The sequence below is a fragment of the Sciurus carolinensis genome, chromosome 5, assembly GCF_902686445.1.
Source record: "Sciurus carolinensis chromosome 5, mSciCar1.2, whole genome shotgun sequence".
Classification (NCBI taxonomy): Eukaryota; Metazoa; Chordata; class Mammalia; order Rodentia; family Sciuridae; genus Sciurus; species Sciurus carolinensis.
The window spans coordinates 94,859,499-95,332,498 of NC_062217.1; the positions used below are offsets into that span (position 1 = coordinate 94,859,499).

At 38.3% G+C, this 473,000-nt stretch overlaps 3 protein-coding genes, 1 long non-coding RNA gene and 2 pseudogenes across 10 annotated transcripts; 2 read left to right on the forward strand and 4 right to left on the reverse strand.

The window, feature by feature from the left end:
- Positions 1 to 4,002: 4,002 nt before the first annotated feature.
- Positions 4,003 to 40,170, reverse strand: Minpp1 (multiple inositol-polyphosphate phosphatase 1). Of its 2 annotated transcripts, XM_047552223.1 has the most exons (5): positions 39,485 to 40,170; positions 36,696 to 36,893; positions 31,156 to 31,253; positions 24,764 to 24,897; positions 4,003 to 5,064 (listed from the first exon to the last, which is right to left on the reverse strand). In XM_047552223.1, the coding sequence occupies exons 1-5, from the start codon at positions 40,119 to 40,121 to the stop codon at positions 4,668 to 4,670; spliced, it is 1,464 nt and encodes a 487-aa protein (XP_047408179.1). In that variant the 5' UTR covers positions 40,122 to 40,170; the 3' UTR covers positions 4,003 to 4,667. The 2 variants fall into 2 exon arrangements, with proteins under 2 accessions (XP_047408179.1, XP_047408181.1); XM_047552225.1 differs by lacking the exons at positions 24,764 to 24,897; positions 31,156 to 31,253 and having other exon boundaries at positions 4,961 to 5,064.
- On the reverse strand, positions 28,728 to 29,481 carry LOC124984526 (tropomyosin alpha-3 chain-like; annotated as a pseudogene).
- A 26,295-nt stretch (positions 40,171 to 66,465) lies between the features above and the next one.
- On the forward strand, positions 66,466 to 66,940 carry LOC124985451 (transcription factor BTF3-like; annotated as a pseudogene).
- A 75,612-nt stretch (positions 66,941 to 142,552) lies between these two features.
- Positions 142,553 to 461,002, forward strand: Sgms1 (sphingomyelin synthase 1). 6 transcript variants are annotated; one of them, XM_047552418.1, is made up of 11 exons: positions 142,553 to 142,809; positions 176,753 to 176,851; positions 245,008 to 245,102; positions 285,351 to 285,393; positions 309,849 to 309,991; positions 343,863 to 343,943; positions 422,262 to 423,114; positions 440,939 to 441,056; positions 455,451 to 455,604; positions 459,214 to 459,380; positions 460,191 to 461,002. In XM_047552418.1, the coding sequence occupies exons 7-11, from the start codon at positions 422,474 to 422,476 to the stop codon at positions 460,368 to 460,370; spliced, it is 1,260 nt and encodes a 419-aa protein (XP_047408374.1). In that variant the 5' UTR covers positions 142,553 to 142,809; positions 176,753 to 176,851; positions 245,008 to 245,102; positions 285,351 to 285,393; positions 309,849 to 309,991; positions 343,863 to 343,943; positions 422,262 to 422,473; the 3' UTR covers positions 460,371 to 461,002. The 6 variants fall into 6 exon arrangements, with proteins under 6 accessions (XP_047408374.1, XP_047408373.1, XP_047408375.1 ...); XM_047552417.1 differs by lacking the exon at positions 285,351 to 285,393; XM_047552419.1 differs by lacking the exons at positions 142,553 to 142,809; positions 176,753 to 176,851; positions 285,351 to 285,393 and adding an exon at positions 242,579 to 242,597.
- Positions 165,829 to 188,154, reverse strand: LOC124984608 (uncharacterized). The gene is made up of 3 exons (XR_007108714.1): positions 188,052 to 188,154; positions 187,479 to 187,619; positions 165,829 to 166,093 (listed from the first exon to the last, which is right to left on the reverse strand). It is a non-coding gene; the product is annotated as an uncharacterized LOC124984608 (long non-coding RNA).
- Positions 366,720 to 370,748, reverse strand: LOC124985658 (uncharacterized). Its single transcript, XM_047554339.1, has 3 exons — positions 370,671 to 370,748; positions 367,797 to 367,933; positions 366,720 to 367,449 (listed from the first exon to the last, which is right to left on the reverse strand). Exons 1-3 carry the CDS (start codon positions 370,746 to 370,748, stop codon positions 366,720 to 366,722), a joined length of 945 nt encoding a protein of 314 aa, XP_047410295.1.
- Positions 461,003 to 473,000: the final 11,998 nt, after the last annotated feature.

Below are 473,000 nucleotides of genomic sequence, written 5' to 3' on the forward strand. Positions count from 1 at the left end.
GAAAATTACAAAGTACTTTGTTACATTATGCTGTGCTACATGAAAATATTTTTTTCTTAAGACTGGATTTTTCACATTAACATCCTGCCCCAAGAGTCTCAATTTCACTGCCACTCTTTAGTTACATAGTACTGAAGAAGCAATAACTGAGGCTCAAGAGTTTTTTCACAGCATGGATAGCACTTGAGTGGATTAAGGAGACTATAAAACTGGAACAATCTATAACAGTCTAATTAAAAGTCAGGCTCTCATCTTAACCTCCATAATGCAAAAAGTGATAGAAAGGTTCAGAGAGCAACACTGCACAGAGAAGGGCAAAAGCACTACTGTCTTGTCTTTGCAAGAAGACAGAGAAGGAAAAGAACCTAATGATCTCTCAAAGGAAAGAGCAAAAACAGTGTTCTCATCTCCAATTAAGAACATTTGTTATTATTGTTGGGCATGGGTGCATACCTGTAATCCCAGTGGCTTGGGAGACTATAGCAGGAGAATCACAAATTCAAAGCCAGTCTGGGCAACTCAGCAAGACCCAGTCTCTAAATAAAATCTAAAAAAGGAGCTGGGGCTATGGCTTAGTGGTTAAGTGCCCCTGGGTTTAATCCCCAGTACCAAAAAAAAAAAAAAAAAAAAAAAGGAAAAAAGTGGCACATAAAAGAACATTTATCAGTTCAGTAGAAATATATTCACCCAAAGGTATATTTATAACCTTAGATAACCTATATTAAAGCTGGACTGTTTTTCCAGAATGAGAGTATTTGTAGAAAGTTTCTAAAGCACCCACATTTTTTTAAATTTTATTAGCACTTTGTAGTTATACACGGTAGTTGTGTTCATCCTGACAAACTCATACATGCATGGAATTCAACTCCAGATCACGATCCCTCTACCTTCCTGCCTTCCTCCCCTCCCCATTCTCCTTCCTCTACTCTGCTAGACTTCCTTTTGCTCATTTATTTTTGATTGGTTTTTACCTACACATAAAGGTGAAATTCCCTGTGGTGTATTTATATATGTCATGACATGGTTTTTTAAAGAATTCATTCTGCATTACCTCCCCTTTCCCATCTCTCTCAATCTCCTTTTTTTACACTACTAATCTTCCCTTTATCTTTATGATATATTCTTCCCTGCCCCTTTCTTTTATTTTATTCCCTCTTTTACATTTGAGAAAACATTCAAGCTTTGAATTTCTGAGTTTGGCTTAATTCATTTAGCATGATATTATCAATTTCCATCCATTTACTAACAAGTGCCAAATTTCATCCTTATTTACTGCTAAGTAGAACTCCATTGTGTGTGTGTGTATATATACACATATATGTGTATGTATATATATATATATATGTATATATCTCACAATTTCTTAATCCATTCATCATAAATTCAAAATTTATCTATTGTGAACTGAAAGTAACCACATTGTTAATGTTTAATTAAGATCATCAGAACTGAGCTTGGTAGGGATGAACTCTAAGAAAAAAGCAGAAAACCTCTAGATTTTCATCCCAATGTTCCATATTAGCTATTTTAGAAATAATGTAACATTCTAATTAAGATTGTTATTATATCAAGAGTATTAACTAATTCAGAAAGCTATCATTTTAATGAAAAAATATTCGTTTTCCCAGTACAACAAAAAAAAGAGTGATTATTCATTACTTGGGTCTACAAAATGGTTTAAAACCTAGGAATATATGAAAGATGTTAAACTGAGACTAGTTTTGGAATAGAATCTGAGCTGGGTGTGACAGCACATTCCTGTACTCTTAGCTACTGGGGAGGCTGCAATGGAAGGACAGCCAGAGCTTACAAGTTCGAGGCCAGCCTACACAACATAGTAAGAACCCATTTCAAGAAATAAGAGAAGAACCCTTCTATCTTAAAATGTATTGCTTTAGTAATGATAAAATAAAGTTTTAAAAGTTAACCTCCTAATGTGTTAGGAATGAAGTTCAAACCACAAACCTTTAAATGGAAGAAAATGACAAATTTTTTTGTTGTTTTTATAACTGAATTTACCAGAAGTGCTTTACCACTAAACTACATCCCCAGTCCTTTTTAATTTTTTAGAGGATCTTGCTAAGTTGATAAGGGTCTTGCTAAATTATCCAGGTTAGCCTTAAACTTTTGATCCTCCTGTCTCAGCATTCCCCATTACTGGGATTAGTCCCAAATGGCATGGTTAAATACAAAAATTTTCAAATACATGTTCATTTACAAAAATCTTAGAAGGTTCTTCATTAAAAAAAATTCTCAGGTCAAATAAGGTAGCATGTTAAGACTGGGGCATCCACAGGAAACAGATTCCTAAGGTCATTTGAACTCAGGATCATTTTCTTATAACATCTATATTTTCTTTTTAAAATTTGTGTGCTAGGGACAGTATCTGAATTAATCTGTACCATGTCCATTTCTGAATACTTACCATTCTGGAATAATTCCATTTCTCAAAATGCCATAAAGAAATGGAACTTTTCATAGCACAAATAACATACTTAAAGTCCCCAAGGGTTGACTCATTTCATATACCTACTCATTAGTGTTATTTTTTTAAAACAGAAAATTCATTCAAAAGGTACTGGCAAAGTCCCATAATCCAACAATTAATATAATTTTAAAGGTACCTCAGTCATCTTTTGCAAAAATCAAAGGAGCAAGAGGTTTTCTTGTCCACATAAAAAGTATTTAAATTTTAAAAATCTTATCCCTAAACTAGCGTACAACTTCATTGACTTGAAAATTAAACATTAACTAGAAACTAAAAAAGATCCTATTTTAGTTTTTCTTCTTTAAGCCTAAAATGGATTTCTCCATTATTATAAACTGAAATTTGGTTGAAAGAGTCCTAATCCAAATCACACCTGACAATTCATACACCGACATGTGCATATTTTTTAAAAACTTTTTTTAGTTGTCAATGGGCCTTTATTTTATTTATTTATATGCAGTGCTTAAAGATCAAACCCAAGGCCTCACATATGCCAGGCAAGCACTCTACCACTAAGCCACAACCCCAGGCCCCAAAATATGCATATTTTAAACATGTGTTTGTTTGTATGTGGTCTATTCCCTCAAAAGTAAACTATCAAAAAATTAGTACATTAGTGGATTCCAGTAAATTGAGATTTCACTGCATGTTATTTTGTAAGGGTAACTATACATTTGACAAAAATTCTACATATCCCTTTGAAGAATACCATCTTTAAAGTGAAGACAGATTAAAATAAAATACATTAACAATAATCTATTCATTTGAGGAAATTTCTACTGGAAAACTGCCTTATGTTGCCTGATTGAATAAAGGCTGTATGAAATTCCAACATTAATTACTAACTGAATTTCAATAAAGAGAGCAGAAAAGGCCAGGTAATGAAGAATTTTGTTTATTGTAGGAAATACTTTCATGACATTTGACAGAACTCAGAAGTATTTCTATGAAATGAGTTCAAATCTGTGAAACTAAGTCAGCAAGGATGAAATTTCCTTTTTTTTTTTTTTAGGAAAGAAAAAGGAATCAAACAACCAAAAGATGCATTTCACAACCACAAGAATGGGAAGTTATACTCCATGTATATATACTACATCAAAATACACTCTTGTCTTTTTAAAAAAAAGAAAAAGGCTGCATTTCATATAACAAAATATAAAAATGAGAGCCAAGGAACAGAATGAAAAATATACCTAAACAATGAATTTTAAGAAACTCTGATTTATCTATCTGACTTGTTGCTAATGGTCCTCTTTATCTTTCCATTGTTGTATACTTAAAATAGGTCTGATAATTGAAATGGTCTTGCAAGACTTATTAAGAGTAAAAGGAATTACTGAAAAAGTTTAAATACTTTATAAATACTATTAACAAAAATAATTATTTTACTTTTTGTCTTGCTTCATTCAGTGAAGATGCCCTTTTAGCTTTTTTTTTTTTTTTTTTTTTTTTTTTTGGTACTGGAGATTGAACTCAGCGGCACTTGATCACTGAGCCACATCCCCAGTCCTATTTTGTATTTTATTTAGAGACAGGGTCTCACTCAGTTGCTTAGCACCTCACTTTTGCTGAGGCTGGCTTTGAACTTGAGATTCTCCTGCCTCAGCCTCTCAAATTGCTGGGATTACAGGCGTGTGCCAACTCTCCCAGTGAAGATCCCCTTTTAAATCAGTCCCTTTCTTAACAGTTTCAACTATTAGATACTAGTTTTCTTCTAAAGTGGTAGTCCTACTTAATCACAATATTTCTGATTAAGAGACACAATTAATACTAGAACTGTCCCACCTGGGATAAGCAAATCTGTAGCACAATTTGACCAGTTAAATCAAATTATGGATCATTCAAGTGACATGTTTTGATGATCCAGGACTTTGCAAGTATCATTTTAAAATCATTCTACTTCAGTGTGAGGTTTCTCATGTAAGTTGGAAAAACTTCATTTCTGTAAACAATTGCAGTGTTAGTTGTTTCTCTGAATAGATTTTTTTCTTAAGAGAGCTGCTCCAGTGAAAATCATTTCTTACCTACCTATCAGACCCCCCCCAAAAGTTTTTCTGTGAAAAGACAGAAATAGCCAAGTAATATGAAAGCTTCTGTAATCAAGATATTGTCTACCTATTACAAATGTAATCATTCCCTATGGGGAAGCACTGATGAACTAAAAATGCTCTCCAATTACTCATAGCTCATCAGATGTGATGTTCACCTTTGGTAATTCACATTCTTCACTGGTTTGACAACTCTGGAGGATGTCTTTGTAGTGGTTCTTCAGATCCTCATACAAAGAAACAGTTTCTTGTGAGTGAGCCAAGGGCAAGACCTTTTCATTCAATAACATCTGCACTTGAAATTCTTCTTTAGGAGTCTTAGCATTTTCACAATGGTAAAGCACAAATATTAGGTTGGAGGCATAAGGTACAATATGACCACTTCGGAACTTTCGATGCATTTGTTCCTCGTAATTATAAGCTGTTAGGGGCTCCTTGTCTTTGAAGTAGCCCATGAGAGAAAGTAGTGGAAGAAGGGTCTCTGCATGACCAAACTGAAGGATGACTGGAGAAGAAACTGGTTGAGACCTTAAAAGAGAAATTGAGAGGCAAAATATACATGTTCATATCATCAAACGTAATATTTACACTTAGTCATAATCTAACTTACCCACCCTTTTAAAACAATTTTAATTAATCCTTTTAAAAATTATTCATTTATTTAGTAGTACTGGGGATCGAACTTAGGAGTGGTCTACTATCGAGAAGTGCTGTATCTCCAGCACTTCTTAATTTTTATTTTAAGAAAGGGTATCCCTAAGTTGTGAAAATTACAGCTCAGAATCTTCTGAGTCACTGGAATTATAGGCCTTCCATCAGTGACATGCAGTTTTTTCAAAAAATCTTTATATACATGGCTGGGAATAATGGCATGTGCCTATAATGCCAGCTACTTGAGAGGCTGAGGTTGGAGGATAGTGAGTTCGAGGTAAGGCTTGGCAATTTAGTGAGACCCTGTAGACAGAAAGAGGAGAGGTGAGGAGGGGAAGGGAGGGGAGGGGAGGGTCACATGAGCCTTTTAAACATCCTGGAAAACTAAATTCACATTAAAATAAGCTAGAGAAAAGTAAATAATAGAATGAGAAGAATAACATTAATAGAAACTAAAAGTATACTAGAAACACATACTCAAAAAATACATCAAGGGCTAGGGATGTGGCTCAGTGGTAGACTGCTTGCCTGGCATGCCTGAGATCCTGGGTTCAATCCCCAAACACCACAAAAGCAAAAATAACAACAATGACAAAAGAACAAATAAACAAACAAAAAACCCCACAAATTTTAAAGACCTAAGCAAACAGATTTTTAAAAAATCAAAACTGTAGTGGTATTAAAATAAGACTTTTTAGACAATTATTCACTACTTAAAAGATGTAAAATTTAAAGTCATTCACCTACAGGAGATTCCAAGCTTCTCTTTGTGTAGGTCATCTAAAGTACCTAAAATCTATATTTATTTCCAAGAAATATCCTCTTGGGTTAAAAGTCACAGAGCAGTCGCATTTAGACCACAACTATAATTAGTTTGAGCTGTAAAACTATTATTAAATTTTGAATTATTTATCAGTATTTAGGAGCTGGGAGAAATAACATTAGTAAAAATCCAGATTTTTTGCTCCTCTTGGAAACCTGGAAAATTTGGCAACACCAATCCATGTACTCCCATATGGCAACAATCAGCTGAACAGGAATACATTTACCCTTTAGAGAGGGTACATATCCAATGCACAGTACATTCGTCTTTCTACATTGTCTACCATAGGATAAATTCATTCCTCTGCTACTTTCCTTTTTCTCTTTTAGGTATATAGAAGTCAAAGCTAATACCACTGTTATCATTTAAATACAATGAAATTTAGTGATGTAAGTTTTTTAAAAATAGAAATACACTGTATACTGTAAATTCTTTAACTATTAATAGCAGAAATCTCAAAGCCAGCAACAACCCTAAATCCAATGTGCCATTACTGCTCTCCTTAAGATTAGGACACAGGGGAGCCAGCAGCAACACCTTCATTTTCTCATGGAAAGAATTCACTGTAACTCCTCTTTCCCCCACTGAAGAACTCCACAGCACTGAGAACAAGATATATGATATTATATCCAAAGTATTATCATTTCAACATTATATAAAAATGCTTTATGAACTAACATCCTTTTTTCCACCAAGACTTTGTATAGACATCTCAATTCAGACCAGACCTTTTCAAGTGCTGAATAACCACTTGTGACTGGTGGTTAAGTGTTGAACAAAATAGGACAGAGGTATGGACAGTCTTACAAACTTAAGATTCAAATATCAATCAAATGAAGAGGAAATAGAAACAAAACACAAGACAAATAATATAAACATGTGAAAAACATGTTTTGAGGAACTAAAGAGATCAAAGGGAAAGGGTCATATATAAATTATAAGAATTCAAATTCTATTAAATACATTCAAGTGATAGAAGATATTAAACCTAGGTTGTGACCCCTCTTTTATCTGCTTTGCTGTCAGTCATGTTAAAACCAGTTGTTTTTCAGAAGTTGAGGAAAAAGGTAGTTTAATAAAATGCTTATTGGAGTTGTACTCCATTTGTGTATAATGAATCAAAATGCATTCTGCTGTCATGTATAACTAAATAGAACAAACAATAAAAAAAATAATAACATGGTGGGTATTCAACAGAAGTAGGAAACAGTGCTCTGGGAATCCAGGTGAATACTTGCCTCAATTGTGTGTTTTTTTCAAATCATAGAAAAAAAGTATTATTCAATATTAGCATATGTTTAGGGATCTTATCCTTAATAAATTTTTGACAAAGGAGAAATGAGTACAATTGCATCTGTGATTATTTGTTATTTTTTCGTCTTTACCCTTTTTGCCTCAAAGTGTCTTACGTGTAGTAGACACTCTCGCAATTTAAGAGTGATGTTGTTTGTATTCATGCAAGAGGATCTAGATAAAATGATTGCATTCAAATTTCCAGGATGTAATAAAAGACTTTTCAAAGATCCATTTGGTTAATTTGTTAGATGTGACAGGCCCTACCATTTCATGTCAAGTCCCAGATACCAAGCTAGTTTCTTTAAGCAAGAGTGTGGAAAATGGGTAGAGGGGAATGGTGAGAAAGAGCCCTGAGGTAAAAGAACCAAATCACAAAATAAAACATATTCCTCCCTCTTACAGATTAGCATTTGTCTAACATTAGGAGAACTCAGAGAAGGAGAATAAATTCTTCTCTCTGGGGAAAAACTGGGTGGGTTTTGCTGAGGAGGTGGTGTTGGAGATGTACTATGAATACACTCCTAGTAAAACTTCAAACAGAAATGCTGCCTATTATATCCCTAATAAAGTGCGGCAGCTGATTTACACTATGATGTTGGTATATGCTTTTAGAGATGAAAAAACTGAAGTTAACTTACTTGTCTGTCATCTTTGAACCATCAATTAAACTCACTAGAAAAATGCCATCCATTAAATTCAAAGAAGTGATTTGATGAATATGAATAACCTAGACCTTTTCAAAAAATATTTATTCCTTTCAGTCTGATTTATAAGCTCAATTTTTCAAAAGGTTAGCTTCCTTAAAAACAGAACACACCTGAAATTATACAAAATAAATTTATAACTTGATCGCTTAACTTCGTCAGTTCAAGCCTTCGGAAAATAGAGCATCAGACAGAATAAATGAGCATAGTAGAAGTGAGGGGCACAGTCCTGAAGCTTGAAAACCAGAGGATATAACCTACTCAGAAACTCAGGTTTCTGCTCCTCTCTCAACCTTGATTTCTGCAAAATGAAGACAAGTCACTTCCCTTGTAGAGCTGCTGGATTTGAAATATAGCAATAAATCAGTGCTCTGCATAGAGTAGTCAATCAATGTGTGGATAGCAAATACCATGGCAAGAGTCAAAGTAGTTACAACAGTGAAATGCCCCAGGTCATACAGATTGGTAGTTTACAGTCCAGGAGTTGAGTTCAGGTTCAGGTCTCTTTCTAAAACAGCATATATAAGACTTTGTACTAAAGGACATCATGATATCGTGAACAATTCATCTGATTGAGTAACATTTTAAAACTCATCAGATATCCCTAAGTGTCAAGATTCAAATGCAAAAGCAAGATTATAGGCATATCATAAATCAAGTTTCATGGATAAAAAACAAAAATCAGTTAGAAAAATCTTAATACTTTTTTTGTAAGAAAATACTTGCATGTCTGAAGTAGAACAAATAATTTAGGAACTGAAACACTTCAGTTTACTTTTAAACCACTGTTGATTTAAAATAATTTCAAATCAAATCAGGGTTGTTTTGTTTTGTTTTGTTTTGTGGGGTGGGATAGCTATTTCAAGGTTATTTCAAGATCCTAGCTAAGGAAGACCACATTGTCAGTCCTTGGTAAAAGGCTCATAGTATTCAAACCTGAATTGGCCAATTTAAAACATGGTTTAGTGACGTGTGATTTGACCCAGCACATATTAAATTCCACAGAACAAGACAATGATTTACTTATTAAATAAAGCATTAATTCTTCACCAAGAATGTGTAAAAGACCATAATTTTCAGGCATTTAATCTGAAATAATATGCAGTAAGAAAAAAATTCAATAAAATATGCAGTCCTACAAAAAACTAGTCATCAATAATGTGAGTCTGCAAGAGGATGAATAAAGACAGGTAAGAAACTGTCCTTAAGGAACATACGACATGACTAATTTAGAGACACCATGCCTTCTTGAGGCAAAATATAAACTGATTTCTACTTATTTGAAACTCAACTAGCAAAACATCAAACTCTAGTATATAAAATACCAACTACTTCCATGGCAATACCTACATCCAAAATGAATGTATTTTTCTTCAAAGGGTTAATATAATCCTTCTTAAACAGGTGCTCATACTTACACCTGTTTGTTCTTTTATAAGACTTACTCAAATTTCTATTTTTTTGAACAAAGTTAAGTAGCATTAAGTGTCAAATGGAAAAACATATCATGTTTCTTTTCTAAATTACACATGAACATCCAAAACTGGGACTTGGATACCTTCAATGATGGGAGGCTGAAAAAGTTGTAGGGTTTGTGTGTGTGCACACATACAAAAGGGTTTTTTTTGAGTAATCTGTGTAACTCCAAATACCTCAAAGCAAATATATTAATATATTTAAAATTATATTATATAATTATATTATATATTATATAATATTAATTATAATATAATAATCTTATATTAATATAAGATGATTAATAGTTGAGCATTCATCAGAAACCATTAAAGTTATGTCAAAGTTGTTATAAAATAATCAGTAACTTCTGTGAAGAAGTAATTTGATTTCATCTCTAGGAACATGTTGCTCTTTGCTTTAAGTGTTATAACTTAGGGTAAGTCAATCTGGTTCTAAGTCATCTCCTAGGAAGTGATTTACTCCAGTTAATATAGGCCCCATCACCATTTGAGAGTGCCAAATCCTGGTTTCTCCTTAAACACATCCCAAGAATGACATGGGAAATTTTCTGGTTTCATTTCTAAGTTATTCAGCTTTCCATCACTGTGACAAAATACCTGAGAAAATCAACTTAAGGGAGGAAAGAATTATTTTGTTTCATAGTTTCAGCAGTTCCAGTCCATGGACACTTAGCTTAATTGTTTGTGGGCCTGTGGTGAGATGAAACATAATGATAGGCAGTATATGGTGACAGAAAGCTGTTTACCTCCTAGCAGCCAGGAAGCAGAGAGATAGCAAAAGGCGCCACAGACAAAATACACCCTTTACAGATATACTACTTTCTCCAACTAGGCCCCACCTCCTAAGTTTCCATCACCTCCCAATAGCCTAAATTAGCTATGAATTCAACAATTGGTTAATCCATTGATAAGATTAGAGCTCTTGTGATCCAATCACTTCCAAAAGCCCCACCTCTGAGCATGGATGCCTTGGGGATAAAGCCTTCAACACATGAGCTTTTGGAGGACATTTATACCCAAATCATAACAATTTTCAACCTTCTCCAATTCAGAGTTGGTCTATGATTAAGCCCAAAATACTGGCAACAGCAAACGGGAATAAGTCTATATCTAAATAACAAAGAAGTATCTCCCCTTCCCCCACATACACACACATCACAATGTATGTAGATGCAAGTTATAGTCAGAAATATGGGAAATATAAAAGGAAATACTCAATTACATTTATATACAGGGCCTCTGCATATCATTTTGTTAGATGATTACTGAAAGCATAAAGATTGCTATATCCCACTTTGTGAACCCACGTAGCTTTCTTTGACACTACCATTCAGTATTAAAGTGGTACAAGTCTCAGGATGCCTTAACAGAGAGGCAGGAAGATAGAAATGTTTTTTAAAGGAGAGGCTTCCAAGGCAATCAGTTATAAGGCATATTCAATATATTGCATCTCAGGTTCACTGCATCTGTGGTTCTTAACTTCTAGGGGGCACGAAACCACTTGAGAATCTGACTGAAGGAATGGGACTTCATCCCAGAGAAATACACATATCCATAAAAATCTGAGTTTAGATTTTCTACATCCCAAGAATCTCTGTACTATATGTTATAACCTGACATCCTGAGGAATAATGCACCTACAGTTCTGTCCCAAGAACTGGAGATCTGGTTTATATCTCCAGATCACATCCATTCCAGAAGTCTCATAATTTTATCTTAATGAATTCTGTATTTAAAATGTCTAAGCAGAATGCATTAAATTTATAAACTTAACACCAAATTAATAATAATTTAGATGTTTTATGGTTTGCTTTGCACTTTCCTATTTTTCTTGAATCTTTCTGTTTAGGATGTTATGATCCACCAAAAAATACAGACCTCTATTTCTCAAATTAACTTATGTCCTTCATTTGTAATGTTTGTTCTTTCTTTGGGACTCCAAGCAAAATAATTTCCAAGAAAAGAAGGAATGTAAAGGCATAAAATGCCTTTCCGTTCTCTCAGAGATAAATATAGTAAACTCAAGATGTTATATATTCTAAGTAGCTAAACCACTTTAAAAGAACATTTAGCTTTAAAAAAAAATCTAAAAAATGTAAACATTAGTACAAATATAAGAAAATGAAAAATCTATATGAACATCTGAATAGAAAAACACAAATTCATCATGTTTTCATATTGGGAGCTGGTAGGTCACATCTTATTTTACAAAGTCCAGTGTGGTCAAGTGCATTACCTGATCCAGGAAGAATGTGGCTCTCCAAATTCAACTTCTCTTTTACTTACATGAATTGGTAAGGAAATTTTATTAAATTTTCAACCAAAAAAAAAATTTACTTTAAAGTTGAAAATTATATCACTAAATGAGGATGGTGATGTGTGTGTTCAAAGTAGGTAAAACACCCAAGGCAAATACTTAAGTCATTCAAAGGGACCAACCAGAAAAACAACTAATAATTGCATGTTTTCCCTTAAATGTACTCAGATATATCTTTCTAAGCTCTTAATTCATGGTTCTCATTCAACTAATATTATGCAGAGTGTTTTTAAACATGATCCAGGAGGATCAAATAGAGCTTTAGACAAGTCATATAATTCCCATGCTTATGTAACAAATAAGCAACATGAACTGTTAGAGATATGAGACGTTTGGGGAAGAAAATTACCAAGAAAAAAAATTTTTAAGTCTTTTAATACATTTGATTGGGACATCAGCTCCAGTGCATATCTGGAGAAATATAGATCTGACAGACTAACACAAATCTAGAACTATAATGACTCAAGTATAAAATTTTTCTCAAGCAAAAATACATAAAAATAAGTTCCAATGCCAGTCAAAATTGAGTAACAGGTTTTACATCCTGTCTTAAACTACTAGAAGGTTGGACCAAACATAAGAAAAGCAGTTTTTAAATACTCAACTATAATCAGAGTAAGTGAGAAGGAAGGCCAATTAAGTGAACCTAACCAATTGCCCCAGCTTACAGTTTGCAAGCTATAGTGCAGGAAGGAGGAACCCAAAAGCAAGGCAATCACCGGATGGGAGTGTGAACTTAGGCAGGTCACACAGGCTAGAATTCACAAGACAGTACCAAAGAACAGAAAGCTATAGCAAAGAGAGGTCTGCAGTTCAGTAGGGTTTTTTCAAGATGTCAGCTGCTATTGACAGAACAAGCATGTGAGAAAACAATGCAAATCTGGGGTGAGAGTGGTAGTGGGGAGGAAAGGTGAATAAATTTCCAAAGCTAACAGACGGCAAAAGGAATAGTTTGTGTTCACACAAGCCAGACTGGGAAAACATCAAAATACACAGATATCAATAAGAAGAAATGCCTCAATGACAGGACAAAATTGACTCATCAAAAGATATATTTTTTAAATTATTTATGTTTTTATTTTTTACAGACTGCATTTTGATTAATTTTACACAAATGGGGTACATCACTTCATTTCTATGGTTGTACATGATGTAGATTCATACAATTCATTACCCTATGTACATGTGTGATTACACGAATGGTATGAATCAAAAGATATTAAGGAAAAAAAGAAAACCATAGACTAGCAAAGCATATTTTTAAAGTACAAATCTGACAAAGGACATTTCTAGAATATATATAAAGAACTCTTATAGTAATAATAAAGAAGATACCCATCTAATTTAAAAATGAGTAAGAAGATGGGCATGGTGGCACAAGCCTATATCCTAGCAGCTCAGGAAGCTGAAGCAGGAGGATCTCAAGTTCAAAGTCAGTCTCAGTAACTTAGCAAGGCCCTCAACAACTTAGTGAGACCCTATCTCTCAATAAAATATTTTAAAAGGGGCTGGGGAAATGGCTGAGTAGTTAAATACCCCTGGGTTCAATCCCCAGTACCAAAAAAAAAAGAGATCTGAACAGATTTCACCACAGTGAATAGTAAATAAGATGGATAGTAAATAAACACACAAAAAGATGCTAACTAACTCTAGTTATTAAGGAAAGGCAAACTAGGGCTGGGGATGTAACTCAGTGGTAGAGTGCTCGCCAAGCATATGTGAGGCCTGAGGGTTCAATCCTCAGTATTGGGGTGAAAAAATGGAAAAGGAAACACAAACTAAAATCACAAAGTACCACCACACATCCATTAGAATGACTAAAATTTAAAAGACCTACCATATTAAGTATTGGTCACAATGTGGAACAACTGAAACTCTCATACAATGATGGGAAATGTTTGGCGGTTTCTTAAAAAATTAGAATAAAACCTACATATGACTTAGTTTTTCCATCCCTAGGTTTAACCCAAGAGAAATAAAAGCATATGTGAAACAAAGACCATGAATGTTTTATGTGTAATAGTCCCAACAACCCAAATGTCCATCAAAAGGTGAATAGGTAACCAAATTATGGTGTATCTACGTAACAGAATACTATTCAACCTGAAAAAGGAATGAGCTATTGATATATGCAATGACATAGATGAATCTCCTAATCATTATGCTGAGTAAAAGAAGCCAAATCAAAAATTGTACATACTATATGGTTCCATAAAATTCTAGAAAATGCAAATTAATCTATAGTGACAGAAAGCATATCAGTGATCATGTGGAAAATGGGGGTGGGAAGGAGATTACAAAGAGTCACAGGGTCTGATGGTGTGCTCAGTGGTAGAATGATGTTTAGCATGCACGAGGCCCTGGATTTGATTCCAGGAAGGAAGGATGGATCTAACTTGTAGATGTGATAGAGTTTATATTTTGATTATGATGTTGATTTTGAGTGTACACACATGTAAAAACTCATCAAACTTTACACTTTAAATATTCATAGCTCACTTCATTTGAATTATACTTCAATAAAGCTGTTCAAAAAAAAATATCATCCAGGTGTGCTGGCACACACCTGTAATCCCAGCAGCTCAGGAGGCTGAGGCAAAAGGATTGCAAGTTCAAAGCCAGCCTCAGCAACTTATCAAGGGCCTCAGCAACTTAGTGAGACCTGTCTCTAAATAAAATATTAAAAAGGATTGGGGATGTGGTTCAGTGGCAAAGCTCCTCTGGGTTCAATTCCCAGTACCAAAAAACACACAAAAAAACATCAAGCCAGGCACAGTAGCACACTCCTGTAATCCCAATGGCTCTGAAGGCCAAGCAGGAGGATCTCGAGTTCAAAGCCAGACTCAGTGACTCAGTGAGGCCCTAAGCAACTTAGCAAGACTCTGTCTCTAAATGAAATATAAAAAGGGCTGGGGATGTGGTTCAGTGGTTAAACGTCCCTGGGTTCAATCCCGGGTACCAAAAAACAAAAACAAAACAACAAAAATATCAAAACAAGTAGTAGGGGATGACACCTTAAGGTAGTGAAAATAGTCTTTGATGGCCTTTCTCAAAAATACCTCATTCCATAAAGCCTTTACTGAACCCCGAAGTTCAAATTAATCCTCCCTTAGCACTTTTGTTTTTATTTATTTAATGCTATTATATAAATATCTTCCAAACTTGAGATAATAAACACTCATTTTTATATGACCTCTAGAGGTTGCAAAATAACAAGAACATAGTAAATACTCAAAAATAACATAGGAAATGATCTATATTTATTTCAATAGATTTGTTCATTTTAAAAAAGTAACAAATGGGTAGATTTTACTTATCAATGTTCTAATTAAGGAGCAAGATACCTAAGTCTTAATCTCAGAATGTACATAATTTATTTTAAAATCAGCACAAATAACTAAAGGAGAAATAGCAAAAAATTTGTTGTTGTTTAGTTTTTTGGCAAAGGTAACACAACCTTCTACCTGGTGTGACTTATTTCCTAATACTGTCCAATGCAAACCATCAAATTAATCTACTTAACACACCACAAATGCTCCATTTTCAGTTCCACACAGGCTTTAGCTCAGTATTTTTCTTCCTTGTTACAGTGTCCTCCTCATTCCTCTCTAGCCAAATTCTACCTAAAAGATCATCATGATGGTGCTGATAATTAATTAAAAAGTGACCATTTATTAAGCCCTTATTTATAAAACAGTTGTAAAAAATAAACATGCATATATTTATATATATTTGTGTGACACACACACATAAATGTATAATTGTACACAACCTTCTCAACATCTTATAAGAAGAGTACCAACTATAATTTAATTTGGTTTAGAAAGATTGAACAAGGATTTGAATTTGATTCTAAAACCAATGCAAATTCCATCACACTATATTCCCTTGATGAAGGCCTAACTTACATCTTACATATTACCCTTTTCCAACTCCCTTAACCCTGAAATTACTTCTTTTCCTAAGCATCCTTATCCTTTTGTCTAAATTGTTTTTTAAGTCTCATTCTTACTAGACAAAAAGTACCTTAAAAGCAGAATGTGCTGGGTGTAGTGGCACACACCTGTAATCCCAGAGACTCAGGAGGTTGAGACAAGGAGGATCAACAGTTCAAAGCCAGCCTCGGCAAAAGTGAGGCACTAGCAACTCAATGAGACCCAGTCTCTAAATAATATACAAAACAGAGCTGGGGATGTGGCAAAGTGGTTGAATGCCCCCAAGTTCAATCCCCAGTACCCACCCCAAAAAAGTAGAATGTAACTTTATCGATGCTTGTATATCATTCCCAGTGCCTAGCACTAACCCCTAGACACCATATACATCCCAAAATGCTTGCTGAAATTAAATGAACTAAGTTTTCATTTATGGAATCATGAAATCATTTATTAATTTCTTGGTTAATGGAAGCATTCCTTCTACAGAATCTCTGACATATTTATTCAGATTGAACTAGAACACCTGTATGCCAGGGACTACTTCATAAGAGCCTATTCTATGATCAATAGTAGTTATTAAAAAGTAATGGGATTTTACAAAACTACACTGAGATTCCATCTCACTTTAGTCAGAATAGCAATCATAAGCAATAATAAATGTTATTGAGAATGTGGGGAAAAAGTACACTTATACACTGCTGGTGGGACTGCAAATTGGTGCAACCACTATGGAAAACAGTATGGAGATTCCTAAGAAAACTTGGACCCAATCATCCAAACCTAGGTTTATACCCAAAGGAATTAAACATACTACAGTGATGCAGCCATATCAATGTTTATTGCAGCTCAATTCACAATAGCTAAACTATGGAACCAACCTAGGTACCCTTCAATAGATGAATGGATAAAGAAAATGTGGTATATATACACAATGGAACATCACTCCAACTTAAAGAAGCATGAAATTACGGCATTTGCCAGTAAATGGATGGAATTGAAGAATATTATGCTAAGCGAAATAAGCCAATCCCAAAGAACCAAATGTTTTCTCTGGTATGCGGATGCTAATTGAAAATAAGGGCAGGGGGAGAAGAAGAGAGGTATATTGGATTAGACAGAAGGGAGTGAAGGAAGAGGAAAGAGCATGGGCGTAAGAATAATGGAATGAATTGGACATTATCCCTATGTGCATACAGGATTACACAACCTGGGTAACTCTATATCATGCACAACCAGACGAATGAGAAGTTATATTCCATTTATGCATGATGGGTCAAAATGCATTGCACTGTCATATATAACTAATTAGAACCAAAAAAAAAAGAACAAAACAAAAACTAATGGGATTTTTAAAATAACTATTAGAATAAGATTTGTCTCCTAGTTGTGCTCTTGGGACCAATGCATAATTGGTATACTCTCAAAATATGGCAAGAAAGGTATGACAATAAATTTAAGAGTGATTTTTAATAATCTGGATACAAGTCAACAAGTTTAAAAGTAGTATGAAGGAAAAAAGTAATTGTGTAAAAAGTAATAATAGCAAAATAAAATGAAGAGATTAAACAAACTTTGGCTACCCAAAATAACATGAACTTAACAGACACATGCAACACTGAGTGAAAGATGATAAAAAGAGCATATATGGTAAGGTTTCATTAATATGAAGATAAGACTATAAGATATTCTTTAGATATTCTTTAAGAATACATTAGCAATTTGTATTAGGAGATGTACTCGGGTACTGGTAACATTCTATTTCTTTATTTAGTTGTGTATACAAAACTGTTGACTTTATAATTAACTGTTCTTTACACTGTATTTATGCAGTCTTTTATATGTAATTTTTTTAGATCTTGATCTCTCAATAAAATTATTTTGAAATGTGCTCCTAGCACAAATAAATTTTAAAAAGAATAATAAAACCTGTGTAAATACTCTGCCCTGAAGATAATGGAGAGTCAATGAATCATCTAAGTAGGAGTTAGATTATAATCAGAACTGCCTCTTAGAAGACTGTCTTGAAGTACAGTGGGAATAACAATGAAATCAAGGAAGACTTTAAGAGTTACCTGCTCAAATCAGGCTTAAATCTAGCCTGAATTTGGGATGGCAGTTGGAGAAAAGTAGAAGGAATCAATACAACCAGAAGTTAAAAAACAAAAAACAAAAACCACACAACTCAGTGAGTAGATAGAGAAGATAAGGGAGATGGAGTTAAGAATGATGTACAGGGCTGGGGAGATAGCTCAGCTGGTAGAGGGCTTGCCTCACAAGAACAAGGCCCTGAGTTCGATCCCCAGTACCGAAAAAAAAAAAAAAAAAAAAGAAAAGAAAAGAATGATGTACATACACAGAAGAAAAAAAAATGGGGGGGCTGGGGTTGTGGCTCAGTGGTAGAGCACTTGCCTACCATATGTGAGGCACTGGGTTCGATTCTCAGTTCCCCATATAAATGAATGAATAAAATAAAGGATCATCAACAACTTAAAAAAAAAATGATGTACAGGTTTGTGGCTTAGATGTCTGGGAGAATAACAATGGTACTGACTAAAATAGGCAGCACAGAAAAAAAAACTGCAGTTATTCCATCTCTAGATATTGGGAGTACCAACTATATCTCAGGGACTGTTCTAGGTATTGAAGAGAAGGCAATGAATTAAAGTCCCAGACCCTATTTGCCCACATTTTAGTGACAGTGAAAGTGTTTATCCAAAAGGCAGTTGAATCTTTGAGTCTGGATTTAGAGTACAGCCAAGTTGATTATACAAAATTTCACCATATTTTCAGTATTTTTTGACAACTAGCAAAAGAGATAACTTGGTACAACTGGTTAGATTCCATGGAATCTTGACTTCAGAAAGTTATCAAAATGACCTAGAATCTATATATTTCTAAAAACCTTAAAACACCAAGTTCCTCCTTTTACAAGGGGCTAAATGACCAAAATAGTTATACATTTATTGTAGTGGCATACTAATTTCAATGATGCCATCTTACATTAAAATGTGGAACTATACAACCTAAAAAACCAATTACCCTCATTCAACTATGAAACTGAAAATAGTAAAGACTTCAGAACCCATAGAAAGATAGAAAAAGGGCTGGGTACGATGGCATATCCATGTCTATAATCCTTGCTACTCCAAAGGCTGAGGCAGGAGAATTTCAAGTTCAAGGCCAGTCTGGGCAACTTAGCAAGACCCTATCTCAAAATAAAACAAAAAAAATTTTTTTAAAGGGCTGGAGATGTAGCTCAGTGGTAGAGTACCCCTGAGCTCAAATTAATAACACTCAAAACAGCCAGGATCGGTGGTGCACACCTGTAATCCCAGCAATTTGGGAGGCTGAGGAAGGCTGAGGAAGGAAGATCTCGAGTTCAAAGCCAGCCTCAGCAGATTAGTGAGGCACTTAGCAACTCAGTAAGACCGTGTCTCTAAATAAAATACAACAAAGGGCTGGCGATGTGGCTCAGTGGCTATCTGGGAATATTCCTGACAAAATAGAAGGTCTCAAGAGGCAAGTAATTATAGTCCATGTTAAAAATCTTTCTTTGAGAAAAGAGGAAGTGACTTGTTGAATTTCCCCAATCTAAAAAGATAAAAATATGTTAATAGAGGTAATGGGGGAAGGGAAAGTAGGAAAAAATCCAGAGAGATCACATTTCCTCAGTAAATTCAATCTGCTTTTCTAATCACAGTTGCTCGAATAGTAATAGCATTTAAATTAGCTTAAAGCATATTTACTGGTTCAAAGTTTAATCCCACCATTGTATGCATGGTTAAAAAAGAAAAATAAGTGTCAAAATCCCAAAAATAAGTGTTAAGGAACCTGAATTTAGAGAGCTGGTTATATTTAACTGAAACTTCGACATGTCAATATTATTTGCAATCTTCAGTTTTCCACCAGGTAAAATCATGCTATTAAAATTATGTTAAAAAATATTCAGTGACATTGAAGAATGTCTCTGAGTTAATGTCAACAAAAAAAGAAAGCCTATATACATAATATATTTTATATATACATAATATATTTTTTACAACTAGCAAAAGTGGGGTGGGAGAGGGAAAAAGAAAGCAAAAAGGAGCCTGGAAACTCTAGAATTGAATCATTTCCTTATATAATCTGGCAGATTATTGCCTACACACACACACAACACACACACACACACACACACACACACACAGATAGATACACATTCTTTCTTTCCCCACCCCTTTCATTTATAAACTCTAAGTCCAAAATCAAGGATTTTAAGTCATATAAGAAAAAAAGATTAATGAACTGATAGAATGGATAAGAAAAACACAAAGATTAAAATACTCCATTAAAATATCATTCTTACTGGACATAGTAGTGCACAACTATAATCCTAGGTATTTGGGAGGCTAAGGTAGGAGGATGGGAAGTACAAGGATAGCCTAGGCAATTTAGCAAAACACTGTGTCGCAAAATAAAAAACTTAAAAAGGGTAAAAAGGGTTTGGGATGTAGCTTACTAGTAGAGTGACCCTGGGTTCAATCCCCAGCACTGGAAAAAATGAAAACAAAAACAAAACAACAAAAAAACCCTTATTATTCTATCACACTGGTACATAATGTAGATTGGGGGAGGCTGGGTGGAGAGAAGTGGTAAATGGGTACTCTCTGCACTTTCAACTCAATTTTGCTGTGAACATAAATCTGCTTTAAAAAGTGAAGTCTATTTAAAAATGAACACCTTATTCTTTCCTTTCAGAGCACACATTCATTTTCTTCAGAAGTACAGCTCATAGCATTAGTTGGTGTCAATCTGTTTTTTGGATAGAAATCTTAGATTTCTCAAAGTATCCCTTTATTATTTTAAGAAGATTTAATCTTGATTCAGCTAAACCTTTTAAATTCTAATCCATCTCTCAAGTATAGAGATACCCAATCCCTGTAAATCATCTGCAATCAGACTCAGACAACCATTGATTTGCTTTTGTCTCTAAAGTTTTACCTTTTTTGGAAATTTCAAAAATAAACAATTTAGCCAAACTATGGAAGCAGCCTAAACGTCCCGTGAACAGATGAGGAGAGAAAGAAAATGCAATATATATCAATATATATATACTCAATATATATATTTTTTTTATTCTACCATACAGAAGAATGAAATAATGTCATTTGCTGGAAAATGGATGCAACTTGAGACCATTATGGTAAGTTACATAAGCCAAACTCAGAAGATAAAGGGTCACATGTTTCTCTCATATGTGGAAGCTAGAGAGGAAAAATTGAAAAGAAATGTGGGAGGCAATCTCATGAAAATCAAAGGGAGATCAGTAGGGTAGAGGGAAGGGGTAAGAGGAAGGGAGGGAGAGGGGAAATACTGAGGAATGATACTGACCAAATTATATTGGTATATTGTATGCATGTACAAATATCTAACAAATCCCACCATTATGCACAACTATAATGTGCCAATAAAAAGTGGAAGAAAAAAAGAAAATTTAAAAAAATAATCCATATATAGCCTTATGTGTCTGGTTTCTTTCAGTCACTATAATATCTAAGGTTATCTACTTGGTTGAATCCATCAGCAGCTCATTCTTCTTGTTGAGTAGAGTTCTATCACATGGATATATCATGGATGTATCATACTATGTTTCTCTACTTACCAGTTGATGAATATCTGAACTATTTTCAGGTTTTTGCTACAATGAATGATCTGTAATCATCCACATAAAAGTCTGTGTAGATGTATATATATATATACACATATATATGTGTATATATATATGTGTATATATATACATAGTTGTGTGTGTGTGTATATATATATATACACACACACACAATTCTATTAGATAGATACTAAGGAGTCAGTCATACAGAGGTATGTTTAAAGAAATTGCCAACCTCTTTCAAAGAGACTATATACAATTTTACATTCATACCAGCATGTATGAGATTCTCAGTTTCCTTATATTTCATCAACACTTAGGATAATCCTTTTTAAATTTTATCCAATTCAGGGAATATATTAGCGGTATTTCACTGTAGTTTTAATATCTAATGATGGTGTGTATTTTTTCATGTGTTTATTTGCCATCCATTTATCCTCTTTAATGAAGTCTGTTCAAACAAATCTTGTTTTTGTTTTTTGTGTGTGTGTTTGTGTGTGTGTGTGTTTGTGTGTGTGTGTGTTTGTTTGTTTTTGTTTTTGGTGATGGGGATTGAACAAAGGGTCTTGCGCATACTAAGCACATGCTCCACCACTGAGCTATACCTCCGGACTTCTTTTCTGCTTTTTGAAAACTGAGTCATTTTTCTTATTACTGAGTTGTAATTCTCTGTATATTTTGAATTCAAATCCTTATTTGTATACTTTTTTGGTTTGCAAATATTTTTCCCAAGTCCACAACTGTCTTCTTATTTTCCAAATACTATATTTTGAAGTGAAGGTTTTTAAAATTTTTGATGAAGTACATTTTATCAATCTTTGTCAATGGATCATGCATTATATCTAAGAAATCCTTACCTAACCCGAGGTCATGTATTTACTCTTATTTTTTCTTCTAAGAGTTTTATAGTTTTAGCTCTTATAATTAGGTCACTGTTCCTACATTTTCTTCCAGAAGTTTTACAGTTTCACATTTTATGTTTAAATCTATGACCCATTTTAGTGCATAGTGTTCTGTAGGGATCTGTGTATCATTTTTTTCTTTCCTTTAACATGTATATCCAATTGTTCCAGCACCACCTGTAGTAAAGACTTAATTCTTTCCCCCACTGCACTGATTTGTATCTTTTGTAGAAAATCAATCTCAGTGTCCATGAGGCTGTTTCCAGAATCCCCTCTGGATACTATATCCATGAATGGTCAAGTCCTATATATAAAATGGTGTAGTGTTTGCATATGAATGCTATGTAAATAATTATTATATTATGTTATTTAGGATATAAGAAGAAAAGGGTCTATATACATTCAGTACAGATGTAATTTTGTCTACCAGAAATTTTATAGTCACAGTTAGTTGAATTCAAACAGTGCATCCAAAGATACGAATGTCCAACTGTATATCTGAGTTTATTTCTCAGCTTTACTCTATTACATGGCTTTATTGATCTACTTGATTATGACTTATAGCTTTATAAGTATTGAAATCAGGAATTACAAGTACCTTTCTTTGGGCTGGGGAGATAGCTCAGTTGATAGAGTGCTTGCTTTGCAAGCACAAGTCCCTGAGTTCGATCCCCAGCACCACAAAAAAAAAAAAAAAAAAAACAAAAAAAAAAAAAACAAGTACCTTTCTTTTCAAAATTGCTTTATTTCTTTTACATACTATAAATTTCTGTATAAATTTTGAAATTAGCTTCTCAACTTCCATAAAAAACTTACTGGTATTTTGATAGGAATTACATTCAATCCATAAATTATCAAATTAGGTTTTTCAATTCGTTAAGTGTTGTATATCTCAATTGGGGGTGATCTGTAATTTCTCTGTGTCAAGTTTTACAGTTTTAGTATGCAGAAATACTCATTTTAAAACACCACTGATAATTTTTTTACTTAAGTTTTAAATCTAAAATCAACTTTTAAAGCAAGTCTTACACAAGTTATTTAAAAAACTTCCTGACAATTTTATCATGCCTCACATTCAACACTGGGACAAACAATGTACAATGAACAGGAAAGATGTTATCTTGTAAAGTCAAAGGGTTATAAACCATTCATAAAATCAAACAGGAAAAAAGTTAATTTCTATCTCAAAGCAGCTTATTGGTCATCACTATAATCCTTGCAATCATTTTGGTAGCAGAAACTAAATAACTCCTATCAAACCCAAGAAAATTCTACAAATTCTAGTGTCATATCCATAAACAAAATATATTTATATAAATAAAAGTACTGGAAACACAATGAAATACATCACCTCCAGTCTTTCTTATCTCAATTTTTACTGCATGATCAAAATATTTGGTAAAGGCTTATACATTTACCAACTGCAAGCTCGTTTGTCAAATAAAATGGGTTAAAGATCTATCAAATGTTCATGTCCTGAAAAAAAAAATTTTTTTTGGTGGGTCTCACTCATGCTAAGCACATGCTTTGCTACTGAGCTACAACTCCAACCTCATGAACAATTATTGTGAAAAGCATTTGGGGCTGGGTGAGGTGGCACATACCTGCAATTACAACTACTCTGGAAAAAGGCAGGAGGATCACAAGTCAGAGGCCAGCCTAACCAACTAGTAAGCCCCTGTCTCAAAACTAAAAGGGGCTGGGAATGTGCTCAGTGGTAGAGCACTAATGGCTCTGGGTTTGGTGTCTAGTACCAACAAGAAAAAAAAAAAGTATAAATGTTAACAGGCTTTTATTTATTTATTTGTTTGTTTTGGTACCAGGAATTGAACCCAGGGGTGCTTAGCCAGTGATCCACATCTCCAGCTCCTTTTGCTTTCTATCTATCTTTCTTTCTTTCTTTAATTTTGAGGCAAGGTTTAACTAACTTGTTTACAGTCTTGCTTAATTGATGAGGCTGGTTTTGAACCTGTGATCCTCCTGTCTCAGCCTCCCTAGTCACTGGGATTAAAGGTGAGTGCCACTGCACCCAGCTAATAAAGGCTTTTTGATAAGAAACTCTCTTTTAAAATAAAAATATTTTGCACATTCTTAAAGGAAGACATGTATAATGAAATTTCATAAGTATACTATTTATAATAAAAAAAACTAATGCCCATTGGCAAGAGTAGATGGTATAAAGTGTAGCATATTCACAATATCAAATATTGTACTCTAGTGAAAATGAACTATAGCAATATGCAATGGTATACTGAATATTTTAAACATATGCTGAAGAAAAAAAGCAAGTACAGAAGACAATAAGCAGTGTGATTCGAAGCAAAACTAATATATTATTTTAACAGTATCAATTATTACATTAAAATTTTGAAAAAAAGAAAAACAAGCATTTTATATAAATCATCAATTATGAAATATTTTCCAGAAGTTTAATAGCAATCTCAGAATGTACTTCGAAATTTTAAAGTTTTTACCTTTGCTTCTCTTCAACTGCTTTGTCCAGGTGCTGAAAGATATCCTGAAATAGGGTACAGCTGGATCGACTATTAATGGTATATCCATATCCTCTTTTCCAATACTGTTTCAGATCATTTAGATACTCTAATACCTAAAAATAAAAATTTCAAAAATCATTTCTGATACATTCTCATAAATGCTAGATTTCCTGATTTAATAATAATTTTCTCAGAAAAGGTTATATTATCGTTCTACATAAAATATTGTAGAATCTAAGCATTCAGATTTTATATATGCCATTTCATGTATTTAAGAGCTAACCAAGGGGCTGGGGCTGTAGCTCAGTGGCAGAGCACTTGCCTAGCATGTGTGAGAACTGGGTTTGATCCTTAGTACTTCATAAAAATAAACAAATAATATAAAGGCATTCTGTCCATACAAACTACAAAAAAAAATTTTTAATTAAAAAAAATTAGCTCTGAAGGTAGATGACACACAGTAATTTGTTGTATCACAAATTTGAATCAGGGAAATGTCAAGGCTTGTGGGTCAAAATAAGTTAGTAAATCTTTAAAGCTAATAATCCATCATCCATGACAGCTCAGGAGAGTGGATTAAGAACATGCACTTACCTCCCCTTCTAAATTATATTAAGATGATAGCAAAGACAGATACAAAAGAAAAAAAAAAAGACGTACCTATAAGAATGTTCATTATAGCAAAGAAAGACATTAACAGTGGATTAAGAACTTAACTTTGGGTGTATGAAGGGTATGTGTATTGAACCTCGTGTCTCACATGCTAGGCAAACATTTTACCACTGTGGTATACCCACAACCCTTTTTGTTTTTTATTTATTTTTAAAATATCTTTTTAGTTGTAGATGGACACAATACCTTTATTTTATTTATATTTTTTTATGTGTGCCGAGGATCAAACCCAGTGCCTCACACGTGATAGGCAAGTGCTCTACCAATGAGCCACACAGTCCTTTATTTTATTTTTTGAGACAGGGTCTCACTAAGTTGCCTAGGCTAGCCTTGAACTTGCAATCCTACAGCCTTAGCTTCTACAGTCACTGGGGACTATAGGCATGTGCCATTATGCATAGCTGGATCAGAATTTCAAGAATTTTAAGATAAGAGTTTCTATGAAAACTAAGAACAAGTCATAATAAGTTTAACAGGGGTAGGCCAGTGCCATATACCAAAAACAAAATATATTAAAGAGACAATTAATTCTAGAAGTTAGCAAAAAGGACACAGTAAACATAAATTTTAAAAAAAAAAGTTTTAAAATAAGCCAGATCCAGTGGTGCACACCTATAACCCCAGCTTCTCAAGAAGCAAGTTTCAGCTCAACGTGGGCAACTTACAAAGATCCTGTATTAAAATACAAAATATGAGGGGCTGGGGATGTAGCTCAGTGGTAGTGAGATTTAAAATAAAGAGAAAGATTTAAAATAAAGATTTAATTTAAAAGATTTAAAATTTAATAAAAATATTTAAAATACAGGTTATTAAATAAATACTAAATCTATTCTGAAATAAAACAAACGTAGTATTAGAAATGAAAAACAGGTAGAGATTTTGAAAAATTTCATGTGCACACTATTAAAACTTAATGTAAAAAACTCAAAATATAAATAAAAGATGATTTTTCTAGCCAAGTATGTTACCCAAACTGAACCAGAAAAGTATGAATATACAACATAACTATAGAGTCAAAGGTCCAAACAGAAAATGAGTCTTTAAAATTTTAAGAGATAAATTTGTCAAACTTCACAAATAACTGCAAATCTAAATGACATGGATGACTTTTCTTTTCCTTTCTTCCTTCCTTTTTTCTTTTTTTTTTTTTTTCCTTCCAGCACTGGGGATTGATCCTAGGGCACTTTACCAATAAGATACATCTCCAGCCCTTTTTATTTTTTATTTGTAGACAGGGTCTCACTAACTTGCACAGAATGGCCTTCTCATTTACATTCCTCGTGCCTCAGCCTCCCAGGTCCCTGGGATTACAGGCATGCACCACCGTGTACCACCATGCCCAGTCATGGGTGTCTTTTATAGGAAAATATTAGGTACCAAAATTGACCTGAAATGATAGACAATCTAGATACGCTTATTACAGTAGAAGATATGTATAACATTGCAAAACGGGTTATCCTCCAGAAAAACATCTAGTTCATGTGTCATTTCTTTTGTAATGATTTGGGCTGGGGTTGTACGCAGCTCAGTGGTGGAGTGCTTGCCCAGCATCTGAGGCACTGGGTTCAATCCTCAGCACCACATAAAAATAAATAAATAAAATATTGTACCTAAAAAAAACTTTTTAAAAAATATATATAAAAAGATTTTACCCCATTTGTTTACAATAAAATTTTTTTAAATTAAAAAAAAAGATTTTCCTGATTGCTACAAATCAACTTCCTTTTGTGCATCACTATACCTTATATATACTTCTATTATAAATAACCCATGTTATAATGGCTTTATTTCACTCCTTCTGCCATTCTTTGAAGAAAAAAAAATTTTTTTTTTTTTTGAGGGACCGGTTCTTTATTTCAAAAAGACACTTGTCAATATTCAGTTTCAAAACAGTTGCACTATTGGTTTCTCTTTCTCCCAACTGGCCCCAAAGAGACCACAACAAAGGAGAGTACATATTAAGCCAATAAGCTGCAGGATGTACACCTAACAGATCTCACAGAAGCCTCATCTAAAAGTGGGGATTGGGTTATGAAAGAAATTTTGAGAGATCAGCACACTGCCAGTCCAGACTGTAGGACTCTCACAGCCAGATGGGGTGGCCAGGTACCCCAGCCCCAAAGATGCAAAGGTTCAAAATAATATAAAATTTAAAAAGTTTTATACACAAGCTATTCAAGATTCTCCAGCACTGACTGATACAAAGCACAATGAAATGGCACTTTTAGATACAGCAGCTTCAGACCCAGAAAAGGGTGATGAGATGAGTTTCATATGACTAAATCAGTGGCAAAAACAATTTCTTTTTTCAAGGAGGCAGGAGAGCAATTAAGTGGTCACCTCAAGATTAAGGGGCCCATGATCCATTCTGTGAACGCTTGGAAGCAGGTAGAGATGGGAGAAAAATTTAGTCTCAGGACTAAGGATATGGCTCAATGGTAGAGCATTTGAGGAACATGCAAGAGGCCCTGGGTTCAATCCCCAGCACCACAAAAACAAAAGGTCTCAGAGGTTTCCTCACCATCTTAATTTGGTCATTTCTGATGAAAAATAATAATAATAAGTAAAAAATAAGAATAAAGTTGTCTAAATATACCTTAAAGCTAAAAACAAAACAAAACCTGAATAGCATGGTTTTTGTTTTTTGCTAACTCCTCTTGGAATCACCTTTCTGGTTTGGCTGGTACTTTGCACAGAGCAATGAGGTTTCCCATAGTACAGTCTTTCCCTGGGCTCTGTTTGCCTTTCAGTAAGGCAGGCCCATTCCTCTTTTCCTCCTCTACAGGAGGGCAATAGGGATTAGGCTGGAAAGTTACCTTCCAAAAGTGAGAAAGGAATTAGATTGCTGCTTCAGGGCTATGAAATTATTTGGAATGTTTTACAAATTGTTATGGTAACAAGAAAAAAAGTAATTACAAAATATGTGCATCACAACATGCTTTTAAAGACACTCTGCAGCTGTGCTCACATTCCCTTAAATGTTGTTCCCAAAAGTGCTCAACCTCTAGCCCAGCTGGAATCTCTGGGAAGAGGCAGAGACAGTTTAGTGAAAATAGAGAGGGGTATAGAAAGAAGAAAGCAGCCTTCCAGTTAAAGATCAGCCCTCAGTTTCAAGGTCCGCTTCAGGCTGGCTGGCCTCAGGCAGAGTCAGGGTCAGAGGGAGGAGCAGCAGTAGGGCAGGACTGGGGAGCTCTACAACTCATTCACGTCAAGCAGAGTCTGGTTCAGCATCCTTTGTGTACAGAGGTGCTCCTCTTTGGTGCATTTCAGCTTATATTGAAGTCACCTCATTGAGGGCATGTGGGTCCAGTTCCTCGCTAATGGCCTTGTACTTCAGTTTCTGGGCATAGAACTCATCTTCCAAATCAGCAATTGTCTTTTCCAGTTTGGCTACTGATCTCTCAGCAAACTCAGCATGGGTCTCTGCCTCCTTGAGTTTATCAGTAAGAATCTTTATTTCTTCCTCATATTTGTCTTCTTTTTGAGAGTACTTTTCAGCAGCATTCAGACACTTCAGGTTCTGATCCATCAGTCTGATCCATCAGGTTCTCATCCATCTCTCGGCAACAGGGACACTGCCAGCTCAGCTCGTTCCTCTGTGCGTTCCAAGTCTCCTTCAATAATCACTAACTTATGAGCCACCTCCTCATACTTCCTATCTGCTTCTTCTGCAATGTGCTTAGCTTCTTTGAGTTGGATTTCCTGGAGTTCCATCTTTTCTTCATCTTTTAGGGCCCAGTTTTCAATAACCTTCATATCACTCTCACTCTCATCAGCAGCTTTTTCTGCTTCCTCTAGCTTTTGCAGGGCAGTAGCTAGGCGCTCCTGAGCATGGTCCAGCTCCTCTTCAACCAGTTGGAACCTACAGTTCAAGGAGGCGACCTCAGCCCTGCCTGTTCCAGGGCTCTCTTTTCTCCCTCAACTTCCCGTTAGAGGCGCTCAGCCTTCTCCTCAGCATCATCAGCTTGCTGCTGCAGAACCTGGATCTTGCACTTCACCACTTTGATGATGGTGATTCCGGCCATGGTGCCCACCCAGCCGCTCCTCAATATCCGCCTTCTGCCAATGCTATTTTAATGTTAGTTATCTTCAGTTCCAAGCAAGTATTTGACAGAACAAGAACTCAAGAAATGTGTGCTAAATGGTCCAGCATTTCACAGGGTCCTAGATAATCTGTGTAATTCTCAGAGTTTCATAAGTACCTATTCATTTTTAATTTTAAAATATACTAATGGAGTAGTTGTATAAGTAAACTTATATAAAAAGTATTAAGTATAACAAACCCATGTGTACCCATCATCCAACGTCAACAATTATCAACATTTGACCAATCCTGTTTCAGCTATGTTCCTGTTACCACCACTGGATTACTTTCAAATCTCAAACATCATTTTATTTCATCTGTAAATGCTTTGGTATGAAAATTTAATACACAGTACAAGTCCTAAGCAGAGATAAATTATTTTATATTAACTCACTGAAAAAGAAAAGAATCATAGGAAATACCTTAACCAAAAGATAACTATATTTTTAAATTAAAAAATTAATTTTATTCTTACATATAAAAAAGAAACTCATTCAATTAATTTAATATACATGTATTTCAAGTCATGATTCTTTAAATGAGCCTTTTACTTACAGAGGAAAAAAGGTATTTCTTCAATGAAAAAATATGGCAAGCAACACTTTAATCAAACATATCATCATCAAAGATGTAAGGAACTGACAATCCTTCTGATGTGATGCACTGAGAAAGATGTATCACTTATGTGGAATTCTTGTCAATAATGACAAGAATCTACTGATTTTTGTATGTTGATTTTTGTACTTAGTAATCTAATTGAGCTATCTTACTGTTTGTAGTAGCTGTTAATAAATTATCTTGAATCTTCAAAAGAAAAAAAGTAATTATAGTTGCACATGAGTCAGCTACCAGAATATTTAATGCAGCATATTTATATAATAATAAATTGGAAACCCAAATAGACCAATAGGTGACTGGCCAAATATTATTACAATACCACTACACAGTGGTATTGCAATCATTAAAATTATATAGTATAAGAATACTTAATTTAAAAAAATGAAACATTGTTGAAAGGGAAAAGTTACAAAATACAGTAATAGTGTGATCCTATGTATGTAAAAGAGAAAAATCTTATGTGACATTTGTATGCCAAAAAAAAAAAAAAAGTTTAATCTGAATCTAACAAAAAATCGGTCAGAGGAAAAGAGGGAAATCAGGCAAGCAGATAGAAATTGCAAGTGAATTACTGCCACCACCAGGTGGAACATAGAACTCAATTTCTCATGAAAACTCATATAAAAGAACAGTTAGGTCTTTGGAAAATCACTTGCTCTGAACTTTGGCTTCCTTAAAAATAATAATTTGGATTATATACCCTTCCAGCAGTAAAATTTGATGAAGGGTTGAGTAGATTTTAAATTGAGGAACCCTAGAAATCAAATCATCATGAAAAAAATGTTTTCCTGAGTTTTTTTTACAAGTAGATAGAACCTACTTGAATATGAATCTCTCTTTATAAGGAAAATTATAAGTCACAAGAAAGTTTACATTCCCTAACTTTGCTTGTTTTCAGAAAAGTTGCTTTAAGTAACAAAAAACAAAAAAAAACAAAAAAAAAAAAACAAAAAACAAAAACATGAAACCATGAAGAAACTGCAAAAGTAATACTCACCTTTGCATCATCTATGTCAAAAACATCACACCAAGGAGATTTGACACCTCTAATTGCCAGGTCAAATGAACAGGTGAAAAAAGCTACCTGAATTAAATCTGGGGGGGGGGGGGGGAGGAAACAGGTAAAATTTTATGAGTTATTAGTTTCTGCAATTTTTCGAAAGCTAAATATCAGTAGAATCTATTTGCTGCATAGCTACAGAAACTGGATATGTTTGGTTTGGAGAAGAGCCTCATTCTTTTTCCTGGTTATCAAAGAATTAATACTTGCTCTGTGCAATCTAAAAGGGAAGGGCTACAATTACCAGGAAGAAATCATAAGGAGGGGTACATTTCAGTCCAATAAAACTAAGTAACTTTCTGTAACTTTTCTCAGTTTTTAAAACTGTTTGTGAAGAGCATGTTTGCCTGGCAAACCTCACAAAACGTTAACCCACAGACCTACTACCTTTTTTTTGACCAGGGGTGGTGGGGGGATGCCGGGGATTGAACTCAGGGGCACTTGATCACTGAGCCACATCCCCAGCCTTATTTTGTATATTTATTTAGAGAGAGGGTCTCACAGAGTTGCTTAGTGCCCCACTTTTGCTGAGGCTAGCTTTGAACTCACAATCCTCCTGCCTCGGCCTCCTGAGTTGCTGGGATTTCAGGCATGCACCACTGCAACCAACTGCAAGAACCTACTATATTAAACAGACCTTTATTTTGCTAATTTTAAAGAGTTGGTAATGGGAAACTAAAGTTATAAAGGTTTTAGTTCCCAACTTGAAAATTAGGAATAACAAAGTACATCTATTGGACAAATTTTAAAGGTATATAATAGTGCTAGGCACAGTGACACATGCCTAGAATTCCAGCAACTCCACAGGCTGAGGCAGGAGGATGGCCAAGTTCAAGACCAGCCTTAACAATTAGTAAAACCCTATCTCAAAATTTAAAAAATAAAAAGGGCTGGGGCTATAGTTCAGAAGTAGAACACCCCTAGGTTTAATTCTCAGTACTGGGGAGTGTGGAACTATACAATAATTTATATTGTAACTATTAGGAAAAAACATAAAGAAAAAAGTTATAAAAAGAGAGAGATGACTACAGACAATAGGGAAGAAAGAGTAAAGTAAGAGAAGGAGCAGGAGAAAGGTGAATCAAGAGTCCATAGGAAAATAAGGAAAAATTATACACTAAAGAGGGAATGAAAGGTTGTTATTACAGCATCTGCTTTTCAAATGTAGCTGCTCAAGCAATTTCATAATAAGATAACTGGAATTTTCATACTGCTAAATCATTGATTACAACACTTTCATATGTGCGCACACACGTGTGTGTGATACATGTATGTGTGTATCTAAAAAAGGGACAAGGGAAAGAGTGCTTAGGCTATAAAAGGTAGTCTTTGTCAGTAGGAATAAAAACTTTGCTGCTTTCTAATCAAGAAGCAGGAAGCATCTAATCCTAGAGAGAGAGAAAAGAAGTCATCGGTAGGAACTGCCTTTATTATTTCAATTTTTCTTTAAAATATTGCCTTTCCTCTTTCCCAAGGGAAAAAAATGGGACCAAATTTAATTGATTTTACATGTTTTCTGCAATAGTTCTAAGTTTACATAATTCCTGAGGCAGTATATAGTTATAAAAAAATAAATTTTAGTGGGAATATATATAAAGCCACTCAAAACTTCTGTTCATGTAAAGGGAAGTATTTATAATCCCAATACCTAATATAATAGAGTGGCTGTTAAGTACTATGTATGTTTGATCAAAGGACATGGCTCATTTAGACTTGAAACTATGAAAGTCAGCCCATATGGTGTATTCTTTAACCAGAAAGAAGATGACCAAAAAAACCTGTTTTTTCACCAAAAGTCTTTGAAGTACAGGGAGAAAAAAAAAAAAATATGAGATGAAAACTAAGGCTATTATATATCTAATTTTAACATGAATTATACTGAGCAAAGTCATTCTAGGCTCTCTGGATCTCAATCTGCCCACCTACAAAATAAAGAAGTTAAGACAAATGATCTTGTTGAGTTAAGGTTCACTCATGTATTATGATCACTTCTGACTTCTTGGTCAATCCTTTGGAGCATCAAAAATATTTCAGATGGAGTAGAGATTTAAGTATAAATAAATAAGTAGAAGAAGAGAGGAAAATACACTAATCTTGACTTTAAGACAATATTCTCAGGCAAAATACAATGCTCAGAGGCCATAATGAAGAGACAGATATGGCTATACAAAAGATGTAAACTTTTATATAGCCAAAGGTACCAAAAGACAACCTTCAAGATAAGCAACATATTAAGAGACAATACTAGCAACAATAAACAAAAGACTAATTCTTTGATAAACAGAATTAAAAGGTATGGTCAATATATCCCCAATATATAAAGGATATCTATGACTAGTAAGAAAATGTAAAAATACACAATAGAAAATGGACAATAGGGCTGGAGGTAAAGTTCAGTGGCAAAGTGTTCATCCAGCAAGTGCCAAGGCCTGGGTTTGATCCCCAGTACCAAAAAGGAAGGGAGGGAGGGAGAGTGAGTGAGAAAGGGAGGAAGAGAGAACCAGGGAGAGGAAAGAGGAGAAAACAAGGTTATGAAGAAGCAACTACTTAAAGAATTTCAAATGGCTAATAAACATATGAAAAGGTGTTCATTTTCAGAAGTAATTAAATAAATGTAAATTAAAGCTAGATAATTTTCACTAATCAAATAGCCTAAATTAAAATGACTAATAATACTGAATACTATATGAGATAGTAAAGCATTCTTATATACTGTTATACAAATTTTTACTATACCTTCAGAGAACAATTTGAAAGTATATTTTGTCAAATATTCATACTTGTTAACCTGGCAATATCACCTATTATTACCTTTCTTATAAAATCTCAAGTGTGAAAAACAGACCACAAGAATGTTCTCCATAATATCACTTGACAGTTAAAAACTAAGAGACTTTTCAGTAGGAAAATGGTGTCCTATAAAAAAGAATTTGGACTGTATTAGCTCCAGCCTCTTTCACAGCAGTAAAATTTGATGGGTTAAGTAAGTTTTAACCAGCATTGACCCAGAAATCAAACCATATATTCTATGAAATAACAATTTATGAAAGAATGAGACAGATCTATATATGCAGATAGATGTACTGTTAAGTAAAAATAAATTACAGATAGTACACACAGGACCATTCCTTTATGTTAAAAAAAATAGGTATCTCAATGGCAAAAATATTTATTGAGCAGTTACTGTGCCAGGCACTGTGCTAAATGTCTTGCATAAATTAATCTCATATAATCCTTGCAATAATCCTCTGGGGCAAGTATATTAATTTCTATACCCATTTTATACAGAAGGAAACTGTGTATAGAGATATTAAGGACTTGCCAAAAATCACAGTTTACAGTTAGATTAAAATTCAAATACAAATGGTCCAATTCTAGAATCAACTATTTCAACTACTATGTTTATATTGCCTCCAAAATAAATTCCTCTTGCCGGATACAGTGGCACATACCTATAATCCCAAGGACTTAAAAGGCTGAGGCAAGAAGATCAAAAGTTTAAAGTCAGCCTCAGAAAATCAATGAGGCCCTAAGCAACTTAGCAAGACCAATAAAAATTAAATAAAAATAAAAAGGGCTGGGATGTAGCTCAGTGGTTAAGCACCCCAGGTTCAATCCCTAGTACCCTCCCCAACAAAAAAAGTTGCTCTAGTTATTCCATCAGTAAAACACAAATAATCCTTGAACATTCAGAGACTAAAAGTAGTTTTTAATGTACTTGTGTGTGTTTGTGCCCACACACAGAGTTGTGAATTAAACCCAATGCCTTGCTCACAATAAGCAAACACTCTACCACTGAGTGACATCCCCAGTCCTAAAAGTAGTTTTTAAAAAAACCTTCTTCAACAATTTAAATATCCGCTAATGGATAATGGCTAGAGACTAGTATACTTACATCATGGGGGATTCTGTATAAAACTTTTGAAATGTAGGACTAGGCTAAAGTTAAAGCTCAGAGTAGAACATCTGCCTAGCATATGCAAGGCCCTGTGCTCAATCCCCATCACTATAAATAAATTTTAAAAAAGAGAAAGGATTAGAGTTACAAGTAAAACACAAAGTTGCATAAAACCAAATTTCAGACTCATATGCACTTTGATACCATTCTTAAAAGTTTAAAAATCTACAATACTCCAGTTATGTACAGAAACATAAATACTGGCACAGGTGGATGATTAAATTATAAATTTATGACAATGTCTCTGGAGAGAAAAGAAAATGCGATCCAGGAGAGAAACCAAAGTAGGTCCTTAGTAGAGTGTTCTTCAGAGGAACTAAGTGAAGCATAATCATAAAATCTGATAAAATTAAATTTTGACTATACAGTATTCATTATATCACTCTTTATTCTCACTTACATGTTTGAATTATTTCCCAATAAAATAAGAAAATTTTAAAGCTCCACAGGTGACCCCCATGTACAGCTGGTTTGAGGAAGAAGGAAAAAACTCAATTTTAAATACTAGTCTAGACATCTTCATTTTTTTGATCCTTATAAAGCATCTTGTCTTCAAAATTGCCAAAAATAAATACAGTTTCACTCTTGCACATCTACTTCCAATCTTTTGGAAGCTGATTCACAATATAGTGAAATCCATAATCTATGTGTATATATGTACACAAACATACATATATAAAAATTTATTTTTACAAAAAAAATTTTTTTTGTCAACATATGCTTTACAGATTACAAATTTCTAGAAAACAGGAAAAATATCTTATTTTCTTAATTTCCCATTGCTTACGCCACCATGTGCCCTGTTTTCCACTGGCTTTCACAGCATAATTAATAAGTGATCTCCTTTACTCTCCAAAGTGTCCCAGTTTGAATCATTAACTACAGTCAGTCCATACACTGAAATATCTTATGACAGACATGACTATTCATCTTCTCAGCATGTCTACATATAAAAGCCTCAAAAAACACCACTTTGCTTTTTGCTTTCTAAAACTCTCATACATGTACTTTTGAATTGTTTCAAAAACTAAAGAATTTATATGAGTTTCTCTTTGAATAAATTTATAAGGAGAATTCAGAAAAGAATTTTTTTTGTTTTAAAAGTAATGCTCAGAGTTAAGGCTCTCAAAAAATTTCAGAATACAAACTCAGTGTGGTGGTGCATGACTGTAATCCCAGCAATTTGGGAAGCTAAAGTGGGAGGGCTGCCAAGTTCAAGACCAGTTGCAGCAACTTAGCAAGACCTTGTCTCAAAATATAAAATTTTGAAAAGGTTGGAAATGTGGCTCAGTAGCTAAGTACCAAAAATCCCTAGTACCAAAAATTCGGAATACAGAGAATCTTATATCTTAATATACATAAAATAGGAAGAATACGAATCTAACAATAGTAAGCATGAGGTGTAAATTAATGTAAATTCAATTGTGGGCCTTAAAAGGAATAACACCAAATTTCCTACTTTTTTCATTTTCAAAATTATTTAAACCACAGTTCAAATGAAAGACAGCAAATATATTACCTGCATTTAAATTGTTTACTGGCACTTGCAAAACAGCTGCAACTTTTTTTAAAATGCTCTGCATTTCTGGTCCAGTTTTGAAGGCTTCTACATGATAAAGAGCTGTAGCATTCCGTTCTACTTCGGTTAAGAACTTCTTACAATGATCAAAGAATCTCATTAGTTTGTCATTTATGCTAGGAGGTCCACACTCCATATCTAAAAGAAAAAAAAAAAGTTATATACATGTAAATTATTGACATAAATGATCTGGGGGGGGGCACCAGTGATTGAGCCCCGGGGTGCTTAACCTCTGAGTCACATTCCCAGCACTTTTAATTTTATTTTGAGACAGGGTCTCATTAAGTTGCTCAGTGCCTTGCTAAGTTACTAAGGCTGGCTTTCAACTTGCAATCCTGCCTCAGCCTCTGGAGTGGCTGGGATTACAGGTATGCACCACCACGGTGGCAATAAACGATACTTTTAAATTACTAAAAATTTTCCTTCAAGTGCATGCAAGGCAAGCACTCTACCAACTGAGCTATCTCCCCAGCCCCTGGATTATAGTTCTTAAGAAAATATCTTCATGGACTGAGGCTGTAGCTCAATGGCAGAGCACTTGCCTAGCATGTGTGAGGCAGTGGGTTTGATCCTTAGCACCGCGTAAAAATAAATAAATAAAATAAAGGAATTCTGTCCATCTACAACTATAAAAAAATTTTTTTAAAAGAAAATATCTTCATGAGCCAGGCATGGTAGTATATGCCTGTAATCCTAGTGACTCAGAAGGCTGAGGAAGGAGGGTCACAAGTTTGAAGCCAGTTTTGGCATTTTAGGGAGATCCTGTCTCAAAATAAAATTAAAAGGGCTAGAGAAGGATGTTACTTAGTGGAAGCAGAGTGCTCCTCAGTTCAGTTCCCCTTACCAAAAACAAAACAAAACAAACAACAAAAAAAAAAACTTCACTAGGAAAATAAGACAACTTTTTTTTCATCTTTTTCTGTACCCTCAAAATATGATTTCTCATGTGGATCTGGATGGTTCATCCTTGTTATTATCTAATTACTGCTGCTCTTTAAACAGAAACAAATGCATTGTTCTATTTCTATAAAAACACAAAATCTAATTCAATGGTCTCCCTCAAAAGCCCAGATTTACACAACAGGCAAAACAATTGTCTGTGGAGGATAATGAAGTGGCTAGGCAAAGGATTTAATCTCTGAGACTGAAAATGGTGAGAGGTGGGTTTATCCTGAACTATTTTGATCCCTGGCTTTGCCCTCGGAGGCAAATGACAATTTTCACAATGCAATCTGAGGGCCATAAAAACTCATTCATTCCGGAAGGTCCACTATATGCTGTGGTATATTAAAATCCAGCTAATTTAAGCAAAGTATAGGGAAACTTCACCCAAACTAATGGGAAAAATCTAATTGTAATTTAAAAGCATAACTCAACAAGTAATTAAACAAAAGTTAATTTACTGAGTTACCCAGAAAGCAATAACATGATACGCAGTTACTGGAAAAATCACTTGCAGATGGCTGAACTGCTATGGAAGAAATGATAAGCCAGTCTTTTTTTTTTTTTTTTTTTTTAAACTTGAGCTTTAAAGCTAAATGAAGTTTCTCACTTCAATTCTTACCTTAAAATCTAGAAGCAGCTCAGTTTTAAGCTAGCTAATTTTAGCTAGCTAACTGGTCATCTCTCTGGCACGAAAATGTTATGTGTTTTTATTTTCATCAGAAATTATACGACAAAGAAAAGCTATATAGTGTAATGCTTAAAAAAGCAAGCTATGAGCCAGGTGCTGGGGCCCATACCTATAATCCCTGAGACTGGGAAGGCAGGAGGATCACAAAATCAAAGATAGCATCAGCAGCTTAGCCAGACCTTATCCCAAAATAAAAAATGAAAAAAGAGCTGGGGATGTGGCTACTGGTTAAGTGTCCCTGGGCTAAGGAGGCATGGCAGTAGTACTATCAGTTTCAGAGAAGAGTTAGGAGGATTAAGTAAAATTAATGTGAGACATGTCTGGTGTATATGGGGCATTAAGAGTTTGCTATAATTATTAATTCTGACTATAAAAACATTTTGAGGGGAAAAATATCATTCTGGAAAAACAGAAGACCTAGATTCCAGGTCTGAATAGTCCTCAACTTAGAGGACAATGTTGGGCTCAACTTCTTTGCCTGAGAAATAAAATGATCCCACTAGATAATCTCTCAAATTTTGAAGAAGTATTGGTAAGGTACTGTCTTTGACAATGGACCTCAACTACAATGAGGAACCTATATAATAGTAAATACAAGAACAAAATAAGGTTTGTGAGAGCTTCCTAAATCAGGTGTAAGCCTAGATCAGACACCTGAAAAAAATGAAGAGTAAAAACTCCAACTTGTATCAGAGACAATGCCTAAGAAAAAAGGTTCTAGATTTCACTTTTTAAAGAGTGTTTTCAACCGTAAAACTAAGTGCCAGGGAGGTAAGAAGGGACAGGTTGGCACTCAAAAGTGGTTAATTCAATTTGGGAATGGGAGACCAGAAATTTTGGGAAAGATGATCTTCTTTCCTGCTGGATTCGAGTCTACCACAGCATTCGGCACGTGAAAGTACTAAAAATTCATATCTGATTAATAAATAAATGAATATACACATGAAAGGAGAGATAACCAAGTCCACAACATCCTGTTGCGGCACAGACCGAAGGATAGAGATTAGAGAACAAAGGGATGTGAGGTGAGGCTGGGGTGGGAAAATCTAGGGTCTGGGGAGGCAGGGAGAATTCGGGAGAGCAGAGTATCTGTCACCTGCGACGTCGGGAGGTGACAACCCAGGATGGTAGTGTTCCCACAGCCCGCGCAGGAAGGCGGCGCCGCTGTCCACGCAGCGGTGCTTGGAGCTGGTGACCAGTCGCAGGCGGCTATAGTTCTCGCGGCTGAAGAGAGCCGGGAAGAGCGAGGACAGACGCAGCGCAAGCTGTCGCATGTCCTGCTGTCCCTTCTCCACCAGCTGCCCATCCATCCAGTCCGCGTACCACAGCGGCCAGTCAGCTAGCGCGGCGCCCAGGCCGCGACCGCTGGCACTGCCCGTCCTGTTATCCCCGGGCCCACGGGCTTGCAGCAGCCCATGCAGCTGCCTCAGCTTGCGGATCTGCTTGGCCGTGGGGTAGCGGGTGCCATGGCGGATGAGGGCGACCAGCTGCACCGGGGTACAGGTCCCCTCCAGCAGCTCTGGGTCCCGCTGCGGCGCCTCGGGGTCCGACAGCAGTCCGGGGTTGACATCTTCGTAGCGAGTCTTGGTGCCGAAGTAGGGGCTGAGCGCCGAGGCCACCTGGTCCTTCGGCTCCAGCAGAGAGGAGCCCGCGAGCGACGAAAGCAGCGCCGCAGCCAGGGCCGCGGTGGGCGCTACGGAGGCCCTGAGGAGGCGGCAGGGACAGCAAAACATCGTGCCCCGCGGCCCGCGGAAGGCAAAGCACCCGCCGCTGACCCCCTGATTTCCGGCTCCGGCGGGCGGGGGCGGGACCGGAGGGCGCTTCCGGCCAAGGCAGCTCGGTAGCTTTGGGAGTAATTGGGCTGTGGCAGCTGACCCGGTGGCTCCCTCACTGAGAGAAGCCGAGGAACGCCAACCTGTGGCGCAGGTGGAGCCGCTCGGGGGAGGTTGGGACATCTGTGGCTTAGGTGGAGCAGGCGTGGGCTGACCCGGGGCGTGGGCGAGTTTTCTCTTAGCCTGTGGCTCCCGGACTGACTTCAAAGCCTTCCAGGCTTTTCGGTTTTCTGTGATGCGAATGAAACCAGACCAAGCCCTAGTCTCCAGTACTGCCAAAATAAGACATCCTTTAATAGGTGACTCTTGTCTTACCGTCCCTATCCCGGTCTACTGTGTTTTTCAACTCAAGCAGACATATCAAATCCACATGATTATGAAAATACCTGGTCCTTGCTGCAGTTTGCCCCTTGAAGACCAAAGCTTTTCTGCTTTTAGAGTTCGAAAATAAGGCGCATAGAACAGAAGACTTAGAAAGGGGCTTACTTAGTTCTTCAGAAATTTAAGTCATGAATCTTTTCTACTATTTTGACCTGAACTAGCATGTGGAACACAGCACCCCCAAAATTCTGCATTTTTTTTTTAATCCCAAAAGCAGCGAGTAGAGACAGCAATAGTGATAATTTAGGTGCCTTGAGTCATGGCACAACAGATTTACTCCGTCATTAAGTATGAGCTCATCTATGTGAAGCAAACATGCTATTTCCCACCACTCCACATCCATACTCACTCCCCATGTGGTTACATACTCAAATCAGCAGCTGCTTTTAATAGGTTAGTGCTCAGAAACTTTTACCCAAAAATCATAAATTTGATTAATACTTTGGTTTCTCCACCTGAACCTCAGTATATATGTCAGTTGGGAAATGAATAAGTGTTGAATCACCTAGTGATACTCAAGAAAATTCTTATAATGTTTTCATAAATGTAGTTTTCCCTTCAAAGATACTACTACATTGCTCTTGGTGAGCCAATCACCATCTACTTATTGGTTTCAGAAAAGTGTCCTTCTAAGGAAGAAAATGGTATGAAATAAAGAATATATTCCAATTTGCTGAAAATTTTAAGACATTCTGTGTAAAAAAAAAAATTTTAGGGCAATGAGTGTGCTTTTTGATATGTTATTTTGTACCCTGTCAGTGCCTGAATATTCATGGTCAGTGATATTTTCACAGAACTTTGCTTAATTTAGTATTTAGTGAACATCCATCTCTTTCTTATAGATTGCCTAACTATCGCACTCCCTGCCCGCAGAGAGATAAGACACAGGCCTGGTTCTTTTGAGCTCTTTATTTTGCGCGCTTCTTCCTCATAGTTCTTTCTTTGTTCTCTTTCTTTGTGGAACTTACACTCCAATATATACAGTACTTGTAACCAATCAGCATTTTCGCACGAGGGGAGAGCATTAACAGATACAGGCAGCGAAGGCAGGCATATAGTGGACCTGTACTGTCCATCAGGGAGCTTAGCCAATCCCTGGAACTTCCTCAAAATAATGTCAGTTGTTTGTGCAAAAGTTAACTGCTCTGGCTCACTGCCAGGCGCCATCTTAGCCTTGCCACACCTAGGGCCAGGGGTCCGGCCGAAACCCCGACAGTTCCCCCTTTTCTCTTTTAAAAAGAAAAGGAAAGCTCGGGACCGTGCCTGTCTTAGGCGGAGTGGTCAACCACCGTCCTTACCCGTCATCGGATAACTGTAGAGCATGCTACAGCTCCTGTCTTAGGTCGGTACGGAGTTACCTACTACCTTACCCGTCTGGCCAGCGATCCAGCATCGTGAGCCATACTTGTGGGGAACTGCCGGCCTCTAGGGCAGCCATGGCCTGATGGAAGATGATACGATCTCTCGCTTGACTCTGGCGCACACGCATGATAACAGTAATGATCATAAGCATGCATAATGCTCCCGTACCAGCCCACTGCTTAATAAAACTGAAAGAAGAGGATAACCAATTTAGCACTTCAGACATTGGGGCTACATTAACTCTAGTAGCATTGAGACTAACAATTTGAGATCTAAGAATAGCAGTAAGATTATCAAATGTATAGCTAAGGTTATGGTAAGCTACAGGTGTAACGCATAGTCCCGCCAGATGATAAATACATCCCACGTTTAACAGTTCCTGTAAAATGTCCATTTGTTCTTGAAGTAAGTCCACTCGCTGGTTCATAAGGAGTATGCCTGCTGTTAGATGTTGGTTTAGGGTCTCTTTAGTCTGTAAGGCTGCAGCTATATTTTCGGCCAAGTGATTGACTGCTGTTGCTGTAGGTATGGCAGTTGCTAGTGCTGCTGTTGCAGAAACCACTATTGCAGTGACCATAGCCGCTGTGATGCCAAATTCTCTCCTGTTTCTTGATAGTAACACTGGCAATTCTGCATCTGTAACATAGACTGGGACTGGTAGGAAGGTAGGAACACACATTAAGTCTGCCAGCAGGAACCTAGAAGCATTTTAGCATTGAGGGATAGCACAAATCTGAAGTACAATTGAGAGAAGCAGTTGTTTTGTTACATAGTTGAACTGTTCCTCCTAAGAGACTAAAAAGAGGTAGTAAGTTAGTTTATTCCGTGGAAACACACAAACTGAGCCGCAGCTCCAGTAAAGCACCGGGTTACCCTTATTACCCAGAGTTAAAAAAAAAAAAACCCCAAACAAAGAGACAAAGAGAAAGTTTATCTTTAGGGGACCTGAAGGTCTCCTCTATTCCCCCTTTTTGTTTATAAAGAACATTTTTGAGGGTGAGATGTGTATGTTCAACAATACCTTGTTTTTGTGGGTTATAAGGTACATCTGTGGTTAGAGTTATTTTAATTTTAGTGAGGAATTGGTTCTTACCAATTTTAGTTTTTAAAGAAAAATTTAGACTTTATAACGTAGTACAAATTTTTAACAGTTGCTTAACCATAATTGTATAAACCCCTATTTTTAATAAAACTTAAGAGACACAAAGTTAAGAATGAATTGGTGTTTCTAAGAAATCCTTGTCATTTTACCATGTCATTTTACCATATAGATTAAACTTTGGCTTATATCAGAACATTAGTATTTCACCTTAGGAAAAACCTTAAATAGCTTTAGCTGTTTTACATACACACAACCAACTTAGTTACACACAGACTTGTTGAAACTTGTCCTTTGTTACACACAGACTTTCTTATCCAGAAACATTTCCTTTTACCTTTTACTAAATATATTTCTATACCCAGAACCTTTTATTTATTTATTTATTTTTTTTTTTATCTGTTGACACCTTTTTGTTCACATTCTGAAACAACTCTTATGAAATTTCTGAATTTAGATAAATCACCCTATTTTAATAAGATTAAATATTTTGTTGTTTATAGTACTCTTAATTGAAACACAGTTGAAACTTTTGGGACCCTTTATATATAGAATTCCACTTGTTAGGACATAACTTTTAGTAACCTTGTTTTTAGTTTAGTGATGGCACAAAGCAAGTTTAAACCCTTTTATTTACCAACCTATGAAAACACCAATAATGTTTAAGTATGATACCCCATGGAATTTGAGGAGTTAAGAGTACTTGATGTTATTTAACAATTAGCATTTTAACTTTGTAAATTAACCAGACGTCTCTACAAACACATTTGAGTAATCCCATACATGTTAACTCCAATTTATTTATTTTATAAAAACCAAGATATCAGACAAGTGTCCTGAACAGGATCCGTTGCCTCTTTCCTGCTGAAGAAAAGTCCTAGAAGCAATTGATATTAGACATTGTTTAACATTAACATTTCATTAGTTTGACCACCTGGAGACTTGTAAGTTATTTTTAAAAATATTTTACTTTTATTAGTTTACCCAATTTAAATTGAACCCTTTTAAATCACGTGAATAAAAGTATTTGGATCCATTTTTAAATTTTAATTTTAAGGGCTCTCAGTTTTGACGCAGATAAGACATAACACTAGACAGTACGACATACAAATAACACAAAATCAAAGGCCTTGTAATTTATAGGTGAATGTTCATTGCAATGAAACAGCTGTTTAAAAAACTTCAGTTGAATAAAAAATAGAACTGATCAAAAATAAAATCATTAACCTAGGTATGTAGGATTAAAATTATGAGCTCAAAAATACAGCATTAAAGAAAAAAAAACAAAACAAAACAAGAATCCTGAAGAATAAGTCAGTTTTATGCAGCGACCCAGGAATTTAAAACGGACACTTTTTTTCTTCTTTTCTTCTTATCTTTAGGTTACCCCCCTTTTCTCCTTGAGACGCTGTAGTTACATTCCAATGTGGCAGGGGGAGGGAGGATCACCCAGGACTTTTTAACCCTTTTTTTCCTGGTTGAGAAATCAGGTTAGGTTTGAATGCAGAAAATCACAAAACATTATTTTTTACTACTTTTAAGGAATGGAGCTGCTGAGCTCTCTGCCTAGGGGGACCCTCCCCTAAACTGATTTCCCTCTTTCTAACAAGTTGTTCCTTACACCCACTTTCATTTTTATTTTTGTTTGTCCCTGATCTTATTGACGCCCTTTTTGATGTTTTAGACCTTTTCTCTTATATTTTCTCCAAAACCTGACTGCCCTCAGTCAGAGGCTCCACAAAAGAGTGTTTTTTTAACTATTGCCCACAGGTCTCGAGTCTTCACCGGTGTCAATGTCATCATTAATAGGGCGCTTAGACTGCATTGTTAGCTTCCCAAATGTCCTTTCTAGCTCCTCCCCTGAAAGTTCCTCTTTTGAATCTTCCCCTTCTGAGTTATTATTTCTTTCTGAGTTCTGAGAACAGAACCGTTTCTCTTTAATCTCTTCTAAAACCTGACTTCCCTCTTCCAGGGGTCCCTTTAGATTTTGTTTATCTTTATGTTGTAAGCAAGATTTAATCAGGGACCAAATGGCTAAAGTTCCAACAGGTAACAGCTTTTGCTTTTTTTGTTATGTGTAGATCCTCTCCCAGGTGCTTCCACTGAGGAATATATTTAACAACCCTTTATCTAAAAACCACGGAGAGACCTTTTTTATGGTATCAAGGAATGCTCAAGCTGTTCTGCCTTCAGCGGCATTCCGTGATTCCCCAACAACTCCCTAAGAGGCTGCTTCATTCCAGTCCCAGACAGTTCTGTTCCTATGATTAAATCTTACAGCACTAAGAGCTCCAAGCACACAAACAAGCCACACGACAAACACAAAAATAACACACCACACACACAGTTTGGTACCACTGCATCTATCTATGTAGACTCAATTTTTTCTGGGTTCTTTACCCTTCACTGCCGGCTACCAATGACGGACTCAAGGTCATAAATGAACTACCAATGACGGACTCAAGGTCTTAAAATGAAATACCAATGACGGACTCAAGGTCTTAATATGAAATACCAATGACGGACTCAAGGTCTTAATATGAAATACCAATGACGGACTCAAGGTCATAAATGAAAATAAATAATTACCTCTTACTTTATCTGTAGATTCCCGGGTTTCGGCACCAGCTATCGCACTCCCTGCCCGCAGAGAGATAAGACACAGGCCTGGTTCTTTTGAGCTCTTTATTTTGCGCGCTTCTTCCTCATAGTTCTTTCTTTGTTCTCTTTCTTTGTGGAACTTACACTCCAATATATACAGTACTTGTAACCAATCAGCATTTTCGCACGAGGGGAGAGCATTAACAGATACAGGCAGCGAAGGCAGGCATATAGTGGACCTGTACTGTCCATCAGGGAGCTTAGCCAATCCCTGGAACTTCCTCAAAATAATGTCAGTTGTTTGTGCAAAAGTTAACTGCTCTGGCTCACTGCCAGGCGCCATCTTAGCCTTGCCACACCTAGGGCCAGGGGTCCGGCCGAAACCCCGACACCTAACCTTTACTCATTATAGGTGGTGGCACCTGATATTTCTAAGTTCATTCCACAAGCATTTGTGCTAAGTACATTTCACTATATTTTGTTTAATGTAGATGCTTAATAATGATCACCTTCCAGGCTCTTTGAGCCCTCAGGAGTTAACAGGTCTTCCCAAAGACATCATTTACTTCTTTTTAATGAAGCAATGTTTAGAGACCCTACTCTACAGTTCTATAAAAACTACAACATAGAGAAACAAAACTAAAAAATAAGAAAAACAAAAAAGACAAACACAAAAAGACCTGTAACATGCACTTTTATATATTAAACTTGCTTCTAGCTTGATTTTATTTTCTTCCTAATTTCTCATCTGTTTTTGCTATTTTATATACTTACATAAACCAACTGCAGTCTTTTTGGTGTCATGCTAAGATGATAAAATAAAAGTAAGCTATGCCTTGTTTTAACCAGGGAAAAACCAGATAAGAGTATAAGGAGGACAGAGAGTTCATAGGCTTTGGATCCAGATTCCAAACTCTGCCACTCATTAACTGGGTGATATTAATCACCTAAATTCTCTGAGCCTTAGGTTTTTTTTTTTATCTATAATTAGGAATATGAGAACATAAATTGTGGAATTATCATGAGAACCAGAAATGATATACTTAAAAACCATCTATCACAGATTGCTGGAAGTTGTATTTTCATCATTAATAATGTTTGCTTTATTTTTCCTGTACTAAAATGCTTAGTTCTTCAGCAGTTAAATACGTGGTATGAACTTACTTCCACTGAACATTAAATAAATGACTTCACAGACAAAGATTAACTTTTCTAGTATAAAAACTCATTCATCTCACTTTATGAAAGATCTTTAAATCTTAGAATAGTGAGCCTTTGAAAAGTTTTAATGAGAAGTGCTAAACCAGGTGTGGTGATACACACCTGTAAACCCAGTTACTCAGGAGGCTGAAGCAGGAAGATTGCAAATTCAAGGTCAGCCTCAGAAATTTAGCAAGACTCTGTCTCAAAAAAAGAAAAATGGTGGGGATGTAGTTCAGTGGTAAAGTGCCCAGGGTTCAATCCCCCTTACCCCCACCTTCCAAAAAAAGTGAGGAGCCCTGCTTATCTTTCTCTGTCAAGCTATGCCTTAATTATCTGGTTAATCTGTAAATTAAATGCCTTTTGGAGAGTTGCCATCTAGTCCAAGCCTGTGGACTTTGCATGGTGCAAAACATGACTGCACTTTACAGAGATCATGGGTTGTGGGCACCATAACAATGTACCACAATACAAGAGACAGAATAGAAAATTAATAATTCAAGTTCCTAGAAAAGCTGGGAGAAGATGGAGCCAAGAGTATAGATACAGAATTTGGACCAGAAGAAGAGGAGAACTTATCTTTTTAGAAAACACTAAAAGGATGGGTGAACATGTGGATAAATTTGTAGGTATAGCAGGAAGGAGTTCATGATGGCTTCAGTTTCCTCTGAGATATTGCAGGCAAGATTCTATGGAGAGATGGAGAAGTGGGAGTTAAGTCCTGGAATGTGGAAATAACTTGGTTTTGCAACTGAAAAATGAGAAAGTAATGGGAAAAGTTTTGTAACTAAGAAGAATGGGGAAAACAAGTAAAAAGTCAAATGGTCAGTTTGGAGGATCCAACTGAGATTGGAAGCCTTGAATTGCCAGTTGTGCAGTTTATCTGGAAGTGAATATTAGCTGTTGGGTTTCAGAGTGGAAAGAGAAAAAGTTTAACTCAATATTTTATAGTATTATAATATCTCTGAAGGACAATTTTTTCAAAAAATCTACTAAAGAGTGAAGTTGTTTACTATAATTTTTAAATTAAAGAAAATGGCTTTCCGTTGAGGAAATAATAAGTGGAAAAGTCTAGGCCCTCTTTGTAATCTTGTGGAATATTGCTTAAGATCCAAGTCTCTCAAATTAGATTTTCTGGTTTTCAAATTCCAGTTTTATCATTTACCATCTGTGAGATCTTCAGCAAGTTAAATTCTTTTTGCCTCCTTTTTTTAAACCTATAAAGTGGGGATAATAACTCATGCCATGGGATTATTAAAGAATTGAATGAGACAGCTCACATAGAAATTTTTGTTAGTCTCTTGCCCCAAGTAAATATCAGTTAGTTTTATGAAGCAGAATTTTAAAGTTTCTTATTATTTTTTCTCCATTAAGTAAACTGACAAATGGTAGGGGTTTTCGTAAATAGCTATTATCTCACAACTACATTAGGCAACTTATTTTTTACCTGTGACAAGAAAGCTCTACTATCTTACTTTCCTCCTGTTGCATCATTACTCTTTCTGCATTTACCAGTTGTTGATTTAATGCTTATTTGCTTTTTTGTTGCAGAAGCCAACAGGTGAGGATCCATATGTTTGGATGAGGCTGGAATGATCATACTTCAATAGCAGTCCCTTCAACCTTGCTTGAATGTAGAGGTTCCTTAGGTCACAAGATCTGAAGACTGTAAGACACCTTTGCTTAAAAGTAACCACAGTATTGCTGATAGTTAACCACTTCATTGCTTCCCAGCATATCAAAGCTAAATTGAATTGCTTAAAGTTGCATTCAGTTGATGTAGAGAATTTCACTGAACCACACACAGCCATGGAGGAGATCTGCTGTTTTGCTTTCTCCATTTATGCCATGCCGAAGGAGTTATTTTGCATTGATAACCTTCTCTTCTGATATCCTGACCCATCCTCAGGCACTGATGTTCCTTCCCATCAAATGTTGATTATAGCCAGGCACAGTCAGACAGGCCTATAACCCCAGCAGATTGGGAGGATGAGGCAGGAGGATTTCGAGTTCAGAGCCAGCCTCAGCAATTTAGCAAGGCACTAAGCAACTCAGCGAGATTTTGTCTCTAAATAAAATATTTTAAAAGGGCTGAGGATGTGACTCAGTGGTTAAATGCCCCTGGGATCAATCCCCGGTACCAAAATAAAAGTTGATTCTAAATAATCCAAAGAACTATTTGAGAAACCACATGTAAATTTATGGTAGGTTTAAGTTACTAATAGTTTTCATATGCTTTGCTACTTGTATTTAATAGAGGGAAACTGTTAACTGTACATTTTCTAGTCATGTTCTGGTGTGATTTCCCTGTGCAAATTAATATTGTTTCCTAAAATGTAATTTCATGCATAAGTCCCCTTGATCCAAAATGCCGGGGTCCAACCCTAGCAGGGGTCGGGGAGCCTCAGTGGATGGGAGGCATTGGCGCAGTGGAGAAACAGCACACAGAGACACCAAGTGTTCTGAGGCTGAATCTGTCTTTATTTTTTCTGCCAGCCTTTTTATAGATATTTTTCTTTAGTAATGATTATATCATTTTATGGTTAGTGTAAAATAAGAAAAACCTTCAAAAGTACAATCTATGCTTCTTCTCAAAGCACACACTCTCTCTGTATGACAGCCCAGACCAAAAAACAACCTTATTTCCCAGCTAGATTAAAACAACCTTGTCAACTTTACACCACGAATACAAATAATACAATCAACAAATGGGCTAAGGAAATGAAAAGACACTTCACAGAAGATCTACAAGCAATCAACAGATATATGAAAAAATGTTCAACATCTCTAGTAATAAGAGAAATGCAAATCAAAACTACCCTAAGGAAGGCGGATGGTTCACCCAGGCTCGCTCAGCCAGGCGGTGGCAGTGCTCGTGTCTGAGCCCAGGTTTCCAGAACGCAGCCCTTGTCTGCTGGTCCGGAGGTCAGCCAACTTTTTCTACCCGCCGGTATTCTAGGCTTTGCAGACGGTGTGGTCCCTGTCACCCTGCTCAGCTCTGCAAACAGAGAAAACAGGTGAATGGACTGGCGTGACGGGCGCCCGGAGAGCTTGACTCACAAACCTGAGACGCTGGCCGCGACTGGCGCGGAGCCGCAGTTCAGCCCCTGCACTAGACTCTCGCCCGTTGTACGGCGTTTCAGCCTTTGCAAAACAGCTACAGAAATGGAGGACACGGAGTGGCGATCCAAGATGGCGGCCTAGAGGGAGACTGCACCCCCAGTCGCTCCAGAACCCAGGAGTTAAGAAGGGGAGGCATTGAGAGACTCGGACTGAAGTGGAGCCACGGGTGAGTCTGCCCACTGGGTAAAGCTCGGCCCGGGTGGCAGGCCCAGATAGAGGTGGCTTATCGGAGCCGGGCAGGGCAGCTAGAGTCATCCACAGGCAGTCCTGCGCACTCCGGCGGTGGGCCCCGCCCACACAGCCAGCTTCTCCAGGTTCTCGGAACGGAACTGGCCCGCTAGTGAGAGCCTGTCTGAACAGAGCAGGCTCCGAGTCCCGGAGCCGCTGCAGCGCAGTGTACTCCTGCAAAGAACCAGCGGAGAGCCTCGATCTGCAATCAGCCTCAGGGATAAGGGCAGGGCAGCCGGAGACCTCTTCAGGCGGCTCTGCCCACTCCGGCTGCGGGCTCTCTTCACGAGGCGATCCAAGATGGCGGCCTAGAGGGAGACTGCACCCCCGGTCGCTCCAGAACCCAGGAGCTAAGAGGGGGAGGCATAGAGAGACTCGGACTGAAATAGAGTCACGGGTGAGTCTGCCCACTAGGTAAAGCTCAGCCCGGGTGGCAGGCCCAGATAGAGGTGGCTTAGCAGAGCCGGGCAGGGCAGCTTGAGTCTTCCCAAGGTAGTCTTCCACACTCCGGCAGTGGGCTCTTCCCACACGGCCAGCTGCACGGTGCAGGCCCACAGTGAGAGCATTTCCGCACAGAGCCAGTTCCAAAACGTGGAACCAGTAGGGGGCTAGGGGCAGTATTCTTCAAATGAGCTGCTTTATCAGATTCCTCCAAGACATCAGGCTACTGAAGGCTGGGAGGTGATACACTGGAAATCTACTGGGACTCTATAAGCCAATAGTGGAAAACTGCAATATCTCAGGGTCCCACTGACAACTGACCATTATGAGAAAACAAGGGAAGAAAATGTCCCAAACAAACCTAGATACTACATCAATAAAACCCAATGACAGCACAGCAGAAGAAATGTCAGAAAGGGAGTTCAGAATGTACGTAATTAAAACGATCAGGGAAGCTAATGAGGAGATGAAAGAGCAAATGCAGGCATTGAAGGAGGAGATGAAAGAGCAAATGCAGGCATTAAATGATCGCACCAATCAACAGTTAAAAGACCAAATACGGGAAGCAAGAGATCATTTCAATAAAGAGTTAGAGATACTGAAAAAAACCAAACTGAAATCCTTGAAATGAAGGAAACAATAAACCAAGTTAAAAACTCCATAGAAAGCATAACCAATAGGATAGAACACCTGGAAGACAGAACCTCAGACATTGAAGACAAAATATTTAACCTTGAAAACAAAGTTGAACAAACAGAGAAGATGGTAAGAAATCATGAACAGAATCTCCAAGAACTATGGGATATCATGAAAAGGCCAAATTTGAGAATTATTGGGATTGAGGAAGGCTTAGAGAAACAAACCAAAGGAATGAACAATCTATTCAATGAAATAATAACAGAAAATTTCCCAAATCTGAAGAACGAAATGGAAAACCAAGTACAAGAGGCTTATAGAACTCCAAACATACAAAATTACAACAGACCCACACCAAGGCACATTATTATGAAAATACCTAACATACAAAATAAAGACAGAATTTTAAAGGCCGCGAGAGAAAAGAATCAAATTACATTCAGAGGGAAACCAATAAGAATATCAGCAGATTTTTCAATCCAGACCCTAAAAGCTAGAAGGGCCTGGAACAACATATACCAAGCCCTGAAAGAAAATGGATGCCAACCAAGAATCTTATACCCAGCAAAACTTACCTTCAAATTTGACGATGAAATAAGATCCTTCCATGATAAACAAAAGCTAAAGGAATTTACAAAAAGAAAGCCAGCATTACAGAACATTCTCAGCAAAATATTCCATGAGGAAGAGATGAAAAACAACGATGCAAATCAGCAACAGGAGGCGCTAGCCTAAAGGAATAGCCAAATAAAGGAGAAACCAAATCATGTCAAAAACAAATATGAGTCAATTGACTGGGAATACAAATCATATCACAATAATAACCCTGAATGTTAATGGCCTGAATTCATCAATCAAAAGACACAGACTGGCAGATTGGATTAAAAAGAAAAATCCAACAATATGCTGCCTGCAAGAGACTCATCTCATAGAAAGAGACACCCATAGACTAAAGGTGAAAGGATGGGGACAAACATACCATGCACACGGACACAGCAAAAAAGCTGGAGTATCCATCCTCATCTCAGATAATGTAGACTTCAAACCAAAACTAATCAGAAGGGATAAAGAAGGACATTACATGCTGCTTAAGGGAAGCATAAATCAGCAAGACATAACAATCATAAATATCTATGCCCCGAACATTGGCTCATCCACGTACGTCAAACAAATCCTTCTCAATTCCAGAAATCAAATAGACCACAACACAATAATACTAGGCGATTTTAACACACCTCTCTCACCACTGGATAGATCGTCCAAACAAAAATTGAATAAAGAAACTATAGATCTCAACAACACAATCAGCAATTTAGACTTAACGGACATATATAGAATATACCATCCAACAAAGAATGAATACACTTTCTTCTCAGCAGCACATGGATCCTTCTCTAAAATAGACCATATTTTATGCCACAAAGCTACTGTTAGTAAATACAAGAAGATAGAGATACTACCTTGTACTCTATCAGATCATAATGGATTGAAATTAGAAATAAATGACAGAATAAAAAACAGAAACTTCTCCAATACCTGGAGACTAAATAATACACTATTATATGATGAATGGATAACAGAAGACATCAGGAGGGAAATAAAAAAATTCTTAGAAGTAAACGAGAACAAAGACACATCATATCAAAATCTCTGGGACACTATGAAAGCAGTACTTAGAGGAAGATTTATTTCATGGGGTGCATTCAAAAAAAGAAGTAGAAATCAACAAATAAACGAGTTAACACTACAGCTCAAAGCACTAGAAAAAGAAGAGCAGACCAATACCAAAAGTAGTAGAAGACAGGAAATAGTTAAAATCAGAGCCGAAATCAACGAAATCGAAACAAAAGAAACAATCGGAAAAATTAATAAAATAAATAGTTGGTTCTTTGAAAAAATAAATAAAATTGATAAACCCTTAGCCACACTAACAAAGAGAAAGAGGGAGAAAACTCAAATTACTAAAATTCGGAATGAACAAGGAAACATCACAACAGACACGAGTGAAATACAAAACATAATTAGAAGCTATTTCGAAAATCTATACTCCAACAAAACAGAAAACCTTGAAGACATCAACAAATTTCTAGAGACATATGAACTACCTAAACTGAATGAGGAGGACATACACAACTTAAATAAACCAATTTCAAGCAATGAAATAGAAGAGGTCATCAAAAGCCTACCAACAAAGAAAAGTCCAGGACCAGATGGGTTCTCAGCCGAGTTCTACAAAACCTTTAAAGAAGAGCTCATTCCAATACTCCTCAAACTATTCCATGAAATAGAAGAGGAGGGAACCCTACCAAACTCGTTCTATGAAGCCAATATCACCCTGATACCTAAACCAGACAGAGGACACATCAAGGAAAGAAAATTTCAGACCAATATCCTTAATGAACATCGATGCAAAAATTCTCAACAAAATTTTAGCAAATCGCATACAAATATATATTAAAAAGATAGTGCACCACGATCAAGTGGGTTTTATCCCAGGGATGCAAGGTTGGTTCAACATTCGGAAATCAATAAATGTCATTCACCATATCAACAGACTTAAAGTTAAGAATCACATGATTATTTCAATAGATGCAGAAAAAGCATTTGATAAAATACAGCATCCCTTCATGCTCAAAACACTAGAAAAAATTGGGGTAATGGGAACATTCCTAAACATTATAAAGGCCATCTACGCTAAGCCCATGGCTAATATCATTCTAAATGGTGAAAAACTGAAAGCGTTCCCCCTAAAAACTGGAACAAGGCAGGGATGCCCTCTTTCACCGCTTCTATTCAACATCGTCCTTGAGACTCTAGCCAGAGCAATCAGACAAACCAAAGAAATTAAAGGGATACGAATAGGAAAAGAAGAACTCAAACTATCCCTGTTCGCTGATGACATGATTATATATTTAGAGGAACCTGGAAATTCCACCAGAAAACTTTTAGAACTCATAAGTGAATTCAGTAAAGTAGCAGGTTACAAGATCAATGCTCATAAATCCAATGCATTTTTATACATAAGTGATGAATCTTCAGAAAGAGAAATTAGGAAAACTACCCCATTCACAATAGCATCGAAAAAAATAAAATACTTGGGAATCAATCTCACAAAAGAGGTGAAAGACCTCTACAATGAGAACTACAGAACACTAAAGAAAGAAATTCAAGAAAACCTTAGAAGATGGAAAGATCTCCCATGTTCCTGGATAGGCAGAATTAATATCGTCAAAATGGCTATACTACCTAAAGTTCTATACAGATTCAATGCAATTCCAATTAAAATCCCAATGATGTACCTCGCAGAAATAGAGCAAGCAATTATGAAATTCATCTGGAAGAATAAAAAACCTAGAATAGCTAAAGCAATCCTCAGTAGCAAGAGCGAAGCAGGGGGTATTGCAATACCAGATCTTCAACTCTACTACAAAGCAATAGTAACAAAAACGGCATGGTATTGGTACCAAAATAGACAGGTAGATCAATGGTACAGAATAGAGGACATGGACACAAACCCAAATAAATACAATTTTCTCATACTAGACAAAGGTTCCAACAATATGCAATGGAGAAAAGATAGCCTCTTCAACAAATGGTGCTGGGAAAACTGGAAAACTATATGCAATAGAATGAAACTAAACCCCTATCTCTCACCCTACACAAAACTCAACTCAAAATGGATCAAGGACCTCGGAATCAGACCAGAGACCCTGCATCTTATAGAAGAAAAAGTAGGTCCAAATCTTCAACTTGTTGGCTCAGGATCAGATTTCCTTAACAGGACTCCCATAGCACAAGAAATAAAAGCAAGAATCAACAACTGGGATAGATTCAAACTAAAAAGCTTTCTCTCAGCAAAGGAAACTATCAGAAATGTGAAGAGAGAGCCTACAGAGTGGGAGAATATCTTTGCCAACCATACCTCAGATAGAGCGCTAATTTCCAGAATCTATAAAGAACTCAAAAAACTCTACACGAAGAATACAAATAATCCAATCAACAAATGGGCTAAGGAAATGAACAGACACTTCACAGAAGAAGATGTACAAGTAATCACCAGATATATGAAAAAATGTTCAACATCCCTAGTAATAAGGGAAATGCAAATCAAAACTACCCTAAGATTTCATCTCACCCCAATTAGAATGGCGATTATCAAGAATACAAGCAACAATAGGTGTTGGCGAGGATGTGGTGAAAAAGGAACACTCATACATTGCTGGTGGGGTTGCAAATTAGTGCAACCACTCTGGAAAGCAGTGTGGAGATTCCTCAGAAAGCTTGGAATGGAAACACCATTTGACCCAGCTATCCCACTCCTTGGCCTATACCCAAAGGACTTAAAATCAGCATACTACAGAGATACAGCCACATCAATGTTCATTGCTGCTCAATTCACCATAGCCAGATTGTGGAACCAACCTAGATGCCCTTCAGTTGATGAATGGATAAAGAAACTGTGGCATATTTATACAATGGAATATTACTCCGCAATGAAGAATGATAAAATTATGGCATTTGTAGGCAAATGGTCGAAATTGGAGAATATCATGCTAAGTGAGATAAGCCAATCTCAAAAAACTAAAGGACGAATGATCTCGCTGATAAGCGGATGAGGACATATAATGGGGGGTGGGAGGGGCTAGCATTAGGTTTAGGGTTAGGTTTAGAGTTAGGCTAAGGAGAGCAGTAAGAATGAAGGAAAGAAGGACTGTGTAGAGGGAAAAGAGGGGTGGGAGGGGTGGGAGGGGTGGGAGGGGTGGGGGGGAGGGGAAAAATATAATAAACATCATTACCCTATGTAAACGTAAAAAAAATAAATAAAAAAAAAAAAAAAAAAAAAACTACCCTAAGATTCCATCTCACCCCAATTAGAATGGCGATTATCAAGAATACAAGCAACAATAGGTGTTGGCGAGGATGTGGGGGAAAAGGTACACTCATACATTGCTGGTGGGGTTGCAAATTAGTGCAGCCACTCTGGAAAGCAGTGTGGAGATTCCTTAGAAACTTGGAATGGACCCACCATTTGACCCAGCTATTCCACTCCTAGGTCTATACCCAAAGGACTTAAAATCAGCATGTTACAGTGATGCGGCCACATCAATGTTCATAGCTGCTCAATTTACAATAGCCAGATTGTGGAACCAACCTAGATGCCCTTCAATTGAATGGATAAAGAAACTGATACACACACACACACACACACACACACACACACACAATGGAATATTACTTAGCTGTAAAGAATAATAAAATTATGGCATTTACAGGCAAGTGGATGAAATTGGAAAATATCACTCTAAGTGAGATAAGCCAATCTCAAAAAACCAAAGGGCAAATGATCTCATTAATAAGTGAATAATGATACATAATGGGGGGTGGGAGGGAAGCAAGAATGGAGGAAGGAGGAACTGTATAGAGGGAAAAGAGGGGCAGGAAGTGTTGGGGGAAGGGAAAAATATCGGAATGAATCAAACACCATTACCCTATGTAAGTGTGTGATTACACAAATGGTATGCCTCCACTTCGTGGACAATTAGAGAAACAAGTTGTACCCCATTTGTTTACAATATAAATCGAACAATAAAAAAAAAAACCTTGTCTCCCAGCTAAACTGAGGGCACCATGATCTGCCAGCCTTTAACCTTCAGAACAAACACGTTACTAGATTTTTTTGAGAAACTACCCCCACCATGAACTCCAGTGTTTAACTGTGAAAAACTTTTACTATTATTAAAGGGCAAAGAAATCAACTTATAGTTAATATTTAGTCTATTCTAATTTCATATAATGGCAGACTACAATCTTATTCTGATTCTCAAAGAATTAGACTAAACATAGGAAAAGCACAACTTATATTTATGACTAACCTAAATGCTATATAAAATATCTCTAGAATCAACTATTAAAACTAGGAAAGCAACAAAGGCTAAACACTGCATCCAAGTTCAGAGGAATGCCTCCTTATCTATCTATTATTATACTAAAGCAATCACAAGCTCCTTTAAACTCAAGCACAGCTACAATTGTTTGTTTTCATATATTTTACTTTTGTATTACTGCTAAATTTTCATTGTGCACTATTTTGTGTCCCAATACAGTAAAACCTTCCCAATGTTTTTTCCAATAAGTGTCTAATGATATATTGATTATTAATATTAAAAAGCAACTACATATGGAGACATGCCACACCTATGGCCCCAAGGATGATCAACAGAACCATGTCTAGTGTCAAGTTCTCTACTTCAACAGAACCATGTCAAATGTCAGAGTGGCAGGAAATAGATGCAGCATTTCCCCCTTTTTTATTTTATTTTTTATTTTTTAATTTGATGGTTTCAATTTGAGTACGCAGATTATGGATACTTTTCCAAATTAGATGGAGGATGGCTGGAAAGATAAATAACAATATCAGAACACGAAATATCCCTATTCCAATTTGAATAATGTCAAAAAGGTACTATTTCCAGTTATACTCTTGATGTTATTATAAATTTCTAGTGCCAAATTACCAGTAGGGGACATTTGTAAATGAGCCTGAGATAAATCTTTAATTTTATTTTGTAAAGTATCAATATCAGGGGCTATATTGGAATTATTCCAAACTCCCTTTAAATGAGTTTGTACTTGCTGCCATGAGGTTTCTTCCTCATCATGTTTTAAAGGTGTAACACAAATCCATTTATAATTAGCATGACATCTAGTAGTCATTTGAGTTTTTATATTTTGAACTTGATTGCCAATATAAAGAATAACGTCCTCTAAGGCATTGATGCGTGTTTTTAATTTTTTGTCTATCTTTTCCTAAATTGCTAAAGCCAATCTTTTTTTTAATACCACAGGAAACATTATGAATGATGGCTGATGTACTATCAAAAGAACAGTATAGTTTTTTGGAATTGAGAAATTAATACAATTAGTTACTATGTAATGATCACATTGTATAGAATAAAATTCCTTAGTTTTAGGAATATTTAAATAACACGAAAATGTTTAGCAAATTGATCAGCAAGCCCATCATCCGGGATGTAGAGGAATGGTGGATACAGCTGGGGAGGAGTCATTCTTCTGGGTGGAGGACTCATGATGTTGAATCATTCGATGAGGAATCCACAATGGAGAGTCAGCATCCATTACAGTTTACTTTGGAGAACAACAGCTTGATAAAACATTCTTTCAGATTTTCTGCTTAAAAGACTTGAATATCTGGAAAATATAAACACATTTAATATACAAAGAAGAGTAATAGTACCAAAATTACATTAATGTTTTATATTAACCAAGTTTAGTTTCTAAAAGAAAACTCAGACTCCCAACATAATACAATACTTTAACTTTGTTGTTTAACCATAATTGTACAAGTCCCAATTTCTTAAGATTAATTGCCCTAGAGAATAAAATTTAATAAGCACAATGTTAAAAGCAAATCAGTGTTCCAAAGAAATCCTTGTAAGTTTAACATATAGATTAAACCTTAGTTTTATATCAGTACAATAGTATTTGACCTTAGGGAAAAACCTTAAATGGCTTTATCTGATGGTCTCACATACATATAACCAACTTAGTTACACACAAACTTGTTGAAAATTTTCCTTTACTTACACAGACATTCTTAGCACTTACTTACACCCTTATGTATTTCATCACATAAGCACTTTCTTACCCAGAAACATTTTTTTCCTTCTACTAAATATATTTTCATACTTGGAACCTTTTATTTTCTCTTTTCTATCTGTTGACCCCTTTTGTTCACATTCTGAAACAACCCTTATGAAATTTCTGAACTTAGATAAGTTACTCCATTTTAATAAGATAAAATACTTTGTTGTTTATAGTACTCTAACTGAAATACCTTTGAAACTTTAAAACCCTCCATACATAGACTTATTTCAATATGTTTACCAATTCATGAAAACACAAACGACGTTTCAGTATATTATTCCATGGAATCCAAGAAGTCAGGAGTACTTGATGCTGTATTAACTGTTAGCATTTTAACTTTGTAAATTAATCAGATGTCTGTAACAAACACGGTTATGATTAATCCCATACATGTCAAATCTAATTCATTTATTCTTCTGTAAAAAACAAGATATTAGACAAGTGTATTGAATAGGATCTGTCATCTCTTTCCTGTGGAAGAAAAGTACTAGAAACAATGATTAGACATTTTATAAATATCAACATTTTATTAGTTTGACCACCTAGAAACTTGTGAGTCAATTTTAAAGACATTTTACTTTTATTAGTTTACTCAGTTTAAATTGAACCTCTTTAAATCACATGACTTTAAAATTACCATTACAGACAAGTTTAGTTTGGAGAACAGCAGCCTGTTTGGAGAACAGCTTTAAAGGCTTGTATACCTGGAAAACATGAACACATTTAATTTAACAATTACCTTGATACTTTATATTACAAGTATTAATTATTCTTTCCAGATAATTATAGGGTAGTTTAGTTTGAATTTTTTTGTGGTGCCACAATGAGTCCCCACCTCTGTAATTGTTCTATTAACTCTTTTAGTAAGCATACTTTTAGCAGTGTCTATAAATAAGCTTCTGTCCTTATATTCTGAGTGACCCTTTTTTTTTTTTTTTTTTTTACTAACTTTTTAATGTTCTGTGATTACTTATCCTTTTTCACTTGGTCTTTTCTCTACCGAGGGTCGTACTAACCTCTCAAAGTTCTGTGATTACCTGTTCTTCCTCACTCGGCCTTTTCTCTACCAAGGGGTCTGCAGCACCCTAGACAGGATCTTAACTTCCCTGAAACGCGACTTTACTTACCACTCTTTGGGTCCCACAATGGGCGCCAATCTGCCGGGGTCCAGCCCTAGCTGGGGTGGGGTGGGGGGGACTTAGTGGATGGGAGGCATTGGCGCAGTGGAGAAACACAGAGCACACAGAGCCACCAAGTGTTCTGAGACTGAATCTGTCTTTATTTTTTCTGCCAGCCTTTTTATAGATATTTTTCTTTAGTAATGATTATATCATTTTATGGTTAGTTTAAAATAAGAGTAACCTTCAAAAGTACATCCTATGCTTCTTCTCAAAGCACACATTCTCTCTGTATGACAGGCTCCTTTAAACTTGAGCACAGCTACAATTGTTTATTTTCATATATTTTATCTATGTATTACTGCTAAATTTTCATTGTGCACTATTTTGTATCCCAATACAGTAAAACCTTTCCAATGTTTTTCCAATAAGTTTCTAATGATATATTGATTATTAATATTAAAAAGCAACTACACATGAAGACATGCCACGCGTATGGCCCCCAAGAGGGAGGACGATCAACAGAACCATGTCAAGTGTTGAGTACTCTATTCTAACAATCGTATCAAGTGTCGAATCCTCTATTCCAACAGAACCATGTCAAATGTCAGTGTGGCAGGAAATAGATGTGGCACCAAAATATATTTTTATCCCATCACAAAGACAAATAATGAATTTCTAAGCCCTATTTTTAAAAATCCATTTTGTTTCATGTTTTTCAAGAAGAATCATAGATGGTCACAGTTGTTTGTCACATCTTTTCCTCTGAAATGTTAGTTTTCTAAAACTGAAAAACATTTCTTTAAGCCATAGGATCGCTAGGACAAATAGTTAACTGACTTTAAGTTCAGTAACATCTCCTTATCATTCCAAGAACAGAGAACCTTCAGAACAACAGATTTGACGTTTTTTTAATTCTTCAGCAGGAAGACAGTGTTTTACTTATTCCATCAATTTCAGTTGCCTCAATATTCCATGCGCAAACAGTCTTCTTTCAGTTTTTGTTCAGTTTTGTTGTAGCTTAAACTCATCTTTCTTAGATGGAGTTGTTTTTTCTATACATATCACTAAGTATTAAAACCCAAACAATACCTAGCTAGAAAAGCAATGTAGGCACCTGTGAACTTAACACACTTGTTTGCAGCCACTTTAGTAAACAGTACAGCTCACACTCCAATGGAGCAAACAATGATTCCACAAGTCACACTCCTGATTACTCCACTTCATCTTTCCTGACTTTCCTATGGAACCCTGCCTAATTCTGTACTCTAAGAGATAAAGCATATACAATTTAATAATTTATAGGTTAGTACCTTAGACTCAAAGACCATGGTGAAAATATTCATACCCTGTCTTATATTTAATACCCTCTCAGAATTATTTGTTGAAAGGGTGTGTGATTTATTGAAAGGGTGTGTATATGAATGAGCAAATGAAAATAAACAAATGGGTAGTGTGGGAAGCTAAAATATAGAAATAATATTGTTTTCCTTGTATGCAATATAATTATCTAATTATATTTTCTCAACTATCTCATGATGTTGCAGAACAATGTGTCACGTTGTAGATCTAGAAATGAGACAAAGAGAATTTAGATGTGTTACCTAAAGTCATCTAGCAATTATTTAGTAATACCAGTTCTAGAATGTGAGCAATGGAAACAGCCATCTCTGTGTATCTTTTCCTCTAGATTACTTTCCTTTTCCTACCAGATTACTGACAAATGAACAGTGACTTAAAAAAAGATGTCACTTCCAGATGAGGCTAAAAGGATAAGTTCACATGTACTGTTAAGTAACCACCAACATCCTTTTCTATTTAGAAACAATGTGTAGGTATCTATCTCTCTGGAAGTTCACTCTATCCCCTTCTGAGAAGGAAATCCTTACTTGTTTAAGCCAGTCTTGATAATTCTATTTTCCTTACCAATTTTGGCTTAGAAAAGAGCCTGTGACTTTGTTCTTACTAATGAAATATGAGGGACAGTCTACTGGGGAGTTTCTGGGGAAGTAGTTTTTTGGTTCAAAGAAAGAAATAATGGGCAATCAACAGTCAACCCTTAATATGGTCTTGGGGTCGGAGATTCTGTTCAGTTGAAGGAATATTGAGGTTGGCACAGAAAATAATCTAGAAGGAAAGGGGATAGTACTCAGTGAATAAAATTGCTTAAAATTGATATTTTAAAGGTGGTGCAGTAGTTATTATTGATTAAATCAAATGTTTCAGGATATGAAATTAAGAATTTTAAAAAGATTTTTACTTTGTTTTAATTTGTTATACATGAACATAGAATTACCACATATATAATGGAGTATAATTTCTCATTCTTCTGGTTTTACAAGTACAGGCAAGTTATAGATTACAAATAATTTACAAATAAGGAGGTTAAAAAGTAAAATAAAACCTGAAAGTCCAAAAAGTGCTAGTTCCAAATTTCTGCTCCTAGTCTTAAACTCCTTCAGCTTCATACTTTCTCCTAATCTATGCATCTGTCCTTCCCAACCCTAAAAAAATTCAAATCACTCAACAACTTCACGAATTTTATTGAAATAAATTATTTTACATAGATATTTTGTTTTTAATAAATGTTCTTAATGATTTGGAAAGAAGAGATTGACATCACAAAGATGCAAATAAATTTGAATATAATCTTTAAAAAATCATTCATTCTTCAGAGAAAGCAATATGCACAAGGAAGAGACAACTTCTCTGAAAATTATCATGCCCAGATATAATAACTAGATCTCCTCCAGTCATCTTGCTACCAGGCAGGAGCCAGCTTGAAAGTCAATCAGCACAATGTAATAATATGGCAGAAAGTAGAAAGGACCTGAGTCCTTGATGGTGCTCATGAGCTAGTGAATTAAACCTAGGGTATAACTTCTATGGACTTCCTGTAAGATAGTACACATTTTTACTATTTAACCTTGTTTTTTACTTTCTGTAGAAATCTTCTTAATCAGTTTAAGTGCCTGTTAACTCATTATCTACACTTTAACACCTCTGATGTTGTAGGATGTTCTTTCATCCTTTTTTTAATTTTTAATTTTTTAATTTTATTTATTTTTAATTTGTTTTAATTGGTTATACATGACAGTAGAATACATTTTGACACATTGTACACAAATGAGCATAACTTCTCGTTCCTCTGGTTATACATGGTACAGAGTCACACCAGTTGTGTAATCTTACATGTATATAGGGTAATAATGTCTGTCTCATTCTACTATCCTTCCCATCCCACCACCCCACCCCCCTCCCCCCACTCCCCTCTGCAAAATCCAAAGTTCCTTTATTCTTCCCTATCTCACACTATGGAACAGCATCCGTTTACCAGAGAAAACATTCAGCCTTTGTTTTTTTGGGATTGGCTTATCTCACTTGATATGATATTCTCCAACTCCATCCATTTACCAGCAAATGTCATAATTTTATTCTTCTTTAAGACTGAATAATATTCCATTGTGTATTGGTATCACAGTTTCTTTATCCATTCATCTGTTGAAGGACATCTAGGTTGGTTCTATAGTGTAGTTATTGTGAATTGAGCTGTTATAAACATTGATGTGGCTGTGTCACTGTTGCAAGCTGAGTTTTAAGTCCTTTGGGTATAGGCCAGGAGTGGGATAGCTGGGTCAAATGGTGGTTCTACTCCAAGTTTTCTTACTGCTTTCCTAGTGGTCGTACCAATTTGCAAATGCATTTCTCTACTTAAACAATGAATCCACTACAAAAGAAATTAGGAAAACTAACCCATTCACAATAGCCTCAAAAAAAAAAAAAAGTACTTGGGAATCAACCTAACAAAAGAGGCGAAAGACCTCTACAATGAAAACTACAGAACACTAAAGAAAGAAATTAAAGTTAACCTTAGAAGATGGAAGGATCTCCCATGTTCTTGGGTAGGCAGAATTAATATTGTCAAAATGGCCATACTATCAAAAATGTTATATAGATTTAATGCAATGTCTGTTAAAAATCCCAATGACATTCTTCATAGAACTAGAAAAAGCAATCATGAAATTCATTTGGAAAGATAAGAGGCCCAGAGTAGCCAAAACAATTCTTAGCAAGAAGAGCAAAGCAGGAGGCATCACAATACCAGAACTTTAATGGTATTGGCACCAAAATAGACATGTAGACCAATAGTACAGAATAGAAGACACAAAGATAAACCCACATAAAAATGGTTATCTCACATTAGACAAAGGCACCAAAAACATATATTGGAGAAAATATAGCCTCTTCAACAAATAGTGCTGGGAAAACTGGAAATCCATGTGTAACAAAATGAAATTAAGCTTCTTGGGCTGGGGTTGTGGCTCAGTGGTAGAGCACTTGCCTGGCATGTGTGAGGCACTGGGTTCAATTCTCAGCACCACATAAAAATAAAAGAATAAAATAAAGATCCATCCACATCTAAAATTTAAAAAAAAAAAAAACCTCTATCTCTCACCCCACCCAAAAATCAACTCAAAGTGGATCAAAGACTTAGGTACTAGAACAGAGACCTGCACCTAATAAAAGAAAAAGTAAGCCCAAATCTTCATCATGTCAGGTTAGGACCTGACTTGCTTACCAAGATTCCTAAAGCACAAAAAGTAAAATTAAGAATCAATAATGGAATGGATTCAAACTAAAAAAGTTTCTTCTCAGCAAAGGAAACAATAATGTTAAGAGAAAGTCTACAGAATGGGAGAAAATCTTTACCATACACACCTCAGATGCAACACTAATCTCCAGGATTTATACAGAACTCAAAAAACTTAACTGCAAAAAAACAAATAACCCAATGAATAAATGGGCTAAGGAACTGAACAGACACTTCACAGAAGATATACAATTGATCAACAAATATATGAAAAAATGTTCAACATCTCTAATAATTAGAGAAATGCAAATCAAAACCACTCAAAGATTTCATCTCACTCCAATTAGAATGGCAATTATCAAGAATATAAGCAAAAATAAGAGTTGGCGAGAATGTGGGGGAAAAGGTACACTCATACATTGTTGGTGGAATTGCAAATTGGTACAACCATTATGGAAAGCAGATTGGAGATTACTCAGAAAACTTAGAATGGAACCACCATTTGACCCGGCTATCCCACTCTTTGGCCTATACCCAAAGAACTTAAAATCAGCATACTACAGTGATGCAGCCACATCAATGTTCATAGCTGCTCAATTCACAATAGCTAAATTTTGGAACCAATCTAGATGTCCTTCAATAGATGAATGGATAAAGGAAATATGGTATATACACACAACGGAATGTTACTTAGCCTTAGGGAATAAAATTATGGCATTTGCAGGTAAATGGATGGAGTTGGAGAATATCATGCTAAGCAAGATAAACCAATCCCAAAAAACCAAAGGTCAAATGTTTTCTCTGAGAAGTAGATGCTAATACATAATGGTTGGGGTGTGGGGGCAGTAAGGGAAGAATGAAGGAACTTTGGATTGGGCAGAGAGGAATGGGGAAGGGAGGGGGCAGAAGGGTGGGAAAGATGGTGTAATGAGATGGACATCATTACCCTATGTACACATATGATTGCACGAATGGTGTGACTCTACATTGTGTACATTCAGAGAAATTAAAAGTTGTACTCAAAAAAAACAAAAAAGAAAAGAAATACCTAGTGTAAGCCAGGCATGGTGGTGAACGCCTGTAATCCCATTGGCTTAGGATACTGAAGCAGGTGGATGGCGATTTCAAAGTTAGCCTCAGCAACTGAGCAAGACCCTGTCTCTAAATTTAAAAAAAAAAAAAACATAAAAAGAGCTGGAGATGTGACTCAGTGGTTAGGTGCCCCTGGGTTCAATTCCTGGTGAAAGAAAAGAAAGAAAGAAAGAAAGAAAGAGAGAGAGAGAGAGAGAGAGAGAGAGAGAGAGAGAGAGAGAGAGAGAGAGAGGAAAGAAAGAAAGAAAGAAGAAAGAAAGAAAGAAAGAAAGAAAGAAAGAAAGAAAGAAAAATACCTAGAATAAGCAAACTCTAGGAGAACAGAAAGTAGATTCGAGGTTAACCGAGACTGGCGGGGTGGGGAATGGGAACAGATAAGGGATAGCTACTATTAAAAAAGAAAGAAAGAGCTAACTAGCATCACAGCCTTGCAGAATGAAAACTTCCCTTTCAACAAAGTGGTAGAAGCCCAAAGTGGTTCCAAAATCCCAAAATGGCTCAAAGGACCTCATGAACAACAAGGAAAACAAAGGGTGAGGCAGCCTGCACTGTCAGGGCAAACATTGAGTCCAAGAGTTTATCTATTTCATCCGATGATGGTAAAAAGCAGTCAATGGGAGCTGCCATCTTGTGTCCCCACATATGTGCGCCTAATCACAGCTAGTCTGCCAGAAACCCCCTGAGCGCCAACATTTCCGCTCCAACAAGATGAAAGAAACTGTCATGACCCAGGAAAAACTTGCCAAACTACAGGCACAAGTGTACATTGGTGGAAAAGGAACTGCTCGCAGAAAGAAGATGGTTCATAGAACAGCTACAGCACGTGATAAAAAACTTCAGTTCCCTTAAAGAAGTTAGGGGTAACGATATCTCTGATATTGAAGAGGTGAATATGTTTACAAACCAAGGAATAGCGATTCATTTTAACAACCCTAAAGTTCAGGCATCTCTGGCAGCAAACACTTTCACCGTTACAAGCCTTGCTGAGACAAATCAACTGACAAACGCTATCCAGCACCTTAAACCAGCTTGGAGCAGACAATCTGACTAGTTTAAGGAGACAGGCTGAAGCTCTGCCCAAAATCAATCTGTGGATGGTAAAGCACCACTTGCTACTGGAGAGGAGGATGATGACGAAGTTCCAGATCTTGTGGAGAATTTTGATGAGGCTTCTAAGAATTGAGGCAAAATGAACTGATCAACTTCTGAAGAAAATAAACTTGAAGAAGTTACTGGGAGCTGCTATTTTATATTATGACTGCTTTTTAATTTTTTTTTTTTTTATGGATCTGATAAAATCTAGATCTCTAATATTTTTGAGCCCAAGTCCCTTGGACACTGCAACTCTTTTCAGTTTTTGCTTATACAAAATTTATTCTTTGAAGCTAATTAAGCTGAAGCGCCTGGGAATAAAGTTTGAAACAAAGGTTAATAAAGTTCTTTGCTTAGTTAAAAAAAAAAAAAAAAAGCAGTCCAAAGTGGAAGGGGAAAGGGCCATAGGTAGGAAAAGGAAAAAAAGAAGAAGAAAGGAAAAGAAATTCCTGCAACAAAGGTAGTTGCAGGAGCAGCCTGGGATTGTCCCTTCCTTCCCCTTGGCAGGGTGGGCTGATGAGGCTTGCCTGTGTCCTAGGCCAGAGCTCTGATTCCAGGGGGTCCCAAATAACCAGATCTAGTCACTTACCCCAAAAAAATTAAGCAGAAAATGTTATGGTGAAAGGCAAGGAAGGAAGGAAGGTAGGTCAGGGAGATAGGGAGGAAAAGAAGGCAAGCAGGCATGCAGGCAGGTAGGCAGGCCTTTTTGATTCTTAATGTTGCACTGATGACTGTAGTTGAATTTTTGCCCTCAGACCAAATCCCAGTGATAAGGTATCTCTTCTTGACAGGAGCAATAACTAGAGTATGCAGGATTAAACAAAATATTAGATGTTGTAGGACAGAGGAAGGGAGGAAAGTACAAACTGATAAGGGGCTAGTCATCTCAGAGTGGCTTTCAGATAGTGTCAGTAGAGCAGAGTAGAAGCAGCTTTGTCAGAAAGGAAAGATACCAGCAGAAGAAAAATATATGCCCATATTAGCCAACGTCAGGAGCTGAAAATACTGTTTTGAATCTTTATCCTGAACATGGGAATAGAATTTTTATGAGAAATTGAGCACTAAATAGGTATATTAAACCAATTTTATTTACTAATCCCTCTTCATTCATTTATTCAACAACCATTTACTGAGTGGCTACTTTCTGGGGGGAGTGGCCTCATAATAACTGAAGGTAAACTTGTAAGATGATAGTTTCATTTCAGTCATCTTGCCTCTGTGCTGTTTCTGGAGGTTTCAACTTTTCTTCTACTCCCTCAGACTTTGGAACTTAGAAACTAGTAACATGAAGTTTTCCATCTTAGGAGTGACAAGGCTCTTTAGGACAAAAGAGGGAGACAATGTATTGAGGAAAGAAACAGCACTAAGGTGTTACATTCTATGACCTTTAGATAGGTAGGATAATGATATCCTCTGTTACTTTTGCTTGCCTATTATAATGATACACCTTGCTTTCATTGTAAAAAAAAAAACAGAACAAAGTATACATAAGAAAATAAACCATGAAAAGAACGTGTTAAATATTTTTTTCTATCATTTCAGTTTTTTTCTTTTTAAATTCTTTTCAATCAACCAGGCCTACTTTGATTGTTTGCAAGTGTTCTTTAAATTTTTTGCAAATTGGTCAAAGGGCAATGTCTACATTATTACCCTATACAGACTTTTAAAACTCTTAAGCACTACACAAACATTATGAGATATGGTATGAGCTAATGAACATCTAAGCTGTTCCAAACTATTGGATATTTAGTGTCTAGAGGTCCCACATTCCTTGGCTCAGTGTCCCCTGCCTCCCTCTTTAAAATTACAGGGCCACTTCTCTCTGACCTTTCTTCAAATGTCACATCCCTCTCTGCCTGCAGACAAGAAGTGTCCCTGCTTTTTTTTTTTTTTTTAACAATATTATGCTGTTTATTTAAAGATTAAAATAAAAGAATTCTATCTTATTGTAGGGATAAGTAAATTTATATAATAAAAAGAAAAGCATGGAAATGATAGTGAGAAATTTCAGGGTAGTGCACTTTCCAGGATCCTCTCCTCTTCACCATCAATCTTTTCCCTGTAGCTGCAGCCATGAAGGGCAAGCTGAGCTGTGCAACTTTAGCAGGTATAAGGTATGACCTGGATAAGAGAGACTCTACACTAGGGGTCCTCTACTTTTAAGAATTCATGTAATTTTAAGAATTCATATAATTTTAAGAATTCATATATAATTCATAATATATTTTAATTGGCCAACCAAAATAATTCAGGATAATTTACCTCATGTCAGGTCTTTACCCTTAATCATATCTGAAACTTTTCTTTTTCTATGTAAAGAAACATATTTACAAGTTCTAGGAGTTGAGGCATTGTCATCTTCGGGGAAGACACCATTCTTCCCACTACACACTATCTACAAAAGTAAATGCTAAAGACATCATAGTACTAAATATAAAAGCAAGACCTATACGATTTCTCAAAAGATATAGGAGAGACACTTGGGGCCCTTGAGTTAAGTAAAGATTTCTTAAATAAGATATAAAAAGTTACTGTAATTACTGAGTACTTTGTGGGGAGATACCTTACAACTACACAAATAATCTGTTTCTCTTTACACTTTTGCTTATTAATTTTAGCCTCCATAGATGAATATTGATTGCAACAAATATTATGGTTTTTTTTCTAATGGTGATTTTTAAATTTGCATTATTTTCTCTATATTTATTAATTGAAATTCTATCCTATATAAGAGCTGTCCCTTTCCCCCCATGTATTTATTCATCCACTTACTTACCTTTGTCAGTTTGTACTCATAGCCTCAATGAATTATATGTCTTGTTACTATTTAGTTCAGATTGTCCCAGATACAGGCACTGGAAGCTCCCTTTAAGTTAGCTCCCATGTTGTTAAGACATAGCCCCAATCATTTTGTAAACATTTCTTTACCATTTAGTACCATAAGATATAACAAGTTCATCTTGCATTCTCTCTGCCCCAGGCTTCCTGGAATTAGTCATTTCTCCATGATACACTACCTTCCCTTTGTTGAAGAATGGCATTTAGAAACCAAGATCTGGTAGCTAGTTGTTCTCATTGCCACTGGTATGTCACTACATACATATCCATGACTTCATGCTGATATTTCTGCTCTGATTTCAATTCAGGGTTTGTTTATACTTCATTTCCCTATTTTAACTCTGAGAGAAAACTGGCTCTCATTATCTACAGTGAATTACTTAACTGCTTAATCTTTTTTTTTTTTTTTTTTTTTTTTTTGCGGAACTGGGGATCGAACTCAGGGCCTTGTGCTTGCAAGGCAAGCACTCTACCAGCTGAGCTATCTCCCTAGCCCTCTGCTTAATCTTAATTTTTGTATATATATGAAGTATTTTCTAAATATTACCCAGATCCTATGAAAAACAATTTTATCAAAGTACAATATTTGTGTGCAGTTTTCCAGATTACTAAAAACCCATTTTGTCCAATCATCCCAGATGTAGAACATCTAAAAACTTAATCTATTTAAGGTTCACTTTTTAAATAGCTTTATTGAGTTATAACTTGAAATACTCTAAAATTCACCCATTTATGTGAAAAATTCAATGATTCTTAATACACTACAGAATTGTGCAGCTATCACCACAATCCACTTTTAAAACATTTCTAACCCTCCAAAAAATCTTGTGTCCACTTGTAATCACTCTTTGTTTCTTCTAGTTTCAGTTAACTACTAACCTACTTTGTTACCACTTTAGATTCGTTTAAAACATTTTTACATATGTGTATGCACATGTATGGGTATGTAGATTATGTGTCTTTTTTCCCATTTTTCTACTATTTTTCCTTTATCTCTCAATTTGAGGGATGGGAATTTACCAGGGATTGAACTCAGGGGCATTTGATTACTGAGCGCCATCTCCAGCCCTATTTTTTATTTTTTATTTAGAGACAGGGTCTCACTGAGTTGCTTAGCTCCTCGCTTTTGCTGAGGCTGGTTTTGAACTCATGAACTTCCTGCCTCAACCTCCTGAGCCACTGGGATTATAGGCATGTGCTATCACACCCAGCTTTATCTCTCAATTTTTAAGAGCTCTTTATGTATTAGAGATATTAGGCATCTTTTTGTAATGTATGTTAAAAATACTTTCTACCAGTTTGTCATTTGTCTATTAAGGTGTTTGTTTCTATGCAATTTTTGGTGTGGGGGGATATTGGGCAGTGAACTCAGTGCTTACCACTGAGCTACATCCCCACCTTTTTTATTTCTTATTTTGAGAAAAGGTCTCACTAAATTGCTGAGACTGGTCTCAAACTTGTGATTCTCCTGCCTCAGTCTCCCAAATTGCTGGGATTATAGGCATGCAACACTGCCCTAGCATAAGCAATTTTTAAATTTCTTATGAGTCATTTAATTGCTTTGAATTTATATTTATAACCTTTGCCAGCTGTTGAATCCTCCAAAAGATCACCAAAATAACTAAATAAGCAAAGTCAAGTTTATTTATTGCTCACTGTAATAGCAGACGGCAATCTTCTCAGGATCTTAGTAACATCTCAGACTATGGAATCAAGGGCAGATTATTTGTAAGGTTTGGGGAGTCTGGTTTTAGGATGCATTTTTCAGTGTGTAGTATGGGATTCTGATTGGGATTGAACAAACTCTAGAACTGGGTAAAATTTAGGATTGTTTTACGTGGGGACCACCCTTGATGGAGAGTAATATGAAAAAACCCACTTGAGTGATCAATTGTTCTTAAAAGGGGGCTGTTAATTCTGATGAAAACTATATGAATGGATTTTTGTTGTTGTTGTTGTTCAGACATAGATTTTTCAGGAAGTTCCTAAAACCAGAAATATTTATAAAACTATCTTACCTTCTTGGGCAAAACTTTCTTGGAATGGTAAAGTCAAGCTGTGGGGCTTTAAGTAGATAGTTTCAGTTGTCATATCTTGTGTAAGATTTATCTCACCTCTTTTACTTTCAAGTCATCCTTTTCTATTTTGATATGTAAGTTCTAGTTTTATGTTCTTCTGACATTAGTTTCCTGTAACAGAGTACTTGGAAGATATATTTATGAATACTTGAATATTCAAATTTTTCATGTGCTGTTGCATATAAATGATATTCTGAATTTCACTTAGGATTCTTGGATCATAGATCTTTTCTCTCAAATGTTTATAAGCATTGTTGTGTCATCTTGTAGCTTGGAAGTCTTATGTTAATGTGATTTTCTTTTTTAAAAAATGTAGCCACAAGTTCCCTACTCATGCTAATTATAAGTTGTTGACGGGCTTTCTTCTGTACAAATTTTAATTTTTCTCCATGTTCTTCTGGAAAGTCTCTGATGGTAATTCTTATATTTTTAACTGTTACTCTGTAGAGTTGCCAGTAAAAACATTAACAGAGAACACACTCCACTCATAGAGACTTTGAAGTCTATAATAATTTATTATTTCTATTGAAAAACTTATAAAATATACTTTTTATTTTTGGAATTTAGAAATCTCACAGGCTATAGCCTCTGGCTCACAGGTATCACTTTCATTTAAAAACTTTTTAGTTTTTCTTCAGTTCAGAAAAAAAAAGTTTTTATTGTCTCTTATAATCAAAGATCTTTATCTGTCCTTCTCTTTTTATGAAGTTTCATGCCATAAGTTCTCCTAAATCAAAGAAGGACTGTGTAGAGGGAAAAGAGGGGTGGGAGGGGTGGGGGGGAGGGGAAAAATAAAATAAACATCATTACCCTATGTAAATGTAAAAAAAAAAAAAAAGGATGAAACAGCATAACAAACCTTAAAAAAAAAAAAAAAAGTTCTCCTAAATCTATCCTTCATTTTTGTTACTTTTCATTTATTGTTTATATTTCTTTGTATTTAGCCTGTGTTGTTAAATATTTCCTTCATTGATCAGGAGGATAATAATTTTTATCCTATAAGGTTTTTTCTTCAGGTTTTCTACTGAATTTTGAAGTCATGTTTTAAGTTTCTAGAATTGTTGTATGCTCTCTAATTCTATCTACCTGAGTTTTTATTACTTTTCAATTAAAAACTTCTTCTGTTTCTATCTTTTCTGTATCAGTATGAGTACCTGTTTTATTTAGTTCATGGCCACTTTTCAAATTATTATGTCCTCTTAAATGAACATGTTTCTTTAACACTAGAGCCATTGATAAAATTAACTTTGAGAACGTTTCCCCTTTGGATCTAGAAACAAATTGGTTTGCAAGCTCTCATGTGAGGTGTGATTAGAGCAGAATGTTCTGGTACTTCTCCAGGACAAGTTCAATGAGGCAGCATTAGTGAGATTATACCACCTCTTCGAGGACTGCAGGCAGGAAGCAGAATGTGTTCTTCTGAGTCTCTGGGATCAACTCAATTCAGCTAATTGCCCTTCTGCCTTAAATAGTGATATGATCTCATCCCAAGGTTGACCAGACACAAAGCTACCCTTAGGAAAGTATTTTCTCAGCACAGATGCCCCATGCTTGCACTTGGATACATAAAGACCTCAGAACAATGCCTGACAGAGTAAATGCTCAATAAATTTCTCTTCATTATAAAACTTATCAGCTCTTTGTACCAGTTTTCTCAAGGGTAAGCTTCCTTTAAGATCATCTCAAGACAATCAAAACATTCACACCATCTAACTGGTCTTTTTAGAACATTTTCTATACATCACTATGCTAAAATGTCATTCTCCTTCTCCATTTGAAAACATACCATCAAATGCCCCAACAGTTATACAGGACATTTCATGTTCTGTGTCCAGTTAAAGAGTCAGTGTGCTCAGGCCTCAGAAAATAGAAACAGGGATCCTATTTCACGGCACCAGATACTTTTGATGCCTCATGCCACATTCCTCATTGTCAGATTTGAACACAGTCTGGAGGACAATTCCATGCACATGGGCCTTGCCCCTCCTTAGGCCCACACCTTGAGTTTTCTTACTTTTCTTCGTTAAGCCTTTCACTAAAACCTGGAAAGACTCTCACCGGCGCAGCCTCAGCTCTGAGGTACAGGGAAGTTGACACCTCTGGAGGCAATTGACAACCAATGGAAAGTAAGACTCCGTTAATAAATGTCTTAACCTTCCTGTCCTTTGGTGGTTTGTCCTGGGCACTTCTACATAGCTGATGGAAGAAACCCTATTGAGATTGACCTCTACTTACACACAGTGGTGACCTGCTCAATAAAATATTTTTTAAGAGGCTTTTCTTTCTTTTCTATTTCTTCCTTCCACTCTCTCAATTCTGATTCTTAGAATTACACGTAAGTAAAATTTCTACTCACAGTCGTCATTGAATGCTTAGTTTGGGGAACTCAAACTAAAATATCTACCACATACTAAATTTAGATCCTGAAGGAGAAGCACTGTGGTCTGAATATTTACTCTGCCTCAAATTCGTATTCTAAATTCCTAACCTCAGAGGTTGGTATTAGAAATTAGGGCCCTTAGTAGATGATTATTAGTAGGTTCTGGAAGCACTACCCTAATGAATGGGATTAATGCCTATAGAAGACACTCAAGAGAGACCCTTGGCACTTTCTGCCATGTAAAGCTAGAGTGAGAATATAGTGCTGTCGGGAAGGGGGTGCATAGCACACACCAAATATGCTTCTGCCTTGATCTTGGACTTCTCAGTTTCCAGAACTGTGAGAAATAAGTTTTTGTTATTTATAAGTCACCCATTCTATGGTATTTTGTTATAGTAGCCCAAATGAACTAAGACAGGTAGGAATATTTTTGGTTTAAAGTTGCCTTCTCCAGTTTCCCTCACTAAGGCAACCATATATTTCATGCAGATTTAAGTCTGTTCATGTTGTCTGGTGAGCTATGCCTAGAGATGTTTCTGTTCCATGATCCCTATGGTGTATCGCCACAGGATGAAATACCTAAATTAGAAAATTTTAAAAAAGAAGTTCTCTCATAATTTCTATGATCACCTTAAAATAGTATGTAAAAGCTAGATAATGTATCATTTATTAATGCATCTACCTTAAACTGTACAACCACTAAAATGACTAATTTTAATAGTAGGTTTAGATAGAAAGTTCAGGCAAATGATCTCATAGACCTACAAATCTTTCTAACCTTCTATATAGATAAACTTGATCTGTTTTTCACTTATATGATTCTGAGTTATTGTCTTCATGGTTTTCAGAGACTGGATAAAATACTAATTTCTTTTGTGCTGTTTACAAAAAAAATAATGCTTTGCTGTCTTGTGCCTCTGGACTGCCCTGATGCTGAATACCCTTAACTGTGCATGCCCCATATGATAGAGAACAAGGACTTCAGGGCACTTCCCCCAACTTTGCCCTCCCTCAGTAGAAATCAGCTTGGCAATGTCACTGCCCATTTTCCCATAGAAATGGAATATAGAAATTGACAATGAGGAAATATAACAGTGGCCCACTCAATACTTTGAATATAGCCCTTGCTGCTTTGCCACTGCAACTTATTTTTAAAAGGGGAAAGCTTCTTTCTTTTCTCTCCATGCCCCTCCTTAATCTCTGGGGAAACAGGATGGCCTTTTTCCCCAATCCTAGGCAGAGTTACCTGTCTTTGAGCACACACCTACCACAATAACGAAGTAATTTAGACTTGGGGATGGCACCAGAAGATCTCAGAAATGACTGTCTCCCAAATTAACAAGTGAATTACAACTCCCAACAGAGAACACATGGAATGTAGCTTTTGAATCACCTCTTAAAGTCCCCTGTACCCCGTGAGGAGCAGAATCACAGCCTCTGGGACAGGAGTCCTCTGTGTTTCTCCTTTGCTAGGAAAGCAATAAAACTTCTTTTTCTTAAAAAAAAAAAAAATCAGGCAAAGAGGAAGAGGGACTTGCATCTACTTATCTGAAGAACACAAAAGAAAGTCAGCACAATTAAAATACATAGGCGGCAGTGACTCAGGAGGCTGAGATAGGAGGATCATGAGCTCAAACTCAACCTCAGTAACTTAGCAAGGTGCTAAGCAACTCCGTGAGGCCCTGTCTCTAAATAAAATACAAAATAGGGCTGGGGATGTGGCTCTGGTTGAATGTCCCTACAATCCCTTTAGTAACCTATAGTTGTATCCACCTTCTTCTTCCTCCTTCTTCGCATACTTCTTTATTTTCTGAATCTGATCTCTTTACCCTTCCATTGTCACTGCCCTGTCATCTTTCATGGAGACTATTCAGGTAGCTTCCTAACTGGTATTTCTGGGTCCAGGTTTTCCCCTTTTCAATATATCCTCTTTCCTGCTGCTATTTCTAAGCAAATAGCTAATCATGTGATTCCCTTACACATACTTTATGGCACACTACTGCTTTTATTTGAATGCTTAATATGGCATTCTATTTGACTAATTATTTTTCCAGGATTATTCAGTAACTAACTCCTACTCCTTACCACATTGAAACAGGCACTATTTTTTTTTTTGAGATTTTTTTTTTATTGTAAACAAATGGGATACATGTTGTTTCTCTGTTTGCACATAGAGTAAAGGCATACCATTTGTGTAATCATAAATTTACATAGGGTAATGTTGGTTGATACATTCTGTTATTTTTTCCCTCCCCCCCACCCCTCCCACTCCTCTTTTCCCTCTATACAGTCCTTCCTTCCCCCATTCTTGCCCCCCTCCCTAACCCTCACTCTAACCCTAAAACTAACCCCTCCCATGCCCCATTATGTGTCATCATCCGCTTATCAGCGAGATCATTCTTCCTTTGGTTTTTTGAGATTGGCTTATCTCACTTAGCATGATATTCTCCAATTTCATCCATTTGCCTACAAATGCCATAATTTTATCATTCTTTATGGCTGAGTAATATTCCATTATATATATATATACCACAGTTTCTTTATCCATTCATCAACTGAAGGGCATCTAGGTTGGTTCCACAATTTGGCTATGGTGAATTGAGCAGCAATGAACATTGATGTGGCTGTATCTCTATAGTATGCTGATTGTAAGTCCTTTGGGTATAGGCAAAGGAGTGGGATAGCTGGGTCAAATGGTGGTTCCATTCCAAGTTTTCTAAGGAATCTCCATACTGCTTTCCAGAGTGGCTGCACTAATTTGCAACCCCACCAGCAATGTATGAGTGTACCTTTTTCCCCACATCCTCGCCAACACCTGTTGTTGCTTGTATTCTTGATAAATCGCCATTCTAATTGGGGTGAGATGGAATCTTAGGGTGGTTTTGGTTTGCATTTCTCTTATTATTAGAGATACTGAACATTTTTCCATGTGTTTGTTGATTGCTTGTAGGTCTTCTTCTGTGAAGTGTCTGTTCATTTCCTTAGACCATTTGTCGATTGGGTTATTTGTAATCTTGGTGTTGAGTTTTTTGAGTTCTTTATAGATTCTGGAGATTAGTGCTCTATCTGAAGTATGATTGGTAAAGATTTTCTCCCACTCTGTAGGCTCTTTCTTCGCATTGCTAATAGTTTCCTTTGCTGAGAGAAATCTTTTTAGTTTGAATCTATCCCAGTTGTTGATTCTTGCTTTTATTTCTTGTTCTATGGGAGTCCTGAAACAGGCACTATTCTTTAAACATGATACTTTCCATGTTCAATGCATTACAATTCCTTATGTCAAAAATGGTTCCTTTCTAACTCTCTGTCTCTTTGCTTTTGTAAACTTTACTACTTCATCACAGTGGCTTAAACATCATCCCCTTTGTGAAGCTTTCTGAGATTCCCATCCTCAAAAGGAACTGCCATTTGCCTTATGATTCTTAGCTTTACCCCATTAGAGCACTTAACAGTATGAGTTTAGACAAAGACTCTGAAACTCATGTTTAAGTAAGGAATGCAAGAGAATCATGGGTTTGTTATTCTTTTATACCTAAAAGGATAGGACAGTATGAAGTGCCTCACTAAGTGTGCAAGCATTTATACCTTTTGGAAAAGTGAGAAAAAAATATTACTACTGGAAGAAGAAATTATTATGTAAGTCTGCCAATCATAATTACAGGCTTCAAGTAATTGCAAGGTTTTTTTCACAAGATGTAGCAAAATATACAGAAACTCAGTTATCTTAAAAATTTTCTGTTAAACAAAAAACAGAAGATTAGAGTAGGATTATGTGTTTTTTCTAAATTGTCACATTGAATAAGAGAATAAGAATGATCATTTTGCAAATGTCCTGAATTTTCTGTACTTAATGTATTTAATCAGAGCAGTCTTTATAATACAAGAAAATGTCTGCTGTTCTGCAGTTCTAAGAGAAGAAGAAACATATTCCTCTCATCTTTCTGAGAGTGTTATAAGATACATTCCCAAAACCATTTGATTAGAGAAGTGTAGGTTTAAGAATGCTAAACTTACAGTATATATATATTTTAAAAGGACAGATTTTTAATACATGGAATTTTAGGCATTTAATGGTTTTACTTCAACACCAAAAGTCTATTCCCCCATTGAGTTCGATCTAAAAGATTGGTCCTTAGTACTGTTTAACCTTAAAACTTTCTCCCTAACCAGAGATTATTTGAATATTTGAATGTTCTGAATGGCAAACCAAAATGTACCCATGGCTGTCAGAAGGGAAAGACACTATAATCATCTTTGTACCTATTAGCCAAGTCTCCAATGCAATATATGATTCACAAAAAACAATTCAAAGACTAATCCAAAGTGAGTAACTAGCACCCTTCCTGGAACAAATTCATATTTAATATGAGCCTCGAGGGAATAGAACTTGAGACTGCATCCAATCCTGTTAATGCTTTCCTCTTAGTTGAGCAGGCTACATCATGTTCAAGTAGACTCTGGATTAAAGAGTATAAAGCAACCAAAACATGCACTCAGATTTCTTTGTTCCTTTTTCAATGTTCCCTTTCTTTGACTCACACAAATACTAAAGCCCAGGGGCCTTGCTTAACTCTAGAGTATTCCACTGTCACAATCTCACCAGCCCAAAGTGGCATCCCAAACCTAAATTTTTCTTTTCTCTTCTTAGAACTTATTGGTGTTTGCAGTCCTTCCAGGGTTCTGCTAGCTAACAGGCTAATGTGATAAATTGAACCACAGCTGATATTCATTGAGGTGATATTTACAGTAGGACTGAGGTCCATTAAATGACTAATAAGGGACATATCAGCATTATCATTTCACACTGTTGGAGTGAAAAAAATAAAAAAGGAAGTTTTCCGGGGATCCTTAAAATGTTAGTTTCTAGTCTACTCTTCTTTCTTTCTTTCTCTTTTTTTTTTTTGCTTAAATTTTAATTTTAATTTTTTTAATTGTCATATAATAGTTGTACTTTTTTCTGTGCTTCCATACTATAATTTGACACATGAATACATTACATAATCATCCTCTTTAGACTGACCTTGCCTGACATTTGCATCACCACATGGTGTAAAAAAGAACCTCATTTCCGTTTCCTCAGAATTTATTTTTGTGAGCACAAGTAGCAACGATAGAGTCTGCACCTTTTCTCATCAACCATATATAATCCTAGATGTAAACTTTCCAATGTAAATACTCTAATGTAAGTCTATGTGAGGCCTGGTTACAGCAGACGTTTAGCACCAAAAACCCAGTCAGTCTTCAGATGTCAGCTCAAACTGAAAATAATTTTGCAGGTGACAAACACTACTTACTGGGTGACGGAGAAAGTTAATTGATTTCTGAATGTTCCTATTTCTGTGTTAAGAACAACCCAAAGCTTGGCATGTTGGCACATACCGGTAATCCCAGCAACTCAGGACACTGAGACAGGAAGATTGCAAGTTTAAAACTAGTCTGAGCAATTTTGTGAGGCCCTGAGCAATTTAGTGAGACCCTGTCTCAAAATTAAAAATAAAAAGGACTGGGGATGTGTCTCAGTAAAGTGCCCCTAGGTTTAATACCTAGTACCAAAAACAAAAAACAAAAACAAACAAACAAACAAAACCCCAAAAAACAAAACACCCCAACAACTTTGCAAAATAATGTAACCTCAGTACTATATACTTAAAAGTGAAAGGGAGAGGTGGTTCTATCTCAAACCATATTATCTCTGCCAGACAGAATGACTCATAAGAACCCATGGTTCTTTAACTGACGTTTTAGTCATATCTTCCAAACCATACCAAGTTCATAAGGACTTGGGGGAACATAGATGGTTCCTACCTTCTCTTCAACCAGTTCCCCAACCCCCACAAGAGATGTGGCTCCTTTAATCACTCAAAGCCACTTGCTCACTTTGTACCCTTCCTTTTGCAGTCCCTGGCTTCCTTTAACTAAGTGATTCCTAATTCATATTATGCATTAGAATCTTCTAAGGAGGCACATGACCAGGCAAGCCTTAAAAGAGAGGTATAGAAAGAAAAGGATTTGAAAGAATGTGTAGATATGTTTTATGTCTTCAAATTAACAAATTCCCATCTGTGAAAAATAAGAAGGATTTAAGTGCTGTAAGGCCATGATTCTGAGAAAAAGGAAAAGTGGTAAGAAAGTCACTCAGAGTGGGCACTGGATGCTGGTCAGCTAGGAGTTCACTAAGAGTTTCCTCCCTGAGATAATTTTAAGAAAATACTTTTCACATTCAAAATAGCTTTTTGCCTGGCATGGTAATGCATATCTGTAATACCAGCTACTCCAGAGGTTGAGGCAGGAGAATTGAAGTTTGAGGTCAGCCTGAGTAACTTAGGGAGACCCTGTCTCAAAATAAAAAGGGATGGGAATGTAAAGCAGTTGTAGAGAACCACTGGGTCCAGTCCCCAGTACCTCTCCACTCCCCTTCCAAACCCCTCCCCACCAATGTAGAGCTTTCTTCCTGAACTTAGAGGAATCATTTATCAAAGCAGATCCTAAAGGAAAGGGGAAAGAAAAAGAAAAGAAGGGAGGAAGGAAGGAAGGAAGAAAGGAAGGAAGGAAGGGAGGGAGGGAGGGAGGAAGGAAGGAAGAAAGACATGCTTCAGGTGTTGGAGAAAAAACTATAAGCTGGAATCTTTGCCTAGCCCCATACCACCCGATACTACGATCCTTGATTCCAGTGGGAAGAAACTTACTTAAGTAGAGAACTGTAAACAACTATGATATTATTATTACCATCGTAATATCAGATCCCCAAGCATTCTGCAAAGGACAGAAAGGCCACCATCTCTCAACCCAGGAAACTGATGAGGGCAGTAGGAACCAACTTTGGAGGAGAGCCCACACATTGGGACTCATCAGTGTGGAAAGTAGAGATCTGGGGGTGCTATGGAAACTTAGGCAAACTGGAATGATATAAACAGGGGAGCATAAACTGTGCTCACCAAATCATAATAATGAGATGATAGAGAATTCCAAGAGGGCCAAAATTTTTTTAACAAGTAAAATTAAAGCAGTAATTTTTTATTTGGGATACAAGCTATTTTCCCCCATATTTTTTATTGGTGCATTATAGTTGCACATAATGGTGGGATGTGTTGCTACATATTAACACATGCACACAACATGGCAATATAATTTAGCCAATATAATTTCCCAGTACTTCCCCTTTCTCTCCTCTTCTGCCTCCCCTGATTCTTTTCCTCCATTCTACTGATCTTTCTTCAATTTTCATGACCCTCCCTCCAACACCTTTCTTTTCCATTTTCCTCTCTAACTTCCACATATGGGAGAAACATGTAACCACTGGTCTTCAGATTTGGCTTATTTCACTTAACATAATGGTCTCAGGATTCATTCATTTTCCTGCAAATGACTTAAGTTCAATTTTTATGGCTGAATAAAACTTCATTATATATATATATATATATATATATATATATATATATATACACACACACCACATTTTCTTTCTTTATCCATATATCCCTTGATGGACATCAAGGCTTGTTCTATAATTTGGGTATTGTGAATTGTGATGCTATAAACATGGGACTGCATGCATAACTGTAATGTGATGACTTTAATTCTTTAGGATAAATATTGAGGAGTGGTATTGGTGGGTCATATGGTGGTTGCATGCCCAGTCTTTTGAGGAAACTCCATACTAAGTTCCATAGTATACTAATTTACATCCCACCAATAGTGTAAAAGTGTTCTTTTTTCTTCAAAGTCTCTCCAGCATTTATTATTATTTGTATTCTTGATGGAAAAACAATACATTTTAAGAAACACCTTAACTACTGCCAGTAGTAGTGCATCCTAGAAATACAGATTTATTTAATACAGATTATGTGAAAACTAAAGTTGAACTAAAGTTAGTCCCTGCCTTCATGGGGCTCATGGTCTAAATGGGATGATAGATATCAAATAGTCCCACATTTGTGAGAAACAGAAGAAAAGAGAGGAGAGAGGAGGGGAGGAGAGGAAAGGAAAAGGGAGGGGAGGGAGAAAAGAAAAAAGAAAGACAGTACTGTGAAAGAAAATCTACAGAAAAGAAATACCATCTACCAGAGGGTGAGAGGAGGGGAGGGAAGAGGGAAGAGCAGAGGAGTGATATTGGCTAAATTATATTGTTATATTATGTGCATGTTCGAATATGTAATAACAGATTCCACTACATGTTCAACTACAATGCACCAATAAAAAATGTGTGTGAGGGGAAAGTAACACCCTCCTAGACATGTTGCTATTGATTTCCTTATAGATTTTATTCTAGCTTCTTCTGTAGTTTCTGGGTTTAACAGAAATGGATGCATGTGAACTTTTGAGATTAAAAAAATTTTTTTTCAGCATTGATTTACTATTTGATTTTTTTTCTTTGAAAAAGATGATTTTAGAGAAGGAATTCAAGACAAAGGAACTAGAATTTTAGACAAGGAATTCAAGGTTCAGGAACAAAATTAATAGTCTAATTGCAAGGCTTCTTTACAAGCTCTTGAATACAGCTCAAAATCACCATATCTATCAAACCAAAGATGCTGCTTTCTTAGCTGGATATACCCAGTTGATATTTGTTTACCATTATTTTAGTCAGTCTTCATGTAGCTAAGAACGTTACTTCTTAGAAAAATCACTGTCCATTACCAAAGTAATAATTTAATTGTGAATTAGTTTTATTTAAATCAGGTTTTTTTCTGGTTATAAGAATTTTATATGAATAAATGAATCTTCAGGCACATAATGATTTATCTCAAATAACTTCTCAATTCTTTAAAATGCCAAAGGCATCTTCTCCTAGTATAAAAATATTAAAGGCATCTTGCTGTCATGTGGCTTATTAGCAGAATAGGAAAATCAATTTACTCTAATCTAAAGCAGAAATAAAATTAGCTGAATGAAGAAAAGTATGACATTTGCCCTTGAACTCTTCATTCAGATAATTTATCTAATTTAGAAAATATATTGCTGGAGCAGGACAAAATTATAAGAAAACATTGGACTTTTCTAACAAGTTACTATTAGATATGAGGAAATGAATGTAGCTTTTCGTGACTTTCAAGATCTGTATGAAAAAAGAGTATATATGGAATTAAAAGATATGTCAATTATTATTAGCAATGACCTGTTTTTCAGATTACAATAGGAGTGCCACTGTACTTGGTATTACATGAAAAAATAGTTTTACCTGGTTTCCTCCCAAATGTTATCCTTCTCCCGTTTTAGCTCCGTGTTGCAAATAGTAGGGAATTTATCCTTTATACCTTGAGAGATCCTGTTTCACTTTACTCAGAGTCTGGAAACTACTTGCTCCAAAACTTAAAAAATTTAAGAACTTATGTCCCCATATTGCTGCTCAACATTGAACTTTCTGAAACTCTAAGCTTTAGGGTAAATTTTTTGAAAACAATTGTGCTTAAACTTTCATTTAGGTCTGAGTTTGATGGAACAAAAGATCTTTATTTTTATTTTCTCTGAGACTATTTACCGTTCTTATTATATTGGGAGCCTGACTCTATTGCATTTGACTTTTACTTTTTTTTCTTTCTTTCTTTCTTTCTTTTTTGGTGCTGGAGATTGAACCCAGAGGTGCTTAACCACTGTTCCACATCCCCAGTCCTTTTGTATTTTTTATTTTGAGACAGGGTCTCTTAGGGCCTCACTAAGTTGCTGATGCTGGCCTCAAACTTGCAATCCTCCTGCCTCACCTTCCCCAGTTGCTGGGATTACAGGCATGTGCCACAATCCCTGATACATGACCTTATTTAAAAAAAAAAAAAAAACGATATGGTGAAGACATTTTCCACTGTGAAGGAAGCTATTGTTCAAGATTTCTTGTGTTGGGGAAGAAATTGTCTGAAATTTGTGTGTGTGTGAGTGTGTGTGTGTGTGTGTGTGTGTGTGTGTGTGTGTGTAGAACACAGTAGATAGTCTAGATTCAAAGAAAATGTATGCACGAATGTAGTCATCTACTGCCTCCTGGTGGTACACACTAATGTATACTTGTCTATTGCCTCTTGGTGGTAGCAAATCAGAATTTCAGTTCATGCATTCTTTTTTTTTTTTTTTTTTTGATACTGGGGCACTTGACCACTGAACCACATCCCCAGCCCTATTTTATATTTTATTTACAGACAGGGTCTCACTGCTGAGTTGCTTAGCACCTTGCCATTGCTGAGGCGAGCTTTGAACTCACTATCTTCCTGTCTCGGTCTCCTAAGATTTTTTAAAATATTTTTTTAGTTGTAGATTGACACAATATCTTTATTTTATTTGTTTATTTTTTATGTGATAGGCAAGTACTCTTCAACTCCAGCTCTCATGCATTCATTTTGCAAGTCATTCATGAATCATATGAACCACATGAAACTGTCATTTTTGTAGGTCAAATATGGTCATATTTTGGTAATTTCAAATGATTCGACCTTGTATAAAGAACAGATTTGTAGGACCTCAAGGATCCTGACAAGGATTCTAGATTTTATTCTAATGCAGAAGAAAAATCACTGAAGACATTTTGCCCAGAGCTGACATGATTCAGTTCATACTTCAAAATGTAACTTTATGAGTAAAGGAAATATTTTGTATCTTGATTGTAGTGGTTACTCGACTATGTGTTTGTCAAAAGTCACTGAATTATATACCTTATTTAAAAAGGTCTAATTGGTAAACAAAAATAAGCAAATAAGCAAAAAGATACTTTAAGCTAAATCATTGAAAATGGTTTCTCTGAAAGATATTTTCTACAGAACTACTTGTAGAACTACTTTTTCTGTATGACCCTGTAAGAAGAGGAGGAGAGAGCAAGCTTTCTCCATGACATGCACAAGGAAAGGCCACATATGGTGTTTTGTTATGGTAATCTGAGATGAATAATACACAGGTTCCTTGCTCAAGGGGTTAAATATATATATACATTTTGGTGGTATCATTTGTTTGACTCTTTGCCTGCTTAACTCTGCATGTATTTTTTTAGAAAAATTAAAATTGTATTTTTAAAAGGTAATTCTGTAAGAAAGTTTATATGACAGCAAGATTACAAGATTAGAGAGAGGGAGATCATTTAGGAGATTATGGCAAGAAATGAGGTAAAGGGTGATGACAGCAGAACTGAGAGAGGAATAACTAATTTGGAAAAAGAACACAAAACACTTGCTGGGGCACTGGATGTAGTTAGAGGAGATAGGAAAAAGAAATCAAGGATGACTTTTGGGATGGAGGGTCAGCATGAATAAGGCATAGCTGGCCAGAAAGAATAAACAGTTCTATCAAGTCATGTTAGACTCTTTAATGTTTGAGGTTTTATTTTTTTTAAATTTTACCTATTTTATTTATCCAAGTGAAGGAGTCAAAAAGACAGTTAACAACACACCAGTCTGTAGCTGAGGAAAGAGATAATGACTAGATTCATGTGTCATCAGTATATACATAGTGTCTTTGTTCATGCTACTATAACAAAATACCACACGCTGGGTAATTTATAAATAATAAAAATTTATTTCTCGCAATTCCAGAGCTTGGAAGTCCAGGATCAAGGAACCAGCAGATTTGATGTCTGGTGAAGTCCCGTTCCGTTGATGGCATCTTCTCCTTGTGGCATACTCACTTGGCAGTAGATGACAAAAAGAGCCCAGCTAATTCTCCCTAGCTCTTTACTAAGGCACTAATCCCATCCATAAGGGCAGAGCCTTCATTGTCTAATCATCTCCTAAAGGTCCCTCCCCTTCTTAGTAGTATTGTTTTGCCAATTAAGTTTAACCTGAATTTTGGAAGGAATGCATTCAAACAATAGCACATGGTATTTAAAGCCATGGGCCCAATTGAAATAGAAGATCCAGGGAAAGGGAGTATCTATAGCAACAACTCTGATCCTGCAGCACTCCAAATTTGGAGGTCTGGTAGAGAAGGAAACAGCCAATGAAGGAAAATCACATAGCCATTTCCCAAAAGGTATATATATTTAGCCCTTTGAGCATTGAACCTATGTATTGTTCATCTCATATTACCTTAACAAAACATCATATGTGGCCTTTCCTTGGAGCATGTCATGGAGAGAGCTCGCTCTCTCCTCCTCTTCTTTTAAGGTCATAGAACTAAAGAATCAGGGCCCTGTTCTTAAATGATTTATTCAACCTTAATTTTCTCCTAAAGATATTATCTCTAAATAGAGTCACATTGCGAACTAGGGTTTCAACATATGACTTTGGTGGGGTTGGAGGAGCACAAGTCAGTCCATAGCAACAAGCAAGGGGACATCATGATAACCTAAGATAACCCAGGTCACAGTCTTGTCATATGGCCAATACAAAATGACTATATTACAATGGAACTTTCATAAATGTCTAGCAGATTGTAACTGTGTAATGAATTGTCATTTCAAATTTGCTACTCTAAAACAGGAACAGCTTTACTTGTAAAAATAGAAGAAAGAAAAGGAGACATCATCTCCTAAAAGTGTTCAAAATTTGGCAAAATTCATACCAAAGATGTTTTGGGGGCATTTTGGTGTCAGAGACCATGGGATTATTAAGTTCTGGGGACCTATATTTGTTTCCCAGGATTGTTATAACAAAGCAGTACAAACTGAGTGACTAGGCTTCCCAAATCAAGGGGTCAGCAGAGCCATGTTCCCTCTGAAACCTGTGGGGGAATCATTCCTGTCTTCTTGACTTCTGGGGGTTTGCCAGCAATCTTTGACATATAGAATTGTTCCTTCATGTACAACTACATAACTCCAAAAGCTGCCTGCATGGTTGCATGGTGTTCTTGTGCTTCTGTTTTCACGTGACTATGTTCCTATGAGACACCAATCACATTGGATCAGGAGCTACCCTACTCCACTATGGCCTCATCTTAATTTAACTAATTATAACGGCAATGATCCTATTTACAAATGAGGTCACCTTCTGAGATACAGTCTAACACATATTTTTGTGTGTGTGAAGTAGGGAGGATACAATTTGACCCAGTATTCCACTCAAGGGCTTTGCAGATAGAGTTTAAAATCTTAAGGATGAGCATCCATCCTCAAATCTTTAATGCACAACCCCCCCTTTTATCAATAGTACTATTCATAGAAAAACCTCCTGTCAGCAGTTCCTTTCTCAGGTCTAAGGATTCCCAATGTCAGATGTTAAATCTGCTAGAAAATCTTTAGGTGGCAGAGGAGAAAATGCCAAGTGAAAATAAAGTTGTCAAATGAAGCTAAAAAAATTTGCTATTTTACATTTTATTTATTTATTTTTTCAGAAAGAATTTTTTTTTTTTTTTACTTCCCACTCCTTCCCCAACTCCCATTCCCTTTCCCACTCCCACTTGGTCCCCTTCCTCTTCAGATTTCCTTTGATTTTCATGAAGTCCACCTTATCTTTCTTATCCTTTTTCCTCTCCAGCTTTTGCACACATAAGAAAACATATATCCCTTGACCTTCTGAGTTTGACTTATTTCGCTTAACATAACAGTTTCTAGTTCCATCCATTTTCCTGCAAATGACATAATTTTGTTTTTCTTTATGGCTGAATAAAATTCCATTGTGTACGTATACCACATTTTCTTTATCCATTCATCCATTGATTGGACACCTAGGCTGGTTCCGTAATTTGGCTATTGTGAATTGTGCTTCAATAAACCAGGGCATGCATGTATCACTGTATTATGATGACTAATTGTTCAGGACAAATACCAAGCAGTTGGGTCATATGGTGGTTCCATGCCCAGTCTTTTGAGGAAACTCCATACTGATTTCCATAGTGGTTGTACTAATCTACAATCCCACCAACAGTGTAAAAGTGTTCCTTTTCCTCCACATTCTCTCTCCAGCATTTATTCTTTATATTCTTGATGACTGCCATTCTGACTGGTGTGAGATGAAATCTCAGTGTAGTCTTGATTTGCATGTCCCTAATTGCTAGTGATGGTGAATATTTTTTCACATATTTGTTGACCATTTGTATTTCTCCTTTTGAGAAGTATCTGTTCAATTCATGTGCATATTGATTAATTGGGTTATTTGATTTTTTTGGTGTAAAGTTTTCTGAGTTCTTTACATAGTCTAGATATTAACCCTTTGTCAGAAGAGTAGCTAGCAAAGATTTTCTCCCATTCCGTAGCTTCTCTCTTAAGATTCCTAATTGTTTCGTTTGCTGTGCAGAAGCTTTTAATTTGATGACATCCCATTTATTAACTCTTGGTATTATTTCCTGAGCTCTAGAGGTCCTATTGAGAAAGTTGTTGCCTGTGCCTATAAGATAGAGTGTTGACTCTACTTTCTTCTAGGAGTTGCATGGTTTCATTGCTGATTCCTAGGTCTTTGACCCATTTTGAGTTGATTTTTGTACAGAGTGAGAGGTAAGGGTCTAGTTTCATTCTTTTACATATGGATAACCAGTTTTCCAGCACCATTTGTTATCCATATGTAAAAGGCTGTCTTTTCTCCAATGTATGTTTTTGGCACCTTTGTTGAGGATCAGATGACAGTATCTGTGTGGGTTTGTCTCTGTGTCTTCTATTCTGTACCATTGGTCTATGTGTCTATTTTTATGCCACTACCACACAGTTTTGTTACTATAATTCTGCAGCATAATTTAAAGTCAAGTATTGTGATGCTTGTAGCATTGCTTTTTTTGTTTTGTTTTGTTTTGTTTTGTTTAAAATAACTTTGCCTATTCTGCATCTTGTATTCTTCCAAATGAATTTTAGGACTGTTTTTCTAGTTCTGTGAAGAATATCATTGATATTTTGATGATTGTTGCATTGAATCTGTATATTGCTTTTGATTGTATGGCCATTTTAACGATATTAATTCTGCCTATTCATGAACATGGGAGATCTTTCCATCTTCTGAGATCTTTTTCAATTTCTTTCTTCAACATTCTATAATTTTCACTGTAGAGGGCTTCACTTACTTGGTTAGATTTATTCCTGGTTTTGTTTGCTTGTTTTTGTTTTTGAGACTGTTGCAAATGGAATTGTTTTCCTGATTTCTTTCTCAGCTGATTCATTGTTGGTACATAGAAAAGTCATTGATTTTTTGTTTGCTGATTTTGTAACCTGCTACTTTGCTGAATTTGTTTATTAACTTTAACAGTCTTTTAAAAAAAGTTTTTAGTTGTTGATAGACCTTTATTTTATTCTTTTATTTATATGTGGTGCTGAGAATTGAACCCAGTGCCTCACACATGTGAGGCAAGCACTCTACCACTGAGCCACAACCCCAGCCCAGCTTTAACAGTCTTTTGGTGAAGTTTTTATAGTCTTCTAGATATAGGATCATATCATCTGCAAACAGTGATAACTTGTGGACAAAAATTTTTAAGCAAAGAATCTGCTGCTCTAAGTTCACTGAAACTGGTGCCAGAATGGAAAGAAATGTTTAGTGTCAGGGGAATCCATGGATCAGCAGACCCAATAGATATGAAGTGTGTGTGTGTGTGTGTGTGTGTGTGTGTGTGTGTGTGTGTTTGTTTCAAATATATCTTTGAAAGTGAAAGATGACTCTTTGAAAAAAATAGATTATTGTGATTAAAATCATTTTTAAGTTGACACATAAAAATTGTGCATACTCATGGAACATGTGGTTTGTTTGTTTTTTTATTGTTTGATTGAACTCAAGGACACATAACCACCGAGTCACATCCCCATCCTTTTTATATTTTATTTTGAGACAGGGTCTTGCTAAGTTGCTTAGGGTTTTGCTAAGTTTCTGTGGATGGCTTTGAACTTGTTATCCTCCTGCCTCAAACCCCCAAGTTGCTGGGATTATAGCCATGCACCACCACGTCTGGCTAACATGGTATTTCCATCCACATATACAATGTGTATGATAAGATCTGGATGATGTGTTAGTGAATCATTCGATAATCTTAAATACCCCTCTCATATACTCATACACTTCTAAAAGAGTAGAAGCTAGTAGCTGAGAAGATAAGAAGACTATTGTGCTCCTGAGGCCTGTGGGAGCTGCTCTGTAAGAAGTATCTATAAGTTAGGGCCATTGAATTTTGTGTGTATGTGTGTGTGGTGGTACAGGGAATTGAATCCAGGGATGTTTTACCACTGATCTACATTCTCAATCCCCCTTATTTTTTATTTGAACACAGGGTCTCATTAAGTTGCTGAGGCTGACTTCAAACTTGAGATCCTCCTGCCTCAGTCCCCTGGGTCTCTGAGATTATAGGCATGTGCCACCATGTCCGGCTTTGAGCCATTTGATTTTAAATAACAGAAAAACTGTCAATTTTTGGTTTATATATCTCGGAATGCTGGGGGTAGAACAAGTTCCAGGACAATCTTTATACAAGTCTCTGCTGCCCTCATCACCTCTACCTCTGTCTCCCTGTTTTTCATTTTTTGTTTTTTCTGAGCAAACTACTTTCTTTTGCCATCAATAGCCCAACTACTCATATTGTCTTTATCTACTCCAGGAATAAGAGTACACCTCTCCTGATACTGATTAATCTGCTCCCACCTCCAGGAAACACACTGACTGGACCAACTTGAGACATAATCCTTACACAAGGATACGATGGTGAAGTTGCTGTGATTGACTGGCTTGACTGGACTGCAAAGACAGTGAGGGGGTGATTGTCCAAAGCGACCTAAGAGGATGGTGGGTGAGAGATCTGGGTAAACAAAATGTAAGTGCCACAATTCCCTACCACCTGGAGACTTAAGCCATTCTAGATACCTGATTGCTGTTCTCAGATGCTTCCGGGACATGTGACAAGAGGCTCAAGTAATAGGCTGGAATATATTCTAGGACTTTTTGGAACTAGAAGTTTAAATTACTAGGAAGTCTCTGGAGAACATGCTTGCCCTCCAGTTCTATTCTGCTTAAACTGTTCTACTTCTAAGTATCAGAAGTTAACTTTCTCTACCCAGCAGGGGAGAAGAATGAGGTCAATTTGTCCTTAAATTTCTAAGAGAGCCAATTGAGAGTTTTGAAAAACAGTGAGGTTAAGGGGTAAACATCTGCTGATTTTTTTCCTTGTGTGTGTGTTTGAGTTGTGATTCTGGTATATGCAACCAAAAGATCGAATAAAATTGCTTTTAAAAAGGTCTAGATTTGGGGGACTGGGATTGTGGCTCAGTGGTAGAGCATGGCATTGGGTACAATCCTCAGCACCACATAAAAAAATAAAGATATTGTGTCCATCTACAACTAAAAAAAATTTTTAAAAAAGATCAGATTTTTGAGCCAAGCATAGTGACACATGCCTGTAGTCACAGCTACTTGGGACACTGGGGCAGGAGGATGCAAGTTTGAGGCCAGCCTGGGCAACCTAGTGAGACACTGTCTCAACAATAAAAATTTTTAAATGGGATGGAAAGTAGCTCAATGATCAAGCATTTAAGTAGCATGTGTGAGGCCTCAAGTTCTATCACCAGTACCAAAAAACAAAAGAAAAGAAAAACTGATCTAGATTTTCATATAAGAAATATGGTAAGTGAAATTAAAGTGATTTGTTTTCAACTTTATATTAGGAATTAAAATATTTTTCACTGGATGATCAGCTCAAGAGCAAATCTATGCAAAAATATCCCAAGTAAAGCTGATGCTTTCAGTCACAATGTGTTAGAATTGAAAGAGTCCTTAAAGATTCTTTTACCTTTTAATTTTTTAAAATATATTTTTTAGTTGTAGATAAACACAATAACTTTTATTTTATTTATTTTATTTTTTTATGTGGTACTGAGGATCAAATACCAGTGCCTCACATGTGCCAGGCAAGTGTTCTACCACTGAGCCACAATTCCATTCTCTCTTTTTTCTTTTAAGAGAAGATTGAATCTTTTCATAAGTTTAATGGTTATTTGTATTTCTTTTGTAAATTGCCTTTTGGAATTTTTTGCCATTTTTCCACTGAAGAATTAATTTGCTAGCAAATTCTAAGTTTTTTTTTTTCTTTTTGATACTGGGGATTGAACCTACAGGTGCTTTACCAATGAGCTACATCCCCAGTCCTTTTTATTTCTTAATTTTTATTTTTAATTTTATTTGTATGGTACCAGGAATTGAGCCCAGGGTACTTAATCACTGAGCCACGTCTCATCTTTTTTATTTTTTATATTAAGACAGGGTCTTGCCAAGTTGCTTAGGGCTCCACTAAATTGCTGAGGCTGGTTTTGAACTTGGATCTTCCTGCCTCAAACTCCCAAGCTGCTGGAATTACTGGTGCAGACCAATGAACCCAGTCCTTTTTATTTTTTGACACAGGGTCTCACTAAGTTGCTGAGGCTGGCCTCAAACTTATGATTCTACTGTCTCAGCCTCCCTAGTCACTGGGATTACCAGCATGTGCCACCTTGCCCAGCTTGTAAATATTTTCATATATTTATATTTTCATATAAACATGTTGTCGGTCATGTACATTATACTTGTTTCCTTTTTCCATGTTATTATGCTGTTTTTAATATGTGTGCAAAGTTTTAAATTTTTGTGTAAATTCATTTCTCTCTCTCCCTCTCTTCTCTTTTTCTCTCTTTTTGCAGTTACTGGAGTACACAACCACTGAGCTACCCCCTTATATTTTATTTTGAGATTGGGTCTTGCTAAATTGTCTAGGCTAGCCTCAAACTTGCAGTCATCCTGCCTCAGTCTCCTAGATGCCTGGAATTATGAACTCGTGCTACCATACCCTGCAATTCATATCTCTTTTTTATGAATTAAAATGTAAGTTTATAAAAAGCAAGACTTCCAATCCTACAATGTAGTAATTATATCTTCACAATTATTTTATGTTTGATTTATTTTATCTAATTTTAAGGACATATCTTCTTGTTCTTTGCTACTTTTGGGAGGATGGTTCTGGGGATTGAACCCAGGGTCTCACATATGCTAAGCAAGAATTCTACCACTGAGCTACACCCCCAGATTGAAGACCTATCTTCAATTTCATTATATATAAATATTTAATAAATCTGGAGTTTAATGTGTGAAGTAAGCCTCTAGCCTTATTTTTTCCCAATAGTTAAACAAGTGTCCATGTACCGTTCAAGTAATGCATATTTTTCCCATTTATTTGAATTGCCATCTTGTGTTAATATTTTTAGAGTTTATCTGAGGTAACAACTTCTCAAAACATTTATTAATACAAAATAATGTTTATATAATCAATATTTGACTTTATAGCTCTATCTGAAGAATGGAAAAACAATAGCAAATGATAGATTTCAAATTATGAATGATGCTTGTTGATTTTTAAAATTAGATAAAATAGAAAAAAATATTGTGGTGATTTATTTTAAAGTAAACCTAGTACTTGACAAAGGTGTCAAAACATACATTGGAGAAAAGAGTCTTTTCAACAAATGGTGCTGGAAAACTGGTTACCCATATGTAAAAGAATGAAACTAGACCCTTACCTCTCACCCTGTACAAAAATCAACTCAAAATGGGTCAAAGACCTAGGAATCAGCAATGAAACCATGCAACTCCTAGAAGAAAGTAGAGTCAACACTCCACCTTATAGGCACAGGCAACAACTTTCTCAATAGGACCTCTAGAGCTCAGGAAATAATACCAAGAGTTAATAAATGGGATGTCATCAAATTAAAAGCTTCTGCACAGCAAACGAAACAATTAGGAATCTTAAGAGAGAAGCTACGGAATGGGAGAAAATCTTTGCTAGCTACTCTTCTGACAAAGGGTTAATATCTAGACTATGTAAAGAACTCAGAAAACTTTACACCAAAAAAATCAAATAACCCAATTAATCAATATGCACATGAATTGAACAGATACTTCTCAAAAGGAGAAATACAAATGGTCAACAAATATGTGAAAAATATTCACCATCACTAGCAATTAGGGACATGCAAATCAAGACTACACTGAGATTTCATCTCACACCAGTCAGAATGGCAGTCATCAAGAATATAAAGAGGGGCTGGGGAGATAGCTTAGCTGGTAGAGTGCTTGCCTCGAAGGCACAAGGCCCTGAGTTCGATCCCCAGTACCGCAAAAAACAAAACAAAACAAAACAAAAGAATATAAAGAATAAATGCTGAAGAGAGAATGTGGAGGAAAAGGAACACATTGTTGGTGGGATTGTAGATTAGTACAACCTCTATGGAAATCAGTATGGAGTTTCCTCAAAAGACTGGGCATGGAACCACCATATGACCCAACTGCTTGGTATTTGTCCTGAACAAATAGTCATCATAATACAGTGATACATGCATGCCCTGGTTTATTGAAGCACAATTCACAATAGCCAAATTACGGAACCAGCCTAGGTGTCCAATCAATGGATGAATGGATAAAGAAAATGTGGTATACGTACACAATGGAATTTTATTCAGCCATAAAGAAAAACAAAATTATGTCATTTGCAGGAAAATGGATGGAACTAGAAACTGTTATGTTAAGCGAAATAAGTCAAACTCAGAAGGTCAAGGGATATATGTTTTCTTATGTATGCAAAAGCTGGAGAGGAAAAAAGGTAAGAAAGATAAGGTGGACTTCATGAAAATTAAAGGGAGATCAGAAGAGGAAAACACCCAAGGGATGGGAAGTGCTGGGAAGTAATATTGGCCAAATTATATTGTTACACTGTATGCATGTATGAAAAGGTAACAGCAAATCCCATCAATATGTACAAATATAATGTACCAATATAAATGTGGAAAAAATATTTTGTCCAAAAGTGAGCATGTATCCCCAAGAGGAAACTCTCAGTCTTTTAATAACCTAATATCATAAGTGACATTCCACCACCTTTGTGAGATCTACCAGTGGGAAATAAACCACTAAGTCCTGCCCACACTAAGGAAAGGAGAAGAAGCTTCACCTCTCTCTCTGTTTTCCCCCCTCTTTTCACATTTTTAATTAATGAATAAGCATCATCTCTTTAGGGGAGGAATGCCAAAGAATTTCTAAGCTAAGAATTTCTGTGCATAGGTGGTGCACACCTATAACCACACTTACTCAGGAGGCTGAAGCAGAAGGATTTCAAGTTTGCGGCCAGCTTTGGCAACTTAGCAAGACCCTGTCTCAAAATAAAGGCTGGGGATTATAGCTCAGTGAGAGAATGCAAGCATGAACAAGGCCCTGGGTTCAATTCCCAGCGCTGTAGAAATTAAAAAAAAAAAAAAAAAAAAAAAAAAAGCATAAAATTTCTGGACATACCAGACACATTAGAGATACTGACATCCCCAAAGAGAATTTGAGTTTGCTTTAAAATACCACTATGTTTGCCAAAAACTAGACTGAGAAGGCCTCTGATGAAACAGAGGGTGAATGAGGGAAGAGAGCAAGAGTGAGGAGGAAAGTTATTCCAGGCAGAGGAGGAATGTGTCAACCACACATTCTTTAACATACCCAAAGCTGACTTTACCAGTTTTAAGTAAGAAAACGGCTATGGGGCTTTAAACTTCTAAAATGAGAATTAGAAAGTTTCTAATAATACAACCAGTAAATCAGAAATAAAATACAGTCCTGTGATTATATAGGTGGGAAATGGCAAGATTGTAACAATCTGTATGCATGTGAAAGGATTTGAGTTGCAAACTATGGTCATCTGGTCAGTGACATAAATAAGAAAGTCATGGAGACTCTCAACTTCATACAGGGCATGATTCCAGAGGAGTAGAAGAGCTGTCCTCAGGTCAGACGCTCAGTGCTGCCACCACCTATGATAATGCCACACCTGGAACCCTGGGCAGGTTCTTCCATTCTTTAAGTATCCCCACCCATGAAGCTCTTTCCTGCCTTTAAACTCCTTAGACACTTAAGAATGTGTATAATTCATTTTTTGGCTCCCCCACCCCCCGTACTGGGATGCTATGCCACTGAGCTACATCCTACATCCTCAGTCCTTTTTATTTTTTATTTTGAGACAGGGTCTTATCAAATTGCTCAGGCTGACCTCAAACTTGAAATCCTCCTGCCCCAGTTTTGTGACTCACATCACCATGCCCAACTATATCATTCATTTGTGATAAACTGAATGTGTCTGGTTAACAATTCCTACTTTTAAAAGATTTTAAAATTACATTATTTAATTTTTTTATTTGTGGAATGACTTTTAGAGACAGTACCAACCTTTTGATGCATCGGACTCATGACTTCTCACTACACCATTGTTCTTAGCCTTGGCCATAAATTAAAAGCATCTGGACATTCCTTTCCCTCCCAAGATTCAAAACAGGAATTAAAAGAAAATACTGAATCAGTTTCAACAAACTAGGAGTAACTGTTTCGACCAAAGAAACAAACAAACAAAACTAGACCTTTGGCCCAGCATTATCCTTATCACCTTGGAGCCTGTTAGAGATGCAGAATCTGACTGGAGACACAGGTCAGTGATGGAGTGCAAGCTTGACACGCTAGAAACCCTGCATTCAATCCCCAGAACCCAAAACAACAAAACAATGCAGAATCTTCGGCCTCACCTCTGAATTAGAATCTGCATTTTAACAAGATTTTGAAGTGATCATATATTTGTTAATTAAAATTTGAGAAGTGCTAGATATTCCCATTACCCTTCTTTTCTTTTATTACCTTGCATGTTCTTGAGCTTCCTGTTAAATGGGAAAAGAGGGAGATTACAGTTTCACAGCACAATGGAATACACCATTCATCCCACAAATGTCTACTGAGATGTGGAGCCAATGCACTGCACTGCACAGGCTGACATCTGAGGAAGTACCACTCACGTAGACATTTTGCCATTGTATTTTTATTGCTACAATTTTCTAACAGATGGGAGTGGGGTGTCTTGATGACAAAATCAATATACATAAGTTTCAGTCCAATGGAAGGAGTATCTTGAAGCAAGTGCCTTTTTTTATTCAAGATACCATTTGGGTTGATGTCACTTAATTAGAGCCAGGATCTAAGGACATAGTAAACCAGAGAAGCAGACTTATTAACTATTTCATGTTTGATACAGTTTATTAATTTTTGTGCAAAGTTATAATTTGGTAGTTTTTATATTCAGTGTGTATGACAAATTTATTTAATTGCTTAGGAGATGGCCTATAATTTTTACTGTTTAGTATTATTATATGATTTGTGTTTTTTTTTTATAAAGTTCATTATGAATATTGAAACACAATCCCTAATCACAATACTTTTCATGGAGAAATCCCAGCCACATTCAAACTTAAGATTTTATGGCACAGTTAATAAGTACACATTATAGCAAATATGAAAGGAAAACTCTTCTCTATTCCATAATTTTCATCACCCAATGCCTTGGATACAGACGTTATAGGCTCAGTCAATATTCATTTCTATATTTTCAATTTTTTAAATATATCTTTCTCTTGTTAAGCTTCCTAGTCCTGATGAGATGCAAGTTTGGTACAGAGAAAACAAAGATTTATGAATAGGGGTGCTCATGGTAGCATAATTTGTGATAGGTGAAAGCAGGAAGCATTTAAGATTTCATTCGGACATGGGGGCACACACCAGTAATTCCAGCAACTCAGGAGGCTAGGCAGGAGGATTGCAAGTTTAAAGCCAGCATCAACAACTTGGTGAGGCCCTAAGAGACCCTGTCTCAAAATAAAAAGTACAAAAGGGCTGGGGATGTGGAACAGTGGTTAAGCATCCCTGGGTTCAATCTCCAGTACCAAAAAAAATTTTTTTTTTCTAATGAAAAGTGTATGATCAAATAAATTTCTACATGTTAAAGTAACTAAAAATTTATAGTTATTAAAACCATGAACCTAAAGAATAATTAATATGTAAAATATTAAGTAACAACGTTTCTAGAGGTTAAGAAGAAAACGTCAGAGTGCAAAAGCACTTAAACAACATAATCTGAAGAGCTCTGAGCTCCTCGCTGTTTCAGTAATCTATGGACTAGCATCATAACATTACCTATAAATTCTTAGAAATGCAGAACCTTAGGCTTCACTTCAAACCCACTGAATCAGACTCCTCAGGTGATTCTCAGGCACATAAAAGTCTAAGAAGCATTACCCAGGCCTTATCAATTTTGAGGAACTGCATCAGTTCACCTTATCAATTAGGACCAAAGCTCATTTGCTTATTAGTGGCCACCCTACCTAATGCAAGGCCTGAACACCCCTCCAATCACATAGCTAGTGTCTTGAGGGAGCATCTATATATCCATGAGGGTAGACTCAGGTATTGAACTGACTTTTCTTCCCCCTCAACATCGCCAAGGAGAAAAATGGTCTTAATAACAGTGATTATTTGAAATTATGTCAAGGAAAGGGAAAGTCTAGTTCTTTTGTTCCTGGCAATTCCTCATTGAATATGCTTTTTATGTAAGCTCCACCTGTGTTTTTTTCCTTTCTGCTCCCTTCTATCCCACACACATACCTTTCCTCTCTTACCTGAGAATCCTAAGAAGAGTCAGGGTGGGGGCAGTACCAGGATTAGATGAAATGACTGAGCCCTCGTGTGCAGACTCTCCCACTCCTCTATCTGGGACATGCGCATCACTGTTTCTCTATTGTTCCAATGGCCACTTGGCTCCAGCACTGACCCACTCTGATCCACTGCTGGCTAAAACCTCCCCTCTGACCACTGCACACATGGTTGGACCAGTCCACCCTAGACCTGGGTTGTGACTCTTGCTATTTTTTCTTGCCATCTAGGACTCCACAAGGTCACTCACTACTCACATAGTGGTACTTGGGTTCCATGCCTCTTCCCACTTATGATTCACTTCTTGATGCAATGGTTGCTGGTGTGTCACACATACCAGTGCTATCCTTTGAGTCACTGCAAGAAGTGACTTTGGGGAAGTACTGCCCATCTTCAACATCACAAGCCTTCACACTGCAGATTCCATATGGCTGCCAAGAAGAAGAAATGGGAGAGGTTTAAGCAGAAATTACACAAGGTCTAAAAGGTTTGGGACTAGGGAACATTTCTCCTGAGAATTTTTCAGGAAAAAAAAAACCTGCCTGATGATATGCAAGCATGGAATATGTAATATAATTGAAAAACAAAGTAACAGCAGGAGAAGTAGTGTCTTGTCTTAGCTCTTTGAATAACCTTGGGAAAATAATTTTTAGATCCTTAATTTCCCCCTGTATAGAATGGTGGATACAATTATTTGCAGCCTATCTCCAATTTCTGGTCAAGTTCAAATAAAATAATACTTTGAAAGGAGTATTGAGATCTGTAAGATATAGCCTTAGTACCAATATTATACAATCTACAGTAAGGAGAAAAGTCTGGTTCCTAAAACTGATCTCAACACATTTCATACCTGGCCACCTGGGGGAACCAATGAGTTTGTAGTGTATATTATCAAGTAGAGTAAATGTGGAGAGTAGTTTAGATTGAAAACCAAAACCACATTAGAAAATGATACATGGCTGCCACTAATAGAGTAAATGGAGAGCAACCAGAAAGAATCAAATGTTTATTGCAGGGGGGAAAAGTAGCATTCTGTTCTAAAAATGTTCAATAAAAGAATATCCACATTTTGTTTTCTCAAACATCTTTTCAATTGCTCAGATCCTAAATATAGAAGAGATTTCACAATGTTCCTTTCATTCTACGTAGATTTTTAGAAAAATAAATACCATATATACAGTATAATGGCTTTGTTTATTTGCTTAAATTAGTTGAAAGCATGGTTGACTACACATTAAAATCTATTTCTCAAGCTGTATCAACTCTTTTTGATTCTTCTTCAGTTCTGTCATCATTCTTCCCTCCTCTTTCAATTTTCTATTTAAAATGTTCCAAAGTCATTATTATAAAAGTTGGAGAGACACGCTGAACCATTTTACTTGAAAGAGATGAACCTTCCAAACTCATTCTCAACTCATCATTGCATCACCTACAATGTGGAGTGGAAATTCATATCTTGAGAGTGCCTCGGTGCTTAAGCAGGCAGAACAGATGTTTCATTTCACAAGTTTTCCCAATTTATTATACATGATATCTCTATCTCTGCAAGAGGAACACTGCTTTGGGGAATAGGCCATTCCATTTCCTCCAGAAAGTCAATGCATAGAAATGGGCTGTTGAGTCAGTTTCCATTCATCACAGACAAGTTTTCAAATGCTGTTTGTTTAGTTTCATACAAGGTCATCCAGGGGAAGCAGTCACAGTTCTGTTTTCCTTAGAAAAGGCTCTCTCCTGTGCACTTGCCATTTCCCTACCTAGCATGCATTTAATTGAATACACCCATCCTGCAAGGCATGGTTTCATTTCACATCTTGTGTAAACTGTTCCTTGATTAATTGCATTTGGATGGAATTTGGATGCAATTTTTAATTGAATTTGGAATGGTAGCTCATTCTTCATGTAGCTAAGCAGCACCTATCGGTGTTATTGTTTCCATTTTCATTATTAGTAAGTTAGGGGGATAAAGGTGTTGAACAGAGAAGTAATATTAACTTTGCCTCTGCCTATTGCATTGTAAGTTCCCTGAGGGCTGAGACAATGCTTATGGGTCTTTGCCATCTTGCTCAGTGGCTATCAGAGTGTCTTTCACATGACTGATGGTTTTGAAAAGATTTCACAGTTAATTCCATACACTAACCTTGCTATTTTGGTAGCTCAGTTTTGCTCTTGCATTAGGGACAAAAGAAAGAATGAAAATCAATTCTAAAAGAAAAAGGTAAGGACCAAAATTGGAGTTAGTATAAAAATGCAAAAACTTGAGGCAGATAATCCTCAGGTCTGAAGTTCTAGTTTTGCTCCTGGCCTAGATACCCTCCACCTCTGCCTCTCTTTCTTCCCTCTGATGATTTCCCAACCAACCCTGAATATCTCTTCTAATTGCACATTCTTAAAAATACCCAAACCACTTAACCTCAGACACTGCTGTTGGGATGGGCAGTTGTCATAACCCTGAATGGAAAGCAATTTAGCAGCAGATGTCAAAAGCTCTAAAAATATTCAGACCCATCATCTCAATAATTCCACTTTTGGGATTCAACCCTAACTATGAAATCTTAAATGTGAACAGATTTTTGCCCCAAAAGTTTTCAATACAACTTTATTTGTACAGGTTAGGAGCAATCCAACAGTTCATCATCAGGGGAAGGTAAGAGTAAATTATGGGATGGAATGTTTATTTAAAGTTATGATTATTATTTGCAGGACTGTGGATCAAAGTGAGAGCCTTGAGCATTCTGGGTGAACCCTCTACCACTGAGCTACATCTTCAGTCCTAAAAAGTTATTTTAAATTATGCCTTAGGGTATCTTAAGCCTATTTTTTTAAATTTTATTTTTAAATTAAATATAAAAATATTTGTGTATAGATTCTATAAATTTTAGTGCTTCTATAGATTTTACGTATCCACCAAGAATGTAAAAATAGAAAACAGTTCTATCACCCAAAATACTTCTCCATGCTATACCTTGATAGTCATACCCTATCCCTAAGTCCTGATAACTATTGTTCTGTTTTCCATACCTACATTTTTGCCTTCTCAGGAACGTCATATAAATGGATTCATCAGTATGTGATCTTTTAAGATGGCTTCTTTTAACCTAGTGCCTTTGAGATTCATCCATGCTATTACATTTATAGATAATCCATTCCATTTTATTGCTGAATAGTATTGTATGGATATACCATTGTTTATTCTTTCACCCACTAAAGAATATTTGGGTTGTTTCCAACATTTAATGATGTACAGAGTTGCTGTAAACATTCATGTTCAAGAACTTGTGCAAAAAAATTCCTTTCACTGGGGTAAATATGTAAAAATGATTCCTGGGTCATATGGTAAGTATTAACTTTATTTAAAAATATGTCTAACTCTTTTCCAGATTTAAATGTATTTTTAATATCAAGAAGTGCTTGTAAATGAGAAAGGAAATGAAATTGTATATATAGTATAAAGCATACATATGAAGATTATAAGGAAATATGTCAAAATGATAAAAAGTGGTTGTCTTGCTATGGTTAGATTATAAATAGGCTTTTCTTTCTTCTTCCTTGCTGTGTAAAGTATTTCCTGCTGTCACCAAGGAATGAGTAGCAACATCAAACTTAGAGTTATTCATAAATAGTGCTCAGAGGTCCCACTACCTCTATTATTGTAATTGTCTAGTCTTGTCCAGACTGCCCGTTCCCTAGTTTTTTCCTTGAAGGAGTAGAGTCACAAGTCTTATAAACCCAAAGCTTCCTATGATCTTATCTGAGGGTCCCTTTTCCTGCCCCTCTGTTGACCATTGTGCTGTACTATTCCCAACGTGCAGCTTGTGTTTCTGGAATCCTCCTCAGAACCACTGACCTCTAGTGCTCTCTTCTACCCTGCTCAGCAGAAGAGCTCCCACTGCTTCTCTGGTGGTCCTGGTGCCTCCTTTCCTTCAGTCTTTTACAGAACAAGGTGAGGAATGACAAGACAAGGTGTGGTTGGACAGGGGATGACCTAACACTGCTGCCTCTAACTATCGTCTTGATGACTGCAGACCCAATCCTCACCTGTGATGTTTTCTTTCAGGATCTGTCTCTCTCTCCTTTTCAGTCTACTGGAGGAACTTGAAACAGCTCAGGCAGCTCTGTTCCTGAATGAAGCCCTCTGTGGAGCAGGACCAAGTTCCACTCAAAGGGCTCCCAACTGCCCTTAAAACCAAAGAACATATCTTAGAGTCCACAAGCCTTCACCAAGGCGTGTGACAGGTGTGGGACATTCTCTGGTACTTGGGTGGCCCATCAGCCTGCAGCGCATAAAGAACCTGTAGGGGGCAATATTGTCTCATAACACATGTTCCTCAGCAGTATTTTAATGCTTAGCTATAATCCAGAAGAATCATGACTGCATCTGTAGTTTCCAAATATTTTGCAATAAATATGTACTATTATTATAACAAAAAGATACTAAATTACTAATAATCTAAATAAAGTGGGAGGGATATATCAATAACAAAATGTTCCTGAAAGATAGTGCCTATAAAATAGAAGTAGCCTCTGTTTATAGTTGAGTTTTTAGAACCTCACTTTATCTGTTAACTGTTCTAAAGTCCAAGGTTCCGTTAGGTGGCTTGATTATGTAGCCTTGGATTTTAATTTTCCATGTTTAAAATAGCATTGACTATTTCCAAAATCATTTCAGTGATAACTTTATGTTTCTTAGTGAGAAAGAAAAAATATGTCTTCCCCTCTATTGTATAGAAACTGCATCAGGAAAGACATGGATATACTCTTGGAAGAACATATAAGTGTAAAGTATTCTAATAAGTGAAAAGATAATGGATGCAGCAGGGCATGAGATTGAGAGGCTGGCACTATTCCATATGTGCTGGTTCTTCCAGTCCCCTCCTGTAACTGGCTTCTTGGAGATGATGGGGCATGTAGATATACCAGGTGAGTGACCATGAAGAGACAAGCTGTCCAGAGATATGGACTGGATAGAAAAATAACCAATGCATGCCAGACTCTTAGATAGAAAACAGTCCTTCCAGGAGAAAACTGTATTCATTCACTAAATATTTATGGTGTGCCTTTACTTGCAAAGCATAGTTCAGATGCTGGGATGTAGTAGAAAATTACATGGTCAAACTCCTGCTCCCGTGGAATTCACACACTGGGCATTGGTGGGAAACAATTATGCAAAAAATAATAATAATAAGTAAGAAGAGTATCCTTTTGCAAGTTGAACAAGAATGCAAACTGTTTGATGGGGGCTACTTTAGATTGAGGGATCAGAGAAAGCTTCTGTGAGGAGGAAGTATTTAAATTGAGAACTAAATGATAAGGGGCTAGCCCTGAGAGGATAAGCAGTGCAGGGAAAAGAGATACCTAATACCAAGACTGGAACAAATTGAGTGGGTTCAGGAAACAACAGGAAGATCTAGTGACTGGAGTGTAGCAACCAGGGGTGAAGATGAAGTGAAAAAAGTGAATAAGAGCCTTTCCTAGACCAACGAAAGGAGTTTGGGTTTTATTTTGGTGCAATGAGAGATGCAGACGATTTCACACTGAGGTGTGAAAATGGTTTTTAAAATGACTTTTAAAACCATTTTGAATGCCTTTAGGAGCACAAACTCTCCTAAATGGCCTGGAGACCATTTAGGAGCTATGATAGCAACAAGCCAGATGCGGTAAGAACTGAAACAGGATGGAATAGTAGAGAAGGAAGAGGACAGTAATGGCACCTTTTGGAAGTGCTGCTGCTGGCATTAGCCGATTTATTGGCTGTACGTGGTCATGGTGAAAATAAATCAAAGGCCTACCCCTAGCATTTATAGTTTCAGCAATTAGAAGCATGAGAAGAAAGACTGAGGAAATCATGTTCCAGAGAGGGAAATCTTTGGTCTTCAACAGGGAAGCCTATTAGAAGAGCATTCAGGTGACTTCAGGCTTGTCTCTCTGTAGTTGCTGATCACAAGGATGTGGTCAGGACAGTGGGCATTGTGCCTGAAGTACCTGGTACAATCTGGAGTCTCATCTGGAAGGGGACTCTGGGGCTTAGGGTCTGAAGTTGGTCAATTGGTCACAGTAGCACGGATATTGCTGTCCAAGCGACTGATATGAAAACAGTCCGAAAGAGTAGCTCCTAAAAATGACTTAATTCTGGGTGGGGATGTAGCCCAGTGGTAGAACATTTGACTGGCAGGTGTGGAGGCCCTGGATTAAAATAAGTGGCTTAATTCTAGCTAGGTGTCTCTGATTTATTTGACCTTGACCTCTTGGCAGAGTTTTCTGATATTTTCTTGAACTAGTAAGAGTTATAATTTATTATACTTCATATATATATATATATTCCCATGATTTGAAAGTAGGTACACAGTGACAGTTCTAAATACCTATTTTAATGTTTCAACATTCCAGAAATGTAAATAAAGGAAGCTTTGGGTTTTCATAAAGAGAGTAGCTATGTTTAAAAATAAGAAGTCTGAGATGATGGTTTTTAAATGATAAAGCTCTAAACAGCTCTTAAAAGCATATTTTCAGTCCTTCAGATCTTAAAATATAAATAAATGCTTTTTCTTTTGCCTCCAAAGCTGGAGAATTTTGAAATCAGACATACTCATACAGAGGTTCTGAGTAATCACAGTCCTCTTCCTTATTGTGCGTGCTTTTGTGATCATTCAGTGGCTCCTCTGAGAGGAAAGGTTGCCAGAGCTTTGGTGTCAGTTATGTTTTGGATAATCAGGCCTTCCCTCCTATGCCAAGTCTTTCTGTGTTGGGGTCTGCAGGAGAGTCACATTCCCCCACCCCGCAAAGAATGGGAGGGAGGCCCAGTTATGTCCTTGAAAGGGTGGAGGGAGTAGGACCATGAGGCCTGAACCCAGGATACAGAGTCTTACAATACTGTTCCAAATCCTCCAAAGCAAACACCCAGGAAGGACCTGAGCATCCCTTTCACATCCTGCTTATTTCCTCAAATCCCTTTGCCCATCACAGGGAAAAAGGACCTCCAGGGGTAACTAAGTGGCAGAATTCAGGAGCACATTACCTACATTCCATTTGAACAGCCTGGGCATGAGTGAAGGAATGCCCTCATGCAGAATACACATTAGCACACAATTGTAGAACATATTTTGAGATACTGGTTTATCAATATTCACCGTTATAATGGCCTCCTGGGCTCTCCACCAACTGCCCCTTATTTATCTCCCTGCCCTTAATTTCCTAACCCCTTCTCCCTCCCTCACTCTGCTCTAGTTTTCCTGTTTTTCCTAAAAAACAGACATATTTTCACATTGGGACCTTCACACTTACAGGTTTTCTGCCTAGAATACCCTCTCCCTTACCTCCCTCAAGTCCTGACTCAATGTCACTTTTGAGGAAGGCCTACCCTTACTAACTCCATTTAATATTGTAAACCTTCCAGTTGTTACCCACACTTGCCATTCCCATTAGCCAGCTCTTTTTTTTGCAAAGCACTTGCCACCTTCTACTACATAATATCACTTACACACATATTATTTTAATTGTTTATTGTCTATGTTCTCCCACTAGAATAAAATCCCTCAAAGGGTGGAATGTTGGCCTTTTTTGTTTACTACAGATTCCCCTAGGCCAACACAATAGTTGTAGATTACTGAGAAAACTAAGACTTGATTTTGTCCCAGCTCTCAACACCAGTCCTTTCCTAGCACTGCCAGTCTGCTTCAGGTTGATCCTTAGCATGACACTGACTGCTCTTTTTTATTTTTATTTTATTGTTTGTTCTAATTAGTTATACATAACAGCAGAATACATTTTGATTCATTGTACACAAATGGAGTGCAACTTTTCATTTCTCTGGTTGTGCAAGATGTAAAGTCACACCATTCATGTAATCATACACGTTCATAGGGTAATGATGTCTGTCTCATTCCACCATCTTTCCACTGCCTGCTCTTGACAGTAGGACCTGCTTAGTTCTCAATCCCTAATCAGCATCTGTACCCACTGTGAACTGACCTAGCCACACACAATGCCATTAGCTGGTCTACAAGTTCTTATTCAGCCTGTGCTTCTTCATTGGGTTCCTTTTTTTCACATCAACAAGAAATTTTAATGGTTATGAAATTTGCTGCTTTTTTTTCCTTCAGTACTAGGGATTGAAACTAGGGCCTCACTCACTGAGTTACAACCCCAGCCCTTTCTCCTTTTCACTTTGAGACAGGATCTCTCTAAGTTATCCAGGCTGGCTTAAAACTCATGATGCTCCTGCCTCAGCCTACCATCTCACTGAGATTACAGGTGTGCACAACCCTCCCAATTTATCAGAGTATTATTTGTAAGGGTGACAAATTGGAAACAACTGATATGTCCAATATTAGAGAAATCATCAGGTAAAATTCGGTACAACACTAAATTGGAATATAATAGTCATTTATAATAATGTTCAAAAGTTTTCATATTATGAGCAAATATTTACATTATAATGTTCAATGAGAAAAGCTAACCATAAAATGATGTTTAGTATGCTCTTCAGTACATAAAATAATACAGGCTCAATATTATTTATATGTATTTGGGTAAACCATATGAAATTGACATTTTATAGGTCACAATTTCAAATCAAATTTCAGTAACTTCACAATGCAAAAATCTGAAAACAAATAACCTAATAAATTAATGGTAATTTTCTCTCCGTTGTAGGATTACCAGCAATTTTTATTCTCTTTCTTGTATTTTTTGCAATTTTCAATTTTCAACAATGTACATGTATTAATTTTCTAATAAAACATTATTATAAAACATGTTTATCTTCCAGTTACTTTACTAAATCATAAAGTTAAATGCACTCTGTCTGAGTACCTGGAAACCCTCATGCCAGTAACTACTGCAAATGCAGCCATGGACTCTTGATTCTATTTTATACATGCTGCAGTAAATCCACTCAGCCCGGAATGGCATTTCAAGATAGCAATCTAAAGCAGGGGGTTGGTTCAGATAAAATAAATGCCAGACTTTCAGTATCTCGTGGTAATGGAAAATGACTTTTATACTGACTGTCTTAGAGACATTTTTCTAGGAGCTGGCTCATAACATTTCCAAGAAATCTCTATGAATTTCTCATTGATGATCTTAACTCCTTGCAAAGCATTTTTGAAGTTATATTTTTCAAACCAAAAGAAAAGTATGCTATAAAGTTCTGTCTCTTGAGGACAATGGGGAGAGATTTTGTGAGCTGAAAAAATATCTTTTTTATGGATGATCTGAAATAACTGATCAATTCTTCAGCAGTCAGGGCTGATGAACAGTCATATCTATTAATATAACCAGGATCAATGAAAAATTAAATATTTAAATAAAATAGATTATTATTTCAAAAGTTTAATGACTGCTTTTATTATACTTTTGATTCTGTTAAGTTATTTTGTACATATATAAATATATAGAGAAAGAACATTGAGAATATACTCACACCTATAATCTCATAGAATATATGAGAATATACCCACTTAAATGTATGTGCTTATGTGTGTGTATATAATATAGCTATATATATATACACATATAACATGTGTATATATATAGCTATATTATATACACATAGTTGGCTGTGTTCATACCTGTGGGTTCCACAACCATGGGTTTAATCAATCAAAGTTAAAAAATTTTAAGAATATTGCATTCACAGGGCATGATGACACACACCTATAATCCCAGCAACTCTGGAGGCTGAGGCAGAAGAATCACAAGTTGGAGGCCAGCATCAGCAGCTTAGTGACATCTTGTCTCAAACTAAAAATTAGACATGGCTGGGGATGTAGCTCAGAGGTAGAGCAATCCTGGGGTCAATATTTAGTACTGTAAAAAATAATTACATAATTATATAAAATAATTACATTTGTACTAAATGTGTATAGACTTTTTATCATTTTCCTTCAACAATAAATATAATAACTATTTACATAGCATTTACATTGTATTAGCTATTTTAAGTAATCTAGAGATGATTTAATGTATATGGAAGTACATGAACAAGTTATACGCATGCACTATACCATTTTATATAAGGGATTTGAGCATCAGCAGATTTTGAGGGGGTCCTAGAACCAATCCCCCAGAATACTGAGGGACAACTGTGTATGTATTTTAGTGAGTACTTACTATGTGCCAGGTACTATGTTGAGACTAGAAATAGTTTAGTGAGAAAAATGACAAGTCTCTTATAGTCCAATGGCAGAGACAGTTATGCAAAACAAACACAAAATTTTGTTAGAATGAGATAAATGCAAAGAACTGGAGGTAACTAATTTAAGTAAGATTTCTGATCCTTATAAGCTAAATACTTTGTTGAAGACAAGTGATACTTTTTTTAAAAAATATTTTTAGTTGTAGGTAGACTCAACACCTTTATTTTATTTATATATTGTGCTGATGATAGAACCCAGTGCCTCATACATGCTCAGTGAACGCTGTACTACTGAGCCACAACCCCAGCCCACAAGTGATACTTTTAACATGTTTCTTCCCACACACATAAACTGTTGAAATCTGCAGAGGATGAAATGAGGTGCATGTAGCAATGAACATGGAACTGAGTGGGAATGGTCCAAGCATTGATGCTGAGGTGTGTCAAATCAGGCTTAGAGAACTCCATGAAAGTATTAACTTTCTCCTTGGAGGTTCTTGCTGTGTTATATAACTCACAAAAATTATTTCTTTTTAATATTCTATGACCAACTGCAACATTTTGATGACTATCATGGTATAAAATGGGAATAAATGTAGCTATTATATTTTTTAATTTGACAAAGCAGGGCAGGCAATAATGAAATGGTAGTCATCAGAATAGCAATCCTTATTTTTAAAATCCAAAGGTGTCAATAATGTGATCTGTGTACTTTGCTATTATGATGACATATAGATATAAAATATTCTGTGTCTAATGTTGAATTCATTTCAATCAGACCAGTCTGTCAAGATACAATAAATCAACAAGAAAATGTCTACCAATAATTGTCTCCTCCAAACATTACCTACTGAACTATTCTTAACTTTTTCATGTAGTCATGAAACTCAAAAATTGCTTCTGAATTAGCATAGTTTCTCACACATTATTTCTGCCACCAACAAAAGAAACACCACTGTAATAGTTGTTGAGTGCTTTTTTATGCAAAACTGATGTTAGTGACAGATTTTAAAGCATGTAATTTGTCTCAACACATGTACCAATTTATTTGTAACAACTCCCAGGACTGAAGAATGAAGTTTCAAAAGTTATTTAATGTGTCTTCTGACAGGGTAGAAAAGGTGGAAAATAACCAATAAAATCGTGTGATGGTCTATAGATTTGGAATTATACCATTGTTATAGAGGAGAAATCAAAGGCACTTCCCCCATACGGGATCTCCCCCTCCCATCCCCAGTAAGAAGTGAAGAGCAAAAGGACTCAACAATCATTTTATGATACAGTATCTTGTAAAGGGGTGCAGATTCCTAAAACATTTCACTGCCAGTCAATGGGCTTTTCCTTTCCCAATAACTTTGAAAAGGTACCCTCTTAAACAAGCAGTGGTCAGAGGAATCCAGGAGATGGTTGTGCAGAACCCCAAAGGGATGTACTTGGTGAAAAAGGAGGAAAGAAGCAGGGCAAAGATGGGTTGCCCAACTCTCTTGTTTGTACTCTTTCCTGAGGAGAGAGCAACAACCCCTCTTTGAGGCCAATTGAAATGTGTTTGCAGGTGACTGATTTCCCCAGTGTCTTGGGGGACATAGGAATTGGAGGAGCTAGGGTCACTATAAGTCCTGCCTCTGCTGGGACTTTAGTCAGAGAGCAGGGATTACTCCTGCCAAGCTGACTATGACATTCTTGAAATTTTATATTGCCTATATTCTATATTGTTTACTGATTTCCTCATCCATGAAATAGAGATAAATAATAGTATCTTCCTCAGAGTTATGAGTAACACACAGAGTAAACATAACTGTGTGTTTGACACTGTCCAGAGGAGTCAATTTGGCGCGGGAGACAAATGAATAGCGAGGCTTCTGAATTTGGAACGGTTTATTGTAGATTCAGGAAACCCGGGGACTCTGGCACCTCGAACCTGGAACCTCCAACCTCAAACCTGGGGCCTCGAACTTCGAACCCCCGCGCTGGAGGAGAGCCGGCTTATATCCCCTCCAGGAGGTGAAGGGTAGGGCTGATGCCAATTATGCAAAGATTAGGCGAGGAGCTAGCTGCCCAATCATGGTAAAGGTCAAAACAAGCAGGCACGATCAGGAGCACTCGGGAACACCTATGCACGCGTTGTGTGCGTGGACTTAATTGGATTCGGCCAATGACAAATCACCTGGGTGTGCTTATGTTAATCAACCTCCTCACCACCAATGTGATCAAATCAACCTCTGGTTGGCTGCCAGGTGCCATCCCGGCACCGTCCGCCCGGCATAGCCCCCAACATGTGTTAACTATAATAATAATAATTATTTATTAATTTTGGTACCAGGCATTGAATCCAGGGGTGCTTAATCTCTGAGCTATATCCCCATATCCCCAAACCTTCTTTCATTTTTTTATTTTGAGACAGAGTCTTGCTAAGTTGCTAAGTTAGTCCCTCACTCAGTTGCTGAGGCTGACTTTGAACTTGTGATCCTCCTGCTTCAGCCTCCCAAGCTGCTGGGATTACAGGTGTGCACTACTGCACCTAGCTAGTGTTTATTGTTATTATTATATTTCATATGTATTTCACTTCAGAAATCCAAATTAAGATGTGTTTAAGTGTTCATATTAGTTTAAGCCTCTGGGTGCCTTGTGTGAATGTTTTCATCAACTCTGGAAGACAATGTCAAACTGCCTTTTGGGGACCACATACCTTACAGCCTTACAGTTCACATAGTAGGTATTGTCACCATTGCAGAGGCACTGTTCATGCTCATGTCAAAAGAGCATGTCAAAAGTCTTTACTCCTCTCAGTTGAAAGTACACTTTCTTTCTTTCTTTCTTTCTTTTCTTTTTTTTTTTTTTTTTGTGGTACTTGGGATTGAACCCAGGGCCTTATGCATGTTAGACAACCTAGCAAACTACATCTGACCTATATCCTCAGATCTTTTTTATTATTGTATTTTGAGACAAGGTCTCTTTAAGTTTCTTAGGGCCTTGCTAACTTGTTGAGGCTAACTTCAAACTTGCAATCCTTGTACCTGGGATAACAGACAAGTGCCACCACACCCAACTTAAAGATATAATTCTGTGTGTTTGTGTGTGTGTGTATGTGTGTGTGTGGTACTGGGGATTGAACCCAGAGCGTTTCTGTCATGGCACACCCCCTGTCCCTTTGCCTCTTTTATTTTGTTTTGAGACAGGGCCTCACTAAAGTGCCCAGTTGGCCTCCAACCAGCGATCCTCTTGTCTCAGCCTCTGGAGTCTCTGAGATTATAGACATGTGCCACCATGCCTGGCTCCCAAAGTCATCATTTTCTAAAGTAACTTTTCCCACAGTGTTTTCCAAATTCTGGCTTATGAAATAAGTTTAGAGGAACTAAATCAGCATTTTAAAAAAAAATGAAATGGGAAAGAAAAGTCAATCATATCACAAATAGCAGCATAAGTTGTTCTGTGGAACTTTAGTTTTGTTGTGTGTACCTCTGTGTCCAGGGACATAGTTTTTGTACTGGGTTGCAATCAGAAAGGTGTGAAAGCCACAGTGCTGTGTCTATCTTGATGTGCCTGTGGCACTTGTGTTAAGTCCTTCCCTCCCACTGAAGCTCAGTATCCTCATCAGCAAAATGAGGAAAGGTAGATTAAACCTGAAAAGTCTCTCTAAAATGCTACTTTCTATGTTAAGTGGAATAAGCCAGATAGAAAACAACAAAAGTGACTCCACTGACATGGGGTGCCTGGAATAGACAAATTCATAGAGACGAAAGCAGTACAGTGGCTACCAGGGATTTGGGGGATGGGGAATACTGTTTAATGGGTACAGAATCTGTTTGGAGACATGAAAATATTCTGGAAAAAGATAGTGATAATGGTTGCACAATATTGTGAATGTACTTAATGTCACTGAATTGTACACTTTAAAATTGCAAGTTTTGTGTTACGGGTATTTTACCACAGTAAAAGAAATTTCACACACACACACACACACACACACACACACAAACTTCTCTCTCAAGAAGGCTTCGAAAGCAAGTGAAGTTTTTTTAAGCTCTGTAGACTCAGTCCAATGAGTCTCTGGTACTTAAACTAGTCTAATAAGCAGGGTGATGTATGGAGTTTCCTTTTCCTGAAGACTTAAGGTCTCTTCCCTCTCCATCTCTTGGCTGACATATTACATCTTCTTTCTTTATACTCTCATTGATATGTCTCTGCTCAGAACCCTCCAATGACTTCCTGTGTCTCTCTAAAAGGGAACCTAGTCCTAGTTGGTCTGCCAGTTTCTAAACCAGTGCTTTTAAAATTTTACTATAATCATCTGAGGATCTTGTCAAAGTCCCACTTGTGATTCAGAGGCAGGGCTCTGCATTTCTAACCAGTGTGCAGGTGATGCTTATGCTCTGGTACAAGGCTACCTTCTGGGCAGCAGGGCTGCAGAACAGCTGCTCAGAGCCTGGCTGTAAGCTGGAGTCCCATAAAGAGCTCACTGAGCCTCTGATCCACACTCCCACTTGGTTGCCTCTCAGAGCTCCTCATATTCTTCACACTCTGTTCCTCTCCATCTTTTCTGCTCCTTTTGCTTCTCTCAACACACAGGTGTGCTCCTTCCCCTGTCTCTGCATCATGTCTCTTCTGCCAGAACACTCCTCTTTGAGTGCACTGAATGGCTCAGTACCTTAGCTCCTGCAAGAGTCTGCTCCAGTGTCACCTTCTATTTGACACTGACCCTACTTCTCCCTCAGTGTTCCGGCTTTCCTTTGTTTTTCTCTGTTGTAATCATCTCCATCAACATACTTGAAATTCCTCTTTTCAATTTATCACTTTTTCCCCTCTATCACACTGTAGGCTCCATGGTGACAGTCACCTGGGTTTTTTGTTCCCTAAGCTCTTCCTGGGACCTAGCACATAGTACCTGGCACATAATCCACCCCCTACTTTTTTTTCCTTTTAGCACTGAGGATTGAACCCAGACCTCATGTGTGCTAAGCCTGCAATCTACCACTGAACAAAACCCACAGTTCCTATAATACATATTTTAAAGAGTTAAAATAAATAATTTAATATTTACAAAATCTTTTCATATATACATATATATGTGTGTTTATATATATATATATATATTTATATATATAATATATATAAGGTAAACCCAAAAGGCCAAATAACCCCAAAAGGCCAAATATTTGAATTGTTTTCTCAACCATTTATGTAGGGTAAGCTTGTTTACAGCTGTATATGCTGGCCAGTGTTGAACTTTCTGATTGCTTAATTCATTAAAAAAAATTATCCTTCATGGTTATTTCATTCCTAGGTCCTTCATCTTCTGCCTGTGTTTTGTGCAATCTACTCCAGGAGGAGAGTCCAGTTAATATGCTTTTCTGTAATGGGGAGGCCACAAAATAGGTCTTCTCTAGACATCAGAAAGAATTAGTGAGTGAGCTCTCCGGACCAGAACTATGGTTATACTATAAAAGGCCTTTAACTCTGGACTTTACAAAGGTGCCCAAAGGAATTGTCAGATTTCCCATGATGTAAGGAGAGAGATATATGTCCAATTTACCAGGATTTATATGGAATAAGCAAGAGATTCTGGTAGAAGTTTTCCCTCTTCTCACTAAGGGTATAACAGCAAATTATATGTGTAAAAAGGAAGTTATGAAATTTTCTTCCTTTTTCTTAAGGGAACTGGGGAAAACCCTTATCCTCTGGAGCAAAGAGGATGGTTTCTGTTCACATATTTACTGGTCTGATTTTCTCTTTTGTTATTCTTCTTGGTTTTTATAATGTTCGTGTCCCAGGCTGCTCTCTCCTGGGATAGTTGTTTCCCAGATGCAGGGGGTCTACACCTCTACCTGTTCCAAGTTGGCTCTCTCCATGCCACTGCCTCTTCCACGGCCCTAGCTCTCCAGGAGGCCTGAGGTGGCTGCTTCACTTCCTAGTGCTGCCTCTGACTTCCTTCCACTTGTTCTCTCCCATCACTCCTCTGCTGCTTAGCATTGTATGTCTAACTTCTTCTAGGGCTGCTAGTCGTGACAGAGGTTAATCCTTCTGATGTTTAGGATTGGGATTTAGAGTAACTTTCAGATTGGGAGTGAGATAAAAAGCGAGTTCTGTACTAAGCAGAGTAGATGGAGGTCTTCCTAGCAGAGGTGTATAGTTGGAGGAAAGCAGGGATGCACTGCCCAGATGTCTCTTCAGGAAAAACTTGTTCTAATTTAGGAAGGACTAAGTGTCCTTAGGATTTATTCTCCTCGATGCTGGGACAGGCTTCCAGGTCAGCCCCCTTGGGGCATTGTCTCAGCTGAAAAAAATCTTCCTGACCTGAGATTACAGCCCACAAGGGAAGCCCAGAGCCAGAGGCTGATAGACAAGGGGTATGAAGGTTGAGACCTCTTGCCCAAAGTCAAGTGACCTCTGAAGTTTCATCCAGTTTTTAGAACTCCCCACAGGATCAATGGAGGCTTTATTTGAGATTGCACTGAATTTGAACTTTGCTCTGCTCCCTTTCTTCCATTCCATGGGTGCTGATTGCAAAGAAACACCCTAATGAAGCTCCAACCCATTGATCTCCATCTGAGCAGTTGGCTGCTGTGATGTTGGACATCCTCCCTGACTTTACTCTTCAACCATCTCTCAGTGAACCTGACACGTTCTTTAATACAGATCTTTTTCCTGACAATTGTCCCCATGAGTGCTCCAGAAAATGGAGGCTCTGGACTGAAAGTCAAGAAACGGGTATAGGCATTAGGGGAAAGAGGCGAAGTTAAAGAGGCAAAGTTTACTATGGAGACTAGAGATTGAGCTATGGGATGTGGGCTCAGAGATAAGGCAGAACTTCATTGGCTAGAACTGGGGTAGAGGCAAGAGCTGAAACAGAAATTCAGAATTAAGTGTGGAGACTGTTAAACATCCTCTGACTCTGGCAGGATTAATCTGGGGAACTAGACAGAAGTGAGGGTGAGACACAAGGAGGAAGGAAGATTTGGAGTCTAGAGGTCTGGGCAATGGGTTAGAGAAAGAGAGAAGAAATTAGGCAAGTTAGACAATACACACACACACACACACACACACACACATACACACACACTTTTTGTGAAAGTACTGAGCTCAATTAAGGAGTATTGTACACTATTCTGAAAAATTAAAGACTAGCATTTGGGATTGGGGATGTTGCTAAGCTGTAGAGTACTTGCCTAGCATGTGTAAGACCTTAGGTTCAATACTCAGCACAAGGAGAACAAAAAACAAAAACAAAAACAGGCATGGTGGCTCATGCCTATTATCCCAGGGACTTGAGAGGCTGAGATAGGAGGACCATGAGTTCAAATCTACCTCGGAAACTTAGAGAGAACCTGTCTCAAAAAAAAAAAAAAAAAAAAGGTTGGGGATTTGGTTCAATGGTAAAAATGTCCCCGGGTTCAATTTCCAGTACAAAATAACAAAAACAAAAAAACATTGCCTGCCTTTCTTATTAAAAACAGCCCAACAGCTCAGCATGGTGGCACATGCCTATAATCTCAGCTGCTGGGGAGGGTGAGGCTGGAGGATTTTGAGTTCAAAACCAGCCCCAGCAACTTAGTGAGACTCTAAGGAACTTAGCAAGACCCTGTCTCAAAATGAAAAGTAAAAAGGTCTAGGGATATGGCTCAATGGTTGAATGTCCCTGGTTTTAATCACTGGCACCAAACAAACAAACAAACAAAATCCCACAAAAAAATCCAGTCCAAAATATCTTTGCACTCATTCTCCTAACATACATTATATATGGGCAACAAATCTTCAGGAAGCATAATGGAAACCGAAATATAAATAGATCATCTTTATTTATGAGCACAGGAAGGAAGTGCCTGCCAATGTCAGGAAGAAAGAAGAGGAATGTTAGCGTCCAGAAAAGAGCAACTAGAGGGTTCCAGTACTTCTGCTCAGTTCCATTGGGGTTGAAGGACTTGCATTTTGAGGGTTCCAGTAGATGGTGCTACTCTAGGAGACAGCAGGAAAATCATTTCATTTCCTCCAATGCCATCTATCTTCTTTACAATCCTGAACTGATAGAATTTTCATCATAGTGAGATTCCAACCCTATTGCTCTGATATTAATATGTATTCAGAAGTTATTTTATAGCAATGGTTTCATCAACAGTCACCAACCTGGTGGTTTTTATTTCATATGGTGGTTTGCTATCTGCAAGTCCCTTGATGTTCTGTTCCTCCTAAGACAAGAAACTTTTGAGTCAACCCTGCAATAACTGATATCACCGGTTAGCCCAACTGAAAATTATGTTCAGAAATGCCACTGTTACTGCTTTGCCTCTGTAAATATACTAAGGTACATGTGTATACCTTATTGTTTATAAGTAATATTACTCAAATAAGAAGTAAGTCAGTAAATTGCTAAAAGATCATGAGTGTAGTCTGCCAGAGTTCCATAACAAAATACCATATTGGGGTAACTTAAACAATAGAGATTAATTTTCTCACAGTTCTAGAAGCTGGAGAGTCAAAGGCAAAGTCTGGTAGTGGTTTCTGTGATGCCTCTCTTCCTTGCTTGCAGGTGACTGCCATCTTGCTCTGTTCTCACATGGCAGAGAGCAAGATCTCTCTCTCTCTCTCTCTCTCTCTCTCTCTCTCTCTCTCTCTCTCTCTCTCTCTCTCTCTCTCTCTTCCTCCCCCTCATAAGGCCACCACTCCTATCAAACTAGGGCGCTACCCTTCATTTAATCTCAACTACCTCCTAAAGGCTCTATCTCCAAACATATTCATGCTGGGAATTAGAGCTCTGACATATGAATTTGTGGGGGAGCATAGTACATAATTTAGTCCATAGCAATCACAACACAAAATTACTAAATACTAGTAATGAAAAAATGCAGGAACTATTACATATTTTCATAAAACAGAATACTCATTATCCTTGACTCTAATCCTAATGTTAAATATTTTTCTTTCTAGAATAATTGAAGATTTTCAGTGATCCAGTATTTTCCAAAAATGTTAATTTTTCCTTGTCATTTGTTTTCCAATTTTTTTTTTTTAAAAAAATTCAAACCTACACCAATTCCTGTTTCTTTCTCACATGACAGCTTTAAAGTGCTTAAGGGAATGCTCACATGCCCTTCTTTCCTTTGAGGTCAAAAGACTTGCCAAGCTTGATTCCCCTTATTTGGAGTGGTAAGGAGTTCTTGCTGGAGTAGCAGGGGCACATATTTGTAAAGTGCCACTCAAATTCAGTGAAACAATGAGTCTCCCTGATTTGCTCCAATGGATGCGATCTTCCCCACTATTCACTCCAACTGGAGTACACAGGTCTCAGAAGTCTCCGAGAGTTCCCAAAAGATTCCTGGAGCTCACGGAAAAGTTGTAATACTTGCAGTTATGATTTATTATAGCTGTTAAGTCAGGTTCTTCTGAAATAGAAGGGTCTATTGAGCTGTTACAGATGCTAGCCAGAAAAGGACAAGGATTGTGGATAAATTCTGAAACCAATAGCAGCAAGGCAAGAGAGCAGTTGGAAATATGCTTGGGGAACAAAGAGCCCAATGCATCTTTATAACAAAAATTTCAGAAAGAAAAGTGTTAGTTGTTATATAGAGCCTATACTGACTGTAGATAGGAGTGGTAGGATAATGGGAAGCAGGGAAAATTTGGGATAAGAGGACAATCCCTAAAAAGAAATTACTTATAGCTTCTGGATTAGTTGGGATTACTAGTCTAGAAGGTTTGTTAGTAAGCCTTAGTGGAATCTGATGGTCAACTTCCTGGGGTTATAAGGCAAGGTTGTGGCATCCATTCAGGAACATGCAGTGTTTTGTTGGTTTAGGCCATAACTGTTAATGTTCTAACTTCTCTTATAGCTCCTTCCTTCTATCTTCTAGTCCTTAAATTAGGGCATCTTAGAATTTATCTTTTACAAAAAAGAAGAATACAGATTAATGTTGGCTAAGGGAAGAGGCACATAGGACAGAGTCCAGGGGAGTTATAAGTGCCAGGCTTCAGGTTGTCCACTCCTGATGTTGCTGTGGACAGTGTTAACCCCTCCCGGTAATGATGTGTGCCAATACATGCAGAAAAGTGCCAGCTAGGGAAATCCAACTGAGCCTTGATGTCCAGGGTTTTCACTGGGGCTCATTCAAATAGATGTAAGTGACTGCCAGCAGATATGCTTAGCTTCCAGCCCCTCCAGAGTTGATAGTGGGTGGTCCGAAGCCCCACTCTAATCATGTTGTTAGCACAAACTCTGGCATAGCTTCAGGCCTCCAGGTAACAGACAGTTGTATCAGGAAGGACATTCCAAGAGCTTAAAGATTACTTCTCAGAAGATAAGAACAAAGTTCAGAACTTTTTTCAGCAAAGTTAACTCTTTGCCATGCAGGGTAGAGGAGTCATCTTTCCTTTCCTCCCTGTCCATTTCCTGAGGTTCTACCAGATGATGCCTGGGCCTGTGGACCTCATGTGACAGGTAAGATGGACCTTGTCCTGTCATGTGCCTCTGCTGTGGGGTGGTTGATCTACTCAGGTTCCTGGAACCTGGCAATGGTACTTCCCCAAGGGTGGTGATATTCCTTGGCTCAGTTAGACACACCCCACTTGTCATCTGCCTAGAGTCTCAACCAGGTCCTCCAGTCCCTGACCTGGGCACACAAACTCCAGTCATGGCGTTAAGATTATCTTAGCCTTTACTACAGAGGCCTTATTGTAGCAGGGCCTGAAGCTGCCAATTTTGTTGCCTACCCTGTCCCCAACAGGGGAGCAAGTCTAGGAATTTCTGGAGCCCTTCCATGAATCTTAAGAGACAAGGCAAGCATGGGAGGGGGCACACAGACCCTCTCTCTGCTGAACTGTGCCTCCCCACAAACGTCCTTATTTAGGTTGGTGTAAGCTATTTTAAATGACAGTCTCCTCTCAGAGTTCTGAACAAGGACAGGAGCATAAGGCCCCTTATCTTCTGCATCTGCCTTTCCCCTGTACCATTTCCCCTTCTGCCCTGTTCCAGGTTGTGACTGGAAGGGGAAAACCAGTGTTACAGAGCTAGGGATCACTGTGGAACTGAGGCAGTCACAGTGGTCCCTGATTACTAGTTCTTATGATCACATGGAAAAGATTTCAGACATGTTGCTTAGAGTAGCAGGCATGAGTTCATCAGAAGGATTAAGAAAAGATAAAAAGGGACACTCACAAAGGAGACTGGATCCTCTCAGAGAGGAGAAGGATGGTGTGCCCTCCTGCCCTCCAGTTTTATTGGGGGTTCCAGGGAAGTTTCCAAAGGGTCCTGCCCAGGTCTATCTCTTGACTTTCGATTGACAGCAGGATTGCATCAGATTTCCAAGTTCCCATGGTATGGGGTAAAGATCCAAGGCAACTGTGTGTCACCCTGGCCCCTGCTGACTGGTTCTAATTGGAACGTGTTCTTATAGATTTCATGGTTAGGGCACTTTGCTCCTAATTATCATCTCTCCCTGAGTTTTGGAATTTGGTCTGTGTGAAGGTCACAAAAGTAGCCTCCTTTCAGGCAACTTGTTTTCTTATTGGCAGGCTGCATTTCTCTTGCAGAAAACAGGCTGTTTCTGAGAAATGTAACATATCCTATTGACTTAAGTCAGGCAGGGCTGCAGGTAAATGGCTTTTTAAAAGAAAGCATGTGGGGGGCAGCACAGTAGGCCCGGTTTACAGAATTATCCCTTTAACCTCATGCTCCCACCATTCCTGTCTGTCTGTTACTTATCACCAGGATACAGGTGTCTGCCTGAACTATTCACCTTCTGTTATGCTTCCTACCAGCACTGGACCAGAAAGAAGTACTTCATTTACTTCCTCTATTTTGATTAAATATTCCTCAGGCTATGCTAGTTAGATTTATAAAGAAAAAGAGAGAAAACTATTTTCAAAATATTATCTCTATTACACTTATATAGAAAATTCAACAACAATGAAAACCCAGAGTCCACTGAAAATATGAAATTCTCTCTCATTCTTCTCTTCCCCTCTTTATATCTTTCCTACAAGCCGGTGGTGTTTGGTTAGCAACTATAAGGTCATGATTTTGGAAATGGGAGGCATTTCATGATTCACCAGAATGTCACTTTCTGAGATACTGATAATAGCAGCCATTTATTTGAAGTCTTGTCAAGTATTGTGTTGGTTTCACTTAACTCTTCCAGAAGCTCTGTTGTCAGGCTCGGTGTCAGAAAACTATACCCAGCTACTCAGGAGGCTGAGGCAGGAGGATTGCAAGTTTGAAGCCAACCTCAGAAACTTGGGAAAATCCTCTCAAAATAGGACAGACACGCGCACAAAAAAGAAAGAGGTCTGGGGATGTAGCTCAGAGGTAAAGTACCCCTGTTTAATTCCTAGTTCTGAAAAAAGAAAAAAAAAAAAAACCCTATTACCCCTATTTTACATATGAGAAAACTGAAGTCCAAGGAAGTAATTTCCCCAAAGTCCTATAGCTGGCATTGGAATTTAAAGCCAGCACCGTCTAACTACAGAGTCCAAGCACTAATTAACCACCATCCTAAACTGTATTTCAGTGAGGCATGCATATTTCTGCTTTTCTCATTATTACCATATAAAGGCTTTCAGTAAAACAAATTTATGCTCAGTTGCACCCACAGTTTTGCAAACTTCCAAGGATACCTTAGTGATAAATGTGTAAATGTGGCTTGTAAAATCTGGTCTGGTATTGGCAATCACCCCCAAAATGCTGCTAATATTACTGAGGGAACCAGTCTCTTGGGACTCCACCTTTCTAATCACTTCTTAAGGGAACTTATAATGAATCTAATTGGAAGCATCTACTTGGTTCCCTATAGGATTATGTCACATAAAACAGAGCAAGAAAGGTGCTAAAAATCAATATATGACAGGTAGAGAGAACTGAAAATAGAAATCTAAGAGTAGAAGGGCAGGTAGGGCAGTGTGACTTTGTAGTTCAGGGGGAAGACAGTCATTTCTGAGTAACTGCTATATGTACAAAAGAAATTTGTAGTATGGGTATGGGAAATGAGAGTATATCTTTTCTTTACATATTTGGTAATCTGAAGTATGTGAATTTATGTGGCTATCAAAAAAAACTGCAGTGATAATCCGTTCAAGGGCCATGTTGGGAATCTAGGTTTTTGGACTATGATTGAGATGGTTCAGCAGCCTTGGTTCAGTTCATCATTCAAGGAGTTGGACTGAACTTAAAGAATAGGTAGGACCTTTTTCTTTTTTCTATTTTTATGAGTATGATTTGATAGACAAGATATGATGGGGCTGGATGTTGGAAGTAGTCATTAGTGAACAGAGACCTAAAGATGGGAAATTTGGTGCATATTTGGGGCTTGGGGAGTAGTTTCCTTCAGCTAGCATTTTAGAAAGAGGAAGGAGAAAGAGAGAGAAAGCCAGAAGTGTAGAGTAGGATGGTATTGTGTAAAATAAGAACTACTGGTCTCCAGGATCAGAGCTCAGCATGAACCACAGAGACCCTAGGAGGGTCAGTGAGGCTCTGAACTTGGTGCAATAGAAAGAACTTCTTTACATTTGTTTCCTCACTGGTCGTTATACCAATACAGTAGTTCCTCCTTATCTGTGGTTTCATTTTCTGTGGTTTCAGTTACCTGCGGTCAACCACAGTCTGAAAATATTAAATGGAAAATTCCAGAAACAAATAATTTGTAAACTTTAAATTGTGCACCATTCAGGGTAGAGTGATGGAATCTCACACCCTGGTGCCCTGGATGTCAATCCACGCTATCTCCTGCCACATAGTGTTCTCTCCCACGTGTCTTACAGATTTCTCCTCTTGGTAATCCTCCATTGTCCACCAGAGCTGTGTCTTTTGTCTTCCTTGTCTTTCCCGGGTGCTGGCCCCTGGGGGCATTATTATTATTGTTTTTTTTTTTTTTTTTTTTTTGACTGCATGTTTTCATCCCTGGGTTTCAGCTAACTTTTCCAAGGCTCTGGTGCTCAACATTCTCCCCCACAGAGCAATGTTATCAGGATTATCAGGATTGTGACAAGAGGACGACTCCAAAGTAGACAGAGACTATCAGGGAAGGGAGAAGAGGAAAAGGCAGGCTTTCTTCCCTGGGGTCCTCTGTCTAGGAGGAAGCCACGTCTGGAGGAGGGAAGCCTGAAGTCGAAATGTACGGTACCACAGGTAACTCATGTACAAAGTTAGGGAGACGATAGTGAGAGTTAACATGTACTAAATACTCAGGTTAAAAGGGTAACCTTGGCCAAGTAGATCAAAGCTACTCAAAATTTACATCTTTTATATTTCCTCATTACAGAAAGTATCTGCCTCTGGGACTTCTTTGGAAAGGATTGACATTCCTCAGTTCCTTCCAAGACTTCCTTCTTCTCCTCCTCCCCACCCCCTCCTCCCCCTCCTTCTCCTCCTTCTTTCTGTGGTCCTGGGGATTGAAGACTGCATATTCTTAAAGCAGAAACACTGACAGCCCAAAATCCATTTTGTCATAGGTTTAATAAGTCAATCATCTAGATTTTCAGTCTGTGTGAAACCAAATGTACACATAGACTGAATAATTTGTGTCTTACATCTCCCCATGGTAACAACACCCTCCTTGTGAATAAATAATAATCACTGCCTCTCAGAGTTTCCAAACCTCTTATTTCTGAGTTGCTCATTTCAGACAATATCCTGGGCAGTATTTTTCTCTTTCTCTCTTTTTAATATGTAGACAAATCATTTTTAGATTTTTTAAAAATTTGCTTTTATAAGAGGAGGAGGGGGAGGAGGAGGAGAAGGAGGATTTTTAAAATGTTTTTTATTATTCTTTAAAATGTAAATATATATAAATATATATATAAATTTAAATATATATATGTATATATATATGTATATATATATATATATATATTTTTTTTTTTTTTTTTTTCCTTAGACCATTCTGTCTGGCAGTACAGACCAACCCACAGATTCCCAAGTTACTCTAACTTACTTGCTTTAGGGTATGACTATTCCTTTTTAAACAAAAATAATCATTATTATTATAAGAGTAGTAAAGAGTCAGGTTTGGTAATGCACACCAGTCCCAGTGAGGTCAAGATCATTCTCAGCAATGTAGCAAGACCCTATCTCAAAAATAATATAAAAAGGGTTGGAGATGTAGTTCAGAGATAGAGTATCCCAGTTTCAGTTCCCAGTACCACACACACACACACATACATACACACACACACACACACACACACACACACACAGACATGCAAAGGTAGTAAAGATCAGTTTTAGACCACCACAGTTGGAGGCCTGTAATTCCAGCTACTCAGGAGGCTGGCAAGAGGATTGCAACTTCAAGAGCACCCACAGCAACTTATGTATGTATGTTACAAAATAAAATAAAAGGACTAGTATTGCAGCTCAATGGTAGAGAGTTTGCTTAGGATGCTGAAAGACCTAATCAATCTTTTTTTAAAAAATTTTTAAATTTTTTTAGTTATTGATGGAACTTTTTAAAATTTATTTATTTATTTACTTATTTATTTATTTATTTTTTGGTGGTTCAGGGAATTGAACCCAGGGCATTGCGTATACAAAACAAGCACTTTACCAACTGAGCTATATCCCCAGCCCAAAACTTACTTATTTATATGTGGTGTGGAGAATCAAACCCAGTACTTCACACATGCCAGACAAGAGCCCTACCACTGAACCTCAACCCCAGCCCCAAATATATCAATCCTTTTTTAAGAGTACAGTTAGAAAGAGGAGGAAACGGTTTGGGGAAGAAGTTGAAAGAGGATGAAAACATTTGGGTCGATGGCATGTCCAGAGAGCATGGAAACCTCGGACTCATCTAGATTTACTTTCCAGTTTTGTCATCCATGTTCAGGTAGACATTGGAGTAGAGTGAACCTCTATCTCTGTTTTCCTTTCTCAAAGTTTGAGACCCAAGTTATTGCTGGATATCACCATTGACTGTTTGATTCTTTTGTTTTTATTACTGTATGCAGACAAAGCTAATGAATTGGAATAATTTGGCTTAAAATGATTTTCAGGGTTATTATAAAATGTGTTGACTGCTTTGAAAAGAAGAAAAGCAATTCAGAACAATACCCATGGAAAGTTGCTTTGTGCTATTAAAACCACTCATTTTCAAAGAAATGTTTCTTTTAAAAAATAGAAATTCAGATTTAATGCTATGCACAGTTAGTTGTTCCAAAAATAGTGGCACTGTTAGCAAATTCATTTATTAGGGTTATGTTTATAGCAATATAGATTTGTTTAAAATGAGACCTTCTTCCATTAATTACAGTCTATTTTATAAAATAGACAGTTCTGCCCTTTAATTGCATAAGCATAAAGTAAATTACTTATCAACTGTCTAACTTAGGTCAATGCCAAGATGAGTGTGCTTTACAACTTAGCCACAACAGAATCTTCATGAATTTGTAACAGACTTCTTACATACGGAATATTAGCTCTGATGATAGTCCCTCTACCACTCAGCCCTAGTCATGGAGATTGAACCCACGGTCACTCTACAACTGAGCTGCATCCCCAACCCTTTTTATTTTGAGATAGGGTCTTGTTATATTGCTCATGCTGGCCTCAAATATGTGATCTTCCTGCCTCAGCCTCCCAAGTAGCTGAGATTACAGGCAAGTTCCACTATACCCAGTTTAAAGAAATGATTGGTTTCCATAAGAACCAAAGATATAAATATAAACTCTGTGGGATACTTCTAATAGTAAAGTCATATATTTGAAGCCAAGCTTCTCAACCTTCAAAGATTTTTAGAACTGATGCCTAAATCTTGCCCCCCACCGTGTGTGTGTGTGTGTGTGTGTGTGTGTGTGTGTGTGTTTACATTTTTTCCAAATGATTGAAAGAACCAGTCAAGGTTGAGAATTTTAAAGCTTTGTAGCTTTTTAGGTTTGGTGACAACTCCACAGCTTAATTTCCTTTATTTAAGATGCAAGATTCCATTTCAGGTAGCCAGTGGATAGTGATAATCCCAAACCTGGATCTTCCTCTGACCAATGAAAATTTCTAAGAGCAGACTTTTGGCTTAATTCCTATTTTTAAATCTCCCCTGGTAGTTCTAATGTATAGCCAGCATGTGAACCTTTGCTTTACAGTTTAGACTCAGCTGTGTGACACTGTTTCAATACAGATGTATTTTAGTCTATTTTCTGTTGCCAATGACACAATATCATAGATTGGGTGAGTTATAAAGAAGTGAAGGTTAGCCCAGCATGGTGGTGAATACCTATAATCCTAGCTAGTAGAAAGGCTGAGGCAGGAGGATCATAGGATTGAAGCCAGCCTGGACAACTTATTGGGATCTGTCTCAAAATAAAATAAGAAAAGGGTTGGGGATGTAGCTCAGTGGTAGAACACTTGCCTACTATGTGAGAGGCCCTGGGTTTAATCCTCAGTACCACAAGAAAAAAAAGGTAAAGTTTATTTTGACTGATCATTCTGGAGGTCCAAGGCCAAGGGGTCATATCTGTTAATAGCCTTCCTGCTGGAAAAGTCCCAAGGTGATGCAGGGCATCACATGGCAAGAGACAGGGAGAATCCATGTTTGTATATTTTTCTTCTACTCTCTCTTTTTCTTCATACAAAGCTACCCACATTCAATCATGGGGTCTCCATCCTAAAGATTTTATCTAATCCTACTCAGCTCCCAAATGTCCCACCTCTAAGCATCATGTCGATTAGGTTTCTATACTGTTAATGACTGTGTAAGCCATCTTTGTGTTACTGTAACACAATGCCTGAGATAATCAACTTAAAAAGAGGAAAGGTTTATTTTGGCTCACAGTTTTAGAGGTTTCACTCCATGGTCAATTGGCCGCATCACTTTTAGGCCTGTGGCAAGGCAGCATATCTTGGCAGGAATATATAGTGGAGGAAGCTTTCACTTCAGGGCAACGAGGAAGTAAAGAAAGAGAAGAAAAGACCATACTTCTACCATCTCCTGCTTCAAGGGCACAACCCAATGACCTAAAACCTTCACTAGACTCTGTCTCTTAAAGGTCCGCACCTCCCCATCACACCAAGCTAGGAACCAAGCCTTCAGCATTGGGGGACATTCCAGATCCAACTGTAGCAGAACCTTACCTTCAGCATTACCTTTAAACCTCAAATGAAACCTTGGAAAGCACACCCAAACCACAGCCAAACCACAACCACAGATAACTCAAGAAGAACCTTCAGCCATTGTTCAAGCTCCACTCCAGTTGTAACGTAAGATGTGATTTGGCTGGGCACAGTGGCACACACCTATAATCCTAGCTACTCAGGAGACGGAGGCAGGAGTCTCAAAAGTTGGAGATCAGTGTGGGTAACTTAATAAGACCCTGTCTCATGATAAAAAATAAAAAAAGACTGCAGCCCAGTCGTAGATCACCCCTGGGTTCAATGGTAGTTCAGTTCAGTTCTGAAAAGAATGTTGCATATATTATGCTAAACATAAAGTATTAAAAAATTTACAGATAAACATATTGGTGGAATGTGATCTTTTTTTCTTCTGAAGGATAATGTTTATAAGCTCTAGAAAGAAACAACTATTATCTGGAGGGCATTGGTGCCTCCTAATCACAGTGTAATACTCCAGGAGGTGCCTGCTCCCCTCTCTTGTGGCTCTAGTGGGGTTGTAGTGCCCCCCACCAGCTCCACATAAAAAGGGGTGGTGAAACGTGAGGGGAAAATGGGGGATGAGACAGCCTCCCACCAGATTATCTTCCTACCCACCAACCATTGTAACAGCCTTTTTTCTGGCCTCTGCTTTCCTTTGCCTCCCCTCCACGCCTTTAATTTTTTATTTTTAAATCTGTTCTAATTAGTTATACAGTAGAATGCATTTTGACACATTGTACACAAATGGAGCACAACTCCTTCCTCTAACTCTGTGGTGCTGAGTCACACTGGTAGTGTAATATTAAATGTATATAGGGTAAGAATGTCCCTCTCATTCTACTGTCCTTCCCATCTCCACCCCTCACTCCCCTCTGCCCAATCCAGAGTTCCTTCCTTCTTCCCTCCCTCTCCCCCCTATTATGGATCAGTGTCCGCTTATCAGAGAAAACATTTGGCCTTTGGTACTTTGAGTTTGGCTTATTTCGCTTAGCATGATATGCTCCAGTTCCACCAATTTACCTGCAAATGCCATAAATTTATTCTTCTTTAAGACTGAGTAATATTCCATTGTGTATATGTTCCACATTTTCTTTGTCATTCATCTGTTGAAGGACATCTAGGTTGGTTCTATAGTTTGGCTACGGTGTTTATTGCTATAAACAGTGTTCCATAGCTATGTTTATTGCTATAGACATTGATGTGGTTGCGTTGCTGTAGTGTGCTGATTTTAAGCCCTTTGGATATAGGCTGAGGAGTGGGATAGCTGGGTCAAATGGAGGTTCCATTCCAATTTTTCTGAGGATCTCCATACTGCTTTCCAGAGTGGTTGTACCAATTTGCAATTCCACCAGCAATGTATGAGTGTATCTTTTCCCCCACATCCTTGCCAACACTTTTTGCTTATATTCTTGATAATTGCCATTCTGACTGGAGTGAGTAGAGTAGAGTAGTTTTGATTTGCATTTCTCTAATTGCTAGAGATGATAAACATTTTTTTCACATATTTGTTGATTGATTCTATTTCTCCCCCAATGCCTTTTAAAAACACAAATCTTAAGTTTGGGGGAAGATGGAGAAGACTTACTTTTCCCTAATCTTGCCACTAAGAACAACTAAAAACCCTGGACATTTGATATGAAATAAATATTAGAAAATTCAAAAGTTGGAAAGAAGGGAGGGGCCTTCCAGGGACTGTGGTACCCAAGGCACAACAAGGTGGTGGGTTCTATGCCTTATCTTTCTGACTCATATATCCCATTGAAAATGAAGAAGCTGACAACCCAGAAGCAACAAGGGACACAGAAAAGACAAGCATATTCTGTAGCTCAAAGACCAGAAAAGAAGCAATCGAAATTTGGCAACATATGCAATAATGATGCACCATGTCCAATTGGGGTTTAGAGTTTGAAAATCAAACTTGTAATCTAATCTATTAACAGACTAAATAAAATTTATGATAATATCAATCAATGGGTACAGGAAAACCGTGGCAAAATTTAACACCTATGTATGTCTTAAAAAGTATCAAAAATAGGAATAGAGGGGACATTCCTCAACTTAATAAAGAGCATGTAAGAAAACAAAGATCCTGTTGTTAACAATATTTTTAATGGTGAAAGACTGAATGCTTTTTTTCCTGAGATCAGAAAAGGTGTCTAGACTCACTTCTTTTCTCTTCCTTCCTTCCTTTTATTTTTTATTTATTTTGTGTGTGTGTGTGTGTGTGTGTGTGTATGTGTGTGGTGCTAGAGATTGAACCCAGGGCATTGCTCATGCTAAGCAAACTCTTTGAGTTATATCTGCAAACTTTTTAAATTTTATTTTCAAAAAATTACTGATGCATGGGCCCTACTCCAACTCAATGAAATCAGGATCTCTTAGACCACTTATCATTCATTCGTGTGTTTATTTGATTAAAGTCTATCTTACTGACAGATGCAAGGCTTCATGAGGGCAGGAACCAGGCCTGTTTTTGCTCTTCATTGTAACTTTAGCACCTAAATCAGTGCTCACCACCCAGGAGGTGCTCAGGAAGTATTTATGAAGCAAATGAATGAATGGAGGGAAGATAGGAGTATCGCCTTCCTTCTCTTGCTTCCTTCCTGAACTTATGAAAGGGAAGAGGTGCCTTCCCTGGTCTCATCCCCATCCACCAAGGGCTCCATTACAAAATTGCAGTAGAGATCACAGTATTGCACCATAAGAAATCTAACTGGTAAGTATAAAAGCTGGAAATGAAGACAGTACCTCCTTCACACTCAATCAACAAATTTAATGAAAGTGAAATAGAAGCTGACAAGGAGACTGAAATGACACATACTCTTACTCATGCAGAAATAATAGAAAATGCTTTAAATGCAGCTGGAGAATATTAAAGGCACCTATGAAGAACGCGGTGCCCGGAGTGGGGTGCCTGCCCGCTCAGCTTCCACACCCTCACCCTACCCCTACATCCGACATCGCCAAGTATGTAGGGTGGTCAGAAGCCACAGTCACCGCCCCCAGGGGCTTGCTCCTGGCTCTGCCCTATGCTTTCCTCCGTCCTCGCTCAGTTGGGATCTAGCGGCCCCCCTCCCGACTTCCTCCCCATCTCTCAGTGACCCCGACTCTCTCCTGACTTAGCAGAGTTGGATCTCACCCCTCCCTGCAGCTCCCCCGCCCGCCCCCGGCCCGCCCCCGGGTATTTGAAGATTGTCCTGGACACGACCTGAGACCTCCAAGAGTGGAGAGAAGAGTGATCTATGTCTCTTCCCCCAGCAGCTCGGACCAGTCTCAAGTCCCCCAACCTCCGCTTTCCCCGAGGGAGCTGGGGAATTCCTGTCAAGCACCTTGAATGGGAGGGGTCTCAAAGTGGGCAAGACCAGGGTCCAGCGGGGGTTTCTGCTCTGCCCCTTCCTGTTCCCACCTAATCTTGCCCTCCCATCCTGTCATCTCTCCCGCCCCCGCAGACGGAAGATCTTTTATTTTCTATTATTTGTAACCTCAGACTTCGGCCCCCTCTTCTTTCTTCCCCATTAACCTGAGTGACCTGTGTGAGAGATAAGATGCCTCATAAGGATGGTTGGACAAGGACCTCCTTTTTTTTTTAAATTTATTTTTATTATAAACAAATGGGATACATGCTGTTTCTGTTTGTACATGGAGTAACAGCACACCATTTGCGTAATCATACATTCACATAGGGTAATGATGTTTGAATCATTCTGTTACTTTTTTCCTTCCCCCCCACACCTCCCAACCCTCTTTTCCCACTATACAGTCCCTCCTTCCTCCATTCTTGCACCCCTCCCACCCCCCATTATGTGTCATCATCCGCTTATCAGTGAGATCATTTGTCCTTTGGTTTTTTGAGATTGGCTTATCTCACGTAGCATGATGTTCTCCAATTTCATCCATTTGCCTGCAAATGCCATAATTTTATCATTCTTTATAGCTGAGTAATATTCCATTGTATATATATACCACAGTTTCTTTCTCCATTCATCAATTGAAGGACATCTAGGGTGGTTCCACAGTCTGGCTATTGTGAATTGAGCAGCTATGAACATTGATGTGGCTGTATCTCTGAAGTATGTGATTTTAAGTCCTTGGGTATAGGCCGAGGAGTGGGATAACTGGGTCAAATGGTGGGTCCATTCCAAGTTTTCTAAGGAATCTCCACACTGCTTTCCAGAGTGGCTGCACTAATTTGCAGCTGCACCAGCAATGTATGAGTGTACCTTTTCCCCACATCCTCTCCAACACCTATTGTTGCTTGTATTCTTGATATTCGCCATTCTAATTGGGGTGAGATGAAATCTTAGTGTAGTTTTGATTTGTATTTCTCTTATTACTAAAGATGGTGAACATCTTGTTGTTGATTGCTTGTATATCTTTTTCTGTGAAGTGTCTGTTCATATCCTTAGCCCGTTTGTTGATTGGGTTATTTGTATTCTTCGTGTAGAGTTTTTTGAGTTCTTTATATATTCTGGAAATTAGTTCTCTATCTGAAGTATGAGTGGCAAAGATATTCTCCCACTCTGTAGGCTCTCTTTGCATTGCTGATAGTTTCCTTTGCTCAGAGAAAGCTATTTAGTTTGAATCTGTCCCAGTTATTAATTCTTGCTTTTATTTCTTGTGCTATGGGAGTCCTGTTAAGGAAGTCTGATCCTAAGCCAACATGTTGAAGATTTGGACCTACTTTTTCTTCTATAAGATGCAGGATCTCTGGTCTGATTTCAAGGTCCTTGATCCATTATGAGTTGAGTTTTGTGCAGGGTGAGAGATAGGGGTTTAGTTTCATTCTGTTGCATATGGATTTCCAGTTTTCCCAGCACCATTTATTGAAGAGGCTATCTTTTCTCCATTGCATATTGTTGGCACCTTTGTGTAGTATGACAAAATTGTATTTATTTGGGTTTGTGTCCGTGTGCTCTATTCTGTACCATTGATCTACCTGTCTATTTTGGTACCAATACCATGCTGTTTTTGTTACTATTGCTTTGTAGTATAGTTGAAGTTCTGGTATTGTGATACCCCCTGTTTCATTCTTCCTGCTAAGGATTGCTTTAGCTATTCCGGGTTTCTTATTCTTCCAGATGAATTTCATGATTGCTTGCTCTATTTCTGTAAGGTACATCATTGGAATTTTAATTGAAATTACATTGAATCTGTATAGCACTTTTGGTAGTATGGCCATTTTGACAATATTAATTCTTCCTATCCAAGAACATGGGAGATCTCTCCATCTTCTAAGGTCTTCCTCAATTTCTTTCTTCAATGTTTTGTAGTTTTCATTGTAGAGATCTTTTACCTCTTTGGTTAGATTGATTCCCAAGTATTTTATTTTTTTTGAGGCTATTGCAAATGGAGTTGTTTTCCTCATTTCCCTTTCAGCTGTTTCATCGCTTGCATACAAAAATGCTTTAGATTTATGGGTGTTGATTTTATAGCCTGCTATTTTGCTGAATTCATTGATGAGGTCTAGAAGTTTTCTGGAGGAGGTTTTTGGATCCTCTAAATATAGAATCATATTGTCTGCAAATAGTGACAGCTTAAGTTCCTCTTTTCCTATTCCTATCCCTTTAATTTCTTTAGTCTGCCTGCTTGCTCTGGCTAGAGTTTCAAGGACAATGTTAAATAGAAGTGGTGAAAGAGGACATCCCTGTCTTGTTCCCATTTTTAAAGGGAATGGTTTTAGTTTTTCTCCATTAAGAATGATGTTGGCCATGGGCTTAGCATAAATAGCCTTTACAATGTTCAAGTATGTTCCTACTATCCCTATTTTTTCTAGTGTTTTGAGCATAAAAGGGTGTTGTATTTTGTCGAACACTTTTTCTGCGTCAATTGAAATAACCATATGATTCTTATCCTTAAGTCTATTGACATGATGGATTACATTTATTGATTTACAGATGTTAAACCATCCTTGCATTCCAGGGATGAACTCCACTTGATTGTGGTGCATGATTTTCTTAATATGTTTTTGGATACGGTTTGCCAATATTTTGTTAAGAATCTTTGCGTCTATATTCATCAAGGATATTGGTCTAAAATTTTCTTTCCTTGATGTGTCTTTTCCTGGTTTGGGTATGAGGGTGATATTAGCTTCATAGAATGAGTTCGGTAGGGTACCCTCCTTTTCTATTTCCTGGAATACTTTGAGAAGTATTGGAATGAGTTCTTCTTTGAAGGCCTTGTAGAACTTGGCTGAGAATTTGTCTGGTCCTGGACTTTTCTTGGGTGGTAGATTTTTAATGGCTTCTTCTATTTCATTGCTTGATATTGATCTGTTTAAATTGTGTATGTCCTCCTGGTTCAGTCTGGGAGGAGCATATGTCTCTAGAAATTTGTCAATGTCTCAGTAGTTTCTATTTTGTTGGAATACAGATTTTCAAAGTAGCTTCTCATTATGTTCTGTATCTTAGTGGTGTCTGTCGTGATATTTCCTTTTTCATCACAAATTTTAGTAATTTGAGTTTTCTCTCTCCTTCTCTTTGTTAGTGTGGCTAAGGGTTTGTCTATTTTGTTGACTTTCTCAAAGAACCAACTTTTTGTTTTGTCAATTTTTTGAATTGTTTCTTTTGTTTCAATTTCATTGATTTCAGCTCTGATTTTAATTATTTCCTGTCTTCTACTACATTTGCTGTTATTCTGTTCTTCTTTTTCTAGGGCTTTGAGCTGTAATGGTAGGTCATTTAGTTGTTGACTTTTCATTCTTTTCTGGAATGTGCTCCATGCAATGGATTTTCCTCTTAGTACCGCTTTCATAGTGTCCCAGAGATTTTGATATGTTGTATCGTTATTCTCATTGACCTCTAAGAATTTTTTAATCTCCTCCCTGATGTTTTCTGTTATCCATGTTTCATTCAATAGCATATTTTTTAGTCTCCAGGTGTTGGAGTAATTTCTGTTTTTTATTTTGTCATTGATTTCTATTCTCAGTCCATTATGATCTGATAGAACACAAGGCAGTATTTCTATTTTTTTTGCATTTCCAAAGGGCTGCTTTGTGGCATAACATATGGTCTATTTTCGAGAAGGTTCCATGTGCTGCTGAGAAGAAAGTGAATCCTCTCGTTGATGGGGAATATTCTATATATGTCTATTAAGTCTAGGTTATTGATTGTGTTATTGAGTTCTATGGTTTCTTTGGTTAGATTTTGTTTGGAAGATCTATCTAGTGGTGACAGCGGTGCATTAAAGTCACCCAGAATTATTGTGTTGCGGTCTATGTGATTCCTGAAATTGAGAAGGATTTGTTTGATGTACAGGGATGCACCATTGTTTGGGGCATAAATATTTACTATCATTATGTCTTCCTGATTTATGGTTCCCTTAAGCAGTATGAAATGTCCTTCTTTATCCCTTCTGACTAGCTTTGGCTTGAAGTCCACTTTATCTGATATAAGGATGGAAACCCCCGCTTTTTTTACTGAGTCCATGTGCGTGGTAGGTTTTTTCCCATTCTTTCACCTTTAGTCTATGGATGTCTTTTTCTATGAGATGAGTCTCTTGCAGGCAGCATATTGTTGGGTCTTTCTTTTTAATCCATTCTGCCAGTCTATGTCTTTTGATTGATGAGTTTAGGCCATTAACGTTCAGGGTTATTATTGAGATATGATTTGTATTCCCAGTCTTTTGGCTTATTTTTGGTTTTTAAGTTGGATTGATTTCTCCCTTGAGTGGTTTTTATCTAAGGTAGTTCCTCCCTTTCCTGACCTCCATTGTTGTTTTTCATTTCCTCCTCATGGAATATTTTGTTGAGAACATTCTGTAGTGCAGGCTTTCTATTTGTAAATTCTTTTAACTTTTGTTTATCATGGAAAGATTTTATTTCATCTTCAAATCTGAAGGTAAGTTTTGCTGGGTATAGGATTCTTGGTTGGCAACCATGTTCTTTCAGAGCTTGAAATATGTTGTTCCAGGCCCTTCTAGCTTTTAGAGTCTGAGTTGAGAAGTCAGCTGCTATCTGTATTGGTCTCCCCCTATATGTAATCTGATGCTTTTCTCTTGCGGCCTTCAAAATCCTATCTTTATTTTGAATGTTAGGCATTTTCATTATAATGTGCCTTGGTGTGGACCTGTTGTGATTTTGTGCATTTGGTGTTCTGTAAGCCTCTTGTATTTGATTTTCCATTTCATTCTTCAGGTTTGGGAAATTTTCTGATATTATTTCATTGAATAGGTTGTTCATTCCTTTGGTTTGTATCTCTGTGCCTTCCTCAATCCCAATAATTCTTAAATTTGGTCTTTTCATGATGTCCCATAGTTCTTGGAGATTCTGTTCATGATTTCTTACCATCTTCTCTGTTTGGGAAACTTTATTTTCAAGATTAAATATTTTGTCTTCATTGTCTGAGGTTCTGTCTTCCAAGTGGTCTAGTCTTTTGGTGATGCTTTCCATTGAGTTTTTTATTTGGTTTATTGTTTCCTTCATTTCAAGGATTTCCGTTTGGTTTTTTTTGAGAATCTGTATCTCTTTGTTGAAATGATCTTTTGCTTCCTGCACTTGCTCTTTCAGCTTATTGGTATTATCATTCATTGCCTGCATTTGCTCTCTTATCTCATCCTTTGCTTCATGAATCATCTTAATCATGTATAATCTTAAGTCCTTTTCTGACATTTCTTCTAACATACTGTCATTGGATTCTATTACTATAGAATCTAGATTTGTTTGGATCATTTTCTTCCCTAGTTTTTTCATGTTGTTCATGTATCTTCCCCTCTAACAGTGCAGATCTGGGGTATTGCATATTTCCCCCTATAGGTTTATAGTGGCCCTGACAATGAGCTTCAGGCCTCCAGCAGGCGTCTCAGGATGGGTTTTGCCCCACCTAAAGATCGGAGCTACACTTCCAGGATTATCCAAGATGGCTGCTCTGGCTTGGAAATGTGTTGGCAAATGTGGAGCTGCAGCTCAGGGTGTGGCCGTGGTCAGCATGAGGTTCTGGAGGCAGGATGTGGTTGGTCAGGCAGGGGTCCTGGAGGTTGGGTGTGTTTGGTGTGGTTGTGGGATCCTGGAGGCTGGATGCAATCAGTTGGTCTGGGGTCCCGGTGATAGGGTGCAGTCAGTTGGTCTGGGGTCCTGGTGGCAGGGAGCAGTCAGTCGATGTGAGGGCCCCAGATGCAGGGAGTGATTGGTCGGGCTGAGGGACCCTGGAGTCGGGGCTTAGTCAGTCTGGCCAGGCATCCTATGGGGCCTGGCTGTTGTCTCAAAATGACGGCAGCCACGTGTAATCAAACCTGCAGGTTCTGTAACAGTTAACTTCCAGGCAATAGCAGGCAGCTGGTGCTCCACTGGTGGTCGGTGATCAGTTTGCTGACTGTTGTCGGACCATCGGGAGGTGAACCTCGTGTATTGGGTGATGGATAGGTCAGGACTTAGTTTTTATTACATAAAAATATCAAAAAATAAATAGAAAAATAAAATTTTAAACTATTAAAAAAATAGAAAGTCCCTTTTTAGAGTTTGTTTTGGGAAAGTGGCTTACTTTTTAAAATTTATTTTTAAATATTTTTAGTTGTCAATGAACTTTTATTTTATTTGTATATATGTAGTGCTGAGAAACGAATACGCTAGGCAATCCCTCTGCCACTGAGTCCCAGCCCCAGCCCCGGGGCAGTGGCTTACTTAATGTTAATAAGCAAGTAAAATGATGCCAATAGACTCTGAATTCAGCAAATTCCAAAATATCCTTAAGTCTTATACCGATTCTGCCCTACAACTCCCTGCCCTGCATTTCCCTGTTCCCCTATGTTCTACAGTGATATTTATGGTGGGAGTACAATATCTAATGTTTTAAGCAATTATCTTGAGATATTACATGTTATGAAATTTCATAATATTAACTCACAATTTCACAGACATCAGTGCATGGAAAATATAACTTGATTTTCAGTAACTTCATTTAATTGCCATTTCTACATCACTAACTCTACTTATTTTACCTATCTTTTGGGAAATTTATTCTTTTTATTTTGTCTTATTTTTGGTTGTGGGGAGTGTTTTCAAGATCACCCTGAAATTGTTAAGTGTTGTAGAGGGGGCATCTTCCTTTTCATATCGGTGGTATCAAAGTGTATTTGTACAACAATTCTATTTTTCACTCTTCATACAGTTTTTAATAAATTACATGAGATATTCAACAGTTTATCATTAAAATAGGATTTATGGGTGAGGGTTATAGTACTTACTTGTTTAGTATGCACAAAACCCTGGGTTTGAACCTTGGTACTTCCCCGCCCAAAAAAAGGTAGTTTGTATTAGATGAGTTTGCGAAACTTAAGCTAATGTGTTCTGAGCACATTCAAGGAGTCAAAGTAAGCTAGGACGCCCAAACTTTCTGTGGATTCTAAGGAGCTTTCCACAATTTTCAGAAGGAAAATAAACATTTTCCAAAGGAAATTTATCTTTCTCAAATTACATTATGCCATTCATTCTATCAGCATTATTTTTAAAAAGCCTGTACAGGGACTTGCCTAGTATGTTGGAGGCCTTGGGTTTGATATCCAGCACCCTTCCCCCATTCAAAGGTTTTATTTATTTATTTATTTATTTTGGTGCTGGGGATCGAACCCAGGGCCTTGTGCTTGCAAGGCAAGCACTCTACCGACTGAGCTATCTCCCCAGCCCCCAAAGGTTTTGCAATAACTGTTATTATTTTTTAATGAAGTCAAATCATAAAGTTCATGGAGCCAGAATTCAAGGTGTGGATACTGCTCAGGAGTCTGAGGCAGGAGAATCTCAAGTTTGAGGTCAGCCTGAGCAACTTAGCAACATTCTGTCTCAAAAGTAAAAAAATTAAGAGTCCTGGAGATGTAGTTCAGTGGTAGGATGATTGATCAGTTGAAGATCCTAGTTTATTTTGGTTTAGTTACCCACTGTCTATACCAGGTTTCTCAACTGAGGGGGTCCCCCTTTTCCAGGGGACATGTAGCAATGTCTGGAGATATTTTTGTCTGTTATAACTAAGAGGGGGTTGTTACTGGTGTTTTGTTGGTTGAGGCCAGGGATACTGCTAAACATCCTGTGATGTACAGAAGAGCCTCTTACAATAAGTATCTGGTCCAAATGTGCCCAGAGCTGATGTTGAGAAACCGTGATCTAGACTATAGTGCAGATCTTCCATCAACTTATATCAGCCATGTCCTAGATAGGTGTCAATGTAGGAGAAAGTGTCCTATTTGCTATACTGTAAAAGAACTGGTGGAAGAATTTTGATATGTTCCTTCAAAATCTCAATACAAGGGAGGTGTCAGAAGAGGACCAGCCTTTAGTTGCTGTCCTCCCTGCAGCATGGCCTAGATTTGAAGCCTTTGAAGAGGTTATGTTGGCGCTATAAAATCCAGGTGACTGCACTATGTAATTCTTCCTTCTTTTAGTGAGGGGGATATTAATTTTTGTCTCAACCTTCCAATTAGTTCCAGCTATCCAAGACTGTTTGAAAATGGTAGCCAGAGGAGACAACATGTATTTATTACTTTGTGTACTGTTGCTATTGCCATCATACTTGTACTCAGAAGGAAGCTAATGGCTAAATACAACAATAAACATTTATAATACATGGAATGATACTTGATGTTTTTATTATGCTTACCTCTAATTGTTTATATAACATGTTATAAGCATATATTTATATTAAAGATCTAATTAATTCTCATGATACCCTTGGGAAGCAAAGAGGTGGTGGGTTATATTACTCCTATTTTAAGAGGGGATAATTAAACTTGCCTGGAGTTTCACACTGATTATCTGAATAGACAAGAGTAAACGGTAGATTTTGACAATGGTGACATGTCTGTCAGCCAGGGCAGGGTTCTACTGATGGTACTGATTTATCAGACCTTGGTTAGGGACTACTCATAAATGTCTAATTTGAAAAATTTAAAAAATGTACATTGCAGATTGTCAATGACGGTTACTAAGCAGAAAAAGACAACACAGCAAGGACATTTAAATTCCTAGTGTTTTATTGTTTTTTAAACAAAAACAGCATGGAGGAGTAGAAAGCAAATTCATAAATCACAGTTCAATAACTATCTACTATGGGCCACCTGGTGCAAATCTCTGTTCTGAGAGATTAAAGATAAATATATATTCTTCATATGGCATTTAATTTATAGTTGGAGGGTGAAAACTTTCCTGCAAGAAACATAAAGAAAACGTAAACGACACAGTACAGTGTTTGTACTAAAATGTGTGTATAAAGAGGGCTCTGTGACCTGGAAGGGAGAGACGATTTGTGAGAAAAGGAAGGAGAATGGTTAGTAGTATTGGTTCAAGTGCACAGGGGGAATCTGGGAATGGGAATCAACTAGACTGAGTGTTAATGAATACGGGTAGAGTCCTTGCTACTTTCTGGAAGAGAAACTCTTCCAGAGAGCTAAATGGTTGTTTCCCGCTATGTGAACTGAAGGCAGAAAAAGTTGGACTGCAAAGACAGAGAAGGAACAGAAGTACAGAGGAGATAGAGACTTTCTGGGTTCCTGTCTAGTTCCTGGCTCTGATCTCTTCTGAGCCTTAGCTACATCCCTGATCTCCTCCAGTATCATCAAGTAAATCTGTTTGTCAACCAAGAGAAGTCAAGCAATTGGTGAAGCCAGGAATCCTAGCCAGGGACACAGGAATGAACACAGAGGGTTCACTATTAGTAGAACTAAGCCTCAGGCAAATACTTGGAAACAGTCTGTTGGTAGGCAGCTGGCATTTCTGGTCAGTTTTGTTTTAGAATCCAGGTTGTGGAACAAGGGCTGAAGGGGGCTCATGAGGTCTTGCTACTCAGCCCATGAGGCTCTGGATTTTTTCACTGATACATATTTTCATGGATACCAAGAAGTCTTCTTACTCTCTGAATTTTGACTAGTTTGGTGAGTGATGGCTGCTGCTTACTGGAAAACTGGATAAAACCACAATTTATTTTTTTTTATTTATTTTATTTATTTATTTATTTTTTGGGTGCTGGGGATCGAACCCAGGGCCTTGTGCTTGCAAGGCAAGCACTCTACCGACTGAGCTATCTCCCCAGCCCCTAAAACCACAATTTAAATCAGATAGATCACCTTCTAAAAGTAGAAGAGTCATTCATTTGGAACCAAATTTCCAACTTCAGAATAGCTGTTTTGGCAAATAAAGTGTTTGCCTTAGTATTTTTAATGTGATATTTTAATGACATTTGGCAATAATTCATTTTTATTGTTTCTTTTTAAAATTTTATTTTTACGACTGCATTTTGATTCATTATACACAAATGTGGTACAACTTTTCATTTCTATGGTTGTACACAGTGTAGAGTCACACCATTCATGTAATCATACATGTACATAGGGTAATGATGTCTGTCTCATTTACAGTATCATGACTTCATACTGATTTGCTTCATCATATGCACATATTTATTGTTTCTTAGTCATCTCGATGGCAATATAATTCATGCTTTGTCTTTGAAAATTCTAAAATTCTATAATTAAGCAACAAGTTACTTAAAATACTGATAAGAAACACTTTGGCAAAATTCTTTAGGGTTCAGTGGTCAAGAGTGGAACTACTTCATGCCTGGTGTTTTTTCATGTGTTATACATCATCCTAAAATTACTCAAGGAAAGTCATTTATAAAGTTTTTTATTATGAATCATTTTAAACATACAGATGATTAAAAAAGCCCATATCCTCCTAGACACATCACTTACACTCAAGAACTGTTACTATTTTGCAAAATTTAATTCATTTTTACACCGGAGGGGTGCATTTTAAAGAAAAAAAGACCACTTGAGGTAAGTCTACACCAGATACTTCCTTGGACCTTATTTTCCACAAAGTCTACAGTACATTCTGCATAGCAGCACTGGAGAGAAAACAGCCAACAGTTTTCTGGTGCTGTTTTAATCTGAAAAAAATTCAAATCACAAGAAAGTAAGTCTTCCTTTTACCTTTAAAGTGCAAAGTGACCAAAATACCCAGTAGGGCTCCTATGACTCCCAGAGCTTCTCAGTAGACACCTAAAACATGTAGTTGAACTTTATTTCAGTTGTTATTTTAAAGCCGTCCATTACAAATGCATTCTTTCTTAACCTCCTGGAGAAGAGCACTACAGTGTCCTCAGGGTGGAGAAGCTAGAGATGCTGTAGTGGAGTGCTCAATAAAAAGTCCGCATTGGGACAGACTGCCTCATTTTGGATCCCTGACTTTTCTCTGTGTTCTGTGGTAGAGTACCTAAGTTTTCAAGACCTCACATGAGTCTAAGGCTTAGGTGAAACGAAGATGTAAAACGTCTATCAGAACCACCTACCTGGAGGGCGTATTAATCAGATTTTAGGACCTTTATCCCTAGCATTTCTGACTCTGTCGGGACGGGAATTTGCATTTATAATAAGCTGCGGGGTGATGGTGATGCGTTAGGCCCCGAGACAAGGGAGACCCCAAGTGATTCATGGCAGGAGAGCAATAAATGTTCACTATTCACACCATCACCATTCAAGCTGTCCACCAGCAGGATTCGTGGGTAGTGCACCGCAGGGAAGAAAGTCTCTGTTCAGACATCCCTGCCAACACATCAGGCCTGCGCCTTGGGGAAAAGGTTAGAACAGAGAGGCAGCTGCTTTAAGCAAGGGGACCACTCTCCAACTTTCGCCTTTGGGGAAAAGCAGGGGCCATCCGCTGCCTGAGTTCTGAAACTCTCGTTTCGCAGCCGGTAGTTTCTGATCAGAGCAAGAGTATGTCCTCTGGGGCACACGAGTGCAGCGATCCGCACCCGGGGTTCGGGTGGAGGCAGGTGTGGAGTCGAGGCCCTAGCCCGGCGGGAGGCCGTGGTGGGGAAGGAGGCTCTGTTCCGTTCCCCGAGGCTCAGGGATCAATTCCGACTGCCCGCGGCCGGGTGGCCGGGCGGAAGATGGCTGCCCGGAGCGCCGCGGACAGTCACGTGTCACGCCAACACCGCCAGCATGCCCCCTCCCGGCCCGCCGAGTCCCCCACCAGGCGGGAGGTACAGACCCGAACTGCCTCTATGCCATAGAAGATACCGCGGGCGTGCAGGCCAGGGAGGCAAGGCACTACAGCTTAAGCTCAGTTTTCCACGCCGCCCACCGCAACCCGGGCGCAGGGGTTCCACTCCAGTAGCAGAGGAAAACCTTCCTTGGGGCGACTCACACCAGGTTGGACTATACTGGGCATGCGCAGGACTCTCGCCCTGGCGCTCCAATCTCCGGGTTTTCGCCGCAGCTCGCTGGGGGGACGGGAGGTGGGTCCAGGGCGGGGCGACCCTGATGAGCCCTAAGTCTTTTTAGCACGATTGGAGCTCCTCAGACATACTCCGGGTTTCCTGGCTTCATGTGGGGCTTTTGGCTCAGGCAGCTCTATTATTTTGGGAAGGGGGTAGAAAGATGAAAGTCTATGGATAGAGGTTTTAAAATGGACCAGAGTTTGAGGTCTTCCTTTCTAAATAAATGATCAACCAGGAGTTAATCACAAGTGTCGCAGCCCTGGAGCGGGGTAGGGAAGAGAATCCAAGGGTAGTTTGACAACTGGGCCCCGATCCTGGCTTCCCGTTTTCCGTACTCTGACCGGCTCCGGCGGCTCAACTCTTCTGCTGTGCTCTAAACAGTTTATCGTCCCTGATCATAAGCCTCGGCTTCTGTCCAGCCTCCATTAGCAGCTTCCTGTTCCGCTGGGGCTTTCTTGTCGTTGGGGGATGCACCCGCCTCAATTTCCCATTGCTTGAAAGTAAAATAAATGAAGCCCAAATTCCGATCATCCTGTGGTGCGCAGTCCAGCATGGGTCCCCGAAGGTCCCCGGAAGAGCCCCCAGCGGACCCCGCCTGGGCCCGCCCCCCGGCTGCCGTGAACACCCGGAGGAGCGGACTCATGTCGCGCGGGAAACCGGGCCGGCTCGGGCCGCGGACTGGGCATGCTCATCAGCCCGGGAGGCTCGCGGTGGCAAGTCGGAAGCGTTCGCACCAGCGGGGCAGCGGCCGGGGCAGCGGCGGCGATCAGGACAGGAGCGGGAAGGGCCGGTCCGGGCAGGTTGCTCGTCCTTTGCTCTTGGCAGGCCGACCCGAGAGCCCGATCCCGTGCAGAGCCCGGACGCTGCCCTGCCCCGGATTTCGTTCCGCGGCTGGGGGCTCGGCGAGCGGAATTCCGGGCGGCTGCAGCGACTCCGGTGCAAGTGAGTCGTGGGGTGGGGGCAGAGAGCCGGCCTCCGGGTCGCGGGGGCAGATCGGACACGGGTCTCGCGGGTGGGCCTGACCCAGGGGAGCGGCAGTTGGGCAGTCCTGGGGCGAGGGGGCGTGAGCGCAGCCCGCACGGTGCTGCGCGCGTACCTGGCGGGCACTCCCCCAGCGCTGCTGCTCCCGTGGGGTGGGCGCAGGGGGCGGTCCGGCGGCCAGGATCCCGGCTCGGAGGGGGCGGGCCGCCGGAGGGGCTTCCCAGCCAGGTTGGGGTGGGGAGGAAGGCGGAGGCGTCATTGGGCACCTTTTCAGAGGTGCTGCGTGCTGGAAGGCGGCTTGATGTCATATTTGGGCAAGCGGACGGTGGCGGGGCCCGAGAACTGGGAGGCAAGAAACCTTCAGGCAGTGGCCGGCCCGGGCTCTGGTGCCGCCCAGGGCCCGACCCCCAAATTACAGCCCCACCCCCACAGCCCAAGAGGCGGCGTGACAGTTGGTACCTCCAGCCATATCGCAGCAGGCTAGGCGCCCACGGTTTTGGGGTCCCCCCCACCTCGATGCCCCCCGACGACTTAACAGGTGGGACCCGCAAGGAACAAGCCCCGTCTCCCCAGGCCGCGTAACATCCCGCAGGGTTGCCCCCATCGAGTCAGGGTGTTAAGGGTTGAGGCCTGGAGGGGCCATTGGTGCAGCTCAGAACTGGACAGTCTCTCCCGCAGGCGGCTTGCCGGTGAATGAAAGGGTCTGTGAGATCCCCAGGCGACTTGTCAAGGGCAAAGCAGCAACACCAGCTATCTCTCCCACAGCCTTAACCCAAACTCCGGCTTGTGGTTTCCTCTGGTGGGCCAGGTGCGGTGCCTTGGTCGGACTAACGGATTCCGGTTAACGCCTTGTGCGTTCTGGTTAAGGCTTGTTCCTTCTTGGGTGTCGCGAGTAAAAATCCGAATGAGGGTTGCAGTGAACGGAGGGAGCGAAGACAATCCAGGCAGGTGCATCTCAGATGTTTCTTTTCACCTTCAGACAATACAGACTTCATTGGCACACGCTTATGAAACCAAAAGGAAAAAGAGTGATCCTGAAAGGGAAGTTTATTTTCTATGTTATGGAGTCTGCTTCCTATTTTAGCTCTCTTGGCATTTACCTTTCTGGACCTTTAATCTGTTTGGACAGGTTATTTTGCTGTCAGATTCGGGGGTGTTTCTGGTTGGTGCTGGATGTGGAAGTAGTGATTGCCCGTCACCGTGTGCTGTGAACTCCCCACGCCTTCTGGCGCTGGGGGTTTCAGAGAGACTGAGTGGGCAGAAAGAGAGGAGTGGGACCGGTGACGCAGGAACGCGATGGGAGTTGCCTTGGGCTGTCCAGATGTGATGGGGTTGCCTACTGTTTTGGCCTGAGTGGACTGGGAGAGGGCTGGACGTTTCATTGGTCGGGGTGTAAGATGTCCATGGGAGAAACCAGGCGGGGGTTGGGTGCCTGTCTGGTCAGTGCTTCAAGGGAAGCCCAGGGATGTTTGGTGATTCAGCAGGTGGCAGTCTTCCAGCTCTGAAGCCATGCCTTGGCCCAGCAAGCAGGCAGGCAAGCAATTGGGGCAGCAGAGCCTGAGCCTGCTGTTGGAGATCCTAGCTGTGGGGGAAGTTCCAGGAGCTGCCTTCTGCCTGTAGCAGCTTACTTTCCTTATCTTGCTTCCTGTTTAGGTGTGCAAGCTCTGGGCCTTTGAGCTTCATTATTGCTTCTCTTAAACTGTATAGTATATTTTTGAGTCTCTCCAAGTCTGAGACCTGCTGGGTAGAAGGAGGTGGCAGCTACTGTCATGCAATTTAAGCTGCAGAGTGATAGTCTTTCTCCTTCTTTCTGCTTCAGAAACTTTATGTTTTTAGTAAAATATTTTGTCTGTAATTCTTAAGTGCTGTTAGCTGTTTCAAATACACAAACTTTTTTGAACTTAATTAAAGGAATGAATTAAATTGGTATTAAAGGGACACATTAAGATAGTGTCTTAGTCATTGGAGAATCCCTAGCATCTTGCACTGTATCTGACTTGCAGACTCAGTAAATGCTTATTCAGCTGAAATTAAAAATTCTAATAGAGCTTATTAATATCTATAGTCTTTTTTTACATCTATAAATGGGGTTTTCCCTTTAGCATTTTTAGAGTAAAGAATATACAACGTCTGTGTGTTGACACTTAAAGAACTATGTTTTGGGACTGGAGATGTAACTCAGTGGTAGAGTGTTAGACTGATGTGCATGAGGCTTTATGTTCAATGCCAAAACAACAACAACAACAACAAAACCATGGTGTCACCCTTCTATAATCCCAGTGGCCCCAGAGGAATAACAAGCTTGAGGCCAGTCTTAGCAACTTAGTGAGACCCTGTCTCAAAATAAAATAAAAAGGTCTGTAGATGTAGCTCAGTGGTAAAGAACTCTTGAGAATAAAAATAAAGAACTGTATGTTTTAATAAAATATGATTGCCTGTGTTGACATTCAATTTTACTTTTCTTGGTAAATCTCTCTTTTTCAACTTGTGGCACATCCTGCACTTTGAATAGAAAAATGGGTGTGCTTTACTAATTATCCTATGACAATTCAAAGAACTCTTCCTGTATACTAGTTGTTTTTTTTAAACTAAAAGTGCTCCTGGTGATAGAGAATAGACAGATGTGATTGGTGGGAACATGCTGTAGAAGGAATAAGTCTATAAACTGAGCCCACTATGGTAAACTCCACATGCTTTCCTTTTTTAAAATACAATTTACCTGCAGTTCTGCTTGGCTTACATTGATCAGACAGATATGTTACATTCCTCAGCAAACTACCTGTTACCTGCAAGAAGAATGCAGGTCTAAAATGTTGATAAAAATAACACAAGTTACTCTAAATGGGGGAACTTTTGAGATCCTTATGCAGACCAGATCCCATAACTTGGGTAATTTGTTTTAACCATAAAATCTGTAAGAAGGTTCCAATTAAAATCTGTCAGTATGGGCCAAAGTGACCTATAGTTTTATTCTCAGTGTAGACTTGAAAGTTTGATGTCATCCTGCTGTCACTTGAAAGTCAAACGGCAGACCTGGGGGTATTGTCTGGAAACTTCCTGGGACCCCCAATAAAACTGGAGAGCAGGGAAAGCATACTGATCCAAAGTAAGGTCTTCATGTGATTAGGTAGGCTTAATGTACAAACTTTACAGCAGAGCTTTTGAAATGTAGTAACTGTGAGTAGATAAGCATTTATAACCAAGAGGCTTTATCAGAAAAATCAAAATTCTTAAGACCAGCATACCATGAATATTCTTCCAGAAGCAAGTGTTGTGACTAGTTAACTAACCAAAATCAGCAAAGACAAAACCATCCATAATCTATCTCTTCCACAGAAGAGCACTGGTCAGAGCTTTCCAAGAGAAGCTGAACAGTGAGCTACATGAAGTGGAGAGTAAAGAAAGAAGAGAGGGCAGGAGGGTTGGGCAGGAAGATGGCTTGGTTTTGTGACTTGTGACTTCTGGTCTCTGTAAAACCTAATTGAATGAAGAATAAGAGTGGCTCAGACTTCACTTGAATGCCTTGCCTCCTTCCTGAGTCTTCTTTATCTCTACCTACAGATATATCAGATAGCCAAATAGACATACAAATATTGAGACAGGCACAGATCCACAGACACCGTCACACACAGGCAGAAGAAGAGACACAAACAGATGTAGATACACACACCTTTTGCCAGAACCCAAGAACCCCAGCTTCTTTTAAAACTAACATGTCAAAGAGGGAAAATCAGTGTTCAGTAGCAGGTTGGATTTGAGGACTAGAAATCAGTCATGCTTGTGGTTTGGAAAAGATTTCCCCCATTTCAGGGGTCAGCTGATCTGCCCCTTAATGATGTAAGCTACTGGGGGCTTGAACTAAAGCAGCTGTTGTATGTGAAGGCAGGTAAGAGAGAATTTAGAGAACTTGGGTGCTGAGAGTTGAGTTACCATGCCCAGATCTTGGCACCAGATCCTTTTACTATGCAAAACCCAGTGCTTGTTTCCCATCTTTTCCCCCATTCATTCCCACTACATTCTCCTCTTCTACCAGAACTTTCTCTTATGTGTTAGGTTCTCAGATATGCATGTATTCTGTTAAAGATGTTGGGTTATGCTGTATGTTTTTTATTTGCATAAGTGGTACTGTGCCATAGATTTCATTCTGTTTCTTTTTCGTTCAACATTAGAACTTTTTAATCTGGAAGTTTTCAGACATTTGTGGAAGTGGAAAAATCTTTTTCAGCATTTTATTTGTGAGATCCGTATTAGTGTAGGTTTCTCCAGTACATTGCCATGGATGCTGCCTTGTAGGGCTGGTCTACTTTTCTTAACCTATTTCCCTAGTGATGGATGCTTAACTTACCTGCACTCCTGCTGCCACTAGCAAAACTGTAATAAGTATCATGTGTGCATTCTCTTAATCTGTTTGAGACTATCCCTAGGGAGGTGGTTCTGAAAGTGTGGGCCACACCCAGCTGCATCAGCATCACCTGCGTATGTGTTAGAAATGCAGATTCTAGACATCCTGAGTAGGAAACTCTGGGCACTAATCTGTGTTTTAACATGCCCAGCTTGGAGAGTCTGATGCATGAGAAAATTTGAGAAAAACTGCTTTAAGTTACACAGTACCCAAGAATGGGATGACTGGGTAACAGAGTACCAGCAAACCACTTTTTATTAAATACTCCAAATTATTCTCCAGAGTTGCTGAGCTTGTATGTAGTCCCACATCAGTGCACGAGGGATGACTCTGTATGTCTTTGCTAGTGTTTGATATCAGCCATCTTTCTAATTATACCAATATTTTGTGACTATATAAAAGATTCTCATTCTTTTAATGTAAATTTATATGATTTCTTAGTGAATTGGGGATTTTTAAATACATTTTTTAGCTGTTACAATTTCTTTGACCAGCCATAGTCTTTTCTAATGTAGATGATTTGGAAATATTTCTCACATATTCTAGTTATTAACCCTATTCTGTCACCTAACTTTATCAGTGATAACATTTAGAAATTTTTAATTTTCATATAGCCCCAATTTATTACTATACTTTAGGAGTCTTAATGTAGTCTTTCTCACCCTGAGAGTATGAAGATGTTCTGTATTCTGTCAGCTTTCCCATTTCACCTTTCACATTGAGGATTTTGACCTATTTGAGGTTTATTATATATAGTATAAGGAAAGAATCAACTTTATTTTTCCCTTTTTTGTGAGACAGTTTTCCCAAATCATCTATAAAACAGTATATTCTTACCTTAATTTTTTTTGCTTTTATCATATACCAGGTTCCCACATATACATGTCTATTTTTTCAAAAATTTTAAGAATTATAATTTATATATACAGACTGAATCCATTTAAAGTGTGTGATTTGATTATTTTTTTTGCCAGATGTATATACATGTGAAACCACCACAGTGAAGATGCAGAGCATTCCATAACCTTGGAACTTTCCTTGGGCCCCTTGGCAATCTACCTTTGTCCCCAGATTCAGGCAACCTCTATAGTTTGCATTTCTAGAATTTTATGTAAATATATTTAAATATATACATATATTTATATACACACATATATAAAACAAACTTTTATCATTTAACCATTTTTAAATGTATAATTCAGTGGCATTATATACATTAACATTGTGGTACCACCATTCCATTATCTGTCTCTAGAGTATTTTTTTATCACCCAACCCTGGAAACTCTGTTCCTAGTAAACTTAACCTACTGATTTTGAGATGCTTCACAGTGGCCTGTTTTTTTTTTTTTTTTTTTCTTTCCTTTTCTTTTTCCTGTTCTATTCCTTTGTTTCTGTGCCAAATTCTTATTTCTTTATTGTGGCTTTGCAGTGTGTTTAATATGACAGGATGAGCCTTTCTTTAGCATTCCTTCAGACCTTGGCTTGGTTATTTATGGATGTTTATTTTTCCATATATATGTTAGAATGCTTGTTAAGTTCTTAGCATAGTCTAGGAAATGTGATTGCATTGAATATAAGGGTTAGAATTGATACCTTCTCTGTCTTGATATTGTAATTTTATCCATGAACATAGTCAAGTCATCATCACATCTTCTTAAAACAACTTTTAAATAGTTATAGAGTCTGTATTTTCTCCATTATAACTTTTTTTTTTTTTTTGGGATGGAACTTATGTGTACTTGTACTCTATTCCTGAGTTATACCTCATTATACTTATGAGCTTATGATAACTTTTTTTTTTTTTTTTTTTAAACACAAGGATATTGTGTTGTTTTTAGGAGAATGAGTCTGGGCACCTTATTTCCTGCCCTAGAGGTAAGCAGAGTAGGGGCTTTGGGACAGGTCTTTAACAATCTCCTTTCTTTTTTCTTTTTTCTTTTTTGACAGGATCTCACTATGTTGCCCAAACTGGTTTCAAAACTCCTGGAGTCAAATGATTCTCTTCCTTCATCCTCTTGAGTGCTGGGATTGCAGTGCACCTGGCTCTAAAAATCTCCTTTCTTCATTCACCAACCTTGAGTGACATTGGTCAAGTTACTACCCTCTGTAGTCCCAAGTTCCTCCCTTCTCAAAGTTGGATAACAGCAGCTCCCCCGTGAGGCTGCTGAGGGGTTTACAGAGATAATGTAGGAAACACATGGAGTTCACAACTTAAAACAGAGCTGCTACTCAGTGAATGTTGATGTCATGCCTCCCCTAACACTGGCTTTAAATAGCACAAACTTCATACATTTATCTGCTTCTGAGGATTGATAACAAAGAAGTGTCAGGAAAGCAAAGTGAATGAGCTAGCCAATTAACTAACACTCTCCAAGTCTACATATGCAAGCCCATACTTCTGCCTGATTTTGTTGGGTTTCACAGAAAGTATAGATACTTCCAAGGAATTTTACAGTCAAGTGGGGAGGAATATACAGTTAATATACAGGAAGCAATTAGAGAACTCTATGTGACAGATGGTATATAATTAGGGTTAAGTGGTGCAGTGCCAGGGGAGTTATGAGATGAGAGGAATCCTGCTTTGTGAGTTTTCATTTGACTTGGATGGAATTTGATTAGGGAGGAGAGAAGGGGAAGAAGCCAAGTATAATTAGCATTTCTGTTAGGGGCCCTGAGGGCCCAGTATTGAACTCCATTGCAGTGGATATTGTACCCAGACTTAAGTGTCTTAAAAATCAATGCTTTGGGATCATTGATAAGTGGCTAGTTGATACCTAAGTAACTTGTAGCTTTCTGACTTATAGTACCATGGTTAAGAGCACTGATTATGGAGCTAAAATGCCTGGGTTTGGATCTTGGCCTTACTATGTAGGAACTGGGCAACTTTAGGCAGATTATATAGATCTTCTGTGCCTTAGTTTCCCATAAGTTAATATTTGTAAGGCACTGAATGCCTGGCACAAGGTATGTCAGTTAGCTTTCCATCACAGTGACAAAATACCTAAAAGAATCAACTTTTAAAGTGGAAAATTTTGGCTCTTGGGTTACTTGATGGTGGTGAGGCAGTAAATCATGGCAGGGGTACATAACACAGGAAGCTGCTTTCCTCAGGGCAGCAGGAAGGGAAAGATAGACAGGAAGGGGCTGGAGTCTCCAAATCCCCTCCAAGAATACATCCCCAGTGACCTAACTTCTTTCCACTCTATTATGCCTCTTAAAGATTGTACCACTTCTCAATAGTGCCACAGTCTGGGGATCAAGCCTTTAACACTTGGGCCTTTGGGGGACATTTAAGATGGAAACTATAGTGCAAGGTAAACACAATGCAAATGTGAGCTGTTATTATGACCACTTGTTAATATCACCATGTTTCTGTATCTCTCTTGAGGTGTGTGAGGTTTTATGACCCAGTGTTGGCTGAATTTTGTCCAGAAAGACCTTGTCAGAGGCTGTATAGTCCTCTTCTGTGGGCTTTTTGGACACATCAGTGGGCATGCAGTGGGTTCTCAGATTGCATACTGAACAAGTAAATACTTGAAAGACAGTGGAGCTAGGTGCAGTCTTTGCCATTCTGGATGTCTTCATTCAGAGCTCTGGAATGGAGTGGGTGGAAAAAATCAGGTAGACAGTGTACAGGGAGCAAGTTTTGTTTTGCTCTGTTCCTAGTTCTGATCAGACCTTCTGGTAGAGGTATAATAATTGTAAGAATTCATGTTTGCTGAAGGCTAACCACATCCCTGACACTTTCTGAGTCCTTGACTATGAGATGTATGTTACCATCTCTGTTTTTGGAGACAGGTGTATGAAACACAAGTAATTTGCTTGAGAAAGTAGGAGAAGGAATGTTTTGAAGGAGGTAGTGTTTGGGGCCTTTGCCAGTTGGCAAAACTGAGTAGGTGCTGTTGGTAGGGAGCCAGCAGCATTACATAAAGAATCATGATACACAGGTTAGCCCAGCTGGGTGTTCCTGTGACCTTGGATGTTTATCAGCTAAGGCAGTGGTTCTCAAATTTCACCATGTATCAGAATCACCTGGAAGACTGGTTATAACACCCAGTGCTGGACTCCAACACCAGAGTTGCTTTGGCAGGTGGCAGCCAGTAGTTCACATGTTAGCAGGTTCCCAGGTGTAGCTGCTGGTGGTCTGGGGTTACGCTTTGAGAACCACTGCCATAAGCAATACTTATGTCAGCCAAGAGTCAGTTGCTCCTACTTCTAGTTACAGTCAGGTGGATGAATTCAGACTTAGAAATTGGAAGTGCTTTCCAGCTCATAAAATAAAAACTAAACCCATGGGTTCCTGTACATCTAGGATGGCAGAGTGGCATCTGAGGCAGTGCAGAGCAGAAACTTGCTGTCCCTGCTCAACAGTGTTTGTGACATGGTTTAGGAGCATTGATCATCCAGTGGAGAGAAAACCTGGAAATATAAGTCAAGACTCATCAGTATCTAGTGCCAGCTGGTGCATCCCATTTTAGCAAGATGGCCTGATTTATTTTCATTTTGTTATCTCCTGTCCCATTGGTCAAAGTGGAGAGAAAGTCTGTCCACCATTTATCCATTTAGGTGCAAGAAAATTCAAAGTGTATTTAGATCCATAGCCTGACAGTGGAGTGGCAGAAGATAATATTATTTGGTTTAATGATAGTGGAAAACTGTGTTTGAAGGAAAAAAGAGCTTGTTACCTCTCTCCTAGCTGCTGTGATATAAGATAGCTACCATGGGTATGAAGCTTGCTATGTCTGGGGACATACCAAGTCCCCCAGAAATATGTGTAGCTGAGACTATTACAGCAGGTTTGCTGCTTTGTCATTCAGACTGTATTTTCCCTATCTGAAGTGTTACATATAAAACTGGAATGGTGGGCTGGGGAGATAGCTCAGTTGGTAGAGTGCTTGCCTCGCAAGCACAAGGCCCTGGGTTCAATCCCCAGCACCACAAAAAAAAAAAAAAAAAACTGGAATGAACCAGGTGCAGTGGCACATGCCTATAATTTCAGTGACTTGGAAGGCTGAAGTGGGAGGATTACAAGTTTGAGGCCAGCCTCAGCAACTTAGGGAGGCCCTCAGCAACTTATGAGGAGGGGCTCAGCGATTAAGCACCCCTGGGTTCCTTCCCTACTTGCTACCGACTGACCAACCGACCGACCAACCAACCAACCAATTAATAAATCCAACTGTGGAATGAGGAGCTTTGAGAATAGAAGATGTTGTAGGAACTCTGCATTTAGGATTAACTCAGAGGAGAACAGTATGAGTAAATTGTATTTGGGAAGAAACACTGGTCTACATTTTTTCCTGGGCTTGTCAGGGCCTCCTATGACCCTATCAGCTTACATAACTTGTTTACTTGGTGAGGGGTTGTGGCAGAGTGGAGAGGGGGGTAGTTTGCCAGGGAAAGACAGAAGGCTGCACAGGCCTGTGCAGAAGTAGGAGTCACTCTTTTTTTAGAAATTCTTTTGTAGTTGTAAATGGACAGAATGCCTTTATTTTATTTGTTTTGTTTTTATGTGGTTCTAAGGATCGAACCCGGTACCTCAGAAATGCTGGGCAAGTGCTCTGCCACTGAGCTATAGCCCCAACCCCTGGGAGGCACTCTTGAGTCTGGTCTTTTTTATAACGTGGGACTTAAAACAGTAGCAAACGTGCTGTTGTTTCCTAAGGGATAGATGGTGGACAGAAAGTTCCCCTGCCTTTGGCCTCTGGGAGGAAGTATGACAAATAGCAAAACGAAAATAAATCTTCCTAAGATGGGAAGCGCTGTATGCTACCTCATACTGCTGATGAGTCTTGATTTAACATTTCTAGGTTTCTCTCCACCCTGGGTTATCATTGCTGTGATATGAAAGTCAGTTATGGCTTAGGCTCCCTGGTGAGCTTTGAGATATTGAGATGGGGTATGGGTCCTTGAGGGCTATTAGTTAGCTTCTGTCACTGTGACAAAATAACTGAGAAAATCAACTTGACGGAGGAAAGATTTATTATGGCTCACAGAGATTTCAGTTCATATTCACTTGGCTCCCTTGTTTCTGGACTTTTGATGAGGCAGAATATCTTGGCGGGGAGCATGTGGTGGAGCAAAACTACTGACCTCATGGTGGTCGGGAAGCAGAAAGAGTGAGGAAGGGGCCAGGGGCAGACATATACCCTTCAAAAGCATGTTCCCAGTGACCTCCTTCCTTCGATTAGGCCCTAGCTCCTAAAGCCCCCTGCTTCTCATAGCCCTTTAGCCATAAATTCATCAGTGATTAATCCACCAATGAGGTCAGAACTCTCATGATCCAATCATCTCCTAAAGGCCCCACCTCTGAACACTGTGGGGACCCAGCCTTCAACATTTGAGCTTTGGTGTGACGTTTCAGATCCAAGCCATAACAAGGGGGAGACAGACAGGTATGTCCACAGGTAGTGTCATCTGCAGTAGGGAGTGCAGTATTGCATCTGTACACCTCATTTCCCTGGGTACTGAATGAGGTCACCTCTTCAGGCTTCCCATGTCAGCAGGGTACATAGAAGGTAGCCAATGATGTAGGATAGTGTGGATGGATCCAAAAGTACTCTTTTGGGGGTTTTATTTTTTTCTCTTGCTTTAGGTTTGAAAGACACACATATTTAATGGAAATCTAACTCAGAGGACAGAAAGAAGTCTAGGAAAGTGGTTGCTATAAGGAGTGGACCTGCAGCAAGGGGGAACTGGGGGCTGTACTTCAAAACCACCCAGGAAATCAGTCACAGGAGCATCCTAATCATAGAAATGTGGATGTTCTGTCTCTTAAAAGTTTATCTTTTAAACTGTGGCTAAATTGTATCCATTTCCTAGGAATGTGAAACCTGGAGCAGCTTAGTGACTTTCTGTTCTCATAAAACAGCTTTTAAAATTTTAGCCAGGCTTTCTTTTAGTGGTTCCATTTTCTTATTTTCTTTTCCCTCTCTCCCTCCTCTCCTGTAATACCCTTACAAATAATGTGGAGCCTGAGGTACGTGAATTAACCTAGTGACCTGGGTACAAGTGGACCTCCTTTCCCTTTCTGTTAATGGAGGTTGGGGTTAGCTGAACCCTTGTTATCCAAGTCCCCAGATTTCATAACTCCTGTGATTAGGGGACACTCCTGAAAAGCCTGGCTCATGGACTTCACAACTTCAGTTGTTGATTATCCCTTTAAAAAAAGAAGCTTAAGCTGGGCATGGTGTCACTAGCCTGTTATCCCAGCTGCCCGGGAGGCTGAGGCAGGAGGATCTCAAGCTTGAGGTCAGCCTCAGCAACTTAGTGAGACCATGCCTCAAAATAAAAAGGACTGGGGAGGTAGCTTAGTGGTAGAGCACTTGCCTAGCATGTAGGAGGCCCCTGGGTTCCTTCTCAGTACCGAGAGAGAGAGAGAGAGAGAGAGAGAGAGAGAGAGAGAGAGAGAGAGAGAAGCTTATGTCAGCACTGCCTTTTTCAGTGCTATTTAGTTTCTTTTATGTCCAAACCACTTTATAGAAATTGCAGTAAGTGGTTGATTCTTCAGCTGTTTGTATTTTGAAGGTTGTGATTGATGCCTCTCCTGGCAGGCTATCTTTGTTCAAGGTATACTATCTAAATCAAGGTACACTGTGCCTGATGTTCAGATTTACCATCTAAATCCACAAATCCGGGGACATTGTTCCTATCCTCAGGTTTTGGGGTGGGGTGGGGACTTTCAGATCAACCAGGCAGTTGGATGATGGTTAAGTTAGGAATAGAACTACAGATTAAGCAGGTTGGGTTTGGTGAAAACAACCCCGGGGACGGGGTGGTGGTGAGCAGACCTCCAAAAAAGTGTGATCTAAGGTAGTGGGAAAGGTTAACTGAAGGGAGAGTTAGACAGCAGCAGAGCAGAGGTTAATGGCTGACTTGACAGGGAGGTTCTGCCCCAACTAGGTCTGAAAAGGGGTGTGGTGTGAGAGTGGCAGAGGTCAAAAGAGATTATAGTCTGAGGAAACTGGGAGTGAAGAGGAAAGGGTATGAGGGCAGGTGGGGCCACTGCCTGGGGTGAAGGTGCACAGGCCAGTGGAGAAAGCAGAGAGGGCTTGCCTAGCTTGCTGGAGAAGGCCATTGGACCAAAAGGGGATTGTAAAAGAAACACTCTGTGAGGGAGGATCCCTGGCTGTCAGCCAAAGCCAGGCTGTCCTGGTCACCTGAGAAGGGCAGGTGAGGGCAGTGGGGACAGGCGTGCCTGGCTGCCTGGGCACACCTGTGAAGTTGTAATGAACTTTGCTATTTGTGAGATGGTGGGAGAGCAAGGGGCCTCTGGGTAGCAGGAGCTGGGAAGGTGAGGACTTAAGCTTCTGATTCTGAAAGCCATCTGGGGAGCCACAGAATGAGCAGTGGACTTGGGTTCAAACCCTTCTGGGACAGAAGGTTTTTCTTCTGTGAAATGGAATTAAAAACCACCATGTTACAAAAGCTGTTGTATGGAGACCCTTGGTGGTGCTGCAGGGTGCTGGGTGGCATTCCACCATTGTTCAGGCATCCTGGGGAAGTGGCAGCAAAGGTTGAGAGGGAAGGTGAGGCACTCCCTTTTCCTCTCTTGTGGTGACTGTTCACTGCATCAGATGGGCTGTGAGAGAGACTTGTATTTATTACACATGTATTGTCCCTGTGTTCCTAGCTTTTTGGCCATAATAGTCAAGACATTCATTCACCTTGTGGACTGTATTGTCCCTTTTCTGTGTTTCTACCGGATTTTGTCCCAGGGTATATCACTTTGGTTCCCGCAAGCCTTTCAGTTCATTCTCCTTACCCTGTGATCCCAGGTATATGGAGAGGGACATGCAATTTATGTCCTTGTTCTTTGTGGAAGTCTTTGAATGGCTTCAGTCTCCAGTTTAGGCCTTCAGAATCACTGGGCTCTCCAGTTAAGGATATGGGTGTTGATAAAGCAAAGTCTAAGTCATTTGGAGTTTTTTTGGTAATGGGGCCAGCAGACAACAATCAAGTAGACAAATATGAGGCATGTCAGGTGGAGAGGAGGCAAAGACTCCTGTGCCTGGGAACAGCTCTGCCAGCCATTCATATTTGCTTTACCGCTGTCATCTGTGTAGGGATACCCGAGTTACTTTGAGAGCCAGTCCCTACAGAGTTACCAGCAGCTCCTGGGTAGTGCTTCAAGTTTCCACAGTGCCCTCAACATGGCCATCTCCCCTTGACCACCCTGCCCTTTGAATTTTGAAAGCAAAGACAGGGTTATCAGAACACTCATTTTGGCCATTTGTTTGGAGGTTCATCCTGAACCAAGAGGTTCTTATTGGAGTCCATGGAGGGATTTCAGGAAGCCACTGAGATGAAATGGGTCATGTGGGGTGTGTATATTTAAATGTATGATTTGGGACAGAGCATCTGAAGCTCTCACTGAATTCCCAGGAAGATATCTGAGAGGTCCATTTTTATGAAAGTGGATAGGAAGTTTTAATTGGGCCTTTGAGAGTTTCTCCTTGTGACCCTTTCCCCAGTTTTCAGAGGAACTATTGGGAAGGGCCTGGCAAAAAGCAGGGAGGCCAACCCTTGCGGAGAGCCTCATGGCAGAGATCTGGGACTTGACATTTCTGTGTCGTGCAGATGGAACAGGGTCAGTTTTTCCTCTGAGGAAACAAAAGAAGCAAAATGGCATAGCTGGCATCACTGGAGACCTGCTAACTTAGTGGAAGAGAAGGCGGGTGTGTGTGTGTGATGCTCCTGTAGTTTTGTCTTCCATTAGCAAGAGAGGTGGGGTGACTGGGAGGAGAAGCAGAGGTCCTCTTGGAGCAGGTGCTGCTTCCCAGATTGCTGGGTCTGATGGCATCAAAAACAGGTCTGGAGAGGACAGTGTAGGGCTTTGACTGCTGGTGTCAGAGGCACTTTTTTTTTTTTTTTTTAATATCTTTTTAGTTGCAGATGGACACAATACTTTTATTTTTTAAATTTATTTTTATGTGGTGCTGACTGAGGATTGAACCCAGTGTCTCACCCATGCTAGGTGAGCACTCTACCTCTGAGCTGCAACCCCAGTCCAGAGGCACCTGTTTTAGGAGATTCTTCTGCTTGAACTGACTTAAATAGGAAAGGTCATTACCGTTGCCCTCAAGACAGGGCTTTGGGGTATAGCATTTAAGAGTGATGGCTAGATACTTACACACTCTTCAACCCAGACAGTTTACCTTTAGGGGTTGAGATTAAGAAATAATCAAACACATTATTTATCCCAGAGCTCTTTATCACAGTGAAAAGTTGGAAACCTGAATATCCAACCATAGGGGATTGGTTAAGCAAATTATGTATTTCCACACAATGAAATACCGGGCAGCCCTTAAAAATAATGTCTACAAGAATAATCATAAAGATGTTCCAAAAAAATTATTATGGGAAAAGAAGTATGTGCTGTATTTGTTTGTTTCTTTTCTTTTTGTGGTACTGGGGATTGAACTCAGGGATGTTCTACTGCTGAGCTATATCCCCAACTGTGCCCCACCCCTTTTTTTTGAGACAAGGCCTAGCTAAGATGGTCAGGTTTACCTCAATCTTGTAATCCTCCTGCCTCAGCCTCCTCAAGTTTTGGGATTGTAAGCCTGTGTCACTATGACTGGCTAGGTACGGTATTTGTGAAAATAGATAAATAAATAAATAGCTGTATTTATGAAAATAAAAAACAAACAAAAAAATAAAACTACTGAGAAGGTACTGACTGGCTGCCTGTATGAGCCAGGTAGCCAGCTGGGCGGTGGTGACACAGTGATGAACTAGGCAGGTATGGTTCCTGTCCTTAGGGAGCTTTAGGATACTAGGGAAAGCGGCCACATTGACTTTGTTGTTAAAAAAAAAAAAGTTTGTAAATACTCATAGGAGGACCACAAGAAGAAGCACTCCCTAACAGACATTCCTACATTCTGTGCATTCATATCAGGTGTGCCTCTGTGTACCTGTTAGGTGCTATTTGTCTGTCCTGAAATTGCTAATTTTCTAGAGAATTGAAGTGATTAAGATGTCTTATCCTGCTAGTAGATCGGTGCTCTACTGCTGGGCTATCTTCCTTGCAGCAGTCCTTTTTCCCCAGCACTGGGCAAGCTCTGTGTAGGGGCGTGGTGGCAGGGCCAATTTTAGGGTCTGTGTGAATGATACCCCCCTGGGCCTTGCAGCCTGTGTGGACTGTTCAAGGCTGCTCTGCAGTTACCCTTTTAATCTAAGTTTAAACCTTTCTTCTTCGTTTTGACCTTCTTTTTACCCTTTCCACCCATTCTTTCTTTTTCTCCTCTTTGTTTAAAAACTGTATAGGTAGAAAGAATAACCCTAATCCTAACCCTATCACCCATAGAAAACCACTGTTATTTTATTGCACATAAATCCATCTGATCTTTTTTTCTATAAATATTGAATGTGGTGGGAGGGGTGGGGGAGAAGAGAAAAAAATGACAGAATGAATCAAACAACATTACCCTATGTAAATTTATGATTACACAAATGGTATGCCTTTATACCATGTACAGGCAGAGAAACAACATGTATCCCATTTGTTTACAATAAAAAAAAAATATTGAATGTATACCAAACAAACATTTTGACCAGATGCTGAAAATGAAATGCTAAAAGGCATATTACTGTCAAAGTTAAATCTTATTGCCTTCAGATGGACTTCTGGGATATAAGTCTGAAGTTTTATGAGCATTTTTATGGTTTATTATTAAAATTATAGTGAAAGTTTGGTGTTTAGGTATATAGGAACTTATTTCATAGCACCTATGATTATCGTGGGGAACGTCTGTGATATTGGATAGATGTTGACTTTGAGTAGAGCTAGAGGAGACAGGAGCAAAGCTTTTATTAATTAATTAATTATTTTTGAAATGGGGTCTCACAATGTTGCCCAGCCTGGTCTAGAACTCCAGGGTTCAAGTGATCCTCCTGTCTCACCCTTCCAGGTGCTGGGACTACAGGCATGTGCCACCACACTTGGCTGTTTTGTTTATTTTTGGATTATTATTTTGGCTAGCTCTGTCAATATAATATACTGTGAGTAGTAATTTTTCTCTAGCTTAATAGAATTTTGTCAAATACCTGTCTTCTGTCCAGCTCCTGGACCTGAAGATTTCCTTGTGATGATTATGCAGTTTCATTTTAGTAATCCTGCTCCCTGGCTTTGTGTACTGCTTGGAAGAGAATATATCTAGATAATCACAGAAGCAGAAGTGAGATTATTGCTCTGCACAAATTTTTCCCTGATATTTTTGCACACACTTGCTGCTTCACACAGCCAGTTGGGAGAAAAATGTGTCCTTCAGCCTTGGCTCTAGAAGTGTGACAGTGGAGCGATATAATGGCTTTCAAGATAACAGAGCTGTTTCCTGAATTTCCATCTGCATCTCAGCTTCAGTGTCTGCACATTAATTTCAGCATCTTCCCCAGAGAAGAATGACAGAGAATCTTTACAGAGGTAATATGTGAGAAATGTTTGCTCTCTCAAGGCATCTGTGGCTCACATGGTGGACTGCTTTCCCTGCAAGAAGCTGTTGGTTGTTAATAAGCATGCTCTTTGATATTGTTAGGATGTATGCTACCTCAGTGCTATTATCTGCAAAGTACAGTTAGAGCTTCCTTTTATTTAAGCAATCTGTAAAAATACGTAATAACCAGCCATTCCATCTTTGAATATTACGTGGAAAAAGTACATGACAAAATCTCTTAGGTTGAGCTCATGTTGTTTGCCACTGACTAGAGATTTCTTTTCTTTTTTTTTTTTTTGGTGATGCTAAGGATTGGACCCGGGGCCTTGTGCATGCTAGGCTTGCGCTCTACCGCTGAACCACATTCTCAGCCCTAGAAACAGGAGATTTTTTTATTCTAGTATACTTCTGGAATGTCCACCAACATTAGGAAATGAGTCTTTGGGACATTTATAGTCCATATTCTAATGATACACCCTGTTTGTATCACTGATGTCACACCAATATGGTGGTTACCTACATGGTGTTACAATTGTCAAGGATGCCAGAAGTAACTTTGAAGGAAACTTTCAGCTGTTCGGCCTTCCACACTGAAACTGAAGATCAGATTTTGGCCAAGTATGGAAACGGAAGACAATTTGGGTGGATTCTTAAATATGCTGTACATGGGAATGTGTGTATAGTTTTAAAATATTTCTAAGATGTGACTAAGAAAATTCCAAATCTGTAATATGTTTTTAAAAGGACAATATTTTTATTTTTAAACATTATAGTAGAATACACATACATAAAATCTTAAACATTTTTAGGTGTGCAATTCAGTGATATTTAGTACATTTATTTGTTATGCAACTATTACCACAATCCATCTCCAGAACTTTTATGTTATTCCAAGCTGAAATTCCATACCTATTAAACAGTAATTCCTATTCTATTTTCTACAGTCCCTGGCAACAACTATTCTACTCTTTGTCTATGAATTTTGCTACTCTGTGTACTCATGTAAATGAATTATACAGTATTTTGCCTTTTGTGTCTGACTTGTTTCGCTTAGCATAATGTTTTCAAGGTCAATACACATTGTAGCATGTGTCAGAATTTCCTTTTTCAGGCTGAATAATATTGCATTTTAGGTATATACCACTTTGTATCTATTACATTTTGTTTATGTGTGTTTATTGTATGTATATACCACATTATTTATTCATTCATTGTTAATGATGGACACTTGGGTTGTTTGTGCCTTTTGGTTATTGTGAATAATGCTGTTATGAACTTGGGTGTACAATAACTGTTTGAGTCAAACATCTTTCAATAGTCTTTATATATTTTTTTTTTTTTTTTTTTTAATAAGATGCTTTAAAAAATATGTGCCTTGTTGTAATTAATCAGTTTTACCCAGTTTGGTCAAGGCAGTGCCTGCGTCACAGGCATCAAAACACACAAGCACTTTCCACAGTGTTTAGCTGAAGGCATTAGTATTGTCTGAGGTCAAGAGAGCAGTTTTACAATATTTCAGGGCAGACTCACCAGCAAACTTGGCAGCAGCCTTGAGTGAGGCCAGTCAGGGTTCTTGGAAAACAGCCTGGTGTTTTCATATCTTTTCTCTGATAGCTCTTGCCTGTCAGTACCTCAAGAGAGAAAAATCTGGCAGTAGCGTTTGGTTCCTCAATGCAGTCTTAGCTGGTTAAATTCTCATCAACCCTTTCTGAGTATGCAGATATGAATTTAAGTGGCATGCTCTTCTGCGAGCCTGTCCGACTGTGGCAGCTCTGGACTTTCTGTTAAGGGATGATAATCAGTTTGGGACAGGAGCCAAGGTTCTAGTTTACAAGCTATGTTTGCACAGCAAGCACTCTTGATTTTAAGTTGTATTTTTTTTCCCCCAAATTGGTTTGGTAGGGGAGGCCTGGTGGAGAATTTAGAGCAGCAGATTCTCTCCTGACTCCATGTGGGGTCCAGTGGCTTTGTGGTGGTGCCTGTCATCCTGTGGTGACATGTTTGTAGGTACTTTTTTGTGGAGATGTAGGACATTGAGGTTATCTTCATGTTTTGTGGGAATAAAAGTGAAATGTTTTGTACTTTGGTACCTGATAAAAATCAAATATAATTTTGGTTTTAAGCAACACCATTCAAATATGTTTGCTTATGCTCCCCACATTTTCTAAAGGCACATACATGACTTATCTGAAGGTGGGGGCTTTATCCTTGAGTTTACAGCATTTTGAATTGTATTATTATAATAAAAATCTATTTTCTTGCTGTCTAATCTTATTATTATTATTTTTTTTTGTGTGCTGGGCATCAAATCAGGGTTGCATACATTCCAAGCTTGTGCTCTCAACTAATGAGCTATATATTCACCCCTGAGTCTGGGTCTTTACTGACGGGTGTTTGTGTAGATTTGTAGAGCTGAATGATCTTTCTTCCTGTTTTGTAGACTGGATTTTAAAAAGTCTTAATTTAAATAGGTGACCTCTGGAGCAAAATAACATCTATGTTTAATGTGCAGTCATGTATTTATACATTTAGTTACTTTTGGCAATCAAATATTTTATTTCAAAGGAAAACTGTAATTACTGTGAATAAATGTTTTGTTTCAGCATGCAGTATGTAATCGGAGAAATGTGTTTCTGGGAAAAAAAAGATAATTGGGACCTTTTTGTTATATTGATTGTAGTGAACTTACTGAAATATTGATTGTCATGAACTAACCTGGCAGCACATTAGATGTCTAGGCAAACCATTGCCTGCTTATGGTCGAAGTCTGCTTTGTGTTATGCATTTGGTAGTTGAAAGAGGTGTGATTTTTAAGAGGTGTAGAATCAGCTTTTGTGGGACTTGGGTAAGTCATAGTTTGGTCTCCTTGAGCTGTTGAAATGGCATTGTGTTTCCTATGGAAAGTGACACTAAGTGACCGGTGTTTTCACTGCTCTTGACTGTGGGAGGGGAAAGTAGGCCCCACTCTTGAGCTTATAATCAAAAGTGGAATATGAACAAGTGTCTTGAAAGTATTTGTGTTCACAGGTCTTTCTTCTGTCCTTTCCTGAGCCTCTTTTCATCTGACTCTTCTGTCCACTCCACTGAGATTGCCATTTGACATCACTTCTCAGCCTGTGTCGACACTTTTTCATCCCTCTCTTCTTTGGCAGTAATGGAACACCCTCCTTTCGTTTCTTCTCCCCATTTTGGTCTTTGTGGCTCTCTGCATTTCCAATTTTCTTATCTTCCAAATAGTTCCTTTTTAGGCTCCATCCCTGGCACCTGGGGTTGCACCTCCTGCCTGAGTTGCACCTATAACTATTCCCCATTGTTTGACTCTCAGTCTTGTATGTGCAGGCTGGGCTGGTGTGTGTATGTGGTGGAACACAGGCTCACATGGAGAGACCAGTCCCCTTCTGGGTGGGTGGCAGGCGTATGAAGTTCCAACTGGTATAAGGTTCTGATTATGTGGTTTTGACAAAAAAGTTTCCTTCCTATCCTTGAAGTATATGGTCAGAACTTAAGTTTTAGGCTCCTAAAACTTAAGACTGTATGGGAAAGTGAGGAAAAAGTTTTATATAAACACACACACATATACATATATTTTGTGCCTAAGCCTGTATTTTAGGAATGAACTCCAGTGGTCAGAAATGTCAATATGTAGATTAAATCTGCCTTTTCATTTTTCTGTTCTGTATTTCATTTCCCAAATAATTAATGCAACTCCTACTGAAATAAATGATAGCATATGTTTTAAACTCTTAATTTATACTCTTAATTTTTGAAAATGTAGTAAAGACTAAAATCTCAATTTGCTCATACATGCTTGTTTGTCCTGCATGTCTATGTGTAGAATATAAATGGTGTGAACTTTCATAGTAACGAGTTTAAAGATATATAGCATTAGAAAGTGACTTAAGATTTTTTTTTCTCTCACACATTTGTTGCTAATTTTATCTGTGAGGTCCCTTCAGGTGTTATGACTTCTCAATTAAACAAAATTTATGGGCTGGAGGCTTAGCATGTTGGAGGCCCTGGGTTTGATCCCTGGTACTGCCAAGAAAAAAAAGTAGTGTTTCTTTTGTGACTTCAGTGTATTGTACTGTCTAGTTTTCTTTACCCATCAACTTCTTTATTGCCTTGAGTTAACATTTGAAGATAATGTTTCTGATACTGTGTATCTCAATGTTGCGATTTCTTTAAATTTTAAAATTTTTTGCTGAACTGCCTGTTAAGAGATTTCTTTATAGGATCATGCAGTTGTGGAACCCAGAAGCGTAGGAGAAACAAGAGAGGGAATATCAGACAGTGAGAGGCATGTGTCATGGTGTAATGAAAACAAAATCAAGGCTCTTGACTCCTGTCAGACCTGGATTTGGATGCCAGCTCCACCAATCACCAGCAATGAGTCCAGTGGATGTTGAGCAAATTACTTGTGTTGTTTGAATGCTAATTTCCCCATCTGTAAAACGAGGATAATAATGCTCATCTTGCAGGTTTGTTATGGGATCAAATCTGTAAATCCCCAGCACTTTGTAGGTATGAGTAAATGTAGTGATCATTACCAGGGCTTCCTCTCCTGGGACAGAAATGTATTAGGAAGTGGTTATGATTTTCTCTTATTTTCGTTTATCATTTGCTGTTCTAGGGGATATGAAGGTAGAAATGTGGATAGTCTAGACTAAGAACCTCTTTTTATTGTTTAGTTGAATCCAATATTCTGAACTTGTTCATTTCTATTTTCCTCCTGATTACTTTTTCAGCTGCTGAACAAGATGTTAAAAACAAAATAGATTACAGTAAAGCTTTTTTGTCCAAAACCTTTGGAAATGAGTTAGTCTGAAAAGCTAGTTTTCCCCCCTAGAGAGTGTAGGCTTTATTTTTTTTTCTTATTAGGGATTTCTTTTTCTCATTAAATATTTTAAATATCCAGAAAAATTTGGAGAATAATGCCATGAACGTATACATACCAATCCTTAATTTTATCAAATATTTGATGTGTTGCTTTATATCCATATATGCATATTTGTTTATTTATATGCTTTCTTTTTTTTTAAATCACATTTTTTGTGTGACTAAGTTCAGAGACCTTGCTGTCTGGTCAATGCACTCATGCCTTAGACATGAGGCTCCAAATAAACACTGTGCATCTCCTCTAGCTGCCTTCTCCCTTTCTGCCCAGATATAGGACAGAGATAGATATCAGCAGGGAAAAGTATCAGGCTAGGTTCAACCAGTGATACAAATGTCACTTAATAAATACTAGGTCTACAGGGAACTTTTAGTGTCCTCACACAAGGTAGGACAAATAAATTCAGAAGTAATTCCTACAGAGACCAGAACATCTCTTTGCATTTGCAGAGTCACAGAGTAGCTGGTTATTTGAAGTAGTCATTGGAATGAAATTTAAGGAGCAGAATTGGTGGGGGACTTTCTAGACTGACAGGATAGTTGAATAGCTCAGTAGTGGGAACAGTGATCAACATTAGGTAGTTGGGGCTGGGGTTGTGGCTCAGTGGTAGAGCACTTGCCTAGCATGTGTGAGGCACTGGCTTTGAATAAAATAAAGGTCCGTCAACATCAAAAAATTATTAAAAAAAAAACCACCCCCCCCCCCCCAAATATAGGTAGTTTATGGGGTGGGCAATGTAACTCAGTGGTAAAGTACTTCACTAGCATGTGAAAGGCCCTGGGTTCCATCCCAGTCCTGCCAAACAAACTCCCCACTCCCATGCCAGTTTAGGGCTGCCTGTAGTCTGTTCAGAGGAGAGAATCAAAAGAAGAATACAGTGACCAGAGAACAGGAGCCTTTATTACATATTAATTAATGATGTAGAATAATATACAACATGAAAAATTTCCATTCTGGAAGCAGATTGTGATATTGTGATACTGTAAAAAATAAATATTTGACCTCTGCCTCTGGTTATTAGCATACAAATGATACTCATCACTAGAGATTCCAAGTGTTTTAGGAGCTGCAAGCAGAGGCAGCGGCCAAATATATATATATATATATATTTGGTCAGAAGCATTGGTAAAAACAAAAATTAAAAAAAAAACACAAACACCTGGGACTTGTGACTGGCATCTGCAGTGGGGGGCAATCTTGTGGTACTGCAACCCTGAAGTGGTGGAATCTGATACCATCTTCAGTAGGTATTGTCACAGTTGCCTTGGGGGACACTCAGCTGATGCCTGGTGGAGAACCATCTGCTGTCAGAAGAATTGAATTGAGTAGTGTGTAAGAGCAGAAATTAATTTTTTTTCTCCCTCTTTATTCAGACCAGCCTCTTTCTGGCTGTGTGGCCACATTGTCTCTCGGAACTTTAGTTCTTATGGGAGTGACGCTCACTCTGACTATGAGAGGTTAAATTGCAGTTGAGTTCTTGTCCAGGCATCCCATTCACCTTCAGAGGGCCTCTTGTCTGTGGAAATTTGAAATTGGCAATTAAATGATGAGAACCTTTAGACATTTTGGTTAGTCACAAACATACAAAATGACTTTGTATACACGAGGTCATGCGTAAAGTAGCACAAGCACACAGCAAACCCACCCTAGCCACCAGCTCTACTTCTTCCAGTATCTTGTGAAAAAGCCCACCATCCTCTCAGTCATCCAGGCAGAACCACCGAGTCTCCCATAATTCCTCTTGCTCTTGTATCCTTCCTGTCAGCAAGGGAAGTCCATTACCCCTTCTTATCTCTGGCATTCACTCCTGTTCTCAAGCCTTATCACCTCCTGCCTGGATTTCTGCTGTAGCCATCTGCCTGCTGCCGTCTCTTTATTCTGTCCTCCTGACGGCAGTCATAGTCCCCTTTCTGAGCTGTGTGGGTGATCATGATAGTCCTCACTTAAAACGTGTCTGTGGTTCCCCCGGCTCATAAGGGGAAAGCCTCGGCATCTTAGTTGGACACAGGGTCTCTACTTCTTGTCCCTTGTCATGCCCTCTCATCCACCCTTCCTGTCCTTGTGGTGTCTTGCTGCCTGCCTTACATTCACTTAGGATGCTTCCCCCCTGCTTCACTGTTGTAGTTGATTCTCTTTCTCTAGACTTTTCTCTTTGTTGTTTTTATTTAGTTGTTTGAATGCTTAGCTGTTTCCAAGCAAACATGCTTGAGGACATGGCCTCTTTTGGTTAAAAAAAAAAAAAAAAAATTCTCTCTCTTAATTGAGGAAAGGGAGGAGGTACAGGAAAAGGGAGGAATGGTGGAATGGAATTAACCAAACTGCTATGTACATATACTAATATGCCACAGCGAATTTCACATTTATGTATATCTAATTTATGTAGCACTAATTTAAAAATAATGTACATAGAAGGAAGACCAGTGGAGTAGAGGAAGGGAAGAGTGGGAGGGAGAAGGGGAAGGAAAGGGGAAGTACTGGGGACTGAAGTGGAGCAAATTTCCTGCTTGTATGATTATGTCGAAATGAACCCCAATATTATGCATAACTATAATGCACTAATAAAGAAATGAAAAAAGAAAAGCCTCTCTCATTGTGCCTAGCCTGGTGTCTGACACATAGAAGGTTCTTGAAAAGATGAGTAGAATATAAATGGGTAAGAAACAACTCTTCTCCTGCAGCCAGGAGGACCGAAGCTGGGTAACAGACGCATCCTCCCTCACCACCTTCTATCTCCATCAATTCCAGCACCTGCTCAAAAGTGCAGCTGTAATGGAAGAGAAGCATATTTGGCTTGAAAGGGGCAGTTGGGATGTGATTAAAGTGTATTCAGCCTCCCCTCCCTCCCCTTGCTGAACAGCAGTAATAACACCTTCTATTTGCATTTGTATTCTCTAGAAGTGCTTCTGCAGACGTGATCTCATCTGGCTCGTGTGAACATCTAGCCTGAGTGGTAGATGAAGGATGAGTTTATCCCCATTTTATAGATGCAGAAAGGGATATAAAAAAAGGAGTTAAGAATCTGCCTGAAGTTAGTGAGTTGTTAGTGCTGGAAGAAACCAGATTCAAGCTGAAGTCTCCAGCTTTTTCTCCTCTTTCTTAACTAGCAGAATTAGGTTATACCAAATTGGTGTTTTCACATTTCATCATCCAAAGGGAAAATTTGCAAAAGCAGTGTGTTGCAAGAGGTTTTGTGTGTTAACTTTGCTTTTGGGTATTCCTTTTCAACTGTTAATTTCCTTAATCCTCCCTCCGTTGTGGTTAAGTGGTCTGTCTCCCTGGGTTCATTTGACTGGAATAGCTGAAGCCCATTAAATAGTGTTCTGAGACCCACTCTGGATAGAGATGAAGGGATTTATCACATTTCAGTTGGTTAACTTGGGAATATTACTAACTTCAAGCTATTTTCCTGCTTCACAAACTAATAAAGTGACAAGAAAAAAATCGCAGAACTGACATTGTGTGGTTGTATAGTTTCAGTTTGTTAACTACTTTGAAAATGACATGGCTTCTTCCATTCTAGAAGTTGGTTGTGGCATAAACTTATGTAGGAAAAGAAAATGGCGCACCAGCACTCAATGATGGTAATTTCCAGGAATTTCTGAATTTTGAAAATTGCAGCTTTTGAAGTGGCCTGTTGCATCCGGGAAACTATTTCTGCATGTTTTATTAAATTCTGTGCTCCTAACAGCAAAGATGAAGGCAGAGTGAGATTGAAAATGCCAGGGCAAAACCAATCAGGACACAGCCAAGATATTGAGATGCATGCACGTTTTGGATGATAGCCTTTTTGTTCCTTTTTTTTTTTGGCACTCAGTCAATCTCTTGAAAAATCTTGAAAATTTTGTTTATCAGTTCTCATTTTTCTTGACTCTTTCAGCATTTGATCCTTGAATTATTCCAAGGATCTTGCCTCCACCCCTGTGAAACCTCTCTTGGCTTCCAATGTACAGTGGAGGGGTGTTCTTAGTTGCTTATCTTTTCTCTGTCTTGGCTACTTCTGCCACCGTCATCTTACCATTCATACACATGAACACTTTTCACTTTATTTCATCCTCTTGGGCATTTTTGTGAAGATGTATTTTATTTTGTCCATACTGGGTATTTTTACTTATTTGTCCTGTTAGATTTCTACTTATTTGTCTTCTTACATTCAATAGCTTAAAACCAAATTGACCTTAGGCAGGAAAGGACTTTCACAATCATTTTCTTTGCTGCCTCTTTTTAGAGACGAAAAACTCAGGGAGATGATGTGCTTGCATAATTCACTCACTTGGTGAGTACCTGTCTGGAGTCTCTGTGACTGCTTCTTATACTGACTCCTGAGGGTCTCTTCTCCCATCATTGTTCCCTCTGTAAGGAGCTTCAGAGCTATTGGCCCTCATTTTTCACTCCTCCTCTGCATGTGTCAGATACCTAGTCATTCCATCAAGGCATACCAATTCTTGCCCAATTCTTTCTAAGTTTTAATTGCTATTTTTTAGTAATTAAAAAAATTTACCAATGATAAAATTCACTTTCAGAGGGGATATAGTTCTGTTTGGGCATATACTAATATAAAACTAATATACACCAGGGAATTTCACATTTATGTTTATTAGTTTGGGCAGCTGTAACAAGAATACCAGAGATTGGTTGGCTTAAAAAAATAGTTATTCGTTTCTCACAGTTCTGTAGGCTAGAAGTCTGAGATCAGGGTGCATGGTTGGTTTTGGGGAGGGTTTTCTTTCTGGTTCATGGACTGATATCTTCTTTTTAAAAAATTTTTTTTTTTATTGTAAACAAATGGGGTATAACTTGTTTCTCTGTACATGAAATAGAGGCATACCATTTGTGTAATCATACATTTAAATAGGGTAATGGTGTTTGATTCATTCTATTATGACTGATATCTTCTTATCTTCTCACATGACAGAGAGACAGAGAGAGAGAGGGATGGGGTGGAGAGAGGGAGGGAGAGAGATACTGATCATCTTCTGTCCTGTGTTTTCTTAAAGGGTACTAATCCCATCATGACCTAATGTCCCCATCTCCAAATATCACTACATTGAAGATTAGGGTTTCAACATACACATTTTAGACATTCAGTCTATAGCAAATTCTGTGACAGTCAGTCTGATGCTGTTTGTAGTGAAATCCTCTCTTTCCCTGAACTCCTGGCAACACTGATTTATACTCTGACTTGATAGTTTTGCCTTTTCCATAGCATGTAAGTAGGGTCATAGAGACTGTAACTTTCTTAGACTAACTTCTTTCACTTAGCATAACACATTTGAGATTCAGCCATGGTGCTGTGTGCTATCAGTGATTTGTCCTTTATTATTACTAAGTGGTATTCCACCATGTGGGCCTATCACAGTTTGCTTACCCTTTCATCCATTGCATTCTCACCAGTTAGGTGTGAGAGTCCTACTTGATCTGCAGCTTTGTCAGTATTTGATGTTGCTGGTTTTTAAAGTTTAACCATTGTGATAGGTATGCACTGGCATCTCACTGTGGTTTTGATTTGCATTTTCCCAATGATTAGCATGATTGTTTGCCATTTACGTATCCTCTGTTCATTATATTTGTCATGCTCGTTGTCATTATTTGACCCATCTGGGCATGTTTTTTGTATCAGCATGGTTGCCCACCTACCATAGCATATTCCAAAGGTCAAAGCACCAATCTAGGCACTTTTATACATAATCTCATTTTATCCCTACAAAATCCTAGGGAGATTAGTCATGGTTTTTCTTTTCATGGTAGAGAAATAGAGATCCCATGTACAAATGATACTTGAGTGCCTGCTATATTTTGTGGGCCAAGTACTAACTAGTTCTGTGACTTTGGGCAAGTCATTTAACCTCTGAGAGTCAATTTCCTTATCTGTTAAATAGAAATCTGTAATAAATATATACCTGAGTGAGGGTTTTTAAGAAAGAGTGCAGAAAGTGTGCTGAACAAAAGGCCTAAGCACATAGTGTATGCAACTGGGTTTCTCAATACCTGTTCTGAGGTATTTTCTGCCCCTCATAGTTTTCTCTTTCTGAAAAATTGCCCCTGATGAGCTTTTGCTTCACTCTGAATCAAATACCAGAGAGACATGATCCAGCCTTTCTCTTTTCATGTGTAACTCACTAATGGCTTACATCGGTTGATCAATAAAGGTGGGATTGGACCAGTTTTGCAAAGCAGACTTACAATGCTGTAGTCGTTGCTGCTCTCTCATTTCTCCCTTAGTGCAAAAAAGAATGGGTTACTATGATTTCTGGTTGCTAACCTGGGTGTTCTGTTCCTAAATGCACATTTCATACCTAATTATGGCAAAAGGCTACTTACTATTGAGTAACCTTATCTCTCACAGTAGTGGTACTTGTAGTGTTGCTGGAATTCTTTTTGTCATTTACTAGTCATTTAATCAAAATTTTTTTCTTTATTGGCCGGATAACTTGGGATGATTTCCAGGAAGCTGGAAATACTTTGAAAAGATGCTGCTATTTGAAATAAATGATTAAGATTTTCTAAACTCAATAGCAGAAAAGTTAAATGAGCCAAATGTTTTGGGTCCATTACAATTCTAATGTTTACATGAAAAAATGTCTGACTTTTACTGATATCATAAAGGGTTGATCTAGTTGACATGATTATTTCATTTAGGGAAGGGTAGAATGAGGAAGTCATAATATTAGTAAAAAAAAAATCACGATACAAGTATGGTCCTTTAAAATTTGTCAAATTGTTCATTATGAAATATGTGATATTTTGTATTTGGAAACAAGTTCTTAAAATCAGCTCTCTGCTTATTCCTGCTTGGTAGCTAGAGCATGTTTTCACTTAATCTTTCCATTGTTAAGCAGGCATCTGATGCCTTCTATGTGCCAGGTGTTTTTTATGTGTTTGTCTTTTTAATCCTCACAGCACCCCTTGGAAATGAAGGATATCCTCATTTTATAGATGGGAACATTGTGCTCTAGGGATTTGCCCATTGTAACCCCAGAAGGAAGTGCTGTTAAGCCCAGATCTCGTGATTCCTGTGCACTTTTCAGCTCCTACTCCGTCCCTTTGGGCTTAGGGTGGAGATGTGGCAGCCGCTGCTGCTGCTCAGTGGGAAGGCCAGCACACCTTCCCCAAGGACAGCCTCTGCTTCCTGCAGGGGTCTGTTTCCAGGGCCCAAAGTCAACACTTATGTCCCACTGCCCTGAGGTTAGGCAGTATCATTTTGTCTAGAAGTCCCACAAAGTTCCATTGTAGAATGAACATGAACTTTAGGGATGCATTTCAAGTGGTCTCCACCATTTAATTTTTACTGCTTATGTGATTTTAGCCAAATTTCTTAAACTCTCACAGCCTAAGTTTCTTCAACTGAAAAATGGGAATAATACATTCCTAATGGAGATATGGGGAGAATTAGAAAAAATATAATAGAACACTGACAAATTGCTTACCACGTTGTAGATGGTTAGTTTTTGAAGGCTGCTATTATTGTCATAATAACAGGACCTCTTGGGGGACTGAGAAGTTGCCCAGAGTAATGGTTAAGAATGTGGACTTGGCAATAAACAGCTTGGGTTCCAACCCTGGTATGGCATGTTTCAACTGTGTGATTATGCACAGATTCATTGCTTCTTCTGCCTTCTTATCTTCCATCTGCAGAATGGGTATAATAATAGTTCCTACCTCAAAAGGCTAAATGATTGTGAAGAAACAAATACTTGTTAAGTGGTTGAGTTGAAATGACTTCATTAGGTGCCTTTTTGTGCCACTATTATTTCTTTGATAGATGAGTTGCCTTGAAATTTACAACAGTTCTTTCCTTCCTGCCCAAGTTGACAGAATTTTTCATTATTTGTATTTAATGACAGTTGCTATCATATTTTTTTTTTAACTAAAAATACAGATTAAATTATCATAAAAATGACTATTGGTACCTAAGAAATTGGAATAACTTTAAATCTACAAAGGACATCTTTTTGTAAACAAAATACTGAAGAAGTTTTAATAGAATTACTACCAATAAAATCAGTTATAGTTAATAACAGTTTACTATATATAAATATAGTAAATAACAATTTCATCTTATAGTTAAAAAACTACAACCAGCTCTCTTAAAAAGAAGCAACCATTATTTCCTGGAGATGATCTATTCTCCTGCTTGATTCTTGAATTTGTCTGGGCTGCATGTGGATTCATTTTCTTTCCCTTCAAATGATAGCAGTAAGGTGGAATGATAGTATGTTAATCCACCAGGAAGAAAAAGAATCTGAATTTACCATAGGTCTAGAAATCAAATTTGATTTATACCTGTGGGCAGTGTGTGGTGTCAACTGGGTCTGTATTATTGTTCTGAAGTTGGTACTGATGTTCTGTGACTAATATGTTTCAGCTGCCTGGTTCACTGCTTTGGAGTGCTGTTTATTTGCAGTAGTGATACTGCAAAGAGGAAAAGCTTTCCCTTTTGTTGGTTGAAAGCTTGCCTTGTAATTAGTAAAACAAGCATGCCTCTTATTTGGAGAGAGACTGGAAAGGCGGCTAAAGAGTCAATTGTACACAACCACTTTGAAAAACAATTTGGCAATACTTGGAGGGGTTGAACATGTGCAATTCTAAGCCCAGCTCTCCTCTCCTAGGTATATACCCCATAGAAACTCTTGACTATGTGCACCAGGGAACAAGCACTAAAATATAAATGGCAGTATTATTCAGAATAATAAAAAATGGAAAAATTCATAGAGGATCCTCAGTGGTAGAAAAGAGCTAGAAATTGCAGGTATGTTTACATAAGGAGAACTAGTTGGTGGTGAAAAAAATGAATGCACTACAGCCACATGAGTCAACATGGGTGAATCTCAAGATCAAAATCATAAGGGAAGAGGCGAGTCTTAGAAGAATATAGGTTTCTAAGCCATATGTATAAATAACCCCAGTATGGACTTATTTTTTATTAGGTTTAAATTAAGCAAAACATAACAACATACTGAGAACACATATGTGGTAAAGCCCTACTGAGGAGCAAAAGAAGAGTTGACTCAAAATTTAGGCTAGTTGTGAATCTGGGTGGTGGTGTAGGGATGAAGAATGAGTAGGGGAAATGCAGTCAGGAGGGACACATGCTTGGCTTCCAAAAACAAACCAAAATCAAATGCTAACTGGATATTGGGTATTTATTCTATCATTTTTTATGCTGATGTGTTATATTAGTTATCATTGCATAACACATTACCTGGAGTCTTTGAAATGAAATAGTAAACATCCAGCACTTCACGAGTTTCTGTGTGTAGGTCAGGAATCAGGGAGAGCTTAGCCAGGTAGTCTGACTTTTGGTCTCTTAGGCTGTGGTCAGCCATAAGGCTCTGCCTCCAAGATGACTCACTCACCTGGCTGCTGCAGGGGGCTCAGTTTCTTGCTGGTTGTTGGGAAGACACCTCAGTTCTTTACCACCTTACCTGTCTGTTGAACTTCTTGACTGTCCTCATGTCACCGCACTCAACTTCTCTCCCAAGACTGAATGAGATGGACGCTGCAAAGTCTTTCAAACTAGCCTTTGAGGTCTCACTTCACCATTTCACAATATTGTAGTTTTTACACATGCCAGAGCTATTCAGCGTGAAAGGGGACTGGCTAGGTGAACCCCAGTGGGGTTAGGGAATCACTGAGGGCCATCTTGCAGGCTGGCTACAAGTTATGCACTTTAAAATACATTTCACAATAAAAGGTTTCAGAGATAAACAGAATTGGTAAGTTTGTTTTTTGATAGTAATGATACAGATATTCATTTAAATGAGAGTTATTGCCAGTAGTGAATGTGCCAGTAGGGAATTTGTAGAAGAAATGTCTGTGATATAAAACTGAGTACCGGAGTAGCATGAGCCTGTGTGACAAAAATATGCCTGTGGCAGGACAACGGGCAGGAGGGGTATGGGGAAACCTCAGTAATACTTGTACCAGGATATGTGATATAGAGATGGGATTTTGTGTGCCCAGACCTCATTTTGCCTGTTCCTACATCTGGTGAGACTGAGACAACTAATTTTTGAACAGAACTCTCCAGAGCAAGGACCATTGTGATACTCAAATCTCTGCTTTCTCCTAAGACTGTCTTTCTCCCAAAACTGTCTTTCATAAGAATGGAGGGTCCATCTTTCCCCACTTCTACAGCCAACCTGGAAATGATCTAAGCACGTGAGGATGGGTGTTTTAGCTTAATTCATGCAGCTACTGTGTTCTACTCCACAACATAAACTTGTTTTAATAGTAACAAATTTTAAATTATTTATTTGCATAACCTTCCTTCACCAAAAAAGATGATGTTTCTGAAAAGTGCTTCATGCATTTCCCCTTCATTTTGTGTAGTTGAAGGCATTAGCTGCTTTTGAGTATTCCTAGGGGTCCAGTGCCCCAGTTTGTGAGTCAGTGAATCACATTGTCTCTCCTTTTTGAATCCCAGTGTCTTTGGAACAGGTGTTTCAACCTTCAGGTAAGTGAGCAGCTGAATGAGGGTCTCTAGCTTTTTAATCACACTAATAAGCTGAGAACACATGATTGAAAACCTGGTGCAGAGGCTCCCTGACTGGTTTTCCTTAAGCTTTTGTCCCTTCTCCCTTGCACATGTTAAGCATAGATATACCTCCCAGACTTTGTGAGTGCAGAATTTTGATGATTAGCAGATAAAGTGCCTCTTCAGGCCATCATGGAGAGACACTGCATCCTCTCCTACAGTTTTGGTGCTGTTTTTATCTGTATTTGCGGGGCTGTTTTTGTGCTATTATATTGTACTGTATTTTGCATTTTATAAAAGTGAAAGTCCTCAACGGCAAGAGAGAACCGCCTGTGGTTATGGCAGAGATAAAAATCACCAGGGTGGGCTGGGGAGATAGCTCTGTTGGTAAAGTGCTTGGGTTCAATACCCAGCACCGCAAAAAAAAAAAAAAAAAAAAAAAAACCACCAGGGTTACGATGTGGTGCTTGTTTTTTCACTTCAGTTGGCCAATGGTGCTTTTTTGAGAAAGAAGGGAGAAAAATGAAGTGTGTACGGATATATAAAATGCCCAAATTACATTTAAGTTATTGTGTCTACAAAGTAAGTATGCTCACTATTAATAATTATCATAATTGGCAATGATTATAGTATTAGTGGTACTATTAAGATGATTATGAATATATACTCTTGGAGAATAAACTGTAGCCCCCACCCCCATCGCTCTCACGTGAAAGTGTTGTTTGGCCATTTGGTGCTGGGGTTGATTTTCACGTTGGTGGGGTGGAGACATCCTGTATAGTGAGACAGATCCTGAGCCTGGGTAAGCAGGAATTTCCTTTCTGTTCATACATTATCTCTGACACTGGGCTGCCTTTTCTGGATTGTGGGATCCTTAAACTCTGCGTAGGGCTGTGGGGAGGATTGAATGTACTAGATAGGACAGAAGCAGAAGGTGTGATGGTGGCAGTTTGATTACAAATTTCAGGCCAGGATGCCTCCTCGCTTTAGAGCATGTGCTTGAGTGTAGTGTGTGCTGGATCTGAACACCTTTGTCTGAAAGGATTTGAGGAGGTTTAGCAATTCTGTATGGTTCTAAGAGGGTTAGAGGGGTGCCTTCTAAGTATGGTCTCAAATCCAAAATCAGAGGGAAGCTCAGGTCCTTACTGCTCCAGTTTTGTTTTAGAGAATGTTTGGGCTGTGTCAATTCCCTGAAGTTGTATGAATTAGAAGAATTCTTTGAGGCAAACTTGCAACTCTAACCTATGGAAGACCTGAAATATGGCATGATGACTAAAGTCAGTAATATGTTTGATATTTGCTAAGAGAGATCTCAAGTGTACTTACCACAAAAAAATGGATGTGTTAATTAGCTTTATTATGGCATTTCACAGTGAATATATATATATATATTCATCACATTGTATACCCTAAATATATGCAACTTTTATTTATCAATCATGTTGTAATAAATGCAAGAAAAGAGAAGTTACTGAGGGATTCCTTTGTTCTAGAATTTCCTAGAATGGGTGTGGCTAATTTCTTACATTTAATATATGGTCAGTTTTTTTCTCTTTTCACTTCTCTCCCTGTTTTAAAAAAAGTCACAGCAGTATTTTAATCTAGATACTTGCTGTGCTGTGTATTGAGTACATTTTACGAACTGAAATAGCACTAATTTAATAAAAATCCTTGATGATAGCATGTTGTTTTTTCTTGCAGGGTGAAGAAGGCAGCATGAGTGACCCCTGAATGTGCATTTGGGCATATTTAGCCATTTGGTTTTGATTAGGAGAAAGAAGACAGCCATCCACATGAAAGGTGAGTAAAGATTTGTATGCAGCTTTTTACTATTAGATTTTCAAACATACTGAAGAATTAAAAGAATGTACAGTGAGTTCCTGTGTACCTACTACCTAGATTTAATGGTTGTTAGTGTTGTTACTACCTTTTCTGTGTTGTGTGTGTGTGTGTGTGTGTGTGTGTTGTGTGTAGGTTTTATACTTTTTTTTTTTCTGAAACATGTGAAAGTAAGTTGCGGATGTATGAATTTCTCCTAAATTCATGGGGCCACAGTTCCTGAAATATATGATAGTCTCCCTTGAGAGACATTGAGGACATTCATAAATTATGTGATACAGAATTATTTAATTAAATAGCTTCTAGTAAATATTCTAACTTTGAGTTATATTCCCTTCATAGTTGATAAAAATAAAGTCAGATTAAAACAATTTAAACAGACTTAGTTAATGGACAGATAAGCTATAGGAATTTGTTTGATATAAGAAACATATGAATATGAAGGTATGGAATTGTCCTGTCTGAGAGAGTAGGATTCTATACTTTCTTCATTCCCTATAATCTGTCTATGGATGATGTTTTATGGTTGGGTCAGTGGATTTAGTCATCACCTTTACCCCCTGTTCTGATCAGAATTCTTAAGTACACCAGTCTCTGTGATCTAATGTGAGCAAAGTTCTTAACTGATTTTTTTTTAAAAAATTAAACTTGTAGGGAATGTGAGGAAATTATAAGTGGTAATATGAAATTGAGATTAATATAGTCAAACCAACATTAGAGTAAAAGTGACCTAGCTTCGTAACTTGACTACCTGAATTGAAATTTTATATAAAATCTAAAAGATGTGTTCTGCAGTGATTGTAGTTGTATACATTATAGTGAATTACATGATCAGTTAGTTGTGATTCTTGCAGGGTGGCTGTTGACAGTTGTATATTCCAATCTCAGTGATAATTTACTTATGATACCTCTTTAAAGTAGTCCCTGTGTGTTAAAACATTTTTTTGTTTCTATTTTTGAAGCATTTCTTTATAGATATTTAGTAACTGAAGTTGTCCATCTTGAGTCTTTTAAAAAGAAGTCTGAGTCTTACAAAGAAGTCTAAGTGAAACATTTAGTGTAACAGTGCTGTCTTCTACTGTTATTTTTTATTTTAAATAAAAGATTAGTGATATCAATAAAGGTTATTCAAAAGAAACATTCAGAAGGAGTTGTGTCTGGTATCATAGGTAGCTTGGAATGATCTAGATTGCTTTCTCAGTCTTTGACCTCAGTATGCTTATGCTTTGAAAAGATGAGAAGTGAGTAGGGCTCCACATGAAGCAAAAGGATGAATGAACGGAAGGTTTATGGAGTCCAGTCTGGCCTGGACCATTTACATATGGGATATTTAAAAAAACAAACAAACTTTTTGTTGAAGTAGAACATACCTATTGAAAATACACAGAATTACATAGCTCAATATCATTTCACAAATTGAACATACCTATGTGACCAGCATCCAGATTAAGAACATTACTGACAAAACATCATACTCCTAGATACTACCCTCCTTCCTCCAAGAAAAATTACTGCTCTAACTTCTAGCAGGATACATTAGTTTTGCCTATGTTTCTTTCGTGTGTGTGTGTGTGTGTGTGTGTGTGTGTAATACGTATTGCAAGTTGTACTTCTTTGTGTCTGGCTTTTTAAATTCAATAGTGTATTAAAGAATTAAAGAGTTTCTTCCTTATTATTGCATAGTTTTGGATCATTCATTTTCATTGCTATAGAGTATTCTATTGTGTGAGAATAGTATAGTTTGTTTATTCTGCTAGGTATGGGTAAGTTTTGGGGGTGTACCCATCTGGGGCACCCTCTAGCAGAAATGGGGATTAAACAAGATTTTGTTCTTACTGTGGTTACAGTGGAGGCCATCTTGGGTTGCCCAACCTCTGCCCAGCATCTGTTGGTATTGAAGGAGATGTTCTGCTGTCTGATAAGAGAGCAAGACACATGTCCAAGCGACATGTGTGGTTCCTTCAGTCCTATCATGACTTCTGCTGCTCTTGCTGTGACTCACCATGTCCGTTTTCACTTTGTTCCCTGCTGGCACTAGTCTTCTGTATTCTTCTCTGCCATTCTTACTTTCTGTAACTCCTCTCGAGAGACTGTGCAGTCAAGGAATATTTAAAGCTCATTAGGCATTGATGTTTGATGTTAGAAAAGGGGCCAAGAGTATAAGGTTGTGGGCTTGCACTTGAGGAGCCCATGTTGTGGTGGTTGTGGCTTCACAGTTATAGGCATGGACCACACCCCTGGAAACCAGTTGTGCTGTAGAATTCAGGGATATAAATTCACAGGCTTATGTGGGCCCTGGCTGGTAACAGAACTAAGATTAGCAGAGAGTAATGGGCAGCTGTGGAATTTGGGTATGTGTTCCCTGGCCAAATTTTGACCAAGAAAACATATCTGGCAGAATTTAGTGAGTCTATCAATTTCTGATCTTTAGAGAATAAAGGGTTCATTTTAAGAAAGTGTTTCCCATGAGATTTGGATGTTTCTATGGTCAAATTCTGTTTTTGTTTTTTTTTTAAAATAAGGTCTTATTCAAACATAATTGTGCTCATTTGTTTATATATCATGCTATAACAGTAGAGTTGAATAGTTGTGAGAGACCAGGATCAAGTTGTGGCAACAATGACCATATGGCCCATAAAGCCTAAAATATTTACCTTCTGGCCCTTTACAAAAAAGTTTGCCAGCTCCTGCTTTACTTCATGAAAGCAAGAACATAGTAATCATAACCTCTATAGGCACGTAATAATCTGAATCCATTATATTTATGTTAATGCCTTTATTCATTTGTTCATTTATCTATTTATATATCTACCCATTCAACAGATATTCAGAGTGTCTATTGAATTTTATACATAAAATGGTGATAACTAGATAAACTTCTTACCCTTATGAAATTTATATAAAAATTTTGACTCCCATGAATTTGAAGTTCCATTCTAGGAATGTGTTTTCTATTAATCAAAACAAAAGAATATATGGAACTAGAAGTACCAGATCCTCAATTTTAAACTAATGTCAGCTGTCTTCATTAGTTTTATAAATTTGAAAACACTTATTTCAGATAATCAGTAATGAGTAGTGTTACATACATACCTACTATTACAGGTTTGAGGGTCTTGATTATTTATATGTGATAACCCTGACCTGTCTGAGCAGACTTGTATGAAGAGCATTTGAAGTGCTTATCCAAAGCAAGCCAAGTAGACCTCTAATTGTATGCTACTTTAATGATAAATAATAACCTCATCAGAAAGAAGAATAAACCAAGAAAATAAAGTTTGGAATGTACTGTAACAAATTTATCTCTATTGGAAGGCTTTTCTGTTTGTGTACTCAAGGTCATAAAAGATTGTTTCTGTGTAAGCAAAATCTACAGGAGGCATTGTAATGAACACAGAAAATATAGAAATATTTGTTACATTTTTCTAAGGAATGTGCTTTTAACATCTTTTTAACCCGTTTAGCATTTTCATATGTGCTCATATATGTTCGTTGGGGGACACTTACCTTTGGGTGACTGCCTATACCCCACCCCAAGACTGTCCTCAGACCACCCAAAGGAAATAGTTAAATCATATCAGCGAGCCATCATAAGCATGAAGGCTGCATGGCCTTTCAGCCCAAGAGGTCTTTTAGGAAATGAGGTCAGACATTTACTTGGATGTTGTAGTTGTAATTCTTTAGCTATATGTAATAATTCAAAGGTGTAAAAATGCGTGAAACCCAGTAACCTTTACACATCACCTTAGGGGCTGTTAGATATCAAATGGAATGCTATTTGCCACCGTTTGAGGCAGTGATCTGTATGAGGGTGCTTTCCTCTGAAGTCTTAGACTCCTGAAGGAACCATAGAGAGGGATTGTTAGCTGGTACAGTGAGTAGTTCAATGATTAAAACTCCAAACTTGTTTGTTTTGTAGCTGAATTTTGATAAAGTTTAGATATAGTTTATCTGCTTTAGGAAGAAGAAATGATTTATATCTTCTGTGGTTTGGATAAAGTTTGTTCCTAAAAGATTCACATGCTGGAAACTTGGTCCTTAGTGTGACAGATGAGGTTGAGACGTGGTGGGACTTTTAAGAGGTGGGGCCTGGTTAGGTCAGTTGGGGTGTCACCCTCGGAAAGGACTGATGTAGTTCTTAAGGGACCCTGGTTGATTCCCTTGAGAATGCGCTATTGTAAGAGAGCTTGGCATCTTTGCTGAATCCCTCTCCTGCGTACACTCCTCATCTCTGTTACATGTGCCTTGCCTTTGTGATGCCATCCTCTGTGAGGCCCTTGCCATGGGTGGGCAGATATCAGTGCTATGCTCTTGAACCTCCAGACTCTTTTTCTTTACCACTCAGTGTCAGGTATTCTGTTATAGTAATGACAAATGGACTAATACAGTATCCATTCATATCTTCTTATAGTTAAAGTATTATAAAAATTCAATCCCATTTTTCATTTTAGTAATTTTTTCTTTTTTCTTTTGTTTTTCTTTTTTGCTTGGGGTGCTAGAAATCAAACTCAGGGCTTGAGTTTGCTAGGCAAGCACTCCACTGCAAACCTCATCTCTAACCCCATTTTAGTAATTCTTTATAATGGTTTTGGTTTAGAGGCGAGACCATAATTGAAAAGACCAAAATAAAATAAATATCACAGTTACTTTACCTTACAAAGCTGGAAACTGCTTTACCCTTTGGTTAAAAATAAAGTTTTCTGAAACAAATCTAATGATGGACCAGATCACTTATCCTGTGGTATTAGAGAATGTGTTGTCTGTAATATGGAGTTATCTTGTCTTGATTTGTCAAAGCCATGTAATTGAAATTTGCTTTATCAGTCTTTTAAGTTTTATTTTCAGGAAGTGCAGATACATATAGCTTGATAGAACAAAATATGTTTTAGAAAGAGATCAGGATGATTCTCTTGGTTGCAAATGACAGAAAACTCAGTTCATACTATCTTTAGTGAAAAAACTTATTGGCACAGGTAATTGAAAGTCTAGGGATGGATCTGCCTTCAGGAGGGGCTTGCCTGGGACTGTAACTGATGTCATGAGAATCTGACTTAACTATGTGATCATGGACTACAAATGAAAACCTCTAGCAGCTTTAGGTCCACATCAATTGGTCATCCAAGATACCACATTTCTGGATATAATTTGCCACGCACCTAGTGCTGGATCAGTCACTGTGCCTTTGACCTGTTCTGATTGGATTGCCTGGGTCATGCTTTATCTTTAGAGCCTGAGGTCAGCACATTTTAGCTGGAGAGGTAGTCTAGTTTGATGGACAGTGGGGAATGGTTCCCTCCAGAGGTAAATCCAGGTAGTTAGCAGGAGGGTACTGAAAGGTAGAATAATTATTGTAACAATTATTGTTAATGTACCTTTTTATGGTTTGTAAAGCACTTTCAGATATCTTCTTGATTTGACCTGAAAGATTTATTAGGGAAGAAGAATAAAGAAGTGATAAAGAACGTGGATTCTGGGATCAGACTGGGTTCCACTATTAGTGGTATGAGCTTTTGACTAATTACTTAACCTCTCTGTGCCCCAGTTTTTTCAACTGTGCAATGGGGATAAAGATATTTACCTTAGAGGTTCTGGGAAAGATCAACTTAATGGATATTTGTGGGGCACTTAGGATAGTGCCTCATGCATACTAATCTCTGTCTTCCTTTTTATTGTGGTTGACCTTTAAAACAGCCTTGCCAGCAGAGGAGTGAGTGTACTGACCTCTCTACATTGACAGTTGAGTCATGCAGGCTATAAGGGTCAACACTGTCAGGTCCTGACTTCTTCCCGACCCCATACTTACCTCTGTGTTATGACAGTGGGGCATTTGGGTTAATAATGTCAAGGAATCAGAGATGAAAAAAACCACAGAAAGTAGACCTGCTTCATGAAAGTACCTAAATACACATATATTCTACCAGTAACTTGATCTTTGGCTTCCCATGTGAAGAGTGCCACCTGGAATATGTAGGGGAACATTATTAGGTCAAAATTCACACTGCCATTATTCCACCCTCATGGAAATATGCTTGGGTGGGACATTCAGGCATATCTAGGTTGGTACTCACTCGGGAAATGTTTGCTGGCTTAATCACATTCAGTATTCTGAGCTTTAGAAAACAAAGATTCTTGTGGTGGGAGGTGATTTGAACCTGTCAGTGTGGTGGGAGGATGTTCACTGACTCAGAGGTTTGGACCATTGCACAAGTCTGTTGTCAAGGCCTTTAGCCAGTTCTGTCTAGGAGTAGTTACTACTGTCTTTATTAAGAGTATTTTCCTACTGGATATGGTGCTGCATTCCTGTAATTCTAGTGACTTGGGAAGCTAAGGCAGGAGGATCACAAGTTTGAGTTCAGCTGGATAACTTAGTGAGACCCTGTCTCAGGCTTGGGTAGTAGCTCAGTGGTAGAACTCTTCTGGGTTGAATCTGCATCTTAACGAAGGAAACTTGGGACTCAGATGTTTATATGACCCAGATATCAAGGAGGGTCATGTTGCTTTCTGAGGACTATGATAATAATTTCTTTGTATTTGCTGTGGACTTAAGATATTGGTAGCTTAAAGTGTCAGTGTGAGTAATTCATGATGCACCCCCAAAATGTAGCTATAAAAGCAAGGAAAAAATTAGCAGAAAACACAAATTTGGCTCTCCCTACAGTCCTTTTCAGGAAAAATGGGGCTATTTAGTATTCACAAAACTTGCTTCACGTCTGGACCCACCCGCTTCATTACATGACAAACTGCCCTGCAGATGCAGTTGCCTCCCCCAGTGCAACTGTGCTCTAGCTGTGGGAGCTGCTCAGATATTTCTTGAATGAATAAACTTATCTGAACTATGCCTTTGCCTTCATTTTCAGTTTCTTTTGACAAGGACTTGTTTGCCACGTGGATGTCTGAGAATTTCAGCTATTTTTTGTCTGAACACACCACATTGTTTTTATTGACTCTTTAAATGAAGGTGGTAATGTTTGAGTATTGATTGTATTAGCTGGTTTTACAATGATGTTTACATTCCAAATAACAGCACCTACTCAGAGAGTAAAGGGATTAGCTACTAATTCTGTAGTAAGACCCTAAATTTGCCAAATGCAGGTGGGAATCATAATAGATTCTTAGATTTAATTCTGCTTACTTTGTTCTTAACTCTTCTGGAGCCTTTTGCCTTACTGAGTAGTCTGGGATTGAACATTAAGTTTCTTCTTTGCCTTTAACTGACCCCATTTTATTGTGAAGAAAACAGGGTCAACCTTATTTTCTGTAATGTCAGCAACAAGAGTGAGAACATTATTCCTTATGTGATGGACACCACCTTATGTTCTTTTGTTGGTTATCCTATTTAATTTTATCAACGACTTTGTAGTCCTTATTCTACAGATGAGGAAATGGAGGCATAGCCAGAATATGGCTAAGTAGTGACAGGTCTTAGCAGTGACATGCCCTCTACTGCTAACTGGGCAGGGCTCTCAGACTGGCTGAACACTAGAATCACCCTGAGGTGTTTTAAAGCACTCCAAGTCCATTCATAGCTCTTACCCCAACCCTGTACATTTTTACTTGGTCTAGGGGGTGAAGTTCCTGTGCATTCAGAATTGAGAACCATTGAATAACCATGGTTTTCAAAATTGCTTCCCAGGATGGTAGCATTGGTATCACCTGGTAAACAGAAAATTCTTAGGCTCTATCCAGATGGCCCAAGTTGAAACTGGGGGTGGGACTAAAAAACAACTTAAAATTTACCATCAGTAGTGTTATGTCTATTCACATAGATCTTAGAATTTTTTCATTTTGCAAATCTGAGACTCTATACTCATTAAACAACTCTTTCTTCCCTCCCCCAACCTCTGTTGACCACTATTCTACTTTTTTTTCATGAATGTGACTATTTTAGATAACTTATTTAAATGGAAGATCATGTGATTTGTATGTACTCTCAAGTTTGAGAACCACTGAATTCCAAACTTGATTTGACTCATTTCTCTCTAGATTCCTACCCACATTTTAATATCAGCCATTGGCAGCCTCAGACTCACCTTGTGCATGCCATGTCTTTCTAGTCCTACCTCTGCCACCTTGTTGTTCTGTGTCATGTTCATTGGTTGCTTAACTTCCCTGAGGTGGTCTCGTCTGTGTAAAGTGTGTAACATAACTGGTAGAGTTGTGCTAAGTTTGAATGATTAGACATGTTTTAAGTATTTTGTTAAGTTATCCAGGTGGTAGAACAGAGAATGATTGTAGGACTGGGGATATAGTTCAGTGGTAGATGCTTCCCTAGCATGCATGTGTTTTAGTCAGCATTGCATCACTGTGGCCAAAATACCTGACATGAACAACTTAGAGGAGGTAGAATTTATTTGGGGATTGCGACTTTGGAGGTCTCTGTCCATAGATGACTGACTATTGCTCTGAGCCAAAGGTAAAGGAGAACATCATGGTGGAAGGGTGTGGAAGAGGAAAACAACTGCTCTGTTCATAGCAGGGACAGGAGAGAGAGAGAGAGAGAGAGAGAGAGAGAGAGAGAGAGAGAGAGAGAGAGAGAGAGAGAGAGAGAGAGAGAGAAGAAGAAGAAGAAGAAGAAGAAGGAGGAGGAGGAGGAGGAGGAGGAGGAGGAGGAGGAGGAGGGGGAGGAGGGGAGGGGGAGGGGAGGGGAGGGGAGGGGAAAGGAGGGGAGGGGGAGAGGGAGAGGAGAGGGAGAGGAGATAAGAACGCACATGTGCATATGTGCATGCCCTTAGTGACCTATCTCCTCCAGCTGTATCCCACCTGCCTACAGTTACCACCAAGTTAGTCCATTTAAACTAGGATGGAGTGATTAGTTTACAGCTCTCACAATCTAATCATTTCACCTCTGAATATTCCCACATGAACAGGAGCATTTGGGGGACACTTCATATTAAACCATAACAGTGAGATCCTGTGTTTGATTTCCAGCACTGAAAGAAAAAAAGTGTGGATCACAATATTCATTTTTTAAAATTTAGATTTTTTAAAAAGGTTATGCAGTTCTACAAGGCTGTTTATGAAAAATGTTAATCTGTTTCTGCTATTCACCAGCCCATTTCTTATCTAGTGTTTACCTTACACTGTATAAATAGGATGCACAGATGTGCTATATATCTTAACTGTCCCGTACATACATTTAGTTTTCCTTGGATTTAATAATTATGTTGTTTTAAAAATTTACGTTTTCCCTGCAGGGATCACTATTGAACCACAAGCAGCCTTCCATATGAATTTCCTCTCAATGCCCTGACCCAAATAGATGTTTTCAGTTTTAACTTGAAGAATTCTCACCTAGAGCCTTGCTCTGTAGGCTTGCTGGGCACCACATCTCAGGAATTTCTTTAGTACCATGCTGAGGATTTCTTTTATCTTGCTTTTGTATTGGTTTCTGTCTTTCCCTCACCCCTTATTCTCAATTTTCTTGTTTTACTCACTTTGACAGAGCACACCTTTTGGAAGCTTCCTAACAAATTGCAAATGGGAGTTAAGACTTTTGAGTTTTTACATACGTGAGAATGTCATTCATATTAGTTTATTGTCTGGCTGGGTGTGGAATTCTAAATTGGAAATCACCAAGCTGCAGAATAAAGAAGGCATTGCAAATTTTTCTACCATTTGTCTGTCTAGTGTTGATGGTGTGAAGGCCCAAACCTACTAGATTCTTGGTCCTTTGTAGGTGTCTTCTTTTTCTCATCTTTTTCTTGGGTTCATAATTCTTTTAATCATCAGTTCTGAGATTTCACAATAATATTCTTTGGTAAGGGTCTACTTTCATTTCTTGTGCTGAGATCCAAATAGGCATTTTCAATCTGAAAACTCACATTTTTTATTTTTAGAAATTTTTCGAAAGTACAGTAGTATTTCATTATTCATTTCCTCCCTTTTTCTTTTCTGTTATTTTCTGGAATTCCTGTTAGGTGTTGAGTTATCTCTTGATTAGACATCTTTCATTTTGTTTTCCATCTCTCCTTATAAGCTACTTTCTTAGAGTATTTTTGAAGTTTATCTTACAACCCTTCTATTAAATTTTTCATGTTTGATACCATGTTTTTCATTTCTGACACTTTTCTGTTGTTTGCTTTTATTTTGCAGAATTCTATTATTTCATGCCAGTATTTTTTCTTAGCTCTCTAAGGAGATTAATATTTTTCTTTTTGAAACTTTCTTTTCTGCTTACTTTTAATTCTGCCAGGTTGTTTTCCCCCCTTATTTCTGTCTTTTGTGTTAGACATTTTCTTGCTGTGTCTGAAGATCCTTAAGCGTTCATGATGAAAAAAACAGGGCTTCACTGACTGGAAGATTTGGCTTATTTGGGTCTGTTATCAGTTGCCATCCTCCATCTGATTTCCAGTTTTAAAAAGTTGAACATTTTAATACTTACTCTTGTTATCTTTGTCCTGTGAATGCCTTTAAAAAGAAATAATTGTTGTGTTGATGTTTTAAGAGGAAGAGGAACTAAATGTGTGTGTTATTTGACTTGAAGTTAATATGAATCAATATGAAGGTCTGAAAAAAACAAACCAATGAACCCCAGACACACAAAATCCAGGTCAGGATTTGTAGCTGCAGCATTTGGTCAGACACATACCTGCAGTGGTGAGCATTAGCTTGTGTTCTTTTATTTTAAGGCTTGATATATATTTAGATGGTCTCAGCAGAGATCTTGGCTTTCTTGTGAACTCCGCAGCGGCTGCCTCTTTTTCTCAGCTGAAGGCTTTTATTTCAGGTGCTAAAGTACCAATAAATTTATAAATAATAATTGGGCCTTGTGATAACAAATACTAAAAACAATCCTTATTGATGTTTCTAAAAGGTATTTTCTGACAGTTAAGCATATAATCCTTAGATTAAAATGCAGCTGACACATTAAGCCTTCTTACATAAAGAGCCAAACAATAGACTTTAATGCTGTTTGTCCTTGACCACCCACAAAAAGGACATTCCTGCAAGCCAAAGAGCTTGGATATAAATGAGGCATGGGGGAGTGGGACTGAATTTGTGAGTTTGATCCTTAGTAAATGCTTCGACAAAGCATTTTAAACTCAGACCGTCAGAGAGTAGGTAAAAAACTATTATTAGCCTTAATTCTGATAGCAGGTCACTGGAAAAATTAAGCCGCTTCAGGAGGGCAGAGTGGTTCTTTTAGTGTAGGCTTACTGACCTTGGATTATTTCATGATCTGCCCCTTGTACTGCTCAATTCAGTTGCTTCCATTCCTCACTGCATGTTGGAAAGATCCTCTCTCAGTATCCATGCTTCCTTCCAGCTCACCAGAGGGCAGCCCGTCAGAGGAATGCTTTGGCCACAGTATGGTAACCAAGATGGTCGTTACTGGCCCTGGCATTGATTAGATAACAGAAGTCCTCTTCAACACCTTGCAGCTCTGCAGAGGAGCAGCTCTTTAATAGCTGTGACTTCACCACTAGGAAAGGAAAACCTCTGTTTCCATGCTGATGGCTGTGGAAGCTTGCCTCAGGTGCTTCCCTAACAGGGCTGTGTGCAGAGAAACTGCTTTCCACTTAAAAACACAGACCTGTTCCTACTCTAAACTCGTTGGAAAATCAGACTCATAGGTTTCCTACTTTTAGAAAGTCACTTACTCTTGTTTATTGAAGCCACCAACAGTCTAGCAATAATTTTTGTTATTGTCTTAAGGTTGAGTTATAATTGAGAGGAAGCACAATGATATAAAGATGTCTGGTTGTAAAATCATGAATTGCTGCATGTTAGGAAAGGGACCCTTTTTTGTCTGTCTGTTTAATTAGCAACTAGCTCCTCCCTTTCTTTGTATTTCTTCAGTCTCTTCCCCATGCACTCCAAACCTGTCTCCTTGCTTTTTGGGGGTGTGGGGAGAGGAGGGAGGTGTACTGGGGATTAAACCCAGGGCCTCATGCATTCAAGGCAGGCTTTCTATCACTGAGCAATATCCCCAAGCCTCATGTCTCCTTGCTTCCTTAGATGGTAGTGCCCTGAACTGCAGGAGCTGTATCCTTTACTTAGCAGACATAGGCAAGGGTTTTTAGTGCTAAGAGGGAACCCTGCAGATGATGACAGGTTAGCTGACCAATACTCAGCTTGGTTTCCTGCATTTTGTCATCCCTGTTGATTATCACAGTTGCTGCCTGTGCCACACTTCCTCTTTGAGAGCTCTAGCGCAAGCATGAGCACAGGATCTCCTTGGTTCCCCTCCGATGAACTGAAGCAGCCTGAGTCTTTGAAAAGACTCTTCTAAATTCTAGCAAAGGAAAAGTACTATTTGCAGAAATGACCAGTTTCTGATCTTGCTAGAACTAGTTCACTCCCAGAGCTTGTCTCAGCTCTGTGCAGTATTTTGGATTCCTGCAAAAAAGAGCCAAGGAAGAACCAAATACTTGAGTTTCCAAGTGGGTTTAGATTATATATCACAGGACAACAACGATATAAAATTCTTCTGTTGCTAATGTGGTATTGGCACTTGGTATGTGATAATAATGATTTTGTATTTTATTCTTTAGTGAATTTATATTGGCAGAATTTATATATACACATTATAGGGGAAAGGGTTGATGTCAGAAATGCTGTCAAGAAATTTGTGATATAGATGAATTTGTGATTCAAAAAATATGTGAACTATTATGAGACAGATAACAAGAGTTGTCCTTTGAGATTGTCATGAATAAGGCCCCTCATCTGGTTGAGAATTTACCCTCTCAGTTTCTGTATGGGAAAAATTGTTCTTTAGCAGTGTGAATGAAATATTCTATCTATTGTGGAACTCCTTCAGCTTCTGGAGGGGGATGAGAAGAAAGAGTGGCATTTATGGAATTTGGCTATTCTGCTAAAAGGGGTGTGCTCCTCCAGCTGCAGCTGGGGTAGCTGCTGGGAGCACAGCAGGGACAAGGGTGACTCTGTACAGGCTCAGGCCAGCACACTTGGTGAGGAGTTGCAGAAGTTGCTGACGTTGCATAGGAGACCCCAGTAGGTCATGCCTTGTGTGGCGGCAACACTGTTGGGGAGATTTCCTGTTGGTCCATAATACAGATGAACAAGTCATTTTATTTAAAGAAGTTGTTTCTCACTGAAAGGTTAGCTGTTTCACGGGGCCCATCACTCATCTTCACAGTGGGGCATCTCTTGAAGTAGAAACGGACTGAATGTTAGGTCCTTGGAGGGCTTTTCATCTTCTACTTGGCTTTTGTTGGGAAATGGAGTGGGAAAGTTTTACTTCACTAACATGGAACTGTAATTCTAGAAGGAAAGGTAGGGATAAGCCAGGCCTGGGAAGGTGGTGCTCAGAAGAATGTAGACTGGGGCTGGGGCCCTGGAATAGAATAGTTCTGGGAAGACTGGAAACATGAAATGAAAAGTTATACTTATGTGTTTTGGATTTCTTTTGATTTTCTGTTAAACTTAAGCCTTTTAGGAGGGATTACAAATGTTTTTTGTTTATACTTGGGCCATAGCCTTCTTGTCCTCCCCTTCCAAGCCTTATTGAGGTATTAATTTGTATACAAAAACACCCAAAATTATTGCCTACAGTTGTTGAGTTTGGACATATGTATACACTTGTATTAGAATCATCACCGCAACTGAGGCATTCTGTCACCTTAAAATGTTTCCTTGTGTCCACCTGCTGTCTTCCCCTTTTTTGGCAGGATGGGGGCTAAGAGCACTAACCATAAATTTAGTGTTTAAATTTTAGTTGCACAATACCTTATTGTTAACTGTAGGCACCATGTTGTACAGCAGGTGTGTAGAGCCTACTCATTTCTATAAGTGTAACTTTGTGCAGATCTTCATATCACCATCCTCTCATCCCTGGGTTGCCACCACTCCATTGTTTACTTCTACAAGTTTGACTATTTTTAGTGCCTCATAAGAGGAATCGTGTAGTATTTGTCCCTCTGTGACTTTTTTCATTTAGCATCAGGTCTTCTTGGTCCTTTCATGTTGTCACAAATGGTACAATTTCCTTCTTTTTAGGGCTGAATAATGTTCCATTGTATGTATATATCACATTTTCTTTATTCATTTGTTGGTGGACATTTGGGTTCTTTTTATATCTTAACTGTTGTAAATAATGCTGTTGTGAACATCGAATGTAGCTGTTTTTGGGATCCTGATTTCAGTTCTTCTGGAGATATCTATACCTAGAAGTGAGATTACTATGTTATCATTTGGTGGTTATGGTTTTAATTTTTGAAGAACCTCTACTGCTTTCCATGGCTGCCGCACCATTGCATCTCCATCAGCAGTAAAGAAGGACTCCACCTTTCCTAGAACCTCACAAACACATGTTGTCTTTTGTCATTTTAATGACAGTGATTTTAACACATTGAAGTGATTCCTCTTGGTTTTAATTTTCATTTCCCCAATGAGTGATGTTAAGCATTTTTTTCATATACCTATTGGCCATTTGTAGGTCTTCTTAGAGAAATGTCTGTTCAACTCCTTTGTCTGTTTTTAAATTTGGTTATTTATTTTTTGCTACTGAGCTTTTAGTTCTTTATGTATTCCGTATATTAATCCCTGATTACTTACATGGTATGTAAAAGACTTTCTCCCATTTCTTCGGTACTCTGTTGATTGTTTCCTTTGCTGTGTAAAAGCTGTTTGTTTTGTTTTGTTTTTTTGCAGTACTGAAAATGAACAGGGGAACTCTACCACTGAGCTCAGCCCTTTTTATTTTTTATTTTATGACAGGTTCTTGCTAAGTTGCCTAGGCTGGCCTTGATCCTCCTTTCTTAGCCTCCTGAACTGCTGGGGTAAGAGGCTTGCCACACAAAAGTTTTTAATTTGATGGAGTCTCACTCACCTATTTTTTCTTTTCTTGCCTGTGTTTTTGATGTCATACCCAAGGAATCATAACCACATCCAAGGTCAAGAGCGTTTCCCCTATTTTTTTTTTTTTTTCCCTAGGAGTTGTAGTTTTCAGATCTTATGTTCAAACCTCTAACCCACTTTAAGTAAATTTTTGTGTATGGCGTAAGATAGAGTTCAATTTCTTTCTTTTAGACTTGTGTGTGGGGGTTTGTTCCCTGGGTTCTCTATTCTGCTCAGTTGCTCTATATGTCTGTGTTTATGGCTGTACTATACTGTTTTGCTTTTGTAGTTTTGTATTGTAATATATTCTAAAATCAGTAAGTACGAGGCTTCTAGCTTTGTTTTTTGTTTTTCTTGCTCTAGATTGTTTCATATTTGGGGTCTTTTTGGTTTCATATTAATTTTAGGATTTTTTTTCTTTTAAAACAATTTTTTTTTGTTTGTTTGTAGACCTTTATTTTATTTATTTGTATGTGGTACTGAGAATTGAACCCAGTGCCTCACACATGTCAGGCAAGCACTCTGCCACTGAGCCACAACTTCAGTGCAGGATTGTTTTTTTCCTATTGCTATGAAAAATATCTTTGGGACTTTGGTAGGGATTGCACTGAATCTGTAGATTGCTTGGGGTAGGATGGACATTTTAACTATTAATTCTTCTAATTCATTAATGGGATGTCTTTATTTGTGTCTAATTTTTTTTCAACAATGTCTTTAGTTTTTTGTGTCTAAGTCTCACATCCTTGGTTAAGTTCCTTACTTTTTTTTCCTTCCTTCCTTCCTTCCTTCCTTCCTTCCTTCCTGTACTGGGAATTGAATGAACACAGAGGCACTCTACCACTGAGCTATATCCCTCACATTTTTTGTTTTTTATTTTGAGAAAGGGTCTTGCTAAGTTTTGTATCTGTCACGTATGTACATATATGCACACATGTGACTGTATATTGTAAGGTCAGATGTAGGTGACCAGAAAGGAGTTAGACCAAAAGCGGCTGAACAAGGCTTTATTGGGGTTTGACCCTCCGGCAAGATTCACCAGTCCTCCGAGGTGAAAGGCCAGGATGGAGGGCTAGGGAATCCTTGCCTGGCTCCTGCTGGCCAGGCATTTTTAGTCTGGATTTGGTGCGGGAAGGCTTGAGGGTTTAGTGACCCCCTGGGGTTGGCTGGGACTCCTTGATTGATGGGCGGTTGCAAGATGCCATTAGGGTTTATCTGTTGGCGTCTGATTGGTTGTTCTTAGGTGCGTGCTGCCTGATGCCCCGCCCCCATATAGATGCTCAGACCTCCCTAACATACATGTATAGTGGTTAGTACAGTGTTGCACAAATGGTAGTGCTAAGTAGCAGATGTTATTATCATTCTCTTGTAGATCACATGCTGTAATTACGCCCGGATACTGTGATGTGCTGGGCACTGGTGCTGCTCTCCTTGTGCCACCCACACCCCCCAAACTATGCCACAGTCTCCTTGCAGGGAAGTGGAAAAGATGCCAGGCCATTTGAATTGCATCCAGGTTTCAGTCGCTTCTCTTAGTTCTTATCCTTTTGACTTTAAAGCTTTGTCTTTATTTAATGTCCACTGTGTTCTCCTAAAATCTTACCTATTAAAATTGCTACTATCTTGTTCGTGATGTTTTTCTGGGACAGAGAATATGTCCTAGCATTGGCAAAGTAGTTTCATTAAGACACAAGTTTTAATTTTCTTTTACTTTTTCAGGTTTACTTTCCCTCATGGACATTAAGGGAGAAAATATTTGTAAAACAAACTGAATTTATTAGGCAGCCATTAGTTTTTCTTTTTGTTGGTAATTTGATCAGAGCGTTGGTCCACAGGGGACAAGTGGTGTTTGATGTTGGACTTAGTAAAATTCTGGCCAGTAGCAAAGACTGTCAGCTGTCTTGGCACTGAGTTTATCCTGAAGGATCACAGGTAGAATCAATTTCTTTTACCCTTCGTTTGTAATAGCAGAGGATCAAAGAACTCTACTACGAGGAGCCTAACTTGGAATCCTGGACTTGCAGCAGTAGCATGTAGACCTTAATTGTGTTTCTCCTTTCCTCCCTGGACCTTTGTTTTAACTTTTTAAAAGAATTCCATGTGTAACTGGGCACAGTGGTGCATGCCTGAATCCTAGCTCCTCAGGAGGTGAAGGCAGGAAGATTGCAAGTTTGAGGCCATCTTGGACAACTTAGTGAGACCCTGTCTCAAAATAAAATTAAAAGAGGCCTGGGTATGTACTTCAGTGGCAGAGCATTTGTCTTGTATGTGGGAACCCCTGGATTCAGTCCCCAGAACTGCCAAAATATAGGCCTATGGAGATTTTTTCCAGGATTATTAAAAAAAAAAAAAAAAAAAAAAAGTTCAGAATAGTTGAAGACCACAAAGAATATTCATTTTCTTTGAAACACTGACATAGTAAGGCTAGGCCTGAGGCTTAATAATAGATTTATTGGAAGAGGGTTTCTGCTGTGCTAAGTGATTTTACATAACTGAGCCCTAGTCCTTTACTACCTTTAGTTTTGAGGGACCAAGACTATGAGATGTTTGTTGTGTGATTCTTTCTGCAAATGAAGAAAGTTGTTTCCAATATGAAAGATTATGAGGATAATATTTTTCTTGTTCTAGAGCTTCCCCCTGGGAGTAAGAACCCAGGAATCCTAGGAGAGGTTTTCACTCACTTTCATGGCCTCTTTTCCCTGGAGAATCCATACTTAGCAGTGCTTTGTTGATGAAAATTGTTTTAATAAATGTAACCATAGATTCCTAGAAGGTCAGAAGGCAGCCAGGTAGCCTTGAAAAAGAGCCAGGCAGAAGATGAAGCACCATTGCTGCCACTGTGGCACACTGGGTGCTGGACCCCATCTTGGTGCCCTTTCAAAGACTGTAATACAGGATCATCCCATTTCCTAGGAGGGAACACAAGGAGTCTCGGAGGGGAAACCACGATTCATGGTGCATAGGAGTGGCTGAAGCACTGATTTCATGCTTTTTATGAGCATGTGCTGTTGCCTCCCTCCCTGGTAGAAAAAACCTTCTGCTGGCTCTGAATCTGTGTTCTCTGTGTTATATCAGGCTCCTCCATTCCCTGGCATCCTTACTGTTCATCCCTTTTGAAAAAAACAAACTGCAGTGCATACCATTTACTGTGTCTGTAGGAGACCCAGCCAACACTTAAAGCCCTTACCTCTTTTGGACACAACACCACCTCAGCATGTAGCCGATCATTCATGTAGGGAAAAAGTGACTGCAGGAATATAAACATATGTTTGTAAGTACTACTTAAACATTTTTTTTAGTAGAGTTTTAGGAAGTTGAATTGAATGAGAGTGATGGGAATTACCATGGTGTGCTCTCCATACAGTATAGGAAGGCAGTTCACAGAGCTGGAGGATCTGGAGACAGGCAGCAAGGGATCCCGTGGGCTCCCTTTGACTGGGAAATAGTATTATTCTGTGCTTTGGTGTGTTTATTCCTGCTCTTCCTCCCTCAAGCATCCAGGTGCTTACCAAGCATCAGTGAGTGGCTACTATCTTCAACCCTGTTCAGTGCCATGTAAGAATAAAAAGAGTGAGAAAATTTATTTGCCATTTTTGGATAGGAGGAAAAGAAAATTTGGAATGAATAAGCATATATGCATGTAGTTGTATAAAAATATCATTCTTATAGTACTAAATACTTTCTGCTTATAAAATTAGGATGTCTGTATATTTGAAAAATGTGATGGTCAGGCCAGTGTTTGAAAATCTTTGAGATTTTTATCCCACCTGCTTATTTTCCCTAGTGAACTAGAGTGTTGTCCTCAAACTTCTTCCCATATCTGAAAGGTGGTGATATGAATAAAGTGGGGAAGTATAATAACATTTTGTTAGATCTTAAAAACATTTAAATGAAAAAGCAGTAATGAAATAAACACAGTGATTTAGAAATTAATGTTTCCGGAAATTCTAAAATCCAGGGAATATTTGATTGAAATAGGAAAGGATATTTTCTCCTTTTTTCCCCCTATAAAAAGGAAATCTTGAAGTATTTGAAATATGTGTGCCTTTGTATATTTTTTTTTCAGTCCACTTTATTATGTATCAAAGACAAGAATCGCAAAGTGAAATGTCTGTCAGGGCCAGCTGGGTCATGTGAATTGGCGAAGTGGCTTGGATGTTAGATAAGCGGAGGTTGGGCACTGTGACACACCAGGGAGCCCCATGCCCCTTGTAATAGGAGCAGCTGCTGCTTGGAACCTTTTCCAGGTTGCCAGGTGGCAACCCAGGTGGAGGTGTGTGTGAGGGGAGATCTTCAACCTTTCATAGAAATCCAGATTTTTAAGTAAGTGATTAAAATCTTTAACATTAACACTGTGTAGGACAGATAGACCTTGTTTTTGCTTTGCATTTCACTCATGGGTCACCATTTAGAACCTTTTGGTTTTACACTACTAGAATGTATTATATATGATTTGGAGTGCTCACAAAATGATTATGGTTTTTTATTTAAAAATAAATATTTCTAAGCATCAATTACACAATTTTCAGTTGTATTCAAATTGACATGTTTCCCTTTGTTATGAGGTTAGCGGTAAATATGTACCAGAGACTTGCCCACATGGGCATTTAATAAACATTTGTTAAACTTAATTGAATTCTAAGGAATTTAAATCCATAACCTCCAGTGTTCAAGAATCATAGAGAAATTTGAATACAGAAGCTGCTGACAGAATAAAACAAAGAAAATCAATATGTTTTCTGGTTGGAGAGTAGTCCACTGTCAAGTAAATAAAGAAAGCGTCTGCTTTCAAAGACAAAGGAACTAACAGCAAGGTTAAGGTGAAAACAGAGAGGAGTAGGCTCTTTGAACACCATTTTTGTAGTACAAATCTTTGCTCAGTCTCATTTTCTAAGCTATCACTTTTCTAGTTTGACTTCTTTTTTTGTTATTTTTGTCATCCCGTTGCATTTCTGAGAGCCAAAGATTGACAAAAATTTCTCTCTGTCCATGTGTTCTTGGTTGCACATAGGAATATAAGCAGAAGAGGCATTCATTGCAAGAATATCCAGTAGTTACCAAAGGAGCCTAGGTTGCCAGAACCTCAGCAAAAACTGTACCACATGAAAACTGAGCCACCACTGTGCCCTGGACACCCCTGCTGGCACTGTCAGACGCTGCATGTGTAGTTTTTTCCATGCCACGCAAGTGCAGTCTCTGTCTTGTCACTTTGTGTTGCTTTCCCCAGACTTAGAGTGCTGGGAGGGAGCAAGTGATTGTTGTGGGCACACATCGGCTGGTGGGGATAGAAGGAATGGGCTTCTATCAGCATCTCTGATTGAACCGACGGTCCTCCCATTATTGTTCACCCCCACATAGGCGACTCAGAAGCTGGACCCCATTATGTTGACTTTTAAATCACTCTCCAAGGAAGAGAATGAAGACATCTGAAGCCCATTAGAGGCAAAGAAGTCAGAAGCTGTGCCTTTTCCAGGACCTGATAGAGTTGGAATTTTAATTTCTTAGTGCCTGGCTCCCAAACTATGCCTTTACCCATTTCTTATGCAGATGTTTCTTCCTTGTAACATAAATGGCAGCATCATAAATCCTTTCACTGACCTGAAGGGTGCTGCTTACTTTCTATTCCAAGAGATGTTCCAATTCAGTGCTGCCCTGATGTGCATTACATTGTCATCTGCCTTGCAGCAGCAGGAAATTCCTCAGGGTCAATACAGATGGTTTTGACCCATGCAGTTCTGTATAAGCACCTTTTTACAGCATAGTTTTTGGAAATTTTTTTTTTTTCAGGGTCCTTCCTCTGAAACCTAGTGCATGCTTGCTGGGTGCAGGGTACTGTGTTCTCGAGGCATTTTCTGCCCCTTCAATACTTACTTTAGAGAGAAGGAAAGAACAGGTAACACATATATGCAACTTGTTTATTCATTAAAAAATTGACAAATGGAAAGTTTTGGAGGGTAGAAGATGATTAAAGTTTATCAAGGAAAAGAAGGAAATAACTTATGCTAACCCTTTCCCTAGCTTGCATATTACTATGATAATGGGTGGGAAAAGGGGTGCCAGGAAGGGGGCAAAAACTGCAGCCTGCCAAGCATGAGGAGAGGCACAAGGTCACTAAGGATCAGTCCATCCTACAGGAACCTAGTTTTTTAAAAATACTTGCTCATTTGCCCTTGTCTCATTCTCAGCCACTAATGACTTTTTTTTTTTTTTTTTTTTTGCAGTGGGTAAAACATTATTTTATTGCAATCTACTGTCGGTAAATCTCATTCTCATATGTTCTCTCTTGCTATCAAGTGCCACGTTGGCTACTGTGCATTTGAGTTGTAGAATTTGGAGAACTCTCTAAACAAGTGATTCTGCTATGGAATGTGTCACTGCCAGTGAGGACATTGCTGAGTTCTGAGTGTTCCATGAGTTTTTGGTCTGCTTGACCCCAGTGGCCATCAGGGACATGTGATCCATCCCCAGTATAAAGGCTAGAGTACTGGTCTTATGATGAAGTCCTATTGCAGGTACCTTTTATAACTGTTGTACTTATATTAAAAGTATATAAAACAAAAGCTCATAATTATGAAGTGAAAATAAGTTACTACAATCCAGACTGAGATAGACATTTGTTTGTTTAGAAGCCCCCCCACTAGAAGGGCTTCCTTGTCTAGAAACTCCCTGTCCCCACCTTCCTAGTCATGACCTCCCTGACAAAGGTAAGCACAGTCCTTTCTTGTACAAGTCACTTCCTTCAGTATGTCTTCTCTATCTCGCACTGTGCCTAATCTCTTCTATCTGTGTGTTGGATTCAGTGGATTCAGAAAAGCCAGTGTTCTGACATGTGGTCTCCTGAGTTGTGGTCATAATTAAAATTCCTGCTTATGTGGCTGGAACAGAAACATGTTTGGGTGCAAGAGTATTGCATCTATATTTTAACAGCAGGTTGGATGACCAGTTGTGTTTGGCTCTGGGCCTGGGGTCTCTCAGTTCCTGGGTGGTACCTGCTTTTCTTTCAGGCTGAGGCCCTCCAGCCTCCCATTGTACTTTCCCTGGCAGGATCTGGTGTGAGGAATGACCTGGGAGCCCTGGGGGCAGGCAACCAGTCTGCCTCTGTCACTTGAGATAGGTTGTCAGTAACTTCATTCTAAAGCAGACACAAGTGTAATAAGAAACTCCCAGCCTGTGAATTCCTGTAACTTAAACCCCAGTCACTGTGGGACTGATTGCATAGGAAATGGGTTCTGTAAGAAGAGGTTCTTATATAAGAATATTTCACATGTTTTTCAGTATTGTAGTGTTATAGAGAAGTTCAGTTTCACTATGGTGTAATATATTCCTTTAACTGAAGTAGCAGCAACTCATCAGCATTGTTTGATTTCAGTAACCACAAAACTGCTTGCCTTGTGTGCACAGAATGCCTTTCCTATATGATGTGGTCTTGGAGTATCACAAGTCCATGCTACCATCTGGCTAGAAAATGATGGGTTCAAAGGCAGTGATAATCAGGGGCCAAACACTGGCCCAGTGTCCTACCACCTACAACTACTGCTACCCACATGTTCTAGATGTTCAGGTGCCTAACAGAAAGCCAGACCTTGGGAGCTGCTTACTAGTTCATGAGGGGAATTATTGCTCTGAGACTCTCAAGGCAGATGATTGATGGTGGAAATGAGTTGCTAGGTTGCCAGGAACTTTGCTGCTAAGGTTTTCTTTTTACAGGAGTAGCTCACCTGTTAAGGGCCAAAGCAGTGAGGAGATCAGAGCAGGGGAGTCTGTTTTGAAGATGGTGCCTTTGATATCAGAAGATACACTGTTAAGGAGAGACACAGAAAACCCTGCCATTTCGAAAGAGCTTGGAGACAGTATTTAGGCCATGATTTGAACAACACGCCACTTTGCTCTTGCTTTGCTGCAACAGTTTATTTACTTTTTTCTAAGTACAGTCTACCTGTTTCACCCAACAGGGTGGCAGGGGGAAGGTGGTGGTGGTTGGCATGTGCATGTACATGCGTGTTTGTGTGTGCGTTGGGCACATGTTCTGTGTGCACGCCAATACAGAGAATGTTGTTCAGAAATGTAGCTTCCCTAAGCCTCATGCCAGGTGCATCAAAGCATTATTTCTGAGTATAGAGACTGGGAGTCTGCATTTTAACCAGACACTTGATTTGGGGGCATAGCAGGTCCTAGAATCCCCAATCTAGAAAGTAGCAGTCTCCTTCATTCATCTGTGTGAAGGTTGAGTTGGACTGGGGAGGCTGGGACTTTGAAAAGAGAGATAGGGAAGGATGGGTTTCAGACTTATTTGTTGATTTGGGGGAAAAACGTAGTACACATGAACTCAGATGGAGTTTTCACATAGTCTTGGAAGAGTCTCAAATTTTAACTTACCTATTTTGTAAATGTTCTGAACCCAGATGAAGATGTGCTCTCTGGTGGCTTGGAGATGTCACTGCAGCCTTTCCTTTCTTGCCTGGGAATGGGGTGGTAGGCAAACTCCTGGAGTCCTTGATAGGGAGAGACCCACCTGAAATATTAGTGAGCTGTGAAGTGGGTTGTGGTTCATTTCTGCTCTCAGTTATTGCAAAAGCAATCCTTCTACCTTTCAGTTAACTGAGTTAACTTAGTTATTTCCTAATGAGAGTTGAATAAACAAGCAGCATTTGAAGCACCATATGGATTTCTAGTTTGTTTTAGATTGACCTTTCATTAAAGTGAGTGTCTGTAGTCAGCGTCTTTGGTAGCTGCTTTAAATTTTTCAATGCCTAAAGGTTAAGGATTTGTTACTATGAAGGGCATTGAGAAATTGAAGATGTCATCATAAATGTGATCAACTAAGCACAGTTCATTCTTGGAATTTCAGAATCATAGAAGGTTTGAACTGGAAAGAATCCCAGATACCCTCTAACCCAGTAGTGCCAAAGGCTAAGAGATGAGACTCTGGGCCCAGATGACTTGTGTTCCATTCTTGCTCTGCCAGTTGATACCAGCTCTGCCACCTGTGCCTCAGTCTCCTCAGTTGTCAAATCAGTGTAGTTTGCCTACCACATGATACTGTTGCAGAACCATGATGAGTTGATATATGCAGAATCTTGGACTAGTGCCCCAAACATGGTAAACATTTATGTGCCATGTAATGGGAAAAACAGACCTGGAGAAATTTTGATGTCCCTGAGATCTTACAACTAGTTCAAGGTTCAGAAGCCAGGCTGTTTAACTCCTGATCTTATTTTGTTTCTATCAACTGTACCAGTTAGCTTGTTCTAAACCATGGATTTAAAAATTTTTATCTGCCTAATATGAACATCATTTTTGAAGTCCTACTTAGCCTCAGTGCTCAGACACTATTTTTGAACAACAAAGTATGACTTTAACATTAAAAGATTCACATGCATAGTAGGACTTTTCTATTACACTATGGTTTTTTGCCCAGTGCAACCTTTAAAGATGGCTATTAGAGAAATTGTAGCAGGATACTGAAACCGTAGACAGACCATGACCACAGCTGAATGAAAACGCAATGTGAAGTATGGAAGAGAACTCACTAGAGTGATCATAGTGTGCTAGGGGAGTGGAGTTACTAGGGCATGAGGTGAGGTACTGTTGGGATCATTGCTGTCAAGATTTTACCAACAAGTTGGGCTGCCAGTAACGCATGGAAAAGTCTTGTTTCATTCCACTCATTTGTCTTGCAGTCGTCTTGGTAATATTCTTTCCTCAGTGTCTGTCATTCATACCTGGTGCTTGGGTATTGTTAGAATCAGCAAGCAAAAAATCCGTAATACATGTGGACACATCTGTATATATTTGTAGGTAAGAATATGTGTACATAACAAGTTGAAGGGAAAATAGTGAAAGTTCCTATTAAAACCACATTCCTCCTGGACTGTTTATACCTGCTTTGTTTCCTTTCTCCTGTCTTAACAACATTCCTTTCCTGTGTTTAAGGAGGAGGTGTCAGATGTTTCCTCCTGCTTACATAATTGAATTGAGATTCCTTATAGTTTTACATAGGAGGGAGTGGATTTCATTTTTAAATCTTGTGATGGGATATAGACTGTATACATTTTTGTCCCTGCATGCCTAATAAACACCCACTCCAAGTGGTGGGCACCTCCTTGGAGCTCACTGTGTGAAACTTAATTCCTCTCTGCTGGTAAAAATATTTCCTGTACCCTGTGGACAGGCTAAGCATGTTATGAAAACCTACTAAAACCTTCCTCATTACAGGCAGTGAGTACGTGTTCACATTCAGACCTGTATGACCTTGGTGAAGTTATTTGACTTCAGAGTTCAATTTCCTTACCAGTAAAATGGGTTTAATTCTAGTATCTGCTGAATCCTCCCAGTTCAGAAGTTATTCAAAGATAGCTGTAGTTAATCCTTTCTTGTCATCAGTCCTTAAGCAGCCTGGGTATCTGCGTATGGGACTACCTTCATGGCTATTAGAAGACATGTAGTAGTATACACAGGTGAGTGATGAAAAGTAACTTGGAATGACAGCTCAGGTGTGCCTCTGACAGCCAGATGAAGGTGGGCCGTATGGTTGTGTGGTTGGTGATTGGGATAGTGATGTTGCTTAAAACAGTGACAACAAAAGTAAGTTGAATTTAAACATTATGTCTAGTAAAACATTTTAGAGGTCTTCCTTGCTCAGCCCATGTAGTTAGTAACAGGTCTTGATATGTGCTGTGTACCTTAAGGGGTTTACCGGTTTCACTTGGCATTGTGGTATCCTTTTCAGGTGTTGTCTGAATGGATCTCTGGGGGCCAGTCTTGTATACCTTCCAGACCAGTATGTACTTAGAGGAAAAGAGCGAATATTAAGTCCAATGCCTCGAAATTTCATGTCATCATATGCTGACAGAATCCAGCTTCCCATTAATCAGGAAAAGATGTCAGATGCCTTTTTTTTATTATAGTACTTGGCTCATTCCAAGTTGCCTTTTGGGCGTATTTCAGGTATGAAATTTAAGCAGTCAGGAGTAACTTGTTCACTTTTTCTGAAAGGGATGGAATTCATTTCAGCACATGGGGGTGAAGGCTCATATTGCACCTTTAACTGAAATTCCTTTGTAATTAAAAAATACCAGCAGATTAAAAGTAATAATAATAATCCGGTTAGTGAGAGTTCATTAACCTATACCTAACTGCCAAACACACTTTGAAATCCTTAGGTCCAGCAGAAGAAGCACAAAGGCAGGAAGCATCGTGATTACTAGCATGGATCTGGAGCTACAATCTGTGTTTGCCTCTGGCTCCACTACTTAGGAAGCTGTGTGACAAGTGACTTAACTTCCCTGTACCTCACTTTCTTTTTTTTTAATATGAAAGAAGGTAATAATAGTCACCTGTCTCTTAGGGTGACTGTGAGGATTATGCATAAATATAAACTAGATTAGGTGTGGTACTCCATGCCTCTGTAAATTACCTCATCCACCTTGAAGCCTACTGGGGGTCCCCTCCTCTGTCTGTCTGTCCCTGTTGTCAACCTACCTACACTTGAGAAACAAGTTCCCAGGTTTTTTGCTTGTTGCATGGTGTACAGTCTTAAAAGATACAGAAGGTAGAGTCTTCTTTGGAACAAGGGGCAGGCATTCTTACTGCTTATTATAAAAGATTTGGGCTCCCTCAGCCCATATAAACACATTTCCTTTTTCAGCAATAAAAATATTTTTTTTCTGGTTTTGCTGTTGATTTGTTTTCTTTTGTATCGTCAGTTCAGACTTTAGTTCCGATTCTCATTTCTACAATGACATATACATATTTTCTTGCATCTCTTCTGTTAAAGTAGTTTTCTTTTAAAAAAACTCTTCATTAAAAAATTTAGTATCAAAATATTCTTGTTTGCCAAAGCAAAATGATTCTTTTTTCCTACCTCATATAAACAACTAATATTGCTTAAATATTTAACGAAGGGTATTAGATCTTTTTTCCTGTCTTAAAGCAATTTATTACTGAAATCTTATGAAAGCATAGTGCTCAAAGAGTAATTCTGTTTTTACAAATGACTAATAACAGTGCTTTATAATTTTGTGATTTAAAACATCTAGGGCCTGGGGAGATAGCTCAGCTGGTAGAGTGCTTGCCTTCTAAGCACAAGGCCCTGAGTTCGATCCCCAGTACCGCAAAAAACAAACAAACAAACAAACAAAAAAAAATAAAACATCTAGCAAAAAGATAATTTTATCTTTCCTAAAATAGTTGTAATACTTTTATTTATTAATATGTAATATATATTTACGAATATTCATTATTATATATAATATATATCATATATCTAAAATTGTTTAATACATAAGGCATATTAAATTCAAAATTATTTACAAAGAACGATACCCTATAGTGAATATTCAAACACTGGAAAATGATCCTAACATTATCTGGTAGTGTCTGAATAATGCTCACATTTGGATTTTGTAGCAAGACTAACGGCACTGTATAGAATCAGTATTTATATGAAGCATACCATACATAGTTATTAACTTTGTTTGCAGGACTGACTCCCCATTGTCAACTGATGGGACCAAGAACACACACTAAGAACATGGTAACAGCTGCGGGCAAGACTAAGGAATTGAACTGAATTGGGGTTGTTTCTTTTCTTTGTGCTCTTGTCCCAGTTCTCAGAAATATTGGCCTCAACCCTCACTGTGCATGCCAGCCTTTCCCACTCTTGATTTGAACTTGATGTCAGTGGATTCTGTGTTGATTGCTAAACAAATAGGGGAGTAGTAATACTTACCCTCTATTTCTTGATTCATTTTTCTCAGGATTCTGAAAAACCTGTACATATCCCAGGAAATTTCTGAAATAATTTACTACATGGGAACACTGTTCTGGTTTCACTCCAAGTGAACCTCCCATTTGTGGCTGTAGCCACAGCCCCATGCAGCCCCATGTGGTCTCTCTGATCATACTTCTGATGGCTGCCCCCTGGCTCCCTGTTCTCCAGCCACATAGGCTCCCTGGTTACCCTCATATGTGCCAGGCAGGTGCTCCTACGGGCACCTTTGTCCTCTCTGCCTGGTACACTCTTCCCCTGCCACATTTGTCCTTCAGGACTCGCTGATATGTACCCTCTAGAATGAGACCTTTGCTGACTGCTCTAGATAAAATAACACAGCTCCCAGGCACTCCTTGGCCTTTCCCTGCTTTCTTTTTCCTCATGGCACCCTGATAACCCTGTGGGGTGCTTTGGGGAAGAGATTGTGCACACTGCTCTATATTCTTGCCTAGAACTTGTTGTGCTTGTTGCATGGTAGGAGCTCTGTAAATATTTATTGACTAATGAATTGAGGTTACCCTGGCAGGTTTGCAGGAACAGATGGGAGGGGTCCATTTGGTGACTGAGAGATGTGTTAGGAGAATGTTTCCATACACCCCCTTGGATTTGGTGAAAACCTACACCAAGGGATTGAAGAAGAGAGAGGGAGTCAAGACATGAGGTGTCTAGGTGTGGTAACAGATTTCATTTGGGAATGGAGAGCAGTCTGGAATATTCCTTGGTTCTAGATTGCCAGTGAGATAGATGGTCTTTACACTCAACTAAGAAAGAATTCTGGAAAAAGACTAAGCATTTGTTTTATAAAGCATATTTGTATATTAGTAAGAGAACAGCTTATTTCTGAAATTTGTGTTTATCTGAAATATTGTTTCTCAAAGACTCTAAGTTAACACTTGGCTGAAGTGCTGATTTTAGTTTGAGGTCAAGTTTCTTAAAATGTCTTAATAGCTAGCCATGCAGGCAGGCTTTGGCCTCCAGGGAATTTATATCTTTAAATAGAGAGATTTTTCTCTATCTGGGAACTAAATTGGAGTTACTGAAGGTCTGAATACTTAATTAGCTTTTCAGTACCTTGAATCACTTATAGAATTAATATTTTAAACATGAAGTTTATAGTTCTTCCTTTTAATAAATATTTCCTTTTATAAGGAAGGTCTTTGAAGTAGAGGCCTTAACCATGTCTTGTATTCCACTACTACAGTCTGGATTTACCCACGAGGTCCTGTAATTGGCGTCTTCTGACTGACTCGGATAAGCAGCTTATTTGTGAGCCAGGTCCTGCCCTGTTTCTTTAAGGATTGGAAGCAGGAAGATGTTGAACTTCCTTAGATTCTGAGTTGACTTCATTTCAAATGTGTTTTAGAAATAGGTAGAATATGATTCAGTGAATTCTAATTTAGTAACTGTGATTAATTTAGCAAATATCTACAATCACTCTGATTTAAAAAAACCAGAGTTGATGTTTGTGAGGTTCCTTGCTGATTACAATTCTTGACTTTGCTCTAAGATAATTTTCTTTCTCTTCTTGCTTTTTACCTGCCATGTGGGTGGCCTAGGCTCCTTTGGAAGGCACAGATGATGGCATGATGTTGGTAATACCTGCTGGCCTGGCCCCATGTTGGGAGGCTCTAGCTTCTTTCCTGTGTAGTTAGAGGTGTCCAGGACCTCTGGGGACCCCATCTGTTAAGTGGAAGGAGTTGGCCTAGAGACTCTTGGTCATCTTCCAGCATTGAAATTCTGTGTTCTAACTCTGCATTTAGTAAAAAAGAAGGCAGTAGATCTGAATGTACTGATGTGGAAGGATGTCCATGACATATTGTTGAATGAAAAAAGCAACTTGTAGAACATTTTGTGTATCTAGAAAAAGAATACGTAGTGATCTAATCTGTTAGCAACTGGGGGAGTAGAAGGGAAGGACTTATATCCCCTGGAACTAAATCTTATTTAGTCATATGACTTTTATAATTTTAAGAGAAAAGCCAGATAGTCAAGGATTCTGTGATCCTATTTCAGGTGCTCCATAGAAACTGCAGCCTGTTTCTGCACCCCACATTCCCCATGGCAGAAGTTGGCTTGATCTGAAAGGTGGCTGTGACCTTGGACTGTCTGTATACCTTATAGTTTTGCATACCTGCCAGCTGCAACCACGGGCCTTCCCCATGCCTGGTTCCATTGGTATTTGGATTTGCTACCTTGATTTTAAAATTAAAAAAAAAAAAATCAAAGGACCAGGTGCTTCTTAAAAATCACTAACATTTTAACTTTTTGTTAGCTTGGGCTTGCAAATTATCTGCATTAGGAAGCCTTAATGAGAATTTGGTGTGTCTCAGGATGACCTTTCTCTGACTGATAGTAGGCAGTGAGAACAGAGTAGCAGTTTACATTCAGATCTGTATGACCTTGGCTAAGTTATTTAACTTCTTTAGAGTTTAATTTCCTTACCATAAAAATGGGTTTAATTATAGTGTATATCTGATGGAGCTTTCTGGTTCAGAGATTAGGCTGAGGTAGCTCTAGTCAGCTATGGGAGGCTTTCTGTGTGTGTTTAGTGACAAGCATGCCGTATGCATCTCCATCTGTTTGTCACTGCTAAGGGAGTGTTGTTTTCAAGTTCTTGAATGTGGACACAGGTGTGACTTATTTTTGTTCTCTTCCACAGCCCCTTAATTGGGCTTATTTCTACCGTAACTTGTTAGTGTGACTTGTGTCTCTGTCTCCTCATTTGCCTGGGAGAGAGGACAGCTGGGGGTGTAGCCGTCGGTGTAGAGAATCTTGAGTTCTTACTAGCTACCATCTGGGACCCCTGCTCTTGGTGCTTCTTGCTAAGTCTCTGCTTTTCTCTGCAGACTTCACGGATGACTTAGACCTTTGAGTTCTTTCAGGTCTAGGGCTGGTTTCTGCCTGGCCTCCTCTTGACCTTGACCTTAGCTTCTGTGTTACTCATGTTAGTACACACTAACTTTCAGCCTTTAGGGTGGATGGAGTGGTATATTTGTTGGTTATATTGATGTCACTTTTTTTTTTTTTCACTCTCATCTTTTGTGACCTGGCCATGCTTGTGGAGGGATTCTTGTAGAAGTGAGGGAGATCACTGTCCATCTGTTCTCTTATGCCCTGTTAGTGGGTGCCTTGTTTACTCAGGATAGCCCCAAGGAGTTGGGGTGGTCTTCACTTACTTTTGTTTTTTCTTCTATTTTTTATTAGAGCTTTAGTATACATATAGTAGTTGGGTTGATCCTGACAAAATCATACATGCATGGAATTTGATTTCAGTTCACAATTCCCTGCATTTTCCTTCCTGTTTTAGTCAGCTTTTTCACTGCTGTCACTAAGAGACCCAACCAGAAAAATTGTAGAGGTAAAGTTCGTTTAGGGGCTCAAGGTTTCAAAGGTCTTAATCTGTAAACAGCATACTCCATTCCTCCGGGCTCAAGGCGAGATTGAACATCATGACAGAACACTGTGGCAAGAGGGAAGCAGCTCACATGATGATCAAAAAGCAGAGAGAGAGAGGCTTCACTCTCTAGATACAAAATATATATTCCAAAGCTACAGCCCCCATGAACCAGGACCCCAGTGAACCACTTTCTCCAGCGACACCCCACCTGCCTCCAGTTAACACCATCAGGGATTAATTTGCTGATTAGGTTAAGGCTATAACACAATCACTTCTCTAAACCTTTTGCATTGTCTCACATGTGAGCTTTTGGGGGACACCTCACATCCAAACTGTAACAGCTCCTGTCCTCCCTCCCCTCCCCTGTTCTCCTTCTTCTGCTTTACTAGACTTCCTTTCGCTCATTTATTTATTTATTTTTGATTGGTTCTTTTTACTTACACATAAAGGTGAAATTCCCTGTGGTATATTTATATATGTACATGATATGAGTTTTTAAGAATTCATTCTGCATTATCTCCCCTTTCCCATCCCTCCACTCTGCCTCCTGATCTCCTTTTTTCTAACTACTGATCTTTTCAATATCTTTATGATATCTTATCCTTCCCTCCTCCTTTCCTTTATTTTGGCTCACCTTTGTTGGAGATTCTTAGTTCCAGTGTCCTTTGTAGTATTTACTTTCTTGTGGTGTCTGTTGTTATCTCATGCAAATACAACACTTCATTGCTCATCCTGCTTTACCAGAATTCCAGAGAAAATATGAATTTGGTCACTTGAGCCACAGGGGAGCCTCCCATTATTTTCTAAGAATTCTTGATTGTGGTTCCCAGAAGATGATATTTTTTCCCTGCTGAAAGATTTATTTTTGGGGGGTGTGGGTACTGGGGATTGAACTCAGGGGCACTAGACCACTGAGCCATATCCCCAGCCCTATTTTGTATTTTATTTAGAGATAGAGTCTCACTGAGTTGCTTAGTGCCTCACTAAGTTACTAAGTTGCTGATGCTGGCTTTGAATTTACAAACCTCCTGCCTTAGCCTCCTGAGCTGCAGATTACATGTGTGTACCACTGCACCTGGTGGAATCTGCCTATTTTTTTTTTTTTTTTTAATGGTACCAGGGATTGAACTCAGGGGCACTTGATCACTGAGCCACATCCTCAGTCCTATTTTGTATTTTATTTAGAGATAGGGTCTTACTGAGTTGCTTAGCACCTTGCTTTTGCTGAGACTGGCTTTGAACTTGCATCCTCCTGCCTCAGTCTCTCGAGCTCCTGGGATTACAGGCATGCACCACCGTGCCCGGCGGAATCTGCCTTCTTAAATTTACCTTTGGTTTCTTTATACTAATGAGTAATGAAATGTGTACTAATAAAGAAATAAAATGCTAACTTTCCTAGGGATACTTCTTTTTTAATATAAAACTCTTACAGGCTTTAGGAATCAAAGCTGTCTCCAGCACTTCTTGACCAATAGTGACCCAATATTTTTGATTAGGCATGTTGTATAGTGGCTTCTAAATCACTCTATAGGCTGGAGATGCTGCCAGTTATGGCAGCAGGTGATGTGTAGGTGTTGATGGAAACTGGTAGTAGGTGTGAAGAGAGACCAAGAAATGGTTGACATGCTAGGAAGATTTTTGTCCATGATGGCAAGACCCTTTATCTTTCTTCTCACATTCAGGTGTCTTGTACTGCTCCTTTACTGGGGCTTATCAGAATAATTCAATTGTTGCTCTGAGCACAACTAAATATTAAGGTAAGGACTATCCAGTGCATTATCAGCACCTTTAAGAAGATGTGATTTAAGAAGATGTGTATTTAAGAAGATGTGATTTTGTTGGCATTTTGCTCTAACTAATACAGATGACCCTTGTAAGAAGAGTAACCTTAGGCTTTTAAATGAGTGACATGAATTTAGCATGTAACATTGAGCACATGTCTTGGAGCTATTAACAATCATAATTTATCAAGTCAGAGACCCAGAAGCAATGGTCCAGAGAGGCATGCATGAAGTTTCCACCTGCCTTACCTCCCTAAGGTTGTTTTAAATAGCATGAACTAGAAAGTAGATAAAGATTTGCAGTCTTTCAAACTGAAAATGAAAGAACATGAGATTTAGCTTGGAGTAAAAGCATACCCCGCCCTCACGATATCAGTAATACTGTAATGTACTAGTAGTTTTTACTTGTTGAATTTTCATTTATTGTGTGCTTTTTGTATTTAATCTCATCTAATCCTCCAAACAATTCTATAAATATCATTTCATCTTATGGATCAGTTAACCAAATCACAAGAGAATGAATACCTTGACCTTGCCATGTGATATAACCTGTGAATGTTAAAGGTGGGACTTGAGTCCAGATGGTTCCATCTAGTCGAGTGTTAATCATCACTTGCACTTTTCCCTTAAGTGGAAGATGAAACCTCACTAAACAAGGTAATTGTGACCTAATTGTGGACAAGGCCAGTTTGACTTCATTTACAAATAATTAAATGTTGGCATAAATCACATCACCATGGCTCTGATTTGCACCGTGGTTATATTTGTTTCTGTGGCTGCTGTAACAGATTACCACAAACTTGGTGACTTTAGCAACATAAGTGTATTTTTGGACAGTTCTGGAGTTCAGGAGATCACTTTCACTGGGTCAAAATCAAGGTGTAGCCTGAACTAGACTCCCTCTGCAGGTTCTAGGAGAGAATGTTCTTTCCTCTTCCAGTTATTTGGCTGCCAGTATTCTTGTCTTGTGGCTGCCTCTGTGGTCACATTGCCTCCCCCTCTTCTGTTTTGTGTCAGGCTACTCTCTGCCTCCCTTTTATAAAGATACCTCTGATTGCATGAAGTATGCACCGTGACAGTTTCCTCATCTCAAGATCTTTAACCTAATCATATCTACAAATCCCCCCTTTTTTGCCATATAAAGTCATGTTCACAGATTCCAGGGATTAGGATGTGAATATCTTCTGAGAGGCCATTATTCAGCCTCTCCCGTGGTGGCATATAGAATTAGAACTTTCCATCTTGTATGAGTATGCTTAATTTCAACAATTCTCTGACTGTTTTGTAGGTCAGAGATGGTAAAAATGTGAAAAAATTCCATGGTCAAGCAGATTTGAGAATTATTTTGTAATGTATCCATTTTTAAGGAGATGGGCAATGCACAATAAGACTCTGAGAATTCCTGTGGCAAAGAAAGCTGCTTAAGGTTGTGGAGTATAGAATTCCCCAGACTTAGATTACAGAACAATTTGTTTTAAAGGGTGTACCTATTTACATCTCTTAAAGTGCTAAGAACATGCTTTATGAAGCACTAGTTTAGTTGTTACCCAGAGTATTTTGAAGGCATGGAATATATGTTAATTGATTGTGTTACTAAATAACTTAAAAATAGACAAGTATACAAAATTAAATGGTGATATATGATGATTTTTAAGAATGGATGTTGTACCAGATGAGTTACCATGGTTAAAATATACTATGAGTTACCATTGGGGAGAAATTATTCTGACATGGAATAAGCTAAAGGAACTTCATGGAGAAGGGATCCTCCTCTAAGTGGAGAGCATCCTTGTGAGAGCAAATGAATTGGCCAGAAAAGGAGGGCTCATGTCAAGAGAAGGTTCGTAATGATGTACCTCATGCCTTGAATGTCTCTCCAAAGAGTTTGGGCTTTATTCTGTAGATCAGAGATTGAAATACTATGGCTTATGGGTCAAATCCAGTTCTTCATCTGTTTTTATAAAGTTTTATTGGAACATAGCTACACTAACTCGTTTGCATATTACACATGACTGCTATGGTACCATAATGACAGAGTTGGGTAGGCTTTTATAGCTTGATATATTTGCTCTCTGGGCCTTTATACAAGAGGTTAGCTAACCCTGGTGTAGGTAATGAGACCTTTCAAGGGTTTTCATTAGAGAGGTGTTCTCCTTGAATTTGTGTGTTAGAAAGCTTACTCTGGCAACTGTGTGGAGAGTGAATGGGAAAATGCAAAGACTACAGAGGGCACTGGCAGCAGGGATGGGAGGGAGGGGAACAGAAGAGTCATTCTGAATGTAGAATCTGTTACAGCCTGGGTGTGTAAAGGAGAAGGAGGAACCAAACGTGTTTTTTTTTTTAAAAAGTAAGCTTTTTAGAATGGTTATAGATTTATAATAAAAATGTTGTGAGTAGTATAGAGTTCCTGTATTCCCCACATCTAGTTCCCCTATTGTTAACATCTTATATTAGTGTGGTACATTTTTCATTCCAGTGATCCAATATTAATATATTATTATCATCTCAAATCATGTTTTAATCAGATTTCCCTAGTTTTTACCTAATGTCCCTTTTCTGCTCCAGTATCCCATCCAGTGTGTCACATTACATCTAGTTGCCTTGTTGCTCTAGACTCCTAGACTGTGATTTAGACACTCTTAGTTTTTTATCACCTTGACTGTTTTGAGTAACTAACCAGATATTTTGTAGAATGTTTCTTAGTTGGAATTGGCCCAATATTTTTCTCATGATTAGATTGAGGTTAGGGCTTTTGCTAAGATTACAGAAATGAAATGTCAGTTTCATCTTATTATATCTAGAGCCATAGTAGCCACATAACTTGACACTGTGATATTGATCTGGATCACCTGATCAAACTGAGATACCAGATTTTCTCCTTCCTCTTTGGAAGGAATCACTATTGTAGTCCACACTGACTGGGGAGTGTCTACTTAAATTATGTTGAAATTTTCTGCATAGGAATTTTGTATATTCTCTCCCATTTTCTTATTTATTTAGTCATATATGCCTATCAGTATGGATGCATAGATATTTCATTTATGCTTTGTTTTATAATCCAGTACATTATTTACTATGTTGCTCAAGTTGTTCCAGGTCTGGCCACTGAGAGTTGATTCACAGGGTGCCTGTGCCCTTTAACAAACCCCACAGTTATGTTTGTGCATGTGTGCATGTGTATATGTGTGTGCCTGTGTTTTAGTCCTTCCTTATTTTCTAGCATCACAGGAAGCTTCTTGTCTAAATCAGTCATTCTCTAGGGAGCTCCAAGAGGTTGGGCAGAGGTGAAAGTTGTCAAAGAAAATTGAGGAGGGGTCAGAGAAGCAGGTAGCCAACCCAGGTAGTTCAGTATTATGGCATTCCAGGGTGATAAACATTTCAGGGTGGGAGGATGGGCAATCGTGCCTTTTTAAGTCAATGTTCAGGGAGGTAGGATAGGAGTCTGGCTGGAACCAGAGGGATAGGAAGGAAGGGCACTAGGAGATGAGGTGGGGGCCAGATATGTTGGCCTTCAGAACCAGGCCAAGGCATTTTGACTTTTGGCAGGAGGGGTATGTGTAGGTCTGATGAAAGCAGTACTTTAGGATGGTTAGTTATGCACTGATAAGAAGAGGGATTTCCATCTATTTATTCAGTTGTATCTACATGTCTGCATTAAATGGAAGCAGAACTTGCAGTTGCTTCCCTGGGATATTTAGAAACGAATGCCCTGAAAGAATGAAAGAAAGGCAGAACATAAGGCACCATTATTTGTCCACCAAGGATTTCTGCATATATTAGGTTCTTTCACAGTCAGAGAATAAAAGGGAGGAATTAGTGACTAAGCAATCTGTTTGCTTACAAACAAACAGAAAAGTAGCTTGTCTTAAAATATCTACACTGCCTTGCTGTAATTACTAATTTGCATAGTCTTCTTTTCTTGAAGAAGTTTGAAAGGTGAACTTGAACTTTACAGAGCTGGGAAAGTCAGACAGTCTAAATACATGAAGTCTGAATTTTTAATTTGATTTTTATAGGGTGTCTCCAGTCAATTTCAGAATTATTTCCTGTCAAACTTCCTGCTTTATTCTCTTTAGGTTTGTTTGTGTGTGTGTGTGACCTTTAATAGCTGTGGTACTTCTGACATAACTGATGGCAAAGAGGGACTTTTACTGAGCCTTGGTTGTGTGGAATGAATAGTCTTGGGAATGCTTATTTATTTTTGATTGATTGATGGTGTTTTAAACTTGTCATTTGTTTTGCACATAACTGGGAGGATACATGCTATTATACTTTACATGTTTTGTAAAAATGGAAGCATAGTTACCAAATTAATGGTATGATGGGAACTTTTCAAATTACACTTTTAGGACTGGGGATATGGCTCAGTTGGTAGAGTGCTTGCCTTGCAAGCACAAGGCCTGGGTTCAATCCCCAGTACTGGAAAAAAAAAAAAAAATTACACTTTTAGACTAGGCATGAAACCACCATATGACCCAGCTGTACCAGTCCTCAGTATTTATCCTAAAGTAGTATAGTCAGCATACTATAGTGATACATACATATCCATGTTGGTAGCAGCACAAGTCACAATAGCCAAACAGTGGAACCAGTGTAGGTATCAATGGATACCTGTATTAGTGGATGAATGGATAAAGAAATGTGGTATATATACATAATGGAGTTTTATCCAGCCATGTAGAAAAATGAAATTATGTCATTTTGCAGGAAAATGGATAAAACTTGAGAGAGTGGGAGGAGGGTAGGGAAAGAGGAAATATTAGGGAATAATACTGGCCAAATTATGTTGTTATATCATGTACATATGAATATATGACAACAAATCCCACCATTATATACAACTATAATGCACCAATAAAAAATGTGGAAAACATAATATCACCCCTTTACTATTAAAGCTATTTTGGACCAAACCAATGATTCTAACATAGAGTCCCATTTTGTTTTTGGAGTTCAGCCAGTCTCAAATGTTGTGATTTGTGTGCTTGGTTCAATAGAAACAGTAGAATAACTTGCCTGGACCTGGTTTTGACATTAGTCTTTAAGTGAGAATGAACAAATTTTAGTAAAATGGGGGCAGCCTTATTTGTGTGTCTGCTGGCACAATCCTGTAAGCCAGCAATCTTTGGCTTGTTTCTTAAGGCAATACCCATTTTGAAGTGAAAACAGTATTTCATTAAATTAAGAGAAATTTCAAGTTATTTTTTAAAATCTGTAAAATGAAGGTAAAATACTTCATGAGGTTCCTGGTCGGTATAAAGGATGAGTCATGTATTTTAAGCAGGGTCTCTAGTTACAACCTGCTTTTAAATCTCATCTCTGTGGGTTTCACTGCAGTGGCTGTGTGCCTTGTGCTTGTTACTGTGGGGGGCTATTTATTTAGCAGGAGAACTTTCTGAAACAGAACCAAGAGAAAGGAGATGATTTGGTCTCCTCCCACATGGTCTAACCAAGAGAACCTCCAGCCAGGGGACCCCCAGCAGCTGTTTTTGAATTCACTAAATATGGAAACCTGGAAGGAGAAGACATTTGACTCTGGAGGATGACTGCTTGCCTGGATTCCTCTGACCTTGGGGGTCCTATCTCAAGTATGCCAGGGTGGAGGGACCCTATCATTCCATTGGTATTACCCTTGAAGCTTCCCCTGTTGAGGCAGGCGGGCCAGAGGTGTTCTTGGGTACTTCTGTGAAACAGCTTTCTGGTCACTCTCAACACCAGCTGTCCCTGTCTCTTGCTTTTATTCGAATACATTGCTGTCTTTTTCTCCTTGAAGCCATAAGGGCCACCAGGGCTGTGTTCATTTTGCTTCTCTCATTCTTTCAAAGAGAAGCTGTGACTAATTTAACCAAATAATAAGCCTGTTAAAATTAAAGATGAAATAGTGTCCATGGGTGGAATACATAAATGGAAATGAATGTCACATGTTCCTTCTTGGGGCAAAGGAAAAGGGGTAGTTATAGTTCTTGTATTGATTTGGTGGAATGTTGGAACTGTAACATTGATTCACCCCTGTTTATATTCTCTGCATTTCCCTTCTTTCACATCTTCAAGTTATTTCACCTCTTAAAACTGCAGGACTGGAATGGGGTTGTGGGTCACTGGCAGAGTGCCTGCCTAGCACGTGAGAGGCACTGGGTTTGATTCTCAGTACTGCATATAAATAAATAAAATAAAGGTTCATTGCCAACTAAAAAAAATTTTAAAACAAACAAACAAAAAAACTGTAAAGCTGAGCTGGGCACAGTGAAACATGCCTGCAATCCTAGTGGCTTGGGAAGCTGAGGCAGGAGGATTGCAAGTTCAAAGCCAGCCTCAGCAATTTAGCCAGACCCTGTCTCAAAAAAAAAAAAAAAAAAAAAAAAAAAAGGGCTGGAGATGTGGCCCAGGGTCTTCAATCCCTGGTTCCTAAACAACAACAACAACAAACCCCCAAACTCAGAAAACAAAAATCCTTGCAAGACTGTCTTATATATGTATATATGTGTGTGTATATGTATATATCTCCCCCCCCCAACTGGCCCCCCAGTATTGAAGATTGAACTCAGGACTTCACACATGCTATGCAAGTGCTCTATCACTGAGCTACATCTCCAGCCCTTTAAAAAAGTTTTATTTACTTATTTAGCAGTACTGGTGATTGAACCTAGGGCCTAGCAAACATGAAGCAAGTGCTGTACTGCAGAGCTATGCCCTAGCCCTTAAGTTCTATTTTGAGATAGAGTCTCATTAAGTTGCTCAGGCTGGCCTCAAACTTGGGATCCTCCTGGCTCTGCCTCCTGAATAGCTGCGATTATAGGTGTGAGCCACAGCTCTTGACTTTAAGGTTATATTTTGGTTCATTCTTCTACAACAGGTCTATTTCAGATTACTTCTCTTGGAATTTGTAGTCAGACTTGATACATTGTTGGTCTTAGCTTTTAATAAAAGCTTTTGATTTGAATTTTCTGTTAAGAAAAAAATGAAATGTGAGCAAAACGTAAACTCTTAGCTGTAACTGAAAAATCTATTTTAGGGAAATACATGTATCTGCTGCAGAAAAGTCTCTTTAAGTGTTGGCCTTCACTGAGGCAAGATTGGGTTATGGTTACTATAGCATTTAGATATGTGGGTTTTTTTTATTGGTACTAGGGATTGAACTCAGGGGCACTCAACCACTGAGCCACATCCCCAGCCCTATTTTGTATTTTTATGTAGAGACAGAATCTCACTGACTTGCTTAGCATCTCACTTTTTGCTGAGGCTGGCTTTGAACTTGTGATCCTCCTGCCTCAGCATCCCCAGCTGCTGGGATTACAGGTGTGCATCACTGTGTGTAGAAATACCTTGTGTGGTGCTCAGGGGGCCGCCCCGCGGGCAGATGTGGTGCGGCAGGTCTGAAGCTGCTGACATAGCGCTCTGCCCATGTGAACCGACCAGATGTCGGCTTGCCGCAGCAGGTAGCAGGTGGCTGCTGGGTGCCCTGCAGTCTGGCTCTTGCCTCCGGCTGCCTAAGACCAGTAAACCCTACAACCTTGTGGGGCTCCTTCCTGAGCGGTGGGGTGCAGTACATGCCTGAGGGGAAAGGCAAGGAGGCATGACAGCACCCCCAGCTGTCAGTCTGCCATCCTAGCCAGCCATGGGTCCACCTGTGAGCCCATGCTCGGCAGCCATTTGCTAACCCATAGCCCGCGAATTTTAACGGTTCAGTGATTGGCCAGGTGGTACTTAGCCTGGGAAATTCAACTACTTAAGCGAAGCTCCCCTGCCATGTTCTCTCTCGCATGCTTTCTCTCTCTTAGGGCAGACACTGTTCGTCTGCTGAATAAAATCTCTTGTGTGAGTTCCGGTCCGGAGTGATTTGTCTGGGCGCCTTTTCACTTTTCACCTTGTTTGCAGCTTTCTGACTTCATTTGTGCCAGTGTCTGCAATATCAGGCTCTGATTCATAGCATATGTGCCTCCTTGTGTGACTTGGACACCTTACTTTCTTTTCTGGGCTTCAGTTTTCTCATTTGTGAAATGGAGACAATAAAATAACTACTTCAGTGTTATTGGGAGGATTAAATGGGTTAATTCATGAAACCCTTCAGGCAGTCAATAGCTGTTACCTGATGTTGTTATTACATTCCCACCAGCTGTGTCAGCACATATGACGATAACAATATTCATGCCTGTAATCCCAGCAGCTCCAGAGGCTGAGGCAGGAGGATCACGAGTTTAAAGCCACCCTCAGCAAAAGCGAGGCGCTAAGCAACTCAGTGAGCCCCTGTCTCTAAATAAAGTACAAAAGTAGGGCTGGAGATATGGCTCAGTGGTCAAGTACACCCAAGTTCAATCCCTGGTAACCCTACCCCACCCCCCAAAAAAAGAAAAAAAAAAAGTGTCAGAATCTACATAACCAATGGTCTCTGGGAAAATAAGTACTGATTATTTTAATGGTGCTCATATTGAATGTTTTGGGAATGCTTCTTCTAGGAGTGACTTTGGAGGTGATGTAATATACTACATTCTTCTTTTTTAAAAAATTTATTTGTTCTTCTTAGATATACATGACAATAAAGTATATGTTGACATATTTGTACAAACATGGAGTGTATCTTATTCTAATTAGGATCCCAGTCTTGTGGTGGTTGTACATGATGTGGAATTGCACTGGTTGTGTATTCATATATGAATAGGAAAGTCAGATTCATTCCACTACCTTTCCTATTCCTATCCCGCCACCTTTCCCTTTATTCTCCTTTGTCTAATCCACTAAACTTCTATTCTCCCCATCCCCTTATTGTGTGTTAGCAACCACATATCAGAGAGGAGATTTGACTTTTGGTTTTTTGGGGATTGGTTTATTTTGCTTAGCATGATAGTCTCCAGATCCATCCATTTACCAGAAATGTCATAAAGTCATTCTTTTTTATGGCTGAGTAATAGTTCATTGAATAATTCTTTAAATGGCTCTTTTTTGTTTTTTTATTTATATGTTTTTAAAATTTGTTCTAATTAATTATACATGACAATAGAATGCATTTCTTCACATGATACATAAATGGAGTATAACTTCTCATTGGTCTGGTTGTACATGATATAGAGTTACACAGCTCATGTAATCATATAAGCACATAGGGTAATAATGTCTGATTCATTCTACTATCACTCCTACCCCCACACCCCCTCTCCTCCCTTCATTCCCTTCTGTCTAGTTCAAATTACCTCTGCCCCACCCCCCTTATTGTGAATTAGCATCCACATATCAGAGAAAACATTTGACCTTTGGTTCTTTAGGATTGGCTTATTTCGCTAAGCATAATATTCTCTAGTTCCATCCATTTACTGGCAAATGCCATAATTTCATTCTTCTTCAAGGTGGAGGAATAATATTTCATTGTGTATGTATACAACATTTTCTTTATCCATTCATCTGTTGAAGAGCATCTAGGTTGGTTCCATAGTTTGTGAATTGAGCTGCTACAAACATTGGTGTGGCTGCATCACTGTAGAATGCTGATTTTAAGTCCTTTGGGTATAAACCTACCAGGGGGATGACTGGATCAAATTGGTAGTTCCATTCCAAGTTTTCTTAGGAATCTCCATACTGCTTTCCATATTGGTTGCACCAGTTTGCAGTCCCACCAACAATGTATGAGTATACCTTTTCCCCCACATCCTCACCAACATTTATTACTGCTTGTATTTTTGATGATTGCCATTCTGATGGGAGAGAGATGGAATCTTGGTGTAGTTTTGATTTGCATTTCTCTAATTGCTAGAGATGTTGAACATGTTTTCATATATTTGTTGATTGATTGTATTTCTTCTGTGAAGTGTCTGTTCAGTTCCTTAACCCATTTATTGTTTGGGTTATTTGTTTTTTTGGTGTTAAGTTTTTTGAGTTCTTTATATATCCTGGAGATTAATGCTCTATCCGAGGTGTATGTGGTAAAGATTTTTTTTCCCATTCTCTCTTCACATTATTCATTGTTTCCTTTGCTGTGAAGAAGCTTTTTAGTTTGATTTAAATGGCTCTTTTTTTTTATCTCATGAGAGAATATGGGTTTGAACTTTTTCTTTTTTTTCCCAGAAGACACTTGGCGTGAACTCAAGTGAAAACATGTTTTAGTTTAAAAACATACTTTTAAAGTTTATTCATAAGCATGGTCATAGGTCAAATTGTGCTGATTAAAAAAAAATTTTTTTGTAGTTGTATATGGACAGAATACCTTTGTTTTATTTGTTACTTTTACGTGGTGCTGAGGATTGAGCACAGGGTCTCACATGTCAGGCAAGCATTCTACCACTGAGCCACAACTCCAGCCCCAAATTGTGTCGATTAAAAAAAAAAAAAAAAAAAAAAATTTAACAAATAGATTACATGGGGTCTTGAAGCACCTGCTCCCAAATTGGTTATTTTGACCTCTAAACTCTCTTCTCTATAAGTGGAACATGAACCACACTTTGCTTCAGTGGTTCCCTTGGTGAGCAGGCCACAATTCCTGCAGAAAAATGTTTTCCCTAGAATCCACATGATTATTTTCTGTCTCACTCACAGATTTTTTTTTTAACCCCAAACCCTTATTCTGGTGGTTAATAATATTTACAACTAAATATGTGCATATGCTAACCTGTGATTATTATGTGTATATTTATACACAGTACAGATAATCTGAGTGTGTTATCTTCTCACCTTGGCTTTGGGAACTACTTTGATGGAGAGTCAGCCTGCAGGCCTGCGGTGTGCACTTGTTGAAGCACCCTGCCTCCCATCCTTGCCGGCTTCTTCCCCTTCCACACTTCCAAGTGATGGGAAGAGCAGCCACGTGCTTCAGAGTCATTCATAAGTGCAGTTGCCAACCTAGCTGCAGACTCATTTTTTCCAGTTGAGCACATTGTAATGGAAAATCTAAGTTTGTCTTGACACATTCACTGCTCTGCAAAAAGTCAACACTTGGTCTCCAAGATAATTTGGGTGCTAACCTTATCCCTCTGCACTATCTGGATTTGTTTTGAAGTGTTGCCACCCATTTAATTCTAGACATGTGTTTAAGAACAGATTATGAAATATCTGAAAAATACAAATAAAGAAGAAAAACTAAAATATCTATGATGCCACCAATCATGGCTTAGAGCAGAAAATATGCACACTTGTCCATAAAAAAGAAGCAATTAAGAGGGTAAGAATTTATGAATGACTATCTGAATTTATGAATAAACTATCTGGATGTGGCTGCCTAATGTCATTTAACTGACCCACGAGCAATCACATTGACAGTGTGAGTGGGATGCAGATACAAACTGCAAAGGGCAGCATACTGCGGGTCTGAGAAGTAGGGAAGTGCATGTGAAATGCAAGCTGGGAGAAGACAGAAAACTTTCCTCCTCCTCTTTCTTTTTTTGCACTTGGCATTACATTTCAATAACCAGAAAAAAAAAAAAAAAACCTGCCTGAATGATTAGCAAAAAGCAATTAAACAGAAATTGAGACTTTCTAAAAAATTGGTAATATATCATTGTGATATATAGGTTAGAGTATTTTATAGGTAATATATATACTTTTTTATAGTTTATATATACTTTTTTATAGTTTACATACGTTAAAAGTGTGTGTGTATCACCAGATGTTCTGGGTTCTGGCTTCTCTGTTTCCCACAAATTTTTCTTTATGGCAGTTTGCTTTTTGTTTTTATTGATTTTACTCCGGCTCATGTCATTCATAAATTCTTACCCTCTTAATTGCTTCTTTTTTATGGACAAGTGTGCATATTTTCTGCTCTAAGCCATGATTGGTGGCATCATAGATATTTTAGTTTTTCTTCTTTATTTGTATTTTTCAGGTATTTCATAATCTGTTCTTAAACACATGTCTAGAATTAAATGGGTGGCAACACTTCAAAACAGTGACTTGTAAATACATGTGTGCGTCAGATCTTTTTGAATTTTTAAAAATGACATTAAGGAGAATAATAATCTTGTTTCCGGCCATTTTAAGAAACAGAACCTGGAAATTTTTGTTTATAAACCTCCCTTTTATGTCATACGAGTCTTTGAAGAATGAAAAGTGGAAGTCAGTTTTCTTTCTCACAAGAAGGTCTGATTTGGTTGCAGAAAGTTCAGATTGATGTTTGTTGTGTTCAGATTGTGTTGAGAATCCAGTGTTGGGGTGGCGGTGGTGTGGGAAGAATTTTTAGAGGGATAAAGGTAGGTTCTACCAGGGTAATGTTAGGCAAAGTTTGGGACTCTTAGTCTTTTTACCACTGGATACCAAGATTTTGATCTTATCCCATTAAAACCTATTGTCGGGAAACAAACAGAAATTCTCCTCCAAGTAGAAGTAACTGCAAGGGCAACTGCCTTATTTCTAGGAGATTTGTATTTTATCCCAAAAGAAAACTTCAACTCCAGGAGTAAAAGTCCCTTTTTTAAAATAATAATAATAATAATTTAGTTGTCAGTGGACATTTATTTATATGTGGTGCTGAGAATCGAACCCAGTGCCTCACACATACAAGGCAAGCTCTACCACTGACCCACAATCCTAGCCCAAAAAGTCCAGTTATGATTTCTGAAGATTCCACCCTGGTTCTCTTGATTGAATTTGAAATAGGCCTTTTTCTTCCCAGAGTGGGTGGCTTAGCCAAGGGCCAGGATCTTTACTCCGATTTTGAGGATCTTGGCCCTATCCCTGGTCTTGTCTTCAATCTATGACAGCTGTCTGTGTATTGAAGGGTGCCAGAATAACATAGTGAGGTGAGTAAGGCATTCACTATTCACAGAGTCAAGGCCCCTGTGCAGAGGGCTCAAGGTCATTATTTGGCCAGAACTCTGGATGCCCCCCGCCCCCGTTGAGGATGTTAAGTATGTAAAATATTGTCTCTCCAAAGAAAGATGAAATTACGACGGGATACCATACTTCACAAAGGCAGGAAACTGTAGCAGTCTTTAAGAAACATTTTCAGTAGTAGGAATTTTATGATCTGCCTAAATTAAATTATTGTGAGAGGTAAAAAATTGAAACAAGTAGTGAAATTTAGAAAATCAGAGACTCTGCTGGATTAAGTCTTCATATGTGTAGTTGCATAACTATTGCTGGAACCGAGTCTGCTCACCACTTAAAAGCCAGTATCTGGGAAATAAGAACTGGTAGAAAGGAGATCAGGTTCATGTAAGAGCTGGTATCCTGAGAAATGCCAGCTTTGTCCCCCTCCAAAAGACCATCTTGGGGAACTCAGGGATGTGAAAGAGCTCTTATAGGGAGGAACAGGGGGTAATAGACAGGAAGACTACATCATGAGACTCTGTGTCTCCTTTATTTATTTTTCTCTGCCAGGAATATTTCAATTGATCTTAACCTGCTGGAGCTAGTTTTTTTTTCTTTTTTTTTTTTTGTAATTCTTTAGGTATTACTCTTCTGCAGGTTAAACCCCATAGCAATTTATATGCCTTGTATTATTTGATGCATAGGACTGAAAAATTAGGAAAGGCTTCACATGTTCTGATATTATTTGAAGGTCGGCAGATGTTTTTGGTTCTGTAAGCCTAATAATAAATAAAAATAAATAAATAAATAAAATTATTTAATAGCTAATATCTTAATCATTTAGGTGTGGTTTTTCTTTAGAATGTAGAATGCTGGCGAAAGGGTGGGGAAGTAACCTTGCAAAGAACAACTCCCAAAGGTGCGGCCCCTGTTATGTAGCTATTATAAAATTGAAACAATTGGGGGTTTTGTTCTTATCCTTTTCTGTGCCTGAAATTCCCAGATTTTCAAATCAGTTCTTTGCTAAGGCCCCCAACTCTGGTTACCTTGTAGAATTTCCAGTTGAATATGGTTTAAGCACTTAAATCTGAGCTGCATCTTGTTCTCCATTCATGTCATGTCCTGCATTCTTTCCTGGATCAAGTCTCTGTTGATTCTGCCTCCAAAAAGTATCTTCCTAGTTCTCACTAGCCCCCTGCCACCCTTCTGGTCTGGTCACCTGGGTGACTGCAGTCATTTGCTCTCCACATTCCCCATGAATTTTTTACCCTCTTTTATGAAGTACAAATCTGGTAATTTCCCCTTATTTCCCTGAAAACCCCAAATAGAAACAGATACCAATACCCAGCCTTTTCTGGTTGGAACCCAGCCTCCCACCATCTTAAATTGAAATCATAATTTCACAGCCTCAAAGTCTCACATGAGCTGGTGGTTGCCCACTCATCATCCCCTGCCCTCCCTGAGCCCCTTCTCCCTTTCTTTGATCTAGCCATGGTGGCTTGGTTTCACTTCCTTCAAAAAAGTGTTCACTTCCCCTTTCTCCCTCCTTTTTCAGATTTTGTTGATTAATGTTCTTTTTTCAATTTCCCTTTAAATCTCATTTTGTCAAATAAGGCTTTAGGTCAGAAACCACACTGTTGCATTACTCCCAACCTCCCCATAGCACTTACAGTCTACTAGTATGTTCCTAGTGCCTGGCATGTAGTGGGCATGTAGTCATATTTGTTGAATGCTGCTGAATGCTTTGAGAGATGGCATATCTATCATGTGTGGTACAGATAGCATGGTTCATCTACTACCACACCCTTTCCCACGGTTTCTGGTCTACTGAATTGTCTGAAATTGGCATGTGGTATGAAATGTATTTGCCCTTCCTAATCTAGCAGAAAAAGGCATGGACTTCTGGATCTTTAGGTTCTTGTATTGCCCTTTAGACATGTTTTATGAACTCTTTATGCCTTAGTTTTTATGCCAATCTTATGCACATCATCAGATGGTAAGATAACATAGACTTTCATGATGATCAGTGGAAAAATAAGTAAAGATTATTCAAATATAAGGTGTTGTATTACCTGACATAAATAACCATCTGTGTTCAGCCATTCTCTTTTATGGAGACTGAAAGGTAAGTGTTAATTGTGTAGGCTTACCGTATTAGTGTCTCAGTCTTAAAGAAGGGACTCTCATTTTGTTTTAGGTTTAAGTTGATTTTTTTTTCCGTATGACTTTAGTTCATCTCTGTTTTTCTAATGAGAAATTCATTTGAAGGTGAGGAATATACAATGGTGAACATGATGCCAGTTTTTTTTTTTTTTTTAATTCAGTTTCCTATCATTCTTTGAACTCCTTGATTACCTGCATCAGAAACAGGTGGAACCAGTTAAATTGTAGGTTCCTGCCTCTACAACTTACTGAAATTAGATTTTCTGAGGCCTGGAAATTCACATTTTATAATTAATGCTTTGCATTTCAAATAAGCTCCAAAACTTTGAGAACCAGTGCCCATATACTATCTAGTGTAGTGCATCATTAATAAATTTTGAGCTGGACCTGTAAAAACTGCCTCTTTCACTGACCATTTCAGTCTCACCTGAGAATAAAGATGTCATCAGAAAACATATCACTGCCAACATTGTACAATAAAAGGTGATGACATTGATTGTGGCTAAGGTTGAAAACATCAATGACCTTTTCAACTGCAGCAGAGATAAATAAAGAGCATTGTTCCCAGACGGCTTAAGCACACTGACCCTCTGTTAACAATAGCCCTTTGACTATGGCTCATGTGGCCAGAAAGAAACTAGGCAAGGTCTGATCTCCATGGCCCAACAGTCACTGGGAGTGCGTGGGTGTAGGTGACTGGAGGAACCCTAAAGGGCAGGCTGGCAGTGCCCTCACCTTCATTCACCAGGACTCTCACTCTTCTACCCTCCCTGGATGCCCAGGACTCAAGGAGAAAATTTGCCCTGACCAGGAGCGCAGGACCAGTAACAGTGTTCTAAAGGGTGATCAAGTTCAGTGGATTGCTTGTCTTAGCTCATGAAATCAGTTTAAAGCAGGGGAAATATAGGGCGTTGATGAGAAAACATTTCATGACCAACTTTAACTTTGCACTGGACTCCTGAGGGAGCTTAGAGGTCTCCACATTTTCCATTTGTATCAAAGCTTGCTCTGTTTCCTCTGATCTCCTTTGACTTCTTCATGGTACTTAAAGCTTGCACTTCACTGTTGCTTCTCTAGATTAATAGTGTTTTCTGTCACTTCCTGGAGGTTAATTTCATCTCACCAAGAAGAAATAGGTTCTTGATGGGGCGGGGTGTCACCTCTCTTCTCTGGTGTTTGGAAATGTGTGGGTGATCCTAATGGGGATAGGTTGTGCATGTAGCTTTCAGTGACTTGGTGTGAGATACTAAATGGTCCTAGTACTTGGGGTAGTCCCAAATAATCAAGGCTTGTCTTGTCCAGTATGCTCATGACACCCCCAAACACTGGAGCTTTTTGGGTTTGTGTATGTCTTGTCCAGTGCCTCCTTTATAACAGACCAGGTATTTAATATGTAATGACTCTGTATGGCTCATTAGATGCAATGTGAGCTTAATTGTGTGCAGGGAAAATAAACAGATGGTTGAAGTCACCTTCCTGGATGGCTTCTGTGCTCTGATCGTGATGGTGTCTCTCCTCTTGGATTCTGCTTTGCAGCTTCAACCTTCCTGGTGGTAGAATGTACACAAGAGTTATATCCCAGGGACTAATCCTGAGCTCTTGGTATTCCACACAGAAAACACTCCTGTTTAAAAAAAAAAAACACAAAAAACTGCATGTTGTTCCACTGATATGTTGGTTCTATAAAAATAAATAAGGTGATGCTAAGTAAATTAAGTGTTAGCTTCATGAAAGGGGTGGGGACTGGGAACCCCAACATTTTTGTCACTGTCACCACCCCAGGTGATTTCTCTTAGCATTAATTTGGAGACACATCTTCCCAACTCCCAGACCTTCTGGAGGAAAGGTCACTTTGCCCATGGACTGGTAACTACTCTGGGGGAAAAATGAGGTTTTACTAACCAGATTGATTGAACAAGAGGGTTCTGGGATATGTATTGATTCCTATCAGTCATTCAGTTAGATATCTATCAGTTGGATAGAAAATTGAGAAACAAAAGAGAATTGTTGCTGAAAGCTTTGTCCTTGTCCCTGATGCCAATCCAATAACGAGGACACGGGTTTGAGAAAAAGAAAAAGAAGGTTTATTGCTTTGCTAGCAAAGGAGAAACACAGGGGACTCCTGTTGCAAAGGCTGTGATTCTGCCCATCGGCAGGAACTTTTAAAGAGGTGATTCAAAGGCTACATTCCACATGTTCTCTGAGATCTTCTGGTACCATACCCAAAATCTGGATTAATTTGTTCCTTTGGTGGGTGTGTACTCAAGGACAGATAAATCTACTTAAAATGGGGAAGAAAGGTAATCCTGTTTCCCCTGAGTTTAGGGAGGGGAATAGATTAGGGAGGAGCAGGGAGAAAGAAATATGTTCATTTTAAAAACAAGTTGCAGTAGCAGAGCAGCAAGGGCTATACTCAAAGCACAAAGTGGACCACTGTAACAGGATGAACTGTCAGGACAAACAGATGACTCCAGATTTTATTTCAGAGGCCTTGGATATTGTGTACACTATATGACCCGTTGAACTAAAGATGTCCAGTAAATTACAAGATTTGAATGTCTTGAAAACCAGTAGTTCAACTAATAGTAAGGGCATCAGGAAAGGACTAAGAAAATTCAGCCAAAGTAGATGGGAAGAAATGCAAATGCTGAAATTACACAGCTGTTTGTTTTCCCCCAAAAGGTAAGAGCAATGTGTTGACCTAGAGCTATTTGTAGGAGTAGGTTCGTTTTCCCTCCCTCCGGTCTTCCTTCCTTTCTCTCTTTCTTCTCCTCCACCTCCTTCTTTGGCTCTGGGGATTAAATGCAGGTGTGCTCTACTAAGCTACATCCACACTACCCCTTTTTGTTTTATTTTGAGACAGGGTCTTGCGAAGTTGAACTTGCTGTCCTCTTTTCTCAGTCTTCCAAGTCACTGGGATTACAGGTGTGCACACTGTGCCCAACTTCTAGGAGTAATTTCTAAGGAAATGATTAGAGATTTTTTCAGAGGTTTACCCTTAAGGATGTGTGGAGAGCATTGTTTTGGGTTGAGCACTGGGAGCAACCCAGATGGCTTCCCAAATAATGCTGTAACTGAGCTATGTAATGGAATATTGTGTAACTATGAAAATGATGTTACACAAAAGTATTGGCATGGGACAAAATGTATGAAAAATAGGTCATAATAAAACATTTAGGATTAACATTTCAATAAAGAAACTATGTAAACATGAGAAGGTGCCAGGGTCCAGCCCTAACAGCAGTCAGGGGTCCTAGGTGGATGGGAGGTGTCAGCGCGGTAGAGAAACAGCACACAGAGACACCAAGTGTTCTGAGGCCGAATCTTAATCTTTATTGTTCACAGAATCTTTTTGTATATTTTTTCTTTGGTATTGATTACATCATTTCATGGTTAATACAATGAAATTTTAAGTAAAAAATCTTTAAGAGTATAATTAATGATCTTAATGATCTTATTCAAGAAACATGTTCTTACTGTATGATAGGTTAAAAAACAAAAACAAAAAACAAACAAACAAACAAAAAAACAGTTCCCAACACCATGTTCCATTTAGTTTTAATTTCCCTGAAAGAATGCGTCATTAAGTTTCTATAGAAGTTGTTAGTTATTAACAGTGGAAAGTTTTTGAGATTACTAATAGAGAATAGAGGAATCAACTTATAGTTAATATTTATTCTATTTCATGTACTCAATGGCAGACTAAAACTCTATTTTGATCTTTAAAGAACTAGACATAGGAAGAATATGAATTATACTTATGATCAACCTATTTATTTTTTATTAAGTGGGAAAAATATCCTTAAATCTAATCATAAACACTAAGAAAGCAATGAATACCAAACACCACATCAAAGCTCAGAGAAATATACTCTCATATACCTATATATAACTTTAAGAGTATTTGTATACTAAAAGAAATCACAGGCTCCCTACAAATTTGAGCAAATCATAATTGCTTATTTATAATTTCATCTAAGTATTAATACTAAACTTTATTGTATGTTATTTTGTGTCCCAGTACCATGAAATCTCCCCAGTATTCTCTATCATCTGAATCTAAGGATATATTGATTATTAGTATTAAAAGCAACTGCACATGGAGACATGCCATGCCATGGCCCCCTAAGAGGGAGGATGATCTTTCAATAGAACCGTGTTATGTGCCGGATCCTCTACTCCAATAGAACCGTGTCAAGTGTTGGAGTGGTAGGAAATAGATGCGGCTAGAAGGGGCTCTTAAGGCATTAATCAAAATGTTTACTTGGATTATTTTGGAATGGTAGAATTCCAGGTATTATTTTCCTTTGTAGGGATTTAGTACTTAACAGTGTTTTCCACGGTCATGTGTAATTATTTTTGTAACTATAACAAACAGTTCAATGCAGTAAATAAAAACATAATCCAATGTAGTTAAAGGTTCCTTGTCAACCTTTTACTCCAAATATTCCTGATTAATCTTGTTTTTTTTTAAATCAAAGCAATGAAATAGTCAATCATTTTAAATTTAAGCAGTTTTAGTAGTTCTTCATATCCTCATCTGAATTAGTTGATCATTAGCACAGGCAAATGAGGGCTTTGATTATAAGGAGTGAGTGTAGGTGTGAGGATGGCTTGGTTGAATTAAAAGGGGGAAGAAAAAAGAGATCTCAATGTAGTTAACTGTGTCTGACACAGTAATATTAACTACATGTGTTAGTTTGAAACCCTGCTCAGGAAATTCCTTACTGAATCACTCACTCATGTCTCTGTGTGTCTGGGGAATAGCCACTAAACCGAAGCTTGGCTTCCTTACCCCAAAAGAGGCTGAATCAGAGGTGTGAGAACTTCTCAGGTGCTAGAACCAACAGAAGTTGGGTTTCCATCCAAGGCCTACTCCATGAAGCCACAGAACTGCATCAGTGAATTAGTTCACTAAGAATGAAGGTTTTGCTCAACTGCATTGATCAAAATCTATGCTGTGGGACATTGTTCTCAGTAGACAGCTCCATGGGGAAAACCAGAAAGGGTGGTGGGTGGGACAATAGATTTACAGACTAAGAAGGTCAGCGTGTGTACCTGCTTCCATGCCCCCATGTGCATTCCACAATACACTAAGGCTCCAGAGTCTTGCCTTGAAGACATCTTTTGAATTTAGGTTAACCCCAAGTCTACTAAATGTAGTTAGCTATGGAAAAAAATGGATTTTTACTCTTTAGGTGGTGATGGGCACTCTCCCATGTGAGGATAGGGGAGCCTTGTTTGTAAGGGGCTCATTCTAGCTGAATTACCCTGTAAGGGTGAGGCCCTTAGGGAAATACCAGGTCTTTTCTACCAGTGGGACATACTGTCTGGGAACGCTATAAAGTGGGCCTGGGTGTATATCTAATAAGACATGTCTGACTTGGCGATCAGCAACCTATGAAAACTGATATGTCCTAGGATTTTTTTTCATTGTTGTTAAAAATTTTCGAATGATAAAGTTTGGCAAGAAATACATAACAATGTCAGTGCCTTATCCTCCCTTTTCCTATGTATTGCTGTATAAAGCTTTCCTCCTCCAAAGTTTTATTAATAAAACAATGAGTATACAGGATTTCCAAGCCATTTCCTCTTGGAAAGAACAAGGCGAGGCAGCAGGTTTCACACTGTACCTGAAAGGTCCCTGCCACCACATCCGGCAGCTGGCTCTGTTTTCATATTCTGGAGGGAGGAGTATGAAGGACAGCGTGTCTTGTGAGCCAGTCATGATTCCTGGCCACCTCTGGGCCTGGAGACATTGCATGATTAGTGTGCCTGGACTGCTACAAAGTGAGAGAAGCGAGTTCAGGCCTGGAGCTGTCTGCAGCATCACCCTCTGTGGTTGCAACACAGAAGTGACTTTTTTTTTTTTAAAGTTGCAGGGAGATAATTCTGAGCTAAGACTTTTGATTTCTTAAACTCCCTTTCAAAGGCTCAGATTTGGAGATTGCCCATGGAGAAAGGTAATGTTGAAAAGAGGTATTTTCAGTAAATATATGTTTGTCTTCTGATTAAAACAAACAAACAAACCCTCTAAACGGTTTGGTAATCTTGTAATGATGTGGCTGTCACTGCACAGCCTTTGAGGAGATCTACAGGAACAGAGAAGATTTCTACAGGGCCTTCCAGGTTCTTGATTCATTGCAAAAAAGAATTTAAGAATGGATTAGGTAAGGGTGGCAAAGCAAGAGATTTGTTATAAAGGGAAAGTACACACTAGAGGATGAGAGTGCAGGTGATCACAGAGAGTCTCTCTGTCTCAGTCTGTGGTTACAATATTTATAGAGTAGTAGGGGACTGAACTAGAGGTGGAGTCAGAACAGGATTGTGCAGTTTCATGCTGGTTTTCCTTGCGATTGCACATGGAATGTTCTGATCATGCTTGTTAGTGTCTTCTATCTCTATCCAGGGGTTTACTCAGGGGTGAGCATTTTACTATTTTAATGAGACTAGGGGTCATTTCTCAGTCACAAAAGTCTTTAATGCATATACTCCCCAAAGGAGTGATTCCCTCAGATGCCTTATGGTTACCTTGTGGTTTTATTGCTTATTTAACCACTTGGCAAGCTGTGGACAAGGACTTGAGTACAAGGACTTGGATGGGCTATTCATCGGTTGCTTATTCTGCATACCAACAGTTCATGGGTTTTCTCTTTTGGGACTCAGTGTTTATTTGTTTGTTTTTTTTCTAAATCCTTAAATTCTTATCTCATGGTCAGGCTATGATAAATGTGAAAAATCGGCCGAAATGTGGCAAGAGGAAAACTCTGAAGACAGAGCATCTTTTGTTGACTTAAACAATAGCATTGGCAAAGAAGCAAAACTAGGCTCTGAGAGGTGGACATGAGGTCTGGCCACCTCTGAGGCTCATCCTGAAACTGTAGCCTCCTTTTCCCTGCTCTGCCATCTTGATGCCTAAAAGCTTAGTCTAGTGCCCCTTGGCACTTGGTCAAAGGACGTAGATCAAGAATAGGCTTTTACCCAAGGGTGAAAACTTAAGCTTTATTGAGTTCAACAGGAGCAAAGTAGTTGGCCTGTTTTCATGAAATGAGACCCATCTAGGAAAGAAATTAAAAGAAAAATATACATGAAAAATAAAGTTTTAACTAACACCCCTCACCACCACTTAAAGATTCAATAAAACAAACATGAGCAATATCACTTACAAGTAATTCCAGATAAGAAATTAACTTAAGATGCTGCTTCAGACCTTTAATAATTATACAATGATTTGGTTCCCATCACAAATGTGGGTATATAAGATAAATGATACACAGGTGATTAGCACCCTTCCATTTTCTGTCTTATGAGGCTATAGACTCATTTAATTTTACAGCTGGGATGAACCTTTGAAATTAAGTTGTCTAAATATCTCCTTTTGCAGATGCAGCAGTCATGGCTTAGCAAGGGAAAACACCTTTAGGCACACATATGGTTATCCACAGAATCCAGGTCTCCAAATGTTTTTGTTGAAAATCTGAACAAAGATTAGAGACACCAAGAACACTCTTAATTCCAAAGAAGCTGACTTTTCAGTCACATCCACACTTACAATGAGGAAGGAATGGAAAAGAGCATGAATCACTCTGCCAAGTGACTTTTTTTTTTTTAAACCAAGAAATGGGACAAAACCTTTCCTTCATAACAGTTGTCCTCATCTATGTTGCACAATGTTTAATTATTATTTATGAATAGCCAGGCCACAAATGAAAAAGACTCTTTTTAAAATGACATTTATTGTTTTTAGTGGAGAACATTATTCATTCAGCAATGTCTGCTTGCCTGCAATGAGCTGGAAACTGTTCTAGTTGCCGTGGATACAAAAGTGAACAAGACAGACAGGAAAACATGACTATCATTTGCCAACTTGCTTGATATCTTTTGCCTATTTTTTTCCCCTCTGTACATATATTCGTATATTTTATACTTCTAATAGTACTTTGGTATCTGACTTTCCTCATTTAATATTATATCTTAACCATTTTTGCATGAAAATTTTTAATGGCTATATACTATTCTTTCATGCAGATATCTCACAGTTTCTTAAGCCATTTCTATGTTGTTTGAACAATTATGTAATTTTGTATTTTAGTGGTGCAAATAGTGATAAACATTGACATATAAAATTTTGGCCTCATTTCTGGTTATTTCCTTAAGATAAATTCAAACTGGAACTGGGTCAAAAAGCATCAATATTTTCAAGGTTCTTGGTACTAATGACAAATAACTTCCCTCAGTAGGGAAGTATTTGTCTCATTTTATTGTCATTAGTATTGAATATATTTTTAAGTGCTGATTTGAAAGGAAAAATATTGGATTAATTCAATTTACATTTCTTTGAACACTAGATGACACTGAGTCCATGTTCATTTATCAGGTCATTTTTAATATGTCAAGTACTGTATTTTAAGGTCTTTTTAAGGTCTATGCAAATGATAGATGAGTAAATCTCATAAATGATTTAAACATGACAGATAAAATTCATTCTGGTTCTCTTTTCCTTCATTCCCTTTCCATCCTTACACGTACCACTTTTATCAGTGCTATGTCTTTGTAGACCTTTTTACTGTATATACATGTGTACATGTGGAAAAACATCCATAGACTTGTGGGGTTTTAAAAATACACTCTCATATATATATATATATATATATACATGCATAAACCAAATTTGTGGTTTCTCACTGCACCATCCTGTATGGGTGAGGGAAAGTGCTCCTGCCTGAAGGATTGACTGACTGTAAATTTAATCACTAAGAAATTTATTTAATAGAAGAAAACCACAGGAGACAATTATCTTTTGAATTTGGGGTGAGACAGGTTGAGCCATGGTAGAGGGTCTGGCTCTAACTAAATGGATGAGCCCACCTTTTCTTTATTTATAGCGGTCAGATGAAAGGGGGACCAGGAGGAGCTTCTTTCATGAGAAACAGGATGGGGTGAAGTTGAGCAAGCCATTTTGCTTTAGCGGGTCATTGGCACATCCAGGTGGTGAAGCACCACATGGAAACCACATACTCTAGGCAATCTGGAACAATTTCTCATGATTAAGCACTTTATCGTTAAGCTATATTCCTAGCCCTTCTTTGTTTTCACCATGTGCATAGAATATCATATTATATAGATCATGGCTCATTTATTCAGGCATGTGTTAGTCATTTCTGTTTTCTTTATTTAATTCATATATATGTATATATACATATTTTTAATATGTCATATATTTTATTCTGTATTCAAGCTTAATGTTTTCTTTATAAATTTATATTTTTTCATAATAATGAATTAATATTTATTATTGCCTATGCATAATTAAAGCAATGTAAATGTGTATATACATTTATAAGTAATAAACTTTAAAATGGTTCTCAAGAGCATAAAATATTATGTCAATGATTTATGATTCAGATAAGCTTAGAGGAAAAAAGGTCTGAAGATTTCTAGTTCTCATTTTTAAAATTTGTATGTTAAAACTGATAAAATTAACAAAGATATTTGTTTAGGTCTTTCAGAGAGTTTTGAACTGTGCTTCTCAACTGACTAATATTCATAAGTACCTTTCAGTCACTGGCTGAAAACCAAAGCAGGGGAAGCACTGTTATTTATTACAGCTGAAAAAAAAATTAAAAAAAAAATCTTTATGTGTGTGTGTGTGTGTGTGTGTGTGATGCTGGGATATATGCACAAGACCTCAGACATGCTAGGTGAACACTCTACCACTGAGCTGTACCCCTCCACCACAACAAAATTTTGAGTTAAGGGGAAAAAACTCTAATCCTCACTTGTATTAATTCTATCACAATTTTTAAAAAAGTAAACATAAATGAAGGAATTTCTTGGAGAAACAATCTATGTCAAAGGCCTCCTTTTTAGTGTTTCTGTTCTTAGAAAACTTATATGAGCTGGGACTGTAACTCAGTGGCAGGCACTTACCTAGCATGTGTGAGGCACTGGGTTTGATTCCTAGCACCACATATGAATGAATAAAATAAAGGTCCATTGACAACTTAAAAAATATTTAAAAAGAAAGAAAACTCATATGGAAACAGTCCCCTCAAAATAGAGGAGTATGTAAAAATATCCTTTTATTCCTGTACATCAGCTCAGTTTATCTTTTCATGAAGATCAGAGTCTCATCCTTTGGCTTGCTGTGTTCCCTCCATTTTCTTGTGGTCAAGTTGTGCATTGTCCCTGGACGTGGAACTTTCAGCATTCACCACATGTATTCTCAGTACTTAATTCAGTGCTTGGTACCTAGTAACTATATCGGTGCTTAACAAAATGAAATAATCAGTGACTCACACATTCCAGAAATCAGTCATTGGTATACCCTACTGTCATAAGTCCAGGAAGTGCAAACCTGATCTGTGTAGTAGTAGAACAAAGTGGATTGCCTCACTGAGGGGCAAACACATAATGACTGCCTTCCAAGCCTTAAATTTGGGGAAGATTGTAGAGGTAACTCATAAACTAAAACCCTGTAGCATTTTTAGAGCGTTAAAAAATAATTTCGAGTTGGTGCAAGGTTTCACTATACATGTGAAATCATTAATTCAGTCCTAAGCCCAAATTTGATCTTAGAATTTGGGTTACATTCCTACCTTTATCACTCCCGAAGCGGTTATTTCACCTTCCTCTCTGAACTTCAGTGTCTTTATTTGTAAGAAGAGGAGAACACAGCCTTATCATCATCCTCTTGTTAGGATTAAATTATCTGGAATATCCCAAGAACCCAACAGGTGGAGATGATGAGAACCCATGAGCACATTTTAGGGTTGCTCTCCCCTTGCTGGTGTGTGGGTGATAACAGGAACTTCTGTTTGTGATGCAGGTGGTAGAGTAGGCAAATGTGGGGATTCAAGAAGAATTTCGTCACGTGTTAGAGGCTGACTCTTAGATGGGTCAGCTTAACCATGCTAATGGACCTATTGAGTACCCCCACTTGGGGATGTGTTTTGATAGTTGGCACTGGTTTTTTTTCTTTTTTGGAGCAATGTGCCTAAGTCACCTTGAAATGAATAGGGCCCACTTGAAATACAAGAATGGGAAATTTAGAATGAAAAACAGGTATACAAAGTGTGGCTTTTCCCCAAACAAAAGAGTAACTATTAAGAAAATTAAAAATTGAGCGAAGAGAGATACAAAAAGGTAGTCTCTATATGTGTTCCTTAAAAATTATGAAGTGAACCCATGAGAACGTATTAGGGTTGCTCTCCCCTTGCTGGTGCGTGGGTGATAACAGGAACTTCTCTGATGACAGTTTGAACTCAGTCTGTAGCTGACTTGTAAATAGTACCTGCTCCCACCAAGTGAGATGATGTTTTCTGAATTGTGTGGAAAGTTTAGAAAGTCTTCTACTTCCACCATCCTTCCATATTCCTTTCCCAGAGGTGGGCTTAGTATTATGCCCATGGCCTTTTAGTAAAAGTATGAGAAACTACATGACAGATGCTTTTGCATATATTTTAGAAACTATTACATAAAAAAAATTCTTAAAACTTACGGGGAAAAGCCCTTTTATAGTCTCTCTTTGATGAGAATTATGTGACCTGCCTTATTTCCCTTTCTGTCCTAACCAGAAATTTAGTAATAATATTAAAGTAACACCAACAGCATTGTCTTATGGTTGGAAAATTAGTTTCTTTGTTTTGTGATTAGGTTATTTTGACTGTTGCAAGTGCATATGTGTCCTATTTTGTATATTATCTTAAATCTTTCTTGGAAATGAAAATCATTATTAACCTGTGTCATAGTTTAGATATGAGGTGTCTTCAAGAAGACTGTCTCATGTGTGAGACAGTGCAAGGAAGTATAGAGGTGAAATGATTGGGTTACGAAAACCTTAACCTAATCAGTGTGTTAATCCACTTGAATGGATTAACTGGGTAGTAACTGTAGGCAGGTAGGATGTGGCTGGAGGAGGTGGGTCACTGAGTGGGTGGGGGCGGGCGGGGGCTTTGGGGCATATATTATGTCCCTGGTGAGGAGAGTTTCTTTTTTCTGATTGCCATGTTCCTGAGCTGCTTTCCTCTGCCATGATGCTCTGCTTCACCTTGGGCCCAGTTGGAATTGATCATCTACGGACTGATATCTCTGAAACCTGAGTGTCAAATAAACTTTCCCTTCTCTACAACTGTTCTTATCAGGTCTTTTGGTCATAGTGGCAAATAAGCTAACTAAAACAAAGTAGTTTAAAATAATATAATAACATGAACTGTTCAATGATGGTATCATGATTTTAGATAAATCAACCATTTGGCTATATCTTTTAGATTTTGGGGTAGAAAATCACATACAGTTTTAATGGACTGTTAGAAGGTCAGGGATTTTGGAGGAAACAATAGAGTCAAGAAATTCTGATAAATCTTAGTTAAATATTCAAGTTATGTGTTACAGAGTGGATAATCATTGATGTAGAAACTTCTTATTAAGGCTGCATGCAGTTTGTGATGACGATTAAGGAACTTGAGTATTTAGTACAGAATTGAACTGTGATGCTTTTTGTTTTAAAGAAAATACGGATTAGACAAGGAAATTGCAAAGGACATTGGGGAAAGAAAACAAGTTACTTACTAAGCAGGGTTGAAATGAAAGCAGGGTTTCAATGTGAGCGGGATTAGTCATTCCATGCTGTGCACTCTCCCCCACTTGGTTCTGCTTTGCCCAGAGCACTAATTGTATGGTATTGTAATTATTTGTTTATGGTCTCTCTATTAAACAGTAGTTGGCCCAGCCTTGTTCTTCCTGTGCTTGTTGTATCAAGATCAAAGCTAGTAGTAAGATTTTTACATGTATGATTCATATGTCTGAAATAGATTAGAAGGCATTTTTTAGGACAGTATGTATTTCAAAATATTGGCAGATATTTTGAAGAGCCAAAGGGGACTGGGAGGCATTTTTACCCCAGAATGTAATATATGCACATTTTACAAAATAATCATAATTCAGAAAAGCTAACCTCCTGTGTTTCTTTGACTGTTAAATTCCAAAGATTAGGTGCTGAGGCCTCACTGAGTGGGACAAGTAACACTTGCTCCGGAGCCCTTTCCACCCTCTCTCTGCATTTTTGCTTTGTGGCTGGGCATGTTCATCTACCCACATTCATTGAAGGCCCACAGTATTCCTGGCAGTGTATCATGCCAAGGACACAGTGGTGACCAAAACCCAGATTCTACCCTCAGTGATGGCATTTGTATCCTGAAAGTCCTAGAAGTATACTCAAGTCCTAGAATTTGCAGTGCACCTTCCAGCACACAGAAGGACAGGGTGGCACATAGAAAACCATAGCTAACAAGTGTGGGAGTCATTAATTTGGCCACTTGTGTTAAGGATGCTCTGCAAAATTTTATGACCAGATGATGGTAGAATGAGGTCTATAGTAGGATGTCACTTTGACCTCTCAGTGATTTGGGCTTCAAAGCACAGTGTACTTTGGGGATGTAGAGGTGGATTATGTTGAATGTTGTTCAGTGAAATATGTCCCTGATGGCCTCATGTGTGAGTCTTTCAGTTTCTGGCAGCAGTCTTTGCTGTTTATTGGTGGTGTGACCTGGACCAGTTTCTTACACCTCAAGAGGCTCAGAATCCTCATCTGAAAAATCAGGATCACTTGATGAACCCCTGAGTGGTTTTGAAGAGTTAGTAACATCTGTTAAGTGCCTGTAACAAGAATAAAGACAGGACTAAGGACAGAGGAGGCCCTTGATATATGGTTGCTCTTATCTCTTGAAATGAAGGACTTCTTATTCTTATTCTCTAGCACCTTGAAATACAGGTTTATCATACTTTTTTGAGTTATAATAGTCCATGTTGAAATTTTAAGGAATCCAAGTTATATTTCAAATGCTACCAATTGTATCCCTCTTGGTTCATAGACTAATGTTCTCTACTTGCTGTTTTCCCGTAAGACTTAGGATAAGTTTTGAAGCAAAACAGTTACAGCAGCTATTTGTTTATTATTTTTATTTTATTTATGTATTTATTATTTTTATTTTATTTATGTAGTACCAGGTACTATACATAAGCACTGCATGTGAGTTATATCTCATGTAATTCTTACAATGAGGATCCTGAAGCATAGAGAGAGGTCAAGTTTTGCTCAAGGCAACAGAGCTGCCTGTCATTGGAGAACCTGCAACTGAAACCCAGGCACATCTAATCTCCAAGCCCAGCTTCTTAGCCCACCTTTCCCCCTCTCAGCATGTGTTAAGTAACCAAGAAGATGGCCCTTCAGAGTAATAGCCACAAGTATATTTTGGATGAGTTTCAATCTGGGTTGCTATGATGTCCTAATCACACCCTGCAGTTCAAGGACTTGGACTCTTCCTGTTATGTGTTAAGCTAGCACAGCTCCCCCATGAGCACAGCCTTTATTAATGTTCCTGCTGGATTGGCCCTTACTGTAGTCTGGCCTCATAGAAGCTCTTAGTGGACAAATCTGGGGAGAGATACTGTGTCAAAGGGCCAAGATCTGTGACTCTGGGACTGGACAGCCTAGAGTTGAATTCCAGCACTGCCAATTACAAGTTGGGTAATCTAGGGCAAGTGATGTTTTTTCTCTGTGCCTCAATTTCTTAGTTTATCACCTTTGAACTGGGGACAATAAATAATGATTGTCATGAGGATTAAAAGAGTACATATATGTATTTATAGGCATAAACACAGCTATGGTGCTTAGAATATTTTGCATATAGTGAATATTCTGCAGTTGTTTATGGTTAATAATAAAATTATGATGTTCTTTGAGCATAGGTAGGGGCTGTGCCATTTTTGTCTTCACTTTCCCTTTCCCAGTGCTCTACATGTGATGGGTCCTTCGTGGATGTTTGTTGAGGGAGTGGATGAGTTTAGACAGGTTGCATGGTTGAACACGTGGCCAGTTCTTTTACATTATGCAGTTACATTGGTCTCAATGACCTAGACTCTCTCAATTTTAATTGAATTAGGGATTGAATAACTGGAAGACATTGACCAAGCAATACTAAAATTATTTGTCAACAACAATGGCTAGGATTTTTTAAGTACTTGCTGTGTGAAAGGAACAGACCAAATATTTTGTGATTAGCTTTCAGAATCTCATGAGGCAGATATTTTCCCCTTTCATGGTTAATGAATTTTATACAATAGCACTAGACGAACTGGGCTTCCCCTTCTCTTTCTAGTGGCCTTTGGTAAAACTCAAAATAGTTGGTAATATTATCTGTTATTACTGTAACTTCCATGATGCAGAATTATGTGCTAATTTAAATATTGATATGGGAGTTTTGCAAGTAGTAATTAATATAGAAATCTTGTCATGGGTGTAAAAACAACACATTCCTCAGTGAAAAATCCGTGCTTTGGGAAAGTCTTCACATTGAAGCTAAAATCCTCATGCATTAGTTTAAAAGTGTTTTTTTCCTTCTGTCTTTGATGGAAGTATGCTGTCCATTGCTGATAGGAAAGCAGAGCAGTGCTTAAAATGTTTTTAAATGACAGCATTTTCCTTGATTTTGTTTTTGTTTTTGTTTTTGTTTTTCTTTCCTAGGTTAAACTTCTCTTGTGAATTTCATATCTTGGGCTAGATATCAGTGATCTTTGCATTTACTACTTTTGATGCTTTTCTATTTTTTCTCCAGAAATGAGCCCAGCATTGGTGTCTTTGGCCCGAGTTGGTACATATTATAGAATGAAGTTGTCTGTCCTCCTTCATAGTTAGGGTCTGCAACAGGATGAAATATAACCCTTGTGAGAATGCCCATTTTGAGAAAATTATCCTATCTTATTCTTCATGAGACTAATCAAGGTGATGTTTGGGTCATTGCCATTCCCATACACCCCCTCTCATTAGCTCCCAAGTTTCACAGTTTGGAGCCTGAAATGGGCTTTCTGGACTTGTCACATACAGGCTGCAACAGGATTTTACCTATTCACTAACACATCCAGTTTGTGTGGGAGTTGGCATGTTACCTGTAAGTGTCATATAAGAACTTTTTGAGAGTGGAATCGATTTAGTTATGTACATTTTTCAGTTTTTCCCTCTCTGAGACCTCTTCTTCATCTTTGATACATTGGTGTGTATGCACACACACATGTGCCTAATAAGACCATCCTTCCCCACTATTTCCCCGCTATTCCCATCCTATTTCCCCAGTATTTCTAAACAACTTTTTTTTTTTTTTTTTTGCTGGAGCCATGTGTATATTACTGGATTCTTAGAATTTGCTGATCACCTTGGTCTTTATTATAAGCATTATAGTTGATGTTAGAGTTTATGGGTGTCTTCTTGGTATCTATTTCTGAAGGATTCTGAGGAGGAACATTTTAGTTTTACCCTTTAGTGCTGTCCTGGGGTTACTCCTGAAGTTCTGAGCCTTTTCCTGTGTTCCGCATTTTGCTGTTAGTTTTTCATATAAATATATTTTATGTTTTTGATAATGAAAAGCCTATCAGTTCTTTGATACTACCACTTCCCAGATGTGTGACATTGGGAAGCTATGGCACCTTCCTACTTGTGTTCATCTGCAAAGTGGGCTGATGGCACCTACTTTACAGAGTTCATGAGAGACTAAATAGATAATTCATGCTTAGCACACTGCAAGTCCTAGTACAGTTAGTTATAATAAAGGTGAGCACAGGCTGTGAGAGTGTTAAGTTTGGGACTAACTCTACTCAGATCACAAAAAACTCCCAAGCCGTTGCCAGACCCAGGAGTTAGCCAAGAGGAATAAGGGGAAGAGGGTGATTCATGAGGAAGGCTGTAGCCTAAAACAAGTAGTGGGGCATGAAGTATGGGGAGACAAAATGGAAGAGGGAGTGGTGCACAGATCATAGAGGTCTTGTTTTACTAAGCTCAGGGACTCCCATTGAATTCTGGAAAAATAGGGACCCACAGAATATGTACTTACGGCATGGGAAACATACCAACGTGTGGGAATGAATTCTACAAGGGTCCACAGGAGGCACGGACACCTATGAAAAGACTGTCCTAAGAGTTCCCAGAGGATGGGGTATATTGGGACAGAGGAAGGCAAAAGGATAGGCCAGCATTGTGTTTCTGTTGAATGCTTTCTTTTAAGTTCCAGATCACCTGAAATAAAACTAAAGAAAGGTCTATTGTGCAGTGACTCCTTTTGAGAAGGTGAATTAGATAGGCTATAGTGTGAATTTCTAATATGGAGAAAATCTTCTAAAGAAGTAGCAAGAGTCTGTTCACTGTGAGAATGCTGTGTGTGTGTGTGTGTGTGTGTGTGTGTGTGTGTGTGTGTGTATACATGCCATGGGTCCAGATCATAGAGGCCTGTGCAGGGAAAGGCTTGTTCTCCAGCACCTTGTGATTGGAAAATCTATTTTTCTCATAGCATGTGATACAACTATGATTATTTCTGGCAGTTTTCTTTTTATTAACTTTGTGTTTGGAATTGCCCGTTTTCTTTTTGGCTATTGTTTTCTCATCATTTTTCTCAATGGTGGTTAGCAGTAGAAGTGGAAATATAGCAGAAAATTATATGAATGAAAAGGAGTCTTCTCCGCACCATGAATACATGCATATAAACAGAAATGAAGAAGAGTAATGAACTTTCTGTGCTTAGGATAGAGTGCTTTGCTGTGCTGTTTAGAAGTGTAAATGCATGTCCTGGTGATAGCCAGCTGTCTAAAGTGAGTGTCAGCTTTCTGGAAGGAAGAGGTATTTCCCTGTCACATTGTCTGGCATTGTCTTACTGCTGGAGAGCATTTTTGATGTTGCAGTGCTGAAGTAAAAGGAAACTTTTATGTTTTAAAAACAGATTGTTAGTGACTTTCTTTGAGATGCTTAAGCAGGGAGCATATATTATATGCTGAAAGGGTTCAATTCTCTACCCTTCCCAATACAGCCTTGAAGCTCAGACTTGAAGAGAAGAAGAAAGGTTAACTGGTGTTGATCCTGCTTTCCCGCCTTCAACCCTCAAAGACAGGCCATGCCTCTAGGATGCCACTGACAGTGCATAACAGGCAACCAGGACTGTGATCCTTAAAAGAAGAGAACCACATGAGGGGGACTCAAGCTTGCCCTGGGTTTCTGCTTGTGTATGTTCTCTGCCAGTGTACAGGGAGGTGAGCCCTAGCAGAGCATGTGGTTTCCTGTCATTGAGAAGGTAGATCTTGGAGTTCAACTGTGCTGCTGAGGCTGGAATTTGAACAGCAGGGTAGTAGAGAGAAGAGAGCTACCTGAGGGGTGAGACCTACACAGAATGGTGCTTGGCAGAGAGCAGCTGGTACCAGGCAGAGAACAGATTGGTGATGCCAGAGGTCTTGGGTTACTGGGAGAGATTAACGTTTTGACTCAACCAATGTGGAGAGGTCTTGCTGAGTACCTTAGCCATTCTGTTGAGACATCAGAAAGTCCACATTCTAGGAGGATCATACCTTAGAGGAAGGCCATATTCTCGGACCAGGGATGTAACTGAAATAGACCCATCTTACCAAGTAGAGAACCAAGCCTGACAGCATCAAGAGGATCCACCAGTAATTGAACTGCTGCCAGAATCAAATGGAAACCTTCTTAAATGCCTACCTTATAATTGAAAAGATACAAGCAAAGAAGCAGAAAAATATGACTCATATTCAAAATGAAAAGTAATTAGTAGAAATAGTGATTTTAAGAACACTGTTAATGCAGGTCTTGGTCTCTTGCACCATTCTTCACCGAAAGTTACTAGGGCTTTTTTGAGAAGTGATTGCATCCAGGGCAGAGACAGGAGAGGTACAAGGTGAGCTTAAAACTTTTATTTTAAATGTCAGGAAGTAAGGAAATTAAAAATAAGAAAAAAGGATGAAACATTTCACAAAAATGCAGAAACCAACTTGAAGGGTCTCCCACTGACTAAGTCTGAGACAGTATGAATTCCCAGATAACTAAGCACATTATAAATCATTGAGAAAGTAGAATTTCATGTATTTGTACTGATTGTAAATAGAAAACTAGATGAAGAGATAATATAGAATTATGAGTAATGAATAGTGATAAGGAGGGGATGTGGGAGTCAGCATGTTGGAACCATCCCATTATAAAGTTTAAATCAGGCACACATCATCAATGGATGCTAACTCGGGGGAAATTTTGATTTGGGACAAGGTATTTGCATGATCTTCAAGGGTTTTTCGCACAGATTACTTGTTAGTTGCAAGGGAAATACAGTAATTTTTAATTGGAGAAATTGGACAATACTTTGGGATTGAAGTAGACTTTTTGTATTCAGATGCGATATTCAGAGATTTACATCACTTCTTTAGTTTTTCTGACTGAGAAATTATAATCTGAACTGAATCATCAGGAATCACCTAAGGAAACGTCAAACAAGTAAAAATGGAAATGTTCTATTAATATTAAAGGTGGAGAGGCTATATTCTTTTAAAGTGTCAATGTTATAAAAGACACAGGAACATTGTGTGTTGCAAACTTAAGGAAGATAAAGAAAAAATGGCAGTTAATGCAGTATCTGACTCTGGACTGAGTCCTGAATTGGAAGAAAATAAATGTTATAAAGGTCATTCTTAGGCTAATTGAACATGACAATAGATTAAAATATTAACCAATATTAAATTTACCAAGGTTGTTCATTACTTTATGGTTATGAAAGAGCATCAGTATTCTTAGGAAATAATTTCTGAAGTATTTAGAGGTAAAGAGCCATGAGGTATGAAACTTATGGCCCTATGACTCGGAAAAACACACGAGTGTGGAGAGAGTAAGTGAATGATTAAGTAAATGGGTTCAGTGTTGGTAGTAGGTGAATCTAGATAAAGAGTACATGGAAATTCTTTGTCCTATTATTATTTTACAATTTTTCTGAGCTTGAAATTATTTACAAATTAAAAAATGTTGTAACTATGACTTAAAGAGGAAAAAAGGAAAAAAGGAGAGTATGTGGGAATGATACAGGGATTGCTTTACTACCTCAGTGTGACCTTTCTTGTGGTCACAAGACCTTGTCTGTAGCAAATAAACAATCTTATGACAGTGTTTCTGTTAGCAAGCAAAGCCATTTCTGTGTCTGTTGGCTAAGAAAGCATATCTAGTGCAAGAAGTTTGAAAACATCATACCATTTTGTGTAGTGGAAGAATTTGGGAAGGAGGGATCACGGAGCTGAGCTTAGATTTCTTATTTGATAATCTGTTAGCTGAGTAATGGGGGAACAGTTCCTTGACCTTTGGGAACTTTGGCTTCTGCATTTGAAGATAATACTGTGTATTCTCAAGATCTTAAACCTTCAATAAGAAAATACATGTGAAGTCCCTTTGTAAATAATAATTTGTTCTATAAACATTATTTACTGTGAATAATTTTGGTTAAAGATGGAAGATGTCTCAGACTAAGCTAGAGATTTTCCTTAATTTGGGTGAACCTCTCTCCTCTTAAAGGTCAGGTTTTTACTTGGTTGATTAAATGAGTTTCTTTCCACCATGAATACTTTGGTTCCTGTTGGTTGCCTCCTTTCTCATTTCCTGCCTTTATTATTCCAGGCAAAGCTTCAGCGCCTGAGGAGGTTGTGGATTTTGAGTTTCAAAAACAGTGAAGTTGGAGCGAGCAAGCAAAGGGTATATGAAAGACAATGCAGGTAAGTTATATTCTGTGTTTTACCCATTTTGGAAATAGTCATGGATCTGTAATTGCTTCTGCTTTTTTTCTGAGATTGTATGTAAGTCTCTGGTAGAATGGAGGGAATTTCCAGACCTTTGTGGTGCTCTAGGGCAGAGTCAGTCTAGGGAATGGCAGTATTTGGGAGAGGTAGTAAAAGAATTACAGAAGCTACCTTGCCCATTGGAGGACACAAGAAATGCAGGCTAGGGTTAGAGAAGCACATAAATAAAGGGCATAGGAGACAGTATCAATCCTCATGGAAAGGTTCCAGAAAGGCTGGACCTGTTCCTTTAATCGTTTGGGGCCAATCCTCTTCCTTCAATATGGAATTGCTTTTGATTGAGGTTTAATCCTGGAATCTTGCACTTACCAGGTCTGTTGGCTTCTCTGCACTTGAGTAGTCTAGGCCATTCTAGTCTGGTGCTGCTCAGGGTGCCAATCAGAATAAGGTTAAGAGCTTGATATAGAATGTAAAATCTAGCTGAACTAAGTAGTGTTTTAGTGTCATTGCTGATTTCCATACTAGCACAATTACTGTGTCTGAGATATATATATATATATATATCTCCAAACAATTTATTGCTTATTTTTATTTTTAAATGTGAGAAAACTGGTCTTCTGCATGTAGTGTTTTGTAACTTGCATTTTTCATTCAGTTATGTTGTGAGACTTACTTCTTGCATGCAATAGTAGTAAATTAATTAAAAACTAATTTTTATCTTGTTAAAAGTTTGGTTTTGAGAATCTATCACAATTTTTCTGATGTCCCACTTCCCTGCAACATTTGATATTTTATTGCCAGTCTGGTGGGTGTAGGACAGTATATCATTGTCTCATAATTTGCTTTTCTTGAGACTGAACATCTTTCTTTAGTATTCTTTAGAGAACAAAGTTTAGGATTTTAAGGTAGACAAATTTTTTCTTGTACAAGGAATGTAGATTATTTTGCTTTGTGTTTTTTTTTGAAATATAGTCTAATAATTTGTTTGAATTATATGCATATGGTCCATTTTTCATTGCTAATCTTATTCTTTTGTATTGAGGTTTTTGTTGATTAGTGTATTCAATTTTCGTTTTTCTCTTCTGATTTTGAAATGATACATTTTATTTCTGTTCCTCTAATGATTATCCTTAAAGTACTTTGTGCTCATTTAACAGTTTAAAAGTCAGTTGGTATTTGGTATTCTGTTTCCTTTCTAGGATAATACAAAATTCACACGACAACTAACAAAGACTCACACCTGTACATACATGTCTATTCAGTACTTCAGATCTGTTGTTTCATCATAAAAATTAGACAATGGTATTGTTTCAAGTTGGTATTTGTCTATGTGTTTGCCATTTCTTGCTCCTTTTCCCATTTTCGTCCCATACCTTTCCTCTGATTAGATTTGCCTTTTTCAGAATTTCTTTTCCTGAGAATCTCTTGGTGGTAATGGCTCTCAGTTTTGGTTTCTGAAATCTCTTTCTCTCTTACAGTTCTTAGTTGACAGTTACTTCCTCCTGGCATTGTGAACATCCTGTTCCATTGTGCTATTATGGTTTTCATTTTTACTCATAGGGCATCTGTTAGTCTTCTGTTTGCCACTCTTTAATAGATGATTTAACTTATTCTAATATTGTTTGTCTCAGTAGTCTACAGTTTTATTACATTGTGTCTATGTATAGTTTTTTTGTTTTTCATCCTGTTTATATTTATTTTGTGTGTCTGTAGATTCATAACATTTATCAACTCTGAAAATTTCTCATTATTAGTTCTTTGAATATTCTCTCTTCTATATTCTCTCTCAATTTTCTCCTGGTTTTGATTAAATGGGTGTTAGAACTTTTTACTTTTCATGTCTTTTTAATTTGTTCAGTGTTTTATTTCTGCTTTGTTCTGGGTAATTTCTTAAGATTTGGCTTCTAGTTCAAGAATTTTCTCTCAACTGTGTTGACTCTTGTATTAGCCCATCCACTGAGTTTCTAATTTTAATGACTTTATTTCTGTTTTAAATCTGAATATTCTTGATGGTCTCTTTTTACTTGGCTCATTTTTTATTCCATCCTTCATATTTTTGAACAACAATAAACAGAGTTGTTTCATATCCTAAATTTTTATAATACTAATATCTGAAATCTTTGGTGGTCTAAATCTGTGTTTGTGCTTCTTTTTTACTGTGTGTGTTGTTTAGATTATTTGCTAATATTCTCTTGATAACTGTGTCTGAGAATCTTGAGGTATTACTTGAGATATGTGTTGGTTTGTATTAGGACCTGGAGGATGCTGTGGACCCAGGACCACTTTTGTTTCCTATGGAATCCTGGTTTCAGGTTGGACTTTCCCCACCTTGTTGAACGCTGGAGGTCTAGATGCCCATGTCATTGCTGTGTTCAGAGTGGCTTCCAGGGGCAGCTGCAGCTTCTGTGCTCACTCCTTAGTGCTCTTTGCTCAGACTTTCATGTACTGTTCTTGCCATATCCTTGTGGGATTTGTTTCTCTGCGTGGAACTAATCTTTGCATTAAAAGTTTCTAAAATTAATTTACCTAGAATCTAATTATAGTGTAGTAGAGAGAACTGTAAATATCTAATCTACCATAATTCCTGAATTAGGAGTGCCCAAGTGATTTAAAAAATCACTTGTCTTTTATTAATTTACATGCTTTTTATTAATTTACTTTAAACATTTTATACTTTGGTAAATTATTTTCCTTTATGTCAGCTAAGGATAAGAAAATATTGAAATAGTGATCTCTTTGAAAGCTTGCTAAATAACTTCTGTATTCATATACTGTGTCCTTACACTTTTGCTCAGGTTTTTTTTCTAGTTAATCTATTTAATATTTACTCCTTTGGAAATTGAAATTACCCCTCTTGGAATAACTCATTATAACAGAGTACTTATTCAGAACCAGTTTATTATGTCTCCCAATCTATTTTCTGTCAAAATGTCATTTTTTTCCTCTCCAAAATCCTAGATATAAAGGATTCAGTTGTGGCTCTCTGCCTGTGGATCTTTTCTTCTTCACATGGAATGCAGAAAATAGAAGTCTGTTGTTGTGAATTAGGCATTATCTCTAAGCAACATGTCCTCACATTCTGTATTCCTTTAATAGGCACAGTGTGAAGGTTTTGGTCTATAGAATGTTAAATTGCCTTGGGCTCTGGCATATGAAAAAAAAAATTCAAAATGATTGTTAAGTGATATTGCTGATTTAGTAGTTTTAAAATGTATTCTGCAACAGAATAATCACCTAAAGGCAACCACATCTTTTAGAGGCTACACAGCCAACAGGTGTGTGTGGATTCCATGATGAAAGAGATACATTAGGCATGTATCTAATTTTCAAAGTCATTATGCTTTGTAGGTTATAGGTATGAAGTTTGTGACATAGTGCAATCTTAGAAAGGCAGGTGCTGTAAACATGCCTAGGAAATGCTGAGCTCTGTGACTATAGGTTGTGTCTGAAGATGGTATTGACTCTGTGCTTTCACACTGAAAAAAATAAAATGCCAGAAAGTTCTGTGACTTTTCCTCTTTTAGACAGCAAATTCTACTGATGATGGTTCCTTGCATCTGTGTCCTTTTATTCCTAGGTTTTTGTTGGCTGTCAGACCAGGCGTTCCCGCTGGGTTTTGCTTTCAAAATGGTTGTTAGCTGAGCACTCCAGAGGCTCCATGCAGGGAGCTGGGAAAGCATGGTGCAGAACTGGAGCAGCTTGCCAGGGATGGCTATGCTTCTTCAAGGAGCCCTGGGCAGCCTCTGGGCCGGGGGAGCCATCATTCACTAGTATGTATTGCTTGGATGTGGGGGAAGGAGTCTGATCACCTCTGCTCTGGTTCTGTGGGCCTTGGCCAGGCAGTTTACTAGGCAGAGAAGGAGCTGGCCCTCTGAGAATCTTCCCACTTCTCCTCTTTTTTAGGTGTCTCTTTGAAGGTTGTGATTTGGATCATTAGATGCCTGATTTTAATGGAGTTCACCTGAGTGCAATTTCTTTCCTACCATGAAGTTGTGATTCTGGTCAGAGAGATAGCCCAGGAATGCGGTCTTTCAGATACCCTTGTTAAAATGAGTCTTCATGAATTTGCCTTTAGCCACCAGACCCTGTCATCTACTCAGAACAGTGTTTTGCTGTGTGTGCTTCCTGTGTCCCAGAGCTTTAGTCATTGTCATGTGACTCTAGAGTGTCATAGGGTACTCATCTCTCTGCCTTGGTTCTGGAACATGTGGCCATTTGTAACATTGTCCTCTTCTGTCTCACAAGATAATAAATTGGTGTATTCTAAATAAGGGCTTGAAAAGTTTAAGATTATTTTAAACAACTTCCTCTGCAACTTGTCCTCCTTCCTGCTCACTAAATTCACCTCTGAATGCTTGTTGTTGTACTCTTTATTTGATGTGTGCAAAAATGCTCATAGAATAATTTCCATTTGTTTCTGCTACAGTCAGGGTGTTCAGGGGTTGGCAGCATCATACAGAGGGAGCCATCCTGCGTTCATTGGTAGTGGATCATTGGGGTTCAAGTTGAAGGCTATTTCATTTGTATTACTCTGGTTAACCACTTAGCTTTCCTGAGTTTTACTTTTCCTGCCTAATAACTGCTCGATCTGTTCATATGCTAGAGTAGTGGCTCTCAAATATTTTAGTTTTTAAGACACTTCTATATTCTTAAAAGTTATTTAGGCTCCCGAAGAGCTTGGCTTAGATGGGTTATATCTATCATATCATAAGAGCAGAATAATGGCCCCTAAAGCTGCTATCCATGTCCCAATCCCTGGAACCTGTGCATATGTTACCTTACATAGCAAAAGATATTATAGATGAAATTAAGTTAAGGATGAGCTGGGTAGAGTATTTTGTAATATCTGGTATAGTTTTAAATAATGGTTTAGAGGTGAGTAAAGTAAAATCATGTACGCTCTTATAAAAGGGAGGCAGGCAGGTGAGTCAGAGAAGATAAGAGGATAGAAGCAAAAGTTGAAGTGATGCTGTTACTAGAAGGTGACCACAGCCAAGGAGCCCTAATAGAGGCATGTTCTCCTATAGAACCTCCTGGAAGAACCCAGCTTTACCAGCATCTTGAATTTAGCCTTATAAGACCCATTTTTGGACTTCTGACCTCCAGAACTATAAGATAATAAATGTTTTATTTTAAAATCACTAAATTTGTAGTTATTGTCACGGCAGCCCTTGGCAACTATTTCAGATATTTTTGGTATTAGGATTGAAAGTGAGAAATTTAAAAAATGTTTATTAATTCAGTTAAAAATAATAAATCTATTATATGTTAGCATAAATTAGTTTTTTGTGTGAGAAAGAGCTATTTTCCAATGATTAGTGAGAAGACAGCCATTGCTTTATAATTTTGTAAATCCATTTCATGTCTGGATTGAAAGTAGCTGGGTTCTTGGATCTGCTTACATTTAGCCTGTTGTGGTATCATGTGTCATGTCACCTCCAAAACTCTCCATAATATACTCATGAGACATTGAGCATTAAAAAGACAAATAATGCCTTAGTATGATTATGAAAATAGTTTTGGCCTCATGGACTGTCTAAAAGTGTTTTGGGAACTCCAGTGATTCCCCAGACCATACTTAGAGAATGACTAGATTACAGTATAGTCACATAGCCAAACACCTGGCTTCAAAAGAGTTTAGGAGTCTGCCATTCTTAGTCTGGGTATCAGTTAAAAAGACTAGGGTTTTCAGCCTGGTGTGATTTGGGAGGGTGAGGCAGCAGGATCACAAGTTTAAGGCCAGCCTGGGCAACTTAACATGACCCTGTTTCAAAAATAAGTAAGTAAGTAAGTAAATAAATAAATAAATAAATAAGGTTGGAGATGTAGCTCAGTGGTAGAACTCTATCTGGGTTGAACTGGGTTTGCTCCCTAGAACTGCAAAAACCAAAAAACCAAAACAAACACAACAACAACAACAAACCCCATGGTGGTTCTCTTATTAAGGAAGAAAGGTAGAATGAATATTAAAAGACATTTAGCAAACTCAAAGATATGTTATATCAAGGTTTGATGTACATGGTAAGTAGACATCTTAGTCTGTTTTCTGATGCTATAAAAAAATACTGAGACCAGGTGATTTAGAAAAAATAAAAGCTTGGCCAGGTAAGGTGGCATTTACCTGTAATTCCTGCTGCTTCAGAAGCTGAGGCAGGAGGATTGCAGATTCAAGGCCAGCCTGGGCAACTTCGTGAGACCCTGTCTCAAAATAAAAAGGGCTGGGAATGTAGAGTTCTTGCTGGTTCAATCTCCAGTACCACTAATAAACAAATAATCAAACAAACAAATAAGTTTGGCTTACAGTTCTGGAGGCTGGGAAGCCCAAGAGCATGGTACTGGCATCAGTGAGGGCCTTCTTGCTACACCAATAACATGGTGGAGAGTAATACATGAGACAGCACATGTAGTAGCTCATGTCTCTCTTCCTTATTAAGCCACTAATGCCATCATGGGGGTCCCATCTTCATCAACTTGTCTAATACTAATGACCTCCAAAAGGTTTACCTCCAAAATCTGAGTATATGAATTTGGGGACTGTTTTCAGCACATGAACTTTTTTTTTGTGTGTGTGGGGGGATTCAAACCATAGCAGTAGAAGATCACCAAAATGTTAAGTTTCCCTTCTCTTTGCCTTTGTATTAGCTAGGAAAAGTGAGCATTTTGCCTACACTGCATCATTTAGAAATACCTATGACAAAATACAATGGCATGTAGGCAGAGGCATAATTGCAGTGAATTGCATTTTTAGCATTTGTTGATAAATTATATAAAATATCTTTTGTTTGGTGCTCACAGGCAGCTTTTTGATAACTTGTTTTGGGTCCTTTGAACTTAACAGTATACTTCCTTTCTTTGGATAGGAGGAAAGTCGATACGAGATTTTAGACTTAGCTTTGATTCATAGTAATTCATCATGGGTTTGGAAATAGATGGGGTGTGACCTTTTTCTGGGATCATTTTGTAAATAGTATCTGCTGCTCCTTGGCAGCATCATGTCACTGAAGAATAACCCAATTCTGATTTCTGATGTGAAACAGCACTTATGAATATTTGTGCTGAAGTATTTTATACTTTAAAAAAGTATATAAATATAATAAAACAGTTTGACCTTATGTGACTTAATTTTGAGCTTGGTAGAAAGCTTTAGGAGGCCCAGCTGGGGTCTTTGGGTGACCAGAGGGTCACACAGTGTCAGTGACCTTTCCAAACCGGACCTAAGTGGGCAGTTTTGCTAACTTTGGTGACTTTCCCAGAGGCCTGACAACCATCTGGAGTTGCCAGTTTCTGTTTTACCTTGTGGTGCATTGTGTAACCAGGAAACAGAATTTTTCTCAGTTGAAATCTTAGTTACGACAGACGGGAAGCAATTGATGTAACTTGAACTTGTGTGACTGGGGTCCTGCAGTATTTAACACCTTGCATCTGAGAAACTAGTGTGTTTGCAAATGGTATCATAATGGTAGCATATATTACTATATGTGGTCATAATACAGAGCTGGTGAGTGTCCCTATTTCATTTTTGGGTACATTTCAGATTATTACCTGGGAGCTCCCTTGGCTGGCTAGCTGACCTTGAGATTTGCCAGGTGTTCCTGAAGGGTGGAGTGTGGCTGTCTATGGTGCCCTCCCCTCTCCTTTCCAGATAAGCCACATATCACCCTAACTGCTGCAGAATGGCAAAGGTCAAGGGGCCCAATGCCTGTTCAGGGGAAGTCCTTCTTGATTGATTGCATTAGCGAGTGGTATTGGAAACATGGATTAGAATGGTTTTCTGATACTTCAAAAGTGATATTGCAAAACAATTAGCATTTCTATTTGGGAGCTCTTGTGTTTATGAATCATTAAATGGAGTCTATGTACAGAAGCTCAACTATAGGGCAGGGCTGAACATAGTGATTTTTTCCAGCAGCTCCTTAGTGGCCTGTGAGCTCCCCCATATCTGGCCTTGGAGGCATCACAGGGTGGGAGACCAGCCAGCCTTGTAGGTTGGCAAGCCTGTGTCACCACCGTATGCACAGAAGGCTCCCAGAAGGGTTTGGAAGTGATATGTGACAGTTTCCCTGCACCTTACCTTACTCTTTCCCTGTACCTCTCAGTTTTTACTGATTTCCCAGCTACTCCCACAGCAGCTATTGCAAACACTCATTGCTTCTTGGACTCCTGGTCTCCCCAGCCCAGCTTTTGGCAGATGCCCTTAGAAACAAAGTCATTTTGAGTGAGATGCCCTTTCTCTCTCTCCCTCCTCTCACCTGCAGAATCTATCATACCCCCAGCAGGTGCCAACCTGGTCTGGTCCTGAGCTTCATTTGTGTGTAGGCATGTCTTCTTTCCTGCTTCCTCATACCATCTCCTTTGGTCTACCCTTGTCCTCTCTCATTACCCAAATATCCTCCTGTTAAATTTAACTACTTTGTGGTATGCTTCTTAAACTAGGCCTTCCAGTCCATGCCAGTCAATGTCTTTCCTGTTAAGACTCATCTGTCTCATGATCTCCTCCCTCCCTCAATGCCCTACTGTGGACACTGTAATCTGATAGTTATACCTTGTATATTCACAAAACGTTTATTGACTCCCATGTGCACGAGAACATCCTGCAGATACCAGGAGATGCGGAGATGAATCAGACTATTGGGGCTATTGATATAGAATGGGGAGAGGCATCAGAACAAATAGCATTAGATATTAGTAACAAATATGTACAAGTGGAAAGGAGAGAGAGAGAGAGAGAGAGAGAGAGAGAGAGAGAGAGAGAGAGAGCGCGCAATTCTTCCTTCAAAGAACTTCTAAAATGGGTCCCTCAGATGAGAAGAAAGGGTCATGCCAGACATTAGTCAAAAGCCAGTGATAGGTTCCTGTGTCCTTGCTTTGTGTTGGGATTTCCTTGTGACTAGTCTTAATAGCAGAGGGAGACCTCCATACCTAAGGAATCTCTAGTGGTGGAGTTTGGTTTACCACAGCAGGTTATTGGAAAGAACTTTTGAGTCTAGGTGTGTTCTGGAGTTAACACCACATGGGTGATTTTCATTTCTGTGCATCTTTTGGGTCAAGCTTTGACCTAAAGAAAATATGAGTAGTTTTTTGGTGAAATTCTTAACCCTTGAAATTCTTCTTTGAATTCTGCTTTGAGAACATGTTGGTTACATATTTTCCACTCAGTGGTTCAGATACTCAGTTGCCTGGTTCCTGTGGAGGGCTTTGGATACAGAGTCTGAGAACAGGGCTTACTTACAGGGACCTTCCTGCCAGTCTTAACCAGGCTGTGTCTCATCTTTCCTTATACTTTTTACTTTTCATTAATAGATAATACTTGCCAGAGTTTGTTATTGTATGTGTGTGGGAATCACTCTCCCACTCCAAGTTCTTTTAAAAGCAGGATCACTGTTTTCTTGTTCTCTGTTTTATCCACTATTGCTGGCCTGGCATATAATAAAGAAAGAATAAATAGCATTCAAGAGTGAACGGATATGTCAACTATGGTTTGCACATAGCCTGAGAATAGACAGTGGCTTTTAATTTGGTCAGGGGAAAAGGGCAAAAGAAAGTCATCATTGTTCACCAAAGTTCTTCCAGCAGAGGAATGTCTATAATGTCAAAAGGATCTTTGTAACATATAATGTGCTTTGATGATACATGTTTATATCCTGATGGTAGTATTGGTTATATAAATCTATGCATATGGTAAAATTTTATAGAACCATGTGCAAGAAAGCAAAATCTAGTAAAATCCTTATAAGCCTGTAGGTTAATGTATTGTAAAGTGTCAAGTTCCTGCTTTTGATAATTATAATTGTGATAATGTAAAATGCAGCAAAACTGGGTGGAGAATGCACAGGAAACCTCCAATTATTTTTGGAATGTCTTTGTGAGTCTAGAATTATTCCAGAAGCAAACGTTAAAAAAAGAAACACAATGAGGTACCACTATACATCCACTAAAATGGATAAAACCCCAGAGAAACAGAACAAAAATGGTTAATACCAAGTCTTGGCAAACATGCAGAGCATGTTTCATTGCTGGTGGGAACATGCAGTGGCATAGCCGTTTTGGGGAAGAGTTAGGTAGTTTCTTGGAAAGTTAAACATACACTTAGCACATAGCCAGCAGCAATTCCACTGCTAGGTATTTATTCAAGACAAACAAAAAGCTCTAGTTCCACAAAAACCTCTAGGCTAATATTTCAAACAGCTTTTTCCCAAACTGTAAAAAACCCCAAATGTCCTTCAACTAATGAATGGATAAGCTGACATGTCTGTCAGTGGAACACCACCTACTAGTAACAGAACAACAAATGTATTATGTTGTGTGAAACCGAACTCTGAGTAGGAACATTAAGCTTCCATTTAAATAACATTCTGGAAAAGGAAAAAGTGTAGGGTCAAAAAACAGATTGTGATTTTAAGGAACAGGTGATGGGGAGAAGATTGATTATAAAAGAGAACTTTGGGGGAATGAAGGAAGTGTTCTATATCTCAATTCTGGCGATTACTGCATGTTTTTCAGAACTCATAAAACGGTACACTATAAAGGATGGGTTATTGTATGAACTATACCTCAATAAATAGGACTTTAAAATGAGAACAGCATCAACACCACCAACAAAATATAATATTTGCTGTGTGCTGGTTTAAGTAACCATGAAGAATTTGGTGTGTCTGCCACGTGTCTGTGGTTGGGTTAAGGATTTGTTAAGTCTAATTATTCAAGATGCCTCATTCAAACTAAGGGGTGCAGCTCCTTTAGTACTTTGACCCTGGAGCCATGGAAATAACTATTTCTGTAGAGGTGGGTGTGCTAATGATGTCCAGCATTCTGCTAGGAGATTGAAACAAGCTGCTGGCTCTAGTCTTGGTGGATGCAGCCTTTTGTGTGTAAACATGAACTTAAATTTCACTCTATCCTCTCTCATTGAAAGAATCACTAGTGGAGTTAAAATTTCAGATTGTTTTAAACTAGATATGACAACTTTGCAGTGACTGCCCCCCATAGATTATAAAATGTAAAAAAAAAAAAAAATACAGTAGTCTTTCTCCAACAGGAGATACCTTGTTAATGATACCTTGTTAATTTACAACTAGGATTTACTAATTGGTTGAGTTTAGTGATATCTAGTAGTCAACCCAGTTGAGTAAACACTTACTAATCATTAACCATAGGCCATGCCTATTATGAGGTGTTGGGTTCACACAGAAAAATGAGCCTCAAGCCCTGTGTTTAAAGCATTCACCATCCAGCCAGGTGGACCAAACCACAGGACCTCTAACATAAATTCAGCACTGGAGAGAGCACCAAAGAGGGAGCCCTTGCAGGAGAGGATCATCAAATTGGGCCAGAAGTGTGAGTGGGTTTTTGGTATGGAAGAGAGAACTGAGGGCATTTCAGGTAGAAGGAGTTGAATATTATGTGAAAGCTCTTGTAGTTGGGGAATCATGACATAGAAGGAATGGCAAAGAATTTCTTCCTTCCCCCAGTTAAAATAAATTAAATATATAATAAAGACTCAGATTATCTGGGAAGATTAAAATTATAAGTAATTCATCCATCTTTCTAACTCTGTAATTGTTTCTATTGCTGTTGTAACTACCCCAAAGTTAGCAGCACAAAACAACACAAGTTTTTTCTCTTATGCTTCTGTAGGTCAGAAGCCTGACATGGGTCACATTGGGTTAAAATCATGGGTCACAGGTTTTAGGGAAGAGTCTGTTTTCTTGTGTTTTCCAGCTTCTAGAGGCTGCCAGTATTTATTGGCTGATGGCTCTCTTTTCCATCTTTATCTTTCTGACCACCTTTCTGTAGTCAAATCCAGAAAAGTGTTTTGATTTTTAAGGACCCATGTGATTAGATTGGGTCCAGCTGGATGTGGGATAGTTTCCCGTTTCAAGATCCTATCACATCTGCAAAGCCCCTTTTGCCTAAGGTAGTGTATTCACAGGTTCTGGGTTAGGATGCAGACACAGGGTGATTATTTTGTCTACCACATCCTTGTGCCCTTGTTCCCTGTTTTTTTCTCATTACTGATAAACTATTTGGACAACTAGTCTAGCACATTTTTTTGTGGGAAAAAAAACCTGTGTTTGATCGTACTATAAAAAGTTTTAGATCTTTATTATTATTATTTTCCTTTTAGTGATGGAGATTGAACCCCAGGTCCTCATACATGCTAGGGAAGCTTCCTACTATGGAGCTATACCTCCAACCCCCAAACTCTTTCATTTTAAGTGCTATAATAGTAGTGTTATCAGGAGGTGTTATTTTTGCACTGAAGTTCACAAACAATGCTGGACTAACCATGATTGAATATACAATTTTAGTATACAAGAAATTGGTGTAGAATCCCCGCAGATAACAAAATGTGAAGATGTTCAAATCCCTTGTTATAAAAATATAACCCGTGCATACCCCTCTGTATACTTTGCCATCTCTAGATTACTTATAATAATTAATGCAGTATAAATGCTATGTGAAAAGTTGTTGCACTGTGTTGTTTAGGGAGTAATGGTAAGAAAAACAGTCTGTATGTGTTAGTACAGACAAAGTTTTTTTTCCCCCTTGGGTAGTTTTTGAGTGTGATTAAGTCCATGGATGTGGAACCTGTGCATACTTATGGCACAATATCTTGGCATGATTTCCCACACAGACCCTTAGAGGAAATAGGCTGCATTCCTAGAATAAGAGGATATGTGGATTGTTAATTTCAAAAGAGGAATTTGAAAAATTAATAAAAGGAAAAAGAAAAGGAGCACTTGACACTGAAGAAAGGAAGTTCTTTAGAAGTACTAAGAGCAATGGGCATTTATTGATGGCTTATTTTGTGTTGTCTACCATGCTCGAGGAGTGACTTCCTTTTCTCACTTGACATTGCTCATGATACCTTGAGGGATGTTAACCTCAGAATATGTATGAACAAGAGGAGTAGATGCTTGAATCACTTGCCCAGCTCATAGCTCTAGACTCAGTGCAGCTCAGTCAGGCTGGCTTATTTTCTACTGTATCCTGAGTCCTATTGCAAGGGTGCTGGATACCTGTAAAATCATATTCCTACATCTCAGTTCTCAAGAGTGGTCAGCATCCCAAAATGATGCCCTTAGAATATTTAGCTCCTTCAGCATTTGAGGTGCTCATGTGTATATTCTCATTTGATTTTTACTTACAAAAAACAAAAAACAACCCTCAGAGAATGAGTCTATCATGTTAAATAGAGCATTGCTGTCACATACCATCCCTGGGGGACCCAAGCACTGACTAACCTGAGGTGGGTGGGAGCTCTGGCTGAGTGGCTGGGGCTGGTTGGGAGTCCACCTTCAGCAGTCACTCTCTGAGTCCTCCCTGAGTTGTTCTGTGGTGGGGGATTAAGTAGACTTCAATCCGCTGTAGGCTGAACTGGGTTTACAGTAAACAGAGGAGCAATGTTTTGGAGTCCTGAGTCAGAACTGAAGTTCTCTTGAGTGTTCCTCCTCCAGGGTTTTAGCATGTTGGGGGTTGAAGCCCCTGAAGATGACATAAGACCATTTAGGATTAATTCTTCACAAGAACTTCATATCACCAACAGCATGTAATTGCTGGCCTAGTCTGGCCTGCAAGGTCCAATGGTGACTAATTGTTATATTAGAACAGGCTGTTGGTTGTTAGCTGGATAATTTGAGGAAGGGGCGAGGTGGTTGGATTCCACAGAAACTTCATTTCAGTATAACTAAGATTCTACAGAAATCATAAAAATCAGGGTGCTGATCAGGGTACAGGATGAATCACACAGCTCAGGCCTTCTACCATGCACTCAGCTCTTGTACAGAAGTGTGATCATGCATGTAAAATTGTGGTTTTGGCCCTCCAGAGTGTTTGATAAAGAAGTGTCACAGCAGCCTGCTCTTTAGCCTGTTTAGCTCAGTCCTGCTGGCCTGGACCCAGGGCCTCGGTGTTCCTGGGCTTCTGTTGCTCAGAAGAGCTGCTTGGGAGTGCAGAGACAAGAGGCTTGTTGTGGGACTCAGATTAGTGGCAGCTGCAAGAAGAAGAAAGAGTCCTGTTTTGTTTTTGCTCTGCTCTAAGCAGAACATTGCAGTGTTCCTTAGGAAGCCTCCTCTGAGGGTTTTAGGGACCTTCTGCAAGTGGTGGGTTAGTCTGTCAGAAGGATGGATGACCTGACAGTGATCAAGTTGTTGGCTAGACTTAGCTACTGACAGGCTGCGCCACCTTGCGCCCATCACTTCCCCTGCCTGTTTCTGTAAGCTGGGGAGCTTGGACTAGAGCAGCTGAGTGCCCCACACTCAGTATCAGCACTTTGAGTGTTGCTACATTTGTTATGGGGACACTGGGTCCTAACTGGCATGCTTTGCAAAGGTTTGGAGCTCTGCAGAGCTGTTCACTTAGAGCAGCTCAGTTATGTGAGATTAATGTGTGTATAACACTTAGCAGTGTATCTAGCACCTAGCAAGGGGGAAGCTAACTAATAGTGGCTGCTGATAACATTTAAATCCTGTGGTATGTGAGACTCTAGCAAAACTGCCCTTTCACTTCCTGTCACAGAGTAGGTGGCATCCATTATTTTTATATATTTTAAAAATGCTAATAATCGTGGACATGCAGCATATCACTTTAATTTGCTCCCGAAGGGGTGTTTATGAATGACCTTGTGTGGTCTTAGGAGGGGCAGTCTGCTTTTAGATTATAGGAAGATGAAGTGATACTGAACCCAAACACTCCAAAGGGCCCACTTCAGGACTTCATTTTTGAGTATGGCTGTTTCCTAGTTCCTAACTTTCGTTATCAGGAAGGAAATCTGTGTGTCATATACAATACAGGGGAAAACTGTAACTCCATGTTATCCAGAGAAAACTCAGAAGCATTTCTTCACATCTCCCCCAATGGAGAACTTGACCATTTTTCAGACACTAGAAATGCAAAGAGTATAACCTATACAATCCTTGCCCTCATGGAGATTAGTTTATTGGGACAGAGCAGATACTAAATTACAGAAATAATGATTTAATTACAGCTGTGATTAATGTTAGGAGAAGTGCAGAGTATGATGTGTGCAGTGTGGGATCTGCATGTGATGGGAGATCAGAAAAGTCACCTGGGGACATGGTTTTTAGCTTGAGGACTGCAGGAGGAGAGGAAGAGTGTCCCAGCCCAGTAGAGATGGGTTGTGGGGGAGGGAGACAGTTCCCAGCCCAGTTTCAGCCCTGAGCAACTGGAAGAAGCATGGAGCCATCTGTGCTGATAGGAGGTTTGGGAGGATTGTGGTTTGGGACCAGGAAGTGAGCTGGGTACTCTCCTTCCTCTTTGGGATGCTCTTCCCCCAGCTATCCTGTGGCTTGCTTCCCAGCACCCTTAGCCCTCTGCTCAGGTAACCCCTTATTAGGGAGACCTTCCCTGGCAACTTGAATCCCACTCCCCTTTTCTCCCCTCTTTTAGTTTCCAGCTCCTGGTATCATCTGATGGATCCTTGGCCTTCTTTTCTTCCTGCCAATAGTGTGTGCCCTCTTAGGAAAGTGTGAGCTCCTGGAGGGTAGGGGTCTGGTCTCTTCCCTGCTGTATCCACAGGGAGGGCCTCAGTAAGAACTTGTTGGATAAAGCATATTCGGTTCTGGTTTTTGTGTCCTTTTAAGCTTGGGTGAGTTTTTCATTTAACCTGAAGTTGGAAAGGGAGTGGGCATAGGGGTACTATTCATATGGCAGATCAATCTTTTTTTTTTTTTTTTTTTAAAACAGAGCAAGTAGAAAACATTCATTTTCTTTTTTTAAAATTCAAGTTAGATGTGATAGAAAAAGCAGCTAGGATAGTTTTTGAATGTGTTCCTTGACTTACGATAGTTACATCCTCATAACCTATCATACATTGAAAATATCATTAAGTTGAAAATGAATGTAATAGACCTAACCCACTGTACATATAATGGCCATGGTACAACTGTTGGAGTTAGAGCTCTATTTGAATCTCCTTTCTATCACTTACTAGTTGTGTAACTTTGTACACGTTACCTCTCACTTCAAAATGGATATTACCAAACAGTGGTATTATTTGGGGTATTAAAAGAAGACTGATATTCATTATTGTTATCATTTACAAGCTAACATACTGATGCTATTACAGCATAATTGTCTAGTTCCCTGTTCCCCAGACTTGTCTGAGCTTAAGAATCTCTGGCTGCTTGTTAGAAATCAAGGTTCTCACGCACCACCCAGACACAGCAACTCGCTGAATCAGATCTGCTGGGGAGGGGCCTGGGAACCTTGCTAGGTAGGTGGGGAACAACAGACACACCCTACATAGGTAAGTTTTGTGAACTGGTCCTGGTTTCACATATGCTACATGATGAATTCCAGAAGTGTGTTTATATTTGTCAAATTGTGTCCCAATTTTCAGGCAAGGAAATATGGTCACTGTTCATATAGCCTTCTTATTCAGTGCAGGTGTAGCCTGTTCCTGGGCTCCCAGGAACATGGCAGGATTTGTAGCTTCAAGGCAGCATAGTACAAGGACAAGTTACTCAGCTGGCATGGCCATCTTTCTTTCCCATGATAAAAACCTCTATAGTCCTGATAACCTGCTCTGTTAGATATACATGGCAACATGGCAAATATGCTCATGGCCCTCAGTTCTGCCATGTCTCTGAGGCCTCAGTCCCTGAGGCTGTCAGAGTGACAGTGACTGTGGAAGTTGTGTTTGCACATGGGTGAACAGACCAGGCCTGCAGCACTGTTCTTCCCTCAGTTGGGAACTAGGAACTAGGAAGCAATGCCTCACTGCTCTGCACTTAGGACAGTGTGTTCTTAATCAACTGTTCTGGAAAAACAGCATTTTGTTGTTTTCATACCAGCCTGCAAGTTCATTTCCCCTCTCCTGTCCAGGTGGTAACTAATCATTTCCTGTCCATAGCAAAAGAAAGATGAACATGTAAAATTTTACTCCCAGGGTAGAGCTTTCTGTAGATATTACAAATGGTGCTCACAGTTCCTTGTGGGATACAGGATTCTCATTTTTAGTAAGGTGGTACTCGTGTACCAGGTGGAGTTGGATCAGTTGTTCTCCCACATGCTTCTGTGAAAGTTGAACAATTTTTTCTAGCAGCTGTGTTTTGTATTGATCATGGTTTCTTGTTGGTATGTTACTTAGCTACATTGCAGGTTGAGATGAACTATCTTTCTTTCTGTTTGCTTTATCCTAGAAGAAGATGATTTGTGTTGAGAATCTTATTTGGGTTTTGAGTTCACTTTCCAACACATGACATATCAATTCACTTTTTGATGCTGTTTTTAAAGTCAAAAAAGTTGATGTGCTTTTATAAAATTGCACATTTTTACCCAATTTAGAAAAAGCATGTGAGGTCTTGAGGACATCCATTTAAAAACACGTGAAGTTAAGGATCTGGAGACTGAAAAGGAAGGTATTTCTTCCCTTTTCCCCCATAATACTTTCCTGTGACAAATTTTGTATCTACACAGTTTTAAATAGGGAACTTCCAGAATCTTGGCAAATTTTAGAACAACTGATTAGGAAACTGTGAAATGTGGGCAGATAATTGTCACTTGGTAGGCAATCCTGAAAGATGAAGCTTCCCAGGTAGAAAGAAGGAAAGGCACATGAGCCTGCACTGTGTTCTTCTTTCATGTGCACAGATGGAGGGACTAGGTGCTCAGTGGGATTGTGCCCCCTTTTCCCTTTGTGTCCCTTAGGAGCTCAACTGTGGGGTGAACTCAGGCATGTAGCTTTTTCTACTAACATCTCTTGCTGTCTGTTTATGTCTTTTTTCTTTCTTCATTTGTAAATCTTCTTTGTGTGGGGAGAGACTAGAGGTGGAAATTCAAGTCATCATTTTATAGACAGTATTGAGGATTACCCAGGTAAGTGGTTTTGACCACTCGTAGCATAGCTATAGACTGATAGCTTGTCTGGGGAGGAGGGAATTCATGAAAGAACAGCCATGGGCCTGGGTACTCAGATTCTGTTGGCAGAGAGGAAGTAAGGCCCACTGCAGACATTTCTAAATTGCAAGTATCTTAAGTGGTAAAGACATAGTTACTGTCCACAAAGCAAGGCCTCTATAAAAAAAAAAAAAAAAAGAAAACATAAAAACTCCCAACTCCTCCCTTCCCCCCAAACATGCGTACATGCAACAAAAATGGACTGTGAAGCAAGATGGGCAATTTTGTTAAATACCCATACTTAAAACTGTAATTGTTTGTATAATTATGTCTAATTATCCAGAAAGTAAGCCTAAGATTTTTTTTCCTGAGGGTTTTAATGATACCATGTGTTTTAACATCTCACCACATTTTCTAACCTCTTTGAAAGTGGAGCTCCTATCTCACACGTTTTGGAAACTCCTTCAGCACTGAGTGCAGTACAGAACACCTTAAAAGGACTTAGAAACGACTTGTTGAATCAGATTGAAGTGTGACTCAGGAGATGGACGTAGGTGGAATTCTGCACTACTTGCTTTGTGGGTGTTCACATTTTGTCCATATTCGTGATATTTGTTTATAAGTTATTTTAGCTCAAGAATTATCTGCTAATTTTTCTTGGTCTGTGCATTAACCATATAGAATTATCTCTGTAAATTAATTTCCTTAATGAACTTGGGAAAAAAGGAAAAATAACATACTTCACCAAGAACCCTACCTAATTAAAAAATGTAACAAATGTATTATTTTTCATAAAATAAAAATTTTATGCAGAACTTATCAAATTGATAATGTAAATACTTGCCTTTTAAATTTAGATAATTGTGAGCCCCTTTTATTTGTTGTTTGAATGATAAAGTTTGTGAACTAGTCACTCTCCATTTCTCAGCCTTGAAGGACTTCCTCAGGGAGGTGCTGTGAATGAACAAGAGAAAGAAGTTCCTTGAGTGGGATAAGGGAACATGAATCACTGGTTCAGAGGGTCCCTTAATAGGATAGAAATCAGGATAGAAATCAAATATAGTTAGCAAAGAGGGGGGTTAGTAAGAATTATTTATTGTATTGATACACATAGCAAGGTGGCTACTCCACAGGCAGAGTAGAAAAGAAGTCAAGGGAGGAACAGTATATATATGTTTGGGGGCTAGAAATTAATATATTCATAAGGTTGCAGTGTTATTACAGCTCCCTTTTGTACTTAGCCAAAGATGTTTGCACATGATTTAAAATGTACCTAGCATTGTGCCCCCACCTCACCAAGCAAATGAGGGTCTCAGTTACTTTCCAGAAAGCACTTGGGATCAGATCTGCCTGCACCAGTTCAGTGCTCTCCTGTTGTTTGTCCTGAACAGTGAATGTGACTGAGGAACATCCTCCTGACATTTTTCTTAAGCCTAGAGTGTGTGATTCTTATCTTTCAACAGTCACCAACTCAGACTTAACCCTACCTCCTGCCTCAAGGTGTAGGGCCACAGAGCACACATTTAGAGGAAGCCATGGGGTGAATTATAAGAGAATGCACAGAGGAGGCTGGGGCACTCTGTGAAGATGCTGAATGTCCACAGAGGAGTTCAGCCTTGGATTTGAAGCAGGGAGTGATAAGATCCGATTCCCATTAGGAAGACCTCTTTTGCACTGTTTTGGGCAGTGGACGGAAGGCCACAACAGCAGTTGCTGATGTGATTTCTCTTTCCTCACTCTCCTTCTGCCACTGCACCTGCGTTATCCTCTTGGAAGCCCTTGTCACCAGAGCACACAGTATATGCTTTATCCTTTACTAGCCCTTTCTCTGCCTTTCTCAGGTAGGCTGTAAACCCCCTCACGGAAGGGATTTGGGTTTTTTTCCACTGCAGCATCTCCAGTGCCATCATAATAGTTGGCAAGTAGCAGGTGCTCAGCTAATATTTACAAGCTAAACAGATGAATAGGTCAATTTCTGAAATCAGAATGAGTCACTGTTCTTCAAACAAATGTAACAGTAATGGTTAATTAAAAAATAATAATAATAACAGTTTAGTGGGGAAACTGATAATGCCCTAAAACAAGAATCAAAATCACCAGTGAGGGACAGCAGACATCCTGTGCCTCTGGATCCCATGCTCTTATGTCACCTAAATCTAATTGTGAGGAAACAGATTGAAGTAGATATAATTAATGTCCAAATTGAATGATATCCTCTCAAACAACTGGCATGTCTTCTTCAAAAATATTAATAGTGTGAAAGAAATGCTGAAGAGCTATTTCAGTTTGAAGGAAGCTTAAGAGTCTTGACATAAGCTAAATGTAGTTTGTGATCCTGTGTGGGGAAGAAAAAACGTCTCTAAGGGACACTGAGACAATTGATAGAATAGCCAAGAGGGAAGCAGAGGGTGAGGGTGTCTAACCGTAGCTGCTCTGGGTAAGTTGTCAGGACTCCCAAGCCATGTCATGGTGGCTTGAACCATGCTTCACAACCCAGGGCAGCAGTGAAACAGTCTATAGGGGTGAAAACCCTACAGTGGAATTTAGGAGGTGACCAAAGCTGTGTGACCATGGTCTCTTGCTAGAGATTGTAGTTCTGAGATCCAGAGACTCTCTGACTGTTATGTAACTCTGAAACAAAATAGCACCCTAGTCTGAATGATATCAATACTAGGCAGAAGGATATACTTAGGCTGCCTCTGGGGATGGGATTTGTATTTAAAAAAAAAAAAACAAAAACAAGAAAGAGGACAAGGTGAAGAAGCTGACTGGTAAGATGCCCCTTCCTTCCCTTCCTTCCTTTCTTTCTTTCATATTTTGGTACTGGGGATTCAACACAGGGGCACTTAACCACTGAGGCACATCCCCAGCCCTTTTTTATATTTTATTTAGAGACAGGGTCTTGCTTAGTGGCTGAGACTGGATTTGAACTCATGATCCTCCTGCCTCAGCCTCTCCAGCTGCTGGGATTACAGGTGGTGCACCTCCATGCCTGGCATGTACCCTGTTTCTTACACTAACATTATTGTTGATTTCTTCTTGGTAGATGAATGAAAACTCAGGGGAAAGAGGAAGAATAAAATACCAAGTACTCTGAGGATGGTTTTAGGGAGAGTGTGCAGACTTTCTGTTCTAGAGTGGTGAAGCTAGCCTTGGGGATTTATCTTGCAGGTCTTGTATTATTGGTGGGATTTCAGCCTAGTTTCTTTGGGCTGATCCTGGTAATCAAGGAGATTTGGTGATGATGGGCATTCATGAAGTGACTCTGAGCCTTCCTGGGACTGGCTAAAGAGTGCTTTGAAAAACCAACTGAGATGCCTCATTAAATCTTGAACCACTAGAGAAAGATTTAGAATTACATACCCATATGCCTTAATTATGGAAATTGGAAAGTAATTTTGAATCATTTTAAAGGAACAATTACTGAAGAAAAAAGAGTTTCCTGATTAAACCCAAACTAATAAACCTAAACTAATGCCATTATCAGGGTATCCCAATTTTTGAACCATTTCTTTGGATGGAAGAAAGCAGTTACTGGGCTTATATAGCTAAGGTGGAAAGATGAAGACTAGAAACCTGATCTAATCAAGGTTTTGGAGTGTTATTTTACCTGAATATTTCTCAGTAGAGTATATAAATAATGTGCCAGAATTTTAAGGTGTACTTTAAAATGCATTGTAATATTAATGGAATCCAAACCTTATGTAGAATGAAAGTGTTAATAAATGTAATATGTTTAGAAAAATGCCTGATGGCATGAGAGGGCCTGTGCCTATATGTCAAGGATCTTGAAGTGTTTTGGTGATGGATTAGCATCCTTTTGATTTGACTTATATTTTAAAATCTATTTCCATTTATTTGATTTGTTTAAATGTAAAGTGTTTATACATCCCCTTTTATAATTGCTTTGGCTTCCAAAGTATTTTATATTTTTATTATAATTTATTAGTAAATTTCCAGACACAACTAATAGCAGTTATTTGGAGAGTTTGGGATACATGACTGTAAGACTTTCCCACAAATACTGTGAGTTTAAGTGAGAAACCGGATAGATTTCAAGTAAAAGACATGTAGACAGTTTTCAACAGATCAAGTTGTTTTTTAAATATACTATGTGAATTTAGCCCAAGCCATATGTTTAAAACATCTCCATTTGGCACTAACTTTTAAATTAATTAACTAAGAAAAGAGGGAAAAACAATCGTGTCTCACAAATGGCCTCTACCCTTTTGCTCTATAACTAGATTAAGGATAATTTAAAATATGTGACAAGTTCTTGTTACCACTTTTTCAAACTGTGAAAAAAGGTGTACTTTTGTGCTTGCTGTGCTATCACTGCTTTTTCTGACATCCTGCCTACTCTGGAAAAAGAGAGAGAGAGAGAGAGAGAGAGAGAGAGAGAGAGAGAGAGAGAGAGAGAGAGAGAGTGTGTGTGTGTGTGTGTGTGTGTGTGTGTAAAATCCATGTTAGAAAATGCAATAGTGCTGTCTTGGTTATAGTGACATCCCTGAAGTTTGGGGAGCATACGCCCAATTGTAGTAAGATAAGATCTTCTGGATAGAGGAGGAAAGGATGTATTTAGGTACTACATATGAAGTCTGCTGTGACCTAAATTTTAGTGGACTTCAGTAATGATGAAACTTCTTCCTCCTTTCATCGTCTGTCATTCATTTAGTGTTTATTAGGTGCTGGGCACCACACTCACTGCTTCTTACCATTTTGAAATATAATTCTCCCAAGAACTTCTAAGATCTGGGTATTGAAAGTCCCATTTCACAGGTGAAGAAACTGAGGTTTAGGAAAGGCTCTTATCTTAGAAATGGCTGTTTTAGATTTTCATGCAGGTTTTATTTCCAAAGTTTTTTTTTAAAATAAGTCTCAACTGCTTTATTAAAATTGCTTTACAGAAGGTGAATATTCAGCATACTTATGAAAATCAGGTTTTCTGATATTCTTATCTGAGTGCAGAGATGAGATATGAAACTTAATTCAATTAACCAGTTTTAAATTTAAAAAATAGAGAATTGGCATTAGGACAGCTATTATTGTGAAACCAGAAAATAGCAAGTGTTGGTGAGGAAGTGGAGAAATTGGAATCCTGGGTGCTATTGGTGGGTCTTTTAAAGTGTTATAGCTGTTATGGAAAACAGTGTGACAGTTCCTCAAAATATTAAAAGTAGAATTCATTTTGCAATGTCACTTCTGGGTATATGAACCCCCAAAGAATTGAAAGCAGGATCTTAAAGAGAGATATTTGTTCATCTGTGCTCATACTAGCATTATTCACAATAGCTAAGAGCTGGAAGAACCCAAAATTTAATCGACAGATGAATGGCTACACAAAATATGCTATAGACACAGAACAAAATATTATACAGCATTGAAAAGGAGGAAAATTTTGACACATTACAACACAGATGAACTTGAAGACATTATGCTAAATGAAATAAGCCTGTTACAAAAGGACAAATACTTATATGAGGTACGTAGGCTAATCATGGTGGTTTTTAGGGGCTGGAGGTAGGGAGGATGGCGTACTATTGTTTAATGGGTACAGAATTTCAGAATAGGATGATGAAAGCTTTCTGGAGGCAGATAGTGGTGATAATGGCTACACAGCAATGTGAATGTCCTTAATGCCCAGAACAATATACTTAAAATGGTTAAGATGATAGATTTTATTATGTATATTTTGCCATGTTAAAAAATATATTTAAAAAGAGAGGAAACTTGAATTTATTGGCTGTGAACTTTTCCCTCTGAAGGATGGAAGGGATCTCCTCCTGTGACATAGTTCATAAGAGAAGATATTCCAGCATACCTACACAGATTGATTGGAGAAGCAAGGAATAGGAAGAGATCCAGACCTAGGGTTTTATTTCTCTAACCCTCAACTTACTTGAAGTTTGTATTCTCTTTATCATGTCCAATTCAAAACAAGTGGGCTTTTCTTAGAAACTGAATTCCCTGAAGGGTGATATCAGCATACTTTCACTCTGAGTGTTTTTAGCAGCCCAGGAGGAAAAGAAAAACCAGAAAGAACTCGGGGTTCACATTCAGATAGGTAAATAGCTATTTCCAGAGTGAAACCTGTAGCCGGGAGTCCTGTGCTTCAGGTATGCACAGTGTTAAGGGTAGATGGATGGATCATCCGATCTGCATGGGTCAGCTGAAGGTTCTTCAGTCTAACCAGTGCCCACGTTGCTCTTGCTTACCTTACAGAAGCTCACTGGTTCTATTCAGTTCTACAGGGCAATGTTCAGCTTGATGGCCTGGGAGCCCGTTGTCCCGTCTCCCAGCTTTACCACTATTATGGGCCATTTGTGTTGTAACACTTGTGATTCTTGTTAGTGCACAACTATTTGGTTGTCACTGGGTCAGGTACCAGCAGTGTGTTGGTGGGTGAAGCTGACCCTCCAGTGCAGAAGGGACCTTCTTTAGAACTTGATATTAAGTGTTGGAAGTCCAGCAAAGGAGCACTGAGAGCAACTGGCAGAGACTGCTCTCATTTTGGGGGGAGTCAGGAGTGAATCCAGAGTTCTTCTAGTGACAATGATTAAAGAAGGCTTGGAGAGGTTTGCTTCGGGGACTCTGGACCTAGTTCTGATGGTATTGGGAACTTGTCACTTTTCTGTGGGAAGTGGGGGAGGGAATTAGAATCGTTTCACCCTAGTGCCCCTTTGAGGTCACTTTCACTAATGAGTGGAAGCTAGTGTGGGATTTGGGAGACCAAAGAGGAGGCCATTGCAGGTTCATGCCTGAAGATGATGCCAGCAATTCTAATTGACCTGCCTGGAGGGCTGCCTGCATGCCAACAGCTTTATGTGCCTTATCCCCACTGCAGCTCTATGAGCTGTAGGTGAGTGGCATTATTGGTACCATTTTGTAAATGGGGACCTCCAGGATCAGAGAGGCTAAACAATTTGTCTAAGTTTGCACAGCTCATGTTGAATGGATCTGGGATGGTTGCCAGGACTAGGTGCTAGTAAGTAGGAGCTGTTTTTATTCTCCCAACATCATATGACCACCTGGAATGTGGCATAGGAATGTTGAAAAATGCTCTTTAAATGGGAATTGTCGGGGCTGGGGAGATAGCTCAGTTGGTAGAGTGCTTGCCTTGTAAGCACAAGGCCCTGAGTTCGATCCCCAGCACCCCCAAAAAAAAAAAAAAAAATGGGAATTGTCTCTTTAAATGTGGCAGCTATGTTTGACTGTCATATATCCCAAGTAGGGATATACAGTCATATCCAAGTAGGGATATGACAGCCACTGCACATTATCATCTATTTATGCTGGCCTAAGTTTTGTTGAGGAATGGACCATTTAGGGGCATTTACAAGTGCTGTGTGCTTCATTACTTTTGTGGATGGTGTTTGATGGTGGTGGGTATGGTGGGCATAGGGTAGGGGTGGTGGCAGAGTACATCATGTGATTCTGTTTACTGTAGCTGTGTGTTGATATTTACTGATGTGAACAGGTTGAGGCAGTTCCCTAGGCATTTGGCTGGGGCATAAAGAACAGCCCTCAACCAGCAGAGTGCTTTTTATACCATTTACAGTGAATGTGCTTGGCACTACAGCCAGTTGACAATAAAGGCAACAAGACATTTAGAACCATTAAAGAATCTTTTATGCCAGAGTACAAAAATGGACTTTTCGAACGCATTGTGGGCCTGTTTCCTGCAGGCCATTGCCAAGCATTTGCCTGATGTACTTACAGTTAGGAAAGGTCGTTGGCAGTTCTATAGAGGAGCAAGTAGCTGCAACATCTGCCTGCCTTGGTCCTCTTGTCATTTCATACGTTGGGATCAAAATTAAAGGAAAGCTGACAGGCAAGGAATATTGGCTCTTTTATTAAAGAGAATTTGCTATTTGTTTATAAATTAAAAAATGAAATACATGCACATGGCTTTAAAAAGTTGGCAAAGCAACACAGAAGTATAAAGAAATTGAAAAATCTTCCTTTTTACCCCAATTCTCCCTTCTTTCCCAGAGAAAGTTTCAGTTTTCTTTTTTCTTTTTTTGGTACTGGGGTGCTTAACCACTGAGCCACATTCTCAGCCCTTTTTTTCATTTTTTATTTTGAGACAGGGTCTCACTAAATTGTTTATGGCATCATTAAGTTGCTGAGGCTGGCTTTGAACTTGCAATCCTCCTGCCTCAGTCTCCTGAGCTGCTCATGATTACGCTCAGGCGTGTGCCACCATGCCCAGCACAAAAGTTTCAGTTTTCTAATTTGTATTTTTCTGCGAATGTTCTGTGCAGATGCAGGCATCTTCTGTGTTTAATATGCATACTGTTCTAAACTTTGCCCTTTCCTTTTATAATTCTTCTTGGAGATAATTCTATATCAGCCCATGGAGACCTATATTAATTGTTGGAAAGTGGAAAGACCAAAACTTATTTAACCAGCCCCTATTTGGACCTAAACCTTCACAAACAACAGTGAGAGGGATATCCGTATGTGCCTTATTTCCACATGCCTCCATATACCTGCAGGACAACTTCTGTGTCTAGATATACGTACATTTAGAGAGGTTTACTCTTGGGCTTTGTAAAACTAGATTTTAAAACTTGTACTGTGTGAATGACCAGTCATCTTTTAGAAGTTAACTTGATTAACATAGTTTCTATTCTGCTTGCATTTGTGAAAAAGTGCTGATTAAATATATCACATTTTATTTAAATATTTTCACATAAAATTAAGGTATTTTAACCCAATTTTATTTCAGGGCAGTACAGTTTAGTCATTCATAAGTCACCTCCCTGAAAGAAGTTCACGATCTTGATTCTGAGCCCTGACTACCCATTAAAATCCAAGAACTGCTAGCTAACCACCATGAGCTTGGGGACCATTCAGTTTGCTGGATGAGGAGCTTTGTGATCCTTGAGGACTGTGCTGAGTGTCTGTTAGTGGGAAGTTGTGAACTTCAGAGGACTTGCAGCTGATTGTAGGTGAAGGATCGCATTGCTCTATTTTTTACCTGCATGGTGGGTTTCTGAGACATTTGTGTCTCAGCTTCATGCATGTTTACCAATCTGCTATTGAGGTCTTAAACTTTCTAATGATTTCAATAGCTTTCTGCAAATGTTGTTTGCTAGTTTTTACTGTCTTTCCAAAGTTTTATCTTCATGAGAGGTTGTGAGGGTGTTTGAAAAACTGGTACTGGATTTTGTTGTTATTTCTGGCTTAGATGTTTCTGCATGTCACCTGGAGTTTGAAACCTGGGCTTTGCCACTTAATCCTCTGGACTATTGATTTACTGTGGGACACACCTGGAAACCTTTATGTATATTCCACTTCACTAGTCAGTGCTATTAAGATTTTTTTTAACATCAATTTTCAGATTATTTTGAAAGACTGTTAAAATGTCCGTTGCTGACATTAATGAATGAACTCTACTCCTTTTAACTAATTATTTTTGTCAAGGTGATCTGATATGGGTGTAGTTACTAGGCTTTCAAAAATGTATCTGAAGAGGCCAATGGAGCAGAAACACTCATTAATAATTAGGTCTGCACTAATATTAACATCATCTAAATTGTATTGAGTCACTGCTCCTCAAATTGCTATAGCTTGCCTGAGTTCTGTGGATGAGGAAGCTAGAGAGGTTAAACAGAGTACACAAGGGCCCACGGTTATTAGGTAGTAGATCCAGGACTTACTCCAAAGCCTATACCACGTCCTCATACTTTAGTCTCCACAAGAATTCTCTGAGGTCAGTGATTTTATTCCCATTTTGCCTTTGAGGAACTCAAGAGTCAGAATTAAGTGAGATCTTTGTTAGATCTCACAGCAAATGAAAAACCATGTGGTCTGAAACTTAGCTCTCTGTGTTTCAATATCTTTTGCAAGGTGTCATATTTACATTTCTTAATTTGAAAGCTTGTCTCTTAACATTACACTACATTGCCTCCGATAGCAATTTTTAAATCAACAGTAATCAAACTCAACTCTTGATCATAATTTGGAATAGTTAGAATAAGTAGAATAATTGTAAGTGTAAATCATTTTAATCCAGAATCACAGATGAGAGAGAGCATCTCACCTAACTCCCCGATTTACAGATTTAACCCCCTTGTTCTCTCTTCAAGTCGCAGAGAGAACAAAGACATTCTCAAAGTAGAAGGCAGATTGTCAACTGACTGGATTCAGCCCACATCTCTGAACTCAAAGCTGGGGCCATTTTTTTCTCTTCCCATTACCGGTTGACTTTAGTCTAATGTGTTTGACTGAGCCATGTTTGTTTCTTTCCCCCTCTCTCTTTTGCAGTACTAGGTATCTAACCCAGGGGCACTGTACCACTGACCTACACCCCGACCCTGTCCCCCTTTTTAAAAAATTTTGAGACAGGATCTTTATAAGTTGCCCAGGCTGGTCTCCAACTTGACCATCCTGTGCCTCAGCCTCCTGAGTCTCTGGGATTCCAGGTGTGCACCATTGGGCCTCGTGGCATATTTATTTTTCTAAAGAGTGATTTTGGCCTTTCAGAGGGAGATGTTTGGAGGATTGATGTAATTGAGTTAAAACAACACACTATGAAGCTTTAGAACCAGTTTGTGGCTGTTTTCAAACATGGTCTTTTCCTTAAGCAGCTCTATCATGCTGATGAAACTGATTGCCTACATAGGACTTGTCACTGGTACCTTGGCATGTATTTGGGAAACAGACTTCTCCAGAATTAAGTAAATTAAAAGATATGGAATAATCTTATATATCTGAATTCCAACAGTTCCCATAAAGGGAAAGAATTTTTGGTGAATGAAAAAACATTATTATTTAAGAGCATCCACTTGTTTTAGAGAATTAGTTGAATGTTTTTGCTAAGTGGAAGATAGATTTACAAGTTCTGTGGATGAATGGTTATAGATCTTTGCCTGTTGTTTATGGTGCTGCTGGTTTTCATACTCTTTCTGATTGTCAGTGAAAGATAATTTTAAAAGATAATTTGCTTACATCTGCTTAGGTAACTAGAACACTGGATGTCCACTTTATAGGAACAGGGTTAAAGGCTAGTTCTGGTAAACATACCCTCTCTTTTCCTAACAATATCTGTCCCACTTGTTTAATAGTGTGCCTATCAAATATGAAATGCATTTTGGAGCAGATTTAATGAAGAAGTTGATTCATTATTGAGGGACAGTCACCAAACAATTATAATCTTTTAAAGAAGCATATTTAATCTTGTGGAGTTGGTGGGGCATGAAATTGGGTCATAGTGAATCAGTTAAGCCTCAGTGTGGGGAAACTGTGACCAATGCAGAAATGTCTTGTGATGAACAATGGAAGAGAATTTTGCAGGTATTGAAGTAAACCACCTCTCAGCCCCCAAATATAGATTTGGAGGTATCAGTGGGATATGTGTTTCTTACTGACTGTGGAAAAGAGTGGCATGTGTGAGGCCCTGGGTTTTATTCTCAGCACTGTGTATAAATAAATTAATAAAATAAGGTCCATTGATAACTAAAAATATATTTTAAAAAATCAGAGGTTGTTTTGAAATCACCTAATTCAAAATAGAGAGAAAATAATTCTCCTTTTTATTCTTGTATAGGGAATGGAAATGGGACTTGGGAAAATGTGTTTGCATTGTTAACTCACTTTGAGGACATCTAGACTGATGAGAGTCATTTTATCTCTCTTTTACCTTCATGAGGGAGACTTCACTGATTTAAAGTCCTGATGTTGGGAATTTCTTAAATAAAGCAAACTGAATAGATTTTGGGTATCTGCTAGAGTTGTTTGTTCCGATTTCTGTACATATCATCTTTACCCATAACTATAGTGTGTTACAGTAATTTATAATTATAAAAACTTTGTGTGTGTGATATTCGAGATTGAACTCAGGGACTAGTGCATCCTAGGCAGTCACTCCACCACTGAGTAACTGATAATTTTAATGATGTCCTTGACTCACAAAGACCATATATAAATTGGGTTTAGGGTTTCTTGTTTTAAAAATCAGAAAGTATGCCAAAAGTGTATTTAAGAAGATGGGAAAATATTTAGGATGCACCATTAGTACAAATATCTTGTGAAATTGTATGCATATATGCACTTAATTTGTTAAAACCCAAATATGTTTCCCAAACTTCTTCAGTGAACTTGAGTAACTTTTATTAGAAAAAAATCACCCCAGCCCTCCACAAAGCAGTAATCCATCCATCTTTCCCCCACTACCCACCCCAAAAAAGGAGATAAGGACAATGACAAAAATGTAGAATAATAGTTAGTAGTTTAATTTCCTGGAAATATGTTCATATGTTGTGACATGGAAAAGATAAAACAGTATGTATAGTCCTTAAGGGTATAAAAGATAAGTTTGTAGAATATACAAAAGTATGCAAGCAAATATGTAGAAATTATACAGAAAGTAATCAAGCATTTATTTAACACTATATGCTGGGTACAGTTCTTTAAGATATACATCAGGGAATCTAAGAGCCACTTCTGGTAATGGTGTCAAAACACTGGAAAGAAATTGTTCAAAGTGGTAGGTGCTTCTTACCAAGGATTAGGTTATTAGTCTTTTTTTTTTTTTTTGTCCATGAGCATCTTTATTTTCTAAATATTGTTCCAAGAACTTTTACTTTTGCAAAAGGGGGAAAGGGAAAAAATGTATAATATATTCTAGAAAGATTTTCACGAAAAGAGGAAATAAAAAATCCAGCCCAGAAAGATGCTTTTTTTTTTACTTGTATGATTGTAAGTCCAATATATTGTTAAATAATCAAAGCACTTGAGGATTTCTCTCTTAACCTGGGCCTCCTGAGGGGCACAAGGCTTTGTAAACCTTGACTGTCTCTGTTTTAACCTTATGGATTTAGGACATCATGGCAGTAAGTGAATGTATGAATGATTCTTGGGCAGCCCTTTATGTCCTTAGATTCAGAGTCCGATGAGACTTTTTTTTTTTTTTTTTCTGTCTGTGCATATGACTGACCTGGATGGACACTTATTTTTTGGCTGAGGAATACGTGCAGTGGAAACCAAGAGCCTAGTTAAGCGAGTTGGTTTCTCTAGGACATTAATTTACTTGGAGTTCTGAGAAATAAGAGATTGTGTATTATTGGAGATTCATAGTAACCATCAGCATATTAAAGGCTATGAGACATTTTTGGAGCAAAGAAACAAAGATAATTGCAGGCAAAGGTGGATTTTCAATGGGATATGACTGACATCTAGGGATGGGGGTAGGGGAGGAAAGAATGGCAATTGAAGAGGGATAAGGGGTGACCAAGGTGACTCACAGGCAGGTCCAGGAGTATGTGAAACCTTCACTTCTCCAAAGTAACTATGTGATTGCAATAGGGGCAGTTTTATGTATTCATGAATTTTTGTAGCTTTGAAAAGTTGTGTTTAAAATTACACTTTTTCTAAATTACATAAATAAATCCCTATTTTAAGTCTCAGCAGGGGACTGTTACTTGCAAGAATCTTTGTGATTTCAACTGTTTAAATTCTTTGTGTAAGTGTATTTTCATGCATTATGTTTACTTATATCAAGAAACTCCTCTGTTGAATTTTCAGTTGATGGGTTTTCTTACTTAGAAAAATTAATGATACAATTAACCTCCTACCATTCGTCTCTGGAAAGAGGAATCATTTGGTCCTATTCCTTCTTAATGTCTGTACTGTTTCCTTTCAAAGACATCAAGGTCTGAATACAAAATCATAAGCTCATATTTTGAGAAGTTTAAAGTTCTGAAGGAAATTAAAGGAGAATTTGAGGAACTAGAAAAAGAATCCAAGAACTATTATCAGTGGATAACAAAATTAGTTGATGACCATAGAATAATAAAATGAAATGTCTGGGGTTATCTTTTCTTCCAGACATCTTTACTGGACAAAGTTTATTTACACTGATGTGGACAATTGCTGTGAACTTCTGCCAGTGATACAGTCAGAGGCACAGAACCTTAGTGACTCAGATAATCCCCAGCGGCCTCTCCAGATAATGTCTAGCATACCACTAAAAAACACCTTGGAGTTTCTTGCTCATTTCCAAGTCATCCTACACAATTTCTCCTGACGTTCTTTAAAAACTATTTCTTGAGCAACTTCATTCACTGAATGGTTACAGATTTAGACCCTGAGATAAATGTTGTTTTTATTTATGTTAAAGCCTGAATAACAAGAATATTCCAGATAGGTATTTTGAGTTCCCATGTCTTGTACTGCTACCATGGCCTTCACCTCCAAAACTGAAGTATTGAAAATATTATAGTTAAGGTTAGGGTTTTCATCTAAATATTTCCTCTAATGATTACTTGAATAATCATTTAAACTGCTTTTTAGTTTCTTTAAACTAAGGGAGAGGCAGGACATTGAGTATAACTGTGTATTTTTAATGAAAAAATGTAGAAATAAAGCAGTTTGAGAAATTTTAATATTCTGTGTACATCTAACAAAAGTGAGATAGCCTGGGAATTATTCATTTAAGAATTTTTATGCACAGTGCCCATCTGTAATCCCAGTAACTCGAGTGACTTGATCCCAAGTTAAAGGACAGACTGGGTGATATAGCAAAATGCTGTCTCAGAATTGGAAAAAAGAAGAGGGGGAGGGTTGGAGATGTAGCTCAGTGGAATTGTGTTACTGGGTTGAATCCCCAGTACCACACATTACCGCCCCACACCAAAAAAATTTTTAATTGTAAAATTTGTTAGTTCTAATTATGAATTTAATATTTAATAGGGTGAGATTTTGTAATGTGACAGCCCATGTAGTAATAAATGTTTTCCAGTACTGCCTGCCAAACTGTCTTGCTTTGTCTGTAAGAGAGAAATTCATACATCAGATGCTGTCTGTATATAAACCAGAGATGAGAATTTAGAGATGTTCTCATAAATTGACTTCATCTTATTGATGAGAAACCTGAAGTCTAGAGGAAAGAAGTTGAAAAGTGATAAATGCATTTCTTTAAAAACTGTACCTCAGATGTCTTACTAAATGAAATAAGCTGTTTCCTCGCATTAGTCTAAAAGAAGGTAATCATATTTTAGCTAAGTAAACATGTCTTTCCATAAAAATTTAACTTAGGTTGCTGTCATGACCTTTGGTGGTGGAGGTAGTGATTACAAGTCAGCTGTTTCACTTGAGGTAGGAGGTAAGGATGTCCATGTCCTGAAACTCCCAGGTTAGGAACTCTCTGGGCTGTCTATGGCAGACTTAGCCCATGATGTTAAGTGTCCCTCTTGGTCAGACATCTAACTGGTGTCTTCTTTCAGAGTTTCTTGATTCCGTTCTTGAGGCAAAGAATCAGATTGGCTGAGTCTATCATTTTAGCCATAGGCTCCTGGCCAGCTGGCCAGTTTCTCAATAACTTTCTTTGGGTCAGGTGCGCCTTCATATTCAGTCAGCCTCTCTGTGTGTGTGTGTGTGTGTGTGTGTGTGTGTGTGTGTGTGTAGTTGTATCAGGTGAGGCAGAAATGACAGTTAAAAGATAACTTGACCTGAGTTTGTGGCAGAATTCCCAGAAAATAGGAATAGTTGATGAAATACCTGAAATGTGTGTCTTGTACAAATCCAATTTGAATAAGTTAGTTGATTCTTGGTTAAAAACATTTTCCTTAATCTACCTTGGAATTATGTTTATAAACACACACTCTTTTCTCCCCTGTTTTTTGGCAGTGCTGGGAATTGAACTCAGGACCTTGTGCATGCTAAGCTTGGGTTCTACCACTGAACTACTTCCCCAGCCCTCAGATTTTGTATTTTAGTTTGTTTCTATATTAGGGTACACTTAAAATTTCTTATGGGTCCATCTTATTATTTGCTTGCTAAATTTTGCCTCTTTTAGAAATACAAAAGATGGTTTTTGTGACTTGCAAAGTTTATTATGGTAACTTGTTTTGACAGTTCATGCTGAATTTTCTTTTGAAGTTATAAGGTTCAAAGTATTTTACAAGTATTTTAAATTAGAAGGTTCTCATTGTTCAGTGAATTCCTTTAATTTCAAGTAAATACCTATTCTTCTCCATATCTAAAAAGAATCTAGACTCAAAAAGGCAAGGCACGTAGTTTTCAAGTTATTAAATCACTGGACTGTATGTAGTATGTTTGGGATGTGACATAACTTGTACTTGTGATACTTTCTGTCTAGTTACAGACATAGTGTTACTATTTCAAGACAAAGCTACTGAGACTATAGTAGATTAGACATAGTGTAGAGAATTATTTTAAAGGATTAATGGTGATTAATCTTTCTTAGGTTAAATTTTTCTTTTTTTTTTTTTGGCTGGGGAGGGGTAGAGGAATAGGATTGTGAAGTGGGCCGGGCATGGTGGTGCATGCCTTTAATCCCAGCAGCTTGGGAGGCTGAGGCAGGAAAATGATGAGTTTGAAGCCAGCCTCAGCAATTTATTGAGGCCCTAAGCAAATTAGCGAGACCCTCTCTCAAAATAAAATATAAAAAAGAAGGGCTGGGATGTGGCTCAGTGATTAAGCATCTCTCAGTTCAATCTCTGGTTTAAATACGTATATACATACATACGTACATACATAATACTGTGAAATGGAAGGTACATCATTTTCAAAAGTAATATGAACCTAATTACAAATCCAAATTTATTTGTACACATGTGATATTTTGAGAGTAAAGTTTTATTAGACCAGAAAAGATCATGAGGACAATTTCTCCATTATTGCGAATATATTTCCATGGCTTGTTCTAGGCCAGATGTTGGGCATGGATTAACAGTGTGGGGATAAGATGAGGGAACTGCAGGAGCAAACATCTAGTAAAGAAATTTGTCTCTTGAGGTGGGTAGTAATGCAATATTGAAAATAATGACTAAAATGTGGCAAGTAGAGATGGTCGTATGGTTAACTGAGGATCTTGATTTGATAATAATAGAGAAATACATATTTTTTAACTGGGTGCTTACCAAAGTCTGTCACCTTGTTAAGCACAGAGGCAATGTGGCTTTTGCCTTTAAGAAGCTGTGGTTGATAACATGAGGAATATTATTTTGGCACAACTTTGGTAGGGATTTAAAAATAGCCAAAAATGCTCCCATTAAATTGGAGGCAGGGCATTGGTGAAGTGGCCCTTAATAATAAGACCTGTTATGTTTGAAAACTATTTCTTTCTCTTGTGAATTTCTCAGTGAAAGTTCTAGGAACCTCAGACTCTGGTGGGGCAGCCTGTGAAAGGTAAAATAGGGATTGAGATTTTGTGACTGGAGAGAAGGGCATCATTTGAAGATTTAATTTGAATTAAAAAAACTTTTTGTTTGAAGAATTCTGTTCTGTGTCCTATACAGTTCTCATCAGTGAACCAACTGAGAAAGTTACTTGCCAATCTCACAGGCTTGTGTGATGGGTTCAAATGAGACACACAAAATGTGTAGGGATTGTGCCTGTCCCCTAAGAGGGAGGGGGTTGTGTTAGTTGATGATGTTATTTACCATAGTGAATGGAAATGTGAATTCTGGGTGTGCTGGTTTTCTCTGTGCTATATTGTGAGTTCTTTCCACCTTGGTGCCCAATAAATGTTGGTGGAATGAAGGCATAAAGTACCTTTTCTTTCCTCAGCACTCGGTCACTCTTGGTGGGAAAGAGAGAAGATCTATTGTTTGCTTTGAGGTCACACTCAAAACTGAATTTGTTTCCACACTTTTTTTTTTTTTTTTTTTACCAGTTCTACTTTGTTACCATCAATTTATCTCACCATTTCCTGGAGCATAGTTGTCAGTATTTGGAGTAACTACCTCCTTAAGTGTATGGTGTCTTTCTCTGGAATTAATTTTCCCCAGATTCTCTCATTCAGTCCCCACATTTAGTAGATGGCAATTTGTAAATCTGTCCTTTTCCTGCTAGGTAACCTGTCCTAAACTTCTCTACTCAAATGCCCTTAGAGAGGAAAGGGAAAGGAAAACCTATTTCAGAGGCAACCTGAGAACTTGATAAGCTCCCAGGATAGTTAATAGATGATCTTTTATGTTTTGTATTTTGTTTTATGCCCTGGCTAAGCCTCTCTAAGAGAAAAATGCTCTGTGACTCACCCAACAGAATCGTGATTGGCTCTAAGTTCTGGCAGGCTTGAGGATGGGCTGGGAGAAGGCATTCAACTTTCTCTTTGTACTATTTTAATCTGGAAAAAGTAAGAATGCAGCAGAGGGAAGGACAGATTTAGGCTTTCCTTGAGGGTAGTGGGATGCCATTCTCCCTTGTGAGGAGAGCTGGAACCAGCTGCTAGGAGGAGGAAGCATCCTGGTTGACTCTGGCAGGATACTGTGACTTTTAGTCCCTAAAGCTAGAGACCATGCCCAAGTCTTTCCAACCACTTGTGAGATAGTGTTCTTCTACAAGCAGAGGAAAGGAAGGGAAGGATCAGTGTAACTGTTTTTATTGAGAGTTAGACATTAAGGGGAAAAAATGTGAAACTTGTATAGAAGAAAACACTAGCTTTGTACCTTGGATTTTATATTCTCTTGAACCAGGCTCTAATTTGCATAACACACTGTTTATGAGTAAGAATGAGGTTTTCAGTGTGTTTTATTATTCTAATAAAGTACAGTGTTAATGGAAAAATATAATTAAATTGATCTTGTGCTATTACTGGTCTCTCTATTATTCATGTCTAATTACATGCCATCTTCCCCTGAGAAGAAATAACTGAACTAAAATAACAAGGTTTGGGACAGGGCTGTCAAAAATGAAACATGCCTGCTGCGATTTCAGTGTCACACATCCATGACACACAGTGGCAACAAAATGGCAGCTGATTTGAGCACTTTCAATGTTGCTTCTGGGTAGCCATTGCCAAACAATCAATCTCAATCAATTGATCATCAGGCATTCATGTTGACCTCTAAGATGAAACTTCTGCCCTCCATCATTTAAGAGAACATAATCAGCATTGAAAGGACTGGCCCTCCAGATGCAAACTTGTAAAAAGGGAAGTTGCCAGTGCCTTATAGGATTTTGGGAACTTTAATATTTTCCTTCCTCAGCTTTGGTGCTTAAACTCATTCATTTTTACCCTTTGAAACTTCTACTCCAGTGTGTTTTTCTTTTCTTTTTTCTTTTGGGTGCTGGGGATTGAACCCAGGGTCTTGTGCTTGTGAGGCAGGCACTCTACCAACTGAGCTATACCCCCAGCCCCCAGTGTGTTTTTCTTGAAAGCAAGTCACCAGTAATAAATACATAGGAGTTTGAGTATTGCTATGCCAGAATTTTTCAGATTAGGAGAAAGGTAACAGATTGCCCACCCTGCCACCAGTGTTCTTCTGAATGTCATTGCATTAATGCCTATGAAGATTCTCACTTGACTTTTTTCTCAGTCCTGATTGAAACTCCAAAGCTATGCCTCTGAATTTAGCATGTTTTTTTCCCCCAGAAACTCTACCATGCATGGTATGCATAGTTCACTTGCTCACTCATACAGCCCATGAAAGAACTTCTTTTATCTTCACGAAATGTATCCATTGAAAAGCAAGCCTGCAGCTTTCACTATGTATTCCCTGTGCTAGATCCCATAAAAGGAAGATCACCAGAGTGCTCTCAGCTGCTTTAGCAGTTATCTAATCTATAAGGCTTATTTTTGTTTCCTGCTCTCAAGCCACTTGCTAACAAGATACTTCTTTCATTTTACAGAGGAAGGAATGTCAATATCCCTTACTTGTGATCATCGCAGAAATAATTTGAAACTAGAAAACAGACTACTAAATACTTTGTGATTGGGGAACATATCTAGTACATTCATCATTAAGTCAGAACTGACTTGAATTTGACAGACTCGATTTGGAACCTCTGTTCCACCTTTTCAATGTGCAACCTTGGTTTTTGACCTTAGACAAGTTATATAACCACTGAACCTACTATGTGTGTCTGATTGAGTTGGGATTTCTAACCTTTTCACTCCCTGCCCCAGTGTTCTCGCAGGACTAAATGTGGAGACATTTGATGATGTCTGACAGTCATAGTTGTTATTGAGATACTACTTTGTTTTTACCAATGAGGATGCAGAAAGACCTTTATAGATAGCTACATGTCTATGTTATGTCGCATTGTCTTAAACTATGATATATTTGTCTTATTTTATTATCTCTGTCTGTCAAGTGGCAGAATGGAAAGTTCCCTTTTTGAATTGTGTTCCCATTTTGGCCCTGCTTTTTGAAAGTACTTATGATGGAAATTAAATAGTCATGTGGATTTGGCATGTTGGTGGAAGGTAGCATTTTCAGTAACTCTGGTGGTAATTTGCCTCTTTGCATTTGTGACTGTCTCTGAGGGCCATCATGTTCTTTTTGGTGTCTCCTGTTGCAGAGGGAAAACATACAGTGCAATAAAACCAGTTAACGTTTCAGAAAATTACACCTTGGGAGTGTATGGGTTCCTTTGGAAACCTCTCCTTTGAGGTACAGAAAGATAACTGGCTTACTTTGTGGGTGACAAAACCATTCAGCTTTTTGAATTCAGAAGACTTTTTGGATCCTGCATAACTGATTCTTTTTCTTTAAATGATTCATGGGCAGGACCAAGACAACATGTTCTGTATCTAATCATGTGGCTTTGTTTCTGAGAACACTTCCCTTTCTGTTTATATAGACTCTATCCCTGCATAGAAGCTTGAAAGAGGAATAGCTTTGCCTTACCTACTGACATTTTGAGTTCATACACTATACTGCTGCTTTGAGACTGTTACCTGTCGACTTTGGGAGTGAAACAGTTTTCACAGGAATTGGAAGGTCAAACAGGTTGCTCCATTAATAACTTGATCTAGCTTCTGGCACATACAAGATAGGTTATTATCTCTATTTGATACATGTTTTTGCATCTATAGAAAGAATGTCAAACCCCCTCTGATTTTTTTTTTTTTATTCCCTCTGTCCTTGCCTTTCTAAGTCTTGTGCATAACAGAACATTCATCCTGGTCATTAGGAAGGCCCTTTCCCTTCTATTTCTCTCATAAAACTGCTTATCTGTCCTGGAGTCTCTGGAGAACTTGCAGGTTGACCTCAAATAAGCAACCAACCAGCCAAAAACACCTTCCCTTAGAAATGGGAGCATTTTTCTGAAATAATATCACCTTGCAGCTAGCCTACTTTTCTCTCCCTAAAGCATTTTATTTTGGCCCAGATACAAGGATCCTTAGACTCCTAGATAGATCCCTGAATAATAATGATCCCTAATAACCTCAACAGCAGGCAAGACTAATTAGTGGTATTTGAAGTCAGGGAAATAGTGACCTTTTAGAAGAGGAGTGGTTATGTGTACGTTCATATTTTAGTTGACTTTTTCGCTGCTGCGGCTAAAAGAACCTGACCAGAACGATTGTAGAGGAAGAAGAGTTTATTTAAGGGCCCATGGTTTCAGAGGTCTCAGTCCACAGAGAGCAGACTCCATTCCTTGGGGCTGGAGGTGTGGCAGAGGGAAGCAGCTCGTGATGATTAGGAAGCAGAGGGAGGTGTTTCCACTTACCAGATACAAAATATATACCCCAAACCTGCTCTTCTAATTTCTACCCGCTCCAGCCACACCCCGAACTTCAGTTATCACTCAGTTAATCCCTATCAGGGGATTAATTCCCTGATTGGGTTAAGACTCTCACAACCCAATCATTTCTCCTGTGAACCTTCTTGCACGCTCATGTGAGCTTTTGGGGAACACCTCATATCCAAACCATAACAGTTCACTGTAGGAGAAGAAACATTTTTAATTCTTTAGTGTGAAGGAGATTAAAGTCTATGTATGAGTTCTTCCACCATATACCTATGGACTTGGTCTGAGTCGTTCCACTTAACTTGCTATTGATTGCATTTTTATAGAAATAAAAATTTAAACATTGAACCCAGAGGCACTTTACCACTGAGCTATATCCCAGCCCTTTTTATTTTTTGAGACAGGGTCTTGCTAAGTTGCTTAGGGCCTCTCACTAAGTTGCTGAAGATGGCCTTGAACTTGTGATCCTCCTTCAGGCTCCAGAGCTGCTGGGATTACAAGTGTGTGTCACTGCTCTTGGCTAGAATTATAATTCTTGTAGTTTGAATAATATGCTTTCTATTTTATTGTTTTCCTTATAGTATATTAGTGTTTATTAGTCTGGATGGAGAAGGGATATTTATGAAGCTACATGATTTAAAAATTCACACTGCCCCATCAGTTGCACTTGGCATGTGATGTTTTATTGGTTTTGGATTTACATGCCTGCTTCTGCTTGGTTTTGCCAAATTGCAGCTTACTCTGAATTCCATGACAGCCAAAAGTAAGCTGGGAAGTGGGAAAGGACATTTTTTCCCACTTATTTCTCAAGGCAAATAGTAATTACCTTGACTTTTAGTGTTTTTTTTTTTTTTTTTCCTTATGAGCAGTTCATTATATGAAGAATGAACTTTAATTTACTTAATTTCCTCCTAGATTGTAAGGAAGATTAATGAAGAAAAGTAACAACGAGATTCAGGTAAATGGAGTTTTAGACTTCTTTATGCATCTTTTAGCATAGTTTAGTATTTTCTCTGTGCATTGAGAAGATATCAGCAAACAATCGTTTGTGGCCAATTTGAAAATATAAGGAATAGGTGGGGATATAAATGGTCGAGCATATATATATATACCATTTAATTAGTTACATATGTATATTAAGCAACATGTGTTTGTACAAAACAAAATTTTATAACTAATGCTTTCTTCCTACCCTAGAATAATTTTCTTTCAATTTTTTTGACACACACATATATATATATATTTGACATTAATATCTTCATTATTAGAGTTAGAATTTTGAGGCATTCAATAACTTTTGCCACAGCACATTATCATTTTAGTTGTTGACCATCCAGCACTTTTAGAATTTATATATGGTACTATAATTGGAAATTTTATTCCAAGCTACAAAAACCATTTGCATAATGTTAGGACAGTTGCTATTTTCATTCTTTTTGTGTACATGAACATTGAAGATCTCCTCTATGCAAAAATTTGTGGAATTTTTTTTGTTAAGTCAATCTTTCTTTTTTTTTTTTCCTCTCTCCCTCATTTTTCTCCTTATATTTATTTTATTTTATTTTTTTTTATTTTATTTTTTTTTTATTTATTTTTTATTTATTTATTTTTTTTACGTTTACATAGGGTAATGATGTTTATTATATTTTTCCCCTCCCCCCCACCCCTCCCACCCCTCCCACCCCTCCCACCCCTCTTTTCCCTCTACACAGTCCTTCTTTCCTTCATTCTTACTGCTCTCCTTAGCCTAACTCTAAACCTAACCCTAAACCTAATGCTAGCCCCTCCCACCCCCCATTATATGTCCTCATCCGCTTATCAGCGAGATCATTCGTCCTTTAGTTTTTGAGATTGGCTTATCTCACTTAGCATGATATTCTCCAATTTCGACCATTTGCCTACAAATGCCATAATTTTATCATTCTTCATTGCGGAGTAATATTCCATTGTATAAATATGCCACAGTTTCTTTATCCATTCATCAACTGAAGGACATCTAGGTTGGTTCCACAATCTGGCTATGGTGAATTGAGCAGCAATGAACATTGATGTGGCTGTATCTCTGTAGTATGCTGATTTTAAGTCCTTTGGGTATAGGCCAAGGAGTGGGATAGCTGGGTCAAATGGTGTTTCCATTCCAAGCTTTCTGAGGAATCTCCACACTGCTTTCCAGAGTGGCTGCACTAATTTGCAGTCCCACCAGCAATGTATGAGTGTTCCTTTTTCACCACATCCTCGCCAACACCTATTGTTGCTTGTATTCTTGATAATCGCCATTCTAGTTGGGGTGAGATGAAATCTTAGGGTAGTTTTGATTTGCATTTCCCTTATTACTAGGGATGTTGAACATTTTTTCATATATCTGGTGATTACTTGTACATCTTCTTCTGTGAAGTGTCTGTTCATTTCCTTAGCCCATTTGTTGATTGGATTATTTGTATTCTTCGTGTAGAGTTTTTTGAGTTCTTTATAGATTCTGGAAATTAGCGCTCTATCTGAGGTATGGTTGGCAAAGATATTCTCCCACTCTGTAGGCTCTCTCTTCACATTTCTGATAGTTTCCTTTGCTGAGAGAAAGCTTTTTAGTTTGAATCTATCCCAGTTGTTTATTCTTGCTTTTATTTCTTGTGCTATGGGAGTTCTGTTAAGGAAATCTGATCCTGAGCCAACAAGTTGAAGATTTGGACCTACTTTTTCTTCTATAAGATGCAGGGTCTCTGGTCTGATTCCGAGGTCCTTGATCCATTTTGAGTTGAGTTTTGTGTAGGGTGAGAGATAGGGGTTTAGTTTCATTCTATTGCATATAGTTTTCCAGTTTTTCCCAGCACCATTTGTTGAAGAGGCTATCTTTTCTCCATTGCATATTGTTGGAACCTTTGTCTAGTATGAGAAAATTGTATTTATTTGGGTTTGTGTCCATGTCCTCTATTCTGTACCATTGGTCTACCTGTCTATTTTGGTACCAATACCATGCCGTTTTTTGTTACTATTGCTTTGTAGTAGAGTTGAAGATCTGGTATTGCAATACCCCCTGCTTCGCTCTTGCTACTGAGGATTGCTTTAGCTATTCTAGGTTTTTTATTCTTCCAGATGAATTTCATAATTGCTTGCTCTATTTCTGCGAGGTACATCATTGGGATTTTAATTGGAATTGCATTGAATCTGTATAGAACTTTAGGTAGTATAGCCATTTTGACGATATTAATTCTGCCTATCCAGGAACATGGGAGATCTTTCCATCTTCTAAGGTTTTCTTGAATTTCTTTCTTTAGTGTTCTGTAGTTCTCATTGTAGAGGTCTTTCACCTCTTTTGTGAGATTGATTCCCAAGTATTTTATTTTTTTCGATGCTATTGTGAATGGAGTAGTTTTCCTAATTTCTCTTTCTGAAGATTCATCACTTATGTATAAAAATGCATTGGATTTATGAGCATTGATCTTGTAACCTGCTACTTTACTGAATTCACTTATGAGTTCTAAAAGTTTTCTGGTGGAATTTCCAGGTTCCTCTAAATATATAATCATGTCATCAGCAAACAGGGATAGTTTGAGTTCTTCTTTTCCTATTCGTATCCCTTTAATTTCTTTGGTTTGTCTGATTGCTCTGGCTAGAGTCTCAAGGACGATGTTGAATAGAAGCGGGTGAAAGAGGGCATCCCTGCCTTGTTCCAGTTTTTAGGGGGAACGCTTTCAGTTTTCACCATTTAGAATGATATTAGCCATGGGCTTAGCGTAGATGGCCTTTATAATGTTTAGGAATGTTCCCATTACCCCAATTTTTTCTAGTGTTTTGAGCATGAAGGGATGCTGTATTTTATCAAATGCTTTTTCTGCATCTATTGAAATAATCATGTGATTCTTAACTTTAAGTCTGTTGATATGGTGAATGACATTTATTGATTTCCGAATGTTGAACCAACCTTGCATCCCTGGGATAAAACCCACTTGATCGTGGTGCACTATCTTTTTAATATATATTTGTATGCGATTTGCTAAAATTTTGTTGAGAATTTTTGCATCGATGTTCATTAAGGATATTGGTCTGAAATTTTCTTTCCTTGATGTGTCTCTGTCTGGTTTAGGTATCAGGGTGATATTGGCTTCATAGAACGAGTTTGGTAGGGTTCCCTCCTCTTCTATTTCATGGAATAGTTTGAGGAGTATTGGAATGAGCTCTTCTTTAAAGGTTTTATAGAACTCGGCTGAGAACCCATCTGGTCCTGGACTTTTCTTTGTTGGTAGGCTTTTGATGACCTCTTCTATTTCATTGCTTGAAATTGGTTTATTTAAGTTGTGTATGTCCTCCTCGTTCAGTTTAGGTAGTTCATATGTCTCTAGAAATTGTTGATGTCTTCAAGGTTTTCTGTTTTGTTGGAGTATAGATTTTCGAAATAGCTTCTAATTATGTTTTGTATTTCACTCGTGTCTGTTGTGATGTTTCCTTGTTCATTCCGAATTTTAGTAATTTGAGTTTTCTCCCTCTTTCTCTTTGTTAGTGTGGCTAAGGGTTTATCAATTTTATTTATTTTTTCAAAGAACCAACTATTTATTTTATTAATTTTTCCGATTGTTTCTTTTGTTTCGATTTCGTTGATTTCGGCTCTGATTTTAACTATTTCCTGTCTTCTACTACTTTTGGTATTGGTCTGCTCTTCTTTTTCTAGTGCTTTGAGCTGTAGTGTTAACTCGTTTATTTGTTGATTTCTACTTCTTTTTTTGAATGCACCCCATGAAATAAATCTTCCTCTAAGTACTGCTTTCATAGTGTCCCAGAGATTTTGATATGATGTGTCTTTGTTCTCGTTTACTTCTAAGAATTTTTTTATTTCCCTCCTGATGTCTTCTGTTATCCATTCATCATATAATAGTGTATTATTTAGTCTCCAGGTATTGGAGAAGTTTCTGTTTTTTATTCTGTCATTTATTTCTAATTTCAATCCATTATGATCTGATAGAGTGCAAGGTAGTATCTCTATCTTCTTGTATTTACTAACAGTAGCTTTGTGGCATAAGATATGGTCTATTTTAGAGAAGGATCCATGTGCTGCTGAGAAGAAAGTGTATTCATTCTTTGTTGGATGGTATATTCTATATATGTCCGTTAAGTCTAAATTGCTGATTGTGTTGTTGAGATCTATAGTTTCTTTATTCAATTTTTGTTTGGACGATCTATCCAGTGGTGAGAGAGGTGTGTTAAAATCGCCTAGTATTATTGTGTTGTGGTCTATTTGATTTCTGGAATTGAGAAGGATTTGTTTGACGTACGTGGATGAGCCAATGTTCGGGGCATAGATATTTATGATTGTTATGTCTTGCTGATTTATGCTTCCCTTAAGCAGCATGTAGTGTCCTTCTTATCCCTTCTGACTAGTTTTGGTTTGAAGTCCACATTATCTGAGATGAGGATGGATACTCCAGCTTTTTTGCTGTGTCCGTGTGCATGGTATGTTTTTCCCCATCCTTTCACCTTTAGTCTATGGGTGTCTCTTTCTATGAGATGTGTCTCTTGCAGGCAGCATATTGTTGGATTTTTCTTTTTAATCCAATCTGCCAGTCTGTGTCTTTTGATTGATGAATTCAGGCCATTAACATTCAGGGTTATTATTGTGATATGATTTGTATTCCCAGTCAATTGACTCATATTTGTTTTTGACATGATTCGGTTTCTCCTTTATTTGGCTATTCCTTTAGGCTAGCGCCTCCTGTTGCTGATTTGCATCGTTGTTTTTCATCTCTTCCTCATGGAATATTTTGCTGAGAATGTTCTGTAATGCTGGCTTTCTTTTTGTAAATTCCTTTAGCTTTTGTTTATCATGGAAGGATCTTATTTCATCGTCAAATTTGAAGGTAAGTTTTGCTGGGTATAAGATTCTTGGTTGGCATCCATTTTCTTTCAGGGCTTGGTATATGTTGTTCCAGGCCCTTCTAGCTTTTAGGGTCTGGATTGAAAAATCTGCTGATATTCTTATTGGTTTCCCTCTGAATGTAATTTGATTCTTTTCTCTCGCGGCCTTTAAAATTCTGTCTTTATTTTGTATGTTAGGTATTTTCATAATAATGTGCCTTGGTGTGGGTCTGTTGTAATTTTGTATGTTTGGAGTTCTATAAGCCTCTTGTACTTGGTTTTCCATTTCGTTCTTCAGATTTGGGAAATTTTCTGTTATTATTTCATTGAATAGATTGTTCATTCCTTTGGTTTGTTTCTCTAAGCCTTCCTCAATCCCAATAATTCTCAAATTTGGCCTTTTCATGATATCCCATAGTTCTTGGAGATTCTGTTCATGATTTCTTACCATCTTCTCTGTTGTTCCACTTTGTTTTCAAGGTTAAATATTTTGTCTTCAATGTCTGAGGTTCTGTCTTCCAGGTGTTCTATCCTATTGGTTATGCTTTCTATGGAGTTTTTAACTTGGTTTATTGTTTCCTTCATTTCAAGGATTTCAGTTTGGTTTTTTTTCAGTATCTCTAACTCTTTATTGAAATGATCTCTTGCTTCCCGTATTTGGTCTTTTAACTGTTGATTGGTGCGATCATTTAATGCCTGCATTTGCTCTTTCATCTCCTCCTTCAATGCCTGCATTTGCTCTTTCATCTCCTCATTAGCTTCCCTGATCGTTTTAATTACGTACATTCTGAACTCCCTTTCTGACATTTCTTCTGCTGTGCTGTCATTGGGTTTTATTGATGTAGTATCTAGGTTTGTTTGGGACATTTTCTTCCCTTGTTTTCTCATAATGGTCAGTTGTCAGTGGGACCCTGAGATATTGCAGTTTTCCACTATTGGCTTATAGTGTCCCAGTAGATTTCCAGTGTATCACCTCCCAGCCTTCAGTAGCCTGATGTCTTGGAGGAATCTGATAAAGCAGCTCATTCGAAGAATACTGCCCCTAGCCCCCTACTGGTTCCACGTTTTGGAACTGGCTCTGTGCGGAAATGCTCTCACTGTGGGCCTGCACCGTGCAGCTGGCCGTGTGGGAAGAGCCCACTGCCGGAGTGTGGAAGACTACCTTGGGAAGACTCAAGCTGCCCTGCCCGACTCTGCTAAGCCACCTCTATCTGGGCCTGCCACCCGGGCTGAGCTTTACCCAGTGGGCAGACTCACCCGTGGCTCCACTTCAGTCCGAGTCTCTCAATGCCTCCCCTTCTTAACTCCTGGGTTGTGGAGCGACCGGGGGTGCAGTCTCCCTCTAGGCCGCCATCTTGGATCGCCCCGTGAAGAGAGCCCGCAGCCGGAGTGGGCAGTGCCGCCTGAAGAGGTCTCCGGCTGCCCTGCCCTTATCCCTGAGGCTGACTGCAGATCGAGGCTCTCCGCTGGTTCTTTGCAGGAGTACACTGCACTGCAGGGGCTCCGGGACTCGGAGCGTGCTCTGTTCAGACAGGCTCTCACTAGCGGGCCAGTTCCGTTCCGAGAACCTGGAGAAGCTGGCTGTGTGGGCGGGGCCCACCGCCGGAGTGCGCAGGACTGCCTGTGGATGACTCTAGCTGCCCTGCCCGGCTCCGATAAGCCACCTCTATCTGGGCCTGCCACCCGGGCCGAGCTTTACCCAGTGGGCAGACTCACCCGTGGCTCCACTTCAGTCCGAGTCTCTCAATGCCTCCCCTTCTTAACTCCTGGGTTCTGGAGCGACCGGGGGTGCAGTCTCCCTCTAGGCCGCCATCTTGGATCGCCCCGTGAAGAGAGCCCGCAGCCGGAGTCCTTATATTTATTTTAAAGTAATTACATGTATATTGTTTAATAATTCAAATACTACTATAATAGTCATTCTCCATTTCTAAAGATAGCCCTTTTCAGCTCTTCTAGGTATATTTTCTAGTATTCACCTATCTATTTCTAAACAACCCAGCATTTGTTTTATGTGCCATTTATTGATTTCTGTTAAAATTTTAGACTTATGCATTGATTTTTTGCTGAGGATTTCTCTCTCACAAGCAACCCTTCATCCTTAAAACACACCTACTCTTCCTGGTTATTTTTCATGATGCAGTCAAGTTGTAGTCTGTGTTTAAATAAATATTTATGTTTATCTTATGACTGAATCTTTGTGGGGGCTGAACTTTGTGGTGTAAATTGAGATGCCTAAGGCCATTCTGCTTCCCAATTTGTGAGTGAAATGTTTTGTGTCTTTGGAGCAAACTGGTTAACATTTTTCTTTATTCCTAGAATTCTGAAAATTTTCATTGGGATGCATCCTTCCCTCCCCACCCCCTTAATATCCATGCTTCCCTCAGCTTTGGAACTCATGTCCTTCAATTTGAGAAATTTCTTGTACTATTTCTTCCATAATTTCCTTTCCATGCTTTTCTGTTTTTGGCTAGTCTGTTAATTGCATTTTTTTCCCTACTGGATCAATCCTCTAATTTTCTTTTATCTTTTTCTTAGTTATTTTCCATCTCTCTGTGGTGTTGTTCCACTTTCTGAGAGGTTTTCTTGGTATCTATTGAATTTTTAATTTTAGCCAGCATGCTTATAATTTTGAATATGATTTTGGGGGACCTCTGAATATTTCATTTTTAAAAGTAGAATACACTTTTTGTTTTTGTACTTTATGTATTTTTTCTTTTCCTTTGAGAATATAAGTTGTATTATTTTGCTGTTTTTTTTCTGCTCTTTACACATTTTTTTGCATGTTCCCCTTTTTTATCTGGTTGTTTGATTCCTGCTTTAATGTCAAAAATTTTTCTGAAATAAATGGTGAGAATTGAGTTTTCTGTTCATATTTAAGGAGGAGACAGTAGAAATAGACTTGAAACTTGTTACCTGGTGAGCTTCCCTGTAGTTCTTGGGCAGGGACTTGTTCATTTCAGTGGGTGACTCTTGTTCATCAGAATCTTGAGATTTTTTTTTCCCCCTTGGACATTTCACTTTCTCCAAAAAAAGAATCCTGTTTATCTTTTTGTGGGGGAAAATCCTGCCTGGGAGGATTTGGGGGAACCAAGCATGAAAAAGGAGCCAAGGTCTCGTCATCCACACCTGTAATGGCTAGATTTAAAAAACCTGTTCCATCTTTTTCTGGTGTCCCTGAATCTGTCTTTCTGTACCCTTTACTCCAGAGAGTAAACTGCCACTTGTTACAAGATTAGGATGCTTTGTCTGGCTCTAACTGATGGGAGAGAGGATCTGGGGTTCTGACTGCCTTTTCTTCTTCTTTTGCTTAAAGCAGCACAACTTTGTTATCTCACAGTTTGGTAGGTCAGGAATCTCAGCTTATTCAAGTGTCTCTAGTGTGTATGGGGGGAGATCCAAGATGGCGGACTAGAGGGAGGCTGCGTTCCTTGTCGCTCTGTAACGCTGGTTTCAAGCAGAGGATATCTGTTTCTCGGTGAGGCAGTTTTTGCTGCTTATCGATCCCCCTGGTGTTTACCCCATTTGTCTGCTGTGATGACCTGCAGTCTGCCAGCATATCGATGCCTTTTTTGAGTGCAGATTGCTCACTGTCAGGCGCCTGTCATCCGCCATTTGCTTGCCTCTCGCCTGTCCATCGCCTGCCTTACACCTATCCATCACCTAACTCAGGAGGCTCACCTCCCGATCGTCCGACAATAGTCAGCAAACTGATCGCCGACCGCCATTGGAGCACCAGCTGCCTGCTGTTGCCTGGAAGTTCACTGTCACAGTACCTGCAGGTTTGATTAAATGTGGCTGCCGCCATTTTGAGACAGCAGCCAGACCTCGTAGGACCCCTGGCTGGACTGACTGAGCCCCGTCTCCAGGATCCCTCAGCCCGACCGATCACTCCCTGCCTCTGGGGCCCTCACATCGACCGACTGCTCCCTGCCACCAGGACCCCCAGACCAACTGACTGCGCCCTATCACCAGGACTCCAGACCGACTGATTGCATCCGGCCTCCAGGATCCCACAACCACACCAAACACACCGGACATCCAGGACCCCTGCCAGACCAACTGCATCCTGTCTCCAGGACCTCCAGCTGACCACGTCCACCGCTGAGCTGCAGCTCCCCATTTGCCAACACATTTCCAAGCCAGAGCGGCCATCTTGGATAATCCTGGAAGCTGTAGCTCCGATCTTTGGGTGGGGCAAATCCCATCCTGCGATGCCTGCTGGAGGCTTGAAGCTCATTGTCAGGTTCCTCTCATGCATCAGGCTACTGAACACTGGGAGGTTTCATTAGTATATGACTGTTGTACAGTAGATTTTCTTTTTTCTCCTTTTTAAAAAAATTTAAGTTTTTATTTCTTTACTTTTCTTGCTTTCTTTTCCTTTTGTTTACCTGTTCCCGCAGAGTCTCTTTCTCCCTTTTTTGCATGCTCACATCCGATTTCTTTTGATTATACTCTCACGCTTTCTATTTTCTAGAACTTCTGTATATTTTTTCTTATCCCATTAACAGCCACATTCTACATCCCTCTGCATCCTCTTTGTCCTCCATTAGAAACTGCATACCTTATTGCAAACCTGTTTGTTTTACCAAAGATAATATTTGAACTCATTTTGTTTATTATGACAATTTTGTTATTGTCCCCATAGGAGCTGTTTGGTCTAGGATTGCATAGTGTCTGATTTGGGCACTGCTAATATTGATCTCCCCTTAAAGAAAGGGTTTTGGAAACCTATAGGGCCACTATAAGCCTATAGGGGGAAATCTGCAATACCCCAGATCTGCACTGCTAGAGGGGAAGATACATGAACAACATGAAAAAACTAGGGAAGAAAATGATCCAAACAAATCTAGATTCTATAGTAATAGAATCCAATGACAGTATGTTAGAAGAAATGTCAGAAAAGGACTTAAGATTATACATGATTAAGATGATTCATGAAGCAAAGGATGAGATAAGAGAGCAAATGCAGGCAATGAATGATAATACCAATAAGCTGAAAGAGCAAGTGCAGGAAGCAAAAGATCATTTCAACAAAGAGATACAGATTCTCAAAAAAAAAACAAACAGAAATTCTTGAAATGAAGGAGACAATAAACCAAATAAAAAACTCAATGGAAAGCATCACTAACAGACTAGACCACTTGGAAGACAGAACCTCAGACGATGAAGACAAAATATTTAATCTTGAAAATAAAGTCACCCAAACAGAGAAGATGGTAAGAAATCATGAACAGAATCTCCAAGAACTATGGGACAAAATGAAAAGACCAAATTTAAGAATTATTGGGATTGAGGAAGGCACAGAGATACAAACCAAAGGAATGAACAACCTATTCAATGAAATAATATCAGAAAATTTCCCAAACCTGAAGAATGAAATGGAAAATCAAATACGAGAGACTTACAGAACACCAAATGCACAGAATCACAACAGATCCACACCAAGGCACGTTACAATGAAAATGCCTCACATTCAAAATAAAGATAGGATTTTGAAGGCTGCAAGAGAAAAGCATCAGATTACATATAGGGGGAGACCAATACAGATAACAGCCAACTTCTCGACCCAGACTTTAAAAGCTAGAAGGGCCTGGAGCAACATATTTCAAGCTCTGAAAGAACATGGTTGCCAACCAAGAATCCTATACCCAGCAAAACTTACCTTCAGATTTGAAGATGAAATAAAATCTTTCCATGATAAACAAAAGTTAAAAGAATTTACAAATAGAAAGCCTGCACTACAGAATGTTCTCAACAAAATATTCCATGAGGAGGAAATGAAAAACAACAATGGAAGTCAGCAAAGGGAGGAACTACCTTAGAGAAAAACCACTCAAAGGAGAAACCAAGCCAACTTAAAAACCAAAAATAAGCCAAATGACTGGGAATACAAATCATATCTCAATAATAACCCTGAACGTTAATGGCCTAAACTCATCAATCAAAAGACATAGACTGGCAGAATGGATTAAAAAGAAAGACCCAACAATATGCTGCCTGCAAGAGACTCATCTCATAGAAAAAGGCATCCACAGATTAAAGGTGAAAGGATGGGAAAAAACCTACCACGCACATGGACTCAGTAAAAAAGCGGAGGTTTCCATCCCTATATCAGATAAAGTGGACTTCAAGCCAAAGTTAGTCAGAAGGGATAAAGAAGAACATTTCATACTACTTAAGGGAACCATAAATCAGGAAGACATAACAATAGTAAATATTTATGCCCCAAACAATGGTGCATCCCTGTACATCGAACAAATCCTTCTCAATTTCAAGAATCACATAGACCACAACACAATAATTCTGGGCGACTTTAACACATTGCTGTCACCACTCGATAGATCTTCCAAACAAAATCCATCCAAAGAAACCATAGAACTCAATAACACAATCAATAACCTAGACTTAATAAACATATATAAAATATTCCATCCATCAACGAGCGGATTCACTTTCTTCTCAGCAGCACATGGAACCTTCTCGAAAATACACCATGTGTTATGCCACAAAGCAGCCCTTAGGAAATGCAAAAAAATAGAGATACTGCCTTATGTTCTATCAGATCATAATGGACTGAGAGTAGAAATCAATGACAAAATAAAAAAGGGGAATTACTCCAACACTTGGAGACTAAATAATATGCTATTGAATGAAGCATGGATAACAAAAAACATCAGGGAGGAGATTAAAAAATTCTTAGAGGTAAATGAGAACGATGATACAACATATCAAAATCTCTGGGACACTATGAAAGCGGTACTAAGAGGAAAATTCATTGCATGGAGCACATTCCAGAAAAGAATGAAAAGTCAACAACTAAATGACCTACAGCTCAAAGCCCTAGAAAAAGAACAGAATAACAGCAAAAGTTGTAGAAGACAGGAAATAATTAAAATCAGAGCTGAAATCAATGAAATTGAAACAAAAGAAACAGTTCAAAAAATTGACAAAACAAAAAGTTGGTTCTTTGAGAAAGTCAACAAAATAGACAAACCCTTAGCCACACTAACAAAGAGAAGGAGAGAGAAGACTCAAATTACTAATATACATGATGTAAAAGGAAATATCACGATAGACACCACTGAGATACATAACATAATGAGAAGCTACTTTGAAAATCTGTATTCCAACAAAATAGAAACTACTGAAGACATTGACAAATTTCTAGAGACATACGCTCCTCTCAAACTGAACCAGGAGGACACACACGATTTAAACAGATCAATATCAAGCAATGAAATAGAAGAAGCCATTAAAAATCTACCATCCAAGAAAAGCCCAGGACCAGACGGATTCTCAGCCGAGTTCTACAAGGCCTTCAAAGAAGATCTCATTCCAATACTTCTCAAAGTATTCCAGGAAATAGAAAAGGAGGGTACCCTACCTAACTCATTCTATGAAGCTAATATTACCCTCATAACCAAACCAGGAAAAGACACATCAAGGAAAGAAAATTTTAGACCAATATCCTTGATGAATATAGATGCAAAGATCCTTAACAAAATATTGGCAAAATGTATCCAAAAACATATTAAGAAAATTGTGCACCATGATCAAGTGGGGTTCATTCCTGGAATGCAAGGAAGGTTCAACATTCGTAAATCAATAAACATCATCCATCATGTCAATAGACTTAAGGATATGAATCATATGGTTATTTCAATTGACGCAGAAAAAGCGTTCAACAAAATACAACACCCCTTCATGTTCAAAACAATAGAAAAAATAGGAATAGTAGGAACATACCTGAACATTGTAAAGGCTATTTATGCTAAGCTCTTGGCCAACATCATTCTGAATGGAGAAAAACTGAAACCATTCCCTTTAAAAACAGGAACAAGACAGGGATGTCCTCTTTCACCACTTCTATTCAACATTGTCCTTGAAACTCTAGCCAGAGCAATTAGGCAGACTAAAGAAATTAAAGGGATAGGAATAGGGAAAGAGGAAATTAAGCTGTCACTATTTGCAGATGACATGATTCTATATTTAGAGGATCCAAAAACCTCCTCCAGAAAACTTCTAGACCTCATCAATGAATTCAGCAAAATAGGCTATAAAATCAACATGCATAAATCTAAAAAATTTTTATACGCAAGCGATGAAACAGCTGAAAGGGAAATGAGGAAAACAACTCCATTTGCAGTAGCCTCAAAAAAAATAAAATACTTGGTTATCAATCTAACCAAAGAGGTGAAAGACCTCTACAATGAGAACTATAGAATACTAAAAAAAGAAATTAAAGAAAACCTTAGAAGATGGAAAGATCTCCCATGTTCTTGGATAGGAAGAATTAATATTGTCAAAATGGCCATACTACCAAAAGTGCTATACAGATTCAATGCAATTCCAATTAAAATCCCAATGACATACCTTACAGAAATAGAACAAGCAATCATGAAATTCATCTGGAAGAATAAGAGACACAGAATAGCTAAAGCAATCCTTAGCAGGAAGAGTGAAGCAGGGGGTATCACAATACCAGATCTTCAACTCTACTACAAAGCAATAGTAACAAAAACGGCATGGTATTGGCACCAAAATAGACAGGTAGATCAATGGTACAGAATAGAGGATATGGACACAAACCCAAATAAATACAATTTTCTCATACTAGACAAAGGTGCCAACAATATGCAATGGAGAACAGATAGCCTCTTCAACAAATGATGTTGGGAAAACTGGAAATCCATATGCAACAGAATGAAACCAAACCCCTATCTTTCACCCTGCACAAAGCTCAACTATAATTGAACAAGAACCTCGGAATCAGACCAGAGACCTGCATCTCATACAAGAAAAAGTAGGTCCAAATCTTCAACTTGTTGGCTTAGGATCAGACTTCCTTAACAGGACTCTCATAGCACAAGAAATAAAAGCAAGAATCAACAACTGGGATAGATTCAAACTAAAAAGCTTTCTCTCAGCAAAGGAAACTATCAGCAATGTGAACAGAGAGCCTACAGAGTGAGAGAATATCGTTGCCACTCATACTTCAGATAGAGCACTAATCTCCAGAATCTATAAAGAACTCAAAAAAACTCTACACGAAGAATACAAATAACCCAATCAACAAATGGGCTAAGGATATGAACAGACACTTCACAGAAGATCTACAAGCAATCAACAAACATATGAAAAAATGTTTATCATCTTTAGTAATAAGAGAAATACAAATCAAAACTACCCTAAGATTCCATCTCACCCCAATTAGAATGGCGATTATCAAAAATACAAGCAACAATAGGTGTTGGAGAGGATGTGGCAAAAAGGTACACTTATACATTGCTGGTGGGACTGCACATTAGTGCAGCCACTCTGGAAAGCAGTGTGGAGATTCCTTAGAAAACTTGGAGTGGACCTACCATCGACCCAGCTATCCCACTCCTCAGTCCATACGCAAAGGACTTAAAATCAGCATACTACAGAGATACAGCCACATCAATGTTCACAGCTGCTCAATTCACTATAGCCAGACTATGGAACCAACCTAGATGCCCTTCAATTGATGAATGGGTAAAGAAACTGTGGTATATATATACAATGGAATATTACTCAGCTATAAAGAATAATAAAATTATGGCATTTGCAGGTAAATGGATGAAATTGGAGAATATCATGGTAAGTTAGATAAGCCAATCTCAAAAATCCAAAAGACGAATGATCTCACTGATAAGCGGATGATGACACGTAATGGGGGGTGGAGGGGGGCAAGAACGGAGGAAGTAAGGATTGTATAGAGGGAAAAGAGAGGTGGGAGGGGAGGGGGGAAGGAAAAAATAACGGAATGAATCAAACATCATTACTCTATGTAAATGTATGAATATGCAAATGATATGCTGTTACTCCATGTACAAACAGAAACAACATGTATCCTATTTGTTTATAATAAAGATAAATTTTTAAAAAAAGTGTGTATGGGCTGCATTCCTTTCTTTTTTGTTTTCTTTTTTTTTGTTTTCTTGTAGTAGGGATTGAACCCAGGGATATTTAACTACTGAGCCATAGCTCCCGCCCTTTTTATTTTTAGTTTTGAGACAAGGTCTCATTAAGTTGCTTGAGGCCTTGCTGAACTACTGCAGTTGGCTTTGACTTGGTGATCCTCCTGCCTTTGTGGAGGCTCAGGGGAAAGTCCAGTTTCTTGCTTTCCCATCTTTTGGAAGTTGCCTTGTCCCATGGCCCTCTTCCATCATTAAAGTTGTAGGCCAAATATTACTCACATTGCATTTTTCTGATTTTCTACCTACCTTTTCCACTTCTAAGAACCCTGTGATTACTTTGGACCCATTCAGATAATCCAGGATAATCTTCCCCAATTTTTCTTCAGTGTGGTAAAAAAACACAGTATAAAATTTGTGCAGTGTCATAGTGTTAACCAGATGCACTTTGTTTTGCAAAATAGCTCTAGAATTTTTTTCATCTTGCAAAACGGAAGCTCCCTACCCACTGAACAACTACCTTCTGTTTCTCTCCTTCCCTGAGCCCGGGCAATCATCATATACTTTTTGTTTCTTTAAGTTTTGTAAGTGGAATCAAGCCAGTATTTTTCTTTTTGTGACTGGTTCATTTCACTTAGCATGACTTCAAAGCTCATCCATGTTGTAGCAAATGATGGAAATGTCTTTCTCCTCCTCCTCCTCCTCCTCCTTTCTTCTTTCTTCCTTCTATGTAGTTGAATCTGTTTCCATTATGTGTCACAGTATTTTCTTCATCCATTCATCTGTCAATGACCATTTAGGTGCTTCTGTTCTTTGTTGTTGTGAACAGTACTGCAGTGAACATGGATGTGCAAATATGTCTTCAAGTTCATGCTTTCAGTTCTTTCAGATGAATACCAGAAGTGGAATTGCTGAATCATGGCAGTTGTGTTTTTAACATTTTGAGTAACTGCCTGGTTGTTTTCCCTTGTGAATATACCACTTTATATTTCTCCAAAAGTATACAAGGATTTCAATTTCTCCACATCCTTGTCAACACTGTTTTCTGTGCTTTTGAAAGTGGCCTGTCTAATGGGTGGGAAGTAGTGTCTCATTGTGGTTTTATTTTCCAGTTTCCCCATAATTAGTGGTGCTAAGCATCTTTTCATGTGCTTGTTGACCTTTGGTATATCATGTTTTGAGAAATGTCTGTTACAAGTCCTTTGTCCATCTTTTTTTCTTATTATGAATTTTTTTATATTTATTTTTATTGTAAACAAATGGGATACATGTTGATTCTCTGTTTGTACATGGAGTAAAGGCATACCATTTGTGTAATCATACATTTACATAGGGTAATGTTGTTTGATTCATTCTGTTATTTTTTCCCCCTACCCTACCACTCCTCTTTTCCCTCTATACAGTCCCTCCTTCCTCCATTCTTGCCCCCCCTCATTATGTATTATCATCCACTTATCAGCGAGATCATTCTTCCTTTGGTTTTTTGAGATTGACTTATCTCAGTTAGCATGATATTCTCTAGTTTCATCCATTTGCCTGCAAATGCCATAATTTTATTATTCTTTATGGCTGAGTAATATTCCATTGTATATATATACCACAGTTTCTTTATCCATTCATCAATTGAAGGGCATCTAGGTTGGTTCTACAATCTGGCTATTGTGACTTGAGCAGCTGTGAACATTGATGTGACTGCATCTTTGTAGTATTGTGCTTTTAAGTCCTTTGGGTATAGGCCGAGGAGTGGGATAGCTGGGTCAAATGGTGGTTCCATTCCAAGCTTTCTGAGGAATCTCCACACTGCTTTCCAGAGTGGCTGCACTAATTTGCAGTCCCACCAGCAATGTATGAGTGTACCTTTTCCCCCACATCCTCGCCAACATCTATTGTTGCTTGTATTCTTGATAGTCGCCATTCTAATTGGGGTGAGATGGAATCTTAATGTAGTTTTGATTTGCATTTCTCTAATTACGAGAGATGTTGAACATTTTATCATATGTCTGTTGATTGCTTGTAGATATTCTTCTGTGGAGTGTCTGTTCATTTCCTTAGCCCATTTACTGATTGGATTATTTGTATTCTTGGTGTAGAGTTTGTTGAGTTCTTTATAGATTCTGGAGATTAGTGCTTTATCTGAAGTATGGGTGGCAAAGATTTTCTCGTACTCTGTAGGCTCTCTGTTCACATTGCTGATAGTTTCCTTCACTCAGAGAAAGCTTTTTAGTTTGAATCTATCCCAGTTATTGATTCTTGCTTTTATTTCTTGTGCTATGGGATTCCTGTTAAGGAAGTCTGGTCCTGGGCCGACATGTTGAAGATTTGGACCTACGTTTTCTTCTATAAGATGCAGGGTCTCTGGTCTGATTCCGAGGTTCTTGATCCATTTTGAGTTGAGTTTTGTGCAGGGTGAAAGATAGGGGTTTAGTTTCATTCTGTTGCATATGAATTTCCAGTTTTCCCAGCACCATTTGTTGAAGAGGCTATCTTTTCTTCATTGCATATTGTTGGCACCTTTGTCTAGTATGAGAAAGTTGTATTTATTTGGGTTTGTGTCCATATCCTCTATTCTGTACCATTGATCTACCTGTCTATTTTGGTGCCAATACCATGCCGTTTTTGTTACTATTGCTTTGTAGTAGAGTTGAAGATCTGGTATTGTGTTACCCCCTGCTTCACTCTTCCTGCTAAGGATTGCTTTAGCTATTCTGTGTCTCTTATTCTTCCAGATGAATTTCATGATTGCTTGTTCTATTTCTGTAAGGTATGTCATTGGGATTTTAATTGGAATTGCATTGAATCTGTATAGCACTTTTGGTAGTATGGCCATTTTGACAATATTAATTCTTCCTATCCAAGAACATGGGAGATCTTTCCATCTTCTAAGGTTTTCTTTAATTTCTTTTTTTAGTGTTCTATAGTTCTCATTGTAGAGGTCTTTCACCTCTTTGGTTAGATTGATAACCAAGTATTTTATTTTTTCGAGGCTATTGTGAATGGGGTAGTTTTCCTAACTTCTCTTTCTGAAGATTCATCACTTATGTATAAAAATGCATTGGATTTATGAGCATTGATCTTATATCCTGCTACTTTACTGGATTCATTTATGAGTTCTAAAAGTTTTCTGGTGGAATTTCCCGGTTCCTCTAAATATATAATCATGTCATCAACAAATAGGGATAGTTTGAGTTCTTCTTTTCCTATTTTACCCGTTTAATTTCTTTGGTCTGACTTATTACTCTGGCTAGAGTTTCAAGGACAATTTTGAATAGAAGTGGTGAAAGAGGGCATCCCTGCCTTGTTCTAGTTTTTAGGTGGAATGCGTTCAGTTTTTCACCATTTAGAATGATATTGTTCATGGGCTTAGCATAAATGGCCTTTACAATGTTGAGAAATGTTCCCACTATCCCTATTTTTTCTAGTGTTTTGAGCATAAAGGGATGCTATATTTTATCAAATGCTTTTTCTGCATCTATCAAAATAATCATGTGATTCTTGACTTTCAGTCTGTTGATATGATGAATTACGTTTATTGATTTCCAAATGTTGAACCAGCCCTGCATCCCTGGGATAAAACCCACTTGATCGTGGTGCACTATCTTTTTAATATATTTTTGTATGTGATTTGCTAAAATTTTGTTAAGAATTTTTGCGTCGAGGTTCATTAACGATATTGGTCTGAAATTCTCTTTCCTCGATGTGTCTCTGTCTGGTTTAGCTATCAGGGTGATGTTGGCTTCATAGAATGAGTTTAGGAGGGTTCCTTCCTCTTCTATTTCATGGAATACTTTGAGGAGTATTGGAATGAGCTCTTCTTTAAAGGTTTTGTAGAACTCGGCTGAGAACCCATCTGGTCCTGTACTTTTCTTTGTTAGTAGGCTTTTGATGACTTCTATTTCATTACTTGAAATTGATCTATTTAAGTTGTGTATGTCCTCCTTGTTCAGTTTAGGTAATTCATATATCTCTAGAAACCTGTTGATGTCTTCGAGATTTTCTGATTTATTGGAGTATAGATTTTCAAAATAGCTTCTAATTATGTTTTGTATTTCACTCCTGTCTGTTGTGATATTTCCTTGTTCATTCCCAAATTTTAGTAATTTGAGTTTTCTCTCTTCTTCTCTTTATTAGTGTGGCTAAGGGTTTATCAATTTTGTTTATTTTTTTCAAAGAACCAACTATTTATTTTGTTAATTTTTTCTATTGTTTCTTTTGTTTCAATTTCATTGATTTCAGCTCTGATTTTAACTATTTCCTGTCTTCTACTACTTTTGGTGTTGGTCTGTTCTTCTTTTTCTATGGCTTTAAGCTGTAGTGTTAAGTCGTTTATTTGTTGATTTTTACTTCTTTTATTGAATACACTCCATGAAATAAATCTTCCTCTTAAGTACTGTTTTCATAGTGTCCCAGAGATTTTGATATGATGTATGTTTGTTCTCGTTTACTTCTAAGAATTTATTTCCCTCTTGATGTCTTCTGTTATCCATTCATCATATAATAGCGTATTATTTAATCTCCCGGTGTTGGAGTAGTTTCTGTTTTTTATTCTGTCATTTATTTCTAATTTCAATCCATTATGATCTGATAGAGCACAAGGTAGTATCTCTATCTTCTTGTATTTGCTAACATTAGCTTTATGGCATAAAGTATGGTCTATCTTAGAGAAGGATCCATGTGCTGCTGAGAAGAAGGTATATTTACTCTTTGTTGGATGGTATATTCTATATATGTCTGTTAAGTCTAAATTATTGATTGTGTTATTGAGATCTATGGTTTCTTTATTCAGTTTTTGTTTGGAAGATCTGTCCAGTGGTGAGAGAGGTTTGTTAAAATTGCCTAGTATTATTGTGTTGTGGTCTATTGGATTTCTGGAATTGAGAAGAATTTGTTTGACATATATGGTTGAGCCAATGTTTGGGGCATAGATATTTATGATTGTTATGTCTTGCTGATTTATGCTTCACTTAAGCAGTCTGAAATGACCTTCTTTATCCCTTCTGACTAACTGTGGCTTGAAGTCCACATTATCTGAAATGAGGATGGATACTCCAGCTTTTTTGCTGTGTCCATGTGCATGGTATGTTTTTTCCCATCCTTTCACCTTTAGTCTGTGGGGTATCTCTTTCTATGAGATGAGTCTCTTGCAGGCAGCATATTGTTGGATTTTTCTTTTTAATCCAATCTGCCAGTCTATGTCTTTTGATTGATGAGTTCAGGCCATTAACATTCAGGGTTATTATTGTGATATGATTTGTATTTCCAGTCATTTGTTTCATTTTTGTTTTTTGACACAATTTGGTTTCTCCTTTATTTGGCTATTCCTTTAGGCCAGTTCCTCCCTTTGCTGATTTGCATCATTGTTTTTCATTTGTTCCTCATGGAATATTCTGTTGAGAATGTTCTGTAATGCCAACTTTCTTTTTGTAAATTCTTTTAGTTTTTGTTTATCATGGAAGGATTTTATTTCATCATCAAATCTAAAGGTAAGTTTTGCTGGGTATAAGATTCTTGGTTGGCATCCATTTTCTTTCAGGTCTTGATATATGTTGTTCCAGGCCCTTCTAGCTTTTAGGGTCTGGATTGAAAAATCTGCTGATATTCTTATTGGTTTCCCCCTGAATGTAATTTGATTCTTTTCTCTCACGGCCTTAAAATTCTGTCTTTATTTTGTATGTTAGGTATTTCCATAATAATGTGCCTTGATGTGGGTCTGTTTTAATTTTGTGTAATTGGAGTTCTATAAGCCTCTTGTACTTGATTTTCCATTTCATTCTTCAGATTTGGGAAATTTTCTGATATTATTTCATTGAGTAGATTGTTCATTCCTTTGGTTTGTTTCTCTGTGTCCTCCTTTATCCCAATAATTCTCAAGTTTTACCTTTTCATGATATCCCATAATTCTTGTAGATTCTGTTCATGATTTCTTACCATCTTCTTTGTTTGGTCAACTTTGATTTCAAGATTAAACATTTTTTCTTCAATATCTGCGGTTCTGTCTTCCCGGTGTTCTATCCTATTGTTTATGTTTTCTATGGAGTTTTTAATTTGGTTTATTGTTTCCTTCATTTCAAAGATTTCTGTTTGGTTTTTTTTCTTCAGTATCTCTAACTCTTTATTGAAATGATCTTTTGCTTCCCATATTTGCTCTTTTAGCTGTTGATTTGTATGATCATTTAATGCCTGCATTTACTCTTTCATCTCATCCTTCAATACCTGCATTTGCTCTTTCATCTCTTCTTTTGCTTCCCTGATTGTTTTAATTATGTACATTCTGAATTCCCTTTCTGACATTTCTTCTGCCATGCTGTCATTGGGTTTTATTAATATAGCATCTAGGTTAGTTTTGTACATTTTCTTTCCTTGTTTTCTCATATTGGTCAGATATCAGTGGGTCTCTGAGATACTGCAGATTTCCTTTATTGGTTTATAGTGTCCGATATAGATTTCCAGCATATCAGCTCTTAACCTTCAGTAGCCTGAAGTCTTGGAGGAACTTGATAATGCAGTGCTTTAGAAGAGAGCTGCCCCTGGCCCTCTGCTGGGTGCAGGATTGTGGGATGGGTATGCTCAGAAAGCCTCTCACTAGGCGGGCCTATTCCGAGAAGCCTGCTGTGGACCGTGCCTGCCACCAGAAGGAGCTGGGCTGCCGGGGAAAGCCTCAGGCCCCCTGCCCTATTCTGAGAAGCTGTCTGAGGACCGGACAGGGGCAGCATCTGGGGACTGGGTGTGGGCGGAAAGCCTCTCACTGGATGGGTCTGCTCCAAGAAGCTGGCTGTGGGCTGGGCCTGCCACCGGATGGAGCCAGACTGCTGGCGAAAGCCCCTGGACACCCTGCCCTGGTCCCAGAAGCTGTCTGGGGACTGGGACCCGCCGCTGGTTGCGGGACTCAGTGCTGGGTATGCTCAGAAAGCCTCTCACTATGCAGGTCTGCTCAGAGAAGCTGACTGTGGGCCGGGCCTGCCACCGGATGGAGCAGGGCTGTTTAGGAAAGCCTCTCGCTGCCCTGCCCTGGTCCGAGAAGCTGCCCACTGTTCCGGCCTGCTGCCTGGGCCTAGCTTCACCCAGTGGGAGCGACTCACCCAGCGTCTCTGAGTTCTTCCGAGTCTCTCAATATTCCCCTTCTTGAATCCTGAGTTCTGGAGCACCAGGAGATGCAGTCACCATCTTGAAAAAACCCCTTTATCCATCTTTTAATAGGTTTATTGGGGTAGTTGTTGTTCAGTTGTGGGACTTTTTTTAATATTCTGTTTTTTAACGCCCTGTAAAATCTGCCAACACTAAAGATATTTTCTTCCGTTTCATAAGTTGCCTCTTCACTGTGTTTATTCGTCCCTTTACTGTGTGAAAGTTTTTACATTTGACATAGCCCCAGTTGTTTATTGTCTATACTTTTGGTACCATGTACAAGAAATCCATTGCCAAATCCAGTGGCACCACATCTTATAGTAAAACTTTTCCTGTGTTTTTTCTAGGAATTTCATTGTTTCAGATTTTTTGTGTGTGATATTTTCATGGACAATCTTCAGTAAGTTGTTTCAGATCTTAATTATAGATCTTTAAACTCTTTTGGATTAAATTTTAAATATGGTAGAAGGTGTGTGTGTGTGTGTTCTATATAGATTTTTAGCCAGTCTGCCTTTTTCAGTCCCATCCCCCACTCTTCTGAGGAAGGGGAAGCTGCCTTCACTGACCTTTCTGGGGCAGTCAGCAGGCTTTCCTTTACTTCTCAGACTCTGTAGTCTCTTCTGCTGTCCAGCTCCCAAAGTGCCCTTGATGTCTGTTGTCTACTCTAATACAGTTCATATTTCTTTTGTCTTTATGAATTTCTGTCTTCTCTTTACTGTCATTATAGTGGGGATTAAGAGAGAAGTAGATATAAACAGGCCTATTCTATTGACTATCTATAGCCCCAAAATTCATATTGCTTTTGAAAATTATATTTTAAAATCTTTTTAAAAAGTTATCTCATATTTCCTTCCATTAGGTCCATTTTCCCAAAATAACTGTTTAATCTATTTCTTTGCTTTCTTTTTGACAGTTTGTGAAATGACTCACAAGCATCCCAAACTGATATTTTTACTTTCCAAATATTATTTTCTTATTCAAAATAAACTGAGATTATTGTCATGTGAAACAAGGAGAATTGGTGAGATTTCGGATTAAAGGCAGCATCTCTCTCTCTCTCTTTTTTTAAAGAGATAAAACCCTTGACTTATCTTGGGCTTTTACACTGTATGTTAGTATCCTCATGAGAGCATGATTTTTATGTGATTTAAATATATTATATGTTACTTTGAAGCTTTAATTGAATACTTTTAAATTAATGACAGGAGTATCCTAGTTTTGTTTTAGTTATGACAACTGCTTTTTGTGACTACTTAATTATTATTTGTGGGTGTAGCCTGATTTTTTACAGAATGATTAAATGTGGGAGATTGCCTTGTAAAAGAACTATCAAGAGAGCCATTTAGGGATTAGAGATTTAGCTCAGTGGCAGAGCACTTGCTTAGCACAAGCAAGGCCCTGAGTTTGGTCCTCGGCCCTGGGTGGTGGTTTCTTTTTGTTTAAGCCTGTTAATTTGCTCATTTATTTCAATTTGCACCATGGAAGTCCCTTGATCCCCTCTCCCTACCCCCCACCCCTGGGACCAAAATAACTTCAAAGGAATTTATTGTCTTCAGTAAATTTATTTATTTATTTAAAAATTTTTTTTAGCTGTCGATAGACCTTTATTTTATTCATTTATTTATATGTGGTGCTGAGGATTGAGCACAGTGCTTCATACATGCTAGGCAAGTGCTCTACCACTGAGCCACCCCTGTGTTGAAATGTAGGTAGAGAGAATGGAACAGTCTTTTCCACAGATACTCAATGATGTAGGGCTTTTGTGAACCTTTTGTGAACCTAATCTAATGTTTCAGAACCTTAGATTAACGTAGTGCAAAAGAGAGAGGGGTGTTGCTGACTAAAGTAAACATGATCAAATAAAAAACACTGCTTTCTAGCTACAATTACATTTCATATTCTTTCACATATAAATACAAATTATGACTGAGAGACTAAATGAACAGTGATCTTTTTCCTTTATTGGGTGCCAACATTATCTCTAGTTTCCTGGTCTGTGCACACAAGCCATTCATACACACATAGATATAAAAGATATCGTTCACGAGGGCAACATTTTGGCCTCAGAGAGATGACCATCTTTCTGTAAGTCAGCTTGTAAAGAGGTTAACTCAGTTGTTTACCTTCGTTTTCAGTTTGAAGTGCTATACTCAGTTTGTTAATCAATTATTGGTTGACTCTTAAAGATAGTTAATATAAATATATAAAAAGAGAAACACTTCTATCTATGTGATAGATTAGTTAGTTTTTAATTAAGAGAAGATGGAGTATATTTTATGTTGTATATATTTTATGACAATAAAAATTAAAAGGTTAAAAATAAAAAATAGGAAAAGAAAAATGGAAGATGAGGTGGAGAGGGTCCATTGTGAATTTTTGTTTCCCAGCTAATCAGCACTTTAATGCTTTTATTTACAGTGAACTATACTGAATTGTAAGGTTCTTTTGGTTTATGAATTTTATGATTTCACTTTGAAGTTGTTAAACTTAAATTGTTTCTCTGTTCTAGGCATACCATTGAGTTCTTGGGGATGCACAAAAGTGTCCAGTTGGGAAACTTTTGAAATACAAGACAAGACCCTGCTCAGGAAGCGTACATGAGAATAATTTTAAAGGAACCTTTCGATAGATGCAAAACAATAACTGTCAGAGGTATGTAAGTAATGAGAGCTTGGACTGAATCTGAATCTGGTGTAGCCCACTGAACTCTGCCGAGTCTAGGTGAACTGTTCTCTGGGAACGAAGACTGCTTAGGTCTCAAGTACACCCACATCTGTTGTTTTCTAAACTTGATGGTGTAGTGGGATGTCATTTTTCACTGCTGGAGCAGATCTTTCTCAGCGCCTTCTGAGTCTTCCTGTTGTTTGAAGGACAGTAGAGAAGATATTGATAACCGTTGACTCTGTCCAGATGAAAGTGATAGGAAATTTCTAGCCTAAGGTCTTGTTGCCTTCTTTCTTGGGAGCAGAGCAGTTTGTGTCAAAGCCCAGCAAATGTGTACCCCTTGAACTGGCTTTTGTTATTGGCTTTCCTCTTACCCTGAACATCATTAAGGCCATTTCTGATTGGGTTGGGATTCCATTGGATTGACTTGTTCCCTGTTAGTCATTTACTTTGACTTCCTTGTCTCCTTGACTCCTTCAAGTTATAGTGATAAGTGCCTACTTCATTTTCTTGCTTCAACAGTCTTCAATTTTTATTTCCTCAACAGTGTTTATCAGCTACGTCAGGGTCACCATTATCTTATGTCCTATGTCTTTCGGTGGACATCCGGCTTTTGATGCATTCTCTCTTTTCTTTTTTTTTAATATTTATTTTTAGATGTTAATGGACCTTTGTTTTATTCACTCATTTATATGTGGTGCTGAGAATTGAACTCAATGCCTCACACATGCTGGGCATATGCTCTACCACTGAGCTACAACCACAGCCCTCTCTCTCTTCTTTTGTTATAGCCTATGTCATGCTGTACATCACCTTGGTCCTTTAGGGTTTTTTCCTCTTTTCCCTTCTGCCAATGTAGGACTCTAGAATTGTACCCTGTGCCAAGAAATTTACATGTCTTTAGTTGTTATGCCACTGTGAAAGCATTAAACAAGTCCCTTTTTGTAGATGAAGAAATGGAGGTTCTAAGTGGTTAAGTAACTGACCTACTATTTCCTACAGAGTAAGTGGCAGAGATAGGATTCAGCACAAGTCTGTTTGTCTCAAATTATATACTATGAAAGCAATATATTAAGCTGTCTCCTCTTTTTGAAGCAGTGTTTTAAAAATATTCTAATTCTTTTGGAACTTTTAATCATTGACTCTAGTTTTTTACCATTGTTTACTTCTTTGCCTCCCATCTCATAGTATCTTATTTGGTTCATAATTATAGTTATAATATGTTGTTTAGGATATTAGGATTAAATATTTTCAACATTTATTATTTTCATAATTTGTGTGAGGATATATTATTATTATGAGGTACTGTTGAAATATATCCTCTTTCTAATGTAAGCTCTGATATCTTTATCAATCCTGTTTGATTATGGTGCCACTATGGAAGGTAGTGCTTCTCCATTTCCATACAATCCCATGGTGTCTGTGGTATCATTTTACCATTGCCTTTTTTTTTCCAGTATAGGCTTAGAGAAGAGGATACAGGAGAAAAGTGATACGATTTTTCCAGAATTGTTATGTAGTTCACAAACTTGTTTCAGAGCTTGTATCCTTTAAAATAAGGAACATCTGGAGTTGGGGATGTCGCTTAGTGGTAGAGCACTTGCCTACCATGTGTAAGGTCCTGGGTTCCATCTCTAGCACTGCAAAAGTAAATAAATAAGTAGGATAAAAGATGGACCAACTATTCGAGTGCTTTGCATTGTCTCAGTGACCACTTTAAGTGTATAAGACTGACAAGTTGCCCCGGATGATTTAGGTTTTAAGAATACATGGTACCACCCAGGGAATCGCAGCCACTTGGGAAGCTGAGGGAGGGAGATTTTGAGTTCAAAGCAACAAAAGCAAGGTGCTGAGCAGCTCAGTGAGACCCTGTTTCTCAATAAAATACAAAATATGGCTGGGGGTGTTTCTCAGTAGTCGAGTGCCCCTGAGTTTAATCCCCCGGCACCCAAGGGGGGAAAAAGAAAAAATATATGACATTAATTTTTTCCCCTGATAAGGGGCTATATGATTTTACAATTCTATGTATTTAGGCTTCTGAAACATTATTAGATTAGCAGATGTTATACATACTGGTAAACATTTTAAATCTTCACCAAAATTCTGGAAATGGGTGTGGTCAACTTCATTGGAAGCTGATTAAACTGAGACTTGTGTGAGGTTCACACAGAAATGGGGGAGCCGGAACTTGAACCTGGATCTGTTTGATTTCACAGGCTGTGCCTCTGATGATTACAGTGCCTCACTGACAGTACACAGCTATGACAGTTAGACAGCAAACATGTCTAATAATTTTCTTATGTTTTGCATTCTTACAAATGCAGTCTTAAATAGTTGAATAAGCCTTGTCTCCTTAAGTGGAGGCTTCTAGATGGGCCTGGAGGTGTGCACTATTGAGGCTTCATCATAGAAGTGGTAATTCTGGTTTACGACAGATTGAGTGGCTCTTGAGAACTGGAAGGTGTACCTGCTCAGGCTGTGTCATTTCCCACCCGGGGCTTCCCCAGCTGCCAGTAACAATTAGGTTGACTCACCTTAGCAGTTGCAGTGAGCAGCTGTTTCATCCACAAGTTGGAACTGGTGACACACAGTCACACAGTTAAGGGCAACTCTGGCATTTACATACAAATCACAAAATTTCAGGAATATTGCGTCATTTCTGTAAGTAAGATTTTATTTGGTTTTAAAAATGTGCCCCCCCCATTCTATATAGAAAATTTGGCAAATGTTGAAAAGTTTAAACATAATAGAACCACCACTCAGCCATTGGTAATGTTTTGGTGTAAATACTTCTGTTTTTATTCCTATGAAAATGTATTTCTTTAGAAATAAAATATGAAATTAAAATCATAGTCATCTATATTCATTTTTACTTAGTATAACTACAGCATTTGTCCCAGATGCTTAAATATTATTATGTACTTTCAGTTACTACAAAATATTCCATACAGGCAGTAGTGGAAGTGAGTTCATCATGCTGTTCGGTGGACCTAATTCTTATTTAGCTCCATTACAACCTCACCAGATTAGGCAACAGTAGGATAGGTATATTCAAATAAACAAGAACTCTATAATTGCTACTTTCATGTATCTGATAAAATAATAAATGATGGTTATCATTGATGAATGAGAAAATCCAGTTTCATTTACTTTCTCTTTTATATCAGACAATGAACTTGGCTTGTAAATTTTCCAGTACAAATACTGTGCATGATTAGAATATTTGAAATTCTGTTTTGGGACCTCATTTTTCTTTCTTCAAGGTGGTCCATCTGTGACAAGTAACTTAAGCTTTTATGTAGTTAGATGTAGTCTTTCAAATTCTGTTTTGCAAGTGATTTAGTCTTCCTAGTTGACTATGCTAGTTAGTTAAACCTTTTTCCCTCCTCTTTTTTTGCACGTCTAAAGGCACGCACAAGATATAGTCCCCAAAGTTATATCCCAAAGGGCTTACTTCCTTCAGCTAGGTACTAGGTCCTACCGCCTACAGTTTCTGCCTTCTACCAATAGTCCATTCAGCTATGAATCCATCAGTAAATTAATCCACTCTTGAAGATACAGCCCTCATGAACCATTCGCTTACCCGAAGCCCCACTGTGAACATTGCTACATTAGGGACAAAGCCTTCATCAAATGAACCTCATTGAGTACGATAGCACACACCTGTATTCCCAGCAACTCGGGAGGCTGAGGCAAAAAGATCACAAGTTCAAACCCAGCTTCAGCAACTTATAGAGGCCCTGAGCCACTTAGCAAGAGACCCTGTCTCAAATAAAAATAAAAAGGACTGAGGATGTGGCTCAGTGGTTAAGCATCCCTGGGTTCAATCCCTGGTTTAAAAAAAAAAAAGCAACAAATGAGCTTTAATAAGGCAATAATCTGGGAACCTTCCAGATACAAAATGCAACACTTGGGCTCCTAGGGGATTACAATTACTAAACCAAAAAGTTGATTTCCAAATGAGACAGGTAAACATTTGTCAGAAGTGTTTTACTTAGAAAAGGTTCTTAGGAAGCTTGAACCATGATATATTGTTATTTATTCTTCCATTACTCTTCATTATTAAATCATCCTCTTCCTCACTTAGATCATTGCTTTTCAGACTTGGTTTCTTATTGCCTTTGGAATTCCAGAGTACCACAGGGGAGGTTAAGGGGTGAGAATAAGACCTTTGACCTTCTTATTGTCCTGCCAATCAGCAACTCTGCTTATATATTTTATGTATTCAGTTCTCACAAATTTTTGTTGAATGGAAGGAGTCTGCTGCTTAAGCAAGTTAAATCTGAAAATCATTGTAACATGTAGATGCTTAGGGAGGATAAAAACAAGATCGAAGATGGATGTTGGCATGGTTTTACTTCCAGGTTTCCATTATGCCTGTACTTCTTTTGCAGTGTCAGTTGCTTCTTGGGTTTGGTGTTTACCATAGGCCTTTCAGTTGGAATTCCATAGACTGACCTGCTGATGGCAATTCCCATAGAGGTACCTCAGAAATATAAAATAGCCTTTTAGTAATCAGGTCAGTTAGTGGTAGAAGTATAACCTGTTAAAAGGGCCCAAGGAGATGGGTTTCTATATTCCAGTTGACATGGATTACCTGGTAGGAGGGTGTACTTTCCATCAGAGTGACATCCATGAAGGTCAGCCTAGCAGTCTGTTCAATCTTACTGAATTCTATTTCCAGACTCTTAAAATACTTTGGCTGTGTTAAACTGAAGATTAATATTGGCAAATCACAGAACTGACCACTTCCAAGTCAGTAACTTTAGTTATTTGTTTTATATCTCAGATGACTAACTAAAGAATTTCTCTAGAGATATTTTTAACAAGCAAAGACTGAGGAATGACCAAAGAATTTACAGTGGCTAATTTATAGTTGGCAGTCCGAATCCTTATTCACAGTTAAAAATGTTAACTTTATTTATAGGATAGTTGATACAGGGTTATCAATATATGAAGACCATGATGTGAATATATAGTCAGTTATTCAAAGAATAAACTTAATCTTGAGGTGAAAACTGTTTCCCCCGTTTTCTCTATCAGGAGAGGGGTAAATTATGCCCAGCTCACAAATATAACAGGACTTGTTGGAGTCAGTGTGTGTACGCTGGCTGCTCATGGTTTCTGGCCTATTTCTTGCCATAGTATGTGGACTGGCACAACTGCCAGAGTGACATTTACTTTCAGCAAGATGTGAAGAATGATAACCCTGGAATGGTACAGTGCCGCAGCCCTGAGACTGTCATTCACTCTGTCATTCAGATGTTCATTGAGCCACTATTCTAGGTGCTAGACTACAATACTGAGGAAGGCAAACAAGGTCCCTACCCTGGTAGAACTTACAGCCCAGTGGGCGTAGGGCAGAATGGTTCTGGGGGACCAGTAGTAAAGAGGTAAACAATATTTCAGATATGATATTATAAAGAAAATAAATTAAGAAAACAATGTTTTGGTGGCAGCAAACATTATTTTAGATTGTGTTGAAATTGTATATCCTGTGTTCTGGTTTGACTGTTTACTTCTTGTATTGCATACATATTATACTCATCAACTCTAATATAGTAGTTTTGAGAAGAGATGAGATTTCCTCTATTAAAATATGTTTTCTGTAGGAACTAATAGAATGTCTCAAGTTCTGGCATTCAGTGGTGAACACAGAGAAAACTTATTTTCTTAAGTAGTTGAAATAGAATTTTAAAATAATAATTAGGTGCTGGCTGATATTAGTAAAATTTCGTCTTTATTTTTCTCTTTCTCTCATTTGTGTGTGTGTGTGTGTGTGTGTGTGTGTGTGTGTGTGTGTACATCAGGAATTGAACCCGGCTGGAGGGACATTTAACCATTGGGCCACATTCCCAGCCCTTTTTATTTTCATTTTGAGACAGGGTCTCCCTAAGTTGCTTAGGGTCTTGCTAAGTTGCTGAAGCTGGCCTTGAACTTGTGATCCTCCTGCCTCAGCCTCCCAAGCCCCTGGGATTACAGGCATGTGCCACTGTACCCAGTTATTATAATTTCTTAAAATAATGTGTCTTCCCCATCTCCTTTATTATTTCCTTCTGGAAATTGAATAAAATGTATGTTAGACTTTCTTCATTTCTTTTCCTTCCCTCTTTGATATTTTTGATATCATTCTTTATTTGTAAACCATTTTGGACAGATTTTTTCGGATTTGTCTTTTGGATCACTTGTTCTTCATTCAGTTACCTCTATTCTGCTTGCTCTTTATGTATTTTTTTCCCATGTTTTTTGATTGGTACATTATAATTGCACATACTGATGGGATTTGCTGTTACATGTTTGTACATGCACACAATATACAATATATTGTTTTTTTAAAATTGTCATTGTTGAAGGGGATTTTTATACTAAAAATTTTTTAATCCTATTATTTTATCCCCAGAGCTCAGATTAAGGTCTAACACCTAGTACATGATGCTCAGTAAGTTAAGGTGAAACAATTAGTATGAAGTTTTTTATTTTTAGCTTTTAACCTTTATTTTTGGATCCCTCTTCGTGTTAGTATGGTGTTTTTTTCTCTTTATATATATTGTTCATTTATGTATGATATGTCAGAATGCGTTCTACTGTCAGGTATAACTAATGAGTGTGGTATTTTTTTAGATGAAATTTTACTCTTTTCCAAACCTCTTATTTTTGAGACATATTAAATATTCTTATTTTATGCTGATAATTCCAGTATTTGAAGTCTTTTTGATCTGACTCATCTACCCTTTTCTCACAAGAAACTCTTGCTCATTGTGTCTTATTTGCTTATGTTTTATGATTTTTTTTTTTTTTTTTTTTTACCATGAGCTCACACTCCTTTAAAGTTTCATCTGTTTGAGTTCTTTGAAGACTTGATGACAGTAGATTTTCCCAGAGAATATTTATATTTGCTTCTACTGGGTGGTGGTAGCCATTTTCAGTTTGGGACAGCTTTAAATCTCTGCTTGAGTGCTCTGAAGCACACAGTGTGAATTTGGCCCACAAACTACACAAGAGTTGGGCTTAGTGGCAGATGCCTATTATCTCAGCAGTTCAGGAGGCTGAGGCAAGAGGATTGTGAGTTCAAAACCAGGCTCAGCAAAAGTGAGGCATTAAGCAATTCATCTCTGAATAAAATACAAATTAGGGCTAGGGATGTGTCTCTGTGATCGAGTGCTCCTGAGTTCAATCCCTGGTACCAAAAAACCCCAAACAAACAAAACAAAACAAAAACTACATGATTACCAATGGTTGGCTATGAATTCTCAGGGAAGATTTTTCATCCCCTGAAGATGCTAAACAGAAGTTCCTCTTTTGGTGCAGCAGGAGTATTTCTAATTCACTCCTACACTGAAGGTGGGGTACTGGGAGGTACTGGTTCTGTGCAAGGGTTTGTTGATGCACCAACTTGAATGGCTCTGGTTCAATTTCTGGGGTATTGTGTGATCGTTATAATGCATGTTCAAGGTGATCATGGTCTAGCTTCCATGCTTTTCTACCGCTAGCATTCTCATTTTTACTTTGTTTTGGTATTCCTTACTTTATTGTCACCTTACTGGTGCATTTAAGGCCAAATTATGAATGGAAATGTTAAAATTAATATTTGGAAGGCTTAGGGAAGTTTTATTTGTTACAATTGTTTTTGAGTAGCTGTGTTTAGAAGTTTTAATTTTGTAAAATATGTCAGCACAGTAACACTCAAGGTTTCCTTTTCTTTTTCTTTTTTTGGTACCAGAGATTGAACCCGAGGTGTTTAACCACTAAGCACATCCCCAGCCCTGTTTATTTTTTATTTTGAGACAGAGTCTTGCTAAGTTGCTGAGGGCCTCGCTAGATTGCTGACCCTGAATTTGAACTTGGATCCTCCTGCCTCAAACTCCTGAGCCACTGGAATTATAGTACTGTAGTTTTAATTAGGAAAAAAAGAGTTGTTTTTAAAAAAATTGTCATGTTTACTTTGAATTGCCATTGGAGAAAAATGGCTTATATCCCATTGTTATAAATATCTTCAAGTTTTAAAGTTATTTTCTTCAAGGAATTCACTATTAATTTTTTCTCAAACTTTGAGAACATATCTTTTTCCAGAGTTTTCTTTTTCTCATGCAGTTACTTATATTTTTCATGCAATGAGCATATTTCTGAAAATTATATTAATTATATCTTTAGTATATTGAATATATTTAATAAATTTTAGTTGATTGGGAAAGTTATTCAAAGGAGATGAGGATAAGTCTTTTTCTTTTTTACTACTGGATTTAAAATCTTGGCGGCACTCCTGATAATTTTTTATAGTACATGAAAAATGTATCAGGTATTTTTCTTTGACTTTATGTATTTATTTTTTCCTGTATTTGTTTGGAAAAGAAACCATCATAGAAACAAAGATTGGTAAGTAATAGTTCATTTTTGCAATCTTTTTCTTCCAAAATGTTTGTTGTAAAAATGTTAATTATTAATGCATTCACCTACAAACTCCTACTCAGAAAAGTAGTTACTAAGAAAAATTTTGAAGACAAGATTATTGTCCTGATATTATCTTACATTCTATTGTTTTTCCTTTCTGTCAGAGAGAATGAATCAAAGTAAAATAAGACTGGGTTACCTTGTTCAGTTTTGTTGTCGTTTTAGTTGTTGGCCTGGTCAGGGATGTGACAAGTGATCACACACAAACATCCTCTTGTAGCCCATAATCTGTTTTCAAACTCACTCCACTCCCAAACTTTTACCTGTAAAAAAGAAGTGCACATTTTTAAGTCTTAGCATGTAGAATAACCCAGTATAATTTTACTTCTGTGGATTTAGAGTAATTTTTTCTTATTTCACTTTTTTAGTGTTTAATAAATTGTGTTGTTTCATCTCTGATTGTTATTCTTATTATTTTTTAAAATGCTTTTTAAACCTTTGTATAGTCTCTTCTCCACCATTAACTAAGTGCCTCTTTTGCATCCTGAGGTCTTTACCTACAAGGTCTCTAGTGAAAACTCTGAAAGATCATCTTCCTTTATTCAACAACTTTTTGGTGACATTTTCACTCCTAGGCCTCCTTTAGACACTGTAGGCAGTAAATAAAGTTGACAAGAAAAATAAATAAAGAACAACCTCAACATGCACTGTGGAGCTTACCAGTCTAGTGGGAGAAAGATGGTAAAGTAAATGGTGATGAGGATTCTGTGGAGTGGGGGGAAAGAGAGAGAAGTAGATGGGGAGTATATATGAGTGGTGTGTGTGTGTGTGTGTGTGTGTGTGTGTGTGTATGTGTGTGCGCGCGCGCATGCTCGTGGACATATGCACACGTGCTCACAGATACTTTGGTGTAAAGCAGGGAGGCCAGATAGGGCCTCAGAGAGAAGCAATCATTGAAGTGTGTGGCAGAGGAGGGGGCGTGAGGCTGCCACACTGGGCTGGAGCATCCTAGGCAAGAGGACAGTTAAGTACAGAGGCCCTGTTACTTTTGTTACTTTGCAGGAAACTTAAGCTCAGCCTGGTCCTAGCTATTTGGACAAGCTACACTTTGGACAAGCCATTTGAAACCCAGATCTGTCATAAGCAAAGCCGGCACTCTCTTTACTACCCTGGCTACTCTGTAAGGAAACTTTTGTTCATTTTAGGAAGCTTTCCAGCTCCTAGCAAAATGTGTTATGCATCATCATGGGCACTGAAAATTTAACTGTTTTCTCTCCAGCAAAATGGCAGGTAGGTAGGTAGGTAGGTAGATTTGGTTTTCTGGGCTCAAATAGAGGAAACTGGAAATTATGACCACCTTTTTTGAGACTCAAGGTTAAAAGTAACTTTTAGGAACTATCCTTCCTGCTTTTCCTTTTTTTCTCTCTCTTTAAATTATAATGTTTTGCTTTAAATATTCCTAGTTCTTGTTTTATATTTTGGAATGAGATTTTTTAAAATTGGGGCATGTTAATTACACAGAATAGGGGCTTAATTGTGGCACACTCAAACTGTTCTTATTTTATATGTGCAACTTTGAAAAACTCAACTTTGCTAACTTTGTAGGAACTGACACAACTGTGGCTTAGAAGGGACAGTGTATGACAGCAAGAGACAGGGCATTTTCCCTCTATTCTTTTAAGGGGAATTGCCTCTTTGTTATTGTTGTGTAAGTAGAGCCTGCAAGAAGGTGACTCACCAGGATGGTGACAGCAGGTCACTTTTAAGTCTGAATAATGAAATGTTAAATTAGTAACAGATTAAGTGAAGGTTTCACATGGACTGTGAGCCCTGTACTTCCTGGTTGGGGCCTTGTACTGAGTGTCTCTTCCACACTTCTCTCATGTTCCCTCCAGGTGGAACAGAATGTGACCTGTGACTAATGTCATGCACCATCCGGCTGAATGTGGGCTTGTTTCTGGTGAATTGAGTCCATATGTGCTTCTTTTCTTTCTTGGTCAGAATGAAGAAAAAAATGATTTAAAATTATTTCTAGATAAAATAATTGCCATTGAATGTGCTGTTCGTGGTTCTCTGACTTTGATATTAATCACCATTAACTGACCCTGATGTTCGTCCTTACAGTCCTGACCAGTGCTTTGTGCTCTGTGGGGTTTTCTAGGCATGCTCAACTGAATTTCAGCAGCAGTAAGAACCTAGTTAAATATAAATCTTACAGTGTTGTTTATCTCTAGGAACCAGTTTTTAAGGATGACTGAAAAGTTAATGTGAAGGCTGAAAGTTTATGCTAATTGACACCATTTCTATTGAATGGATCATTATTTGTTGTTTTTTTTTTTTTTCCATCTGTATGTGTGTGTGTGTGTGAAAAGATTTAAGTAAGAGTGTAAGATTGTACTGAACTTACTGAGGTGACATTCATGAGAATCACTCCCAACAATGTTTGTATTTTGAGGGAATTTTAAATGGTAACATTTGAAGCAATCAGGTGTTTGGTAATCACTTAGTTCTCTGACCTTTGTAGTGCTACTATAAAACAATAGCTTTGACTCTTTTTTTCATGACCTTTATTTGGGGAGGGGGTATATTTTTAAATAGACTCTATTCTTTAGAGCAGTTTCAGGTTCATAGCAAAATTGAATAGAAAGCTCAGAAATTGCCATCTATACTTGCCTCCAGATATTCCTCACTACCCCTATTATCCACATCTCCTACTCAGTGGTACATTTGTTGGAACTGATAGACTTACATTGACTTACCTTTATTACCCAAAATCTTTTGTTTATTTTAGAGTTAACTCTTGGTGCTGTGCATTCTGTGAATTTATAATGACACATACAGCTGAGTTTGGGGGCATTTGTGGAGATAAGGAAGACTCCCAAAAGAGTGAGAAGGAAGTGCTGAAAAAGAACAGTGGAAAGAGTGTGTGGTGTTCTAAAAGCTAAGAGAGAAAGTGTTGCTGGTCAGGCATGTTGAATGAGAACTGACCATCAACTCTAGCAGAGTTGGAGGTCATTGTTGACATTCAGATGAGTGGGTTTAAGTAGAAAGGGGGAAGGGGAAAATCACAGTTGAGATTCCCTGAGTGAGAATCAGCCAGTTCTCTTTCTCCATTTTGAGCCACATACTATATAGTTCTCTGATCAGCCTTCAGATTTACTGTGCACAGGGGCCTACCATAGTGGAACCAGCTGTGGGACAGCATGCAAGGCGGGGGAAAGTGGCATAAGACACAGTTGCCTGATAACCTTTGCTGCGGGAAGGATAATTTTCTTTAAAAAGTAATATGGGCAAGAGATCTGTTGTACAGTATGGTTGGTGACTGTAGTTAATAATGTATTCCTGCAGATTTCTAAGAGAATAGATTTTAAGTTTTCCTACAACAAAATAAGTGTGTAAGTAATGCATATTTCAGTGGTACACACCTAAGTATGTCAAATCAATGCTTTGTGCAGGATAAGTATATATATTTTTTATTTGTCAATTAAAAATAATTAAGAAGAAAAAAGAATATAGGTTCTTCTCTCATGAGTTGAGAGCATGGCCATATGGAAACAGTTACTAAAATAAGTTATTCTTTTCTAAAATGTTTTTACCCTTAGAAAAAGAATAGCTAAATTTCATTATATGTGCTCCCTACCTATTCATCAATATTAAATGTGTGATTTTGGAGAAAAAAATAAGTGATATAGTTTTCTCAGTGAGGTTTTAGATTTATTTTTAAGAACATTTATTTATACTTTTTTTTTTTTTTTTTGGTGGTGCTGGGGATAGAACTTAGAGCCTTTGCATGCTGAGTACTTTACCACTGAAGTACACCCCCAGTCCTTATTTACACCTTACAGTAATGTGTGTGTGTGTGTGTGTGTGTGTGTGTATGTGTATATGTGTGTGTTTGTGTGTGTCTTTTACCAGACTAAGAACTCCTCAACAGCAGTTTCTAAATTTGTCTTTTTTATTTTTCTAGTGACTATTGTCTTGGCATGCAATAGAAATTTAATAAATATTGTAGAATAAAAATGATGCTAAAACATTTGGATTTACATTTTTATACTTTATTTTATTTTTAAGTATCTGCTCTTATATTGTAAAAAATGACCTTTAATTTGTTAATGGAATAAACAATTAAAATCTAATTTCTCTGCTCAAAGAGAATTTTGATAGAAAGCAGATGGTACTTTTTCATTTGCTTTGATAGGGTGTGTATTTCACCAATGAAATGAGCAAATTAAGCATACACCCTCTCTGATTTTGAGGTTTTAGAAGTTCTACCCCAAGGTGATAAGAAGAAAACCACTTTTGACCTATGAGAGGCTATATCTTTTCCAGAATTCATTCAAAGATCTTTTTCTGTGATCTATTTTTATAATCTGGTTTCCTTTACAGAGTATACATTGTACCAATTGGAAGTCATCTTTCTCAAGATAGAACATTTCTATGACCCCAGAAAGTTTTCATGTGCTCATTTTCAGCCAGTTGTCCCTCACAGACAAATGCTAATTAATGTGATTTATTGACAGATGTTACCTCTTGGAGCACATCAAATATGTAGCATTCTACTGAGTGTTCTCTTAATGTCTGGCTGCTTCTGCTCCATCTAATGTTTTTGAGATTCATACTTGCTGTTGCTTGTACACATAGATTGTTCCTTTATGTTGCTGAGTAGTATTCCACTGTATGAATTTATTTATTCCCCTGTTGATGTACATTTGGGTAGGGTATAGTTTTTTGCTATTATGAATGTAAACATTATTACATTATTACTGTAAACAAGGTTATATAAATCTCATTGTGAAAACATTTTCATTTCTTTTGGATATATACTTGGGAGTAAATCAGTGAAGAAGTATGTATTTAATTTCCTCATAAATCATCAAACCTTTCCCAAAAAAGGCTTATAAAATTGAATATGCTCATTAGCAGTTGGTGAGGGGCTCAATATAATACAGGTTTTTCTCTCTCTTGCTTTTGTCATTGTTTTTAATATTTGCATTCTAGTGGGTATCTTGTGTTCTGTGATTTCCTTGACTAATAATGTTGAAAATGTCTTAAGGTACTTACTGGGCATTCATGTGTTGTTCATCCTGTATGGAGTATCAAGTCAAATATTTTGCTTTTGGGTTGTGTGACTTTGTTACTGATTTACAATAGTTCTTAACATATACATATACAAGGCCTTTGCAGAATTGATGAATGTTTTACAGTTGATGGTTATCTTTTCATTTTCTTTTCTGTGTCTTTCAAAAAACAGAAGTTTTCATTTTGATGAAGTAATTCATCAGTTTTTCTTTTCTCTGTAGTGCATTGTCTATTTCATGGTGACAAACACTTTCCTACATCTTCCTGTAAATATTTATAGTTTTAACTATTATGATTAGTTCTAGGGCTTCTTTCAAAGTAATTTTTGTTCATGGTGTGAGGCAGGAGTTTGGATTCATTTTTCTTCTTATATGGTTATCTATTCGTTCCTATAAAATTCATTGAAAAAATTATCCTACACCACTGAATTATTTTGGCACCATTGTTGAAATAACAGTTGGTGATATATGTGTGTGATATTCATTTGTTCTGTTCATTTGTCCTGTTGATATTCTACATTATTGAGCATTTTTACATATAGTTTTTTTCATTACCTTTGTCTGGGTTTTATTTATGTGATGCTGGTATATCCTTTCTACCTGTTTGTCAGTCTGTGTCTTTGTGTTTAAAATGCATCTATAGGTTGCATATAGTTTGATATTGATACTGGTTTTAAAATGTATTTGACAACCTCAGGATTTTATCCAGAATGTTTAGTCTATTTACATTTATTATAACTACTAATATGTTTAGCCTTGGTTTTATTATTTTTAAATGATTCTCAGTCCCATCTTCTAGACTTTTATTTTTTATCTTTTATCTCCTTTTCTCCCTTCTTTTTATGTTTAATTGAATTTTTTTTAGTATTACATTTTAATTTCTCTCAGGTGTTTAGCTGTACCTCTTTGTGTTATTGTCTTTGTAGTTTCTCTGCAGGTTACAACATTCATCCTCCATGACTTCCTCCTTTTTGGGATTTTCCCTCTCAATTTCCAACTACTCTGAAGACTCATATTCTGATTCCACAGGCCAAAAAGATTGTGGCTTTTCTACTTGAGTTCCACATGCTGTGGCACAGACTTAGTTGTCTCCTCATTTGAGAGCTGTATGAATGTAAATTGTCTAGTGTGGTTCCTTTTCTTGATAGACTGTAGACATCCACTTCTGGTTGTTCTCCAGTGCCTTCAAAAAGTTGATTTTTACATTTGGCCCCAGTTTATAATTGTTATTTGGTAGAGGGAATTCTACAATCACAAAGCCAGATTGCTTAAAGAATTCATTGTATATGGTTTATTTCAGTCTTTTTTTAAAGATGCGTTGAACTTCATTTCTATCTGGAGTTTCAAATTACCTTTAAGTTTGTATACCAGATGAAACTGTTACTGTTGGCTAGTGAAGCATTATTTAAACAGAGGACAGTGTTTATAAAATAATTAGTATTTTTGAAAAGAAATGTGAGATTAGAGCATAGCATGGCCCAAGATAGGAAATTAGTGTTCCTCTAATTTAGGCACAGACTGATACTAGATAACCAAATGAATTGAAGTTCAAGTAATATTTTGAGTGTCTGGTTACCAATTTCTGATGGGCAAAAATAGCTTTTAATTAGAAAGGATACCTTACTTGTGAAGTTGTTTACTAGTCCCTGATGTATTTTGGTCACTAAAATTGGCCAGATATGTTAGTGCTGTTCTCAGAGTCCAGCCAGGACCAGAGAGAAATTAGGCCAATTTAAAATATATCACGCTCCAAGAAAAGGAAGAGTGCAGTTAGAAACTGAGATCAGCACTCTCAGCGTTGGTACTATTTTGCTTTTGTCTGCTGATGCTCACCGTGGCAAGGTATATCATTATGACGTTGGTAGTAATGGGTGAACGTTTAGGGAGGACAGAAACATTTTTTTTCAGTCGGTCAGCAAAGCTATGTTAAATATGTAACAGCATTGCCTTATTTTGTATTCTTTCTACATAATGTTTCTTTGAAACACCTTTTTTTTTTTTTTTTTTGTTTTAATAGTAATAGTTTATTTGTTAGAGAAACCAGCTTAAATAGATGTATCCTCTATACTACTAAAGTTTATAGATTGATTATAAAATTCCAGTATGTCAAACAAACAAAGGCAATTACTCCCTTACAAAACAATCTGATCTGGGTCACTACCTTTTTTTTTTTTTTTTTTTTTTTATTGTGAACAAATGGGATACATGTTCTTTCTCTGTTTGTACATAGAATAAAGGCATACCATTTGTGTAATCATACGTTTACATAGGGTGATGTTGGTTGATTCATTCTGTTATTTTTTTTCCCCTTCCCCCCACCCCTCCCATCCCTCTTTTCCCTCTATACAGTCCTTCCTTCCCCCATTCTTGCCCCCCTCCCTAACCCTCACTCTAACCCTAAAACTAACCCCTCCCACACCCCATTATGTATCATCATCCACTTATCAGCGAGATCATTCTTCCTTTGGTTTTTTGAGATTGGCTTATCTCACTTAGCATGATATTCTCCAATTTCGTCCATTTGCTTGCAAATGCCATAATTTTATCATTCTTTATGGCTGAGTAATATTCCATTGTATATATATGCCACAGTTTCTTTATCCATTCATCAACTGAAGGGCATCTAGGTTGGTTCCACAATCTGGCTATGGTGAATTGAGCAGCAATGAACATTGATGTGGCTGTATCTCTGTAGAATGCTGATTTTAAGTCCTTTGGGTATAGGCCAAGGAGTGGGATAGCTGGGTCAAATGGTAGTTCCATTCCAAGTTTTTTAAGGAATCTCCATACTGCCTTCCAGAGTGGTTGCACTAATTTGCAGCCCCACCAGCAATGTATGAGTGTACCTTTTTCCCCACATCCTCGCCAACACCTGTTGTTGCTTGTGTTCTTGATAATCGCCATTCTGATTGGGGTGAGATGGAATCTTAGGGTGGTTTTGATTTGCATTTCTTTTATTACTAGAGATGTTGAACATTTTTCCATATGTTTGTTGATTGTTTGTAGGTCTTCTTCTGTGAAGTGTCTGTTCATTTCCTTAGACCATTTGTCGATTGGATTATTTGTAGTCTTGGTGTTGAGTTTTTTGAGTTCTTTATAGATTCTGGAGATTAGTGCTCTATCTGAAGTATGATTGGCAAAGATTTTCTCCCACTCTGTAGGCTCTTTCTTCACATTGCTGATAGTTTCCTTTGCTGAGAGAAAGCTTTTTAGTTTGAATCTATCCCAGTTGTTGATTCTTACTTTTATTTCTTGTGCTATGGGAGTCCTGTTGAGAAAGTCTGGTCCTAAGCCGACATGTTGAAGATCTGGACCTACATTTTCTTCTATAAGATGCAGGGTCTCTGGTCTGATTCCGAGGTCCTTAATCCATTTTGAGTTTAGTTTTGTGCACGGTGAGAGATATGGGTTTATTTTCATTTTGTTGCATATGGATTTCCAATTTTCCCAGCACCATTTATTGAAGAGGCTATCTTTTCTCCATTGCATATTTTTGGCCCCTTTGTCTAGTATGAGGAAATTATATTTGTTTGGGTTTATGTCCGTGTCCTCTATTCTGTACCATTGATCTACCTGTCTATTTTGGTACCAATACCATGCCGTTTTTGTTACTATTGCTTTGTAGTAAAGTTGAAGTTCAGGTATTGCAATACCCCCTGCTTCATTTTTCCTGCGAAGGATTGCTTTAGCAATTCTGGGTTTCTTATTCTTCCAGATGAATTTCATAATTGCTTGCTCTATTTCTGCAAGGTACATCATTGGGATTTTAATTGGAATTGCATTGAATCTGTATAGCACTTTTGGTAGTATGGCCATTTTGACAATATTAATTCTGCCTATCCAGGAACATGGGAGATCTTTCCATCTTCTAAGGTGTTCTTTAATTTCTTTCTTTAGTGTTCTGTAGTTCTCATTGTAGAGGTCTTTCACCTCTTTTGTGAGATTGATTCCCAAGTATTTTATTTTTTTTGAGGCTATTGTGAATGGAGTAGTTTTCCTAACTTCTCTTTCTGAAGATTCATCACTTATGTACAAAAATGCATTGGATTTATGAGCATTGATCTTGTATCCTGCTACTTTACTGAATTCACTTATGAGTTCTAAGAGTTTTCTGGTGGAATTTCCTGGTTCCTCTAAGTATATAATCATATCATCAGCAAATAGGGATAGTTTGAGTTCTTCTTTTCCAATTCGTATCCCTTTAATTTCTTTGGTCTGTCTAATTGCTCTGGCTAGAGTTTCAAGGACGATATTGAATAGGAGTGGTGAGAGAGGGCATCCCTGCCTTGTTCCAGATTTTAGGGGGAATGCTTTCAGTTTTTCACCATTAAGAATAATATTAGCCATGGGCTTAGCATAGATGGCCTTTACAATGTTAAGGAACGTTCCCACTATCCCTATTTTTTCTAGTGTTTTGAGCATGAAGGGGTGCTGTATTTTATCAAATGCTTTTTCTGCATCTATTGAAATAATCATGTGATTCTTGACTTTAAGTCTGTTGATATGGTGAATTACATTTATTGATTTCCTGATGTTGAACCAACCTTGCATCCCTGGGATGAAACCCACTTGATCATGATGCACTATCTTTTTAATACATTTTGTATGCGATTTGCTAAAATTTTGTTGAGAATTTTTGCGTCGATGTTCATTAAGGATATTGGTCTGAAATTTTCTTTCCTCGATGTGTCTCTGTCTGGTTTAGGTATCAGGGTGATATTGGCTTCGTAGAATGAGTTTGGGAGGGTTCCCTCCTCTTCTATTTCATGGAATACTTTGAAAAGTATTGGAATGAGCTCTTCTTTAAAGGTTTTGTAGAACTCGGCTGAGAAACCATCAGGTCCTGGACTTTTCTTTGTTGGTAGGCTTTTGATGACTTCTTCTATTTCATTACTTGAAATTGGTCTATTTAAATTGTGCATGTCCTCCTCGTTTAGTTTAGGCAATTCATAGGTCTCTAGAAACTTGTTGATATCTTCGAAATTTTCAATTTTGTTGGAATATAGATTTTCAAAATAGCTTCTAATTATGTTTTGTATTTCAGTCGTGTCTGTTGTGATACTTCCTTGTTCATTCCGAATTTTGGTGATTTGGGTTTTCTCTCGTCTTCTCTTTGTTAGTGTGGCTAAAGGTTTATCAATTTTGTTTATTTTTTCGAAGAACCAACTATTTATTTTGTCAATTTTTTGTATTGTTTCTTTCGTTTCAATTTCGTTGATTTCAGCTCTGAGTTTAACTATTTCCTGTCTTCTACTACTTCTGGTGTTGGTCTGTTCTTCTTTTTCTAGGGCTTTGAGCTGTAGTGTTAGTTCATTTATTTTTTGAGTTTTACTTCTTTTATTAAATGCGCTCCATGAAATAAATCTTCCTCTAAGTACGGCTTTCATAGTGTCCCAGAGATTTTGATACGATGTTTCTTTGTTCTCGTTTACCTCTAAGAATTTTTTAATTTCCTTCCTAATATCTTCTGTTATCCATTCCTCATATAATAGCATATTGTTTAATCTCCAGGTGTTGGAGTAATTTCTGTTTTTTGCTCTTTCATTTATTTCTAGTTTCAATCCATTATGGTCTGATAAAATACAAGGAAGTGTCTCTATCTTCTTGTATTTGCTAACATTAGCTTTGTGGCATAATATATGGTCTATTTTAGAGAAGGATCCATGTGCTGCTGAGAAGAAAGTGTATTCACTCTTCGTTGGATGGTATATTCTATAAATGTCTGTTAAGTCTAAATTATTGATTGTGTTATTGAGATCTAAGGTTTCTTTATTCAATTTTTGTTTGGAAGATCTGTCCAGTGGAGAGAGAGGCGTGTTAAAATCACCTAGTATTATTGTATTGTGGTCTATTTGGTTTCTGAGATTGAGAAGGATTTGTTTGACATACATGGGTGAGCCACTGTTTGGGGCATAGATATTTATGATTGTTATGTCTTGCTGATTTATGGTTCCCTTAAGCATTATGAAATGTCCTTCTTTATCCCTTCTGATTAACTTTGGCTTGAAGTCCACTTTATCTGAAATGAGGATGGATACCCCAGCTTTTTTGCTGGGTCCATGTGCATGGTAAGTTTTTTCCCATCCTTTCACCTTTAGTCTTTGGGTATCTCTTTCTAAGAGATGTGTCTCTTGAAGGCAACATATTGTTGGATCTTTCTTTTTTATCCAATCTGCCAGTCTATGTCTTTTGATTGATGAATTCAGGCCGTTAATATTCAGGGTAATTATTGAGATATGATTTGTATTCCCGGTCATTTGACTCATTTTATTCATTTATTTGCTTATTTTTGACACGACTTGGTTCCTCTTTATTTGAGAGTTCCTTTAGGATATCTCCTCCCTTTGCTGATTTGCTTCTTTGTTTTTCATATCTTCTTCATGGAATATTTTGCTGAGAATGTTCTGTAATGCTGGCTTTCTTTTTGTATATTCTTTTAGCTTTTGTTTATCATGGAAGGATTTTATTTCGTTGTCAAATCTGAAGGTAAGTTTTGCTGGGTATAAGATTCTTGGTTGGCATCCATTTTCTTTTAGGGCTTGAAAAATGTTATTCCAGGCCCTTCTAGCTTTTAGGGTCTGGATTGAAAAATCTGCTGATATCCGTATTGGCTTCCCCCTGAATGTAATTTGGTTCTTTTCTCTCACAGCCTTTAAGATTCTGTCTTTATTTTGTATGTTAGGTATTTTCATTATAATGTGCCTTGGTGTGGGTCTGTTGTAGTTTTGTGTATTTGGAGTCCTGTAAGCCTCTTGAACTTGATTTTCCATTTCGTTCTTCAGATTTGGGAAATTTTCTGAAATTATCTCATTGAATAGGTTGTTCATTCCTTTGGTTTGTTTCTCTAAGCCTTCCTCAATCCCAATAATTCTCAAATTTGGCCTTTTCATGATATCCCATAGTTCTTGGAGATTCTGTTCATGATTTCTTACCATCTTCTCTGTTTGTTCGACTTTGTTTTCGAGGTTAAATATTTTGTCTTCAATATCTGAGGCTCTGTCTTCCAGGTGTTCTATCCTATTGGTTGTGCTTTCTATGGAGTTCTTAATTTGGTTTATTGTTTCCTTCATTTCAAGGATTTCTGTTTGGTTTTTTTTTCAATATCTCTAACTCTTTATTGAAATGGTCTTTTGCTTCCTGTATTTGCTCTTTTAACTGTCTATTGGTGCGTTCATTCAATGCCTGCATTTGCTCTTTCATTTCATCATTTGCTTCCCTTATCATGTTGATTATGTACATTCTGAACTCCCTTTCTGACATTTCTTCTGCCATGCTGTCATTGGATTTTATTGATATAACATCCAGATTTGTTTGAGGCATTTTCTTCCCTTGTTTTCTCATATTGTTCAGGTATCAGTGGACTGCAGAGATGTTGCAGATTTCCTCTATTGACTTATAATGTCCCTGAAGATTGCTAGTGTATCCCCTCTTATCCTTCAGTAGCCTGAAGTCTTAGAGGAAGTTGATACTTCGGTGTTCCCCTAGGTAGCTGCCTCTCTAGGGGTGGTGGTCTTCAGGTGGGTTATATTCCCTGCTAGAGGGCAGAGGTGCCTCTACTTGTTGACCAATGGTCATCCAAAGGGGAGCTAGACTGCGGGCTAAGGCAATGCCTGTTTGGGCCTGTGTCTCTGGTTTTACTGTCTTTGTGGGAAAACCTCACTCGGCGGGGAAGACCCACCCGGTGGGGAGGTCTCACTAGTCCGTTCCCCTCCTAGAGGTTCCCCTCAGTCCACAACTACCGCCTCTGCAGGGCAGCCTTCCCAAGCAGCGTTTCCAGGGGTCTGGACCTACCTCCTGGGCTTGGGAGCCCTGCCCTTCGCAGACGAGTCTCCTTAGGTGGCCCCTCCTCAGAGAAGCTGCCCACAGTCCTGGAACCTTCGCTCCACCCCTCAGCTGGTCTCTGTGTAGCTCTTTCAAGAAAAGGTGCTTAGATCCCCGGCTCGGACCGTGCTTTGCACCTAATCACCTGGCTATGCGACCCCTCCTCTGAAGAGTCACTTGGAGCCTCGTACATATGCTCCAAGCCCCAGTGACCCGTCACTTGTCTCTTCCTCCAGGCAGGTGTTCTGTGTGGGCGCTTGGAGACCAAGCCACTCACTGCGCACCTCCACCTCCTCAGGACAGCCCCCTCCCCGTTGTTCAGGCAGTTGCTGAATCCAAATAGTTCGCCACCCAACTCTTTCTCTGGCAGCCCCCGGAGCCCTGGCAGATTGGTCCAAAAAACCAAAAAACCAAGCGGTGTGCTGCTCGGCCTCCTCTGCAAGGTTCCCCACTTTCCGAGCTCACTGTTCCAATGAGGGTAGATGTGTCTTGCTGCCTGGGCAGGGCAGCCTTCCCAGGGGCCCAGACCTACCTCCTGGGCCTGGGAGCCTCACCCTTCGTAGACGAGTCTCCTTAGGTTGTTCCTTCTCAGAGACGCTGCCTGAAGTCCTGGAACCTTCACTTCGCCCCTCAGCTCATCTCTGTGTAGTTCATTCAAGAAAAGGTGCCTAGGTCCCTGGACTGGACCTTGCTATGCACCTAATCGCCTGGTTATGCGACCCGCCCTCTGAGCAGTCACTTGGAGCCTCGTACATATGCTCCAAGTCCCAGTGACCCCTCGCTCGTCTCTTCCTCCAGGTGTGGGCGCTTGGAGACCAAGGCACTCACTGCGTACCTCCACCTCCTCTGGGCAGCCCCCTCCCCGTTGCTCAGGCGGTTGCTGGATCCAAACAACTCGCCGCCCCACTCTTTCTCTGGCAGCCGCTGGAGCCCTGGCAGATCTCTTCAAAACCAAGCGGTGTGTCGCACAACCTCCCTTGCAAAGTTCCCCGCTTTCCGAGTTCACTGCTCCAGCAGGGGACGTGTGTCTTGCCGCCTGGGCAGGGCAGCCTTCGCAGGCAACGTTCCCAGGGGCCCGGACCTCCCTCCTGGGCTTGAGAGACTCACCCTTCACAGACGAGTCTCCTTAGGTTAGAGAATCTGCCTGCGGTCTTGGAAACTTCAATCCGCCATTTTTCGCTCCGCTTCGCTGTCCGTTTTTACCGCTCCGGTGGGGGAGGGGCGACCCGCCGAGTCACTGTACTTCACAAAGTTCTCTGCGTTCCAGGGCTACTGCCCCATCGGGGACGCCTCCCCTATGGGAGAAACTCCCCCGGCGGCTTTGAGTTGGTCCCAAGTCACTATCTCCTCTTTTGAATCTTGAGTCCTGGAGCAACATGAAATGCAGCCGCCCTCTAGTCCGCCATCTTGAACCTCCCTGAAACACCTTTTAAGTATTGCTTTTTGTTTAAAATAACTTAAAAACTCTTTTTACAAAAATGTGTTTATTATATAAAATGAAGAAAATATTGATAAATAAAAAGGAAGGAAGGTAAATTACTGTAATCTCATCTTCCTTCCAGGACAACCACCAGTGGGGAGAATGTATCTTTTTTAGTCATTTTCTGTTTTAACTTACAAAACTAGTGCATAGTATACGTTATGAACTGATTTTACCCACTTGTTCAAGTAGTTTATGTATGTGAATGTTTGTGCATTTGTATATGCTATGTATATTTAAGCACTGTATAATTTTGGAATTTGATTAAGGTTAGAAAAAAAGTTGTTTTTTTTTTTTTTTTTTTTTTTTAAGCAATAAGAAATTGTGTACTAATAGAATAAAAAGTAGGTCCAAATCTTCATCATGGGCTTAGGACCAGACTTCCTTAACATGACTCCCAAAGCACAAGAAATAAAAGCAAGAATCAATAATTGGGGTAGATTCAAACTAAAAAGCTTTTTTCTCAGCAAAGGAAACTATCAGCAATGTGAAGAGAGAGCCTACAGAGTGGGAGAAAATCTTTGCCATACACACTTGACATAGAGCACTAATCTCCAGAATCTATAAAGAACTCAACAAACTCTACAAAAAAATACAAATAACCCAATCAGTAAATGGGCTAGGGAAATGAACAGACACTTCACAGAAGAAGATGTACAAGCAATCAACAGATATATGAAAAAATGTTCAACATCTCTAGTAATTAGAGAAATGCAAATCAAAACTACCCTAAGATTCCATCTCACCCCAATTAGAATGATTATGATCAAGAAAACAAGCAACAATAGGTGTTGTCGAGGATGTGGAGACAAAGGTACACTCATACATTGCTGGTGGGGTTGCAAATTAGTGCAGCTCATCTGGAAAGCAGTGTGGAGATTCCTCAGAAAGCTTGGAATGGAACCACCATTTGACCCAGCTATCCCACTCCTTGGCCTATATCCAAAGGACTTAAAATCAGCATACTACAGTGATACAGCCACATCAGTGTTCACAGCTGTTGGACTCACAATAGCTAGATTGTGGAACCAACCTAGATGCCCTTCAACTGATGAATGGATAAAGAAACTGTGGTATATATACAATGGAATATTACTCAGCCATAAAGAAGAATAAAATTATGGCATTTGCAGGTAAATGGATAAAATTGGAGAATATCATGCTAAGTGAGATAAGCCAATCCCAAAAAACCAAAGGCCGAATGATCTCTCTGATAAGCGAATGATGATACATAAGGGGAAGTGGGAGGGAGGCAAGAGTGGAGGAAGGATGAATTGTATAGAGGAAAAAGAGGGGTGGGGAGGGGGTGGGGAAAAATAACAGAATGAGACAAACATCATTACCCTATATACATGTATATGATTACACAAATGGTGCGACTCTACTTCATGAGTAACCAGAGAAACAACAGTTGTACCCCATTTGTGTACAGTGAGTCAAAATAAATTAAAAAAAAAGAAAAGAAATTGTGCAGATCTTGTTTTAAATCTATCTAGCTAAATATCTTTGAATCTAGGAAAATAAAAGTTTCACCATTAACTAGAACCGCATATTTTTCAAAAAGGTGTTATTTCATGGAAGACAAGTCCTCATAAATTCTGTTTGGACCCCCCTGAGTATGGGTGGCCTGATCCTACTGTCCAAGTCCAGGAGTAGTTTGCTGCTTACTGGCAAATGGACATAGTTTCTTCCATTGACTTTAACTCCTTGCCCATCATGGTGTAGGTAAAATTTTGTGCAAGGTCATTCTTTGCCTATTTTTACCACCTATATGGTCACTAAGCAGTGTCATTTGAAAACACCAGAACTTTTCGTTTACTCCTTCATTCCCTACTGGTTTGTTCCTATTGGACAGGGCAGTGTTCTGGAAGTCTTGTCGTCTAGTAGGGAAGCAGACATTGAACAAGAATAACATGGATACCGAAAGTAATAAAGAAGTTAATTGTCATAGAAATGTATAATAGGAGGATGGACCTTATCCAGGCTGTTTGGTACAAAAAAGTAAATAAAATAAACAAACAAATAAAAAGGACAGGAAAAGTCAAGGAGTGTCTTCAGGGCAGAGATCTGTCAGAAACAGAAATCAGGATCCATTGAATTGTCTCTGTTCATGACAGTTTTCTTCTGTTCATTCTTTTTGAAATATTAGTAATTTCCCCCCATAATCATCCATGTAAAATATGTGCTAAGACAGGGTTTAGTGGTTCTGTGACTCATGGTGAACAAAATATTTTACAGATTGACTTTACTTGGAGATAACTTCGAATAATAGTACTGAACATATCTATCACTTCACTCTCCTAATCACTGGTCAGTGCTGAGCCCCTCACAGTCTAGATGACTGTGGCAGCACATCCCTGGAGTACTTGCCTGCTGAATGGCTGTGCTGTGCCTAGGCCTTTTTACTTAGGTGGTCTCATCTTTCTCTTTACCTTTTTAGTATGTCATGTGTTTCCTGTAGGCCAGGGGTCAGAAAACTACAGCCTGCAAGGCCATTGTCTGGCCCAAGACCTGTTTTTGTCAATACCATTTTATTGCAAAACTGCTGTGTCCATTCACTTGAGTATTATTTTTGGCAATTTTCACTTGATGATGCAGAGTTGAGCATTTGCAAAGATACTGTATGCCTGGCAAAGCTTAAAATATTTGCTCTCTGGTCCTTTACAGAAAACATTTGCTGACCTTTGGTCTAGGCATAATCCATAACCAAATGCCCCACATGATTTCTCTGTTCTGTTTGGTGCTTCTTCTCTTTTCTTTCTTTCATTGCTGTTTTCTCTTATTCTCCATAGCCAGTCTGCTACTTATCATCTCGTTGGTCTGATTTTTTTCCTTTCCTTCTTCTCTCCTTTCTTGTTACAGATTGTGCTAATAAGTAGATGGGACCAGTATATCCCATTGCATCTCTGTCATTCTTTGTTTTGACTCTTCTCCAGTTAAATTTTGATCCTTGCTCACTTTCAGAGGGTTTTCCCATTATTTCTTGGTTCATTGGGGCCTAGAAGAGAAAAAGAGCAAACTCAGGCTCCAATAGAAGAATTGGGTTTAATGTAGAACCCTGCCATTGGAAAGTATGTATATTAGGCATGTCGTTTTGCTTTTCTGAATTTCAAGTTCTTCTTCAAAAAATGGGGATGCCTCTCTGCTTCAGGGTTGTTGCAAGAATTAAAGCATCTAAGCATTAATATATATTCATTTCTTCTCTTTTTTTTTTCTTCATTTATTCTTTTCTGTGCAGCTAGGAGTGCTAGACTTCTTTCATCTATGTGTTTGTGAAAAGGTAAATTTTATTTCTAAATTTATTTTGAAAAAATATGGCTTTTTATTTTGAAAATTCTAAGATAATAATAAGCAGACTATTTTTATTACATACAGTTAGTATAGGAAATCCTGAATCTCAAATTGTCTGATTTAAAGTATCTTTATAACAAAAAAATAAATATTATTGAATGAAAGCCTTTTAAAATGTATTTTTAAGCTAGAAACAGTGCATTTTGAGGTTGATGGGACAGATTAAGTGCTAAATCTACAAATTACAGACATTTTGATTCCTAAATGAGTTTATATGTAATATTTTTGTTACTACAGTTTCTATGGTAGAAAGAAACATCATGTAGTAGATAAATGTACAGACTCTGCAGGCTAGGTACTGTGCCACGTGCTTGGAAGGCTAAAGCAGCTACTTGGGAGGAATCCCAGCTACTTGGGAGGCTAAAGCAGAAGGATTGCCAGTTCGAGGCCAGCCTGGGTAACTTAGGGAGATCCTTTATCAAAACAAACAAAAATAGACTTTCTCTACTTAAGATAAAATGTACTTATCTGTTTAGTGAAAATAATGAGAATGCATGTAAAGGATTTACCCACTGCTTTACATTGGGTATAATAGAAAAGATTTCCTGTGTCCATTTTATTTCTTTGGAAAGGAGACAGTGTTTTCAGGTAACACGTGATGAAGAAAGTAGAGGAATCTCTTGTCTTTTAGATGCCACATGCTAATTATAGGAGCAGGCTCATTCCTGATCCCCTGTGCGGCACCTTGCAGGTCTGGGTTAGTTATGCTCTCGTTTCCCTTTGAGGTTTGGTTTCCTTTTTTGTTTAAAAAATTTATATATAAATATATATAGTTTTTAACATATAAAAACATACTTAAAATATTTTAAAAATATTTTAATCTTTTTCCGCAAAGATTTTTGCCTCCCAGTTAGGTATTAACTCTAATAACTCTATCTCTAGAGTTACAATAAAAACTTAATTGTAATTATGTTATAGTTTGGAAGGGTGGAAGTTACGTACCCTTGTTTTTCACCTAATTTTGGGACCAATGGGTAGACCAATGACAGAGAGAAAGAGATTTAGAAATAAAGCTGGTTGGAGGACTGGCTCAGTGGGTTTTCAGGTGTTTCATACTTGGGTAAGGCCAATTTCCCCCTCACTGGATGGGAGGGAGCAGCCCGCAGTGCATCCCTTCAGTGGGCAGGCTAACCCTTTTAAACTCAGTGTGCACATAGTTTACTCCCCTGTTTCCTCAGGGAGAGGAAGAGAAGAAGTCAAGACAGTAGACTCCTGGAAAGTCCTCACAATGAAAATAGGAAGCTGGGGGGATGGCGGTTTCCCACTAATACTTTGCTGAATGGATGCATTGCATGCATTTCATGTGATGTTATTTTCTGAATAATTTGTGCCACTTTCTCAGCATAGTTATAGTAAGATACCTCATAGTGCTGTTATCAAGGTTAAGTGAATTCACACATGTGAAGCATTTAGAACTAAATGTAGGGGTTAGTGTTAGGGTTAGAGTTAGGGTTAGGGAGGGGGGCAAGAATGGAGGAAGGAAGGACTGTATAGAGGGAAAAGAGGGGTGGGAGAGGAGGGGGGGAAGGGAAAAATAACAGAATGAATCAAACAACATTACCCTATGTAAATTTATGATTACACCAATGGTATACCTTTACTCCATGTACAAATAGAGAAACAACATGTATCCCATTTGTTTACAATAAAAAAAAAGAACTAAATGTAGCATGAACTAAGATGTTTGTGCTATTTTTACCTTTAGTAATATTAATATTACATACTAATATGTCAAAGCATTCAGAAGCACTTAATACACGAAAGGGTTAAATGATGTCTAAGAGATGGTAATACAGTACTTGTAGAGGTCCAAGTTCATGTTGAGAGAAAACTGCTATCTACATGAGAGAAAATAAGTCCTTATTGATTGTTTTGTTTGTTTCAAACATATTTATTTATTCATGGTACTGAGGAAAGGAAAGAGACTGTTTAGTGGAAGGCCATTTTTTAAAAATTTGCTTTTAGGCTGCTGGGAGAGTTCATAACATGATCTGGGGGTGTTTTAATCCCTTTGTTTGGATAGGATAACTATGGATGCTACCTTATTGGAAATATTACACAGAAAAACAAGTTGCTATTTATTTTAAATATAGAAGTTTCTAGGAGAAAAGAGTTCTGGCCTGCATCCTTAACAGCCTACCAAAATACATACTGGGGAGATAGTTCTGTCTGCATTGGTTGCTTATTTAGCTGTGGTTACTTTCCCTGAAAACACTAGAAAGGATAGTTTGTTCATATCCAGATGGGTTCCCTCTGTACAGCACCTACCACATCACTTTGGGATCATAGATATCCAAAAATGTCTGTTGAATGGATTGATGGATTTAGAAATAGATATAAAGCAGTGGGAGAGACCTGCTTGCACAAGTTTCTGTGCCAGCCCTCTTCTTCCCTGCTTAACATTCATTTAAATTAAAAAAAAAAAAAAAAGAAGCAAATCATTCATAAGAAAAGGCGGCCTATTTTAGGAACATCTCAGCTTACTTAGAAAGTACTGTGCATTGCTTTTGAAAATGGATTGAACATTTAATATGAATGTTTTATGCAGTGTTAGTTATTTTTCCTCTTGCCACCAAGCTTAGATTTTAGAAGTAGGAGCTTTGTAGTGTCATAAAAAGTCAGTTCCTATTTTTGCTCCACAGTATATTTGATACTGCTGATATCATTATTTCTAGTGTTAAAACTCAAGTCTAGTAGAGTTCAGTATTGAGAGGCCTGGGAAACAGAAGGCTTAAGATGTGCTGCTAGTGACGGACTCTGGATGGGCCACTTGAAGTCTGGGTCTGTGTGTCATCATCTGTCAACTGAGAGGCTGGGACTAGAGGATGGATGCAGTTTTCCAGTCTTCAAAGGATGAATGGAGGATTTTCTCCAGCAGTGTCTGGGAAAGGTGGGAAGATGGCAACATGGCCCGTTGAGGAAGTGTCTGGGTCAGTGAGTTAGTCTTAGCTGTATACACAGTGACCACGAATTGGTGTTAAGTTGATTTGTAGAAGCTATAGGTTCTTGTTCAGAAGATTTAAGAATATATATGTTTGGTTTCTAAAGAGCCCATATTGGGAAAATTTAGATTAAATTTAGTGTGCTTTAATTTTTATTAAGTCTCGGACTAATAGATAAAATCTCCAACTTGTCTTTGTGTGTGTGTGTGTGTGTGTGTGTGTGTGTGTGTGTGTGTGGTACTAGGTACTCTCCCACTGAGCTACATCCCCAGCTCTTTTAATTTTAAGACAAGGTTTCATTAAGTGGCCTGGATTGGCCTCAAACTTGTGATCTCCTATATCAGCTTCCCGAGTTGCTGGGATTACAGGTGTGTACCCCAGTGCCTGACTCTAATGTGTCCCTTCAAACATGTGTTTTAAGTAATGTCTAAGTCTGACATATCTTATGTTACATATTCTTGTTGAAATTATTTTATGATGGGTAAGGCTCATATAATGTTAAAAATTCTCCTGCTCTTCTACATGTGAAGCTGGCCATAGCCTGATTAGGATTTAGAAGATTGTTACTTTGTTGGTAAATATTATGGATGATAACCTCCCAATGGCAAGACTCAGTCTAGGGAGCCTGTGTAAGGCAGCTGGAGACCATGGGACAGGAGGATGCATACCAATGCCAAGCGGGGTCTCTCCTAGGGCATGATGCCTGGTCCTGCCCAATCCTTCCCCATCCTCTGTCAGAAGAACATGTGATGGCTTTAGGGGCATGCACCTCCCTCTGCACTAGTTATTTCTAGCTACCAAACAATCGATATGGCACACACTTGGAAGCGTGATCAGTTCACAGGTTACCCCACCATTTCTCTGGGTCAGGAGCTTGGGCAGGACAGCTGGGGCCTAGGCAAGACTGTCGTCAAGGTGTCAGCTGTGGTCGCCATTCTGTTTTTTGAAGCTTGGCTGAGGAAGAATTGTGTAGTTGGCAGGTATCAGTTTCTTATGGGTTCTGGACCGAACATTTCAATTTCTTGCTGTCAGCTGGAGGTTGCCCACATGTGGTTGTCATGAGGCAGCTGGTAACATGGCAGTGTGCTTTTCAAAGCCATCAAGGGAGAGATGGTTGCAGCAGAGTTATAGTATTATTATAGACATTGTAATTTTATGTAATATAACTACACGTGTGCTGTCATTTCGCATTATTCTATTGGTTAAAAGCATGTTATGAGAGGGGATTACCCAAGGCCTGGATAAGATACTGAGATCAAGGGGCCACTTCCGAGTCCGCCATAGCTGACACTGGCCAAGACTGTGGGTTCTCTTTATTCTTTCCTGTTTGTGCATTCTCCTACTTAACCAGAAGCATCTATCTATCTTTCTTTCTTTCCTTTCTCCTTCCTTCCTTTTGGTGTGGTGCTGGGGTCCCCAGACCCAAGGAACATGTTTTTTGTCTCTTACGTTTTAATCCTTTCTTCTGTTTTATAGAGAATTCAGCAACCTTGAGTAATTTTTTCTGCTCTTTCCTGTTATAGAAATGCAATGAAAAGATAGCTGGAAACTGCCTGAGAAGAAACTCTTGTACTCTTGGGGGCAATACCTTTGAGTATGTGACAAGTTCTCTGAGCAGGTGTTTCTAAGTCATAATGTGGCTTCTAGAAAAAAGCCACAAGTGAGATCTCAACTTTTGTGTTTCTGATCATTTACTCTGTGTGTGTGTGTTTGTGTATGTGGTACTGGAGACTGAACCCAGGGACACTAATCTATATCCCTAGTCCATTTTATTTTTATTTTGAGACAGAGTCTCGCTAAGTTGCTGAGGCTGGCCCCAAATGTATCCTCCTGCCTCAGCCTCCTGAGTTGCTGGGATTACAGGTGAATGCCACCACCATCACTTGCCCTGTAGGTAAGCACCAGATTCCAAAACTAGTTTGCTTTCACATGCTGGATCTCATGCAGTTATATATAAAGAATGATTAGGAAGTACTGGGACTTAAAAAATCACAGACAGGAATTATATGGCCACATTGTTGTTTCTAACAACATCATCTAAGTTGATTGCTTCTCTACCATCACTACTGCCATTGCTCTGTATTCTTTCAAATGAACTTATTCTTAATCATCCCAGCCCCAGTGCTTAGCACAGTGTCTTCTGCTGTGAATGGGTAGTTCACTGAAGTTGTTTGTTGAAGTGATTAATTCTTTTGAATAATCAACCACAGTTGTAACAGATTATCATTTGGTGATGATTTTGATTCTTTGAACTAATCTGTTAAAGTATTTTCCATGATAGCAAATAAAGTGGTCTTTTTCAAATATCAGAAATAACTGCACTCAAGGAGACATATTTTCTTGTGAATACTGTGTGCACTGATTTTGAGGGTAAAAATGAGTATTCAACTGATTCTGAATAGTCAGCACAATTATAGTGAGTCCCAAGGAGGATGACTTGGAAGGGGTCCAGGAGAACCTTGTTTAAATGTAAAGTTCCAACACTTCTGTTTAAAGTTTCTATGACCTCACCTGGTAGATTTTTTTTTTTTTTTTTTTTAAAGCAAAGCTGACAGAACCATACTGTCACCAATGCAGCTGTAATGTGGTGTGAAGATAGCCTCTGTGATAGGCTGCTTGCCCTTCCAGTATGGCTTTTATCTTGCACAGATGCCTGTTGGAGTGCACAGTATTACAGTGTGCACCAGAAGGATTAGCACTGATGGAAATGACTCATTCTTTCCTTTGGAGACTTTGTCATTGAAGAAAAGAAAAAAAAAAAAAAAAAAAAAAAAAAAGAAACTCAGTCCTCATAGGAGAGGCCAAAGCTTGGCTATTGTTTTGTTTTACTTTGTTTTGCAATGCTGGGGGTTGAACCCAGGGCTGGAGCCTGCTAGGCAAGTGCTCCACCATTGAGTTACAAACCAGCCCCCTCATATGAGGATTGCCAACAAATGAATGACTAGAACTTTCTATTTGCTAACATTAGTAAAGGCTGCCAGCTGTGGGCATTTTTACTTAACACTCCTTCTCCATTGACTTAGAAAAAATTTAGTTGTTGTCAAAACTATAATTCGAGGACTGCAGTTGAAGCTCAGTGATAAAGCACTTGCCTCACATGTGTGAGGCACTGGGTTCGATCTTCAGCCCCACATAAAAATAAATAAATAAAATAAAATTGTGCCCATCTACAACTAAAAAATTTTTTTAAAAACCTGTAATTTAAACTTCTCTTCAAAGAATTCATGTATGGAATCTATGACCTTAAGGGACTGCATACCATTTTCTGTCACATTTAATAGTCTCTACCATAATCAAAATAGTGAGCACGATAATTGCAGTTTTCTTTTGAGAACATATTGTATGATGGGCACTGCTACATACATTATCTCTAAATTATATAACCATTCTTCAAGGTAGGTATCATTGTCCTTATTTTAAAGACCTGGAAACTGAACTTTAGATGGTATAAATTTTTCTGCAAAGATCATGCTTGTTAAATAGCACAGGTGTGGTTCATACCGATTTATTTCAACCTGTATTAGACCTGAATGCATTTCTCATGCTTTTAAAAGGCTTCCATGTAAAGTACCCAGCTTATAAAGCCATAGTTACCCAAGGAGCACACCCCACTCAGTGTCAGGTATAATCTACAAATCTTTGATTCTTTGGTCCTTCCCTGGTATTTTCATTGATGTTGGCAAATTCTTTCTTTGTTACTAGGGAAGTGCTCTGGATTTATGTGACGTTTGTTCCATTTCCTCCCTTCTTAATCCACTTCCCGTCCCTTTACCCCTTGTGGTTTAGGTAACTTGAGGTTTCTTTTTTTTTTTTTTAAACTGGGGATTGAACTCAGGGACACTCGACCACTAAGCCACATCTCCAACCCTATTTTGTATTTTATTTAAGAGACAGGGTCTCACAGAGTTGCTTAGCACCTCATTTTTGCTGATGCTGGCTTTGAACTCACAATCTTCCTGCTTCAGCCTCCTGAGCTGCTAGGATTACAGGTGTGTGGCTTAACTTGAGGTTTCTGCCTTTTCTTTGGGTACCTGATGTGACACTGTGGTACCCCTGTATGTAGATGGAGCCATGTTACAATTGTTACTTGTCTCTTCTGTCTGAGTCAACATTGAGGCTTGAGGAATGATAATTAACTTAGGTTCCGATTTTATCAGTATTGTCTACTTGGAGCTGTGTGTTCTTCACATAAAATGAGCAATGGTTCTGGGTACAAAGAAGGTGTTTTTATTTGGAGCCCTTTTTTGAAGGAAAGAATGCAGAAAGTCCCATCCCTAGTTTGTTGACCCTAAAATTTTACAACATTAAAAAATCAAAGTAAGTACATTGTTCTGAATGATTTCCTCTTGGAAAAAGGAAGGTACTTTGCTCCACACATGCTATAGAGAGCTGGAAGGAGGTCCCTGTCTCAGAGCAGCAGCTAAGCCCTCAGCCCAGGCAATTAGTCACTGACTTTTGAGAACTTAGAAGTGGGTGGGGCAGAGAGAGAAAGAGAAGGTGCTTCTCCTTCCTAGGAAATGGACTGTAAATCTCTTCCTGAAAATACAGTGGAGGGTATCCTAAAATATCTCCACCCCAAGCCCTACAGTGGAAATTGTGCTCTTTAATTGTTTTTTTCTCTTAGGGTGATTTTCTGTTGTTATTCTTTCTTATTTTTTTTTTCAATTAGAAAAAAAGGGAAGAGACGATTATTTTTCTATGTATTTTGGGTGTAACAGAAGAAAAAACTAATGTAGTAGAAACTGAGGAATGACCTTTATGAGACATATAACCAATCAGATTCTTTCTTTTTGTGACAGGTGATGGAAATGTACTGGAACAGCGGGAGAAGCTGGTAGCCTACAGGACACCAAGATGACAAGAATTTTAAAAAATAATCTGTGAGTAAATTTTAGTTAGTGCTTTGGAATTCTTTTAACTTAACAGGTGAATTCATTTTAAGACGTACTGTTGAAAGGACAGCACAATCAAATAACTTACAAGTGTAAGGGAGAAAATGTTTTCAATAGTCATTGTCGAACACTTCAAAAAATTAATGCTAACATTTGAGACATTTTATTTTTGTAAAATTCTTTTTGGGTACTGTATATCATTTTTAATTGGGTACAGAGGTTTAGTGAATACAACTAAAGTATTTGAAGAATTAAATGAGAATTTCTTGCACTAGTTCAACATTTGAATGAAACTTTGAATGTCCTATCTGAAATGCAAATGTTCTTGGTTCCATTGGTTCCGTGGGACCCATTTTTCACTCAGATAGTTTTTGTGGATTCATTTTAGAAGTAAATATAAACAGACTTGATGAATATGAATAAAATTGGATTCTTTGTATCTTCTCCCTATCCCCATTAATGTTTGTTAATTTTTTGACAGTTACATATGGTTGATTTTGGTTTCATTATAATGATAATGATAACGATAATGGTAATGCTTGTGGTAGCTTAGGGGAAAGACCATACATTTTTGACTCAGACATCTCCAGGTCTGACTTGCTCTTGTGCCTTTTAGTGGTTACCCATCCTTTCAAAACCTCAGTTGACTCATCTATATCCCTCTCATGGCATGAAGGACTGTTGATAGTACACTGTGTCATGAATGGTACATTACAGGGCTAGCATAAATGGAGTTACTTTCTGTTCTTGTATTTTTCATGATTTACAATCCCACAAACCTTTATTTGACTGAAAAGATTGGCCAGCTCAAGTTCTATAGCTATCGTGAAGTAGTGCTGGTTAACATTGTTGGCAGTGTGTACAGGTTAAAAAATGTGAGGAAGATGGCCCTTCCAGGATGGTTTGCTATGCTTGGAGATTTCTGGTGTAAACTACCCAGTGAAGCTGATTTCACATTACCAATGAAAGTCACTGAAATTAGGGCTGGGGAGTGATATGCAGTAGCACACCATTGTATAGTTTTCTACCAACCAGGTCTGGCAGTTGCAAATAGCATCAATGGCATGGGAATAGTAAAAAAATAAAATAAAAAAATGAGGAAATAATAAGGTCTGGGGGAATGTATTACCTTTGTTTTTAGTATAATTTTTTTAAAAAATTTAAGTATAAATAATTTAACTTTTAACTGTGGCTGTGTTTTACAACAAACTTGCCAATAATCTTGAGAAATTCACACTAGGCTCTAGTGAACTCGTGATTGCTACCTCTGGCGTGCTGCAGTGTAGTTTCCTGTTGTGAAGACATTGTGAAGCCGCAGTTCTCCAGTTATCTGTTTCAGCCCTGGCGGAAAGAGTTTGGTTTGGTTGATAAAAGCAAGGTTTGGTTTTGAATCAGTGCTTGGTATAACCTAAGTTATCATGCTCACACAGCCTCTGGGATTGAAGATAATGACCAAGACCAATTTAGAAGTTTCAGCCTCCTTTGTAAAGAGTATGAGTAAAGTTCCTGACTTGTTGACTCAACTTTGTTGCTGACCCTTGACATCCCATGCCCATTCTGGTTCCTGAGTGATAATACCTGAAGATAGGCCCACTACCTGTTGAGATGTCTTCTCTCCCTTCCCCATAGTCTCTCAAATCTGAATTCCTTCAAGTAGTGACAAGGGTTCCTCTAGACCAGTCTCTGCATGAAGCTGTGCTTTTGACTCAAAAATTAAGTTTAATGAAAAATGAATTGCCTCCAGAGAGAAACAAAACGAAACAAAACCTGGGCAGCTTACACCTTGGCTTGATTGAAATCTTAGGGAATAAAATGAAGGAAAGAAAGGAAACTGGATCAGAGATCCCAGTGTTTCATCAAGAAGCATTTTCTTCTTCAGTTTTTCTAACTTACCCTTTAGAAGGAAGTAATTGAAGCCTGAAATTGCTAAGTAACAGCTAAGAATGTGGTGGTTGTTTTTATTTTAAATCTTATCCACCTTATTCTCAAAACACTTGCTTTATTAAACCTTAAAAAAAATGCATTGGCTATTTCAAAACATTCATTGTGTCAATTCCCTGAATCAAATTTACATAATCTTAAAATATTCATTTCCCTTGTTTCCTCTTAAAAGGTTATTTATAGTTCCCATTAAGCCAGGAGATTATTGGATTATTGCAAGATTAATTCTTGTCCATTTCATGCGGAAGCTCATAGATAAAATCTGAGAGACTGGCCTGAATTAGGAAATAACTGCCCTGTGGCTTAATCAATTGGCTATGGCTGCCTTTGGTAACTTTGAAAGCAAATATGGGAGTAGGAATTAATAGAAAAATATTACCACAGATAAAACATTCTGATTTATATTGTCATCTCTCACTCCAACATAGACTTTGTGTTGTTTCTGAACATCTCAGATATAATTGTGTAGATGTTCAGTGACGGGTTTGCTGAGGGTGAGGATGAACGATGCCTACCCTACCTAGCCTTACCCAGCGCGCTTACTCAGGCATCGGAGATCGAGCTCTGAAGGCACGGATCTAATTTTATTTAGGGTTTCACAGGACTTATATAGGCACATTATCCAATCAGGTTAACATGCTTGTTAAAGTATAACAGAGTCAGCCTATAGGTGAACTATTCGTCCAGGGTCCAGGTTGTGTAAACAAACCAAGCATGCCTAAGCAATTCTGCCCAGCAACAGGTCTGAGACAAAGGACTGGGGGAATGGCAAGCTCCAGCACACAGCATGAGGCAAGACAGTGCGGGGAGCTCACATCACAGCTTGCTGGGATGCTTGACAGAATGAGGCCTCCCCTCAGTTCAAACTCAGCCTCAGCAACTGCAAAGACCTTCATTCCAAGGCGAGTCTTTACCATTACCTCAGTTTCTCTGTTCAGACTGTTTGGTGTACTTAGACCATGGTGTCAGTGACTGCTGTCAGATAAGCTTGAGGAATGTTCCCTACGTAATTGAATTTTCAGTTAGAGATTGTTGGGTGTGAACTCTTCAGATGTGTACCTTTTGACAGACTTTCAGTATCTTGAGTCCTATAATCAGTAGTTTATTGGAGACTTGGGAGTCATGGGTTTTGAGGATGAATTTCAGTACAAATAGAACAGTCTTATTTCATCAGGAATCAGTAATCAAGCCTAAAAAAAAAAAAGTACAATCTCAGACTGAATGTGGTAGATGTTATTAATGGATGACAAGTGGAATGGGCCAGATCAGGGAAGGTTTCAGAAGCAGAAGACATTGGGATCGGATATTTGACAACTAATATCTTTTTATTAAATTATAAAAGCTAACATTGCTAATTAGAAAGAACTGTAAAAAATGTGGAAATTATTGAATAAAAAATATTAATTTATTATTACCAAGAGATAACCATTATAACATTGTGTTTTTGTATTCTGCCATACTTTCTCTGCCTGCGTTAGAAACACAGTCTTTTGTTGCCCATTGTAAGTCAAGTTATAACTATTGTTTTTGAAATTTGCTTCTATTGATAGTGTATTGAGATAAAGGCATCAATAAATATACACTTACCTCATTTTAATTGTTATATAACATTCCATGAGTCTGTGGTGTATTCCTCAACACTGGACATTTTGGTTATTGTCAATTTTCATTTGTGTAGAGAACACCATGATGAACATCTTTGTGCACGTTGTAGCACACTCACCCTACTGTCTGGACAGGATCCTTGAATACAGTTGGACCAGTGCTTCTCCCTAAAAGAAACAGTTAATCAGAAAGGCAGAAGTTGTAAAGTAAGATCCCTTTCTGGGGGAAAGGCTGGAATTGTGATTTAGTAGATGGAAAGAGATAAGGGGAATAATGCTAATTAGGACTGGAGATAGAAGGTAGAGGAAAGATTTGATGCACAACCCTTTATTCATACTCACTGAAAGTCATTTTGGATTCTCTTTTTTTCCCTCCTTCCTTTCCCCCTTCCCCCCTTCCCTCCTTCCCTCTTTCCCTCCTTCCCTCTTCCCTCCTTCCCTCCTTCCCTCCCTCCCAGGGGTGCTTTAGCACTAAACCACATCCCTAGCCCTTTTTATTTTTTATTTTGAGACAGGTTCTCATTAAGTTGCTTAGGGCTTCACTAAATTACAGAGACTGGACTTGAACTTGGGATCCTCCTGTCTCAGCCTCCTGAGTTGCTGAAATTATGAGCATGTGCCACTGCATCTCACTGGATTCTCTGTCATAGTTTAATGCATGACTTAATATCTTAATTTGTCCTTAATTTCCCTTATTTTGGGAAGAAATAATTCTTAATTGTTCTGCATTCCAAATGTTCAAGAAAGACTAGGCCTTTAAAACTTGAGAGTCTTTAGAAACTAACCAATCACAGCATTAGCAAGGATTAGAAGTCATGGGAAAAGTATGTGTGCGTGTAGAAAAAACTATGACTGGAAGTTTTTAAAAGTGAAGGGAAGATTATTAATAAATACATTTTCTACACTGAAGGAACTTTAACAAATCATAAAATTAAAAACTTGATGAAACATTGGGATCTCTGATCCAGTTTCTTTTCAACACTGGACATTTTGGTTATTGTCATTTTATTCCCTAAGATTTCAGTCAAGCCAAGGTTTAAGCTGCCCAGGTTTTGTTTTATTTTGTTTCTCTCTGGAGGCAATTCACTTTTCATCAAACTTAATTTTTGAGTCAAAAGCACTAAGAAAGATGTGGGTTGGGGGAAGTATTATAATTTAATCATAATGCTTCCTTATATGGTGTCTCAACAACCCTAGGAAGTCTAGGAGTATCTTCATTTTGCAGGTGACATGAAAGCCTCAAAGCTGGACTTGCCAAAGGCAGGTGATAGTGGTGGCTTTGGAGTTCTAGTTCAGACCCTGCTGGGGCCTCAGGCAAGTCCTGGGACTTCACTTGGAGGGCTGTGAGGATACAAAGAGATGATATTTGAAAGATTAAGAAGACAGCAAGAATTTCAGAAATGGAGGAACTGCTTTTTACAACAGGACATCTTCCTCAAGGCAGGAGCGAAGAAAGCTGTGTTCCAATCATTTTCCATTCCCTTTGTGGTAGTTTCTGCCATTGTGCAGCTGTTTGCTCTTCTTCCTCCCCTCCCTTCCTCCCATGAAAAGAATATACATTACCAACCTACCGAAGACTGACTCTCCATGGCTGGCTTGGCCATAAGATTTAGTTTGGCTGATGAAATGTGAGTGACAATAATATGTGCCATTTCTGAGCAGAAACTTTAATAGACATGGCCTGGTTCTGCCATCTCTGCCTCATGTTTGCATGTCCCAGTTAGGGCACTCCTTCTGCTTTGGGGCCAGAGTGAAGAGGAGTTGAGTCTGCAATTGTTGGAGCAGTTTGTTCCTGCAGCGTAGTTTAGCCTAAAAGGAAACGCTCCCTTTTCTCCCCTCAGGCACTGCCTTCCCTCTTCCAGGTTCCCCCTACCTCACACACTTCCACTATGAAGAGCTTCCTTCCTCCTTATCTTGAGAGAGAGTATTCTCTGTCAGCTATCATACTGCAGTCTTGCGTTGAACCTTTGTTAGAGGTCACCATTTCAGTTAAAGGCATGTAAATAAGGTATTTGGGTTTAACTAAGGTGACCCTTTGTTTCTTCTTCAACTATTTATTGGATAAATCTTGTGTCAAGGTTTGGACTTCCGAAGGTTTGGGGTACTTCAAGCCCTGAACCCAGCCTTGAGGAATCTGAGTGTGTTGGGGTGCTGCGCATCTAACTAGCTATGGAACAAGACAGGCAGTGTTGGGGGCCCAAGGAGAGCTCACCAGTGAGCCATGAACTACCTTTGTGCAGGTGCCACTTGGTCTTTTGCCTGCCTGCCATATTCTTTATGTCATGCTTTCTGTTTCTCAGCTTAGCTTCCCTTTCCCCAACTTCCTTAGCATATTTACTGGAGCATTTAATTTGTACTACACGTTCAATTGCCCTGTTCTCAATTTGTAGTTTTCTGTGAAACAGTTTGTACTGACTCATTCACTAGCTTCTTGTGTATGTCCTTTCTTTGACATGTATCATGAGTTGTTTAATTTCACAGATGACATGTTAATTTTTGTTTTCGGTCACATAAATTGCTTAACACACTGTTACAACAAAATTAAACCCTTAGTCAACTCATTGTTTCATTTTTTTCCCCCCCTCAAGTTATTGGTTCTCTTTTCCATGATGTAAGAAATAGAGTTCATTGTTGTTAATTAGGGCGTTCCTTTCCTTTGTCTTTTTTGGTGTCTAATGTGTTTAAAACTCAGTCATAGGAGAGCCAGTTTGTCTTGACTTCGTGATAAAACCTTACCTTGATCTGGATACTTTGGAGTTTACCTCTTAAAATTTCAGGTCACTTGTCTAATGACCTGGCATGTGTCCCAGAGATCTAACTTTCTTTTCCTCTCTCCCTCCCTCCTTTCATTCCTTTTCTCTCTCCTTCTCTCTCTCTCTCTCTTTTTTTTTTTTTTTTTTTTTTTTGGCAGAAGGGGGTGGTGTAATAACTTTCTTGAATGTTCCCAGTGACTAGTTCTGGCTTTGGAACCAGGGAGTGAATCTTGATAGCTTATAGAGGACTATCTGATCAGTAGCTTCTGTGTAAAGACAATGTACAGTTTAGCTGTTCTCTTTCCTTCATGACTGAGTTCAGCTATTTTCTATCTCATTACTTTTGATTACTTCTACTTTGATTTCAGAAGGCACAGGGTAATTTATTATTAAAACCACGTCTTACACCAGGGTCTTTCAAACTTTTTGTCCAAAACGCATGGAAAGAAATGGTTGTCCACCTTAGGCAGGGAAGGAGCACCTTGAGAGTTACCAGATTTTTATTGGTAATGGCCTGCTTCTTGATTATGGCAGTGGGTTCATGGATATTGATTTTAATATTATGTTTTGTAACAAATATATGTTCTCTTTTATGCATTAAATACTACATAACTGATTTTTTTAAGTGTGAAACATATTTAATGCTGCTAAATACATCCCTTTTATTTATATTAGCAGAACTGATAATCTACTGAAAACAAGGGTCATTTTTTTTTCTAATTTTAATTTTCTCATAAAAATACTTTAGACAGGGATTTTAATATAGGTAGTACTTTTATTAAGAGAAGGCAAAAGAATGTTTTTATGAATGTACTGTTGATAAATTCTTGATTTTCAGATGACCTTTATTTAAATACAGGTCAGAATAGTTAAAACTTACTTAGAGAAATATTTTCTTTTATTAAGCCGTAGAGAAGTAACTTCTTTTAGGAAATAGAAGGTAAAAGTCTAGCTAGTGATCATAACTGCTCAGGAACCCTTTTTTCTCTTTAGTCATTTACAGATTCTGAAACATTCACTGTCAGTCCAGTTATCTGTAAGCCCACTCTACCAGGCTACTCTGAGTGTTAGACACAGTATTCTCAGCTTTGGGATCATATATAGATGACTTTTTTTCTTTCTTGGTACTGTGGGTCTACACCAGGGATTCTTTACCACCCAGCCCTTTATATTTTATTTTAAGACAGGATCTTACTAAGTTGCTGAAGCTAGCTTCAAATTTGTAATCCTTCTGCCTTAGCTTCCCAAGTCACTGGGATTACAGATGTGTGTACCACTGTGTCCAGACATGAATTGCTTTGAAGTAGGCCATGAGCTTGGACACATATAGTATCTTGACTCCCAGTTTCCTGGAGTGTTATATATGGATTAAATGTAAAATAATGTGTATAAAAGTGAAGCCATTGTCTTTACTAGCTACACAGTAAATGAATCAAACTGAACTTATTCTAGGTAGGATTTCAAATATGTTTTTCTTTTTTTAAATTTTTAAATTTTTTGGTAGTTGTGGATGGACAGAATGCCTTTGTTTATTTTTATGTGGTGCTAAGGATTGAACCTAGTGCCTCACACATGCCAGGCAAGTGCTCTGCCACTGAGGTACAGCCCAGCCCTTAAATACATTCTTTAGGAACAGTGTTATGAATGGAGTTTTTATTACAGCCTTAAAAATATCATTGACATTATATTTTAGATCAATTAAGAGTTAAGTAGGCTCTTAAGGACAGGTGAAGGAGCCAGCCTTTATACTAGAGCCATGATGTCTCCAGTGAAGTGACTCCAAGTGCCAGGTAAAGAGTTCATTGACTTGAGATATAGAAGTTAACTTTTAGAATGTCATGTCTTATTAACAGGTAGAGGACTACTTACCTAAGCTTTCACATTGGGCATATAATGGAACTTCTTGATAGGCAGTGGTGTTTTTTGGTAGACAAATGAACCTTTCTTTTCATGTACAAGAATTAAATTCACCTTCTGGGGAACTTACTGCTCTTCCCACCAATTTAACTTAGGTGATCCTAAGGTAGACCAATTTGTCATGGATGTGTGGCCCCAAGCTGGACCAATGTGAGACCTTCTTGACAATTTTAAAAATGGCAACTATGAATAGAGGAATAGTACCTCTTAGTGGCAGAGCTGGGAGTTAAGTGGAAGAAGGCAGCCTTCAGGAAGGGAGGACAAAGCCAGTTTGTATAAACAAAGATGCTATCTTGGGCGATCCAAGATGGCGGACTACAGGGTGACTGCATCCCCAGTCGCTCCAGGACCCAGGAGTTAAGAAGGGGAGGCATTGAGAGGCTCAGACTGAAATAGAGCCACGGGTGAGTCTGCCCACTGGGTAAAGCTCGGCCTGGGTGGCAGGCCCAGATAGAGGTGGCTTATCAGAGCAGGGCAGGGCAGCTAGAGTCTTCCACAGGCAGCCCTGCCCACACAGCCAGCTTCTCCAGGTTCTCAGAGCAGACTCCCTAGTTAGAGCTTTTCTGACCAGAACAAGCTCCAAGTCCCAGAGCCAGCGTGGCATACTCTGGCCCGCAAGAAGCTTCAGGGACCAGGACAGGGCAGCCAGAGACTTTCCCAAGTAGCCTGGACCCCTGCGGTGGGAGGCGCCTTTCAAGGCTAGCTTCTCGGAGCAGACCGCCCAGTGAGAGCCTTTCTCATAGAGCCAGCCACAAGTCCCCGAGCCAACAGAGAGCTTCGATCCACAGGCAGCCTCTGGGATCAGGGCAGGGCAGACAGAGACTTCTCCAGGCGGCTCTGCCCACTCCGGCCGCAGGCTCTTTCCACGGGGCGATCCAAGATGACGGCCTAGAGGGTGACTGCATCTCCAGTCGTTCCAGAACCCAGGACTCAAGAAGGGGAGGCAATGAGAGACTTGGACAAAAATAGAGTCACAGGGTGAGTCTCCCCCACTGGGCGAAACTTGGCCTGTGCAGCAGGCACAGATAGGGGTGGCTTATCAGAGCAGGGCAGGGCAGCTAGAGTCTTCCCCAGGTAGCCTTCCACACTCCGGTGGTGGGCTCCTCCCACACGGCCAGCTGCACACTGCAGGCCCCCAGTGAGGGCCTTTCCGCACAGAGCCAGCTCCAAGCCCTGGAATCAGTAGGGGCTAGGGGCAGCTTTCTTCGGAAGCACTGCATTATCAAGTTCCTCCAAGATTTCAGGCTACTGAAGGCTTTGAGGTGATACACTGGAAATCTACCGGGACACTATAAGCCAATACAGGAAATCTGCAATACTTCAGGGTCCCACTGACAGCTGACCAATATGAGAAAACAAGGGGAGAAAATGTCCCAAACAAACCTAGATACTACATCAATAAAACCCAATGACAGCACAGCAGAAGAAATGTCAGCAAGGGAGTTCAGAATGTACATAATTAAAACAATCAGGGAAGCAAATGAGGAGATGAAAGAGCAAATGCAGGCATTGAAGGAGGAGATGAAAGAGCAAATGCAGGCATTAAATGATCGCACCAATCAACAGTTAAAAGACCAAATACGGGAAGCAAGAGATCATTTCAATAAAGAGTTAGAGATACTGAAAAAAAAAAAAAAAAAAAAAAAACAAACTGAAATACTTGAAATGAAGGAAACAATAAACCAAGTTAAAAACTCTATAGAAAGTATAACCAATACGATAGAACACCTGGAAGACAGAACCTCAGACATTGAAGACAAATTATTTAATCTTGAAAACAAAGTTGGCCAAACAGAGAAGATGGTAAGAAATCATGAACAGAATCTACAAGAACTATGGGATATCATGAAAAGGCCAAATTTAAGAATTATTGGGATTGAGGAAGGCTTAGAGAAACAAACCAAAGGAATGAACAATCTATTCAATGAAATAATATCAGAAAATTTCCCAAATCTGAAGAATGAAATGGAAAACCAAGTACAAGAGGCTTATAGGACTCCAAACATACAAAATTACAACAGACCCACACCAAGGCACATTATTATGAAAATACCTAACATACAAAATAAAGACAGAATTTTAAGGCCGCGAGAGAAAAGAATCAAATTACATTCAGAGGGAAACCAATAAGAATATCAGCAGATTTTTCAATCCAGACCCTAAAAGCTAGAAGGGCCTGGAACAACATTTACCAAGCCCTGAAAGAAAATGGATGCCAACCAAGAATCTTATACCCAGCAAAACTTACCTTCAAATTTGACGATGAAATAAGATCCTTCCATGATAAACAAAAGCTAAAGGAATTTACAAAAAGAAAGCTGGCATTACAGGACATTCTCAGCAAAATATTCCATGAGGAAGAGATGAAAAACAACGATGCAAATCAGCAACAGGAGGCGCTAGCCTAAAGGAATAGCCAAATAAAGGAGAAACCAAATCATGTCAAAAAACAAATATGAGTCAAATGACTGGGAATACAAATCATATCACAATAATAACCCTGAATGTTAATGGCCTGAACTCATCAATCAAAAGACATAGACTGGCAGATTGGATTAAAAAGAAAAATCCAACAATATGCTGCCTGCAAGAGACTCATCTCATAGAAAGAGATACCCCACAGACTAAAGGTGAAAGGATGGGGAAAAACATACCATGCACACGGACACAGCAAAAAAGCTGGAGTATCTATCCTCATTTCAGATAATGTGGACTTCAAGCCAAAACTAGTCAGAAGGGATAAAGAAGGACATTACATGCTGCTTAAGGGAAGCATAAATCAGCAAGACATAACAATCATAAATATCTATGCCCCGAACATTGGCTCATCCACGTACGTCAAACAAATCCTTCTCAATTACAGAAATCAAATAGACCACAACACAATAATACTAGGCGATTTCAACACACCTCTCTCACCACTGGATAGATCTTCCAAACAAAAATTGAATAAAGAAACCATAGATCTCAATAACACAATCAACAATTTAGACTTAACGGACATATATAGAATATACCATCCAACAAAGAATGAATACACTTTCTTCTCAGCAGCACATGATCTTTCTCTAAAATAGACCATATTTTATGCCACAAAGCTACTGTTAGCAAATACAAGAAGATAGAGATACTACCTTGTACTCTATCAGATCATAATGGATTGAAATTAGAAATAAATGACAGAATAAAAAACAGAAACTTCTCCAATACCTGGAGATTAAATAATACACTATTATATAATGAATGGATAACAGAAGACATCAGGAGGGAAATAAAAAAATTCTTAGAAGTAAACGAGAACAAAGACACATCATATCAAAATCTCTGGGACACTATGAAAGCAGTACTTAGAGGAAGATTTATTTCATGGGGCGCATTCAAAAAAAGAAGTAGAAATCAACAAATAAACGACTTAACACTACAGCTCAAAGCGCTAGAAAAAGAAGAGCAGACCAATACCAAAAGTAGTAGAAGACAGGAAATAGTTAAAATAAGAGCTGAAATCAACGAAATTGAAACAAAAGAAACAATTGGAAAAATTAACAAAATAAATAGTTGGTTCTTTGAAAAAATAAATAAAATTGATAAACCCTTAGCCACACTAACAAAGAGAAAGAGGGAGAAAACTCAAATTACTAAAATTCGGAATGAACAAGGAAACATCAACAGACACGAGTGAAATACAAAACATAATTAGAAGCTATTTTGAAAACCTATACTCCAACAAAACAGAAAACCTCGAAGACATCAACAAATTTCTAGAGACATATGAATTACCTAAACTGAACGAGGAGGACATACACAACTTAAATAAATCAATTTCAAGCAATGAAATAGAAGAAGTCATCAAAAGCCTACCAACAAAGAAAAGTCCAGGACCAGATGGGTTCTCAGCCGAGTTCTACAAAACCTTTAAAGAAGAGCTCATTCCAATACTCCTCAAAGTATTCCATGAAATAGAAGAGGAGGGAACCCTCCCAAACTCATTCTATGAAGCCAATATTACCCTGATACCTAAACCAGACTGAGATACACCAAGGAAAGAGAATTTCAGACCAATATCCTTAATGAACATCGACGCAAAAATTCTCAACAAAAGTTTAGCAAATCGCATACAAAAATATGTTAAAAAGATAGTGCACCACGATCAAGTGGGTTTTATCCCAGGGATGCAAAGTTGGTTCAACATTCAGAAATCAATAAATGTCATTCACCATATCAACAGACTTAAAGTTAAGAATCACATCATTATTTCAATAGATGCAGAAAAAGTATTTGATAAAATACACCATCCCTTTATGCTCAAAACACTAGAAAAACTAGGGATAGTGGGAACATTTCTTAACATTGTAAAGGCCATCTACGCTAAGCCCATGGCCAATATCATTCTAAATGGTGAAAAACTGAAAGCGTTCCCCCTAAAAACTGGAACAAGGCAGGGATGCCCTCTTTCACCACTTCTATTCAACATCGTCCTTGAGACTCTAGCCAGAGCAATTAGACAAACCAAAGAAATTAAAGGGATACGAATTGGAAAAGAAGAACTCAAACTATCCCTGTTCGCTGATGACATGATTATATATTTAGAGGAACCTGGAAATTCCACCAGAAAACTTTTAGAACTCATAAGTGAATTCAGTAAAGTAGCAGGTTACAAGATCAATGCACATAAATCCAATGCATTTTTGTACATAAGTGATGAATCTTCAGAAAGAGAAATTAGGAAAACTACCCCATTCACAATAGCATCGAAAAAAATAAAATACTTGGGAATCAATCTCACAAAAGAGGTGAAAGACCTCTACAATGAGAACTACAGAACACTAAAGAAAGAAATTCAAGAAAACCTTAGAAGATGGATAGATCTCCCATGTTCTTGGATAGGCAGAATTAATATTGTCAAAATGGCCATACTACCTAAAGTGCTATACAGATTCAATGCAATTCCAATTAAAATCCCAATGATGTACCTTGCAGAAATAGAGCAAGCAATTATGAAATTCATCTGGAAGAATAAAAAACCTAGAATAGCTAAAGCAATCCTCAGTAGCAAGAGCGAAGCAGGGGGTATTGCAATACCAGATCTTCAACTCTACTACAAAGCAATAGTAACAAAAACGGCATGGTATTGGTACCAAAATAGACAGGTAGATCAATGGTATAGAATAGAGGACATGGACACAAACCCAAATAAATACAATTTTCTCATACTAGACAAAGGGTCCAAAAATATGCAATGGAGAAAAGATAGCCTCTTCAACAAATGGTGCTGGGAAAACTGGAAAACCATATGCAATAGAATGAAATTAAACCCCTATCTCTCACCCTACACAAAACTCAACTCAAAATGGATCAAGGACCTCGGAATCAGACCAGAGACCCTGCATCTTATAGAAGAAAACGTAGGTCCAAATCTTCAACTTGTTGGCTTAGGATCAGACTTCCTTAACAGGACTCCCATAGCACAAGAAATAAAAGCAAGAATCAACAACTGGGATAGATTCAAACTAAAAAGCTTTCTCTCAGCAAAGGAAACTATCAGCAATGCGAAGAGAGAGCCTACAGAGTGGGAGAATATCTTTGCCAACCATACTTCAGATAGAGCGCTAATTTCCAGAATCTATAAAGAACTAAAAAAACTCTACACCAAGAATACAAATAATCCAATCAACAAATGGGCTAAGGAAATGAACAGACACTTCACTGAAGAAGATGTACAAGTAATCAACAGATATATGAAAAAATGTTCAATATCCCTAGTAATAAGGGAAATGCAAATCAAAACTACCCTAAGATTTCATCTCACCCCAATTAGAATGGCGATTATCAAGAACACAAGCAACAATAGGTGTTGGCGAGGATGTGGTGAAAAAGGTACACTCATACATTGCTGGTGGGGTTGCAAATTAGTGCAGCCCATCTGGAAAGCAGTGTGGAGATTCCTCAGAAAGCTTGGAATGGAACCACCATTTGACCCAGCTATCCCACTCCTTGGCCTATACCCAAAGGACTTAAAATCAGCATACTACAGAGATACAGCCACATCAATGTTCAGTGCTGCTCAATTCACCACAGCCAGATTGTGGAACCAGCCTTGATGCCCTTCAGTTGATGAATGGATAAAGAAACTGTGTCATATATATACAATGGAATATTACTCCACAATGAAGAATGATAAAATTATGGCATTTGCAGGCAAATGGATGAAATTGGAGAATATCATGCTAAGTGAGATAAGCCAATCTCAAAAAACTAAAGGACGAATGATCTCGCTGATAAGCAGATGAGGACATATAATGGGGGGTGGGAGGGGTTAGCATTAGGTTTAGGGTTAGGTTTAGGGTTAGGGATAAGGAGTGAGGTAAGAATGAAGGAAAGAAGGACTGTATAGAGGGAAAAGAGGGGTGGGAGGGATGGGGGAGAAGGGAAAAAAAATAATGAATCAAACATCATTGCCCTATATGATCGCCCATCGCCCGCGGGGACAATCACAACGCGTACGCTCTTCTTGATCACAGGAACCAAAAGGGGTTTATTCCGCAAGTCTCAGACTTATATTGAGAACATCAGCCTATCAGAGAGTAGACTACCAGGAAAGTCAGCCTATCAAGGAACAGTCTCCAGGCAGATACCAGGATTGCCTCATGTACAATAGCCAACCAGAGTTACTTCCTAAAACTTGTATATGAGTGCTGCTATGTCTGGCAAGCTGCCAGGTGCCATCTTAGAGATCAGGCCACGGTGCGGCTCTGGGGCCCTCAGAGTCCGCCCCTGACATCTTCCCCTTATTCTTTAAATAAAGAAAAGATGACTTGGGACCATGCCTGTCTTATGTTGTCCATGGCAAATTACATCCTTACCCGTCATTGGAATTCTGACCTCCAGGCGTCAGAACCCTGTCTTAGGTTGGTATGCATTTCCACGGATCTTACCCATCTTTGACTACTGGTCCAGCATGCTTAGCCATACTTGGGGGGATGTGCCTGTCTCAATGGCTGTCAAAGCCTGTATTATAGCCCGTCAATGACGTCGGGCATCTTGGCGAGCTCTGATTTGGCTGCGTATAACATAGGCTATCCCTAAGCAGATAATAATCAGAACAGCTCCTGTTCCAGCCCACTGTTTTGTCAATTCCAGGGCTTTAGATAACAAAGAGAACATCTTGGATACCGATGCAACTTGAACCCTGGTGGCATTGACTCTGAGTATTTCAGCTCGTAGCTGACTGGTTAAATTATCAAACGTAGATGACCAACTGCCAGTAAGGTAGACAGAGAGATTTTTAGATAACATAGCCGCAGAGCTAAGGTTATTATAAGCAATAGGGGTGACACACACTGCTCTTAAAGGATAAACACATCCCAGTCCCAAAAGTTCTTGCAAGATATCCACTTGTTCTTGTAGTAAGTCCACTCTTTGATTTACAAGGAGTATGCCTGCTGTTAGATGTTGATTTAGGGTCTCTTTATTCTGTAAGGCTGCAACTGTATTTTTGGCCAAGTGATTGTTGTTGCTGTCTGTATGGTTGTGTCAATGTTGCTGCGGTTGCGGCTGCCGCTGAAGAGACTGCTACCGTGGTGACCACGGCCGCTGTGATACCAAAATCTCTCCTGTTTCTTGATAGTAACACTGGCAATTCCGCATCTGTAACAGAGACTGGGACTGGTAGGAAGGTAGGAACATGCATTAAGACTGCCAGCGGGAACCTAGAAGTATTCCAACATTGAGAGAGATAGCATAAATCTGAAGTACAATTGAGAGAAGCAGTTGTTTCGTTAGTTAGCAGAAACATAAAAAGGGGGAAACACACAAACTGGGGTAGGTGGAAAGGTACATAATTGAACTGTTCCTCCTAAGAGACTAAAAAGAGGTTGTAAGTTAGTTCAAGGGGGGAAAGGCTACTTGTTGGTAGCGTTGGCACTGGTCGAGTTAGTCGCTCAGGAACCCAGATAGGCGATGTTTTATCCTCTGGAAACACACAAACCGAGCCGCGGCTCCAGTAAAGCACCGGGTCCGGGCCATTCCATTGTCCTGTAAGAGCATCCTTCATTTTACCATCACTCTATCATGTTGTTTATGATTGCCATGTCTCTCAGCGGCAGAGCGACCCTCATTATCCAGAGTTAAAAAATTTAAAATAAAGAGGCAAAGAGAAAGTTTATCTTTAGGAGACCTGAAGGTCTCCCCTATTCCCCCTTTTTGTTTATAAAGAGTATTTTTGAGGGTGAGATGTGCACGTTCAACAATACCTTGTCCTTGTGGGTTATAAGGTATACCTGTGGTTAGAGTTATTTCAAATTTAGTGAGAAATTGGTTCTTACCAAATTTAGTTTTTAAAGAAAAATTTAGATTCTATAATGTAGTACAATACTCTAACAGTTGCTTAACCATAATTGTAGAAACCCCTATTTTTAAGACTAATTGTTCTAAAGAATAAAACTTAATAGACACAAAGTTAAGAGTAAATTAGTGTTTCTAAGAGATCCTTGTTATTTTACCATGTTATTTTACCATATAGATTAAACTTTGGTTTATATTAGAACATTAGTATTTCACCGTAGGAAAAACCTTAAATAGCTTTAAATGTTTCACATACATACAACCAACTTAGTTACATGCAAACTTGTTGAAACTTGCCCTTTACTTACATAGATTTTCTTAGCACTTACTTAGACCCTCATTTATTTCATCACACAAGCACTTTCTTACCCAGAAACATTTCCTTTTCACTTTTACTAAATATATTTCCATACCCAGAACCTTTATTTTCTCTTTCCTGTTGACCCCTTTTTGTTCACATTCTGAAACAACTCTTATGAAATTTCTGAATTTAAAAAAAATTACTCTATTTTAATAAGATTAAATATTTTGTTGTTTATAGTACTCTAATTGAAACACAGTTGAAAACTTTTAGAACCCTTTGTATATAGAATTATACCTATTAGGACATAACTCTTAGTAACCTTGTTTTTAGTTTAGTGATGACACAAAACAATTTTTTCTACAAACACATTTGAGTAATCCCATGCATGTCAACTCTAATTCACTTATTTTGTAAAAACCAAGATATCAGACAACAGTATTTGCCATCTTTTTCTTGTTGAAGGAAAGTCCTAGAAAAATTGATGTTAAGCATTTTATTAACATCAACATTTTATTAGTTTGACCACCTAGAGACTTGAAAGTTATTTTCAAGACATTTTACTTCTATTAGTTTACCCAATTTAAATTGAACCTTTTTAAATCACGTGAATTAAAAGTATTTGGATCCATTTTTAAATTTTAATTTTAGGAGCGCTCAATTTTGATACAGAGAAAACATGACATCAGATAGCACGACATACACATAACACAAAATCAAAGGCCTTGAAACTTTATAGGTGAATCTCCATTGCAATGTAACAGATGTTCAAAAACTCTAGTTGAATTAAAAAAAAAAAAAATAGAACTGATCAAAAAAGTCATGAGCTCAAAAAATATGTAGAATTCAAAAAAAACAAGAGTCCTGGAAAAATGATACGGCCGTTAATTACTTTAGTAAAGCACCATAAAATTTACTTTTGTTGGAGTTCAGGTAAGACTTTTTGCTCTTTTTTTTTTTTCTCTTGGGTTTGAGACAGGTCTCCTACTGAGCCTTCAGGCTTTCTCCATTTACATTTCAATGTAAGCCTTGACTGAGATTTGGATCTGAAAGGGGATAAAATGTTCCAGCAGAAACTTGATGCCTAGGGCATTTTAACCCTTAATCCTGGTTAGTAATCAATTCAGGTTTGGATGCAGAAAATTGTGAAATAATTATCTCCCAATATTTGTGGGGACTGGGGCTACTATATTATACTCCTTACTAGGACATGCCACTGATGGTTGGGCTGGTTCTAAGAGCTGAGAGTGCAGGGTCACCATGTGTGGTGTGTGTTTGCCCCATCTTTTCTTTAGTAGATCCTGTAATAGCAAGATTCTTTGTTCTACATAGTAAATCCTCCTCTTCATCTGAACTATCCTCACACCCAGTTTCATTTTCCTTGTCTGTCTCTGATCTTATTGACGCCCTTTCTGATGCTTTAGACCTTTCCTCTTTTATTTCCTCCAAAACCTGTTCCCCTTGTTTTATGGCCTCTCTGCATTTGGTATTAGGAGTATCTAAACACCCTCTAACTAACATCCATATGTCCATGGTTCCCAGGGGTAATGGTTTTACTCTCTCTGTCGCTCTCAAATCCTCCCCTAGAAGCTCCCATTGAGGGATATTCAGTAATCCCTCGTCCAAGAACCATGGCGCAATATCTTCCACTGTGCGTAAAAAGTTTCAGGCTGTTTTAGTTTCAAGAGGAATTCCATTGGCCCGGAGCAAATCCTTTAAGGGACCTTCCATGCACATTCGTGATATTTCAGTGCCCATATTTCTCTATTAAACTAACAGAATGCAAAGCACTTTAACTAGCAAAACAAAAGCGAAAGCACTTACAAACACTCAATCTCCGTCGCTTAACCCGCGAACTTTAACTCGTCGCTTATCCCGGGAACTTTAACTTGTCGCTTATCCCGTGAACTTTAAGTCGTCGCTTATCCCGCGAACTTTAACCTGGCCAGACTGTACTTTACTTTCCCTGTATTTACCTGATCAGTTCCTTCTTTGTAACTCGAGTTTCCGGGTTTCGGCACCACTTATGATCGCCCACCGCCTGCGGGGACAATCACAACGCGTACGCTCTTCTTGATCACAGGAACCAAAAGGGGTTTATTCCGCAAGTCTCAGACTTATATTGAGAACATCAGCCTATCAGAGAGTAGACTACCAGGAAAGTCAGCCTATCAAGGAACAGTCTCCAGGCAGATACCAAGATTACCTCATGTACAACAGCCAACCAGAGTTACTTCCTAAAACTTGTATATGAGTGCTGCTATGTCTGGCAAGCTGCCAGGCGCCATCTTAGAGATCAGGCCACGGTGCGGCTCTGGGGCCCTCAGAGTCTGCCCCTGACAGCCCTATGTAAACGTATGATTACACAAACGGTATGCCTTGACTCCATGTACAAATAGAGAAACAACATGTATCCCATTTGTATACAATAATAATAATAAAAAAAAGATGCTATCTTGTCATGATGGTGTTCATTTTGAGCTGATCTTCAAGTTGGCTAAGCTTCCTCTGTGACTCTTCTGTTGCTGGGTTAATTCAAGTCAATATATCTTATCTTGCTTTAGCTGGTGCTGCTTCAAGTGCCTTTTCTGTTACTTGCATATTAAAGAATGCTGACTGATTCATGTGGTTGTTTATACATGGAATATTTATTAGTGCCTTTGTCATGAGCAATTATAATAAAGTATTTAATTGTATAATAGTACAGCTGATATATGACATAGCTTTTTGAGAACAGTGGTAGTGTTTATTCCCACCTGTCGTAAGAGTCAAATGTATTAACATTAACAAAAGGGTGCTGGTGAATTGTGGGGGTGGTCTAGGTAGGTCTAGGAATGTGTTTGGTAATGATTCTTGGTAAAAGTTGGCTCTAATGCACATGTTGCCTGACCTTTGACTTTAGGCTATTTTACCAAATGTATAACTATGATGGTTCTAGTAATTACTTAGTTTTTAAGAACTAGATGTCTTTTGCTTCCTTTTATGGTTAAGAGCACTAACCATAGAAGATAAACAGGTAGATTTTTGTGGCAATAACACATACATTGAGAGAGATGTTTATATAGAAGGGGGAATTGGTACTTTGGCAAACTGTCAAATTTGTATGTATGTGTTCCACACTTGAAAGGAAGATAGAATGACGTATTGCCTCTATTCTCGTCAATGGGCTAGTGTTTGGGGAACTGAGATTCCATGTGACAACACTGTTGTGTAAACATCCCTTCCTTTTAGGAAGTATTGGATTTGCTTTCTCAATAGCATTCCGCATTGTTGGAACATGTCTAAAGAGCAAAGAGATGCATCTGCTGCTTGGGTTCTGCTTGCCAGCTGGTTTGAACAACTATAATGTTTGTTTATTCTTGATGTGTCAGCAAAGTTTTCCTTTCTCCATTGTGGTTGTTATATAACTTAAACATCATTAGATCAACAACAAGGACTATTTATTCAGAATCTGCTAAGGCCTTGAAGGATACAAAGCCTCTGAAAGGTACCCTTGTTATCTGGCAGAGAAAAAGGTCAGGGATTTCCGAAAGAAAAGGTGCTGAGATACTATATATTGATTGCGAAAGGACAGTATAAAGAAAAAGACCTGGTCAAGATACATTCTCATGTCATGTATAACTAAAAAGAACAAATAAAAAATAAGAAAAAGGCCTGTAGGCACTTGGAGAGGAGTAATAGAGAGAGTGTGAGGTCACCAGACCAAGGCATGGTGCCAGCCTAGGTGAGTGTGCCGAGAGTAGACCAACGGGCTGTTTGGTAAGGGTTTTTGAAGACTGGGGGTGGCAGAGATAGAAACCTGCTTCAGAGGACTCTGAACGTATGGCATTGGACTTTTGGGTTAATCATCACTGCCATTCCCCAACTCCCCCCCACCCCCCATAATTCTGTATTGAGAACCCTTGTGCTTTATGTTTTAATTTTAGGCACCAAGGGCATCCTAGAAATAAATATCCCTTTTCTCTTGTGAGATTGTTCTGACTATGTCATTAATGGTGTGCTTCTTGTTTTGAAAGTGTAAGGATTATGAAAACATCTTTTAAGTGTTTTGAGTTCAGGTTGCAGCTGCTTGTGTTTATCAAGCCTTCCTTCTTCCTGGATGGAGCACCTACTCTGAATTTCAAACTTGACTGGATCCTAAATAATAGGAATGAACTACATAGATCACTTCTTTTTTCCTGTATGTGCTGACTTCTCTCTTCCATCATGTATCTATAAGTATCTACATATGTCTACACATACAAACACACTTGCATTTTTCAGACTGTAATGTAATGAAATTTATTGTGTTCATAAACACATAGGTTTTGTATTGTCTTCTTATATAAAAAAGCTGCTGTTCTTGGCAGTAACAGCAAACACACTACCAGTTCACCTAGCATGATTAATTACAAGTTTTATAAATAGAAAATCAGTGCTTAAAAATACACACATTAACTTGTGTGACCATTTGAGGAAAGTTGCCTATAAAATAAATTAATTTCCTTTTGAGGTCTACTGTAAAATTATAGTTGTTAGATTGAGAATAGAAAGGTTTATGGCACTCTGAGCTTTAACATTTATCGTGTGATGGTGATGAAGTGTTGGGAAGCACAGAGGGAGGGGCCTGCCAGCTGGAAGAGCAGTCAGGAGACACTCAACTTTAGTAACCCTGGCATGAAGGCACAAATGTCTGAAGCAGAAATGGAAAAAGTGTGAATGAAGCCTTCATATTATACCTGTTAATAGTGAATTGGCAAGAGAGAGGGAGGGAGCTCAGATGATTCCAGAATTTAACTTAAAATATCTAGGAAACTAGGAGTACCATTATAAGGAATATGTGAGAGAGGTGGGTGGGGGGAGATATCAGCTGTGTCATGGAGGAGAAAGGCACTATTTTGTATGTTGGGTGTCTCTTGCTAAGGATCAGTGTTAGGCTGTAGACCTGTCTTCTGCCTCTTTGGATTACCGTTTGAGCTTTGGAGCCCTGGACACTTACTGGCAGAACTGGGACTAGGAAGGTAGCTCTTGGCTCCTGGTGCAGTGTTCTTTCCACTCTCTGGTTTGCTTTGGAGAGAAGAATAGCATTTTAGGAAGGTTCTTGATCTTACTTTAGATCTTACCTTTGACTAAAGATTATTTTGAAGAAATCCTGGCCTGTGGAAATGACTAGCTCTAAACAAATATGAAGAAGATATACTCAAGAGATCTTCTCCAAAGCCAAGAAGGTTTAATTTGTAACTTTAAAAATGTCTTTTCTTCCCCTGTAGAAATTCTACACCAGCAGTAGTAATCAACTCACTTCTTAATAGGTTTTCAGAATTAGTAGTTTTGGAGTCTCTTATACTTTGCCAATTCCTAACTACTTAAAGTTTTTTTAAAATATTTTTATTCCAAAATAATATTTAGGGCACAGTGACCAAGATAGAATATTCCCAAAATTATTCTTGCTTTTTTCTTTAGTTAATGTAATAATGACTTAAATGAAGTTGTTCCAACCTAAGCACCACTCCACCTTCTTTTTTTGCTACTAATAAAACTTGTATGACAAGATAACAAATACAATTTAAACCAAAAGCTTCTTAAGTTTCTCACCATGTAAATAAGCAAATCAGACCTGGCAATGCCAAAAAAACTTATTTCAGCTATAAAATTCTTTGGCTCTTTTAGCATAAAAGAGAATTATGGGTCAGTTTGACTACAATTTTGGAATTGATTCAGAACTTAGAGGGACAAGACACAGCATTTTTTGAGTGCTTACTCTGTCAAGCAGATGCCAAATGCTTTGCATGTGTTATTGCCTGTGATTCGCTTGGCAAACTATTAGGTTTATTTTATCCCCCTCATTTCAGATACTTAACTTGCCCAAGGTCATGCAATGCCAGAAGTCCCATCCCAACCTGCTTTCACATCAGGTCCAACGTTCATTTCACTCAGAGTCCCTACCTAACTCAAAAACTTTTACTATAAAAACGAACGGACATCTACTGATAAGTATCATAACAACTTTAATCCTTGTTTCATAAGAGTTTTTAAAGAGCAATCTACCACTTTCTAGAAGTTGTGCTGAAGTTGTTAAAGGCTTAAAGAAAAAAGGCTGTGAAAGACTGCTAAGCCTGATATAAATCAAGAAAGGAAAGTTCCGCCTTAACCGACAGTGAACATGCTTATTGGTTAGGATTGAACAGGCTGACTCATTTCTTTTTTGCCGTGGCAGAGGGCCACACCCGGCATTCCAAAACCCCTCTGCCGCCCGGCCACACCCGCCGGCCTTGGCTGCTGGAGCCTTTGCGCTGAGCTCGGCGTCCCGGTTCGCAGCTGCCTTCCAGGAGAGGATCCGTGCGTCTCCCGCCCGCCCGGAGCGCAGGGCGCAGCCGCCGTCCTCGCGCTGAGCGGGGCAGGCCCTGGGGAGCGGCGGTGTGGTCCCGCCGGGCCGTGGTCTGCGAGCAGCCTTCGCCTTCGCCTTCGCCTTCGCCTTCCCGCCTGCGCCCGGGCGGCCAGCGCGCACTCGAGCGCGCCGGTGCTGCGCAAACTTGGTGCTCCAGGAACTTTCCAGCGGATTCTGCCTACGAGAGGAGAGAGTAAGTGTTGTCCCTTCTAAGATGCTGTGGTTCGTGAAAATGCTCTCTGGGGAGGCTTGCGCTCGCAGACTGTGGGACCTGATTAAAAGCAAGGAAGAAACAAACACTTCTTGCCTTCCAGAAAACATCCGTTCGGGGATTAATGTGCAGTTTCGTTTAACCCGCGAAGTAAAGGGAATTTTCCTTTTTTCCGGATTTTGCTTTGACGCTAAACCTGGCATTAGCCAGTTACACCTGAGAACGCTCAGTGCAGTGGCGGAACCAGTGGTCAGGATAGAGGTAGGCAGAATCAACAAATGTACAATTGTGTGATGCCAACTGCAGTGGTTTTAGAGCCCAGGATCAGGGATGGTTTCACCGTGTTTCATTGTGGGGTTATCAGATTTTCCTAATGGAGGTTTTCAAGAGAGTGGGAATGTATTTACAGTTTGGTTACTAAGTTTTTTGGCCTTCTCAGACTCCAGCCGCTGTACAAAAAGATCTTCCAGCCAACTCCCTTGGCTGTTAGAAGCTTGCTAGTCAGGGAGCTCTGTACCAAGTGCCAGAAGGAAGCACGTGCTCTCTGTGTTTTGGAATGAGCGTGTTTACTCTGTAGTTATGCTTTCTATTTAGTATGGCCAGGTAATTGCTTTTGTGGAATTTATAAAATACATAGAAAAGAAAGGCCATTGATCTTTATTTTTAAATTTGTTTTTGATGTGTGTAGTTTTTACTTACATTGTGCCAAAATAGGAATTGGGGGGGCCCTAATTTGGAATTTAGACTTGAGTGGTACAAACGTTTATCATTCCACTTTTAACCCAGTTGAGTTTATTACGACTTTTAAATGTATGTAGAGATGAACTTGATGAGTTTCTTAATCTGCTTTTCTAGGAAAGAAATTAGTCAGCAAGTGCATTTGGATGGTACACATGACTTTTTGGTAGGGAGAGGGCTGACCATTAGACTCAGGGTCTCACACATGCACAGACCTATAGCTGCCTTGTATGTATGCTCCCTCCCCGCCAACTTATTTTCTTGCAAGAGGTCCAAGACATAGGGGACAGGGAAAGTAAGTCTTATGGTTACTTCTGGTCTTGTAATTAGAAACACTGTACTAGAGAGAGAGAGGCAGACTGAAGCTGTCTTGGTAGCATAAAGTATAACAGGAAGGTTTTTAATTGAATTGTTATGAATAGTATCATTACATTTCTGCATTTGTGAAAATCTGGACTAATTCAGCCAGTAGACAGGAGAAAGGGAAGAGTGGAAGAAAATTCATTGTAGTTGACTTTTTTAGGTCTATGAAGGAAACTTGTCTAGAAAGAAGTCACTTCTAAATTGTGTAATTAAAACTTTGGAAACTTTAGTTATCCTATGAGCTCCTCCTTCCACTCTTTTCATACTGGTAGGTTAATTGTTAAACTCAGTTGTTATGATTTTTAACTGCAAGCGCCTCTGTGAAAAGTAACAACTTGTAATCTTTTTTTTTTTTTTTTTTTGAGAAACTGTGATGTTTGGAGAAAAATGACTTTAAGCCCTCTGGGGTAGTTGGAAAAGCCCCCTCAGGTAGTGAGAATGAGAAAATATTTTATTATATCTCAAATGTCTAAAACTTCAAAGGAATAATTAAATTTGGGTTTGTATTGGACCCTTAATGGTTATTAACAGGGCTGAACGTGTATGGATCTCCTTTCATCAGGTGCTGAGATATTTTGCATCCATGATTTCATTTAATTTTCACAGTAGTGCCAACAGGTGGAAGTGGTATTATCCCTGTTTTATAGTTGAAGAAATAGCCTCAGCAAGGTTACATAACCTGCTTCAAATTTCACAGCAAGTTAAGTTAGCTTATGTTAGAAGTTAGCATTTGTTATTTTTCCCATGTGACTCCAATTGCTCTTAAAATAGTGTTGATTTTTTTCTGTGTGAGATGATCCAGCAGAGTTTCTTGGTCCAAAGCAGATTTTTCGGTGATTTAAAAGGTCCTTATTGCCCCAATGCTCCAAATCTCAAAGTTCAAGGAATGACATATTTACTCTGGAAGCTTGTGGTTTTCAAATATTAGCTGAGCAAACCCTGTTCTTGATGGGCCAGTCATACACATGGCTGCCTTGAAGTTGCTGATCTTTGTTGGCCTTCTCCTTTTTTTTTCTGAAGCCCTTTCAGTTCTGAATGTATCCTTTCTGCTCCTCACGAAGTGTAATGGAGGCTTTCTCTCAGTGTAAATCCAGGCTCTGGATCCTGCAGTTGAAAGGATGTTCTGCAGTTGAAACCTCTGTGAGGCACACCTGCAGTATTTTATGTGCTATGAGAAATGTTTTTAAATTCATGTTAGCACTTAGGTTAGCGTTAAACCTGTTTGTTGAGAACAGTGAGGTTATTAAAGGTACTATGTGAGTGCTAAAACTTGTTAGAAGGAGGTGGAAAGTTAGTGTGTCAATTCTGAGAGTTTCTCTGCTGGAGCACCTGTTAGCATGTCCTGGTACGAGAGAACAGTACAGCCTACATAGCAGACCATGAACTCCAGCATCTATTCCACCTGTTCATCCTTACCATATACTTACCAAGAATATATCTCCTAGCTTCCCAGGCCAACCAGTGTTGCCCTGGCCACTCCTTACATCTCTCTAAATTCCAGCTGCTTTAGGTGACTTCAGTTCTGTAGGATGCTGAAAGAACATGCCATGGTGATGCACTTAGGAGTAAGTAATCTTGGAAAAATCATGGGGCGGGTGGGGGGTGGGCACACGCATGTCAGGAGATTCAATTTTCAAAAATGGGGAGATGGTAAATTCTGAAATCTTAAGATTCTGAGCTTATGTTGTTGTCTAGCTGAATTGTAAAACGCATTTTTGAACAGGTGGATCAGTATCACTTAGAAAAAAGTTATGAGGATCAGTATCTAGCATATGTTTGCTAAGGATCACTCATGTCCATAACCTCATTAGACAAGTGTATGAGGGCAGTACCATAGTTATAATATGTCAGCTTCCATGAGACATTGAACAATTTATGTGTGTTCTTTACTCCAAATGGAAAATGTGGATTGGGCAGTAAGTAGGTTTGTGTCAGATATGAATAAGGTGCCAGGGTTGTGCTTCGATGAGAACACTTGATGTACATACAGCTGGAGGGAAAACACATTATTAGAGATGAAGTGCTTAGAATCATGGAGATGATATTCCCATAGTTTTTTAAGCACTGTAAATAGGGATTAAAAACAGGGATTCTAGAGTCAGACCTTGTACAATTTATTGGAGTTCTGTTTGCCTTAGTTTCTTCATTCATAAAATGCAGATAAAAATAAATATACTAACCTCATAGAACTGTTGAAGGTGTTGCAGGATTAAATTAGATATTCCATACGAAGCGCTAATAACAGTCTGATCGTGCATTGTGTATCTTAGTTCTTTTATTGTTGCTATGGCTTTTACTACCTTTCCTATTACTACTTGAGGCAGTGCTGTGTACATTTCTGAGTTTGTGTTTTAACTTATGCCCAGAACTGGGAAATGAGATTCTGGAGAGCATCTAGAAACTCTTTGAACAGTGGTTCAAGGACACTGGGCATGTTTACCTTAGCATAAAAGCTGAGGCAGTACTTGATTAGTATTACCAAACCAGGAAAATAGAGATGTTTGCATTCTGTGTCCTGTACATTTTGTCCAGTTTAATAAGTGATTTCTCTTAAGGAACTGTGGCTTGGTGTGAGAGAAATTTCTACTAAGTTAGAATTTAAGAGAGCTCCTTCCTGGAATTAGTACATTTTTCACTTGTGTGGTCTTGGACAGTTAGCTTAACTCAATGGTCCTCCACAGAGTACAGTGGGACATTTGGTGATATCTGGACATAGTTTTGATTGTTATAATTGGGGCAGGAAAGTGTGCTGCTGGCATTTAGTGGGTGGAGACCAGGGATACTGCTACACATCCTATGATGGCGCAGGACAGCCTCTGCAAGGAAGAATTACCCTTTGTGTTGGCAACGTTAAGGGTGAAAGACCCTGGCTTCTCAGTTCAGTGTCTGAGTTTGTATTTGTGAATTGTGAACCACCAAGTGGCTTTAAGAGTGTGTTTATGAAAGAGACTCTTGAGAGTGAATGTTTTCTGAAATCTGCAGGAGTGTACAGAGCATGTGTTTTATCATTGGTAGCATGATAAAATAGTATTTGCTCCATTCTCTGGAGGAATATGCTACACTGGTTTGGGAGTCAGATGGACCTATACTCCACTCTCAGCTCTCCCACCTTAACCTGCTGTGTGATTTGAGGCGAGTTCCTGTATCTTTGAAAACCAAATCCCTATTTCATTGGGTTTAGAGGAATGAATAGGATGTGTACCTAAATTATGTAGCATGTCCTTGGGCACAGTGGTAATCACTATTTGTTTTTTACATTCATATTGGGTGGTGGTAATGAAACTGAGTGGTACTTATTAAAATGTAAGATTTGGAAAGAGGAAGAATGAGGAAATTAGCTTTTTAAGAGTTAAAAGATGATAAATGAAACATTCTTGCCTTCAGAAGGGGGTATAATTTTAGAGAAGTAAATGTCTTGGGAGATGTTGCTTTGGCCTTGTGGGGAAGGAAAATAATAAGCACTAAGGGAAGAAGTACCCATGAGAGGGAGGGAGGGGATTAAGTTGTACTGAAGACCAAGAGTCATCTCTACCATAAATTAGTCTGAAACTCATCAAGAAGGTAATTTTTGTGTTGGGAATTGCCACACTGTAAAAATTTGTAATATTTACCTGTAAGCAGTGTGATTGTGTTGCTTTTCATACCACTTTTGCTATTATGGTTTCTTAATGTATTTTCCAGTACCTGAAGAAGTAAGCAGTGTGCCCAGCCAGGCATTTGTGCAGATGTGTCAATTTCATTGTCTTAGTATTTTCCCCCTCAGCCTTCCTGTAACAGTAGAGCAAAGCTTTCCTGTAATCACTCTTCCTGCCATCTCCACTTGTGTATCAGCCATGGAATTAGGCATCTGGAGACTCCATGAGCCCCACTATTTTCGCTCTGTAGCAATCTGCAGCACAATGTGTCTTATCCAGAAGAGCGGCTGGGAGTATGTGTGTGTTTGACTTGGTGGGATTTTTGTGTGTGTGATGGGATTGGGTGAGAAACTTTCAAAGTGTTCACAATCCACCTGCAGTCTGCCTTGTAAAGGCGGAATGTCTTTGGTTCTGATCATTTTCCAGGGCGGTGCAATAAGAGACCCAGTGAGGATGCACTCGTTCTGTGGCTTAGGAAAAGGCTCTTAATTCAGGTTGAACAATTGAAGTTAGTGATTTGGAAAAAGGGTTTGATTTTAATTTTCTTTCTGCAAATCCCTGTTGCATTTTAATTGAATAGTGTGACCCTCACATAATTTGAACCCTCAAATGGAGCAAGTATTAGCCACCCACTCCCCTCTGGACATCTTTCCTGTGGGAAGCAGCGAGGAGAATGCAGGACTGGCTCTCCCCGCTGGAGTGGTGACAGCCCAGGGGGAAGCATAGCAGCTGCAGTGTGAGTGCCTTGCAGAATGGGAAGGTTGGGGATCAGAACACACTTCTGAGATGTTTATAACACTGACAGAGCCCTGCGAGTCCATGGAGGCCTTTCTGAAGGTAACCTTCAAGCTCACTTAACTTCTGATTGCACAGAAATAGAGGGTGATGTTCCCTCTCCTGTGGCCTTGAGCCACCCCAGAGTTGCTGGGTAAGCAGTATTTGCAAAAAATGTAGAGATTTTAATAGAGAATCCTGAACTGGTTACACAATATTGCATACCTCTGTGGACTCCGAAGCCAAGAGTTTGATATTCAAGCCAAGCTGAAAATGGGTTAATAATGAATAAGCTAAAGGAAAGACTAAGCTAGTTGTAATTTTAGATAGTACTAATGACCACAGTTCTTGAGACTGGTAGATGATTTTTCCTCTTCAGGTGTTTTCTGTCACTTCAGTTTCTCAGATGTGGACTGGACTAGAAATTACCCCATGCTGCTGAAAGGGCTTGAAGACTGCTCATATATTTTCAGGACAACTGGTCATTAACTTCTACAATATTTGTTACCAAACCCCCAGATTCTAGTGTGCTGAGTCAACAGATATAAAGATTTCTTTGCATTTTTGAGAGTTTTAGCTTGACATTTTTTGACTCCTTTAGGGCATGAGTGCAGTTTTCTCTTTTAAAAAGAGCTCCCTCCTCTCTGAAACTCTGAAAGCCTTCACTTCACTGTGAAATGATGGTTTCTGCAACAGGTGTGGTGTGTATGCCATTCATGAAGACCAGCAGGCAGATCTCTGCCTTTTTACCTTGGGAAAAAGATTCAACTCAAAAAAAAAAAAAACTGTAGAACATACCTGCAGTGAATGAATCATAGCAAAGATATACAAAGCAAGTAAAGAGATGGAATTGCTTCTAGGGCAGCATCATAACTTTGATAAAGGTACTAATGTGTTCCTCTGAAAGGGAATTTGTATGAAGAGAAATTTAGAGAGAGAGTGCTTGGAGACTGGGGTGGGTTGCCAGTTTGAGAGTTCAAGGCCTTTCTACAGGGAAGAGACCTTGCCAGAGTGCAGCATTAACAGGTCTGTGTACAGATCTTTGACCTGCTGTCTGTGGGCTTTTGCAGTCAGACTGCCTAGGATCTAAACCTGGCTTAGAGTGTGGTCTTTCTCTGAGCCTACCTTAGCCTTACAGTGCAGTGTCAGGCCACACAGGAAGTCACAAGATATATTTCTGTTCCGTACTCACTTTGCATCCTTTTGACTGCTATTTGACCTCCTCATGTAGTGATGTGATGTTTTTGGGAGAGACATTGATCAGCATATCAGCATTCAACCCAAATTATGGTTTTTATTCCCACAATAATGTATTCAATTAGCATTTTTACTTTAATATCACCTATAGCATGGTTAGCACAAACCATGCTATCATATTTAATTAATTATCATATTTATGCATTGGCAAGATTAGGGCCGCCTTGGCCTGTGGTGAGTCCACCAAGATGGTGTGGCACTCCAGGGACCAGTTGGCTTGGCCAGTGTTGCTTGTCTCTGCTGTGAATGCCCTCTTCTGACTTGTGACACAGGAGTGTGATGACCATTGTAACACTATTATCTTTTTTTGCAGATTAGAAAACGTTGGGGGAAAAAATGAGTATTGCCAAGTGCTTATTCATGCTAGAAATGTAGTGTTCTGTTCTGTGAGTGACTCATGTAAACATGAGTAAACCAAACTAGAGTACATTGTAATAGTTACAATTACAAGGTAAACTAATTCCTACGTAGCTGAATTGCACAAATTACCAAACAACTAAAGAAATCCCCAATCAAAGCAGTTCATAGCAAAAACTTCACAGAACTTTTCATTGTGGTTTTTTAATGCTAAAATTCAAATTTCATAATGCTAGTATTAGATTTATAAAGTACACTTTTATTTGGTTCTCAGGATAACAGGTAACATGAAGTTTCTTGAGCATTTTGGTCTCAGAAACTGTCATACTTTAAAATTCATCTTATGTTCCCACTGTTGTACTAAAACAGTCTCTTGCAATTTTCTGCTGTTAATCCTAAATGATTTTTAAAGTGTTGACAATTTCTTCTTCTTCCTTCCTCCCTTCCTTCCTTTCTTCCCTCTTCCTCCTCCTCTTCCTCTTTTCTTCTTTTTCTTCTTCAAATGTGGTACTGGCGATGGAAATCAGGGCTTTCTACTATGCCTGTTTAATTTTTTATTTTGAGACAAGGTGTCTCTAAGTTGCCAGGATGGCCTTGAGCTTGTGATCCTCCTGCTTTAGCCTTCTCAAGTTGCTGAGATTCCAGATGTGCACCACCACACCCAACAGGAGTTTCTGTTTTAAATTATTTTTTCCATATGTAGTTAAAAATTGGGCAATGATGATTCAGCCAAAAGTTCAGCCTTAAAGAAAATAGGTATTAGGCAGGATATCCATTTTCAGGGAGTTCCTACATAATTCCAGACACTTCTTAGCTTAGCTATGACTTTTTTAGACTAAATAAAGGTATATATTATTTTACGATTCCTAAGGGTTTTTTGTTTGTTTTGTTTTTTTGGTACTGGGGTTTGAACCCAAGGGGCACTTAGCCACTGAGCCACATCCTCAGCCCTTTTTTTTTTTTTTTTTTTTTTTTTAAATATTTTATGTAGAAACAGGGTCTTGCTGAGTTGCTTAGGGCCTTGCTAATTTGCCAAGGCTGGCTCTGAACTCAAAACCATCCTGCCTCAGCCTTGCACCTCAGCCTCTTGAGCCACTGGGATTATAGGCGTGTGCCATTGTACCCAGCTTCCTCAGGTTTATACTTTGGATCTTGGCAGGGTATGATGGCTTTTGAGAATAGACACAGTGAATTTCAGCACATGCATATGTAGCCATTTTATTTTAACAGAGTAGTGAAGGCCTAAGCAGGGGGAAAGAACCTCTTAAATTTACAACAGGAGGGAACTTAGTCAAGTTATTTCCACAGGTGATCATGTGGTAGGAAGCCAAACAGGGCACATCAAAGAAATGGACAAATGAGGAAGCCAAGAGATAAGCAGCTGTGGGAAGTCACTACCAGCCCAGGGCTAGAGGGACAAATGGAGGTAGGTGTCTGTTAGTGGAGCTCTGGGGCAGATAGGAACCAAAGCCATAAAAGAGATCCAGAGATGTCAGCAGAGAGGAAGGCAAGAAATGCTCCTGGCAGCTTCTCCATTTCTTCTTCAGGCACACAGAACTAAGCACTTCTTCATTCTTGTTTTCATTGTTATGTTCTGTGATACATGTCTTAGCAAATTGAGAGAGATTAGGTAGTTTAAGGCCATGTAATCAGGAGCAGAACTGGGCAAATGAAAATTCTTGGTCTTTTATTTGTGCTTGTTGCCATGAGGCTAACCCAGGAATGCTGGCAGGTAATGGGATTGTATCAGTTCATTCAGTCTGGGGGCAGAAACACAAAATAACTTGAGCAGGGAAAGTTTGGTAAAAATCATTAGTCATTATAAGGGTTTGGAACAATGATAGATTTTGTAATAAGAAGCAAGCAGAACTCTATAGGCTGTAGAACTAGTCAATATAGGGAACAACCCCTTCCTCTAGGACTGAGATAGAGTATCCAAGGAAGAACCTGCCCCGACCCCCTCCACTTCTGAGATCCAGATCTTGATTCAAATCTTGTTGGAGAGGACATGGCCTTGACCTGTTGCGTGGGAGGGAGGGAGGTTACTGGGAATTTGCAAAAAAAAAAACAAAACAAAAAAAAACTTCTAGAACTTGCTGAAAATCTATTCTTCACAACAGGCCAGGCAAAACTATTCGTGGGGAGATAACTAACTGGAGGTACTCTACTACAAATCTATCTGGGAATGTACTACAGAATCTGCACATGCAAGAGCCTGCACAGTTCACTGGAACTGTGAAGCAAAACTTATCCTCCTGCTAGTGTCCCCCTTGCATCTTCTGAGGACAAAACTTAGCCGTCATGCCCGCCAGCAAATGAGTAAACACCTAAAGGGCTTAGATCAGTTTTTGCAGATCGTGTAGTAAAAGGTAAATTTGTATCTGAGCTGCAGTATATTGATAATGTACACAGGGAAAAAAAGTTCCTTCTCAGAACTTTGGTTTTCCTTTTGATCAACCAGGCACTTGTACATAATGTATATAGATTTAGGTGACTTTTCCCCCCCGAGTGGTACTTTATCATTTTCCTTATACCATTAACATTTTGTGATTTTATTATCCACATAGTGACTTGTCACTAAGGGACTGTTGAGAATTAAATTTCTTAGTTGTCTTTTTTATTGTTTGCCTCCAAAACCATGGGTAAACAGGAATTGGCACAACATTTATGAATTCCTGTGCAGCTAGATGACATTCTGGGCTTCTGGTTTAATGCCTATGGAGGTATATAACACAACTGAAAGTTATAGTTGCTTGCAAAAAAATTCATTTTGGAATTTTATCTCTTAGGTTTTATAAATATTTGCCAATGGATTTTATAATACACACTAAGATTATGATTTTATTTGTACAAGGTAGGTTTCTAATTTACTTTGTGAGTACATTTCTTTTTGGCTTCCTCTTGAATTGAGATGATAGTTCTTCCAGGAGGATTTTTTAAAGATTTTTTCCTCCAGGTAGTTTTCCACATTCCACGACTTTGAGCTGCTAGCTTTCTTTGTGGCTTCTTGCTTATAACACAGTGCAATGCATAATTTATCATTTTGTTTAAAACATTAGAAAGGGAGAAATACTCAGCCTTGTCCTTGAACCCAAGTTGATAATCAATCTACCTGTCTGCACCACTTCTCTTTCTGTACTTCAGTTTTTTTTTTTTTTATTTCGTTTTTGTGTTTACTTAATACTTAATACTTAATACTCTCCTAAAAAACCTTATACTCACTAAGCATATTTTTGGAGGTTCAGATATTAAGGTTTATCATAAATCCTTAAAAGTTTCTTTTTTATTTTTAATTAGATTTTGTTTAAAGATGGTAGGAAGGGAAAGAATGATCTGTAATCATGCATTCAGGTAACCAGTATAACATCAATAATAAATAAAAGCCATACATGTATGTGATTAGCATACAGATGGTATCAAAAGGTACAGAAAGAGATAGAAAGACCTTGCCCCTCATATGTAACTGTTACAATTTCTTGTAACTTTTCTCCAGGAAAAAAAAATACATGTTTTGGGCACATTATGTATCTAATTGACTCTCTGCTTTTTTATTTTTAATAAAATGATTAAATTATATATATTATTTTATAACTTTTCCTAATATATTTTAGAGGTCTTTCCAGTCAGCCCATACAAATCTTCTTTACTTTAATGATGTATTTCATTAAATGAATCTACAATAACTATTGTTACTGTGCCTTGTTTCTAGATATTTTAGTTGTTTTCAGGTTATGTGTTTACGCTGTGGGACTAATTGCCTTCCACCTTACATTAATACCTTTGTATGAGTTTTGCTCACATACATATAGGTTAAATTTCCTGATTTTAGAATTGCAAGGTCAGAGGACTTTTGAACATTCTAGATGAATATTGCCAAATTATACTCCATAAAGGTGACCAATTTTTATTTTAGACCAAGGTTATATCACTTTAAACATTTTTGTTTAGAATTTGCACATAATTGTGCATATTTATGGGGTACAGTGAAGTCAACGCATGCATATATCATGTAGTTTTAATTATTTAATCGTGGTATTTAACATATTCATCATGCAGTTATCATTTCTTTGTGATAAAAACATTCAAAATCCTCTTTTCTAGCTATTTTGAATTATTCTATATGACATTAACTAAAGTGGTGTCTTTTCCATACCCCATATCAATTATAAGTTAAAAATATTATGTCTTTGTTTTTTCTTGCTTATTTTAATTGTGGGTGAGGTTCAGGATCTTCTTGTAGGCCCTTATCTATTTGAATTTCTCTCTAATCTGCCCATTCTTTGCTTGGCTTTGTGCTTTCACCTTCCTCTTGCCCTCTTCTTTTTCCTTCTTTGCTTTCCTATAAGTTCTTATTTTTGTCCTATTGACTTGTATGAGCTCCAAATTAGTCTTATTTTATATGCTTTTAAGTATTTCACCCATGTTATCCTTGGAGCTCTTAATTGTCATTTTGGTTTAAGAAATATTAAATGTGATCATTTGAAAAAGAAAGGAAAGACGGGTTTAGGCTGGGAAAAGTTGGCTAAATTTTCTGCTGTTTTTGCAGCTTAGTTGTTGTAGTTGGGGGCTACAGGTTATCCCCATTGATACCACTGGGTCCCATACCTCTGTAGACACTGTTATCTCAGTTATATTAAGACACTCTTCAAGAGTCCTAGGCATTGGCTGCCTTGCCCTCTGTTGCCAAGGCTCTCATCAGTTTATCTCCCCTTTAAGGGCAGGTGAGCTTATGAACAGCCTTGTCTACTAGCATCAGAACTGAGCCATCTGGTGAGGTCGTTCCTGACAGCCAGAGGTGTAGGAAATGCTCACCTCTATCCTGAGCACCTAGACTGGTTACCTAGATCACGAAACACACTGTATTGAATGAATGAAGAGCAGGAAGAACAACAGGTGCTGGGGGAGAAGGAGCAAGAATCAAGAGGTTGACTATGTGGAGCATCTCAGTGAACCAGATCTGTGTGCCTGACATGTCCTCTTGGAGTCTGCAACACTTCTGTTTCCCAGCTTTGTAACACTTACTCAGTTAACTTCCAGAAAATTGGGGCAAGTTTGAAGATAATGGTATATTTATCTCATAAATTTTCTAGGACATTGAACATACAAACTGTGCACTTGTGCCAAATGTTATTTGTTCGAACCTCTTCTTTCTTTGTGCTAATTATCTGTCTAGACTGTACAGTAAGAGAGAACAGCTCTTGCAAGTGCTGTTAGAAAAATGATGTGCAACTCCCATTTTAAAAAATCTGATGTTAAAATAATAGATCCAGAATAGATTTCTCTCCAAATTTTTTCAAAGAGCAAACTTATTTGAACAAATTTAAGAGGATTCTAATTAACAAAAATCAAATATACAAATGACTTATTACATACTGTGTAAACTAAGACTCAGCCTAAATCCCAGAAAAATAGTAGGCCAGTTCTTTTTCTGTTTGTTTTTGTTTTGGGTACTGGGGATTGAACTCAGGAGCACTTGACCATATCCCCAGCCCTATTTTGTATTTTTTTAAGAGACAGTGTCTCACTGAGTTGCTTAGCACCTTGCTTTTGTGAACCTGGCTTTGAACTCACAATCCTCCTGCCTCAGCCTCCTGAGCCGCTGGGATTACAGACATGTGCCACCACACCCTACTAGGCTGATTATTTAATTAAATATCTCCAGAGAAAATTTTAAGGGTTTCCTGACAATTCAAATAATCTATATTTATATACTTATTCATATATACGAAAAGCCTTTTAATAGTATCCTAAAAAGGACAGTAGTATTGTGTTACAGTATTTAGTTGGTTTGGCATATAGTATTACTCCTTGAAAATGTTCAGTAAGTCTTAATTTCGAGTAGGATTGTGGCTTCTTTTTTCCCATTTGACCTGAGATGGGATGCCTAATGGCTTTGTTTATTCTTTATAGTTTTATGAAGGCAATTGACTCAATTAACTTGAATTTACTGAAATAAAAGCTTACAATAGGAAAAATAGATTTACTTTTGAGAAAGCTAATGCTAAGCTTTGACTTCTATTACTGTTCAGCAGCATTCACTGTAAAGATAATTGGGCGCCAGAACATGAGAGAACCAGCCCCTATTGTTTTGAATGATCCTGCTGCTTATCAGGCATCCATTTAAGTGCAGACTGATGAAGTAATTGATGAATAATACCATTGATGAGACAAGTTTATTGTAGTTCAGTAATGGCAGTTTTCTAAACAGCATATTGAAATGAAAGCTAAATGGAGATGTTTCAAATGTCAAAGGGAAGCTCACAAATGATTTCTTGGGTCCAACAGTTTTATACCAGTATGGTTCAGCTTGCATCTTGCATTTTTCCTTATAAATCAAATTGACGGAATAAGACTGACAGAAATTCATTTGTGTATATGTCACTGACATTTTGTACAGGAGGATAAATGAATATGATAATGGAATCTACCTCGAAAAATGAGTTTCTGAAAGTAGAGTTTCTGCAAGGACAGAACTTTGGGTGAGACTGTGGTGCTTTGTTGAAAACTAGTTGACTTTGGAGAAATAAAGCAAATGAATATAAAAATTCTATGCCAGGCATGGTGGTGCACACCACCATATGACTTGGGAGGCTAATGCAAGAGGATCGTGAGCTCAAGACCAGCCTCAGAAATTTAGTGAGGTAATAAGCAATTTAGCAAGACTCTGTCTCAGTATAAAAAATAAAAAGGGCTGGGGATGTGGGGCTCAGTGGTTAAGCACCCCTGGGTTCAATCTCTGGTATGTGTTATGTACGTACGTATGTGTGTGTGTGTGTTTATGTATGTATAAATAAATAAATAAATTCTGATAGCACTTATGACAAACTATAAAATATATGCATTAAGACAATTTCAGGCACTTTCATGAAGGTATCTCTGGTTAGGTGGTATACATTTTTGGTATCATGCAGACCTTTTGGGCTTTGCAGTTGAAATAGAGTGTGAACCAGTTGAGAATCAAATTGAAGGGAATCAGTAGTGGAAAAGCAGAGGCTTTGAAAACAGACCTTTAGGTTCTCAGTATTGCTGCTCACTAGTGGACCGAGGTAAGAAACATTGTGAGCCACAGTTTTCTTAATTTGTACAAATGAAGATTAAATACCTGCCTCAAAGAATTGTGAGAGAAATAGATAAATTTGGAAGATAGCAATCACCTTACAATTGTGTGATTCCTTTAAGAAAGGGTTTATAGTGTTGTGCAGTTGAGAGGGTGGCCACTGGAAAATATTTTCAGGACTATCAAGATTTAAAGTGTTTCTTAAGATATAAGGTCTGGGAAATGGGACCAGTTTAGAAGGTGCTATTTCTCAGTGAGGCAGAGAGTTTCGGTATCATTAGTATGTGACCACTAGTAATTTTTTTCCCCATTGCTATCACAAATGTCAGATAATTGACCCTGGCTTATGTTGTATATCTCAAGACGAGGCCACAAGTCCCATTGAGGTCAATTATTAGGCATAAGTGTTTATATTGGAGCTCTCTGCCATTGGTCTGGTCATGCACTAATTATTGCCACCATGAGGCAGTGCAGTTGCTGGGCAGCGGCAATGGAAGTTGGTCAAAACACACTGAGCTGCTCCATCTGAGAGCTTCCTGCCCAGGTACCCTCTGGCCTTGGTGCAGCCCACAGGGAGTTTGGTGGCGTCACTGTTGGCCTTTGGGAGCTGACGATTGTCCAGACTTTTATTATTGCCCAGTGCATCCAATATCACAAACTGATATTGAATGTATTGACAGTAAAGGAGCAGTCAGGGCCTGTGTTTTCATACTTCTTTTCTTCTGTGTTTTTATAGCTTCTTTTCATATTTTCTTCTTACTAATAAGAGTGTACAGGCTGATAGAAGCTGGGAGAGTATTTACTGTGTATTAAGCTTTTCTAGCCTTGTGTTATGAACTTCACTCAGTTAATTTTCACAAGCTACGTGGTAGGTGCTGCTGTTATCCTTCATTTGTAAAGGCAAAAAACTGCAGTCTTGACCTCTATACTAACTGTCCCTTCCAGTACGAGTATACATAGTTATACTGAATGTAGGTAAAAACAACATAAACAGCAATATAATATTGAATATAATATTGAACCAGTGATAATTATCTTAGCCCCTTGGTGCACACACTTCTGGATTCCTTTTTTTTTTGTGGGGGTGGGGCGGGTACTGGGGATTGAATCCAGGGTACTCAACCACTGAGCCTATTTTATATTTTATTTAGAGACAGAGTCTCATTGAGTTGCTTAGCACCTTGCTTTTGCGAGGCTGGCTTTGAACTTGTGATCTTCCTACTACAGGGATTTGATGGAAAATATTCTCTGCCCACTTCTGTTTCCAAGGGCTAAGCATAATGAACAATTTGGTAATTATCTTTCCAGCTATATGTTCAGTTGTACACATTGTGTGTGTGTGTGTGTGTGTGTGTGTGTGTATGATCCATACACATTTTTCATATATCCTGCTACTGCATATGTGTTGTTCTCTTAGGCACTCTTTTTTTCTTAGTATATCTTGGACATGTTTCTCTGTGTGTTATTGGATATAACCTTAACATTTTTTTTAATTGATTGCCTTGTGTGGTTTGTCTCACTTTTTGCAGGATAGCTGTACTGTAATTTCTTTCACTGTACCTCTTGCATTGCTAGTAGTACACCGGTTTTGTCTACATCACTTTCCATAACTGCACATATTTTATTGCATGAAAGTACTATAATTAATCCCCTCTTTTGAAATTCAGAGTATTAGAAGGTTCAAGGATATACAGTCTCAAAACTGGGAATTTGAGCACATCCTTACTTAGTTACTTTTCAGTCCCAATCAAAATGCTAAGTTCAAATGATCACCGTGTTAGTTTAAAAAAAAGGCACAGCTTTATTAAGTGTACAGTTAAATATACAATTCAGTGATGTGTTTATTTTTTGTAAACTTACTGAGCTCTGCTACCAGCACCATAACCCAGTTGAGAACATTTCCATCACTCCAATAAGATTTACCTTTTCACATTTAATCCCCACTCCCATCCCAGCCTTGGGCAACCACTCATCTGCTTTCTGTCTCTGTAGATTTGCTTGTCCTGAACATTTTATATAGCCTGTCACTTTAAAAAATTTAATATCCATGAGTAATATTTCTTTTGAACAGTTTGGCCCGTATAAAATTGGCTAGAATTGTTCATTATATTAGGGCTCAGTACTGTCTTGAATAATAATATTTAAATTTCTTCCATTCCATGGAGAATTTTTCTTTCATTCCAGAGACAAATCACCTCTAAGACTGTGAAGCATCCTCATACTTGCCATATCAAAAATGAACTCTTAAATTATTTTCAGCATTAGTTACTTTCTTCTTGTGGTAACTTGAAGGCAGTTGTTAGCTCAGCTTAGTTTGAGAACTGAGTGTGCATTGGTTTCACTGATGACATGCTACCAAAACAGCAAGAACTTGACAGTTATCTTGACCTGTGAAAGTGTTCGTGGTCATGACATCTCAAACCTGTTTTTTTTAAATTGGTGCATTTTAATTATAGAAAACAGTGGGATTTATTCTTATAATTTGGTCAATTTCATTGCCCATTCGTCCCCTTTTGGGGTATTAAGTGTTAGCGTCAAATTGCTTAGAAAAGTTGTATAACTGGATTGGACTAAAGAACTATAGTGTTAAGACAATTTAAAAAAATTTTTTTTATTTATTAAAGCTTATTAGTGTGTTGTAGTTATGCATAACAGTGTAATTCATTTTGGTATAATCATACTTGCATGGAATTTAATTTTTTCTGTTTCAGTCCCCAGTGCTTCCTCTTTCCCTCACCTCTTCCCTTCCCCTTAATTTTTTAAACATTATTTTGCCATTATAAATCATTTAAAATTAGAAGCTTTTTTAAAAATTAAGAATAGTTTCATTTCAATATTTAATATTTCAATATCAGATGGTATAATCAGATTGTCATCTGATAGTTCCTGTATTTATTTTTTATTTCCTTTTTTTTTCCTTTCCTTTCCTTACTCTTTATGGTTTTGAGGATTGAACCCTGGGGCACTCTACCACTGAGCTAGATCCCTAGCCCTTTTCATTTTATTTTGCAACAGTGTTTCTCTAAATTGTGCCATCTTCCTGCCAGGTAGCTGGGATTCCAGCCCTGTGCCACACCTACCACCTGACTCCTTAAAGTATTTGAATGCCCATTCATTTGTAGATCTGCTAAGAGTCCAAATTTAGATGCTCTACTTTGGGGTTAAGTACACACATATTTATTATTAATTGTTACTTCAAGTGGATATTTTCTGTTTTCCAAAAACCTCTATTTTTTCAGAAGCTCAGGGAGAGTAGAAAAATAACCAAACAAGCTTGCCTGCCTCTTTTATTTCTGAGATAAAAAATATGATGGATGTGGTTACTGTGTCCTAATACGTTAGCACACCAGAGTACAAAATCTGAGGATGGAAGTTTGTGTGGGTAGCACTTTGAAACGCATCTAGAAAGTAGAAGGCGTCTGCAAGTCGTGTTCTGAAGAGAAGTGAAGGGAGACAGTGCAGTTCTCAGATGCCATTCCACCCCTTTGAGGCAGATTGTGTCACCATCAGCCTTTCATGGACCCCCTAACTCATTGTGGTTTCTTTGTGAATCAGTAATTAACACCTGGGGAAAAAGCTTTTCTTTAGAGGAAATAACAGATTTATCTTGAATGCTATTGGAACCTGCATGGTTGCTTAGGTAACAGCTATTGCATTTTTATCATTTTTGGCAAGTGGGGAAGGCAGCTTTCTCAACTTGTGCTTGTCTTCTAAAGAAAAAAACAAAGCAATATGTACTAAAGAGCCAGGAACTGTGGCTACTCAGGAGGCTTAGGTAGGAGGATTGCAAGTTTGAGTCCAGCCTGGGCAACTTAGTGAGACCCTGTCTCAAAATAAAAATTTAAGAAATTTTTAGCTCAGCGTAGCGTACTTGCTTACCCTGTGTGACATCATGAGTTCAATCTCTAGTACCACAAAAGAAAAAGAAATATAACAGCTGATGCTTATCTGCAAGATAATTCATGTGCACAAAGGCAAAAAGATGTATATTTATAAGTACACCCAGACACTTTGGTTGACTTTTAAAAATTGGATTTCTTCTTCATAGAAGGAGAGTGAGCCATGATCAGATGTGTATAGCTATATGTGTATAGTTGGAATGTTGTTAAAAATCACTGGCTGTGTCTGCCTTGCTCCTCTGCTCTTTTGGTTTAGTGTTAAAGTTGTCTTCTCATTCTTTTAAGAACTAGACAAGGCCAACCATTATTAGTACTGCCTGTATTCTTCCACATCTTCATCTGGCCTTATTGTGCATGTATATAATTTGAGATTCAAGATTCCTCTCTTGAATTGTGGAGTGACAGTATAGGCACCTCTGAACCATGTATCATCTCTGGTATCTGCACTGATGGAGCTCTCTGTTAGTCTAGGGGTGCAGCAGGCCATCTACTGAAGAGTGATGATGTGCTATTTGCAAAGAATGTACAACTCGGATGTGTCAATTTAGTAACCACATCAAAGATGGTGGATTATGATTCACTGCAGCAAGGATTGGTAGTGTTTGTGTAATAAACTTTCTGCTTTTGATTTTACGTACATTAATTTTGAGTAACTTTGGTAGTATAAATCAATCAACTGATGTTCACATTTTGAGTGCCTCATATTTTTGGAGTCCCCAAAAGCATGCTGAGGAGTGGAGTGCAAATCTTCAAGCAGTAATGCCATTGTCCCCTATAACTTTCTTCGTAACAACTCTTAAGGCTACTGCTTTGGGAGCCATTGAAGAATGGGAACCCAACTAAGAAAGCTATTTACAAGCTGCTCTTATCCTCTTCTTTGAGTATAGAATTTGGAAGAGGGAAAAAGTTGTATAAATACAGCCGTTTTGGGTGTTGGGTGGTGTTGGATATAGAAGGTAAACTACTACATGGCCATGATTGTGAGCAGGTGGAGTACTACATGCAGTCATAATTTGCTGAGCACCTGCTCTGTACTTAGACTGTACCTGGTGGTTTGAAACTATGCCTCTCTTAATCCAATGAGGTGTAGTTGGTGGGTTTTGTAATTTTATAGCTAAGGAAACTGATTTGGAAAGGGATTACCGTCCCAAAATTACAGATGGAGTCCAAGTCTGGTTCCTTTCTATTTTGCGTTTCATTTGCCTTAAGACTAAGCTGATCTTTGCCTTCCCTACTTGCAAAATATGTCCTCTTCCACAGTCCTGAAATTTTTCACTTCTCTTTGTATACTCTTAAACTATTACCACTAAAAGATGGTGGATATAGATCTTCTGAAATGCAAAATCCTAGGGAAGAGAAACCTACTTGGCAGTGAGAATGGACCTCTACCTTGTTCTGCTCAGGTCCTGACTGAGAAGTGGAGGCTGTTGTGCTTGGGAAGGAAAGAGGAGCAGAGGCACTTTTAAGCTTGGGCCACCAGAGGGTTGGGACTGGGAGTACCACCCCTAAGAGACTCAGGGACTTTCAACCTTCTGTGGAGATGACCACTGACAGACAGGTTTCGCTCAAAGCAAACTTTGCCCCATTCACTTTCATTAGAGCTTTTTATCAAGGAATTAGAGAAAATTCAGTGGGAGCATGCAGAACCACACATGATTTGTCATCTGCAGTGTCCATTCTTTATTTATTTAAAGTGGTGTCAGAACATCAAAACTTTCAAAGCAGCCTATTTCAGATCCTTCTAGATTTTTGTCACTTCTTCCCCCTCATAATATTTGTTGTCTCAAATACTAATTTTGTAGCCATCATTTTTATTTTTTTTTAGCTATTTACCTTTTCAAGTCTTTCTAAAGCATTCAGTTTAGTTTTAATGAAATTATAGCTCATTTTCTCAGATTTGAACCTCACTGAATACTTCATATTTAATTAAATTATGTAATAACAGAAATGAGTACAACCTACAGAAACAAGTTGAGAAACCATTACAACCACGTCTTTGTAAACATTGCACATTGACTGGTGGGAAAGGAGTTCCAGGCTTAGCTGTTACAAAGGACAGTGAGTCATTGCTTAGTCATCTGCATGTATCAGTATGACTTAGTAGGGATGAATAATCTAGTCTGAGGGTTAAGTAGAAATCAATTGGTTAGGAAAACTTTAGCTTCAGTATAGTTGTACACCTGCTCCTTAATGGTCTAAAGAAGCTATTTATTATATTATCTCAGGGATTCCAACAACTTATTTAAGTTATTTTTTACTACAAATTGCATCTTAAATTGTAAATGTGCTATATGCTAATCATAATAGTAACCCGTTGATTAGTCTGTTTTTACTACTGTATCAAAATAACTGGGATGGCTCCTTTATAAAGAAAAGAGGTATATTTAGCTCACAGTTTTGGAGGCTGAAAGTCCAAGATCAGGCAGCTCCATCAATTTGGCCCCAGGAAGGGCACAGTGGTGGATGGCATCATGAAGCCAGGAACGTGTGTGAGCTAAAGAGACCACAAGGCCAGACAGGAAACCAGAGTGAGGTCCAGGGTTTAGGCCTAGGCCTATACAAACTACTGTCTCAATAACTAACTCAGGGTTCCCTAGGGAACTGTCTTAACCTCTTTTGAGTACAGTGCCCTCAGTGACCTTAGCCCTCCCTCTAGGCCAATATCTTCAAGGTCTATACGTCTTCCCAGCAAGACTGTGCTCAGGTCAAGCTCTCAGCATGTGAACCTTGTGGGATAGACCACATCCAAACCTTAGCACCCATAAAGGTGCTTTTGGGGGGGTTAAAAAAAATTTTAAAAATTACCCTCACCCCAGAGCTTGATATTTCTGGATAAAGGGACAAGTTTGTTACATGTGAGCTCACTTGGTACCAATAGATATCTTCTGCCAAGTTCTTTCTGTTATGTAAAAGTTAACAGGAGCCTCTGCAGATTAATTACAGAGTTATTCTACATATGATAATGAATTCATAAATGGTATAGCTGCTTGTTAATTTGGTTCATTACTTGACTTACTTTACGAGGCAGTCACAGTCATTAAGTATTTTTGACTTTTTTTTGTTAGGCAGAAAAGATGCATACCAATTTTAAATTGCTAAAGTTTGGTGTTGAATGAAAAGCAAAAACCTGTGGGGGAATAAAAGCCATTTAGAGTGGGTCTAACAGTCTGAAAGCTGGGTTCAAAGTTGAATTGTTTCCCTGTCACTGAAATTGGTAGGTAAGTGAAAACAAAAGGTTTAGGCAGCTGTTAAAAAAGAGTGTTTTTGCTGTTGCATATTTATTTAACATAACCTCATATTTATTTTGACTTATTTTTGGTGCTTGGCACTGCAATTTGTACAGACGTGTTCAAAGATGGCAGCCTCTAAGAAAACCTACAACACTGATTGGCAAATGGAGATTCCACCTGGATGTGATTTTTTACCAAGTTAAGGAAAATTTGCCTTGTGGTGTGTCATGAAATATGGTCAGGAATGCATCTGTAGTTTCAGGAGAAGCCCATCATTTATGCCATACTTGGGTTGCCATCCCTGTGTCTCATGTTTCCAAAAGTAGGAATTCATATGGCTGGTGATGGAAGTTTTGATTTAAGATTCATTAGATAAAGATTCTTCAGGTTCCAGCACTGGATCTTTAAGTTCAATCCATTCGCTGGATTTGGCTGGTACATTTGACCCAGAGATTTACCAAAGCAAAATGAAAAACTTCACAAGATTCACATTATCTATAAGATAGGAACTTACTGGTTTCTTACAGGAAGCATAAACTCCTCTTCGAAACCCAGGGAAGATGTCAGAATGTGATGCAATAATTCTCCTTCAGCCCAGGAGAATGGTCTATGTGGCACTTTTTGTTCTCCTTTTGTACTATCTACAAGGATATATTATTACTTAGGTGGCAGAGGTCAGGAGTCCAAACGTTTGGGTAATAAGTACCTTGCTCTAGTCAGATGAGCACAGTATACCTAGGATCTTCAAGATCTAAAGAATCCCTTGATTTGAGAACTGGACCTTTATCAGCTCACCTGTGAAATCATTTAAGTTCTCCTGGTTGGCCTCAGCAGCTGTTGGCTAATCTTGGTTGTCCATGCTAATATAAAGATATTTGCCAAGACAATCTTTTACCTTTTGGAGGGGCAGATGGCCATTGTCTGTAGATATTCCTAGTAATTGGTCTGAGAATTGAGTGCTCTTATTAACCCCAGCAATCAGTGGGGTGACAGATCAGTGACTTAATGAAAATGGAATTTCTAAGAATAGTTTTGCTTTCCTGACCTGCCTCCTTATCTGCCATGATGGTGTTGCTCAGATATTTCTTTGCTTTCTGGTTTGTCTCTGGAGCTAGAAAGGAAATATGGAGTGAGGAAATACAGGATAAGAAAACACTGAGTGAAGTGTTACTGTATCTTCCCATTAAATGTGGCTTGGACTTCTTTGCCTTTTCCATCAATCTAATGTGAGGCATCCCTGGGCATCAGGGTGGGATCTTCCCCCCGCCCCCACCTCTGTTGACTTGATCTGGTCTCTTCAGACTGAAGAACTAGACGTCTGGGTGTGGGCTAGTGTAACTATGGTGAGTGTTAGGAGGATGATACTTAGGTGTATTTTCAGGGTTGGATTCCACTTGACTCAAGGAATGTTGTACGAATGGGTAGGTTATGAACAAGGTGGTGGCCACACAGTGTCAATGAGTTCGAGAGGCTTGGTGGAAAGAGCTTTGTTTTGCTATGAGTCATGGCTCCTCTACTTAGTGGTCATGTGAAGTCAGCTGACATATTCTTTGATTTCATCCCACCACCCATCATAAGTTTTCTGGTTCAATTTTTTTTTTTTTTTTCTAATTTTTTTCTGGGTGGTTTATGTTTGTGTATATGTATTATTTTTTAAACAAATCAAGTCCATACCAGATTAAATTTCAGTTTAAAAAACATTATAGTATGGCAGTTTAAAAAATGTAAAGTGAGTAGTATAATGAACTCCATATTCTTATTATCCAGTATTAACCGTCAGCTTTCTGTGGTTCTTGTTCTCTTCCTCCCATTCATTCCCCTGGTTTGTTCCTGGGGAGAAGGGACCAGTATTTCTAAAGTAAACCTCAGACATCATACCCTTTCACTCCAATACTTTGTTATTTGATTGTTTATTCATGTCTGTTGACTTTTCTTTCTCTTGTTTCTGAAATAACGCCTGGATTGTGCCCTGGTGATGTTATAAAGGTACACCTTTTGGTGGCCTTGTCCTTTGTATGATACCAGATGGGCTGGTCTTGGGGATCCTGAGGAAGAACACCTTCCTGGTATGATGTCCATGTCTCAGTCACTAGTAGAACTTGACAATATCACTGTTACCTCCCTACCTTAGAGTTAGGTGAAAAGTGGGGCATTTACTCTATGACTACGTTTAGAAGAAGGAGGCTCAAATCTAAGTCATAATGACTTGTATTATTTATTAAACTCGTAAAGCATAGTTTTAAATAATAAGACCCCATAGGGATGTAGGTAGATCCCATTTGGGTTTTCTAATTACCTAAACAAGAAACTGTTGACATTACAAATTAATCATTTGTAAATTTGCCATTCTCAGAGTACAGTAATACTTTGGGCAAAATTTCAGTTTTTAAAGGTTTCTGTATAAGTTACGTATACGTCTCACAGCAGCATCGTGAGGAAGGAAAAGTGCTCCTCTCAAGTGAGTTGAGAGAACAGAGGAAACTGGGAGGATAGAGGTCAGCTACTCAGCCTATGTCCTCTGTCCCTTAGCCTAGAAATCTTTCTCTTTGGAATGTGTTTTGAAATTGGAACATAGGGTTTTCTGGTTTCTTTATGCTTGCATCTAATGTTTGGGAAATTCACAGCCCTTCTAAAGAGGTCCTGGAGATACCTGAGGAAAGCTCCACATTGTTGAGACCCATTTTGTGGCAGGACCAGGGTAGCAAGCATAGCCCTCCTGGAGTACTTTAATAGCTGATGTTACCAACTCTCCCCTGTGACATTGGTTTCTCCTGTCTTTCACTGCTACCCCAGACCCAGGCTGTGACCGTTCCAGGGATATTGAACTGGATGTATCCAGTATTGTTGTGACTGAGTAGAATTCATTAGTGTCTGAAATGTCTGATATTTTCCCTGGGGACCAGCAGTATTTTGATTCAGTAGAGAAGTGGTACCCGGATCACTCTACCCTCTTGGAAATTTTGTTGCCAACACCAAATTGCCCAATTCCTTTCAAAGTGAGTAATTCCAAAAAAGGTTTTTAAAATACCTAGATATGAACATTCTATTGGCTTAAGTTGCCTGAAGGAATAGAATGATTCTTCAGGGTTTATGCTTTATTCAGGAAATTACTATAGTAGTAATTTAAAATCTGTACATGTGTGCTCGCTTCGGCAGCACATATACTAAAATCTGTACATGTTATTTCTCCCAAAGATACTTTATTTTCTTTTATTAGTTAACATTGGTTTCCTGCTGAAGTGTCTTACCTGCTACAGGTATATTTCATAAAACATGATTTATGCATTTGATTTAGGAGCATTACTCATATTTATAACATCAATAGTTTAAGAATGGAATATGGGGTCTGGGGAGATAGCTCAGTCGGTAGCTTGCTTGCCTTGCAAGCACAAGGCCCTGGGTTCGATCCCCAGCACTCCAAGAAATAAAAAAATAATGGGTTCAATCCCCAGCACCGCAAAATAAATTAATTAAAATAAAATAAAGGTATTGTGTTCACCTACAACTAAAAATATATATGTAAGAATGGAATATAATTTTAGTATGGATATCTTAACCATTGCATATTATTCATGGAGTTCTTCATATAAAATATTTTAATACAGGTTTTCACATGAAGTTGCTTTGGAAAAAATGAGGGAAAGCCCAGCTAAAATTGAGAGAAGTATGTTCTATGGGGTGTTTTAAACAATGTTATTTGCAAACACATAAAGTAGTGAAGATGGTTGGTTGAACAAATATTGTCAAACTGAGGTTCTGGTTTTAACAAATAGATAAAATATCTGCAGTTAGTATGTTAATATAATATGCAAATGGTACAGCCAACATGATTACTGACATACTTAGAAACAGTTTTGTTTGTGAAAAACAAAACACTTCATAGGAAGTCTAATGGGATGTGGGGCTTATTCGGGAGTTTATGTTTCACGAGCATGGGCTTCTGGAATTGCACAGGACACCAGAAGGCTTTTTATTTGGGGGGATGGGGTGGGGTAGTGGCTGTGTGCATATGAGGGGAGGGTGGGTAAGAAAGTAGAAATTGAATCTCTTCCATTAAGCTGCTCTCATTGCCTGGTCTCAGCTTTGCCAGTGTTGGCCTCACAACCTTGGGGAAAGCACTGTGTTCTGATGATCCCTACTGGTATAAAATTTGAAGGATTTGACCATAATCTGTGACTTTCAAATTAGGGTACTTGAACTCTCCCAGATAGGAGATCCTGGGCCAAGAGGTGTCAAATAACATGCCAAGCACAGCATATATTTAAGAATTTGGGCAAAGGCGGTGATTTTTATGTTAGTATAGTGTCTATGTTATAGAGCAAAAATAAAGTTTGTGTGTATTTTTAAGGTGAACTGTCAATGTAAAAAATTGGCCCTCTTTCAGGTGGTTGTATTGGCCCTCAGCCCATGGAAGTCTTAGGAGAAAATGTCCAGAATGATAGTTAATACTTTTGCTAGTTGCTAGGTGATACCTAAAATTTTTTTTCACTTTTAGTTTATAGCATTCTTCTGCAAGAACTGATGATGGAAACTTTCCCATATCTATATTACAGTATTTTGTTTTTGTTGTTCTTTTATATAAAACATCATGAACTTTCTAAATAGTGTAATTCCAGTTATGTTAAAATGTATAGACTCATTTTTTCCTCATTCATTCTTTGATATTTATCCAGTGCCTGCTATATGCTAGGTACTATTTTGGACTTTTTAACAAAGAACATTTTCTTTATTTTAAATTTAACATGAGTAGTTAATATTTTGAGTAGATAATACACTCACATGGTTCAGAATTCAAACAGTATGAAAAAAATACAGTAACAAATGTACCTGCCACCTTGTTACCCAGGTCTACTCCCTGGAGGCCCTGAATGTTGGCTGTTTCGAGGCCTTCAAGCTATATTTTATTTATACATTAGCAAATAGTGTACATGGCCCCCCCTTTATGCAGATGGTAGTATACTATGCATAGGAATCTTCTTTCTTGCTTTTTTACTAAAACCATTGGATTCATCCTGAAGACAGTATACCAGTTCATTAGCACTGGTTATGTCAGAAAGATAAGGTTGAGGATGTAGCTTACTGTGTTTGTCTTCCTGTCTGTTTAACTTTATGTATTTTTATCATTTTAATCTTTTTAATAAGAATATATTGCTTTTATGGTAACGAAGGAAAGCCTGTGGGATAAATTCACAAAAACACATACCCTCAAATTCTTCTAATAGCTCCCTCCAGGCTGGGGACTTATTGGTGTGTTTGTGGAGGGCTGTCTGCCCTGTCAAAGGAAACCTCTGAAGAAATCCCTTAGTAATGCTTTTACATCTTGGCCTCAGTGGTTTAGGAAAGTGAAAACACACAGAATTTTCTCTGTTTGTCCCCACATGTGACCCACACCTTTTCAAATGTGACTTATGCTCAGAAAAGCTCCATGTGATAGATGTGGAAAGAGACCCAAGGGTGAGAAGGGCACCCTAGAGCCAGGAGGAAGGCTCTGCCCCAGCTTAGACTTTGCAGGGAAACTGCTCTTGTCTCCCAACTAATGGAAGAGGGCAGGAACATGTTTGCTTAAGAGAAAGAGAAAGAGTCCAGGAGATCCTTTGTTGGGAGCTTTCTGGGTTGTGGAATGTTTGACCACCAGTGTGTGCATCTGAAAGCCTCAGGAAGAATGGACAGAGAAGAATTTGTTAATAGTAACCACTACCGTTTAATGCCAGTGGTTACAATGCACCTCATTTTAAGGAACTGTAATCATATCAGCATCACTGCAAGGTTTGAAGGGGTTTGATGGAACCCCACAGTTGGTTTGAAGGGGATTGATGTCATCCGCAGTTGGAGGTGCACCTCTCAGTGGTGCAGCACACAGTCTTTGGAGCCTACTCCAGCATGTGATGTTGAGTACCTCACTTTAACCATCTCACTTGTCAGGGCCCAGGTTTCTTATCCCTTTTTGTAGGATTGCTTTGCATTTAATGAGCTTCTGTTTGTTTAAAAAAAAAAAAAAAACTTAGGTCACAGTAGGCTCTCAGTATATGTCAGGTGTTATCATCTTCCTCTCAGCTAGGAGGAGGAACAGGAACTGGGAAAGCAAAGAAGTGATGGATCTTCCAGGAGGGTGCAGAGAAAAGCCCTGAAACCCTGGGTTGTTGTTTAGTTCTCAAACTGCTAGACAATTTAAGACTGAAAATTCAGTGTTTTTCTAAGTAACTTTGAAATTGCTGGGGTCAGTAGTTCTTATCCTGACTGGGAGCCCTCTGTCAGATTGGTTTGTGCAGGACCACACCTGCTTTTATCTTAGCAGCATCAAGGTTCCCACTTTGGGGTTGAGAAAACAGGTGGCCGTTACCTTCAGTGATCTTTCAAGTGTGGATGTTGAGAGCTTGGTTAGTAATGACGGTGTCCTATAGTTTGTTTTTAGAGGACTAAGGAAATTTAAAACAAAAAACAAAAGATAAACTTGCTTATGAGCACATGGTAGGAACTGGTAGTATGGACTTTGAGCCCAAGTGAGACTGATTCTGAAACTTCTGTTCATAGTCCTAACTTTACCATAATGAGATTGATTGTCTAATTACTTTAACTCATAATGATCCTGTAATGCTTTTGTAGTTGGCCTCTAAGCTGTGTAAAGTAATATGAGCCATCTTGCAGTGCAGTTAATCTTATTACACTATTGTTTTATAAATAATGGTGTGGGTTTCCAAAGTTGAGGTTAAATCCACAAAGGTTGTGGCACAATAATTAGTAGTGTAATTCTTCTTGTGGTCTAATGGAGAAGTGTTTAAAATATCAGCCTGACTTTGCAGACCACCAATGTTAGTTTTAAGTTTATTTTTCTGGTTTCTTCAGCATATGATTTATATTTTAAAAGGAGGGATTGTTTCATAATAGGTTTTAATGACCTTATATTAGATACGCTCTTGTATAATCTAAACTCAAGTATAACAGCAGAGGCAGCTGCAGAAGAAAAAAGTCTGATGTTCTCATAAACTTATAAATCCTTGCAAGAGAGCCCAGAAGAGATTAGTGATTTTACAAGAGAAAACAAATGAGATAGAGTCCTCTGTGGCAATAGGAGGGGTTCTGCTCCTGTATCACATGGTCAGAGTGCTAGAAATCCAGCATGAGTGCCTTTCGTGTTCCCAAGCTCTAATTACAAAGCCTGTTTATCCAAGGGAAAGATGAGTTGGGGTAAGTTAAGAGTTGTGCCACTGGCAGCCCTACAGCTCAGACTCTCCCAAGCTCTCCCTGCTCATCTCACATCTTTCTGTCCTATTCCCAGAATGTCCCTAAATTACCTTTCTTCTCAGATCTCACATTCCTTTTTATTAGTTCATAGTGCTTATTTTGCAGAAAAAATAATAATGTAGTAATAATGATTGATTTCATAGAACACTATAAATTCAAGGCACAGAGTACGTCTTTCATTTAGTCTTTTAACAACTCCACGGACAGCTTTGTTTTCATGGTACACTAAAGGAAAGAGGACTACAAGTTAAAAACCTCACCCATGGTCTTGTACCAGGAACTGGTAGAATGGACCTTGGGACCCAAGTCTACCTGATTCTGAAACTTCTGTATTTAGTTCTAACTTTACATAACAAAAACTGCCATTTGTTGAAGATTTACTGTGTCCCAAGACCATGCTTGCAAAAACAGCTCCATCAGGTTACCTAAAACAAGGGATCAGGGTTAGCATTGCTGGTGATAAGGCAGATTGACAGCACATACCCTTTGATGGGATCACTGAGTAGGACAGAACATCATTTCTGCATTTGGGGACCCAAAATGCATAACAACCCCAATCTAATCATGAGAAACCCAACTAAGATTCTGTAAAATAACTGTTACTTTTCAACACTCTCAAGGTCATGAAAGGCAAGGAAAGACTGAGGAACTGCCACGTGCTTGAAGACTAAGGAAACACAAAACTAAATGATTGTGGAATAGGAAAAAAAGGATATTTGGAGGGAGAAGATTGGTGAAATTGAAAGAGGATATGTCATTTAATGAATATTTTAACAATGCTAATATCCTGGTTTTGATGATATATACTGTGGTTAATACAGATGAAGCTAGGTGAAGGGAATGTTTTAGTTTTCTGTATTCTTCTTGCAACTTTTGTAAATCTAAAATTATTTCAAAATGAAAAAGTTTTTAAAAAACATTTTGAAGTCGATATTAGTTATTGTCATTTTAGGATGAGCAAACAAGAGGTCAAATGTTAGGCATCTTGTTGAAGATTATGCAAATGGTGTTCATTGGTGAAAGGAGGAGGAAAAATTTTAACCTCATCTTAGAGATTCCAAAGCCCATGACTTAGTCTGTTTAAGCTGTTATAACAGAACACTATAGACAGAATGACTTATTAACTACAGAAATTTATTTCTCACAGATCTGGAAGATAGGAAGGAAGTCCAAGATCAATGCAGATTTTGTATCTTACTGCTAGTCTGCATCTTCTCACTGTACCTTTCATGGCAAAAGGGACAAGGGAATTCTCTGGGGTCCCTAGTATAAGGACACTAATCCCATTTGTGAGGTCTCTGCCATCATGGCATAATCACTTCCCAAAGGCCTTACTTACCTCTTGATACCATCACCATATGGGGTAAGATATGAATGGGGGGATATTGCTGTATTTAGTCTATAGCACCATGTTGACCACTGTGCTTTAAAGCTACCTCATGCTGAAATATGCATGTTTAAAACATGAGCTTTGATCCAAACCCCATTCCCATTAGATAGCCTTTATGTTATACTGAAAGGATATCTTTGTGCCTAGAGAAAAAAAGCAATGCATACATTTTCATAATCATATGTGATAAATAGACTGTATTTTGGGTGTGTATAAGTAGAGAATTTTTAAAAACCACATGAAGTGGTGCAAATCAGATTTACATATATTTTTACCAGGGGAAGTGAAAACTAATCATTATGAATAATTGTAATTTTTTCAAATGTTTCCTACATCCTGAGTCTCCAAGTTATAAATGTTGTGTTTACTTCTCTTCTTGCTACCCAACTTTCCCCAACTTTTTCTACAGTTATGGTTGGTACAGTTATTCAAATGAAGCACACTGCTTTAATTCAAAACATACAAGAAGAACCTTTTTTTGTTTTGTTAAAGGATCCATATTATGAAAAGCAATAGATTGTTTTGAGATTTCAGGCTAAAAAGAATGAAAATTTTGGCAGGAAAAAAAACCTGTAAAAGTAATAAAATCCTGATTAAAACAGAAATCTTTTAAATTTTAAAATAAAAACAGGAGAAATGTATCTTTTGTTCTATTATCTCTAAACAATTTAATAACATTCTGGATAATTCTAGTACAAAGGTCTAATTTCAAATCACTAATTTTCTGAGCCTTGATGTCCTCTTTACAATAGCTACAGTACATTTACCCAGAATTTTTGCTGAATTGGATAACTGTACAAAGTACTTTCAAATAAAGATTTCAGCATATGTCTCTTTCTTTTAAGAAAACTTTTTTTCTTTTTTAAATCACCTTATGCAGTTGCTTATATGCTTCATGAAGCTTATAACCTGCTCCTAAAGACTTTGACTTTTATATTGATATATGTAGTGTTTCATAGGAGTACAAAGAAACAAGTTACTCTTAGCCATTTACATCAGAGAACATGTCATGGTGCCTTATTAAACATATATAATTCCTGTGACCAGTTAATAAAACTAGACGCTCATAAAATGAAGCCCAGAGTGACAGACCTGTGAAGTTTAGTTTTATAAGACCAAAACTATTTCAAGGGCTGTTTTCAAGAGGAACTGTAACTTAGATCTGTCTGCTAAATTTAGTTTGTCAGCTCACCAGGTCTTTCCTCTCAGTTTCTGTTTATAATAGAGGTTGGGGGGATGGAACCAGGAAGACTGTATGAGTATATATCTATATGTGTGTTGGAGGAGGACATCCCCTTTTAAAACAACTATTTTTATAGCCTTTTATTGATTATAAAAGTAATGTGTTGATTATAATACATTTGAACTATGAAAATATATGCAGAATGAAGTTACCAGGGGTAACTTTTATGAATTTGGTACCAGCCATCTAAATTCTTATTTTCTGTGTGTGTTTATGTGTGTGTGAGCGATAGTTATCGCAAAACCATGATTATGCCATACATTTATTGAGTATAAACTTGCTAAAAATTAAATTATCACATGCATTTTCCCCCCATATCCTTGAATATCTTCTAAGAAGATAATTTACAATTGTGTGAAATTACTTCTACAGGTACTAATTCATTTGATTCATTTTCTATTCTGCAAGTAGACTCTTTTATCTCCCGAGACTGACCAATGCCAAGCGAAGCCTACAGGACTTCAATTAAATATAATCCCAATTCTTAATTCCTAAGTAACTACTATATGAAAATGAACTAGTATAAAATATGATTATTATTATCATATATGATAATATAATTTTATCTAGTAGTTTCAACTTTAGTTGTTTCAAAATTTTTTTCAAAAAGAAGAAAACCACCACCTGCCTTCGCTGTGTTTTCCAACTGGAGAGAGGGGGAATTGCCTAAAGCCCACATTCCTTTTATCAAACCTCACAGCAGAGGAATGTCAACGTTTAGTCAACTGGCTGGTCACTGTTTTCATTCTCTCCTGATAGCCTGTGTTCCCTTCCATACTGTCATTTAGCCCCTGAAAGGTAAGAGGTAGAAAGGTCAAGGGACAATGTGGTTGTGCTCACCTCGGCTGTGCAGGACACCCTTAGAATCTGCCCAGGCCTGCTGTGGGGCAACGTCTTTTGATTCTTTCAGCTCATTTGCTAAATGTAATTAACTTTTTAAAAACAAGTAAAAAACCATTTTCTTGTTGTGGCAAAATATTTATAAAATTTACCACTTTAACCATTTTTAAGTGCGTAGTTTAATGGCATTAAATCTATTTATAATGTTGTACATTGCTGTCCATCTCCAGAACTTTCCAACTTTTCAAACTTAAAATCTTCTAGATTTTTAGGTCCAGAATAAAAATGAGTCCCCAAGGCCCAAACAGTTTGATCTAAAGTAAAGTACTTCTCCACTCACAAAAGGATTTCTCGGTCCCTTTTTTCTCCTTTTACAATTACTCTCAGTTAAATACAAGAGATTTGGTGGCCACCAAGGGCAGCTCCACACTTGGGCATGGGAAGTGTTCCTAGAGTTTTTTTGTAGTACTCTTGTTTGCACTTCAGAACCTTTTCCTAGAGTGTTCCAGGAAACACTATTCTTAGACACTGTTTCATATACCACAGGACTCATCTACTTTTAAATTTTCAGTTATGTATTTGTTCTAATGTTTATTAGGTTTTAAAAAATAGCCAGTATACTCAGTACCTGTTTTCACATGTATTATTACCCTCTACAAGGCTTAGTTTAAAAAAGGGAACATGTGATTCAATTAAAGGAACATTAGTAAATTATAGTATTGGTGGTAGTAGGATGGCACATTGAGGTACAGATAAATGCTGTTGGGAAACCAGGTCTGAGTGTTGTTTGAGCCTACCTTCCATCACAAACTCACTCTAGCAGCAGGAGCATATGAGTAGAGGACAGCATCGGGGCTTCTCTGCTGATTGTCCTGGGCTGCAGAGGAGCTCACAGACTTTGTACAAACTGAGAAGGCCAGGTCTCTCTGGTCTACATTTCCAGGGACTTGCTCCATACCCAGGAAGCCCATCTCTGGAATTACATTCCACTATTAGTGATGGTTTTACTGTTTGCATATTAGAAGGAAGAAAAGATAGGAAAATCTATCTTCTAGAAGCCTATCTCTTTTTTGATTCAAATCTTGGCTAAAAGGATAAAGGTCTGTTTTGGTAACCATGGTAGGTCTTGTTGAGCGAGTCTTTCTAAAGAGTGTTCAGCCTTTCCTGGGAGAGTTATCACTTGTGCAACTGTCAGGCCTGCAGAGGGGTAGATGAGCTCAGTCCTGGGACTGGGGAAGACGGTGCCTGCAGGGCCCTTAGGAGGAGAGGAGGGAGTTAACTCTTCAGATCCTGCCTGTTTTTTTCCCCTGTTGCTCTTGCCAGGACTTCTACTGCCAAGAAAGCTTGAGATAGGTCCCTAGGAACCTAGCTTGCAAAAGAGGGAAGGGATTGAAATCCCAAGAAGATGAGACTGCAAGAGAACGTGACTGACTACCTTGCCTTGACAGCATTTCCCAGATAGTCATCATTTAAGAAGGCATGTTACTCCAGACCTGAGAATTCTTAGGGAAATCTTTCTTCTTTACTTCTTTCTCTTTTTCTTGTGTGAACTCACTCACTCCCTCTGTGTCTCTCTCTCTCAAGAATATAATGATAATCATAATACATACATCATATATAAAAAAGTAAATTTTCAGCCTGGCATGGTGGCACATGCCTGTGGCTTGGGAGACGGAGGCAGAATTGTGAGTTCAAAACCAGCCTCAGCAACTCAGTGAGGCCCTTAGTAACTCAGTGAGACCCTGTCTCTAAATAAAATATAAAAAAGGGCCGAGAATGTGGCTCAGTGGTTAAATGCCCCTGGGTTCAATTCCCAGCACCCCCCAAAAAAACAAAACACAAAATAAACTTAGCATTTCTAATTAAAAAAAAAAAAAACTTACAAAAAGTAAAATTTCCTTACTGTCTCCATTTATATTCCTTGTTGTGATCCTCCTGTGCCTCTCAAGTAGCTGGGATTACATGTGCTACTGTGCTTGGATTGACACATCAGCACATTTTATTCCATATAGCTACTTTTCATCTGTTCTCCTTGCTTTCTTGCCTGGATAATGCATTGCTCATTATGAGAGATAAATAGGGAATGAATATTAGGTTCAATACAATATGGGTTTTAGAATTACTTGAGAATAATATAGTAACTCCAGGTTCAATTTGTTATTCTGTCATTCTTATGGATACTGGTTTGATATTTCTTAAAATGGCATAATAGCCATCATGTGGAAACCAAAGCATGAAGAGGAAGTGCTCAGATTTGCTAGACACTAGTAATAATAATTCCATGTATTTATCCATTCATAGGTATTTATTAAGAGCCTTTTCTTGGCTAAGTGTAGTAGGGAGAATTGACATGCAAAGGAGAAAACAGCATGAAGACCAAGGCCAGGTTTGGGGAGCCACAAACCAGAGAACACCAAGGACACCAGTGGCCACAGATGATAGAGAGGCAGGGAAGGGTGCTTCCCCAGAGCCTCTAAAGGAAGTATGGTCCTGCCAATACCTTGGTTTCAGACTTCTGGCTTCCAAACTGAGAATAAATTTGTCTTATTCTAAGCCCTTTGGTTTTTTAGTTGTTTATTAAAGTAGCCACTGGAAACTAATATACCATATTGAGGTCCCCCAAATCTCAACCCACTGCTGTTTGACTCAGTCCAAAATTTCATGTCATTGAGAATAGGGTACCAGGAAGTGGGTGGATGCTGTAACATAATCACTCATCTGAAGACTAGAAGATGGAATGAGTGCATCTTCCATTAGCAACAGAATGTGTCAGAACCTTCCAAGGGAGAAAATTGCAAGAAGGTGTTTAGCCCCCTTTCCTAGTCTAATGCTGTACTCACTCTAGAAGTGTACAGCAACCTCCCCACCACCCACCCCATGGAAACTGTTTCTGTAGAGCTGCCCATATTAGCAAATACCCAGAAATAGTAGGAGAATCTCTTCAGAGACCAGATTACCTTATTTAATGCAGCCTGGAGGTTGAGAGACTTCCTGGGTCATAGTTGTAAGGAGACCTCTGTTAAGGAGCAACCAGCAAGAGCTGGGGACAGCTTTAGGAACTGGCCACACTCTGAGACCAGCCTGTATTTTTGGTTATGGTGTTCTATGCCTTTGTTCCTCCTCCTCGTCCCCTGATGTGGCACATGGCCACATTTCATGTCTCATGTGGAAGCACATTCACCTCTTATAAACAAGTTTCTTGGATTTTTTCCCAGTAAACCTGCCTTTTAAATGAGAGAAATAAAAACATGAGACAAAACTCTTGACTTCTAACAGAACACAGATTGCCTGTCCCTAGCCTGACAAATCCACAGTGTCCCAAAATCCAGTACGTTTTTAGTGTTGATATGACACCACAAGTGGAAAATTCCATGCCTGAATTCATGTGGTGTGTCACAGTCATAATGCACATTATTTAAAAATACTGTCACAGTTATCTTCAGACTATTGCACCAGGTGTATATAAAACATAAATGAATTAGGTCCCAATCCCCAGGATAATCTCATTATGTATGTGTGAAAATATTCCAAAATCCCGAAGAATCCAAAGTCAGAAGTACTTATGATCCCAAGCATTTTGGATAAGGGATGTATGTGCAACCTGTAAAATAGAGAAACATTTATGAGGAAAACTAATTAGGGGAAAAGGGTTATTTTATGTTCTCATCTTGCTATAAACTTACTGTGAACTATTTAGCAAACATAAAACAACCTTGACTTCTTGTCTTCATCACTGTTTTGAGGCGTGTGTCCCTCGACATGTGATCAAATGGTTTTATCTGGGCTAGCAGGTGTCTGCCTTCTGCCATCTTATGCTGCCTTCTGTCTCTCACTTCAGCATGGCACTTAGCTATGCATGGGGGCAAGCCTTTCTCCATCTCACACCACCTGATCCCCTTTCTTCCATTCTGTCTTGAGAGAAATGTGGCCCATTCTGCAAAGCAGATGTTCCCTGTTCATTTCTTCCATGGTGTCTTTTACCCTTTCCTCCATAACTGGGAGGTAATTGAGCTTCTTTCTCAAATTTTATACCTTGCCCAGCTATTAAACCACCCCCTCCCACACACACACATTTCATTTAAATCTGTTCTACCTAATGCTCCATCTTGGGCCAAATTGCCTCAAGGCAGAGCCCGACTTTTTAAAAGTCTTATATCATCTTTGATGCCCTTAGTATCTTTAACCATGACCCATTTTGTAAATCTTTGTGCTCTGTGACTAGGCTGACAAGCACCAGGTACACCCTTAAATTTTTTCCCTCTTAGATTGCTCTAGAATAGAAATCTGTGCCTTGGTTTATCTCTGTCCCTTTTCTGATAAGAGTTATCTGTACCAATCCCTCAAGGACTGCCACCCAACCTGCTTTTTCTTCAAACTCCAGGGATTTTCCTGATACTAATCACTTAATATTAATTACCTAATACTTATTTTTTCCTGCTTGGTTGCTCTGGCCTTCTAACCCAAGCTGTGGTCACAGTTTGTTGTTGTTTTGGGATAGGATCTTGAGCCCAGGCTGATCTCAAAACTCCTGGGCTCAATGATCTTCCTGCCTCAACCTCCCAGGTAGGTTGGGACAACAGGTGTGCACCATAGTGTCTGGATATCATCGTGGAATTTGTTTGTTTGTACTGGGGATTGAACCCAGGGTTGCTTAACCACTGAGCCATGTCCTTGGCCCTTTTTATTTTTAAATTTTGAAACAGGGTCCCATTAAGTTGCTTAGTGCCTCACTAAGTTGCTGAGGCTGACCTTAAACTTGCAATCTTCCTGTCTCAGCCTCCCAGCTGTTGGTGTTATAGGCACGTACCACCACTCCTGGCTACGGTTTTTAATACCGTCTTAATCACAGCCTAGGATCTCTTATTGCCTCTGTCCTGAGTTCTATAATTTGTCCTATCTGAATTCTCAACCCTAGGTTAACTCTTTTTTTTCCCACCTGCCTCAGGTTACAAAGACACTAAACAAGTGTAATATGTAAAATATATAGTACAAAAGGTGGTGGTTTAGTGAGGTTCAGTTAACATAAAGGATATTTGAACACAGACTTGAAAGAGGTAAGGGAGTAAGCTCTGAGGCTTTCTAGGGAAGAACATTCCAGAAGGCACCTCAAGTGCAAAGACCTTTTGAGGTGGGGGCATGCTTGAAACTTTTGAGAAATAGCAAGGGGACCAATGTGATTGGTATGGGAAGGGGCAAGTGGGAGGAGAGAGGATGAAAAGAGGCAAGAGGACAGGGTCAGATCGTAGCAGGAGCAAGATCATCTGGGACTTTGTGGGGCCTAGAAAATAAGAGCTTTGATTTTTACTTGGAGTAGCATCCAACACTAAGGATCTAAAGATGGCAATAGGAAGCCCAGACAGTAGGGGCATTAGAGGAGGTTGTATTTAGAAGTTAAGGCTGATGTGACTGGAATGGGGGAAGTGGTAGGGGGCACGGGGAGGAGAAGCTGGTAGAGAGAGAAAGAGACTATGTGTGCACATAGTCACCATCTCAGAGTCTTGGCTGGAACAGAAAACTGGCTGAAATTGCAGTTTACTAAATTGAAGGCATGCCAGAGGAGTAAGTTTGGAGGTTAAGAACAGGAATTTGGTTTTGACCATTTTAACCTAGTTGGTAAAACCCTTGGTGTGTGCTTCCCTGGTTCACAGAGTGCCCGGGACAATGCTTCACGCACACAAGTTGCTTAATCAATGTTTGGTTTTATTTTGATACAGTGACTTGGCTTTTGTAAATATGTGTAATTTTCATTCCTTAGCTCCTTAGTGTCGGCTCTCTTTATACCAAGGAGAAAAGCTCGTTAGGTTTATAAATAGAGGATAAATTTGAGCTGTGTCTTTAGTGAAATGGATGTGTCTCCAGCCCTGACAGAGCACTTTGATAATCTCTTCTCTGAATGCTGATTGCCAAGTTCCTTTAATGAATAGGACCTCTCTATAATGTATACTGATGGATTCGATCTCCAGAATCCCCCCCCCCAATTCTTTAAAAATGTAATTACACTGAGCTCTATAAAAACAGAACTTATTTGAGGTCATGAGGCTCTTATTAGGTATATAGTGTGATTCCTCTGTCATGATACTGGATCGTTACCAAGATATGAAATAAGCAACACCCATGAGATTGCCATTATTATTTTATGATACCAAAAGTTTGTAGAAGTAATTTGAAAAGCCATTGTTTGGCATTTTTAAGTACTAAATTCTACCTTCCCATACCAAGAAATTCTTTTTCTCCAGGTATAGTGCATAACTGCTCTTCTGAGTCATTTTTTCAGTTTTGATCTTCATGACTGACGTTTTGTTCTTTTACAAATTGAATCCATATTTTCTCCTACTGCTTGTTTCTCTTTTATTCTGAAATAACCTGTGACATTTGAAAACCGAACTGTTTGATCTCCTAGTGTGCATCTTTAGATTCTGAAACGCTTTCAACGAGCCAGGCCCCCTTCTCAGGTTGTGATAGCATAATGCCCTGGCATATGAGACCAACTTTTTGTCCAGTGGTTTAGGTATCATTGCATGAAGAATTTTGAAAAATTAAGCATTACATGATCTGGTTATTAAAATGCAGCTAAGAAGGCTGAGGTTGTGGCTCTGTGGTAGAGCACTTGCCAGGCATGTGTGAGGTACTGGGTTCAATTCTCAACACCACCTGTAAATAAATAAAATAAAGGTCCATCAACAACTTCAAAAGAATGCAACTAAGGACAGTGATACCTGCAGTTCTATTTGAATGTCCAGGATCCACTAGGTAAGGAATAATTAGCAATATGCCATCTTGATACTATATTGTTTCGGTACACCTGTATTCTCTTCTTTCAACCAGAGTTTTCTGTCACTGCATGTGTTAAGGATATGGACATCTTCATACTTTCAGAAACTGTTGGGAAAAATCTGTAAGGTCCTGTATTCCTGCTATGAGACTCTTGAAAATCTGATTTATACTACTAAAGGGGATTTTGGTATTATTGAAAAGAATGAGGCCCTAAACTTAGGCAGAATATGACTGTGTATACAATTAAAAAAAAAATCAAGTATTTTTTAAATTCATCACTGTGAATAAATTACAAATTTTGTTTTAGTACTTTTAGTTTTTATGTTAAAAATTGGAGAACCTCTGTGCACCTTCTCTTTGGGCATAACAACTGAATGACTGATTCCTTCTGTATATTTAAGAAATTCAGTTTTTATCAGAGGCCAGTAGGACTCACTGCTGTTTTCCTCTCCTACCAAAGCAAATGTAAAGGAAGAAATGGTATTATTACAGGAAGTATACTTTTTCCCATCTGAAAATATTAGCTGTATTTTTAAAGATTATTTATTTAAAAAGTTAATTCTCTTCTCTAGTTAGTTTATGGGTTTATTCTTTTTTTGTAGGTGTGTAGAAAAGTGAGTTCTAAATAGGGTGGTTGGATCAAACTGATACTTTGGGAATTAAGAAGTATGTTCTTAGGATTGGAGGTGACTAACTACCTTCTTTCTCTAATATTCATTTTGTCATTCATGGAACATGAGTACCTTGTTGGTGCCAGGCACCATGTTGTCTCCTAAGGATATGAGAATTCCAGCCAAGGGATCTTCCCTCATGGAGGTAAACACATTCTGGTAAACATATTTCTCATTCTGGTAAACACATTTAACAAGATAAGAGGGCAGTGATTTGAATGTGTACCCCAACAAACATTAACTTTTAGAAACTTAATGCAACAGAGTCCAGAGAAGGGACTTTGAAAAATTTTTATTTATTTACTCATTTTTGGTACTGTGGATTTAACCCAAGAGTATTTAACCACTGAACTACATGCCCATCCCTTTTTATTTTGAGTCTCACTAAGTTGTTTAGGGCCTCTCTAAGTTGCTGAGGCTGGCCTCAAACTTGTGATCCTCCTGCCTTAACCTCCCAAGTTGCTGGGATTACTGGCGTAAACACCACTGTGCTTGTTGAGGTGGGACTTTTGAGATATGATTAATGCTGTTATTGTGGGAATGGGTTCCTTAGAAAAGGATGAGTTTGACTCTCCCTACCCTTGCTCTCTCTTTGCTCTTTGGGATGTTGCAGCAAGAAGGTCCTCACCAGATAGTGACACTTTGATCTTGGACTTCCCAGCCTCTAGGACTGTGAAGAAATAAACTTCTGTTCTTTATTAATTATCTACTCCCTGGTATTTTGTTATAACAGCACAGAATGTACTAAGACAAAGAGAATGGTCCAAGAAGACTTGTTTGAAGATACAACATAGGATTGGAGGCCTGAAAGTTGAGTGGAAGCCATTCATATGATTAACAGAGTGATTATGCTCTGAGTATAGGTAAGAGCATGTTCAAAGGCCCTGGTGCAATTAGAGATTAAAAACAGACTAGGCTAATTGACAGAAAGGGGCTTATATGACATGTAATAGTTAAGTACAGATTTTATTCAAAGAGCAGAGAGAAGTCATTGCAGAATTTTAAAGATGGGAATCACAGTTTTTAGATCATCCTCTTGCCACCTTGTGTAGCTGTGGTTTGGCTAGGATGGCATTTGCACAGGAGCAGCACTGAAGAGGCCATGGCAGTAATTCCAGTGAAATGTGATGTTGCCCAAATCACGGTGGTTGTAATGGAGGTGAAGCAGAGGTGGATTCATAATACCTTAAGAGGTAGATCTGTCAAAACTCAAACATTTTGTGACACTGGTTCTTTTTTTTTTTTTTTTTTTTTTTTAAATACTCAGAGGCACTTAACCACTGAGTCACATCCCCAGACCTTTTTTTGTATTTTATAAACAAGGTCTTATTGAGTAGCTTAGGGCCTTGCTAAATTGCTGAGGCTGGCTTTGAGCTCGTGGTCCTCCTGCAACCTCTCAGGCTGCTGGGATTACAGGTGTGTGCTATGATGCCTGGCAACAATGGTTCTTTTTAACATGGTTCTTCATCTTTGCCAACTCAGTAGATAAAGAAGGGCATCTTGCTATTGTTTTAATTTTTCTTTTCTTTTTTAAAATTGGTGAGGATGAACTTTATTCTCCATGTTTGTTGGTCTTTTTGTTTGTTTGTTTGTTACTTTACTATTGCTGTGCTAAAGATCAAACCCAGATCCTCATGCATGCTAGTATTTTTTAAATTTTTTTGCTTGTGTATTAATTGGCCTATAATCTCTGATGAAAGGTTTTTTTTTGGCTGGATGCTGTGGTACACACCTGTAATCCCAGTGATGAGCGAGTCTGAGGCAGGAGGATCATAAGTTCCAGGACAGCCTTGGCAGCTTAGTGAGACCCTGTCTCAAATTTTTAAAAATGTGAAAGGTGGGGGCTGAGTGGGATGGGAATGTAGCTCAGTTGTAGAGCTACCCCTGGGTTCAATCCCCAGTATGGAAATAAATAAATAAATAAATAAGTAAATAAGTAAATAAATTTATTTTTCTTGTTAGATATTTCAAGAGCCCTTCATGTTTACCGTCTATGACAGGTTGAAAAATACTTTGTTGTGTATTGTTGCTTATCTTTCAATTTTATTTATGGAGTATTTTGACTATACATTTTAAATGGTTACTATAGTTAAAGCTATGGTTTATACACTTACTATCACACATATGTTCATGTTGGATGCTGTAAATACTTGCGAACTTGAGAGAACACTCGCTGTGAACTTTAGCTCTTTCGGTGTAACATGCCAACAGTGATATATATTCAAGACTATTTGCGAGTAAAGAACTTATTTGACCTAATGCAAAAACAGCTTTAAGTGTTCAAATCTTGTACCTATTTTTAAAATTATGTTTTCATGCTTTTTGTTAACTAATTTTACAAGTCATATAGTTATTAATTTACTTATAATTCAATAGTAGCCATTGATTAGTTTTAAAATTCTAATTTTGTTGCATTTAGAGTTATGGAAACCAGAGAATAAACTTTAATAAAATGTGTAAAGCACAAACAAGTATAGTCTTTCTGGTAAACTGTGTGCCGTTCACTGGCTTTTTTACTACTTTGAGGTCCTACACATGTTCTTGTGAGATTATAGGACCGCTCAGATATGCAATATACTTGCATAAAAAAAACTGTAAAAAGTAGCAATATTGTTAATTATGAACTCACTAGGTGCACAATAAAATCATGTGAATATCATGGAAAGAGCATCAATTGATGGCTTAGAAGACGAGTTGTAGTTCTTGCATTTCCAGTGTGTTCTAGTGTAACTTTTACCCAGACTTCCCTTGTGAGAGTATCTGCAGGATCCTTTATAACTTGAGAAAGGTGGTGGGGTAATAATATCATTGACGTTATGCTGCCCCCTGGTGGTATTGTAGCTTAGTCCAAAGCCAGAGCTGTTGTAGTTGGACTGATCCTGTGTTCTAGTGCTGGCCTACTCCTGGATAAGGTTTTTTTCTAGTCAGCTAGCTTTGGTGCTCTGAACTACTGGTCAGTTGATTAAAAAAAAAGATCAGTGAAGATGAGCCCCAGAAGTTTGGGGATTTGCAGATTCCAGTTAGAACCAAGAAGTCACAATTAACGGAGACTGGAGTGAAACTGATAAATTGATGATTGTTTGTTTTTAAGATTTGGTATAGTTGCTGTGGCAAGGGGCTTATTTGAGTGGAGAGATAAAGGTCAAGGAGACCTACTCTTGCTTCTCTTGAAATATTTGATCCTATTTTACTTCTGGGATAGCAGGAGAAGGAGATGGGGAAAATTTAGGAACATGGACACAGCCAGATATGCAATATACTTGCATAAAAAAAAAACTGTAAAAAGTAGCAATATTGTTAATTATGACAAATAATTAAGCCAAAATACCTTCCGTGGCCAAAAATGTTCACAAGATGTATCTTGAAGCATCATCAATTTAAAACTCATCACTTTTAATATTCTATGGTCTGAAAATAGTTTGAGTTTCCCTAGCTATCAAATAGGGATTAGAAATTTATTTTGGGAGAGGAAACTTGAACTTGATTTCTCCTATCTGGGCCTGTGAGTTGTTGCTAATTTTGAAACATGGTGTTAGTTCCCAGGGTCACGTTCTTTAAATCAACTTTCTTTTTTTATTTTATTGAGTCAAATTTATATGTATAGTTTGGTAGACTTTTTCTTAGGTTAATGGAAAACCTTTAGAAATACCCCAGCTAAGGGGTATTTCTAATCTCCAGTGGGCTATGAAAAAGTACTTCAGTATAGATGGAATTTTAAAACAATTTTTATATTAATCAACAGATTGTATGTTACCAATGCAAGGCAGTTCCCAGTTTAAAAACTGAAAGTGTACTTTAAATCAGTTGCTTTTTATTATCTGTTAGGCATAGGGAGTAGGTGCTCCAATCAGTCTTTCAAAGTTCATACGTTATTAAACATGGCCATGCTTCTAAGTTAAAATAATCACAAATTGACCAAGAAAATTCTGATTACTTTTAAGTTAGCAGAAGCATTCCAAGAGAGAAGTAACTTAGAAACTGAAATATTAAATCTTCAAGGATGTTTTGATGGTGCATGAGACAAGGGAAAATGTATTTGAAATCTGAACAGCCTTAGAAAATCTGGAGGAAATGGTTACTATTTAGAAGATACATATAAATTTTGGTATTCTTACTGTCAATCATTATATAGCATTAAAAAGGCACCATTGCCTTTTATAAGGCTGTGGTGGAAAGTACAATAAGAATTCCTCCTTTGGATATCAACAACATTGTCTCTGCATTAAGTCCCCAGCCAGTCTTCTGGTTGGGGCAGAAATTCCAGTGAGGATGGTCAATGGTGGGGATTAAGAGTTGTGGTTGTGGTTAAATGGGGGAAAACAAAGCCAGATGGTAAAAAGCAGTATGGAGCTTTTGTCAAGATCTCCCCTACCTCCCTTTTTTCCTTGAAAATAATCAGTATGGAATCATAAGAATAGAAACCTTTTTAATATATTTTCAGGCACTGATTTTGGATACCAGATGAACCTTTTCAGTCTGACAATTTATGTCCCCTCTAGTTCTGAGAAATTTTTTTGAATAATTTGTTTGGTTATTTTTTAAAATTAATAAGATTTTAAAATCATTTCCTTTTTTCCCTTTGCTCTTCCTTGAGCTTCCACTATTTCAATATTGAACTTCCTAGATTACTTTTTTAGTATTTTCTCTTGATTTTCCATCTTTGCTTTGTTCTACTTTCTGAAAGATTTTTCAACTTTTCTTTTGTTTCTGTTGAATTTTTCACATATACCATGAGTGTCAGGGAGATTACTTTTAAAAGACTCTGTCCTTTTCTTCTTCTTCTTAAGTACCATCTTGTTTCATAACTTCTTTCTTTAAGAATGTTGTTTGTTTTTAACATTGTTATTTCTCTCCTTTGTCTAAGTTCTTTTGCTGTTTTATTTATTTATGTATTTATTTTTGTTTTACTCTTTGACTTTTATATTTATTTAAAGAGTTTTTTCAAACATCTTTTGGCCTGGTACATTTTTTGGTTTTGTTTTATTTAGTTGTCTGTTTTTAAGAAGGCAGGAATAAAGCTATCTGGAAACTTTTTGTATGAGGTTAGCTTGTTTATATGAGGGTAAGTGCAAGATGATCAATGAGCTTAGGTCTTTTAATTTTTGGAGGTTTAGAAAAAAAATTATCATTTACTTGGAAGTTATTCTGGGTGCCTAATGAAGTAAGGGGCAGATTCCACAATTGACCTTCTGTTTGCATCTTTTACTTGATCTCTTGTTTTTAATAAGGTAGCCAGCTCCCACTTGTTTGGTCTCCCTCTTTTTTAGAAAATAGATATCAGTCTTCCCTTGTATGGGGAATGGTTGACTGCTCCATTGGGCAAAGTGAGAGTCTAGAGATAACTTCTTAAGTGGTCTTTCAAACAGTTCTCCTGTGATAGACTCCAGCTTTACTGCCTCTTCCACAGGTTACCAGGGCTACCAGCTCCCCATACTTTCGAGTCTTCTGTTTGATAAATCAGATTACCTGGTCCATCAGCTTCCCAACATCACATGGAGTTGCTATTTTCTCCTCTGTTCTCTTTACCTTTCTTGTTTTCTTATCCTTTTAAAATTATTTAAATTACTCCCGTTTCAGAGGGGCTTTGTGGGGTCATGAAAATGAATATGTTTAAATATCTTGTTTGAAATCTCATTCATCTTTTGATTGAGTTGAGACAATCAGAAAGGGTTCTTCCCGTCCGCCCCCATCCCCAAAAGGGGATATGAGTGCTGAATTGAGATCTTTGAGGTTTGTAAAAGCTGGTCAGTGGCTTTTATGTTGATATACTTTGTACTTTTGCTAATATCTCTTCCTCTTTTGACCTCCCTTTGCACTTTTGCTCTCTTGTCTTTCTTCCAGAGGTATAAGGGGCTCACAAGCCAGAGGAGAGAACCTACAGTTTACCTGTACCTTCTTTTAATACAAAGCACACCTTTAAGAAGAATTGTATCATGTTCTTTCCTAATGATTGGTCAGTTGGCGTGCACATGCGCCTGTGTGTGTGTGTGTGTGTGTGTTACTGGGGATTGATTGAATCCAGGGTCTCACATATGTTAGACAAATCCTTAAGATTTCATTTCTTTGTTTTATCTCTTTACTTATTTCTCAGTCTCTTCATCTGTTTTATTTTCTCAAATTCATGGTCTGACATACTTCCTGTTTTCATATCTGCCAAATTTTCCTCCTGGTGGATCATTTCCTCATGTGATTCATAATTTTCAATTATTTTTCATCTTCAGTAAAACCTTTTTCCATGAGAGTCTTGTGAAACTTGCTCATTGAGAAGTCTCTAAGGATCTGTTTTTCTATTTATTTCTCTTTAGTATTTACATTATTTCTTGGCCTGGAAATCTCACACCATGTAGGTAGAGTCAGTTTGAACTCTATATTATCATATACCAATTTTATAGGTCCAATTTTTCTGTCTTAAAGGGATCCTTTCTTTAATCAAGGACCTTGCTTCTAGTTCCCTACCTGGCTGGAATCTGAAAGGTCCCTGCCTCTAGCTTCTCAGCTCTAAGTCTGATCTCCTCCTGAGTCACAGAAGTTGGCTTGCAACTTTTCCACTCTGGCTATGAGATTATTATTCTTGTAGAACATGGGTAATTCCTCTTCTTTAATTTGAAGCTGATTATAGTGTTAAAATTTCAGCAGTTTTATTTTATGTTTTTCATGTGCTTAGTGTACAGAGATCTATGTCACTAGCTTCGTGTTCTGGGACTAGAAGCCATTTCTTTTGCATTCTCTTTTATTTTTAAATTTAACACAGTTCTCTTAAGTGTGCACTGTTTTAGGCTCTAAAGGCACATGAGACTGGGCTCAGATGATGTGCAAAACTAAGACCCATCGAGAGCAGTATGGCCGCAGGTTGCAGTTGAGCCATACTGGAGGTAGATATAGAGCACAGAAAATGGCAGTAGGAAAAGGGAACAGACGGGAGAGAGCCTTCAAAGTATAGGCCCTGTAGGAAGTTACGCTGACTAGTTAGAGCGAGTGAGGGGAAAGTGAAGTTGTAGAGGGGCAATTCCTTTGCACAGATTCAGCTTGCAGGTTTTTGCTTATTTTTGCTATCCAAAAGATAGGGCAGGCCGTACCCAATCAGTTAAATTCTTGCCTGCCATAGCCCTCACCATTCCCTGTTCTCTGTGACCCATTGACCAAGTGTGCCTGGTCACTGGAGGTGTATCTGATGCAGTTGAAAGCCTGGTGGATTAACTTTCTTGACAGCTTGTTAAATTTATGTCTGCTTCTCCTGAGTTGAGAAGATGCAAGGATAAGAAGGGACTAAGGAATGGTTGGGCAGAGTGGCCTCATTCCTCTCCTATGACACTGGCTCTGCCACTAGCCCCAACCACCTGACGGACCACTATTGGATTTTCTGCAGAAAAAGGAGGAAAAAGGAACATTCTGAACCTTTATCTCCCTCAGATGTCTCCAGATAGTTCCTGTTCTTAGGCACCTATTAAACGCCATGTCAGATTTCTAATTTTTTTTTTTTTCAGTTTTATAAGATAGAATTATTTTTGCTTTAGAAATGGGTAAACCAAGGGCAGTTTAAGTGAGCCAGGCAGCTCTAATAGCTGCCTTAGAGTACTGCATCCAAGTTTCTTAAAAACAGGGGCTAGGAACTAGGCCTTATCCTTTTTCCTGAGTCGTTTGATTTTTTGTCACAGTCTTGATTTCTTTTTGTGATGGATTCAGAAGTACATACAGATGGCCTTTTTAAAGTCCAGCTAAACCAGCAGTGAATGAGAAGGTTGTAGCTCTCATTTTAAAAAAGAAGAATGGGAAGAAGAGAAAGGAGCAGAGTGTTGTGTGATAGAAATAGAATCTGTGTTAGTCTTTCCCAGGCTTCTCTGGCAGATGAGATCAGCACTGTGCACTTCAGCCCCTGTGAGAGGGATGGGATCTGGAAATGCTGGTTGTGTCCTGACATTCGCAAGTGCTGTTGGAGTGAAGCCAAGTCCAAGTACTGCCGATTAACCAGGCAAATATGAAAATAGCCCTGCTGGCTTCAGACAGAGAGGCAGCTGATCAGTTGAGTGGGAATAGATCATCTTCAGAGGTTTTGGTAATTAAGTTCTAAGATGGAAATCCAATGGGAAAACTACAGTGATTAGCTGTCAAAAGAACTATGCAAAGTTTTCCTAATTGTAATGACAACAGTTTTCAAATGGTCTTTCCCATTTTGTAGCAGCCTGGGTGGATGGGTATTGAAGGAGATCTAACTGATAAAACAGTTGAAATTCTGTTTGTTGTTGTTTTTCTCTCTGGCATGATGGGAAATGTCTGAGACTGGAATTTCTTCATGTCCTTAGGTTTGCATTTCAACTTTTTTTGTTAGTAGTTTAACTCAGCCTCTCAGCACCATTATGTTTTGGGAATATGAAGGCTTTTGGAACCTAATTATATATAGAGGGCAAAGGTTCTGGCTATTTAGAGAAACCTACAAGTTCGTTTCATATTTTTAAAGAAAGCTAGTGTAGGCAGCATCTATTTTTAGTTTTACAATGCAGCCTGCATGTTTAAAAACAGAATATGCTTCAGAGAAGAGCATTCATTTTCCCTTTTCAAACACAAGTAATGTGTTTATCAGAGACATTTAAAAATATTGAAAAAAAACCCAGAAAATTATTTCATAATTGCTACCCAAAGGTAATAGTTAAGAAAATGATAAACAGCTTTTGGACTTTTGTCTCATGATATTTACAATACATGTTCTTACAAGAATGATATTCTGTTTGGTAACCTGTTTGTGAGTTCAGAACTATAAATGTATATCACTATAATATAGAAATGTAGTACAATCTGTAGTGGAGGCTTAGTATGCTGCTGTATAATGATTATCAGTTGCTACTGTAGAACTTTTAGTTTTTTTATTTATTTGCTGTAATAATTTTTATATTTTCTGGTTACTAAATATTTATATATACATCTTGTTCACAAGTGACACAAATGGGGTCTCAGGGTCTGAGAGGTAGAATTCACTGGTGATAGGACTCTAACGTGGATGGAATGGTTGTTTATTTCATGCCCCTCAGGGAACAGCTAGAACCATGATATATGATGTACAATTCTTATGGGTGGTTTCTTTTCATCATACCACACCTGTTAGTTTATAAGCAACCAAAAATCATCTCTTTTCCCTGACACATTTAGGGCTACCACATTCCAATATAGTTTCTACATTTTGGGAAGGGTGCATAAAAAGGGCGGCTAATATTTGGGTAAGTTATAGGGCAGCCTCTGAGAAGGAATGCATTTCAGATATTGTGAAATCTAAATATTAAGCACCATTAAATAGACAAGGTTTGGAGGAGACAAAGATGTCATCAAATGAGGCTCTTCTCATAGCCCATACTCTTAACAACCTGAGTGGCCTGAAAGACAAATATGTACTCTGCAGCAAGCCCTTCTCACATCCAAGCAAAGTAGGTCAGCACTTAGTTTAAGGAACCTGTTTCATAAGGGATGATTTTTATTTGCCAACTAGAGTTGGATTGTGGATTGTGAACACTGCAGGTAATAGTAGTTTAAAATAAAGTCTAGTTTAAAGGTTAAGGCATCAAAAGTAATCTAAAACTTCCAACTGTAGATTGAAACAAATATTTAAGTCTTTCAGCCAAACCAGTGTGGCTGTTACTCTATTTTTGTCCTTCAAATATGTATAATTTTATGAACTGTGCTTGTTTGAATTAACTCTTCAAGTGCTAAATAAGAAAATGTACAGCTTTATGTAGACTGAAGAAGAGCTCTCGGAAGCTATCCAAACTGAGATTAAACCCCTATGAGTGTACCAGTGGGCTGCTTTGCCATAAAAGGTCAATTAGGTTATTATAACTGACTTTTATGTAAAGCTCTAGTAGATGTGAACACTTCTATACGAACAGGAAGCTTCACAAAAAGCCAGCGTTTCATAGAATAACAATATAAATTCTTTATTTTTATTGCTCTTTTGAAAAAGTACCCATAGGTAGTTTTTTTTTAATAAAGTGTGAGCTGTATCATCTGCCCACCCAAAATTTGATCTTGAATTAAGTTGATGATAAGCTATTAGAATAAAATCGTGTATAGCCTCCATGATGCTTTTGTTTTTGTTTCAGACCTTTGATCAGTGAGACAGGAAATTTAGTTTACTCTATGTAAGACTTTTGTGTGCTATTTCCTACTGTCACTTGTCATTATCAGCATCTGGAAACGTCTGGAACCCCATCTTTTCCTTGCAGTTTCTTCATTGACATCCAGCTGTGTTTGTTCAATCTTGGGTCCATTGTGCTTTAAAAAAAAAAAAAAACATGAAAATTCAGTTCTTAATTTCAGGGCATTTATTTTAAAAGACCATTTAGTCTTCAAGGAAAGAATAAATTGCACTCAGTTTATTATTCTCCTATATTTTTATGTATTACTTTGGTTTTAAAGTTCTGTTGGGTATATGTAAGTTCTTTTTACTAATGGAATAAGTAGATGGAGTAAGTTATCACATTTCAGGAAATTGAGGTACTGGAGTCAGAGGGCAAGTTAATGATAGAGCAAGCTTTAGAACTAGAAATTTCTTCATCAATAATTGTATGGTGTGTTTTGTGGTATTTTAATTCTTAAAAACTCATGTTTTCAGTTTGTAATTCTGATGGTAGGTTTTTGTTAGCACAACACTGCTTTATAGACAATGCTTTATAGACAATTGACTTTTCTAGACAATGCCAAATAATGAGACAATATAATAGATTTGTTTGGTTTTTGTTGTTGTGGTACTAGGGATTGAACCCAGGTCCTCATGCATACTAGGCAAGTGCTCTGCCACTGAGCTATGTCTCCTGTTCTTTTAATTTATTCCTTTATTTTTATTTTGTGATGGGGTTTGCTAAATTGCACAGGCAGGTGTCAAACTTCAATCCTCCCACGGCAGCCGCCCAAGTAGCTGGGATTACAGGCCTGTGCCACCACACCCAACTATAACATAATGGATTCTTTTGGGGAAGTATAAACAAACATTCCTAAGTGATTTGTTCAGTGATTTTTATTGGTTAAATGATTTTCCATTACCAGAATAATTGCTTTAATTTATTTTTCTGTTTTAGAGAGCTGCCCTTGATCATTATCTATAAATAGTTTATGCCACATCATAGCATATTATCTAAAGGCTTTTATAACATTGAAGACTAAAATACCTATTTAAAGAATTGGAGCCAAATTGAATTTAGCCTACTTTTACTTCATTGAGATCAGATTGAAAGTTCTCCTGAACTTAGAACCTGTGGTGATTATGTGCTGTTATTCACCTTTTATTCTATAGGACACTACCACCTTTTAGGACTTTCTAGACTCTGCCCACATGCTTAGATCTGGGAGACTGTTGAAGACCTCACGGCAGGGGAGTGCTGAGGAACATCTTGGTTCTCAGTTTAGTGCTCTGCTGTGTATGAAATTTTAGACAAATCACAGACTCCCTGGACTTTGGTATTTCTCTCTAAAAATCACAGATGAATAAGAGTTCCTGTATATCTACTGTTTCCCAAATTCTGTGATATTTTGGAGAGTACAAGTTTATTTACAGTTTTTATTCTTCTATTAATTTTTCTTAATTCTGAGGCATAAGTCTACTAATTTGGTGTGTATGTGATTTCTTGACAGTCTCCCAATAATGGATTCAAGGTGGCTTTTCTGGGTGTTGGTGGTAGTTGCTTTCCTAGCCCTGCTGACCATACACCTTTTGGGTTTAGGTATGAAATGCTTTGTCCCTTTTTAGAAATGCCAAAATATATCTAAATTGAGCTTATGAGTCCTGGGAAAAGTAACTTCTCACTATTATACCCCTGCTACCAGGCTCTGGGGTCTCTAAACAAGCATTAGCAGTAGCCTTTGAAGTACTAGTAGCTGTCTAGCAGTTCACTTCCACAGAAATGAGCTTTTTCTCCTTCATACAATTTCAGCATCAACTGCAGGAAAATAGCATCTATGACTTTATTTTCAAGCTTCAAAGCTTGCTTGAAAATAAAGGTTTATTTTCTCATGAAATTCGGAGACTATCTTTACTCATGTCAGAATGATTGGGCTTTTGGAAGTGCCATTTAGAAGTGGCATCTTTGGTAAATATTTATGAAATGTCACTGTGGGCCCATTTGAGCATTAGAAAGGGAGAGGACATTAAGAAAAGAACAAATCATTATGGAGAACTTCTTTTTAGATGATTGAATCCTCATAGAGGATCCTCACAGAGCCTGTTCAAGGTGGGTAAGGTGATAATTAAGGCTGTTGTCTGAAGAGAACTGAGGCTAGGAGTGGTTAAAGGACTGCATCAGGAAGGGAAGGGGCTTCTGCTCTTGAGTTGGGTTCTAGGTACTACACGGTTCCTGACTTTCATGACTTTTGACCACATCATGCACACAAGATAGTTAATTCTATGGTGTGTCTCAGGCAGTAGGAATGTAGGAATTCAGGGGTTGGAAAACAATGACATGGACTGACCAGGGAAGGCTTTGAAGAGAAGAAACTTAAAGACCAAAGGAAGGCTGTTAGACTTGTTGAAGAGGAGTAGATGAAGAGTTCCAAACTGAAAGGAAGCACAGGGGCTTTCTTGAGGGAATGATTTTGTTTGTCCTCGTTAACTATGAAATTTAAGCCATTAATTAATCTTGCTATCTCTGAAGGGTTCCTCTGGCCATCAGAAACTGCTTGAAGGTCTTACCTTTTCAAGATTAGTGTTCCTTCTTTTAGATGGATGCTTACAATGCTGGCCATACCAGATGGATATTTGATGGTCCTGCATTGAATTACCTCCTACCTTTTTTTTAATTGTTATTATTTTAAAGTTGATTATCTCTTAAGAGGAGAGATACGTGCCTCTTCTCCCCTCAGAGAGAAGTGAAACAGTGCCTTGGCCGTGCTGTGGGCTCTGTGGTTCTAAGGGAGTTTCCCATGCTGGCCAACTTCCTGTGTTGGGCAAGGGGAAAAATGAAGAACTTAGGTGAGAAGCCTGTGTTCATTTCCCTTCGGCCAGGACACTCCACTAAGGATTATCTTTAGAGTTCTTATAGTCACTTCAACGTATTGTCCTAATTCTGCTGAGGAGTATTTAAGGAGAGGCCTTGGGCTTCATGCTGAGGAGATCCCTGTCCTGTGTGACCTTCTGTCTGGCATGCATGTTTCCTTGACACTCTCTGGGCAGTTCCCATGGCAATGGAAGTTCCTCTATGGTGGTGACAGGTGGTCAGAGGTCTTTTGGTTTTCTGTCTTTCTCTGGAAAATGCTCATCTTATTCTCCTGCAACATCCAAATTGGTTTAAAGCAGTTTTCCCTCTCAGTGGCATTTTCAGTAAGTTAGTTTTCCATTAACCATGATGTGGTGCAGGGTCTGAGGAATATTTTTGAAGATAATGAGCAGTGGTACCTGCTGAGCCCTGGGCGTGTGAGATACTTGGCTGCTGAAGGTTGTAGCCCTTCCATAGTTGTCCTAAGCCTCCTGGGGGATTCTAGACAGAAACTTAACCAGGGGAGGGTGTGATAAGAAAGGTGTGTAGCACTGCGGATGCCCACAAGAGGGAACAAACAGTCAGTGCTTTTGCAGGGCCTGGAATATCTGTTAAAGTTTTTATTGTCATTAATTGGTTGTTATTTGGACTGGGAAATTGAAAGGAGACCTGCTGTCCATCCTCAATGCCAGAGTCAGATTGAGAGTCCGTGGAGATGAGTTGGATTGAAAAGGGGGTACAGAGTATGATAGCTAGGATGAAGTCAATTTGAGAAATCCTAGCAATTATTTATTTTTTTTGAACTGGAGAATTTCAGGCTGGGGATATAGCTCAGCTGGTAGAGTGTTTGCCTTGCATGCCCAAGGCCCTGGGTTCAGTCCCCAGCACCACAAAAAAAAATAATTTTGAATTTTCGAATAAAAAAACTGGAGAATTCCCTCATGCATTTAACATCCTAATGTGTACTATTATACCTTGGAGAGATTACTGTACACAATTCCTAGGTTTGTTGGTTATGGATTTTTTTTTAAACATAGAACATTTTTTCAGATTATTAGTCCACAAAAATATATTAAGGAAACAATGTCATTATTGATTCCCAGTTCTTAAACCTCCAGTTCTATGCAAGGTTTTTTTTTTTTTTTTTTCTTTCAGTTAACATGTTGACCATTTAAGAAAACAGTTATGGTTGTTTTGTTTATTTTCTTTTGTTTTAGTGCTGGGGCTGAACCCAGGACCCCACATGTGCTGGCCAAGCTCTCTGCCAGTGAGCTAGAGCCAGCCCTGGTATAGTTTTTTCATAGTGATATAAAGTGGACTCTGGCTGGTGGACATGATCGATGACAGTGTGAGAAAGGATAAAAGGGGTACTGGATACCAACAGATCCTTTTGAAAATCACTACTTTTAGGGCTAGGATATGTTCTATCAATTTTCACATATGGTTTTACTGACAGTAAAACCCTGTGAAGGAAATATTTTTGGTTATCCTCATCCCCATTTTACAGATGAATGAACTGAAGCTCACATAATGGGTTATGGATGGGAAATGCAAACTGTGGTCTCTCTTCTTAAAGGCATAATATATAGTTATATAAATTTATACATACATTTATAAATTTTTGAAATCTTTCTTTTGAATCTCCTCTACTGGTACCTTTATAGGTGATTATTGTGACTTAGCTTGTTAAGTATTTTTAATGAATAAATACACTGAACCAGGGCTCAGAAATTTAACCTGTAACTCTCCTAGACAGGCTACGCCTTGGCCAAAGGCAAGTTCCTTGACCTTGGTAGAAGTCAAGAGTTTTCATTTATAGATGAGGGAGTTGGATCAAATCCTGTAGTTTTAAACCGTGGCACATTCCACAGAAATCTCTAGGAGCTGGGAGTGGAAAGATCAACAGAGCAGGCAGAGTTGTATCCCTCCCCTCTTCAGCCCAGGCAGCTTTCTTGGTATTCTCTAATGGGGTTCAAGCTGTAAAACTGTAAAATCATTGGGCCAGATAATCTGCATTTCTGTGATTTCTTCTATGGTATCTATTTAAGTTGCCACATATTAAAAACATTTTTAAACATTCTTCACCAGAGAGAATGATGGATTAAATAAATTGGCCATATTCTTTCAAATTATCTCAAGGAACCATTTAGTTAAGAACAAAGAGAATCAATGGTCTCTGTACAGCAGTGTTCAAAGCACTATCGAATTATCCTTAGTAAGTACACCACTGAAGATCCTGTAATACATGTGTGCTCTGACCTTATTCTTTCTCAGATCCAGGTTAGTGCTCTGTCAGAAAAGACTAATAACCAGAAAAGTGGTGATCCCTGAAACTCATACATGTTTGAAAACTATGGAGTTCACAACTGGCTTTTCATTTTTGTGTGCATGCAGTTTGGAGAGGTCAATATTGGAAATCCCAGTAGCCTAACCTTTTCTTTTGCTTCCACAGAAGGAAGAATTCTGCTCAGAAATGAGGTGAATGAATGCTCAGGCACTCAGGAACCCCGGACAGCTACATGAGGTGTTTAAAAACTGCCCTGACCATCTTGCCAAACAAGTCTCCACTCATGAGGCACAACAGGATGAACCAGCCAAGGAGGGACAGTGTCCTGCCCTGTAGGAGCAGTGACTGCTGACCTCTGAGAGCAAGCTGGGGACTGCATGTCGTCTGCCAGTACAATGAAGGAAGTGGTTTATTGGTCACCCAAGAAGGTGGCAGACTGGCTGCTGGAGAATGCTATGCCAGAATACTGTGAACCTCTAGAACATTTCACAGGCCGGGATTTGATCAACCTAACCCAAGAGGATTTCAAAAAACCCCCCTTGTGCCGAGTTTCCTCTGACAACGGGCAGCGGCTCTTGGACATGATAGAGACCCTGAAAATGGAGCACCACATGGAAGCACACAAGAACGGCCATGCCAACGGGCACCTCAACATTGGCGTAGATGTCCCCACCCCTGACAGCAGCTTTAGCATCAAGATTAAACCCAATGGGATGCCAAATGGGTATAGGAAAGAGATGATAAAGATCCCCATGCCAGAACTGGAGCGCTCCCAGTACCCCATGGAGTGGGGCAAGACTTTTCTGGCCTTCCTTTACGCACTTTCCTGTTTTGTTCTCACCACAGTGATGATCTCGGTCGTCCATGAACGAGTGCCTCCTAAGGAGGTGCAGCCTCCACTACCGGACACGTTTTTTGACCATTTTAACCGGGTGCAGTGGGCCTTTTCTATTTGTGAAATTAACGGCATGATCCTTGTAGGACTCTGGTTAATTCAATGGCTGCTCTTAAAATACAAGTAAGTAAAGTCAAAGCTCTAAGATGTGACGAAAGAGGGGTTTTCACTGCAGACATCTAGTAATTATTTGGAAGTGAAATTTATCAAGCAGTTGGAATCAAAGCATTTGAATTCCTTTTTCTTTCATTTTTTAATCACATATCCTGTTGAGCTAACTAAAGCTCTGATAGCTTTAAGAAAATGTTGTGTTTGTTCCCTGTTTTGTGCAAGATTCATACAGCATCATGACTAGGACTGTGAGAGGTGATGTTCTGCTTTCATTTAACAAGAAAGAAAACCTTCCGACATCTTTCAGAGAGTACAGGCTGATGAACAGCAGATAAACCACCTAGTCTTGGTGTTATAAACTCATTAAGTAAATTGTTGGCAGTTGGCCTACACATTGTAAATGGTGGGGATAGTTTTCCCCACATGTAGTCAGACATGGAGCCTTACCAATACATATTGAAAGACTTTTGACACATAGAGTTCAGAACAGGTATTTGACAGTGGCTTGGGTTGTTGGGAAAATGATATCCTCAGGATGTGACTTTGGATAGGTGGAATGTGGAGGAACCTGTATTATTTTGCCTTGTTTGGTTTGTGGCAATTAAAGCAGTGTGTGACTGTTCATTCAAGTCTCTCAGGTTGTGAATAGGCACCACCATTTAGTTTTGTGTGCATGCAAGTGGTTTTCAGGTTCCAAGCTCTAAACTCAACATAGACTTTCAAAACCATTTACCTGGGTAAGCACTTATCCTTGTTAATTAATGCCCTTGTCATTGGTGTCTGACTTTCCTCCGAGTGAAATGTCTTCAAGACTCCCCTGTGTGGGGTTCTGGAAGCCATTCATTGAGGAAGTTCGGTTTCTCTTGGTGGACTGTTTCATGACTTACAGTGTAGGTATTAAAGAAATCACCCCTAACTCAAGAAAATCAATTGTGGATATAGAGTTTATGTGGAACTGTCTCTGACAGAAATGATGCTTTTTTTTTTTTTTTTTTCTGGTCTTTTATTAAAAATGTTTGAGTTTTGTTTTGCTTTATTTTATATATTACATGGAAATGATGACCCTTGCTAACTCCTGGCCAGGGAAGAACTGTCTTAACCTTGATAGAGAAAGTCATTGAAGTAGCCAGTGTTTATTTGGGGCTCGTTTGGCAATCCTAAAGTTTAAGCAGAAACTGAAATAAAACTAATGATCTGTGCTGCATTTGATTTGGTCGAAGAGCTCTTTCTATTGCTTTAATTTTGAGAGGCTAGAGGAAGGAATGGAATAGTCTTTAGAAATATGAATGCTCAGAACTCCTTAAAAGTATTCTTTTGGCTGCCAAACTTCAGTTCTGCTTTTGTCTTATAAACTTTTTGACTTTGTAACTTTTTTCCCTAAAAACCCATTGCAGGGGAATTGCCAGTACTTCTCCTCTGCAAAGGCAAGATTAACTCAAGTTATGCTTCCTGGTTTTTTTTTTTTTTTTTTCCCCCCCTGATATTTGTTGTTTTGTTTTTGTTTGTGTGTTTGTTTCCTGAGTGTTTGAGTAAATCAGACCATGACTCTCACAGAACTGTGACTTTTAAATAAGTTTATTCTTGTTCAAAGGAAGTATCCCCAGTATAGGATTATTTTCTTTTAAATATTTGTATTTTTCCCTGCAAGAGATTTTCCTGAAATTGTACACTTTCTAATTTTGTATTTTTCTGGTACTTATTGCCAATACTGCTGACACTTGTATATTTAACTTGTTTAGCAATAAACTAGCTTATTTGTGTTTTCTATAAAATTAATCCAGTGCTGGGATGCAGGCAGCTGGGTTCCAGCCCAGCCAGGGCCTAAATTGCTAGGTGGCTTGGATGGATCCCTAAATATCAGGAGCCTTCTTTTTCTCAGAGAGAAAATAAGATCCCCTCAAGTCTAAATTTCTGTTGTCTTAGGCAACCATGTATTCTTTGACTTTAACATTACTGGATATGCCACTCAGCTTCAGAGTGTTTTTGTCCAGAATGTATCCAACTAAGAATTCTTAAAAGTTCTCTTTGAACCATGGATGGTGGTGCATGCCTGTGATCCCAGCTGCTCTGGGAGGCTGAGGCAGGAGGGTCACAAGTTAGAGGCCAGCCTCAGCAACTTAGCAAGACCCTGTCTCAAAATAAAATATTTGAAAAGAAGTGGGGGTATAGCTTAGTGGCAAAATGCTTGCTTCATCTGTTTGAGACCCTAGGTTCAATCCCCAGTCGGGGACCGGAAGGTGGAGACCTCCCTCTGGTTTCCACTTCTGGAGAGATAGGGATGCAGGAAGCAAATAAACTCTTGTCCTAAATATCCCTGTCCCTGTCCTTCTACTGGGTCACACCCCTGCTGTCCCATCTTGTTCCTTGTGATCTCTCATGAGTGTGTGTGGCCCACCAGACTTGTAAGGGGCAAGAAGGTATAGACTGATGCATCAAGCAGTAGGTATTGATGAACTGCATTTCCCTGGCTCTCATTAAGGTTAAAAAGATTTTAATTTAAATTTTAAATCTTGTAGTGTCAGAGTTCCCTCGTTGCTAGTTAATTACATATTACAGTATAACAGTTTTATTTTTCCAGCATTTTGAGGAAATGGATCCTCTGGTTATGGAGTATTCTATTCTATGGAGCAGAGTTAACTGCTCCCTCTTTTTTGTGTTTGACTCTCCTGAGTTTCAACCTGTCTCCCCATCATCCACTAGGATGTTTGTCACTTAATAGCACATTTTACTCAGTTCCTCAGAATTAAACCTGTTTGGATGTTAATTCCCAAAAGGGCCTCTTGACTTTGATTTTAAAAATCCTAGAGCCCTTTAAAAAAATCAACATATTCCATCTTACTTTTGTATCCTCTACTTTTCAGAGAAGAAACAGAATGAAGCTATAGAGGATGACTTACAATTGTAGAGTGAGACCTCTGTAATTTAGCTAACATCGCCCAACAAAATACCCTGTACCGGGCTGGGGAGATAGCTCAGCTGGTAGAGTGTTTGCCTCGCAAGCACAAGGCCCTGAGTTCGATTCCCAGTACCGCAAAAAAAACAACAACAACAAAAAAAAAAAAAACCCAGTACCTAGATCTTGGAGATGCTGGTGAACCTTGGTGCTTAAATTGTGACATTTGGTACTATCCTCATGTGTATACAGTTCTTGACTGTTAAACATAGGTTCTGTTTTATTGTGCTTAATTTCCCCTTTTTCATTCTTCACATCTTCCCTCATGTCTGGATGTATATATGTTTATATAAGCATATATCCACGTGGGATTTCCATGACATTGAGAAGTGGAAAGCAACAATAATGCCTGTCCTTGAGAGCTTCTTTGATTTTTAAAATTGTAAATAATGTTGTCTCCCCATTTAGAGTTGGACTTTCAAGCCACTGACTAGGAAAAATTCCTGGGAATCTCTGCATTTGTGTCAGACTTCACTGCAAAACAGGTATCCCTTGTTTTAAGAAAGCATGATAAAGAATATATTAAGCACACAGATTTGAAAAATCCTGAAGACTGAAAGATCTTGCATGGCTAAGTCGTGGCTAACACAGTGGCACCGATGTGTGATATGTGTGCCTCCACTGTCAGGACGTTGTAAACCCCAGAGAGGCCAAGGAGCAGACGGCAGAATATCCACGCCAAAGGTTTTCTAGTCACTAGAGAAATGATTATGACCGAGTATGGTGATCAGGATACCTCAAACTCAACTTGTCTGAAGCCAAATATGCTAGCTTAAAATTTTCCAAGCTTTTCTCCTTCCTTTCTAACCAGTGGCATTTATTAGAAACATAAGAAGTCTCCTCATTTCCTTTTATACAGTCACTTAGGTGAGTCTGGTCTAGCTATGTCAATTCTAATTTCAGAGATGTCTCCTCATTGCATTCCTGGTCGGTGTGGAGAACCAATTCCTCAGACTGAGGCTCAGGGTTCTTCATGATCCATTCCCCAGCTGGCCTACCTAACCTCTAGCTATTCCATTCCATAGTTCTCCTTGAACTAGCTAGTAGCATATTTCATTCTATTAGTTGTATGTATGCCTCCTTCACACTAGATTTTAAGTTTCTCAAAGAAAAGACTAGATCTTGTTCATCATTCATCGTTATATCCTGCTGCCTGGTATAGAGCCTGGCACATAGAAACACAGAAAATGCTCCTTTAAAATGTATTTGTTCATTCAACTTGTGTTCACTGAGCAACTTACTATGTGCCAGGTACTTGTAGACCCTGTAGATGGTAATTGATCAGGGGACCTGGTGTTCTCATGAAGCTTATCTTCTGGCTGGGATGAAGTGGCAGTAAACAAATGAATATATGATAAAAACTAGTGTAAGGAAAATGGAGAAAAATAAAGGAGTGTAAAGGGCAAGTGTTGGAGATGGTGGGATGGGATGGGATTTAAGATGAAGTGAGTAATGAAGTGAAGTTGAGCAGATACCTGAATCACATGAGAGAGTGGCATGGGGGTTTTCAGGGGAAGAGTAGTACAGGCAGGAGACCCAGCAGGTGCAGAGTTCCTTGAGGAGCACCCAAGGGTCTGGGGCCCTGGAATTGGTGGAGTTGGGGACTCATGCAGTATGGGTGGTGGTTCCTTCAGGGCATTGTGGAACCACCAGAGTTGGGATTTTGTTTCATATGTTAAGTCATTAGAGGAGGAGGATGTGAGCAGATTTATATCTTGAAAGAATGACTGTGTCTGCAGTCTAGAGAACAGGGAAGCAAAGTTTGAAGCAGGAGGACTGAATAGAATACTACTGCAGAACTCCAGGTGGTTGACTCGATTCATGTAATGTTTGTCCAGTGGATGTTATGTGAGTGATGGGAAGGAATGAACTCTTTCTAGAAGTCCTGGCGTCTGTTGCATTTACACCTGCCTCTCATTTTTTTTGTTGGGGTAAGACATTTTCCCAAAAAGAGCAGTATAAGTCATTTGGGGATTGTGGAACAGAGTGTATAAAAATTCCTTAAATATTGAAGGCTATGTTGGTCCATTGGTGGTGAAAATTGTTTTAGAAAAAGGAAATGGAGCCCTTGAACATTTGACAGAGCTTAGTGGTAGAGGTATTTGGGGGATGGGGTAGAACATTTTGGCATAAACACTTGGAAGAGACATAGTGAGGCTGGTGGGGTGAAAGTGGTCACTGAGTGGATTCTTTGAAAACTAAACCCATGCCAAAGGGAAGGGGTGGGCAGATCCTGCCTAAGGCTTTCTGTAACATCTGTATTTAGGAATGTTTCTGGGGCCTTTGTTGATCTGGCAGGAAGGAACAAATAGTCTTCCAGTATGGCTTTTCTGAGAGTGTATTTTGAGAGTACTGGGATGGATTTTTAGATGTTTACTGGCATTGTATATTTTATGTTCAGAGATTACTTTAGTAAGCACTTATTTTGTTGTCATTTTAAAATTTTATTTAATTAATTAATTTTTTTATTTGGTGCTAGTGATTGAGCCCAGGGCCTTGCACATGCTAAGTGTGTCCTTCACCACTGAGCTATACCTCCAGCCTTATTTAATATTTTTACTTCTGATGAAGGCTGTGGTTTTGGAGCCCTTGTCTGTTAGGTAGATTTCTGCCAACATAAAACCATATTTAAACCTCTGATAAAGGCTGTGCTTTGGGGGGCCTTATTTGTTAGGTGGGTTTTTGCCAACATAAAACCCTATAGCATTTTCCTCTCTTGTGTGACTGGAATCTAATTCCCAAGGACAGAATATTTGGGTTGATTACAACTGCTTCTGTCAGATGCTAATCTGATTGTTTTGGGTTGTGTTTTATTTAACAGACTAGACTCTCCACTAACATTTATCTTTCATTTTACCCTATTTTAATTCCATCAATGCTTCTTTTTTTTTTTTTTTTTTTTTTTTTTTTCACATTAAGTTGATTGAATCAAAGTACTTGCTCATTCCTCTTCTAATCCCCAGGGTACTTTATGAGCACAGATACTGTCAACATTTTTTCATTGTTTTATGTCTTTGATGGTTATGATTAAGTAAAGTTCTTAAAAGCACTTACTAATGTGGAGCATTTGATGTGGAGCAGGTCTTTCCAGATTCCTGTTCAATAGTTTGTTTTCCAAGTTTCAGGAGAACTTTTACTAAGGTCATTTCACTTTCTTATAAATTATACTGTAGTGGACCAGAAGGCTAGTCTGTAATGGAACTTTGGGGCATCTTCATATTTAGTTAGTTACCAGGAATTATTAGAGACTATGTGCTAGGGATGCAGCATGGGGCAGAACATTGCATATTTATATAGAGGTTATGTCCTGGGGAATTTTGTTTGCTTTTGCAGTAATGTCTCAGCTTTTCCAAGTGTGTCGTTCATGCTGTTTCCAAGTATAAAACTAAGGAGGACAAAATTCCCTCGTGTTACTGCAGCTTTTTTGGATAACTGCCATTATTTAATTGGCTGTCATATTCTTCTCTAGCAATAAAGCAAGTAGGAACTTAAGCATTGTCTCTCCCCTCTACACATGTTTCTGCACCTACTCTGCTGTCTTTTATTCTGTTCCTTTTCATCTGTTTTGTCAAAAACCATTTTCATCCTATTCAAGAGACAAGTTCCAAACTAGCTGATGTTGTAGTAACAATATTTTTTTACATGCATTGTGACATTTGGTTTAGTCAGTCCTTAAAATTAGTAGTGTTACACTCACTTCTCAGAGAAGGTAACCAAGACTAGGAGAAGCTGTTGGCTTGCCCCCATATCACAGCAGCATTCATTGGAGAATGAAGACTTCTTAATATGAACCCAGTCTGGAAATCCTGGCATAATAAGCTGGTATAATAAGGTATAATAATCCTGGTATAACAAGCTTTGTTCTCTGAAAGTGTCCTTTCTTAGCAGATACAGTGGCACAGATTCCATATGCATAGGAAAAATAGAATAAAAACGGAGCAGTTCAGTTTCTTGGTTATAAGGTTTATGTGTTATGTTCCATCTAGAAGACACATGCATGTGCCCTAGGTTGGACCAGCCAGCCTTGATAGCTGTCACATCTTGCTGATCCTAAATATTGCAGAAAATGTTCTTAACTTTCTCCTAGTTGACTGCTGCCGTGCTGTCGCCTCCCAGGTGTGGCATGGTTCCTACTCACCTCCAGTCTGGGAAATCCCCTTTCCTGTTTCTCCACTGGACAGGTATGTCCAATTTCATTCTTTCTGTTTCTGTCAAGTTTTCTCCCCTCCCTTTGATTTTGGCCCATCATCTCTCTGGGTTCTGAGTCAGGGCCATGATCCTTTGCGTGGTCTCCTCTCTTCTCTCCTCTTTTACGAGGGACATTGGGAGGATGAATGCCCTAGGGACTGAATGGCACATTCAATACCCAATTATTCCTTGCTTCTTCCTCTCACCTTAGGTGACTGGTGGTTTCATCTGCTGCCACTTTTTCTGATTTTTATCATTTTAGATCTCATGACCTAAATATTAGTCTAAGCCCTAGGAATTGTAGGGAAACTGGATTCACCCTGGATAGCCCCAAAATTCAGTAATCCCAGCAATTTGGCTTTTAAGATACTGTAAGCATTTTAAGAGGCTTTCAACAGGATAAAATGGAGAGAGAGTAAAACAACACAGAGATACCAAAAGTGATAGTTTTTATGAGTTAATTTTAATTTATAGCACTAAAGAAAACTGAAGTAATGCATCTTGCTAATAGGTAGGTTAGAAAATATTGATAAACGATAATTGTTCAAATGTGTCCTCCAAAAGTACACGCTGGGAACTCAATCCCCAGTTCATATGTTAATGATATGAGATGATTGTTAATGATTGGAGATGGGGCCTTTGGGACTTAATTAGGATTAGGTGAGATCTGAGGATGAGGCCCCCATCATGGCTTAGCATCTTTCTAAGAAGAGGAAGAGACACCCAAGCTAGTCTACTTGCTGTTTCACCTTGTGATGACCTCCACCATGTTATGGTACAGCAAATAGGCCCTCAGGCCAGCAGCTTGTTCTTGTACTTCCCAACCTCCAGAACCATGAGCCAAATAAACTTCATTTCCCTACAAATTACCTGATCTCAGGTATTTTGTTATACTAACAACAACAACAACAGAAATGAACTAAGACAATAAATACATAGAAAAAAGTTATAATCTTACCAGAGATAAATAATGCTAACATTTGGGTTCATATCCTTTTTTATCTTTTTCTCTGTATGCTCTTAAATGTGTATATTTAAGTGGTTTTATTTTTGCCTTGTATTTTATACCATGCCCAAGTTTTCTCTTTTACCATTAGTGATGTCTAATCATAATCCAATTTTTTTTTTTTTTTTTTTTTGCCTTCCCTGGGGACGCTTTACCATTGAGCTTCATCCACAGCCCTTTATATTTTTTATATTGAGACAAGATCTCACTAAGTTGCAGAGGCTGGCCTTGAATTCACGATTCTCTCTACCTAAGCCTCTCCTGATTAACTGGGATTATAGGTGTGTACCACTGTGCCTGGTGATGATCTGATTTAGAAATCACTACATCTATCTCACACCCCACTGTTAGTACCATGCCAGGGGTGGTTACTGAAGGCTTATCCTTGATTTAGATCCTGTCACCTACCTGCTGGGTGACTTTGGGGTGACTTTGGTCAGGCTACTTACCTGCTATAGTAGCATTGTTTCCTCGTCTGTAACCTGAGAATGACAGTAATGGTTTCTGTCTCAGCCCTTTTATGAGGATTGAATATAAAGTATATAAAGAGCATTTCACAAAGTACTTGGCATCCTAATGGATCCCAAGCCTGCCCTGTTCTGTCCCCTTCTTAGTCAATAGCCTCACTGTTCTTCCTGGTTCTCAGTTCAAGTGTCCTGATTTGTCTTCTTTTCTTTTCTGAATAATCTCTTCCCCCACATCTGGCCTATCTCACCAATTCTGTTGCTGCCATAGGTCTAACCACCATCTCTGACCCTGTCAATCACGGGAACCTTTTACTGGTCTGTTTCCCTTAAGTCACTTTGCAACTTGACCAAATGAGTATGTTACTGTAACACTAAGTTAGCACATGTGACTCTTCTCTCACCTCATGTAGTTTTAGAGCTATTGTCCTCATGGTAACCCAATGGGTCCCACCAGACCCAGTGGTTTCTTCCCTACTGTCTCCTCTTGCTCTTTACTCCCTCACCTCTTACTGATCAGCAAACTCTTACGTCTAGAATCTTTGCCCACACATGTCTGCATGGTTAACCCCTACAAAGGAAGACCTTCTCTGACCAACTTAATCCCAAATTGTTACCTACCTTCTCCCAGTGACCCCGTCACTTAATTTTTACCTTTTAGCTCATATCTAACATGTTCCGTATTTTACTTACTTACATGCTTATCGTCTGCCCATCCCCACTAGAACATAAGCACTGTAAGGCAGGCTTTTCCATTCTGTTCACTGCTGGATTCCCAGTGCCTAGAACACAACCTAGTACAGGTATATCCATCATATGAATGAATAAAAATAGGGATAGCTGGTAGCATTCATCGCATGTTGCATATGCTAGTCACTGGACCTCAAATTCATTAAATGTTAGCCACTGCTGATGACGTTTGTGGTTATTATATTTTTAGAAATTTCTGTTATAAGAGCATGTTACTCATTGCTCCAGACCAAGAATACACATAAATTGTTCCGTTCTACTAGCTGTGGCTGGACAAGTCCCTAGGGTAGCAATTTAAGGTGAGTAAGTTTGATCAAAGAAAGAAATGAAGAAAAATCTAAGTATACATTTACTTGGCATCATTTACATATGAATCTATGTATTTACATTTTATATATCATATATACATTTGCATACATACATGTACATAGATATTTTTGTTGATAATCTAAAATGCCAACAAAGTAATGTGCCTTTTTCATTTCATATGGTTTTATATAGGATATTCTGGAGGATCCTTCTTCTCAACTGTCTCAAGTAGATCATCTTGATCTTTATTTCATCTTATAATATTTTTCTTTACATTCTGTTACAATCTATATGTGACTCTGGAAATAGTATTTTTGTAAAGGCAGGTAGAGCAGGGACACTTTTATAATATGATCTGTTCCTTGCAGATTATCTACATCAGTATAGATCACTTCCTGAGCTTAGTCAGCTCTTGAATTATGTTGCAGGTATTGTACAGAGTGAGTAGGAACAAAAATTCTTAGCTGCTAACCTCCTTTTTTGAGCAGCAGATTGAAAGTCTAGAGATCTAGGTTTTGTGGTTACTCTTTCATTGACTGACTGTGGCCAGGTTAGTACTTTAATACTTTAATTTCCTCTTCTGTAAAATGGGATAATAATACATGCTAAATAGGAAAATGATTAAGATAATATCAAAGCTGTAAAATTGCTTTGAGTTGGGTTTTTTAAAGGCAAGAGTATTGTGTTTGTACAGGCATATTTCTGGGCTGAGAGCTTGGGTGTGTCTCGTTTTCCTTATTCATAAGTGGCCATTGCCCTGTAAGTACCCAAGAAATATTAAATGAGTTCTAAATCTCTCAGGAGAGCATTTATTTTGGTTTGTGTTTGTTGACCAACATTTAACTTTGCCCTTTCATTTGTTTTACTAGTCTTTCCTCTGCCAAAGTACTGAATTCAAATTTCTGGGTTTTTATGCTTCTCCCTCTGGAGCCATGCGGAGTGCCCAAGCTGTGATAGGTGGAGTGCCTGCACAGGCATTCAGGATGCAAGCAATGAGAGGGAGGAAGATGGGAGAACACACAGTCCCCAGTCTCCAGGGTTGACGGGCAAAGTTGAATGAGGGGAGCCAGCTTAACAAATGTCTTAAATGAAATCAAGGATGTAGGGTGAAGGGATAATGAGCATCAAGGGAGATGAATTTGACAGACCACTGGAAGACTTTGTAGGACAAACATTTATGGAAAAAAATAGGTCAAGACTTTCAGAGGGAGTCAGAAGTAAAACTCCAGAGCACAGAAGGGTATTGTCCTGCTGGTTTCACAGGCTCACTAGGAATAAAAGATGAGTAAGGCCCAGGTCTCCCTGAGGGCTGCCTCTAATAGGGGATGAGACATTGTTTCTGTCAGAAGAACTGACAGCAGTATTATTATTAAAAATACAGCTAGCCCTCCAAATTCATGAGTTTAACCAACCTCGGATCACAAATACTGTGGGGAAAATAATTAGTCTGTACTGAACGTGCGTAGACCTGTTTTTTCATGCCCTTATTACCTAAACTATGTGGTAGAACAATGACTTATGTAGCATTTACATTGCATTGGGTAGTAAGTATAAGTTATCAAGATGCTTTAAAATGTATGAGAGGATGTGTGTTCATTACATAAGGGACTTGAGCATCTGTGGGTTCTGGTATCCCAGAGGAATCCTGAACCAATCCCGCAGGTGCCATGGGGCAACTGTACCATAAAATAGAAATGAAGTTCTGAAGTGGTTGGTAGGGTGGTGTGGCTCTATCCAGATGGTGACTCTGGCATGCTTGAAGTGAATGGATAGTAGTTTAGCAGACAGACTGATGGGAAAGGCCAGGGAAAGAGATTGGTAGGCAAACATGACAAGCTGGGTTGGGGTGTAAGGAGCACTAGAGTGACTCTTCTTGCCCAGGCAGTAGGATTCCTGTCTGAAAGATAAGGCAGAAAAGGTGGCTCAGAGTCCTGGAAGGGAATTGAAGGGTGCTGTGGGGGGAGTTTGAGAGTTAAAACATGGGAGTTGGAGAGCAGCCGTCATTTCACCAGGGAAACGAGGGGTAGTAGCAAAGAATTAAAGGGAAGAAAACAGATTTTACTGTCTCTTGGGAATTGGCTCAGATTTCAGAATGTGGGGATTTGGGGGTGGAGAAAGGTTGTCAAACTGTGAAGAAATTCAAATAGAAGAATAAGAGGGGAGCAGGGGACTGCATTAGAGTAATAGAGTAGGCATTCATCTCTGGACTAATGTCTATACCAGGTGGAGTGATGGGACATGTTCCAGGAAGAAGGCAAAAGATGGAGTCCAGCCAGAGAATGACTGGCATGGAGATCCTCCCCAAGGCAAAGGGGACTTGCAAGGTGTGCTCAGACAGCACCGAGGGCTGTAGCCGAAGGCTGCAGAATGATGGGGAGAGCAGAGGGAGGCAGAGGTGGAGAGAAACCAGGCAGATCTAGGGCCTTATGGTCTTATAGAAGAATTTGGAGATTATTCAAGGTATAATTGATAACCTTTGGAGGGCTTTAGAAGACATACTCTGTAGACTATTTTTAAAAAGATGATTCTGGATGCTTTATGAAGAATAGATTTTTGGGAGGTGTGTGTTCAGGCTGCTGTAACAAAATACTGTAGTCTGGGTGACTAATACGACTTCACTTTATTTCTCACACTTCTGGAGACTAGGAATCCAAGGTCAAGGTATAGGCTTCTTAAGAAGTGTGTGGTCAGAGTCCCATTCCTGGCTATTGACGACTCCTTCCCACTGTTTCCTTGCTTGGTGGGAGGGGACTAGCTAGCTCTCTGTGGTTTCCTTTACAAGGGCACTAATCCCATTCCCAGGCTCTGCCTTTGTTATCTAATCACTGGTGATCAGATTTCAGTATAGGAATTTGTGGGGCCTATGGATATTCAGACCATAGCTGGAGGTGAGGATGGCATTCAGCATAATAGATGGAAAGACGGCAGTATGGGAGTTCAGGTAATTTAGAGGGTTAGAAACTGGATGACATCAGAGTGACAGATTAAACACATGGGGTGTGGTAATAAGCACATCTAACTGGCCACAGTCTGTAAACTGTAATGAAAAGTGGGCATCTGGAATTTTGCATATCTGTGTGACACTATTAGGATTTTTTCAGTGCTTTAATAACTAATATAGTTATTAAATTATGACCAAAACATTTGTAGAGTTCTGGGTAGCATTAAGTATGACATACCACTAACTTATTAAAAATTTTGAGTTAAGTAACTTTTGAAACCTAACTGAAATGTGATAGAATGTTAACCTGTTGGTACTCAACATCTGGATTTGTTACCCAATGTGAAACAATTTTGTCTAAATGTTACTGTGTTACCTACTATATCTACATTTCACTTTAGACTCTGAGCTTTAGTTTCCCCTTCTGTAAAATTAAGGTCATAGCCACACATTGCTGGGTGTTGTAGGAACTAAATGGCACAGAGCTTGACATGAAAGAGCAATTTGGTGAAAGTTACTACTGTTCATATCACCTGTGATATTTTACCAATTTTATTTGGTAGTGTGGTAGTTAGAAAAATGAAATAGTTTTATTTAGAGCCAACTTCTTAAAAAAATGTTGAAGAAATTAGATGATGAGTTTTCTGATAACCATTCTTGGTCACTTTTCATAGCTTTTTATTTATTTTTATGAGCCACTTCTCTGGCTCATAAAAAGTGGTGTCCTTTTCCTCCTTTTGCTGATGAGGAAGCTAGTTTTCAATGAACTTCATTGAGATGGTCACCAAGTGAACTAGCCTCCAACTAAAGATACCGTCAGCTGTGTTGTCATGTTTCACATGTTGGAGTCACTCACCAGGGACCTCAGTTACACACTGACCTTGATGACTGCCCTGGAGACGAGTGTCTGCCTGACTCTGTGTTCGGGTTTCATGTTTTCTCCCTTGTTTATTTGTGTCTTAGCTACATTATTGTACCAAGGTCTGTTTCTAAAAGCCCATAGCTTCATAAAGAACTAGAAATAATGTCTACTCAGAGAAATGGATTAGAAATAAATGGAAAGTTTACGAAATAGTACCAGGAATGGGTACCAGAATACTCATTGCCTATAGTTTCTTTAAACGTTTTTTTTTTCTTAATATAAGAGTTTGGGAAAATGAAATAATTTTATTTAAAGTCAGTTATGACACTGTCAAATTTTATTTTCAATTGAGGATTTCTTCGGGGGTCATATTATTAGCAAATAATCAAATCTCTCCTTACATGCCCAGAGTTGTATATATCTTCCTATTATGTATTAGTTGAAAGAGACATTGTGGGAAATAAAAGAACTTTCTGATATTTTAACTGTACTTTATAGTATATTAATTTATTTCAATGTGAAGAGAGAGCCTACAGAGTGGGAGAATATCTTTGCCACTCGTACTTCAGATAGAGCACTAATTTCCAGAATATATAAAGAACTCAAAAAACTCTACACCAAGAATACAAATAATCCAATCAACAAATGGCCTAAGGAAATGAACAGACACTTCACAGAAGAAGATGTACAAGCAATCAACAGATATATGAAAAAATGTTCAACATCTCTAGTAATAAGAGAAATGCAAATCAAAACTACCCTAAGATTCCATCTCACCCCAATTAGAATGGCGATTATCAAGAACACAAGCAACAATAGTGTTGGCGAGGATGTGGGGAAAAAGGTACACTCATACATTGCTGGTGGGGTTGCAAATTAGTGCAGCCAATCTGGAAAGCAGTGTGGAGATTCCTCAGAAAGCTTGGAATGGAACCACCATTTGACCCAGCTATCCCACTCCTTGGCCTATACCCAAAGGACTTAAAATCAGCATACTACAGTGATACAGCCACATCAGTGTTCATTGCTGCCAGATTGTGGAACCAACCTAGATGCCCTTCAGTTGATGAATGGATAAAGAAACTGTGGCATATTATACAATGGAATATTACTCCGCAATGAAGAATGATAAAATTATGGCATTTGCAGGCAAATGGATGAAATTGGAAAATATCATGCTAAGTGAGATAAGCCAATCTCAAAAAACTAAAGGACGAATGATCTCACTGATAAGCAGATGAGGACATATAATGGGGGGTGGGAGGTATTAGCGTTAGGGTTAGTGTTAGGGATAAGGAGGGTGGTAAGAGTGGAGGAAGGAAGGACTGTATAGAGGGAAAAGAGGGATGGGAGGGGTGCAGGGGGAGGGAAAAAATAACAGGATGAATCAAACAAAAAAAAATTATTTCATTCACCATTTTTTAAAGTTTTAGACTGTTCTAGCAAATGCCAAAAACATAGTCATGCTGTTTTTAGCCTAGATTTGGCAATATGTAATCTACTTCTGAGCATGTTTTTCATTTCTAGATAAAGGTATTAAAAAGCAAAATAAGGAGCTAGTGGGTGTAGCTCAGGAGTATAGCACTTGCCTAGCAGGCCCTGAGCTCATTCGCCAGCACTTTAAAAAACAAGTTTAATAATAAGGTCACCTGTATTCTATATAACCCACTATTCTCGCAAGTCTTAAAAATGATCTATAGAGTATGAACACTTTCATTCATATTTCCTTATAATCAAATTTAACAGGTGTGTTTTTCTTTTCTCAGAAAAAATAATAGTGAATCTTATGCTTAAACATTTGGGAAAAAATAGATAACCATGACCAAATATAGCTTTTTGAGATGATAGTCATTGCTGAGTATGAGCACATAGGATACATGGCAGGAGAGGTATACTCCATCTGGGAAGAGCACCAGGGGATTTTGAGGATGATACCATGCGTTTTTCATATTGACATTTGATTAATCTATTAATATCTCCTCAGTGTTTCTTTTGTGGCTCTTTTTGTTTTTAAGCACATCTCGAACATTTAAACCTTTAAGTAACTTAAGAATTCCAAATGTGTGAAATTCTTTGATTAAGGAAGTAAATGCCCAGAAGTGTAGATTGTTCTTTGAAACACTTTTGTGCTCTGCTTTTTAACTTTGGTGGTAGGAGATCCTTGTTTAACTTTACACATGGAAGACATTCCAAGCTTAATTTCAAAAAGATTAAATACCAAAGATCAGAAAATTCTTAACAACCACTTGAACTTGTCATCTTATTATTAACATTGATAAATTCACATGAAAAACTTCATTCCATTTTTTAACTTCAAGCAAATAGTAAATGCAACTAAATATGCGATGTTTTTACCTAATTTTTTTAGAAAATGGAGTTGCCTTTTCTAGTGTTATCATTTTTTCATACACCTCATTCTCAAGATAACTGAAATCACTTCAGGGTACTCATTTGACTCAATTTTGAAATATGGAAATAGCTATTGGGGGTGAGTGTGGTTATCTTTTGTGTGCTGTGAAATAATTGGACAAAATAATTTTAAGATAGTGTTGTTTACCAAAAGCAGTAATTTTGTTTTTCATCCTCTAAAGACTTCGAACAGATCTAGTCTTGATAGTTTTCTCTTAGGTGTTTCTCACATGGGTCAGTTTAAATTGCAAATAATTTCTATTTGAGAGAGCATTTCTTTTTAAGAAATTTAGCTGTTAGAGTTCACACTGCACAATTCACTTTGGTTTTTCTTCTGTGGTAGTCTTAACAACATTTATACAAAGTCATTTTTATTTAGTTTTGTCTCATTATTCAGTTATGTTTCTGTTTTTCATTATACTTGAAATTAGAGGCACTTGCCTTTCCAAGACAACTTTATACTGAATAAGTTCGTCTTCAGAGCTGATGTACATAGCTTCACTAAGAGAAATAATCAAAGACATCTTCTATGGCAGGTGTTTCTGACCCAGTTTGTAAAATGTAGATGAGGAGACAAAACATCCAGATTATATTGATAAAACCTTACTGACTTACAAGAGACTGTATGTACAATAAAATGCTACTGTAGTTGCCTCTATTTTTTAAATTAATTTTTAACCATACAGATAACTTTATCATTTCATTCCTCTTGTTAAAACAAAAAGTATGAATGAGACAAATTCTTCCGTAGCTACCACACTTTGGTAGGCATGCCATCCAGCATAAGAACAGCTACACCACACAATTATTGAGTGACTAAATGTTCAATATTCTAAGAGGAAAGCCTACCCGCTGTTTGTAAATGTTCCGTGTTTATTCAACTCAGGTTGCTCCAGGGCAAGGAAAACTTGAATCCCTGGGGTTGAGGAAGAGGAGATTTGAGAGGGTGAGGTTCTGATCTGTGGTAGAATGGGAGGAAGGTAGAGCAGGACTATTCTTGTCTGAGGAGACACAGGATTCTTCTGCTGAGGTTAAGTCGCACAAACTTAGGTAGAATTTGATATTAGGAGAAGTCATCACATTCAATACGCCTGTTCACATGTGTACATCAAATCATTTCATTAGAGCCACCGATAAAAACTCTAATTCTTGCTTAGAGTTTTATTCATGAACATGGCTATCTATTTGATAGCTACTATTTATGCCTATTCTACAGTAGGAATTTTCCATGCCTTATTTTTAAGGCTATTATTCCTATTTTACTGATGAGAAAATTGAGACTCAAAGAAGTAAACAGTCTATTCTGAAGCCCCATCGTGATTGGGAAGTGGAATAAGGGTTGGATACTGTCTTACAGATGGGTCCTTTTACTTGACACTGTGATGCCTAAGAGGATTGGTTTCTGATATGTACAAGTGTAATTGTTTAATGTCTTTTAACTCATTGAATGTCACAAAAATTTTAAATTCTCATTCTAATGTCATTCTGATTTTGGGGGCATTTTCCCTTTTTTGACAGAGAAGATACTATGCGTTTAACTAAATGTACTCAACTCATCCATCATTTGAATGACAACTCAGGTTTAAAGCCTTATGAATCCTAATTAGTAGCAGCATAGTGCAGTTTGAACTCTTTTGGACAGTTGTGTGTGTGTGTGTGTGTGTGTGTGTGTGTGTGCGCGCGCGCGCGCGCGCCTGCCCACCCATATGGAACCCAGGACCTCCTGCATACTGGGCAAGCACTGAGCTACATACACCCTTTGCCCCAGTTAAATGCTTTTGGTTTTTGTTTTTTTTAAAAAAAAACAACACATTACTCTCCAAACCTCAAGTTGCAATATTCTGGTATCAAGCACTTCAGTACTTTTTTGGGTTTGTTTTGTTGGGTCATTAAAAACTTTAAATGAACCTGCAGAATTTGACTGAGAATCTGCCCTGTTTTTCCCTTTTTCTAGGTCTATTATTAGCAGAAGATTTTTCTGCATAGTTGGCACGCTGTACCTGTATCGGTGTATTACAATGTATGTAACTACACTCCCAGTACCCGGTATGCATTTCAACTGTTCTCCGAAGGTAAACTATTCCTCACTGTAATTTCCCTTTTTGTTTGTTTCTGGTCTTGCTAGGGGCCCCTTTGACTAAGGCTAAAAGTGAGCATTTCTTCAGAATGCAGTCAAGTCCCTCCACCCTCATCTGGGAATGTCACTAAGCAATAGGGCCAGGCAGCCACACCCTTCTCAGAATTTCCAGACCTGCCAGTGCCTCCCAGCTGGGGAAGTTTGTGGTCTAGGTAGTGTGTTGGAAGCAGTTGAGCTTTGCGTGTGGGTGTAGCTCTTTGGTTTCCTGCCAGACTTTTAAAATATCATTCACTCCCTTGACACAGATCCAGAGGCTTTTGTATGCTTCCTCCCTCTCTTAAACAGAAAGCTCAGTTCCAAATGAAATCCTTTTCTGCTTCTTTCTATTAATCCCGGCTGCAGAGCAAGCAAGAGAAATATTCCTATCCCCTAGAAGCCCTCTTCTAATTCGCATTAGGTCACTTCTCTGGAAGTACATATGACCTTATATCTACTACCTCTCTGGTAGCATGGAAGTTTTTAAGAATTTTTCTCCTCTCTTATCATCTCTGTCTTTCTGTTAGGTGCACATTTAACACTCTTTACTCAGCTTGGTCTTGGAAGAATTTTTAAGTAGGGAGATCATTGGAACCTTATGATAGGAAAAAATTTAATTTTTAAAAAATATTTACCTACATTAAAGCTCTTTAATGCAGTAAGAAAAAGAAAAATCTAATTTCTCTCTTGATTTTAGTGGAAGAAACTCAGAAATACTCTACTACATTTGAGGTCATTTCTTTGCATTGCATTTCTTTGCATTTGCATTGGTCTGGGGAAACAGCCAAATGCTTTCAGTCCTTTTCTATTTCTGTTCCTTCCAAAAGAGACCTTGTCTTGAAAGGGTGCTAGAAAAATCACTCTGAATTTTTAATGTGGCATCTTTATTGTATGAAGTTTGGAGTGTTTTAGTTTGTTAGTGCTCTGTGATCTCCCTTCATTTCTAGATTTACATATGTGCCTGCAGAGGTAACTCACTGTTTCTTTCTTGCCTTTTTACACTTTTTTGCTGCACAGTACTTCCTGAACTCTGGAGACACTGTCCTGGAGATGAATGTTGCCACTGCTCCCTTCTCTTAGCAGCATTCCTCCCTGGGCTCCCCCTTGTGCTCTTTCCTTGGCCTTCCCAAGAAGCCAGCTTGCACCTTTTCTATCCTCTCTGAAAACAGTGACTTGAAGCACCCAGGCAGGGTACAGGAAGTATCTTGTTATCAGTGAGAGGATAGGAACTTTTACTGGGGACTGACTTGATATGCAACAGGTTCTCAGTATAAACTGACAATTTAGGACACTGACCTAAGTTTAGTTCAGCTCCTGAAGATAGTCTGTGCATTAAAACAGTTTGCTGCAGAGGGGAAGGTTGGTGTGGATTCTGAGTAAGTCCACGTAGAAGATGAGTCCAACTCTGAGGGGCTGTGATGTCTCTCCCCTCTCTGAATCTAGCCTGTGTCTTCAGGACCTCTGCAGTTCCACCCAGTTGCCAGCAAACCCACACTATGGAGTTGTGTGACCCCTCAGAGTTCACTTGAGTCCTCAGCCTCTCTAACCACAATTCCTGTGGCTAACAATAGCTTGTGGGTTTTCCTGGTAAATACAGAGATAACAGCAGGAACTGTTGCACAAAAGCCAAATTCAAGTGTGTCACTCATTTATCATGTTGCCAGAAACCCACACTGGGCCATGATTCTGTGACAGTCTTCTGGAAACTGGAATTCAAAAATAAACAGAAAAGGGTGAAATATTGGCATATCCCTTAGCAAAAAATTAGTAGTTAAAACCATTAAATCTAATTACTACTTCTTTGGAGACTTCTAAGACTCTTACAAAAAGGATCCAGAATACAATTTTCTATTTTGAAAATTTTCAGTTGTGTCTAAAGTAGAGAGACTAGTGTAAGGAAATCCCATAAACCCAGCACCTAGATTCATTAATGATCAAAGATGTACTGCATTTAGTTCATCTATTTTTTCCTTTTCTTTCTTTTTGAAGCATTTTAAAGCAAACCCAGACAGTGTCAGTTCATCTCTGCCTATTTTAGTATGCATTTAAAACCTGTGGATGATTTACTGCATAGCCACAATGCTGCTGGTATTCAACAAAATTAACAATAATTATTTGGTATTGGCAGTTACCAGTTCGTGGAATTTCCTGATTGCCTTAAAGGCCTTCTTTTCTTCCTAGTTGGTCTGCTTACGTTGGAATCCAGAGTCTTTCTTTACCTTTGCTTGCTCTGTCTCTCAGCAGTTCTTTCTCTTTTTTCTCCTGCCAGTGACTTGTTGAGATCACATCATTGGTCGTGTAGAACAGCCCACATTCACATTCTATGTTAGTCTCTCTGTTTTTCTGGTGTCAGGAAACTCGTTCTCAAACTCCATATTTCCTCTGAATAGAAAGTTGACTTGGGAGACTTAAATATATTCAGTTTTAACACAGGCCAGAACACTTCACAGGTAGAACAGAAAGATTTCTGAAACTAGACAGAAGGGTTACAGAAGTTCCTGAAGGCTTGATGCTGCCCCTTGGATGGCAGATCGAGCTTAAGAAATTCAGTGGTCTCTGAAAGGCCAGGTTGCTGCTCTGGGGATCAGTGTCATAAGGGAGAGGCGGTGGTACTAGGAAGACCTTGGAGACCAGCTCTGCCTACTTTAGAGTGATACCAAGCCTAAAGGATTTGGAATTGAAAGGAACCTTACAGGAAGTCACTTGAGCCCAGTGTTCTTCTTGATGTCAGAACGTCATCATTGTTGCCAAATCATCCTCAGCCTCTCTCTGCGCAGAGTAGTGTTCTGTCACCCTTGTAGCACGAGTTCACCCAGCAGTGGAGGAACACAGAAGTCAGAGTCAAGGTGGTTTTGCACAACTGTTTACTAACTGAGTGGTAGATGCATTTGGCAGGTCTTTTAACTTCTAGGAGTCTCAGTTCCTTTATTGGCAAAGCAGACCTAATGATGTTATTGGCATCTGTCTTAAGAAGTTGTAGGTGTGAGAGGAGATAGTATATAGGGGCTCTGTTACTGTAAGGTGCTATACAGAAGTAAGAAGAGGACTTGGTATTATCATGGTTCAACCCTAGACTCATTCATTCAGTGAAAAGTGATGTTACACCTTCTTCAAGTATCCACTGTATTTCAGGCGTAGAATACAAGGGGCTGAGCAAGATAAATAGAGTCCATGTGGAAAAGAACCTTAAAATTCACCTGGTTGAGACTTGTACTATGTAATACATTTTTAAAATGTTATAAAAATCCTCAAGTTAATCTACTTGCCCTAAGGATGAAAAGAAGAGACAGATTTGAGCAGTATTTAAGATGGATATAATTTGGTTATAGATTCATTGTAGGAAATGAAGATAAAAGGGAAAGATTTCAAAGACTGGATTTTTGCTGCTGGGATGATTATAGGAGAGGGAGGAAAAGGCAGTTAATGACTTCAGATGAAACATGGAGTGTGAGGTACTTGAGAGATAGCTAAGTGGGGATGTCTGTGACGTTTACCGTGTAGAGAAGTTAAGATGAAAATCAGGCCTAGAAAACAAATTTTCATGATTTATTCTGTTCTGGATGGTGGTTAAAACTGTGAATATGGATGAAAAGGCTCACAGACAGGATGTAGAAAATACAGTACTTCAGGAATTGGATATTCCACAGTTTGAGACACCATTTTAGGCTGATCCATTGGTAGATACACTTATAGTTCCTGATTTTTAAGGAGGGAGCTTCACTGTATGACTTTCTGTTTACTATAGTTATGTAAATTTTTTAATTAAATGTTTTCTTTTTACAGATTGCATTTTTTTTGTACACAAATGGGTACAACTTTTCATTCCTATGGTTGTACACAATGTAGATTCACACCCTTCATGTAATCATACATATACATAGGATAATACTGTTTCATTCTTCTATCTTTTTGTACCCCACCCTCTCCCATTTTCCTCTATACTATCCAGCATTTATTCTTCTCTTCCCGCCACCACCCCCCCACCATTATATATCATCATCCACTTAACAGAGAAACATTCGACCTTTGGTTTTTTGGGCTTGGCTTATTTCACTTAGCATGATATTTTCCAACTTCATCCATTTACCAGCAAGTGCCATAACTTTATTCTTCTTTATGGCTGAGTAATATTTCATTGTGTATATATACCACAGTTTCTTTATCCATTCATCAATTGAAGGGTATCTCTGTTGGTTCCACAATGTAGCAATTATGAATTGAGCTGCTATGAACATTGATGTGACTGCATCACTGTGGTAGGCTGATTTTAAGTCCTTTGGGTATAAACCGAGGAGTGGGATAGCTGGGTCAAATGGTGGATCCATTCCTAGTTTTGAGGAATCTCCATACTGCTTTCCAGAGTGGTTGCACCAATTTGCAACTCCACCAGCAATGTATGAGTGCCTTTTTCCCCACATCCATGCCAACACTTACTATTGCTTATGTTCTTGATAATAGGCATTGTAATTAGAGTTAGATGAAATCTTAGGATGATTTTAATTTGCATTTCTCTAAGTATTAGGGATGATGAGCACTTTTTCTTATATTTTTTGATCATCTGTATATCTTCTTTTGCAAAGTGTCTGCCCAGTTCCTTAGCCCATTTATTGATTGGGTTCTTTGTATTTTTGGTGTAAAGTTTTTTAAGTTAGTCATGTAAATTTGAGCATGGCTCCCCCCTCACAGCAGTCCCCATGTTAGATACTCAGTGTGCTTTCTTAGCACCAGTGCTCAAACTCATAGCTCGTAAGAAAAATGTCCCAACAAGTGTACCACAGTTGTAAGGAAATTAATCTCTGATTGCAGTGTATTCCTCACTTCAAGAAACATAACAGTTTGAGAAATAATCCTTGTGTGATACAAGGAGTTTAGGATGAAGAGCAGGCCTCTTGTTGGATGCTGCTGCAACAATGGCAAACCACAGGGAAAGGTGGAAAGGGAAATAGGTGTGTTCAGTTCCTGGACTGTGGGTGTGTGGGAAGCACTTGTCCCACGTCCCAGGGCAGGCTTACGCTGGAGGCTGCCGAGCACTTGATACCTTGACCCCATGTTAACTTCATCACGATTTTCTCCATCTTGTTATTACTGTTCATGATTCATTGTTTTTAAAAGACAGAAACATTTGAGAATTCTTTGATTTTCTAAGCTTCCTGTAGGTAAGTTTTTATACTGGTTTAGCAAACTCTTTTTTTTTTTTGGAAACACCAGAGATTAAATCCAGGGGCACTTAACCACATCCCCAGGCCGTTTTTAAAAATTTTTTTATTTTGAGACAGAGTCTCACTAAGTTGCTTAGAACTCCTCTAAATTGCTAAGGCTGACTTTGAACATTGCGATCCTCCTGCCTCAGCCTCCCAAGCTGCTGGGATTACAGGCGTGTACTGGAGTTTAGCAAATGTAAAAGAAAAAGCCTGTACCCTGGTCCCCAGATACACAGACAGCCTAATACTAACAGAAGAGAAGAAATAATTGACACTGCTTTCATATCTCATTTTAGTTATTGGATGGGTTAATCTAATAGTACCTAAGCATTAAGGTAAGATGTGCATTAGTTCTGTCTTAGGATTTTCTGTGGTGGCCTTAGATTTGAAAACCTTTGAAAAGAAAGATTACAGCAAAGGCACTTAGCTGACCGATGCATTAATGTGGCCTGGAATTTTCAGTGAAATGATTCTCTCAAACTTGAAAGACATGCTTTTTAGTTTAGGTCCCCAGCACACAGCCCACTTTTGGACAAGGGTCATGTTTGGGTGGCATCTGAGCCTGATTGCGAACTGGAGCAATAAAATACAAATGAAACAGCAGAAAGACCTTCATTTTCTTCTCTGCTGCTGTCAGCTTGCCTCAGTGCATGGATGAGAAAGGTCAGAGCTTCTCTTTCAATTTGCTGCTGAGCCGCTACTCGAGCCACAAAGGAGTCATCACCAGCCTAGCAGTCCCTTTTCTGGAACCAGATTAGTCTCACAAAGTAGTTGACTCTGCTCTTTGGAATTTTTTTTTTTATTAATACATTATACTTATACATAATAGCAGAGTTCGTTGTTACTTATTCATACGTGCTCACAATAGAACAACATAATTTGGTTGGTTTCATTCCCCAGTACCTTCTTTTAGGTGTTTCTTACTTTCTCAGATAGCAGAGTATTCCTAGTACCCTCCAATGCTGACAAACTGATAATCTGATAAGTTTCCTGCTGATCATAATCAGGACTTCAGAATATGGTTAGTTCCATTACCAAAATTACTTTGATTTCCTGTTGAATTGTGTGGAACTTAAACACGGTGCTTGATTTTACCTAATATTCTGCTTATCTCCCAGATTCTTATTGTCAGTATAATATTCCTTTTCCTTCTCATTTTTTTTCCCAGTTTCTTGCTAGTAATTTTCAATAACTGTCCCATTCCCCCAAATGTTCTATACTTTCCCTTTTCTCTCTGTGCTACTGTTCTTTTTTAAGATAGCAGTGCACCAAATCATATATCTGTCTCTTTTAAAAATTACATTATCCAAAATAAATTGTACTTTCATTATAGATACATTGAAACAATGCAAAAAGAGGAAACTTTTAAAAATCACCCATAGCCCTATTATTTATTAATGTTTCAGTACATTAGTCCTTTATTTTTCCATATGCATATTTTCTCTCATAACTCTAATTATGCTATCTATGTATTTATCAGTCCTGCTCCTTATATTTATCATGTAATATATGCATTTTTACATGATGGTTTTTTTAACCGAAGAAAAGATACCACTCTCCTAGACTGCAAGGCAGGCAGATGGTTGATATGATTTCCTTTGATAAAAAAGCAGGTTGCTTATTTCCTGAACATATATTTCTAGAGAACCGTCCCTATAGCAAGTAAGAATATGGGTAATAGAAATTCATAGCTTATTTTTACTTAAGATTTTATGAAGCCTTTTAAGTTTCCTTATTAGAGGCCATGAAAAAATATTAAGAATTTTTGATAAGGGAAAGAGAGACTGGTGAAGTATTAGTGTTTTATTGCTCATGATTACTTAGAGATGCTTGCCCTCCCCAAATGCCTGCCTGATATAGAAATTGATGAGTACATTTGATAATGGAAAAGTGCAGCAAGCCAAATCCTTCATAGCTGAGTGGAGGCAGAAGTTTTCTAAAAAGTTGTCTACATGAGCTGAAAGAATGCACAGTGAAATTGCTACTGCCTGACAGTTGTGGTAGGCATAACATTTGTGGATAAAACCACATCTTTCCAGGAGTGGAACAGTTACCATAGGGAAGAAGAATTCAGGAAAGTCTCTTGAGTGTTCAAGAGCTGATAACTGAGAGGCATCCTGCAGGGCTGCATGTTTAAGGAGACTCATCCCAGTTTGACTTGCTGGCTGTCAGGCATTGGGTTCTCACATAAGAACCCCCTGAACGATTGACCTAATTTGGTAATAGTCATGCTGCCTTCAGTCTATATTTTAATATTTCAACAGTTATTTTTGCAAACAAATATTAATCTCACTTTGGCAGGTAGGACTTAAGGATGAGAATGTGGTGTTCTTACATTTTTCAGATGAGAAAACTGAGACCAGAATGAGGAAAATGTTTTGTCCATAGTCATCTATGTAGTTAATCTAACACTGGAGTTTGAAGTTGGATTCATGCTTGTTAGTGTTCCTATAAAAGTGAATGTTGAGACCAATATAGCACAATATAAAGCAAGGAAAGTTAAAATCAAATTGAGAGAGAACACTTTGTTTAAGAAGGCAAACAAAGGTAAATGATTCAATTTTACTAGAACAGCAGCAACAAGAAAGTAAACTGAGAGACACTGTTCAGCCTTGGACATTGTCCTTGTTGTTTCTCAAGGTGGTTGTAGCACTAGCAAGCTCTTTCCAGGGACCTAAAAATGAGATTGTTTGATTCAGAGGTAAGACCACTGTGTCCTCACATGCTGATCATAAGCCTATATCCATTTACTTCTGTAAGATGAACATCATAACATCTGCACTAACATCTGACAGGGAGGAGTCCGTGAAATAATTAATAGGAAAACTCTGGTAGAAGTTTGGAATCTGTCTACAAATAAAACTTTTATTTTGTAAAAACACCCTACTATATCTTTTCTTTTTAACTGTGCAACTTGATAACAGTAAAACAAGGCAGGAGAAATGGGGGTCAGCTTTGAGCCTCACCCTGCTGCTGTAAAATCTAAAATATTCATCATAATTTCAAGCACATTGTTTTCCCAGTAAGGGCTTCAAGATCAGGCTGAAGGGCACTTCCATGACTTTCATTGATTCTTAAGTAACTGTCACTGGTTAGGAAGGCTTTATGCCAGCTGAAATTTTGGAAAGGGCGTATTTGGGTGTTTCAGGTCATAGTCCTTTGGGAGTTGGTGCTGAGGGAGACTGCCATGAGTGTTGCCTGATTTCCATTGCAGGCTGCTCTGGATATGTATTGACAAGAATTTACCCATCCTCTTTCTGGCCCTGCTCTTTGATTTCTTGCCTGAACTTTGGTCTGGGTATCTAGGAAGCAACTTTTTGTGTATGTTTCATGGATAATAGTGCATTTTTTGTTTTGGGGGAAGATTGTCCTTCAGGTAAAATACAAAATAATTCCCCCTGGCAGGTTGATTCTCTGAGTGAGTGATTGGGTGAATGAGTACTTTGAGGAGTGCTTGGCAGTTCATGACCATTGCACTGTGGCATGAATAGTATATTTCTGTAAGGTATCTAGGTTGCTTAAGTAAAAGTCACTCTCTGTGTATCCATTTCCTGGTGTGTCTAAGTTTGTGAGGGATTGGAAGTACACAAGGTAACATAAAATTTTGAGATAGTGTAGTCATTTAATGACAGGGATATGTTCTGAAATACCAGTGGTTATGGAGTTTCATCATTGTGCAAACATCATGACGTGTTACACAGTCCTAGATAGGGTAGCCTACTACACACCTGGACTATATGGTGTAGCCTATTATTGCTCCTAGATTTTGTTATTGCCAAATAATGTAGGCAACTATAACACAATTATCAGTATTTGCACATGTAAAATAAAAAGGTATAAATGTATGGTATAAAAGAAAAAATGGCACACCTGTGTAGGGCACTTACCATAAATGGATCTTGCAGGGCCTCACGTTGCTCTGAGTGAGAGAGTGGTAAGTGGACATGAAGGCCTGGGACATCACTATGCACTGCTGTGGCCTATGGACACTGTGCTTAGGCTGCACTAGGTTTCTAAAAACCTTTTTTCTTCCTCAATAATAAATTAATCTTAGCTTACTGTAACTTCTTTACTTTATAAACTTTTTAATTTTTTTACCTTTTGGAATTCTTTGTAATAACACTTAGCTTAAAACACAAACACGATACAGTTGTACAAAAATATTTTCTTTCTTCCTGTTCTTATTCTGTAAGCCATTTTTTATTTTAAATTTTTATTTAGTTAACTTTTTGAACTTTTTTGTTAAAAACTAAGACAAAAACATGCCATAACCTTGGCTACACAGAGTCAGGCTCATTACCACTGTCTCCCACTATTACATCTTGTCCCGCTGGAAGGTCTTCAAGGTCAGTAACATGCAAGGAACTGTCATCTTCTGTGATAACAGTTACATCACCTCCTGAAGGACCTACTGAGTCAGTTTTTACTAAAACTAATTTTTTTAAGTAAAAATAGGACTGCACTCTAAAATAACAAAAGTATAGTAAATACATAAAGTGATAACAGTTGTGATTATCATTATCAAGTGTTATGCAGTGTACATGGTTGCATATACTGTGCTGTTACACAGCTGGTAGACAGGTTTACAAAAACATCACCACAAACTGTAAGAAGTAACGTGCTGCATCCTGACATTATGATGGCTGCTATGTCACCAGGCAATAGAAACTCTTCCCTTCCACTGTAGTCTTATAGGATCTCTGTCATCCATGCAGTCTGTTGTTGACTGAAATATAGTTGTAAGGTATGCGACTTGCGTGTAAGGAGTCAAAGGACTTGGATTCCAGTCTCAGCACCACCTCTGAGTGCCTGACTGAGATAGGTTTTCTCTGCTGACTTTTCTGGGCTGCTCTAAGATGAAGCACTAGTAAAGGTCAAAGATTATTTTAAATAGAATTTCTGCTTCTTAGCCCTCACTTTCAGCTCTTCATCAGTTAGGTTGAAGTTGATGATTTGTGCAGCAGCATCACTTGATGGGTTTTAGTGCAGACTCTCCCCTTCATTCCAGTTAGGGCACTGAAGTGCCGTGACTGCTTCTGCTCTTCAGATGAATCAGGAAAAGCCAGTGCCCTAGGCCACCTGCAGACTGAATGAGAACAGACTGTCATCCATTTTTTCATCAACTGGAAACAATACCTGGGAGACTCATTTTTTAATAAGCAAGGCTTGCTGGGTTTCAGTGTACTTGATGGCTTGCCTCCTTCAGAGGCCCTTCCCTCCTCCTCCTCCTCCTCCTCCTCCTCTCAGTTTCTGTGTTTTGGTATTAAGTGGTTTGCCCACTTCACTTCATTTCTTGGTCATTCATTAGAATTTGAATTTATTTTTACTGAAAACTGATGTTCTATGACCCTGGGAGACCATATTTCACAGATATGAAACTTTTATGATAAAATTTTGTAGTGTCCGTTGCAGGTTTTTATGTGAGTGTCCTCCAGATAATCTCTGCTTTCAACAGTGGACATTTAGGAGCCCACTGATAGAGGAGGCTCAAATTCCAGTTACAGTTGAATAATAAGCGTATTTCAGCCTCTCTTTCCACTGGATGCAGCCAAAAAGCACTGTGGAATGTTTGTAGCAGCTACCTGAAGACTCAAAAGTAAATGTTAGCTGGCAGGTTGGGGAAGGAAACCAAAATGCAAAGAATGGGGGATCCAACCCCAGGTTTCCTGTTTCGTGTTTGTTTCTCCATTTACTATCTTGCTTAACTTAAGGGCAGCACAAATCCTAGAACTGTACTTGCTGCAGGCAGAACTTCAAGAGGATCCCTTTCTCTCTGGCCCAGGGAGAGGAAGGAAGGCCACTTAGAGACATAGACTAGGAGAAGCCTTCCCCATTTTCTTGTGACCCTGTGAATATTTAGAATGTAATTTAGAATGTGAATATTTAGAATGTAATAATATTTAGAATTTAGATTTTGTCTAGGCATAGTTATTTGAAAACAAAGAATTTTACCATTTTGTTTTGTTTTTCCCTCTTAAATAGGAAACCGCTTACACCATTACTATCGTACACAGTTATTGGAAACTTATTTTTTAATGATTTATTAAAGAGTTGTAGTCTGGTTTAGTGCTTCTTGTACTTTCGTGGGCATCTGCACCACCTCAGCTTTTGGGTCAGTATGTCCAGTCCTGGGCCTGGTCTAATAAAGCCAGACTCCCCATTGTGACCAGTACTGTCCCTGAACCAGACCTTGGATAGCAAGGGAGCTATTTGATAGTCCTCACAGATTGTTTCCAGTTTGCTGCTTTTATAAATATTGTTACAATGGGATACTGTCCATAAGCTTTTCTTCATATTTGGGGTCATTTCTCTGAGGTAGACTCCCAGAAGCAAATGGGCTCAGAGGTTATGGCCATAGATATTGCTGGTAAACGATGATGATCTTTACAGAGGATTTTTGCCAATTTTCATAAACTAGATGAGGCCATTAAGGCTCAGGGTGGTTCGGCCACCTAGCTTCATTGGGAGAGTCATGATTGTAACCTGGGTTATTTGGCCTGCTCTTGCCAGCTTGGCCGTGTGGTGGGCCACAGCTCTCTCAGCTCCTCCCCACCACTGGCACATTCCTTGGATTAAAACTGTGCTAACTCAACCCAGGAAGATGTAAGCTTCCAACAGATTAATTTTTATTTCTATTTGTTTGACAGTTTGTGCCTCTATCTGGTCACATCCTTTGTCCTTGAATAAATTCCGTTTCCTCAGTTGGCCTCATTTTACTTGATTTCTAAGTGTTGTGTGTACATGATAAAAAATCTTAACTTGTCTCTGCTACAGTTTTGCAAGTTGTCTTGTACTTTGCTTCTTTAAACATAATTAAGTATTTGAGATCATTGTAAACATCCGTCCTCTTTTCCCTTTTCCCACTAGACTTGAAGAGGCTTTCCATGTTTGGCAAATATGGGAAAATATTTTTAAAAGAAAGCATAGGGGTTTTAAGGACACCTGTAAGAAGTACAGCATTGATTTTTTTTATTCTGTTTTCCTCAATGCTGTGTTTACCTCATAACTTCTCTTCCTCTCCCCAACACAGAGTCTTCTACAAAGATTTACTTGCTAAAATGAGAGAGCAAATTATGAGGAGATGCCACCTTAGGAATGTGATTTATAGTTTTTGCAACACAGCCAGCGGGAGTTAGGAATGATAATTTGAAATATTCTAAAATGAGATATCCAAGTTTTTTTGCCAGAACTTTCTTCTGCATATTATCCATTGTTCTTACAGAACTAAACCAGACTTTTAATTTGAAATTTTAGAAAACCCTTACCATGTTTGTGTAGTTATACAATTTAAAAAACTTTTAAGTTCTGTCAAATTTGTTCCGAGACACAGTGGTCCTGGCCTTGACCCCATTCTGGCCCCCTTTTCTCCTTCATTTTAGCTCTTTGGTTTGAGTTTTATGGTATTTGCCACCATATCTTCAACTCTTTTTACATATTTTTTAATATGTTTACTCCTGGGTCTGTAAGTATTGTGGGAACATTTCTCTGTAACTTTTGGGTGCAGACTTTCCCTTCTACTGACTTCCTGCTGTGGAAGGCCAGGTTTCCTGTCCTGTGCCTTTTCCTCACTTCCTTCATCCCTGCCCATCCCCATGTCACACCTTCCAGCTTCTTGTCCTGCCTTCCCTCTGTAGTTCTCAGTTCTCTATTTAGCTCAATATTCAGAGCCTCTATTATATTAGTTCTGAAAATGCTATTCACAGCTAAGCCATGTGCACAATTCTTTTTCACTCTAGAGTTTGTAATTGCCTTTTTGCTTTCATGATTTTCTTTGTACTTAACTCACCTTGAAGTTAACTCTCCTCCATGTGGTCAAAAACATCTGAGTGTTCTTTTAGTCTCCTCTCTTTGAAATCCTCTCTCGAGCACCTGGGTCAGTCCCTTCCTAGCCCAAATGTGTGAGCTACTACATGGTTCTTTTCTCCCTCTGCTGGTAAGCTGGCAAGACCTGTTTCTTCCTTTCCTCTGTGTTTACTCACTTTGTGAAGCATATCCTCTGTAATTCCTAGAAAAGCATATATAGGTGGGAAATATTTTAGAATCTTATGTATATGAAAAAGGTTTTAGTTTATCCTTTGGTTTAATGCTTATTTATAATATGGATCAGTATAGAATTCTAAGTTGGAAATCGCTTTCCATAAGAATTTGAAGGCATTTTTTCAAAAACCTTCTGTTTTCCGTTGTTACTTTATAAAAGTCTGATTCTAATGATCCTTCATATAAAGCTTGTTTTTAATCTCTGGAGACTTTAACATCTCTTATTCATCCCTGTTTTTGAAGTTCCATGATGCTATCTTGTGATGCAGGTCTTTCTTCTATTGTGCAGAGCCTTCAGGGATCTCTGAATTGGGAAACTTATCCTTCATGTGTTCTGTGCAGCCTGCCATCCTTAACTAGAAATGTCGATGACTTTTTGTAAAAGAAAATTGTAATGAAATGTGTCTCCCAAAACTGGAATATTATCAGTTAATTGTTGAAAAAAGACCATGGTGATTAAATCGCCAACAAGAATTTAAACAGGTGCTGCCAATCTTAAAATACAGACAATTCCACATCTTATTTGACAGAGCAAATCTAAGTTGCAGCAAGTGGGTTGTTCAATCCATTTAATTACTCTAGTATCCAGCCCAGCCTTGCATCATACACAAGCAGATTAATTTACAAACTTTTTTCACTCCTATTAAAAATAAAAGCATCTAATGCTACCCACATACTTTCAGAAGATTGAAGGCACATTCTGCAGAGTCCCTTGTTTGATGCATTGACTATCCCAGCCTCTAACTGCTTCTGCTAAGTTAGTACAATAGTTGTCCTCCAGGCCAAGCATGGCAAAAATGCATCTCTAAAATTTTCTTTTTCCAAAACACCAGTTTTGGTAAATAAGTCCACCGATTTTTCTCTGATAAAATTATTTAAAATTTGGTAAACATCTGTTGAAATATGCTATAAAACATCAAGCAAAGTTCCAAAGCCAAATACTTCATTTTTAGGACCAAACTTTCTTTAGGTGCAGCCTGTAGACTGGTAAATGTTGAGAGGGTAAACTTCATGGTGTGGATTTTGTGTGTCTTAATAAATCCTAACTCTGAATATAAATAGTAATCATAGCACTTTCATGTGACTGATAATCTTGTTTTCTTCTCTCCTGCCAGCTTTTTGGAGACTGGGAAGCCCAATTGCGAAGAATAATGAAGCTCATTGCTGGAGGTGGCTTGTCCATCACTGGCTCTCACAACATGTGTGGTGACTATCTGTACAGCGGCCACACAGTCATGCTAACACTCACCTACTTATTTATCAAAGAGTGTAAGTCTAACACAACCTTCCACCACAATTTCGTTACCTGCCATTTCCCAAGGTCTGTGGTTCTTTGGAAAATCATGTTGTGTGCAAGGGCGGCTGAAGCAAGACTGGAGGCTTCAGGAGGGCGTTGGCTTCATCTTATCATCATGCCTGGAATGCAGCTGGCACCCAAAGGGACTGTGTGGAAAGACAAAAATGTGCTTCTCGAAAGGTGTCTTTTTTCTCGCATGTCAGTGTAGTCTTGGGATAGAGGCAGTTTCCAGCAGAATGTGCAGGGTGTGTTACGATCCAGTGGTACAGCTACTGTAAGGAACCAGAAGGAAATCTCATAAGGACACAGAAATCCAGCATTGGACCTGATTAGGTGATAGAAGTTCATGTATTGACTCTGCAGCCATGTTTTCAAACACTTGGCACTGAGGGTACAGTGATGGGTAGATAATCTCTGCCCTTAGAGAGTCTATGGGCCCAGGGATGGGGTGGACTCTAAATGGGACATTTCCTTTAAAAAGTGTACTTAAAATATTCTATTGTGAAACAAAGCCAGACAAGGTGGTGCATACTTGTGATCTCAGCTACTTAAGAGGCGGAGGCAGGAAGATCGCAAGTTCAAGGCTGGCCTCAGCCACTTAGCAAGATCTTATTTCAAAATAAAATATAAAGGACTGGGTGTAGCCCATTGTAGAGCTGTTGCCTAGTATGTTCAAAGCCCTGTATTCAACCCCTGGCACTGCCATAAATAAATAAATATTAGTGATTGTGAAACTAACAAATTAACATTATAGATACCCCATTTGCTGCTCAAATTTAATGTCTAGCATTTTGCCCTTTTGCTTCAGATTACCTTTTTAAAAAGAAAGAAAAAGGTAATATATGATTTTTTCATTTTTCTGTATCATTTCCAGGCATATTTTTGTGTTTGAGAATTGGGTTTTGTGGTTTTTAAATTTTTACATACATGGTGTCATGCTATATATATTCTTTTACTCTCAAATTTTGTTTTTGAGATATGAGACTTGGTTCTTTCATCTTAATTGCTATTAGTATTTTAGTACTGTAAATGAACCAGTTTATTCAGTTCTCCATTTAGAGGAAATTTAATGGTACTTAGCTGGCACAGTGGTATATACCTGTAATTTAAGTGACTCAGGAGGCTGAGGCAGGAAGATCACAATTTTGAGGCCAGCCTTGGCAACTTATCAAGGTCCTGTCTTTTAAAAAAAAAAAAAAAAAAAAAAAAATTTTTTTAAAGGGCTGAACATGTAGTTTAGTGGTAGTAGCTTGCCCTTGGGCTCAATCCCTCATAATCTCAAAGAACAAAAAAAAAAGAAAGAAAGAAAAAGAAAATTCAGTGATACTCAGAATTTTACTGCTAGAAGCAATCTAATGAGCATTATGCAGGCAGTTTCCATGAAGAGCAAAAAGTAAAATCAGGCTACCATGACTTCACAGAGGTGGAATATACATTGCAATCTTGGAGGTACATTGGGAGCATTGTGATACTTTCTGGGAATTAATGTGACTGGAATTTTCAGTGAGGGCAATAATGAGAAATGAGGAGGGACCAGCTAAGCAGGAACCAGATTATGGAGGGAGCCCTAAGCCACAATAAGGAGTCTAAACTTGCATCTGATGGAGATGGAATGCCTATCAAGGGGTTAGAACAAATGGAGCAATACTATCTCCTGTGTCCTTCAGAGAGAGAGAAACCACTCTTGCAGTAGCCTGCAGGATAGACTGGAGAGGGATTAGACTGAAAACCAGGAGAATAGTTGAGTGAGTGTTGATATAATGAAGGAAAAAGTTGGTGGTACCTTGAACTACCATGGTGGCACTGGGGATGGAGAGAAGTAGAGGGTACTGAGAGACATTATTAAAAGGAATCAACAGATAAAACATAACAGGAAAATTATGAGTGTAGAGAAGAGAGGTGTGAACTTGGTCAAAGTTTAGTTCTGGTTTTGAAAACTAAGGTAAGGAAGTGCTGGAGAAGAGATGATGCACTAAAGGGCATTGAGAGACAAAGGGAGAATTGATGTTCTTCTATTTGTACTTAGTATACCATCACATATAGTGAATCCTAGCAATTTTATTCAGAAGTCACAGGACATGGACTAGCCTTTGTATTGGGTAATAACCAGGTGTGGAAAATGGGAACCTCAGAGACCAGATGCCAGCAGCCCTAGGAAAGGATTTCTGCCCCCTGCTGGCTGATACCTGAAATCTTTTAATGTTGTCAAGGCTTATACTTCTCAACAGTAAAGCATTGTGCTGTTCTGGGAAATGCAGAGGCCTTGTGTCACAGAACTCTGATTTTGAATCCTGATGTTACCATATACTAGCTCTGTGACCCTGGGAAAAATCTTCAACTTCTCTTTGTTTCCTCATCCAAGAATGATGTTGAAATCTGTTTCATGGGTGGGGAACAGGTTATTAAAATTGAAATGGATGGTATATTTGGATACTAATAGAGTTACACAGAGAATAAATTGTAGCAATTATTTGTTGTTTTATTGTTAAGGTATCAAGTACAAGTATTACTGAAATATATTCCTGCCATAACCAGTTTAAAGTTGTAAACTGCCCTTCACTCTACCTCCTTCTGAGCCCCTTATCCTGCTTACCTTTTAAATTTCTCCAGCACCATTAATATCTTCTAATACGTGTGAAAGTTACTTACTATAATCATAGCCTCTGGTCTCTCTTCCCTCTTAGGAAGTGTCTCCTCACAAGGGCAGGCCCTTTCCTGTCTGTGCCCTTTGATCCTGGTACCTGGAACAGTGCCTGTCCCTGGTATCTGGCAGATGCCCCATGAATATTGATTGAATGAATGACTACTTCCTGGACCTCTTAAGAATCCAATAAAAGCCTGAACTTCTCCCCTGGTGTGCAGAGGCTAGATTCATTCAAAATTTTTGCCTAAAATTCCAGACCCTCTGAATTCCTACCCTTCGAGAATCCAAGATAGAAAGGCAGGCCTATACTAATAGGGATTTTGATGTTTTGTTGAGGTGACTCCCCAAATGAGAGTAGAGAAGAACATTTTTTCCTCACACATTCCTACCTTTCGGAAGGCTTTTGGATAAGAATTCTCAGGCATTTAATAATTCTTCTATATTGAGAAATAGAAATCTCAGAGACTTTCAAATGAGTTGTACCGTTGCAGAACTTGAAAAGCAAATAGGATAGTTATATCAGTTATGATTGCTTAGTCCATTATGGATCAATAAATACTGATTTTTGTAAAGAACATTAACCTCAAATTCGCTACAGTAAATTGAGCTGAATGTCAGTGAGCAGTATTTTAAATGGAGAAGCATAACACATTAACCTGTCCTTGATTAAACTCATCTTTTAAACTGCCTTGATTATATCAGTCAAGTAATAATCAAATCTGAATTACTATTGCTAGTAGTAAAATCACTAGGTAGAAAGCTATTTCCAGTCTAACCTTGGTTACAGAAAAATGAGCCTTTAGATTTGCTAGCCCAAAAGATCTGTTTTCAGAATGAAAGACCTAAGGTAGACTTAGAAGCACTGTAGTAGAGTCATGGTGGGTATCCTTAGTGTTATTCGGATGATGAGACTATTACAGATTTCTCCTCTTTTCAGATTCCCCTCGACGACTCTGGTGGTACCACTGGATTTGCTGGCTTCTCAGCGTCGTTGGAATCTTCTGTATTCTCTTAGCGCATGACCACTACACTGTGGACGTGGTGGTAGCATATTACATCACCACAAGACTCTTCTGGTGGTATCACACTATGGCCAATCAGCAAGTGAGTCCTCCCCACCCCCATTTGATTTTAGCTCCTGTTGTTCCTGGCTAGGTGCCGCTGGCTTGGGCAGGAGTTGAGGGCCTGGAATGGAAGCGCAGAGAATCCACAGATGTCTTAAGCATTCCTTTCTCTTTTTCTTATTTTGTTTTTGTCTGGGTTTGGTTTGGTTTTAGGCAGATACTTGCTAAAGACCCAGGCTGACCTTGAACTCCTTCCTGGGCTCAAGCCTCAACCTAGGGCTAGTGTGACACTGTGCCCAGCAAAATGTTTCTTTAAGAAGAGTCAGCTAATATGTGCTGTCTTTTGTGACATTGATCCTCTTCAAAATCAAGATGAAAAAGTATATTAATATAATGACACAGGAGAGTTCTTCTTCTGAAACAAGTATCTCACTCTCATTGTCTATGAAAAATATTTTCTAAGCCTGTGTTCACCCACTGTTTGATATGCACTCTACCCTCTTCTCATTACTCTGGGCCTATCACCAGTTTAATACTTAACATTTCATCAGGTCTTTCCATTTTTAGCATAGAAGAGTGGATAAAAACCTAACAGTGATTTACTGATGGGCAAGAGACAAACAAGCCCCATGTTTTCCTTGACCTGCTGGAATTGGAGTTATTTGGTTTTCTGTGGGTGGGGCCCATGGGCAGGTATGTGAAGAGTATAGTTTGGTGATCAGAGGATAAGCTGGGACGTGTGAGTGGCCATGGGGGCAGGTTTAGGGTTCTTTGTGAATTTGAACACAGAAACATTTGAACTTAAAGTGAAAGATTGTGAAAAAAAAAATGTGTTTCTTTGTTATCTTAGGTGCTAAAGGAAGCTTCCCAGATGAACCTCCTGGCCAGGGTGTGGTGGTACAGGCCATTTCAGTACTTTGAAAAGAACGTCCAAGGAATTGTACCTCGATCTTACCATTGGCCCTTCCCCTGGCCAGTAGTGCACCTCGGTAGGCAAGTTAAATACAGCCGATTGGTGAACGACACATAACAGCTGTGCAGAGTGGGGAAACAGGAACTGTCCGAAGTGCTAAGAACTCCATGAGAGAAGATGCCATAAAATAAACACCTCCCTGACCCTGTTATCTTTCAAGAGTTAACCTTGACTTAACCTATTGAGTTACCTGGTCAGCACTGTGATCTTTTTTTCTCTCCAAAGGACCTGCGTTGGACAACAATAAAGAAAATCTAACCTATCATGCACTGTCCACATTTCCTGTTCATGAGTTTGGGATTTACATAACCCGCAGCCACCACGTTCCTTTGTATATGATGCAACAGCATAAATGTAAGCTTTTATATCATAAGTTCTGGTCTTTCCAGTCACATCTGGAAATAAAGCGTATTATTTTCTTGGGAAAACATACTTTTCATATCTCTTGCCCCAAAGATTGGGCTGTAAGCCATTTTCTAGCAAATGTCTCTATGAAGGTTTCTAAGTACCTGAATGGGGTTCGATTCTGAAATCTTTCTACCTGTTGCACCGATATTCAGATAATGACAGACATAGAGAGGTTTGGTAACTTTGGGTTTTGTAAAATCAGCAGAGACGGTGTGTCAAAAAGTGCAAAAAAAAAAAAAAAAAAAAAAAAGATTCTGTTATAAGTGATTTTCTAAGTATTTCCTAACTTTATTTTTCAAAATGATGTTATGAAAACCAAATTAAAAGATTTTTACATGTCAGAGAGAAGAGAGTTAAAATTTAAAAATGCTTCTTGGGAGAGAAATTTGTCTATGTTTCTAGTGCCTTTCTTGTCTTGATTGTATGGTCAGTAGGCGATCTTAAATGTTTTTATTTAAAATAAAGTATTCCATGAAAATATAAATGTATGTATACACTACTAAATTTTGCATTTATAGCTAAATTAAATCAGAAGACTGCTTATGGTTTTAAAATTGCTTTGAAATGAAGAATAGGGGTGTTAATTAGAGAGTCGGAGCCTGTTCACACATTGTGAGCAGGTGACAATGACATGTACCACTTAAATTATTTTATTGTCTGTTTGGTAGTTCAGTTTTAACTACTCAATGAAAACAGCCATGAATATCTTTTTTTAAAGAGAGTTTTGAAAACGATCACTTATCTAAAACTTGAAAGCTACAAATTAGTTATCCATACTCTCATGACAATTTTGTTGGTGAACAACAAAAAAGAGATCTATTTCTTTAAAATCTATTTGTGCAGAAACTGCATGTAACTCTAAGTTTTACTCCTAACATGTATGTTTGGGGAAGTATTCTATTCTATACTTGCCAATGTGGAGAACAAAATAGTTTTTTAAGAATGAAGAAGTATATATATCCATTCTGTATTTTACGTGCAGCAGAATTATCTTCTGTAGGGTTTTTTTGTGTATTCACAAGGTGATATTTGTATTGTAAAACAATAATGGTGAAGGAAATAAAAAGGCTTTTAAAATTTTGTTTGTTTTAAATCTTTGTAAAGTTATTATTCCAGAGGGTATACTGATATCTTACAGCTTATCTAGATCGTACATAATCAAAATGCACTTTTTAATAAAAACTGATACTTAAAATAAGTGGCTATTATTGCTAATGTTTTCACATTCTTCACAAAATCACAAAGAAGTCATCAAAATGAGATGGGATTTCTTCACTGAATTTAACACAGGACCTTTAGTAATCATTAGTTTCTTTCCTTGTGATTCCTTAAAATGTATTCTTATCTTTAATTACCACTACAGATTAGTATATAAGAAGTATGTAAAAAGACTTGTAGGTGAGTTGAATTTACACTGTAAGCCATTGTTTTCTGACAGTTTTGAATTCTCTAATACTCAACCAAGCCACTCACTTATTTTTTCTTATAGCTGTGACCACTGCAGCTTTTCCAGTGTAGATGAAAAGCAAAAGAAAATCTGAAGTGAAAAACAGCGATGGTACTTTGATAATGAGTAATAATAGAAAAGAACCATTTAAGAAGAAAAATAGCCAACCATGATTATTCCTGACGTACAGGAGGAAGGTGTTAACAGTGGAAGCCTGTCTTTGTTAAAGGATGTGTCCTGGGAAGCTAGAGATGTGAGACCAGTAGAATGTTCTCACATGGGACTTTGCGCTTGTATGCCAGACCGGAAATACGATGTGCTCTCAAAGCAAACAGCAAAACTCTAGGATAGGATTGTATTTAACTCTTCTGATCAGGTGCTCCATATTGAAAGGGAAATAGTTGAGTAAGTGAAAATGAATTATTGTCACATGCTAAAAATGGAATATTTTTCCAAAGAATATTGAAATAATTATATTAAAAAATTCATAAGTTTGCATATCACATATGTACCAGGAAATTCACTTACTGATTGTTCTTCATGGCTGACTGCTCTGATGCATGAGTTGATGTACCCTGTGGCTCTTCTAGTCTGCAAATCCAGGAAAGACAAAGAGAAACCTCATTATATTCTGGAGAATCGTGGTACACTTGATAATGACTGCCTGAATAAGTACAAGTACTTTTTTGTCCTTTAGTTTGCTAAGCTAAAGCCCTAGACAATAGCTTCCATTAATTTTATTAATTTTACAGCTTAGGTACTTAACATATATTATCCTCACACAACCACAAGGTGTAGTTATCCCCATTTTACAGCTGAGCCCACCAAAATGACTAGGATACATCAAATAATTTGTCCAGGAACATGTGGCTAATAAAGTGGTAAAAATCCTATTGGAGTTCAGGTTTCCATCCTCCCCTACCAATACTTTTGAACTTTCATAAATTCTGCAGTAAGAGTCTTCAGGAGAAATTTCTGCCAAATTGAAGCAGAATGACTTACTGATGGACTGAGTAGCAGAAAATTCACACTATATGGTGTGAGAGAATTTTGCCAGTTTCCTATTTGTTTTATTTTTCTCCCAAGCACATAACAAAATTCATCAGTGTGATAATTTTTTTGAAAACTTCATAAATATATAAAATAAGAATGCATGCCTCCCTGAAGTTAAATACCATTATGTGAAAGGTCAACCAGGTTTTTGGGGTGTGTGTGTGTGTGTGTGTGTATTGTGTTTTGCCTTTTTTCAGTGGTGGGGAGCAAATCCAGGGCCTTGCACATACTAGACAAGAGCTCTAATATTGAACTACATACCCAACCCTTTCAACCAGATTTTGAATGAACTGATAAGCATGCATGATAAGCTTCTCGAATGATTTTTTATTGATATCCTTTATCTTTCTCCCTATGGTCAGAAACCTTACTTTGAAAAAAAAAAAAAAGAAACCTTACTTTGAACAAATCCAAACTGTTGATTTGATATTTTGCTTATCAGTACCTTAAAATACTTTCCTGTTTCTTAAGAGTTTTAGAAGGAAATTAAGTGATCCTTATCATCACAGAGATCTTTCAAATTTAAAATGACAACTGACATAATTCAATGAATATCTACTAATTAAAATTCTTTTCCATTTATTACATTTGTTCTGTTCCTCTCCCCCTCTTTTTTCTTCCTTCTCTAGTTTTGGACATAGTATGATTCCATTTTATCTCTTAGTTTGCCAGTTACACTTTAAAAAAAAAAATGCTTAAAATGGTGTTGCATGCCTGTGGCCCATAACTTAGGAGACTGAGGTGGGAAGATCACTTGAGCCCTAGGGTTCAAGACCAATTGGGCACCAACAGGACCCCCTCTCAAAAAACAAAGATGCAAACAAGCAAATTAACAGAAAATGATGGTTGCTCTATAGTTTATATTTATACCTGACCAAAGCCAGTCTTTGGGTGTAGTGCAGATACCTCATAACATCGATATTACTCACTTCACTTATGCAAATGCCATAACCACATAATACATTGCTACGGTTATTACTTAACAGAGTTGTCTTTTAGGTCAATTGAGAAAACTAAAAGATTGTGTTTATCTTTGTTTATTCTCTTCTGCTTTTCTTCATGTATATTCAAGCTTTCTAACCTACATTGTTTTCATTCTGCCTGATGGAATCCCCATTCCTTGCAGAGCAGGTTTGCTGGTGAGGAATCCTTCAGATTTTGTTTGAGAAAAATTTCTCCTTCACTTTTGAAGGATAACTATGCTGAATTTAGGTGACTGGATATTTTTTCCCCCAGTGCTTTAAGCATTTCACCCCACTTACCTAGTTTCTTATAAGAAATCTCCAGTAATTTTATCCTTATTCCTCAGTAAATAACGAGTGCTCTTTCACTCGCTTCTTCCAAAATTTTTCTTTTTTTCTTTCTCATTCTTTTCTACAATTCAAATATGACATGTAGGTGTTGATTTTTTTTTTTTTTTTTTTTTTTTTTTTTTTTTTTTTTGGTGTTTCTTTTAGAGTCCTCTGAGCTTTCCTGGATTAGTAGTTTGGTGTCTGTCTTGAATTTTGGAAAATTGTCAGCCATTGTTATTTAAATATTTCTCTAATTTTCTGTTTTCTTATGCCTTTTGGAACTATCTCAGAGTTCTTGGATGTTCTGTTTTTCTTTTTATATTTCAATTTGGGAGGTTTCTATTGGCATATCTGGCTCTTCAGCCATGTCTATACTAGTCAGGGCCTTCTTTATTTCTATTACAATGCTTACAATTTCTAGCATTCCTTTTGGCTCTTAAAATTTCATTCTTTCTGCCTAAATTACTCATGTATTCTTGTATGTTGTCCATTTTTTAGATCCCATAACATGAATTATATTTGTTTTAAATTCCTTGGTATTTCAAATATCTATATCATATCTAAGTCTCATTCTTGCTTTGTATCTTCAGAGTGTTTTCTATGCCTTTTGGCACGACTTGTATTTTGTTGTTGCTATTATTGAAAGATGAACATATTGGTAAATAGCAATTGAGGTAAATAGACCTTCAGTATATTTGTTAACCAGTTGGGAATAGGGAGTATATTTAAAATACTTGCTGTAACTGTAGGTACCAGTGGCTCTACATTACTTTAATGTGCTTTTTGGCCTCCCCTCCTGACTTTGGGCTTCCTTAAATCATCCTCCCCAGAGAAAGTATCTTGGAGCTCTTAGTAGTTACTTCATTGCTTTTTATACTGGACTGTTGGCAGTGGTGGAAAGACATTGTGAGGGGAGTGTTCTCAAATCCAATTCTCAGTGTTTGAGTGATCCATGCTGTTTCCAGGCCTGACCTTCACAAGTGTATTTTAAACCCACCTCTTCCATCCCCTACCTGTTTCCTGACTGCAGTATTCCTAATCTATTTCCTTGGAGCCTTGATTCCTGTGTACTCTATTTTTCTCCTTAAGTTAGATGGGAAGGCTGGAATGGACTGAATGAGGAGGAGAGGCCCCTAGGAAGTTCTCACTCCAACACTAACTAATCCATATTCTGCCTCCAGAAGTTCATCAGTTACCATGTAGCTGTACCTACCAGCTTACAGCTCTATTGGCTTCTGTTCCATGTAAGGGGATCTTGGCCATGACTAGATGCACCTGTTTCCACATTTTGGTGTGGTAGCTATACCTCTGACTTCATTTCTGTAATAGATCCAAGGAAAGTTGCTTTTCAGTTGATCCATCTTTTTCTTACAGTAGAGACTCCCAAGTTCTTCATATAGAAACAGAAGTCAGAAGCCCTTGGTGATAGTTTTCTTCCAAATTAAATAAATGTGAGAAACAATGAACAGTTATCTATAGAATGCCCTTAAAGATTAAGTTCAGATATTTGTGTCCTGACCACAGTTGAACTAATAATGGCTTTCAGACTCTTGTTTAATAACTGAACTCTCAACAGAGAAGATGTCCAGAAGAACATGAGAAAATAACACTGGAGTGGAAAACAGGACACACTCAGGTATCTTTTCATTTGCATGCTCTGGGAATTTTTAGGTCACTCTCTAGGTTTCCTGTGAGATCTGTTCATAACCTTTAATATGCTAATGTGCCTTTGGCTCCTATATGCAGTTGTATGCAAGACCAGGTGTCTAGTGAAAATCTGCACTTGGGAATATACTGATCTATGAAAAATTTGTGTTCCTGAAATAATTTCATCAGGGAAAAAATAGTACCTATCAAGAACCCAAATGGAAGCTGGAAATCCCAAAGTCTTATAACTATCATGGGAGGAGTTATGAATATAGACTGAAGTATACCATCTTATGTCAACAGAGGTGAGTTTCATCCTCTGAGGGAGCCTCCTAGGGGGGTTCAGGCCTATTAACTCTACAAATAGCCAGATATCAGGGGTTGTCTCTTGCAGTGTCATTTCTATCTGAAGATTACATCAGTGTTTTATGTGCAGTTGGATCTCCCATGGCATAAACTTTAATATTGATGGTTTTCTTTTTTTGCTTTCAGGAAGCAACTATGCAGAATTTTAGGTTACACAATTGTACCCTTGATTCATCCCCCCCGCCACCAATCCCTTCCTCTCCTATTATTCTTTTGTCCCAGTTTCTTTACTTAAATTTTTTTTCCTATTAGCCTTTGTTTAACAAAAGCTATCTTGAAAATAAGTTTAGGTCAACTCTAAATTGATGTTTAACTCCTTTCTCAGAAGGTGTAAAGTATTTTGATGAATCAGGTATCCTCTCCCCCTGGACCTCTGGATTGTCCCTGCATGGGTGATAAAGGTCTCTCCTGTGAGGATGGATGGGAGCATGTCACTGCCTCCCGGCTCTTTGATACCCCAATTACACTAAGCTTTTTCGTGCAAGGTTGATTGATAATGAGAAGTAGAAATTATTTTGTGGTTTGTGGTTTTTCTTTTAGGGTCATAAATTTAAAATCTGATTAGGGGCTTTAAAAAAAATCCCTTGGGATGACATAACAGAACCCCGAGTACTGCCCAGCTCCACTGTGGCACTCAGCAGCAACTTAGAGCAGCCTCTGTGGTTGATGATGTACAACACTTGTAAACAGCTCCTGCCTGGGTTTTGGTGGTTCTAGATTCTTTTGGAAGGTGGAAAAAAAATCCTTCATTTTTGCATCTTAACCCCTGTGTTAGTTTGCTTCAGAGGCCCTTAGAATTTTGTGACATTATCATCAGCTGCATTCCTAAAATTGATCAATAAAGGAATAAATATCATCTGTCAATAAAGAATGCCCAAGTTTGAAGTTGCCCACAGGACCCTATGATTTCAAGGCTACTCATTCATTCATTCAATCACTCATAGACTCCTCTCATTTCCTCCCTTTCTGCTCCCACCCTGTATTCATTCAGCAAATGTTTTGGGATTAGCAGATATTGGTGGTGTTAAACAAAGCAGATAAGGGTGACTGCCCTCATGAACACTTATAATCCGTTCTGCAAAGGACAGTAAAGTGGATCTCAATTAAGGAGGACTATACTGACAGATTCTTTCCGTTTTAGGGAAGGAAGGAAACCAGGAAAAATATGACTTCTATGGAAAATATTGCTCCTTACAAAACATGGTTTCTTCCAGGAGTGGCCTTGGCTCCCTCTTGAACTTCTATACCCACGTATATGCCCTTAGCTTTGTACTAAAAGAATTGATAGTCAGACATTAGAATGTCTTCTGATCACCAAAGAAATACTTTCTCTCTTGCTCTGTTCTCAAAAGCAGAAAATAGATATTTTAGAAAGACTTATGTTTAAAAAATTTTTCCAAGCAATCCCTAATTAAAATAAAAATTGTAATTAACCAAAATGTTCTATTTATCCAATTTATTAATTGAAACTTTTATGAAATAATCTGAGAGAAACTTCAGCCCTCATCAGGAGAAGGAAGCTGTAGTGGCAGGCTATGAGTTGCTTGCTCAGTGGGTCTAGTTTTCCCATTAGACTTTCTGATTTGTTAGTATTTCCTTGTCTGTGTGTGGTTCTCAAAGTGCAGACTCAAACGTGTTGAGTGAATATGCTTCTGGAGAGGTTTGAGAACCAACCACAAAATTCCTACTCTTCCTCCACCAGAATGCAGAAAAGTCTTCCTGAAAAGGTGTTAATACCTAAAAGTTGTTTTCTGGATTTGTCTAATGTCCATAAAAACCAATCTTAGGCAACAGAATTTCCATGCTGAGACCTTTGGCCCAGCCATCCCATAATCGGTGTGGTCCTTAAAAAAGGTGGAGGCAATTCCTGACCAATGTAAAGCTGCCACTCACCTCTTCACTTTCTACGATGCCACCTTCTCCATGAATTAGTTCACTTTTTCAATCTTTTGGTATCCTTTCTCTTAGCACTCTCTTGGAGTTTCATTTTTTCTTTTGATATGTAAACCAATAACAGGTGTGTGCAGTCATTCTAAGTAAAGAATATACAAAATGCCATCTCTATCCTTTTGTACAATCTTGTAACTATCAAGACTTCCAGTATGTTGGAACATTTTAGGCTAAGAAAATGAAGTCAGGGATTTCTTACCAATAATTTGAACTCCAGGTAGACAGGGGTTCTCCCTGATTACCAATAAGCAGGGTGGTACATCCCAAGCTGGCCGGGAAAGAATTGCCAGGGACATTGGTTTGGATCACATATAATAGTTTAGAAGGAACTTCAGAACATTAAGAGAAAATGGCAGGTGCCTATTTTCTAGAACATTTAGCCTGTGCTGTGGTGGAGAGCACTTGGTCAGTGTTATGGCCTGTAGTTTTTTTAATTGTTAAGTCAATTGCTTTAGATTTTCATTTTTTAAAAAATGAAAAAAATTTTTTAAAAATGAAACTTGTTGGTATTTAAAATCTAGACCATGTTGTGACATCACTTATATTGCTTTTCTTATTCTTTTTGATAAGCCCTGCCCATGCCACGCCCCCTTCTTGGCTTGAATGACCCAGGATGGGTTCTATTATAACCTGAGTACCCATCCAGTATATTTATTAGCAATGGCTGTTATTCCTTTAAATAGCCCAATTCCTATTATTTGTGTTGCCATCTGGACTCTGCAGTGCATAGTAATTATGTGGGAACATGCTTGTTTGTAGGAGCCAAAAATCCTTGGGAGAGTGGTTGAAGAGGAGAAATCACAGGTTCTAAGGAAAAGCTTTTTGTCTAGGAAGTTAGCTAAGCATATCTTTCTGTTTAACTTGTGTACGAGACACTGAATAAAGATTTGATAGCTGAAAGGATCAATGAATTAATGGCTTTATTTTATGAAGAATGAGAGTAATTTCCCAGGGGGAAAGAGAAACACCCCAAGGAGATAGAGCAAATAGGGTGTTTCCATAAGAACATGGACTAGGAACTTAGAAGTGGGTCCAGATTCCTAACTCTGCTGCTTATAGGCACTGTGCTCCTTGGAAAATGACAATCTTCTCTGAGTCTTAGTGTCAAATAAGGATCAATTTAGCTGTCTTATAGTATAAAGTGGGGCAAACATGACCTGTGAATAGGTTAAGTACTCAACAATTTGCCACTGTTATTACAGAGAAGGGAATGGGAGAGAGAGAGAGAGAGAGATACAAAGGAGGCCCCTGTGGAACCAGAAAAAAATCTGGTCTCAGCTGGAAAGAATGAACTGGACTCAGTGACAAACCAGTGCAAGCCTGGACTCTGCCCTTACTTAAACTTCTGAGTATACGTTGTCAGTCATCTGAACATATTTACATCTTAATTCCTTTGGTAGAATCATTGCTCTAGCATTCTGAAAATCTGGCATGCATGGCATTGGTTGTCCAAGTACTGATGAATTCTGAAATAGCATGATGCAGAATCTCGGAAATGAGCCAGGGAAGCAATGAAGGAGAAACTCATAATTTATTGGCATCTTGAGTCTGCTGTAGTTCTGTGCATTGGATGAAGGAGCTGGTATTGTTTGAATTGGTTTCTGCTGACAGTATTTATCAGCAGTGAGAAGGGAGGAGCAGAAAAGGTCTCAGCCAAGCAGTCACTTGTGCATTTTTTTTTTTAAATAAAGAGCCTTTGTAGCTAGGCAGATATCTGGTTTCCCTTTAGAGGTGTGTAGCAGTATTCCTTGATATTTTAGGATATTTTAACAAAAACACAAAATAAAAATCACTTGGAACAAGCATATTCTGACTATTGAGCTGGGAGCCTTCTCTGAAATCCTTGACCTTGAGCTGCAAAAGGCCACAATCCCATCACTTCCAGGTTCATGAGAAGTGTGTTCATTACACACCTTGTTGGCCAAGGCAGATTTCTGATCCCTGGCTGGTATTCAGGGGCTAAAAAGTGAGGGGATTGTGTGTTCCAAAAACAAACCTCCTCTTCATATCATTTAACTTTACTAGGCCACATTACAACCACTTCAATGCATCGGTAGGCTGCATACCAGAGGCCGGCAGATGAATTTGCACACGTTTCCTAATTCTGTTTCTCCACAGGCTCAAGAGACGAACATGCACAGCAAATGGCTTGAAAAGGAATTGGGTCCAATTAGTACTGCTGGCACATGTCCCCTTTGGAGGCGTGACTGGCACTGGATCCTGGTGCACATTCCTATACTCCTGAGCTGACACCAGATGACTCAAAAGAACTTGATCATCTTTCCAAGGCAGTTTGCAGTGGATGCTCTGAAACATGCCCCGCCACTAACACCCCCCCACAAATGCCTGCCTAATGAGGTTCTCCTTGGGATTCCTGTTCTTGAGCACAAAGAGATTGTGATGCTGATGCTTTGAAACCATTGCACCCAGTGGGGGAGGGGATAAAATGATCTTCCAGGAGAGAAAATGTCAATGTATTCAGCACACATAACCCCCACATACTATTAACATTCACCAAGTGCAAATTCAAACAAAAAGTCACCAAAATTAGATGGGAAGGTATCTGAAATGTCACTTTAACACATGGCAAGTATGGAAAACTGTGACAATTTGGCTTCCTGTAGATCTGGGCTATCAAAACTGGCTTAAAAATCTCAAGATGTTCAGGTTGAATCACCAATTAAAATCAGCAACAACAATGAATTTGCCCAGGCCTTAGGAAATCCATTTTCCTTTTGGAAACAAAGGGGTCCCAAATCCAAATCTTTCTTATTCGACAAAAAAGTAGCAAGGAATTGATGACAATCTTCCTACCACTAAAGGGAGGTCAGAGCCAGAAAGGCAGCCAGGCTCACTAGTAAGACCTACTGGTTTCTGTTCTGATTTAGAGAAACTCGTCTCATAGCCCAGGACCAAAGGAAAAGGAGCCAAAGGATTGAAGCAGAAATCCAGAGATCACATGACCAAGGGGGTGGTCTGTGAATTTGGGGTCCTAGAGAACATGAAGTTCTCTGTTTGGTTTTAATGGCAAAATAATAATAATCTGTTAGGGAATACACACACATATATAAAATCAATATGCATATCAGTATATTTAACACTCTGGCAAATAATTACCTATTATTTACCAAATTTATTTGACTCTGGAGAAACTTCTGTATAAACCCTCTGTCTCTCTACCATTCATGCATAATTTTTCATAGATGAAAATCCATTTAGTCACACCATACCTACTTTACTTACTTTACCACATACTAATTCATTTGTCTTTCTCTCTCCATCTATCAATTGTCTTATTTTTGCATGTATTTCAAAGTAAATTGAAGATACCAATTAATTTCCCCCTAAATATTTCAACACACATATCATGAGCTAAAATTCAAACTCTATTGGAAGTATTTTTCTTTGAAGGTAAAGTTAATTGACAATGAAATACACAATTTTAAGTGTACATTAGTTGTTTGACAAATGTATTTATATAACCAAAACACTTGTCAATGTATACAACAATACTAAGTCCAGAGAAAGTGTCCTACAGCTCTTCCCAGTCAATCCTGGCCAACTTCCATTCTGCTACTTCCAGACATAAATACCACTGTATCTACTTTTTGTTTCTAATCATGGATTTTTTTTTTTTTTTTTTTTTGGTTGGGGGAAGTACTGGTGATTGAGCCCAGGGCCTTAACCATGCTTGACAAGTGCTTAACTACTGAGCTACAACCCCAACCTCTACTATGGATTTTTTTTCCCTATCATGTATTAAATATGTACTCTTTGTATCTGTCTTATCTCACTCTGCATAATATTTTTAGATTATTCCATGTTGTATGTATTAGCAATTCATTCTTTTTTGTCAGGGAGCAATATTCCATTAAATGAATATACCACAGTTTATTTTTTTTTATTATTATTTTTTTGTGTGTGTGATGCTGGGGATTGAACCCAGGGCCTTGTGCCTGCAAGGCAAGCCCTCTACCATCTGAGCTGTATCCCCAGCCCCGGCAGTTTATCTTTCTATAGAGCAATATCTCTACCCTTTCCAAGGTTTGGGTGTTATGAATAAAGCAAAGGACATTCTTGCATACATTGTGTGTGTGTGTGTACATGTGTGTGCTCTCACTTGTGTGTCAGTAGGTATATATGCTTTCATTTCTCATGGATTAATACCCAGGTGGTAGACTGATGAGCCAGATGGTAGATGTATGTTTAGGTTCACAGGAAATTACCAGACCTACTTCTTGGAAATTTTTCTTGCTCTTACAAAGAGACCTGTGAATGAAAACACCCTCTTCCTCTGGGCTAGAGCTTCTACAACTTTGGAGACAAGGCATGTGCAAGGACTCGTATCCTTGACAACATCATTAAATGCTGAAATGACCAACTCTTGGGCTGCCTGACTTGGACTTTTTCTAATGTGAGTTAGTAACTTATTATTTATACTTTTTTGAGTCAGTGATCCTCTTTTTATTTATCAGAGTGAAAATGTTTTTATAAACATTACTGAAGTTTTACACATATACAGAC

Coding starts and splice junctions, on each gene's coding strand:
- Minpp1 (XM_047552223.1), bottom strand. CDS start 40,121: ATGTTTTGCTGTCCCTGCCGCCTCCTCAGGGCCTCCGTAGCGCCCACC. Junction 36,894..39,484: donor GTCACCTCCCGACGTCGCAG/GTGACAGATACT, acceptor TTTTTCTTTTAG/ATATGGAGTGTGGACCTCCT. Junction 5,065..24,763: donor GCAGTTGAAGAGAAGCAAAG/GTAAAAACTTTA, acceptor TTCTCTTTTAAG/GTCTCAACCAGTTTCTTCTC.
- LOC124985658 (XM_047554339.1), bottom strand. CDS start 370,748: ATGCACGATCAGACTGTTATTAGCGCTTCGTATGGAATATCTAATTTA. Junction 367,934..370,670: donor ACCTTCAACAGTTCTATGAG/GTTAGTATATTT, acceptor TCCAAAACACAG/AGAGCACGTGCTTCCTTCTG. Junction 367,450..367,796: donor AAAAACTTAGTAACCAAACT/GTAAATACATTC, acceptor GCTTTTAATCAG/GTCCCACAGTCTGCGAGCGC.
- Sgms1 (XM_047552418.1), top strand. CDS start 422,474: ATGTCGTCTGCCAGTACAATGAAGGAAGTGGTTTATTGGTCACCCAAG. Junction 441,057..455,450: donor ATTTCAACTGTTCTCCGAAG/GTAAACTATTCC, acceptor CTCTCCTGCCAG/CTTTTTGGAGACTGGGAAGC. Junction 459,381..460,190: donor ACACTATGGCCAATCAGCAA/GTGAGTCCTCCC, acceptor TTGTTATCTTAG/GTGCTAAAGGAAGCTTCCCA.